Raw genomic sequence first — 551,133 nt, forward strand, 5'->3', positions numbered from 1 at the left:
TCATCTGTGTGTGTGGTATGACACAGTATCACAAACAGACTGAATAACATTGCAACACACTTTGTCTTTGTGTGTGTGTCTCTCTCTCTCATTGTATGAGATGCTCGTGCCGTTGATTTGCTGCAGACAGACGGCGGTCACATCCTGCTGTGGGTCATTTGACTGGGGTGTCTGGTCGGTCTGGCTGGCTAGGAGAAGTGACCAGTACCATGTACCTTGGCTCTGGTTAGGACCTGTGGTTATAGAAGTCCAGATTTAGGAGCACGAGTATGGAGGCCTGAATGTACTCTCAAAACATTTTCTCTGTCCATCAGCATGAGAATATAGGAGTGTCAGCGCACACACACACAAAACAATCCTTCACCTGGTTTGAGATAGAGATGAACTGGATAGTAAATGTCCTCGTCCTCTGCCGTGAGGTTACTCATAGTGACATGGAGAATCTCCGCTTGAAACCTTGGGTGTCAGCCAGCCGCTCACACATGACGATTTTCTTTCCCCTGTACCATTCCGTAATACGATGCTGATAGAATTTTTCAGAATGACAGGAGATGGTTACTGTGTCGCCCGGGTATCCAGTAACCTCGGTCTCATTCAGGACATAGCAGGCTCCTACTGGACAGTTTGTCAGCACCAATGGCTTGTCATGATTGTACTATAATGAACAATTCCTCTGACTATACAATCACGTTTTACAGACAATGTACTAACCCACAATATATTAATCTAGAATTCACATAGTACACTGTAAATACACAAATGCAAATTGCAAGATGTGTTTACCTGTTAATGAGAGCAAAAGTGATAGGAGCTGCATCATGACAGGGGAAAAAACGACATGTCCACTGAAACTATCCAAACCATTCTCTTCCCTTTTTGCCCTTCTGTTAAGCTACTTGGGGTTCGTCACAGGGGCATTTAATGCAAAGACGAATGAAACTGCAATTCAGCAGTATCTATCAGAGGTGACTAAGGTCGTAAAAGGTTACACAGACGGCACTACTTAACCCCTACATCTTAAACCAGATAAAAGTGATTTCTGGAGGCTATAGAAGTCTTGATGACCCCTTTTGGATACAGAAAAAGGTTTGATCTAACAACACACACCCAAACTCTGTCAAAACTCAGACATCTGATCAACTCTGTCACTCCAGATGACCCTGCTAAAAATCTCTGTGGCAACTAGCTTCTGTGACCCACCACACCTACTTGCATGTTACATGTACATTATTAAACTACACTGCTCAAAAAAATAAAGGGAACACTTAAACAACACAATGTAACTCCAAGTCAATCACACTTCTGTGAAATCAAACTGTCCACTTAGGAAGCAACACTGATTGACAATAAATTCCACGTGCTGTTGTGCAAATGGAATAGACAACAGGTGGAAATAATAGGCAATTAGCAAGACACCCCCAATAAAGGAGTGGTTCTGCAGGTGGTGACCACAGACCACTTCTCAGTTCCTATGCTTCCTGGCTGATGTTTTGGTCACTTTTGAATGCTGGCGGTGCTTTCACTCTAGTGGCAGCATGAGACGGAGTCTACAACCCACACAAGTGGCTCAGGTAGTGCAGCTCATCCAGGTTGGCACATCAATGCGAGCTGTGGCAAGAAGGTTTGCTGTGTCTGTCAGCGTAGTGTCCAGAGCATGTAGGCGCTACCAGGAGACAGGCCAGTACATCAGGAGATGTGGAGGAGGCCGTAGGAGGGCAACAACCCAGCAGCAGGACCGCTACCTCCGCCTTTGTGCAAGGAGGAGCAGGAGGAGTACTGCCAGAGTGCTGCAAAATGACCTCCAGCAGGCCACAAATGTGCATGTGTCTGCTCAAACGGTCAGAAACAGACTCCATGAGGGTGGTGTGAGGGCCCGACGTCCACAGGTGGGGGTTTTGCTTACAGCCCAACACCGTGCAGGACGTTTGGCATTTACCAGAGAACACCAAGATTGGCAAATTCGCCACTGGCGCCCTGAGCTCTTCACAGATGAAAGCAGGTTCACACTGAGCACATGTGACAGACGTGACAGAGTCTGGAGACGCCGTGGAGAACGTTCTGCTGCCTGCAACATCCTCCAGCATGACCGGTTTGGCGGTGCGTCAGTCATGGTGTGGGGTGGCATTTCTTTGGGGGGCCGCACAGCCCTCCATGTGCTCGCCAGAGGTAGCCTGACTGCCATTAGGTACCAAGATGAGATCCTCAGACCCCTTGTGAGACCATATGCTGGTGCGGTTGGCCCTGGGTTCCTCCTAATGCAAGACAATGCTAGACCTCATGTGGCTGGAGTGTGTCAGCAGTTCCTGCAAGAGGAAGGCATTGATGCTATGGACTGGCCCGCCCGTTCCCCAGACCTGAATCCAATTGAGCACATCTGGGACATCATGTCTCGCTCCATCCACCAACGCCACGTTGCACCACAGACTGTCCAGGAGTTGGCGGATGCTTTAGTCCAGGTCTGGGAGGAGATCCCTCAGGAGACCATCCGCCACCTCATCAGGAGCATGCCCAGGCGTTGTAGGGAGGTCATACAGGCACGTGGAGGCCACACACACTACTGAGCCTCATTTTGACTTGTTTTAAGGACATTACATCAAATTTGGATCAGCCTGTAGTGTGGTTTTCCACTTTAATTTTGAGTGTGACTCCAAATCCAGACCTCCATGGGTTGATAAATTGGATTTCCATTGATTATTTGTGTGTGATTTTGTTGTCAGCACATTCAACAATGTAAAGAAAAAAGTATTTAATAAGATTATTTCATCGATTCAGATCTAGGATGTGTTATTTTAGTGTTCCCTTTATTTTTTTGAGCAGTGTATAACAAATGAGGTTACTTGTGTAAACTCCCTGAGAATCCTATATAATTTGAGACATGTAGTATCTCCATAGGTTAAGTTATGTCATGTGATCGACTAGACTACAGCATTCACTCTGTTCTTATTCATGCAGTGGGACACATTTTTGCTCTCTCGCAACATAAGTGTGCAAAAGATGTGGCTTATCTGTGTGGATTTTCAGACCACAGATGTATAAAAGGGTTGGCTGCCCCCTGGTGGAGAGATTCTACAGTGTTCTGTCTCCATGTGACAGATGCAATATCCTGGGTCGCGTTCAGGACAGGATGGTGCAATGTACTGAAAGTTGTCCAACGGTTAGAAATGCCATCAACAGAGCCGACATGATTCCTTACTCTACATGTCGGAGTAGCATACAGTGCATTCGGAAAGTATTCAGACCCCTTGCCACTCCTGCGTTGTCTTGGCTCTGTGCTTAAGGTTGTTGTCCTGTTGGAAGGTGAACCTTCACCCCAGTCTGTGCTCTGGAGCAGGTTTTAATCAAGGATCTCTCTGTACTTTGCTCAGTTCATTTTTGCCTTGATCCTGACTAGTCTCCCAGTCCCTGCCGCTGAAAAACATCCCCACAGCATGATGCTACCACCACCATGCTTCACCGTAGGGAGGGTGCCAGGTTTCCTCCAGACATGACGCTTGGCAATCAGGCGAAAGAGTTCAATCTCATTTTCATCAAACCAGAGAATCTTGTTTCTCATGGTCTGAGATTCTTTAGGTGCCTTTTGGCAAACTCCAAGCAGGCTGTCATGTACCTTTTACTGAGGAGTGGCTTCCGTCTGGCCGCTCTACCATAAAGGCCTGATTGGTGGAGTACGCTTCTAGAGAGATGGCTTCTGGAAGGTTCTCCCATCTCTACAGAGGAACTCTAGAGCTCTGTCAGAGTGACCAAGGCCCTTCTCCTCCAAAGGCTCAGTTTGGCTGGGCGGCCAGCTCTAGGAAGAGTCTTTGTGGTTCCAAACTTCTTCCATTTAAGAATGATGGAGGCCACTGTGTTTTTGGGGACCTTCAATGCTGCAGAAATGTTTCCCCATATCTGTGCCTCGACAATTCCTTCAACCTCATGGCTTGGTTTTTCCTCTGACATGCACTGTCAGATATGTGACTTTATATAGACAGGCATGTGCCTTTCCAAATCATGTCCAATCAATTGAATTTACCACAGGTGGACCCCAATCCAAGTTGTAGAAACATCAAGGATGATCAATGGAAACAGGATGCACCTGAGTTCAATTTCGAGTCTCATAGCAAAGGGTCTAAATACTTATGTACATAAGTTATTTTGTATTTGTAATACATTTGCAAATGTATAAAAAAAATGTAAAAAACTTTTCACTTTGTCATTATGAGGTATTGTGTGTAGATTGCTGAGAAAAAAAACTATATTTAATCAATTGTAGAATAAGGCTGTAACTTAACAAAATGTGGAAAAAGTCAAGCGCTCTGAATACTTCCCGAATACACTATGTCCATTCTACACAATATATTTAACCTACCACACTACTTGGATTAGGAGATATTACAATGTTAAAATAAATACTTTAATACAGTGAAAAACATAACAAATGACAGGAGTTTGTACAGTTCAGACATTTCAGCACTTTTATTTATTCATTACTCAGAGGCACAGATATAATTTACCTTCGCTACGCATGCGCCCAAAAGTAACTCCTACTATATGTGAGGTGTGCACACACACACACACACACGCACGCACGCACACACACACACACACACACACGCTGGTTCTCCCTCAGAATGGAGGCTCACTCCCCAATCGCTAATAATCGCTTCATATAAAAAGATTGTAACTATGTACAGAGAAAAGAGAAAGCGATTCGACAGGTTGCTTCTCCTTCGATGAAGCCTCCATGGCCACCTTGAGGTAGATTACATTCTCTCGTCACTTCAACCAGGTAAATGGAACATATACTACTTGCATACCGTCACCCAGAAGTCTTAGTTTTGTGTCCTCTAAAAAGGTTTGAAGTCATCTCTTTTGCTGCTATTCAGCTCAAGTAAGCAAGCTGTGCTGTTTTTAGTTCAACTTTATTTCTTACACTATTAACAATGTGACGTTTCATATCACAGACTCAAAGATTGTATCTTTGGTGGCTAAAAACCTAAAATAAAAAGACATTTTCAATTAACTTAAAATCAGTAACATAACCCATTCTCCAACCACCCCCACCCACCCATCCATCCCACACCTCCATAAAATCGAAATACTCCACTCCTGAAAAGTAACACTTAAAGAGTATCAGAAAATCAAGTGTAACATAACTGTTAAGTGCAAACAAGACTACAAGTTACACAGGTGTATGTCGGAAAATTAAACAAAAACACACCGGAAACATAAAAAGATTGTCTGATGGTCGACGCTACAACAAAAGACGGCTTGTTTTCATGACATACTGTAGAAAAATACAATGTTCTGGTTATAAAATACTGCACAGCTACGAAAAGGTTTCAAAGTAAACTGTGGATGTAAATACAGAAGAGTTTGATGAGTGATTCCTTCCTTCCTTTGCCCCCAATAGTTTCTTAAATCTGGCGACTTCCAGTTGCCTATAAAACTGGGCTTCACATGCCCTAGAAATCACAGATGCCATTCCTTCCACTGTTGATATGTAGCCTAAAAGGAACTCATTTTGTAACCACAAACTCAGTGTTGCTCATCAAAATGGTCTGTTAGGTAAGAATTTGAGTTCAAATGTGTTGACCTCTGTGCGTCTCCAAATCAAAAGCATTAACTGGTTATAATAGCGTATATTGTATTTACAATTTGAAGGTGATCTTGCTTTTTCCCTTGCCCTACAAGCACGGTCGACAGTTGGCGCGTGTACTGTGGCTGACATTGACAAGCATATACTTTCAGTCTTAGTCTTTTTGGCACGTTTCTACCTATACAAAGTCAAAATGATTCATCATGGTCAGTTGAAAACCTGAAACCTAGAGAATATGCACGTACAATTAAAACACAAATAACATAAGAACAAATCCTGACATTGAACAGTATGATCAACTGATACCTACGGACCACAACTGTACGATTGACCTATGAGACAGCATGTTTTCAGAAACTCTACTCACCTACCCACTCTGCATGGTGCTCATCAGAGAGAGAAAACATTGATGGTTCGGAGGACAACATGGGACATAGCTATTTCATAATGAGACTATTCCATTCCAGTACAGAATCTTGGTTTGGTGTCCTGTGATAGACGTGATACTCACAAATCACAACCATTTGAATGTGGCGGCATCACTGTGTCACAACATCCCCAGCCTAAATACTTCTATAATCAGAGCCAAACAATGCAATCTACCGTATCAGTGCAGTACTGTACATCGGAGACTGTGCAAAACGCTGAGTGTCGATGTCCCTAACGACACCGTGCTGAAAATGAGTCTACAGTACCTGAACAGTCAACAGTGGCTAGGCCGTCAGAGGACGACTCCAACAAGCACATTTCCTTCTGTTTTAACTGTCAAGCAACACAACGACTGATTTGAGGGTCACAGAGAAGTTGACACATTGTTTATTTCAGATTCAGTGTTAGTGTCAAACTACCTCATGATTTTCCTATATGTTGATGTATATATATATCGAATGGGCTCTGGTAGGTGAAATACCTTGACCCCAGTTGTCCTAGATTTGTGAAGCTGTGGAACAGTACGTGAATTTAAAGCAGCACTCCTGTACCTGAAAATAGTCTATTTACAAAAAAACTACTTTCATTCCCTGCACCCTTGCATACAATTTCCAATAATCACAACATAAATAAATATGCTTTATGCTGTGTATATTGGGTGTAACACAGTTAACATGGGCTAAATACTAGGATATATACTACGGCTATTTCTTAAAACAATGGCTGAAGTCGGGGACCAATGTTACAGAGCCAATAAAACAGGGTCAATTAAGGTGACCCCCCCTCCCCAGGCAAGTTGGACCACCTTCTGTGTCTCAGGCCTGTCTGCAATTCACCATATCAACAGCATCTATTGCACATTAAAATCCTTGGCCTATCCTTGCCAAAGCCCCCCACCCCATACACAGACCTCTTTCAGATGTCGCGCTGCACTCAACAACAAGACGACAATTAGCAACAAGCAACATAAACAATAAATCCCTTTCACAAATTAACTACATGAATAAACCTAGTTCCCCCTAGTCCTAGTATGGATTAACAAGGTGGATTCGCGTCTGAGTTAGACCCCCTAACTTCCTCAATTAGAATGGAGGTTGACAGAACTCCGCTGCGAGTAGCTTCAGGGGTATACGAGGATACCAGTAGGACAGAACACCTCCAAATATGACCCCACCTTTAAAAACCAAGGGACAATGGAGCTTAGGAAAGCCATAGCAACATCCTGATCTGTGGAACAGACTTCAAATAAAAGTATGCTTTTTTTTTGGACTTGATGCCTCCTTCCGTTCTAACAGAGCTCCGCTGTGGGCTCGGATACTGGAAAGAGTCACAGAAGCATATTATTCTAGGTAACAACGTTCCTATTGAGTTTTTAGATAATAGGTGAGAGCAGGAACCGTATTTCTCTCTTTCAGGATTCAAAGTAGATTTGGTTCTGAGCTAAGGGAGATCTTAAAAGGCAGCACATTAACTTTGTGCATCCTCAATCTGAATCTCACTTGAAAGATGAGGACAAAGCCAAAACCAAAATGAGAGACTATGGCTGTGTCCGAAATGATATAGGGCCAAAGGGTCAAAAGTAGCCCACTATATAGGGAATAGGATGCCATTTCAGACACAGCCTATGTCCATATTAACCCTGTGGTCCTCTGCTGATTATGATACACAATTACCATGAACAGAGATGAAAACTGAACATAGAGAGGGAGTGAAGGGGGGGAAAAAAGAACATCCATACAATAAACATGAACACGTGTCAGATTAAATGTTAGTGTCAGAATGCTCTGTCCTCCAGTCGGTCGACGTGATAGATAGGCCCCAGGACACATGTGCTCTTTCCACTAATCAGGCTGATGCTATGACATCACACTGCCCTGATTGGTCATCCCTTCCGAGGCTAAAAAGCCCTCTGTCCAGTAACATGGCCCCCCTCTGACAATCCCCCAGTAACCCCAAGGTTTTGTGGCCGCAAGCGTTTAAGAGTAGATAGTGATGACCTCGCGTCCGCCCCCACGGACCAGGAGGACCCGGTTGAGACCCTCCAGCAGAACCTCCAGGAACTCCATGTCTGAGACGCCAAGGGTCAAAGAGGAAATAAGTCACATCACATGACAGGGGTTTATGCAGGTCATGTGACAATGGGAGTACATTAGCTCTAAAGCTATTAGTTATAGTATGTTTTAAAGATACACTACATGACTAAAAGTATGTAGACTCCTGCTCGTTGAACATCTCATTCCAAAATCATGGGCATTAATATGGAGTTGGTCCCCCCTTTGCTGCTATAAACAGCCTGCACTCTTCTGGGAAGGCTTTCCACTAGATGTTGGAACATTGCTGCGGGGACATTCTTCGGTAGTGAGTGTTGCAACCGAGGACAGATGATTTTTACGTGCTACGCGCACCCGGCAGTCCTGTGTGCTTGTGTGGCCTACCATAACAGTACTTACAGTTGACCGGGACAGCTCTAGCAGGCCAGAAATTTGACGAACTGACTTGTTGGAAAGGTGGCATCCGCAGACGGTGCCACGTTGAATGTCTGTCGGCCAATGTTCCCTCGATGAGAGAAGCACAAGATTGAATTTCACTCAACTTTCGAGAGCAGTGGTCACCAACCACTCGATCTCCAAGGCATTCCTAGTCAATTGCCAAACATTTCTGTAAAAAAAACAACAATAAAGCTTTGTGTTCCTATTTTTTTGATATGGTGTCATATAGCCTACCTCAAATTTTGAAATATAATTTAAAAAAATGTCCTGAACAACAATGCACTGGCAGGGCAATTCAAGCAAAGCCAGTATGCGGTGATAATGTATTGGGCCTATAGCTTACTGCACAAACCTCATTGCTACAGTACTGTTTTTAATTGGTTAATGTTGCATAGGCTTATGTTTTTTAAGTCATGTTAAAAAATAAATCTGAACAGATCTCGGCTTGCATTTTGACTCCAAGTGATTTTCTTGACTCAGAAAAGGTTGGTGACCATTGTTCTAGAGTGTTCCCTGTTAACACTAACGTTTCCCTTTACTGTGGCAATTGTGATCGAATCAACGCTATATCAGCTACTTTCAATGCAACATACCGACACAAAATGAACTATGCAAGAGATTTTGTTGTAGGCAGAATGCATCGAAGTAGGATTCTATTGCATTGACAGGCACTACTCAACCCGTACTCTACACAGACCTGTGCGGCATAAACAATCAGAGCTGCTGTAGGCCTATATGCAAATAGACCATTGCCAAAAATGGATCTGTGCCATTCACTTTGAACTGGACTGTGTTTACAGCATGAGAGATTGTGAGTAGATGCACTTGTTTTGAGATCAAAGCGAGAGCTGCATGTAGCCACGTGCACATTTTGTTCTTATCCTTTGTTAGTTATTAGCCCAGTTATAGATCATTTGTAGTTGCACAGAATTTTCACACATTCAAGTTTGCACTCAGCAGACCTGAAATTTGCTCAGTGAGGAAAAATGTTTGAGAGAACACTGCTGTCAGCAACGGGTGTGGCTGAAATAGCCAAATCCACAAATTTGAAGGGGTGTCCACATACTTTTATATATAGTGTACAATAAACAACTTAACTATTAACTAAACAACCTTTGTAAAGAGATCATCCTCGAACTTGTCAGATCGCTGATGACGATACCTTTCAAGTTAACTTGGGGTAAACATATTCAACTAAGCAATGCACAATTCAAAAGACATGCATAGTAAAATTTGAATAAACAGACATTTGGCTGTAAAGGATACAGTTCTCGTCGCCCCCTCTGTTTTTGGGCGGTCCCGGCATGTTGAGCAGGACCAGGTGGGCTCCCTGTGACTTGTTGACCACCACCTCGTTCAGCTTGACCGCAGTGTGCATCCGGCGCACGTTGGACTGGTTCCTATACCACACAAGGGTGACGGTGAAGAAGAGCAGGCTGAACCCAACATAATCCTGACCTCTAACCTCTGTCCCTGACTTCTCCAATAATATTCATGGACTGGATTTACATAACCCTTTTTCAGAAGCTCAAAGCGCCTTACATTGAATCCTAACTAGAAACATGGGAAGTAAATCTAATCTGTCACTCTTCTCGCGTAACACTCAATAGTCTAAACATTCATTAATGATTGACAAAACACTTCCTGATCATGTTTTTTTTTAAATGAACAATTACAGTGCTATTGTCAGATTGGCAGCCTTTAGCACGCAGACGAGAACATGAAGCAGGTCAGCTGGTGGTTATGATAGTGAAGCCTTGGGAGTTATTATGTCACTCTGAATTAAGGCTCAGGATGGGCAGTCAAAGCAGCGTCACACTTCAAACAGCAGCAGTGGCAGTAGGGTGGTAGAGAGGATAAACTATTGTAGACCTGGTATACTGACAAATACAATGGGCAAGCCTGTGCGTATGAAATATTCCATTGTATAACTAAGCAATAAGGCCTGAGGAGGTGTGCCTGGATACAGCCTTTAGCAGTGATATATTGGCCATGTACCACAAACCCATGAGGTACCTTATTGCTATTATAAACCAGTTACCAACATACAAAGAACAGTAAACGAGTAGTTTTGCATCATACCTGTGGTATATTGTCTGATATACCACGGCTTTCAGCCAATTAGCATCCAGGAGTCAAACTACCTGCTTCCTAGCACTGCGTTGTATACACAGTATTCCAATATTCAATTGACCAGTTCAATGTGATATTGGGTGTAATATTGAAAGCCCTTCTTGTGTTAGAGTGCACAGCAACACCAACAATGCAGAGCATGATATGCAAATGGTCTGAAGCAGAAATCGCCACATCACAAATACAATGAGGCACTTCCAAAAAAAACATACGCTTTCCACCCAGTTGAGATTTAAGGACAATATCATGTTGATTGCAATGACCAATTGAAATGGATTTTGGACCACTGACATTCTTCGGTTCTATTCCTATACAGAACAGATGCATGGGCAATAAAGCAATATTGTTGACACGGCTAAGGTCTGTATGGAAAGCGCAATTTTGATTGCACATGCTACATAACATGACGTGTACCCTCCCATCACACAGGTACGCACACACAAACAAAACACACACACACTTGCATGCACACACAGACACACACATAGTCCCAGTGGCTGGGAGGTCAACAATATGGAGGAGACAGAAAAGGACTACTGTACACAGACATTCACACACACAGCCTACGGCACTATGGCAAAGAGAAATGTGACTTACAGACTCTCCCACTCTCTAGAAGGAGGAAAACGAGACAAAACAACAGAAACCGACTTAGATGTTTTATAGAAACCCCTTGCATGTCTACTGTTGCACATGCCAACCACCCCACAGTTAAACACTTCCCTCAGTTTAAAGGGATGGTTAAAGTCAGATGTTTTCATTACTCAAAAGTAGTCAAGAAGTGCGAAAACATCAGACAAACTTTGATTTGGAAGTGAATTATCCCTTTAAAAACAGTCTTTATAGTATCCAAATCATATATTTGCGCTTGTTACAATTTTGGGCTATGTAATGTACTAGTGGTTATATCTGCCTTTTTGAGATGGTGGGTTCTGAGACACAAAGGCATTTTTTATTTGACCTTTATTTAACTAGGCAAGTCGGTTAAGAACAAATTCTTATTTTCAATGACGGCCTAGGAACAGAACGACAGATTTGTACCTTGTTAGCTCGGGGATTCGATCTTGCAACCTTTCGGTTACTAGTCCAACGCTCTAACCACTAGGCTACGCTACCGCCCCAATGATGATCATTAGTTCAGACAATGCATGTGGTCTGCGTGGTGGGTGGTGGGGCCATGCACTGGATGTGTCCACACACACAGTCACACAGGTCAACATTGAACATGCCAACGCAGCCTGAACACACACCATGCAGGCCATGTAACCATTTCAAACCGGCAGGCTCCGGGGCAGCTGCAGTGTGAGCAACTGTCCACTTGGCTCCTCCATTTTGGCTCTGGAAGGTTTAAGGATAAGAGGGATCACACGTAGCACCTGACTTACGGTTTCATGTTGAAGATGTCGCGCACGCCCATGTTGGCCTCGGCGCGGTTGCGGTTGCGCTCGGTGAGGAACTTGTCCTTGGTCCAGGTCATGTGGACCCGGTCAGGGCCAGTGTCGGCCTTGTCGTTAAGCGCGGCGTGAGACGCCGTGTTTCTGTCATGGATCAGCTGGGCCTGAAGGAGAGGGAGATGATGAGAGAGCGATAGAAAGAGCAAGAGAGAACAAAAGAGAGAGAGAGACTACAGGCTAGAAACCATACAGTTGTCAGGTAGGTTATTATAGTTGTGTTTTTGTATTTGTTTTTATTTCTATTCATTTTTTACATTTTTGGGGAAATTCTGTTTAGATTTACAAATTTTTACTTAGTTTAAGTAGAAAAGCATGCATGGGACGCTAGGGCCATTGGTGTTGTATAGTTACTTGTGTGTTTTTTAGGATGTCACTTCTTGCAAATGAGGGGCAGTAATACTTAAGGTGATGGGTCAGGTCATTAGTTCGGTTTAAATTATGAAGTAAATCTCAATGTGACTTGGATTTTAAAATAATAGCACAGACTGGTGGAAGAAAACTCTCTCGCCCATGTTTACACCAATCCAATGCTTTTTAGTAGGACATGTAAACATAATCAAGTTATATCTGGTGATAGTGAGGCACAAGCTAGGCCTATTAGAAACATCGCCACCTCCTGGCCACATTTACCAACCAGATTCAGTAGCTTGAAAACCCTCAAAAAGCATGAAAACCCTATTGAACACTAGATTAGATTTTTGCCTAAAGTTGAAAAAGAAATAATTAATAATTCATGATAACATAATTCATTATGTTTTTTAAATTTTATTTAGTTAGTTTTGGAGTCAAAGATAATAGTTTCAGTATAGTTGTAGGTTTTTCAAACAGGTTTGTTCATGATTTTATTTCAGTTTACTAAATCGTTTTTTCCTAATTAGTTTTAGTTTACTATAATAACCTTGCCTGGTAGCAAGAGCAACACCACTAAGACAATCAACACACATAGTAAAAACATTTATGACCGATTAATCAAATCAAAATCCATGACGTGCAAAACAACACCAGTGTTTTCTAAACAGGCCAATATCCCTTTAATAAGGTGTGAGGCACAAAGTACTGTCTGGAGCTACAATACAGTGAGGTGGAGTAATGGTGACGCCCACCGAGAATTAACCAGGTGGAGAGGGATGAGTGGAGGAAGGAGGGATGAACAAAAAGGAGGATTACACCACAGTGCACGTGACGAATGGCGCATGCGGAATGAGGTGAGTCCATGACGTCCATTATGCCACTACGGTGAGTAACCTGCACAGTTACACAGCCACCATCTACCATACAGGGTCTATCCGGGGAGGACTTTAACTGGACATTTTGACTGGGCTTTAACTTACTTTAGGTCCCTGACTGTTAGCAGTTGTGGATGTGGCTGTGTAAGTGTGGCCTCTGGGGGTTGGTCTCAGTGGGGGTGAGGGGCTGCAGTCACAGGGGCATTGGGGGTACAGATGGTGGGTGTTGGCTACCTCGTCCTCCTGTGTGTCCTCCAGCTCTCGACTGGGGCCAGATCCTGAGCCCGTGGCTCCGGTTTGGTTATTCCTCCTGATGGAGCTACGTGACGAGTCTGTGATACTCTGAATCTGAGGGCCGTGTTGCCCGGTACCGCATATGCAGCCAGACAGGAGAGGGGGCCAAAGGTCATACAGCGAACACTAGGCCAAGGTGGGCTAGGATAGCCCTGATACACACAAACCAATAACATACAGGGGTGGCAGGTAGAGCGTTGGGCTAGTATCCAAAAGGTTGCTGGTTCGAAATCCCTGAGCCGACTAGTTGAAAAATGTGCCCTTGAGCAAGGTATTTAACCCTGATTGCTCATGTAAGTCGCTCTGGATAAGAGTGACTGCTAAATGACTAAAATGTTTAAAACAATACAGTGCCTTCAGCAAGTATTCATACCCCTTGACTTATTCCACAGTTTGTTGTGTTACAGCCTGAATTCAAAATTGATTAAATTGATTTGCTTTCTCATCCATCTACATACAATACCCCATAATGATAGTGAAAACATGTTTTTATAATTTGTAGCAATTTTTTGGAAAATGAAATACAGAAATATCAAATTTAAATAATAAGTATTCATACCCCTGATTCAATACATTGTAGAAGCACCTTTGGCAGTGATTACAGCTGTGAGTATTTCTGGGTAAGCCTCTAAGAGCTTTCCACACCTGGATTGTGCAACATTTGCCCATTATTATTTTCTAAATTCTTCAAGCTCTGTCAAATTGGTTGTTGATCATTGCTAGATAACCATTTTCAGGTCTTGCCATATATTTTCAAATAGATTTACAAACTAACTTGGCCACTCAGGAACATACACAGTCTTAAGCAACTCCAGTGTAGATGTGGCCTTGTGTTTATTGTTCTGGTGAAAGGTGAATTAATCTCCCAGTGTCTGGTGGAAAGCAGACTGGACCAGGTTTTCCTCTAGGATTTTGCCTGTGCTTAGCGCCATTCCGTTCTTTTTTTTTCTTCTTTTTTTCTGAAAAACTCCCCGGCCCTTAATGATTACAAGCATACCTATGCAGCCACCACTATGCGTGAAAATATGGATAGTGGTACTCAGTCATCTGTTGTATTGGATTTGCCCCAAACATAACACTTTGTAAGGCAAAAAACATGACTTGCTTTGCCACATTTTTTGCAGTTGTACTTTCGTGCCTTGTTGCAAAACAGGATGCACGTTTTGGAATATTTTTATAATGTACAGGCTTCCTTCTTTTCACTCTGTCATTTAGATTAGTATTGTGGACTAACTACAATGTTGTTGATCCATCCTCAGTTTTCTCCTATCACAGCCATTAAACTCTAATTATTTTAAATCATCATTGGCCTCATGTAGAAATCCCTGAGCGGTTTCCTTCCTCTCCGGCAACTGAGTTAGGAAGGATGCCTGTATCTTTGTAGTGACTGGGTGTATTGATACACCATCCAAAGTGTAATCAATAACTTCACCATGCACAAAGGGATATTCAATGTCTGCTTTTTCTTTTACTCATCTACCAATATGTGCCCTTCTTCGCAAAGCATTGGAAAACCTACTTGTTCTTTATGGTTGAATCTGTGCTTGAAAATCACTGCTCGACTGAGGGACCTTACAGATAATTGTATGTGTGGGGTACAGAGATGAGGTAGTCATTCAAATATTATGTTAAACACTATTATTGCACACATTCCATGCAACTTATTATGTGGTTTGTTATGTACATTTTTACTCCTGAATTTATTCTGGCTTGCCATAACAAAGGGGTAGAATACTTATTTACTTAAGACATTGCAGCTTTTCATTTTAATTCATTTGAAATAATTTCAAAAAACATAATTCCACTTTGACATTATGGGGTATTTTGTGCAGGCCAGTGATAAAAAATAATAATTAAAAAAACATTTTTAAATTCAGGCTGTAACAAAATGTGGAAAAAGTCAAAAGGTTGTGAATACGTTCTGAAGGCACTGTATGTCCTATCTATTTACTGTATGTCCTATCTATTTACTGTATGTCCAATCTATTTACTGTATGTCCAATCTATTTACTGTATGTCCAATCTATTTACTGTATGTCCAATCTATTTACTGTATGTCCTATCTATTTACTGTATGTCCTATCTATTTACTGTATGTCCTATCTATTTACTGTATGCGTCCCTAATGTAATATTAGAGCTTTGCAACCAAGTGAGAACAGGGTACATCCATGGCTGTTCAATGTGACCCAAAGCACTGACAAACTAAATCACATTCCCATGACACTTTTCTCTTTACAGACCAACTTAAAATAAGTGCACTCAAGAAAGATACCTGAATCAACCGCATTGCATTTAAAACCCTTCAAGATAAAGTCCTAAAGGAAAATACCATTCATTTTCTGATAAAGGTGTTGCAAAACAATAACAGATTATATCAATACTCGCTTAATTCCCATATTGACTTGGTGTACATCCCAAATGGCACCCCATTCCGCATTTAGCGCACAACTTTTGGCCAGAGCCTATAGGCCCTGTTCAAATGTAGTGCACTATGAAGGAAACAGGGTGCCATTTGGGGCACAACGTTGAAGGGCGATTGTTGCACTGTTGTAATGAGTGTGCCCTGCAGACGGGGCGGTGTTACCTCTCTCTCCCTCTCCGTCCGCGACAGCTGCATCTGTTTCAGCATCTGAGAGCGCTGCTCCATCACCAGGGTCTTCTCATAGGTGAAGGCTGAGATGTCGCTGTCGTGCTGTTCTCACACACACACACACAAACACACACACACACAATCCAAAGGGTAAACTAAACATCTTACATTTTTTTATTAAACGAAACCCTGATGAAGCTCTATTTTATTTTTACCCCTTTTTCTCCCCAATTGGTAGTTACAGTCTTGTCCCATCACTGCAACTCCCCTACGGACTCGGGAGAGGCCAAGGTCGAGAGCCATGCATCCTCTGAAACACGCCTGCCAAGCCGACACTGCTTTTTGACACACAGCTCGCTTAACCCGGAAGCCAGCCGCACCAACGTGTCGGAGGAAACACCATCCAGCTGGCGACCGAAGTCAGCTAGAGCGCATTGGGACAAGGAAATCCCGGCCTGCCAAACCCTCCCCTAACCCCGGACGACGCTGGGCCAATTGTGCGCCGCATCATGAGTCTCCCAGTAACAGCCGCATGTGACACAGCCTGGGATCTAACCCGGGTCTGTAGTGACACCTCAAGCACTGCGATGCAGTGCATTAGACCGCTGCGCCCCTCGGGAGACCCTTGATGAAGCTCTATTGAATGAAACATTGTTTCACTAGAGTTTCTTCCTTTTAATATCTAAGGATATCAAAAGAAACTGACAAATATGAGAGACATTTAAGAGTGCTTGACTTGATGGAGCTACACCTCAGGTTTCGTCATCTCAAGCTATCGGTCAATAGGGAGATGTCAGTGCCCCAGAGGTCTACAGGTAAGCTCACCATCTCTACCACCTCTACCTCTGCGTCCAGACGGAGGTGGTAGAGGAACATCTGCAGGTCCTTCTTCATCTGAATACTGTTGTCATCCATATTAGCCACCGTGAAGATACGCATCTTACACTTCCTCCACACCTGAGATGCGTGGAGACAGAGAGAGACAGAGAGAGGGAGTGTGAACACAAGTCATCCCTAGCCTAGGGTATGGGTGTAGAATGATACGTGCGCCTATTTGTGTGTGTTAATAACTAAGTGTGTGCATATGTTGGCGCGTTTGGCGGTGCATGCGTGTTTTTAATATTCCACCCCAACAGACTGAATGGCGCCACTATAGATACCTTGTGCTGCCGAAGGAGGAAGGGCAGCAGCATGAGCAGTCCTCCGTCATGGACAACCCACCACACGTCTATGGTGCCCTGGCCCAGGCGGTCCGCGTTGGTGGGGAAGCTGTCCACGTTCTTGGCCACGAGCAAGGCTTGATGGGCCGCTGTGGTCTCACGCACAGTCTCTGTGGAGGGGACAGAGAGAAACGCCATCTCAGTAATGGTATTGCATGGGGTTTAGTACCATGTGATAGGGGTTATGCTCACATGACGAGTAAACGTCCTGAGCTAATGTTAAGACAGTTTTGGTGTGGTCTCAAATCCAAGTGGGTCTCACCGATGAAGTTCTTCCAGGAGACGGGGTCGTTGGACTGTTTCCAGGTGCCGGGCCAGGCCATGAGGACCGTGTTGTGTTTCATGCCCCCAAGGCCTGCTGTCTGGATGAGGTGGGAGAAACCATCACGCAGGTTGGACGACGCCACCACGTGGCAGAAGCCCTTGGTACGCTCCGTCGTCATCGACGACTTGATGTTCTGATGGAGAAAGTCACGAAGAGTGAGAAAAGGTTTCCACTAGTTACCACAGCCAGACGGACTTGACACAATCGGAATGGGCTCAACCTGGTAATGAATGTCTATGTTGGTCTACCAGTAGAAGGCAGCCAGTGGAATAAGACTGGAAATGTCACCAGCCACTAAACCTCTGATTGGTTCACTTAACATGTCTCTCTCCAGACCCCCGTTCCTCCATAATCACTGGTACGTTCAAGACTTTTCCACCATATTCCTCTCACCTGAGAAGGATTGGAAGCCACTTACGACTATTGAGACGCGTCCACAGTGTATAAGCTGAGCCTGTGACTACAGTACCTGTTCGGCCTTCTTGACCTCGGCCTCCTTGGTCATGTAAGTGCCCTCCAGCACGGAGCCCACGATAGTCAGGCCTTTGCCTGCTTTGAGCTGGGTGCAGAAGGAGAGCAGGCGTGGGTGTTTCACGGTGTGGTCAGAATCCAGGTTCAATAGCAGCAGTATCTGGGGCCTACGACCCGGGAAGACGTCAGACAAGTCATAATGTGTTATATTATACAAGGCTGACCAAGACACGTACTGGTCCAACACATTGCTTTGATGATGAGATGATAAAGGGCGTAGTCATTGAATTTCTGATTACTGTCTAGCTATCTGTATTAACACCTGGGAACATTGCAGTGACATTTGTACAGACATTTGAGTTCAAAATGAGATTGCCATAAGCCTGCACGGCTAAAGGTGAACTTTTAAACATCTATTGATGGGATTCCTGATGGCTGCAGCTGATTGGATTAAGTAATGGGTCATTCCATGTCATCTCAGCAAGCCATGACACCCAGCATCTCAGATTGTTCTGAAATCATTTCTGTAGTTAGAAACCGATAAGATTAGCATTCTTGCAACATTATTTTGTTGAAATATAATTTGACCTAATTGAATGCACCCAAATTGGCCATTTTAATTTCTAGGATTCATATAGTATTAAATAAATATAGTACCTAACATCCGATTTAGACCAAACTTTTTTCTAACGATGAGTAAGATATGAGGAATCAAACAAAATGGTCAAACGCCACCCACGGACCCCCCACACCAATCCCACCCAGACAACGAGTATACAGTATCATGTTTCTATGTCTGACAAGTAGAATGGAGCTGCGGCTCAGAGGATTGTTTCTTCATCCTGTGTAATGTTCTCTCAGTGTTATTGGATGATTTTTATTTTCCCCTGTTCAGAGTAATTAGTCATTGAAGTTGTTAGGTTTATGTCCCATCCGACATCCTGGTATTACCAGGTTCTGACCACTAGATGGTGCTGTTAGGTGATTCTCAACATTAAATTACTTCAATCAGTGCTGTGGAGTGGGCAAGCGATTTCATCTGTATAGGAAAGTAATTAAGAGCAAATTGTATTTTGCCGTAACAGCATGGTTTAGTCATAATGAAAGACAAACACACACACACAGTGCTGCCAATCACAGTTTAGGGTGCAAGATGCAACTGAAAATTTGAGGGTGAGGAGAGAGCGAGAGAGGATGGAGGAAGATTGCCTTGAAGAGCTGGGTACCTTGTTATGACATGCATTATCTGAATTAGGTCCACGGAATTATACCTACGGAGGAGCGGCTTCTGTGGAGTAACTTTGAATGTCGTTGAACTTCCGAGTTGGTTTAATGTTGGACCAGAGAAAACATTAGCTAGTTAGCTAGCTAACGAGCTTGTATGTGCAGAGCAGCACTGGAATTAAAAACACGTCTTACCTTTTTGTAGTTAAAACATCCAATGTGAAAACGTGATAACTATAGTATCCTTAACTAGCATTGAAAAAGTAAATCCATTCTTCTCTTATTAAACATCTCTCCCTAATTTCTGAATTACACTTGTAACGTCATCAGTAGGCTATGGTAACCTATGCTTCAGAGAGGAGGGGCAGGTAGCCTACACATACGCACACACACACTGGCAAAGATTTCCCGCTGGAATATGTTTCTGAGTGACAGAGTGAGGGACTGGAAAAAAATGCTCCACATCAAAGAATGTTATTAACCGGTTCCCATGCTTTTAAAATAACGGTTCTGTTCCAGAACAGATAGATCAATTTCGATTTTAGTTCGGGTTCTGTTCCTCGAATAATTTAGTTATTTTCAAGTTGTTCCCTGAACCGGTTCCAACTCTTGGTTTTCTTACCCTGTAAGAAGTTTATGGACAGCAACCCAGCAGAATAAAATCACCAGAAACAGCATCATCTAGTGGTCAGAACCTGGTAATATCAGGATGCAGAATGGGACATACACCTAACAACTTCAATTACTCATTTCTCTGAACAGGGGAAAAGAAACATTACCAAATTCCCTGAGAATACATTACATAGAATGAAGAAACAATCCTCTGAGCCGTAGCTCCATACTACTTGTCAGACATGGAGGATTCCTAACGGCTCCAGTATGGGTCCTGCTGTCGAAGGCTAGTGGCACAGTGCCAGTTACTGTGTAAAGAGGCTTAGGGGCGCGTCGCGAGGCGTGCGTGGGCGATATATGGGCATAAGTACTTGGTAGCCTGCCATTCTCTTCAGGCCAGATGGCACAGGGAGAAATATTGATTTTGACGCTGTAGATTAGGGCTTTCCCTGGCAATGGGACTGTGGGCGATGCCAGGTGCAGGAGGGAGAGGACCAAAGACTGACCTCATTCTTTCCTGATGTAAATGATCCACTTTTTGGACAGGCACAGTCCAGGGGCTGCTATGCTTAGGCTTACCGGTATCTTTTTTTAACCGTGAGATTACATAGAAGGCTCAGCGATTCATCAAATAGTAACTCTCTTTCTCTGGATTACTCAGATGACAAATGGTACCAATTCACTACGTTCTCTAGCATAAAATTATACTGTTGAGAAAGCCCCAAAGTTGGTTATTGCTGGTTGTTCAGAAATGCGGCGTCAATGATGGCACAAACAAACGTATATGCACATAAACCTAATCCATGCGCACACACGCACACACACACACACCTCCAGTTCTTGGTGTGGGGCGGCGCCTCCTCCAGGCGAATGAGGGCGTAGCGGGCGGCGTTGAGCGACAGACCATTTATACCGTCACCCCACTCCTTCTCCGCCCTGGAGATTGAGAGAAGAAGATAAAGGAGGACTCAGAAACACAATCTAACATGCGTCCTGTTTGTGATAAGGGAACCAATGTACCATGCTACTGTGGAATCCAGTAACTCTTACCCTCTGTATTCAATGTACTTGTAGATGCAGCCAGCGATCAGCATGGCCACCAGGGCATAGTACCAGGAGGAGATGAACATCAGGGAGAGACACAGACTGGCGCCCAGGAAAGACAGAGCCCTATGGGGGACGAGAGACGGACGAGAACACGGAGGTCACAGTCAGTCATATAGGAGTACATTTTGACAGCCCAAAAATGACAAGCTGATTCCTTAAGTAATCAAACCTATCGTATTAATTCAGATACTCTGCAGGGTACTCGGTTCAAAACAAGATGGCACATGTCAATCCATGCCGTCCCTAGGAGGGGTGAGTCATTTGAGTGGGTTGAATCACTAACGTGATCTTCCTGTCCAGGTAGGCGCCCCCTCGGGTTCGTGCCATGGGGGAGATTTTCGTGGGCTATAGTCAGCCTTGTCTCAGGGTAGTAAGTTGGTGGTTTGCGGATATCCCTCTAGTGGTGTGGGGGTTGTGCTTTGGTAAAGTGGGAGGGGTTATATCCTGCCTGGTTGGCCCTGTCCGGGGGTATCGTTGGACGGGGCCATTGTGTCTCCCAACCCGTCCTGTCTCAGCCTCCATTATCTATGCTACAATAGTTTATGTGTCGGGGGCTAGGGTCTGTTATATCTGGTGTAGTTATCTGGTCTTATCCGGTGTCCTTTGTGAATTTAAGTATGCTCTGTCTAATTCCCTCTCTCTCCCTCTCCCTCCCGGAGGACCTGAGCCCTAGGACCATGCCTCAGGACTACCTGGCCTGATGACTCCTTGCTGTCCCCAGTCCACCTGGTCGTGCTGCTGCTTCAGTTTCAACTGTTCTGCCTGCGGCTATGGAACCCTGACCTGTTCACTGGATGTGCTACCTTGTCCTGAACCTGCTGTTTTTGACTCACTCTCTCTCTAGCGCACCTGCTGTCTCAAACTCTGAATGATCGGCTATGAAAAGCCAACTGACATTTATTCCTGAGGTGCTGACCTGTTGCACCCTCTACAACCACTGTGATTATTATTATTTGACCGTGCTGGTCATCTATGAACGTTAGTACATGGCCAAGATGTTCAGTTATAATCTCCACCCGGCACAGCCAGAAGAGGACTGGCCACCCCTCAGAGCCTGGTTCCTCTCTAGGTTTCTTCCTAGGTTCCTGCCTTTCCCTTTCTATGGAGTTTTTCCTAGCCACCGTGCTTCTAAATCTGCATTGCTTGCTGTTTGGGATTTTAGGCTGGGTTTCTGTACAGCACTTTGTGGCATCAGCTGATGTAAAAAGGGCTTTATAAATAAAATTGATTGGTTAATTTGCCAATAGAAATCAGAATGCACCATAGCACTGCAAACAACTGAGCTAGTTCCATGGAATAGCTCAGCAGCTCACAATTGGGCTTTACTGTGATATATATATATTCACCGTTACTGTGAAACCTTAATCCCAGACAGCAAATACCCTCTCTGTTTTAGTACAGATCCATTTATCGCTGGACACGCCATACAGGTGTGTGTGTCTGCATTCACTATACAAGCTTACACGAGCTGTAGGGTGGACCATAAATACTTGGCCAGTTAAGGGTAATGAGATTTATGCTGCCGAGTAGGGGTGGAGGCAGTGGCAAGTCAAATTCAAGGACTTTCAAGTACTTTTACAAGCAGTAATAATTATTTTCAAGGACCATCAATTCTTAATTGTTCATATTATGCAATTGCTTCTAGTCGCCACCAGGTGCCAGTATATCACAACAAACTCATGAAAAAAAATGAACTTATATATATATATATATATATATATTTTTTTTTTTCACCTTTATTTAACCAGGTAAGCTAGTTGAGAACAAGTTCTCATTTACAACTGCGACCTGGCCAAGTTCTTACAAGTTGTACTCAATAATATGCTGTTTCACTACTTATTTACTACATACACGAGTGGTAAGTCAGTACTGATGATTTTGTAATTTGAGTTGTGATGAGCAGAGTTTTTGGGACATGTTTTTATTAGGCATTCTACTTCTTAATAGCTACGAAAAAGCAGCTCGCTTCCGACTGGCAGCTAGTGTCGCCGGTCAGGAGACAGGAGGCTGTGTGAGGAAAACGGCACGTGAGCGGTCACCAGTATGGCAGGAGCACGGCTGCCGCTTGCGTGGGTGCCCCGTAAATGAGGCGAATGGCAAAGAAGTTAACACAATTATAAAATGCAACATAAAGTGTGGGTCCAATGTTTCAGCATCTCAGAGAGATAGCGAGAGAGCAAGTGACCGAGAGAGAGAGAGAGTGTGTTCTCGGGGGGGGGGGGGGGGGGGGAATCTGCCACTCAGCTCAATTACAACATTCTCAGGTAGAGTAAGGAGGTTTGTTGCTAGGCTAACAGAGCCTGCTATAGTACTTGAGAAAGCAGGAGAAAACAGTGAAGCTAATTTGAGAGGGCATTGGAACAGCCAGCAACACCATATAGAGTGAGAGAGAGGGGCTCCCTTTTACCAGTGGTAGAACTTGAAGCGGGGTCTCCAGTTAGGGGTGCGCAGCAGAGTCTGGAGGGCACAGGCCAGGTTGACAAATAGGTAGCACATCAAAAAGAACCTGAGAGGGAGAGAGGGATACACAATGAGGGAGTGGTGAGATTACACACGACTACCATTTGTCAGTAAACCTCAGAGACCAGTTCTGCAACACTACATTTAGGCTACAGTAGATGGGAAAGCAAGTGTGAGAGGGAGGGATGGAAGGAAGAAGGGAAAGAAGGAGAAAGGTAGAGAAGGAGAGAGGTAGATGGGAAAAACAGTTGTGAGGAAGGGGCGGAGAAAGTCAGACAGACAGGTGGAGAGGGGTGTGAGACCAGGAGAGAAGGAGGAGGAGATGGAGATGATAGTAAATGGGGGTACTCACATGGAGAGGATGGGGGCGACAGCGTCCAGAGAGGCAATGAGGATGCCGATCTCACAGATCCCACCAGTCAACAGCAGGGCCCAGGTGGGCTCTCCATTAGCTTTGCCATGACCAAACACCTGGGACACAGGGAAATGCCAGAGAGTTAGTGTGTGTGTTGCTGTGTGTGTCTACAGTGTGTGTGTGTGTGTTCTGACCTGTAGGAAGGGCACGATGCCGTCTCGTGCGATGGCCTGCAGCAGCCGGGGGGCTCCAGTGAGACTCTGCAGACCCGCTCCACAGCAGGAGAAGAACGAGCCAATCACAATCACCCAGGGGGAAGGCCAAGCAAGGATGCCAATCACCAGGTTCCCTTTGACCGAGTCCCCAAACCTAGGACCGACAGACACACACACACACACACACACACACAGAGACAGATGTATTCATTAGAAAAGTACTCAGATAATACGCACGCACATACACAGGGAGGCATGCATACCTACGCTGCTGAAAGTAGAAAAATTGCCAGCTAGACACAAACCCTTTGACCATTGTGTGCCCAGTGTAATTTCCTTGAACTCTCTAACCTGACAGTGCTATGTGCAACAAGGGTCTACTATGTGTCACAGACAAATAGCTTTTTTAAAGGGGAAACTGTAACGTTTTCAAACCAATTTTTCAATGTCCAAAAAACCTATTTGGGCTTCTTATTTCTTAACGAGGAGACACCTTAACCCATGGTCTGTTCCTACTTAAGAAAACAGGAGTTTAAGATAAATCAAAGATGGAATGTACAGATGGGGCTCAAGAAATAAACAAGACATTTGTGCTGCTTTCATACCAAGTGTGAAAAGCGAAACAGCACTTACTTGTCTCTGAGCACCACTCCCTCGATGCAGGCGCCAAACAGTATGACAGAGGAAATGTCTGGGTGACGCAATTAAGGAAATTGGCCTCCAGAGGACAAGAGGTGAAAAATAAACAAGGGTCACATTCATTTGAGCACCAAATGGATTAGACTATAGCAGGGAGAGACTACCTGGACTTGTCCAATTAGGAATTCTCAATTGTGATTACCATTGCAAAATGTTTTGCTACGTTTTGCTATGGAGTGCCCAAATGAATACAACCTAGCTTTGCAGTTTACACACAAACACACATTGACTTGTCATGTTTTATAATAATTTGGTAGGTGCTTAAATGTGTCCTATTAGACACTTTGTTGCTGTCATTAAAGATACAGATGAAGGTGGTGGTGGCGATGGCCATGATGGTTCCTATGGGGATGGACTTCTGGGCATCCCTCAGATCACCAGACCTGTTGGATCCAGCCATGATTCCTGTGAAGAGGGGAAAGCAAGTAGTATAACATTATCAAGTAAGAGCTGTGCTGCTGCTTGTACTTTGGTGGGTCTAGGTCGGGTTTCTGTCAACCATCAACACAGCAACAACAGTTCATGTAAAAAGAAAAGTTAGAAAAGTTAAATAGCTTACTTACTACTTATTAATGAAAGTTCTTCTAAAGTGTTAACCGAATAACCAATTGAAACAAGTGAATGTGCCTTGGTCTTAATCCCTTTCCCAAAGAGCACCTCCTATCTACTAAGATCCACTATTGTGTACCCTAGCAACGCTTCCCTGACAAGTGGATGTCCATGTGAACGTACCAGTGACGGAGGGGAAGTAGATCCCCACCAGCAGGGTGAAGAAGGTGGTGATGTCGTTGGCCACATACGGCATGTAGATGTCCTGGGATGTGTCTGCAGCCGGCTCCGATACCTGGTGCTTATTCTCTACCAGCATGCCGTTAGGACCGTAGTCCCCCCAGATGTTATCTATATGGGGGGGGGGGGCAGAATGAGAGGGAGTGGTGGGGTGGTTAGGAGATAGGGAGAAAAGAGGTGGGAGAGGGAGTGGGATGGAGCAGAGGGAGATGGAGAGGTGGGAGAGGGATGGGGAGATGGAGGGGGGTGGATGGTGGTTAAGAGAGAGAGAGGGAGGGAGAAGAGAAGGAAAGGGAAAAAGAGAGAGAGGAAGGGAGAAAGATCACTAGTCACTATCCTCTGAAGGAAGAACACAGAGTTCATATGGAACTCATCAATCACCTGCCAGCACACGCCCAATTCCATAACTTCGGGAATTTGAGGACTTTGGAAGTGATGATGGGGGAGTGGACATCAATGTCAGAGTTTTGGAATGTCGTGAACATCTTGGACGTTGTGGTTACCCAAAACTATGACCGTGTAAAGTCTTCTGGCGGCTGTGGTAGCCCTGCAGCTCAGCATAAATCTATGATGGATCTAGATGATACTGGGCTGACTGAATTGAAGACAGTCCCATCTATCATATAAAAAAGATCCTGTCAGTAAATAAGCCAGGGAAGACTTCAACAAGACTTTCTTTTCCACTCTGTTGGATCTCAGGAATGGATCACGTTTCCTGTACATCTTCCTAATCTAATTTTCACAAGAGCTTCAAAAGGCAATATAGTAAGTAGACAGAGGAACACATACAGCATTATGCTTTACAAATAAACTAATGATCGTAATCCGGGTTTCCATTAGGATAGGGGTCGTAAGACAGAGGAAGCACAGGCTTTACATTAAGGTATAGTTTACCGCACAATCAAAGTTTGTTGGATAATATCATCCCAAATCAGTTTTGTAGATGTCATTATATGTTTTAGGAGAAATCTGCCGTTACAAAATACCAATTCATGAATAGAAAAGATAGCCACCATCTAAAGCAATCTTTGTAAAGTTAGCCTGGGGGGGGGGGGGGGTTCTCACCTCTGATGACACCACTGGTCAGGCCAGGGATGCCCTGGATCACAGTGACGTTGTTTAGGTTGAAGTACTCGTTGCAGGTGGCGTTGAGGTCTGGAGAGTCACAGAACAGGGACCACAGCTTGGTGGTGACCGTCACGTTGTCCACCTCCATCGTCTTCAAGCACTGGTCGAAGTTGTGGTTCTGCAGTGTGCGGTTCCCCAACAGGCAAATGCTGGGAGGAGGATATAGAACGAAACATTGAAATATCACATTTGACAAACAGAGACCTTTGACGTTCTGAGGAGACTTATGATCCGAGGTAAGGAGTAATGTGTGGGATCTCTTCTAGACGTTTCTGGTTGTATTTTTATACAGACTCACGGGAAGTCTGGCGGTTCGAAGGCGGTCTTGATGACTCCGGCGTAGATGGCCAGAATGGAGAGAATGACACAGGCCAGGAAGACCAAGGCCAGCTTATTGACGTACTTGACACCCACGAACACCACCAGGGACATGAGGGTGAGGCAGCAGGTGCCGTACACCCGCATGTTGTTGAGCAGTGCCTCCGCCTCATCCTCCTTCTTCTCTGCCTTGAAGATGGCCGCGCTAGGCACAATGTAGGTCTGGGAAGAGAAGGGAGACGGGGTGTCATCAGAGAAGTTCAGTTCAGTAAAGGTACAGCGTTTCTGCAAAAAACAGCCTTATCTGGCAGTGTTGTTATCGGTTCAGAGCAGGTGGTCACAAAAATGATGCTATCTTTGCAAAGGATACTCACCAGTAGAATCTCTATAGTACCGAGGATGTACATGGAGCCAGCGAAAGTAGTCCCCAGGTAGAAACAGAGCCCCACGGCCCCGCCGAACTCTGGCCCCAAGGACCTGGAGATCATGTAGTAGGAGCCTCCAGCTACAGACCAACAACAGGGGACAGAGTCGGTCACAACCACAGCCTTTGGGGAACTCACTTTAGGTTGTAGTGTAGTGGTATACATTGTTCCCTCTGGTGCTGGAACCCAACTCGCTAATCGATTTCATCTTCATTTGAAGTTCAAATTCAACGTAATGTCTTGAGGTGAAGGGAATTATAGAGCAGCTCAATAGTATTTTGAAAAAGTAGAAATGTACCATTATCCACGTTGGAAACCTACCTGGAACCACACCATTCGTAGCAATGGCACTCATTGATATGGCGGTCAGCATTGTCTGCAAAGTGGGGAATAGAACTCAAAATATTAGATTAGGTTCAGCAGGAGCAGAATTTTTGAATCTAAACCTCATGGAATCTACAGAAAAAAAAATCAAAAGGGGATATATATTATATATATTTAGTGGCTAACCGACTCAGCTATGGCTTATAAATCTTTGGGAACAGAATCGTGGGCGGCTGGGTAATTGATATGAACCCCGTTTTCGTGAAATTGGTCTGTTTCAGGATTGTTTAACGGGTTTGAAGGAGATTTGTATCTGACTGGTTGGTGGTTACATAACACTCCTCCTGCCCTTGAGCTGACACTGGTGGCAATGATTGACCAAAATAAATCCCTGTCCCCTGCTTCCTGATTTTTTTGTTTTCAGGCCATGTGCTGAACTGGAGAAAAGCCAATTAGCTGGCAATTTACCCCCTAAAGACAGCTTATCCATTTGAATGGAAGCAGCATTCAACAGAAGGCTACATTGGTGTCTGTTGTGTGGAATGAGTGAAATGGAAAGTGCTGTCCAGTGTCTATGTCTAGCTAGGTGGAAGTGAACAGGATGAATGTGTGTATCTATGAAGACACAAATGACACACTCAGAAAAAAAGGTGCCACCTAGAACCTAAAAAGGGGTCTTCGGCTGTCCCCATAGGAGAACCCTTTGAACAACCCTTTTTGGATCCAGGTAGAACCCTTTTGGTTTCAGGTAGAACCCTTTCCACAACAACCTTAAACTCAGTAAATTAAGGTTCTTTATGCATTTCTGATTGCATCAAATAGGTGAGCTTTGTACACTGGCTCACCTCTCCTGCACAAGTAGGCTATTCTTCAATTCTTTACTGACATACCTTGCATTTAGCTATGTAGAAAGTTAGAAACCATTTCTTCATTATCACTACTAGAGGACAGAATGCATTTATTCGTAGTTGTGTGTCCAAAACAATATTGGTTCACACCACTGCTAAACTGTATGCCAATCACAATTAAAGCCTACAATTACTTTAGTGATCATGTCGACACATTTTGACGAGCAGTGGCTCTTGGATGACATAGTGACAGCAACAGACTCGTGTGACACACACACACACACACACACACACACACACACACACACACACACACACACACACACACACACACACACACACACACACACACACACACACACACACACACACACACACACACACACACACACACACACACACACACACACACACACACACACACACACACACAACCTAAAGCTGCTCAATCCATTACAGTCATTAGGTAACACACTGGGAGTCGCGTGGCTTCTATTGTTCATAGCTCTTAAGCCGATGGGTGAGGAGGAGAGTACTTCCGTCCGATAGCGCAAAGACAGGAAGGGCTCAATCTTGAGCCTAGCCTTAAGCCTTTCTCTCTCCCGCCGCACCAAAGCGTTGAGAAACCATTGTCTGAGGGGGCTGGGTTAATAAATATAGCCAGGCCCCTGTGTGTCAGAGAGGCTTGTGGCGAGACAAGACAGAGAGGATTAGATATCAAGCTGCCAGGTGTCATCAGTAGCGGGAGCGCTACGTCCCGCTAAGTCGAGCTTCACGGCTAAATATAGGGGGATCAGTGACCAGGACCGACTAAATCACTCACTCCCTCCCTCTCAAATCTTTCTCCCGCTCTCCTTCTCACACTGCCTCCCTTTCAATCGTATTCTCACACTAACACCACCCCACTAATTCAAAATGGGTTGGTCATTTAGCAGAGATTCTGATGGCATTGTCTTCACAGTTTATAATATACATACTGTTAGTATTCACATCAATGACCACAGCCTTCAAAGATGTTGTACAAAGGGAGGTTTTGAAATAAATAAATGCCTTTATTAGTATCACCAAAGATGATCTATTATATTGACAAGCTGGTTGAGTTACCACTTGAACAATGGAAATACATGTCCTCAAAGATGGAAGGCAGGCGAGAGGAGGCACGATCAGGTGGGAGCATTCCGATATAAAAGTTGCCGAAAATGCCACGTGCGTCCACTTATATCTGTGCATTCGTAACAACCTAAACATTATGGAACTTCGATTCGATCAAATAAACCTCACGTAGCAAACTACAAACGACATTTTTTGTTGACCAAATTCGACACGCTCTCATTTACCTCCATGCAAAAATTCCTACCTTCATGGTCTTATCTTAGTGGGTGGAGTAAATTTGGGTGGAGTAAACCCTCTCGCTTCACCTGTTCCTCTCTGGTATCACAGTCAAAATATTTGGTCTATAATGTCATGCAGGACTGTGTTGTGCAGTGTGTGGGTCTTCGTTCAACCTAACAGTCTTCAGTCTCTGGTTAGGTAATGGTCCTCTGTGTCTCAGTTGGTAGAGAATGGAGCTTGCAATGCCAGGATAGTGGGTTCGATTCCTGGTGCCACCCCCCCCCCCATACATAAAATGTATGCACGCATGACTAGGTCGCTTTGGATAAATAATAATATATTACTTACACAGGAACAGGTCATAACCACAATGGCCAGGGACTCCATGATGCCAGCGGTGCCCACGATCCAGGTGAGGCGCAGGAACAGGATGACCCCCAGGATGTTCTGCAGGCAGGGCAGGTACACCCCGATTAATGTGCCCAACGCAGGACTCTGAGAAGGGAGGGGGCAGGGTGACGATAGGTAAAGGAGATCAGTTTTGCTATATCAATCATATTCAACTACTGTAGTATTTAGAATGGATTACATTTAAGATATTGCTTTTTATTATCTGTCATAACAATTTGATATGAGGGTAATCCCATCCTCCATCATAGTGTACCACGCAACTATAATATTACTCAGACCCACTATTAGGACAAAATGGCCAAGTGAAAAGCATCGGAAAATGCATTTTTCTTTAACCATTAAATATTATTGTCTGGTCTGGTGCCTTATATGATGCATTGCCTTGGCCAGGAGCTTAATAACACGTTTGTAAGATACACTGAATTAAATCATTGTTTCCCGCAATTGAAATCAAACACCCCACCAATTATTGTTTTTTGATAAATTCATGCATTCAAGGTCAAAAATATACCAAGAAGTCATGGAGATACAGTTCAAGCATTGTTGCTGGAGGAAAATGTCCCATTCTCAGAGTATAATCAATAGCTTGATCTTATCACCTCCTGGAAAATGTACAGCGAAGCAAACAGTTCTACCCTGCACCGTGATTAAACTTTCATCACAGGTATCGCCTTCACAGATCCATTCCAGAAAAAGAGAAGTTTCGCAACAGCTCAAAAAAGGAGTGGGTACCGCGACTGTTAAAAGAAACGGACCTGAATGTAGAGAACCGTCCCCTATTTCTTCAAAGTTGTAGCTACCTTTTCAACCATCTCTCAATCTATAACTAAAGGAAAGTCCCACTATCCTGTTCTGAGAGTGGAGGACTGGACAGGCCAGGGGTGTTATTCTCACTCCATCCTTGGCACTCTAGCACCAATCAGAAATGCCTATACGCATCTGGTCTCTATGCAGAAAATGTGATGGGGCAATTGGCATGGGGTTGTGGTTATTGTGGAATTGCAGCACCACTTGGAAAACAGTGTGGGTATTCTCTTTAGATTTTTAGCAACAAACTGGCTTGGAAGAACAACTTAATAAAAAGGTTCCTCCAGGCTGAAACCGTGAGAGAAGAAGTATAAAGGGCTGGGTTGTGTCAGACCCGTGGAAGAGAATGAGGTTTGTTCATAAACATATTTTTTACTTGAAAATGTATGACACAGTGCATTCGGAAAGTATTCAGACCCCTTGACTTTTTCCACATTTTGTTACATTACAGCCTTATTCTAAAACGTATTAAATAAATGTTGTCCTCAATCTACAAACAATACCCCATAATGACGAAGTGAACAGGTTTTAGATATGTTTGCAAATGTATAAAAAAACAAAACTTATTTACATAAGTATTCAAACACTTTGCTATGAGAGTCAAAATTGAGCTCAGGTGCATCCTGTTTCCATTGATCATCCTTGAGATATTCTACAATTTAACTGGAGTCCACCTGTGGTAAATTCAATTGATTGGACATGATTTGGAAAAGCACACACACACACCTGTCTATATAAGGTCCCCCAGTTGACAGTGCATGTCAGAGCAAAAACCAAGCCTAGACCTAGGATGCGTCCGAAATGAAAGCTTATCTCATATAGCGCACTATGTGACCAGAGCTCTGGTTAAAATTAGTGCACTATATAAGAACTAGGGCTCCACTTCGGATTCTGACCTGCAATCAATTCTTGCTGTTTTGACCACATTTCCTGAAGAAAACAACTGTCTGTGAGAAATATGACAAGAATGTGTTTTTCATGTCGTTGTGGTGGCCAGAGTCATTTGATTTCTTTATGGGGAGGGTGTGGTGGTGGCTTTCTTGGAGCATAACAAGTATTTATTTATTTATTTAACATTTTGCAGGATGACATCTCACGAGATGCATTTTCAACAGTGTCAAAATGTTATATATATATATATATATATATATATATATATATATATATATATATATATATATATATATATATATATATACACACACACACACACACACACACACACACACACATACTGCTCAAAAAAATAAAGGGAACACTTAAACAACACATCCTAGATCTGAATGAAAGAAATAATCTTATTAAATACTTTTTTATTTACATAGTTGAATGTGTTGACAACAAAATCACACAAAAATAATCAATGGAAATCCAATTTATCAACCCATGGAGGTCTGGATTTGGCGTCACACTCAAAATTAAAGTGGAAAACCACACTACAGGCTGATCCAACTTTGATGTAATGTCCTTAAAACAACTCAAAATGAGGCTCAGTAGTGTGTGTGGCCTCCACGTGCCTGTATGACCTCCCTACAACGCCTGGGCATGCTCCTGATGAGGTGGCGGATCTCCTCCCAGACCTGGACTAAAGCATCCGCCAACTCCTGGACAGTCTGTGGTGCAACGTGGCGTTGGTGGATGGAGCAAGACATGATGTCCCAGATGTGCTCAATTGGATTCAGGTCTGTGGAATGGGTGGGCCAGTCCATAGCATCAATGCCTTCCTCTTGCAGGAACTGCTGACACACTCCAGCCACATGAGGTCTAGCATTGTCTTGCATTAGGAGGAACCCAGGGCCAACCGCACCAGAATATGGTCTCACAAGGGGTCTGAGGATCTCATCTCGGTACCTAATGGGAGTCAGGCTACCTCTGGCGAGCACATGGAGGGCTGTGCAGCCCCCCAAAGAAATGCCACCCCACACCATGACTGACCCACCGCCAAACCGGTCATTCTGGAGGATGTTGCAGGCAGCAGAACGTTCTCCACGGCGTCTCCAGACTCTGTCACGTCTGTCACGTGCTCAGTGTGAACCTGCTTTCATCTGTGAAGAGCACAGGGCGCCAGTGGCGAATTTGCCAATCTTGGTGTTCTCTGGCAAATGCCAAACGTCCTGCACGGTGTTGGGCTGTAAGCACAACCCCCACCTGTGGACGTCGGGCCCTCATACCACCCTCATGGAGTCTGTTTCTGACCGTTTGAGCAGACACATGCACATTTGTGGCCTGCTGGAGGTCATTTTGCAGGGCTCTGGCAGTGCTTCTCCTGCTCCTCCTTGCGCAAAGGCGGAGGTAGCGCTCCTGCTGCTGGGTTGTTGCCCTCCTACGGCCTCCTCCACGTCTCCTGATGTACTGGCCTGTCTCCTGGTAGCGCCTCCATGCTCTGGACACTACGCTGACAGACACAGCAAACCTTCTTGCCACAGCTCGCATTGATGTGCCATCCTGGATGAGCTGCACTCCCTGAGCCACTTGTGTGGGTTGTAGACTCCGTCTCATGCTACCACTAGACTGAAAGCACCGCCAGCATTCAAAAGTGACCAAAACATCAGCCAGGAAGCATAGGAACTGAGACGTGGTCTGTGGTCCCCACCTGCAGAACCACTCCTTTATTGGGGGTCTTGCTAATTGCCTATAATTTCCACCTGTTGTCTATTCCATTTGCACAACAGCATGTGACATTTATTGTCAATCAGTGTTGCTTCCTAAGTGGACAGTTTGATTTCACAGAAGTGTGATTGACTTGGAGTTACATTGTGTTGTTTAAGTGTTCCCTTTATTTTTTTGAGCAGCATATATATATATATATATATATATATGTATGTACACACACACACACACACATATATAAGTTTACATACACTTTTCAACCACTCCACAAATTTCTTGTTAACAAACTATAGCTTTGGCAAGTCGGTTAGGACATCTACTTTGTGCATGACAAGCAATTTTTCCCAACAATTGTTTACAGACAGATTATTTCACTTAATCACAATTCCAGTGGGTCAAAAGTTTACATACACTGAGTTGACTGCCTTTAAACAGCTTGGAAAATTCCAGAAAATGATGTCATGGCTTTAGAAGCTTCTGATAGGCTAATTGACATCATTTGAGCCAATTGGAGGTGTACCTGTGGATGTATTTCAAGGCCTACCTTCAAACTCAGTGCCTCTTTGCTTGACATCATGGGAAAATCAAAAGAAATCAGCCAAGACCTCAGAAAAAAATTGTAGACACCCACAAGTCTGGTTCATCCTTGGGAGCAATTTCCAAACGCCTGAAGGTACCACATTCATCTGTACAAACAATAGTACGCAAGTATAAACACCATGGGACCACGCAGCCGTCATACCACTCAGGAAGGAGACACGTTCTGTCTCCTAGAGATGAACGTACTTTGGTGCAAAAAGTGCAAATCAATCCCAGAACAGCAAAGTACCTTATGAAGATGCTGGAGGAAACAGGTACAAAAGTATCTATATCCACAGTAAAACGAGTCCTATTTCGACATAACCTGATAGGCCACTCGGCAAGGAAGAAGCCACTGCTCCAAAACCGTCATAAAAAAGCCAGACTACGGTTTGCAACTGCACATGGGGACAAAGATCGTACTTTTTGGAGAAACGTCCTCTGGTCTGATGAAACAAAAATAGAACTGTTTGGCCATAATGACCACCATTGGAGGAAAAAGGGGGAGGCTTGCAAGCCAAAGAACACCATCCCAACCGTGAAGCACGGGGGTGGCAGCATCATGTTGTGGGGGTGCTTTGCTGCAGGAGGGACTGGTGCACTTCACAAAATAGATGGCATCATGAGGCAGGAAAATTATGTGGACATATTGAAGCAACATCTCAAGACATCAGTCAGGAAGTTAAAGCTTGGTCGCAAATGGGTCTTCCAAATGGACAATGATCCCAGCATACTTCCAAAGTTGTGGCAAAATGGCTTAAGGACAACAAAGTCAAGGTATTGAAGTGGCCATCACAAAGCCCTGACCTCAATCCCAAAGAAAATTTGTGGGCAGAACTGAAAAAGCGTGTACGAGCAAGGAGGCCTAGAAACCTGACTCAGTTACACCAGCTCTGTCAGGAGGAATGGGCCAAAATTCACCCAACTTATTGTGGGAAGCATGTGGAAGGCATCCTGAAATGTTTGACCCAAGTTAAACAATTTAAAGGCAATGCTACCAAATACTAATTGAGTGTATGTAAACTTCTGACCCACTGGGAATGTGATGAAAGAAATAAAAGCTGAAATAAATAAGTCTCAACTATTATTCTGACATTTCACATTCTTAAAATAAAGTGGTGATCCTAACTGACCTAAAACAGGGAACTTTTACATGGATTAAATGTCAGGAATTGTTAAAAACTGAGTTTAAATGTATTTGGCTAAGGTGTATGTAAACTTATGACTTTAACTGTGCGCACACACACACACACACACTAACAATAAAAATGTCAACTACTATCCAATAATAATAACAATTAAATAATAAAACGTACAGTACCAGTCAAAAGTTTGGACACCTACTCATTCAAGGGTTTTTCTTTATTTGTACTATTTTCTACATTGTAGAATAATAGTGAAGACATCAAAACTATTAAATAACACATATGGAATCATGTAACAGATTCAACCACAAAGACCATGGAGATTTTCCAATGACTTGCAAAGAAGGGCACTTATTGGAAAATGGGTAAAAATAAAGAAAACAGACATTGAATATCTCTTTGAGCATGGTGTAGTTATTAATTACACTTTGGATGGTGTATCAATACACCCAGTTACTACAAAGATGCAGGCGTCCTTCCTAATTCGGTTGCCGGAGAGGAAGGAAACCGCTCAGGGATTTCAACAGTAGGCCAATGGTGACATTAAAACAGATGGCTGTGATAGGCGAAAAATAATAAATAAAAAAAAAACAGATTCTGAATAAAGCACTTGTACACGAGTGTGCTAAACAACTTTTTTAGCACGGCTATGCTACCATAGATCAGCACAGCCGTTGCAGAACCTCGAGTGTACAATTGGTTTTCTACAATGGGTTACCAATTAAATAAAAAAACTTGAATTTTAATAATTGTATTCATAGGTTACTATTTCATCCCTCAACAAAAATATAGGTCTTGCCCCGACACATCTATGGTTGCGAGCCAAGCCGGCAGGCCGTTCATTCTAGCGGTTAGGTTGCCAGACGCAACCCAGTCATTAAGTATTTTTATTCTATATCTATTGACGCAACCCAGTCATTCGTTCTAAATGTTCCATTGCCAGCCTCTTATCCCTTGCTAGCTATCCAATTATGGCCAACACAGTCACGTCAAACCGTGCAGCTAGATAACAGCAAAGTACCTGCATTTCATTTGACCCATTTTTCTATTGACATTTCTTTGTATATATCTCAAAGAATTATGCTGATTCATGATTTCGAATGGCTGAGAAAAGATGTCAGTCTCGTTCTGACACATTATTTCTTAATAGGACAGTGGTGATAGAATTTCAATATTGAAACAAAGTTTCAAATGTCGAGAGACAGACAGCAACGTTTGTACAAACCCCCGTTGTTGAAAAACAAATGTTAGGCTAGAAGCAAGGGGAAATAATGTCTAGATGCTTTTTACAGTGGCGATCAAGTTAATTAATTGGCTGGCTGGGCTGATGGGGAAAGTGGATGAGCAGGGATTTCTCAGATGGAACAGAAAACAACATTCCCATTTCTGCACCTGTGGTAAACATTTTTTTTTAGTATGGCTTAGACCAACGCGTTGTACAATATACCTTTGAGCATGGTGAAATTATTTATTAGGCTTTGGATGGTGTATCAATACACTCAGTCACTACAAAGATACTAGAGGTCGACCGATTAATCGGAATGGCCGATTAATTAGGGCCGATTTTACGTTTCCGTAACAATCGGTAATTGGCATTTTTGGACGCCGATTATGGCCGATTATATTGCGATCCACGAGGAGACTGCGTGGCAGGCTGACCACCAGTTACGCGAGTGCAGGCAGCAAGGAGCCATGGTAAGTTGCTAGCTAGCATTAAACTTATCTTATAAAAATAAAAAACTATCAATCTTAACATAATCACTAGTTATCATGAACCATGTGTAGTTATTACTAGTTTAACTAGCTTGTCCTGCATTGCATCTAATCAATTCGGTGCCTGAAACTGTGTCACGTCTCTTGCGTTCAGTGTAAGCAGAGTCAGGGTATATGTACCAGTTTGGGTCGCCTGGGTTGTTGCGAACTGTGTGAAGACCATTTCTTCCTAACAAAGATAATTATTTTACATAATTATGACATAACATTGACAGTTACTCTAACATCATGATGTACCCTTGGAGTTTGTAATTGCTGCTGTTGTCGAAAGGAGTAGTGTGACTCTTGTAAAGTTAAGTGTTCGTTAATATATACAGGGACATTTGAGTTGATACATTCAAAAATAAATTGGTACCAATGCAGTTGTCTTTTGCTTGGGAGTGACAGACAATTCAGTGATTCATATTTTGTGCAATGATGTCTTATAATAGTATCCAAGAATTAATCTACAAAGATTGTTATAAATGACATCTGATTCAAAAAGTAAGGTCTTATTTGTGTTTTGATACATGATGTCACCATAGTCTAGGATAGATAGAATAAGTTGGGTTTGTAAGTATAAAGGCAACACTGATCAATCACAGTGTAGACAAACAAAGTGGGAATGTTTGCATGTCCTTCGTGCTGCACACGTGCTGCACAATGAATGTTTGCTCTGGTCAAAGACCCTGTTTTGCAATCATTAATTCAGCAGTTTTTCAAAGGGTACAATAAATCAGCAGAAAACACATGATGGGATACAATAACCAATTTAAGACATTTTATAGACTTGAAACCATAGCCTGCTCCATCTACAGTACCAATAGTCCAAACAAAGCTATTTTCTCCACACTTTAGAACACCCGAAGTCCCCATGTTGAGAGGATTACATTTGCTTTGTCATTATCACCAATATCAGGCAGTAGGAGTCGGATGTGCACGGAAGTGGCTTGTGTCACTAAGTGGATCTTAGAATTTAGAAATTGAATTTCTAAACGTTACTGTCCACACAATGTGGAGACGACAGGCTTACCTTGACTGGTTTCTTAGTCTTGGCTGGCCCCTCGTCGTCGTCTGCTTCCTCGTGCTCTTTGACCCCCTGGGTGAGGTTGGTGTAGTTAGCCAGCTTGTTGAGCAGAGAGGACACCATGGGGTTGCTGTCCATCTCTTCCTGTGAGCAAAAAAATACCATAACACAAAAAGTGTCATAACACCTCTTAGCATTCAAGCTCTCTGCATAAGGGTCAAGGAAATAACTTGAGAACTGCAATGATGGGAGAAACGGTCAAGAGGAATTTAGAAACTGTAGAGAAATCAAAGGAGATAAGAAAAGCTTTGCTGGATCGAATTATTTTTTTAGTCATTTAGCAGACACTCTTATCCAGAGCGACTTACAGTAGTGAATGCATACATTTTTTTTCTGTGCTGGCCCCCCGTGGGAATCGAACCCACAACCCTGGCGTTGCAAACACCATGCTCTACCAACTGAGCTACAGGTAGAGAAGTAGATTTCACAGTCCATAATTCATGTTATTCTTAGGATTCAATATAATTTATCACTACCATAGAGAGGTTAGAACAGCCAAATGGGATTAGACAGTGGATAGAAATAACAGAGAAAGCCCCTTCCGCACAGTTTTTGTCTCACTCCATTTAGCATTGAATCCCTGACCAACAGACCTAAGTCAAAGCTTAGGTCAAAGGTCAAATTAAATACTACAGATAACATTATATATAAATCAAGGCTGTTGGATGTTGACAGTTACCTCAAAGAGGGCCATGTTCTTCCCATCGTATAGATTCCCTTTGTCATTGTCTGTGTTGTTTATGAACGGACTGCTTTCCTTTGGCATGCCATCACCTGTGGAAGCAGAAGAGACAGTTTTTGAGAAAACAAACCTCCATTAAAGTAATTGAAGTGGAAAAGATAATATTAAAATGACTGTCATCCATTTACACACCTCAGCCGAACAAAGTAGGTTAACTGGCTGTTAACCAGAGATCAACCAGAGATCAACCAGAAGACTTGGTAAAAGCTCAAACCAATCAGGGCGTAGTTTCACAAAGGTTAAATCGCTAGAATCTTTATAGGAGCATTTGTAAATCTCAAAGCTGTTTCCCAAAACCATCATTATTAACGTTGCACTTGAAAACGACTCGTAATCTACCCCTGCCCCAAACCACTCGTAATCTACCCCTGCCTCAAACCACTCGTAATCTACCCCTGCCTCAAACCACTCGTAATCTACCCCTGCCCCAGACCACTCGTAATCTACCCCTGCCCCAGACCACTCGTAATCTACCCCTGCCCCAGACCACTCGTAATCTACCCCTGCCCCAAACCACTCGTAATCTACCCCTGCCCCAAACCACTCGTAATCTACCCCTGCCCCAAACCACTCGTAATCTACCCCTGCCCCAAACCACTCGTAATCTACCCCTGCCTCAAACCACTCGTAATCTACCCCTGCCCCAGACCACTCGTAATCTACCCCTGCCTCAAACCACTCGTAGAACAGCTAAGTGTGCCGTTAGATAATTTTTTACCCTCCCGTGTCACTTTATACACAGAAGATCTCCACTAAACATAGAATCATATGGTTTATCCGTTTCTCTGTGATCACAGATAACTTCAGAAGAAAGTTGACTTAGAAATACAGTTGCCAATATGTTTTCAATTGATACAAACAAGCGACGTACAGTTCAAAAATTCTACAAATGAAAACCGAGATGACTGCATTAAAATATAAACAGTAGGCTATAGGCCTATTTGAATAATATTGAAATACATTTCATGTTTAATCAGTTGAGTTCTATTTTCAGGTGCAGGTGATACCATCGCTCTAGGAGCTGATCCGTCATCAGTACTGTGAAATAAATCTAAATGTTAAGATAGACTTGAATAGAGAATGCTGATTCGAAAGCAGCGTTCTTTCTTTTGATCCTATCTGTATCGATATGTTCAAACGACGCACTTAGCGAACGTCGTCTCTGCGTGGTGTTTTGGGAAACGTATGTTAAATCTTTGGCCGCTGTAGGATAGAGCGCATTGTTAAAAACACTCGTACGCCTAAGTTCCATCGTTATCGGGAAACGGACCCAGTTTGTTCGGAAGACAAGAAAATGACTCTGTCGTGTCTTTGGGCATCATTAAAACCGAAGACTTATTTTTATCAAATAACTCTGTAATTATTATTACGCGATTAACTGATTAATCGTGTAACTGTAATTAACTAGGAGGTCGGGACACCAAGGAAAATATTCAGATTACACAGTTATAATTTTCCTAATATAACTGTCAGATCTTCTGATTTAATGATATATTTTTACCTCGCGTCAGTCTCATTCCAAACGTCATAAATTGTTGTTATCTGCACGAACCCAGTCTTCACTAAGTCATCCATACATCAACTGTCTTAAAATCATTTATTTACTAAACTAAGTAATTCACAGAAAGCATAGAAAACAGTAGGTATTGTTACAAAGAAATGGTAGAGGAATGTGCCCTAGTGGGCTAAACCAGCATGGCGGCTTGTTAAACAAAAGTTGATAGTGGGGGTCAGCTGAGAAGACACTACAGAGTTGATAAATATTAACAATTGATATGCTAAATCTTTGCACATGAACGCTCACTCATTCGGGAACAATTGCAATCAATATATATATTTAGTGTATCATCGGGATCCTTGTTGGAGAGTTTGGTTCTGTTGGAGAGTTTCGTCCTCTCTCTCTTGGTTAGAATGGATCTTTCAAAGCGACATTCATTAATGTCGTTATAGAATGGTTGTTTCGTCGGTTGTCGCGTTCAATGATACCGAATTCCTAGCTGCAGACTAGTAATTAATATCAAAGACTTGTTATTATTCTGTATCGATAGTTTAACCACGTGGTATGGTTAAAGTTCAGTAGAGGAATGCATGATCAAACCTTGGCCCTCTCTTCTCGAGGTAAGCTGGTCTAAAGAAAGAAACCCTGGGTGGGGTTATATACTGAACGTAGAAAAGGCTGTCACATGACGCCTTGTCCTGTCTGTGTCCCTGGGGGCGTGCCGGTGACTTGGTAAAACTTTAAGTTGAAAATACAATTCTCTCACATTAACATCTTACAAGCATCCCAACATATTCCAAATAGGTTTATCCTTCTTCATTAATTTTATACAACCATTTAGATGTAAGTCTCATAGCTGAGGCTATCATATAAACATTATTATGGTAATATGGCCGTATTGTCTCATGAGTTTCACAACATTGTACCAAACGGACCAGTTCGTAGCTGGATTCTTCACCGATCTTTTATACCTTCTCCAGAACATAAATGTCGGTCGGTTCCCCCCGTCCTGTGAGGTGGAAGAATTCCTTTGTCTCTCTATGAAACCATTCTGTCTCAAAACTGGGGCCATGAGGCAGGACATTCCCTTTGGAATTTACAACCGCCTTCTGACCACAGCAGCCTGGGTAGGGGGAGGTAGGTAGGGGGATGGTAGAGGGGGAGGGGGTCAACTGTGCTCGCTGTACTCAAAGAGGGCAATGTCATGACAACTCCAACTTTCACTTCACTGAGTTTCAGCTCAGCCCCATAGATTTTCTTTGCTGGGACAGTGGGGGCCATGATGGTGATCAATGTCTGGTGGTAATGGTTCATTGATCCAGCTATTACAGCTTGTAATGGGAGTTCTGGATGAACCACGATCACACACACATATCCTCCTCATGGTTGAGATGGTTCAAAAACGTAGTACGAGTATGTAATTATAGTTCGCTAGAAGCAACAAATATTCATTGATTACATTGGGTCGAACTCTAAAAATAGAGTTGGCTAATGCTTGAAAACCAGAACAGAGAACGTCAATAACATTCTAAAATGATGACTGCTACAGAGGGCAGTGCAAGTGGAGATTATTCTTATTTAGCCACTCATTTCCAATGGGTTCTGTTTTAGCGTCAGTCTGGCTAGCCGATACCGTCAACAGAGGAAAAACTACAGACCCAGACAGAGCGTGAAGACTAAACAAACAATGGGAATGAGTTATTTTGGTCAGTGTTACAAAAGCAGGCGTAACAGCCGACTTGATACAACAATCAAAAGAAAATGAGAGATAATTGTAGCAAATTACACAATCTTATGATTCTGTTTTGCTAAATAAAGTTCCCTCAAAGGGTTGATAAGATGTTTTAGGGCCTACTAAATCGCATTAAGCAATCACTACACAATTTATTTGGCAATATAAGGCTCTACATTGTTCACCTTGCAACAATAAAATAGTCATCTTAAATATTTTATCTAATGCTACTTTAGCTAATGTTAGTTTTCAGAGGCTAATAGTATGACATTTCCTCTTGTGAGGAATTGTATATCAACACACAGCAGACTGGAATGTCAGAGTTGGCTGCTTTCATGTGTCTGGCCACAGCTTACGCTGCCATTCCGCCCACCTGAGGCCTAACAGCGTGTGGGGAGAACATTCTGGCACCAAACTGTGAGCCGAGCCGGCCCTTTACCCAGCATTCTGCAGAGCATCGCGCTAAGCAAATGTTTAGAGTAAGCGGAGTAGCAGACCGCCTCTAAATGGGGGTTAAGATACCGTAGGGCTACGTACAGCGCTTCCAAGACACCATTTGCGAGCGTCTCACGTTTCAACACACCCAATAGCCAGTGTCTCCTTTCCACACCCATTTAAGTGAGTATGTGAGTCAACCAAATTCATTCATTCAGACCTGGTGAAGTGTGACCTGTGACTGCTGTGTGCTTTCATCTGTGTAACTTTTGCTGCTTGATCCAGCTGCTGGGAATAAGAAGCTTGCAGCCGAAGCCCTGTGGTAATTGTAAAGAAAGTCAGAATGTCATTGCGTGATAGGGGCCTTTAAAGCGGAGTAGAGGGCGGAGATATTACGGCAAATAAATTGATCATGTGTGTGGTGAAGGATAACATAAATATAGGGAATGAGAGTAAATGTGTGGCGGCGTCCAAGGCAAGAGGAAGCGATTCCATGTCACACTCTTGCACTGACAGACGGTACACTCTACAGACTTTAATGACGCTAAATCCCAATGTCATCAAATCCCCTTTGAACCGAGGGTTAATTCCTGTGTGCTGTGTCTAATATTAGTGTGGTACTTTTCTACTTGCAGCATGCCACGTGTGTAAGAGAACCACAGTGTAAGGATGTCAATGGAGGAGTGATCCAGCAAGAATCCTGGAAGTCAGGATTGCTTTTCAATGGGGGATTATAGCAACTATTTATGGCTCCAATAGCAGGTGGTCCTATGACCTAAAAGTAAAAATTGCGTAAATTAACATTTTAGTAATTTAGCAGCCGATCTTATCCAGTTTGATTTACAGTAGTGAGTGCATTTTGAACTAGTTCATGCTTGTTCCCCAGTGGGAATTCAACCCTCCACCCTGGTGTTGCAAGCGCCAATCTTTACCAACTGAGCGACACGGGATCATTTGCTTAGAGACAATTCAACATTTGTTATTCATGTTCTGATGTCATAAGCCAATCCATATTAAAAGAACAACTTCAAAAGGTTCAGGTGAAGTTCATAAATCTAAATCAACTTAAAACACCTAATGCATTGTACCAATCCTCAGTTTCCCAGAGCTATAAATGTAGATTTTAAAACTGGCTTGTTCGAGCCCTGAATGCTGATTGGCTGACAGCCGCGGTGTATCAGACCGTATGCCACGTGTATGACAAAACATGTATTTTTACTGCTCTAATTACGTTGATAACCAGTTTATAATAGCAATAAGGCACCTCTGGGGTTCGTGGTATATGGCCAATATTCCCCGGCTAAGGGCTGTATCCAGACACTACGGGTTGCGTCGGGCGCAAGAACAGTCCTTAGCCGTGGTATATTGGCCATATACCACACCCCCTCAAGCTTTTTGCTTAAGCGATCAATTCCAAAGACACTGCAGAAAACCTGTATCATGTTCAATCATGAGACATCCCAGCAGACATCCCAGCAGGTGATGAGATACAAAGTCCCACAGTGAGCATCAAAACATCCTCACCATGCCAAAGGAATTTACACTGATCCCTGACACTCACAGGATAGGTCTATGTGCCAACTAGCCTGTGCCCAGTCCCTAACAACCGGATGTTCCAGTTTTCATGGGAAATGGAAAGAGAGCCTGTGATGAAACTTCCGCTTTTGGACAGTAACAAGGTGACACTCCGTCCTAACTCCTCCTTTAAATAGACTGGACTGGTAGGACAGCAGAAGACAACCTCCCAACCCTTTTTTTTTTCCTTCTTCCCGTCAAGACCAATATGTAGGAATCTAAAAGTGTGTGTGAGGAGGAGGGGGGGAGTGAATGAGTCTGAGTGTGTAGCATGCGTGAGTGTGTAGGTGGGTGAGTGTTGGAGGGAGTGGGGAGGGACGTCGAGGGAGCAGTTGGAAAAGTCCCAGGAGACACGGTCCAGTTTCATTTAGGCTAGCCTACTAAGGCCAAGCTGGTGACCTAGTTTACGGACATGTGGGCACATCATCGCTGGCGTCCAACGTGCCAATTCATCCCTTCTCAAGATAGGCAGCTACTCCGGCCCAGACAATGGACTGGTCTACCTCTTCAAAATCAGAGAACTAGCTGGAGAAGGCAATAGAGAGAAAGAGAGAGAAAGAACATCAGAGTGGGTGAGAAGGCCACGGAGAACACAAGAGGGAGATATAGAGAGCGAGAGAGAGAGACAGAGAGAGCGAGGGTCTGAAAGGGTGCGGTTGGGGAAAGAGTATACCATGTCCATTGATGGGGCTGGCGGTTGTTATTCTCCGCAGCGATGTTGCATGTCTCCCCACGTTGCGTAACTTCGGCTGGCTGCTCTAGAAGAATACCTGAATTCTCGTCATTCTTCTCTAAATCTGTGCACAACAAATGCTCGCACGCCACGTCCAGACCCAGTTCAGCTGACATAGAAGATATGGGACCCATGCGGTGCCATTTTCACTGTGTTCTCTTGGTCGGAGACGGCATAGTATGGATTGATGCATCTACGTCATAGTATAAAAAGGTCAAACTACCACAGAGCTTTGCCTGGCCATGCATTAAACAAGCTAACCAAGCAGTGGTCAGTTAAGTGGTTGAGTCTCTTCTGCATCGTAATGTAAGAGTCTTACATTGGGCCTACCCTTTGCGGCACTGTGTGTATATAGGGACTGAGAAAGACCCAACAGTTAGGCCTATCCCAGTCAAAACTCTTGTTATTGCAGCAGACATCTTACTGAGGCTGTGGATGAAGGCCTACAACAAAACGTTCCATCGAAGCTCCCGGAACTGTCGCCAAGAAGAAATATCAGCCCGCGCAGAGAAGCACAAGATTGAACGTCACTCAACTTTCTAGAGTTTTCCCCGTTAGTTAACACTATCAACGTTTCCCTTTACTGTGGGAATTGTGACCGAATCAACGCAATATTAGCCACTTTCATTGCAACATACCGAAACAAAAATGAACTATGCAAAACTTAGTATGCAAAATTAACTATACAAGAGATTTTGTTGCAGGCAGAGCGCATCAGAGTAGGATTCTATTGCATTGACAGGCACGACTCAGAGCTGTGGTAGGTTTCTATGGAAATTGTATGGATCTGCCATTCACTTTGAACCGGACTGTGTTTACAGCATCAGCGGTGGTGAGTAGATGCGCTTGTTTTGAGATCAAAGCGAGAACTAGCGACCACATTTGTACATTTGTTCATATCCTTTGCTAGTTAGTTATTAGCCCAGTTATAGATCATTTGTGGTCAGCAATGGGGGAGTGATTGCTTCCTACAAGAGCACAAAACGTGTATTTCTAGATATCTTTGAAAGGCGAGACAGGTGAACAGCTTTTTATTTGTATTTTGAGACAGACTTGAATAAGCTAAGTAGCCAATAGGCAGAGGGTAGCATCATTTGTCTGATTCTCTGTAATAATGGTACGGGAATAATGAAGTCAAAGGTGAATTTATATAAGTTCAATTGCAATCGTGAGACAGGATTAGCTGTCCAAATTCTATTTACAAGGTATCAACACAGGCAGACATGCCAGAACTACCCATGCAATCCCAGTCCATCCAATCAGAGAAGTTGCATAACTTGCACTGCATGAATTTAGCCTCAATTATTGTTATCCAGGAATACAGCAGTAGCCGACATTCCCTTTAACTCCAGTTCTGACAACTTTCCTATTCCCAAAAGTTTTGATCAGAGCGAAAGGCTGCACAACAGATTTCTGATACGAGGTTAACAATATTATTACCTTTATTTAAACAGGTTTGTTATTGGGGACACATTCATCTTTTTCAAAACAACGAAGGGGCAGGTTCTGCAAATAATCGTCGATATTTCTTGGGTTGACTCATTCTTACATGTTGCTCACTAGTCTTGCTGTTGTGCCATTGGTGAAAGTTGTGCAAAACCTAACCGATGTGTTTCAAAGAAGCATACAATGGCAACACAAAGTCTACTGTAAACAGCACTAATGAACTGAGAAATAGACCAGAATCAAGACTCATTTAGTTAACTTATGTCAAGGAAAATTAGCATTTTACAAAGCAATGTCGAAAAAGGTTGTGAGTAGCCAATGAGTTGCCAACAAGGAAGTGAGACTCCATAGAAACTCTTCTAAAGCACCATCTTGGCCTAAAATGTTTAATATTTCATCGTTCATTGCCAAGGTAAATGGTTGCAGACAGTCTTACTCAGTCCGGCTTTCAACTTACTCTTGAACGTCGTGATAGTAGAATGCACATCGTGTCATTTGAAAATTGGGTATTACATAATCAGTTTTCCTCTTGTCATGTCAGTCATTGCATACCTTAGAGAGCTATTTAGAATTTGTCAGAAATGTCCAGATCAACTAACCCATGTCAGCTAACGTTTTTTAGCTAGGCTTTTTTAGACCCTAGATTTTGTTGTAATGTTTGAGTCAGTCAAATATCACATGAATACCCATTAGGCATGGCAAAATGTATAGAATTGCAAGAAAATGTACTTTTAAAACTGCAATATATTCTCTGCACCCCATGACAAAATGTGTAGAATTGCAGGAAAAAAAGCTTAAAACCTGTTACATTTTCTCTCCGCCTACATGAGGAGTGTGAACAGTGTGTCATGAACAGTGCTTGTTCCCATAGAAATAGACACCCGAAGGGCGGCACGAGTGAAAAAGTTTGGGAATCCCTGCTCTAATCAGGGAAAGATTTAGACCTGAGACACCAGGTGGGTGCACAAAAAAAACAGCATTACTCCGGACCTCGTAAGGCAAGATTTGAATACCCATGCTATAAAGTCTACGTTCCAATATCCACAATTGCATGCCATTTAGAATGCAATACATGCCCAACACTGTGCATTACCTCATTCTAAGTCCTATGTTTAGCTAGTATCAAAATTGGAACAGCAACCGACCCACAGCAAAAGAAAACTTCCAAGTCAGAAACCAGGAATATTGGTGAACATCCCTCTGCAAAACGAGTTGATATTTCTGCTTCCTTCAAACAGAGAGGGTAGGAAGACAAGAAAGGAGGGAAACCGTGCACCTGTGCTGTGTGACTGAGCTTCAGGTAGCAGTGAACTAATAGGGAGGCCAAGCGTCTCAGTCTCTATGGTAATAAATGGCCACACACACACACACTATTTATAACCGCTAAGCTCCCCTCAGTGGAAGCGCTGTACAGTAAGCTTCCTCGCACTCACAATGTTAGTTTGCCTATGGTTCACGGTACGAGAGAGAGAGAGAGAGATAGAGAGAGAGAGCGGGAGTCAGAAAGTATTCCCTTCAATCCTTTTACCTCGCCTTACTCTAACTCAAGCCCAGTACAGACACCAAATGTCATCCCAGGTAAATAAATCCACTTAAAATACCAAGTTTGGGAAAATGCATGCACTCACTACTGTAAGTCACTCTGGATAAGAGTGTCTGCTAAATGAATAAAATGTAAAATCTTCTACAAGAGAGAAATGCACACAAAACAAAACATAAAGCCGACAACTACAGAAAACCTATAAAACACCATAGAACGCTCTGTCAATAGCCAATCAGTAGGTTGGTACAGCAGCCTTTGCAGCCCATGATAACTAGGTAGCAGTCTGCATCTAGGGGGGTAAGAAAGTTACAGCGTAGCGAGATAGAAGTCTGACTCTAGGTAGTTAAAAAAATCCTCCAGGTGAGAGTCGCCCAGGCACTTACCCCTCCGTCGCGACAGCGAGCCTTCCCCTTGCTCCATGCTGGAGTGCAGAGGGGCTGAAGGGGGGAGACGTCCCTGTAGTGCTGCTGCTGTTACGGGGGTCCCAGGTGATGGAGGAGAGGACGGGAGCTGTGTGGCTATGGTAGAGACGCTACGCTGCTGAGCGCTCTGTGAGTGAGGACCAGCTCAGTGTGTGTGTGTGTGTGTGTGTGTGTGTGTGTATATATGTGTGTGTGTGTGTGAGAGAGAGAGAGACACTGGCCGACGGAGATGGCAGCAGCCATGCATCCCAGCCCCCACCCCGCTCCTGATCATCACCGCCTCACTCACTCTCTCGCTCTCTCTCTCTCACACAGACACACTCAGAGGGGAGGAGCAGCAAAAGAGGGCCAGAGGAAGGCAGGAAGAGGGAGAAAGTGAGAGTAGGAGAGAGGATGAGTGAGAGAGAGACAAGTAGGAGGAGGGAGAGATGTGCAGCTGCTCCTCTACCCATGAACAGCTAGCGCTCCATTATATTCCAAGCCTCTGAACAGAGTGACTGTGGCTCTACTTCAGAGCAGAAACAAGGGTTTACATTACCACACACATCCTGCAGGCAGACAGTACAGACACTCGCACCCTCAGAACACAAACAAACACAATTGTCTAAATGGTAACACACATTCTGTCCTAAATGCCCACAAGGGACATTATCCATGATCTGCCTGCCTTGAAACAAAAACGGAGACCTTCGTAGGAAAGCCCCGTGCATGGCGATGCAAGTGCCTCTGGTCCATGACAGGTCAGATTCATTACAAAACAACAAAAGCTAGAGTGCAATCAAAGACTGAATATTTTGCATCAAGCAAGGTTGATAAAACAAGGGCACTTATCGCAAGAATAATGTGAGTTAACAGATTGGAGAAATTGGGTTTGAGAATATTATGAGTTTAACTGTCGTCGGACTTTCAGTTTACTTTACAGTTGGATGTGAAGTTGGATGTTTAGAGTATAGCAGAGGATGACGCCTAGTGTATGGTGCCTGCTAAAGCCGATCAATGCATATTCTACTAGGGTTTGACATATGACAACTTTGCTCCTGGACTGTACGTTAGTCACATGGTGCGGTAGGTGTCGGAGGTGGACAGTTGAGCTGTAACCTCACTACTGGGACATAGTGAGGTGAGCCTAATCCCAACCTTAGATCACTGTGGTCAAAACAACCATACGATAAATCATTACTTTACCGTTTGACACTCGAAATCAGTCGATATATCGCAACAGACGTCTTTACGAAACAATAGAACCCAATAGTATTACCTGAGGCAAGAGGACATGGTCTGGTAAACGGATTTTCCTACACATTTTCCATGAGAAACAGTTGCATATTCTAAAGGACATTTATTACCTGACTTTTCAAGAAAAAAATGGCTGTCAATGAGAGTGACGGAACAGCCCATAGCCTAAGTAGTCGTAGGAAGAGTTTAACCAATCTGGATTGAGATTTAGAATTCAAACGGATGCCGACATGGTGCACTGGTTTTCCAAGCGTTGTACCTGTAACGAGAGAGCGAGAGAGAGAGAGAGAACTGTAATGCCCAAGTCCACTGCCCATTAATCACCTCTCTAAAACCATGTGAACTAGACAGTAAATCACTTAACCAGATTAGCCAAATCCTGTCCTTTTAATAAAACACACCACTGAACTCTGTGCTCTGGTAGGGACAGGCAATGGCCTATGGTGGTCACTGGTCAGAGGCTAAACAGTAGTACTAGAACAACCTGGCTTTGCCATCCAGTCACTAGGACTGGATTGACTGCATCTTGATGTCCCCTCTGAAATGGCCTTGGATGAACTACCTACACTTTGTCATTGAAGCAAAACTGAGGAGAGTTTTATTGTGAACCTAAAGTATAGGCTGTGCTGCATAGTGTGCATATATAATGAGGTGAAAGAGAGTTACAGTGCGGTCACCAAAAGTGAAAAAACAAAAATAGGGATGCTTTGGTGAGTAGAGGGAGGGAGCTTGGCTTACTGAGGCTCTGTCAGGTCTGTTGTACTCTGTGAAGCTGTAAGCTTTTAAGACTATCAGGTAAATCACTGTTGTCCATTACGTAACAGTGAGTGAGTGACTGAGTGAGTGAGAGAGAAGGGACGGAAGGACAGAGAGAGGGTGGGTCAGCTGAGGGCGATGAGCTGGAAGCTCAATGACGCTTAAACCAGCTGACATCAATTACTCACACATACATCATAACGCAAGCAGGTACATAGCCTAATATATCTACTAGCGTATATCATCCCAAAACTCTTGTTTGTGATGTTACATAGTGCTCCTCCTTGTAATGTTACATAGAGATGCAACTGAATGGATCCTAGGCAATTGCTACAAGTATTTCAGGGCAGTAGGTTGTCTCAGGGCCGTTTAGTTAGTCCGTCTTCTTTCCTCTCTGTCAGAGAGAGAGATGTGTCAGGTCAGTGTTATGTGAGCAGAGACGAACGGACCATTACTAAGGCCAAACAAACCAATAACCACTCTCCCCTTTGCCAAAGGGAGGGTTGATCCGAAGAGGATGTAGGGTCTGTTGAAAGTGTTCAGGCTAAATTAAAATGTCTGTGATGCTTTTGTTCAACTCACGGATGGAACACAATGTTTCTATGGTTTCCTCTAAGAGAAGTGTTCACATACTGGCTTGGCATTGATTAACTTTGTGGCCTCTTATGAAATACAATTCTACCACGATAGCTGTGATCTAATTTACTAATATAAATTGCATGAAATTGGATACATTTTTTATTAATTTGTTCAGTGAAAAAGTCATTGTTTTATTCATACCACAAGAGACGTTCTTTCATTCACACACATTCACAGGAATAAAATATTGCATCAATAAAAACTGTTAAACGATAAATTCTTCAACAAACAACAGGCCTAAATAAAGTCACGGCTGTGTTTGGAAAAATAAGCCAGCAATGAATGCTTCTAACCTCAACTGATGATTGAGATGCTGAAATAAAATGGTTGTGAAATTTGCCATTGCGTTTGTGGGAAAAAGTTTACTTCCTTAAAACTGGTGAAGTCACACTCAACACATGATAAAAAAAAAAAAATATCATATTTTTTCAATACTTTATTTAAAGCTTATCAGAACATCTTGTCATTAACTCCTGAGAGTGGTAAGGAAGAAGTTTACACAAAAGTCACAGTATGCCACTCATTCTCAATAGATTGTAAAACACAAGGGTTAATGGAGAAAAGTCCAGGCTTCTCCAGAGGGTGTCACTGTTAGGTAGGTCGGAGATGCTTCAGGTACTGGGGGGCGCGTTCAGGGGGGCGCAACGTTTTGGAACATTCAGATAGAAATGGACTGTTGAATAAGGAATAAGGTTGGCTCTGTTCATGACATTTCTATCTGCAACGTTCGAGAATGTTTTGCAACTGAACGTGGCCCTGCTTCACGTAAGCACACACACACACACACACACACACACCTTTTGTGTGATCGTGAAGCACGATTGCACCAAAACAATAGGCTACTTTTTGGCCAAGATTGCCCTCTCAATAAGCACCAATGCAATGTACACTTCCTAACGGTATTTGGCAAAGCAATGAACAGGGATTTGATCAGCTCAAGTAGGAACCAGGTGTTTTCCAGTTTCCCCTTCTAAATTCCAGAACCCATGGTTGTCACAGCAGCCAAACCATAAACGTAGGAAAACAAGCTGCGGGCTGACCACTTTAATAACTGACGCAATGGACGGAGTGAATCAGCAAATTTACCAGGACTCAGGAGAACTAGTGGATGTTCCTCTCTAATAGATTTGATCTTGTTAAACGAATTGCAACAAACAAGAGAAATACAGTTTCCACTTCATTTGGTTGCAATATCCACAGTCAGTGGATCTCATTAGTGGGCGTAATGGATGTAAAACCTACTACCTAATGCCCCATAACACTTCCGGTTCTCTTGTCTTCCCAACTATCTAGTGAGAATGAACAACAGAAGAATGTCAACAGTGTCGATCGAAGACCACTTAGGGGTGGGAGAGTAAGAATGGCAGTGTGTGGGGTCTGTACTGGCCACATTAAAATGCAGTTAAAGCCATCCACACGCGCTGAGTGCAGTCAATGTCAGAGGAGAAATAAACCAGCACCAGTAGTGACTATAGCCACACCTAGGGACCTAAACAGAAGAGCACAGAGGGAGGACAGAGAAAGCAGAAGAGTGGTGGTGTGTGTGTGTCAAGTCAGGAATCTGATGAAGAAGCATGTGGAACTCACGTGCGCCCTGCTGCTGGGCTGGCCTCCAGAGAGAAGGAGCGAGAGAGAGAGAGGAGGGAGACAGAGGGGAGAGAGCGAAAGAGAAAGGGGAGGGAGAAAGACAAATAGAGGGAGAAAGAGGGGAGAGAGAAAGAGAGGAAAGAAAGAAAAAATGAAAGACAGACAAAGCCAGAGAGAGATAATGAGATGACGAAAAGCCATGCACCAACAGGCAGACATGGCTCTCTCACTCTCTCCCACCTTCAGCCCCAGGTAAGACTCTAAAAACACTGTCCAGTGTTTTCAGTTTCAGACTGGCCTAGTACAGTACAGAACACACATCTCATTTCTCTCCTAACCCTCAGGCCAGTCTGAAACTAGTGGAGTGAGAGAGATTGAGTCCAAAAACGGAGTGATTTTCACTTTCACCAGTGGAGGATGAAGTGCATTTGATTGTTTTTGAAGTAGGTTACATGGCCGTTTTGTAATTTAACCCTCTTTTATAAAGGCCTAGAATTCTGTCATCATAATAATGACATTACAAAACGGTTGCTATAAGCGGACGTTTGCCATCATTAGCTGTTTTTAACATCTGCTAACCTATGAAGCCCTTATGACAAAGGGTTCAAGCATGTAGAGATATGCTCATTCAATCAAATGTAGGCTATTGTTGAATATTTTCTACTCAGGGCAGGTTGGTGTTGAGCCATTTCCTGAGGATATAGCATGGAAACCAACTTTTGTTAAGTAATAGTCTGCCAATGTGAGAGGGAGAAACATGCAGGAGGCTTATCAGTGGTGCCACATTGAGGGTCAAGCACCCAGAAGAGGGGCTTTGTGGGGCGGGTTCATAGGGCTTAAAACCTGTTTGGGCTAGGGGGCAGTATTGAGAATTTTGGAAAAAATATGTGCCCATTTTTAACTGCCTCCTACACCAACTCAGAAGCTAGAATATGCATATTATTGTTCAGGTTTGGATAGAAAACACCCTAAAGTTTCTAAAACTGTTTGAATGGTGTCTGTGAGTATAACAGAACTCCTATGGCAGGCAAAAACCTGACAAGGTTTCATGCAGGAAGTGGCCTGTCTGACAAGGAGTCGTGCGTCTTGCATCTGTTTATTGAAAAGTAAGGATCTTAGCTGTAACGTGACAATTCCCAGGGCTCCAATAGGCTCTCAGGACGCGGGAAAATCATGAAGGTTGACGAGGCAGCCTCAGGCTGAAACAGATTATCATCTTATTCAAGTGTCCCATTAGGTGACAATGGAGTGAGGCGCGTGCGCGATTAGCCCCCGTGGAGTATTTTAATTCGGCTGTTTAGTTTATTGCAGATTCCCGGTCGGAATATTATCGCTTTTCTACGAGATAAATGGCATAAAAATTGGTTTTAAACAGCGGTTGACATGCTTCGAAGTACGGTAATGGAATATTTAGACATTTTTTGTCACGCCATGCGCTATGCTCGTGGATTACCATTCTGATAGTGTCTAGAACTCACGAACAAAACGTCGCTGTTTGGATATAATGATGGATTATTTGGGACCAAACATACATTTGTTATTGAAGAAGAAGTCCTGGGACTGCATTCTGACGAAGAACAAGAAAGGTAAGAACATTTTTCTTATAGGAAATGTGATTTTGGTGAAGGCTGAACTGTGTGGGTGTCTAAATAACTAGCCCTGTGATGCCGGGCTATGTACTTAGAATATTGCAAAATGTGCTTCATCCGAAAAGCTATTTTAAAATCGGACATATCGAGTGCATAGAGGAGTAATGTATCTATAATTCTTAAAATAATTGTTATGCTTTTTGTGAACGTTTATCGTGAGTAATTTAGCAAACTGTTAGTAAATTCCCCGGAAGTTTGAGAGTGAGTGAGTAATTTAGTAAATTCACCGGCAGTGTTCGGTGGGAATGCTAGTCACATGCTAGTCACATGCTAATGTAAAAAGCTGGTTTTTGATATAAATATGAACTTGATTCAACAAAACATGCATGTATTGTATAACATAATGTCCTAGGGTTGTCATCTGATGAAGATCATCAAAGGTGAGTGCTGCATTTAGCTGTCTTCTGGGTTTTAGTGACATTATATGCTGGCTTGAAAAATGGGTGTCTGATTATTTATGGCTTGGTACTCTGCTGACATAATCTAATGTTTTGCTTTCGTTGTAAAGCCTTTTTGAAATCGGACAGTGTGGTTAGATTAACGAGAGTCTTGTCTTTAAATAGCTGTAAAATAGTCATATGTTTGAGAAATTGAAGTAATAGGATTTTTAAGGTTTTGAAAATCGCGCCACAGGCTGCAAGTGGCTGTTATGTAGGTGGGACGAATTCGTCCCACCTAGCCCAGAGAGGTTAAAAAAACAGAACGTGTCATTGGAGGAGGCCACCGTAGCTCTCTCGTCCCAGACTCTCAACAAATCCGTTTTTTTACCAACAAACCAGTGATACAGAGCCTGTCAATCAAATGAGTGTGAAAGCATGGGCAGCCACGTTGTACCAACGTTACTCTGTGAATATGGATGGGGTTGTGTAAGCTGTCGCTGTGTGCTTATGTGTGTGTCTGGAAAAACCCACAATGCTGATGACATGAAGGGATGTGGTGGGGGCTAGGCTTGAGGGTGGGCGCCCATTATTCAGAGAACAGAGATGCCAAAGAGAGACTCTTCATTCATAACCGCATAGACAACCAGCTTCCTGTGCAGTACACACGCTTCCCCTACGGCAAACAAGTGTAAGAGGCCATGCTCTTTTTGTGACATGTGACTCCCTCCCTTTCTCCTCCCTCCCTCCCTCCAACTGCAAACAATCCCAATGAACACATTAGATTACGCAATCCTCAGGCGAGGGAAGGCACTCACAGGAACACCTCGTATTGGTGTGTTTGTTCATAGAAAACACACCAATCACTTGTTCTAACACCACTGGGTCTGTCATGCCAAATAAAGTCCCCCTGAAAAAAAGTGCCCCCCCCCACCTGCGTCAAAACGAGATTCGATGTGTTCTAGCTTCTGCTGCTAGAGCTGTTGATAAAACTAGAAATTTCTTGACCGGATTGCGTAATGAACCACAGTGTTCGTTGCTATGCTGGTTGCTTGGCTCTATTTGACCTCGTAGAGGTCATGAAGGAAGGAGGACCCAGGCAGTTCTAGTTCACCACAAACGCTCGCTCAGTCAGCACAAAATTATTACCTCCGAATTGCTTTCTAAGGATGGTGTTTTTGACGATGACAACCTGCTGACTACCTGCTGCTTCAGAAAAAAATATTGTTAAATAGGAAGAAATTATTTAAGCTGTTTTTAGATAGATTTTATATTGACATTGCTAGCTACTTACCTCAGCCTGCCTAGTCAGCTAGATTGTCTGGCCAGACAGTTTGATTTAGCTAACGTTATATTGCTAGCTAACTGTTATTGTAGCTTTCTGTTTGTATGTAGCTTGCACTTTAATGGCATCCCTCGAGGAGATTTTATTTTATCTTTCCAACCAGGCAAATTACTATGAAGGCATCACTGATCTCGACAAGAGACGCAACATTCGTAGGGGGGCAGGGAAAATCACAATTCAGGGTAACGTTAAGCAGTTCATTTCTATTAGATATCTGGAAGGAGTTAAGTACAACCATTTAACAACCATTTTTCATCTAGCTAGTTGGTCATCTACATGTTAGCTATACATTTAGTTATATGTCTGTCATATTGAGGTATCTAGCTATAAGTTAACCCTGATCAATCAAATGGATAGGTGTAAGCAATTATGGTAACTCAAAATGCCCTTAACTAGGTGTCTTCGCTAGACAGAGAGAGAGAGACCCATACAGAGAGAGAAAGGAAAGTGAGAAAGAAAGTAACAGGGAGAGAGAGAGGTGGGAAGAGAGTGAAAGACAGCAAGATTTGGAGAGAGAGAGACATGAAAGTCAGCAGCGCAAATTTACTTAAAGTTTAGTATTTCAACAACTCTACCATCGACTGTTCGAGCCACCCAGGAGGTATCCCATCCACCAGATCCAGTGAGTTCGGATCATTCTGATTCTCTGTTTCAGAAGGAGACGAGCTTAAGGTAGGCTATACTTTCAAAAACTGTTGAAAAGTACATATCTCCCCTTCATAACACTTCACTAATCCATCAAATGTCCTCACAGGTGGCTTGTGTTGGACTGGAGGAACAGGGGCAGGTAAGTCCAGGCCCTGGACTAGAAGACACTAGTGAGGTTCTGATCACTAGTATCCATCAGGGGCAGGTAAGGCCAGCTGCTCTCTGTGGTCGGATGGAGGACCTTCGGGAGGTTGTTCTTCCATCACACTCCTGGTTAGACAATTTTACAATTGATCATGTTCAAGCTCTTTTGCAGGAGCAGCATCCAGAAGTAGGCTTCCTCCCAGTGGGAGGCATCGCCATGCTGTCGGCAGTACCAACACTGGCCCATGGGTTTGCCCAGATAGTCAATCTCAAGGCTAACCACTGGGTCACGGTATGTAACCTCCGCTGCCAGGTAGGTACTGTTAAGGTGTATGACTCCAGTGGTCATGACACCACCCCAGACTTTCTCTCACAACTCACCTCTCTCTTATCTTTTCCAGGGACCTCTGTGACTGGAGTGGCTGGCTGTCCAGCAGCAGAAAGGGGGCACAGATTGAGGGCTGTTTGCTATTGCAGGAACGATACCATGAGAAATCCATGAGGAAATATACTTTCTGTTTTCAGGCTGGGCGCCTGGCACCATTTCCCAGTCCCAATTCCAGTCCCCATCCTGGGTCCAGGCCTCCCAAGGTGTCTTCACCCTACACAACAGAGGTCAGCATCCACTGCTTCTGCCAAAAATAGGTGAGAGAAGGTAAGGAAGAGACCCGGTGCAGGAGATGCCATTTTTATCTGTCTTGTTTGTCTCATGTCGTCAACGTGTGTGAATGTCTGTCCATCGTCCGTCATGTTTTGTCTGACGTTTTCCCCACTTTGTCTGTCGGCTCCCCACCTCAAGACGGTAGGTATTTTACTACATTACATTGTATGTTATTGTAAATAACCTTAATCATGGTGTAATATTGTTTTTAATTTGTATAAAGATGTGTTTTCTTGCAGACATTGGCTGTGAAGTTGGTAAGTTGGTTGGTAAGTACAGTTGAAGTCGGAAGTTTACATACACCTTAGCCAAATAGATTTAAACTCAGTTTTTCACAATTCCTGACATTTAACCCTAGTAAAAATTCCCGGTCTTGAGTCAGTTAGGATCACCACTTTATTTTAAGAATGTGAAATGTCAGAATAATAGTTGAGAGAAGGATTTATTTCAGCTTTTCTTTTTTTAAATCACATTCCCAGTGGGTCAGAAGTTTACATACACTCAATTAGTATTTGGTAGCACTGACTTTAAAATTGCTCAACTTGGGTCAAACTCGGGCAGCCTTCCACAAGTTTTCCACATTCGCTTTTGGCCCATTCCTCCTCACAGAGCTAGTGTAACTGAGTCAGGTTTGTAGGCCTCCTTGCTTGCACACGCTTTTTCAGTTCTGCCCACAAATTCTCTATGGGATTGAGGTCAGGGCTTTTTGATGGCCACTCCAATACCTTGACTTTGTTGTCCTTAAGCCATTTTGCCACAACTTTGGAAGTATGCTTGGTGTCATTGTCCATTTGGAAGGCCCATTTGCGACCAAGCTTTAACTTCCTGACTGATGTCTTGAGATGTTGCTTCAATATATCCACACACTTTTCCCTCCTCATGATGCCATCTATATTGTGAAGTGCACCAGTCCAGTCCCTCCTGCAGCAAAGCACCCCCAAAACATGATGCTGCCACCCAAGTGCGTCACGGTTGGGATGGTGTTCTTTGGCTTCCAAGCCTCCCCCTTTTTCCTCCTAACATTACAATGGTCATTATGGCCAAACAGTTCTATTTTTGTTTAATCAGACCAGAGGACATTTCTTCAAATAGTATGATCTTTGTCCCCATTTGCAGTTGCAAACCGTAGTCTGGCTTTATGGCAGTTTTGGAGCAGTGGCTTCTTCCTTGCTGAGTGGCCTTTAAGGTTATGTCGAAATAGGACTCGTTTAACTATGGATATAGATACTTTTGTACCTGTTTCCTCCAGCATCTTCACAAGGTCCTTTGCTGTTGTTCTGGGATTGATTTGCACTTTTCGCACCAAAGTTCGTTCATCTCTAGGAGACAGAACACGTCTCCTTCCTGAGCGGTATGACGGCTGCATGGTCCCATGGTGTTAATACTTGCGTACTATTGTTTGTACAGATGAACGTGGTACCTTCAGGCATTTGGAAATTGCTTCCAACGATGAACCAGACTTGTGGAGGTCTATCATTTTTTTTCTTAGGTATTGTCTGATTTCTTTTGATTTTCCCATGATGTCAAGCAAAGAGGCACTGGGTTTGAAGGTAGGCCTTGAAATACATCCACAGGTACACCTCCAATTGACTCAAATTATGTCAATTAGCCTATCAGAAGCTTCTAAAGCCATGACATCATTTTCTGGAATTTTCCAAGCTGTTTAAAGACACAGTCAACTTAGTGAATTAAGTGAAATAATCTGTCTGTAAACAATTGTTGGAAAAATGACTTGTGTCATACACAAAGTAGATGTCCTAACCGACTTGCCAAAACTATAGTTTGTTAACAAGAAATTTGTGGAGTGGTTGAAAAACAAGTTTTAATGACTCCAACCTAAGTGTATGTAAACTTCCGATTTCAACTGTATATAGCACATGTATCTGTCTTGTATTGCAAGTAATGTTTACAAGCATGTAAATATTTGTATATTTTTCCAATAGTTTGCTGGTAAAATTTTGAAACTTGCTCAAATTGGCTATAAATGTATACATTTGCATACTAAATATATTCAATGCAAGTTACATTTTCAATTGACTGTTCAGCTGCCCAGTTCCTTACTGGTCCTTAGCCCCTTCTCCCTAGCCATTCATCTTTTGTGCCCAATTCCAAATCAAACTTTAGGCCAGGGTTGCTATGGAATTGGACATTGGTTTCTAGTTAGTGTTTGCATATCTGGAGGTTCTAGATTTGTGTATGTAATATGGCCCAGAGCCCATTACACAGCAGGGTTGAGTCACCACCATATTGCTACACCTATCCATGCCCCATCAGGTCAAACACTAAAGATTAAAGGCCTTAATTAGGGTGTTAAAGGACTGGGTAAAAAATACATAAAAAAAAACTTCTGTTTGCCTGTACCTTGACTTGGTGAGAGGGCTTCTAACTAAACCAGGCCCATGCTATTGAACATTAAGTATCCTTTTTGTTTGCTTTTCCATCCCACCACCCCTGACTGAGACTGGCTGCCTGTCAAGGACATGTGACAGGAAGAACTAGCTGCCGCACCCATCTCTTGATTCTGCCTCTTCTCTCTCTCCTCATTCTTTAACTCTCTCTCCTCTCCCTCCAATGTATAAGACATTGATTTCATGTTGTTGAAAGGTCAACAAGGCACCAAAAGTGGTTTGAAGTAATGTTATCATATTACATAAACAGCAAAATTATCGCGGAAATCAGCTTTGTTTAACATAGCGGGGATGAAAAGAACGTCATTTGGGCTGTAATGATCATCCACATTTCGACGCATTAGGTCATCACACCGTTGATATAGCAACGGACATTATAGGATACAAACTATATTGAAGGCAGGTGCTTTGACACAGAGGTATGGTTCCTGAGTTAATTAATCAATTAACATCCCATTATGCTTACGGTCATGTATAAAATACCGGGCAGGCCATTATTTTGGCTACCGTGGCTATGCCCCCATAGGATGACAATGCCCCTATTTCAAAGGGCACGAGTGGTCACCGAATGGTTTGATGAGCATGAAAACGATGTAAACCATATACCATGGCCGTCTCAGTCACCAGATCTCAACCCAGTTGAACACTTATTGGAGATTCTGGAGCGGCGACCGAAACAGCGTTTTCCACCATCAACAAAACACCAAATAGTAGAATTTCTCGTGGAAGAATGGTGCCGCAGTCCTCCAATAGAGTTCCAGACACTTGTACAATCTATGTCAAGGTGCAATGAAACTGTTCTGGCTCGTGGTGGCCCAACTCCCTATTAAGACACTGTATGTTGGTGTTTCCTATATTTTGGCAGTTACCTGTACATATGATAACTACTGTATGATTTTCAGGGTGAAAATACACATCGGGGATACTGTACTACACAGGACTTTAGACAGACAGTGTGACTCTGGCTGCATGCTTATCAATCGGTAACGGTTACTGCACAACTACATAGCATGAGTACTGCTAGAGTTAACAACACCACCTCTGCAACAGACAGTCTGGCGAGGTAGCCTGGATTTAAACTATACCAGACCTGTGAGAAAAAAAAACAGGAAGCACATGCCTGCAGAGATACACAGCAGATTGAACACTGTGCCAACTGTTTTTGCATTACAGAATGTTTCACCTGCTCTGTACAGTGACTGTGTCCATACTGGTAGGTTATAGCCAATCCATGTCAAGGAAGGCCATACACAAGCATGGTAAATCAGCTAGCTGCAACCTAATGTTACAATCATCCAACTGCATTGTTTTTCACGTCCACTGAGCAAACATGCCATCAGCACGGATTATTTTGGTCAATGTAAATTCTAATTGGACAAACATGAAAAGGCACTGCTTCTCATTTGGGGAGAACTAAATTTAGCTCAGCTCAAAATTCTGTTTTAACCAAACCACAAAAGATGCCTGTATATAGAAAGGACTGTCTTTTCCAAGCCAAGGCCAATGGAACTAGCCCAGCTGTTTAGTTTGGCTGGCTAGTGCAATATGCTAAAAGCACGATGGCTTTAGCTTCGTAAACCTTTGAATGCAATGCATAAGTGCATGCTACATCTGAAATGGTTTACTTGTACCCTGTTATTCAATGGTTTTTTTCTCCTTGAGCTCAGGAATAATTTGACACAGATGTCAGCTTTGTGTTCAGTTCCAGTTTAAATACTCCTAAAGAATGAGGGAGAGGCGGAAAGAGACAGACAGGCAGACAGAGGTGTTGCTTGCCTTCCCGAAATATCTGCTCGGGATGTGAGCACAAAATATTGGGGAAAGACAATAGACACACAAACACCTGAAGAAGAGGTCATGATTGTCTCAAATTTCCCCATGTTTTTCATCTTGATCTAACCAACGTCTAGTATTGTTATTAAGGGGAGTGAGTGTTATATGCACTACAAAGCAGAAACCAGACCCATTAGCCAACAACTAGACCAATCAATAACACTGGCTGCTATCTGACTCTCGCTTTCTCGCAGTCTGAGAGTCAACATCAATGCAGGGGTTTCAAACCCCTTCCCAAACCCCTTCCCAACAGACAGACGGCTTAAATAACCCACCATAAATGGACACTACTTCTTCCCAGTCTGTAGAATCTCACACAGTGGGCGGCCGTAATTGTGCGTCGCGATGGAAATTAGGAGGAGGACCCTGATTGGCCTTCGCCTTGTGAAACAGTAGGAAAAGTAAAACAGTAACAACTGTTTGGCACAACAATGGGGGCTCTGTGCAGTTCGTTAGCACAGACTTGTGGGAAGTTAAACTTAATGACCTTCCCTCGTTAAGGCTTGTAATTAAGAGTTGGTTCTGGTGTTGAACACGGGAAAGATGATGCAGTGGAACAGCATAATAATAAAGTCATTTAGCAGATGCTTTTATCCAAAGCGACTGAGTCACGCATGCATACATTTTACATGCTCTACCAACTGAGCTACAGAAGACCAAGTGGCATCCCTGTGGTAAGCTGTATAGTAGCAACACATAGTAGTTTCTAGCAGTATGCTAATAGAACAAAAAGACACTTGCGTCTTATTATGCCTCTGGATGCTACGGCTAATTATTTCTGCCAAACGTGACTGTGGAGAGACTGAGGGAAGGGAACAATGAGACGAAGAAGTGTGGTAGCGTAGCACTGTAAAACTGGATCCGAGAGAGAAAGACAACGAGAACGAGAGAGAGAGAGGATAAGTGGGAGTCGTGACACCTAACAAAAACCCAGCTCAGCCCAAATGTATAGCCATTCTATCCCTAAAATGACCTGGCCACTTCTTTATTAGGGTCAAGAAAGTGATGCGCTTCAACCTTTCCCTTATCAACCATCACTTTCCAATATACGTGATCCGATACCTGTATCTGATAACACTACCATGTTCATCCAATATACTGTATACACCTGATACGACAAAACACAACTACAGAGTCATGCTCAGCCGCAACTTAGCAACAGATACTCTAGCCCATTGAAGTAAATGTGCTCATCTCCCTTGCAGGGTGGAGGGGGTGAGTTGTGTTGAGAGCAAAAGCCCCCAAAATCCTTCTCTCACCTGGGAAGGGGGCATCCTCGTCTTCCTCTCTGAAAACATTGTTGTCGTCCTCATCATCGTCCTCACGGGACTTCCTGCCATCCTTCACAGGAACCACTGTGAAGTTTGTAGGCATTTTCACACCATGTGCCTCTCAGCGTTTTGCCTGTCCTTCTCTTATCTCTCTCTCCTTGTTGGTTCTGCTTCTCGCCTTCTCTGTTCAGTTGTTTGCTTTGTTTTTATTCTAGGTATCTCCCTCCCTCTCTGTCCCTCTGGGCTCGTGCTCTGCCGTTGGTTCGAAGTTCTCCGTTTTTTGCCCCTATCGCTTCGATACCGGGTGCCCAATGTGACCAGCCCTCCCTCTCCAAATACGGAAACGCCTGTAGAGGAAGGCTCGGCTCGACAAACAGCGTAACGTCTCAATCTCCCTGGGGTCAGCTGTATTTCACTCACTCCACAACACAGTACTGTCTGTGTGAGAGCACAGAAAAGGGAAGCAGACAGCATTGATAATGGAGTTACACTGACGGGGGTGGGGTGACATTACTTCCTCTCCTTGGTCATCTAAACCACACACCCTCACAGAGAGAGCTGGGCTGTGTCACGGACACACAAAGAGGAGGAGGGGGGTTTGGAATAAGAGCCTATGTGGGGTTATCAGCCCCAGTGAGAGGGGTAGCCGCTGGTGAAACTGTGATCGTCCTGCTTATCTCTCCAGTGTGATTAAGAAGGGTTAGCGATGCCTCCCAGACAGCCCCTTCAGGCAGCGATGGAGGGACACACTCTTCCCCCATGGCGCCTGGCTTGGAGAGGTTTAGATAGTGTGACCATGTGACTCCACTGTCTACAGCATTCCTGTGTGTAAAGCCATGGGAACTCTCACTTCACATAAATTACCACAGAAAAGTATTGCATTACTGTTAAATCATTCTAGTATTTTAACAGCCCTTCCCTCGGCAGGTAAAATAACAGCCCTAGGCCAGTTTCAGTCCCAAAGGAGGCTGATAGAGAGTTCTGGCAACAAGGACACATCTGGTCTGTTCTCTCACAGCCGAGTCAAAACACAACTGGAATCCTTCCTCAGAATATCACCAATGTTCAGGAGGATCAAACTGGCTCTGAATCCTGGAAGTCAGAGAGGGGTGCCTCCTCTGGAAGTCCAGAGAATAGATGTTACGAGAGCAGCACTCTCACTTGCATATGAAGCAGCAGCCCATGTCCGTTTCAGAAAACAAAGGCTACTGTAGTTACGTACACATTGACTGCTCGGGGTCAGTGTGTTTCTTCAGTTCAAGTGGTGCTCTGTTGCATTTGACTAGCCAACAGTGGCAAGAAAGTGAATCTGTCCATGGTTCTACTTCCAATTGCTTGTTATAAAACTGAGTATGTGCAGGTAATGCCGTTTTTCTGTCTTTAGTCCCAGCATGTAGAATACCCTGAAAATGTCCTGTCGACTGAACATTGATCTGTTCAGCTTATGTACTCTTCACACTTGCGAGTTGACGTGCACAAACAGTTGCACTTGTCTGTCGTGTCCGATACATGTTCTGGGAATCAGTGACTGCAAATTGCATTAAGCAGGCAGTGAGGCAGGCGCCGACAGGGGTGGCCAGGACAGGATAATATTCCTCCTCTTCCGGGAAGATTCTTCAGTCACTCACGCAGTAAAAGAGAATAGGCCTCAGCAGTGGTTTAGATCGCCTAGAGGATGGAGACGTGCAGAAGCTAACCAACGCTTTGCTCGGTTTCTTTTGTCCACATCTCACAAGTGTTTTACACCAGTACAGAAAGGTCACATGCATAGACATGTTCATCCATATCAGTTGGTCTGATAATGCTGAGAAAGCAAATCCTATTTTCAAGGAATCCCGTGCTATTGAGGACTCGAGAATTGACTGTAGCATGCAGACTACCGAAGGCTGCCTTAATGTAAAACGCTCCAGAGATCCAGAGTTGCACACTCTGCCAGTGTGCCACAGCCTGAGGGGCAGAGAGGGAGATCATAGATGATCCATCTTAGAGAGAGACTAGAGGAATGTCTAATCATGAAGGATTTGACTTGTGTACGGAGAGAATCCCTCTTCGCATTCTGAAGTCATTCCAGTGTGGTTGGAGGGTAAGGATAGGCAATCGGGGGGATATTGGAAAATACCTGGGAAACAGACAAATCTATGGTAACTATAGATGTGGCGGATGTACCCGGAGTAACTTCACGAACGAATGTAATGTTCAATGACCCTATTACGGGCAAGGCCATGAAGATTAAGGGCATCATTACGTGAACCACAAAATGTGATATACCTGATCAAGTGTATTTGTGGTCTATGCTATGTAGGAAAAACAAAAATTGCTCTGAAAACAAGGATAGCAGAACACAGGAGTAATATCAGGACCCTTGACCAGAGAAACCCTGTGGCTGCGCATTTCATGGAGGCTCGTCACAACATTAGCTGTTTGAGATACATTGGCATGGAACATGTTAAGACTCCTAGGAGAGGTGGAGATATTGATAATCTATTATTGAGAAGATAATTGTATTGGATTCACATGTATCCTACAGGTCTGAACCAAGAGTTTGATATCAGACCATTTCTAACCTGAATGTTAATTTACTTTGATTTGTCTTGACTTCCAGGTTACCCACTTGGTCATTTTGTAAATATATCTTATTTTCTGGAACCATCACATCCACCCATCTCATTGTTATATCAAGGCACAAGGCGAGACCCAAATGCAGACACAGGAGGCAGATGGTTGGAGTCTTACAATGTTTATTAATCCAAAGGGGTAGGCAAGAGAATGGTCGTGGACAGGCAAAAAGGTCAAAACCAGGTCAGAGTCCAGGAGGTACAGAGTGGCAGACAGGCTCGTTGTCAAGGCAGGCAGAATGGTCAGGCAGGCGGGTACAAAGTCCAGAAACAGGCAAGGGTCAAAACCAGGAAGACTTGAAAAAGGAGAATGCAAAAAGCAGGAGAACGGGAAAAATGCTGGTTGACTTAGAAACATACAAGACAAACTGGCACAGAGAGACAGGAAACACAGGGATAAATACACTGGGGAAAATAAGCAACACCTGGAGGGGGTGGAGACAATCACAAGGACAGGTGAAACAGATCAGGGCGTGACAGTTATTTAATTATTAGAGGTATACAAATGTTTTTTTGCACCCACCATGCATCATGTCCACAATGGTCATGTGAGGTGAAATGCATATATTTTGGGATGTGAACACTCAGTGCCTTTGACCTGACGAAGATCCGTTTCGAATCGAAACGTTGTAAATAAAGCGGTGAATTGGGAGCTTTAACAGTGTGCGGGCCTTCTCGTTCTAAACAAACAATCTACGACATTGTTGGAAACAACCGAACAGGGCTATGTGGCCAACGGGGTCAAAGGTCACCAAAGGGTTAAACAGTGTCACAGATCAATGTGTTGAGGTCACAGCATACCGTCCAATGTAGGTCAACAAGTAACTCCAAGGTCTGTTCCTTAAGGTATTGTTATTCCTTGTGTATTACCAATAACCTATACAGCACCTGTGTCTCCTTTAAATAGGCAGGGCAGCATGAGAAGCTATTACTCTGACATGTATTTGAGTTGAACTATGAATTTCTCCTGCGCTCTGGTAACATTTCCATAGATTCTATTGATGTCAAATTCCCAGGAGGCTGCTGAGGGGAGAATGGCTGGAAGGGAGCGAATGGAATGTCACCAAACACCTGGAAACCATGTGTTTGATATATTTAACACCATTCCACCAATTCCGCTCCAGCCATTACCATGAGCCCGCTCTCCCCAATTAAGGTGTCACCAACCTCCTGTGGTCAAAGTGATGATTAAGTAGGTGGTATATAGGCTATATAAACAGCATACCAAATATAAATTGAAGCTGGAAGGCAATGCATTGAATGGAGGGGAAGGATGTAGGGGATGGGACTTCAAGAGAAGGTTACTACCTTTCAGAGTAAGATCTAAAAATACTATCTATCGCCCATTCCTAGCAGAGCAGATTGCATCATATTGCTTGCCCTGGCCGGAATATGGAATATCGAGCGATGGGGAAACATCAGAAATACAGAGAGATAGGGTTTCTAATGGTTTCTAATGGTTCCACGTCAAAGTACAGCCCAAGGACAGTGGGCCATGTCTACAGACTCCGTTTTCTCAATGTTTATTTACACTTCCTTCCTGCCCATTGAGACGATTACAGGCCAAGTCAGTTACCCTTTTGATATTGGGGAAGAGGTCCCTGCGCTGAGATCTGAAACCCAAACAGACAGTACAAGGGAGTTGTTGTGACAGCAAATAAGCCCTCGGCTGTAATCTGCTACAGTGCGCCTGACAGCAGCTCCATAAGAACATAACACAACAAAGCTGACTCATATTGTACAGACAGAGGTGGTTCTCCATTTCAAAACAAATCTTCCATGTAACGTTGTGCTGGAGGTTTTAGCCACCCCCTTTCCTCAAGAGTAAACAGGACCAGAGCAGGATTTGAGATGAATGGTGGCACACTGCTGCCCCTCTCTGGCCACGAGAAGAATCCCACCACCAGTGTATGGCACTGGAGGCCAAGGTACTGTACCTTCCTTCACAAGCTAGCCAATAGGAATGCTTTTATATGTATATCTGCTCCATTCACATCGTGGTGGAAAATGAGGAAAGCTAATAAATGAAATGGAACCCTGCAATAATTCAATGGAAACAAACTATTGCTATGGTGTATATTACGCAGCTATAAAACTCAATACAATTCCCCGGAAAAAATGACAGAAGAAAAACGGCAGTAGGCATAACTGCCAGGCGGACCAGCCATAATTCAGAAGCATTCATATTTCATTTGAAAAACAAATCTATGCTGGCATATGAGTTTTATCCCAAGTCAAATTTTCCACAGGTTTAATGGATAAATAAAAAAGCTCTTTGGTTCTGTTTGTTGGCAACATTTGCATGACATTTTTACATGTTGAGAACAAGACTCATAAAATCAGGCCAAAGCTGAAAAGGGCTCTAGTCCAGACAATTAAATTGACACGAAATGAGACACCAGACCAATCAACCCAGTAAATGTTAGTTAGGCTTCCTCTATTACAGTCTACATATTACTGGAAGGTCTGTGTCACCTAGAAATGTCCCAAATCTGACGTTGCCCCATTGAAGTTGACATTAAAAACCGTTAAGACTTAGGTAAGAGTTATGGTTAAGGTTAGGGGTTAAGGTTTAGGGAAGAGTCATCCCAAGGATTCCAAATAGCAATAACCAAACAATCAGCTGACAGAGATGTGTGGCCTCACATTGATTTCCCCTTGCGAAGATTACAGATTGCAGGCTGTGGAAAAACAGGTTTATTCCATTTCAAAACACTCAAGACCGGTCTCTCTCTCCATGGACAGGGCCAACTGTATGTATAGGCTAAATTACAGGAGGCTCTGTGAAACAAGTGACTCAACACAGTATGTGTCTAATGACAGTGACTGTGTTGAGCCATCAGTAAGAGCTGAGTACTCCATCCAGACGACGGTGTCCTCAGCAATCCCTTTGTAATCTCTGGTGTCCCTGACATCTGGAGGATGTACCCTATTTATAGTCTCTCCCAATCCCAAATGTGCAGTGTTCAATGGGAGAGCAGCATGGTTGAGATTAATGGTTAATTCCATTTAAAATCCATCTATTGCAGATATTAATTGAAATCCTTATTAAAGAAGCTCTATGAATGAAGTCTATGGATAACTGCTAGAAATCTGCCATAACTGCTGGTCAAAGCCCATTTAACACCACATTAGATAGGGCTCAAGAGAGATGTTAAAACATTATCTTTGACATTTTGTAGTCACCTATTATCTTTGACATTTAGTAGTCACCTAGTTTCTCTATTTCCAAACTCCAATGTCTAAGGACTAAGAAACAGCCCTGTAAAGTTTTTTTTAAGTATGGTGGCAGCGTTTCTTGAGTGCTCAGGAAAAAAAGCTGAAAAAGTACTGGGCAATTGCACAGTAACACCGAGACCTTTTCACTTTAAAATGCATGCCAGGCAAAAAACATTGATTGCAAAGTTGAACAAACCATACAGCTACAGTGGGGGAAAAATAGTATTTGATCCCCTGCTTTGCCCAATGACAAAGAAATGATCAGTCTATAATTTTAGTGGTAGGTTTATATGAACAGTGAGAGACAGAATAACAACAAAAAATCCAGAAAAACACATGTCAAAAATGTTATAAATTGATTTGCATTTTAATGAGGGAAATAAGTATTTGACCCCTCTGCAAAACATGACTTAGTACTTGGTGGCAAAACCCTTGTTGGCAATCACAGAGGTCAGACGTTTCTTGTAGTTGGCCACCAAGTTTGCACACATCTCAGGAGGGATTTTGTCCCACTCCTCTTTGCAGATCTTCTCCAAGTCATTAAGGTTTCGAGGCTGACGTTTGGCAACTCGAACATTCAGCTCCCTCCACAGATTTTCTATGGGATTAAGGTCTGGAGACTGGCTAGGCCACTCCAGGACCTTAATGTGCTTCTTCTTGAGCCACTCCTTTGTTGCCTTGGCCGTGTGTTATGGGTCATTGTCATGCTGGAATACCCATCCACGACCCATTTTCAATACCCTGGCTGAGGGAAGGAGGTTCTCACCCAAGATTTGACAGTACATGGCCCCGTCAAATGATGCGGTGAAGTTGTCCTGTCCCCTTAGCAGAAAAACACCCCCAAAGCATAATGTTTCCACCTCCATGTTTGGTGGAGATGGTGTTCTTGGGGTCATAGGCAGCATTCCTCCTCCTCCAAACATGGCGAGTTGAGTTGATGCCAAAGAGCTCCATTTTGGTCTCATCTGACCACAACACTTTCACCCAGTTGTCCTCTGAATCATTCAGATGTTCATTGGCAAACCTTATACGGGCATGAATATGTATTATTGAGCAGGGGAACCTTGCGGGCGCTGCAGGATTTCAGTCCTTCACGGCATAGTGTGTTACCAATTGTTTTCTTGGTGACTATGGTCCCAGCTGCCTTGAGATCATTGACAAGATCCTCCCGTGTAGTTCTGGGCTGATTCCTCACCGTTCTCATGCTCATTGCAACTCCACGAGGTGAGATCTTGCATGGAGCCCCAGGCCGAGGGATATTGACAGTTCTTTTGTGTTTCTTCCATTTGCGAATAATCACACCAAATGTTGTCACCTTCTCACCAAGCTGCTTGGCGATGGTGTTGTAGCCCATTCCAGCCTTGTGTAGGTCTACAATCTTGTCCCTGACATCCTTGGAGAGCTCTTTGGTCTTGGCCATGGTGGAGAGTTTGGAATCTGATTGATTGATTGCTTCTGTGGACAGGTGTCTTTTATACAGGTAACAAGCTGCGGTTAGGAGCACTCCGTTTAAGAGTGTGCTCCTAATCTCAGCTCGTTACCTGTATAAAAGACACCTGGGAGCCAGAAATCTTTCTGATTGAAAGGGGGTCAAATACTTATTTCCCTCATTAAAATGCAAATCAATTTATAACATTTTGACATGCGTTTTTCTGGATTCTTTTGTTGTTATTCTGTCTCTCACTGTTCAAATAAACCTACCATTAAAATTATAGACTGATAATTTCTTTGTCAGTGGGCAAACGTACAAAATCAGCAGGGGATCAAATACTTTTTTCCCCCCACTGTATATGCATTAGTCTACTTTTAACAATTGCCACTGAAAATGTTACTCAAACATATTTACTTCAGGAACAGTGCAGATACAACGTTTGGTACCAGAATGACAGTAAAATCTCCCTCAGTCTTTTATGTGACACCTTGAGTTTGAAATAATCTATTTCGGTTATTGAACTACGGAATAACAGTAACAGAATGACATGAGTCATTGATCTGTACTAAACATTAATGCATAATTATGAACATACTGTATATCTTTGTGGTGATATATCCTGAATAGATACACAAAGGTAGAAAAATGAAATATTCTCCTATTATTCTACACACTGGCTATTATTCTAATGAGCTCGTCTCCCAAACTACCTCGGAGGGTTTAGAGCTTGGGGTAGTCAACTCATACAAGTACTTGGGAGTATGGCTAGATGGTACACACACCATCCTTCTCTAAGCACATATCAAAGCTTTAGGCAAAAGTTAAATCTAGACTTGGTTTCCTCTTTTGACACAGCTGCCAAACTAACCCTGATTCAGATGACCATTCTACCCATGCTAGATTATGGAGACATCATTTATAGAGCGGCAGGTCAGGGTGCTCTCTAGCGGCTTGATGTTCTTTACCAATCGGCCATCAGATTTGCCACCAATGCTCCTTATAGGACACATCACTGCACTCTATACTCCTCTGTAAACTGGTCATCTCTGTATACCCGGCGCAAGACCCACTGGTTGATGCTTATTTACAAAAACCTCTCAGGCCTCACGCCCCCCTATCTGAGATACCTACTGCAGCCCTCATCCTCCACATACAACACCCGTTCTGCCAGTCACATTATGTTATGTCCCCAAAGCGCACACATCCCTGGGTCGCTCCTCTTTTCAGTTCGCTGCAGCTAGCGACTGGAACGAGCTGCAAAAAACACCCAAACTGGACAGTTTTATCTCCATCTCTTCCTTAAAAGACTTAATCATGGACACTCTTACTGACCAGGGATGCAAACTGGCGAGGGCCCAAAAAGGTGCTACTTTTTTCTGTTGTTGCACTGAGACATGCAAAAAAATCCCTGCTAGGGGGAAATGCATGTTTTAACTAATTAAACAACAAAGAATATGATCTACATGATCAGTCTCTGTGTGTAAAATAAAAAGTGGTTAATGTGAACCTAACTCACAGCTAAAAAAATGTAAGGAAAGCAATCCAATGTTATTTGTTGCCTAGACTTTACTGAAAATGACACTCAAGTCTTGAGAAAAAAACAATACACTAATATTGCAGTTAGCCATGACAGCCTTTATAATAGAACGCTTGTGACCACACAAACACATCTTCATACTGCACTTGGGGAAAAAAAACAACATCTTATTAATGTAGAGATAGAATGAAACAAACAGGTATTCTATTTGTGTTCTAATATAGTGGCCATTATAGTAGACATCAATCAAGGCTCCATTTGCGCAAAAATAATGTTCACTGAGTAAAAAAATGTAATAAACTTTGTGTCAGTGAGGGGGGATTAACTGTCAAGTTCAACACAACAAAAGCAATATCTTTGGGCTACACTGCACGTTATTACATTGCACACTTTCTGCCTGTGGACATCTGTTCTACATTGTGCCAGCAGAGCATGATACCCTTTGTTGGCATAATTGATCTCTTTCAGGCAGAGTACACCTGGCATACCCCTTTTTACCCACTGTATTGAAAGCGAGAAATTGTGTGGCGTTTCTTTCAACTCTATAGTGGCATCCAGTTTAAGCCAGGCCCAGCTCCAGCTACACTTTATCCCTGAATCCATTTGTTTAATAAATCCTGTTAAGGTATAGGGGGCAGTATTTTCACGGCCGGATGAAAAACGTACCTAAATTAAACTGCCTACTACTCGGAATATGCATATTATTGGTAGATTTGGATAGAAAACACTCTGAAGTTTCTAAAACTGTTTGAATGATGTCTGTGAGTATAACAGAACTCATATGGCAGGCAGAAACCTGAGAAAAATCCAACCAGGAAGTGGGAAATCTGAGAATTGTAGTTCTTCTTTTGAATCCCTATCAAAACTACAGTGTCTGTGGGGTCACGTTGCACTTCCTAAGGCTTCCATTGGCTGTCAACAGCCTTTAGAAAGTTTTTTCATCCTTCTCCTGTTACTGGGCAGAGAATAGTAGCTCAGTCAATGATTGGACTGCCTTTGGACAAAGGGCTTGGTTATGCGTGAGCGCGCCGTTCCTTCTTTTTCTCCTGGAATGAATACGCTATTGTCCGGTTGGAATATTATCGCATTTGTATGTTAAAAATACCCTAATGATTGAATCTAAACAACGTTTGACATGTTTCTACGAACGGTAATGGAACATTTTGACTTTTCGTGTCTCGAATTACGCTCGCGCATTATGCCTTTGGATAGTGATCTGAAAGCACGAACAAAACGGAGGTATTTGGACATAAATATGGAGTATTTCGAACAAAAACAACATTTCTTGTGAAAGTAGGAGTCCTCGGAGTGCATTCCGCCAAAGATCAGCAAAGGTAAGGAATGATTTATAACACTAATTCAGAGTTTTGTTGATGCCAGAACTTGGCGGGTAGCTGTATAGCTTGCATTGATGGTTGAGCTATGTACTCAGAATATTGAACAATGTGCTTTCTCCGTAAAGTTATTTTGAAATCTGACACAGCGGTTGCACCAAGGAGTAGTGTATCTATAATTCTTTAAATAATTGTTATATATTTTGTCAGCGTTTATGATGAGTATTTTTGTAAATTGATGTGCTCATTCACCGGACGTTTTGGTGGGAATACATTTTCTGAACATCACGCGCCAATGTAAAATGCTGTTTTTGGATATAAATATGAACTTGATCGAACAAAACATGCATGTATTGTGTAACATGATGTCCTAGGAGTGTCATCTGATGAAGATCGTCAAAGATTAGTGCTTCATTTTAGCTGTATTTTGGGTTTCTGTGACATCTCCTTGCTTGGAAAATGGCTGTGTGGTTATTGTTTGTCTATGTACTGTCCTCAACAGCGGAACGTCTGTCCTCAACAGGTTTTAACAATGCTAACAATACTTGTTCCATCACAATTTCTCCCTCAACTCAAACTTTCCAAATGCCAGTTGTTTTTCAGTTACAGCTCATGAAGTACGCTTCATCACCTTCTCACCCCATCTCCGTGGTCAGGCTTCTCACCCATCTCTGTTATCATTCAGGGACGTGCTGCTGTAACTGGCAAACTGCCTTTGCACACTACTGCTGTCTTTCCATAGCGCGCACTGATTCTGTAACTAGCAAATTAGTTGTCTCTTCTCTCTTCAGCCACGTGCTGCATTCTGTTGTAATTTGAATGATAGGCTGAGCCTTGGAAAAAAGCCAGTGTAGCCACAAACGCGCATCACTCGTTCGCTTACAGCCAGTAGTGATCCAAATGTTTCGCGTGATGCGTTTTGGTCTCTACCATTTTGTCCTTCTTGTTGTCTGTCCCTAACAATGTTTGAGTTGCTGCCATGTTGAGTTGTCATGTGTTGATACCATGTTGTGTTGTCAAGTTGAGTTGCTGCCATGTTGAGTTGTCATGTGTTGATTGCATGTTGTGTTGTCAAGTTGAGTTGCTGCCATGTTGTGTTGTCAGGTTGAGTTCTGTTGAGATGTTGCCATTTGTTGTTTTAGGTCTCTCTTTATGTAGTGTTGTCTCTTGTCGTGATGTTTTGTCCTACAAAATATATTTTTAATCCCAGCCCCCCGTCCCCACAGAAGACCTTTTGCTAAGCCGTCATTGTAAATAATAATTTGTTCTTAATTGACTTGCCTGGTTAAATAAATTAAAACAAACAAGATCAAATTTGGTTGGTCAAGACCGGACCAAATCTGTACCAATCATAGACATCCATGTTTCACAAGTTTGGACATTACAGCACAGTAGAGTAGAGTACAGTACAGCACAGTAGAGTATAGTTCAGTACATTTCATAATACTGTATTCTACTCAAGTGTGCTCTACTTTACTGTATGAACTCAACTTGACTCTTTACTATACTCTGAGCTCTACTGCAACTGTGGTTTGTAACTACTATGATCGCGTCTGCCGATTTGGTAACAGAGTGATGCGTTTTAATCACTTAAAGGGATACTTCAGGACTTGGGCAATTATGCCCTTTAAGTACTTCACCAGAGTCAGATGAAATTTAGGATATCATTTTTATGTCTCTGCATCCAGGATGAAGGAAGTTAGAGGTCGTTTTGTATGCCAATGCTAACTAGCATGCTGGTAGATACCCATAAACACAATTATTATGAGTAAAAACACTAACTAATTGGTAAATGTACCTTTACTTGTTACTTCTGTGAACTTTCACAATCCTCCCTCATGGGGGAGAGAAATTAGAAAATAACTTAAAGATATGTGGGGTTTTGGTAACAGAATGACAAGACACTAGGCAATGTGTCTTACACAAGGCAAACAATTTCTGCAAAACGAAATATAAATGTTGATATTGGCAGGGGCCTTTACCTCAACATAATGTGTTGGATTTCTAATACCTTTTCTAGTAGATGTTTTTTAAGATCCCTTTTTCCATCTTTGTGACAAGAAATCAAAGCTTTGGCTTATTCCTAATTTTAGGATGGAAAATAGTTGAAAAACGTATCTATTCGTTCATTTGCGAAAAATATTGATTCTTAGCTTTCACTTGACACCAAATGTGATATGCTCCTCTAAACTTTACGTTGGAGCTAATGGCTCTTTTTACATGGAAATTACCAATGATTTATATATACACACAAATTCTATACGTTGTCTAGTGTATGTATTAAAATATCAAGTTAGTGGAAGTAAGGAGATAGAGGAAACAGATTCCAAACCCAGGAGAATTGGAGAATCTGAGCTGAGATAACTATTGTAAATAGTAAATGTGCTTCTCTCACTGAAACACATACACAAACACAATAATGCACTGCGTGCACATGCTCGCTCGTTCTCTCGCTCTCTCTCTCTCTGTCAAATGTACTTGTTTTGGAGCTAACTCTCTCTTGACATTGCATATCACAATTTGCATTTGCCCTTTTAATAATAACAGCTCAATAAGAATGTTTTTCATGATGCAATAAATCTATACAGTCTTGTGCGATCACAACCACACTAAGAAAAGCCAATTAAAATACAGAGCCGACTGCTTTCGATTCTATATTCAGAAATAGTGGAGAGTCTACTCAGGCCTTGCATAGCTTCCCAAAATTAAACTAGCAATGTTGTTTATTTGCTAGAACATCCTCATGAAGTATGTCATTCAGAATCTCACTGATAGCGCACCTTCCTATATTCAGGTGGACAACTATTGGTTGAAATGGGGTAAAGTTGTAAATTATCTATTCTTTAATTGGTTATCCCTGGTGATGCTTGCTTGACAATTCAGCCTAATTTTAGAGGAGAGCACTTTCACTGCAACCTGTTGCCATGCAACACCCGACTGGTGGTAGGAGGGACACAAACAGCTTTAAAAAGACAAGCTTATACATAATTGCAAAATTATTAAACATGACTATCATCATCAATTATTACAATTGTGCAAAATAGCTGCAGAACAGAATAACGAATGTAGGAAAAACAGCTGTGAATGTAATGGAGAAGTAGGTTAATTAACGTTAGCTAGGGAATTATTTAATTACGATCACTCACAAAAGATCGCAAACATGAATATGTGTTTAAAATGTAGGCCCTATGTACGTGCATATAATACAGCTGTCGCTCATTTCAGCTCGTTCCTAATGAATGGGAAGTAACATACATAAAGTTCTATACAAACCACAGGGTTAGATAAGCATAAACAACCCGTAGTGAAATACATAGCTAATCCCGAGTGGATAATAACGGCTTGAGTAGGAGACGGGTAACATTTTACCGTATCTGTTGGGCTCCCTACTGTACTCGAGGACAGGAACAGCGTCTTGCGGTTCTATGGAGTAGCCTTCTGCGCCTTTGCTTTCAGAGCACTGCTCGTTGCCCTGACCGACAGGGACAACCACAAACCTGTCGCTCATCCCCTCCTGCGTCCTCCCTTATCACACTTCTTACGATGGAGGAAAAACCTCTGGGCTCGAAGCGACTTGTGCTGTGATTCAAACTCAGCAGTCTAATTTGCAACGGGCTAGCAGGTACACATGACAGTATGTATGGGACACGAGCGTTGACCCACTGTTTAAAACACTCAAGGCGTGTCCATCGCATAGTGTCCTTTCATTGGCTGGGGGCCTTGCGTACCGGTGTCAATCCGCCCAAATTATATTTCAGAATAGGGTTATTTATGAAATAAGTGTCCTGAATATCATAATGATACCAGCACAATCTCTTTCTAACACTAACAGACTTTTTTTGTATTTTTGTGATGGTTTTCTCAAAATATGACCTGGTATGACAGGCTACTAGAATGAGAACACAGGTGTGTTTGCAGCACGTGGGATATGCTCTGTTGTTCGCCACAATGTCATGCCTTTGTACCTTCCTCATCATTATGTGTGATTGTGCAACGTATAATCATAACATATGTGATTAAATGGAGTCCACAAAGATTCTTACTGTGTGGTAATTGATTGCATGTCAACATCACTACAGCCTGCAGTGTATTTCTTTCATTCTCACCCTTTATGTTGCGTTTGTCAGTAAGCATGTAAAGAACATAGTTTGATTTAAAAAAAAAGTTTTTTAAATGTAACCTTTATTTTTTTATTTTTTTTATTTCACCTTTATTTAAGCAGGTAGGCCAGTTGAGAACAAGTTCTCATTTACAACTGCGACCTCGCCAAGATAAAGCAAAGCAGTGCAACAAACACAACCACACAGAGTTACACATCAGATAAACAAACGTACAGTGTGTGCAATTGAAAATCTATACACAGTGTGTGCAAATGAAGTAAGGAGGTAAGGCAATAAATAGGCCAAAAGTGGCGAAGTAATGTCAATTTAGCAATTTACACTGGAGTGATATATGTGCAGATGAGGATGTGCAAGTAGAAATACTGGTGTGCAAAAGAGCACGAAAACAAATAATATGAGGATGAGGTAGGTAGTTGGTTGGATGGGCTATTTACAGATGGGCTGTGTACAGCTGCAGCGATCGGTTAGCTGTTCTGACAGCTGACGCTTAAAGTTAGTGAGGGAGATATAAGTCTTCAACTTCAGTGATTTTTGCAATTCGTTCCAGTCATTGGTAGCAGAGAAATGGAAGGAAAGGCGGCCAAAGGGGGTGTTGGCTTTGGGGATGACCACTGAAATATACCTGCTGGAGCACGTGCTACGGGTGGGTGTTGCTATGGTGACGAGTGAGCTGAGATAAGAAGGATCTTTACCTAGCAAAGACTTATAGATGACCTGGAGCCAGTGGGTTTGGCGACGAATATGTAGCGAGGGCCAGCCAACGAGAGCATACAGGTTGCAGGGGTGGGTGGTATATGGGGCTTTGATGACAAAACGGATCTCACTGTGATAGACTACATCAAATTTGCTGAGTAGAGTGTTGGACGCTATTTTGTAAATGACATCGCCGAAGTCAAGGATTGTTAGGATGGTCAATTTAATGAGGGTATGTTTGGCAGCATGAGTGAAGGAGGCTTTGTTGTGGAATAGGAAGCCGATTCTAGATTTAATTTTGGATTGGAGATGCTTAATGTGAGTCTGGAAGGAGAGTTTACAGTCTAGCCAGACACCTACAGTGAAGGAAAAAAGCATTTGATCCCCTGCTGATTTTGTACATTTGCCCACTGACAAAGAAATGATCAGTCTATAATTTTAATGGTAGGTTTATTGGAACAGTGAGAGACAGAATAACAACAAAAAAATCCAGAAAAACGCATGTCAAAAATGTTATAAATTGATTTGCATTTTAATGAGGGAAATAAGTATTTGACCCCCTTTCAATCCGAAATATTTCTGGCTCCCAGGTGTCTTTTATACAGGTAACGAGCTGAGATTAGGAGCACACTCATAAAGGAAGTGCTCCTAATCTCAGTTTGTTATCTGTATAAAAAACACCTGTCCACAGAAGCAATCAATCAATCAGATTCCAAACTCTCCACCATGGCCAAGACCAAAGAGCTCTCCAAGGATGTCTGGGACAAGATTGTAGACCTACACAAGGCTGGAACGGGCTACAAGACCATCGCCAAGCAGCTTGGTGAGAAGGTGACAACAGTTGGCGCGATTATTCGCAAATGGAAGAAACACAAAAGAACTCTCAATCAGCCCAGAACTACACGGGAGGAACTTGTCAATGATCTCAAGGCAGCTGGGACCATAGTCACCAAGAAAACAATTGGTAACAACACACTACGCCATGAAGGACTAAAATCCTGCAGTGCCCGCAAGGTCCCCCTGCTCAAGAAGCACATATAAATGAAGTTTGCCAATGAACATCTGAATGATTCAGAGGACAACTGGGTGAAAGTGTTGTGGTCAGATGAGATCAAAATGGAGCTCTTTGGCATCAACTCAACTCGCCGTGTTTGGAGGAGGAGGAATGCTGCCTATGACCCCAAGAACACCATCCCCATCGTCAAACATGGAGGTGGAAACATTATGCCTTGGGGGTGTTTTTCTGCTAAGGGGACAGGACAACTTCACCGCATCAAAGGGACGATGGACGGGGCCATGTACCGTCAAATCTTGGGTGAGAACCTCCTTCCCTCAGCCAGGGCATTGAAAATGGGTCGTGGATGGGTATTCCAGCATGACAATGACCCAAAAACACACGGCCAAGGCAACAAAGGAGTAGCTCAAGAAGAAGCACATTAAGGTCCTGGAGTGGCCTAGCCAGTCTCCAGACCTTAATCCCATAGAAAATCTGTGGAGGGAGCTGAATGTTCAAGTTGCCAAACGTCAGCCTCAAAAACCTTAATGACTTGGAGAAGATCTGCGAAGAGGTGTGGGACAAAATCCCTCCTGAGATGTGTGCAAACCTGGTGGCCAACTAAAGGAAACGTCTGACCTCTGTGATTGCTAACAAGGGTTTTGCCACCAAGTACTAAGTCATGTTTTGCAGAGGGGTCAAATACTTATTTCCCTCATTAAAATGCAAATCAATTTATAACATTTTTGAAATGCGTTTTTCTGGATTTTGTTGTTGTTTTTCTGTCTCTCACTGTTCAAATAAACCTACCATTAAAATTCTTGACGGATCATTTCTTTGTCAGTGGGCAAAGCAGGGGATCAAATACTTTTTTCCCTCACTGTAGGTATTTATAGTTGTCCACATATTCTAAGTCAGAACCGTCCAGAGTAGTGATGATATTCGGGTTGGCGGGTGCGGGCAGCAATCGGTTGAAGAGCATGCATTTAGTTTTACTAGCATTTAAGAGCAGTTGGAGGCCACGGAAGGAGTGTTGTATGGCATTGAAGCTTGTTTGGAGGTTTGTTAACAGTGTCCAAAGAAGGGCCAGATTTATACAGAATGGTGTCATCTGCGTAGAGGTGGATCGAAGAATCACCCGCAGCAAGAGCGACATCGTTGATATATACAGAGTAAAGAGTCGGCCTGAGAATTGAACACAGTGGCACACCCATAGAGACTGCCAGAGGTCCAGACAACAGGCCCTCCGATTTGACACACTGAACTCTATCTGAGAAGTAGTTAGTGAACCAGGCGAGGCAGTCATTAGAGAAACCAAGGCTGCTGAGTCTGCCGATAAGAATACGGTGATTGACATAGTCGAAAGCCTTGGCCAGGTCGATGAAGACGGCTGCACAGTACTGTCTTTTATTGATGGCGGTTATGATATCGTTTAGGACCTTGAGCGTGGCTGAGGTGCACCCTTGACCAGCTCTGAAACCAGATTGCATATCAGAGAAGGTACGGTGGGATTGAAATGGTCGGTGATCTGTTTGTTCACTTGGATTTCGAAGACTTAGAAAGGCAGGGCAGAATGGATATAGGTCTGTAACAGTTTGGGTCTAGAGTGTCTCCCCCTTTGAAGAGGAGGATGACCGCGGCCGCTTTCCAATCTTTAGGAATCTCAGACAATATGAAAGAGAAGTTGAACAGACTAGTAATAGGGGTTGCAACAATGGCGGTGGGTCATTTTAGGAAGAGAGGGCCCAGATTGTCTATCCCAGCTGATTTGTAGGGATCCAGATTTTGCAGCTCTTTCAGAACATCAGCTGTCTAGGCAAGTCATTTAACTAGGCAAATCAGTTAAGAACAAATTCTTATTTACAATGGCTGCCTACCCTGGCCAAACCCAGACGACGCTGGGCCAATTCAATCACATGAAGCACAAAACACTCACTGTACAGAAAATGATTAGACTATTATACATCAGTTCACATACAGCGCCTTCAGAAAGCATTCACACCCCTTGACTACATAAAGTTGGCTACCGGGTGGCGCAGCGGTCTAAGGAACTGCATCTCAGTGCAAGAGCGTCACTACAGTCCCTGGTTTGAGTCCAGGCTGTATCACATCCGGCCGTGATTGGGAGTCCCATAGGGCGGTGCACAATTGGCCCAGCGTTGTCCAGGTTTGGCCGGGGTAGGCCGTCATTGTTAATAAGAATTTGTTCTTAACTGACTTGCCTAGTTAAATAAATAAATAAAAATAATTGACTCTTTCCACATTTTGTTGTGTTATAGCCTGAATTAAAAATGAATTAAATTGAGACTTGGTGTCACTGGCCTATTAAGAATGCTCCATAATGTCAAAGTGGATGATGTTTTTAGAAATGTTGACATATCCAATAAAAATAAAATGCTGAAATGTCTTGAGTCAATAAGTATTCAGCTCCTTTGTTAATGCAAGTGTAAATAAGTTCAGGAAAAAACATTTGCTTAACAAGTTACATAGTAAGTTGCATGGACTCATTCTGTGTGCTATAATAGTGTTTAACATTATTTTTGAATGACTACCTCATCTCTGTACACCACACATACAATTATCTGTCAGATCCTGTCACAACGTCCACAGAAGGTGGCGCCTCTCCCCGGTCGGGCAGCGCTTGGCGGTCGTCGTCGCCAGCCTACTAGCTGCCACCGATCTCTGTTTCTGTGTCATTTGGTGATGTCTGTTTAGGTTAGCACCTGTTTTGTGTTAGGGCAGTGGGGTATTTAGTCTGTCTGTTTTAGTTGAGGTTTGTGCGGGATTATTTTCATGTCGTCCTTTTAGTAGGTTGGGGATTTGTTTTTTGCTGTCATTTTGGGCATTAGGGTTGCTGGGCTGCGTCCTGACACTTCCTAGGATTAATTTTTCCTGTTGTTTGGAGTTTTGTTACCCTGCCTTGATTTGGCTATTGTGGACTTATTCATTAAAAGTGTGTTTTACATACCTCGGTCTCCTGCGCCTGACTTCACCCCTCCTGCTATTTAGAGTGGTTCCTGACAGGTCCCTCAGTCGAGGAGTGCATTTCTAAGACAGGTTCAACCACAAAGACCAGGGAGGTTTTTCAATGCATCGCAAACAAATACCACCTATTGGTAGATGGTTAAAAACGAGAGAAAATAACAAACATTGAATATCCCTTTGAGCATGGTGCACTAATACACCCAGTCACCACAAATATACAGGCATCCTTCCTAACTCAGTTGCCGGAGAGGAAGGAAACCACTCAGGGATTTCACCATGAGGCCAATAGTGACTTTAAAACAGTTACCAAGTTTAGTGGCTGTGATAGGAGAAAACTGAGGATGGATCAGTTTTGTGGAAGTAAGGAGATAGAGGAAACAGATTCCAAAATCCAGGGGAACTGGAGAGTCTGAGCTGCGATGACAAATGATTGTAAATGTGCTTCTCTCACTGAAACAACTACACAATATGTGTTTGTATACTGTACATGTTTCAGTGAGAGACAAAATCCCTCCTGAGATGTGTGCAAACCTGGTGGCCAACTACAAGAAACGTCTGACCTCTGTGATTGTCAACAAGGGTTTTGCCACCAAGTACTAAGTCATGTTTGCAGAGGGGTCAAATACGTATTTCCCTCATTAAAATGCAAATCATTTTATAACATTTTTGACATGCGTTTTTCTGTATTTTTTTATTTTTTTTTCTGTCTCTCACTGTTCAAATAAACCTACCATTAAAATTATAGACTGATAATTTCTTTGTCAGTGGGCAAACGTACAAAATCAGCAGGGGATCAAATACTTTTTTCCCCTCACTATATGTTGATGTTGTAGTGGTGCTGGAGATGATGATTATGAAGTTGAACATTTTAGAAATTTCCCTTTAAGGTTAGGGTTAGACATAAGGTTAGTTGTGTGGTTAAGGTTGGGGTTAAGGTTAGGGTTTTTCTGACAACAGCCATGTGATCAATGGTCGTGAACTTTCAACTGCAGTCAACTGGAAATGTTTGCAGTTGCTCCGGTCGTCACTAGTTAGCACAGCCACAAAGTTACAAACCCCACCTATTTCTACCTACAATTTATTTTCTTAAAGATGCAGTCTGAGGTCTTAAGCACCAAAAATGTTTAACATATTGTAAGAATTGGATTAGTAAAAAAGTATTTTTTGAAAGATGTAACATATCTTACAAAATGAATAACATAGTACACAATTGGATGACTTAGTAAACAAATAATGGGGACCTGTTTTGGCTCATGAGCACCAATTTCAAAACTACTGGCTGAAATTATACAAAAGTTCTGGGAGTATCGCATTAGCAGAAGCATAAGGTGTTCTCAGTGCAGGCCTGCCGGTTTTGACTAGCATAATTTACTTTTCGTAGTAGGTTAGGAGAAATTATGCAGCAGGTTAGTAGAAATAACGAGTTAGGTTAGGAGAATTAGGTCTGCCCTAAGAACAATACGTTTCCACTAATGCGATTCTGTAAAGTTCTGGAGTGTCACTTTAAGCAATGTCACTTTTGTTTTGAGGTGACTTCGCCATCAGCCAAAACGGGGTACCCCGGCTCACACCTGGGATGCTCACGCCAAAATGAATGCAGTGAAATCTAACTGATGATTTGTCACCCGAGATGGTTTGTTTAAATTTCTACCATTGTAATTAGATGGAGTAGGCCTACAGCTTTATCTAGTGGTCATGTCGGATACAGCAGTTGCTGACAACTGTAAAATTGTAGCTAATCCTAACCCGAATCCTTTTCCTAACCTTAACCTCATTCTCCTAATTTGCTACGTTAATTAAACTATCCCCCTGCATTAGTTCTCCTAACCTGCCACACTAATTCACCTAACCTGCCACGTTAGTTATCCTAACCTGCTACGTTAGTTATCCTAAGCTGCTATTTAAACAAACCATCTGTGGCGATAAATCATCAGTATCACCACACCGATTCACACGGGACAGGCCCGGGGCATTAATTGAATCCCCTCAATAGGTGTGTGGTGAGAAGTCAGGTTTGGCGTTTGAGTCAAATACATTTAGGCCAACATGGCTATTGCAGACCGTTTTCAAGACTAGGCCTATACTTTTGAAATATTATTTTGGATGGTTTCCAGTAGACCACTTGGAAGTAGACTGCTTGGGCTTGTAACTTAAATGTCTGAAATAGATCTTTTTAGATCTATTCAGAGGGAGTCAATCCACCAAAACCCAGACAGTTTATTTTGACGGGGTTTATTCTATGAGTTACTTCCTCAAAGATTTGCTGTAGTACTGGGTGGACCTCAGTCTCAATAAAGGCATTTTGGTAGCTTTTCGTCCACCACTCCTATGATTAAGTTTACTCAATTAGACTTAAAGTGGTAGCTGTTATCAATTACTGTAGGCTGTAAAGTGTTCCATATTTTATGTGATAGAGATGAGTAAACAGGCAACGAACAGACGTGCCAGTGGTTGCAGCCGGCCACACCCTGATCTAAATGTCTCAAATCAAAGTGTGAAATGCATCTCTAAAGGTCAAATAACATTAGCTCAACACACAATTATTTAGGTAAATTATACAGTTATTAACAGCCATTCAAGTCTTTTTTTTCTTGAGGATGAGTCAGTAGGCTATAGGGCCAAACGGAAGCTGCAAGATCAGAAGCTATCTAGGATTACAAGACTGGAAAAGGTATTGATAAGAAAATCTACCCTAAGACATTATACTGTCTTCTATACACTCAGAAAAAAGGTGCTATCTAGAACCTAAAAGGGTTCCTTGACTTTCACCATAGGAGAACCCTTTGAAGAACCATTTTTGGTTGCAGGTAAAAACCCTTTTGGTTCCGCGTAAAACACTTTTGGGTTCCATATAAAAACTCTTTCCACAGAGGGCTCTACATGGAACCAGGTTTATCCTATGGGGACAGCAGAATAACCATTTTGGAACCCTTTTTCTAAGAGTGTATATTTCACTGTCACTGTTCATAACACTGACCATGCACTGCTCAGTGAGGAGTCCTACTAGCATGGTTGCTGCTGGCTGGCTCTTTTGTCTGCTTGCGCCCTCCTAATTTTCTCTTGACGCTCTAGTGCTCTCCCATGGCTGTTGTCATAGTGACTCTTCTCGTCAGAGAAGAAAATAAAACAAATTGGCCCTCCTGCCTGTAACTTAATAGGGGATTGTTAGGTGGTTGTAGGATACATTCGTCTGACGTAACCCAGCACTTTAGTTTTGCTACACTGTGAGAGCAGTGAGTGGTTATTACAATTGTTGGTGTCAAGGGTGTGTATAGAGGCGAAGTCAGGTGCAGGAGATCAGAATGTAGTAAATAGGCACACTTTAATTGCGGTCAAAAAATGACAGCACATAACAGCATAAGCGTGCCAAAACACGGAACTTAACAAAAGTATAGCGCCTGACTATACCCACATAACAAGAAACAATTACACACAAAGACATGGAGGGGAACAGAGGACTAAATACATGCATTGTGATTATGGAATGAAAACCAGGTGTGTATGGAACAAGACAAAACAAATGGACATATGAGAAATTGAGAGGCGATGGCTAGAAAGCCGGTGATGTCGATCGCCGAACGCCGCCCGAACAAGGAGAGGAGCCGACTTCGGTGGAAGTCGTGACAGTTGGAGATTTACGCCTTACCGTAAATACAATATCACTGTTGTTGTGACCAAAAGTTTAGGCTTGTCTTTATACAACTTTCACTCCCTTAAAGCATCACACTTATCTCCATTCGTTTTAGGAGGAGTCCAATCACAGCACGTATACTATATCCTTATACTCTAAAACAGTAGAGTATCTGTGTCACGCCCTGACCAGGTGAACTCGGGTATTTTGGTCAAGGTGTGTCATGTTGGGTATTTTTCCTTGGTTTGTTTTCTATGTTTGCGTTATAGCCTTGTGTTAGCTCTATGTGGGTTATTTCTATGTTGGGTTCTGTCGATTCCCAATCAGAGACAGCTGTCGCTAGTTGTCTCTGATTGGGATCACATTTAAGTTCCTTTTCCCCCACGCTGTTTGTGGGGTGTTGTCTCTTTGTTTTGAGCAGTTAACGTATCGGCATTTTCTTGGTTTTGTGTTTATTTCAGTGTTAAGAATAAACATGTGTTCGCTCCCAGCTGCGCTTTGGTCCTCTTCCTCATCACCCGACGACGATTGTTACAATCTGCTATATCAAATCAAATCACATTTTATTGGTCACATACACATGGTTAGCAGATGTTAATGCGAGTGTAGCGAAATTCTTGTGCTTCTAGTTCCGACAGTGCAGTAATATCTAACAAGTAATCTAACAATTCCCCAACAGCTACCTAATACACACAAATCTAAAGGGGGGAATGAGAATATGTACATACAAACATATGGATGAGCGATGGCCGAGTGGCATAGGCTAGGTGCAATATATGGTATAAAACACAATATATACATATGATATGAGTAATGTAAGATAAGTAAACATGATTAAAGTGGCATTAATTAAAGTGGCATTGTTGAAAGTGACTAGTGATCCATTTATTAAAGTGACCAGTGATTGGGTCTCAATATAGGCAGCAGCCTCTCTGAGTTAATGATTGCTGTTTAGCAGCAATCTGCTTTGATGGCCTTGAGATAGAAGCTGTTTTTCAGTCTCTCTGTCCCAGCTTTGATGCACCTGTACTGACCTCGCCTTCTGGGTGATTTTTTTATTAGAAAAAATTATTTCACCTTTATTTGACCAGGTAGGCCAGTTGAGAACAAGTTCTCATTTACAACTGCGACCTGGCCAAGATAAAGCAAACACAAACAACAACACAGAGTTACACATGGAATAAACAAACGTACAGTCAATAATATAATAGAAAAAATCTATATACACTGTGTGCAAATGAGGTAAGATTAGGGAGGTAAGGCAATAAATAGGCCGTAGTGGCGATAGCAATGTGAACAGGCAGTGGCTTGGGTGGTTGTTGTCCTTGATGATCTTTTTGGCTTTCCTGTGACATCGGGTGCTGTAGGTGTCATGGAGGGCAGGTAGTTTGCCCCTGGTGATGCGTTGTGCAGACCGCACCACCCTCTGGAGAGTCCTGTGGTTGAGGGCGGTGCAGTTGCCGTACCAGGCTGTGATACAGCCCGACAGGATGCTCTCGATTGTGAATCTGTAAAAGTTTGTCAGGGTTTTGGGTGACAAGTAAAATTTCTTCAGCCTCCTGAGTGTGTGGGTGGACCATTTCAGTTTGACTGTGATGTGTACGCCGAGGAACGTAAAACTTTTCACCTTCTCCACTGCTGTCCCTTCGATGTGGATGGGGGGTGCTCCTATATAGATTATATATGAGTCTGCTAAGATCCACATCCTATCTGACTTACCTACTGTGACGCAATCATATATGTCATGTACTGTATAGAAAGGGCCTCTGACCTTTAAGTTTGCCCTTTCATTTAAGTTTAATGTGAGTCAAGAATGTGAGGCGTGAATCAGAGTCAGCAATATACCATGAATGGCACCTTTTATTCAGCACTGGTTCCCCACCGCTCTGCAATTGTGCTTTTTCTGTCATAACAACCGATTGGGGATCACAGACACATCGAGGATCACCAACAGCAACGTTTTAGGCTTGGTAAGGGAGGGTACTGGGCAGAATAAGGAGGTTGAGGTGTATGGTGGTGCCATTTGGTTCTATATTAGACCAGGGTTTGCAGTCTTGTAGATGGGATCCTGTCTGTAACTGGATCCCTTGAGTGTTGTCTATTCAGAGGGGACTGTGTGTGTGTGTGTGTGTGTGTGTGTGTGTGTGTGTGTGTGTGTGTGTGTGTGTGTGTGTGTGAGTGAGTATGCTTGTAGGCTCCAATGGCTGTATTGCCTGGCTGTGTACAGTAAATACATGAGCAGGCATCTCAGAGCCTCCATTATCAGGTTATGAATCGTGGTTGATCAGGGTCCTCCAATTGTTTCCTCTCTGATGGAGCCATGCATCTCTGGGGGCTGTGTGACGGTGGTGATGGCCCCGGTCACAATGAAAAGAGAGGCCTGGAAGATGGATAAAAACAACCGTTGGGGGTGATGGAAATTATGCAATAGGGCTCAACCCTTCTCTGTGTTTCCAAATTGACTGCCATGCATGCCCCCACACTGTCATCTCCCCTGGGGTAATGAATGACAGGCACTGGTCATGTTCTGTTACAGTGTGTGGCATGATTCCTGACTCACTAGGCCATTCACAGCCATGACACTTGTGAATCCCCATTTCAATGAAAACCATTTGACTAACATCACAGTTGTTTACTGGCTAAAAGACCCTAGTGGTCTTTGAATCTGTTTTCCGCCCCGCGGAGTGGATTGGACCGGATTCTATCTGCCTGGCTGGCTTTCTGTATCTCAGGCTTTGTCTAAGCTGCTCTGGGTTATTTTGAGAAGTGGACAAAGAGGAATGGAATGGTTGACATACCATAGGAGACAGACTGGCCACCTAACCCCACTGCATCGAGGGAACGATAGGCTGCTGGGGCACAGCATGTTCCCACACAACCTTTTCTCTCTCCTCACACGTTTACATGTTAATCGTGCTTAAACACTGTACATAGAAGCTACTTACAATATATTTGCACATAGGGACCTGATTGTCCCATATAGTAGGCCTTTTAAAATATAAACGCAACATGCAACAATTTCAGAGATTGTTACAGTTCTTCTAAGGAAATCAGTCAACTGAAATAAATTCATTAGGCCCTAATCTATGGATTTCACATGATTGGGCAGGGGCACAGCCATGGGTGGGCTTGGGAGGGCATAGGACCAACCACTTGGGATCCAGGCCCACCCACTGGGGGAACCAGGCCCAGCCAATCAGAATTTATTTTTTCCTGACAAAAGGGCTTTATTACAGAAATACTCCTCAGGTTCGTCAGCTGTCAGGGTGGCTGGTCTCAGACGATCCTGCAGGTGAGGCCGGTTGGATATACTGCCAAATTCTCTAAAATGACGTTGGGAGGCAGCTTATGGTAGAAAAAAAGAACATAAAATTCTCTGGCAACAGCTCTGGTGGACATTCCTGCAGTCAGCATGCCAATTGCATGCTCCCTCAAAAACTTCAGACATCTGTGGTATTGTGTTGTGTGACAAAACTGCACATTTTAGAGTGGCCTTTTATTATCCCCAGCACAAGGTGCACCTGTGTAATGATCATGCTGTTTAATAGCTTCTTGATATGCCACACCTGTCAGGTGGATGGATCATACTGGCAAAGGAGAAATGCTCACTAACAGGAATGTAAGCAAATTTGTGCACCACATTTGAGAGAAATACTATTTTTTTGCGTATGGAAAATTTCAGGGATCTTTTATTTCAGCTCATGAAACATGGGACCAACACTTTATATGTTGTATTTATATTTTTGTTCAGTATAGATTGTCAAAGTGTGACACTGCTATCGAAATAAGTGTGACTTTTAAAGAAGGACAAGCTTACTTCAGATTAGTGTAGGGATGAAAATAAAGAATTGTTGGCCACTTGCCAGCCAGTCTTGTGCCGATTACTCTGCTAAGTGCCTCTAGCTGATTCTATACCTCAACTTGCTGTCACAGTGAGATAAAGCTGAAGATGAAGACTTTATTTCAAGTTTTTTTCTTCTTCTGTTTAGACAAAACGTATAAGTGAATCGTTTTTTGATTCTGCAAATCAATGTTAAATATGAAACCTTTGTTCCTCAATGACTGTGCAGTTTTAATATTTTGCCAGGCCCAAGGTTTACCTTCCTGTGTGGTTCACAAAAAGGTGTCATTTGATAGTCTCAAAGGGTATTATCTCACCTCCATAAGAAAATAACCCATTCTCTCACTTACAGCAAAGTGAACACCCCCATACCTACAGTCAAAGGAATCTCCAATGTCTAAATTCTGATAATAACCCTACACTTGTGGAAAACGTGTGTCACTGGTTAATGTCCTACGGTGGTGTTGATTGTTGTTGAATTATTTCCATGAGGATATATTACTTTACTGTTACTCACCATTCAGACATATGTGGGACTTCCATGTGTGAGTCATAGTGACAAATAAAGTGTTGCTCTAATAAACAGAAACCTATTCTAGACTTTGACTCAACTCTTGTGTGTGAAGAGAATGCTTCACACAAGCTGTCTGAGACTGTTTTCCACTTGGCCCAGTGGCGCTAAACCATGGTGTGTGTGTGTGAGGTTAAACACAGTGGAGGTTAAACGCAAGTAAACGCAGTGTACCCACTTTTTTTTTTGCCCAACAGTTCACCAACCTATTGCTAAAATAGGCATTGAAAGTATAAGGAGCATTTCTTTTTTTCACCCCGACTGGAGATCAGATTTCACCCATGCATTTTCTTACCACTACATCACTGGCTCTAAAAGTACACAAAGTGCAGTTTAAGAAGTAATATTGTTGGGTAATGATTGTCAATCATTTTATTCGAAGTACTCATTGGCCTATCATATTTCTCTTCTTTGATATGTATCTTTAAATCAAGCAGGTGCATGCTGCCTGTAAGCACCACGAGGAGCACTGTCTAAAATGTATTCATTTATAATATATATATATATATATTTTTTTACTTCACCTTTATTTAACCAGGAAGACTAGTTGAGAACATTTACAACTGCGACCTGGCCAAGATAAAGCAAAGCAGTGCGACACAAACAACAACACAGAGTTACACATGGAATAATCAAGCGTACAGTCAATAACACAATAGAAAAAAAGAATGTCTATATACAGTGTGTGCAAATGGCATGAGGAGGTAAGGCAATAAATAGGCCATAGTAGCAAGTAATTACAATTTAGCAAATTAACACTGGAGTGATAGATGTGCAGATGATGATGTGCAAGAAGAAATACTGGTGTGCAAAAGAGCAGAAAAGTAAATAAAAACAATATGGGGATGAGGTAGGTAGATTGGATGGGCAATTTACAGATGGGCTATGTACAGCTGCAGCGATCGGTTAGCTGCTCGGATAGCTGATGTTTAAAGTTAGTGAGTGAAATATAAGTCTCCAGCTTCAGCTATTTTTGCAATTCGTTCCAGTCATTGGCAGCAGAGAACTGGAAGGAAAGGCGGCCAAAGTATGTGTTGGCTTTGGGGATGACCAGTGAGATATACCTGCTGGAGCGCGTGCTACGGGTGGGTGTTATCGTGACTAGTGAGCTGAGATAAGGCGGAGCTTTACCTAGCATAGACTTATAGATGACCTGGAGCCAGTGGGTCTGGCGACGAATATGAAGCGAGGGCCAGCCGATTAGAGCATACAGGTGGCAGTGGTGGGAAGTATATGGGGCTTTGGTGACAAAACGGATGGCACTGTGATAGACTGCATCCAGTTTGCTGAGTAGTGTTGGAGGCTATTTTGTAAATGGCATTGCCGAAGTCGAGGATCGGTAGGATAGTCAGTTTTACTAGGGTATGTTTGGCGGCGTGAGTGAAGGAGGCTTTGTTTAGGAATAGAAAGCCAATTCTAGATTTAATTTTGGATTGGATTGGAATAGATTGTATTTTGGAATAGATTGTATTGTTATTCCACTTTCTCAAAGAATGAGTGTGCTCACACTCTATGAGAGCAAGGTTGAAACAGTTAGGACCAGGATTTTCTCAGACTGGCTTCATGTGTGAGACAGGGAAGGGAAGTACATCTACAGTTGAAGTCGGAAGATTACATACACTTAGGTTGGAGTCATTAAAACTCGTTTTTCAACCACTCCACACATTTCTTGTTAACAAACTATAGTTTTGGCAAGTCAGTTAGGTCATCTACTTTGTGCATGGCACAAGTAATATTTCCAACAATTGTTTACAGACAGATTATTTCACTTATAATTCACTGTATCACAATTCCAGTGGGTCAGAAGTTTACATACACTAAGTTGACTGTGCCTTTAAACAGCTTGGAAAATTCCAGAAAATGATGTCATGGCTTTAGAAGCTTCTGGTAGGCTAATTGACATCATTTGAGTCAATTGGAGGTGTACCTGTGGATGTATTTCGAGGCCTACCTTCAAACTCAGTGCCTCTTTGCTTGACATCATGGGAAAATCAGAAGATATCAGCCAAGACCTCAGAAAAAAATGATAAACCTCCACAAGTCTGGTTCGTCCTTGGGAGCAATTTCCAAACGCCTGAAGGTACCACGTTCATCTGTACAAACAATAGTACGCAAGTATAAACACCATGGGACCACGCAGCAGTCATACCGCTCAGGAAGGAGACACGTTCTGTCTCCTAGAGATGAACGTACTTTGGTGCGAAAAGTGCAAATCAATCCCAGAACAACCGAAAAGGACCTTGTGAAGATGCTGGAGGAAACAGGTACAAAAGTATCTATATCCACAGTTAAACAAGTCCTATATCGACTTAACCTGAAAGGCCGCTCAGCAAGGAAGAAGCCACTGCTCCAAAACCGCCATAAAAAAGCCAGACTATGGTTTGCAACTGCACATGGGGACAAAGACCGTACTTTTGGGAGAAATGTCCTCTGGTCTAATGAAACAAAAATATAACTGTTTGGCCATAATGACCATCATTATGTTTGGAGGAAAAAGGGGGAGGCTTGCAAGCCAAAGAACACCATCCCAACCGTGAAGCATGGGGGTGGCTGCATCATGTTTTGGGGGTGCTTTGCTGCAGGAGGGACTGGTGCACTTCACAAAATAGATGGCATTATGAGGTAGGACAATTATGTGGATGTATTGAAGCAACATTTCAAGACATCAGTCAGGAAGTTAAAGCTTGGTTCCAAATGGACAATGACCCCAAGCATACTTCCAAAGTTGTGGAAAAATTGCTTAAGGACAACAAAGTCAAGGTATTGGAGTGGCCATCACAAAGCCCTGACCTCAATCCCATAGAAAAAATGTGGGCAGAACTGAAAAGCGTGTGTGTGAGCAAGGAGGCCTACAAACCTGACTCAGTTACACCAGCTCTGTCAGGAGGAATGGGCCAAAATTCACCCAACTTATTGTGGGAAGCTTGTGGAAGGCTACCCGAAACGTTTGACCCAAGTTAAACAATTTAAAGGCAATGCTACCAAATACTAATTGAGTGTATGTAAACTTCTGACCCACTGGGAATGTGATGAAAGAAATAGAAGATTAAATAAATAATTCTCTCTACTATTATTCTGACATTTCACATTATTAAAATAAAGTGGTGATCCTAACTGACCTAAGACAGGGAATTCTTACTAGGATTAAATGTCAGGAATTGTGAAAAACTGAGTTTAAATGTATTTGGCTAAGGTGTATGTAAACTTCCGACTTCAACTGTATTTCTGGCCTGGAGGAATTATAAGGTAGGAGGAAATTTGCTTTGTTCAGTCTCAAGATGAGTCAGCAACAGAGCTACAGTCGGGCCACACTGAAATATCATAAATCTAACAGGTTGTACATTAAGAGCTTTGATCATGTGACCGCAACAACCTTGCTTAGGCATAGGCTAAGTATGAAAATATGCTGAGTTGGTGTATGTGGTGGGCTCTGTATTTCTGGTTGCTGCAGTGAGGTGTTCAATATGCTGTATCCATGACAGTGAAACATGGGAGATGTATTTGCTTTAAGTGTTGTAAGGACCATACAGGCCTACATTTACCTCTTCTAGCTGTCATATACAGTATTTCCTAAGGCAGAAATCAGAGTAGTTTGTCATCTAACCACTAGATGGCAGTAGCTACTCACATCTTCCTTTCACAGCTCCACTAACATTGCATAGCATGCGTAAAATAAGTGCCTGAATCCCTACATACTGATCTTGATGAGAAGGGAAAAAAACTGTCGGGGGAGGTTCTCTTCTGCACTGTTCAACCAATCCAGCACATTTTGAGAAGGAGTTAGGACGGAGTGTCGCCTTTTAACGTCCAAAAGCTGAAGTCGCGTCACAGGGTATTTTTCTATTTCCCCTGAACACCGATCTGGTTGTTGGGGACTCAGCAGAGGCTACACATACACATACACATTCCCAACTACTTTGCGAGTCAGTGAAACTGATATTTAGATTTGTTTTTATCAACAGACTGCTTTAGTATTGTTTTGCCCTCCAATCATATGAGCAGATGATAAACACTATGTTTTTTACCACAGGAGGTTGGTGGCACCTTAATTGGGGAGAAAGGGCTCATGGTAATGGCTGGAGTGGAATAGTTGGAATGGTGTTAAATACATGGAAATCATGTGTTTGATGCCATTCGCTCTGTTCCAGCCATTATTATGAGCCATCCTCCCCTCAGCAGCCTCCCCCTGGTTTTTACTCTATTGCTGAACAAATGGTCATGTTTATGTCACTTAGAATACTGTGGCATTGATCTGAGGGAAGAGTTTTCAGTCCTTTACAAACCTCATGTTTGCGTTCATCCCTTACGGCTTAGCCTTATGGCTATAAAACGGGTCAAAACTATGTCACAATCTATATTTGCCTTAGTATTTACCAGTTCAAGTGCGTAGTTTGTGGAATAAAGGAGAAACCTTCATCAGGGAACCTCACTCCTAAGGTTGATTATGCTTTTCTATGCTGGATGGCATTTGGTGTTGTTACTTTTTGTGCTTCAGAGATGGGGTTTTAACTAGGCTAAACACTTGACACAGTGATACTCAAACATAATTTCCCACTCGGCACTGTCCTTGCTTGCACTGGCCCTCTTACTCACCAAGTGTTTTTTTTGTACCTTTTACAACCTTCATCAATCTGTTTTTGTATTCTCTTGCAGAGCCTATGAGAAAGGAAAGAATCAAGAGTAGGAGACGTTTGTTGACTCTTCTAGACCAAGCCTAACCGGGAAGAACAGGTGAAATAACCCCTATAGCTAACCACTGTGGGATTTCCTGTATTAGTCACAGGCCAGTATTGACCGTTTCCCACTGTGAGACTTGACACTGTTTTCTTCCCTACGGTTTGTTCATTATGACACAGAAGCCATCATTACCATGGCAAACCATAGGAATGCCATTTACCCTAAAGCCCCTCCCTTTTTCCCCATCTTCTAAAATAATCTGTCCTCCCCTGCTTTTTTTTCTCCTCTCCTGTCGTCTCTTCCTCCTGCTTGCATGACTCTAATGGTACCCATTTTTACCATACACCGTAAAATGTCGGCACACACATTTATAAGGTTCTGATTGTAAAATGCCATAGACAACAATTGTTGGCTTATATTCCCTAGGCCTGCTTTTCACATTGCTGATGTTGAATAGTTGCCTTTTGTCTGATTGTACAGCTACAAAAGTGACTGCTGTCGTCAATGCTTGAAGACTAACCCTTTCCCAACTTTTAATGTAATTTCCAAATTCCAGTACAGTTTGAGAATACATGGTCAAGTCAATCAATCTGATCAAAAACCTCCAATTGAAAAGAAGTGATACAACCCAAATGTTATACTATTTAATTTAATGCAGTTAGTTCTTTATTGTATCTAATTAAAAGTAGCCAGGAGTACCTAACGGAAAACTGTCCCAAAGATAAAACAAATGGAGGGAAAACTGAGTTCTAAAACATTGTAGAATGTTCTATCGGTTCGCTCCCTGCATGTTGCGTGGGGGCAGCTGGTTGCCCCGGACAATGGTACAGGTGAATCCTGGACTGTTTGTGGGGCAGTTCCGGATCGGCCTGTTTGCTCAGCTAACTTTTTCCCAGTGAAAACATTCTCGCCATGCAGGCCTGCTGGGATCCAGAAGCCTGGCGGACGGTGGCTGATCCCGGCATCCTGCATCCTGGATGCTCAGAGCAACTAAACCCCGTCCATGGAGACCCTCACTCAACAGGATTTTGAGTGCTTTGACCCCCAGGCCTCACACACAATAAGGTTAGCATGACAACCACAGTAAAAAGGAAAACAATCATTCTGCTAGATCTGGGACGGATACATAAGTATATACATGGCAACACTTGTCTGGGAGTTATGATTATCGAGGATTTCTATTGAAATGTGCCTATGGATAAGAATGGTAAATTGCTTCAATCAATTTGCGTACTCATAAAAAAAAACGTAATACGACAAAAAATACCAAATATTCTTATTCTTTCACATTTCAACAGGTTCAGGTAAGATATCAACATAATATAAATGTTGTTAATGCCTGTGTCATAATGCATTCTTTTGCATTTAAATGATTTTTAAGTTAAATGTCGGAGTCAAGATTTAAATGTCAGCTTACATTAATTTGGCACCACTCAGACGCAAGGATGGAACCACCATTTTGTGTCTTTCCTGTCACTCACACCAGTCCCTCAGACTTCTGCGTAGGTGCCGTTGTAGAAGAAAGGCTTGTCAGTCACACAATGACCTACGACCTCTGGGGTCCATCTCTGGACCTTCGGCTTCCCCTCTTTGTCTGGCCGGACAATGACGGTACTGCGGGATGAGAGAGAGGGGTCCTCATCAAAGAAGTTGAAGGGGCGCAGGAAGAATCCCACAGCGTTGCCAGGCGTTGCCGTATTGGGGATGTCCTCCGAGTGGGGCACATGCAGGAAGCCCACTGTCACCCAGGCAACCAGGTCCTACACAAAAGATATTGTCAAGTTGATTGATGAATTGATTAATTGGATTGATTATTGAGTTATACAATTATAATTCTGTAACCTGTGTAAGTAAGGAATTATACACAGTAATGTCATCCAGGGTTGAGAAGCTGCTGGTATAAATCTGAGAATGAGTTGCGTTATTGATAGCAGCAGGTCTAACCTGGTTGGTGATGTTTTCATTGTTGCGGATGTAGTCCTCAAAGGAGACCACAGGCTCCCAGGGGTCGTTCTGAGTGTAGATACTACTGCTGGTGGGCTCACTGTCCTTGTGCCTGGTCACAGCCAATGGGTATCTACAGGGGAAAAGTAATCCATTATCACTCTCACTAATACAGATCATATGTACTGCGCTTTAGATAAACTGAATCAGAACTTTCTGACAGTAGATGATTAGAGAGAGAGAGAGAGAGAGAGAGAGAGAGAGAGAACCAGATAGATAGATAGATAGATAGATAGATAGATAGATAGATAGATAGATAGATAGATAGATAGATAGATAGATAGATAGATAGATAGATAGATAGATAGATAGATAGATAGATAGATAGATAGATAGATAGATAGATGATAGTAGAGCATTGATATATCTTTCATAATAATGATCTGTGCACCCGTCATACACCACAGTATCCATTTCCCATATTCTCTGGATTATCATGGAATTGCTGTCTGTAGTTCATGGTACCTGTACGTTTTATTCATTATTTTATGCTAGGGTATAAGGGATGCTACTACCCCACCAGTGGTAGTCTACAGGAGGGAACTACTCAACAGATGGAGTGGAATGAACTGAGGTTGACTTTAGACCTTTTCTGATGTATCAAAAGTAAGATTTGATTAAATGAGCTTTTAGGGTTAACTATCCCTTAAACTAGCTGTGTGTTTCTGTTACCTGGACCAGCTGATGCCGTTCTCCTCTCTCCAGCCACGGGGAAGCACACTGTTGGCGTGGGAGTTGTACTGGATGCGGTACCCTTTCTGGTGGCCCCACTTGTTCTTCTCATTGGGGTTGTAGAAGTGCACGTAACGGGGGAACTTTTTGCCAAATCGGAAGGCTGCGCTGCGTTCCGTTTGGTGTTGCGTCTTGACGAGCTTGGATTGGACGACAGAATGTTTATGGCTCCACGGGTTGGTGAAGTTCACGTACTTGAGGTCCATCGACTCAAAGCTGTTCTCCCGACCTGGACCGTTTGACAAAAGCAATCATATACTGAACAAAAATATAAACACAACATGTAAAGTGTTGATCCCATGTTTATTGAACTGAAATAAAAGATTCCTAAAAATGTCCATATGCACAAAGAGCTTATTTATCAAAAATGTTGTGCACTAATTTGTTTACATCCCTGTTAGTGAGCTTTTCTCCTTTGCCAAGATAATCAATCCACTTGACATGTGTGGCATATCAAGAAAAGGGGTGGTGCTGAGGAGTATTTATTTCTGTCTATATTAAAGCCCTTTTGTGGGGTAAAACAACTTCTGATTAGCTGGGCCTGGCTCCCCAGTGGGTGGGCCTGACTCCCAAGTGGCTGGGCCTATGCCCTCCCTCATTAAAACCTCCCTTTATTGCCATTTGTTGATTTGAAATACAGTTGACCTAAGCACTAATGTCATGTTCTGAAGCAGATATTGCACAGACTAGGCATACCATTTCACGTGTGATTTAGCAATTGTATTGCCCATGGTGCAGAAATGAGCGCTTATTTTGTGTTTCTTGTCAATGACTCACCAAAATGGTTGACAATCTCATGTTATTGTTTTTGGCTGGGAGCAACACTCATAAACTATCTAGGAGAATCACTCATAATGCAATGTTTGACCAAAGTTGTAAAATACCTTTTAGAATCTACTTCCCTAGAAGTGTGGCCACGCGACCAGATTATTAAAACAGAACTCACCGGCAATATCAAGGTCAACCTTGTAGTGGATGAGATGAGTGTGCAGGTTACCAAGTACGAAGTTATACACCTTAGAGCCGTAGTGCAGTCCATTAGGCGTAAAGAAGGTGGCGTGGATGTAGCCGGTGGCACTGACCCTGGACTCCATCACTCCGTTCTGGTAGAAGAGAAAGTCCCAGATGTAGTCGTAGTTATAGACAGTGGAGGTGGTACGAAGCACCAGCACGTGGTTCTCCAGACCCCCGAAGAAGTTGTAGCTCCCCTGGAAGTTACTGTTGTAGTGCCTCCTCAGAGGCATCCCTGTGGTCATTTCAAACACACACAAGGCGTTCTTGTAGCGCATGGGCTTATCCGTGTCGTAGTAATGGTGCAGGTCTAAAAAGGTTGCGATTTCGGGGCAGTCAATGCCAGGCGCCAGCTCGTAGTCCACAGTTCCCATGGCCCAGCCAGCGTCTATGTATTTGGTCTGCATGGCGGCGGGGGTGTCGCCCGAATAGAAGGCGATAGCCTCCTGGAGACTGACCTCGTAGGCGATGCGCTCTCCATTGAAGCGCAAGTCAAAGATTTGGAGGCCGGCGGAAGAGCGGACTCGGAAGGCAAAGGACCAGCCGGCGTATTCCACAAAGTTCCCATCCACGTGGTAGCGAGGGCCTTGGGGCTCTACCAGCTTGGGCCCATGAATGTCGGTGCGCGTGTTGCTGTGCCCACGGGGAATGTAAGTGGAGTACAAGTCTTCATCGTCATGGTCAGGAAGCTTGACCTTCTCCAGCGTTCCCTTCTCATATCGCTCTGCCAGTTCTTCCACGTTGTCAAAGTACTGGCCGTTGTACCACACCTTCTCCACCGTCCAGCGCTCAGGGTCCAAATCTTTATGGTTCACCAGGACCTCAAAGCCCACAGGGTGGATGAAGTAGCCCTCTACGAACTTCTGCAGCATGATCCAGGTCCTCCTCTCACCCGACTCCAAACCACGGGGCGCGATGTCCGAAAAAGTCAGGCAGCGGTTGGTGCAGTTGTGGAAGGAAAATCCGCCCGTGGTCTCAAACAGGACCTTGTGGACCTTGGCAGTAATCTTCTGCAAGATGTCAATGATGTGCGAGTACTCCGCCGCCGTGATGGGTCGCGACTCAAACCGAATGGGCCGGTCTCCCTTGAAAGTCTTCCCCGTGTACGAAGTAGGGAAGGGCAGCGGACTCACGATGAACTCAGTGATGTTGGGCTGGGCCTGGTTCCCGAACTGCACCACCACCCTGGCCTGGCGTGTGGGCTTGGCCTGGCCCCGGTCCAGGGTCCTCAGGGCCTCGTGCTTCCGAGGCAGGTGGAGCTCCATCAACAGGATGCTGTTCTTCTTCAGGTCCTTGCCCCGGGTCGCTGTCAGACCCAGCTCTGGCTTGCCTTGCAGGTAGTCCCGGACGTCACGCATCTCACGGGGCGTCAGGTCGGCGAACATGGAGGCTCCGTGGTGAGCCCACTCCCGGCCACGAGAGGCTTCACACACGCCCAGAGCAACCAGCAGCACCAGCAGACAGCAGCACCTGGCCATGTCTATGGAGACACAACAAGTAAAAAAAACGGCCAGGAATTATTCGAGAACGTGCTCTTATAGTCACCGACAACCCTGTCCTTCCTGTTGAAATGACCCTTGCACTTGAGTTATTGAGCTATGTATAATGCTTATCTAATAAAAGCACTTGAGTAAACCCTACACTGATCTTATAGCGTGCTTCCTCCGTTTCCTCCAGTACTGAAAAGAGAAACATACATACTGTAGCATATTTAGCATCCAGATTGGGACACATTCCCCCCACCCACCCGTTCTCTTCCCCCCACCCCCCGTCCTCTCCACAGCTGGAAAAGCAAACCTCCTCCTTCTCATCCTTCCCCTCCTCCCCCTTTCTTTACCACTCTTTTTTTCCACTCCCTCTGGTCTTCTAACAGTATGGATCAGCTTCCATGCAGTGGGGATCTTCGTACAATGTTTCCTTTCCTCCCCTCTCTGCCCTGTCTCTGTTAATGTTGCATGTGTATCGACCCCTGTCAAGTCTGTTCTGTTCTCAGCAGCACACCAATGGGTCCTCACTTGAATCTGGGACTTATGTGTTACAGATTGCCTCTTTCAAACAGTTTGATTTTATAACATGCTTATGTAACCCTATTTATGTAATATTGTGATATGCTGCATTGAGGCAGAACACGAAAAGCATGCAAATCAGAGCACTGTAGGCAGTGCACGACTTTGTAACAAAGAAACTGACCTACCTACAGTAGGCACTTCAAACGTTGAAGGGTACTCCTGCTTCCAGCCCTGAGTGAAACAATGTTGCTTTGTCCAGAACCAGAACAGCCCAAGCAGTTGTATCCTTCCCTTTGCAGTTCAGATGGAAGAGATGTATTATGAAAACAGGGCTCAATGAGCAGCTGCTTTTATTTTGCCTTCAACCTTGCAGCGGCGGAACGGGATTGGTCACCAAGGGGTTGTAAAAGTGTTGAAATCTCAGGTCTACTGTATAGATGATTCATTCCACAGGGGGGCACGCAGAGAAATTGAGCAACAAGTGATTTTGAAACGATTTGATTAGTGTCACCTTGCCAAGTCACCTTGCCATGGTTAAACGCGGTGGTTCGCACTTTCAGTTTTGTGCGAATGCTGCTAGGTAGGTTTTAATAGTCACAGTGGTGACAACATCCCCTATACACTTCCTGATGAACTCAGTCACCATGTCCGTATATACGTCAATGTTATTCTCAGAGGCTACCCAGAACATATCCCATGATATTTATTTATTTAATTGTATTTTTTTTATTTCACCTTTATTTAACCAGGTAGGCAAGTTGAGAACAAGTTCTGATTTACAATTGCGACCTGGCCAAGATAAAGCAAAGCAGTTCGACAACATACAACAACACAGAGTTACACATGGAATAAAACAAACATACAGTCAATAATACAGTAGAAAAATAAGTCTATATACAATGTGAGCAAATTAGGTGAGATAAGGGAGGTAAAAGCAAAAAAGGCCATGGTGGCAAAGTAAATACAATATAGCAAGTAAAAACACTGGAATGGTAGATTTGTAGTAGAAGAAAGTGCAAAGTATAAATAATGGGGTGCAAAGGAGCAAAATAAATAAAATAAATAAATATAGTAGGGGAAGAGGTAGTTGTTTGGGCTAAATTATAGATGGGCTATGTACAGGTGCAGTGATCTGTGAGCTGCTCTGACAGCTGGTGCTTAAAGCTAGTGAGGGAGATAAGTGTTTCTAGTTTCAGAGATTTTTGTAGTTCGTTCCAGTCATTGGCAGCAGAGAACTGGAAGGAGAGACGGCCAAAGGAGGAATTGGCTTTGGGGGTGACCAGAGAGATATACCTGCTGGAGCGCGTGCTACAGGTGGGTGCTGCTATGGTGACCAGTGAGCGGAGGTAAGGGGGGACTTTACCTAGCAGGGTCTTGTAGATGACCTGGAGCCAGTGGGTTTGGCGACGATTATGAAGCGAAGGCCAGCCAACGAGAGCGTACAGGTCGCAGTGTTGGGTAGTATATGGGGCTTTGGTGACAAAACGGATGGCACTGTGATAGGCTGCATCCAGTTTGTTGAGTAGGGTATTGGAGGCTATTTTGTAAATGACATCGCCGAAGTCGAGGATCGGTAGGATGGTCAGTTTTACGAGGGTATGTTTGGCAGCATGAGTGAAGGATGCTTTGTTGTGAAATGGGAAGCCAATTCTAGATTTAACTTTGGATTGGAGATGTTTGATGTGAGTCTGGAAGGAGAGTTTACAGTCTAGCCAGACACCTATGTATTTGTAGTTGTCCACATATTCTAAGTCAGAACCGTCCAGAGTAGTGATGCTGGACAGGCGGGCAGGTGCAGGCAGCGATCGGTTGAAGAGCATGCATTTAGTTTTACTTGTATTTAGGAGCAGTTGGAGGCCACGGAAGGAGAGTTGTATGACATTGAAGCTCGTCTGGAGGGTTGTTAACACAGTGTCCAAAGAAGGGCCAGAAGTATACAGAATGGTGTCGTCTGCGTAGAGGTGGATCAGAGACTCACCAGCAGCAAGAGCAACATCATTGATATATACAGAGAAAAGAGTTGGCACAAGAATTGAACCCTGTGGCACCCCCATAGAGACTGCCAGAGGTCCAGACAACAGGCCCTCCGATTTGACACACTGAACTCTATCAGAGAAGTAGTTGGTGAACCAGGCAATGCAATCATTTGAGAAACCAAGGCTATTGAGTCTGCCAATGAGGATGTGGTGATTGACAGAGTCGAAAGCTTTGTCCAGGTCAATGAACACGGCAGCACAGTATTGTTTCTTATCGATGGTGGTTACGATATCGTTTAGGACCTTGAGCGTGGCTGAGGTGCACCCATTACCAGCTCTGAAACCAGATTGCATAGCGGAGAAGGTGCGGTGGGATTCGAAATGGTCGGTAATCTGTTTGTTGACTTGGCTTTCGAAGACCTTAGAAAGGCAGGGTAGGATAGATATAGGTCTGTAGCAATTTGGGTCAAGAGTGTCCCATCCTTTGAAGAGGGGGATGGCAGCAGCTGCTTTCCAATCTATGGGAATCTCAGACGACACGAAAGAGAGGTTGAACAGGCTAGTAATAGGGGTTGCAATAATTTCGGCAAATCATTTTAGAAAGAAAGGGTCCAGATTGTCTAGCCCGGCTGATTTGTAGGGGTCCAGATTTTGCAGCTCTTTCAGAACATCAGCTGAATGGATTTGGGAGAAGGAGAAATGGGGAAGGCTTGGGCGAGTAGCTGTGGGGGGTGCAGTGCTGTTGACTGCAGTAGGGGTAGCCAGGTGGAAAGCATGGCCAGCCGTAGAAAAATGCTTATTGAAATTCTCAATTATAGTGGGTTTATCGGTGGTGACAGAGTTTCCTATCCTCAGTGCAATTGGCAGTTGGGAGGAGGTGTTCTTATTCTCCATGGACTTTACAATGTCCCAGAACTTTTTTGCGTTTGTGTTGCAGGAAGCAAATTTCTGCTTGAAAAAGCTAGCCTTGGCTTTTCTAACTGCCTGTGTATATTGGTTTCTAACTTCCCTGAAAAGTTGCATATCACGGGGGCTGTTCGATGCTAATGCAGAACGCCACAGGATGGTTTTGTGTTGGTTAAGGGCAGTCAGGTCTGGGGAGAACCAAGGGCTATATCGGTTCCTGGTTCTAAATTTCTTGAATGGGGCATGCTTATTTAAGATGGTGAGGAAGGCATTTAAAAAAAAAAAACAGGCATCCTCTACTGACGGGATGAGGTCAATATCCTTCCAGGATACCAGGGCCAGGTCGGTTAGAAAGGCTTGCTCGCTGAAATGTTTCATGATGATGTGGAAACAATGAAATGATGTGGAAACAATGTTGATTCAACCAATGTGTGCCCAGTGGGACATAACACTGGGAGATTGACGTCTTATCTACTTCTGTTCTGTGGAAACAAAGTAGTTGGTACCAGAACTAGCTGAATCAAGCATTTAATCACAGTCGATGGAAACCCGGTCTGAGAGTTAACTCACTTCTTTCTCTCTCTGGTAACTAGTGAGGTGTGTTGAAGGGCTGTGGCCGCGAATGGATCCAAAATGGCTGCCATGCTCCAGATGAGAGCTACAGACAGGCAGGGCTTTGGTGGCAGCTGTGTTTGTGTCTCCTTTCTCTGGGGGTCAAAGGGTCAGGCCAGGGATATTGGCCGGGTTGAAAGCCCCCCGGCTCCTGTCCATTGACATGTTTTATTAAATAAACGCCACTGCCATCCTTCCCGAAACGCCTCTCTTTATAGGATTAGTACCAGCACAAACATATCCCTCCATCATGGATGATGTCTCTCTCTCTTTGCCTGTACCCCCTCTGTGTCACCCAGTGTCACCCCCTCCTTCCTCCTCTTTCCTTCCTCAGCCCCAATCCTGCTTGGTCCTGTACCGTTGGACAGGCAGGAGGTCCGAGTGTCACCATCCTTCCGTCTGGTGGCCAATGGCAGCCCTCCCAGCTGTGGCCCTCAGGCTTCTCAGCCAATGAGGTGCTCCTCAGATGGCACTGTGCTCCTCCGGGAATCGGACACCGTTTAAAACCCTGTGAAAGGGGCACCCGCCCCTTATAAAGCAACAGATCCCCTTACTGAGAATATACTTTCAGGACCTGACAGAGAGAAAGAAAACGAAGATACCTTGATCTAGGAAAGGGAAGTAAATCAGTGGTATACCGTATTAGGATCAACAGTCAAAGGAATACCCCCAGGTTATCGAAGTGCCAAGCTCTATCTGAAACCAGTTATATCCAGGTGAGAATTCTATTATTCTACTCCTTGCCTTCAGTTGGCTGTATTTTATCCCCAGTTTATCTTATTGTTCTTGAGTAACCTGTGTCATCTCTTCCTATGTAAATATGTATTTGTTGCCTTAGTCACTCAATATAATAATGGATTGCACTGCCACAGTTTAACATTTTACTCCTGTATGTGTATAAATATTGAGAGATCATTTTTTTCCTCAGAGGACTCTATTCCAAGGCATCACAGAGCGGAGAGAGTGAGCAGTATGTGGACTCTACTGATGTCTCTGCTTGGGCTGCGTGTGGTAATGGTGGTGGGGTAAGAACTGACCACCGTAGAGTCTAAGAGAAAGGAAACACAATTTATATTGCTTTACACTACATTTACTAAACTATATATCTATTGGAAGGGGTACTTCTTTCCGACAAGTTAATCATATTTACAAATCGTTTTCCCCTTTGTTTTTACATCATGGTTGCATGTTTCCCTTTTTTTCACTTAAATTATTTTTCACTCCTCTGTAGCTCAGTTGGTAAAAAAAAATCGAATAAAATCACATTTTATTTGTCACGTAGGGCTACACAGTTTACAGCATGTATAAAAGGTGCAGTGAAACGCTTGTGCGATAGCTCCCTCAACATTGCAGTACAATAATCAATAATAATAAATAAAAAATAGAAGAAGGCAGTATCCAAAGTAATAAACTCATATGTAAATGATAGGATATACAGTATAGACTACGAGCAGTTCAGATTATAGAGCATAAGATTGGATGAACTTTAATGTCCCCAAGGGGGAAAATTGTCTTAGACACCCAAAATAGACAAAATAGACACTACATTACACACTCAACATAATACATACATTACCTGTTTCCCAATATACACATGATCCACTTCTCATATAGCCATATACATAATACATATTGCACATTTAGTCAGTGACCTACTAACACAGCCCAGCATTACTTATTGCTGTTCAGGTATTTGATGGACAAGGGAATGAAGGACTGCTTATACCTGTTCAGCATGTAGGGACCCTATAGCGTCTGCCTGAGGGGAGGAGCTGATAGCCTCCTCGGAGTGAAGCACAGGGGATGGGGTCTGGAATAAGTTTCTGCGTGTGTCTGATAACGGTCTGTTCAGAAATAGTCTGCAGGGAGGGACGCCGCCTCACATACATTGGCCTTCATGGCAGTTTGTGTCAGGAGGAAATTTGAGATTTTAGTTGGACTGATAAATTGCCGAGCCAGACTGTGATGCCATATCTCAGGATAATCTCTTGAACGCATTTTAGAAAGGGAGCATTATTTTCTAGGTAGGAAATAGAGGCGTTGTTGGACTCTGGTGCAGACACTCCCTACTTGGACCTTCCAGTTAAGCACACCGCCCAGCTAAACACAAGCATGGCGCTTGCAATGCCAGGAAAGTGGGTTGGATTCCTTGGACCACCCATATTTAAAAAAAAATGTATGCATGCATGACTCTATGTCACTTTGGATAAAAGTGTCTTCTAAATGGCATCTATTATTATATTATATTATACACTTCATTTCATGTTGTTTATCACAACCCCAGGCACTGGTGTGAACACACAGTGGAGGAAAGAGTGGACCGGATCATTTCCCCCCGTCTTCAGCGTGAGGTGGACTGTTCCAAGGTGTACCAATACAACACGCAGGACTGGAGGCTGGATGTGGATAGGATGCGCCACAAGCACGGGGGTGATGACGGCATTGCACTGTACTACAAACAACTGGGTCACAAGGCAGTCTGCTTCTTATACAAGTGAGGAGATGATTACTATGACTCCAAAAATGTACTTTAACACAAAATGTTCAATAATGATATGAAAGCTGCAATGACTTGAATGTATAAGAACAAAATGAATATGCCAGTTATTGAGTGTATTGTGTGTTGCCTTGTGCAGTGTGTAATACATGTACTGTATGTGTTTTGAGCAGACCCACTGAGATGGAGACCCAGAGGGTGAATAAGACTGTGAGGGGGTGCTGTGAAGGCTGGGGAGGACCACGCTGTTCACAGGGTAATAACAACTTACTATACAGTAGTACTATTCACTTTCAATTGACGCTATGTGTGTCCATCTTATTGATTACATTGGCTATCAGTAGACTTCTGACAGCAGGAGGGACAAAAAAATGGACTGCATATTGAGAAGAATTGAACATATTTCCTCATCATTCTGTCTGACTAGCTCCGTTTCTCTCTTTCACACTGTCCCCCGTTTCTGGTCCAGGCGTGGGTGTGCGGGGCCACTGCTACTCCACATGGAGCTGCGAGGACTTCCCAGGGGTGCACAACTCCTCTCTGATGCCCATGGAGCAGTGCTGTGGCAGCCTGTGGGGCCTGAGCTGGAAGAACGCGTCTGACCAGACCTGCCTGTCCTGTACCTACACCCTGCTGGCTGGTCAGTGCTGTAGGCTGTACCGCTCTCCACAGCGCCACCTTCTCTGCCAATCACAGTATTACACTGATTGAGGACAACATTTGTTAGTGGTCGAATTTGACAGAGGAAAATTGTCTAATTGAGAACCAAACACTGCTCTATATTCTCTAATGGCTTTGAATGTCTAATGTACTTGATAAAGATCACTAGGAGGTCTAGACTGTCAGATGTTTGTCTCGTGGGGTTAAAGGCTGAGGTTCTTGGGAACTTTTTTCAGAGGAGATTGGTTATAAATATGTCTGCCAGTTAAAGACAGGCAGTTATTCCTGTGTGGCCTTGACGTGGAGCTGCTTTGAGTCAACATAATGATTCACATGTGCAGATGAAGAGTAATGAATCTATTCAACACTCTCTGTTGACTTTTCCTCTCTCCATTTCTCTTAATTTCGCTCCATTTCTCTCCCCGACTCTATCCATTTCTCTCCTCTTAGACTCTCAGTCGTCTCCCCTTGTGCGGGGAGGTCATTTGGGGAGCGCCCGGAACCCCCAGGGCTCGGCCACCTGTCTGAGCTGGGGAGGGGCTCACTATCGTACCTTTGACAGAAAGCACTTCCATTTCCAGGGCGACTGTACGTACGTCCTAGCATCGTCTACAGATGGGACATGGGCTGTGTACATCAGCACTGTGTGTAACGGTCGGGGAGACTGCAGCAAGGTACAGTAGCTTCCGATAAGCTGAACTATCACTCCTTGTCTCTCCGCTGTGTTAGCCTATGTGTGGAGTGATCTCCCACAAAGTAGCTTGGTGGATGCTATAGAATGTGGAGCGCTTTGGGTTGAATAAAAAGGCATCATTTCTGATTTGTCATTCTCCCAGGCACTGAGGATGATGCTGGGATTAGACCTGGTCTCTGTTCACCTCAGGAACCTAACATTAAATGGATTGCTAGTTCCTCAAGGAGAACCGCTCTTTCAGAATGGTAATTCCAACAGCCTGTAGTCAGAACACTTGAAACGCTTGACTACTCCATTCCTTTCCTTCTGTCTGTCAGTTCTGAAACGCTTGACTACTCCATTCCTTTCCTTCTGTCTGTCAGTTCTGAAACGCTTGACTACTCCATTCCTTTCCTTTTGTCCGTCAGTTCTGAAATGCTTGACTACTCCATTCCTTTCCTTCTGTCTGTCAGTTCTGAAACGCTTGACTACTCCATTCCTTTCCTTCTGTCTGTCAGTTCTGAAACGCTTGACTACTCCATTCCTTTCCTTCTGTCTGTCAGTTCTGAAATTGTTGTCAAGCAAGCTCACATTCACCTTCACACAATACCCCTTGTTTCGTTAGCTAGCCTGTACCATGACGATATATTTTTTTTACCATGCCTTCCTTCCCTCCCCTCGCTGTGTCTGTGTACAGGAGTGAGTGTGCATTGGCTGGGGGACTTTGTGTTTGTGGAGAGCGGTCTGGGGGTGCGGGTGAAGTTCGACATGGGCTACACTGTCTACCTGACGGTCACCACAGAACACCTTGCCACCACCAGAGGCTTGTGTGGAGTCTATAACAACAATGCAGACGGTGAGGGGACCAGACAGGGGCTTCCTAGCTTCCTTTCCTTATCTCCTTCCCTTCATGAGTACTGATTGCACCTTACTGATCGTAAGGCTATGACAATGTTGGAAAACTAGTGACTTTTTCTCTGTGGTCCTTCAACTATCTTTCCTGTGTCCTCATAGATGACTTCACCACAATGACTGGGAGTGTATCGGAGTACGCTGCCAGTTTTGGGAATTCGTGGCGAGTGCCTGACCATCAGACTGAGGCATAGTATCATCTGAAAACTAGGCTATATATATACAGCAGAGGCTCAATAGAGCCTTCAGAAAGACTTGAGCTTTGACTGTTTTAGGCATTCTGGGTAATTTAGTTCTCCCACCCTCCGTGTTTCTCAGGGTTGCAACGACGCAGCAGAGCTAGGCCACAGCTGTGATGTCACAGGGGACTCTGCTCTGCGCAGGGAGGCAGAGTCAGTGTGTCACCGGTTACTGGAGAGCCCCTTTACACAGTGTCACCACAGGGTGAGGAACTCCAACATAACTCATGCTTTGTGTTAACATGCACACACACATGCACACGCAAACACATACAACTGACTTTCCATATTAGACAAACAGATTTCCAACAATATAATATAATATTTCAGCAATGGTATAACAATGGTAACCAGTAATCCTGCTGTGAAACCCATGACTTTGCCTTTCTGGTCAGGTGGACCCAGCGGCCTACATTGACACATGTCTGTACCTGCACTGCAGCCTGGGGACCAGAGAAAGAGAGGACGCCACGTGTGATACTCTGGCCAGCTACGCCCGCGAGTGTGCCCAACAACACATCATCATTAGCTGGAGGAGCTCAGGACTGTGTGGTAAGGCCCCACAGCCCCCTCCAGACCTCCAGTATTGGAAAGTACCAGGAAATACCCATTCTCTGTTAGGGATTAACTGTCTTTCTCTCTCTCTCTCTCTCTCTCTCTCTCTCTCCCAGGGCGCGTGTGTCCGCGGGGGCAGGTGTTTTCCGACTGCGTGTCCTCCTGCCCCCCTAGCTGCTCTTCCCCTCAGCCCCCTGCCTCGGGCCAGTGCAGGGAGGAGTGTGTAGGGGGGTGTGAGTGCCCCTTTGGGCTCTACCTGCACCAGGGGCTCTGCCTGAGGAGGGACGACTGCCCCTGTTTCCACCGCAGACACACCTACCAGTCAGGAAACACCATCCAGCAGAGGTGTAACACCTGGTGAGTGGCTGGAATTACATGTCCATTACTGGAGGTGTCCTGAAAATGTGGGCAGCCAATGTTATTCTTAAAAGCTTAAAGGGGTCATCATTAATATGTTTTTTTTTTATGTCCTCTCATCCGACCCATCCCTCCCTATCACCCCCCTTCATACCTTTCTTTTCTCTCTCTCATTGTCTCTCTCTCACCCCTCTCTGACAACCCCCCCACTCTTACTTGCTCCCTCTAAAACTCATTCTCTCTCTCTCTGTCCCCTGTCTCAGTGTGTGTCGAGCAGGTGCGTGGCAGTGTTCAGGGGAGAGGTGTGCTGCCCAGTGCAGCCTGATGGGTGGTCTGCAGGTGTCTACCTTCGACAACAAGAGGTACTCTCTGCAGGGAGGGGACTGTGGCTTCACTGCCATAGAGGTAAGATGCCATCAGGAACCGTTTCCATAGTAACTGGATATAACTGAAAGTTAACCCATAGGAGTCTAAGCCGGGGGAGAGGTGGGGGAGGGGGTGCTAGTAAGCTATATGGAATTGTTTAAAGTAACAACCGACATGTACATTTTCGTGAGAGTGAAACCTTTACACAGAGGAGTCATATTGGTATGTAGCCCAAACGGTTCGGACTCTACAGACAATTTTGTAAGAAGGCCGATTTTCGGGATGTCTCAGGGTCTGACAAACACCGCTCTAGCTCTGTCACTTTTCACCGCAGATGCGGAAGTGTTACGTAGGCGGATGCGATGGATTGAGGCACAACCAATGCAAAAACAAATATCTCTAGCTTAAACTGACAGATTTCTATGGGGATTTGTGTATTATGCTAATTTGTTTTCAGTAGAGGCATGGGCATCGACCTTAGAGATTTCTTTAAGGAGTTAAAGGCACATTTCCTGTAGAAAGTGTCACTCAAGACATCATCTGACATTTTTCCTTTGTCTTATTACATATTGCTCCTTTAGAATCTGTCAGTATCAAACCCCGATGGCTCTCGTGAAAAGTCAGGCTTTTGATTAGCTGTTAATTGGAAACATCTTAAGTTTTTCTTCCTGCAATTTGTACATCACTAAGACACATCTATGTGTCTTTGCTAGTGTATCTAAGTCTGTTTATTAGAGGGAAAACATTTGTTGTGTATATGCAGGACTTTGTGGACAGGAAACTGGTAGTGAGCATTCGAGGTGGAGAGTGTGTGTTGGGTGGCGGACAGGGCTGTCTGAGAGAGATGTCTGTCACCGCTCTACGTACCACAGTGACCATCACCGACACAGGTGGGCTGATATAACTTCTGTTTATCGCCATTGCATTGGTGTTGTCTGTAATGTGTTTTTAATCAGTCAATCACTCAATCAACCAATCAGTTTGAACTGGCTGGGGCAGAGCCCTCTATGCAGGAAAATAAATATGTGGTGCATTGTTGTCCTGTTCCAGGTGCAGTGACGCTGAATGGCCAAAGGGAGGCGCTGCCAGTGGTGACGGGGGACTTGGTGGTGCGGAGGTCCTCATCCTCCTTCCTGGTGGTCCAGACGTTCGGGGCACAACTCCTGTGGCATCTGGACGGGCCCCTGGCCCTTATCACCTTGCAGCCTGGCTTTGCTCACAAGGTAAAACTCTACCTCGCTCCCATTCTAACTTAATTCTTTACCAAACCAAGGTCCTGACTCTCTGGTTGTGTTTACACAGGCAGCCCAGTTCTGATCTGTTGCTCAATTATTGTCAAAATATCTGATTGGTCAAAAGACCAATTATTGTCAAAAGTTCAGAATTGGGTTGCCTGTGTAAGTGCATCATCTGTGGTGGTATTGAATTGATGTGTGTTTTCCTCCAGATCCGAGGGTTGTGTGGTACATTGACCTGGAATCAGCATGATGACTTCACCACTCCCGAGGGGGACGTAGAGAACACTGTCTCCTCCTTCGCTGCTAAGTTCACCACAGGGGACTGTCTTCCCCCCCAGGCGGCCCCGCCGGACCCCTGTGGCTCCTACAGCCAGAGGAGACAGTACGCAGAGATTGTCTGCTCTGTCATACACAGCCCTGTGTTCCAGGTGTGTGTGTGTGTGTGTGTGTGTGTGTGTGTGCGTGTGTGCGCGCGTGCGTGCGCTGCTCAGTACAAAAGCACTGTCTTGTCTCCCAAGTAAAATTGTCCATTTTGACAATGTAGAGATCATTCCAACAATGAGTGTATTTCTCCATCTCTCTCTCTCTGGTCTCTGGAGGCCTGTCATGACGTGGTGGAGAGGGAGCCCTACCTGCGTCTGTGTCTGACTGAGGTGTGTGGCTGTGGCCCCCAGAGGCCCTGCCAGTGTACCGTCCTCACCGCCTACGCCCGCCACTGTGCCCAGGAGGGCGTGCCTGTCAGCTGGCGCAACCACACCTTCTGCCGTAACAGCCAATGTTTATATACCTAAAACGCTACACAATGTTCCAATGTCAGTGGGAGGTTTGACTATCGTCAGGAATGTTGGGGGCACAATCTGTGTAATGTCAAAGGTTCTGAAAATGATCAGTTAAACACTCCGGTCAAATATGAAAACATACATGTACGTTTTCCAATACTCTTCCACTCCCCTCCAGCGGTGCAGTGTTCAGGGGGACAGGTGTACCAGGAGTGTGGTCGGCCATGCGGTGGTTCCTGTACTGACCTCCGGCAGGGCTGGAGCTGTGAGCAGAGCAACCGGAGCTGCGTGCCAGGCTGCCAGTGCCCTCCAGGTCTGGCACAGGATGACAAGGGCCAGTGTGTGCCCGTCTCTATGTGCCCATGCATGCGGGGAAACAAGCTGTACCAGCCTGGTAGTACCGTCCATAACAACTGCAACACCTGGTTCGTGCCTAGGGGTCAAGAGTCAAATGACATGTTGAATGCCCTGGTTTATCATTTCCCCACTCAACCCAACAATGATCCTGGGCTTTTTAGTATGTTTCATTGTCTACTTTTTCTCTCTACTGAAGATGTTGCATTGCAACACTTTCTTTTGAGACACTGGGTGACTTGGCTGTCCTGGTGTCTACCCGATCATTCTTCACACACCAGATACAGACCCAAGCAATATCCCTATAATTCTAACCTCACAGATGGAAAGAGAGAGAAAGAAAGAGAGAGAGAAAGAAAGAAGGAAAATTAGAGAGAAGGAAAATTAGATACAGAATGGCATAATAATTAACTTAGTTACCCGGTCGATTTTTACAATCTCTGCCATAAATGCTGTGTCTCTTTGTGACCGACACGGCATGTGAAGGCGGCACAGCGTGTGAAGGTCTTTATCGTCTGAAGCTGGTGAACAGCTCTCATAAATGGAAGGTAGGCATGAGTCAGCAGAAGTTATCTTTGACCTCAGGGCAGATAGGCCTAAGGCAGATACAGAAATACTTTGTCTACCAATGGAACCATTGGAATTTGTAGACGCCGTAGACATTGTAGAATAGGTTTGTCGCTAAAAATCGGATAAAAACAAACATTGTGTCAACTGTGTGGTCGTTCAAGCTCAAATTAGTTATGGCGGTGAAGGGTCATTGTTTAACGCAGTAGTGCGTTCATTGTGCAAACTATTCACTTCCTGGTGACACTTTACCATAGGGGTCCATTTATAAACCTGCGTTCATTACTAAATAGTGAATAAATCTTTTATACTCCTTGATATATGTCTCCATATATGTTAAGGTTTTTTGCAAGCAGTGGCATGATATGGTACTGTGATATGTAACTGGGTATACTTCCAATGTGTTATCTGTTTGTTCGTCCCTCATCCAATCTCAGTGGTGTAAGAGCTCTGATGAAATCACTCTATGGTCTGCTCTCTGCTGCGTCAGGATAGGTTGATTTCATTGCATTTCTTTGCCACATAACAGCAAGAGTCAACGGGCTGGTGCATGCTGGTTATATAGCCCTGAACAGCAGTCATTTACTTGCCACCCTAGCTGACATTTTAATTACCTGTTTGAATTTAGTGTGGTAATGTGGAGTTTGTATTCAGCTTTAGGATTGGCTTAGATAATTAAAATATTGACCTGTGCACATGTACCTTGAGTGTGGTGTTGCACAAGCTAGTACCACACACACACACACACACACACACACACACACACACACACACACACACACACACACACACACACACACACACACACACACACACACACACACACACACACACACTTATTTCTCTGTCTTTATCTCTCTCCCATTTACTTTCCTCCCCTCTCTGTAGTGTGTGTGAGCGTGGGGTATGGAACTGCACAAAGGAGGTGTGTCCAGAGGTAGCCCAGTGTCCAGGCTCTTTGGTCTTCTCTCCACGCTCCTGTCTACTCACCTGCTCCAGTCTGGATGCACCGGGACAAGCATCTCCTGGACCCCCAACCTCCCCCTGCCAAGAGCCCCGGGCAGGCTGTGTCTGCCCCCAGGGGACCGTCCTCCTGGTGGGTCCCTCCCTCCTCCTACCTGGATGTTCGTTCCTCCCATCTCAGCACATAGAGAATGAAGTAGAAATGTCTCAGCAATTAAAGATTACAATGAATAACTCCAGACACAAACTAAGCATTAAAACTTGTCACCCCTCAGCCATAGACAATCAGCTTTAATATTGCAGATAGATTGTGGCTTCTATCAATGTAATTGTCTGCATTATTTCCGTTCCCCTATATATTTTCCTGCCACCCCAGGGCAGTCACTGTGTCCTCCCAGAGCAGTGTCCGTGTCACCATAATGGTCGACTGTACTACAACAATGACACAATCACCAAAGACTGCAACACGTGGTAAGCATCTATGTCAACACGTTTTTATCACATGGAAGCAATAAACGGTTCACTTTATGACCATAAAGAACACTAGAACTCTGAATGGCAATACAGTGGATCTTAAAGGGATAGTTCAACCCAAATTCTACATTTTTCAGTTAGCTATATACTGTGCAAAAGTGGTTTGAAGTCCATTTCCATGATGTCTGTTCTGATGAAGCTCTTAAACTTTATGCACTAAGAGAAATCTGCAGGCCTCGATCCAAAATGATTAGAATACGTTGGCGCTATGGAATTAGATGGTACCAATATTTCAAACGCTTTAAAACAAAATGCACATCAGTGTCTTTAACTCCTCATTGCCTGGAATTTGGGCTTTCCCTACAGCATATGCAAGGAGCGCCGCTGGCACTGCGGCCAGTCCCTATGTGCGGGGACCTGCGTGGCAACGGGTGACCCTCACTATGTGACGTTCGACGGACGCTGCTTCTCCTTTCTGGGCGACTGTGAGTATGTGCTGGCGCAGGAAGTGGGCGGTCTCTTCAGTGTGACGGCGGAGAACGTGCCCTGTGGCAGCACGGGGGTCACCTGCACCAAGTCAGTCAGCCTCAGTGTGGGCAACACCGCCATTCACCTGCTAAGAGGTAAGGGAGTGAGGGGGGGTATGGGAAGAGAGGAAGGGAGGGAGGGAGGGGGAGAGGGGGAGGGAGGGAGAAGGACAGAATGGGAGTGGGAGAAGAGAGGGAGGGAGGGGGATGGAAGGGGGTAGGGGTAGAGGGAGGGAGCAGGGACGATAGGTGGGGTAGAGGTAGGGAGGGAGGGAGGATGGAAGGGGGAGGGGTAGACGGAGGGAGTTGGGATGAGAGGGAGGGAGGGATGAGGGATAGAGGGGGAGGGTAGAGGGAGCGAATTATGACGAGAGGGAGGGGGTAGAGGTTGGAGGGTGGATGGATGGTACGTGAGAGAAGAAACTTTGAGAGATATAAATACAATGTTGCATGTAATAAAGTCACTCATCGTGATGTTAGCTATAAACATATCAGGATGAAAACAATACAGACTAAAGAAGTTAACCATTATGTCCCTGTGTGTGACAGGTAAAGCCGTGACAGTGAATAGCATGCCTGTGACTCTACCCAAGTCGTACTCTGGCAGCGGTCTGACTCTGGAGAGAGTGGGTCTGTTTGTGTCCCTCTCCTCCCGCCTGGGGGTCACTCTGCTCTGGGACGGAGGTAGGGAATACCAAGACACACACAACCACACACACACAGACACATACAAACACACACTGGTGATCATTAGTGGAGCAGGTTGAGAGCTTCAAGTTCCTTGGTGTCCACATCACCAACAAACTATCATGGTCCAAACATACCAAGACAGTTGTGAAGATATGCAACTGTTCAGGGAAGTCAGGAACCAATACACACAGTCAGTCAGGAAAGCAAAGGCTAGCTTTGTCAAACAGAAATTTGCATCCTGTAGCTCTAACTCCAAAAAGTTTTGGGACGCTGTAAAGTCCATGGAGAACAAGAGCACCTCTTCCCAGCTGCCCACTGCACTGAGGCTAGGTAACACGATCACCACCGATAAATCCATGATAATCGAACATTTCAATAAACATTTCTCTACGGCTGGACATGCTTTCCTTCTGGGTACCCCAACCCCGGCCAACAGCTCCGCACCCCCCGCAGCTACTTGCCCGAGCCTCCCCAGCTTCTCCTTCACCCAAATCCAGAGCTGCAAAACCAGGACCCGTATAAATCAGCTGGGCTAGACAATCTGGACACTCTCTTTCTAAAATTATCCGGCGCCATTGTTGCAACCCCTATTACCAGTCTGTTCAACCTCTCTTTCGTATCGTCCGAGATCCCTAAAGATTGGAATGCTGCCGCGGTCATCCCCCTCTTCAAAGGGGGTGACACTAGACCCAAACTGTTATGGACCTATATCCATCCTGCCCTGCCTTTCTAAAGTCTTTGAAAGCCAAGTTAATAAACAGATCACTGACCATTTCGAATCCCACCATACCTTCTCTGTTGTGCAATCCGGTTTCCGAGCTGGTCATGGGTGCACCTCAGCCACACTCAAGGTACTAAACGATATCATAACCGCCATCAATAAAAGACAGTACTGTGCAGCCGTCTTCATCAACCTGGCCAAGGCTTTTGACTCTGTCAATCACCGTATTCTTATCGGCAGACTCAATAGCCTTGGTTTCTCAAATGACTGCCTCGTCTGGTTCACCAACTACTTCGCAGACAGAGTTCAGTGTGTCAAATCGGAGGGCCTGTTGTCCGGACCTCTGGCAGTCTCTATGGGGGTGCCACAGGGTTCAATTCTCAGGCCGACTCTTTTCTCTGTATACATCAACGATGTCGCTCTTGCTGCGGATGATTCCCTGATCCACCTCTACACAGACGACACCATTCTGTATACATCTGGCCCTTCTTTGGACACTGTGTTAACTAACCTCCAAACGAGCTTCAACGCCATACAACACTCCTTCCATGGCCTCCTACTGCTCTTAAACGCAAGTAAAACCAAATGCACGCTTTTCAACCGTTCGCTGCCTGCACCCGCCCGCCCGACTAGCATCACTACTCTGGACTGTTCTGACCTAGAATACATGGACAACTACAAATACCTAGGTGTCTGGCTAGACTGTAAACTCTCCTTCCAGACTCATATCAAACATTTTCAATCCAAAATCAAATCTAGAATCGGCTTTCGCAACAAAGCCTCCTTCACTCACGCTGCCAAACTTACCCTAGTAAAATTGACTATCCTACCAATCCTCGACTTCGGCGATGTCATCTACAAAATAGCTTCCAATACTCTACTCAGCAAACTGGATGCAGTCTATCACAGTGCCATCTGTTTTGTTACCAAAGCGCCTTATACCACCCACCACTGTGACCTGTATGCTCTAGTCGGCTGGCCCTCGCTACATATTCACCGCCAGACCCACTGGCTCCAGGTCATCTATAAGTCTATGCTAGGTAAAGCTCCGCCTTATCTCAGCTCACTGGTCACGATAACAACACCCACCCGTAGCACGCGCTCCAGCAGGTATATCTCACTGGTCATCCCCCAAAGCCAACACCTGCTTTGGCCGCCTTTCCTTCGGCTGCCTTTCCTTCCAGTTCTCTGCTGACAGTGACTGGAACAAATTGCAAAAATCTGAAGCTGGAGACTTACTTTTCCCTCACTAACTTTCAACATCGGCTATCTGAGCAGCTAACCGATCGCTACAGCTGTACATAGTCCATCTGTAAATAGCCCACCCAATCTACCTACCTCATCCCCATATTGTTTTTATTTACTTTGCTGCTCTTTTGCACACCAGTATCACTACTTACACACCATCATCTGCTCATCATCATCTGCTCATCTATCACTCCAGTGTTAATCTGCTAAATTGTAATTACTTTGCTACTATGGCCTATTTATTGCCTACCTCCTCGTGCCATTTGCACACACTGTATATAGGCTTTATTTTTTTCTATTGTGTTATTGACTGTACGCTTGTTTATTCCATGTGTAACTCTGTGTTGTTGTTTCTGTCGCACTGCTTAGCTTTATCTTGGCCAGGTCGCAGTTGTAAATGAGAACTTGTTCTCAACTAGCTTACCTTGTTAAATAAAGGTGAAAAGAAAGAGGGCATGACAAAGCCTATTCCCCCTCAGGAGACTGAAAAGATTTGTCATGGGTCCTCGGATCCTCAAAAAGTTATACAGCTGCATCATTGAGAGCATCCTGACTGGTTGCATCACTGCCTGGTATGGCAACTGCTCAGTATCCGACCACAAGGCACTACAGAGAGTAGTGCGTATGACCCAGTACATCGCTGGGGCCAAGCTTCCTGCCACCCAGGACCTCTATACCAGGTGGTGTCAGAGGAAGGCCCTACAAATTGTCAAAGACTCCAGCCACCCTAGTCATAGACTGTTCTCTCTGCTACCGCAAGGGAAGCGGTACCGGAGTGCCAAGTCTAGGACCAAAAGGCTTCTTAACAGGTTCTACCCCCAAGCCAAAAGACTCCTGAAGAGCTAATCAAATGGCTACCCAGACTATTTGCATTGCCCCCCCCCCCCCCCCGCTACTCTCTGTTTATTATCTATGCATAGTCATTTTAACTCCACCTACATGTACATATTATCTCAATTACCTCGACTAACCAGTGCCCCCGCACATTGACCCTGTATAGCCTCTCTACAGTTATTTTACTTATCTATTTACTTATCTACTTATATTTACTTGTCTGCTTATCTATCTTATCTTATGTTTCTTAAAACTGCGTTGTTGGTTTAGGTCTTGTAAGGATGCATTTCACTGTAAGGTCTACACCTGTTGTATTCGGCTCATGTGACAAATAACATTTGATTTGATTGACTGTGACCATTGACTGTGACCATTGACGGTGACCATTGACTGTGACCATCGACTGTGACCATTGACTGTGACCATTGACTGTGACCATTGACGGTGACCATTGACTGTGACCATTGACGGTGACCATTGACGGTGACCATTGACTGTGACCATTAACTGTGACCATTGACTGTGACCATTGACTGTGACCATTGATGGTGACCATTGACTGTGACCATTGACTGTGACCATTGACTGTGACCATTGACTGTGACCATTGACGGTGACCATTGACTGTGATTATTGACAAAGTAAACATAGTCTGAAGTCCTGATCATTCTTCTCCACTCTTCTAGGTATGCGTGTATACGTGCGTCTCGCGGCTCACCTGAGAGGGCGAGTGGGGGGTCTGTGTGGGAACTTTGACGGGGACACAGAGAATGATTTCACCACGCGTCAGGGTAGCGTGGAGTCTACAGCCGAGCTGTTTGGCAACTCCTGGAAGGTCAGCCCCTCCTGCCCGGATGTTCAAGACCAGGACCTTCGAGACCCATGCACTGTGAGTGGCACGCACGCACGCACGCACGCACGCACGCACGCACGCACACACACACACACACACACACACACACACACACACACACCACACACACACACACACACACACACACACCTTAACCTTTGTCCCCTGTTGTAGATCAACCCTCACAGGGTGACGTGGGGGAGGAAGAGGTGTGCTGTCATCACCCAGGACCTGTTTTCTCTGTGCCACCCTGAGGTGCCCTACCAGCAGTACTATGACTGGTGTGTCTTTGATGCTTGTGGGTGAGTGGCTAACCTTTAAATCACAGACTGGGGAGGTGCTATTAAGGATTGCATAGCTTCCACAAATCTAACAATGCATCAGTCCAAATGGGTCAGAAGTCCTAAAACAAAATTTATAGCAGAACAGGTTAAATAGAGGTAAGAGAGGTTATTACATATTTTGGTCAAGTTTATAACACCAGTATCCTATTCCAATACAGGTGTTTGATCTACTAATGACTCTTTATGAAGCACAGTGTGTTAATCCCTGTTCTCTGTGTGTGTTAGATGTGACTCTGGGGGGGACTGTGAGTGTCTGTGTACAGCCATCGCTGCCTACGCTGAGGAGTGTAACCGGCGTGGTGTCTACATCCCCTGGCGGTCCCAGGAACTCTGCCGTGTGTACAGCTTCTCTTCTTCACACACACACACACACACACACACACACACACACACACACACACACACACACACACACACACACACACACACACACACACACACACACACACACACACACATACACATACACATACACATACACACATACATACACACAAACACAAACACAAACACACACACACACATACACATACACATTCACATTCACATACACACACACACACGGATTGGACATTGACACTGATTGAGCAACTTTCATTTGAATTGGATAGACCTTTTTACACATGTTTACACCCTGCGTGACAAAATGCAGATGAACTCTTTCCATTCCTCCCGCCCTCTCTCCACCCTCCTCCTCCTCTGTGTAGCCCTGCAGTGTGAGAATGGTCTGGTTTATGAGGCCTGTGGGCCGGCTTGTTCTCCCACCTGTCCCAGTGAAGCCCAGAGCCCTGACTCCCAGTGTGGAGCCTTCTCCTGTGTGGAAGGCTGCTTCTGCCCCGCGGGCACTCTCCGCCACAGTAAGACAACAAGGGCTACATCTCAATCTAGTTTAGAGTTTCTTCCCGTCTGTCATCATTCACACCGGTCCTGGAGAGCACCTGGGGATGTGCAGGCTTTTATTCTACCCCAACATTAAGACACCTGGTTCAACTTATCATGGACTTCCATTCGGGGTGTTGATTAGATGCGATGTGTTAGTGCTGGGCTGGAACAAATCCCGGCACACCCCAGAAACTCTCCCTGTTTTATCATATCCTTGCCCTGACTCTGTCTCCCCCTACAGGTGAAGGCTGCGTGGCGCCCTCACTCTGTCCGTGTGAGTGGGCAGCCTCTGTTTTCCCACCCGGGGCCAGCATCACCCAGCACTGCCAGAACTGGTCAGTCTGTCCCCTCGCCTATCGGCTCAACTCATAAACCATCACCCGTGACGTGTGAGGCCAATTTGACATGTGGGCTTTTCATTTGGCGTGTCGAGACTGATACTTACTCACACATGGCTCTCAGTTCAGCGAGACTGATTTTGTCATTTTACACACCTGAGAGGAACATTCTATTAGTTGTGTGAATAGGTTTTGTGGTAGGAACTGTGGCTGGGTGAATGAATAGAAAGGATACTAACTTCGATAGTAAGTCCTGTTAGGATTTGCCCTGTGTGTTTATGTGTACCTGGAAGATGTTTTTTATGGGTTTGATGTATTCTGTATATCTTCCAGCTCATGTACTGAGGGCTTATGGCAATGTGAGGGCTCCCCGTGCCCACCTCCCTCCCCCTGTCAGGAGTCAGAGTTCCTGTGCACAGGGGGGCGCTGCGTCCCCTCCCTATGGGTGTGTGACAACGAGGACGACTGCGGTGACGGCTCTGACGAGCTGTGCCCGTCCACCTGTGCCCCGGGGCAGTACCGCTGTGCCAGCGGGCCCTGTGTGGACCTGGCGCTGCGCTGTGACGGGCACCCGGACTGCGCCGACCAATCAGACGAGGAGTTCTGTGGGCCTGCCACCCCTGTGCCCCTGTGCCCGCCGGGGGAGTTCCAGTGTGCCAGCGGGCGCTGCCTGCCCGCCAGCCGCGTGTGTGACGGACGCCTGGACTGTGGGTTCGCTGACGGGTCTGATGAGCAAGGTGGGAGGGATTGGAAGTGTATGTCTGTCTAGTGTCCATAAGTGTGTTTTTTGTACTCGATGTGTGTAGGTGTCTATTATTGTCTAATTTCATATTAGTATTAAAAAGCCTAGGTATGTACAGTGCATTCAGAAAGTATTGAGACCCCTTGACTTTTTCTACATTTTGTTACGTTACAGCCTTATTCTAAAATGGATTAAATTGTTTTTTTTTTCATCATCAATCTTCACCCAATACATCATAATGACAAAGAAAAAACTGTTTTAATTTCTTAATTTTTTTTATGGGGAAATAAGTATTCAGACCCTTTACTCAGTATTTTGTTGAAGCTCCTTCGGTAGCGATCACAGCCTCGGGTCTTCTTAGGTATGATGCTACAAGCTTGGCACACTTGTATTTGGGGGAGTTTCTCCCATTCTTCTCTGCAGATCCTCATGTTCTGTCAGGTTGAATGGGGAGCGTCGCTGCACAGCTATTTTCAGGCCACTCAAGGACATTCAGAGACTTGTCCCGAAGCCACTCCTGCGTCTTGGCTGTGTGCTTAGGGTCGTTGGAAGGTGAACTTTCACCCCAGTCTGAGGTCTTGAGCGCTCTGGAGCAAGTTTTCACTTTGCTCCGTTCATCTTTCCCTCGATCCTGACTAGTCTCCCAGTTCCTGCCGCTGAAAAACATTCCCACAGCATGATGCTGCCACCCCCATGCTTCAGCGTAGGGATGGTGCCAGGTTTCCTCTAGATGTAATGCTTGGCATTCAGGCTGAAGAGTTCAACCTAGGTTTCATTGATGAGAAACCTTGGTTCTCATCGTCTGAGAGTTCTTTCAGTGCTTTTTGAAAAACTCCAAGCGGGCTGTCATGTGCCTTTTACTAAGGAGTGGCTTGCATCTGGCCACTCTACCAATAAAGGCCTGATTGGGGTAGTGCTACAGAGATGTTTGTCCTTCTGGAAGGTTCTCCCATCTCCACATACGAACTCTTTAGCACTGTCAGAGTGACCATTGGATTCTTGGTCACCTCCCTGACCAAGGCCCTTTTCCCCCAATTGCTCATTTTGGCCGAGTGGCCTTCTCTAGGAAGTGTCTTGGTGGTTCCAAAATTCTTCCATTTAAAAATGATGAAGGCCACTGTGTTCTTGGGGACCTTCAATGCTGTTTTGGCTACCCTTCCCCAGGTCTGTGCCTCAACACAATCCTGTCTTGGAGCTCTACGAACAATTCCTTTAAGCCCATGGCTTGGTTTTTGCTCTGACATGCACTGTCAACTGTGAACCTTAAATGTGCGTGCCTTTCCAAATCATGTCCAATTGTCATATTTGTGTATGTAGGTGGCAGGGAAGTCAGGCGCAGGAGAAACCAAATTGGTTAATCTGGAGTATTTAATTTAAAAAAAAAACTCCACAACCAAAGTACAAAATAACATGGGTAACATATACCCGTCACACACCGATACAAAACACATGTAACATAACATCACAAAAACAATCTCTGACAAGGACATGAGGGGAAACAGAGGGTTAAATACACAGCATGTAATTAATGGGATTGGAAACAGGTGTGTAGGAAAACAAGACAAGACCAATGGAAAATGAGAAACTGATCAATGATGGCTAGAAGGCCGGTGACGTCGACCGCAGAGCACCACCCGAGCAAGGAGGGGCATCGACTTCGGCAGAAGTCGTGACACCAATCAACTGAATGTACCACAGGTGGACTCCAATTAAGTTGTAAAAACATCTCAAAGATGATCAATGGAAACAGGATGCACCTGAGCTACATTTTAAGTCTCATGGCAAAGGGTCTGAATAGTTATGTAAATAAGGTATTTCAGCTTTTTTTGTTTTTCTAAATTCTAGACATTTAAAAAAAATATGTTTTCACTTTGTCATTATTATGATAAAAAAATGTTTTACCTTTATTTAACTAGGCAAGTTAATTAAGAACAAATTCTTATTTACATATGGGACTCCCAATCATGGCTGGTTGTGATACAGCCCGGGATCGAACCCTGGTCTGTAGCGATGCCTCTAGCACTGCGATGCAGTGACTTAGACCTCTGCGCCACTCAGGATCTTCAGGATCAGGGTATTGTGTGTAGATAGATGAGATTATTATTGTAATTGTATTTTTTTGTACTTTTTACCCCTTTTTCTCCCCAATTTCGTGATATCCAATTGGTGGTTACAGTCTTGTCTCATCGCTGCAACTACCGTACGGACTTAAGAGGCGAAGGTCGAGAACCATGTGTCCTCCGAAACATGACCCTGCCAAGCCATGCTGCTTCTTGACATACTGCTCACTTAACCCGGATGCCAGCCGCACCAATGTGTCGGAGGAAACACCGTACAGCTGGCGACCGAAGTTTGTGTGTATGCGCCACAAGGAGTCGCTAGAGCGTGATGGGACAAGGACATCCCAGCCAGCCAAACCCTCCCCTAATCCGGACTATGCTGGGCCAATTGTGCGCTGTCAAATGGGTCTCCCGGTTGCGGCCGGCTGCGACACAGCCTTGGATCAAACCTGGGTCTGTAGTGGCGCCTCAAGCACTGCGATGCAGTGCTGTAGACCTGCGCACTCGGGAGGCAGAGGAGTTAGTATTTTTTTAGCGATTTTAGAATAAGGCTGTAACGTAACAAAATGTGGAAAATGGGAATGGGTCTGAATACTTTCCGAATGCACTGTATGTTCGTGTCTATAACCATTTCTCTTGATGTATACGTTCCTTAGATTTTGTACTTTACATGCATGAGTCTATTATTGTCTTTCCCCCTCAAGTTCAAGTTCAACTGTTTTTGTGTGTGGTCAGAGTGCGGGGTGGTGTGTGGCCAGGGGGAGTTCCTGTGTTCAGGGGGCCTCTGTGTGCTCTACCTCCACCGCTGCGATGGCCATGATGACTGTGGGGATCTGAGTGATGAGAGGGGGTGTGTGTGCGCCCCGGGAGAGATCCAGTGCCCTGGGGACCAGTGTGTCCCCGCAGACAGGGTGTGTGACGGCCACAAAGACTGTCCCTCTGGCACCGATGAAGCCGTCTGTTCAACCGAAGGTACATGAATCTTTACAATCAGTCCTCACTATCACTTGAAACCAATAGACATATTGACATGATACATTTGACTGTAATGTGTAATTCCTTAAAAACAGGTTGATATTGACTGATACATTACGAATGACACATTCCTAGATATTACACATTTTCAAACAACATTGAGAGCTCTGAGGCCTCTGGAAACACCATCTGACAGGCGTGCGGGTCTGTGTGAGTGCATGCATGTACCTGTGTGTATGCAATAAAATCACAATAACTGGTGGGTGCTTATATTTTTCCTATTTCATGTGTTTTTTGCATGTCCAAACTCCCCCTGCGTGGTGGCTAAACCTTTGTTTCTGTGACAGTGACCTGTGCCCCTGGTCAGTTCCTGTGTGCTGATGGCACCTGTGTGACACCCACCAAGCTATGTGACGGGGTGACAGACTGCCAGGGCGGAGAGGACGAGGACCAGAACAACTGTCAACCAGTCACCATGGCCCCAGTTACCATAGCAACACCCATCAACCCGACTTCACCCACTTCTGGTAAGAGCAACAATACTGTTGAGAATGTCAAGAGGGAAGGCTGGCACTCTGCCCAAGAGTTACTCAACAGTGTTTGCCACACAATTCCAACTCCAACCAACACCATAACTCCTACCACAAGGCACTGCTGAAAGTATTGGATAGGTCTCTGCAGTATGGACTTATTTCTCATCTGGATTGCTGGGTGAAATATACTTCATATTGATTCACACAACCATATTGCTTCATACAAATATACTTCATACAACCATCTTAACCTCTCAGATCTATAAGACCTCCCTAGCAAGGTGCCTTGTGGGTAAGGGCCAAACTGACCCCCCCCCCCCCCCTCTCTCTTACCCCAGCCTGCCAGCCTTATGAGTTTGCCTGTACCAATGGGCAGTGTGTGCCCCGGGCGTGGCACTGTGACGGGGAGACGGACTGTTTGGACGGGAGTGACGAGCAGGGCTGTCCCCGGGCGTGTGGCCCCGGCCAGGTGCCATGTCGCAGTGGTGACCAGTGTGTGGACTACCAGCAGCTATGTGATGGGATACCTCACTGTAGGGACGCCTCCGACGAGAGCGTGGACAACTGCGGTTAGTAATGCACCTGATGGAAAATACATGAAACATACAGAACCAGTCAAGGGTTTTTCTTCATTTACTATTTTCTACATTGTAGAATAATAGTGAAGACATCAAAACTATGAAATAACACATATGGAACCATGTAGTAACCAAAAAAGTGTTAACCTCTATGGGCTAGGTGGGACGCTTGCGTCCCACCTACTCAACAGCCAGTGTAATCCTGTGGTGCGATATTTAAATACCTTAGAAATGCTATTACTTCAATTTCTCAAACATATGACTATTTTACACCATTTTAAAGACAAGACTCTCGTTAATCTAACCACACTGTCCGATTTCAAAAAGGCTTTACAACGAAAGCAAAACATTAGATTATGTCAGCAGAGTACCCAGCCAGAAATAATCAGACACCCATTTTTCAAGCTAGCATATAATGTCACAAAAACCCAGAAGACAGCTAAATGCAGCACTAACCTTTGATGATCTTCATCAGATGACAATCCTAGGACATTATGTTATACAATACATGCATGTTTTGTTCAATCAAGTTCATATTTATATCAAAAACCAGCTTTTTACATTAGCATGTGACTAGCATGTGACTAGCATTCCCACCGAACACTTCCGGTGAATTTACTAAATTACTCACGATAAACGTTCACAAAAAACAAAACAATTATTTTAAGAATTAGAGATACAGAACTCCTTTATGCACTCGCTATGTCCGATTTTAAAATAGCTTTTCGGTGAAAGCACATTTTGCAATATTCTGAGAAGATAGCCCGGCCATCACAGGCTAGCTATTTTGACACCCACCAAGTGTGGCACTCACCAAACTCCGATTTACTATTAGAAAAGTTTGATTACCTTTGCTGTCTTCGTCAGAATGCACTCCCAGGACTTCTACTTCAATAACAAATGTTGGTTTGGTTCAAAATAATCCATAGTTATATCCAAATAGCGGCGTTTTGTTTGTGCGTTCAAGACACTATCCGATGGGTAAAGAAGGGTGACGCGCCCGACGCGTTTCTGGACAAGAAATTTCTAAATATTCCATTACCGTACTTCGAAGCATGTCAACCGCTGTTTAAAATCAATTTTTATGCTATTTTTCTCGTAAAAAAGCGATAATATTCCGACCGGGAGTGGTTGTTTTCGTTCAAAGAGAGAGAAAGTAAACATGGTGTCGGCTCGGGCACGCGCCTCCAGTCTCATTGTTCTCAGATCGACCACTTAAAAAACGCGCTAATGTTTTTCAGCCAGGGCCTGCAAAGCCACCATTCAGCTTTCTGGCGCCTTCTGAGAGCCTATGGGAGCATTAGAAAATGTCACGTCATGCCAGAGATCCCCTGTTTTGGTTAGAGATGATCAAGAAGGCCATGAAATGGTCAGAGAGAGCGCTTCCTGTTTGGAATCTTCTCAGGTTTTGGCCTGCCAAATGAGTTATGTTATACTCACAGACACCATTCAAACAGTTTTAGAAACTTTAGGGTGTTTTCTATATAAATCAAACAATTATATGCATATTCTAGTTACTGGGCAGGAGTAGTAACCAGATTAAATCGGGTACGTTTTTTATCCGGCCGTGCAAATACTGCCCCCTAGCCCCAACAGGTTTTAAACAAATCAAAATATATTTTAAATTTAGCCACCCTTTGCCTTGATGACAGCTTTGCACACTCTTAGCATAAATGAATGAATAGGTGTGTCCAAACTTTTGAAAGGTACTGTATATTGTGCTGACACCTACTGGATAGGAACCATACTGTATAATACATGCATATTAACACTAATATATGCAACATATATGTACAGCAAATATATACACACCAAGACGAGTACATGCATCCCATAAATTAATTTTAACAGATGTTTATAAAAAGAGCACCATCTGTTTTTTTTTAGGCTCTACAAGGATCCCACCTTGCCCTGGGAGCTTTCCATGTGACAACCGCACGTGTGTGAACGCGACTCAAGTGTGCAACGGTGTGGCCGACTGTCCACACGGAGAGGATGAGCTGGTGTGTGGTGAGTTGTGAGAGGAAAAGAGAATCTAACGCGATGCACAAACCATCACTTAGAGACATGGAGCTCTGCAAACCTCATTTCAGATGGTCAATTTCAATGACTTTTCAATGTCGTTTTGATTGAATTGAGTCCATAGTCTGTGGTTGTATTGTCCTGTAACTAGATAAGACCAGCCCATCCCCTGCTCTCCCTGGCGATAAGAACAACAGTCACATCTGTCCTGAGTTCACCTGCCTGGACGGATCGTGTGTCTCCTTCAAAGCAGTAAGATTCCCCTAACCAAACATTTTATTTAGTGCTTTCTGAACAAAACAAATGCTTCAGGCCAAAAATACGCAGCACAGTATAATATCTTACCATGTCATTCATTTGTATATACCTGGGTCCTGTTCATTAGGACATTAAAAACATTTTACAACAGAAAACATTTCAGTTTCAGTCCTTTTTCTTCTGTTTGGTGCCTGATGAATATAACCCTTGTATTTTTTTACAAATAAAGTGCTGCCCTGAATGTTAAAGGCCCAATTCAGTCATTTTTATATCAAATAATTTCTGGGTAACAGCTAAGCACCTTACTCTAAAAGATTTCCATTAAAATTAGAAATCTATTAGAAATCTTTTAGCAAAAATATATTTTTCAAACACCAATTTTCGAAAACTGTCTGGAGGTTGTCTGAGTGGGGAGGGGAAAACTGAAAACTATCTGTGATTGGCAGAGTGGTTTGGAACTCTCTTTGTTTATTGGTCTATTAACCAATTTACCGCATGGTGATGTCATCATGGAAAGCCAAAACTCACGCCCATGCAACCCTGCTGATTAGAAGATCATGTGTAGATTATATTTTCAACCAGTAACTATCAGGAAATAACACTGATACATATTTTTTTTAGCTTTTACAGTGTTAGATTCATCAGCTCTATGATATAAAATGTGATATATGATATAAAACACAGGAAAAAACAGCATTTTGACTGCACTGGACCTTTAAGTGGAGTGATCTAGGTGTTGTTTTGGTTCTTTGTGTGTGTTCTAGGTGTGTAATGGCATGGCAGACTGTGCTGACTCCCTGCTAGGGCCCTTAGGGGGGCCCTCTGATGAGCAGGGCTGTAGGAGCTGGGCCCCTTGGGGCCCCTGGAGTCCCTGTAGCCTCTCCTGTGGGACAGGCTCCATGAGCAGGCAGAGACTCTGCCCCCTGGGGGATGCCCTGGGTCAGTGCAGAGGGGACGACACCCAGAGACAGCAGTGTTTCAGCACGTCATGTCCTGGTGAGAGATGGGAGAGATGAGCCATATGGTGGTTGTTGTTATCGTCATGATATTAATCAGCGGCAGTAGTATCTTCATCATCATCACTTTTGTCTTCACAATCAGCATCAACATCATCATCATCGCAATCATCATTACATTTGACATTGACATTTTAGTCATTTTTTGCAGACGCTCTTATCCAGAGCGACTTACAGTAGTAAGTAACATCTTCATCATCTTCATCATCATCATTGTCATTGGAATCTTCATCATTAGATTTGTTATCTTTGTCGACATCATAATCATCATCACTTGTTATTTATTACAATGTGAACCCTCTTTGCATGACATACTTGCCTCTTGTCAATAGTGGATGGGCACTGGTTGCCGTGGGTGACGTGGTCTAACTGCTCTAAGGATTGTGGGGGTGTGGAGGTAAGGCAGAGGGGGTGCATCCCACCCCAGAATGGGGGCAGAGATTGCACCCAGCTCCCTGGAGAGTCAAACCTGGCCACAGAAATCAGTAAGTCCACTAAGACTGAAATATATTAGACAAGATATGGAAGGGCTAATAATTGATGAAGTGCCATGAAGTGAAATGAGCTGCAAAGTCAAGCTTTAATCTGCTCTTACATTCTCTCTCTGCCCCCCCCCCCCCCCCCCCCCCCTTCCTCCAGAGCCTTGCCCTCAAGATGGCTGTGCCAACGTCACATGTCCTAGTGGCCTGGTGAGACTCAGCTGTGCCCCCTGCCCAGTGTCCTGTGCCCACATCATTAGTGGCTCTGTCTGCGACCCGACTGCACCATGTTTCTCAGGTCAGAGTACAGGAGAGGAGGATGTGCTCTGTAGTCATTTTTTCTTGATCAAATATCACATTTAATGGCTGCAGATCCCAAGAGAACAGAACACGTACCAACATGGAGAATAGTTTGCTGACCTACAGTGTGTATAAAGCACTGAGTTTAGCCACACACTAGCTTTCACTATTCTTCACTTTACTCTTTCCCCCTCTCCCTCCTCCTCCTCTCCCCCTCTCTCTCCTCCTCCTGCCTCTCTCCCTCCTTCTCTCCTGCAGGTTGCTGGTGTCCAGAGGGTTGGGTGATGAACCATGCCCAGCAGTGTGTGTTGCCGGAGGAGTGTGTGTGTGAGGTGGCCGGGGTGCGGTACTGGCCTGGACAGCATGTCAAGAAGGACTGTGAGATCTGTACGTGTGAGAGAGGCAGACCTCAACACTGCCAGCCGAACCCAGAATGTACAGGTTAGTCTACACTACACAGTACACCCTCCTGTTAGGTTGTGTTCAGTTGGAAGAAATGGGAGAATAAAAAAAATGTATTATGGAAAGTAATGTACTTACATGGAGAGATGGTACTACTTCCTATTTTAAAAGCACTTTTAGTCCCTACATGTTTTCTCATTTCCTGTCTCTTAAACAAGACCCAGGCTTCACCTCTGTTCAAGTTCAAGTTAACATTTTTTACTGTCCATTCAATATTCTGTAAAGGCTTATGAAAGCAATACAGAGTGTACTTGGACAAGATGTGTTGTTTGTACTACACTGCTACATCGCTGACTGTCTGTGTGGGCGGCAGATAGCCTAGCGGTTGTGTTGGGCCAAAACCCTCATTGCTCTGGATAAGAGAGTCTGCTAAATTACTACAATGTAACGTTGTGTGTGTGTGTGTGTGTGTGTGTGTGTGTGTGTGTGTGTGTGTGTGTGTGTGTGTGTGTGTGTGTGTGTGTGTGTGTGTGTGTGTGTGTGTGTGTGTGTGTGTGTGTGTGTGTGTGTGTGTGTGTGTGTGTGTTTGTGTGTCAGTCCACTGTGGTTGGTCGACGTGGTCCTCTTGGGGGGAGTGTTTGGGACCGTGTGGGGTCCAGAGTGTCCAGTGGTCCTTCCGCAGTCCCAACAACCCCAGTAACCATGGCAATGGGAGAAAGTGCAGAGGAATCTACAGGAAAGCTCGCCGGTAAAAGACACAGTGCACATTCAATCACGTTCATCATGTGTTTATACATGATGATAAATACATCTAAATACACTACATTACGTATGAATGTTTGTTTAACACATTGCCTTTCCTGTCAACTTACAGCCACTTCAATAACACCACAAGTAAAAGTGATACTTAGAAATGGTTAAAGAGTGGAATTCCTTTACACCCATAAATGTATGGAACATCCTGTTCTCTGGAGTCTGGCAGAGGGATGGTAAAATGGCCTTGTGTATGTGTTTGTGTATGTGTGTGCTTGCGCGTCTGCGTGTGTGCGTGTGTGTGTCTGTCCCCAGCTGTCAGACAGAGCCTTGTGAGGAGTGTGAGTTCCATGGCCAGTCCCATGCAGTTGGGGACCGATGGAAGGCGGGCCAGTGCCAGCTGTGCCACTGTCTGCCCAACCTCACAGTGCAGTGTGCCCCCTACTGCCAACATGCTGCCACTGGCTGCCCCCAGGTCAGAAACACTGAGGTTTACACTAACTCTGCGTGTGTGTGTGTGTTTGCGTGCGCCCATGCCAGAATACATCATGTTAAAAATGTGTTTTTCTACCACTGTGTGACTGGAGGGTTCTTATCTAAAATAAATGTTCTAGCATGTGTGTTCCCTCAACCGCCTCATTAAAAGTCTCTAGTTCTGTTGACACACGACTCACTAGTTTCCGTCCATGGCCCTGTGTCGTAGCAACAATCGAATAATGTCTTTTGTCTTGCAGGGTCAGAGTCTGGTTCCAGGTGAAGGTGACAAGTGTTGTTATTGTGAAGGTAACTAGTATCTAGTACATTACTGACCATATGTTCCCCTTTTGTCAATGATTCCAACACTCGATATCAAGCTGGAAAAAAAATCTATATTTGACTAAAATGTTAGCTGATATGATAGCTGTTGAAATCTGTATTTGAAATGGAAACCTGAGGTAGGGGTTATATCTGGCTAACCAAACACAATTAACCTAGACAGAAGATATTAGGTGGTGACAGAATGTCAGTGGGAATGGGATTTTTCAGTGCTGAATTTCTCCCTATTGTCAGGTGATAATGGCACCATTTCAGTGGCAACGACACCTGCTACTGTGTCAGTGAGTGTCCAACCCTCCACCCCAACAGATGGCAGTATACCCCTGGTCCCCACGTACCCCCTTCCACCTGGAGGTCAGTATCGTTGATCTATTTAACCATTTCTTTGAATAGGGACTGATACAATGAAAACACTCATTGATTTAACAATAACCAGATGCATTGTCCCACATTTTACCTTGCGCTTTTTGTCATTGCTTCTGCTTTATGAATAATTTATGAATAATCTGATGTAAAGACCACTGATGAATAATGTTGGAGATCTACCAAAATGTAACGCAAGATTTAATCTGTTGGTCGGTGGTATTTGTAGTTTATCAAATATATTTGTAAGTATGCTGTGTTTCTGCTTGTATAGAAGAGTGCTGGTCCCCCCTGGGGGTCCAATCTCTCCCTGACTCCAGCTTCAGTGCCTCCTCACACCAGTGGGGTCACCCTCCACGGGCAGGGCGTCTGTACGCACGGGACCCCCATAAGGATCTGCAGGGCTGGAGCCCTGACACAGAGCAGTACAGGAACCTTCCTACAGGGGCCCCCGAGGGCCACAGTGGAGCTGTGCAGGCCCCATATCTCCAGCTGGACCTGCTAAGACCCCACAACATCACTGGTAATGAACCACTTAAACCAAATCAAACCAAAACAAATCAAATCAGGGGGTCATATTGCTTGCAGCCAAAGTATATGGGGGATAGAATGCGTGGCTGTGTACATGCACACGTTAATATTATATGGGTGCTAGTTAATTCATGATATAAAAACGCTATCAATGTTTTCTCTTCTAACATCTCACTCTTTTTGCTTATTTTCTCTTTCTCTACATCCTCACTATTTCTCTCTATCACTCCCTCTCTATCTCTCCATCTCTCCCTCTCTATCTCTCCCTCTCTATCTCTCCCTCTCTATCTCCCCCTCTCTATGTCTCCCTCTCTATCTCCCCCTCTCTATCTCCCCCTCTCTATCTCCCCCTCTCTATCTCCCCCTCTCTGTGTCCACCAGGTGTGCTGACTCAAGGGGGAGGTGTGTTTGACACCTACGTGTCCAGTTTCTACCTGCAGTTCAGTAACGATGGCAGACAGTGGTACACCTACCAGCAGCTGATTGCTGATGCCCGCCCCAGAGCCAAGGTGCCCACTACCCATCAACCCTAGCACCAACTACTTTCCAAAATCTATTCTAGCATGCCCACTTCATTTTTGGAAGTATGCTAGTGTACGTATTGGAACAGAGCAAAACTCTAATTTGCTGTTGAATTTCACTGCAATCCATTTTCTTTCCCATCATCCAATTTAGGTTGTTATTGTAAAAGAGAATGTTTTTTCAATTACTTTCCTGGTTAAATAAAGGCACACAAAAAATCCAATCAACTTCAATGTTGATGCCCCAGGTGTTCTTGGGTAACCGTGACGACCGGAGTGTGTCCTACACCAGGCTGGACAGGATGGTGTCGGCTCAGTTTGTGCGTGTGTTGCCTCACGACTTCCAGAACGGCATATACCTCCGCTTGGAACTCATGGGCTGTGAAAATGGTGTGTGTTGGACAAAGTATTTACAGTTGTGTGTATGCATTGGTTTGAAAAGTTGCTACATTTTCTATATTTGATAAACAAATTAAAATCTACCATACGGCAGCAAAACAATAAGAATAAATGCTTTAGATTCAATGTAAGTACAAATGGTTTAAAAACAATAACAGTCCCCCTTTACACTCCTCCTCCTCTCCCTAGGTTCCCGCAGGCTATCCACCCCCTCTCCTCTCTCTCCTCTCTCTCCTCTCTCCCCGGTCACCTCGGCCCGGCCCTGCAGAGATAGAGAGTTCCAGTGTGGTAACGGGCGCTGTGTCCCCACGGGGCCCAAGGGGGTTGTATGTGATGGGGTCAATGACTGTGGGGACGGATCTGACGAGCTGCGCTGTGGTCAGTTCCTATATTTACCCAGCATGACTTGGCTAGATGATCTCTCTCATTGATTCATAGTAGTGATATGGCGATAGTAGTGATATGGTGATATTAGTGATATGGTGATAGTAGTGATATGGTGATAGTAGTGACATGGTGATAGTAGTGATATGGTGATAGTAGTGATATGGTGATAGTAGTGATATGGTGATAGTAGTGACATAGTGATAGTAGTGACATAGTGATAGTAGTGATATGGTGATAGTAGTGACGTAGTGATATGGTGATAGTAGTGATAGTAGTGATATGGTGATAGTAGTGACATAGTGATATGGTGATAGTAGTGACATAGTGATAGTAGTGATATGGTGATAGTAGTGACATGGTGGTAGTAGTGATATGGTGATAGTAGTGATATGGGGATAGTAGTGAAATGGTGATAGTAGTGATATGGTGATGGTAGTGATATGGGGATAGTAGTGAAATGGTGATAGTAGTGACATAGTGATAGTAGTGATATGGTGATAGTAGTGACATGCATTAATCATAGTTATCAGATAGTTAGACAGACATTGTACATGAAGAAAGGCACAGTATGCTGAGAAGCATAACCAAATCCATTGGTTTCATGCATTGAACTTTTTTCCAGGTACTCAGCCCTCTCCTACACCTACAAGCCCACGGGGCTGTCCCAGAGGTCAGTACTCCTGTCCGCCACCTGGGGGCTGTATTGATGCAGCCCTGCGCTGTGACGGAATCCCACACTGTCCCAATGGAGAGGATGAGATAGGATGCTACCCTCACGATAAAACCACCCAGGCACAGAGGCCTAACAGTCCCACACCAGCTCCTCTAAGGACCCCTAGCATGGCCGCTGTCACTCTGCATAAGACTACCCCTACACCAACAGTAGGTCAAGGCACTCCTGATAACTCCTGTGTATTCATGTTTTCTGAGGTTGTGTCTTCTGCTTTTCATGTTACAATAACCTTTTGTTTTTTCTAAACCCCACAGGCAGGTGGCCCTGGGTATAGAGGTCAGTTGGACATGGATGCATGAAGTTGTTCAGAATATTGCTATTGTTGAATTTAGCTTATGCTAAATTGTTATTTAAAGGAATCCATTTTTGAGTAGAAATGAAAATGATAGATTGTGGCTTGAGGTACTGAAGTATGTGAATTGGAATGCATGCAGGCATCTGTTCCTCTGCACTGGGATTGGAGGACGGGAAGATTCGCTATGGTCAGCTGACTTCGTCCACCCACCGCGAGAACAACCCCGCGGATGCCGGGCGCCTCAACATTGTGCCTAACGTGTGAGCTCTCAAAACCGATAATGTATCAATAATGACATAGTTTCTTGTTCTTCAAATATTTTGTTATCGACAAATATTCTCATTATCACATCTTATGTTGGTCTCATCATCTCATAGTCTGATCATGGAGGTTATTGACTTCTTAATTACATATTTACCTATTTTCTCATTCATTTGTCTCATGTCAGTCTGATCATGGAGCCTGGATGGAGCCCCCTGCCAGGCGACCTTCAGCCCTACCTCCAGGTGGACCTCCTAGAGCCCACCTGGGTATCTGGCGTGGTGACCCAGGGCAGTGAGAGGATGTGGGGCTACCTTTCCAAGTACCGTCTGGCCTTCGCCCTGGTCCAGAGCCACTTCACTGACTACACCGAGACTGTAGAGAGGGGCAGTCCTGCCAAGGTAGTAATGATTATGACCATAATACACTTTATTTGTAAAGTACTTTTTACTTCTCTCAGGTAGGTACAAACCTCTGGAATGACAGGAGTACAATTATGTTTTTCTTCTTCAAAATCAATGTTTATTAAGCTTCAGTAAGATGGGAAAAACAGGAAATGGTATAAAATGAGTGCTTTTGTATTGTAACCTATGTGATCTTGTTATGATGAGAAATAGATATATTTACAATAGGTCAAATTTATGATCATAATCCTTCTACAAATTATACGTGTGATATTAGCTCCAACTGTACTGCAGTATCAGTTTACTGTTCCACTGTTAAAGACAGAGGTGGTATCAGCTCTAACTATGCTGTTCCACTACTACAGTGAAGATGTCACGGCAAACAGGACAGGAGAGATCCTCCTCTGAGAGAGAAGATCTAGAAGCCATTTTGTCTCCTATTTTATAGCCTTTGACCAGATATATTTACTTCACTTAGAATGAAGAGTGAAGTCAACAGCCGCACTTAGAAAGTTTCCCCTACCATCCGCTCGTCTGTTATCCTCTTCAGACTTTCTATTTATAACACGTATATTATTCAACAGCACTGAAAGTTTCTTTTCCACACCAAATGAGGGATCCAGGGAGAACTGCTGCTGTTGTTCTGGATTTCTTCATTCAGGACAGTTTCGTTTCTGGATTCTTCTTTGGTTGTTCTGTGGTGGTTGGCAATCCAGCTAATGTACATTACCGGCACATTTTACCAGACACTCTTATCCAGAGTGACTTACAGTTAGTGCATTCATCTTAAGGTAGCTAGTAGCTACTTTTCCTCAAAGAAGTAGCTATTAGTTCACGGGGGGGGGGGGGGGGGGGGGGGGTCATGGTCCATCAAGTAGACTGGAATGTGGAGACAGAAAGATAGAGAAACAAAGACGTGTGTGTGTGTGTGTGTGTGTGTGTGTGTGTGTGTGTGTGTGTGTGTGTGTGTGTGTGTGTGTGTGTGTGTGTGTGTGTGTGTGTGTGTGTGTCTGTGTGTGTGTCTGTGTGTGTGTGTGTGTGTGTGTGTGTTTAACTAGTCTTGTGAGGACCAGTTGTCCCCACAAGAATAATAAACAAACAAAAATTTGACCAAATGGGGACATTTTGTTCGGCCCTACGAGGTCAAATGCTATTTCTACGGGGTTTAAGTTTAAGGTTAGAATGAGTGTTATGGTTAGAATTACGTTAAGGGTTAGGGTTAGGAGCTAGGGTTAGGAGCTAGGGTTAGGAGCTAGGGTTAGGTTTAGGGTTAGGAGCTAGGGTTAGGAGCTAGGGTTAGGTTTAGGGTTAGGTTTAGGGTTAGGTTTAGGAGCTAGGGTTAGGTTTAGGGTTAGGTTTAGGGTTAGGTTTAGGAGCTAGGGTTTGGAGCTAGGGTTAGGAGCTAGAGTTAGGTTTAGGGTTAGGAGCTAGGGTTTGGAGCTAGGGTTAGGAGCTAGGGTTAGGTTTAGGGTTAGGAGCTAAGGTTAGGTTTTTGGGTTAAGGTTAGGGTTACAGTTACAGTTAGGGTAAGGGTAAGAGTACGGCTTAGGGGTTAGGGAAAATAAGATTTTGAATGGGACTGAATTGTGTGTCCCTACAAGGTTAGCTGTACAAGACTGTGTGTGTGTGTGTGTGTGTGTGTGTGTGTGTGTGTGTGTGTGTGTGTGTGTGTGTGTGTGTGTGTGTGTGTTTGATGAAAATAACACATTTTATTTATTTGCCTTTATTTAACCAGTTAAGTCGTTGAGAACACATTCACTTTTACAATAATGACCTGAAAGTCAGGAGAGAAATCCAAGGTGAAGCGTGTGTAATTTACTTGAACCAATTGGTTTGAAAGCACAACCTTTTGTCCAACCTCTTCTCCTTGTCTGTGTACAAGGTGTTTGAGGTGCGGATGGTGGGCAGGACCCCGGTGACGCGTTGGCTTGGGAGGCTGGTCCGAGCTCGCTACCTCCGCATCATCCCAGTAGAGTTCCGACACACCTTCTATCTCCGTGCAGAGATCCTAGGCTGCAAAGGAGGTAGGTGCTCTGAGATCAGTCGGCAGAAAAGTGGAGCAAATATTTTGAAATGGGAGAGCATATTTTTTTGTGTGTATTTTTGTGTGCTTTAAAACTTGTTCTCCCGTTTGTGCCTATTGAGCTCAAACTAGACGCTCTATCCATGATAGAGTACATCGCACTTATCCCACGTGCATACTATTTCCTCTATCGCCATCTGTCAGTCTAACGTAAGAATTCACCCTGTATGACAGAGGAGTTGGTGACCCCTAGCAGCGCCACGACTCCCCGTGGTGTTGATGTGATGACAGTGAAGCGCTGCTACCCGGGCCAGTTTGCCTGCCACAGTGGGGAGTGTGTTCCTGTGTCTGTACTGTGTGACGGCCGACTGGACTGCGAAGACCACTCTGACGAGATCAACTGTGGTGAGGAGGGGGTCACCCATGTGTTTCCAATACGGAACCATGCAATATACACGTGTTGCTGAGAGGATGACATTCTATTTTCCGATGTAAACAGAGCATTAAACATTGCAACATCGGCACTCATAAGTGTACTATTGCAATCTTTCAAGAACTGATTACATCACCACTTAAATTTCTCAAGTATATCTGGAACTGATATGAAGTCAAATGCACGAATGAACCACTCTCTCTCCACTTCAGGCACAGTGCCCACCAGGGGTCAACCCGGGGTACACACCAAGGAGCCCCAGGATGGCCGCCCTGGCATTGCCACCACGGGTACCCCGGGTCTCAGTCCTGACAGCTCTGGGGGAACAGGGGAACCAGATGTTCATGGGTTCACCACCCCCAGGCCAGGTCAGTGGACATCCAGATCCACAGGGCACCCAGGGGTTGGGCCCAGTACCCTCCACTCCGGAATACCTGGCCTGCAGTCTACAACAGGTGAGATTCTTAAAGAAAACTGTTACGAGTGGCTTTTATCTTGTTATCGAAGAGTGTGTGTGTGTGCGTGTGAGTGTGCGTGCACGTGCGTGTGCGTGTGTACACTGTGTGTGTGTGTGTGTCCTTGACATGATCCCTGACATGGCTGATCTGCTATTTGAACCAGTGTTCTCAGTTGACCCATAAAAGCCCAGGTATTTATGAGTCCGGAGCACAGGTTCTTCAGTCCTGAGGAAGGAGATGTCACTGTACGACGCTAACTAGCCATCTCGCTACATGTTAAGGTGCTTGTTGGTTTGTTTATCCCCAGCTCTCTGGGTTACCACGACCGCCCATGACGGGGGCCTACCCAGAGTCCTGTGCGTGGAGGGCCAGTTCTCCTGCAGGCTGTTTGGCTGTGTGGATGCCGCGGTGATGTGTGATGGTCACCAGGACTGTCCTGATGGCTCTGACGAAGACCACTGTGGTACAGTACATGTCACCAGAGTCTGGTTCAATTTCTCCCCCTTCACCTCTCTTCCTCCTCCTCCTCATCATCATCATCTTCTTCTTCATCATCATATTTGACTGACAGATTACATGAGTTGACTTGAAAATGTCACAGTTTCAACTATTACCATTACCTTGCCTATAGTGACAGACATACTGTAGGAGGGTGTTGTATCACCTATTGCTTGCGGTAATAGTCCTGCTCATATTCCTGCTCTTCCTCAGGTACTACACCAAGGCCAACAGTAATGACACGGCGCCCCCTAGTGCCCAACCCATGCTCCCCCAAGCAGTTCTCCTGTGGCAGCGGGGAGTGTGTGCACCTTGACAAGAGGTGTGACCTGCACAGGGACTGTGCTGATGGATCAGACGAGCGAGACTGTGGTACGGCAAGCCGGGAGGGTCAAAACTGGGGGGCTGATTTACATTTCTGTATGATTTACAGTAGATTGCATTGCATACACTACAATGTAAAGTACATGGAGTCCTTACAAAAAAACTGCTGCATTGCATCCATAAAGGGCAAGGTAATATTATCTGTCCTAGTCTGTGACATTGTCCCCTGTCATTGTCCAGGATCATTGTCCAGTAATGGTCATTAATGGATGATTAAACATGATTATTGATGGTGTCTATCTGTCTGTTCCATAGTGAACTGTATCATGTCAGCGTGGACGGGCTGGAGCCAGTGCAGTGTGACGTGTGGCCTGGGTTCCCTGTTCCGCCAGAGGGAGGTCCTGAGAGAGGCGCTGGCCGGGGGAACGTGTGGGGGCGCCCAGTTTGACAGCCGAGCCTGCTTTCCTAAGGCGTGTCTCGGTGAGGGGGCACCCCGAGATCTGACCCTCTTTTGACTGTTTTTGTCTGTGCCTTCCTCTATTTTGACTGCCTCTTCTCAAGATCTGTGTCAGTTGTTGTTTTCTTTCTTTCTTTCTCTCTCTTCTTGTCTCCCTACTCATTATTTCCCTGTCTCTCGTCTCTCTATCAGTTGCACTCTCCCTTGGTTTACACTAATGTACTCTACCAAGCCCTGCTCATTCAAAGTTCCTCTGCTTCCTCCTTCTCTCCCACCTCCCCCATCCCTGCATCTCTCGTCTCTCTCTCCCAGTGGACGGTCAGTGGTCAGAGTGGACGGGCTGGTCCCTGTGTGACGCCCAGTGTGGGGGAGGGCTGAGGGGGAGGAACCGGACCTGCTCCAACCCTCCCCCTAAGAACAGGGGGCGTGACTGTGAGGGGATGAGACTGCAGACCCAGAGCTGTAACAGCCAGCCCTGTGGCCCCAACACAGACTCACAGACAGGTGAGCTGCAAATAAATAGGTTATGTTTTCGACTGTCCCCATAGGAGAACCCTTTTTGGTTCCAGATAGAACTCTTTTGGGTTCCATGTACTGTAGAACACTCTGTGGGAATGGTTCTACATGGAACCCAAAATGGTTCGACTGGAACCAAAAGGGATCTACATGGAAACAAAAAGGGTTATTCAAAAGATTATCCTTTAGGGACAGCCAAAGAACCCTTATTGGTTCTAGATAGCACCTTTTTTTCTAGAAGTGTACAGGTGATCATGTTGTCTTATGGTTTGATCATGTTGTCTTGGACTATGGATTGTTTGTAACATGCTATAAAAAAAGATTCATTCTGTGGGCAATATCCCATTAAATTGTTACTGATAATAGTCAAGCTCTAATAATGTAAATTGCTTGCTGTCTAGGCTGTACTAAAGGCATGGTGGTGGTAAGAGAGGCTGACTGCCAGTCTGGTAGAGTGGAGCCATGTCCCCCGACCTGTTCACACCTGCACTACCCCAACTGCACCTCCCAATGCGTCACAGGTATTAAGTGGTGTCTGTCTGTCTGTCTGTCTGTCTGTCTGTCTGTCTGTCTGTCTGTCTGTCTGTCTGTCTGTCTGTCTGTCTGTCTGTCTGTCTGTCTGTCTGTCTGTCTGTCTGTCTGTCTGTCTGTCTGTCTGTCTGTCTGTCTGTCTGTCTGTCTGTCTGTCTGTCTGTCTGTCTGTCTGTCTGTCTGTCTGTCTGTCTGTCTGTCTGTCTGTCTGTCTGTCTGTCTGTCTGTCTGTCTGTCTGTCTGTCTGTCGTTAACTCTCTTCTGTCTCGCTATCCAGGTTGTCGTTGTCCGGCTGGTTTGTTCCTACAGGATGGCCACTGTGTGAACGCCAGTCAGTGTGGGTGCCACTGGGAGGGACTGCCACTGCAGCCTGGACAAGAGGTCAGCAAGGACAACTGCAGCACATGGTGAGAGGCGCACACACACACACACACACACACACACACACACACACACACACACACACACACACACACACACACACACACACACACACACACACACACACACACACACACACACCAAGCCTGCCTACAACCCACATCATTCCTTTATTCCTGAGCTTACAGTCAATAGTTGTGTTATGTCATATTGTCGTTTCATGTTCTCCCTCTTCTTGTCTCCCTCTCTACCAGTGTGTGTGAAGATGGACGTGTCTCATGTGACAACTCCAGCTGTGTGGCCAGCTGTGATTGGTCAGCCTGGTCCTCCTGGACATCATGTGACAGCTCCTGTGGGGTTGGACTACAGCAGCGCTATAGGTGGGTTCACCTCACCAGCATCCCACCAACAGTGACACATATAAACCATTGTGTGGCTTATCATGTGTCTCTGATGGCTTTCTGTCCCCTGTCCTCTGTCATCTGTTCCCTGTCCCCTCTCCTCTGTCATCTATCCCCTGTCCTCTATCCCCTTTCATCTGTCATCTGTCCCCTATCCCCCTCCCCCATCCCCTGTCTCCTGTCCCCATCCCCTGTCCCCTATGCTGTATCCTCTTTTCCCTGTCCTCTGTCATCTGTCCTCTATCCCCTGTCCCCCTGTCCCTCTGACCCCTCCCCCAGGTCCCCTGTGAGCCCAGCAGGAGTGGCGAGAGTCGAGCCCTGTCCTGGGGACTCCTCAGAGGCTCGTCAGTGCTTCACCCCCTGTCCCCCTGGTAAGGATGAGGCGGTGTGGGGGAAGTGGACGGCCTGGTCAGAGTGCAGCAAGACCTGTTTCCACCACGTGGACGAGGTGGGGCTGAGGAGGAGGTTCCGCACCTGTAACATACCCACCAACACACACAGCTACACACGCACCAACACACCCAGCTACACCCGCACCAACACACACACCGACTGTGAGGGGGACGCAGAGGATCAGGAGCCCTGTAACACCGTGCACTGCCCAGGTACACCCTCTATACACACACCTTATGTTCTGTCCTTCATCCACCATGTTGCTTTCACCCATTCTGTAGTCGCAGATCTGTGTAGATGAAAGGAAGGATAGAACTTTACACTATTGAGATACACCCCCTGCCCCCCAGTGAATGGCGGCTGGTCGGAGTGGTCCCCATGGTCCCTGTGCTCATCAGAGTGTGACTCGGGGGCTCAGACCAGAGAGCGCTTCTGCAGTTCTCCTCCTCCACAGCACGGGGGCAGCACCTGCCCAGGGCCTCACATCCAGACCCGAGACTGCAACTCCCACCCCTGTTCAGGTAACGAACTGGAATCATACACACATTCTGGAATCATACACACATTCTGGAATCATACACACATGCTGGAATTCATCATTACAAGGCGTTTACTATTAGTGCACCTAGTTCTACCTGGTCAGGTAAACAGTAACATGTATTCACGCCAAGGTTACTACATATTATCTGTGGGACTTAAAGTGGTCAAATCACTTGAAAGATTAAATCGCATCGCATTGGTGTGTGTCCCACTCTCTGTGTGGCATATAGGAGTGTGTCCAGAGGGCATGGCCTACATGAGCAAGGAGCAGTGCCAGGCTCACGGTGGTGCGTGCCCACGGGTGTGTATGGACATGACAACAGAGGTGGAGTGTGCCACGGAGTGTTACGACGGATGCTACTGTACCCTGGGACTCTACCTACTCAACAGCACTTGTGTGCCCCTCACCCAGTGCCCGTGCTACCACCATGGACAGATGTACCCAGGAGGAGCTCGTGTGAAACTGGACGACTGCAACAACTGGTACTCCCCTCGAAGAATATAAACATAATGTTATTGAAAAGGAAAGAAACACAAAAAAGTACAGTATAGGACTCTGTCTATGCATCCTTTCCTTTTGTCCTTAGCACCTGCCATAATGGAGAGATGGTGTGTGGAACAGCGCCCTGCGCTGGTGAGTGTGGTCCAATGCAGCCTACTCATGTCATATTATTGATGATGGATTTGATCAAATATGCAAATATGTTCACTCAGTATTCCTCAGTGTGGCCCTGGACGGCAGCACCCCAAACAATCAAGAGAGACTGTCAACCTCTCTCTATCTCTCTCTCTCTCTCTCTCGCTCTCTCTCTCTCTATCTCTCTCTCTCGCTCTCTCTCTCTCTCTCTCTCTCTCTCTCTCTCTCTCTCTCTCTCTCTCTCTCTCTCTCTCTGTGTTTCTCTCTTTCTCAGTGGACTGTGGCTGGAGCAGCTGGACCCAGTGGAGCGCCTGCAGCAGGACGTGTGACGTGGGCGTGAGGAGGCGGTACCGCTCGGGGACCAATCCACCGGCTGCGTTCGGGGGGCGTGTCTGCAGGGGCGACAGGTTGGGGATGGACACCTGCAGTCTGGAGCCCTGTCAGGGTAGGGGAGGTGACAGACAGACCATCATTACACTCCTACAATAGGCTGGTTCGTTTCATTGGCTCCTACAGGTGGTCTCTTGGTCATTACAATATAAATCCCACATGGGTTATGAGTAGGAATGACATACAGTAGATCTAAATCCCACATGGGTTATGAGTAGGAATGACATACAGTAGATCTAAATCCCACATGGGTTATGAGTAGGAATGACATACAGTAGATCTAAATCCCACATGGGTTATGAGTAGGAATGACATACAGTAGATCTAAATCCCACATGGGTTATGAGTAGGAATGACATACAGTAGATCTAAATCCCACATGGGTTATGAGTAGGAATGACATACAGTAGATCTAAATCCCACATGGGTTATGAGTAGGAATGACATACAGTAGATCTAAATCCCACATGGGTTATGAGTAGGAATGACATACAGTAGATCTAAATCCCACATGGGTTATGAGTAGGAATGACATACAGTAGATCTAAATCCCACATGGGTTATGAGTAGGAATGACATACAGTAGATCTAAATCCCACATGGGTTATGATGGTGATGGTGCAACAGAAAGAATTCAGAGAGATAATGTGAACATTGCATATTTGGCCATCGGTCCAGATACCTATACTTTTGCTGGAAATGTCTCACCCACAATGTCTACATCAATGTGTGTGTGTGTGTGTGTGTGTGTGTGTGTGTGTGTGTGTGTGTGCGCGCACGCCTATGCCAGGTGTGAAGGAGCCATGGAGTGTATGGTCAGAGTGTTCGGTGACGTGTGGTGGGGGGTACAGGAACAGGACACGGGGACCCCAAAGAACCCATGGTACTGCCCAGCAGTTCTCTGCCTGTAACCTGCAGCCCTGTGGTGAGTACAGAGAGAGAGGGAGGGAGTTAGCAGGCTCTGATCTTCCACTCTGACTTACAGTATGACCATGTGATGTGAGCTTTGAGGATGTTATATTTTGATATTCATGTATCCTTTCTCGCTGACACCGAGTGCAGTATCTCTCTCTGAAGCAGACCAGGCCACCTTGAATACCCTTATTGATTCAAGATCATAGATAGGCATACCAAAAAGACCTACAGACACACTAACAAGCTCCAGAAGCAACTATATACTGGAACTATGCTGTATATATCTACGCAGCTATGCAATGGTCTTTCACACTTGATCTGTGGCGACAGGTAGCCTAGTGGTTAGAGCGTTGAAGCGAAAGGTCTCTGGTTCGAATACCTGAGCCGACATGATGAAAAATCTGCCGACGTGCCCTTGAGCAAGGCACTTAACCCTAATGAGCCAGGGACGCCGTACTACTATGGCTGACCCTGCAAAACATCCCATTTCACTGCACCTATCCGGTGTATGTGACAAAACATAATTTCTTTTATGAAGGCTGAATTTGGTTGCCATTTTTTTGCTGAGCTTCTTTCTTGATGTTCCTATGAGTTTTGGCTGCACCTCAAATTGCATAGATTGATTGATTGATGCGTTGTCGTCTCATCCACCCTGTGTTAGGTGATGGGACGGGCTGTCCTGGGGGACAGGTGTGGACGGTGTGTGTGGAGGGGCCGGTCACCTGCTCTGACATCAGTATGGATTATGAGAGGAATTGTACACCGGGCTGTCAGTGTCCACACGGCACTGTCCTGCAGGTCTGTCTGTCTATGCTCTCTCACACACGCGCACGCACACGCGCACGCACACGCACACGCACACACACACATGCAAACTGGACTTGAACATGGATCTTCTGCGTGCCACAAAATGGTGTTAACCCACTGAGCTAAAGCCTGGGCAATAGCTCAAGGAGCAAACTGGCCGTTCTCTGTTTCCTTAGGATGGCAAGTGTGTGTGGGTGTCTCAGTGTCGCTGTGATGTGGATGGGGAGCAGTATGAACCTGGTGATGTCGTACCCAGGGACTGCAACAACTGGTATTGGTGCTATACAGTACTATACAGTAGTATACAGTACTATACAGTAGTATACAATAGTATAGCATCACATAGTATGTACGTGATATTGTTTAATGAAATTAAACCTGAATAGAGCTCTCGGAAACAAATAGTCCTCTGACAGTTTCTCTCCTCTCCCTCACAGCACATGTGATTCTGGGAGGCTGGTAAACTGCACTCAACTCAACTGTAATGGTGAGTGGGGCATTGGCTTACTAAAAAGTAGAGAGAAGTAGGAGAAAACCACAAGGGGGAAATTGGTTTTGGTACAGAAGTAGGTATTTCTCGCAATTTGCTTTAGATTTGGTTATTGTTGCGGTCCATAGCTTTAACCAAAACCTAACAATAACCACCCCCTCTCACAGTGGACGGTCAGTGGTCTTCCTGGACCCCCTGGGGTCAGTGTTCAGTGAGTTGTGGACCAGGTCTCCAGTCCCGCTATAGGTTCTGTTCTAGTCCCCAGCGGTCTGGGAGTGGTCTGCCCTGTATCGGACCTGACCACCAAGACCAGCTGTGTATGACTGCTCCCTGTGATCGTGAGTAATGCCTTGATGGAGGGATCTTTGTATATCTTTATTTGGATAGTCCAGATTTTTCATCTGTCAATGCTTTACAGATGGCCATACGATCAACAAACCATCTGTTGATAAGCAACAGCTTGCCAAGGTTACAGTTAGGGTTAGTTTCAGAATAAGGGTTAGGGTTACGTTTAGGGTTAGGATAAGGGTTAAGGGGAGGGTTAGATCTAGGGTTAGTAGATAGTAAGTTGAAATGTTACTGATAGTCTATACAGATGGACTATCTACAGATAGACTATCCAAATAAAGTGTTACCCTGAATTAATGACACATACTGTATCATTTGAGGTGTTGGCTTTTACATGTTTTATGGATTATCTATGAGGATTCAGCACACTACCATTTTTGCAGTAGAATAATCATTTGATTGAGCATTAGTCCTGTACTGTACTCACCCCTTTTTTTTTACTACTTTGGTTTAGCCTGTGTTGTGTCATGGTCTTTACAGGTAATGGTGGCTGGGGGGAGTGGAGCAACTGGACAGACTGCACCAAGTCATGTGGTGGGGGTGTTCAGAGCAGACGCCGGGATTGTGATAGCCCCAGTCCAGAGGGAGAGGGGGACTACTGTGAGGGGCTTGGCACAGAAGTCATCTCCTGCAACACTGACCACTGTCCAGGTACGCTATCAGAATGTGTGTGTGCTAATTGCCCCAAAAAATTGGTAAAACTGATTTTTTTATTAAACATGTGATCTTTATGACAGAATGTTATAATTAGATGAAATAAATACGTAATTTTTTACAAAATTACACTACCCAAAAGGCACTCTGTATTGTGGAATGACACAGAATTTTACTGTTCCACTGTTACAGACAGAGGTGGTATCAGCTCTAACTACACTGTTCCACTACTACAGAGACTTTCTCTGGTAAAATCCTCAGACAGCTGCACTCTGATCCTCTGGGGTCTCAGTCTACTTGAGAGAGGGACACTTTGATCCGATGAGGAGCGAGCTTTAAATACTCCTTTGTTATTATCTACACGCCAGTGTCCTCTCGTTGAGGCAGTGGCCTCCTTCAACTCTGTGACCACACCAACAGACCATAACATACTGTCCCCAACCTCAACGTCCCAGCTGTGTGTCCCTGAGTTAAAGCCGTCAGAACCCAGAACCGACCGGTACTTATCAAATCTCTCTGGGTTGTCAGGAAGCTGCGGTGTCTCCGTACTATGTCTCAAACTAATCAGGTTGTTAGACAGGATGAGATGGGGGTGAACAGTGTTGGAGTCGAGAATAACAGGAGTGAACTGAACAATCTCCTGCATCTTCTCCCAGACTCTCAACTGCATGTTGCACTCCTCTGGAATAGCCTTTGACCAGATATGTTTACTTTCACTTTCTTAGAATGAAGAGTGAAGTCAACAGCCGCACTTAGAAAGTTTCCCCTACCATCCGCTCGTCTGTTATCCTCTTCAGACTTTCTATTTATAACACGTATATTATTCAACAGTACTGAAAGTTTCTTTTCCACACCAAATGAGGGATCCAGGGAGAACTGCTGCTGTTGTTCTGATTTCCTCATTCAGGACAGTTTCGTTTCTGGATTCGTCTTCGGGGTTCTATGGTGGTTGGCAATCCAGCTAATGTACACTGGTGCAGTACCGCCATCTAGTGGACTTGAATGTGGAGAGAAAGAGACTGTTTGTGTACAGTATGTGTGTGTGTGTGTATGTGTGTGTATGTGTATGTTTATATGACTGACACTGTGTGTGTTTTCAGTTGCTCCTTGCTCTCAAGTCCCTGGGACAGTGTTCAGTAGCTGTGGCCCCTCGTGTCCTCGCTCCTGTGATGACCTGTCTGTGAGTGTCACAAATTGTTTCTATTTTCCATATACATGATCTATACACACAGCTTCTGGCTCTGCCAGTAAGACGTGTAGGTATTTGGCTGACTCCTTTGTCAACTTTGCACGAGGATGTGTATGATGATGGTGATGGTGGTGGTGATGCTAATGATGGTAACATACCCCCCTATACCCCCCGCCCCACTGTGCAGCACTGTGAGTGGCTCTGTGAGGCGGGGTGTTACTGCACGGAGGGCAAGGTGCTGTCTTCCGACGGGACGTCCTGTGTGTGGAGAGAGGAGTGCCCCTGTCTGGACCTCAACACCGGCTTGAGGTTGTACCCTGGAGAGAGCACCACTGCCCCAGACGGCTGCAACAACTGGTGAGAGAGAGAGAGGAGAGGAGGGGGGAAGATGGGGAGGGGGGAGAGAGAGGAGAGGAGGGGAAAGATGGAGGGGAGAGGAGGGGGAAAGATGGGGAGGAGGGGAGAGAGAGGAGAGGAGGGGGAAAGATGGGGAGGAGAGGAGAGAGAGGAGAGGAGGGGGAAAGATGGGGAGGAGGGGAGAGAGAGGAGAGGAGAGGGAAAGATGGGGAGGAGGGGAGAGAGAGGAGAGGAGGGGGAAAGATGGGGAGGAGGGGAGGAGAGAGGAGAGGAGGGGGAAAGATGGGAGGAGGGGAGAGAGAGAGAGAGAGGAGAGGAGGGGAAAGATGGGGAGGAGGGGAGAGAGAGGAGAGAGAGGAAGGAGGGGGAAAGATGGGGAGGAGGGGAGAGAGAGGAGAGGAGGGGGAAAGATGGGGAGAGAGAGGAGAGGAGGGGGAAAGATGGGGAGGAGGGGAGAGAGAGGAGAGGAGGGGGAAAGATGGGGAGGAGGGGAGAGAGAGGAGAGGAGGGGGAAAGATGGGGAGGAGGGGAGAGAGAGGAGAGGAGGGGGAAAGATGGGGAGGAGGGAGAGAGAGGAGAGGAGGGGGAAAGATGGGGAGGAGGGGAGAGAGAGGAGAGGAGGGGAAAGATGGGGAGGAGGGGAGAGAGAGGAGAGGAGGGGGAAAGATGGGGAGGAGGGGAGGAGAGGGAAAGATGGGGAGGAGGGGGAAGAGAGAGGAGGGGGAAAGATGGGGAGGAGGGGAGGAGAGGGAAAGATGGGGAGGAGGGGAGAGAGAGGAGAGGTGGAGAAGCTTTGTCGTGTTGTCTTTTGATATGTGCATATTAAAACTCCAATGGTGCGACAGATTGCGGTAGGCTTAAAGTAGTCGTGGTGTGGGTGAGTGCTTGCTAGCTTGCGTTCGTGCGTGTGTTAGGTTGTTATTGATATCATTTGTGTTTCAGTACCTGCGAGGGAGGGAGGCTCAACTGCACCAGTGACCCCTGTCCAGGTAAGTAATAGGTGCAGTCTGAATACCCAATTTCCAATCACATTCAATACAGTATATCAACAAAAGCATATGGACTCACATGTATGTCTGATCCATCCTGATTCTCTCCCCCCCCCCCCCCCCCCCCCCCCCCCTCCCCTGGTGGACAGTGTCAGGTGGGTGGTGTGAGTGGTCTGGCTGGATCTCCTGCTCTAAGACATGTGGGGCAGAGTGGGTGTCCAGATATCGCAGCTGTGGCTGTCCAGAGCCCAAGGCGGGAGGAGCCCCCTGCCAGGGAGAACAGGAAGTACACGGTGGGGTGGGGGCACAGATCCAGAGACAACCCTGCCCTGTGGTCACCTTCTGCCCAGGTAACAACATAGTAATCACTTTAAAGGGTTTGTGACTTACAGGTAGACAACGTTATAGTATGTGGTTAGTGTAATTACATGGATTCTGCCTTCTTTACCTCCTCCTGTCTCACATTTTCTCTCTCCCACCTTTCCTTTCTGTTCCTCTCCCTCTCTCACCCCACTTGTCGATTCCGGCCTCTCCCCCTCTTTTGTCTCTTTATTTCCACCCCCTCTCTTTCCATCTCTCCCCCTCTCTCTCCCACTCTCTCCCACTCTCTCCTTGTCTCTCTTCCACTCTCTCCCCCTCTTTTGTCTCTTTATTTCCACCTACTCTCTTTCCATCTCTCTCCCACTCTCTCCTTGTCTCTCTTTCACTCTCTCCCCCTCTCCCTCTCTCTCCATCAGTCCATGGTTCGTGGAGCCTGTGGTCGGGCTGGTCAGAGTGTGATGGCTGTGAGGGGGTGTCTGTGAGGACCAGGGAGTGTAACAGTCCTCCTGCTAGGTTTGGGGGTCTTCCCTGCCACGGGGAGAGCCGGCAGAGCCGTGGCTGCCAAGACAACGTCACCATCTGCTCAGGTTAGCTGATGACATCATGGGTGACATTTTGACTGTGCCAAAGTGCGGACATGTTACAAAAATGTAATTTAAAATACTTGTCATGACACATGATTCAAAATGACTTGGGGATATTAGGATTGGATTGAATTTCACGCAGATCTTATATGTATATGGTTACTTTAGTTCTTTATGTTGTTAGTCTCTGCTTACTCCCGGTTGTTGAGTTGTGACCTCGTAATTTTCCCATGATGCTCCTCTCTCTCAGAATGTGGCGGCGTGCAGGTGGACTGGCCATGTGGGAAGCCCTGTCCACGCTCCTGCTCTGATCTCCATGGCGACACAGAGTGTCTGGACACGGCGGAGTGCAGTATGACCTGTGGTTGCCCGGGTGATCTCGTGCTACAGGACGGCCAGTGTGTGGAGAGGGAGGAATGTCGCTGTAAATACCACAACAGTACTACTGGTGAGATCAGTGGAGAACACTTACCTAGACAACATACCTTTAACACAACTTAATTGGTAATTACTGTCCTACTACTCCTGTTGTTTGTCTCAACTCCTAACGCTATGCTAAGCTGCAGCGAGGTCAGCAAACATCTCTCTCTCTCTCTCTCTCTCTCTCTCTCTCTCTCTCTCTCTCTCTCCATCCAGGTGGGTTAGACTCTAGTAACACCTCGTGGGCGTGGCCTGGTAGGTCAGATTGGCAGTTTGCAAATCCAGGAGAGACCATCATCGCTGACTGTAAAAACTGGTACAGTACACAACATCATGTTTCCCCACCGGTAGCATAGCCCATATTATCAATACCGTTTTTGTAATGCAGTCTTCTTTCTCTTCCCTATACCGCAGCACCTGTGAGGCGGGTGTTCTCCACTGCCAATCAGTCCCTGGTTGCCATGTCGATGGCGGCTGGAGCCAATGGGGAGGCTGGTCAGAGTGCTCGGCCCCCTGCGGGGGTGGAGTCAAGCTCCGCATGCGTCAGTGTGATAACCCCGCCCCTCAGAGCGGGGGGAGGGGCTGTGCAGGCATGTCTGAACAGCAGAGAGAGTGCAACAACCACACCTGTACAGGTACACGCTGGGACAGACTTGGTGGAAACACAACATGACATATCATCGTAGACTTCGCCCACACAATGTTGAATGCTGATGATGTATGCACTACCTTTGAACAGATTGCATTACATACAACCCCCCCAAGACATATTTCTGGACATACGGTAATGTACCTTACTGCCTCCAAAACACCATGGTACCTGATGTCCCATCTCTGGTGTTGTGCCCCCATCCAGACTCTGGCCGCTGGCCGACCTGGTCCCCCTGGTCCTCCTGGTCTGTGTGCTCAGTGAGCTGTGGAGGAGGGGAACAGTCTCGTACCCGTCTATGCAGCTTCCCGCCCTGCTCTGGCATGAGGAGGCAGAGCAAGACTTGTAACACCCAGGTCTGTCTCGGTGAGTACATGTAAATGTTACATGTGTTCCTGTGTTGTTCAGTTGGTAAGAGCGTGGTCGTGTGGTGCTAGTGACGCCAGGGTTGTGGGTTCGATTCCCGATAAATAGCAGACCGTGAGATAAAGTATAACTTAAATTCCCTTGCTGCAGCTACCACTGGCACACTGTAAAAGTCTGTATCCCTTCAGAGTCCATGTACCTGTAGTAGATAGCTTAATGTTTTATGCGAAAAGGTGCAGAGTAGCACAGCCAATTAGATAGCACTGTGTCATTTAGACACACCCCTGATGACTACCCACTGTAGGACTGCAGGGCCTTGCATGGTGTCAAGGTGTTTTGGGACCTACATTTTGTTTGCGTTATACTTCCTGCTAGCGTTCATTTATCCACTACACAGAGCCAATGGAAGTCAATGGCTGTGTCTGAAATGGTGCCCTGTTCCCTACGTTTATAGTGTACTACATTTGACCTGGGCCCATAGGACTCTGGTCAAAAGTAGTGCTCTATATATGGAATAGGATGCCATTCTAGAAGCAGTCAATCACTAATATGACCAGCACGAGGTGCCAGAGTGAAGGTTAGTAGTAACACCAGGAAATGCAGCGTTGAAGTGCATCTTAAAGTGAAATAGCTCAGCGGCGGTGGATTAGTCTTCATTTTTCACTCTGGCTTCTCCTTCCGTCTCCTCATTGAGGTTATTTTTGGTTCTGTGTGTCGTTAGTATGAGTGATAGTCCTCTGAGAATGCAGCCTCTCGTTCCAGCTCGGACTGAGTAAGAGTCAGTCTGTTGAATGGAAAAAGATTTACTGCCGGACCAATAGAACAATTCTCGCCACATTTACAGTAGTAGTTGTTGTAGTACAAGTAGTATCAGTAGTAGTGATTCATTCTGTATTTTAGAAATATCCTTTTTATACTATATGCAAGTATTTGACAATGAAACTCACACTCTATGCACACAATTTGATAATTGCTCTCCTGTCTGCCCATCTTACCCAAACCCCTGCCTTGGTACCAGAGGTGGGTTGCCCTCCGGGTCGTCTGTACAGGGAGTGTGAGCGGGGCGAGGGATGCCCCTTCAGTTGTGCCCAGGTCAGCGGGCAAGAGGGCTGCTACTCTGAGGGCTGCGAGGAGGGGTGCCACTGCCCCCTGCACACCTTCCAGCACAACAGAGCCTGTGTACAGGTCAGTTACAGTGGTTATTTCATGTCTATTTCAGATGAATGAAAGGTTACTTCTTCAGAATTTCAGATGAATAAGTGGTTATTTCAAGCGTATTTCGAATGAATGAAAACTTTATGTTAGTGTATTTTAGATAACTAAAAGGTTATAACAAGTGTATTCCACATGAATAAACAGTTAATTCATATGTATTCCACATGAATAAACAGTTAATTCATATGTATTCCACATGAATAAACAGTTACTTCATATGTATTCCATATGAATAAACAGTTAATTCATATGTATTCCATATGAATAAACAGATACTTAATGTGTATTGAATAAGGGAGCTAGTAAACCAACCACTGTGTTTCATGTTTAGGAGTGCCCCTGCCTGGTGGACAAGGAGCTCCTGACCTCACTACAGAATGTGTCTGTGACACCATTGTTGGCCCACCATAACCTAACCCAGGGGGATGAGTTCCAGTCTGGGGAAACATTCATACAAGACTGCAGTGTCTGGTGGGTGAGAGAGATACACCACATCACACAAATAAGCACATATGTTCTCTAAAAGCTATTTATTGAATTTAGAGTGCACTCTTACTCCCAAATGTGTAGTTTACAATATAGCTTGAATCATTGTGGCACACAATGGGGCTGAGAGGTATACTGTGTAACATAGAATGTAAATCTGTTATAATCTGTGGTATCAACTGTGGTATCAACCTCCAATGGGACTGAGAGGTATACTGTGTAACATAGAATGTAAATCTGTTATCATCTGTAGTATCAACCTCCAATGGGACTGAGAGGTATACTGTGTAACATAGAATGTAAATCTGTTATAATCTGTGGTATCTGTGGGACACAATCTGTACTCTAATTTCTCTCTCCTTACTTGACTAAGACCAGGACGTGGTGGAAATGTTGTCACATCTGCTCACTAATCAAGCACACGTCTGTGAGCGGTTATCCTTTCTGTATATACTGTATGTATGTACAATATACAGTGCCTTAGGAAAGTATTCACACCCCTTGGCTTATTCAACATTTTGTTGTGGTACAGCCTGAATTCAAAATTGATTCAATTTATGTTTTTTCTCACCCATCTACTCACAATACTCCATACTGACAAAGTTAAAACATGTTTTTAGAATGTTTGCAAATTTATTGAAAATGAAATACAGAAATATCTCATTTACATAAGTATTCACACCCCTGAGTCAATACATGTTAGAATCAACTTTTGGCAGCGGTTACTGCTGTGAGTCTTTCTTGGTAAGGCTCCTCACGCTTTCCACACCTGGATTGTACAATATTTGCACTTCTTTTTAAAATTCTTCAAGCTCTTTCAGGTTGGTTGTTGATCATTGCTCGATAACCATTTTGTAGTCTTGCCATAGATTTTAAGTCAAAACTGTAACTAGACCACTCAGGAACATTCAATGTCATCTTTGTGGTTGAATCTGAGTTTGAAATTCACTGCTCAACTGAGGGACCTTACAGATAATTGTATGTGTGAGGTACAGAGATGAGGTAGTCATTAAAAAATCATGTTAAACACTATTATTGCACACAGAGTGAGTCCATGCAAAAATTATGTCACTTGTTAATCACATTTTTACTCCTGAACTTATTTAGGTTTGCCATAACAAAGGGTTGAATACTTATTGACTGAAGATATTTTAGTTTTTAATTTTTAATTCATTTGTAAAAGATTCTAAAAACATAGTTCTACTTTGACATTATGGGGTATTGTGTGTAGGCCAGTGACACACAAACTCAATTTAATCCAGTTTAAATTCAGACTGTAACACAACAAAATGTGGAAAAAGTAAAAGGGATATATATATATACACTGCTCAAAAAAATAAAGGGAACACTTAAACAACACAATGTAACTCCAAGTCAATCACACTTCTGTGAAATCAAACTGTCCACTTAGGAAGCAACACTGATTGACAATAAATTTCACATGCTGTTGTGCAAATGGAATAGACAACAGGTGGAAATTATAGGCAATTAGCAAGACACCCCCAATAAAGGAGTGGTTCTGCAGGTGGGGACCACAGACCACTTCTCAGTTCCTATGCTTTCTGGCTGATGTTTTGGTCACTTTTGAATGCTGGCGGTGCTTTCACTCTAGTGGTAGCATGAGACGGAGTCTACAACCCACACAAGTGGCTCAGGTAGTGCAGCTCATCCAGGATGGCACATCAATACGAGCTGTGGCAAGAAGGTTTGCTGTGTCTGTCAGCGTAGTATCCAGAGCATGGAGGCGCTACCAGGAGACAGGCCAGTACATCAGGAGACGTGGAGGAGGCCGTAGGAGGGCAACAACCCAGCAGCAGGACCGCTACCTCCGCCTTTGTGCAAGGAGGAGCAGAAGGAGCACTGCCAGAGCCCTGCAAAATGACCTCCAGCAGGCCAGAAATGTGCACGTGTCTCCTCAAACGGTCAGAAACAGACTCCATGAGGGTGGTATGAGGGCCCGACGTCCACAGGTGGGGGTTGTGCTTACAGCCCAACACCGTGCAGGACGTTTGGCATTTGCCAGAGAACACCAAGATTGGCAAATTTGCCACTGACGCCCTGTGCTCTTCACAGATGAAAGCAGGTTCACACTGAGCACCTGACAAACGTGACAGAGTCTGGAGATGCCGTGGAGAACGTTCTGCTGCCTGCAACATCCTCCAGCATGACCGGTTTGGCGGTGGGTCAGTCATGGTGTGGGGTGGCATTTCTTTGGGGGGCAGCACAGCCCTCCATGTGCTCGCCAGAGGTAGCCTGACTGCCATTAGGTACAGAGATGAGATCCTCAGACCCCTTGTGAGACCATATGCTGGTGCGGTTGGCCCTGGGTTCCTCCTAATGCAAGACAATGCTAGACCTCATGTGGCTGGAGTGTTCAGCAGTTCCTGCAAGAGGAAGGCATTGATGCTATGGACTGGCCCGCCCGTTCCCCAGACCTGAATCCAATTGAGCACATCTGGGACATCATGTCTCGCTCCATCCACCAACTCCACGTTGCACCACAGACTGTCCAGAAGTTGGCGGATGCTTTAGTCCAGGTCTGGGAGGAGATCCCTCAGGAGATCATCCGCCACCTCATCAGGAGCATGCCCAGGCCTTGTAGGGAGGTCATACAGGCACGTGGAGGCCACACACACTACTGAGCCTCATTTTGACTTGTTTTAAGGACATTACATCAAAGTTGGATCAGCCTGTAGTGTGGTTTTCCACTTTAATTTTGAGTGTCTCCAAATCCAGACCTCCATGGGTTGATAAATTGGATTTCTAGTGATTATTTTTGTGTGATTTTGTTGTCAGCACATTCAACTATGTAAAGAAAAAAGTATTTAATAAGATTATTTCTTTCATTCAGATCTAGAATGTGTTGTTTAAGTGTTCCCTTTATTTTTTTGAGCAGTATGTATATATATATATATATATATATATATATATATATATATATATACACAGTCATGGCCAAAAGTTTTGAGAATGACACAAATATACATTTTCACAAAGTTTGCTGCTTCAGTGTCTAGATATTTTTGTCAGATGTTACTATGGAATATTGAAGTATAATTACAAGCATTTCATAAGTGTCAAAGGCTTTTATTGACAATTACATGAAGTTGATGCAAAGAGTCCATATTTGCAGTGTTGACCCTTCTTTTTCAAGACCTCTGCAATCCGCCCTGGCATGCTGTCAATCAACTTCTGGGCCACATCCTGACTGATGGCAGCCCACTCTTGCATAATCAATGCTTGGAGTTTGTCAGAATTTGTTGGTTTTTGTTTGTCCACCTGCGTCTTGAGGATTGACCACAAGTTCTCAATGGGATTAAGGTCTGCGGAGTTTCCTGGCCATGGACTCAAAATATTGATGTTTTGTTCCCCGAGCCACTTGCCTTATGGCAAGGTGCTCCATCATACTGAAAAAGGCATTGTTCGTCACCAAACTGTTCCTGGATGGTTGGGAGAAGTTGCTCTCGGAGGATGTGTTGCTACCATTCTTTATTCATGGCTGTGTTCTTAGGCAAAATTGTGAGTGAGCCCACTCCCTTGGCTGAGAAGCAACCCCACACATGAGTGGTCTCAGGATGCTTTACTGTTGGCATGACACAGGACTGATGGTAGCGCTCACCCTGTCTTCTCCGGACAAGCTTTTTTCCGAATGCCCCAAACGATCGGAAAGGGGATTCATCAGAGAAAATGACTTTACCCCAGTCCTCAGCAGTCCAATCACTGTACCTTTTGCAGAATATCAGTCTGTCCCTGATGTTTTTCCTGGAGAGAAGTGACTTCTTTGCTGCCCTTCTTGACACCAGGCCATCCTCCAAAAGTCTTCGCCTCACTGTGCATGCAGATGCACTCACACCTGCCTGCTGCCATTCCTGAGCAAGCTCTGTACTGGTGGTGCCCCGATCCTGCAGCTGAATCAACTTTAGGAGATGGTCCTGGCACTTGCTGGACTTTCTTGGGCGCCCTGAAGCCTTTATCACAACAATTGAACCGCTCTCCTTGAAGTTCTTGATGATCCGATAAATGGTTGATTTAGGTGCAATCTTAATGGCAGCAATATCCTTGCCTGTGAAGCCCTTTTTGTGCAAAGCAATGATGACGGCACGTGTTTCCTTGCAGGTAACCATGGTTGGACAGAGGAAGAACAATGATTCCAAGCACCACCCTCCTTTTGAAGCTTCCAGTCTGTTATTCGAACTCAATCAGCATGACAGAGTGATCTCCAGCCTTGTCCTCGTCAACACTCACATGTGTTAACGAGAGAATCACTGACATGCTGTCAGCTGGTCCTTTTGTGGCAGGGCTGAAATGCAGTGGAAATGTTTTTTGGGGATTCAGTTCATTTGCATGGCAAAGAGGGACTTTGCAATTAATTGCAATTAATCTGATCACTCTTCATAACATTCTAGAGTATATGCACATTGCCATCATACAAACTGAGGCAGCAGACTTTGTGAAAATTAATATTTGTGTCATTCTCAAAACTATAAAACTATATATATATATATATATATATATATATATATATATATATATATATATATATATATATATATATATATAGCTACAGGCCTAGTTGAACTATTCACAGCCTAACTTATTTTCTGACCCTCCTGTCTGCCTGTAGCGGGTGTCAACATGGTTTGTGGAACTGTTCCTTGGAACCGTGTCCCGTAGACGGGGGTCTGTCCCCCTGGGGCCCTTGGAGCCCCTGCTCCCTGTCCTGTGGGGGCCTGGGCCTGAAAACTCGCAACCGAGCCTGCAGCCACCCGGCACCGGCCTACGGGGGCAGAGACTGCCTGGGGCCCCGGCAAGAGAGCACCTACTGCCAGGCTACTGACTGCCCAGGTACTGAACTGTACTCTCCAGGATTGTAATAGCATCAGGTACGTAATATACTAAAATATGACGTTACCTATTATGTTTTGTAATCCTTTTTACAGTGATCATCGGCCCCACAGAAGAGCCCTCTCTACCAGGTAACACTCCACACACCACAGGGCTTCCTTACCCTAGAGACCTCTGTCTGTCTCACTATTGAGGCCCCCCACTCTCTCTCTCTCACTTCTTACTTCCCCACTGTACATGTTCTATCTACAGTATTAACTATTGTGTTCTATGAACTCGTTAATTGTACAATAAAGACTTGTTGAGGCTCAATTGATCTCCCTCTCTCCCTCCCTGTAGATGAGGATGCAGGCTTCTCTCAGTGGTCGTCGTGGACCACCTGCTCTCGGTCGTGTAGCGATTCCCTGACCCCGGCCCTCAAGTCTCGTCAGAGGCGGTGTGTCAGACCCCCCTGCTCAGGGGACACCCGTCAGGAGAAGGCCTGCAACCTGCCCCAGTGTCCCGGTAATGTCCCCTTTCTTCCCCAACCCCATATCCTAATGTCCAGCTACTGTTCCCTTAGCTCTAATGCAGTAGTCCTATGTGTATTTTCTGTCGGGTTGAATGTGTCCTTTTTCAGTACAATAGGGAAGTGAAAAAATACAAACATTTTAAGCATGGGTCAGTGGAGGCTGCTGATGGGGAGGACAGCTCATAATAATTGCTGGAAGGGAGCGAATGGAATGTCACGTATTTAATACCATTCCACTGATAGCACTCCAGTCTTTACCATGAGCCCGTCCTCCCCAATTAAGGTGCCACCAACCACCTGTGGCATGGATGTATAATGTAAATCATGCTGCAGGCTCCTTCATGCTCCTTCATGTCAGCAGTGTCCTTTATTTTGAAATACCACAGTCCTCACTACCATGTATGTCTGTCTTTTGCTTTGTGTGTTACTAGACGGCGGTGGGGTGTGTGTAGGGGACGACTGCGCCCAGAGGAACTGCACGTGGATGGAGTGGGGCGAGTGGGCGGCGTGCTCCCGCTCCTGCGGCGTGGGTCAGCAGCAGAGGTTACGCACCTTCCTGACCCCCGGGGTCAACGGTTCCTGGTGTGATGACATACTGGGGGGTAACCTGGAGAATCGCTTCTGTAACATAAAGGCCTGTCGAGGTTGGTGCACTGACACTGTAATAGACACAGCATGCTGTTTGTGTTCGGGATTTTGTACTGTCCACTAAATGCCATTCTAAACTAATTGAATCTGATATGAATGTATGGAAATGAATCACTTCTTAATAGCCACTCATATATCTGGAAGCATTTGATAGCTAAGCATGGGGTGTAGGGCTGGTTTTGTTCCCCAGAGTGGAGGCATAGTTAAAGGACTCTCTCTCTCTCTGTGTGTCAGTGGACGGAGGCTGGTCTCGCTGGAGCCCCTGGTCTCGCTGTGACAAGCGCTGTGGGGGCGGGCGCTCCATCCGAACCCGCTCTTGCTTCAGCCCCCCGCCCAAAAATGGCGGGCGCAAGTGTGAGGGAGAGAAGAACCAGGTGAAACCCTGCAACACCAAACCCTGTGGTAAGACTGATCTCTCTCTCTCTCTCTGCTCTATCTGCTCTCTCTCTCTCTGCTCTCTCTCTCTGCTTTCTCTGCTCTCTCTCTCTCTCTCTGCTCTCTCTCTCTCTGCTCTCTCTGCTCTCTCTGCTCTCTCTGCTCTCTCTCTCTCTCTGCTCTATCTGCTCTCTCTCTCTCTGCTCTCTCTCTCTGCTTTCTCTGCTCTCTCTCTCTCTCTCTGCTCTCTCTCTCTCTGCTCTCTCTGCTCTCTCTGCTCTCTCTGCTCTCTCTCTCTCTCTGCTCTATCTGCTCTCTCTGCTCTGCTCTATCTGCTCTCTATCTCTCTCTCTCTATCTCTCTCCCACTTCTCTATCTGCTCTCTCTATCTCTCTCTGCTCTATCTGCTCTCTATCTCTCTCTCTATCTCTCTCCCACTTCTCTATCTGCTCTCTCTATCTCTCTCTGCTCTCTCTGCTCTCTCTCCATCTCTCTCTCTACTCTATCTGCTCTCTCTGTCTCTCTCTCTGCTCTGTCTGCTCTCTCTCCATCTCTCTCTCTCTGTTCTATCTGCTCTCCCTCCATCTCTCTCTCTACTCTATCTGCTCTCTCTGTCTCTCTCTCTCTGCTCTGTCTGCTCTCTCTCCATCTCTCTCTCTCTGCTCTCTCTCTCTTTGTATCTCTCTCTCACCTCAGTCACAGACTAAAAAACAAATATCTCCCCTGGATAGAAAAAAAAGATGGATGGATGGAGAAGTGTTTTTAACCATACTTAACCATGCTGTACTATCATACATGTGTCCCAGATGAGAAGGGTTGCCCAGCGGGTCAGGAGGTTGTGCCCTGTGCCAACGAGTGTCCTCAGCGCTGCTCAGACCTCCAGCAGGGCATCCAGTGCCAGGGCAACACAGAGTGCCAGCCTGGGTGCCGCTGCCCAAAAGGCTAGTGACCGGTCACATTTTCACAGTCAGCTATTCTTTTTGTCATGAATTGACATGAACTATTATACTGAGCTATATTAAGTACTGTACACAGATCAGATGTCTTCCATTGCATGTATAAATCTACTAATAACACTATAAATATGTGTGTTGTTCCAGGTCAGCTGCAGCAGGACGGGGTGTGTGTGCAGGTATGGCAGTGTGACTGTGTGGACTCTTTGGGTCAGAGCTGGGCTGCAGGCAGCTGGCACCAGGTGGACTGCAACAATTGCAGCTGCGCAGACGGACTGCTTTCCTGCACCAATCAGAGCTGCCGAGAGGCCAGCTGCACATGGAGCTCCTGGTCCAATTGGGCGTCCTGCAGCACTTCCTGTGGGCGGGGCCAGAGAACCCGCTTCAGGTGAGAAAAGAAGAAAAGAGACACACAAATACACACATACACACACACACACACACACACAAATACACAGGATGTCAGATATTGATATTGTGTGTGTGTGTGTCCTATGAGATCGCTAATACCAGAGCGTGAAGGAGCGGTTTGCCAGTTTGAGGAGGTGCAACACAAGTCATGTGACCCCGGGCCCTGCCCACCCCTCTGTGTCCATGACAACCAGGAGCTGACCGTGGGAGACACGTGGTTGCAAGGAGAATGTAAACAATGGTGAGGTCGTAGAACTAAAATATAGATGATGAAATAGCTCAGTGATATAGTGTTATAGGGGCATTAGTGGTACAGTAGATGTTTGTACTGACTTTGAATTCTAACATTTTCCGTGTTTTTTTCTCTCTCAGCACATGCACCCCAGAGGGAGACTATTGCCAAGATATTGACTGTCGAGGTGTGTTCAATATGTTCTTATACCTGCCTGCACATTTGATGAATTTGATGTAATGCATTTGCGTCAATTTGTTCTTCTTTGATGGATTGCGAAATCTAATTTGATCAAATCAAAAAGACACATACAACCCTATCACTGCAGAGAGAATGCCTCTCACTTATGATATAAACAATGAATCGCGTTCCAAGTATTGTGATTGGCTGTGTATCCTGCCAATCACTTCTCTTCTGGTTGACAGTGGATGGTGGTTGGACGCCCTGGTCGGTGTGGTCGGACTGTCCTGTGACGTGTGGGCGGGGCACTCAAATTCGGAGCCGGGCCTGTATCAACCCTCCTCCCCGTAACAACGGGAGAGACTGCAGCGGACCGGAGAGAGACGCCCAAGGCTGTCACACACCGCCCTGCCTCGGTAACACAGACTACTGCCGATCAATTCCAAACCCAACCCTAACACTTTTCTTTAGGCCCTTAATGTAGATCTAACAGAATTGGACAAAGTACCATGTTGATTATACCATTCAGATTCATTCATAATGAATAACACTCACCTGGCTCAAGAAAAGTGTTTTCAAAAACGGACCTATTCCATCTGGTTCTGCTCTGAACCAATGGTGGTGGTTTGCTCTCTGCACGCAGAGAAACTGTCATCTTACAGGTCTACAGGGACACACCTGTTTCTCTCTCATCCCTCTGTCCCTCTTCTTGTTTTCAACTGTTGTTATGAACCACACGTCTCCTGTTTCCAGATGACCTTTGCCCCTGGTCACCATGGTCCCGCTGCTCCCGCAGCTGCGGCGCGGGGGTGGTGTGGCGACGCAGGATGTGTGTGTGTGAAGGGGAGGGGGAGGACGCCTGCCCCCCTGAGGTAGAGGCGGAGAGGAACAGAGAGGAGACCCAGCTGTGTTATAAGAGACCCTGTCCAGGTAGCATGACCTCAATAATATCTCTGGCTGTGTTCATGTCTACTCTTAGACACCAAGCGCATTCTATAATAGTGTAGTAGAATGGACTGGATACTGATGAATACTCTGTTCTGTCTGTTCAGACAATATCTGAAGTCTGTTGGTAGTTATTATTGTTATTATAATTAAACCAAAAACTTGATTTACTTAATCTGCCTAGGAAAGATTGCTATCCAGGCTCTGCCACATAGTAAACAATTAGGACACAAACCCAAAGAGTCAATCGCAGCCTCTCTTGGCTAAACAATACTTTCACAGTAAAGCTATACTTTTCTCCATCTTTGACTTCTTCCCTGTGTGTTTGTCCAGAATGCCCCATGTCAGAGTGGACCGAGTGGTCCGCCTGCGACTGTGTGTCCCAGAGGCAGCAGCGTCACCGCGCACCGCTCTCACCAGCCACCAAGGGACAGCACTGTTCCCGTCTGGACACCCAGAGCAGAACCTGCACACTAGACCACTGTCATGGTGAGGCCACATAGTAATGCTATCAGCGGGTTTTCTCTGTCAAATCAAATGTTATTGGTCACATACACATGGTTAGCAGATGTTAATGCGAGTGTAGTGAAATTCTTGTGCTTCTAGTTCCGACAGTGCAGTAATATCTAACAATTTCCCAACAACTACCTAATACAGACAAATCTAAGTGGCATAGGGAAGGTGCAATAGATGGTATAAGGTACGGTATATACATATGAGATGAATAATGTAAGATATGTTAACATTATTAAAGTGGCATTGTTTAAAGTGTCTAGTGATCAATTTATTAACGTGGAGTCTATATGTGAGCAGCAGCCTCTCTGAGTTAGTGATTACTGTTTAGCAGTTTGATGGCCTTGAGATAGAAGCTGTTTTTCAGTCTCTCTGTCCCAGCTTTGATGCACCTGTACTGACCTCGCCTTCTGGATGGTGGCGGGGTGAACAGGCAGTGGCTCGGGTGGTTGTTGTCCTTGAGGATATTTTTGGCCTTCCTGTGACATCAGATGCTGTAGGTGTCTTGGAGGGAAGGTAGTTTGCCTCTGGTAATGCGTTGTGCAGACCACACCACCCTCTGGAGAGCTTTGCAGTTGAAGGCGGTGAAGTTGCCGTACCAGGCGGTGATACAGCCCAACAGAATGCTCTCGATTGTGCATCTGTAAAATTTTGTCAGGGTTTTAGGTGACAAGCCAAATTTCTTCAGCTTCCTGAGGTTTAAGAGGCGCTGTTGCGCCTTCTCCACCACGCTGTCTGTGTGGGTGGACCATTTCAGTTTGTCTGTGATGTGAACGCCGAGGAAGTTAAAACTTTCCACCTTCTCCACTACTGTACCTTCGATGTGGATAGGGGGGTGCTCCCTCTGCTGTTTCCTGAAGTCCACGATCATCTCCTTTGTTTTGTTGACATTGAGTGAGAGGCTGTTTTCCTGACACCACACTCCGAGTGCCCTCACCTCCTCCCTGTAGGCTGTCTCATCGTTGTTGGTAATCAAGCCCACTACTGTTGTCTCATCTGCCACCCAGTCATGGGTGAACAGGGAGTACAGGAGGGGGCTGAGCACGCACCCTTGTGGGGCCCCAGTGTTGAGGGTCAGCAAAGTGGAGATGTTGTTACCTACCTTCACCACCTGTGGGTGGCCCGTCAGAAAGTCCGGGACCCAATTGCACACGGCGGGGTTGAGACCCAGGGCCTCCAGCTTAATGATGAGCTTGGAGGGTACTATGGTGTTAAATGCTGAGCTGTAGTCAATGAACAGCATTCTTACATAGATATTCCTCTTGTCCAGATGGGATAGGGCAGTGTGCAGTGTGATGGCGATTGCATCGTCTGTGGACCTGTTGGGGTGGTATGCAAACTGAAGTAGGTCTAGGGTGGCAGGTAAGGTGGAGGTGATATCATCCTTGGCTAGTCTCTCAAAGCACTTCATGATGACAGAAGTGAGTGCTACGGGGCGGTAGTCATTTCGTTCAGTTATCTTTGCCTTCTTGGGTACAGGAACAATGGTGGCCATCTTGAAGCGTTGGGGACAACAGAATGGGATAGGGAGAGATTGAATATATCCGTAAACACACCAGCCAGCCGGTCTGCGCATGCTCTGAGGACGCGCATGCTCTGTGTGTGTGTGTGTGTGTGTGTGTGTGTGTGTGTGTGTGTGTGTGTGTGTGTGTGTGTGTGTATGTGTGTGTGTGTGTGTGTGTGTGTGTGTGTGTGTGTGTGTGTGTGTGTGTGTGTGACATGAGATCTTCTCTCTTCCAGACTCTTGTGAGAAACCGTTCCAGTACTCTGAGTGTGGCTCCCCCTGTGAGAAGCAGTGTGCACTGCAGGGGCAGAAGGCACTGTGTGCGGGGATGCAGGAGTGTACCCCTGGCTGCTACTGCCCTCAGGGCTTGCTGCAGCAGAATGCGACCTGTGTGCCCCCAGAGCAGTGTGGCTGTGTACACCTCCAACATCAGGCCTCAGGGAGACCTGTCTCTGTGATTGTGCCACAGGGGACCATGGTCACTATAGACTGCAGCACCTGGTAAGTGACTTAACTCTTTTAACAAGTGAAGGACAATCTATACAAAGTTTCAATATGGTACCCATAGTATCAGAATAGACACAGATAACAACAAGGAAGCAAAAGCCAAGAGAGAGGAACACTAAGATAGACCATTAAATAGATGTGTATTTTTAAAGCTACATTTTCTCCCTGGGGCCACCGTAGATAGACCCATACACAGAATATAAGATATAGTCTATATATAGTTAAATAGTCTGCATAGCACAATTAGATGGTTTTAGAGGTAAATGTATTATGACTCTCTTTGTATTGTCTGATTCCCTCCCAGCCTCTGTCATAATGGGACGTTGCAGTGTGACATGCGAGAGTGTGAAGGTAAGACATATTGTTGTCCAGGGATCATCAACTAGATTGTGATTTTTTTCCTGGGTGGATGGTCGTGGGACCAGATCATAATTACAAATAATTTGTAGACTGCAAATTGACCACAAGAAGCCCAAACAGATAAAACATTTGACTAAAGCATAACAATTTTGAGCCTTGCTTATATTTGTATACAGTCACGTCTCTCTATTATGCTTCAGAACCAATTTCCAAAATTATAATCACTTAAATCATTTACATTTTTAGCTCAGAAAACTTGGGGGGCCAATTAAAACCACTTACTGGCCAAATTCGGGCCGTGAGCCGCCAGTTGGGGAACGCTGCTGTAGTACATTGATTTCCTGTGTTTAGAGATAGTACTTTTTATGGATCTTAGAACAGTTTGAGTTTGACATAAATTGACTTTAGACCAACACTAAGCTTCATCCCTCTCCTACATCTCTCTACCTTACTCTTCCCCTCCCACCGCTCTCTATTTGGGTACCCCTCTAAACCTCCCCCCTCTTTCCTACCCTCCCTCCCTCCTTCAGTCATTCTCAGTGAGTGGTCAGAGTGGACCCCCTGCTCTCCGTGTGTGCCCGCCTCCTCCCTGCAGTCCTCCTCCTCTCCCCAGGGTGGCGCTGCAGCCCTGGTGTCTGTCCAGCGGCGCTACAGAGCATGTCTGGACCTGGACTCAGGCCAGCCAGTCTCAGGGGAGGAAGAGGGGGCACAGTGTACCGGGGAGCTGGAGGAGGAGAGGCTCTGCCCAGACCCCAATGCATGCAGAGGTGGGTGGTACTGCACACTAAAAATACGCTACACTCAGTCAGTACTAAACAACTGGCATGACTCTTGACGCTCTGCAGTATGATGATGATGATGACGATGAAGACAATGATGCTGATTACGATGTTCATGCTGATGTCATTTCCTGCCCAGACCTGTGCCAGTGGAGTGTGTGGAGTGTGTGGAGTGTGTGTCAGGAGCCGTGCAGCGGTGGGGTGAGACAGCGCCACAGACAGCCCCAGGCCTCCCCTCCAGGACCCCAGTGTCAAAAACAGCAGACCCAGACCAAGAGCTGCAACACTGGCCTCTGTCCAGGTACCCTTGAACCCTTTACTGGACATTTTAATTGGTTAACAATGTTCCTATACTGTATGTGCCTAAAACTTCTTACAATGTGGTCTTCAAGGAGACAGTATTGATTCACTCCTTCTTGTGTGATGTAGGCGAGCGCTGTGAGGACAGGGGGCGGGTCTACCAGGCGTCTTGTGCCAATCAGTGTCCCCGGAGCTGCACTGACCTCTGGAAGCATGTGCAGTGTCTGCAGGGAGTCTGTCACCCAGGTACTGGACCTATGACCTCATGTCACTGTGCCCCTTATAGCAGTGTGACATACTGGCATACTTTGTGACTTTCAGTGTGCTACCCTAACAAGAAGAGGATATCCATCCCAACCTTTTGTCCCCCCTCTTTCTTTCTCCCTTTTAATTTTCCCGGTTGTTCTCTCTCTCTCTCTCTCTCTCTCGCTCTCTTTTTCTCTCTCTCTCTCTGTCTCTCTCTCACTCTCCCGCTCTCTCTCACGCTCTTTTTCTCGCTCTCTCTCTCTCGCACGCTCTCTTTCTCTCCCTCTCTCTTGCCAATCTCTTTTTTCTCTCATTTGTCCATGGCTATTCTCTCTCTCTCTCTCTCTCTCTCTCTGTCGCTCTCTCGCTCTCTCGCTCTTTCTCTCTTTCTCTCTCTCTCTCGCACGCTCTCTTTCTCTCCCTCTCTCTTGCCAATCTCCTTTTTTCTCTCATTTGTCCATGGCTATTCTCTCTCTCTCTCTCTCTCTATGCTATCCTCTCTCTCTCTCTCTCTCTCTCTCTCTCTCTCTCTCTCTCTCTCTCTCTCTCTCTCTCTCTCTCTCTCTCTCTCTCTCTCTCTCTCTCTCTCTCTCTCTCTCTCTCTCTCTCTCTCTCTCTCTCTCTCAGGGTGTCGGTGCCCAGAGGGCTGGCTGCTACAGGACGGGGACTGTGTTGAGGTGTCGGAGTGTCGCTGTGGGGTTCCCATGGGCAACGGCACCCTGGAGATCAGCCCTGCTGAGAACGTCACACTGGACTGCAACACCTGGTGAGAAACCTGGTTAGGAACCTGGAGGATCTGGACTGCAACACCTGGTTAGGAAACTAGTTAGGAACCTGTAGGAGCCTCATATCCACACGGCCTCAAAATGATCAACACTAGAAATATCATTATTATAGGCCAAATCTTAACTTGTGTGTAACTTTTTTTGTACATATCTCACACTGACATCAATGGAAGTTGTATGTGTGAGTTACACATGCGGATCTCAAGTTTGAATTCGGCCATCTATCATTACTATCACATACAAGTTATTGCATACAAATTACTATGTGAGTACGGTTTAGTGCCAGATTTCACCACAGTCATAATCAGAATATGATTATCTGACCTGACTGATGAAGAACTGTAGGTAAAGTGACCTGTTGCATCTTGTATGGCCTATTTCATGGAGGCATGTCCTCACAGAGACAACACCTATTGTTTTAGTCTACCTTAATAGTGGGGCGACAGGTAGCCTAGTGGTTAGAGCGTTGGACTAGTAACCGAAAGGTTGCAAGATCGAATCACCGAGCTGACAAGGTAAAAATCGTTCTGCACCTGAAAAAGTCATTCTACACCTGAACAAGGCAGGTAACCCACTGTTCCTAGGCAGTCGTTGAAAATAAGAGTTTGTTCTTAGCTGTATTGCCTAGTAAAATAAAATTGTCTCTTGACGCACAGGTGCATCAATATAAATATCCCCATCAAAATCTGTAATTTTAAGCTAGAGATTTCAATTTTTTTTGTTGTTGCATGGGTTACGTCTCAATCCACCGCATCCGTCTGTGTTAGCCTTCCGCATCTGTGGTGGAAAGTGGCTGAGCTACATCGTGTTTGTCAGACCATGAGACATCCTGATAATTGTACTTCTCACGAAAACGTCTCTAGCGTCCGAACGGTTTGGCCTGATATGACCACTCTGTGGAAAGATGAGACTCTCACAAACACACATCTGTTCTCTGTTTTGCTCTACGACCCCCACAAGGGTCACGGGACACGTCGGAAGGTAACCCGGTACCAGTTCAAAAAATATATGGAAGTTTGGAGGTAGTTTTGTGCCAACAAAACAAAAGGGGTGAAATCTGTGTCCAAAAGACTAAAATATTTCCTGAGCTTTCTTATATCTCATTTATAGACACTTCAAAATCAAATAGGTTAATGATCCATGGTGTGAACATGTTAAAACAGTTCCATATGTTAGCTTAGTAGAACCCCCCCCCCAAAAGGCTTAGACTTTTAGAGGTTAATTAACAATCTATCCCTCTCTACTCTGTCCCTGTGTGCTCCAGTGTGTGTGAGAATGGGACCCTGGTGTGCACCGACCTGCTGTGTCCCGTCTACGGCCCCTGGGGACAGTGGAGCGCCTGCTCCGAGTCCTGTGGGACGGGACAGAGGATGAGGATACGTCCCTGCAAGGACACAGAAGGGGGGCCACCCTGTGCTGAGACGGTCCACACTGAAACATGTGTGCTGCCCCCTTGTCCAGGTCAGTGACATACAACACATGATACCAAATAATATGGCTGGTCCCACACAGATGACCTGAAGATGGTCAACATTTAAACAAGTTGGAGTTTACCTGTTTGTTAGTTGAATAAAGGATCTCTCTCTCTCTCTCTCTCTCTCTCTCTCTCTCTCTCTCTCTCTCTCTCTCTCCCTCCCCCCCCCCCCAGCTGGGTGTGTGTTGAGTGAATGGTCGTCTTGGAGTGAGTGCAGCGCCTCGTGTGGTGGAGGGGTGTCAGTGCGTATCAAGACCGTCTTACAGGAGCCCCAGCCCGGGGGACAGGAGTGTCCTACTCCCTTAGAACAACATACTGCCTGTCAAACCAACAGCTGTCTACCAGGTAACACACACTGCACCAGGTAACACACACTGCACCAGGTAACACACACTGCACCAGGTAACACACACTGCACCAGGTAAAACACACGACACCAGGTAACACACACGGCACCAGGTAACACACACGGCACCAGGTAACACACACGGCACCAGGTAACACACACGACACCAGGTAAAACACACGACACCAGGTAACACACAAGACACCAGGTAACACACACGGCACCAGGTAACACACACAACACCAGGTAACACACACGACACCAGGTAACACACACGACACCAGGTAACACACAAGACACCAGGTAACACACACGGCACCAGGTAACACACACGGCACCAGGTAACACACACGACACCAGGTAACACACAAGACACCAGGTAACACACACGACACCAGGTAACACACACGACACCAGGTAACACACACGGCACCAGGTAACACACACGGCACCAGGTAACACACAAGACACCAGGTAACACACACGACACCAGGTAAAACACACGACACCAGGTAACACACAAGACACCAGGTAACACACACGACACCAGGTAACACACACGGCACCAGGTAACACACAAGACACCAGGTAAAACACACGACACCAGGTAACACACAAGACACCAGGTAACACACACGACACCAGGTAACACACAAGACACCAGGTAAAACACACGACACCAGGTAACACACAAGACACCAGGTAACACACACGACACCAGGTAACACACACGACACCAGGTAACACACACGACACCAGGTAACACACACGGCACCAGGTAACACACACGACACCAGGTAAAACACACGACACCAGGTAACACACACGGCACCAGGTAACACACACGACACCAGGTAACACACACGACACCAGGTAACACACACGACACCAGGTAAAACACACGACACCAGGTAACACACACGGCACCAGGTAACACACACGACACCAGGTAACACACACGGCACCAGGTAACACAAAAACTTGAAGTTGAGCATGCTTTTATTTTCAAACTATACAGGTGGAAAGTAGAGACATATCATCATACATACCTCGTACACTTAATAACGTGCTATTGACATATTAATGCACACTTGTACTGAAGCGTACTGGTCCTATTTATTGACATGAAATATGTGTCCCTGTGCAGAGTGTCCATCCAGCCAGGTGTTCAGCCAGTGTGCTGGCTCCTGCCCCTACAGCTGTGAGGACCTCTGGCCAGAGAACCAGTGTGTATCTGGACCCTGCATCCCTGGATGCACCTGTCCCCCAGGCATGGTCAGTACGCTATTACTGAGTAACGCACATTTCAATACAATGAGAAAAGATGTTATGTAGTTACCAGGTCAAAAGATGACTGTAAAGGACACTAATCTAATCTAACCACCACGCGTCATCTATGTGTCACCTGATCGTCTTCCTTGAGCAGGTGCTGTACAAAGGATCATGTGTACCTCATGATGCGTGTCCCTGTTCTCCTCACTCCCTCCCGGGGACCCTGAACATGACCTTGGATGACCCCGAAGGAGAGGTGGCCTCTGGGACGGTCTTACAACACAAGTGCAACATATGGTAGTCAACACCTCCATCAGTAGCCATTTTTACACAGTTACTTACTAAAGCTTGTAGTATATCTTCAAAACGGTTGTAAAGATATGCAATCCAATTCCATGATTGGTAGATTTGATTGGGGATATGTAGCTAGCCTATTACATGTGTTAAGAAGTCATAGCGGTTGATTGACAGATTGTAAAGGGTGTCGTCGTAATGAGACCAAGGTGCAGCGGAGGATGTGTGTTCATCTTAGATATTTAATGAAAAAAAGGAGAACACTATACAAAAATAAACCAAAGACGACAGCAAAACAGTCCTGTCAGGAAAACTCTCAACAGAAAACAATCACCCACAACCCCAAAGGAAAAACAAGCTGCCTATGTATGACTCCCAATCAGCAACAACGAACTACAGCTGTTCCTGATTGGGAGCCACACACGGCCAACCAAAGAAACAAACCAACATAGAAAAATAAACATAGAACGCCCACCCATGTAACACCCTGGCCTAACCAAAATAGATAACAAAAAAAAAAACTCTCTATGGCCAGGGCGTTATACAGATATACAGTTGAAGTCAGAAGTTTACATACACCTTAGCCAATTACATTTAAACTCAGTTTTTCATTTCACATTTAATCCTAGTAAAAATCCCTGTCTTAGGTCAGTTAGGATCACCACTTTATTTTAAGAATGTGAAATGTCAGAATAATAGTAGAGAGAATTATTTATTTCAGCTTTTATTTCTTTCATCACATTCCCAGTGGGTCAGAAGTGTACATACACTCAATTAGTATTTGGTAGCATTGCCTTTAAGTTGTTTAACTTGGATCAAACATTTCGGGTAGCCTTCCACAAGCTTCCCACAATAAGTTAGGTGAATTTTGGCCCATTCCTCCTGACAGAGCTGCTGGAACTGAGTCAGGTTTGTAGGCCTCCTTGCACGCACATGCTTTTTCAGTTCTGCCCACACATTTTCGATAGAATTGAGGTCAGGGCTTTGTGATGGCCACTCCAATACCTTGACTGTGTTGTCCTTAAGCCATTTTGCCACAACTTTGGAGGTATGCTTGGGGTCATTGTCCATTTGGAAGACCCATTTGCGACCAAGCTTTAACTTCCTGACTGATGTCTTGAGATGTTGCTTCAATATATCCACATAATTTTCCTACCTCATGATGCCATCTATTTTGTGAAGTGCACCAGTCCCTCCTGCAGCAAAGTACCCCCAAAACATGATGCTGCCACCCCCGTGCTTCACGGTTGGGATGGTGTTCTTCGGCTTGCACACCTCCCCCTTTTTCCTCCGAACATAACGATGGTCATTATGGCCAAACAGTTCTATTTTTGTTTCATCAGACCAGAGGACATTTCTCCAAAAAGTACAATCTTTGTCCCCATGTGCAGTTGCAAACCATAGTCTGGCTTTTTTATGGTGCTTTTGGAGCAGTGGCTTCTTCCTTGCTGAGCGGCCTTTCAGGTTATGTCGATATAGGATTCGTTTTACTGTGGATATAGATACTTTTGTACCTGTTTCCTCCAGCATCTTCACAAGGTCCTTTGCTGTTGTTCTGGGATTGATTTGCACTTTTCGCAGTACGTTCAACTCTAGGAGATAGAACGCGTCTCCTTCCTGAGCGGTATGATGGCTACATTGTCCCATGGTGTTTATACTTGCGTACTATTGTTTATACAGATGAACGTGCTACCTTCAGGTGTTTGGAAATTGCACCCAAGGATGAACCAGACTTGTGGAGGTCTACAATTTTTTTCTGAGGTCTTGGCTGATTTCTTTTGATTTTCCCATGATGTCAAGCAAAGAGGCACTGAGTTTGAAGGCCTTGAAACACATCCACATGCACACCTCCAATTGACTCAAATGTTGTCAATTAGCCTATCAGAAGCTTCTAAAACCATGACATCATTTTCTGGAATTTTCCAAGCTCTTTAAAGGCACAGTCAACCTATTGTATGTAAACTTCTGACAAACTGGAATTGTGATACAGTGAATTATAAGTGAAATAATCTGTCTCTAAACAATTGTTGGAAAAATTACTTGTGTCATGCACAAAGTAGATGTCCTAACCGACTTGCCAAAACTATAGTTTGTTGACAAGACATTTGTGGAGTGGTTGAAAAACGAGTTTTAATGACTCCAACCTTAGTGTATGTAAACTTCCGACTTCAACTGTACAGTACCTAGACCTGAAATACTGTACAGTGTTACATATCTTTGGAATGTAACTGATCGTCTCGGCACCCAAAACCAGATCTTGTGTGCGTGCTGGCCAGCTACATTTATGTACAGTATTTATGTCTGTCACATGAGACTATGTAATGGAGAGACTGTCAGATTCAGACGTGAGGTAAGTCATTTCATCTTTCAGCCCAGGGTTTTGATACACAGCTAATAGACTGAGGGACTGAGAGGCATGATTGTTTGATTATTAACTGCCTTTTTGAGTTTCTCATCTTTGGATCCTAATGTGTCAGGTATTCATCAATCCCTTTCTCCCTCTCTTCCTAAGTGTTTGTCAAGGAGGAGTATTCAATTGTACCGAGGACCCATGCAATGGTGAGTATAGATCTTCGACCATGTTTTAGTAGCTGTGTACAGTGTGGACCTGATACAGAAGCCAGTGCGTGTAGGAAACTAGAAATCTTTTCTGCCAGCAAGTGCCAGCATGTGGCATATGATAACATTGTAGTTTCCCACTGTAACAAAACTATCAAATGAAATGATATGTCCTCTTGTAACGGGTGTCGTAATGATTTGACCAAGGTGCAGCGGGAACGTGTATACTCATCTTCTTTAATTGGTTAAACGAAGGAAAAACAAACAAAACGCGTATACAAACACAACGAACGACACTAACAGTCCTGTCATGTGCTCAGACACTGAACAAGGAGACAACTACCCACAAATCCCATGACAAAAACACCCCTCTTAAATAAGACCTTCAATTAGAAGCAATGAAGAGCAGCTGCTTCCAATTGAAGGTCAACCCCATCAACTAAACATAGAAATAGAAAGACTAGACTAGGACATAGAAATATACTAACATAGAACATTAACCAAAACCCCGGAACACTCTAAACAAACACCCCTCTAAATAAACATATATCCCAACAAGCCCCGAGCCACATAAAACAAACACCCCCTGCCACGTCCTGACCAAACTACAATAACAAATAACCCCTTTACTGGTCAGAACGTGACACCTCTTCTAGACTATCAACTACTGACTATCACCAAAGGATTTCAGTGCCCGAATCCCTCTGTGAAATGACCCTCTTTTATAATGGAGTGTATGTGTCAGACCAAACATATCTCTCCCTCCTCTTGCTTTCTTTCCCACACACTTTCTCTTCCTCTATGCCTCCCTCTGCCTCCATCACTCCTTCACATCCTTCTCTTCCTCCATGCATGTCTCCAGTGGACTGTGAGTGGGGTAGTTGGTCAGAGTGGAGTCAGTGCTCAGTGAGCTGTGGTTCTGGCCAGCGGAGCTCCAGACGGACCGTCTTCCAGCCTCAGCAATACGAGGGGGCAGAGTGTGAGGGCCCGGACCAGCGTACGGCACTATGCAGGGCCCCTGATTGTGGTGAGTGTCTGAGGTCTAGTATGTAGGCCCTAAGTGAGGGACTGGGGCTGCATTTCATTCTAGGGCAGTGTTTTCCATCCCAGTCCTCTGGGACCCCTATTCGTTGCACATAAAGGTAACTGCCAAAATAAAGGAAACCTCAACATAAAGTCTCTTAATAGAGGGTTGGGCAACCACGAGCCGCCAGAACAGCTTCAATGAGCATTGGCATAGATTCTGCAAGTGTCTGGAACTCTCCCATAAGTGTTCAATTGGGTTGAGATCTAGTGACTGAGACACACACAAACACACACCCTTTAAACCCCCCATTCTCCTTTCAGACACCTCTTTCAAAGTCACTGAGTTCTCTTCTTCTAGCCATGGTAGCCAGAATAATAGGAAACTGGGCATTTTTATACATGACCCTACGCATGATGGGATGTTAATTTATTAACTCAGGAACCACACCTGTGTGGAAGCCCCTGCTTTCAATATACTGTACATTGTATCCCTCACTTACTGGAGTGTTTTCTTTATTTTGGCAGTTACATGTATTTGTTCTAATGCAGCACAAACACCACTTGATGTTAAGTTGATTTGTTGAATCAGGTGAGTTGGAGCTATAATTAAACAATGTCACTGTCTCCCCCTCTCCTATTTCTTGTTCTTCCTACAACTCTCACTACTTCCCCCTGCCCCTCCCCCTGTAGCCTGTCCTGATGGAGAGAGATGGAGGAAGAGTGTATCGGAGGCTCTGTCTGTGTGTGAGAGGAGCTGTGTAGAGATCTACCTGACCTCGCCACTCAACTGCAGCGCCACCGAGGGGTGTGTGTGTAAGGAGGGGCTCTACCGAAACGCAGAGGGCCTGTGTGTGATCCCCGCACTCTGTCCGTGTGAGGACCAGGGGATGCTGAGAGAGGTACACACACAGACAAACAAACAAACAAACTAGTATGTCTATGTACACTTACATACACCCACAAAGTTACATCAAAGAGTACAATTATATGCACCTATGCACATAAACAGACACACACACCAGACACATACACCAGAAACACACACATCAGACAGGCACACACACACACCAGACACACACAACTAAAGGGCCCTACATAAACTCCTATCCCACCTGCACTGCAGATTGTACCTCCTTGTCTTTCCTCCATTGGACTCTCACTCCCATCCTTCCATTCCATGTCTGTTTACCTGCACTCCATTAAATGCCTTTGTGTGTTCATACATAAAGGAGGGCTAAGTAATGATGATGGATTGTTTGAGTGTGTGTGTGTGTGTGTGTGTGTGTGTGTGTGTGTGTGTGTGTGTGTGTGTGTGTGTGTGTGTGTGTGTGTGTGTGTGTGTGTGTGTGTGTGTGTGTGTGTGTGTGTGTGTGTGTGTGTGTGTGTGTGTGTGTGTGTGTGTGTGTGTGTGTGTGTGTGTGGTGTTCACACACAAAGGAGGGATGAGTAACGATGATGGACATGCCCCCTGGGCCACATTAAAGTACAATGGCCCACTATCAATAACGCAGGGAACTGTTGAAAGCTATTATAGTGCTACAGAAATTAACTGCACCACCTCTTTAAAGACGCATAATAGGAATATTTAATGAGAATATATTATAGGAAGGATTAATCATGTGATGACAGGGGGTCGGTTTCTCCTCTGTCTCTTTAGTTGTCGTGAATAATGTCCATGAAGATCTTGTAGAACTCTAGAAGTGTCTTCTCTTGTCCTTATAGTCCCATAAGCTCTCTTGGAGTGTGTCTCAAATGGCACGCTATTCCCTATGTAGTGCAGTACCCCATATGGCTCTGGTATAAAGTAGTGCACTATATAGAGAATAGGGTGCCATTTGGGATGCATAATAGACCTCGGGTTTCTCTGCTACAGTACAGTAGGCCTGGGTTATAATCAGCCACCTCAATCATTAGTGGCAATAGCACTGTAATAGCCACTGAAAATGCTATATATTTATTGTCGGTGTGTGTGTGCATGCGTGTGCGTGCATGCACGCTTTTATGCGGGGTGTGTGTGTGTGTGTGTGTGTGTGTGTGTGTGTGTGTGTGTGTGTGTGTGTGTGTGTGTGTGTGTGTGTGTGTGTGTGTGTGCGCGCGCGTGTGTCTCACAGGCAAGCTCTGAATGGGAGGAGGGCTGCTTGGTGTGCCGCTGTGTGAACGGGCAGAAGCGGTGCCAATCAGGATGCCCACTGCTGCAGTGTGAAGAGGTGAGAGATAAGAAACAGCACTTTCACGGACATCTCAGTTATTCTTACTGCTGGAGAAATTCCCAGAAAACGGCAAAAAGTTTGGGGTGTTGTGTGAGTTACAGCCCAGAGCTAAATCGATATGAAAGTACTTAAACAAAGTAGTCAGTATTTTTCCCATTCTCAGTTGACTGTTTTCACGCCCATTAAATAACTGGGTTCTCCCTCACCTCCAGATTAAGAGGCTATCGCTAGTTGGCTATCAATAGATATCTCTCCTTGAAATAACTGGTTTCACCCTCCATTTTGCCCCTCCCTTTTTTAAGTAGCTACAAAAATAACACTTACCTCCCCTTCGTTTTCATAATTTTGTTGGTTGTTCTGCTTTTTTTGTGCAAGACAAAACATAACATGCCACCTGGTGGCAGACAAGGCACATAACATCCATGAACAACAAATTCAAACAATAAAAGACGAAACAATACTAACAAATAATTCACAAAAGCACAAAGGGCAATAATAGTGATATAGTCAGTTTGCCTCCTTTACGACACTGGCAAAGTTGTGATGTGAGCTTGGGAAGGAAAATTAAACAAAATGGGTGCATCTATTGGACCTGTATCGACCCTTTACAAGAAAACTCCACCCAAAAGCTATCTTTTGGTATTGGTTTCATTAGTCCATTGTTGATATACTGTAGTCCCTAAATGTTTTTCATGTCAGTTATCAAGTTTTCAAGATACTGTATATAACTTTCAAAATACAGAAATACAACTGGTATGAAGCATTTTGCATCATATGATGCAAAACGCATCATCATATGATGCAAAATGCATCATACCAGCTGTATTTCTGTATTTTGAAAGTTATATATCTTCAATACTCGCTGACATGTAAAACATTTTGGGACTATATCAATGGACTAATGAAACAAATACCAAAAGATTTTGGGTGGAGTTTTCCTTTAATAACTGGGGATCGCACTTACCTCTCCTTTAAATAACTGAGGATCAAACTTACATCCCCTTTAAATAACTGAGGATCACACTTACCTCCTCTTTAAGTGGCTGAGCTCAACTTCAGCCTCCCTGGGGCCGGGGCAGGCCTGGAGCAGTGCATTGTGGAGGGGCGTGGTGATGCACTTGCTCCTGTCAGCAGACCTCTCCTGGAAGATGATGATTTATTCCTGGAACAGCTTTATTCTATTCTCAGAGCGAGACATGATGGGGACTCAATTACTAAGCTAAGATAGTGACAAGTCTTTTCTCCTTTTCCTACCCTCTTGTCTGCCCTTGACCTGATCCTCCCTCTCCTCTTCTCCCATCCCCTCTCGGCCTCTCCTTTCCTCCCATCCATTCTCTTCTCCTCCCCTCTCCTCCCATCCATTCTCTTCTCCCCTCTCCTCTCCTCCTCTCCTTTCCTCTTATAACAGGGGGAAGTGAAAGTGGAGGAACCAGGCAGCTGCTGCCCAGTTTGCAGGAAGGAGTTCCCTGGTAAGAGTTCAACATAAACAATGCTTAGTCGTTCTCTTCCTGTATTTATAAAAATATTTTATGTGAGACAAAGTGCTTTAGGTCCTAAATTGCTCACAAGGCATGTACAATAAGACAGCATTTATCTCTTTCAATGTTGTATAATGGCACAGTTGGTGAGGGGGCATTGAAAGTCAATGTGCCTTTGGAGCTCTCTCTCTCTCTCTCTCTCTCTCTCTCTCTCTCTCTCTCTCTCTCTCTCTAGAGCTCGCTCTCTCATTCATTAACTCAACACAAAACCCTCTTTTATTTTCTCAACTCCCCATGCTGCCCCCATCATTATCCTCTTCCTCCGCCGCTCCTCTTAATCTCCCTCTCTCCCTTTATCTCTCTGCCCTGTCCTATTTCCTCCTTTCATCTTACCAGGGGAGCCCGTGGCGGAGTGTCGCCGTTACACGGAGGTCAGGAACATCACTAAGGGAGACTGTCGTCTTGACAACGTGGAAGTCAGCTACTGTAGAGGGCGCTGTTTGTCCAAAATTGACGTCATTCTGGAGGTTTGCGGATGCTGCTGGCTTTCACCCACTCTTATGCACTGGGCTGGGATGCAGTGTTGCAGACAGAAATGTAATATGTAGAGTGGACCTGATTCCTTATCCTGTAAGACAGAGAAAGAACCATGTCTATTCTATACAATACATTTCTATGGGAATTTTCTGTAATGTTGCAATAGGCCCCATTTGTGTGCTTTTTTCACCAGTTGAATGTAGAGGTATTGGCACTTCATCCAGAACAGAGAGATCCTAGACCAATCACCCAAGTGATTTTTGTTTTCCTCTTAAACTCCCGTGGTAGAAAAATAATGTAATGGCATCACTGTGAAAATGTGAGCAAGTAAAAACAAACATGATCTCAGCTAAATGTTTCACTACCTTCCGTTACCATGGTAGCTAAAATAGCTGGGGATTGGTGTCAGTTTCAGACTCGAACTCACACCTCTCTCACACGCACGCACCCTTCCTTCCTCTACCTCTCTGTCCCTCCCTTTCTCCTCCTTCTTCCCTCCTTCCCTCTCTCAGGAGCCTTACCTCCAGTCGCTGTGTGACTGCTGCAGCTACCGGTTGGACCCTGAGAGCCCCGTGCGCTTCCTTAGCCTCCTGTGTGACAGTGGGGAGAGTGAGCCCGTCGTCCTGCCTGTCATACACAGCTGCGAGTGCACCAGCTGCCAAGGTGGGTAGAGTACACTCTGACGCAAACATTGACCCCTGCTTATCACCTCATCAGTAGCCTCCTTAAACCTCCCCCACACCGACAAACAAACGCATAGCCTACAGTACATGACCAGACACTCACATACACACAAGCTGATGTGCACACACAAACGAACATACATGTGCAAACAAACACACGCTCACACACACACACACACACACACACACACACGACACACACACACGCACACACACACACACAGCCCTCCACACACACACTCTCTCCCACCCACCCACTTCCTGCCAGCGACCATGCTGTTAGTCATGCTGTCTATCAGTCCATCACGGCCAAGCGTCACGGCCACTCTCTCTGTCACTCACACCCAGTTGCAGTCCCACTGTCCCTCGCTGTCTCTTCCGCTCTTTGTCATTCTCCGTTAATGCACTTTAAACGCCATGATGGCTGCATCCCCCCGCTGAACGTATGTTTCCGTTTCCCAACATGCATAATTCAATCAGGACCCCACTTAGAACAACCAAATATTGTAGTCATCCATAATCAACATGTCTGATTGCGTTAGCTAATTTGATATTTATATTTACATTTTAGTCATTTAGCAGACGCTCTTATCCAGAGCGACTTACAGTAGTGAATGCTTACATTTCATACATTTTTTTGTACTGGCCCCCCGTGGGAATCGAACCCACAACCCTGGCATTGCACACACCATGCTGGCATTGCAAACACCATGCTTTACCAACTGAGCCACAGGGAGGCAATTTACAGTGCTCAGATTCTTCAATAATATAGTTGGGATGGCATTGCCTGCTGACAGATTTTTTTATTGGTCAATTCCATGTTTAACATGTGTAATAAAATAATGTATGTAATACATTCTCAGTGAAGACTACATTTTACCCTACCCCTTTTTCTCCCCAATTTCATGATATCCAATTGGTAGTTACAGTCTTGTTCCATCGCTGCAACTCCCGTACGGACTCGGGAGAGGCGAAGGTCGAGAGCCATGCGTCCTCCGAAACCCGACCCTGCCAAGCCACAATGCTTCTTGACACACTGCTCGCTGAACCTGGAAGCCAGCCGCACTAATGTGTTGGAGGAAACACTGTGTCAGCGTAAATGCGCCAGGCCCGCCATAGTAGTCGCTAGAGCATGATAGGACAAGGATATCCCGGCCGGCCAAACCCTCCCCTAACCTGGACGATGCTGGGCGAATTGTGCGTCGCCTCATGGGTCTCCCTGTTGTGGCCGGCTGCGACACAACCCGGGATCGAACCCGGATCTGTAGTGAAGCCTCAAGCACCGCGATGCAGCCCTATCATGCTGACCACACTACATCGTGCGCATGTTTATTTTGTCCACCCACACCAGACGCGATCAGGACACGTAGGTTGAAATATCAAAACGAACTCTGAACCAACTACATTGATTTGGGGACAGATTGAAAAGCATTAAACATTTATGGCAATTTAGCAAGCTAGCTTGCTGTTGCTAGCTAATTTGTCCTGGGATATAAACATTGGGTTGTTATTTTACCTGAAATACACAAGGTCCTCTACTCCGACAATTAATCCGCAAATAAAATGGTAAACCGAGTTTGTTTCTAGTAATCTCTCCTCCTTCAGGCTTCTTCTTCTTCTTTGGACTTTATATGGCGGTTGACAACACACTTTAAGGTGTGTTACCACCACCAACTGGACTGGAGTGTGGACCTCAGTCCATCTTTCAATCACCCATGTGGGTATATGCTCCTAAAAACCAATGAAGAGATGGGAGAGGCGGGACTTGCAGCGCGTGACGCTTCACAAATAGAACCAAGTTCTATTTTAGCACCTGGCTACGCAGACGCTCGTTGACGCGTGGGTGCAATGATAGAATAACATGTATGTGTCCATTTATTTTGCAAAACACTCGCGCACACGACTCGGGTAGTGTGGTCAGCATGTGAGACCGCTGCGCCACTCGGGAGGCATGAAGACTACATTTAAGGAAAATCATAGCTGCCAATCTGTGTTACTCTTGATATCAATCAAATGTATTTATTTATAAAGCCCTTTTTACATCAGCCGATGTCACAAAATGCTACACAGAAACACAGCCTAAAACACCAAACAGCAAGCAATGCAGATGTAGAAGCACGATATATGATAATTTGGCATTGTTATTACAAAGCAATTATCTTCAATACCTCTTATTTCATGGGTGTGTTTGCATTCTTTTCATACACAGGGGGAGATCTGTCCAGACGCTGAGTGTGTGTGTATACGCCTAGTGTGTGTGTATGCAGAGGGACAGACAGACAGATGGGTGGACAGACCAGGTGTCCTGATTTCCTGTGGTCCATAGTCATTATATGACTGTATCAACTATCATAGAGTGCCTTCTGAAACTCTCAAATCCTTTACACTGTATCAACAATCATAGAGTGCCTTCTGAAACTCTCAGATCCTTTACACTGTACAGTGTTTTGCTACTTTTCTAATAAATCACTAGTGGTTTTTATGAAAACATTTTCTGTTTCAATGTATTATTCTGTAAAATATATATATTTAAAGATTATGTAATATTATGTTTGCTGCTGAATGTGACATCTATACCAGTAGATTTGGTAAATATATGCACATATCCTATGCATGTCTCTGTGAAATGACTGGCGTGTAAAATTTAAACAAGAAATCTCAGAGAGAAAGAGAGAGAGAGAGCGAGAGAGAGCGTTTCACAACGGAAGGCAGGCTGGAAGAGCTCACTGGGGGACGCTTACATGAGACCACCGCGTGACTGTGTCCTCTCTCTCATCCTGACTAAATAAGGGAGTTGGAACGAGAGGGAGGAAGCTCGCCGCCCAGCGGTGCGCTATTGATCCCCCCTCCACTTCACATTACCGCCTTAATAAAATACATTAAAGTCTATCAGGACAGCATGTGTTATTGTGTGTGTTTTTTGTTGTTGTATTTAGTTAAGAGGATACTGTGTATCGGTTGGGAGAGTTGAGCGTCATGCTGTAAAATAACATCAAAGTGGATCAGACAGTACCAACAACATGCATGCTGCACGCGGAGCGCGCCCTTTGTCTATCTCGCACTTGTGACGAAAGGGGAACCCCACATCCAGTGCTCTTACATAGGCAGTGACGTGTCTGCTGGTCTGAAGACACTTCATTATGAGACAATTGAGGGTGAAGCCCCAGCATCCTTCCATGAAATTAACAAAGCGCAGTCTAAAAAAAAAACGCATTTTGTTAGAGGTGAGTCAACGCATTGGATTTTCGATTGAAATTTCACCTTTCATGTGGAATTAGACTCACAGCCTCACAGTGAATAACGACTGTTGTGTGTGCCAGTTCGGTTAAAATCTTAGCCCACGCAGTGATGTCATGTGGGTTAGCCTACACCTGTGAATGTAAATGCAGCTGCACCTGTGTGGACTGTCACAGACACCTAACCGTTTGACAACAGAGGCAGCTGTTTGGTTTAGCCTATTTTAAACCAGATGCTGTTAGCTCTCTGTAGTTCCAGCAGGCAGTTCTTCAGAATAGTCGCATATCTTTCCCTTTGTTAATTCGCCTGCGCTGCTTCTATGCTAGATGGGCTGAATTAATGTAGGATATTTATATTACTGACCACATAATTATCAAAATGATGACTATATGTAATGGCTGACGAGGTTGTCAGCCAATATTTCAACAGTTATATTTGCCGACGACGAAGGGTTAAAGAGGCGCAGTCGCCACCACTGAAATCATCAATGTTGAGCGCACAGACCACACTCCTCCAGAGCGATCACATCTCAACGAACTAGCACGGACGTTACCCTACGTTTTCTTCAACTAGACTACTGGTTTCTCTCTGTTGCTTCCATCGGGTGCCACGGAAACAGTGAAGAATAAGGCCAGGAGGAGAGGAAAAAAAGGACGCAACTATGGCAAAACCAAGGTTCCTTGGCAGGCTGACCGACTCCCCCTCCCCAGAGTCTGCAATGACAAATGACAAGAAGTAACCTCTCGTCTTGCCATTCACCTGAGAGGATATCATTTTTGACAGATCAAGGGACGTAAACAAACACTGGCTCCTCTCCTTGGAAACTGGAAACTGTCTCGCGATCCCCCTGGCGCGCAAATAAAGTGGAGGCTCATTTCTAGAACGCTACTTTTCACTTAGAGGTCCATCTCATGAAGTTACAAAAACGGAGGTCGAGGATTACAGTATTTATTATTCTATGACGAGGGCACAGTGAATGTCGTCCGTTTGTCGGGACTCGTCGACGTAGAGGTCAGCATCGGCGACAGAAAGTCCAACAACTCCAGTGGGATAGCGTACAGCAAAGATGCCAGTCCGAAGGGGTCACGTGGCACCACAGAATACTTTCCTCGATACCATCATTAGGAAATTCGATAGTCAAAGTAAGTGGTTTGATTATTGCATGCATTTTATTATTTGCGTCCAATAATCAGTTCGTGTCTATTAGCCTATGAATACATAGCCTAAACAAATTGGATGACAACCTTCGGTAACATAAGCCTACCACATTCATTTTTCTTTGCATGGTAAGAAAAATGTGACATGCTCTTTTGCAAATATTTGACAAATATGATGCAAATAATATTGAGTAATTTATTCTCTTGAGAATAGTGATAGCCCTACAACTCTGGAGCTTTAGGTTTTGCACATGTTATTATGAGGACTTTATGAGAGCAGACTGAAAATGGAAACATAACAAACGATGCTGGTATGACTTTATTGAGTAAAGTTAATAAACACAATGTTGCAAAATACAGCTTGCCTGTACATTTTTTAAATGGAATGAAAATAATCACCTCAGCACCATAGATTAAATAAACCATATTGTAAAACAAAGTCCAATCACTTCAAACTATGTTGACAACTTAAATTTCAGTTTTGCATTTCTTATGCAGTGGGTAGGTGACATGATATGTTAAAAATATATATTTGTGGATGTTTTGTACATTCAACTCTAATTCTATGCATACTGTATGTACATATCGAGCGATGCCAAGAAGGCGACTGACCAATCACATTGAACACAGGAGATAGCCAAGTCCTAGAGTTTACATTCACACTGTGCATACAGTACAGTCGCAGTCTCAAATCCTGCTGAGATTATATTATTTGGTCTCTCACGATTAAATGGAATCTGTTAATGATCAACAATTGTGCTCACAAAACAAGGCCCATATTTATTATTTTAAAGCTGCAATATGTAACTTTTTGTCCGACCAGACAAAATTCATATAGAAATGCTAGTTATAGATCTGTCAATATGCGTAAAGAAAATGTAGCATTTTCACACCAGTTTCCACCAAACAGACTTGTTGTGGATACAAATCAGTGCGTGATGAAGTAGTGCACACAAAATGTACTTTTTCGCTTAAGCTTTCATGTACTGAAGAACATTTTTAAGTTCAATGTGTTTCCAATTGTCACAAAAACTGTTGTGTTAAATAGCAAATGTGGGTAGGCTGTGCGGGTAGTAGGCTAGTCTACATGATGAGATTATTATGGATAGAATATTTTTATTTGTCAAAGGGCAGTCAAGCATCGATCATCATGTCAATGGAATCAGACCCTCGATATTTATTGGAAAGGAGCATCAATATCACCGTGCACTTTCACCAACCATCATAAGTTATTTCATCTGTAGCCATCTGTAGCCTGCATGCATTCCTGAGTCGTAGAGGAAGGACCGCACACCATATCATCGCATATCATCGCGTGACTCCAAGTTTACTGCGATATGATGGTTATTATATAAATGTTTACACATAAAGACGTTTCCACCACAATTTCTTGCATAATTAATTTTACAGACACAAACAAATGATCTGTCTGCATTTATACAATTGTAATGAAACCTCCTGTTTCCGTTACAGCTGTTGTGATTTTTTTTTAACGGTATTACTTTTTTATACGGTATGAAAGAAAGTCTAAGATGCGGTAGATCTGTTCTATGCGCGCTATTTCTATGCTTACCGTTCTTAAGTGTTGTTTTTGTGTCTTGAAATTTAGACGAACTATTAGAATTTTAGTAACCAGGAAATGGCAGAGTCATTTCTGCATATTGCACATTTAATAGTTGACTGTTAAATTTAAAAAGGAAAAAGGAAACATGTCACCTGATTGGAGCCATGAGCTTTCTGACCCTTGATGTCTGTATTTCAGTTTTGCAAAGTTTTGGCAAGCTTCAATGGACCTCAATGGCCTGCGGTGCTATCTTTGATGCAAATGGACACGTTTTTCCATTTGTAAATTGTCCCATAGATGTGACTTTCTTCCCAAGCATGGCTGATTGAGAGGTGGTAAACACTGGTGTCACGAACAGTCACCACATCACTGCCTTAGGGAAATTCACTTTAATCAGGGCCGAGAGAGAGAGAATTTGAATACAAATCGGATGTGAGTCAGAGGAGTAAAAAGTGAACAGGAATCAGCAATCAGCATCTAGCACCTCTGGCCTCAGCAAGAGCAGCCTGATGGTGTTGTCCACTCAGCCACAAACCACCTAGCCTTGTATGCCTCTTTTCTTGGTGCTCCTATGTAGTGTCCTCCTCCTCATACACTTGACTGAAAAGGACAAATTGGGTGCAGAGAATAGACCAATAAGCAGGATTTTATCATAGGGAACACTTTCCAAATTTACAGTTGCCCTTGAACCTTACAAAAGGATGAATATATGCCTTTTGTATTACAGTAGCCTATGTCTAATTCCGGTTAAGGACATAGAAATATTCTCAGTCTGCATGCACCCAGAGCCCAGTTTGCACATGTCTAGTGCCTGCTAAAGGGGAATCATTGACGTTTTCTTCCTATGGTGCATTGACAGTGTTCCATGCCAATAGTTGCTAGACATGGATAATTCACTAGATTACTGAAAAAATGAATGATCCCTAGGTACCTCAAGGAGCTGCTGCATGTTCCTAAAGCTTAACATTATCTTGGTCAATGTTGACTTTTGATATTGTTAGTACGTCTCTCCTTAAGTATGTCTGTGCTATTATGAATTGGTTTCACTCAGTTTTCTCAGTCAAAGCAAAGCATGAGGCTTTGATTTCAGTTTGTTTTATTATGTTATGGATTACCGCCGCTATGCGTTCTTTTACACTGACTGTATAAAACACCTGCTCTTTCCATGGCATGCAGTGAGTGCCAAAAGTATTGGGACAGTAATGTTATTGTTTTGGCTCTGTACTCCAGCACTTTGGATTTGAAATTATACAATGACTATGATGTTAAAATGCAGACTGTCAGCTTTAATTTTAGGGTATTTTCATCCATATTTGTTAGATTTTTTAAAAATGGAACCTTTATTTAACTAGGCAAGTCAGTTAAGAACAAAATCTTATTTACAATGACGGCCTACCCTGGATGACACTGGGACAATTGTGAGCCGCCCTATGGGACTCCCTATCATGGACAGATGTGATACAGCCTGGACTTGAACCAGGGACATCTCTTGCACTGAGATGCAGTGCCTTAGACCGCAATGCCAACTCGGTAGCCCATATCAAATGAACCGTTTAGAAATCACAGCACTTCTTGTATATTGTCCCCCCATTTTAGGGGACCAACATTATTGGGGCAAATTCACTTACACTACCAGTCAAAAGTTTTAGAACACCTACTCATTCAAGGGTTTTTCTTTATTTTTACTATTTTCTACGTTGTAGAATAATAGTGAAGACATCAAAACTATGAAATAACACATATGGAATCATGTAGTAACCAAAAAAGTGTTAAACAAATCAAGATATATTTTAGATTTTAGATTCTTCTTCAAAGTAGCCACCCTTTGCCTTGATGACAGATTTGCACACTCTTGGCATTCTCTCAAGCAGCTTCATGAGGTAGTGACCTGGAATGCATTTCAATTAACAGGTGTGCCTTCTTAAAAGTACATAGTGGAATTTCTTTCCTTCTTAATGCGTTTGAGCCAATCAGTTGTGTTGTGACAAGGTAGGCAAGGTATACAGAAGATAGCCCTATTTGGTAAAAGACCAAGTCCATATTATGGCAAGAACAGCTCAAATAAGCAAAGAGAAACGACAGTCCATCATTACTTTAAGACATGAAGGTCAGTCAATGCGGAACATTTCAAGAACTTTGTAAGTTTCTTCAAGTGCAGTCTCAAAAACCATCAAGTGCTATAATGAAACTGGCTCTCATGAGGACGGCCACAGGAAAGGAAGACCCAGAGTTACCTCTGCTGCAGAGGATACGTTCATTAGAATTACCAGACTCAGAAATTGCAGCCCAAATAAATGCTTCACAGAGTTCAAGTAACAGACATATCTCAACATCAACTGTTCAGAGGAGATTGTCTGAATCCGTTTTTCAACAGGACAATAACCCAACACACCACCAGGCTGTGTAAGGGCTATTTTACCAAGAAGGAGAGTGATGGAGTGCTGCATCAGATGACCTGGCCTCCACAATCCCCTGACCTCAACCAAATTGAGATGGATTTCGATGAGTTGGACCGCAGAGTGAAGGAAAAGCAGCCAACAAGTGCTCAGCATATGTGGGAACTCCTTCAAGACTGTTGGAAAAGCATTCCAGGTCAAAATCCAAAATCAAATCAAATTTTATTGGTCACACACATAGTTAGCAGATGTTAATGCAAGTGTAGCGAAATGCTTGTGCTTCTAGTCCCGACTATGCAGTAGAATCTAACAAGTAATCTAACAAATTCACAACAACTACATTATACACACAAATACACACAAATGTAAAGGGATGAATAAGAATATGTACATATAAATATATGGATGAGCGATGGCATAGGCAGATGCAGTAGATGGTGTAGAATACAGTATATACATGAGATGAGTAATGTAAGACATATAAACAATATTAAAAGTGCCGTTATTTAAAGTGACTAGTGATACCTTTATTAAGTCAGTTTATTTAAGTGGCCAGAGATTTGAGTCTGTATGTTGGCAGCAACTTCTCTATGTTAGTGATGGCTGTTTAACAGTCTGATTGCCTTGAGATAGAAGCTGTTTTTCAGTCTCTCGGTCACAGCTTTGATGCACCTGTACTGACCTCGCCTTCTGGATGGTAGCGGGGTGAACAGGCAGTGGCTTGGGTGGTTGTTGTCCTTGATTATCTTTTTGGCCTTTCTGTGACATCGGGTACTGGAGGTGTCCTGGAGGGCAGGTAGTTTGCCGCCGGTGATGCGTTGTGCAGACCGCACTACCCTTGCAGTTGAGGGCGGTGCAATTGCCGTACCAGGCGGTGATACATCCCGACAGGATGCTCTCGATTGTGTATCTGTGAAAGTTTGTGAGTGTTTTAGATGACAAGCCAAATTTCTTCAGACTCCTGAGGTTGAAGAGGCGCTGTTGTGCCTTCTTCACCATGCTGTCTGTTGGCTGTGTGGGTGGACCATTTCAGTTTGTCCGCTGTTTCCTGAAGTCCACGGTCATCTCCTTTGTTTTGTTGACATTGAGTGAGAGGTTATTTTCCTGACACCACAATCCGAGGGCCCTCACCTCCTCCCTGTAGGCTGTCTCGTCGTTGTTGGTAATCCTCAATTTAAACTTTATTTAACTAGGAAAGTCAGTTAAGAACAAATTATTATTTACAATTACAGCCTACCAAATGGCAAAAGACCTCATGCGGGGACGGGGGCTGGGATGAAAACAATTATAAAATAATAAAGGGGTCTAAAGCACTGCACCTCAGTGCTAGAGGCGTCACTACAGACACCCTGGTTCGAATCCAGGTTGTATCACAACTGTCTGTGATTGTGAGTTCCATAGGGCAGCGCACAATTGGCCCAGCATCGAACAGGTTTGGCCGGTGTAGGCCGTCATTGTAAATAAGAATTTGTTCTTAACTGACTTGCCTAGTTAAATAAAGGTTAAATAAATAAATAAAATAAATAATAATAGGACAAAACACACATCATGACAAGAGAGACACCACAACACTACATAAAGAGAGACCTAAGACAACAACACAGCATGGCAGCAACACAACATGACAACAACGTGGTAGCAACACAACATGGCAGCAGCACAGCATGGTAGCAGCACAAAACATGGTACAAACGTTATTGCACACAGACAACAGCACAAAGGGCATGAAGGTAGAGACAACAATACATTATGCGAAGCAGCCACAACTGTCAGTAAGAGTGTCCATGATTGAGTCTTTGAAGGAAGAGATGGAGATAAAACTGTCCAGTTTGAGTGTTTTTTTGCAGCGCGTTCCAGTCGCTAGCTGCAGCGAACTGAAATGAGGAGCGACCCAGGGATGTGTGTGCTTTGGGGACCTTTAACAGAATGTGACTGGCAGAACGGGTGTTGTATGTGGAGGATGAGGGCTGCAGTAGGTATCTCAGATAGAGGGGAGTGAGGCCTAAGAGGGTTTTATAAATAAACATCAAGCAGTGGGTCTTGCGACGGGTATACAGAGATGATAATTTTACAGAGGAGTATAGAGTGCAGTGATGTGTCCTATGAGGAGCATTGGTGGCAAATCTGATGGCCGAATGGTAAAGAACATCTAGCCGCTCGAGAGCACCCTTACCTGCCGATCTATAAATTATGTCTCCATAATCTAGCATGGGTAGGATGGTCGTCTGATTCAGAGTTAGTTTGGCAGCTGGGGTGAAATAGGAGCAATTACGATAGAGGAAACCAAGTCTAGATTTAACCTTAGCTTGCAGATTTGATATGTGCTGAGAGAAGGACAGTTCTGTTATACTCACAGACATGATTTTAACAGTTTTAGAACCTTTAGAGTGTTTTCTATCCAAATCTAACAATATAGGATATATGCATATCCTAGCTTCTGGGCCTGAGTAGCAGGCAGGTTACTTTGGGCACGCTTTTCATCCGGACGTCAAAATACCACCCCCATCACAAAGAAGTTTTAAAGCATTTTCCACACACTCTGTGCCTGTACTTAGTTTTCATGCTAGTGAGGGCTGAGAATCCACTCTCACTGAGGTACATGGTTGCAAAGGGCATCAGTGTCTTAACAGCGCGATTTGCCCAGGCAAGAAACTCTGAGTGCAGCCCTATCCAGAAATCTGGCAGCGGCTTCTGATTAACCTTTCTGGCGCAGCCGTTCTGCTACCCGCCTCGACAACATCCGTTGAAATTGCAGAGCGCCAAATTCAAAATATAGAAATACCCACCTCGACAACATCCGCTGAAATTGCAGAGCGCCAAATTCAAAATACAGAAATACTCATTATAAACATTCATAAAAGTGTTATACAACGGCTTAAAGATGAACTTCTTGTTAATCCAGCCGCTGTGTCAGATTTCAAAAAGGCTTTACGGCGAAAGCATACCATGTGATTATCTGAGGACCGCGCTCTGCTTACAAAAGCATACAAACATTTTCAAGCCAAGTAGAGGATTCACGAAAGTCAGAAATAGCAATAAAATGAATCACTTACCTTTGATGAGCTTCATCTGGTTGCAGTCACAAGAGTTCCTGTTACACGATAAATATTTGTTTTGTTCGATAAAGTTCCTCTTTATGTCCCAAACATTCTGTTATGTTGGCACGTTTTGTTCAGTAATTCAATGGCGGTCACAACATGCAGACGAATACATCCTAATTGTTCCAGTAAAGTTCATCGAAACATGTCAAACGATGTTTATAATTAATCCTCAGGTTGTCTATTGTCTAAGTAATCGATAATATTTCAACCGGACAACAGCGTCTTCAATAGAAAGGAAAAACAACGAACGGCGCGCAATCGGTCAAGCGCGCAAAGGAGCTCTGCTTCATTCAGCATGCCACTTACAATATGGTCTCATTCTTCCTCGTTTTTCAGAATACAAGCCTAAAACAATGTCTAAAGACTGTTGACATCAAGTGGAAGCCATAGGAACTGCAATCTGGGTCCTAACCCAACACATACTGTATAGGCAGGCAGTTGAAAACTACACACATTAAAAATATCCCACTTCCTGGATGGATTTTCCTCAGGTTTTCGCCTGCCATATCAGTTCTGTTATACTCACAGACATTATTTTAACAGTTTTGGATACTTTTCTATCCAAATCTACCAATATAGGATATATGCATAGTCCACTGTAGACATGAGGTGAATACAGGTGAAAGCTATGATCCCTTATTGATGTCACTTTTTAAATCCACTTCAATCAGTGTAGATAAAGGGGAGGAGACAGGTTAAAGAAGGATTTTTAAGCCTCGAGACTATTGAGACATGGATTGTGTATGTGCCATTCAGAGGGCAATACAAAATATTTAAGTGCCTTTGAATGGGGGTATGGTAGTAGATGGCAGGCTCACCGGTTTGTGTGTAAGAACTGCAATACTGCTGGGTTTTTCACACTCGCAGTTTCCTGTATGTATAAAGAATGGTCCACCAACCAAAGTACATCCAGCCAACTTGACACAACTGTGGAAAGCATTGGAGTCAACATGGGCCAGCATCCCTGTGGAACGCTTTCATCACCTTGTAGAGTCAGTCCATGCTCCAACAAATTGAGGCTGTCCTGAGGGAAAAAGGGGATGCAACTCAATATTAGGAAGGTGTTTCTAATATTTTTTTGTACACTCAGTGTACGCTTGTCTTGTAAAATTCTCCTGTGAATTATATACTGCTCAAAAAAATAAAGGGAACACTTAAACAACACAATGTAACTCCAAGTCAATCACACTTCTGTGAAATCAAACTGTCCACTTAGGAAGCAACACTGATTGACAATACATTTCACATGCTGTTGTGCAAATGGAATAGACAACAGGTGGAAATTATAGGCAATTAGCAAGACACCCCCAATAAAGGAGTGGTTCTGCAGGTGGTAACCACAGACCACTTCTCAGTTCCTATGCTTCCTGGCTGATGTTTTGGTCACTTTTGAATGCTGGCGGTGCTTTCACTCTAGTGGTAGCATGAGACGGAGTCTACAACCCACACAAGTGGCTCAGGTAGTGCAGCTCATCCAGGATGGCACATCAATGCGAGCTGTGGCAAGAAGGTTTGCTGTGTCTGTCAGCGTAGTGTCCAGAGCATGGAGGCGCTACCAGGAGACAGGCCAGTACATCAGGAGACGTGGAGGAGGCCGTAGGAGCGCAACAACCCAGCAGCAGGACCGCTACCTCCGCCTTTGTGCAAGGAGGAGCAGGAGGAGCACTGCCAGAGCCCTGCAAAATGACCTCCAGCAGGCCACAAATGTGCATGTGTCTGCTCAAACGGTCAGAAACAGACTCCATGAGGGTGGTATGAGGGCCCGACGTCCACAGGTGGGGGTTGTGCTTACAGCCCAACACCGTGCAGGACGTTTGGCATTTGCCAGAGAACACCAAGATTGGCAAATTCACCACTGGCGCCCTGTGCTCTTCACAGATGAAAGCAGGTTCACACTGAGCACATGTGACAGACGTGACAGTCTGGAGACGCCGTGGAGAACATTCTGCTGCCTGCAACATCCTCCAGCATGACCGGTTTGGCGGTGGGTCAGTCATGGTGTGGGGTGGCATTTCTTTGGGGGGCCGCACAGCCCTCCATGTGCTCGCCAGAGGTAGCCTGACTGCCATTAGGTACCGAGATGAGATCCTCAGACCCCTTGTGAGACCATATGCTGGTGCGGTTGGCCCTGGGTTCCTCCTAATGCAAGACAATGCTAGACCTCATGTGGCTGGAGTGTGTCAGCAGTTCCTGAAAGAGGAAGGCATTGATGCTATGGACTGGCCCGCCCGTTCCCCAGACCTGAATCCAATTGAGCACATCTGGGACATCATGTCTCGCGACATCCACCAACGCCACGTTGCACCACAGACTGTCCAGGAGTTGGCGGATGCTTTAGTCCAGGTCTGGGAGGAGATCCCTCAGGAGACCATCCGCCACCTCATCAGGAGCATGCCCAGGCGTTGTAGGGAGGTCATACAGGCACGTGGAGGCCACACACACTACTGAGCCTCATTTTGACTTGTTTTAAGGACATTACATCAAAGTTGGATCAGCCTGTAGTGTGGTTTTCCAGACCTCCATGGGTTGATAAATTGGATTTCCATTTATTATTTTAGTGTGATTTTGTTGTCAGCACATTCAACTATGTAAAGAAAAAAGTATTTAATAAGATTATTTCATTCATTCAGATCTAGGATGTGTTATTTTAGTGTTCCCTTTATTTTTTTGAGCAGTGTATTATTCAACCTGAGTGAGTTGGTGTTATAAATTTATCCAGGTGGGATTGAAAATGAAAAATGAGAGGGTGGATGAAATAATCCTAGTGGTTACGTTGCTGTCTAATCATTTGGTGATGGATGCTTGGCTTTTCTCTCTGCCTATGTGGGGAGCCTGACTGTCATCCATTGCCAAGACTTTGATGGACTGTATCTCTTCTTAATGGGATAGTTCACTCTAAAGATTGTCAGATGTTTATAGATCTCAAAAGTCTTATTTTGAGAGGAGTTCTTATCCCTGCCACCAGTTGTGTAGTTCTGGTATATGCTTAGACCCCAAATTAATGGGAAATACGCACCGTCTAATTTCCTTATTTTATTGGGTACCTGGTTTTTCCATTCATATGGGTTTGAGGCATTTATCTGCATCTACACAATCAATGGCATAGAATGTGAACTCATGTGGCTCAGTTGGTAGAGCATGTTGTTTGCAACGCCAGGGTTTTGGGTTCAATTCCCATGGGGGGCCAGTACAAAAAAAATAAAATAAGATGCATTAAATTAAATGTATGCATTCACTACTGTAAGTCGCTCTGGATAAGAGCATCTGCTAAATGACTAAAAATGTTAAATCTCAACGGCAGACTACTTTAGATGTATGAAAACATAGGACAAAGTTTGATAGATATAGGAATTTACAGCAAAATCTGTTTGATTAACATTACAATGAGACTTCCAACAAAATATCAAAATCTATTATTTTGCTATGCTATACAGTCATGATCAAAACAATACATACTGTACTAACAATCTATAACCAAACTCTGTATTCTTGTCCAGTTGCACCCCACCTGGACAAAGCCGAGTAAAGACACTAAAACAAAAAAGATTCCTATTCTATCCATGGCAACTCAAGCTGAATTACCTCTTTCATTAGGACAACGGGACTTTAAGATAAAGATCGCTTTATTTGTCAGTTGCATACAAGGTCCAACTGAAATGTGTCTTCCACTTTTAACCCAACCCCTCTGAAAGCCACACATACATATACAGGTTTTTTTAGAGAGGAGCTGCTGTTGTGGGGGGTTAAGAGCCTCGCTCAAGGGCACAATGGCTTCTAGGATTTGTTACCAGTAACGCTCCGGTTGCCAGCTCACTTCCTGCCGTATTTAGAGGGAGTAGATCAGCTTTAATATTGCAGATAGATTTTTTAATTTTTTATTATATATATATATGTACACTGAACATAAATATAAACGCAACAATGCAACAATTTCAACGATTTTACTGAGTTACAGTTCATATAAGGAAATAAGTCAATTGAAATAAATGTGTTAGGCCCTAGGCTATGGATTTCACATGACTGAGAATACAGATATGCATCTGTTAGTCGCAGCTACCAAAAAAAAATGGGCCTCACAATGGGCCGCAGGATCTTGTTGCGGTATTCAAATTTCAAATTGACAATCGATAAAATGCAATTGTGTTCACTGCCCATACCGTAACCCCACCGCCACCATGGGGCACTCTGTTTACAATGTTGACATCAGCTAACTGCTCGCCCACATGATGCCATACACATCGTCTGTGGTTGTGAGGCCGGTTGGACGTATTACCAAATTCTCTAAAACAATGTTGGAGGCTGCTTATGGTAGAGAAATTCATGATGAATACTCTGCCAACAGCTCTGGTGGACATTCCTGCAGTCAGCATGGCAATTGCACGCTCTCTCAAAAGTTGAGCATTGCGTTGTGTGACAAAACTGCACATTTTAGAGTGGCCTTTTATTGTCCCCAGAACAAGGTGCACCTGTGTAATGATCATGCCTCTTTAATCAGTTTCTTGATATGCCACACCTGTCAGGTGGATGGATTATCTTGGCAAAGGAGAAATTCTCACTAACAGGGATATAAACATATTTGAGATAAATAAGCTTTTTGTGCGTATGGAACCCTTTGAAGAACCTGGGATCTTTCATTTCAGCTCATTAAACAAGGGACCAACACTTTACATGTTGCGTTTATATTTTTGTTCAGTGTATATATATTTTAATATATTTTCCTAACCCTACCACCCCTCCCTTCATTTGATTAAACTAATGGACAACAACACTCAGGCTTTTACTTCCAGCTTATACATACAATATACATTTTATGGAAACAGTATATTTTACAATAGTTATCTTTTGTTAGTTTTTAGTCCCATCCTTCAGCTACCCTCAACCCCTCCCATCTATCTCTGAAGACCATCCATATTGGATTTCTATTTGCCATATATTTTTCAACTGTGCCGTGATGTTTCACAAAAGTTCTGAACCTTTCTATTCACATAGTTTCAACAGATTGTAAATGAAAGATAAACATTGTTGCTAAGAGTATTATTATATTATTGATCGATTGTCTTTGACTTTTCAAATCACCCAGCAGTGCTATTTGCAAAGTTAGCTCCAGGTAAATGTTGCAATTCTTCAGCCATTCCTGAACCTGCGAACTAAAACAAGCTACATATGTACAGTCCCAAAACAAATGATCTAATGATTCATCCCTTCAGTTGCTGGCTCGCCTCTCTAACCACTAGGCTACCTGCCACCTTGTTTTCTCTGTCTGTGGAGTCATTGCTTCCTGGCCCCATGAGATAGAAGCCTCCAATTTGCACTCTATGAGATGGGAGCTGGGGAGGACATTAAGCTTTACAGCCCAGGCACAAACACACCATCACCAGGGAAACTAGCCAGGCCCACACATGGTTCCCCAGAGGACAATGTCCTTCCTTCCAGTCTTCCAAGGTAGCTGACTCAATCCAGGCTCTGTCTGTAGACCGAGAACCAGGATTGTGTGAATGATCTGAAGTCATATGCTACTGTACATTCGGTACCTGAACACTCCACTGCTTTGAGCAGTGTTCAGGAGAGGGCCTTGTTGTTCCTTCACATGGCATCTTAACGAGAGAGAGAGAGAGAGAGAGAGAGAGAGAGAGAGAGAGAAGAGAGAGAGAGAGAGAGAGAGAGAGAGAGAGAGAGAGAGAGAGAGAGAGAGAGAGAGAGAGAGAGAGATATATTGGCTACCTGCCACCCCCAGTATATAAATACACTGGGGGCAGCAGGTAGCCTAGCCGTTAGGAGCGTTGGGCCCGTAACCAAAAGGTTGCTGGTTTGAATCCCCCAGCCGACTAGGTGAAAAATAGTTCTGCCCTTGAGCAAGGCACTTAACTCTAATTGCTCAGGATAAGAGCGTCTGCTAAATGACTAAAATGGATCACGACTAACATTGGCTGTGCATGGATTAGCTATAGGTGTCTATAATAAGTAGTGTTCCCTCAACCTGATCCCTAGTCACTTAGCGGTAGTGGGGCTGATTATCCATGCATGCAGGGTCACTGATGTTATCTTTTCCATCTCCCCCACCCTCAATTGTGGAACTTGGTACGATGCCAGCTCTATCGATACACTAACACGGTTTGTTTAGGCTAGACCCCGTCCAATCATCTCCTTTAGCCAAGACAGTCCTTAACACAATCTTTCCATCTCTGCATCTGTAAAACTGTTATTTACTATACCTCTCTTCCCCCTCACTCCGTTTGACTCTCGTAAATGTCTGAGCATGCTACAACACAGAGTCTCTCTCTCAGCATCTTCCCTTCTGTACTCTGTTGTCTCTGTTGCTAGCTGTCATTCCCAGTCTCTACGAGCAACCCGCTGGGTTGTCATGGTCTAACAGTTTCATCCCCCCGCTGCTGCCAGGCGCACGTCCAACTGGGGAACATGGCACCTGCTGGGGATATGAGTTCCATACTTCTGCTTCCAGCCTATCCTGTCCATCACCTAGTGTCCTTTGTTTGTGCTTTCCAGCTTTAAACGACGCAATGCTAGCTCGGGTAGCAAAGCTAGTGTGTCAGTTTTATTTTATTTCACAATTTAAATACACAAAATGTTGGAAAAACAAGGCAAAAGATAAATATACCAAAACTGTGAGGATCCAAAAAAGTCAAGAGACTTGTTTCCATTGTGGTCCTCTCAATGAGAAGATGAGGTTTCATTGTTGACTTGAACTTGTGTGGTTTTAGTAAACAGACTAGCCATGCTAGCTGCTCTGATAATGATGTGCTTTTTGTGTGAGACAGATTTAATTATCATTTTTTATTGTATTACCACGTTTGAGGTCAAATGGTAAAGTGAGATATCTGAAACCTCTCAGGTGCTTTCCCGGGTGAGGAGTTGTCTTTCTAACAACAAGTATCTCCTCCTCAGTTTTTTCACTGGGATTGCCTTTAGGCCTTTAGGCAATTCCACGGTAACAGAATGACGATGAGACCCGGATCTTTCACTTTAAAAGTATGCCAAACAAAAATCATTGATTGCAAAGTTAAACAAACCATGCAGGACTACTTCTAACAATTTCCACTGAACATTTACTCGAAGAACAGTGCAGATGTTTGGTAACGGAATGATGGTGAAATCTCCCTCAGTTTTTTGTGTGACCACAGTTTTCAAAACGCTGTTAAATATCTATTCTGAATTAAGATTTAAAGATGTCTGCCGAAAGAATGCGGTGTCAGCTATGACATGGCACCTTGAGTTTGAAAAAAATTTAACTATAGTAAGTGAAGTGGATTAATACTCGGTAACAGAATGATGGTAACAGAATGACATCATCGGTCCCTGATCTGTACTATACAGAAATACATAATTATGGATGTCATTCTTTTCATGGTGATGTATCCTGAATAGGTACACAAAGGTAGAATTATGTACTATCCTCCTTTGCCTGTTTGGGCATTATTCTACACACTGATTATTATTGTAATGCTCTCCGCCCACATTACAGACCAAATCTGTACCAATCATAGAAGTCTACGTTTCACAAGTTTGGACATCACAGTATAACACAGTAGAGTGCATTACAGTAGAGCACATCACAGTAGAGTAGAGTTCAGTAGAGTACAGTGCAATACAGTAAATTATACTGTACTCCAATCTAGTGTGCTCTACTGTACTGTACTAAACTGTATTACAGTACTGTATTGTACTGACCTATACTCTAGTATACTCTAGTTTTCTTTAATGTACTGTGCTGTGCTGTACTGTGCTCTACTGTATTCTGCTGTTCACACTTGTGAAACAGATGTCTATGATTGGTTCAGATTTGGACTGACCAAATTTCAATGTCCATGGACGTCCGGGGTCAGTCCCTGCTCAGTGGGTGAGAGGGCTGGTTACAGTAAATGGAGAGAGATGGGGCTCATGGGTAGGTGTCAGTAAGAGCCAGGAGAGGTGGCATTAACTGGAGAGAATAGAGACGGGGAGAGAGAGCGAATGGTTGTTCAGACTGTTTTAACACTCGTGGTTTGACCGCATGACGACAGAAAGATAACAAAATCAATTATGAGCTGAACATAACAGTATGCCAGTGGAAGGGAGGACAGTAGCAGGTGACCCTATGAGCTGAACATAACAGTATGTCAGTGGAAGGGAGGACAGTAGCAGGTGCCCGGCCGCACGGCCGTGGGGGGGCAGTGCAGGGCCCGGCTGAACATAACAGTATGCCAGTGGAAGGGAGGACAGTAGCAGGTGACCCTATGAGCCGAACATAACAGTATGCCAGTGGAAGGGAGGACAGTAGCAGGTGACCCGGCTGCATCGAGCCGGGGGGGGCGGCAGGGACCCGAGCTGAACACAGTATGCCAGTGGAAGGGAGGACAGTAGGAGGTGACCCTATGAGCTGAACATAACAGTATGCCAGTGGAAGGGAGGACAGTAGCAGGTGACCCTATGAGCTGAACATAACAGTATGCCAGTGGAAGGGAGGACAGTAGCAGGTGACCCTATGAGCTGAACATAACAGTATGCCAGTGGAAGGGAGGACAGTAGCAGGTGACCCTATGAGCTGAACATAACAGTATGTCAGTGGAAGGGAGGACAGTAGGAGGTGACCCTATGAGCTGAACATAACAGTATGTCAGTGGAAGGGAGGACAGTAGCAGGTGACCCTATGAGCTGAACATAACAGTATGCCAGTGGAAGGGAGGACAGTAGCAGGTGACCCTATGAGCTGAACATAACAGTATGCCAGTGGAAGGGAGGACAGTAGCAGGTGACCCTATGAGCTGAACATAACAGTATGCCAGTGGAAGGGAGGACAGTAGGAGGTGACCCTATGAGCTGAACATAACAGTATGCCAGTGGAAGGGAGGACAGTAGCAGGTGACCCTATGAGCTGAACATAACAGTATGCCAGTGGAAGGGAGGACAGTAGCAGGTGACCCTATGAGCTGAACATAACAGTATGCCAGTGGAAGGGAGGACAGTAGCAGGTGACCCTATGAGCTGAACATAACAGTATGCCAGTGGAACAGAGGACAGTAGCAGGAGACACTATGAGCTGAACATAACAGTATGCCAGTGGAAGGGAGGACAGTAGCAGGTGACCCTATGAACTGAACATAACAGTATGTCAGTGGAAGGGAGGACAGTAGCAGGTGACCCTATGAACTGAACATAACAGTATGTCAGTGGAAGGGAGGACAGTAGCAGGTGACCCTATGAGCTGAACATAACAGTATGCCAGTGGAAGGGAGGACAGTAGCAGGTGACCCAGCTGTGTTTTGTGACTACAATGAATTCCCATTGTAGTCAATTCAGTTGCAGTCATTCTGTTCCCGTTTTTGTTTTTTACCGATTTGGTAACAGAATTATGTGTTTTAATCACTTTATAAATCATAAACCAAATTGTTATTAGTAAAAACACTAACCAATTGGTAGGTCTACCTTTACTTGTTACTTCTGTGAACTTTCACAGTCCTCCGTCCTCATGAGGGAGAGAAATTAGAAATACAGAATGACAAAACTAGGCAACCTTTCTTAAACTTACAGAAGGCAAATAATTCCAATGTTGATATTAGCTGGCAGGGGTCTTTATGTCAACATTGTGTTTTGATGTTATTGTCATTATTGTTGTTATTGTTATTCGGTATTCACTGTGTATTCAGTCCTCGTGTCACTATTTCTATTTTTTTCCTTCATCTTTAACTCTGCATTGTTGGAAAAGGACCCGTAAGTAAGCATTTCATTGCTAGTCTACCCCTGTTGTTTACAAAGCATGTGACAAATAACATTTGATTTGATTTATTTCTAATACATTTTAAGACTTTTTCTGCTATACGTTTTCAATGACACCTTTTCCTTCTGTTTGGCCAGAAATCAAAGCCTTTGCTGATTCCTAATATTAAAGGAAAGGATGGAAAATGGTTGAAAAATGTATATACTGTATGACTTAATTTCTCAAGAATATAGACTCGTAGCTTTCATTTGACACCAAGTTTGATGTGCTCCTATAAACTTCACATGTTAGTGCTCACAGGGATTTTTTACATGGAAATGCTCCTTTTAGGATTTTCGACAAAGACTTTTGTGTGAACGTGTGAACGGTGAGACAAGCTGTATTTTAACAAATGTCTTGTCAGTTTGTTGCTCAAACTTTATTTCTTAGGTAACTCTGCCTTTGCTAAACATTGAGTGGAATACAAGGTACTACTATGCATGTAATTCCCCATGTAATAGCAAACAATAATTTATTTATTTTTGTTATATTTAGGGAGTAGTGTACGTATACTACAAATAGGGCTGGGCGGTATACCGTATTTTACTATATACCAGTATTGATGCAGGGACCGGTTTGGGTTTTTACTTTACTTTCTGTAACAGTATTTGAATGTTTGGAGCCTCGCTGTGCCCACAGACCTAGTCCCACCCCCTGTCACTCAAGGAGCGCATGTTGTTGTTGCTTGACCACGAGACACTTTCGTTCAGTCTGCATGGTCAATGCAGCACCTTCAACACCACGAGACACTTTCATTCAGTCTGCATGGTCAATGCAGCACATGCAACACCACGAGACACTTTCATTCAGTCTGCATGGTCAATGCAGCACATGCAACACCACGAGACACTTTCATTCAGTCTGCATGGTCAATGCAGCACATGCAACACCACGAGACACTTTCATTCAGTCTGCATGGTCAATGCAGCACATGCAACACCACGAGACACTTTCATTCAGTCTGCATGGTCAATGCAGCACATGCAACACCACGAGACACTTTCGTTCAGTCTGCATGGTCAATGCAGCACATTCAACACCACGAGACACTTTCATTCAGTCTGCATGGTCAATGCAGCACATGCAACACCACGAGACACTTTCGTTCAGTCTGCATGGTCAATGCAGCACATGCAACACCACGAGACACTTTCATTCAGTCTGCATGGTCAATGCAGCACACGCAACACCACGAGACACTTTCATTCAGTCTGCATGGTCAATGCAGCACATGCAACAATGTTGTTTCCAATTTGATCTTAATATAAATCCACAAGTGTTCTATAATTACAATATTAGTTTGTGTTTCTTACATCTGCAATCATCTAGTTTGTATTTTCTTAGCAAGTTAAGCTAAATCGTGTTAGCCACTAATGCTAATCGCTAGTTAGCTGGCTAGCTAAATCTAAATCGCGATTGCAACATTTGGTTAAAAATAGAGCCTAGTATTTTTGCCCATATTGTGGCAGTGTGGAAATTATCTCAAATGAGTGCAGGAAATGCAGAAATTGATGGAAATGCAGGAAGTTATTTTAGGTTGAAGTTAAATTGAACATTATAAAACAATCGGAATGGAGAAAGACCCATTGAAATAATTTGGAATATATGTGGTGCCACCCTAGGATCACTCACCACTCATAAAGCAAATTTAGAACTTTTATTAATCAAAAACATAAAATACCGTCAAATACCATCATATAGTCAAAAATGTGAAAAATACCATGATATGATATTTTGGCCATATCGCCCAGCCCTAACTACAAAGAGTAGCAACCAAATCTGTGGCAACAAAATTTGTTTGAATTGAGTTTTGAGTTTATAAACTAGTTGGAAAGCTATTCAAGCAGCACAGTTGGAAGCGAAGGTATATTTCAGTCCTCGGTGTCGCTTCTCTATCAGTGGTCCACTCTGAGCTCCAACAAGCAGCACTTCGTCACTTTGTCCACCACCCGCTGCCTCCCTCCTCATACTCCTCTTTCTCTTTCTCCTCCTCTTCGCTGTCCTTCACTCTCCTCCTCCTCCGCTCTCACTTCTGTGACCACTCTGCCATTCCAACACTCCATCCTGTGTCAGCCCCCCCCCCTCTCTCTCTCCTCTGCCCCTCTCTGCCTCTCCCCTGAAGCTCTTCGGCTATATGCGTGTCTGCTCTACCAACTCTCTTAGCACTCGTCTAGGAAATACTAACCATTTTATAGACTAAAGTCCTCCCAGTGTCCTCGGAATGAAACCCACTTTGCATAAATCTACATTTCCCCATTTAGGGAGTTCAAACTCACTTCCTTGAGAAATGGCCCATAAAATATTGTGTTGATTGTAAAAATGTAAGGTGCTAGGGAATGCAAGGTACACTTGTAGAAAAAAGGATTCCAAAAGGGTTCTTCGGCTGTCCCCATATGAGCACCCTTTTTGGTTCTAGGTAGAACCCTCTGTGGAAAGGGTTCTACATGGAACCCGAAATAGTTATACTTGGATCCAAAAAGGGTTATTCTATGGGGACAGCCGAAGACCCCTTTTTTATGTTCTAGATAGTACCTTCGTTTTCAAGCTTATAGTTAGGGTTCGGATTGGGGGAGGGAAAGCCCCATCCTAGATCTCTCCCCAGAATGGATATCATAAAACGTTATGATGACCTCAACATCCCTTTACACACTGCAGTACTGTCTGAAGTAATGAGGTCAAAATCTATACTGTACGCCAGGCATGACAGCTTTTTAATTTCTGCTGATAATCTCCAATATTTGTGCTTTTCTGGATGGGCAAGTTACATGATGTTAATGGGGTTATACACTGAGTATACAAAACATTAAGAACTCTTTCTATGACATGGACTGACCAGGTGAAAGCTATGATCTCTTATTTATGTCACTTGTTAGTCAACTTCAATCAGTGTAGATGAAGGGGAGGAGACAGGTTAAAGAGGGTTTTTTAAGCCTTGAGACCATTGAGACATTGTGTATGTGTGCCATCCAAAGGGTGAATGGGAAATACAAAATATTTAAGTGCCTTTGTACAGGGTACGGTAGTAGGTGCCAGGCACACCGGTTTGTTTCAAGAACTGCAACACTGCTGGGTTTTTTATGCTCAACAGTTTCCCATGTGTATCAAGAATGGTCCACCACCCAAGGGACCCACCACCCAAGGGGTCCACCACCCAGACACCCAACTGTGGAAAGCACTGGAGTCAACATGGGCCAGCATCCCTGTGGAAAGCTTTCGACACCTTGTATAGTCCATGCCCCGACAAATTGAGGCTTTTCGGAGTGCAAAAGAGGGGTGGTTGCAAGTCAATATTAGGAAGGTGTTCCTAATGTTTTGTGCACTCAGTGTAAGTGAAGGCTTTGTGGGTTCAGTTGATTGTCCAGAGCAAGGCAAGGGGTTAATGATGATGGGTCACTCATTCTGTTTATGTCTGTGTCTTTATGGTTTTGTCTGCTAGTCTCCTACACAGCATCAGCTGAGTGGGATGCAACAGCTCCATGTCACACACACGATATCACTGCACTGTTGTGGCTAGAAACAAGTATTTCGCTGCACCTGCGATAACATCTGCAAATCTGTGTAAGCGGCCAATAAACTTTGATTTGATACACACACAGTCTTTCATATGCTAGTCATGGGGGTCCCTACGCCCCCTCACCATACGGTGCAGGTCCCCAAGCTATCCACTCACAGATGGACTAAGCGTCGTGAACAGACGCCCCTGAGGCCTGGTGAAATATTCAGGCTGCATTGTGTTTCAAGTTTCAAAGTTTATTTGCAACATGTACAGGATACAACAGGTGTAAAACATTACAGGGAAATTCTTATCTTGAGAGCTCTTTCCCAACAATGTAGTGATAATGATAATGATAATAATGTAATATTAATAATAATAATAAAAGATAACAAAAAAATAGAATAAAAAGAAAAGTAAGGCCTGTGGATGGGCATAGGGTCAGTCTGTGGGAGAGAGAGAGCAGTAGTCGTTCGCCATTTAAAGGATCCAACCCTTTTTTTCAATTTTCGCCTAAAATGACATACCCAAATCTAACTGTCTGTAGCTGAGGACCTGAAGCAAGGATATGCAAATTCTTGACACCATTCGAAAGGAAACACTTTGAAGTTTGTGGAAATATGAAATTAATGTAGGAGAATAGATTTTTAATTTTTTTTATTTTTACCTTTATTTAACTAGGCAAGTAAGTTAAGAACAAATTCTTATTTTCAATGACAGCCTAGGAACAGTGGGTTAACTGCCTGGCAGAACAACAGATTTGTACCTTCTCAGCTTGGGGATTTGAACTTGCAACCTTTCAATTACTAGTCCAACACTCTAACCACTAGGCTACCCCGCCACCCCAATATAACACATTAGATCTGGTAAAAGATAATACAAAGAAAAAAAACAATCTTTGAAATGCAAGACAAAGGCCATAATGTATTATTCCAGCGAAGGCACAATTTAGATTTTGGCCACTAGATGGCAGCAGTGTATGTGCGAAGTTTTAGACTGATCCAATGAACCATTGCATATCTGTTAAAATGTTGAATCAAGACTGCCCAAATGTGCCTAATTGGTTTATTAATACATTTTCAAGTTCATAATTGTGCACTCTCCTCAAACATTATCATGGTATTCTTTCACAGTTTCACTGTAATAGCTACTGTAAATTGGTCAGTGCAGATTAACAAGAATGTAAGCTTTCTGCCCATATCAGATATGTCTATATCCAGGATTTTTTTTTTTTACTTACAACTTCATGATAATCACATTAGCCTAGGTTAGCTCAACCGTCCCGTAGGGGTACACCGATCCCATAGAGGTTAACAGTCTTATGGCCAGGGGATAGAAGTTGTTTAGGAGTCTGTTTGTCTGTTCCTTGATGCACCGGTACTGACTGCCGGACGGGAGCATGGAGCACATGTCTCGGGTGGCTGGTGTGTGTGTGTGTGTATTGGTGTGTGTAAGTCATGCTGTCTCTTTCCTTCCCAGTGAGTTTCACTGGTTTGTCTTTAATCAGCCTCTCTTCTCTTCCTCTGCCTCTCTCAGCCAGAGCCTCATTAGGAGGTGTTTGATAAGCACTACCCCTGGTGACACCCCAGCCTCGCTGCGCCCAAATGGAGACTGCACACTCAACTGAACAAAGCATTGTAGTGCAAGTAGAAATACTGGTGTGCAAAAGAGCAGAAAAGTAAATAAAAACAATATGGGGATGAGGTAGGTAGATTGGGTGGGCTATTTACAGATGGGCTATGTACAGCTGCAGTAATTGGTTAGCTGCTCAGATAGCTGATGTTTAAAACCTCTCTAGGCTAGGTGGGACGGTAGCGTACCAACATCCAGTGAAAGTGCAGGGCGCCAAATTCAAACTACAGAATTGTAAATATTTAACATTCTTGAAAAAACACATGCAATATGTCAAAATAAACCTTCACTTCTTGTTAATCCAGCCGCGGTGTCAAATTTCAAAAAGGCTTTACGGCGAAAGCAAACCATGCGATTATCTGAGGACAGCACCCCACCATACAAATGCATAACAATCATTTTCAACCAGGCAGGTGGCGACACAAAAGTCAGAAATAACGATATAATTCATGCCTTACCTTTGAAGATCGTCTTCTGTTGGCACTCCAATATGTCCCAGAAACATCACAAATGGTCCTTTTGTTCCATAAACTCCTTTTTTATATCCCCAAAATGTCCATTTATTTGGCGCGTTTGATTCAGAAAAACACTGGTTCCAACTCGCCCAACATGACTACAAATGATCTAATAAGTTACCTGTAAACTTTGTCCAAACATTTCAAACAACTTTCCTAATCCATCCTTAGGTATTCTAAAACGTAAATAATCGATACAATTTAAGACGGAATATATTGTGTTCAATAGTGGATAAAATCAATGTGGAGCGAGCTACAGGTCGCGCGCCCCATACAAAAGAGTCCACTTGGCTTGACACTCATTGACACTTTTCATCCGGACGTCAAAATACCGCCCCCTATCCCAAAGAAGTTAAATTTAGTGAGGGAAATATGAGTCTCCAGCTTCAGCGATTTTTGCAATTTGTTCCAGTCATTGGCAGCAGAGAACTGGAAGGAAAGGCAGCCAAAGAGGTGTTGGCTTTCGGGATGACCAATGAGATATACCTGCTGGAGCGGATTCTAGATTTAATTTTGGATTGGAGATGTTTAATATGAGTCTGGAAGGAGAGTTTACTGTCTAGGTATTTGTAGTTGTCCACATATTCTAAGTCAGAACCGTCCAGAGTAGTGATGCTAGTCTGTCGGGTGGGTGCGGGCAGCGAACGGTTGAAAAGCGTGCATTTGGTTTTACTAGCGTTTAACCTGTTGGGGATCGAGGGTAGCCTTAATCCCCCAGTTGGGATTGCTAGCAAGGCGGGAAATTCAAAACATCAAAAATCTAATAATTTCAGTTTCTCAAACAATCAACTATTTTACACCATTTAAAAGATAAACATCTCCTTAATCTAACCACATTGTTCGATTTTCAAAGAGGCTTTACGGCGAAAGAACAGGCGTCACCAAAAGCAGAAAACCAGCTAAAATTATGCACTAACCTTTGACAATCTTCATCAGATGACACTCCTAGGACATTATGTTATACAATACATGCATTTTTGTTCCATCAAGTTCATATTTATATCCAAAAACAGCATTTTACAGTGGCAGAATTTCTTTTCCCTCAAATGCTTCCGGTGAATCAGCGTTACAATTTACAAAATTACTATTCAAAAACATTGGTAAATTATAATATTGTCATTCAAAGAATTATAGATTAACATCTCGTAAATGCTACCGCATTGCCAGATTTCAAAATAACTTTACTGGGAAATCACACTTTGCAATAAACGGGGTCCTATGCTAAGAACATGCTAAGAACAATAGGCTAGGATATACAGGTTAGCACCATCTAATATCAATAATACTATTGTTAATAATCCCTTACCTTTGATTATCTTCATCAGAAGGCACTTCCAGGAATCCCAGGTCCACAACAAATGTGGTTTCTTTTGACAAAGTTCATAATTTATGTCCAAATAACTCCAAATTGTTCCATGTTGTTAGGCGTTCGTTAGGCTCCTCAAAATGTAGGGGGGGGGGAGTCACGACGAAAAGTTAAAAAAAAATCTATTTACGTTCGTTCAAACATGTCAAACGTTGTTTAGCATCAATCTTTAGGGCCATTTTTAACGTGAAACATCAGTAATATTTCAACCCGACCTCTCCTGTGTCTTGAAAACCGTTTTTGAAAAATGTCTCGCCTCACATGCACGCGCAGGTGCGCGCAATAATGAAGTGACGATATCCCAGGGACGTCAACTTCTCTTCGTTGTCATCCGGTCTCTGTTCATCATAGACGCTTCAAACAACTTTATAAAGATCGTTGACATCTAGTGGAAGCCGTAGGAAGTGCGAAATGAATCCTTTGTCACTGTGTGATCTATTAGCAATGACACGAAAATAGTACAGCCACAAAATTCTCATTTCCTGGTTGTATTCTTCTCAGGTTTTTGCCTGCCATATGAGTTTTGTTATACTTACAGACACCATTCAAACAGTTTTAGAAAATTCAGAGTGTTTTCTATCCAAATCTGTTAATAATATGCATATCCTAGCTTCTGAGTTGGTGTAAGAGGCAGTTAAAAATGGGCACATATTTTTTTCAAAATTCTCAATACTGCCCCCTAGCCCCAACAGAGCAGTTGGAGGCCATGGAAGGAGTGTTGTATAGCATTGAAGCTCGTTTGGAGGTTAGTTAACACAGTGTCCAAAGAAGGGCCAGATGTATACAGAATGGTGTCATCTGCGTAGATGTGGATCAGGGAAACACCCGCAGCAAGAGCGACATCGTTGATATATACAGAGAAAAGAGTCGGCCCGAGAATTGAACCCTGTGCCACCCCCATAGAGACTGCCAGAGGTCCGGACAATAGGCCCTCCGATTTGACACACTGAACTCTGTCTGGGAAGTAGTTTCGTGAACCAGACGAGGCAGTCATTTGAGAAACCAAGGCTGTTGAGTCTGCCGATGAGAATACGGTGATTGACAGAGTCGAAAGCCTTGGCCAGGTCGATGAAGACGGCTGCACAGTACTGTCTTTTATCGATGGCGGTTATGATATTGTTTAGTACCTTGAGCGTGGCTGAGGTGCACCCGTGACCAGCTCGAAAACGTCATTGCACAGCGGAGAAGGTACGGTGGGGCATGCTCAGATTATAGTTCAATTGGCTAAGGAGATGAACACCCCCCCGTCATGTGACCCGTCTTCTCATTACCCGTGTATAACCCGTTAGCTTTATGACCCGCTAAGGGCTACATCGCTGCTAATTTATACTGGGAAGCCATTGAATGTAGCGGCAACCTGCAGAAAGGATAGCCTTTGTTTCCTTGCATAACTGAGAAGCCTTGCTCCAGGACCTGTTATTGTGTTTTTACTTTGGCCCGGTTTCTTTATTTTATTACGATCCCCATTAGTTGACTCCATGATGACTGCTAGTGTTCCTGTGGTCTGAATAACAACAACTAGTCTTCCAGTATTCTCTCACTAGGGATAGGGTGGTTAATGTAGCAGTGAAGGCTAGATAGATGCAGTCTTTGGGAAAATAGCTGGAAACAGTACCAGTGAAATTGAATTGGTTTTCATCCCACGTTCACTCAAATAGCTATTATTAAAAAGCCCAAAGTGTAAGCTAAGATTTTAGTAGTCAACTATTTTACAAGTCAAATGCCACCCTATGTGCGTAGCATAGGATACAAGCTGTGCAATATGGGAGATTGGATTTGGTCAGGGCCTTGCAATGTTTTGTCCTTGCCCTCTCTTCCCTTTCCATACCTGGGTGGGAGTTGTTGTTTGTGATCTATCTGTGTTAGTGTGAATGTGTGAGAAAGAGAGAGAAAGAGTTCTGAGGGAGAGGTAGTGACTGAGAGGAAGCGCGAGAGAGAAAGCTGGTGTGTTGTTACTGTATGTATGTGGCTCTTTCTTCTTCAGACAGTAAGAGCTGGTGGTACGGGGCCAGCTGGTGATGTGAGGCCAGCTGGTGGTGTGAGGCCCGCAGAGGGTGTTATGCTTGTGTGTCTGTGTGTGAGAGAAAGCGAGAGAGAGAATAAGAGAAGACAGGTTTTTATTGTCGCTTCCCTGGGTTCTCTGGAACGGGTGAATACACAGTGCCCCATCGCTAAACACACACAACACACACACACACACAACACACACACAGTTTGAGATCACAAAATAAACTATCGCTGGGAGTGGGACACTAAGGAAGTCGATATTGTAATAACAGATAGTGAGCCAAGTTATGGCTTGGCAATTGATACACAAACCTGTCCCACACGCATAAATCTTTGGGCCATTAACGTTTAGATTCGGACTACAGTTCCATACAGAACCTAATTTCAATACCATAATGGAATTTGGACAAGCGGATGTTATTCTTTAAACACTGTTTGTTATTTCAGTCAAAAACTTGAATGGAATCCATCTGCCACAATACCAGTTTGAATTGCCCATTTTGTACCCCACTTGGAATAAGTCAGCTTCTTATTTAAGAGTCACGATACATTGTGCTCAAGGTCTAGGTTGACGCGTTGAACGAAAGGTAATTATGTGAGCAAAGTCTCGTAAGCATTCTCAATGCTGAGACACTTTGTGCTTTGTGTGCTTTAGTCCTTGAAGAAGATTTACCGGTGACAGCTCCTGTAAAGACCGCCAATAAATGGAATGGAAATTGCAAATGTGTCTAAAATATGTGAAGGCGGAGATACATCAAAGCTATATAAAAACAACAGATTTTCAGTGGAAACTTAAATGACTACAACCAGATATAAAGTATGGAGAAAAGATAATGGACGTATTATATATTTCTAAGATCTCGTTAGTTCTAAGAGAACTAACAATCACCAAAATAAAAACTAGATAGTCGGAGAATGTAAAATTCCCAAAATGGCATGACATGTGGGCCAATATTGATTTTGTTATGTCACTCAGATAGCATAAAAACACGGCATAAGCCATGGCAAAATGTGTAGAGTTTTGGGAAATTAGCATTATAACTACAAATTTCTCTCCGCCCCATGACAAAATGTGTAGAATTGCAGGAAATTAGCTGTAAAACTGCAAAAAAAATGATCTCAGCATAATAGAAAAATGTGTAGAGTTTTGGGAAATTAGCATTATAACTACAAATTTCTCTCCGCCCCATGACAAAATGTGTAGAATTGCAAGAAATTAGCTTCAAAAGAACAACATTTTGTCTCTGCGGCCAAGAGGGTCTAAAAAGAATTTGATCGGAGACCGTGCCATTGGCCACGCCCACGCCCACTACCACGTCCCACCCACGCTAATTTTGCCACCACTGCTGAAAAGAATCCTAGGCGACAGGTGTAGTCCTTACCATAAAATGCTTACTTACAAGCCCTTAACTGACAATGCAGAATTTTTTAAAAAGCAAGTAAGAAAATATATGAAAAATAAAAATTACATTAAAAATATTACGAGAAAAAGTACGAGAAATAGTAACACAATAATATAACAATAACGAGGCTATATACAGGGTACCGAGTCAATGTGCTGGGGTATAGGTTACTCGAGATAATTGAGGTAATGTGTATATGTAGGTAGGGCTATTGTGAAGTGGAAATGTCTAGGAGCAACAACGGCTCAGCCGCGAAGTGGTAAGCCACACAAGCTCACAGAACAAGATCGCTGAATGCTGAAGTGCATAGTGCATAAAAATCGTTTGTCCTCGGTTGCAACACTCACCACCAAGCTTCAAACTGCCTCTGGAAGCAACGTCAGCACGATAACTGTTTGTCAGGAGCTTCATGAAATGGGTTTCCATTGCCGAGCAGCCGCACACAAGCCTAAGATCACCTTGCGCAATGCCAAGCATCAGCTGGAGTGGTGTAAAGCTCACCGCCATTGGACTCTGGAACAGTGGAAACACATACTCTGGAGTGATGAATCCCACTTCACCATCAGGCAGACCGAAGGACGAGTCTGAGTTTGGCGGATGCAAGGAGACCGCTACCTGCCCCAATGCATAGTGTCAACTGTAAAGTTTGATGGAGGATGTTAACGCAATGACATTGTAGACGATTCTTTGCTTCCAACTTAGTGGCAACAGTTTGGGGAAGGCCCTTGTTTCAGCATGACAATGCCCCCGTGCACAAAGCAAGGTCCATACAGAATTGGTTTGTCTAGAGTCGGTGTAGAAGAACTTGACTGGCCTGACCTCAACCCCATCGAACACCTTTGGGATGAATTGGAATGCCGACTGTGAGCCAGGCCTAATCGCCTAACATCAGTGCCCAACCTCACTAATGGTCTTGTGGCTGAATGGAAGCAAGTCCCCACAGCAATGTTCCAAAGCTAAGGATTTTATATACATATATGGTAGAGGAAAGGTGTCGGAGAGAGGGGGGAGTTGACAGCTGCTTTGAGCCTGTGAACATCCTCCTTTCAAACAATGCAGAGCCTCGTGGGTTGTAATAGGTTTAAATGGCTCCTCCACTGTGAATGCACAAGTTTGCACTAGTCACACACACCACACCACACACACGCGCGTTCACACACATCACACACAAATGCACACATGCACACACACACTTTATCTCTCCCCTACCATCTTCCTCATCTCCCTCTTCCTCTCATCCTCAGGTCGTAAGTTCATCATTGCCAATGCCCGGGTGGAGAACTGCGCCATCATATTCTGCAACGATGGCTTCTGTGCCATGTGCGGCTACTCGCGGGCTGAGATCATGCAGAAGCCCTGCACCTGCAACTTCCTGTACGGCCCTCACACCAAGCGGCTGGCCATCGCCCAGTTGGCTCAAGCACTGCTGGGCTCGGAAGAGAGGAAAGTGGAGATCAACCTCTACAGGAAGGACGGTAGGACGATACGCTGTGTGTGTGTGTGTGTGTGTGTGTGTGTGTGTGTGTGTGTGTGTGTGTGTGTGTGTGTGTGTGTGTGTGTGTGTGTGTGTGTGTGTGTGTGTGTGTGTGTGTGTGTGTGTGTGCGCGCTTGCTTTTTCATTGTAAGCTCATTTACTTGTGTGGCTGCCAGCCAAATAGCATTGCACTTCTGTTGTCATCTGAAGAAAAAACTATTTTCAGCCGATTGTGTTCTGTGAAGAAAACTATAGTTGCACGTCCCTCTATTGAAGCAACAAAAACATTGTTGGCTTTCAATATAAAAGGCGACCCCTGTCAATACACAGCAGGTCTCACCTGCTCCCTCTTTCTCCCGTTGTGCTATTTATAAACAAACTAAAGCTTCATAATGTAAAATAATGTGACAGGTGACCTCACTGAGACTCCTAGCAAGGAGTTACACTCAGTGTCAGAATAGGTAATTAACAATAAGCTGAAACCAAAAGCATTGATTGTATTGAGTTCAAAGCATTCTCTTAGACCTTAACCTCAACTGGAGTTGTACATCATGGTTGTGACCATTGAACAAGTTGAAGAAGATGATCTCCTAGGAGTAACATTCGATGGTCAGTTATCATGGTCAAGTCATATTGGGGCTCCCGAGTGGCGCAGTGGTCTAAGGCACTGCTTCTCAGTGCTAGAGGCAGTCACTACAGACCCTGGTTTGATTCCAGGCTGTATCACAACCGTCCGTGATTGGGAGACTCATAGGGATGGCGCACAATGGGCCCAGTGTCATCTGGGTTTGGCCGGGGTAGGCCGTCATTGTAAATAAGAATTTGTTCTTAACTGACTCATATTTCCCTCACAAAATTTAGTTAAAAAAATAATAAAATATTGACAAAGTTGTTGTGAAGTGTCTGTTATAAAAAGATGTTCTGTTTTTTTTGACACAAAGATCAACTGTACTGGTTGTTTGATCTTGTTCAGTCCTGATTACTTCCTTGTAAAATGGTCAGGTGCAGCAAAGAAAGACCTTGCAAAGCTGCAGCTGGCTCAACAAAAGCAGCAATTCTTGCCCTTAATGTAATGTGTACGCTAGGAGTCGGGAAGCAAGTACAGGGAGTGAATTGAATAAATAACGAAACAAGACCAGAAACACGAGTTGCGTACAAACATGAAACAGAGTCAATAACACCTGGGGAAAGAACCAAAGGGAGTGACATATATAGGGGAGGTAATCAGGAAGGTAATGGAGTCCAGGTGAGTCTCATGAAGCGCAGGTGCGCGTAACGATGGTGGTAGGTGTGCATAATAATGAATAAACGGATGAAGTTGAGCGCCGGAGAGGGGGAGCGGGAGTAGACGTGACACTTAACTGCAAACACAGAACTAACATCAACAACATGCATGATAGTCTTTCATGGTTGAAGGTTGAGGAGAAATTGACTACTTCTCGTCTAGTCTTTTTAAGAAACATTTGGGTGTTGAAAATGCCTAACCACTTGTATAGTCTATTTGCATACCCTTCAAAACAGTATACATACCCCACCAGACACGCCTTATGGGTTTCTTCACAGTACCCAAACCAAAAACAGATTTAATGCTGTCACGTCCTGACCAGTATAAGGGGTTATTTGTTATTGTAGTTTGGTCAGGACGTGGCAGGGGTGTGTTTGTTTAGAGTGTTTCGCGGTTTGTTGGGCTATGTTCTGATTTAAGAGGGGTGTTTGTTTAGTGTTTCGGAGTTTGTTGGGCTATGTTCTATGTTAGTATATTTCTATGTTTATCTAGTATGTCTAGTTCTATGTTTAGTTAATGGGGGTTGACCTTCAATTGGAAGCAGCTGCTCCTAGTTGCTTCTAATTGAAGGTCCTATTTAAGAGGGGTGTTTTTTCTGTGGGATTTTTGTGGGTAGTTGTTCCTTGTTTAGTGTTTGTGCACCTGACAGGACTGTTTCGGTTTGTTCTTTTTTTGTATACGTATTTATTTGTTTCTCCTTCTTCAAAATAAAAAGAAGATGAGTATACATATTTCCGCTGCATTTTGGTCCAATCCTTACGACGCCTGTGACAAATGTGTCACTCAGTTATGTATAGAGCCATGCAGCCGTGGAATTCGCTGCCACCAGAGGTTACTCAGGCAAAAAGTTTAGCTTTAAAAAAACAGATAAAAAACATTATTTCACAGCACCTCTCCTCTTTCTACAAATCAAATTGAACTGTGCTGTATATAAGAATATGTATATATGAATAGTGTATAAATTGTATTTTTGTTGTCTCTGTGTCTTTCCTATATATAACTCTTATTTAAAACATTTTATTTAATGTAATATTTAATGTTCTTGTCTATTACTGTTCTGTACTTTGTCATGTATTTGTACATTTTATGTGGACTCCAGGAAGAGTAGCTGCTGCATGTGTAGTAGCTAATTGGGATTATAATAAACTAAACTAAACTCCAAGTATTGGAATGCTGTTATGGTAATAGAGCTAGACTCCCTGGGTGAGATCCAGGGATACTGTATGTCAGACATTTTCCACCTGTGGATAGAGCTGCTGTTGGAAAGAGGAGCAAAAGAGAAAGCAAGACTGACGAACAGAGAGGAGAGACATACGGTATAGGTGAGGAAAGAGAGAAGAACAACAGAAAGGAGTGGTATTTCTCAGTTCCTCTCCTAGCATTATGTGTCGGGATTAAGAGGAGAGCCAGCTGTAACTGTAGCAGCAGAGTTACATGACGCCAGATGTTTGCTCTCAGCAGATAATTCACATTCTCTTGAGTGCTGCACCGGGCCACCCCTAGTCCACCAATCAGACTTTCCACTGTTTATACTCACGAGTTATCGGTTTCGCCTGTATACACAACTCCCCCCTTAGCCTGCAATGGATGGAGAAAGAACCTCGTAATTCGTGTTTGTATTACTGTGTGTATGTGTGTGTGTATTGTGCTGACCCTCTAGTGCCCTACTCTGTTTCCAGTAGTTGCTACAATGCTAATGATAACAGTTAGCTACAATGGTATGACTCATTGCTACACTCAAACTGTATAGGCTCTAGTAAGTGATAAGAGTTCGAGAGAGTGTTGACAGCTGCTATCAACTGCTCGGATGAGGCTGGCCCTGTCCACCTAAATGTGGAGAGTATCGAAGCACATTTCCAATCTGGAACATTGTCAAGGGTGCTCTTTTTTGTACAGCAGGAGGTGTGTTTGTACTGTCACCAGGGAGACCGTCAAGAGGCTCTCTGTGTCGCCAGGGTTACCCAGGTCCCATGTGATTGGGGCAACACAAGAGGGAGTCCCAGCCCTCCCCTTGGGCCCACTCTCCCTTCCTCCCTTCTCTCTTCAGTGTCTGATAGTCTTAGGACTGAGTCAATATGCGTTTTCAGGGGCAGGCCCAATCCTCAATCTCTCACCTCTGATAGGTCAACGGGTCTCCCTCGGCTCATCAGAAAGTCACAATCGAAACGCAGCACACCCTGGAACCTCATACATAAGGCATGGTGTGGAAATGCAACGCCTCCTCCCTCCTTGTTCAAAGGAAAGAGAAGAAAAGTATCCTGTTTAAATGTTGGAAAGAGTGAGGTGACAGAAAGGGGGAAGGAGGAGGGGATGGGGAAGGGTAGTGCAGCGATACCCCGCTCCATTCATCTAATGCTGCTCTCTGGCATTAGCCTTCACCATGATGGATTAGCCTTTCTCTCAGGCTCAATTGTCCAATGCCGATCTGACCGCCACTTAATCATTTTTTCCAGGTAAACTCCGCCACCACTGATGCAGAAGTGGGGAGTTGGGGGACAGTGCAATGTGTGAGTTGTACATCAGCGCTCGTTTCCCGTCAGCACACGGTCTCCTAACAGTCTCTCAATTTCAAAGAATCTGGACCTCTCGACTCAAGGCCACTGTGATCTGTTTTTTACAGACCGTTGCCTTTTCTGTCCCAGCTCTGTTCCAGTTCTAGAAATGTAAACCGAAGCAGGTTGAAATAGACACAGACTCCCTGCTCTTGCTCTCAGTAAGCTACGCTCAGACTGCCAGTCTCTTTGTTTGTGCCTCTTATCCCAGAGATCTGAGGCCTCCAGGGAGCAGGTACATGCTGCAGTCTGTGTCTCTGCATGGTAGCCCCCAGCAGCCCCCTGCTCATTGCCCACATCCGGACTCTGATTGGTCAGGAATGAGTGCCAAGGGGGCCCATAAATAGCCCTCATTTCCTTTAGTAACTCTGCATGCAGGCCTTCTGCAGCACCTGCCCTTTTTATGCTCCACTGGCTGGGCCAATCAGAGGCATCCCCCCTGGTTCGGTAATGGTACCCACTCATCTTTGGTACCCCTCATATTATTCAGCATTTCGTTTTTTTCCCCCCCATTTAGCTGACAAAGACACACAAATCATGTGTGGCTATAGATGTCCGTTCCACCTCCTCTTTGGAGTGGCTATCTGGAGTCATCTGAGATGACAGCTACAGTAAGCAGGCTTGTATGGGAGCCTTGGAGACACCAGGTGTCTATTTGAGACTAGAGCAAGTCTCAGATGGCTGACAATAGCTAAAATCCCCGGGCCTCTTCATGTGATTGCTTAGCAGCCGCAGCTAAGGAGTGTGCTCAAAACTGGCCCTGAAGTACTTGCTTTTTTATGGAGATGACCTCCACAGCTGAATCAAACCACTAAAAGACCCACTAAAAATCAACGCCGTTATAAATGGCCCACGCCATAAATTATCTTCATAATTACAGATGTACACTGCAAAGCTTCTCAAGGCTCCTGCATCAATTTCTTAACATGTTTATTTTTCATGTTTAAAAGGCAAGTAGTTGTTGCATTGGTTTCTTTCATCACACACCAGGTCTTGAAAAACAGATTACAATGAGGTGCTTGTAGAATAGAATGCAGCATTAATGGTAGTGGAATGCAACTTGTTGCAGGTTTAGATAGTGCTGGTAATGATGTGTGCATTAGAGGTCTTCCCTAAATTCAGACTTTTGTCTTGGATCTCGGTCGGGTCTGATACAATTGCCACGAGTCTCGGGTATGTGCAAATTAATTAATTTACCGACTGGACCCATCCTCTTAATTTAATGTGTGTGAGTTGATGAGAACTGCGTGAGCTTGTTATCTGTGTCAGCCAATTGTAACACAATAAAACGTTTGGCTTATGTCCAGCTGAAACTGGTTCCGGCTGCTCACATCACGTGCACCTGCTGTTTTAAAGGAAAAACGAAATAAAAAACTATGACAATAAAAGCTGAAATATTTACTACTCAACAGACATAAGATAAAAAAACTAAAGAATGACACAAACTGAACAACTAAAAAGCACCCTAAGGAAAAGCAAAGCAAAAAATATGTGTAAATATGTCACAGTTTTGTCCCCCCTCAGGTTCTCTGGCTATTCCAGAGGCTTGGGGCATAATAACTAAAGGCTTCCTCGCCATACCTCTTGGTCCTTGGCTTTGGGATAGTTAAAAGGCCAGACCTTAAAACCGCTGTAATGTGTGCTCTCCGTCTGGTCTTGGTCAGTACCCGGGCTGCATTATTCTGTATGTTTTGCAGTTGACCAATGGCTTTCTTGGATAGACTAGACAGGAGAGCATTACAGCATAAAAGCATGGATGAGTCTCTCTGTATCAGCTTGAAAGCGAAACATCCGTACCTTGGCAATGTTCCTCAGGTGGTAAAAAGTTATTTTGGTCAAATTCCTAATGAGTGATTCTAAATTTAGTTCAGAATATAAAATAGCACCTAGGTTTTTTACCTGGTGTTTTATCTTTATTGCCTGTCAATTAAAATGTGCGTCTTGATTCTCTCTCTGTGCTTTGGCTCCAACAATAAGCACCTCTGTGTTCTCTTGATTTAGCTAGTGTCAAGTCCTGACCAGTAAAAGGGTCATTTGTCATTGTAGTATGGTCAGGGCGGGGCAAGGGGTGTTTGTTTTGTGTGTTTTGGGGTTTTTTGGTTCTAGTTTTCTATTTCTAGTTTTCTGTTTCTTTTTCTATGTGTGGCCAAGTATGGCTTCCAATCAGAGGCAGGTGTCTTTCGTTGTCTCTGATTGGAAGCCATACTTAGGCAGCCTGTTTTTCCTGTGTTTTTGTGGGTGGTTGCTTTCTGTATAGTCTGTGTACCTTGCAGAACTGTTGATTGTCGATTTGTTGTTTTCGTTTAAGTGTTCACTTTATTGATAATAAAAGAAGATGAGCACTATACCTGCTGCGTTTTGGTCACCTTTCATCGACGTCTCTGACAGCTAGAGGAAGTTGTGAACCATCAAAGTATTTAAATCACTAAGCATTTAAATCACTAATACAAAATATATAGCATTAGCCCATTGCTGTCATTTGTTAGGTTCTGATTAACCCTTTTCTTTAGCCATATTAAGTTCATGTTGTGTTTGCTGCCATATAATAGAATTACCAGTAGGCCTATAGGGCTACTCGCACTCAAACCATGAAAAGGAAATAAACAAAGAGGGCGAGATGTAAAACTTAATTTAATGACCCAATATAATAACCTGTACATATCTTCCCTATAAACAATGACTTGACTTAGGCCTACTTTTGATAGTACCCTAATAAAGTTAAGAAACTTTTGTGAAGGTTTGGTGTACACAGAGGTGCTTATTGTTGGAGCCAAAGCACAGAGAGAGAATCAAGACGCACATTTTATTTGACAGGCGATAAAACACCAGGTAAAAAACCTAGGTGCTATTTTATATTCTGAACTAAATTTAGAATCACTCATTAGGAATGTGACCAAAATAACTTTTTACCACCTGAGGAACATTGCCAAGGTACGGATGTTTCACTTTCAAGCTGATACAGAGAGACTCATCCATGCTTTTATGCTGTAATGCTCTCCTGTCTAGTCTATCCAAGAAAGCCATTGGTCAACTGCAAAACATACAGAATAATGCAGCACGGGTACTGACCAAGACCAGACGGAGAGCACACATTACAGCGGTTTTAAGGTCTGGCCTTTTAACTATCCCAAAGCCAAGGACCAAGAGGTATGGCGAGGAAGCCTTTAGTTATTATGCCCCAAGCCTCTGGAATAGCCAGAGAACCTGAGGGGGGACAAAACTGTGACATATGCAGGACTATAAATCAAATCAAATTTTACTTGTCACATGTGACGAATACAAAAGATGTAGACATTAACGTGAAACACTTACTTACGAGCCCTTAACCAACAATGCAGTTCAACAAATAGAGTTAAGAAAATATTTACTAAATAAACTAAAGTATTTTTTTTTAAAGAACACAATAAATAACAATAACGAGGCTATATACAGGGAGTATCAGTTCTGAGTCAATGTGCATTGGTACAGGTTAGTCGAGGTAATTTGTACATGTAGGTAGGGGTAAAGTGACTATGCATAGATAATAAACAGCGAGTAACAGTGTAAAAACAAAGGGGGGTCAATGTAAATAGTCCAGGTGCCATTTGATGAATTGTTCACCAGTCTTATGGCTTGGGGTTGAAGCTGTTAAGGAGCCTTTTGGTCCTAGACTTGGCGCTCCGGTAACGCTTGCCGTGCGGTAGCAGAGAGAACAGTCTATGACTTGGGTGACTGGAGTTTTTGACAGTTTTTGGGGCCTTCCTCTGACACCGCCTAGTATATACAGTAGGTCCCGAATGGCAGGAAGCTTGACCCCAGTGATGTACTGGGCTGTACGCACTACCCTCTGTAGCGCCTTACGGTCAGATGCCGAGCAGTTGCCATACCAGGCGATGATGCAACTGGTCAGGATGATCTCAATGGTGCAGCTGTATAACTATTTCAGGATCTAGGGACCCATGACAAATCCTTTCAGTCTCCTGAGGGGGAAAAGGTGTTGTCCTGCCCTCTTCACGACTGTCTTGGTGTGTTTGGACCATGATAGTTTGTTGATGTGGACACGAGGAACTTGAAACTCTCAACCCGCTCCACTACAGCCCCGTCAATGTTAATGGGGGCCTGTTCGGCCCGCCTTTTCCTATAGTCCACTATCAGCTCCTTTGTCTTGCTCACATTGAGGGAGAGGTTGTTGTCCTGGCACCACACTGCCAGGTCTCTGACCTCCTCCTTATAGGCTGTCTCATTGTTGTCGGTGATCAGGCCTACCACTGTTGTGTTGTGAGCAAACTTAATGATGGTGTTGGAGTCGTGGGTGAACTGGGAGTACAGGAGAGGACTAAGCACACATCCCTGAGGGGCCCCAGTGTTGAGGATCATTGTGGCAGATGTATTGTTGCCTACCCTTACCACCTGGGGGCGGCCCGTCAGGAAGTCCAGGATCCAGTTGCAGAAGGAGGTGTTTAGTCCCAGGGTCCTTAGCTTAGTGATGAGTTTTGTGGGCACTATGGTGTTGAGGGCTGAGCTATAGTCAATGAACAGCATTCTCACATAGGTGTTCCTTTTATCCAGGTGGGAAAGGGCAGTGTGGAGTGCGATTTAGTTTTTGTCATCTGTGGATCTGTTGGGGCGGTATGCGAATTGGAGTGGGTCTAGGGTTTCCGGGATGATGGTGTTGATGTGAGCCATGACTAGCCTTTCAAAGCATTTCATGGCTACTGACGTGAGTGCTACGGGGCGGTAATCATTTAGGCAGGTTACCTTTGCTTTCATGGGCACAGGGTCTGCTTGAAACATGTAGGTATTACAGACTCGATCAGGGAAAGGTTGAAAATGTAATTGAAGACACTTGCCAGTTGGTCCGCACATGCGTCTTGGTAATCCGTCAGGCCCCGCGCCTTTGTGAATGGTGACCTGTTTAAAGGTCTTACTCACACAGTCGTCCTCAACAGCTAGTGCTCTCATGCATGCTTCAGTGTTGCTTTCCTCGAAGCGATCATAAAAGGCATTTAGCTCGTCTGGTAGGCTCGGTTCATCACTCATCAGCGATACTGGACTCACCTGGACTCATTCATCACCTGTTTATTTCCTCCCCTATATTTGTCAGTTCCCCAGCTCTGTTCCCCACGGCTGCATTGTATTGTTTTTGTCTTTAGTATTAGTTTGCTGACGCTGTTCCTGTCTCGTTTCATGTCCGTTATTTATTAAATGTTTTACTCCCAGTACCTGCTTCATCTCTCCAGCATCATTCCATGTGACAGAATGCAGCCACCATACATATGAAGCATCTGGGAGTACTGGCGTTCCGGTTGGTATGGTGGCATCGGCTCTGGGTTGCCACCGATGGAACCGGGGGTGCCTAGCCAGCTCGTCCGGCTTCCACGCACTAGCTGGCTCGAGAGGTTTCCTTGCCCCGGTTGGCTCGGATGGCGTCCATCCCTTGTCGGGCCTCAGCCGGATCGTCAGTTCTTGTTCGCCCAGCCGGTCCATGAGTTTTTTTTTGTTTGTCTTTTGTTGTGTTGGTGACGTCGGGGTGGATTCCGCCGCCGATGGAACCGGGGGTGTTTAAGCCAGCCGTCGGGCTTCCACGCCCTGGCTGGCTCGTGAGGTTTCCTTGCCTCGGTTGGCTCGACGGCTTCCCATCCCACGTCACTCTCCACCGGATCATCGGGCTCCCTCTCTGCAGCGGGATCGACAGGCATCTTGCCTCAGCCGGATCGCCAGGCTCCCATGCCTCAGCCGGCTCGCCAGGCTCTCACGCTCCTGCCGGTTCGTTGGGCTTCCAGGTGGTACTGGCCCAGCGCCCGCCCCACTCTTCCCTCCCCCTGGCGCTTGAGGGCGCCAGGTTGCCCTGCATCACTCACTCCTGCCATCCATCACGCACACCTGCCTTCCCTCACACTCATCTGCGATATTGGACTCACCTGGACTCATTCATCACCTGTTTATTTCCTCCCCTATATTTGTCAGTTCCCCAGCTCTGTTCCCCACGGCTGCATTGTATTGTTTTTGTCTTTAGTATTAGTTTGCTGACGCTGTTCCTGTCTCGTTCCATGTCCGTTATTTATTAAATGTTTTACTCCCTATACCTGCTTCATCTCTCCAGCATCATTCCATGTGACATATTTATATTTTAAATATTAATATCATACAGTACACTCCTAAGCCAATAGGCCTATGCATGCATTTAGTGCTCCAATCTCTGACAACTGAAACATGAGGTGGACAATTATTGTTTAAGGAAAGTAAAATACAATAAAACATTTTTAATATGCAACACATCAAAACAACAAATATATATAATTTTTTTAAAGGGAGTTAAGGACTCGTAACTGTGGATCATTAGGCCAATTCCGCTTGTTTGTTGATGATGCTGGCAGCGCCCGGTCTGAGGTTTCTTTCTCTCTCTCTTTCTACTCTCAGATCTGAACGGGTTTCTCGGATCCGAAACGGCACAGGTCTGTTTGGGTCTGTTTGTTCCACGGGCCATTTCAGAATGGGTCTGACAGTCCTCAGATCCATACGGAACTGGTCCAATTTTTTTGACCCGTGAAGACTTCTACTGTAGTGTGCATGTGTCTTAACATCCACGGTTAGACATCATCAGCACTATTTGTAAGAGTAAATAGCATGTACACATGTGAGCAAACACAGAAGCACACTGAGTGCCATTCTAAACTAACAAAGTCAAGCTGAACGCGCCAAAGAAGAAAAAACTCAGCAAACTCAGAACATCCAGTATTTCCTACAGGTCTGCATATATGCAGGTGATTGTAAGCCTATATACGTACACACAGTATATTCAATTATCCACTATTTTTACGCCAACACAATTGGGCCTTTAGGAAATAAATAAAATCTCATCAAATTGAATTGAATTAAACATAACCCTATAAACCACAGTGCTACAATCACAATGAGTTCCCACTGTGCTAGCAGACTAGACCCAGGCGGTGTTATTGTGGTGTATGGTTTTCTCCTCTTTTGTTGACACCCGAATAATGAATCATGACAAGGCGCTGTGTGATAGCCGCGCTGCCGTGTGTCTGCCTCATTACACACTCAATGTACTGTGGTAGTGTGTGTGTGTGTGTGTGTGTGTGTGTGTGTGTGTGTGCCCACTCTCCACCAGCCTCTCTCTCCGCAGGCCCAGGGAACCAGCTACACAAACAATCCCAACGGTTCACTTAACAACCTCTACCCACAAACACACATACAGTATATTAGATTATACATGCATGCACACACTGCACGTACACGCTTGTGTATGCATGCACGCGTGTTCTAATGACACGCACGGTACATGCACCTGTGATTAACTTTGTTTTCACTGCACACGCAGGCTAGCGCGCACACACACACTCACCTCTTGTTTCAGCAAACAACATGGTGCCAAAGTAAAGCTGAAAGGGCTAGTTTATGAGTCTGACAGGCAGTTGTATCATTTAACCCAATTATTATTATTTCTACAAGAATTATTAAAAAGTAAGGGGTTCTCCTACATAGAAGATCATAGGAAATCCCAGCACATACAGTCCATTCGAAAGTATTCAGAACCCTTACCTTTTTCCACATTTTGTTACGTTACAGCCTTATTCAAAAATTGATTGAATTCATTTTTTCCGTCATCAGTCTACACACATAAAGTTTAACAGATGTATACATTTTAAAAAAAAATGTATTTACATAAGTATTCAGACCCTTTGCTATGAGACTCAAAATGTAGTTCAGGTGCATCCTGTTTCCATTGATCATCCTTGAGATGTTTCTACAACTTGATTGGACTCCATCTGTGGTAAATTCAATTGATTGGACATGATTTGGAAAGGCACACACCTGTCTATATAAAGTTCCACAGTTGACAATGCATGTCTGAGCAAAAACCAAGCCATGAGGTCTAAGGTCTAAGGAATTGTCCGTAGAGCTCCGAGACAGGATTTGGCCGAGGCACAGATCTGGGGAAGGGTACCAAAACATTACTGCAGCATTGAAGATCCCCATCATTCTTAAATGCAAGAAGTTTGGAACCACCAAGACTCTTCCTAGAGCTGGCCGCCCGGCCAAACTGACAATCGGGGGAGAGGGGCCTTGGTCAGGGAGGTGACCAAGAACCCGATGGTCACTCTGACAGAGCTCCAGAGTTCCTCTATGGAGATGGGAGAACCTTACAGAAGGACAACCATCTGTGCAGCACTTCACCAATCAGGCCTTTATGGTAGAGTGGCCAGACGGAAGCCACTCCTCAGTAAAAGACACATGACAGCCTGCTTGGAGTTTGCCAAAAGGCACCTAAAGGACTCTCAGACCATGAGAAACAAGAGTCTCTGAATGTCCTTGAGTGCCCCAGCCAGAGCGCGGACTTGAAGTCGATCGAACATCTCTTGAGAGACCTGAAAATAGCTGTGCAGCGACGCTCCCCATCCAACCTGACAGAGCTAGAGAGGATCTGCAGAGAAGAATGTGAGAAACTCCCCAAATACAGGTGTGCCAAGCTTGTAGCGTCATATCCAAGAAGACTCGAGGGTGTAATCGCTCAACAAAGTACTGAGTAAAGTGTCTGAATACTTATGTAAATGTGATATTAAATTTTTTATTTTAATACATTTACAAAAAATATATAAATGAACTATTTTTGCTTTGTCATTGTGTATTGTGTGTAGATTGATGAGGGAAAAAAACCATTTAATCCATTTTAGAATAAGGCTGTAACGTAACAAATGTTGAAAAAGTCAAGTGGTCTGAATACTTTTCGAATGCACTGTAGTGTCTACTAACACTGTAATAAGCTCACATACAGTGAGGGAAAAAAGTATTTGATCCCCTGCTGATTTTGTACGTTTGCCCACTGACAAAGAAATGATCAGTCTATAATTTTAATGGTAGGTTTATTTGAACAGTGAGAGACAGAATAACAACAACAAAAATCCAGAAAAACGCATGTCAAAAATGTTATAAATTGATTTGCATTTTAATGAGGGAAATAAGTATTGGACCCCCCTCTCAATCAGAAAGATTTCTGGCTCCCAGGTGTCTTTTATACAGGTAACGAGCTGAGATTAGGAGCACACTCTTAAAGGGAGTGCTCCTAATCTCAGTTTGTTACCTGTATAAAAGACACCTGTCCACAGACGCAATCAATCAATCAGATTCCAAACTCTCCACCATGGCCAAGACGAAAGAGCTCTCCAAGAATGTCAGGGACAAGATTGTAGACCTACACAAGGCTGGAACGGGCTACAAGACCATCGCCAAGCAGCTTGGTGAGAAGGTGACAACAGTTGGTGCGATTATTCGCAAATGGAAGAAACACAAAAGAACTGTCAATCTCCCTCGGCCTGGGGCTCCATGCAAGATCTCACCTTGTGGAGTTGCAATGATCATGAGAACGGTGAGGAATCAGCCCAGAACTACACGGGAGGATCTTGTCAATGATCTCAAGGCAGCTGGGACCATAGTCACCAAGAAAACAATTGGTAACACACTACGCCGTGAATGACTGAAATCCTGCAGCGCTGACAATGTCCCCCTGCTCAAGAAAGCACATATACATGCCAGTCTGAAGTTTGCCAATGAACATCTGAATGATTCAGAGGACAACTGGGTGAAAGTGTTGTGGTTAGATGAGGCCAAAATGAAGCTCTTTGGCATCAACTCAACTCGCCGTGTTTGGAGGAGGAGGAATGCTGCCTATGACCCCAAGAACACCATCCCCACCGTCAAACATGGAGGTGGAAACATTATACTTTGTGGGTGTTTTTCTGTTAAGGGGACAGGACAACTTCACCGCATCAAAGGGACGATGGACGGGGTCATGTACCGTCAAATCTTGGGTGAGAACCTCCTTCCCTCAGCCAGGGCATTGAAAATGGGTCGTGGATGGATATTCCAGCATGACAATGACCCAAAATACACGGCCAAAGCAACAAATGAGTAGCTCAAGAAGAAGCACATTAAGGTTCTGGAGTGGCCTAGCCAGTCTCCAGACCTTAATCCCATAGAAAATCTGTGGAGGGAGCTGAAGGTTCGAGTTGCCAAACGTCAGCCTCGAAACCTTAATGACTTGGAGAAGATCTGCAAAGAGGTGTGGGACAAAATCCCTCCTGAGATGTGTGCAAACCTGGTGGCCAACTACAACAAACGTCTGACCTCTGTGATTGCCAACAAGGGTTTTGTCACCAAGTACTAAGTCAGAGAAGTCAAATACTTATTTCCCTCATTAAAATTAAAATAATTTTATAACATTTTTGACATGCGGTTTTCTGGATTTTTTTGTTGTTATTCTGTCTCTCACTGTTCAAATAAACCTACCGTTAAAATTATAGACTGACCATTTCTTTGTCAGTGGGCAAACGTACAAAATCAGCAGGGGATCAAATACTTTTTTCCCTCACTGTAGTTACTGTCACAAACTCCAAACAGTTGTCACTGACTAGTTGGATAATAATTTCCCAGTGAGCAAACCATTTATGTACCTTCAGCATTCATATAAATTCATTTTTATCCGATGTTTTGCTTTGGCGGACCATATTTTTTGTATTGACGTTTGTCAATGAAACTCATGAATGCAACTGATTATGTCAGATTGTTTTGTGTTTTACTTTTAGCCCTGGTTGTCCTGAAAATAAAAGGGTCAAACTAAATATAAGGGCTGGATTGTCACGTCCTGACCAGTAAAAGGGGTTGTTTGTTATTGTAGTTTGGTCAGGGCGTGGCAGGGGGTGTTTGTTTAGTGTGTTTCGTTTTTTTGGGGCAATGTTCTATGTTAGTATATTTCTATGTCTGTGTCTATTTAGTCTATTTCTACGTTCAGGATTTTTTGCTTTAGCCTTTAATTAGAAGCAGCTGTTCTTTGTTGCTTTTAATTGGAGGCCATATTTAAGTAAGGGTTTTTTTTCACTGTGTTTGTGGGTAGTTGTTCCATGTATAGCGTGTTGCCTTACAGGACTGGCTTCGTTGGTGTTTGTTATTTTGTTCAGTATTCACATTCCTTCTCAAATAAAAGAAGATGAGTATACACATTCCCGCTGCATTTTGGTCTTATCCATATGACGAACGTGACATGGATATGCAGATAAATTAAAGTCAGATAAATGAACAGCTGATTTTTGCTGGGTTCTCGGGACCGATGGGGTTAACATTCGACGGGTGAGGACAGGGGTCGTGTCCCAGGTGTGGGGGGAAGCCATGCTTCATCTCGTATCCGTCTGTCTTCATCGAAGTGTGTGTATCTCTGTCTCTCTCAGAAGCTTCTGTGTTTTCACCTAATGACAGCTGCAGACTCTTCCTGTATATGCAAATACCCCACACTCTAACTCTCGTTTTGAATATGCAAATAATCAGAACCATCTCACAAACTGAAAGATTTGAGTGGGAGAATTACTATAATGATGACTGGGGGCTTGATACCAGCATGTCCCCTCCTCCAATACTAATGTTAAACAACATTGAAATAATGTTGGGAGATGTCAATCCCTTTGAAATTGTTGTTGTTAACCTAGCTACCTGAACAATGTCAATTGACACTGCAACTACAGTTGTAGTGTAATGAATACTCAGGGAGAAAAAGGTGTAGATTCAGACGCAGATCTTCATTAAACCTTCACAGAAGGCAGAAATCGTGGTCGCAGGCAATGATCAAACACAGGTAGGGAGTCAAAAAAAAACACTACCTCACAACCATACAAAAAGAAAGAACTGAACTAAATGAGAAACGAACACAGGTGAAATCAATGAACAAAAATGAAAGACAGAGCTACGTTCCAGAACGCAAAGAAAAATAACACAAGGTTGGCTAAGAAAAGAAAAGCAGACCCTTACATGTAGTTGTTGAACATTCCCTGCACCACTCAACTGAATATTTTACTTTACTGCAAAGCAGCATGCCGCCTCAGTCTCTAACCCTTCCCCTCTCAAAAACAACATTATCATGCAGATCAACTGGTCTTCATGCATATCCTGCATCTCATCAATGTCTCTCCAGCTCGCCAACTCGCTCCTGTTTGGAGTTTGCACATGTGTACATAAATGTGTGTACCCACATAAAAAAATACTATTTATTTGTATTTTTTATTTCACCTTTATTTAAATAGGCCGTGGTGGCAAAGTAATTACAATATAGCAATTAAACATTGGAATGGTAGAATGTGCAGAAGATGAATGTGCAAGTAGAGATACTGGGGTGCAAAGGAGCAAGATAAATAAATAAATACAATATATGTCTAAATACTATATAGTATATTATGGTCTAAATACTGTACTCTATTTATATTTTGCAGACTTTACTGTAGTATACTATAGTATTCACTGTTCTGTGTTTGTAGACATGACTGTAGTAATCACTGTAGTGTTTTCACCGACATGACTAGTATATTGTACTAACCCCTGCCGACTAGGATTAGCTGAAATGGCACAACTACCAGACTACGCCAGTTACTGTTTAATGAGGGGAACTCCACCAAACATAAGACACACAGGTTCGTGACAGGCCACCTATTGAGATGGTCAACAGACCAGACAACACCTTAAAAAAATATTTTGTTTTTATTACAACTGTAACATCTGAACGTTAGACAGGTTCTAGGCCCATTATCAGAGCGATGGTAACTCACCAGAATTACGACCAGGAATACGACTTTCCCAAATTGGATCCTTTGTTTGTACTCCCCAGGGCAATTGAACTTATCCCAGAGGCTGCTCCAAGATGCTGCCGGCGGAGAAGAGGTATTTGTAGTGGACTTCTAGTCCGACTCAGGAGGAGTACACACCATCCACCGCTTCCGAGTATATTACTCGCTAATGTTCAGTCTCTGGACAATAAAGTAGACAAGCTCAGGGCGAGGATCTCCTTCCAGAGAGACATCAGGTATTGTAACATACTCTGTTTCACGGAATCATGGCCCTCTCCGGATATACTGTCCCCGTCCATACAGCCAGCTGAGTTCTCAGTACATCGTGGAGACAGGAATAAAGAGCTCTCCGGAAAGAAGAATGGCAGTGGTGTATGTTTCATGACTAACTACTCATGTTGTGATTGTGATAACGTACAGAATCTCAAGTTTTTTCGTTCACCCAACCTAGAATACCTCACAGTCAAATGCCGACCGTATTACCTCCCAAGAGAATTCTCTTCGGATATAATCACTGCAAGGTATATTCCAAATTAAGCCGATACCACGACGGCCCTAAAGGAACTACACTGGACTTTGTGCAAACTGGAAACCACATATCCTGAGGCCACATTTATTGTAGCTGGGGATTTTAACAAAGTAAATTTGAGGAAAATGCTACTGACATTGACTGTAGTTACATTGACTGTAGTGACATTGACTGTAGTCATTGACTGTAGTACTCGCGCTACTAAAATGCTTGAACAATGTTACTCCCCCTTCCGGGGTGCCTACAAGGCCCTCCCCCACCCGCCCTTCGGAAAATCAGATCATGACTCCATTTTTCTCCTCCCTATAGGTAGAAACTCAAACAGGAAGTACCCTTGCTAAGGTCTATTCAACGCTGGTCTGACCAATCGGAATCCATGCTTCAAGATTGTTTTGATCACTGGGATATGTTCCGGGTAGCCTCTGACACGGACACGGTGACTGAGTTCATCAGGAAGTGTATAGGGGATGTCGTTCCCACTGTGACTATTAAAAGCTACCCAAACCAGAAATCGTGGATAGATGTCAGCATTTGCGCAAAACTGAAAGCGCGAACCACTACATTTAACCATGGCAAGGTGACTGGGAATATGGTTGAATACAAACACTGTAGCTATTCCCTCCGTAAGGCAATCAAACAGGCAAAATGGTAGTACAGAGACAAAGTGGAGTCGCAATTCAACGGCTAAGACAAGAGACGTATGTGGCAGGGTCTACAGACAATCACATATTACAAAGGGAAAACCAGCGACGTCGCGGACACCAACATCTTGCTCCCGGACAAGCTAAACACCTTCCTTGCCCGCTTTGAGGATAACACAGTGCCACCGACGTGGCCCGCTCCCAAGGACAGTGGGCTCTCGTTCTCCGTGGCTGACGCAGACGGAATCCCTAGCTGCGTCCTCAGAGCATGCGCAGACAAGCTGGTTGAAGTGTTTATGGACATATTCAATCTCTCCTTATCCCAGTCTGCTGTCCCCACTTGCTTTAAGATGTCCACCATTGTTCCTGTACCCAAGAAAGCAAAGGTAATTGAACTAGAAGACTATCGCCCCATAGGGCCATTCTGTCATCAGGAAGTGCTTTGAGAGGCTAGTTAAGGATCAGGAGGCTAAAGAAATTTGGCTTGGCGGGCTGTATCACCGCCTGGTACGGCAACTGCACCGCCTTGTACGACAACTGCACCACCCGCAACTGCAGGGCTCTCCAGAGGGTTGTGCGGTCTGCCCAACGCATCACCGGTGGCACACTGCCTGCCCTCCAGGACACCTACAGCACAGGAAGGCCAAAAAGATCATCAAGGACCTGAGCCACGGCCTGTACACCCTGCTACCATCCAGAAGGCGAGGTCAATACAGGTGCATCAAAGCTGGGACCGAGAGACTGAAAAACAGCTTCTATCTCTAGGCCATCAGACTGTTAAATAGCCATCAATGGCCGGCTACCACCCGGTTACTCAACCCTACACCTTAGAGGCTACTGTCCTATATACATAGACATGGAATCACTGGCCACTTTAATAATGGAACACTAGTCACTTTTTAATCATGTTTACATACTGCTTTACTCATTTCATATGTAAATACTATACTATAAAATACTATATTCTATTAATTCCATTATTTTACCTTTAGATTTGTGTGTTTTGTTGTGAATTGTTATATACTACTGCACTGTTGGAGCTAGGAACACAAGTATTTCGCTACACCCGCAATAACATCTGCTAAATATGTGTATGTGACCAATACAATTTTATTATTATTGTCAGATCAATAGACTCAAAATGGCTGTTTGACTGAGCCGTTAGCATTTCGCAGCCGATATCACCTTAACACAACAAACAATGGTCAGGGAGTCATTTTCTTATCCTCTTTTATAAGATAAAATACTTTTTTTTACTCACATTTCAATGACGCATAGTGGTTGTTGTTTGTGAGAGTTGTTTGTTGTGCTCAACTACTCAGCTCTGTCTGGGTAAAGGACCTGATTGAAAGAAGGCACCTTCGAACCTGCCCGTATAAATAACTTGCTATATAATGATATAGAGAGCACACCTCACGAGTGTCCTCCGTCATCACGTGACAATGGAGATGGCTAGAGGGCACACCTGCCACGAATGCCCTTCCCCACATCCACTTCACTGACCACGGAATTCTCTAATAAGATTAAAAACCAGATAGTGGCTAGCTCTACTCAGACAATTATAAATATGCTAGGTATTTGAAATGATCCTCTTTGATGATATGATATAGTATGTGACTTGAAGTCCTAAGTATTTGTGATTGTCTGAGTAGAGCAAGCCACTATCTGGGTATGTATTATTGGTTTTCTGATGATTGTTGGTGATTTATACTGGTAAAGCCAGAAGGAACTGCCAGTTGCACAGATTCAACCACAAAGACCAGGGAGGTTTTCCTATGGTTCGCAAAGAAGGGCACCTAATGGTGATTTTAAAACATTTACAGAGTTTAAGTGCTGTGATAGGAGATCACTGAGGATGGATCAACAACATTGTAGTTACTCCACAATACTAAAATAAACGACAGAGTGAAAACAAGGAAGCTTGTAAAGAATAAAAAATTCCAAAACATGCATCCTGTTTGCAACAAGGCACTAAAGTAATACTGCAAAAAATGTGGAAAAGGAATTAGCTTTTTGTCCTGAATACAAAGTGTAATGTTTGGGGCATATCCAACACAACACATCGCTGAGTACCACTCTTCATATTTTGAAGAATGGTGGTGGGTGCATCATGTTATCAGTATGCTTGTCATTTGCAAGAACTAGGGAGTTTTTTGAAGAAAAACAAATGGAATAGAGCTAAGCACAGGCAAAATCCTAGAGGTTCGTTCTGCTTTCCAACAGACACTGGGCGACAAATTCACCTTTCAGCAGGACAAAAACCTAAAACATAAGGCCAACTATACACTGGTGTTGCTTACCAAGAAGTCATTCATGTTCCTGAGCGGCCTAGTTACATTTTTTACTTACAAATCTATGGCAAGACTTGAAAATGTCTGTCTAGCAATGATCAACAGAGCTTGACAAATGTTTTAAAGAATAATGGGCAAATATTTTACAATCCAGGTGTGCAAAGCTCTTAGAGATTTACCCAGAAAGACTCACAGCTGTAATCGCTGCCAAAGGTGATTCTAACATGTATTGACTAAGGGGATTGAATACTTATCTAATCAGGATATATTAGTGTTTTATTTTCCCTTAATTAAAAATAAATCTTCCACTTTGACATTTTAGTATTTTCTGTAGATCGTTGACAAAAAAATGACATTAAATCCATTTTAATCCCACTTTGTATGAACAAATTGTGGAAAAAGTCAAGGGGTGTGAATACTTTCTGAAGGCACTGTATCTAGCTTGCTAGCTAGTACAACCTGATACTAGTGCTGGTGTAAGCCTAGATCAACGTGTTGTTTGTGCAACAGTACATTCTAAATCAGAGAGGAATAGGCTAAGCATTAATATTATAGTTACATCAAAGCTGCAGTAAGATAAAACATTTCATGTAACATGAATTAGGGTGCACTGGGAAACACTGACAAAAACTGGTTCCTACCTTGTCATAATAAACCCTCCCTGGCTGTTTCATTCGTTGTCATGTCAAACAACAACAACACTTGTATTCCAAATGCCCACTATATTCCAACATATGGTTGAAGTTTCATTGAACAGTATAAGACAATCAGAATTTACAAAGACCCATTAATAAACATGTGTTGCCATCCTAGGGTCATGCACTACTCATAAAGCATATTTATTATTAAAAAAATGAAAATACCAACAAATACCGTCATACTGTAAAACATTGTGAAAATATTGTGATATGATATTTTGGCCATATCACCCAGCCCTACTTGTACAGCAGGGACTCCCTGGGGAGGTGTGTTCGCTAGCGCTGCCTGCCAAGCTCCTGTTTACACTTTGGCTGCTCTTTAATATGTGCAGCAGCCATGCCCCCGGCGTATTGACCTGTTTTATTAGCCACTATGGTCGTATATGTTGCCATATTATTAGATTGTGTTTATCCTGATATCATATTGATTGGAGACCGGGGGAAAACTGATACTGACGCTGAATCCTCCCGATCCCTTGAAGGACAATTAGTCACCGTGCAGGGCCAGGCAGGCATGGCATGGATGCCCTGGGCTAACAGCTAGCTAACAAACATACTGTCTGCCCTCCCTGACTGTAACAATGAGGGGATAGGATTGTCTTATTCTGGGATTTGCAGTGTACTGTTGGGGAGTGTGTGTGTGTGTGTGTGTGTGTGTGTGTGTGTGTGTGTGTGTGTGTGTGTGTGTGTGTGTGTGTGTGTGTGTGTGTGTGTGTGTGTGTGTGTGTGTGTGGCATCAGTAGGCCTATTTTTGACCACTAGGGCCGGACAATGAAGTTAAATCTACCTCAGAGTTTCCGTTAGCCAATCATTTCTGGCTTTTGGCCAATAAAATTAATTAAATGTCGATAAATAAAATTGTAGCCTGCTAAATCGTCCGGGCTGCATATCATACATCCCGATTTCACGCTTCAGCACCATTCTCTCACTCCTTGCAGACTGCCTTACGTGCATGCTGCTGAGGAGAGAGAGAGAGGGAGGAGCCTTGGGCTACTGTTGATTGTGAAGATGGAGGATTTTTTCATTGAAGTAAAATGAAAGTTAGAGAGTATGCCTATAGTGAAAAGCCTACAAAAACGTGTTTTTAGTGCTGTCTCTTTAATTGTGTGCTCCGTATTTAGTTTAAGATTATATAAGTAGGTTATAAGTAGGCCTGTTGTAACAAAAATATATATCATTAGCCTATTGCTGTGATTTGTTGGGTATGGTAGGTACTAGCCTTTCTTGGTCATTACTGCAATACAGCCTGCAATACTTTTGTGAGGGTTTAAACCAGTCCGCAAATTTTTTATTTCATTCTGAGCCATTTTCTTTGGCCAAATTCATTTCCAACTGTAATGTTGTTTTTGACGCAATATAATTCATATCCTGCTCGTATTTTCCCTATAAAAATTGGCTTCACTTACTGTGGATATCACCCTAATAAAGTGAAAAAGTAAAAAAAAAAACGTTGAAGTTTTGCTGCGGTGTGGCTATTAGCCTATTATACTGCAGGCCTATGATATGAAGGCAGCGCACACCGGCGCTCCAACTGACTCTGACAGTTGAACTTGAGGTGAGTAAGAATGTTTTAGGCCTACCAGAGGTACTTCAATAATCTTACAATATAATATTCTGATAGAAAATGTACAAATTAGCCTCCTTTTGTACGCCTATTTCTGTAGAGCAGACGCAGCAGGCTAGCCTATCTGACAAGGATAATGAAATGCATGTCAGTGTCGAAGTCTGCCGCCGGCATATCTCTATCTCTCTCTAGGGCTAGGCCTAAGCTTCTCTTCCTTTATATTTATTATTTATGGATATTAATATACAGTAGACGCCTAAGCCTATGGCCCATGCATATGCAATGCCCTGATGCATTTAGTGCTCATATCTCTGACAGCTGAACCGTGACGTGGACAATTATTATTTTAGGAAAGTAAAAACAAATAAAACAATAGGCTATCAAGTTTTGTAATGCTACACATCGAAACACAAAGAATAGTGGTTTTGTCATTTGTTATAGGTTGTTTTTAAGGACAGGTAAATGTCCCTTATTTATTGGTGTCGCTGGTTGCATGGGTGTATGCCCTAATAGATTATACACCCAATGCAAATGGATGACTGGTAAATTTCTCAAATGTCTGATAAGTTAAAATCTTCCCAGTTACTTGTTCGGAAACCCTGAGATACCGCAGTCATAATTAACATCAGATTTTACTTTTTGCAGCAGGTTAGGAGAACTTATGCAGCAGGTTTGGAGAATTAATGTAGCAGATTAGGAGAATTAGGTTAAGGTTAGGAAAAGGCTTAGGATTAGATAAAAATATACTTTTGACGTTAATTTTACAAAAGCTGGATCCCTTCTAGCCATGACCATCACTAGGAGGCCAGAACTGTCAGTCAAATAATTTAGAGCTGCCTGCGCACATCCTGCCTGCCTGCTGCCTGCCTGCTGCCTGCCTGCCTGCTGCCACTCTCTCCTAAAAAAGTACTTTAAAGTTAGTTAAATACCATGACTTACCAAGACATTTAGTAGAAAGAAAACACATCTTCCCCAAGGAATCGACTCATAAGATTATGTATTTTTGGAATGGAGCAATGCAGATGAAGAAGCACGGTGGCTAGGAAAAACTCCCTAGAAAGTCCAGAACCTAGGAAGAAACCTAGAGAGGAACCAGGCTATGAGGGGTGGCCAGTTCTCTCCTGGCTGTGCCGGGTGGAGATTATAACAGAACATGGTCAAGATGTTAAAATGTTCATAAATGACCAGCATGGTCAAATAATAATAATCATAGTAGTTGTCGAGGGTGCAACAAGCACGTCCGGTGAACAGGTCAGGGTTCCATAGCCGCAGGCAGAACAGTTGAAACTGGAGCAGCAGCACGGCCAGGTGGACTGGGGACAGCAAGGAATCATCAGGCCAGATATTCCTGAGGCATGGTCCTAAGGCTCAGGTCCTCCGAGAGAGAGCGAGAAAGAAAGAAAGAAAGAAAGAAAGAAAGAAAGAAAGAAAGAAAGAAAGAAAGAAAGAAAGAAAGAAAGAAAGAAAGAAAGAAAGAAAGAAAGAAAGAAAGAAAGAGAGAGAATTAGAGAGAGCATACTTAAATTCACACAGGACACCGGATAAGACAGGATAAATATTCCAGATATAACAGACTGACCCTAGCCCCCCGACACATAAACTACTGCAGCATAAATACTGGAGGCTGAGACAGGAGGGGTCGGGAGACACTGTGGCCCCGTCTGACAATACCCCCGGACAGGGCCAAACAGGCAGGATATAACCCCACCCACTTTGCCAAATCACAGCCCACACACCACTAGATGGATACCTTCAACCACCAACTTACCATCCTGAGACAAGGCCGAGTATAGCCCACAAAGATCTCCGCCATGGCACAACCTAAGGGGGGGCGCCAACCCAGACAGGAAGATCACATCAGTAACTCAACCCACTCAAGTGACGCACCCCTCCTAGGGACGGCATGGAAGAGCTCCAGTAAGCCAGTGACTCAGCCCCTGTAATAGGGTTAGAGGCAGAGAATCCCAGTGGAGAGAGGGGAACCGGCCAGGCAGACACAGCAAGGGTGGTTCTTTGCTCCAGTGCCTTTCCGTTCACCTTCACACCCCTGGGCAAGACTACACTCAATCATAGGACCTACTGACGAGATGAGTCTTCAATAAAGACTTAAAACCTGTTTGGGCTAGGGGGCAGTATTGAGAATTTTGGAAAAAATATGTGCCCATTTTTAACTGCCTCCTACACCAACTCAGAAGCTAGAATATGCATATTATTGTTCAGGTTTGGATAGAAAACACCCTAAAGTTTCTAAAACTGTTTGAATGGTGTCTGTGAGTATAACAGAACTCCTATGGCAGGCAAAAACCTGACAAGGTTTCATGCAGGAAGTGGCCTGTCTGACAAGGAGTCGTGCGTCTTGCATCTGTTTATTGAAGAGTAAGGATCTTAGCTGTAACGTGACAATTCCCAGGGCTCCAATAGGCTCTCAGAACCCGGGAAAAACCTGAACGATGACGAGGCAGCGTCTGGCTGAAACAGATTATCGCCTTATCCAAGTGGCCGATCAGAGGACCATTGAATGAGGCGCGTGCACGATTCGCCCCCGTGGAGAAATTTCATTCGGCTGTTTAGCTTATTGCAGATTCCCGGTCGGAATATTATCGCTTTTCTACGAGATAAATGGCATAAAAATTGGTTTTAAACAGCGGTTGACATGCTTCGAAGTACGGTAATGGAATATTTAGACATTTTTTGTCACGCCATGCGCCATGCGCACGACCGTGAAGGCTAATCTTGCCGGGTGTCTAAATAGCTAGCCGTGATGGCTGGGCTATGTACTTAGAATATTGCAAAATGTGCTTCATCCGAAAAGCTATTTTAAAATCGGACATATCGAGTGCATAGAGGAGTAATGTATCTATAATTAAAATAATTGTTATGCTTTTTGTGAACGTTTATCGTGAGTAATTTAGCAAACTGTTAGTAAATTCCCCGGAAGTTTGCGGGGGGTATGCTTTTTCTGAACGTCACATGCTAATGTAAAAACCTGTTTTTTGATATAAATATGAACTTGATTGAACAGACATGCATGTATTGTATAACATAATGTCCTAGGTGTGTCATCTGATGAAGATCATAAAAGGTTAGTGCTGCATTTAGCTGTGGTTTGGGTTTTTGTGACATTATATGCTAGCTTGAAAAATGGGTGTCTGATTATTTCTGGCTGGGCACTCTCCTGACATAATCTAATGTTTTGCTTTCGTTGTAAAGCCTTTTTGAAATCGGACAGTGTGGTTAGATTAAGGAGAGTCTTGTCTTTAAATAGCTGTAAAATAGTCATATGTTTGAGAAATTGAAGTAATAGTATTTCAAACGATTCAAAAATCGCGCCACTGAATTCAGGTGGCTGTTACGTAGGTGGGACGAATTCGTCCCGCCTTGCCCATAGAGGTTAAAGGTTGAGACAGAGTCTGCGTCTCTCACATGGGTAGGCAGACCATTCCATAAAAATAGAGCTCTATAGGAGAAAGCCCTGCCTCCAGCTGTTTGCTTAGAAATTCTAGGGACAGTTAGGAGGCCTGCGTCTTGTGACCGTAGCGTACGTGTAGGCATCTACGGCAGGACCAAATCGGAAAGATAGGTAGGAGCAAGCCCATGTAATGCTTTGTAGGTTAGCAGTAAAACCTTAAAATCTGCCCTTGCCTTAACAGGAAGCCAGTGTAGAGAGGCTAGCACTGGAGTAATATGATCACATGTTTTGGTTCTAGTCAAGATTCTAGCAGCTGTGTTTCGCACTAACTGAAGTTTATTTACTGCTTTATCCGGGTACAGCATTGCAGTAGTCTAACCTAGAAGTGACAAAAGCATGGATTCATTTTTCTGCATGATTTTTGGACAGAAAGTTTCTGATTTTTGCAATGTTATGTAGATGAAATAAAGCTGTCCCTGAAACAGTCTTGATATGTTCGTCAAAAGAGAGATCAGGGTCCAGAGTAACACCGAGGTCCTTCACATTTTCATTTGAGACGACTGTACAACCATCAAGATTAATTGTCAGATTCAACAGAAGATTTCTTTGTTTCTTGGGACCTAGAACAAGCATCTCTGTTTTGTCCGAGTTTAAAAGTAGAACATGCCTATCAAATGCTGTATCTGGCCACGGAATGCTGTATTTCTCAATTTCTTGACTGACAATGTCTAGCAACCTCAGTAAAGCAGAACCTATCATCAATGAATAGCCTAAGACATTCTACATGTAAAAGACCGAAGACTGAACACACACTTGCATCATGCCATACAACTCTCCTTCCGTGGCCTCCAACTGCTCTTCAATGCAAGTAAAACTAAATGCATGCTCTTCAACCGATCGCTTCCGCACCTGCCCGCCCGTCTAGCATCACTACTCTGGACGGTTCTGACTTAGAATAAGTGGACAACTACAAATACCTAGGGGTCTGGTTAGACTGTATACTCTCCTTCCAGACTCACATTAAGCAACTCCAATCCAAAATTAAATCTAGAATCAGCTTCCTATTTCGCAAACAAAGCATCCTTCACTCATGCTGCCAAACATACCCTCGTAAACTGACTATCCTACCAATCCTTGACTTTGGCTTTGTCATTTACAAAATAGCCTCCAACACTCTACTCAGCAAATTGGATGCAGTCTATCACAGTGCCATCCGTTTTGTCACCAAAACCCCATATACTACCCACCACTGCGACCTGTATGCTCTCGACGGCTGGCCCTCGCTTCATATTCATCGCCAAACCCACTAGCTCCAGGTCATCTTTAAGTCTTTGCTAGGTAAAGCCCCACCTTATCTCAGCTCACTTGTCACCATAGCAGCACCCACCCGTAGCACGCATTCCGGCAGGTATATCTCACTGGTCACCCCCAAAGCCAACTCCTGCTTTGGCCGCCTTTCCTTCCAGTTCTCTGCTGCCAATGACAGGAACGAATTGCAAAAATCACTGAAGCTGGAGACTCATATCTCCCTCACTAACTTTAAGCATCAGCTGTCAGAGCAGCTTATAGATCATTGCACCTGTACATTGCCCATCTGTAAATAGCCCACCCAACTACCTCATCCCCATATTGTTATTTTTTGTTGTTTTTGCTCCTTTGCACCCCAGTATCTCTACTTGCACGTTCATCTTCTGCACATCTATCACTCCAGTGTTTAATTGCTAAATTGTAATTATTTCGCCACTATGGCCTGTTTATTGCCTTACCTCCCTAATCACTTCATTTGCACACACTGTATATAGACTTTTCTATTGTGTTATTGACTGTACGTTTGTTTATTCCATGTGCAACTCTGTGTTGTTTGTGTCGCACTGCTTTGCTTTATCTTGACGCAGTTGTAAATGAGAACTTGTTCTCAACTAGCCTACCTGGTTAAATAAAGGTGAAATAAATTAAAATGAAAATTTCTGAAGAGAAAGAACAGACGAGCCAGCTGCACTGTGATTTTAATTTTGACATTTTTCCGTTAGTCATTTTTCCTTTAAACGTTCACACCCCTAGCATGAAGACATGGGCTCTGCACAGTGACTGTACAATGTCAGAGCTCTGAAAGAGAAAAAGAAGCCAAACAAAACCTCAGTTTTCCTGTAACACACACACACACACACACACACACACACACACACACACACACACACACACACACACACACACACACACACACACACACACACACACACACACTCCAAACTCTTAAATAGTTGAGCCAGGTTGGGGAGCGACCCAGTGCTTGTGCGTGTTTGCCATTTCTGGGCACACAGGCTGTATTTTTAGCTGATGTGTACACACAGGCTGCTCCAGGTCAGCTGGCAGGCCCACTGATGCGTCCTGTTAAGCAAAGAGCAAACCCCCCTCCTCTCCTCCCCACAGATCCTCTGTCAACTCCCAGACTGGGATAGAGGTGGGCACCACTGTTACTGAATACCAACAACCTGCTAAGCACTGTCTAAATAGTACTCTGAAAGACTAAAGGTCATGGTGTTATGTAGTTGTGCTTTCTTGTGATGTTGGGAGTTGTCTTGCACTTATAATAAACTGTCTCTCGCTTTTGGAGTTGTAATGTGCTGTAACATATTAGATGGATGAAATATTAATTCTGCGTGTGTATGATTGGAAAGCTGCCGCGGTCATCCCCCTCTTCAAAGGGGGAGACACTCTAGACCTAAACTACTACAGACCTATATCTATCCTACCCTGCCTTTCTAAGGTCTTTAAAAGCCAAGTTAACAAACAGATTACCGACCATTTCGAATCCCACCGTACCTTCTCCGCTATGCAATCTGGTTTCAGAACTGGTCATGGGTGCACCTCAGCCACGCTCAAGGTCCTAAACGATATCATAACCGCCATCAATAAGAGACATTACTGTGCGACCTGGCCAAGGCTTTCGACTCTGTCAATCACCACATTCTTATTGGCAGACTCAACAGCCTTGGTTTCTCAAATGACTGCCTCGCCTGGTTCACCAACTACTTCTCTGATAGAGTTCAGTGCGTCAAATCGGAGGGCCTGTTGTCCGGACCTCTGGCAGTCTCTATGGGGGTGCCACAGGATTCAATTCTCAGGCTGACTCTCTTCTCTGTATACATCAATGATGTCGCTCTTGCTGCTGGTGATTCTCTGGTCCACCTCTACGCAGACGACACCATTCTGTATACCTCTGGCCCTTCTTTGGACCCTGTGTTAACTAACCTCCAGACGAGCTTCAATGCCATTCAACTCTCCTTCCGTGGCCTCCAACTGCTCTTAAATCCAAGTAAAACTAAATGCATGATCTTCAACCTATCTCTGAGCACACCTGCCCGCCCGTCCAGCATTACTACTCTGGACAGTTCTGACTTAGAATATGTGCACAACTACAAATACCTAGGTGTCTGGTTAGACTGTAAACTCTCCTTCCAGACTCACATTAAGAATCTCCAATCTAGAATCGGCTTCCTATTTCGCAACAAAGCATCCTCCACTCATGCTGCCAAACATACCCTCGTAAAACTGACCATCCTACCAATCCTCGACTTTGGCGATGTCATTTACAAAATATCCTCCAACACTCTACTCAGCAAATTCGATGCAGTCTATCACAGTGCCATCCGTTTTGTCACCAAAGCCCCATATTCTACCCACCACTGCTACATGTATGCTCTCGTTGGCTGGCCCTCGCTTCATACTCGTCGCCAAACCCACTGGCTCCACATCGTCTATAAGTCTCTGCTAGGTAAAGCCCCGCCTTATCTCAGCTCAGCACCCACCCGTAGCACGCACTACAGAAGGTATATCTAACTGGTCACCCCCAAAGCCAATTCTTCCTTTGGCCGCTTTTCCTTCCAGTTCTCTGCTGCCAATGACAGGAACGAACTGCAAAAATCACTGAAGCTGGAGACTCATATCTCCCTCACCAGCTTTAAGCACCAGCTGTCAAAGCAGCTCACAGATCACTGCTCCTGTATATAGCCCATCTGTAAATAGCCCATCCAACTACCTCATCCCTATACTGTATTTATTTATTTATCTTGCTCCTTTGCAACCCAGTATCTCTACTTGCACATTCATCTTCTGCACATTCCAGTGTTTAATTGCTATATTGTAATTACTTTGCCACGATGGCCTATTTATTTCCTTACCTCCCTTATCCTACCTCATTTGCACACACTGCATATAGACTTTTTCTACTGTATTATTGACTGTATGTTTGTTTATTCCATGTGTAACTCTGTGTTGTTGTATGTGTCGAACTGCTTTGCTTTATCTTGGCTTGATAGTTGGTATTCAGCAGTCATAAAAGTATGTCTTATTTGCTTTGAAGAACTACAAAACAGTGATTTTGTCAGACAGCATAGGCAGCAGCTCTATAGAGATGAGATGATGACTTGGAATTAAATAATAAAACAAATGTAATATACACAACAACTGAAATATTTTATTAAAGTAATGTGAATACAGTTGAAGTCGGAAGTTTACGTATACCTTAGCCAAATACATTTAAACTCAGTTTTACACAATCCCTGACATTTAATCCTAGTAAAAATGCCCTGTCTTAGGTCAGTTAGGATCATCACTTTATTTCAAGAATGTGAAAAGTCAGAATAATAGTAGAGAGAGAATGATTTATTGCAGCTTTTATTTTTTTCAATCACATTCCCAGTGGGTCAGAAGTTTACATACACTGAATTTGTATTTGGTAGCATTGCCTTTAAATTGTTTAACTTGGGTCAAACGTTTCGGGTAGCCTTCCACAAGCTTCCCACAATAAGTTGGGGGAATATTGGCCCATTCCTCATGACAAAGCTGGTGTAACTGAGTCAGCTTTGTAGGCCTCCATGCTCTCACATGCTTTTTCAGTTCAGCCCACAAATTTTCGATAGGATTGAGGTCAGGGCTTTGTGATGGCCACTCCAATACCTTGACTTTGTTGTCCTTAAGCCATTTTGCCACAACTTTGGAAGGATGCTTGGGGTCATTGTCCATTTGAAGACCCATTTGCGACCAAGCTTTAACTTCCTGACTGATGTCTTGAGTTGTTGCTTCAATATAGCCACATCATTTTCCTCCTCATGATGCCATCTATTTTGTAAAGTGCACCAGTCCCTCCTGCAGCAAAGCACCCCCACAACATGATACTGCCACCCCCGTGCTTCACGGTTGGGATGGTGTTCTTCGGCTTGCAAGCCTCCCCCCTTTTCCTCCAAACATAACGATGGTCATTATGGCCAAACAGTTCTATTTTTGTTTTATCAGACCAGAGGACATTTCACCAAAAAGTATGATCTTTGTTCCCATGTGCAGTTGCAAACGGTAGTCTGGCTTTTTTTATGGCGGTTTTGGAGCAGTGGCCTCTTCCTTGCTGAGCGGCCTTTCAGGTTATGTTGATATTGGACTAGTTTTACTGTGGACATACATACTTTTGTACCTGTTTCCTCCATCATATTGACAAGGTCCTTTGCTGTTGTTCTGGGATTGATTTGCATTTTTCGCACCATAGTACGTTCAACTCTAGGAGACAGAACGCGTCTCCTTCCTGAGCGATATGATGGCTGCGTGGTCCCATGGTGTTTATACTTGTGTACTATTGTTTGTACAGATGAACGTGGTACCTTCAGGCATTTGGAAATTGCTCCCAAGGATGAACCAAACTTGTGGAGCTCTACAAATTTTTTTTCTGAGGTCTTGGCTGATTTCTTTTGATTTTCCCATGATGTCAAGCAAAGAGGCACTGAGTTTGAAGGTGGGCCTTGAAATACATTGTCACGGCTGTCGTAGGAATGAGCGGACCAAAATGCATCATGTGTGTAGTTCCACATTTTATTTACACTGTGAAACTACGCAATACATAAATAAACTGAATTACAAAAAAACAACAAACCGTGACGCAGAGGTGAAACATACACTGACTTAAAATTAATCTCCCACAAAACCCAGGTGGAAAAAAACCCTACTTAAGTATGATCTCCAATTAGAGACAACGAGGACCAGCTGCCTCTAATTGGAGATCATTCCAAACAAAACCAACATAGAAAAACTAAACTAGAACATGAACATAGAAATAGAAAACATAGAAAAACACCACCTGTCACGCCCTGATACCCCCCCCCCCCCAAAGGTGCGGACTCTGACCGCACCTAAACAAAACAACAACCCCCCCCCCCCAAAAAAACAAACAAAAAAACTAAAGGAAGGGTAGGGTGGGTAACTACTGTCTATGGCGGCTCTGGTGCAGTACACATAACCTTCATATCCGGCGGATCCTTCAACAGAGGAGGCGGCTCCGGTTCGGGGCGTAACCCCCGCTCCGCCCGCCGATCCCTCTGCTTCTGTGCCACCGGACCGTGGATCATCGCCGGAGGCTCTGTACTGCAGGCCGTCGCTGAAGACTCTGGGCTGCAGGCCCTCTCAGGAGGTTCCGGGCTGCAGGCCGTCTCAGGAGGTTCCAGACTTTAGGCTGTCTCAGGAGGTTCCGGACTGCAGGTCGTCTCATGAGGTTCCGGACTGCAGGCCGTCTCAGGAGGTTCCGGACTGCAGGCCGTCTCAGGAGGTTCCGGACTGCAGGCCATCTCAGGTGGTTCCGGACTGCAGGCCGTCTCAGGAGGTTCCGGACTGTAGGCCGTCTCAGGAGGTTCCGGACTGGGGATCGTCGCTACAGGCTCCATGCCATGGATCATCACTTCAGGCTTCGTGCCATGGATCACCACTGGAGGCTTTGTGCCATGGATCACCACTGGAGGCTTTGTGCCATGGATCATCTCTACAGGCTCCGGGCCATGGATCATCCCTACAGGCTTCTTGCCATGGATTATCCCTACAGGCTCCGGGCCATGGATCATCACTGGAGGCTTTGTACGTGGAGCCAGAACAGGTCTCACCGGACTAGGGAACGTCGCTGGAGGCTCCTGACTGGGGGACGTCGCTGGGAGCTCTGGACTAGGGAACGTCGCTGGAGGACGGGTGCGCAGAGCAGGCACAGGGAATACTGGGCCGTGGAGGCACTCTGGAGGTCTGGAGCTTATGGCTGGCACAACCCGTCCTGGCTGGATGCTTACTTTAGTCCGGCAAGGGTGGGTCGCTGGCACAGGACGAACTGGGCTGTGCAGGCGCACTGGCGACACAGTGCGTAGAACTGGCACAGGATATACTGGGCCTTGGAGGCGCACTGGAGGTCTGGAGCTTATGACTGGCACAACCCTTCCTGGCTGGATACCCCCTGTAGCCCGGCAAGCGTGGGGCATTGGAACAGGTCGCACTGGTTTGTGCTGGCGAACTGGGGGTGCCATGTGTAGAGCTGGCACAGGATAACCTGGGCCGAAGAGACGCACAGGAGACCAGGAACGCTGAGCCGGCACAATCCTTCCTGGCTGAATGCCAACTCTAGCACGGCAACTGCGGGAAGCTTGCACCGAGCGCACTGGCTGTAGCTGCGCACTGGTGACACAGTGCGTATCCCCGCATAACACGGTGCTTGCTCAGTCACTCGCTCCAAAAAAACATACATCCACAGGTACACCTCCAATTGACTCAAATTATGTCAATTAGCCTATCAGATGCTTCTAAAAGCATGACGTAATTTTCTGGAATTTTCCAAGCTGTTTAAAGGCGCTGTCAATTTAGTGTATGTAAACTTCTGACCGACTGGACTTGTGATACAGTGATTTATAAGTGAAATAATCTGTCTGAAAACATGACTTGTTGGAAAAATGACTTGTGTCATATACAAAGTAGATGTCCTAACCGACTTGCCAAAACTGTAGTTTGTTAACAAGAAATTTGTGGAGTGGTTAAAAAACGAGTTTTAATGACTCCAACCTAAGTGTGTGTAAACTTCCAACTTCAACTGTAAAGGATGGTTAATAAGGGGTTCCCTGTAGCTCAGTTGGTAGAGCATGGTGTTTGCAACACCAGGGTTGTGGGTTCGATTCCCACGGGGGGCCAGCACAGAAAAAATAATCTGTGAAATGTATGCATTCACTACTGTAAGTCGCTCTGGATAAGAGCGTCTGCTAAATGACTAAAATGTAAAATGTAAATGTAGTGGGCAGTCACTACCATCACAGTGATTATTTTGCAATAATCGAACCAAAACATAACTGAACCAAAACATAACCGACCTCGATATAATATTGTCCAAATATAATCACTCAACACTATTATCACGATACTTAGGTGCCAATACAATATGTATTGTGATTCTTACGATTCTATATATATTGCGATTTTGTTTTGCGATTTGATGTTCCAAACATATTGCTCACTATATGTCTGCTGCAGAGAGACAGGAGAGCATGATAAAACACGTTTTGATCAGTCAGGGAAATAAAAGTGCTGAAAACATGTTGGCTCACTATTTAAAAAGAAGAACAAGCTATAAAATGAAAAATACTGGAGTTTGTCCGCGCGGGTATGGTGGACTAGCACTAGCTAACGTTACCTACAGTAGAAAACATGTTTTTTTTTTTTTTTTTTACAAATATCGATATAATATTGTCCAAATATAATATTGCGATATGTAACTATTGATTTTTTTCAACCTCAAGTCCGTGATAGCCCTTTGAGCTAAAGCTTCAGCATAATCTTAGGAACGTCACACAAGTCTTCACTGAACCTCCTACAGTGCCTTCAGAAAGTATTCACACCCCTTGACTTTTTCCACATTTTGTTGTGTTACAAAGTGGGATTAAAAGGGATTTCATTGTAATGTGTATGTCAACAATCTACACAAAATACTCTGTAATGTCAAAGTGGAAAAACATTTCTAACATCTGTAAAAAAAAAAAATGAAACATAAAACGCAAAATATATCTTGATTAGATAAGTATTTATCCCACTGAGTCAATACATGTCAGAATGACCTTTGGCAGTGATTACAGCTGTCAGTCTTTCTAGGTAAGTCTCTAAGAGCTTTCCAGTCCTGGATTGTGCAACATTTGCCACTTCTGTTGTCATCTGATGAAAAGGAAGCTATTTTCTGCCAAATGTGTTGCACTAATGTATTTTCTGTGAAGAAAACTATAGTTGCACGTCCCTCTATTGAAGCAAAAAAAACACGGTTGGCTTTCAATATAAAACGCGACCCCTGTCAATACACAGCTGGACTCACCTGTTCCCACTTTCCCATTGTGCTACAGTATTTACAAACAAACTCGTGACTGGATCAACTGTTCTGGGGAACTACGGTAAGCTTCATAATGTAAGATAATGTGAGAGGTGAAATGAAAAATGTGATCTGCGTATTACACAAGTTGACTGCAGGTATTTACTTAAAAAATTGCTACAAATATTGAAATGTATTGAAAAACTTCAAATAAATAGTTTCAACGGTATTGACGGTATTGAAAACTCATCCCGTGGCCTTCTGGAATATTTGTAGTCTGTACAGGCTTCCTTCTTTTCACTCTATCAATTAGGTTCGTATTGTGAAGAAACTACAACGCCATTAAACTCTGTAACTGTTTTAAAGTCACCATTGGCCTCATGGTGAAATCCCAGAGCAGTTTCATTCCTCTCCGGCATCTGAGTTAGGAAGGACGTTTGTATCTTTGAAGTGACTGGGTGTATTGATGCACCATCCAAAGTGTAATTTATAACGTCACCATGCTCAAGGGATATTCAATGTGTCTTGTAGCTGCTCTTCTTTGCGAGGCATTGGAAAACCTCTCTGGTCTTTATGGCTGAATCTGTATTTGAAATTCACTGCTCAACTGAGGGACCTTACAGATAATTGTATGTGTGGGGTACAGAGATGCGGTAGTCATTCAAAAATCATGTTAAACACTATTATTGCACACAGAGTAAGTCCATGCAACTTATTATGTGACTTATTTAGGCTTGCCATAACAAAAGGGTATTCATACTTGTTGACTCAAAACATTTCAGCTTTAAATGTTTTATACATTTGTAAAAATGTCTAAAAACATAACTCTACTTTGACATTATGGGGTATTGTGTGTAGGCCAGTGACACCCAAACTCAATTTAATCAATTTTAAATGCAGGTTTTAAAAAACCAGGGGTATGATGTGTGAATACTTTCTGAAGGCACTGTATGTTACATGTGCAATCAAATGTGTTAGTGAGGATGTTGGCTTGGCCAGACGTTACTAGCAGTGTGTTGATTGCTCTGGTCCCTTGGCTAGGGAGCTGAGATATGCATCAATGCAGGTGGAGAGGATCCACATGTTCAGGTTCCATAGGAGGTTCCACTGGGGTGTTTCCACCAATACATTTCCACTGTGGAGAGAGACTGCGATACGGTGACCGGACACACACACGTGCGGACACACGCAGACACAAACACGGACGCATACGCAGACACACACACACACACACACACACCTCTTCCTCACCACTCAAGGCCCAGTAGGAGAAGGATCATATTTAGGGTTAAGGGTCAAAGCCACTAATGGAAAAATAGTCCACTCCACTATGGCCATTATGCACTGGCCTTGACATGATCTCATCCCTGTCACACACACACACACACACACACACACACACACACACACACACACACACACACACACACATACACACACACACACACACACACACACACACACACACTAATGGAGCCCTTAGATCTAGCACAATAGAGAGAAATGGAGAGAGAGTGTGAAAAAGGAACGCGATAGAGACAGATCGATGTCATTGAGAGAGATGAAAAGTGGGAGAGAGGGAGAGGGAGAGGGATGTGAAAAAGAGGGCAATAGGGATGGACTCATTTGCAAACCTTTATTGTCTCATTTCCTTTCTCATCAGTCCATCATTCCCTGTCAATCACAAGTCTGGTTGTCTTTCCCAAATAAAAGACCTCAAATATATAATTCCATCTTCAAGTCAGATTGTTCTTCCCTTTGTCAGTAGAGAAACACGAAGTGGAATGCTATCAGGGAAATGGCTTTGGAATTGAATGAGCTGGGAAATAGACAGAAGTATACAACAGATAAAGAGCTAGTTAGTAACTAGCTAGTTAGCTAGTTAGTATATGAGATCATCTTTTTTTATGTAGATATTATGTGATGCTGATAGGCTACGTCTATGTGCAGATAGTTCTTCCATAGAAGTCATTGATGTACAGTAAGACTATGATATTATATTGTATTTTTCATATGCCGTTGCTCGAGTCCCCCACTGTTCTCAGAGCCGGCCTGCCTGGTGGCAGTGGAAATAGCTTCTCTCGGCAAGTTTGTGCTTGTTTGCTTGTTTGTGTACCTATCCATATGTGTTAGAAACTCTATGGTGATGGAAGCAGCGATGTCACTGAATAAGCTCAGGCTGAGACTGTGCAGAGGCCTGGAAGTTAGTCTGGCTCAGTGTAAACTGTAGGGTTGGAATGGTATGTGGGAGTCCCTCTGTCCACACACACACATATACACACACATATACATATACACACACACACACACACACACACACACACACACACACACACACACACACACACACACACACACACACACACACACACACACACACACACACACACACACACACACACACACACACACACACACACACACACACACACAGATGAAGATCTAGGCAGAGATAAAGGGGATGAGGGAAAGATGAGTGAGGGAGACAGAAATGGGGAAAGAGTAAGATAATTAAGGAGAGGGAGATAGTGAGGGAGGGAGAGAAGTGAGGTGGAAAGATAAGGGAGGTGAGATGAGAGATAAGGGAGGTAGAGGGGGGCATTGAGATGGTAAGAGTGATGGAGGAAATTAGAGGAGCAGTGGAAGAGAGAGTAGAGAGAAAGAGTAGAGAAAGAGAGAGAGAGGGAAAGAGAGGGATGGACAGAGAAAGAGGGAGAGAGGGATAGAGAGAGAGAGGGGACAGAGAGAGAGAGAGAGATTTACACATCGTTACAACACTGTATATAGACATAATATGACATTCAAAATGTCTTTATACTTTTGGAACTTTTGTGAGTGTAATGTTTACTGTTAATGTTTGTTTATTATCTATTTCAGTTGCTTTGGCAATGTAAACATATGTTTCCCATGCCAATAAAGCACCTTAAATTGAAAATGAATTCAGAAAGAGATGGTACAGACAGGAATTTGTCACATGCACCGAATACAACACCGTGAAATGCTTACTTACAAGCCCTTAACCAACAATGCAGTTTTAAGAAAATAGAGTTAAATTAAGAAAATATATACTAAATAAACTAAAGTAAATAAAAAAACAAAAAACAAGTAACACAATAAAATAATAATGAGGCTATATACTGTACAGGGGATACCGGTACCGAGTCAATGTGCAGGGTTACAGGTTAGTCGAGGTAATTCCTACATGTAGGTAGGGGTAAAGGGACAATGCATAGATAATAAACAGTGAGTGGCAGCAGTGTAAAAACAAAGGGGGGGGGGGGGGGGGGTCAATGCAATAGTCTGGGTGGCCATTTTATTAATTGTTCAGCAGTCTTATGGCTTGGGGATGGAAGCAGTTAAGGAGCCTTTTGTTCCTAGACTTGGTACTCCGGAACCGCTTGGCGTGCGGTAGCAGAGAGAACAGTCTATGACTAGGGCGGCTGGAGTCTGACAATTTTTAGGACCTTCCTCACTGCCTAGTGTATAGGTCCTGGATGGCAGGAAGCTTGGCCCCAGTGATATACTGGGATGTACGGTGATCAGGCCTACCACTGTTGTGTCGTCAGCAAACTTAATGATGGTGTTGGAGTCGTGCTTGGCCACGCAGTCGTGGGGGAACGGGGAGTACAGGAGGGGACTAAGCACACACCCCTGTATGTGTGATAGAGAGATGAAGGGAGGCGAAAAGGAGGTAGACAATTTGTGGAGGAAAAAAATCTATTTCACTTTGTTCATTCTGCAGTTGTCCACTCTGTCACCTGTTGTTTTCCTCTGTTATTCCTTCTCTCCAGCATCGTGCTGCTGTGTCTCCATTAGTGTAGACAGCCAGGCGGACATATTTACTGCCATATTAGTTTCATCCTCATAATTACCATGGGCCTTTCTCCCAGCGGCCCGGCCTGAGGAAATGGTGCATTAAGCGCCGTGTGAGTGTGCGTGCGTGGGCATGCTATGCTGTCTGTCAGATGGACGTGCTTGATGAGAGCCTCCCTCTTTCCTTCGCTCCATCCCTCCTTCTCTCCCGCCCTCCCTCCCTGCGTGTCACGATTATCTGGAGATCAGTGAAGTGGAGGTTTTGGCGTCCCTTATCGATCCAGCATCCCTGGAATTGGCCTCTGGAATACAGGCCCGAGTCTCTCTCTCTCGCTCCCTGACTGAGACACAGTATTCACATTCACAAAGCCTTCAGAAGTCAGTGCCAGTGAAGCCTGGAACCCTGAAATGTGGGCTCACTCTGAGTTTTTTTATACCTAAAATGGTGCAAAGGTAATACCTGTACTGCAAAGTGCCCAATGGATACTTCTAGGGCCTGGTTTAAGTACCTTTGAAATGCATCCCTTCCTTGAGGAACGCAATCATCCCTTTCCTGAGCAACCCAACCTCAGTGATGACTTCAAGGAAGGAAGAAAGGAAGGAAGGAAGCATTATTCAAGTATTGGAACAGGGCTCCTGTATCTACAGTATGACATTCGACCTATTGGAGCAGTGGCTGTAGCAGAAGGTATCAACACACTCAGGAAAACAGTTCTGGAGTTGCTTGAACCTACTTGTTTAACTAGTTAGCGCTTTTTGGTTTGGTCTTGTCGTGAATTGGGGGTTTAATGTCAAAACGCATCAGCTTAACAAAATGTGTTTTTATGACGTACTGTACTTGCGACCTGACAAATTGTCTAATTTGTTGTTTTATCTAACAGAAGAACCTTTGTGCAACGTTTCACAACTTTTCGGGAACATTTGGAATATGTTAATTAGCTATCTGGGTACAGAGCGCCCCTCTTGGTCCATGGAGACGTCTGTTAGGTGTGTGCTCTCTTCTCTAAGTTGTGTGTACGTCAAAGAGATGACACACTTCAATGCTCCCCCTCTAACATTGCTATGGCTGTCCCTTTTTCTCTGACATGCTGACTGTTCTGCTTTTTATCCCTCCAGCTCCTTTCGTCTGTCTGTCTGTCTGTCTGTCTGTCTGTCTGTCTGTCTGTCTGTCTGGCTCTCTGTCTCGCTCTCTGTCTTGCTCTCTGTCTCGCTCTCTGTCTCGCTCTCTGTCTCTCTTTCTGTCTTTCTCTCTCTCTGTCTCTCTCTCTCTCTCTCTCTCTCTCTCTCTAACCCTCACGGCAGGCACATTGTGCAGAGAGAGAGAGAGTGAAAAAGAGAAAATAACTAAAAACATCAAGCCTGCAGCCTGTATTCCGGTATCAGTGTGGTTGGTGTCTGAAGGGAGGTCAGGTCACAGAGTCCTTGTAGGGACATAGAATAGAGGACAGGGATCCAGGGGAGGAGAGAACATCAGAGGAGAGGGGCCAATCTGGGGTGCATCTCAATAGTCTTTATTGCCTTGTCTCATGTACTCTCCTTCTGTACTGGAAGGTGCTTTCACGTGTCCAGCTCTCACATCAGTGCAGATGAAGGAGAGGAGATGAGGACCATAGCCTATTGAGACGGCTTAGTATCTAGAAATAGTGCTTGCCTGCAGCACTCAATGGGCCTATATTATGCACTTAGGGTCATATTTCCATTCTGGTTAGTGAATGCCTGTCTCTTTATGAATCCTATCTCTGTGCTGACTCAATGGTATAGGTTTCCACCTTTCCCTCTCGTTTTACTCTACAGGCTAATACATCAGTACTATATTAACAATGTATATATAATATAGTATATATTAATAGAAGAACACTCTGGTGCTAGAAAAGGAGAGCCTTTAGCCGTGGGCTCTCTTTCCCACTGGGGCCGATCTCTTATGTTTTCTAGCTAGGTGACTGATGGACTTGACGTATTGTTTTGGGAGTCCTGCCAGCGGGATGTTTAATAGCACTGCACATTTAATGACGTCGGACACGTACAACAGGGGCTCGCGGTGGCATTGGATCCACCGCATCTAGCAGGCCTGTTCCATTCTTATCTGCGTAATGACTCTGTTTGCGTCATGAGCTCTACTGGCGTGCGACGGCGACGGCTGTTATTACTCACGCCGCGCGATCGCTCTATGACAATGTCAAATATCAGCTAGCTGCGACGAACACGCAAAGCGCATGGAGTCATGACAAAAACAACTTGTATTGGTGATGATGGTGATGAAACGACGCCTTTTTCCCCCCCAACATGGATATTGTTATTACTGGGTATGTTGTGAATATCAAGCCCCTACGTTTAATGGTGATAGTGTGTATTTATGTGGTCACTTTGAGAGAGAGAGAGAGAGAGAGAGAGAGAGGATAAATGGCACTTCAAGAAACTATGTTATTGGGCTTTATATCTTTCCCAGGCTATTTAGACTTAATGTAGCGTAATTCAGAGTGACAGAGGGGGAAGGAGAAAACACATGATGGATGAGGTTGGGTATAGGAAAGAGAGAGAGGCAGGGGAGAAGGGATTGTAAGTACAGAGCAGTAGAACACAAGGAAGCAGTATTCTATTTTCTGCTTGCTTGGAGCATGCATGTCTAAAGCACTGTAGGATATTTATGTAATGTATTGATCAAAAATCCTACCCGTCACAGGTTACATTTGTTACATGTACAGGTAACTGCCTAAATAAATGAAACACTTGAGTAAATGAGGGATACGAAGTATATTGAAAGCAGGTATTTCCACACACCTGACTTAGAATTCCTCACAATCAAATGCCGACCGCATTATCTACTAAGAGAATTCTCTTCGATCATAATCACAGTCGTGTATATTCCCCCCCAAGCAGACACATCGACGGCCCTGAAAGAACTTCATTGGACTCTATGTAAACTGGAAACCACATATCCTGAGGCTGCATTTATTGTAGCCGGGGATTTTAACAAGGCTAATCTGAAAACAAAGCTCCCCAAATTCTATCAGCATATCGATTGTGCTACCAGGGCGGGCAAATCCCTAGACCACTGTTATTCTAACTTCCGCGACGCATATAAGGCCCTCCCCCGCCCTCCCTTCGGAAAAGCTGACCACGACTCCATTTTGTTGCTCCCAGCCTATAGACAAAAACTAAAACAGGAAGCTCCCGCCCTCAGATCTGTTCAACGCTGGTCCGACCAATCAGATTCCACGCTTCAAGATTGCTTCGATCACGTGGACTGGGATATGTTCCGCATTGCGGCGAACAACAACATTGACGAATACGCTGATTCGGTGTGCGAGTTTATTAACAAATGCATCGGTGAAGTTGTACCCACAGCGTCTATTAAAACATTCCCCAACCAGAAACCATGGTTTGATGGCAGCATTCGCATAAAACTGAACGCGTGAACCACTGCTTTTAATCAGGGCAAGGTGACCGGAAACATGACCGAATACAAACAGTGTAGCTATTCCATCCGCAAGGCAATCAAACAAGCTAAGCATCAGTGCAGAGACAAAGTGGAGTCGCAATTCAATGGCTCAGACATGAGAGGTATGTGGCAGGGTCTACAGTCAATGACGGACTACAAAAGAAAAAACAGCCCCGTCGCAGATCACGATGCCTTGCTCCCAGACAGACTAAACAACTTTTTTGCTCGCTTTGAGGACAATACAGTGCCACTGACACGGCCCGCTACCAAAACCTGCGGGCTCTCCTTCACTGTAGCCAATGTGAGTAAAACATTTAAACGTGTTAACCCTCGCAAGGCTGCAGGCCCAGACGGCATTCCCGGCCGCGTCCTCAGAGCATGCGCAGACCAGCTGGCTGGTGTGTTTACAGACATATTCAATCAAACCTTATCCCAGTCTGCTGTCCCCACATGCTTCAAGAGGGCCACCATTGTTCCTGTTCCCAAGAAAGCTAAGGTAACTGAGCTAAATGACTACCGCCCTGTAGCACTCACTTCCGTCATCATGAAGTGCTTTGAGAGACTAGTCAAGGACCATATCACCTCCACCCTACCTGACACCCTAGACCCACTCCAATTTGCTTACCGCCCCAATAGGTCCACAGATGACGCAATTGCCATCACACTGCACACTGCCCTAACCCATCTGGACAAGAGGGATACCTATGTGAGAATGCTGTTCATCCATTACAGCTCAGCATTTAACACCATAGTACCCTCCAAACTCATCATTAAGCTGGAGGTCCTGGGTCTCAACCCCGCCCTGTGCAACTGGGTCCTGGACTTACTGACGGACCGCCCCCAGGCGGTGAAGGTAGGTATAACAACATCTCCACCCCGCTGATCCTCAACACTGGGTCCCCACAAGGGTGCGTTCTCAGCCTTCTCCTGTACTCCCTGTTCACCCACGACTGCGTGGCCATGCACGCCTCCAACTCAATCATCAAGTTTGCAGACGACACTACAGTGGTAGGCTTGATTACCAACAACAACGAGACGGCCTACAGGGAGGAGGTGAGGGCCCTCGGAGTGTGGTGTCAGGAAAATAACCTCACACTCAATTTCAACAAAACAAAGGAGATGATCGTGGACTTCAGGAAACAGCAGAGGGAGCAGCCCCCTATCTACATTGACGGAACAGTGGAGAGGGTGGAGAGTTTTAAGTTCCTCTGCGTATACATCACAGACAAACTGAAATGGTCCACCCACAAAGACAGCGTGGTGAAGAAGGCACAGCAGCGCCTCTTCAACCTCAGGAGGCTGAAGAAATTTGGCTTGTCACCAAAAACACTCACAAACTTTTACAGATGCACAATCGAGAGCATCCTGTCGGGCTGTATCACCGCCTGGTACGGCAGCTGCTCCGCCCATAGCCGGAAGGCTCTCCAGAGGGTAGTGAGGTCTGCACAACGCATCACCGGGTGCAAACTACCTGCCCTCCAAGACACCTACACCACCCGAAGTCACAGGAAGGCCAAAAAGATCATCAAGGACAACAACCACCCGAGCCACTGCCTGTTCACCCCGCTATCATCCAGAAGGCGAGGTCAGTACAGGTGCATCAAAGCTGGGACAGAGAGACTGAAAAACAGCTTCTATCTCAAGGCCATCAGACTGTTAAACAGCCATCACTAACATTGAGTGGCTGCTGCCAACACACTGACTCAACAACAGCCACTTTAATAATGGAAGAATTGATGTAATCAATTTATCACTAGCCACTTTATATATATAATGTTTACTTACCCTACATTACTCATCTCATATGTATATACTGTACTCTGTACCATCTACTGCATCTTGCCATCTTGATGTAATGTATCACTAGCCACTTTAAACAATGTCACTAAATATGTTTTCATACCCTACATTACTCATCTCATATGTATATACTGTACTCTATACCATCTACTGCATCTTGCCTATGCCGTTCGGCCATCACTCATTTATATATTTGTATATACATATTCTTATTCATTCCTTTACACTTGTGTGTATAAGGTAGTTGTTGTGAAATTGTTAGGTTATATTACTTGTTAGATATTACTGCATGGTTAGAACTAGAAGCACAAGCATTTCGCTACACTTGCATTAACACCTGCTAACCATGTGTATGTGACAAATAAATTTGATTTGATTTGACAGGTGTGGTTCCTGAGTTAATTAAGCAATTAACATCCCATCATGCTTAGGGTCATGTATAAAAATGCCCCGTTGCCCATTATTCTGGCTACCATGGCTAGAAGAAGAGAACTCAGTGACTTTGAAAGAGGTGTCTGAAAGGAGAATAGGGGGTTTAAAGGGTGTGTGTGTTTCAGTCACCAGATCTCAACCCAACTGAACACTGGAGCGGCGCCTGAGACAGCGTTTTCCACCACCATCAACAAAATACCAAGTGATGGAATTTCTCATGGAAGAATGGTGTCGCATCTCTCCAATAGAGGTCCAGACACTTGTAGAATCTCTGCCAGGGCGCGTTGAAGCTGTTCTGGCGCCACATAAAGACACTTTTTTTGCGTGTGTTTTTTTCCTTTATTTTGGCAGTAACCTGTATAGCCTTCTGTAATGACATTTTGTTATGTTACGAAAATGTTAAATAAACGTTCTAACCTTGCGTCAGTTGTCATCCCCCTTAGCACTGTTGATCCCCACCTCTATCCTCGCCTTGCTATTATCCCCCTCACTCTGAAGTGGAGTCCCCTTGCCCTTTAGTCTATGTCATAAACAGTGGCACCCACACCGCTAAACTGCATTTGACCCAGCAGGCCAGGCTGATAACTATGGCGGCTGGAAAGAGCCAGCCTGGTGGTTGAAACAGGATCTGTGTTCACTGAGGGGCCGCCAGCTGGGCCCCACAACCCACCGATCACACAGGTGCCAATAAACCATCTATAGCAAAGATCCATGAATTATGCAAACAGTGGCCCCAGTGCCAAGTGATGTTTCTCATTACCGGCGTCCTGTAAGTTTTCTCCCGCTCTCTCAGCCTTGCCAAAATGACCTGTCCCCCTCAGGTATCTCCATGCTGTCCATCAGTCAGGCTGGGGGGCTGGGGCTGGGCCTTCTAACAGTGTGTACAGGTATGATGGAGTGCCCAATCCAATACCAATGAACTGAACTACACTCTGGATTTATGTGGACTCATGGTCAGTTTGTGGATTGGGTGCTGTTTTAGTGAGGAAAAGGAACACAGTAGAATTCTAGCTTGTCATATTACGCATTCCATGTCGATTATTGATCTTGTGTGCATCTGGACATCACAGGATGTACAGTATTGACTAGTCATGTAACTAATCTATTTCGTATCATTAGTACACTACTGCTAACACTATGTTTGTGAGTCCGTTGTGGGGCTGCACAGCCTATCTAGAACACAGAGATCTATAACAGTCTATGTTTGTGTGGGCCCGTTGTGGCTGGCTGCACAGCCTATCTAGAACACAGAGATCTATAACAGTCTATGTTTGTGAGTCCATTGTGATCGGTTGTACAGCGAGACAGTGCACAGTATCTTAAGCGCATCAGTGAGCTGGTGCTGTGTAGGTAATTGGTTGGAGAAGCTCTCTGGCATGACCAGGCCACATACGGTATGTTGTACCAACGACAAGTCTGGAATGAGCTGGCCCTGTGCCAACGTGGGTGTTTGATGTGTGTTTGGACTTAAAAGAGGGCATAGGAAGAGAGGGAATCTGCTCTAATTGTGTTTGAAACAAGATCTGTTAATGCAATGTCACCTGCTGAGTTACTGTAATAGCTGGCTTCGGCTTTTCACAAGAAAAGGTTGTGAAAGGGAGCATAGTTCAACATGTTAGCATGTTAGAACTTTGGTTGTTCATTGTTTTAAAGGTGTATGCATGTTCACGGGTTGATTTGAAAGAAATATCCGATTTGGTGATGGTGAACGCTTTGGTCATAAATGTAATGCAATTCTGGATGCTATATGAGTTGGTTAACATGGTTAGTCTAGGGCTGGCAATGCCATTAGTGTTTCCACACACTTCTCTCATATACACATTGTTTCCATGTATTGTGAGTCTGCTCGGAATCTGTGAGACTTCTTAAGGCGCTCTGTTGGCTTTACGTTTCACCTCGGTACCCTCCATGTTATTCTGTATGTGGAAGGTATGCCTACCTGCCCGCGCCTGCCTTTGTGTCCGTATATGTCAGCCAGTTTCGAATGACACCGGCCCATCTTGTTAATTGCCTGAGTGCCCCACCCCCCTCGCTCTATGTTCCTCCGGCCCCCCAACTGACCCACCGCATCTCAGCCCTCTGTCACGCACCACCAGGTCTGTCAAGGAACCCTCGGACGGAGGGTAAGGAGAGACAGAACAGACAGAAACATGTGGGTGGGGGGAGGGGGGGGGGGGGGGAATAGGGCCAGATCTGGTGGCCTGAGAAGAGAGGGAGAGGAAAAAGACAAGTGTAACTGTTACTGTAACGTCACTCCGGCCCCACCTGTGAAACCCACTACCAGACCTCTCCTCTACTTCTCCCCTCGGGCCACCGTACCAGCAGCAGAGGCTATGGTTTCTCCTGATTGCTTTTCCCCTCCCTGCCTCCCTGTCTCACCGTTACAGTCGGCTGGATTTCCCCATTCATTTTTAATCCCCCAGTCCTAATCTAATTTTACCCTGGGTGGCTAAGGGTATAAGTCGTTTCGAAAAATACGAAAAGCCCACGGATGTACTTCATGCTCAACATTTTGTACGGCTGAAAAGGAATCGAGCCGCACTAACGCACTCGTACTGTTGCAATTCGACTTTTCAGCCAATGACCTACAACTGTAGGAACAACAAATCAAAGCCAGAGCGAGACTATAAGGTTGTGTCTGCATTTTTGTCAAAATGTAGTTATTGACATAGCCTCGTTCTGTTCAATGTTCTCTACCGATATAGTACTCGAAATACCCCAATTCATGTTGTTAAGTTCAAAGGAATACAAGATAAAAATCACTGACACCATTCAAACCAATGAGGGTTCAGAACTTTAAAGGCAATTATCTCACAATCATATTTTTGCAGATGTAGCCTTATAGTCCCAAGCTCTCACGGTTGTTTGGAAAGACACTCGGTGGAGGGAAAGACAGAGAGAAGGAGTTGAAACATTCCCTTCTGTCTGGGTGACAGTGCCGCTGGCTCTAATGCCCTGGCTGACGGATGGAGATAATAGTGGCAGTAGAGCCAGCCCCGGGCCCGGCAGGAACTCTAAATCACAGTTCCCCATCGCAACACCCAATTGCATCTCTCATTAATCAGAGTCCGCTGTCTAACCGGGTGAGACAACAGAGCCGGTGGTGGATTTGCCAGATTGGGGGCTATTGCTAGTGAAAGCCACTTTTGGCTGCTAGAGTTGACGTCTGACCCAGCCGACTGGTCCCAGTCAAAGTTGTTTAATCAGCAGGCGGGTGATAAATGGCATGTGGCTCGTGGCTTGGTGCTCAGGAGTGCCTTTATGCTCCTTGTTTTCCTGCAGCAGTAGCTGCCGGTGTATTTGTATTCTCAACGATGGTCACCTCAGGAACAGGCCAGCAACCAGGGAAGCTCCAGGGATGGGAGGGTAACACCAGCAGTTATTTTTTTAAATGTTTTAATTGTAAACTTTTTTAACTTATCAGTCCCAGTGCTGAGAGTAACACCAGCAGTTATCAGTCCTAGTGCTGAGTAACACCAGCAGTTATCAGTCCTAGTGCTGAGTAACACCAGCAGTTATCAGTCCTAGTGCTGAGTAACACCAGCAGTTATCAGTCCTAGTGCTGAGTAACACCAGCAGTTATCAGTCCTAGTGCTGAGAGTAACACCAGCAGTTATCAGTCCTAGTGCTGAGAGTAACACCAGCAGTTATCAGTCCTAGTGCTGAGAGTAACACCAGCAGTTATCAGTCCTAGTGCTGAGAGTAACACCAGCAGTTATCAGTCCTAGTGCTGAGAGTAACACCAGCAGTTATCAGTCCTAGTGCTGAGTAACACCAGCAGTTATCAGTCCTAGTGCTGAGTAACACCAGCAGTTATCAGTCCTAGTGCTGAGAGTAACACCAGCAGTTATCAGTCCTAGTGCTGAGAGTAACACCAGCAGTTATCAGTCCTAGTGCTGAGAGTAACACCAGCAGTTATCAGTCCTAGTGCTGAGTAACACCAGCAGTTATCAGTCCTAGTGCTGAGTAACACCAGCAGTTATCAGTCCTAGTGCTGAGTAACACCAGCAGTTATCAGTCCTAGTGCTGAGTAACACCAGCAGTTATCAGTCCTAGTGCTGAGTAACACCATCAGTTATCAGTCCTAGTGCTGAGTAACACCATCAGTTATCAGTCCTAGTGCTGAGTAACACCAGCAGTTAGTCCTAGTTGTAACGGTTGTCGTCGGGAATGGAGGACCAAAACGCAGCAGGAATGTGGATGCTCATCTTGTTATTTATTTTTAAATAAAGAGAACACCAAAATAACAAACGACGAACGCACGAACAACAAAACAGTCTTGTCAGGCTCACACAGGCAAAACAAGAAACAATCTCCCACAAACACTTAACCAAACACATACCCATATATAGGACTCTCAATCAGAGGCAACTAGAAAACACCTGCCTCCAATTGAGAGTCCAACCCCAATAAACTAGACATAGAAATACAAAAGACTAGAGACCTAGAACAAACCTAGAACATAAACCCGGAAATAATAAATCAAACACCCTACTACATAAAACACCACCCCGAACCACATAAACAAAATACCCTCTGCCACGTCCTGACCAAACTACAATAACAAATAACCCCTTATACTGGTCAGGACGTGACACTAGTGCTGAGTAACACCAGCAGTTATCAGTCCTAGTGCTGAGTAACACCAGCAGTTATCAGTCCTAGTGCTGAGTAACACCAGCAGTTATCAGTCCTAGTGCTGAGTAACACCAGCAGTTGTCAGTCCTAGTGCTGAGTAACACCAGCAGTTATCAGTCCTAGTGCTGAGAGTAACACCATCAGTTATTAGTCCTAGTGCTGGAAAGAACCAAGTATCCTAGTAGGTTGCAACCTGTTCAGAATGAGTCTGACGTCATCAGATCATTTCCAGGTCAATGCCTGGAGGTTAGTAAGAATTGATATCAACCTCAAGACATATGTTAAGGGGGCCTGTAGTAGTTTTACTACACGTCAATGTGTCTCACACCATTGTAGCGATGGTAGGTATGAAGGAGTGTATTTCATAGCTATGTTATCCACGGAGGAGCTAACCTCACGATGGAAGTACTCTCTCAGCACTGAACCAGTCGTACGCGGTGTGATCATGGTTCATGACTTCTAATAACTTTCCTCCTGATTGGAGGGTTTTCTTTATTAGTGGCATGTGTGTTAACCATCAGAAGAGTGTTCTGGAGATTCCCTTACACGTGTTGTAATCTGAGTGACTAGTAATTCCTCTATCGCTGTTATCAACAGCAATTTGACTTGTGAGGGCTCTAATCCTCTGACTGATTGTAGCTGGACTGACTGTGCTGGCATTGGTACTGGTACTCAAGGGGACCAGTTATTCTACCGATTTATTCTGAAATATTATCCCACACATGATTAGAGCATTTTACTTGTTGTATTGTAGTTGAACCTACACATGGCAAAGCATGACTATGCCATTTGTTTTGGAGGTGGAAGTACACTGGACTTATTTTACGACCAGTGTGGTACACCTCAGTAATATCTTAGATGTGTTCTAATACTTTCCCCGTCTAGGGGCCTGTCTGCTCCTCACTGTTCTCATAGGGGAGTTTACAACTAGATTTGTTTTCAGCTCTGGCGGCCTCGTACGGTGTTGCCCGTAGCCTCAACCCCCCCACCGGCCTCGACGATGATCATCATAGGTCTGGGCTACTATTCCCCCTCTTTGTGTCCCGGGACCCCCCCACAAGCGGGTGGTGTTGGTATCCAAGGCACAAACGAGAGGTCGGACCCTATGTACGAGTTGTCATCGGCCGCGTTGTTATGAGAATGGCTGTAACCTTTCAGCCAAATCTCCTGGTGTTTGTGCTTCAAAACACTCAGTGGCTGTCGAGGCCTGTCAGTCACCATAGCGTCCGCGTGTGGCAACTTCTTCAGTACCTGTGAACTGAGACGAGGATATCTGTTTGTGATATTGCAAAGTGTTTCACCAGTGGGAGTCATTGGGTCAGTTGTGGGACTGACGCCATTAGTGTCATTGTAAGGGGTGACAGTCCCCCGCAAAGCAGAAGATGTATCATCAGAAGCAGAGTACACTCTGTGTATCAATGTTTTTCTTCATGAGACAGCCACAGTGCTTGCGGAAGTGTCCGAAGGGCAAGAGAAGTTCATCTCAACTACAGTATTGCATGACTTCAAGGAGGGAATTTGCTCATTTACAGGGACAGCTGGCTCGAAATCATGGTCAATCAGGTTTGTTGATTGAATGTGTTGAGATATCGTAATTTTTAACCTTGATTTAATTAGGCAAGTCAGTTAAGAGCCACATGCCATGGCGTTTCGAGCCAAGCGGGCGGAGAGGGTTGTCTTCATCCTGTGGGGAAATTGGGGCCGAAAGGCCAAGAGGAGAAGCCAAGCTTTGGCTTTGCCGAATGGCCAAGAGGAAAAGACTGTGGGACACATGAGGGAGGCAAAGTCTGAAACCTTCTATCGTCTTCACTCCTTTGAGTACTGGACTCTGGTTGCTTGGTTGGGTAGTCATGCCACAGCGTGTGACCGTTCTGGAATTCCACCAGATTGTACCTAAGGGTGGTATTCTGCTGCATTGCAGCGTCCACTTGAGCGCTTAGAGTACTGTCATGGTTTGCAGATAGAGGCCTCCTTAAAGGGAAGAATTTTTGCCAAACTGAGCAAACGGGCCTGAATGCCAAGCGTCACTTCTGGACGAAATCTGACACCATCTCTACGGTCAAGCATTGTGGTGACAGCATCATGCTGTGGGGACGTTTTTCAGAAGCAGGGACTGGGAGACATGTCAGGATCGAGGGAAAGATAAACAGAGCAAAGTACAGAGAGATCCTTGATGAAAACCTGCCCCAGAGTGCTTAGGACCTCATACTGGGGTGAAGGTTCACCTTCCAACAGGACAACGACCCTAAGCACACAGCGAAGACAACACAGGAGTGGCTTTGGGACAAGTCTCTGAATGTTCTTGAGTGGCCCAGCCAGAGCTCGGACTTGAAGCCGATCGAACATCTCTTGAGAAACCTGAAAATAGCTGTGCAGTGACGCTCCCCATCCAACCTGACAGAACTTGAGAGGATCTGTACAGAAGAATGTTAGAAACTCCCCAAATGGGGTATTGTGTATAGTTTGGTGTTGGGAAAAAACTATTTCATCAATTTTATAATAAGGATGTAACGTAACAAATGTGAAAAAAGTCAAGGGGTCTGAATACTTTCCGAATGCACTATATATATTTATTTATTTTTGACCAATCACAAGTGGGGCGCTGCCCCTAACACCCTAATGGGTGAGCCGCCCCTGGCTTTGGTGTGCTTATCAATGCACAACCACAAGCACCCTTTTTCCCACTCCTATCGATACAATACCCCCAATACAAAAGTGTTACTGTGCGTGAAGTTTAAAATGCATTCTGTCATTACTAAATGTGTAATGTGATATATATTTTTTTAAAATAACACACAAAAAACATTTGATTGATTAAATATTTAATCAGTCGTCGTAATCAAATGAAGGGAATGATGACGCCATCTTTGCAAGAAGAGGAAATCTGTTTTAATTTGTCCTCAACTCGTGGCTCAGTAATTTAATTTAGGCTAAGTGGAGTTAGCCTGCCCCAGAGCAGGTTAGTTCTGAATGGTTCGGTTTTTTATTTTTTATTTAACCTTCATTTAACTAGGCAAGTCAGTTAAGAACAAATTCTTATTTACAATGACAGCCTACCCCGGCCAAACCTTAACTCGGATGAAGCTGGGCCAATTGTGCGCCGCCCTATGGGACTCCCAATCACGGCCGGTTTTGATACAGCCCAGAATCAAACCAGAGTCTGTAGTGAAGCCTCTTGCACTGAGATGCAGTGGCTTAGACCGCTGCGCCACTCGGTAGCCCAAGAATTTTACCTGGCTAAAAGGTCAGCCACTTTTGTATGACCGGCTATCCCGAGTTGAACTCAGAGTTGAACAAAGTTACCTCGCTAACTCCTCAAACTTGCTTTGTAGGATACCTCTCTGGTCTTCATTACATGTACCTCTTCTGACTCCCCCTACCAAAACCCCCCCTCACTCCTCCTATCCCTCTCTTCCTCCTCTCTCCCTCTCTCTCTCTCATCTCTACGTCACCTTGATCTTTCACCCCTAGCTTCTCCTTTCCTCCATTACAAAACCCATTGTTTCCCTCCCCTCTTTCTCCTGCCTCTCCCTATATCATCTCTACCTCACCCCACCAGTAGTTATCTTAACTTCCATGACGTTTATGGAAATGTTACAGGTGGGAATGCAAATGCAGACCAAATCCAACACAGCAAAGAGAAACCAGGCAGAAACGTACTGTCAGTTCATTAGATGACACCTCTCTTCTCCCTCTCTCTCGGGCTGTGAAGTGTCTCTCCTCTCCTCGCTCTCCGCTCTGCCCCTACGTCCCAGTAATTAGGGCTTGCTTTCTTGCGGCCACGGTGAGTGTGTGTGAGAGCGCTCACACACATTTACTCGCACATACACACATTTGTTCTCAAACAACACACACTTGTTCTTCTCACAGTCTAATACACACCCCACTCTGTCTCTATTAGCACTCTCTCCCCACCACACCCAACCTCAAATCTCTAATCACACATTTATATGGCCCACAATATCGGCTCCAGCCAGTACCCAGCAGGCCGCTCAGTCTGCCTACCCTGGCAGCACCCATCATTTCGGGAGAAAGGTTTCTCCATTAGTGATCAAATCACATTAAGCCCTGCCTCCCTTCACAAGACTGTTGCCTCTCTCTCTCCATTCGTTTGTCTGTGATTGAATTACAGTCATAGCGGCATGTGGTAAACTCTGAGCCTCTGACATTTTATTTCAACCAAGACAACCATTAACATAGTGCTCTCTCACTCTCCATCATTCTCTCTCTCTCTCTCTCTGTGTGTCATTCTCCCCCGCTCTCTCGCTCTCTGTCATTCTCGCCCCTCTCTCTCTCACTCTCTCTCTCCCCTCTCTACACCCCTCTCTTTCACACTCATGTGTTATACTGTGGTAATTGCTCTCTGCCAGTTCTCCGTATTGCAGGGTGCATTATTAATGCCTAGGCTATGTGTTCTAGGCATTAATATAAGCAGTCAAAGAGGAAAAAAAAGACAAAGAGAAAGAGACAGGTTTCGCGGAAGGAGATTGAGGTGCCTTGTGAGGATCAGGCGAGGAGTGGCTAATCTGCTTTTGCCATCGGTACTATTGGCCAACGTACAGTCGCTGGATAATAAAATGGATGAACTAAAAGCACGTATATTCTACCAACGGGACATTAAAAACTGTAATATCTTATGTTTCACCGAGTCGTGGCTGAACGATGACATGACTAACATACATCTGGCATGTTATACACTGTAGCGGCAGGATAGAACAGCAGCCTCTTGTAATGTCCGCTTCCAACTCACAAACACGTAGATCCCCTGAACGCAGCTCACTTTCCAGCCCACTTTAGAGGGTAGTGCGTACGGCCCAGTACATCACTGGGGCCAAGCGTCCTGCCTTCCAGGACCTCTATACCAGGCAGTGTCAGAGGAAGGCCCTAAAAATTGTCAGACTCCAGCCACCCTAGTCATAGACTGTTCTCTCTGCTACCGCACGGCAAGCGGTACCGGAACGCCAAGTCTAGGTCCAAGAGGCTTCTAAACAGCTTTTACTCCCAAGCCATAAGACTCGTGAACATCTAATCAAATGGCTACCCAGACTATTTGCAATACCCCCCCCCCGCCCCTCTACGCTGCTGCTACTCTCTGTTGTTATCATCTATGTATAGTCACTTTAATAACTCTACCTACATGTACATATTACCTCAATTACCTCGACTAACCGGTGCCCCCACACATTGACTCTTTACCAGTACCCCCTGTATATAGCCACGCTATTGTTATTTTACTGCTGCTCTTTAATAAGTTGTTACTTTTATTTATTTATTTTTTTGAGGGTATTTTTCTTAAAACTGCATTGTTGGTTAAGGGCTTGTAAGTAAGCATTTCACTGTAAGATCTACTACACCTGTTGTTGCGCATGTGACAAAAAACATTTGATTTGATTTGTTTCCCCCTGTTGTTAGTGTGACTGAGATTCTGTTGTAGCCAAGTGTATGTTTTCCCAGTTATTTTACAAATGCAGCAAAACTTCACAAGGAATTGGTTTTACATTGATGTATCTGTAACTGCTGAAACTGAAGGAAAATAAACAATACAGATGGTTGTTTAGATGGTGTTTTATTTAAATCATGCCAGGACACACCTAGGTACACAATCTTGGCCAGAACTAGACAGGCAATGGACCTAACACACAATTATCTTGACACTTGATCTAGTACATTTTAAAAGCCTGCTCCTCTTTTTCACTGGTTACTAACGGTTTGTGTATATTTGTAATTGAATTAGTTAATTAGTTTGGTTTGGCTCTCAATAAGAAAATGACTTATTAGATAAAACTTGATCAAATTAATTTGTGTATATGCATCTTGTGTTATGAAAACAACAAACATCATTGTTGTTTTACAGTGCTGTGATCCATACTCCCTGTTGCTACCATACTGTAGAGCAACTAGATTCAGCTGCGAGCCGATATTTGTCAGAATGGATGGTTGGGGGGCCGGAACATAATTATAATCATTTGTACACTGCAAAGTGACAACAACTAAGCCCCAAAAAGAGATTGTATTTGAAAATAACAATTTCATGCCTTGATTACATTGAGACACGATAACATATTTCACTTTTTTTAATTTGTGGGAATACCGATTAACTAAATTAATCTCACTTTTAGCTGAATTCCTGGTGATTTTAGTTTTTTTTTTAACCAAAAACTGAAGTTATTTTGGAAATTTGGGGGTCCAAAGTGTGCTTAGACCATGTCCGACCCCTGCTATAGCGCCATCACACTGAATAATCCCTCTCTTCTTTTGACAGGATTTTACGTAGCCCTTTCCTGCAGTCAAATGACCTAGTGGCTTCATGGGGGGGAATGTTATTCATATTTTTCATTATTAGTCATTATTAGTAAACCCCCCAAAAATGTATTGGGTGTTTCTATGTCAAATGTTTTTTTAATATATTTCAGTCCTCTGTGATGTATATAGAGTGTAATATTTGGATGCAAAGGCAAAATATTATACATTTCAACTCTCTATCTGACATGGTACTGGTGGCCCAGAACCATGTGTGTGAGGTGTATCATTTTGTTTCAAAGTACATTTCTTTAAGACTACCAAGAAACTGTGTGACCCTGATTTAGCCCACTGCAGTAAAAGGTTAAACCCTAGCCTTTTAGTCTGGGTTTTCAAGCTTGTACTGTGAGTGTTTTGACATAGACAGGTGGTGTCTTTGATAGTACCACATAGCACTGAACACATCAAAAGTGCAACCCTCACTCAACTTACAAATTACAGGAAACGGAGAGCCAAGGCTGCCCCCATTCACATAAACGGGGCTGTAGTGGAGCGGGTCGAGAGCTGTCCACATAACTAAGGATCTATCATGGTCCAAACACACCAACACAGTCGTGAAGAGGGCACAACAACACCTCTTTCCCCTCAGGAGGCTGAAAAGATATGGATTGGGCCCTCAGCTCCTCGAAAAGTTCTACAGCTGTACCATCGAGAGCTGCATCACTGCTTGGTATGGCAACTGCTTGGCATCCGACCGCAAGGCGCTACAGAGGGTAGTGAGTATGGCCCAGTGCATCACTGGGGCCAAGTTCCCTGCCATCCAGGACCTATATACCAGGCGGTGTCAGAGGAAGGCCCAAATCATTTTCAAAGACTCCAGCCACCCAAGCCACAGACTTCTCTCTGCTACCACACAGCAAGCAGTACCAATGCACCAAGTCTGGAACCAACAGGACCCTGAACAGCTTCTATCCCGAAGCAATAAACAAGACAGCTAAATAGCTAATCAAAAGGTTACCCGGACTACCGGCAATGACCCTATTTTGCACTAACACTAACTCTCTTGCACTGACTCTATGCACACACTGGTCTCTTATCTTTAACTCTGCATTGTTTGAAAAGGACCTGTAAGTAAGCATTTCACTGATAGTCTACAGCTGTTGTCTACGAAGCATGTGACAAATCAAATTTGACAGAACCTCCTCCCTGTCTTGTCAGTGTGTCTTTGGTTCACCATACGAGGAACTGGTTACACTTTACTCAACGCCCTGTCAAAAGGCAACATGAAGATGTCATTATAATGAAATTATATAAAATATGGCATAAACTCATGTGCCAGCTGATGGCAGCTCATGTCAGTCTAGGGCCTATTAGATCAAGGATGAGACAAGAGTGTCTATATCAAGGGTAGGCAACCCTGATCAGTTCAGTGATTGCCTAAATTCAACACACCTGGTTTCCAGGTCGGTTAAATCAAAAACATGAAGTGGGTGCGGCACTCCAGGACCAGGGTTGCCTACACCTGGTATTTCTGTTCAGGTCTAGCAAGTGCAATCAATCATAAAAAAAGGATATTACTTGTAAGTTGTCAATGTCAAGGGGATTGGACTAGCAAACTGGGAAAATATGTATCTGTTTCAATATGGGGAGGGGGTGGTATTTCACATTAATGACCCATGATACAAATTTAACTGTTCTCAGCCCCACGGTAGGGTTTTATTTGCAATCTGAATTACTACCCTACCCAGCCAACCCCAATATGCTTTAGCTACTGAAGCGAATCCCAATCAACCATCAAAAGCTTTTCACTGCGCCGTAAAAGCAGTTTGGCAGCTCAATTATCTGGCTATCCGCCTCCCCGTCCCAACGTTGATCTGATTGAGTCTGGCAGGCAGCTGCAGTTTGCTCTATAGAGAGATAATTCACCCGGTAGCTTTGGTACAGTGGTTGCTCCACAAAAAAAATTATTATGCTGCGGGACTTAGAGGTAATTTGTGGTTTAGAATGGTACCCTGCGTCTCTACTTCATTGCTCCAGACCAGTGCAAGGGGGAGTTAGAGCACTGATTATGCATTTGGGTCCCAAGGAGCTGCTATGTCTCAGTAGTGCTGTAGCCTACTCCCGACCGGTTACGTTGTACAGCGCCATATCACAACTCCAGTGGGTCAGATGTTTACATACAGTAAGTTGACTGTGCCTTTAAACAGCTTGGAGAATTCCAGAAAATGATGTCATGACTTTAGAAGCTTCTGATAGGCTAATTGACATCATTTTAGTCAATTGGAGGTGTACCTGTGGATGTATTTCAAAGCCTACCTTCAAACTCAGTGCCTCTTTGCTTGACATCATGGGAAAATCAAAAGAAATCAGCCAAGACCTCAGAAAAAAATTGTGGACCTCCACAAGTCTGGTTCATCCTTGGGAGGAATTTCAAAACGCCTGAAGGTACCACGTTCATCTGTACAAGCAATAGTATGCAAGTATAAACACCATGGGACCACCCGGAGAAGGAGACACATTCTGTCTCCTGGAGATGAACGTACTTTGGTGTGAAAAGTGCAAATAAATCCCAGAACAACAGCAAATGACCTTGTGAAGATGCTGGAGGAAACAGGTACAAAAGTATCTATATCCACAGTAAAACGAGTCCTATATCGACATAACCTGAAAGGCCGCTCAGCAAGGAAGAAGCCGCTGCTCCAAAACCGCCATAAAAAGCCAGATTACGGTTTGCAACTGCACATGGGGACAAAGATCGTACTTTTGGAAAAATGTCCTCTGGTCTGATGAAACAAAAATAGAACTGTTTGGCCATAATGACCATCGTTATATTTGGAAGAAAAAGGGGGAGGCTTGCAAGCCGGAGAACACCATCCCAACCGTGAAGCACGGGGGTGGCAGCATCATGTTGTAGGGGTGCTTTGCTGCAGGAGGGACTGGTGCACTTCACAAAATAGATGGCATCATGAGGTAGGAAAATGATGTGCATATATTGAAGCAACATCTCAAGACATCAGTCAGGAAGTTAAAGCTTCGTCGCAAATGGGTTTTCCAAATGGATAATGACCTAAAACATACTTCCAAAGTTGTGGCAAAATGGCTTAAGGACAAGAAAGTCAAGGTATTGGAGTGGCCATCACAAAGCACTGACCTCAATCCTGTAGAAAATTTGTGGGCAGAACTGAAAAAGCGTGTGCGAGCAAGGAGGCCTAGAAACCTGACTCAGTTACACCAGCTCTGTCAGGAGGAATGGGCCAAAATTCACCAAACTTATTGTGGGTAGCTTGTGGAAGGCTACCCGAAATGTTTGACCCAAGTTAAACAATTTAAAGGGAATGCTACCGAATACTAATTGAGTGTATGTAAACTTCTGACCCACTGGGAATGTGATGAAAGAAATAAAAGCTGAAATAAATAATTCTCTCTACTATTATTCTGACATTTCACATTCTTAAAATAAAGTGGTGATCCTAACTGACCTAAATCTGGGATTACCGGGATTAAATGTCAGGAATTGTGAAAAACTGAGTTTAAATGTATTTGTCTAACGTATATGTAAACTTCAGACTTCAACTGTATGAAGAAGTCTATTTCCTAGCTATGTTATCCACGGAGGAACTAACCTCACGACGGAAGTACTATTTAAGTATTGGACCAGTCGTACGTGGTGTGATCATGGTTCATGACTTCTAATAACTTTCCTCCTGATTGGAGGGTTCTATTTATTAGTGGCATGTGTGTTAACCATTAGAAGAGTGCTCTGGACATTCCCTTCCCCGTGTTGCACTGAGTTACTCCTAACTACTCTGTCGCTATTGTCAAGGGTAATTTGATTTGTTAACCTTCTTACTGATTGTAGCTGGACTGACTGTTGCTGGCATTGGTACTGGAACTCAAGGGGACCAGTTATCCTACCTATTTATTCTGAAATATTATCCTACAGGAGCACATTATTAGAGCATGTTACTAGTTGTATTGTAGTTGAACCTACACATGGCAAGGCATGACAATTTTTTTCCCCATTTGTTTGAGGTGGAAGTCCACTGGACTTCTTCTACGACCAGTGTGGTACACCACAGTAATAACTTAGATGTGTTCTAAGATTATCCCCGTGTTCTAAGATTATCTAGGGGCCTGTCTGCCTGTCTGCTCCTCACTGTTCTCATACGGTGTTGCCCGTAGTCTCGACCCCCCCACCGGCCTCGATGATGCTCATCATAGGTCTGGGCTACTATTCCCCCCCTTTGTGTCTCGGGACCCCCCCACCAGCAGGTGGTGTTGGTATCTGAGGCACAAACGAAGAAGTCGGACACTATGTACGAGCGTCCGCATGTGGCAACCTATTCAGTACCTGCGAACTGAGACGAGGATATTGGTCTGTGATATTGCAAAGTGTTTCACCAGTGGGAGTCATTGGGTCAATTGCTGGACTGACGCCATTAGTGTCATTGTACAGGGCGACAGTCTCCCACAAAGTGGAAGATGTATCATCGGAAGCAGAGTACACTCTGTGCATCAATGTTTTTTTTGCTGAGACGTCCGCAGTGCTTGCGGAAGTGTCCGAAGGGCAAGAGAAGTTCATCTCTACTACTGTATTGCACGACTGCAAGGAGGAGGTAAGTTTCTCATTTACAGAGACAGCTGGCTCAAAATCATGAAAAGAATGGTCAATCAGGTTGGCTGATGGAATGTGTCAAGATATCGTAATATCTCCTTGGATCGGATTCTGCACCAAGAGGTTTCTAAACGTCTTTTTCGCAAGGGGGGCTTTAGACAAATACCCCTCGTTACCCCTGCTTTGCAGCTAGCGTTAGGGGAAGACAGTGTGGTCAGTGGAGAAGGCCCTGTGGCCTGTGACCATACATGGTTGGTTTTCCAATCCATCAGTTGGAGTAACCGATCCATCAAGTCTGCTCCAAGTAGCAAGGGTTCAGATTCGAGGCTGGTAACATACACAGGGTGAACGAGCAATACGTCCTGGAAATGTAGTTTCAGCATGACTCTCAATGTGAGTGGCGAGGGAGTCTGAGGGACCCCTCAAATTGTAGTACCACATCGTTCCACAATACCTGATAATGCACCCTCTAACTGAAGTGAGTGCTCCTGTTCAAACTTCAAAACCGAGTGGTCAGGGCTCTTAGCGTTGTGAACTTTTGATGCCTCAAAAGCTGTGCTTGCAAGATCTCTGAGTTGTAAGATAGGCAAGCCAACGTGGACTGCAGGGCCCAAGTAGGTAATGAAAGTGGGATACATGTTCGACAGAAACTTTTGTTTGAATGGCAACAGCTCTTCCATTCCTGTTTCAGTGAGTATGCAAAAGTAAGCTGAACAAAGCCTATGATAGTAAGCTTGTGGGTGTTCGTTCCGAGCTTGTTTGACGGTGTTAGCCAGTGAGCTATTGTGTTTGCGAGTCGCAGAACCACTGAATTCTAATTTCAAAGCTGTGGCAAGTTTAGCATAGTCATTTAGCACGTGTTGCTGTTGTAGACGAATGAACCACGTCACGTTCGCTTCAACAGGTAAACCCTGTCAGAACCCGTAGTGTTCGGATAGCCATCCAATGCGTCCTCTATGTCAGCTAGGAACGTCTCAGTATCGTTTGGCTGGCCTGGAACGGAGTCAAAGGTGGGGAAATTCTTCACGAGTTTGTCAAGGTATTCCGCGCCAAGCGGGCGGAGAGGGTTGGCTTCATCCTGTGGGGAAATTGGGGCCGAAAGACCAAGAGGAGAGGCCAAGCTTTGGTTTTGTTGGCCATTCGGCACCATATTACTCAGTGCCGAATGGCCAAGAGGAGAATACTGAGGGACACATGAGGGAGGCAAAGTCTGAAACCTATCGTCTTTACTCCTTTGAGTACAGGGCTCCGGTTGCTTGGATGGGTAGTCACGCTGTAGAGCGTGACCATTCTGGACTTCCTCCAGATGGTACCTAAGGGTGGTATTCTGTTGCATTAGGGTTGGTATCGCTACTGAGGTCAGAGATCCATCCATTTATGGGTGGACGTTCACAAATTAGCGGGCGAGTGGGGACTACCCCCTCTGATAGCTTGCACATTATTAGAACATTTGAAAGGAAAAATGTTTTTCCTACATTTGGTTTTGGGATAGCTTGGAAGCTGCAAAGACGATTTTAATCTCTATTTATAGACGTTAATGAACCATCAGTACTGTACCAGTAATGTGGGAGTTGAACGTGAATGAATTTGCAAAAGCAAATTGAATTAATTAATCAATGATAATGATTAATCATACCTGGATTGTAATGGGTGCGTGTTGGTGGCAGGGAAGTCAGGCGCAGGAGAACGAACTTGGTATAAACGGAGTCATTTAATAAGTGCTCATAAACTCCAGAAAACAAAATATACAAAAAATAATAAAAGTGGGTACAAAACCCGTCACACACCGACACATGACTTGCACAAAACATCCAATGAAACAATCTCCGACAAGGACATGAGGGGAAACAGAGGGTTAACCTCTATGGGCTAGGTGGGACGCTTGCGTAATCCCGTGGCGCGTTATTCAAATTCCTCAAAAATGCAAAAACTTCAATTTTTCAAACATATGACTATTTTACACCATTTTAAAGACAAGACTCTCGTTAATCTAACCACACTGTCCGATTTCAAAAAGGCTTTACAACGAAAGCAAAACATTAGATTATGTCAGCAGAGTACCCAGCCAGAAATAATCAGACACCCATTTTTCAAGCTAGCATATAATGTCACATAAACCCAAACCACAGCTAAATGTAGCACTAACCTTTGATGATCTTCATCAGATGACAACCCTAGGACATTATGTTATACAATACATGCATGTTTTGTTCAATCAAGTTCATATTTATATCAAAAACCAGCTTTTTACATTAGCATGTGACGTTCAGACTAGCATGTGACTAGCATTCCCACCGAACACTGCCGGTGAATTTACTAAATTACTCACGATAAACGTTCACAAAAAGCATAACAATTATTTTAAGAATTATAGATACAGAACTCCTCTATGCACTCGATATGTCCGATTTTAAAATAGCTTTTTGGTGAAAGCACATTTTGCAATATTCTCAGTAGATAGCCCGGCATCACAGGGCTAGCTATTTAGACACCCAGCAAGTTTAGCACTCACCAAAGTCAGATTTACTATAAGAAAAATGTTATTACCTTTGCTGTCTTCGTCAGAATGCACTCCCAGGACTTCTACTTCAATAACAAATGTTGGTTTGGTTCAAAATAATCCATAGTTATATCCATAGTTATATCCAAACAGCGGCGTTTTGTTCGTGCGTTCAAGACACTATCCGAAAGGGTAAATAAGGGTGACGAGCATGGCGCAATTCGTGACAAAACATTTCTAAATATTCCATTACCGTACTTCGAAGCATGTCAACCGCTGTTTAAAATCAATTTTTATGCCATTTTTCTCATAAAAAAGCGATAATATTCCGACCGGGAATCGGCGTTTAGGTAAACAGACGAAAGAAAATAAAGCATTCGGTCGACTCGGGCACGCGCCTAAGCCCATAGTACTGTCACAAGTATCTTCGTCTTCTGACGATAATGCGAAATCGTCATCAGAAAAGGTAGACCAATACGCAGCAGGTGTGCAGTTGTTCATTTTGAACATTTAATTAAATCAACACGAATACAAAAACAACAAACAAGAAAACGAACGATAAACTGACAGTCTGCAAAGCATAGGCTCAACACAGAACAATCACCCACAAATCACACACACAAACACACCCTAATATATGGGACTCTCAATCAAAGGCAGATAGACAACACCTGCCTTCAACTGAGTCCCAACCCCAATTAACCAAACATAGAAACACACACACCAGACTAACCATAGAATACAAACACATAGACCATCAACCAAAAACCCGGAAATACTAAATCAAACACCCTTTACACAAACACACCACCCCGAACCACATAAAACAAATACCCTCTGCCACGTCCTGACCAAACTACAAAAACAATTAACCTTATACTGGCCAGGACGTGACAGTACCCCCCCCCCCCCCCCCCCTTAAAGGTGCTACCCCAGAAGCACCTTAAAAAATAACCCCAAGCAACACCAAAAAAAAAATTCCCCTTTTCTAAAGGGAGGGAAGGGAGGGTGGCTGCCGTCAACGACGGCACTGTGCTACACCCCCCCTCCCCAACCCACCTATTTCTGGAGGTGGCTCTGGTTCCGGCCGTTCCAGGCTGTCGGGCCACTCTGGCATCGCCGAGGGGCAGTCGGGCCAGTCTGGCATCGCCGGGGGGCAGTCGGGCCAGTCTGGCATCGCCGGGGGGCAGTCGGGCCAGTCTGGCAGTTCGGGACAGTCTGGGCAGTCTGGCAGTTCGGGACAGTCTGGGCAGTCTGGCAACTCGGGACAGTCTGGCCACTCGGGACAGTCTGGCCACTCGGGACAGTCTGGGCAGTCTGGCAACTCGGGACAGTCTGGGCAGTCTGGCAACTCGGGACAGTCTGGGCAGTCTGGCAACTCGGGACAGTCTGGGCAATCTGGCAACTCGGGACAGTCTGGGCACTCCGGCAGTTCAGGGCAGTCTGGCCACTCCGGCAGTTCAGGGCAGTCTGGCCACTCCGGCAGTTCAGGGCAGTCTGGCCACTCCGGCAGTTCAGGGCAGTCTGGCCACTCCGGCAGTTCAGCGCAGTCTGGCCACTCCGGCAGTTCAGCGCAGTCTGGCCACTCCGGCAGTTCAGCGCAGTCTGGCCACTCCGGCAGTTCAGCGCAGTCTGGCCACTCCGGCAGTTCAGCGCAGTCTGACCTTTCTGGCGACTGTTGACTGGCGGGCAGCTCTGACGACTGTTGACTGGCGGGCAGCTCTGACGACTGTTGACTGGCGGGCAGCTCTGACGACTGTTGACTGCCGGGCAGCTCTGACGACTGTTGACTGGCGGGCAGCTCTGACGACTGTTGACTGGCGGGCAGCTCTGGTGACGACTGTTGACTGGCGGGCAGCTCTGGTGACGACTGTTGACTGGCGGGCAGCTCTGGTGACGACTGTTGACTGGCGTGGCTGGGTTGACGCACTTGTAGCCTGGTGCGTGGTGCTGGTACTGGGCTTACCAGATTATGTACACGCACCTCCAGGCTAGTGCGGGGAGCGGGAACAGGACGAGTCGGACTGGGTTGACGCACTTCCGGGTCCGCACGAGAGACAGGAGCTGGAAACCCAGGGCTATGGAGGCGCACAGTCGGTCTCGATCTTACCTCCTGCACAACCCGTCTTGGCTGGATGGAACTAGTAACCCTGTACGAGCGGGGTGCTCGTACAGGGCAGACTGGGCTGTGCAGGGGCCTGATGGTAGCCATGCGTAGAGCGGGAATTGGGTAGCCTGGTCCTCGGAGGCGTACCGGCGACCAGATGCGCTGCGCAGGCATCCTCCTACCAGGCTGGATGCCCGCTCTAGCACGGCACCTGCGAGGGGCTGGAATAACGCGCACCGGACTGTGCGTGCGTATGGGTGAGATAGTGCGCTCCTCAGCGAAACATAGCGCTCTCCACCCCATACGCTCCTCCATATAACCACGGGTAGCTGGCTTCCGGCTCTTCTTACGCCTAGCCAAACTACCCGTGTGCCCCCCCAAAATTTTTTATTGGGGGTGCCTCTCGTGCATCTCCTTCAGCGCGTCCACTCTGGCCTCGTACCACCGCCTCTCTGCCTTGGCTGCCTCAATTTCCCACTGCGGGCGGCGATAATCCCCAGCCTGATGCCAGGGTCCGGCCCCGTCCAGAACTTCCTCCCAAGTCCACTTCTCCCGCCAGTCCAACTCGAACTCCGTCTGCTCCTTCCTCTGCTGCTTGGTCCTTGAGTGGTGGTGGGTGATTCTGTCACAAGTATCTTCGTCTTCTGACGATAATGCGAAATCGTCATCAGAAAAGGTAGACCAATACGCAGCAGGTGTGCAGTTGTTCATTTTGAACATTTAATTAAATCAACACGAATACAAAAACAACAAACAAGAAAACGAACGATAAACTGACAGTCTGCAAAGCATAGGCTCAACACAGAACAATCACCCACAAATCACACACACAAACACACCCTAATATATGGGACTCTCAATCAAATGCAGATAGACAACACCTGCCTTCAACTGAGAGTCCCAACCCCAATTAACCAAACATAGAAACACACACACCAGACTAACCATAGAATACAAACACATAGACCATCAACCAAAAACCCGGAAATACTAAATCAAACACCCTTTACACAAACACACCACCCCGAACCACATAAAACAAATACCCTCTGCCACGTCCTGACCAAACTACAAAAACAATTAACCTTATACTGGCCAGGACGTGACAAGTACTCTGATCGGCCACTTGCCAAACGCGATAAAGTGTTTCAGCCAGAGGCTGCCTCGATATCGTTCAGCTTTTTCCCGGGCTCTGAGAGCCTATGGGAGCCGTAGGAAGTGTCACGTTATAGCAAAGATCCTCAGTCTTCAATAAAAAGAGCCAAGATGAAACACAACTTGTCAGACAGGCCACTTCCTGCATGGAATCTTCTCAGGTTTTGGCCTGCCATATGAGTTCTGTTATACTCACAGACACCATTCAAACAGTTTTAGAAACTTTAGGGTGTTTTCTATCCAAAGCCAATAATTATATGCATATTCTAGTTATTGGGCAGGAGTAGTAACCAGATTAAATCGGGTACGTTTTTTATCCGGCCGTGTCAATACTGCCCCCTAGCCCTAACAGGTTAAATACACAACATGTAATTGATGGGATTGGAACCAGGTGTGAAGGAGGATAAGACAAAACCAATGGGAAATGAAAAATGGATCAGTGATGGCTAGAAGGTCGGTGATGTCGACCGCCGAACACCGAGAACAGAACAGCGGGAAAGACAAAAGGAATCACTACACAGTTCATAATTATATTAATTGAAATGCTAATCCTTTGCACATGAACGCTCACTCATTCGGGAATAACTGCAATCAATGACACTAGTGTTGAGTAATATGTTGTTAAAAGTGGTGTCGGTCTTATTTATTTAAAGAGCATATTGAAGTTACAAGCAATAGTATTTGAAGCAATAGTCTACAACTATTTTAGCACCGTATCACGCTGCTATGAGACAAGTATGGGGACTGGTCTTGATAAATCAATGAGATTTTTATTTTCACTGAATCTCTGTTTGGATATTGGTTTGACTACAATTTTTCAATTAGGGCGTAGAAATGTTATGCTCTAAGTGTAACCTTTATTTAACTAGGCAAGTCAGTTAAGAACAAATTCTTATTTACAAGGACAGCCTACTCCTTCCTCTTGAATTGAAGAGGAATTGAACCCCAGTCTCCCGCATGCCCACATGACATGCTTATTCTTTAACTAAATAGCCCAGTACTGTAGCCTACTCCTGACTGCCACGTTGTGCAGCTCCATATTTTCTGTTCCATCCTAACGGAGACTCAGAGGGTTTGTCATTTTTCTTGGAATAGAAACACCATAATATTAATCAAATTAATTAAGCAAAATTTCTTCAAATCAGTCCCATATACTATGTTCTTACAAAAAAGAATTTAAAACATTTTTAATTCTCTACTACATCCGCTATTGACGGCTATCAAATGCTTCTTAAAGATGCCCTCTGGTGGTCAAACTAGAACTAACTAGCTTTAATGGTACCAGTGGTTGACACTTAAATAACGTGCCATAGAATTCTGCGGCACCATGCTTGCTGTGCTGCAGTGCGCTGCAACTTTTAAAGTACGAACCATTGTAAATGTAAGTGTCTGTCAATTGAAAAATGTCACTCTTATAAAAGGGTGGTCAGGTATGACAGATGACATCTCATCATTGCAATACAATACGCAGGTTATATGTATTGTGATTGCTGCTAAATTAATTGCTTCATTGAGGACATTAAAGGTTTTTAAATCTGAATCTGGCCTTTCTCTTTCTGAAATATTATGCTCCGCTGTAATAGTCTCCCTCCTTCACTCACAAACACAGGGTCTCATAACAGAGGCACTGAGGCAGGGTTTATCCTGTCCTCATTTTAGACAGAGAGGGAAGCACCCCTCACCCTACTGTGTTGCCCCTTGGTCCCTGTAACGTCAAGGTAATGTCTCGGTAACGTTTCTGTAATGGCTGAGATCTGACCTCTATCCAGCGCTGAGGATCCGGATGGTAGAGGAGGGATCCAGCGCCTGGTAATGACTCCCAAAACTCCCTCCCGCACATCTTCCCACCCGGGCTCAGAGAGAGCAAAAACTCTGACACTTAATGGATTTCTTCTCTCCCCAAACGGGCGTGAAAGGTCAACAATGTTATGCTTCAAGATTACATGAGACCTACTGCTGTATGGCCTAGGTAACCCCCATCATTTACATGGTTTCACACAGCCCGCTGATATGGACGTTCAACCATCAAACACCACTTGAGATCAGGCGGTGGATCGACCCCCTCGATTAAAGAGGAAACGTGGAGGTCGTAGCCTCGCCTCATTTCGTATGCCTCATATTAGCTGGGAATAGGCATTAGTTTTGGTTGCTCCCTTAATACACCCCTAATTAATTGCCTGTGTTTTGACCTTGGCTTGGTCTCTGGAATAGGTTCACACACAGTGTGAAATGCAGCCTGACTGCCTGTAACGTGCTGAAATGGCATTAATGATGTTGCAGCTATGACACCTGTGGCTCTATCCGCTCCTTAGGCCCCCTCAGCCCCTTTCCACACAGAGAAATAAGTGGTACTAATTCGGGCTGTGGCGGTCATGAAACTTTGTCAGACGGTGATTGTCATGCAGATAACTGTCGGTCTCACGGTTATTGACTGATAATTAACATAAACACGTTTAGCATCTCCGGTTTCCTACTACCGTACCCGTTCAAAGGCGCTTAAATCTTTTGTCTTTCCAATTCACCCTCGGAATGGCACACATTCATAATCCACGTCTCAATTGTTTCAAGGCTTGAAAATCCTTCTTCAACCTGTCTCCTCCCCTTCATCTACACTGATTGAAGTGGATTAACAAGTGACATCACTAAGGGATCATAGCTTTCAGCTGGATTCACCTGGTCAGTCTATGTCATGGAAAGAGCAGGTGTTCTTAATGTTTTCTATACTCAGTGTATGTGTGGTATTTTTATTTATTTATAATGGACCATAACAAAACATGTCGTCCATAGCCTGTGGAGGTTACATGCTTAATTTTAAGAATTGAAAAATAAATATAGCAGCATGATAAAGCTGGGATCCTTTTTTAAATAGTGGCTTGTCAAAACTCTGTTTTCACACCAGTTTGCACAATGACTGGGTTTATAAGAACACATTTCACTAGGAGGCTCTGTAGGCTATGGGCTCTCCAACCCCGTTCCAGGAGTCTTGGGCCTATAGGCTACGTTTGGAGTTATTTGGCCACTTTAGTTGTGATACAAACCTTATCAAAGGCTCCATGATGCATGGGACTATGATTTGAAAAAGTTGAGGGGAAAAATGCATGCGCTGTCTCTTGCCTTCCACTGCATCATTCACAAGTGATAATATTGTCACCCATCAGACTACTCTCAATCTTGTCTATATACTAAATAATATATGTTTGAGATTAGTTTTGATTTAGAATGGGCCATTATCATGCACCTGACAGAACAGGGGCAGGCTAAAAAAAGAGATGTCATCCGAATGGAGGACACTTTTCCCATGGTTCATTTTCATGCCAGCCATGTAGGCTATTCCGGTTGAAAATCGAAGCAATGTGCTTAATATTAGGAAAGTTGAGAAATAAATATAATAGGCCTAGCTTACAGAAAGCTGATGGGATCCTCCTCTTTTTAATAGAGTACATCAAAACTCTGTTTTCTCACGCAATTGCATAGCATAGCCTATAGAAATGTTATGCCACATGGGCTTATACAATGGTTGCTCCACTAAAAGTTTTGTGATTATGCTGCGGGACTTAGAGGTAATTTGTGGTTTAGTAGGGTACCCTGCCTCACTACTTCATTGCTCCAGACCAGCGCAAGGCGGAGTTAGAGTACTGATTATGCTTTTGGGTCCCAAGGCGCTACTGTGTCTCTAACTGACAATACATGGGCGACATAAACCTAAATAGAAACTGATAATTGTGCACGACTTCAGTATTACTTACTAAAACTGTTGTTACACTAAGGTTTTTATTCTAAGAGAAACTTAGACCACAATTAGGGAGTGGAAATGTTAGGATTACTGTAGTACTGTGACCTACTCCCGAACAGTCACATTGTACAGTGCCTGAGTGGCACAGTGGTCTAAGACACTACATCGCAGTGCAAGGCGTTGCTACAGAAGCTGGTTCAATACCCGTGCCGCCCTCGACTGGGAGACCCATGAGATGACTGTAGCTTTTTGGTTTCTCTCCCTCTAAAAACAGAAAAAATAATTCTAAGTAACAAACATATTTACAAATTAGTAACAATGTCTCACCCCATGTTCAAGAATCGCCTTTTTCTCGCTCATTTTACATTATTTGAAAACGAAATCATGTCCAAAATATTGTTCTTTTTTTAAACAAAGCGATAATTATCATTATTTAATTTCTAATTATATAAAATCCTCTTGGATATTTTCTCAGATATATTATTAACCCTGTTATTAGCAGGACAATATATATTGGTCATATTGTTCATGGCTCCCGAGTGGCGCACAATGGGACTGCCTTGCAGTTCTCCAGCTGTATCCACTGAAATAGCGGTAGGTGCGCAAGGTTCAAGGCACGAGGGCAGGGGGCACGGGATGACTGCAGAGCCCTGCACAGAAGACGGACCTAGCTCATGGGGTGGGGGTAGCACAGAGCAACACTTTAACCTGTTAGGGCTAGGGGGCAGCATTTGCACGTCTGGATAAAAAAAATGTACCCGATTTAATCTGGTTACTAATCCTACCCAGTAACTAGAATATGCATATACTTATTATATATGGATAGAAAACACTCTAAAGTTTCTAAAACTGTTTGAATGGTGTCTGTGAGTATAACAGAACTCATTTGGCAGGCAAAACCCTGAGACATTTTCTGACAGGAAGTGGATACCTGATGTGTTGTATTGACTTTAAACCTATCCCATTGAAAAACACAGGGGCTTAGGAATATTTTGGCACTTCCTATTGCTTCCACTAGATGTCACCAGCCTTTACAAAGTGTTTTGAGTCTTCTGGAGGGAGATCTGACCGAACAAGAGCCATGGAACGATGATGTCCCATTAGACACCTGGCGCGCGAGTTCATGTTGGGTACCCTCGTTCCAATACGTTATAAAAGAGTATGCATTCGTCCACCTTGAATATTATTCATGTTCTGGTTAAAAAAGGCCCTAATGATTTATGCTATACAACGTTTGACATGTTTGAACGAACGGAAATATATTTTTTCCCCTCGTTCATGACGAGAAGTCCGGCTGGCTTACATCATGTGCTAACAAGACGGAGATTTTTGGACATAAATGATGAGCTTTTTTGAACAAAACTACATTCGTTATGGACCTGTGATACCTGGAAGTGACATCTGATGAAGAGAATCAAAGGTAATGGATTATTTACATAGTATTTTCGATTTTAGATCTCCCCAACATGACGTCTAGTCTGTATCGCAACGCGTATTTTTCTGGGCGCAGTGCTCAGATTATTGCAAAGTGTGATTTCCCAGTAAGGTTATTTTTAAATCTGGCAAGTTGATTGCGTTCAAGAGATGTAAATCTATAATTCTTTAAATGACAATATAATATTTTACCAATGTTTTCTAATTTTAATTATTTAATTTGTGACGCTGACTTGACTGCCGGTTATTGGAGGGAAACGATTTCCTCAACATCAATGCCATAGTAAAACGCTGTTTTTGGATATAAATATGAACTTGATAGAACTAAAAATGCATGCATTGTCTAACATAATGTCCTAGGAGTGTCATCTGATGGAGATTGTAAAAGGTTAGTGCATCATTTTAGCTGGTTTTATGGTTTTGGTGACCCTGTCTTTGACTTGACAAAACATTACACACAACTCTTGTAAATGTACTGTCCTAACATACTCTAAATTTATGCTTTCGCCGTAAAACCTTTTTGAAATCGTAAAACGTGGTTAGATTAAGGAGATGTTTATCTTTCAAATGGTGTAAAATAGTTGTATTTTTGAAAAATTTGAATTTTGACATTTATTTGGATTCAAATTTGCCGCTCTTGAAATGCACCTGCTGTTGATGGAGTGCACCACGGGTGGCACGCTAGCGTCCCACCTAGCCCCAAGAGGAGCATTGCACTAATAATGGCACTGACTAGGGAAACGTTTCCGCTGTTCTTAGTGCCAGTCTGCACGTTCAAATAATTCTCCTTAGATATGAATTTGCAGGGCAGATATTATTAAATATTAAATCATTAGACCTCTCACTAAAGGTCTCAGTCAAAAGTTATACTTAAATCCAAATTGGATTTAATGAAAAATGACATTTGTAAATCCTAAACTCTAAAAGTAATTGGAAAGGTGGATACAAATGATTTGTGACATTGTGGTTACAATAAAGAATGTAAACAAGATGCTGTGTTTATATTTACAGTAGTGATGGACAGCTGGTGGCATTTTGAAAACGGGTTTTCAAACACTTTTAGCCCGATTAGCAGCATCATCAAAGTGAGGACAATCGGCTATCTGCTGTATACTTATGGCCTATTGTAAGCTGAAAGTCACACCTTTCCAGTACTCCTCACCCCGCCTCAAACTCCACCCTTAACACAGTTACCATTCAAAAACGAGCTGTTAATCTAAAAAGAAATGACATTGCGACCAAAAAGAACAGACGAAATGGACATTGTTTTCATCAAGCCAGCTTCTTTCTATGGTGCTACCCGTTCCAGGGTTAGGACCGTAACCACGAGAGAACTTGAAAATGAGCCAGAGCTGAGAGGATTAGAGTTATTTTGGTTTCAGTCCATTTTCAAAAAAAAAAAATGATATAGCCTATCAATGTGTAAACATACTGTGTAATAAAATTGATAATTAAATAAAGGTTAAATAAAAAATAACAATTATTGTGTACTAAAAATGTGAATGTGTTTTTGCAGAGCATACAACAATGCCGACAACTCTCCCTTGGAGATCAGTGGATAAAGGGCTGGACAACGGGCCGCACCGAAAAACGCATGGTTGCCAAGAAAGCAGTTAGTTTTGCTGGATTCTTAAAATGTGTCCGCAGCATTTGTGTGTTGGAGACACTTTTAATTCTCAATTGATCTACTGTTTCTATCATAGGCCACTGTAATCGATGGGGGCTCAGGGCGGTACCATTCTGCTCATCTGATAAAGGTGCACATGGATCAGATCCAAACTTTGAAGACGGAGATCGAGTCATTGAAGGCAGACCAGCAGAAAGAGAAACATTATCTGAGGGCAGAGATACGGGCGACAGCTGATGCATTGGTCCAGAGTCAGGCGGCATTGGCGTAGAGTCAGGCGGAGAATGACGCTTTGAAGAGGGCGAAGAATGAGATGGAGACACAATCCATGCCAGGCACACCTGTGAGCTCTGGAACTCCACCTCCGACAGGCAGAGTCACCATACCTGGTGGGTTCGTGAGGTCGTCGGTTCACCCTGACATTTCCATTCCTCATTCTGACAACAGAACTTGACCAACTGCTCACCAGGCACAGCAAGGGCCGTCTGGACCGTTATGCTGTTCTGCTATTCCAAGGATGTGTAACCAAAGAGAGATACCACGAGTAGGCACAGAATACCAACTGGGATGGATCCCTAGGCAAATGTGGCTTACCAGTGACTGATGCAACCAGAAAAAAGCATTAAAGACAGAGTTAATGAGTACTTGAGGTCACCGAGAAAGACTGGACATGGCCTGCTCTCCCTTATGTAAGGAATTTGGCACTTTCCCATGTTTACTACAGTATGTACTGTTGGCTATGTTTACTTGCACAGTAGCCTAATAAACAAATGCAGGTGGCTTATATCTTCAACATGCGTTAAATGCTTTATTATCCAAATGTAAAAGCATATACTGTACAGTACTGTATTTCTTCATCGGCATCTTTATGTTTTCGTTAAAATAATAATGATAAAAATACTCTTTCAAAATGCAGATATTTAGATATTGATCCATAACAAATTACTATGGGAATGAATATCACTGAATTACAGAAATATTGGAACAAAGTTATCTAATGAAGCTAAAGAAATTGTTGCTTACTGGATAATACTCTTTTAAACACACACGGTCACATTATACAGCGCCAATATGGCTATTAGCAGGTAGCTGGACAATAGACTTGCCTAGAAGGAGGGTAAGGGGGAGAATTCTATCGTCAAATGTAGTTCTTAGTTAGGTTGGCTGTATCACAACCGGCCGTGATTGGTTGCAATTTCAGTTTAATCCACCAGAAAAGACTAAACAAATAATACAACAAAAGTATTATTATTATTATTATGTATCACATCCGACTGTGATTGGGAGTCCCATAGAGCGGCGCACAATTGGCCCAGCATTTCTCTCCCTCTAAAAACATAAATACATTTTTGGCCTTTACAAATATTATTTAGGTCTTTATTCAGATTACAATCGCTCACTTTAGGTTTGAAATTCTCTAGTACAGCCACTATTGACGGCTATCAAATGCTTCTCAAAGATGCCCTCTGGTGGTCAAACTAGAACTAACTAGCTTTAATGGTTACAATGGCTGACACTTAAATAACGTGCCATAGAATTCTGCGGCACCATGCAAGCTGTGCTGCTGTGTGCTGCAACTTTTAAAGGACGAACCGCTGTAGGAAAACTTATTTCATTCAACGCATCAACCAGCTATAAGGAGCTGGCTTTCGCTGAGCAACAGGTGATCCTATTTCGCTCAAACTCTGAGTGCCAGTGTTTGATTTGATTTTCGATTGCATTTGCATTGATGTCAGAGTGATTAAAGGGACAATAGAGCCCTGAGTACCAGGCCATTAGCAAGTTTGGTAGGCTACTAATGACCATCAGTAGAATCAGAGCGCAGTTTTGAAGAAGCCTCGTTACCGTGACGGTCACGTGGAATTTGGCTGCGGTCATAACGCGTGACTGCCGGTGTGGCGGTAATACGGTCACTGTAACAGTCCTAGTACTAATACAGTGCCAGTGTGAGACACTGTGTCCTTGACTTCTGCTTCCCACGGATATGGTGTTGCAGATACGAGGGGCGGGCCCGGACATTAATCGTGTCATTGTCTTTTGGCTCGGAGGGCCAACATCTGTTAATGCATGCGGCAGTTATAATTAGGAGGCGCCATGATCGGGGCCATTAAGAGTGTTTAATTATTTAATTGACTGTTATTTATGTCAGATTCATTTGTTCACTCTGCCTCTATCTCTACCTCCCTTTCTCAAGCACACATTCTCCCTGTCTGCCTATTTCTCACCCCTATGACACACACACACACACACACACACACACACACACACACCACACACACACACACACACACACACACACAACACAATCACACACTGAAAGCCAGATCTCAGTGGGAGGTGCACCTCTTCATTTCCTTTTTCTCTTTTCTCCCTTCGCTCTCTTTCTTACTTTTACAGAAAGAACACTGATGAGCTCAATAGGAGGTAGACCTCTTTCACGCTCCCTCCAGTTTCTCATGCTCTTCCCTTGCTCTCTTCTCTCCTCGACCTCTCCTTTTCCATCCCCTGGCCTATCTGCTAATGTAAACCGTTGAATGTTTTCAATTACCACTCAAATTTCCTGCATTGATTCATTATTGACTGGACGGATGGGGCCAGTGTCTCTGGGACCGAGCCAGCAGCCGGTAGTTCAATTGACGATAATGGACACTGTTGTTGTAAATTAACCAAAAGGTCAGCCAGGGGTCGAGCGATGATGTCACGGGAGGACCAACGAATAAGTCAACTCCAGAACAGCTCATTTCTATACAGTTTTGTTTTTCTGCCAGCATGTTGGGAGCAGGGCCAGAAAAAGCCTTGCTGCCAACTGTCGATTGAAACTAAACATAGGGTATGATTAAAGGTAGCCTTGGTGAGTTTTCCCAATTAAAAGAAAAAATGAAAGTACTCAATACACGTGTGTGTTTATGGACAGAACAAAACCTTAAATCAAGTAGGGTCGACTGGTCGATTGGTCGATTGTTTGGTCAGTAGGCTGTTGGTAAACCACGATTTTTTTAGTCAAGCAGTCTAAAATATATGTCTTTTTATGGCACATGAGACACCTGTCTGATTCACACCTTACTGAGTGGGCTAATCCATTACGGAGGCCGCGGGGATGGCACACTAGTATCCCCAGCAGTACATTTCCCGTTAATTCCCATAATTTCTCATCTACAATGTTTGTTTGGTTACGGTAATTTATGTCAATGTATCAATATATTATTATTACAGTCTTTTAACATTCTCATTGTCGGAGCGGATACGTTGTTTGCGGACCGCACAATCAAATCAAATCAAACTTTATTTGTCACATGTGCCAAATACAAATAACATAGTCCAAGCACACCAAGACAGTCGTGAAGAGGGCACGACAAAACCTATTCCCCCTCAGGAGACTGAAAAGATTTGGCATGGGTCCTCAGAATCTCAAAAGGTTCTACCGCAAGGCACTATAGAGGGTAGTGCCAATGGCCCAGTTCATAACTGCGGCCAAGCTTCCTGCCATCCAGGACCTCTATACCAGGCAGTGTCAGAGGAAAGCCCTACACATTTTCAAAGACTCCAGCCACCCTAGTCATAGACTGTTCTCTCTGCTACCGCACGGCAAGCGGTACCGGAGTGCCAAGTCTAGGTCCAAGAGGTTTCTTAACAGCTTCTACCCCCAAGCCTTAAGACTCCTGAACATCTAATCAAATGGCTACCCAGACTATTTGCAAGGCCCCCCCTCCCCCTCTTTTACACTGCTGCTACTCTCTGTTGTTATCATCTATGCATAGTCACTTTAATACCTCTACCTACATGTACATATTACCTCAACTAACCGGTGCCCCCGCACATTGACTCTGTACCGGTACCCCCCTGTATATAGTCTCACTATTGTTATTTTACTGCTGCTCTTTAGTTACTTGTTACTTTTATTTATTATTCTTATTCGTATTCTTTTAAACTGCATTGTAGGTTAGGAGCTCGTAAGTAAGCATTTCACTGTTGTATTCGGCTCATGTGGCTAATACAATTTGATTTGATTTGTACGCCTATGTAGATATTCCATAAAAAATCTGCCGTTTTCAGCTACAATAGTCATTTACAACATTAATAATGTATACACTGTTTTTTGGATCAATTTGATGTTATGTCTTTCAAAAACAAGGACATTTCGAAGTGACCTCAAACTTTTGAACGGTAGTGTAAGTATTCAGACCCTTTGCTATGAGACTCGAAATTGACCTCAGGTGCATTCTGGTTTCATTGGTGATCCTTGGGATGTTTCTACAACTTGATTGGAGTCCACCTGTTGTAAATTCAATTGACTAGACATGATTTTAAAAGGCAAACACCTGTAAATATTAGGTCCCACAGTTGACAGTGCATGTCAGAGCAAAAACCAAGCCATGAGGTCGAAGGAATTGTCCGTAGAGCTCCGAGACATGATTGTGTCGAGGAACAGATCTGGGGAAGGATACCAAAACATTTCTGCAACATTGAAGGTCCCCAAGAACACAGTGGCCTCAATCATTTTTAAATGCAAGAAGTTTGGAATCCCCAAGACTCTTCCTAGAGCTGGCCGTCCAGCCAAACTGACCAATCGGTGGAGAAGGGCCTTGGTCAGTGAGGTGACTTAAAGCCTGATGGTGACTCTGACAGAGCTCCAGAGTTCCTCTGTGGAGATGGGAGAACCTTCCAGAAGGACAACCATCTCTGCAGCACTCCACCAATCAGGCCTTTATGGTAGCGTGGCCAGACGGAAGCCACTCCTCAGTAAAAGGCACAACAGCCCGCTTGGAGTTTGCCAAAAGGCACCTAAAGGACTCTCAGACCATAAGAATGAAAACATGATTGAACTCTTAACGTCTGGAGGAAACCTCCCTACGGTGAGGCATGGTGGTGGCAGCATCATGCTATGTTTTTCAGCGGCAGGGACTGGGAGACTAGTCAGGATCAAGGGAAAGATGAAAAGTACAGAGAGATCCTTGTTGAAAACCTGCTCCAGAGCGCTGAGGACCTCAGATTGGGGTGAAGGTTCACCTTCCAACAGGACAACGACCCTAAGCACACAGCCAAAATAACGCAGGAGTGGCTTTGGGACAAGTCTCTAAATGCCCTTGTGTGGCCCAGCCAGAGCCTGGACTTGAACCTGATTGAACATCTCTTGAGAGACCTGAAAATAGCTGTGCAGTGACGCTCCCCATCCAACCTGACAGAGCTTGAGAGGATCTTCAGAGAAGAATGTTAGAAACTCTCCAAATACAGGTGTGCCAATGTTGTGCTGTAGCATCATACCGAAGAAGACTCGAGGCTGTAATCACTGCCAAAAGTGCTTCAACAAAGTATTGAGTGAAGTGTTTGAATACTTATGATGTAAATGTGATATTTAATTTATATATATATATATATATATATATATATATATATATATATATATATATATATATATATATACACTGCTCAAAAAAATAAAGGGGACACTTAAACAACACACCCTAGATCTGAATGAAAGAAATAATCTTATTAAATACTTTTTTCTTTACATAGTTGAATGTGGTGACAACAAAATCACACAAAAAGAATCAATGGAAATCCAATTGATCAACCCATGGAGGTCTGGATTTGGAGTCACACTCAAAATTAAAGTGGAAAACCACACTACAGGCTGATCCAACTTTGATGTAATGTCCTTAAAACAAGTCAAAATGAGGCTCAGTAGTGTGTGTGGTCTCCACGTGCCTGTATGACCTCCCTACAACGCCTGGGCATGCTCCTGATGAGGTGGCGGATGGTCTCCTGAGGGATCTCCTCCCAGACCTGGACTAAAGCATCCGCCAACTCCTGGACAGTCTGTGGTGCAACGTGGCATTGGTGGATGGAGCGAGACATGATGTCCCAGATGTGCTCAATTGGATTCAGGTCTGGGGAATGGGCGGGCCATCCATAGCATCAATGCCTTCCTCTTGCAGGAACTGCTGACACACTCCAGCCACATGAGGTCTAGCATTGTCTTGTATTAGGAGGAACCCAGGGCCAACCGCACCAGCATATGGTCTCACAATGGGTCTGATGATCTCATCTCGGTACCTAATGGCAGTCAGGCTACCTCTGGCGAGCACATGGAGGGCTGTGCGGCCCCCCAAAGAAATGCCACCCCACACCATGACTGACCCACCGCCAAACCGGTCATGCTGGAGGATGTTGCAGGCAGCAGAACATTCTCCACGGCGTCTCCAGACTCTGTCACGTCTGTCACATGTGCTCAGTGTGAACCTGCTTCATCTGTGAAGATCACAGGGCGCCAGTGGCGAATTTGCCAATCTTGGTGTTCTCTGGCAAATGCCAAACATCCTGCACGGTGTTGGGCTGTAAGCACAACCCCCACCTGTGGACGTCGGGCCCTCATACCACCCTCATGGAGTCTGTTTCTGACCGTTTGAGCAGACACATGCACATTTGTGGCCTGCTGGAGGTCATTTTGCAGGGCTCTGGCAGTACTCCTCCTGCTCCTCCTTGCACAAAGGCGGAGGTAGCGGTCCTGCTGCTGGGTTGTTGCCCTCCTACGGCCTCCTCCACGTCTCCTGATGTACTGGCCTGTCTCCTGGTAGCGCCTCCATGCTCTGGACACTACACTGACAGACACAGCAAACCTTCTTGCCACAGCTCGCATTGATGTGCCATCCTGGATGAGCTGCACTACCTGAGCCACTTGTGTGGGTTGTAGACTCCGTCTCATGCTTCCACTAGAGTGAAAGCACCGCCAGCATTCAAAAGTGACCAAAACATCAGCCAGGAAGCATAAGAACTGACAAGTGGTCTGTGGTCAACACCTGCCGAACCACTCCTTTATTGGGGGTGTCTTGCTAATTGCCTATAATTTCCACCTGTTGTCTATTCCATTTGCACAACAGCATGTGAAATGTATTGTCAATCGGTGTTGCTTCCTAAGTGGACAGTTTGATTTCACAGAAGTGTGATTGACTTGGAGTTACATTGTGTTGTTTAAGTGTTCCCTTTATTTTTTTGAGCAGTGTATATATACATTTGCAAATATTTCAAAAAAGCTGTTTTTGCTTTGTCATTTTGGGGTATTGTGTGTAGAGTGATGAGGAAAAATAACTATTTAATCAATTTTAGAATAGGGCTGTAACGTAACAATATGTGGATAAAGTCAAGGGGTCTGAATACTTTCACCATGCGCTGTAAATGTGCCCGTTTGGGGATCTAATAGTATTTATGATTTTAACTCACCACCGTGGAACTTCTCCAAGTATTTTTTTCTTCACCACATGCAGGAAGTAAACAAAGTCTGTTGTACATCCATTGAGAATGACAATACTTCCTCAACATAGCCTTTTTGAAAAATCTTTCCAGCTCTTTTTCAATAACCACTCGGCGTGAAAGGGGGGAAAAAATATAATGCTATGATCCAGGGGAAAGTCATAAAATAGGCCTACCTGATTACTTCTTATCCCTTGCGCAAATAGCCCACAGCTATGTCTGTCTGGAGCTCCTTTCAGCGGAAACTCTGAGGTGCCAGAATATTTTATACAATGTTGCAAGTTTGCTAGTGCTAGCTTCAGGCAGGACCCAAGTTAATAGTTGATACAATATTTCAAGTTCCTTGCAGATAGGCCATGTTTATTTTTATCAGGATATGTTCTACCTGGAGGCTGCAATGTTTTTATTTGTTTGCTTCATGTAGGCTACTTTTACATAGTTGGCAATGGCAATAGAAGTTACTTTTGAATTTTGATTAACCGCATGATAATGATTTTGAGATACAAAGACTTTATTATAAATTAAATTAAACTGTTCCACAAAAAAATGTGCACATAAAAATCTGAACTGGCACGCAGATCGGTAGAAATGGTAAGATAATTGGATCTCTAAATGGAAAAGGTTGCTGACCCCTGGTGTACAGCAGGAGTGTAACAGCAGAATCTGCGAAGGCCAGCAGCAGCGGGAGGAAGAAGATCGGGAACAGGTTTTTTTTCCCCTTCTGGTTAGGCTATCTTGATCTCTGGCTCCCTTGAGTCATTTGTGTGTCTTAATTATTTAATCAGAGTGTACTTAAAGCATCAGCCAAGCTCAGTAGCCTACATATGGTTGATTTTATTAAAACACATAGGGTGTGTCTATGTAGGAAGAAATACACGTTTTAAAATTTGGACCAATTGATTGGTCAAAAGAACAGACGACTCTAGTTCGACCAATATTTTTGTTGTTGTTGGGGACAGCCCTAAAATCAAGACATAGCAAACACTAGTTGCATGCCAAATCTGAGATCCCTGCAGCCTTGTCTACATGTCATGATGATGTAACTCTTCCAAAGCTCACTGTAACTATGTCTGGAGATCTGGTGTCTCCAGCTACGGTATTGACTCAGTCCACAGTCTACAACTGTAATTGGTTGTTCACAGGAGATATAAATCCCCATAGTCCTATTCAGTAGCCTACTGTTGGTCTAGTTTTGGCTCGGCTTGGTTCGGCACGTCTGGATTTGGGTCAGTGAAAGGCAGACAGATGAGCTCGGCCTCCACCGGCCTCTCGCTGATTAATTACATAGGCCCTGGCTTTAATATGGCTGCCACCCGAGCTCAATAGCCTTCCTGTTTAGTTAACACTATCTGGACACACTCCATTCATAATGCCAGGTTCCCGATACACCTTGGTGTAATGGCATCGGAGCGGAGCTGGGGGGATAGAGGGTGGGACTGGGGTCATTGATTCAAATCAAAGCTTCTGATGGGATGGTGTTGGGAATAGGGCTGTGGTGATCATTACATTTTGTCAGCTGGTTAGGGCAAAAACCAAAACGTGCACCCCTTGGGTTCCCGGGGACTGAGTTTGGGAAACACTGCTATAGGCCCAAGACCCCTGAAACAGGGTTGGAGAGCCCATAGCCTACAGAGTCTAGTGAAACGTCTTCTTATAAACCCAGTCATTGTGCAAACTGGTGTGAAAACAGGCCACTATTTAAAAGAGGATCCCAGCTTTTTCGTGCTGCTATATTGATTACTCAAGTGTTAAAATGAAGCACGTTAATCCGCTTTACAAACAGTGTAGCCTACCCATTAAAAACATAACCGCACATAACGAATGCCCATTCCCAGCTAATATCAGGCATAGCACGTTTGGTAGGCTACTAATGACCATCACCGGCATCAGAGCGCAGTTTTGGAGAAGCCTAATTGCCGCGACTCAACAGTCACATGGAATTTGACTGTGGTCATGACTCGTGACTGCCAGTGTGGCGGTAATATGGTCACTGTAACAGCCCTAGTTGGGAAAGGGAATAATGTTCTGTGACTTTTCTCCCCTGGCCTATTTTTGACATTTCCACTTGCCCTCAACCCCTCCAAAGTAATTACCCTGTGGAAAGAATGGCAAAAATCAAAGTCCTGCTGTTCACCTGTTTGTCAGTCTGTCCTTTGCGGGAATGAGGTACTGCGTTCCACTGTAATAGCTGCAACCTGATACCGGGGTTGTGTCTAAATCTGTGCCTTGTAGAGTCTTGGTCTTTGCACTGAACTGACTATAGAGCTAGTTAACATAGAGCAGTCCCACAAGCCTCTCTTCAAGCAGCCTATATATAAATGAACACTCAAATCTTCCCAAGATAATTGGATGTTAGTTAATTTCAAAGGGAATGGACGGAATAACATAAGTTGACAGATTTGGTGTGGAAAACAATAGCTTTTATTCCTCTAAAGTTCCATCTACATGTAAGTCTTGTAGGTTTTTTGGGATGTTTGCTTATATCCTCTTAAGACATAATTGGATCTTGATGGAACACCAGCGATACTCCGCGGCTGATATAGCCTCTTTCATCTCAACATGATGTGCTATTTAGTGGCAAGGGTGAACAGAGGATTGGGGAGAGGGAGAGAGAAAGAAAGAGAGGGATGGAGAGGTGGAGAGGGAGGGAGGGAGGGAGGGAGGGAGGGAGGGAGGGAGGGAGGGAGGGAGGGAGGGAGGGAGGGAGGGAGGGAGGGAGGGAGGGAGAGAGAGAGGTATTTTGATCTTCACAGACTGATTGATGGAATAGCATCCTTAAAGATTAATGCAGCACTTAAAGCACACAGCTGTAAACCAAGCATGTCTCCTAGGGTTTCTGGGGATGTGTCATCGATTTCTATCCCCCTCCATGGCAGCACATTGTATAGTGTACTACTGTACAACTAGGGCCCAGAGTATTTCCTGAACTGGTCACATGGTCAGAAAATACTCAGGGCCCTAAATGCATTTTTCTCAAGTTAACCATGTCATTTCACCATGTTTTTATGAATTGTGTCCGTTGCTCCAAATGAAATGCATTGTGACAAGTGGTTCTTAGATAGAGGTGCATTCTGTGCAGTTTGTTCTTTGTGAGCATTCAGACACTCTTCAGTTCAGATGCCCATGGTGCTCAATGAATAGCCACTCAAACCAGGCTTCATATAGAGTGTTGGTTTAGAGGTGTTGGCTCCTGAAGAGAGCTATATAACATTAACAGGTGTTCAACACATCCAGACTGCCCATTGCCTCGTGGTCTTCAAAGTACTACAGGAAAGAGATATAATGAGGACTTTCTTCCTGGAGTTTTCTTTGAAGAATGTCTTTTTGTTTTGCGGCTAGCTAGTGAATGTTGGACAGACAATGGCTTCTTTGAAAGTGGAAGCGTTGGATGATTCATCCATTAACGCGCCCTTCGTACATGTTTTTAAGCGAAGATGCGCAGCCAAGCCGTTACAGAAGCCTAATGTGATGTATTCTCATCAACAATGTTAATAATGAAAGAGACAGACACACGCACACACACACACACACACACACACACACACACACACACACACACACGCACACACACACGCACACACACACACAGGCACCAAGTTGAAACATTGACGAGGACACAGCAAACATCACATCAATTATTTATAGTTATTTTCCCCCTACGCAGCTACAAAGCTGGTGAAAAACACTGGAATCCATGTTTTGTAGCTAATTGATCTACCTAGAGGAAAATGCTGTTGCACTTGACACTATTACTGAAAAATGCAGTCCATTCCAGGCCACTAATGTACTGAAGTCTACTGATGAAAATAAGGTCTAATTTAATGGGTTTCTACTAATCAAAGTGTTTATGAAATGATTTGCATAACCAGAGACACACACCATTACGTTTCAGAAACAGAACGTTTGATATTGTATATTGGGTATTGGACATTGGGGTAGCATGGCAGTCGATAGCAAAATAAACCAGAAAGACAGATGCTTTACTTAACAAAACACATTAAACCAAGAGCTAGAGAAACACTATCCAAACATGACAGTACGCCAAGCCCTCAGTACAACAAGCCAACAAGAGATATGTAACGCCAGTTCCAAAATGGCCTCTTAAACCGAGAAGAGTGCCTTGGCTTGTCACTGTGAGAGTAATATTAATGAATTGGATTTATATAGTGCTTTTCTACCAACTGAGGTACTCAAAGTGCTTTACTTACATGGTAGGGGAAAACTCACCTCATCCACCACCAATGTGTAGCACCCACCACGAATGTCCCAAACACTCACCACACATAAACTGGAGAGGTGAGGAGTGATATATGACAATTAGGAATAAGGGGGATTGTTAGGTGGCCATGAGGAATGGGGCCAGGTTTGGAATTTAGCCATGGCACCAGGGTTAACACCCCTACAATAAGTGCAATGAGATTTTTTATGACCACAGAGAGTCAGGACACCCGTTTAACATCCCATCCGAAAGACAGAAAACCCTACGCAGGGCAATATCCCTTTCACTACCCTGGGATCTCCTTAGACCAGAGGAAAGAGTGCTCCCTGCTGGCCCTCCAACACCACTTCCAGCAGCATCTGGTCTCCCATCCAGGGACCAACTATGATTGACCCTGCTTAGCTTCAGATGTAAGCCAGCAGTGAGATGCAGGCTGGTATGCTGCTGGATAGAGCAGGACAGTTATTGGTCATGATGGAGGAGCCAGTGTCCCTGCCTCCCTGCATGGTGCTAAAAAGTTTATTTCACATGGCCTGCAGCTCAATAGCCAGACCTGATGAGCTCCCCACATCAATGCTGGACCCGTTAGATGTAACGCCGCACCTCAACTCTTTTTCTGCTATTTCAAGTTCCCTTGTTAAAAGCCAAACGGTGTTACATAATGACCAGCTCCTACCTGGCTGGTGTGGAACCAACCTGTATCTGCCCATACCCTCCGCTCACCTCACTGCAGTTCTTGGTCTTTCTTTGGATTTCCACTGCGATTGGAACAGTCAAGCTAAGCTAGCCTGGTTCCCCAAGGGGTTCTCCCAGATCCGATTGGCCCATAGCCCCCATTAGTATGGTAGCTCCAGGATATTTTAGCCCAAGCTCAAACCGATGGTCAATAAATGGGATTTGTAAATGTATTGATCCAACCTCTGTTTTTATTGGCGCTCCCTCTCCTAGGACCCCTGGCTATTGGCAGACTATTAGCGTGCCTTTAGCCCTCAGGTCACGTTGAACTTGTTAAATCGGGGAAGTGGTGGCTGTTAAAATGCAGTGGCGTTGTGAAACTTTCTGCGTGGTACGGAAAGGAAGGTAATCCTCTCTCAAGGTGCTGTGGACACAGCCTTACAGGTTTTATTCTCTCATCTGCTAATTGGGTTGAAAAGTGCTGATCAAAATAATGTGGAATAAGTTTGGGAGAAAATAACAATGCACACCTCCATTCTTACTAGCCGCTATTGCTCTCCCTTCCCCACTGCCCTTTACTAACCATACTACCTGTCATCGCTCTCCATCTCCATCACTCTCTCTCTCTCTCTCTTCCCATCTCTCTCCATATCTCTCTTTCCATCTCTCTCCATCTCTCTTTCCCTCTCTCTCTCCCTCTCTCTCTCTCCCTCTTTCTCTCTCTTTCTCTGCCCATCTCACTCACTCTCTCCATCTCTTTCTCGCTCTCCATCTCTTTCTCACTCTCCATCGCTCTCCTTCTCTACGTCTCTCTCTCTCTCTATCCATCTTTCTCTCTCTCTCTCTCTCTCTCTCTCTCTCTCTCTCTCTCTCTGTCTCCATCTCTTTCTTTGTTTTTTTTAAATTGTATTTTCCATGGTGGTTCTTTTCCAGATCTGCAAGGATTTGGTTCATTTTGGTAAGTCTGCAAATGTTTTTTGTGTGCCCTCGGCTGGGTGCCAAGGTGAATCCGGTAAACAAGTTGTCTCCTTTCATAGGCAAGTGTTTATATTTCTTAACTGTGCAGAACAGCAGCTAAATGGACACTTCAAGGTTAAGTATGTGGAGGGGTGATACGCAGGGTTTGCTTGCACAGATAGTTTGCGATGTTTTGAGTCTGGGGACTTACGTCACAAGAAGTTTGCATGCCCACACAAGGCCCCGAGAGAGGGAAATAGTGCTAGTGCAGACAAGCGCGACCAGCTGGCAGTGGGGGCTGGGACGTAGGGGACAGAGGCTGGGGTTAGCTCTGCTGCGGGGCAGGCTACTGGAGGGGGTACCGAGGGAAAGGAGAGTAGAGCTGGGCCAAGTGGTGGTGCGCAGCCTGCGGGTTTCTGTAAATGTGTACATGTAGGTTTGGTTAGGTGATTGATTGAAGTACTACAGTATGTACATGTAGGTAGGGGGTGAAAAGCAGAATGTCCGGGTAGCCATTTAATGAACTGTTCAGCAGTCTTATGGCTTTGTGGTTGAAGCTGTTCAGGAGCCTTTTGGTCTCAGACTTGGCGCTCCGGTACCGCTTCCCATGCCGTGGTAGAAGCTGTTCAGGAGCCTTTTGGTCTCAGACTTGGCGCTCCGGTACCGCTTGCCGTGCGGTAGCAGAGAGAACAGACTAGACTTGGGTGGCTGGAGCACATTTTTAGGACCTGGATGTCAGGGATCTTGGCTCCAGTGATGTACTGGGCCGTGAGCATTACCCTCTGTAGCGCCTTGCGGTTGTATGCCGAGAAATTGCCATACCAAGCGGTGATGCAGCCAGTCAGAATGCTTTCAATCGTGCAGCTGTAGAACTTTTTGAGGATCTGAGGGCCCATGCCAAATCTTTTCAGCCTCCTAAAGGGGAAGAGGCTTTATCGTGACCTCTTCCCGACTGTGTTGGGGTGTTTGGACCATGATAGGTCCATAGCGATGTGGACACCAAGGAACCTGAAGCTCAACGTCAGCTCCTTTGTCTTGCTGACATTGAGGGAGAGGTTGTTGTCCTGGCACCACACTGTCAGGACTCTGCCCTCCTCCCTGTAGGCTTTCTCATCGTCTTCGGTGATCAGACCTACCACCGTTGTGTCGTCAGAAAACTTGGGTGTCTGAGGCAGGAGCACACACACTTAGCACTGGATGAGGTGCTTGTGTTGGGGGGGATTGGAACTGCACCATTGACTTTACTAAAGATAGGAATAGCGAGGAGCTTCATTTGGGCTCAGTAGGGGTGTTGAGTGATGTTCTGAATCAGTTCCGTCTAGTGGAAACATGGAGAAGTAAGTATCCCACCTCAAAGCAGTATACGTGGCAGAAGGTGGTTGGGGGTAGGGTGAGCACAGCTAGTTTGGATCGTATCTATACATTCAAGAATCAGAACAATAGGCTATTGAGTGCCTCCATTCCCTCAGTTGGGTTTCAGACCATCATATTGCCATGGCTCAGTTCTCTGTTTCACCAGGGCCCCGACAGGCGTCCTATTGGAAATTCAATATAAAGCTATTACAAGATGCCACTTTTTGCTTAAGCTTCTAAGGCTTTTGGGAGAGGTGGGGACAGCATAAAGGGGAGTTTGAGTCTCTCAGTTAGTGGCGAGACGTAGGGAAAGCCCAGATTAGGGTTTTCTGTCAGCCTTTTCTTCAGAGTCCAGGAAAGTATTGGGGAAGCTTGAGTGTAGCATAAGTGAGGTGGAGGATGAGCTGATGGGTCAAGATAGGGTGGGGCTGCAAGCTAATCTATTTGAACTACACAGGGAACTATGGTATATTTTTTTCAGATCAAAGCAAAACGAGTACTTGTAAGAGCTGGATTTTCCATTTTGAGAGAGATGGACGCTCCCAGCTCTTTCTTCTTTTGGTTGGGAAAACCTAGAAAATCCATTGTTTATGTTTGTCTGATGAGCATGTATTTTCTGTTGGGGGAGCGGACCGTGGGGTTCTTCTCTGTATAGTGAAGAACTCTCTGATCCTGTGTGTTCTCAGGTTTTGCTCACAGACCTTCCCAAACTCTCTCTGTCACAGAGAAATGAAATTGACATTTCCCTGGCCTTTCACAAACTCTCAGCTTCCGTCTCTGAGATGGCCCCGATTTATAAAAAAAATTCAGGGGAATCATTGGACAGGACTTGTTTTGGGTGTTGCGTGAGTGCGTTGGGGTGGGGGAGCTGCCGCCAAGCGGCTTCGACTCTCCTGTGCAAAAAAGGGGACTTGAGTGACATTAAAGAACTGGAGGCCTGTGGCATTGCTCTGTGTGGACAAGGTATTTTCCAAGGACCAAACGTACTACGTACCAGGATGCTCAATCACAGGCAATCTGTTCATAATCAGGGACATGCTGGACCTGTCAAGGCTTTCAAATGTGAACTTTGGACTGGTTTCCTTGAACCAGGAGAAAGCATTTGAAAGGGTGGACCATGAATGTCTGTTCAATGTGTTGTCTTGTTTTGGTTGTGGGGAGAATTTTGTGGCCTGTGTTAAAATGTTGTATGCCGAGGCATAATGTATGGTCAAGGTGGGTGGACGGCGCTGTAGGCCAGTCTGGGTAGGGCGGGGCATTCACCAGGGAGGCCCTCTCTTGGGGCAGCTATACACTCTTGTTATTGAGCCCCTTCTGGGCCTGCTACGCAGGAGGCTATAGGGAGTATGTGAACCAGGCCTAGGGTTGGGGACAAGTATAGCAGTGCCAGCATACACTGATGATGTCTCAGTGATGGTTAGGGATGAGCAGAACCTACGGGCCCTGGAGAATAGTTTGAGGGTGTACGAGGGGTCATCTTCGGCTGATGTAAACTGGGGCAAGAGTGAGGCTCTGTTATGTGGGGCATGGAGGGCACCTCCACAGCTTCCAGGGGGGTTGCAGTGGGGCTGTGAGGAGCTAAAGATGCTTGTGCTGTATCTGGGCTCGGAGGTTAGGAAGAACTGGGAAGGAGTGTCACAAGCGGTGTTGTCGAAGCTGACGAAGTGGAGGTAGCTCCTCTCCCAAGTGTCATACAGAGGGAGGTTGCTGATCATCAACAACTTGGCGGCTTCCTCCCTATGGCATAAATTGGCCATTCTCAATCCCCCCGGCGTTCTGCTTGCGGACCTACAGCGCAAGGTAGCAGATTTTGTTCTTGTCGGGAAAACCCCCCAAGAGTTGGCACTCTCTTAGGTTGCTGGAGAGAGGCATGGAGGAGGCCCAGGAGGCGCTGCTGGAGCCTCGGGAGAAGGGGCCACCAGCGTTTCCACCACTACAAGTGACAGCAGGTATGAGAGTTTGGAGGACGTACTGACTTTTAACTCTCAGAGCCTGGGGTCAATGGACCCAGTGTTATAATTCAAAGGGTGGTCTCTGAGCGTCTTAGGGTTGAATTTGTGTTTTATAAAATGATCAACAGTGTGGAGTTGTTTCAGGAGATATGGGGGTTCAGGAGGGCTGTCTGTATGGCTGGAGAGGAGGGGTTGTATGTACAGTTGTAATGTGGTGCTGGAGGGTGGATTGTATTGTACTGTGTTGTTGTGTACAGTGTAATGTGATTGTGTGGAGGTTGTGGTGGCATGCAATACGATTTTAGGGGGGCGTTTGTGGTGTTGTTAATGTAATGTCTCTCTCTCTCTAGAGCTCTCTGTCTCTCTCTCTGTTTCTCTCTCTCTCTGTCTCTCGCTCTCTCTGTCTCTGTCTCTCTCTAGAGCTCGTTAATATTTCATCCCTCCTGAAAGATTCACATCCAGAGGCTCCCAGTTGGTTTTGCTGTTGTGATCTTTTGCTGTTGTAAAACTTTACTGTGCTTTTCATAGTAACTGAAAAGACAGCTGTCTAATTTGCTTGTCTGTTTGGTCGTGATCCCAGAAGTAGTGATGTTATGTACGATTGTGTAGCAGATGCTTAGATTGCACGGAAAGACGTGCCGGTCTCTTGTTTTTCATGGAGTCAAATGGGCACTTGAGCTGACTGGAATATTCCATATCGTCATAAAGTTAAGGTCCTCATTACCAGTGTTTCCACAAACAGACAGGCAGAAATAAAGACAGACAGGCAGACAGGCAGATAGACCGGCAGCCAGGCAGACAGACAGGCAGACAGAAAAACAGACAGATAGACCAACAGACAGACTGGTAAACAGACAGACAGACAGGCAGGCAGACAGGAGTGCACCTCTATCCTCATCACTACACCTGTTCTGACTGGGTGACAGTGAGGGTTTGGGAATAATAGACATATATATAGACTGTGTGTGTGTGTGTGTGTGTGTGTGTGTGTGTGTGTGTGTGTGTGTGTGTGTGTGTGTGTGTGTGTGTGTGTGAATGCGCGTGTGCACTTTATGCAAGGGTGTAACCAGATCACACTCATAGATCCATACAATGAGCAGAAACATCCAATTTGTAAATACACCAGCCTCTGCAGCCTCCATGTCCCTTTGTGGAGTTGTTTGAGACACGATTGAGCCTAGATAAATAATCTCTATGTGTACCCATAGACACAACGCCATGTGTCACAAAGACTACAAGGCCAGTGAACATGTGCTGTCTGTTTGAATATCAGATATCACATTCAAGCGTTATTAGTTGCGAGGAGACTTAATCCTATTCAGTTTGCCAAACCAAATACCCTGGTGGCGTATAAATCATAAGTGAGTCATGCAGTGTTGTTGGGAAGGAGAGGTAATTGGAAGACCTGCTAGCTCTATCTATATTAATTATTCATTATGTTCAGGGGGCTCCCATCCACTTACCAGGACTAGCCGTCAATACAAAACGATAATGAGAAGCCATGACGATTGGTGTTGGGTGGATTCTAGAACTCTGTAGTGTCCTCCCACCACCCTAGGACTAACAAGGGTGTGTGGGAGAAAGAGAGAGAAAGGAGGGAGAGATTCAGGGGAGGAGAGCACAGAAATAAAATAAAATATTGGGAATCCATTGTGCTGCAAACCAGCATGGTTTCCTCCATATTCTTGTATTGGCCCAATAGATCTTTCCATGTTGTCAAGTCAGGTTTGGGAATAAGCTGAAAAGGACATCTGGTACTGAACATACAGGTCATTAGAAGTTAATAAATTGAACAAAAATATAAACGCAAGATGTAAAGTGTTGGTCCCATGTTTCATGAGCTGAAATAAAAGACCCCCAAAATGTCCTATATGCACAAAAGCTTATTTCTGTTGAGCACAAATTTGTTTACATCCCTGTTAGTGAGCATTTCTCCTTTGCCAAGATACCAAGATAAGCCAACCACCTGGCAGGTGTGGCATATCAAGAAAATGATTAAACAGCATGATCATTACACAGTTGCACCTTGTGCTGGAGACAATAAAAGGTCACTCTAAAATGTGCAATTTTGTCACACAACACAATGCCACAGATGTCTCAAGTTTTGAGGGAGTGTGCAGTTGGCATGCTGACTGCAGGAATGTCCACCAGAGCTGTTGTCAGAGAATGTAATGTTCATTTCTCTACCATAAGTGGCCTCCAACATTGTTTTTGAGAATTTGGCAGTGCGTCCAACCGGCCTCGCAACCACAGACCATGTGCATGGTGTTGTGTGGGCGAGCGGTTTGCTGTTGTCAACGTTGTGAACAGAGTGCCCAATGGTGGCGGTGGGGTTAAGGTATGGACAGGCATAAGCTACGGACAACGAACACAATTGCATTTTATCGATGGCAATTTGAATGCACAGAGATACCGTGATGAGATCCTAAGGCCCGTTGTCGTGCCATTCATCCCCCACCATCCCCTCATGTTTAAGCATGACAATGCACTGCCCATGTCGCAAGGATCACTACACAATTCCTGGAAGCTGAAAATGTCCCAGTTCTTCCATGGCCTGCATACTCACCAGACATGTCAGCAATTGAGCATGTTTGGGATGCTCTGGATCGACGTGTGCAACAGCGTGTTCCAGTTCCCGACAATATCCAGCAACTTCACACAGCCATTGAAGAGGAGTGGGACAACATTCCACAGGCCACAATCAACAGCCTGATCGACTCTATGAGAAGGAGACATATCGCACTGCATGAGGCTGCATGAGGCTTCCTTTTTGTTTAAGGTATCTGTGACCAACATATGCATATCTATATTCCCAGGCAGGTGAAATCCATAGATTAGGGCCTAATGAATGTATTCCAGTTGACTGAGGAGTATTTCTGTTTGTAATGAAGCCCTTTTGTGGTGAAAACTAATTCTGATTTGCTGGGCCTGGCTCCCCAGTGGGCCCACCCATGGCTGCACCCCTGTCCAGTGATGTGAAATCCATAGATTAGGACATTATTTATTTATTTCAATTGACTGATTTCCTTATATGAACTGTAACTCAGTAAAATCTTTGAAATTGTTGCATGTTGCGTTTATATTTGTCACGTATACTCCCTCTCCGGCGCTCGAGTTCGTCAGGCTGCTCATTATTATGCACACCTGTCACCATCGTTACGCGCATCAGCGCCTCATCAGACGCACATGGACTCAATCACCTGCCTGATTACACTCCTCTTGATTCTTTCCCGAGGCGTTATTGTTTCTGTTCCTTCGTTTCATGTCTGTACGCTACTTGTGTTTCTTGTTTTGTTCCTTGTGTTATTTATGATTAAAAGTCACTCCCTGAACTTACTTCCCGACTCCCAGCGTACACGTTACAGAATAGCGCCTCACCAAAGGGGAGCATCGGGGATTTTTTTTTTTTTGTGAGTGTAGGTGACGTTGGGTCCGGGTGCCACTACCGGAGCAACCGGGGATGCCTCAGCTGGCTCGTCAGGCTTCCATGCCTCAGTCGGTTTGTCAGGTTTACAAGACCCGGTTGTCCCGTCAAGTGTCTACTGAGGATGCCTCAGCTAGCTCGTCAGACTCCCATGCCTCAACTGGCTCGTCAGGTTCACAAGACTCGGCCGGCTCGTCAGGATCCGGCGCCTCGGGCCGGCTAGTCAGGCTCCCGTGCCTCAGCAGAAGCAACTGGCCCGTTCCTGGTCCTCGGGACCGTCCCTCTGGTTGGCATCCTGCGGCTGGAGCTGCGCGTCAGGGAGGGGGTAGTGTCACCTATACTCCCTCTCCGGTGCTCGATGTCATCAGGCTACTCACACCTGTCACCATCGTTACGCGCATCAGCTCCTCATCAGACTCACCTGGACTCAATCAACTGCCTGATTACCTTCCCTATATATGTCACTCTCTTTGGTTCTTTCCCGAGGCGTTATTGTTTCTGTTCCATTGTTTCTATCAGGAATCAAGGCAAGACCCAGATGCAGACACGTCAAATTGACAATGGTTTAATATTCCAACAGGGGCAGGCAATAGACAGGTCAAGGCAGGCAGGGGTCAGTAAACCAGAGGTGGGGCAACGATACCAGACGGCAGGCAGGCTCAGGGTCAGGGTAGGCAGAGGTCAACAATCCAGAGGTGGGGCAAAGGTACAGGTTGGCAGGCGGGCTCAGAGTCAGGACAGGCAAGGGTCAAAACCAGGAGGGCGAGAAAAAGAGAGACTTGGAAAAGCAGTAGCTGAGAACAAAAACGCTGGTTTACTTGACAAACAAGACGAACTGGCAACGGACAAACAGAGAACACAGGTATAAATACACAGGGGATAATGGGGAAGATGGGTGACACCTGGAGGGGGGTGGAGGCAATCGCAAGGACTGGTGAAACAGATCAGGGTGTGACAGTTTCATGTCTGTACGCTACTCGTGTTTCTTGTTTTGTGCCTTGTGTTATTAAAAGTCACTCACTGAACTTGCTTCTGGACTCCCAGCATACCTGTTACAATATTTTTGTTCAGTATAAGTGGATGCATGTTGCATTCCCGGCAACTTTGCCTAAATAAAATTTATATCGGAATTGTGCCTGTTGTTCATATGCGTATCTGCCCTCCCATTGGCTACAATGTTTCCGCCTGATCCCGTCTCCTCCTGCCTGCCTTCAGCCTTTGCAGACATTCATTCCCATTGTTAGACCGGTCAGTCCACTATCTTGTCAGTATATACATCATCTTTGACTGACATAACAGACAAGGAAAGGAGAAGACTTTAGACCGTTAAGATATACCCAAGATGGTTTCCTTTCCATCCTTTGCCCATATATGTGCTAGTCCCACTTCCTCCTGCAGCCAGGAACCATTCAAAACTATGCAGCAGTCCCTGTCCATGGTGCTGAATTACCTGTTGTGTGTAGTTAAATTCTGCCTCTGAACTTTAATGCATCTATCCACTTCCACTTCTACTTTGACATTTAGCTGAATGATCGAATTGATTCTTTTCCTTCAACCTTTTCTCTTGCCCTCTCTCCCCCCTCATTACAGTTGTTCACTCCCCCGTCTCTCTCTCTCTCTGTCTCTCTCTGTTTCTATATTCCAGCTGCTGAGACAGCTTCCTTTCCTCTTTCAACCTGTCAAAATGTTTTCACACATCACCACTTCAATGGAAGAGTCAAGCATCAATCAAATACCTCCTCCAAAACATTCAACTCTAAACACACAGTCACACATTATATAAATGATTGGTTGGGTAGACATGACTTCAAACCAATGCAAGGTCAAACTGCAAGCAGCCAGGTCTCCTTTTCCCCAAGGCAGAGTATATTATCATTCGTTCAATAGAATCCGTGTCTACTGTTTGACTGACATGGTTTCAGTAGGTGCCATTGCGTGGCTGCGATCTGGCAATCAGAAAGAAGGAAGATCACTTCTAGAGTGTCTGTCTGCCTCACAGAGCATCTGTTTTATCTCCTCTCAGTGTTGTGTGTCACAGGAGGTTGGTGGAACCTTCATTGGGGAGGACGGGCTTGTGGTAATGGCTGGAGAGGAATGGGTGGATCGGTATCAAATATATCAAACACATGGTTTCCTTGTGAGAGAGCACTTTTGATCACCATAACAAATATATTAGTCTGTCCAACAACTCTGATATTTTTTTGCCCTTGTATCTGTATTTATGTATGTTTGCTCACAGCATATACAGATGATAAGTGAGCAGTGAGCAGTCTGTCTCATTTACAGTAGGTAGTGAGTGGGATTAGTCACACAGCACCAACCTCCTGGCGGGACAGTGGATGTTATCCATGCATTACTCATCAACAGTCAGCCTGTTCTCCCAACTCTCCCTCAATCCCCAGCCCTACCTCAACCAGCCCAGCCTTGCCCAGTACAGCCCAGCCCAGGCCAGTTCAGCCCTACCCCGACCAGCCCTACCCCAACCAGACCAGCCCTACCCCGACCAGCCCAGCCTTGCCCAGCCCAGACCAGTTCAGCCCTACCCCGACCAGCCCTACCCAGACCAGCCCAGCCCAGTCCTGCCCAGACCAGCCCTACCCCGACCAGCCCAGCCCTGCCCAGACCAGCCCTACCCAGACCAGCCCAGTCCTGCCCAGACCAGCCCTACCCCGACCAGCCCAGTCCTGCCCAGACCAGCCCTACCCAGACCAGACCCGCCCTACCCCGACCAGCCCAGCCCAGACCAGTTCAGCCCGACCAGTTCAGCCCTACCCCGACCAGCCCAGCCCTACCCGACCAGCCCTACCCCGACCAGCTCTGCCCAGACCAGTTCAGCCCAGCCCAGTCCTGCCCAGACCAACCCTACCCAGACCAGCCCTACCCCGACCAGACCAGTTCAGCCCAGACCAGCCCAGACCATCCCTACCCAGACCAGCCCTACCCCGACCAGCCCAGCCCTACCCCGACCAGCCCAACCCTGCCCAGACCATACCAGCCCTACCCCGACCAGTCCAGCCCTGCACAGACCATACCAGCCCTACCCCAACTAGCCCAGCCCTACCCCGACCAGCCCAGCCCTACCCCGACCAGCCCAGCCCTGCCCAGAACAGCCCAGTCCAGCCCAGACGAGCCGTACCCCGACCAGCCCAGCCCTGCCCAGACCAACCCAGCCCAGTCCTGCCCAGATCAGCCCAGCCCAGTCCTGCCCAGACCAGCCCTACCCCGACCAGCCCTGCCCAGACCAGTTCAGCCCAGCCCAGTCCTGCCCAGACCAGCCCTACCCAGACCAGCCCAGTCCTGCCCAGACCAGTTCAGCCCAGCCCAGCCCAGTCCTGCCCAGACCACACCAGCCCTACCCAGACCAGCCCAGCCCTGCCCAGACCAGTCCTGCCCAGACCAGCCCTACCCAGACCAGTTCAGCCCAGCCCAGCCCAGTCCTGCCCAGACCAGCCCTACCCAGACCAGCCCAGCCCTGCCCTGCCCAGCCCAGTCCTGCCCAGACCAGCACTACCCAGAACAGACCCACCTGGGCGCCAGCTGTCAGGCCATCGTGTCATGTCTGATTGAGCCACCTTCAGGGCCACTGGGGGGACCTCACCAATGGCCCCTGGACCCTCTCAGAGTCCCTTCTCTGTCTCCCCGCCCGACAACAGTGACAGAGCTATAATGATGTGACCTTGAAGTTGGCCGACAAGTGGCGACTGATCAGAGTGCCATCCAATCAATGTGCTCTCTCTTTAGACTGAGGGGAGAGTTGTCAGGAGACTAGTTTGACACTAGGTCAGTGGTAAATGGACTGTTCAATGCAGATAAATGGACTGTTCAATGTAGATAAATGGACTGTTCAATGCAGATAAATGGTCTGTTCAATACAGATAAATGGACTGTTCAATGTAGATAAATGGACTGTTCAATGCAGATAAATGGACTGTTCAATGCAGATAAATGGACTGTTCAATGCAGATAAATGGACTGTTCAATGCAGATAAATGGACTGTTCAATGTAGATAAATGGACTGTTCAATGCAGATAAATGTTCCACATACTGGTTATGACAGTAGGATGTAGGATTTTTCCAAAAGTCAAGCGTTAATATACAACTTTAGTTTTACTATTGATGTTGAAATAATTGAACAGTAGGTTGATGGACTTATTTTAAGTTGAAATGTGGGGAATAAAAATGATATTTTACACAGTGATTTCACATTTCTCTCTACGTCCCTATCTCTCTATAGATTCACACTGTATTTAGCAGATGAGGTGGTTTGAGTGGTGCGGGTGTGTGCTGTATCCACGCAGCAGAGGGCTGTTTGCAGCAGCAGGCGCTGCTCGGTGGCAGGTGCCCAGGGCGTAATGGAGAAGAGTACAGTAAGCATTATAATTCCCTTACCCGCTCCTCTGACAGACGCACACACACACACACACACACATACTACCCCCTGACACACACACAAATACACAACCCCCTGACACACCAACAACACCCACAGTCCTTGTCTCTCTCCAGAGACTGACTCTTCACCTTGGATGTATTCATTCCGCAGATTCTGTTACAAAACGTTTTTTAAACACATGCAAATAGAGCAAATTGGACCTACCTGAATTTGCCCAATAGAAACTGTTGTTTTGTTCTGTTTGATTCGGTTCGTGCCAGCCTGCTGGGCATAGCAGGGAGCAGACACTGAGCTTGGTGGTGCAAAAATGTTCTAACATCCTGAGACATTTTGTGATGTTGGGATTTCTAAGTGATTTAATAAAAAATAGGCACATTTTGTGTGTTGATACTCTAAATTGATACTCACAAAGGTTTATGTGCCAGACCCAAACACACACACACTCCTCCTCTGTCCATCAGTGATGGAGGTACTGTAGAGTAACACATGAGAATGAATGGAGGAGCAGGCAGACAGACAGTGGTTGATGACGACTCTGGTCCGCTCCAGGCTCGGTGGGGGTGACGCTGAAACCCTCTCTTATCTCTCTAGGCAGATAGAGAGGACAGGAGGGCGACGGACGTGTCTCTCACACCCTCTCTGTATGCTGCTCTAGTCAAACAACAGCCAGTCACACCCCCGCTGTTCCAAACTAAGACAGCTCCACTGTCACTGACCACCAGAAATGAGTTCAGGATGATGTCATGAATGCAAGATTCAACACCTTGCAAGTGACGGAATGTAACAGATGCCTCATTCTCGCTGTTTTGGACCTTCCCACTCTGTCAGCCCTGTGAATTATTACTGACAACCTCTATAAGTTGAGAATTGGGTCACTCCTCTTAGAGGTGACAGGTTGTGGAGGTCATTGTGAGCCCTGAGTGACACTCAACTCCGTGGGGTACTGTAAGTGCCCACATGGCCCATTGCTAATGGAGTCTGTCCCCTCAGACCTCTAACCCCCCCCCAAACATGCACACACACACACACACACACGCATGTACACACATATACACACATGCACCCTGTCCTGGTTCAGACAGAGAGCTGACGCGTCTCCAAGCCCAGACGGGGACTAGCCAAGTGGCGGCATGGAAACAATCACTAGGACGATGCCAAGGGGATGAGGGCCCTTGTTATATTTTAATGGGATTGGGACAAAGGTCGGCGTGTTGTCTGTTATTGTAATCTTCCCTGGCTTCCTGTGCGACCACTGACAAATCACTGATGCATAACTTCCCTTTGTCTCTTCTTGAATTTGAACGCTTGAGACAGTTCTGTATTGATCCTTGTTAGAGGCCCATTATAATCTTTCATACAGGGCCATGTAGTTAAAATTAATTCAGCTCCCATCCTTTTCACTCCTTCCAAATGCTCATTAGGCAACAGCGCTGTTTGGTTTTTTGACTCTGCCTTTGCCCTGGCAGGCAAAGATTTACAGTGATTGCGCTCCTCGTCCAAACGAGTGGTAACTACAGATCTCCTGATCCAGCCGGTCTTCAGAGGGTTTAACCAGCCTGCCAATGCGTGTCTGTGTATAGAGAAACTTCTGAAGACAAGCACAGTGTTGAGCTGAGCGTCTCAGAGAGAGACAGCTCTTTTGGCTTAGCAGTTGCATTCCACTCTAGGAGGCACTCGATAGGCTTTTAAAACGTATTTTCCAACTCATCAAACCGTTTTGGTCTTAGGATTTGCTGCGGTATGCTGTATCTTTACCTACCGCCTGTGTCATTCCCCATCCTGCAGATCAAAGCATCTGTTGATCCCACACAGCTGTATCTCTCTCCAGAGGAACCCTTCACTCCAGGAGTCTCTGTCTGGAGTGAGTGGGGGACTGGAGTGCTTGATAATTACAGCTTCACCTGGGATAATGATGGAGTGGAAGTCTTTAACTCCCCCATGATGCAGACAGGAGGTGCAAGTCGTAGTGTGATAAATGTCAAAAGTAGCCTGGCGTCAGCCAGATCGACCACGTGGTACATCGTTAGCGCACCTTAATAACAATGTGGCTAAGAGCCAGGCTAAATCAGAGTTCCAACCCCTATCTTGCCCTCTTACTAGGCCCCATAGGGTTCTCTTGAGTGGATGACACCACGTTCCACTCGTCGCAAACATTCAAACAGCATTGCCAGATACAGCAAAGGGCTTGTTCATTTGTGGATGCGAAAAAAATTAAAATAATGAACTTTAAAAAAAAAACTCAATGGCGATGACATTTGCCCATCTGTAGTTGGCCCACTCTTTGGGAGAGACCTATTTTCCCCCTCTGTTAAATGCCAGCCTCTCACCGTGAGGTAATTTAAGTCTGCATCCTGCCAGTTAATTAAAATGAGGCCAATGCTCAGCTCTAACTGGGTTCCACACTCATCCTCTCTCACCTGGAGCTGGTTCAAGGCTAGAGGCACCGCACTGCTCAGGATACTGAAGAGCCACTCTCTGTTATCTCTCCACCCCTCAGTACTGTACTGTATTTCAAGGCTGCCACACAAAACACAAGACCCAGGTTCTCTTTCAAGCGTTGAAAAACAATCTGAGGGCAAGATTTGTTGTGGTTGGTCTCGCAGTCATAGCAGCCGTTTGTTGTGTCTGGAGGTCATGTTTTGTTTCTGAGAGAAAGAACTGCAGGTGTGGAGAAGTTCTACTTTCATTGGCTCCCAAAATGGTGTACTTTTTTTTTGCACTACGGGAACAGGATAGCAAGTTACTATTTAAGCCGCTTTTCTGTGTAAATCTGTGTTGCTTCTGTAGCTTATTGACTGACCATGGTTCCCCAGGTCATGCCAAGATGGACCATCACTTTCCAGTTAAGCCTAGAGCTTAAACATTTTTGTGTGGACTGCAGAAAAACTTAGGGCTTAAAAGATTCTTGTACAGTCTACAATAACAGAATTTAGGCAAAAAGAGAGATATTTTCTGAATGCTAATGCAGTATTGTGCATAATAGCTGTTCCACACAATAGTAACACAGTTTCTCCTAACACCCTTACCTTGTGTGTCTAACCATTAAAACTGTGATGGTAAGCATGCTGCAGCAGGGGGCCGTTGAGAATATATTACAGGTCACTTCTTCATGAAAGGTCACTTCTTTCCTCAGTTCCAGGGGGACTCTATCAAACATCAGTTTGTATAATGAAGGTGAAATTCTTCCATGGGAAACATGCAGTGGCATCCGTCTCACGATCTCCTATCCCCCCCTATCCTTTTTTTCCCTCTCCTCTCCTGTCCGTGTCATACATCTCTGACCCCAAACTGACCCAGGAGCCACTTGAAAGGCTTAAAAATTACTCAGGCTTACATTAGCTGTTTCAGCTACTTGTAACACAGGCTGGTCTGGCAAGGTCTATCTAGAGTGGGCACTGATTGCCCTATGCTTTTAAGTGCAGTACAAGAGGATGGCATCTCAAACCAGTCACCTTGGCCTGGAATGGCCAGTGTCCATGGAGATATGTTTAAATGCCCACCTTTTTGCCCTTAACCTTTCCTCTCCATTGGCTGGTGTGTTGGAGTGATTGTCAACCTGTCTCTCCCCAGCCAATTGGAATGGCAGGTTATGCGAGTTAGAGAGGCTCTAGGAGACCTAAACATCCTCAGAGGGAGGCGTCCCTCTGCTGTCAAAGCCATTACAGCTCTCATCTCTATCAGTCAGCATCCTCACTTCACGCATCCATCCATCAGCTATTCATTGTGTAGCCTGCCGCACATCAGAGTCTCGCCTCAGTGCAACAGCATATACTGGAGCTCGCTAACCTCTCCCCCCAAAGCATTTGATGAGGAAATATGTGCTGGTTGTCTCTAGCACTGCTCGATATCGATTCAGGCGTGTTACATTTATCATGATGTGTTGAGTCTCAGGGTAGTTGCTTTCCTCTCGAAACAGCCTCTTCTTATCTTTGGTGTTCTGTCTATCCCTCTAACTTGTAACAAAATGATCACTACTCCTCTGTACCAAAGCTGCCACCTAAAGGCAGCTAGCTCCTACTTTACCACTTTGTGATTCTGGACATTCTGTTATTCTTTTGCACTCCCACAACTGGTGGGTAGCAATTGAATCACCAAAGTATTGAGTTCCTGTAACACTCTCCCATCCGTTCCCCTCCACCGGTCCCGGTCCCCCCCTCAGGACCTGTGTATCCTCCCCAGAGATCACACCCAATCAGATTGTGCTGTGCCTTCTCATCGTGACCCCAGGGATGTTGCCTTTCCTTTTATTTTCAAACTCATTTAGAGAAACTTTGGTGTTTCCGTCCAAACCCCTACAAACACTCTAACCATATCTCATTCCCTTCTACTAACAGCGAGTGACTATCTAATGACAGCACCTTCCTCTTTTTAATGTCCATCTTCCTTTGGGCCACTACAATTACTGTAAATCTTTAAGTGTAATTTAATTTGGCCATTAGCAGTGTCTACTTTGGCATTCCCCGTCAGTTTTCTATTGATTCCTGCTCAGCGCCTGGCACGATGTCCCTGGATGCCACCAGCAGCCGGAACTGTCTGCCAATCTAATCGTGTGCAGAGACCCCATACCGATAAAAGCTGTGCCATTTTCCCTGCCAGAATTTCAGCCTTTTTTCAGTCAGGCTCCGTCGCCTTCTCTAATTCTCTTCAAGCTCTCTGTGATATTTACTATGAAGCATAGCCTGAGCTTCAAAGATTTTCCGCTTGCATAGTATTCAGATCACATCACGATGTAAGTTGGGTTATTCGCCTCACCGACTTCATCACACTCCAACACCAACTCCTCGTTTTGTTCCCCCTTGGAGTCACATTCTGTCCACGTTCCCTTCCTTACCCAGAATGCAGGGGGAGTTTTCCATTACCCCATTAAGCCTTGTTGGGGAGATAAGGTTCTCTCGTCTCCTCTCCTCTCCCTCAAGGAAGCCTGCTGTTGTCAGGAGAACATAAACACACGCGTTCGGCCTTCGCTGTCTGGTCCTTCTCGCCTCCCTGTCATCATGTGTGGTCTCCCAACCATTGAGATATTCTCCCCTTTTCCCTAGCACTGCTGTTTATCATCTTACCGTCGCTACTGCTGCTCCTGCTGCCTTGCTGCTGTTATAACATGGCTGTCTAACAAATAGGACCTGGCTAGTCATTTAGACTGATTATCCACTGGCCGGCCAGGTGTTCTGCTAGGTCTATAATGTTTCATGCAAAGTGTAACACTGGAATTTGAGTACATGATCTATCAAGGTATACAGTACAGTATGTCATCAGGAGATGCACAAATATCCATATTTCTCCAATATTTAAAGACAGGAGTTTAGAGTCATTATGTACAGTATTTGCGATATAGTCATTCATTGAGATTTTTTTCGTATTCTTTACATATTCAACCGGGGGGTCCGCAAAAATACTGTAGAGTTATTTTTTTCTCGAAAACTACTACTACCGAGTTATTTTAGTTATTTTCTTTTTCAGTCTGCATTTTAAATTGAGATGTTGTGTCACTGATCTATCCACAATACCCAATAATGTCAAAGTGGAGTTTGGTTTGTAGAACATTTTAGAAATTAATTAACAATTAAAAGCTGAAATGTCTTGAGTCATTAAGTATTCAACCCCTTTGTTATGGCAAGCCTAAATAAGTTCAGGAGTAAAAATGTGCTTAACAAATCACATAGTAAGTTGCATGGACTCATTATGTGTTCAATAATAGTGGCTAACATGATTTTTGAATAACTATCCCATCTCTGTACCCCACAAATACAATTATCTGTAAGGTCCCTCCATCGAGTAGTTAATTCAAGCACAGATTCAACCACAAAGACCAGGGAGGTTTTTCAATGCCTCACAAAGAAGGGCATCGATTGGTAGATGTGTAATATTTTTTTAAAGCAGATGCTGAATATCCCTTTGAGCCTGGTGAAGTTATTAATTACATGTTGGATGGTATATCAATACACCCATTCACTACAAAGATACAGGCGTCCTTCCTAACTCAGTTGCCAGAGAGGAAGGAAACTGCTCAGGGATTTCACCATGAGGCCAAGGGTGATTTTAAATTAGATACATAGTTTAATGGTTGTAATAGGAGAAAACTGAGGATGGATCAACAACATTGTAGATACTCCACAACACTAACCTAATTGACAGAGTGAAAAGAAGGAAGCTTGTACAGAATACAAATATTGCAAAACATGCATCCTCTTTGCAACAAGGCACTAAAGTAATACTGAAAAAAAGTTGCAAAGCTAAAAAGTTAACTTTTTGTTCTGAATACAAAGTGTTACGATTGGAGCAAATCCAATACTACCCATGACTGAGTACCCCTCTCCATATTTTCAAGAATAGTGGTGGCTGCATCATGCTATGGATGTGCTTGTCATTGGAAAATATTCGTTTTTGCAGGATAAAAAGAAACGTAATACAGCATTAAGCACAGACAAAATCCTAGAGGATAACCTGGTCCAACAGACACTGGGAGACAAATTCACCTTTCAGCAGGACAATAACCTATAACACACAGTCAAATCTACACCGGAGTTGCTTACCAAGACGACATTGAATGTTCCTGAGTGGCCTAGTTACAGTTTTGACTTAAATCGGCATGAAAATCAATGGCAAGACTTGATACTGGCTGTCTAGCAATGATCAACAATCAACTTGACAGAGCGTGAAGAATTTCTAAAAGAGCATTGGGCAAATAATCTTGGTGTGCAAAACTCTTAGAGATTTACCCAAAAAGACTCACAGTTGTAATCACCACCAAAAGTGCTTTTACAAATATTGACTTAGGGGTGTGAATGCTTATGTAAATTAGATTTTTCTGTACTTCATTTCCAATACATTTGCAAACATTTCTAAAAACAATGAATGGAGCCAAATACAGGCAAATCCTTGATTAGAACCTGCTTCAGAGTGCAAATGGGGGGGGGGGGGGGGGAGATTTACGGTCCAACAGGACAATGACCCCAAGCATTCAGCCAAAGCAATGCTGTAATGGCTTCAGAACAAGAATGTGAAAGTCCTTGAGTGGCCCAGCCAAAGCCCAGGCTTGAATCCCATTGAAAATCTGTGGAAAGACTTGAAGATTGTTGTTCTAACTTAACAAAAAGGTGAACAAATATTTATTTTATTCAATGTTATGAATATCGCTAACAACAACAGAGTAAACACATTTTTAATTACATACCTACAGTAGAAAAGAGGAGAATATATTATTTCTAATGATATGTACTTTATTTCTTAACTCCTAATATTGGAGCTAACCAATTACACACACTGTCACGCTTACTCGACGTCGCCGGTCTACTAACCACCAGTCCTGGTAACCCACATTACACACACCTGGCAAACATCATTGCCAACCTGCTCCCCATCGTTACGCACACCTGGACTTCATCATCACCCTGATTACTCTCCCATTATTTAGCCCTCAGTAGCTTCAGTCAGTATTGGTTTGTTTGCATTCAGCATGCTACTCCTGTTTTGATTACTGTCATGTTTCTTATTATTAAACTCACCTTCTGCACCTGCTTCCTGATTGCGTATACTTTACACTCACGCACCCACGATTAGGCTATCAGTGCCCTGGCCGCTGGTACGTTTTCTTGACTATACAGCTGCTCTTAGTGAAAATGTGTTTGGAGTTACCTCTTTAGCTAATAGGTAGGCTATGTTAGAGTTTACACTTCCTCTTCCAATTATAATGTGGGGAGGAAGCTTGTCACTATTTCTGTGCATTCAAATTGCCATCGATAAAATTAAATTGTGTTTGTTGTCCGTAGCTTATACCATAACCCATCGACACCATGGGACACTCTGTTCACAACGTTGACAGCAGCAAACCGCTTGCCCACACGATGCCATACACGTGGTCTGCAGTTGTGCGGCTCATTGGACGTACTGCCAAATTCTCTAAAACGATGTTGGAGGCGGCTTATTGTAGAGAAATGAACATTAAATTATCTGGCAACAGCTCTTGTGGACATTCCTGCAGTCAGCATGCCAATTGCATGCTCCCTCAACTTGAGACATCTGTTGCCTTGTCCATAAGCTTTTTGTCCAATGGAACATTTCTGGGATCTTTTATTTCAGCTCATGAAAGATCTGACCAACACTTTACATGTACTGCACTGAACAAAAATATAAACATAACATCACTGACATCACTGTATTGTCTTTATCTCTGGTCTAGTGTCTGAGCTCCAAATTTCACAGTTGGTCTGGAGAGATTTGTCTCTATCCGCGGAGACCCAGACTTCTGCAAGAGGAGAGTAGGAGATGGACTGTCTGTAAGTGAGTGTTTTCCGTGCTTCGACAGGACTCTAAAGCTGTATCCTCGGTAGGTGGGCCAACTCTTTATCGGCTTCTCCAGGGGGGCCCGGGCATTCACTGTGCCACTCTGATTTAATTGTGCTTTCTGGATGACTGCCTTTCACCTTCGTCTTTCCCCAGCTCAGCACATCTCCACCACGATGAACTACTGGAGACAGGACAGGGAAAGAGAGGGAGACAGGTGGGATAGATATAGGGAGGGAGGTAGAGGGAGAACGAGAGAAAGAAAGGGTAGCTAGACTGGCTAGAAAAAGCTCTTTATTTACCTCTCTCAAAATGTCATTAAAAGCTAAAAAAAATACTACGTCTGTTCCTTGAAGGGGAGCTTTGCTGCTTCCTAATTGCCCACTGTACCTGCAAAATGTCCTGTCAGCAAGACGTGTTGTCCAGAGCCATTATCATTTCTTGGCCCTCTCTCTTTCTTCATTTAACAACAAACTGTAGGACTTTTTTATTCTGAAATACCTCGTCACAAATGCCAGGAAGGTCACAAAAGTTATCTTTTTATCTACTTAGCTGGGAAACTGTGAGCCACCGCTTAAGTTCCTTAACAGCCTTTTGGAAGAGTCACTGGGCAACTCAATTATAAGCATTGGTGAAAATGCCACAGCACTGATGTCTTTGCATTAAATTGATTTATTCAGACAATGCCATGTATCATCCACGAAGGATAAATATGTGTGGAGGTTGAGGATGAGCTGAGTTCTGCAGCTGACTCAATATAGTACCTCTTTGGTGAACAATCACTTTGTCTTTGTTTACATCCCTGTTAGTGAGCATTTCTCTTTTATCAAGATAAACCATCCACCTGACAGATATAACATATCAAGAAGCTGATTAAACAGCATGATCATTACACAGGTGCACCTTGTGCTGGGGACAATAAAATGCCACTCTGTTTTAGAATGAAAATGCAGTCCACATGTCGCAAGGATCTCTACACAATTCCTGTAAGCTGAAAATGTCCCACTTCTTCCATGGCCTGCATACTCACCATAAATGTCACCCATTTAGCGTGTTTGGGATGCTCTGGATCAACGTGTACGACAGCATGTTCCAGCTCTTGCCAATATCCAGAAACTTCACACAGCCATTGAAAAGGAGTGGGACAACATTCTACGGGACACAATCAACAGCCTAATCAACTCTACGCGACGGAGAAGGCAAATGGTGGTCACACCAGATACTGACTGTTTTTCTGATCCATGCCCCTACATTGTTTTTAAGGTATCTGTGACCAACAGATGCATATCTGTATTCCCAGTCATGTGGAATCAATTGATTACCTAATGAATTCATTTAAATTGGTGTATTTCCTTATATGGACTGTAACTCAGTAAAATCTTAGACATTTTTGCATGTTGGGTTTATATTTTTGTTCAGTATAGTTACTAGGTTACTAGTGTCACGTTAAAAATAGCAGGAGACGGGTGAGTCAAACGCAGGAGACTGAGATCCGTATAAGAGACGTATTTAATAAAGTCCAAAGGAATTACAACGACAAGGCAGGGTAAAAATAATCCACAGAACTGAAGGAGAACAGCTCCAAAAGCCAATACACGGGGCGCAGCCAGGCAACCCTAATGCCTATCGAAAATGCGTCGTGAAAACCGAACAATATAATAAATAAAAAAATCCTGACTACGTACAACGTTACATGAAAACAATCCCGCACAAATCCCAAACGACAAACTAAATACACCCCCACTAATTACTAACAAGGAACAGGTGCATACAAATGCAGACATAACCAACAGACACTGAAACATCGATCGGTGGCAGCTAGTAGGCCGGCGACGACGACCGCCGAGCGCCGCCTGACCGGGGAGTGGCGCCACCTTCTGTGGACGTTGTGACAACTAGTACTTGTCGTCTTATCAACTCTATTTAATTTGATTAGCCTGCAATTGCTCCTGAGACTGGCCTCTGTCATTATTATGGAAATTACCTTTTTCACAGTAACTCATTTTGTTGTAAATAAATTGCACAGCATTTAGGAGAATAAATAATTTGCATAAGTACCAGAGTGCAGTAGCTAGGATGGTGAGAGAGGTAGCATAGAGACTTTTGCCTCTTTACTTGGGGCAATTTTCTGTCATCGCTCCCTTCAAAAACGTCACTGTTGTCATGGATCCGGCAAAGAACCCATCCACCTACCAGGGGACTCGATTTATTTCAGTTAAATGGATTCGTGTGAGTGTGCAAATTGCACGGCTGTGGAAAGGATAAGGGATCCTCGTAGATATACCTCAGTGAGAATTACATGATATGTTGCACACTGTCCAGATTCAAGGGATGGGGAAAGGGTAACCTATTCTACTTGGACTTCAATATCCCCAGGAAGGATCATTTGCATAAATTCCAAGTCCAAATTGGCTTGGATGTGTGTGAATGTGCAAAGGACAGCCTGTGGTAACACTTTATTTGGATAGTCTGTAAAGCATCTACAGATGGACTATCAGTAGCATTTCAACTAACTATCTACTAACCCTAGCCCTAACCTTAAGCCTTATCCTAACCCTAAACTTAACCCTTACGATAAACCTAACCTTAACCCTTACCCTTATTCTAAACCTAACCCTAACTGTAACCTTAGCAAGCAGTTGCTTATCAACAGATAGTTTGTTTGACCATCGTTAGAGCATCTGCAAATGGACTATCTGGAATATACAAATAAAGGTTTCCTGTTAACAGTCTAAAACTTTCCTTTTTAAAAGTTTACTCTCTTTAAAGACCACACTCATTATTGATCAATTTCTTCAGTGCAATATTATAATGGCTTTACATGGCAATTTGCCCTAAAAGTGATTGATTATCAATTAGCCAAAAGCCTGAATCCCGATAAGTAATGTTGTCCCAAAAGTACACAAATGGACAATACATCTTAATACAAAACTAGCAGAGAGCACTCAGGCCAACCTCAGTCATATTCATTCAAAGAAGCGCTCTCCATTTTTTCCAGAGATGTCAAACAATCCATACTTGACATTTACAGTGCCATCAGATATTCAGGGAGCATGGTGCCACAACCACTGAGACTGCATTGTAATCCGCACAGATAACCTTTGCAATATCTGGCTTAATAAAATGGATGGAGGCATTCAGAGCCTGTGTGGGCTTATCTTGTCTACCCTGTCACAATCCAAGCACGTTGTGTGCATCATGTGTTAGCACATATTGTACACTCATACACTACGGTTACATTATAGGCCTGGTCTTCCAATTGACAATAAACACTGTACAGGCCTCATGCTCATACTTCATTCTAATGGGCTTGTACCTATAACATCTGAAAGCTAAAACCATTCATGTTTTCAGTGAACATCCACAAATAATCAATGTTAGCCACACAGTGAGTGGCTCTAAGCCAGCGCCTCCCAAACTAGGGGTCGCGGCCTCATGTGGGGTCGCCTGATTTGAAAATGGGGTTGTGAGAGAAACTCTTTCTTTTAAAATAATTGCGCTTGCTTCGTAGAACCGGGGTTACGTCAGTAGCCTCCAGTCGCCGCTAGATGCGGTTGTAATAAACAGAGTGGTTTCTGTTGTCTTCCTACAAATGTGGCTATTGAACAATTTAGGCTACAAAATATTATAATCCCATCACTGACAGATAAGACTATCAAGAACACGCATGTGTCTCCTTCTACAATGCCCACAAGCTGAGCAGGACTCATTAGAACAGAGTGGACACTGTCAAAAGTACTGTCGGACTGATTTGTAATATACTTTCACAGCCCCAATTTAAAAAAGTAAACATTGGCCGTTGATTACATTACTTTTTTTTACATGGTGGTGTCGCAAAAACATTTTGATATCAAAATGGGGTCAGGGGCCCAAAAAGTTTGGGAACCCGTGCTCTATGCTCAGTCATATATCTGCGTTTGAATGGATAGAGGGTGAGACATTGAAGGATATGTCCCGCTACAGTACACAGAGAACCACTGGCTGTTTGTCTGTCTGTCTGTGTCAGTGTGTCTGTCGGTACTGGAGAGTAGTGCATCATAGGTCACTGTAGCTAAGTGCTGGTGGCTGAAACCCAGTAATACCAGAACCTCTCATGGCTTTCGAGTGCCAGTATGTGTGTGATATGACCACAGAGACTACTGAGAGTTTCCTGTTTAGAAACTCAATACGCAGCTTTTTTCCCCAAGACTTCCAGTTAACTGTGTTCTCTGTCAGTCCAGTTTCCTCTTAAACCCAACATACGCAGACTCACTCACTGATGTGATTTGTATTCCTGTGTCGTCCGCTAAGCGATCGGTTAGTAAAAAGCGAGGTCTGAGCATACCGGTATAATGGCTTTAATCATCAGGTATTTAATCATCCTGAGCAAAAAAGCCTGTCACATTTACCCACTCCCCAAGGCATTGATCGGCCCATACTCTACATACTAATCAGGTATGGGAGGGTGGGTGTGGGATAGATGTATTGTGGACATAATTGTAACAGACAGGTGGTGAGAAAGGGACTGCAGCCAGGCATGCAGTAAACACTCATTAACACATGTTATCATTGATCAGCGCCGGGGCAGGCGGAGTGCCGGGACACCTATCCCCCCACACAGCTGGGCCTCTGTCTGACGTGGCAGAGGAGCAGGCCTGCCAGATGTGTGGGATGATTCACTACGAGACACACAGGTCCTCCCCATTTTGATGCTGGGAAAAGGGTGTTAGCATGTAAAGAGAACATAACTGTATGACTGACAAAACTCTTAGTTTCTACTTTGTGGGATGTCTATATGAAGGTAGTGGTAATCAATGCAGGTTTTAAATTCATGTCTATATGTGATGCAGTGTTTTTACACTTGACTTTTTACACTTCACTTCAGGCTTCTTTTCATTCAAAATGTTCAAATCGCTAGTCAGGAAAGTCTATATAGCCTTCTCCATCTTCTAGTGATCTATTGGATAGGACAGGTGCCTGTCAGTCACAAAGCGAGCGATGACAGGGAACACTGTTGTTTTGTCAGTCTGCTGTCTGTCTCACCTCTCTGTGTTATGTTTGTTCTCCCATGTAATATAAGTGGTAACGATGGGTTGAAATCCAATTAATTATTGCACATTCATTTTATTTTATTTTGTGTTTTAACTTTCATATAATGCCAGCCACGAAGTCGGGGCGCATAGGCTATTTACTGTGCTTTGATTGACAACTGAACAGCAAGTGTTCACTAGTTTATCAAAGAATTCGAAGCCCATGTCAAGACTTGGCAGTGACCGCTAAAGGGATTCATCAATGTAGCCTAGTGATGTGTTGTTTGTGAACCAAAGGCTCTGTTTGAACAGATCTTTTAGGTGAATGTCGGGAACCGAATCGCCTCGGTGAGAGCCATTCATTTTTCTCCATAATGTGCATACTGGTAGGCTACTAGTGCTTTTTGGTGATTTATTTGCAGATAAATTATGAAAACATTCGATGAAGATGTTGAATCCTCACTGCAAGAACAATAGGTAGTGGAGAGAGAGCCTCATTCTGGTTCAAAATATATCAAATAAAAACAGATTGAAAGTTATAAAAGCTATGATACTATTAAAGATATTGATATAGCCCTATTGATTTGATTAGTGTCAAAAATTGAGTAGTCACCTGCTGCTTTCTGTGTAGCAAAGCCCATGTTTAACACCTGTTTCATTCTTTAATCATACCGGTAAGTCTATTCACGGGCGCCTGACTTGGTATAAAAGTGGGGGTGCACAATCTGGTGGTGATCTGGGGGTCCTCCCCCTGAAAATGTTTGCATTTTTAAAACCATTTTCCTTCAATTCTATATTGTTTCTCAACATAGAATCCTTTTTTACTTGATAGAACACAACTTTTTTTCTTAGGTTTTGCCACAATAAACTAAATTGAAAGAGTAAACTTGATGTTGTTTTTTGCCACAATAAATGTAATAAAAAAGTAGACTAGGCTCGTTTTTCTGACTAGATTACTAATCTACCGCCTTCCTTCAAAGTCTCATCCACATTGATTGATTGAAGGGTCTGAATCCCTACCACCTCTGTGACTAAAACATCCTGCCACCTCCTCTGACAATCCCAAACTGCAGTGATTGATTGACAGGCCAAACTGTTTATGGGATCATTCACCCAAATTATAAAATGGCATTAGTTTCCTTACCATTACAACCGGCTGTGATTGGGAGTCCCATAGGGTGGCACACAATTGGCCCAGCATTGGCCGGTGTAGGCCGTCATTGTACATTATAATTTGTTCTTAAGTGACTTGCCTAGTTAAATAAAGGTTACATCGATACACACCCTTAAAGCCGATTTATGGTCAATCCGGTCCTGCGGTGGACTTACAGTATTTACAGCGATGCGGCCTTCGCAAAAGTCAGAGCATTCATACTTCTTGCGCTTCAGGGAGCAGAGCAGAGTGGAGTGTGCATCCAATAAATAGTTCTGCACCACTTAAAACCACTCGTAGTGATTCAGGGCTAATCTCTATAGCCAGCCAGCTAATTACGAGCAACTGGCTAAGTGAAAAGACAAGACCTTACCTCTTCTGAGACGTCAGAGTCAGTTTCCCTGTACCTGACATAAGAGCTCAGCCAATATATAGTATGAAGTAAAAAGGTGGCACTGTTTTCCCACCTGCATCTCCACTTCAACTTTTTTTTTTTGCTTTACTAGCTTGTCCCGCAACTGCCTCCACTTCTTGTGGCAAGCTTCTTTGTCCATAGATGCGGTAAAGAGGTCAATGGAACTTTACCAAAACAATAGAAATGCCATGGAAACACTTGGGGGAAAGATGGGGTGGAGGAAAGTTCCCGAATCTCCTCATTTCCCCTCAGCAAAATGATCCTACATTTAGGATACTGTTTATATGTGTATTTCACCCTATGTTGAGGTAAACATCTGAGTATAATGTTTGTATGGATGTCAACCCCGTCATCAATCAAATGCATTACAGTTCAAAACGGCTTTGACCTCCACCACCGATTTCTGCATCCTAGCTATTCTTCCAGCTTATACGAACGGGAGTTAGCATTTAGCAGTCACTTCCTGAAAAGGGACAATTTCTAAATGTTATGTAGCGAAAACAGCCAAATATATTCAAATCGGACTTTAGCAAACACATTGTGGGCCTTTTACAATACATCAATCATGACGGATTTGACGAATTTCCACTTAGATCAGATTTGTTGAATATGCGTCAATCCAGCGTCCTTCTAGATCCCACAGTCTGCATTCCACTGACCTCTTTACCGCATCTATCCCTCCGATCACATCTTTTTTTAAATTTTTGTGTCTTTGAAATCCTTACATGAGGTACCTCTGCACAAGATTTTGTCAAAGTTATCAATGTTCGTTGTGAAGGAAGTTGTTTAATGTTACTTAGAAAATATTCCTGATCATACAGGCCTGGGCCTAGACTATAACCCTGGCTGGCTATGTTTTATATACGACCCCCTGGCTGGCTACTTTTTATATACAGCTGGCTTCTCCATGTACTTCGGAAAATGTCTGGTGAAATATGCAATGCAATTGTGCGCTGTCAAAAAGGCACTCGTTGTGGGCTAATATCAAATTGTAGCCACCCGAAGAGACAATATTAATCTTCCCTTCAAATCCCGCGTCAAAGTCTTTGTCATCCCTTGCATTAATCATCCCTTGCGTCACCACCACAATTGACTTATTAAACAGTGTTTAAGCACCCTGGCATGTAGCCAAACACTTAAAGCTGCTGTCACGAACGACCAGCTACACATGTTGCAAGGCTCCATGTTTCTGTCAGAGGATTGGCGGGCAGATGAAATTCATTAATTATCTGGGAGAAGATGTCACAATTATATCTATGGGATGTTCATGGAGTGCACTATGAGTATTGAAGAACTTAGTATTGATTTGACAGCGTGTCCATCCAGATCAACCCTTCATACGATAGAGCGATAGAGGCAGCGGTGAGGAGTGACCCTGTTGACTCGAACCAGATCTCTGGCAGCGAATGAAACAAATGAATGAAAGGATAAGGACGATCGGTCGCACTTGCCAAAATGACTCAAGTAGACAGCTTCCTCTATCTCTATTGTCCTGGGCCAGTTCACGTTTACCTACACATGGGCCACTGCTCTGGCGAAGCTCAAGGTGACTCTGGAGCAGTTGTTGGTGTGCGGGTGACTGTGTGACCCAGAGAGTGAGTGATGCCCCTGTGCATCTGTCAGCAAGGCTAATGGAGGCTGCCACACTTGGCCACCCACAGACTGACAAGTGCCAGACAGTGCCCACGTCAGCCGCCCAGGACAGCACCAGGGAAGCGAGCTCGCTTTACCTCGCTGAAGGATGTCACCAAGAGAGCCCCAGTGCTGAGCCCGGTATCTTTTATTATAATGCACTGTGACTCAGTGACTCACTGAAGAGAGGTCAACTACTGCTTGAAAGCGTCAATCACCTGTGAATCTAGAGGCTGCCATAAGCCGACTTGTACAGTACTTTGTTGACAAAGCCTTTATGTACAGCAATAACTTATTCAGCAGCGCGTGGGAGTGAGTGTGTTTGATGTCTTGATTTACAAGGAGAACATCTTAAGATCTTTATAATCAGACGGTTGCTGGTAAGAATAGCATCTGAGGTTCTCAAAAGCGAGTTAAAAGTCTGTTGCCTCCACCGTGATTACATAATACAGCGTGACTCACCTCTATGAAAAGTCACATGGACTTGACTAAATTGCTTGTCACAAATTCCTCGAATCCTAGGTGACCATTTCAAAACCGTATTAGTCTCTATTTTGAGAGCATTTTAAAACCTTTATAAATCCCTGTACAACCATACTTCAAGTCGTGAACAGTATCATTCTAGAAGGTTTCCAGGTTCCCACAGACTGCACTAACAGCCTGACTCACCAGGATGGAAAGTCACAACTATTTGACAGAATTGCTTGTCACAACCAGACCCCTGATTCTTCCAATCCAGGGTGGCACTTTTCGATTGTTTCCACCTTCCTCCCAGTTTATGAGAAGCAGCGGGACGGAGGGGAGGATTTGCGTCCCTCTGAGATGTCACTGCATCTGGCCCTTTGTATCGGGTTCTCCTGAGAGACAGGTTGCTGACAGAATGGAACCATGGTGAGCTCATGTCTGTTTTAATTTCGTTTTAGCACGGTGGCCACCGGCTTGGCCTGGGCCCGGCCGGTCCGCTCTCCTCTCCTCAGTCAGCTCCATGTCCAGGGCTACTGTGATTGAGAGGCCTGTGGTAATGGGTAACGGAACACCGGGTCAAGAATTGAGATGCTCCGAGTAAGCCACTTACGGAAAAAGCACATGATTTCACTCTGTGCCTGGCACCGACAATCATACCACGCTCAAAGTCACTTAGGTCAGTAGTTTTGGCCATTCTAACTTTCAATCGAACAGTAACTGAATGCTTTCTGCCTGCTTTATATAGCAAGCCACGGCCACGTTCTGTAGGAGTGATCCATTTTCGTGAACGAGTGTACCTAATAAACTGTCCGGTCGGGCCAATGTGCTGGCTTGAGCTCATAAGCATATTTGGGGGCATGGTGTAAAATATGTTTTATTTGTGCCAACTGTCAGTGGAAATGTTGAACGAGTTTAAGTGGTTTATCGTTATGTTGATGAAGGTTGAATACTTCTTTTGACACTGTCAGTTCTGCAATCTTTATAAGAACTTGTAACAAGCAAGAGCTGTACTATTAAGGGGTTACTGTGTATTGTGCGGTAGCTTAATTACAGCTGGTTCACAGAAGTGTAACTAGCTGAACGTCGGTTATTGTAAATGTCACAGTAACTTACTGTAGCTAATCTAGCACACCCACTGACCTGATGGTGTGGCAGGGAAGTGAATATTACAATAACATGGTGACTAGCAATAATTGAAATATTTCATGGCTCTGTGGCATCACATACACTTATGTCAGCCTTAACCAAGGCTGGAGAACTGACAGTGTATAAGCTTAGTATTTATGAACAGAATACAGCAGAGCACATTAACTGGGATGACATTCTCTTTCATGGGAGACCAAAAAGATCTAGCTGAAAGCCACGCCTGTAATATTCTGATAGGCTGCATCTGCTACGGTATGCTGCCAATTAGCAAGTTATGTTGCATGCTGTCAACAGAAGAGTCGGTGAACGCACAATAGGTTTCCTGCATGTATTGCTACTGGCAGCCAGTTTCCTGTAAGTTATTGTGAATTTTACAATAACTTACTGTCAAATGGTTTCCAGTCAAGAAAAGTCAAATTCACAGCAACTTCTAACAACAAGTTGCCATTAAATTACTGGAAAATGAACAATAAGCTCTTTACGTGCAGCTCATTAGAGTCAAAGGAGGTGATCAACTTGCATCCACATAACCTTTAAACACATACACTGCTACAATACTTCCACTGATTGTTGGCACAAATACACATATAATTGATCACCTCCCCAAATATGCTAATGAGCCCCACTAGTACATTGCCCCCAACTATCAAAGCCCAGTGATGATCGGACCTTATGTTCAAAATATTGGGTGGAACAATGGCCCATTATACCTACAAGGTACCACAAAAATACCAATGTGAGTTCATATATGTTCCTGTGAAGTACCATTTTATACCCCTGGGCAGCTTTTAGCACAGTGCAGGGATGTATTCTTGCCATTAAAAGTCTGTAGCCATATCTCTTTTATACTCACAGCCCTGGTGGTGTAGCAGGACATGTAGCAGGACATTTAAAGTTGCTAGCGAGCAAGAGGTTTTAAGTTCAAATCCCAGTTAAGGCTGAGTCTTGTGGTCACATTACAAAATAATACGTGTTTTTTTTTACACTAATTGAAATCAGAATACAGCTAAAAATAACAACTTCAAGTTGGCAATATATGTATAGGCAGTCTCCATTCTGTCCACAGACCTGGTGGAGCAGCAGGAACTTCAGCTACCTAGCAACCAAGAGGTTGGGAGTTCAAATCCCAAGTATGGTTCAGTCCCAAGTAATCCAGGGGACTCTGACAAAACGTTCCTGAAACGTTATTGGGGATGTTCCTGGAACAATAGAAAACCTGCAGGGGACCATGCCTAATGCTAATGCCCATCTTAAATTCACACAGTTTAAATAGATGAGAGTCCCACACTGGAGCTAACAGACCTTTTGCTGCCGAGATAAACAAGTTGGTAATGAAGCTGCACTCTGGGATATGTTATTTAACAAAACCGTGATTTACCGGCTGTGGCAGAGGGCCAGGAAGAGATGGGACTAGTTCTCCAAATCTCAGGACTCCCTGTCCCCTTCTCCTGCCCAGTATAAAACACCTCTCGGCTGGGATGGCCATCCCTTTAATCACCCATCCAGAGGAATAAGCTTTTATCGATCCACTTCGTGGAGAGCTACATGATTCCACCGCCATTGAACCCCATAGTAAGTGATGTGAGTGAAATCAGGTTATGGCGATGGTAGATGAAATAACACATTAAGAGTTCCACCTGGCTCAAGTGAGGGAGACCGCGTGTAGCAAAGTGCTGTGCCTCAGCCATAGGAATAGAGAAAGCTGCGATGGGAGGGGGGACATGCAGGAGCCAAAATGGGGCACGGGGAGGGTTTCTCAGAATCCTTACACCATACAAAGAGATAGTAATTGCCCAAGTCAAATTGCGCCTCTACGTCTAGAGATATAAAGGTCTTGCTACCCTCTAGCATTAGTATTAGCATTCTAATAGCTTCTGTCTAATTGCTTTGGACTGCTGGTTTGTTCAAATATCAACCCATCTGCCCCTTTGCCCCTCTTTGTTTGACAACACCAACCTCAGCCCTTAGTGATGGCTAGCCTCACTGTAAAGCCAGAGTATCCTTTCATATTACAGTTTAGTACGCGATTACGTTTCCTTTCATTAAAGCCCAGGAACACTATGGCAACAGCCTCGTTAGGGCTAACGAGCTAATATAACTCATCCTCAATGAGAGCGGAGGAGGGCAGGGACCTTCAGGACCACGTGGGGGGATTGGGGGGTTGGATTGAATCGACTCAGCAGCCCTGAGCCCATAGACCAGACCCAATATAGACAAGAAGCCGGTTTTAATTGGATAATTACATTATTTTTTCCACTAATTGGTATTTTGGCCAATCACATCAGATCTTTTCACATCTGATTTTCTTCCCGAGCTGATGTGATTGGTCAAAAGGCCAATTAATGAAAAAAAGATCAGAATTGGGCTGGCAGTCTAAACGCAGCCAGTGTAGCTCAAATAGAGTAAATGAACTCACGCAGTTGAGCAGGCTGCAGCATTAGCACCTACTTTAGCTAACTGCGTCTGATTGTGCCACTGTGTTGTAAATAAGACGTTACTGTGGCTGCGGATCCGTGATACCGTCTGCGCATTCAGAGGGCCCATGTCACATTGTGTCTTGTCTGGGCAGATCTCTGTGTACTGTGCAGCAACTGACAGACTCATATATTAGCAGTGCCTAAGACTGCTGAGCTGGATTCTACCTGCGCTGTCTGATGTTTGTGTTTCACTATCAACAAATCATAAACATGACACAGTGTCCATGTTATACTGTATCTAGACAATATGGGTGTTTATGCATGTACTGTATATAAGTTAATAGCCTTCATCTTTTGTGTGTGTGTGTGTGTATGTCAGCTTGTGTGTTCACACACCGCAGACGCGGGAAACATGGCAAGTGTAAACGTCCACGCTCTGCACCACGGCGGTAATTGCCGTTGTTCGGTGACGGGAGCCAAACACCAAGCAGGTGGAGGGTGTTCTCCATCCCAGTAGGGCTGTCATCAGTTACATAAACAATGTACAGCAGTGACATCCCAGTCACAGGAATATACACACCCCATATGTATCTCCATAAACACTGACATATTCAGGCGAGGTGCCTCGCCTCTCCAGAACAGGCAGAACTAACAGAACTAACAGGCATATCCACCCATCAACACAAGGCTCATATCTTTGGACTGTATGTCAATTGTGTACATGCAGTACAGTTATAGAAAAAATACTTGGTGATTTGTCATTATTACCACTGCTGCAATGGAGCGAATGTGGTTGCCCACAGGCCGTATGACAGTATGTATCCATTATGTAGAATGTTACATTTTGAGTGTCCGTCTGAAGTTAATTGTTTGTGGACTTTTTGTGTCTCGTTAGAACAGTCCTGCCAGCATAGACTAATAGAACACAGTTTTTCTGTAGTTTTAATAAACCTAACAAACTCAGTACTACTTCTTCATCTAATTACACAAATTACAAATGTAGAATCTGGGAGTCTGATTAAAAAAGTAGTCATAAAGCTAGAGGTAGCTTTGCTCTGTGTGATAATGTGGAGAGCTGCTGCAGGATACTTACTCCCTTATAGCGAGGTGCTGCAGGATACTCCCTTATAGCGAGGTTCTGCAGGATACTCCCTTATAGCGAGCTGCTGCAGGATACTCCCTTATAGCGAGGTTCTGCAGGATACTCCCTTATAGCGAGGTTCTGCAGGATACTCCCATATAACGAGGTGCTGCAGGATACTCCCATATAACGAGGTTCTGCAGGATACTCCCTTATAACGAGGTGCTGCAGGATACTCCCTTATAACAAGGTTCTGCAGGATACTCCCTTATAACAAGGTGCTGCAGGATACTCCCATATAACAAGGTTCTGCAGGATACTCCCTTATAGCGAGGTGCTGCAGGATACTCCCTTATAGCGAGGTGCTGCAGGATACTCCCATATAACGAGGTTCTGCAGGATACTCCCTTATAGCGAGGTGCTGCAGGATGCTCCCATATAGCGAGGTGCTGCAGGATACTCCCATATAACGAGGTTCTGCAGGATACTCCCTTATAGCGAGGTGCTGCAGGATACTCCCTTATAGCGAGGTGCTGCAGGATACTCCCTTATAGCGAGGTGCTGCAGGATACTCCCATATAACGAGGTTCTGCAGGATACTCCCTTATAGCGAGGTGCTGCAGGATGCTCCCATATAACGAGGTGCTGCAGGATACTCCCGTATAGCGAGGTGCTGCAGGATACTCCCTTATAGCGAGGTGCTGCAGGATACTCCCATATAACGAGGTGCTGCAGGATACTCCCTTATAGCGAGGTGCTGCAGGATACTCCCGTATAACGAGGTGCTGCAGGATACTCCCTTATAGCGAGGTGCTGCAGGATACTCCCGTATGACGAGGTGCTGCAGGATACTCCCGTATAGCGAGGTGCTGCAGGATACTCCCTTATAGCGAGGTGCTGCAGGATACTCCCATATAACGAGGTGCTGCAGGATACTCCCTTATAGCGAGGTGCTGCAGGATACTCCCATATAACGAGGTGCTGCAGGATACTCCCATATAACGAGGTGCTGCAGGATACTCCCTTATAACGAGGTGCTGCAGGATACTCCCATATAACAAGGTTCTGCAGGATACTCCCTTATAGCGAGGTGCTGCAGAATACTCCCATATAACGAGGTGCTGCAGGATACTCCCTTATAGCGAGGTGCTGCAGGATACTCCCTTATAATGAGCTGCTGCAGGATGCTCCCATATAACGAGGTGCTGCAGGATACTCCCTTATAATGAGCTGCTGCAGGATGCTCCCATATAACGAGGTGCTGCAGGATACTCCCTTATAATGAGCTGCGACAGGATACTCCCTTATAATGAGCTGCTGCAGGAGGATACTCCCATATAGCGAGGTGCTGCAGGATACCCCCGTATAGCGAGGTGCTGCAGGATACCCCCGTATAGCGAGGTGCTGCAGGATACCCCCGTATAGCGAGGTGCTGCAGGATACTTAATGAAGGGATGCTCCGTAGCTCAGCGGTGCTCCCGAACCCTCTTGACTCACCAGGGAGAGCCTCTTCAGAAAACACTTAATTGTCCCCCTAATATCCAAGCAAGCACATTGGAAAGCAGTTTTTAATTGTCTGGCTAATTCATTGAGATACTGTTAAGCTGCAAGTTAAGCATTTTGGGAATAGATTTGAGCTCATTAATTTTAATGAGGCGAACAGCGTATTATCGGCGTTATGTGGCGGCGAATAAATCAATGCTCGGTAATCAGGTGCAACAAGGCAGTTATTTTTTTTGCACCGTGCCTGTCGAAACAGGGGAAGAGGAGCCGCCATGATATCATAATCACTTGATTTAATTAAAGAGGAAAGTGGGCTTGCAGCAACACTCTCGCAATTAACTAAGCTCCGGATCCCGCTTAATGCATGCAGACAAGGCGACAAACGGCGGGTACTTTGTTGCCGTGGCAACGGTCCAAAAAAAGTCCACATCGAGGGCAGGGGAAGGATAAAAGGAGTCGAGTTTCGGGTTGGGAAGAAGTGAAGATTTGATTTTGGGTGCTGGTGCTGGTTCCCTGATTGCCACAACTTCTGTGTGGGTGTTTTGCTGCTGTCGACGACCCCTGTGCTCACCTGTCATTTGTCATCAGGCTTTCTGTGATGGAGCACAGGTCCTGTCTGGCCTGCTGCCTCTGGGACTATGTACAACCCCCTTACAACAACCTGGTGCTGCTGAGTCCCTAATTACACACACACACACACACACACACACACACACACACACACACACACACACGCTGATACACAGAGATACACGCACATGCCGCACATACGTATGCACGCGAGCACACACACACACACACACACACACACACACACACACACACACACACACACACACACACACACACACACACACAGTCCAGCTGTCCAGATGGCCTCAAGGCAAGTACTGGCTGCACAAGGCCACATCTGCATCTGGCCTTGGACAGGCCACTCTTCAACCCTACTCCCTCTGTCCTCCCTCTCCCTCTCTCGCTCTCTTTTTCTCTCTCTCTCTCTCTCTCTTTCCCTACCTTGTATATCCTTTCAGTCTTTTACTGAGCAAGTTTTGGAAACATTTCAAAGCTAAGCTCTGTGAAAACAGACAATACAATGTGATGGTGTCTCCCACTCTCTCTTCCGCTTCATTCCTCTGAGCTGTTTTCGATCTAGTCCGTCCCCTCACAGTGTCCTGGGCAGCCTAGCTGACCGGTCTTAGCAGCAGTGTTATGGAGCCCCATCCCACTGGCTACTATCTGTCTGTCACCTTCCCAGCTAACGAGGCCCGCTGAGTCCGTAGGGCTGGCCGGGGGAACGAGGCCCGCTGAGTCCGTAGGGCTGGCCGGGGGAACGAGGCCCGCTAATTGGAGCAGAGAGCCCAGTTCTCCTGGCGGTGCCATACATCAGAGCCAGGGACACTGTCCCACTGCATCTCTCTGGTCTATAGCTATAATTTGATCACATCCCCTTTATCAAAATAACTCCCCTTTAACTCACTACTGCCCCCTAGCCTCCAGCTCTGTCTCTACAACCACTTCCTTATAGAGACACAGGTTTAGAATCAGATCAGCCTCCTCACATCCTAACCTGAAGCATGCAATGGAAAATGCAAAACTCTGCTCCGATCAGTGTCTTCAGGCAACTTCATCCTAACCCCCTCACCACCTGACCCAGGGTCAGATATAGTATTTTAATGCCCCTAATGGTTACAGTGAGGATTTTAATGGTTGGCTGGTGGTAATCTGATCCTAGATCTGTGGTTAGGGGCAACTTTTTCCTGGAAATAGCAGCCTCCTAGACATCTACTCCCGACCCTAAGCCCCTGTATCATACTTCCTTAGCTGGCTCCATTGTTACATACAGTACTATCAGCCATGGATCACTTGCAGGGCCCCCAGGTCCTCCATTAGTGGTGATTACCGTCTCATAAATCTGGTCTCACTGGGCCGCTATCAATTACCCAGAAAGAATAAGAGGAGGGCGTGAGGAAGACCACACGGTCTAGAGACCAAGGATGTACATGTAACTGCCAAAATAAAGGAAACACCAACATACAGTGAGTGTCTTAATAGGGTTTTGGGCCACCACGAGCCAGAACAGCTTCAATGCACCTTGGCATAGATTCTACAAGTGTCTGGAACTCTATTGGAGAGATTCAATAGTTATTCTTCAACGAGAAATTCCATAATTTGGTGTTTTGTTGATGGTGGTGAAAAAACACTGTCTCAGGCGCCGCTCCAGAATCTCCCATAAGTGTTCAATTGGGTTGAAATCTGGTGACTGAGACGGTCATGGTATATGATTTACATAGTTTGCATGATCGTCAAACCATTCCGTGCCCTGTTGATGGGGGCATTGTCATCCTATGGGGGCACAGCCATGGTAGCCAAAATAATGGCCTGCCCGGCATTTTATACATGACCCTAAGCATGTTGGGATGGTAATTGCTTAATTAACTCAGGAACCACACCTGTGTGGAAGCATCTGCTTTTAGTATACTTTGTATCCCTCGTTTACTCAAGTGTTTCATTATTTTGACAGTTACCTTCATCTCAAAAGTGGCTTCCTCCCCCCTGTGTCCTTTCCTTCGTCTCCACTGCACCAATCTATAACCCTGGACAAGTTTAAAGCCAATAGGCGTTCCTCATACCTATCCTATCTTGATTAGTGCAGATGAAGGAAAGGAGACAAGGACTGGAGGATCAAGGTTGCTTATCATAACGACATCGATCCTTCACGGTAATCTATATCAATCTTAAGCAAATAAACCAAACCCCCAAGCGATCACCAGCCTTCCCCATAATATCAGTTTCCTCTAGCATCACCAACAGCTCGAGGGCTTTCACGCCACCACCTGTGCTCATCCGTAAACCTGTTGTCGCCCATATCATCGTCCTATTCTGAGCTACTGTAAACCTAGCGCCAGCTGAACAGATCTCTCCCCACCATGTGCGTGCCTTAACAGGGCTTTTCAGGAGCTTAGGCGACAGCTGGCTAGGAACCACCGTGGCTGGGTCCTATGAAGTCCTATGAAGTAGCCGCAGGTGTCTTTGGGTGCGTCTGGAATGGCTTCCCTCTATCAGATGACAAATGTGATCCAATTGAGGCAGTCAGTGTATAAGCGAGTGTTTAGAGACAAGTAATGGAAGTGTCACTCAACTCTCTATCTCATTCTCTTTGAGAGAAAACAGTAAGCAAGAGAAAAGTGAGCAAAACAAATGATGCCGGTTCCTCCCATCGCCCCTGTAATCTGCATGCACTAGGGTGTTTATGTGTGTGTCTGTGTGTGTGTCTGTGTGAGTGTTTGTGTGTGTATTGATCATGGCTGCAAGCGGCTTTAATATCGGCAGCTGTCTTCAGTCTGCCCTGATCGCAATGCTGGGTGTTAATGGCTTCTTCATGATGTGTGTGTGTGTATAGTTGTCTGTGTCTGGTGGTGTGTGTGTAGTTCTCTGTGTCTGGTGGTGTGTGTGTAGTTCTCTGTGTCTGGTGGTGTGTGTATAGTTGTCTGTGTCTGGTGGTGTGTGTGTAGTTCTCTGTGTCTGGTGGTGTGTGTGTAGTTCTGTGTCTGGTGGTGTGTGTGTAGTTCTGTGTGTCTGGTGGTGTGTGTGTAGTTCTCTGTGTCTGGTGGTGTGTGTGTAGTTCTCTGTGTCTGGTGGTGTGTGTAGTTCTCTGTGTCTGGTGGTGTGTGTGTAGTTCTCTGTGTCTGGTGGTGTGTGTAGTTCTCTGTGTCTGGTGGTGTGTGTGTAGTTCTCTGTGTCTGGTGGTGTGTGTAGTTCTCTGTGTCTGGTGGTGTGTGTGTAGTTCTCTGTGTCTGGTGGTGTGTGTATAGTTCTCTGTGTCTGGTGGTGTGTGTATAGTTCTCTGTGTCTGGTGGTGTGTGTAGTTCTCTGTGTCTGGTGGTGTGTGTGTAGTTCTCTGTGTCTGGTGGTGTGTGTGTGTAGTTATCTGTGTCTGGTGGTGTGTGTGTAGTTCTCTGTGTCTGGTGGTGTGTGTAGTTCTGTGTGTCTGGTGGTGTGTGTAGTTCTCTGTGTCTGGTGGTGTGTGTAGTTCTCTGTGTCTGGTGGTGTGTGTGTAGTTATCTGTGTCTGGTGGTGTGTGTGTGTAGTTCTGTGTGTCTGGTGGTGTGTGTATAGTTCTCTGTGTCTGGTGGTGTGTGTAGTTCTCTGTGTCTGGTGGTGTGTGTATAGTTCTCTGTGTCTGGTGGTGTGTGTAGTTCTCTGTGTCTGGTGGTGTGTGTAGTTCTCTGTGTCTGGTGGTGTGTGTATAGTTCTCTGTGTCTGGTGGTGTGTGTAGTTCTCTGTGTCTGGTGGTGTGTGTGTAGTTCTCTGTGTCTGGTGGTGTGTGTATAGTTCTCTGTGTCTGGTGGTGTGTGTATAGTTCTCTGTGTCTGGTGGTGTGTGTAGTTCTCTGTGTCTGGTGGTGTGTGTGTAGTTCTCTGTGTCTGGTGGTGTGTGTAGTTCTCTGTGTCTGGTGGTGTGTGTGTAGTTCTGTGTGTCTGGTGGTGTGTGTATAGTTCTCTGTGTCTGGTGGTGTGTGTAGTTCTCTGTGTCTGGTGGTGTGTGTAGTTCTCTGTGTCTGGTGGTGTGTGTATAGTTCTCTGTGTCTGGTGGTGTGTGTAGTTCTCTGTGTCTGGTGGTGTGTGTGTAGTTCTCTGTGTCTGGTGGTGTGTGTATAGTTCTCTGTGTCTGGTGGTGTGTGTATAGTTCTCTGTGTCTGGTGGTGTGTGTAGTTCTCTGTGTCTGGTGGTGTGTGTGTAGTTCTCTGTGTCTGGTGGTGTGTGTAGTTCTCTGTGTCTGGTGGTGTGTGTAGTTCTCTGTGTCTGGTGGTGTGTGTGTAGTTCTCTGTGTCTGGTGGTGTGTGTGTAGTTCTCTGTGTCTGGTGGTGTGTGTGTAGTTCTCTGTGTCTGGTGGTGTGTGTATAGTTCTCTGTGTCTGGTGGTGTGTGTAGTTCTCTGTGTCTGGTGGTGTGTGTAGTTCTCTGTGTCTGGTGGTGTGTGTTGTTCTCTGTGTCTGGTGGTGTGTGTAGTTCTCTGTGTCTGGTGGTGTGTGTATAGTTCTCTGTGTCTGGTGGTGTGTGTGTATAGTTCTCTGTGTCTGGTGGTGTGTGTGTAGTTCTCTGTGTCTGGTGGTGTGTGTAGTTCTGTGTGTCTGGTGGTGTGTGTAGTTCTCTGTGTCTGGTGGTGTGTGTAGTTCTCTGTGTCTGGTGGTGTGTGTGTAGTTATCTGTGTCTGGTGGTGTGTGTATAGTTCTCTGTGTCTGGTGGTGTGTGTGTAGTTCTCTGTGTCTGGTGGTGTGTGTATAGTTCTCTGTGTCTGGTGGTGTGTGTGTAGTTCTGTGTGTCTGGTGGTGTGTGTATAGTTCTCTGTGTCTGGTGGTGTGTGTGTAGTTCTCTGTGTCTGGTGGTGTGTGTATAGTTCTCTGTGTCTGGTGGTGTGTGTAGTTCTGTGTGTCTGGTGGTGTGTGTAGTTCTCTGTGTCTGGTGGTGTGTGTAGTTCTCTGTGTCTGGTGGTGTGTGTATAGTTCTCTGTGTCTGGTGGTGTGTGTGTATAGTTCTCTGTGTCTGGTGGTGTGTGTGTAGTTCTCTGTGTCTGGTGGTGTGTGTATAGTTCTCTGTGTCTGGTGGTGTGTGTAGTTCACTGTGTCTGGTGGTGTGTGTGTGTAGTTCTCTGTGTCTGGTGGTGTGTGTAGTTCTCTGTGTCTGGTGGTGTGTGTGTGTAGTTCTCTGTGTCTGGTGGTGTGTGTAGTTCTCTGTGTCTGGTGGTGTGTGTGTGTAGTTCTCTGTGTCTGGTGGTGTGTGTATAGTTCTCTGTGTCTGGTGGTGTGTGTAGTTCTCTGTGTCTGGTGGTGTGTGTGTGTAGTTCTCTGTGTCTGGTGGTGTGTGTGTAGTTCTCTGTGTCTGGTGGTGTGTGTAGTTCTCTGTGTCTGGTGGTGTGTGTGTAGTTCTCTGTGTCTGGTGGTGTGTGTATAGTTCTCTGTGTCTGGTGGTGTGTGTGTAGTTCTCTGTGTCTGGTGGTGTGTGTATAGTTCTCTGTGTCTGGTGGTGTGTGTGTAGTTCTCTGTGTCTGGTGGTGTGTGTATAGTTCTCTGTGTCTGGTGGTGTGTGTGTAGTTCTCTGTGTCTGGTGGTGTGTGTGTAGTTCTCTGTGTCTGGTGGTGTGTATAGTTCTCTGTGTCTGGTGGTGTGTGTGTGTAGTTCTCTGTGTCTGGTGGTGTGTGTATAGTTCTCTGTGTCTGGTGGTGTGTGTAGTTCTCTGTGTCTGGTGGTGTGTGTGTGTAGTTCTCTGTGTCTGGTGGTGTGTGTGTAGTTCTCTGTGTCTGTTGGTGTGTGTGTAGTTCTCTGTGTCTGGTGGTGTGTGTGTAGTTCTCTGTGTCTGGTGGTGTGTGTGTGTAGTTCTCTGTGTCTGGTGGTGTGTGTGTAGTTCTCTGTGTCTGGTGGTGTGTGTATAGTTCTCTGTGTCTGGTGGTGTGTGTGTAGTTCTCTGTGTCTGGTGGTGTGTGTATAGTTCTCTGTGTCTGGTGGTGTGTGTGTAGTTATCTGTGTCTGGTGGTGTGTGTATAGTTCTCTGTGTCTGGTGGTGTGTGTGTAGTTCTCTGTGTCTGGTGGTGTGTATAGTTCTCTATGTCTGGTGGTGTGTGTGTAGTTCTGTGTGTCTGGTGGTGTGTGTGTAGTTCTCTGTGTCTGGTGGTGTGTGTGTGTAGTTCTGTGTCTGGTGGTGTGTGTGTGTAGTTCTCTGTGTTTGGTGGTGTGTGTATAGTTCTCTGTGTCTGGTGGGGTGTGTAGTTCTCTGTGTCTGGTGGTGTGTGTAGTTATCTGTGTCTGGTGGTGTGTGTAGTTCTCTGTGTCTGGTGGTGTGTGTGTAGTTCTCTGTGTCTGGTGGTGTGTGTGTAGTTCTCTGTGTCTGGTGGGTGTGTGTGTAGTTCTCTGTGTCTGGTGGTGTGTGTGTAGTTCTCTGTGTCTGGTGGTGTGTGTATAGTTCTCTGTGTCTGGTGGTGGTGTGTGTGTAGTTCTCTGTGTCTGGTGGTGTGTGTAGTTCTCTGTGTCTGGTGGTGTGTGTAGTTCTCTGTGTCTGGTGGTGTGTATAGTTCTCTATGTCTGGTGGTGTGTGTGTAGTTCTGTGTGTCTGGTGGTGTGTGTGTAGTTCTCTGTGTCTGGTGGTGTGTGTGTGTAGTTCTGTGTCTGGTGGTGTGTGTGTGTAGTTCTCTGTGTTTGGTGGTGTGTGTATAGTTCTCTGTGTCTGGTGGGGTGTGTAGTTCTCTGTGTCTGGTGGTGTGTGTAGTTATCTGTGTCTGGTGGTGTGTGTGTAGGTCTGTGTCTGGTGGTGTGTGTGTAGGTCTGTGTCTGGTGTTGTGTGTGTAGGTCTGTGTCTGGTGGTGTGTGTGTAGTTCTCTGTGTCTGGTGGTGTGTGTGTATGTGTAGTTCTCTGTGTCTCGTGTTTGTGTGTGTAGTTCTCTGTGTCTGGTGGTGTGTGTGTGTAGTTCTCTGTGTCTGGTGGTGTGTGTATAGTTTTCTGTGTCTGGTGGTGTGTGTGTAGTTCTCTGTGTCTGGTGGTGTGTGTGTATGTGTAGTTCTCTGTGTCTCGTGTGTGTGCAACACATTCCCACTTTGAGATACACATTTCCATATTTCTAAGTATTTGCATATGTGTTTCTGGGAGTATACACACTCACATGAAAAAGCCTGGAAGTTGTACGCAAATTGCTTCCCCCCTCCTCTCCTATTAATTTAGCTTGGACAATAGCTCTCACTTGGGCTGATGAAACAGCTCACACAGCCTGTCATTTTTATTCAAATGAGGTGTGCTCTCCAATGACCTCTCCATGCGGTACCACTTATTGTGAACTTGATGATCTACTATGATGACTCAACCCAGTGTTCACCCGTAGGAATCCTACTGTACATAGAGGAACAAGTCAAGGATGGGGACGGTACACAGGGATATATGGGAGAGTTTGAAATGAGTGTCTCTATGATCCTTAAGGCTATGGTGGTTGAGCTCCCCCATACACATTGTGTTTGTGTGTGTGTGTGTGTGTGTGTGTGTGTGTGTGTGTGTGTGTGTGTGTGTGTGTGTGTGTGTGTGTGTGTGTGTGTGTGTGTGTGTGTGTGTGTGTGTGTGTGTGTGTGTGTGTGTGTGTGGCCATGTTCAAGTGTGGCCGTGCAGGATGAAACAATATGGCCTTGTTCAAGTATTTGTTCTGCAGGATGAAACACCCTCAAGTGGCTGGGTAATTGTATTCTGTTATCCTAAGGCCAGGAAGTATAATCCATTCAGTGCCCTTGAGGAGCATAGAGAATGGTGTGATGTGTGTAGACGCATCACCATCCCCCTTGAGATCGTTTGAGTTCCCCACTGTAAGAAATAGTACCTGCCAACATGTTGCGATCAAGCCTGCTGTTGCTGTATGTTACTCTGTTCTTCACTGCTCTTGAGATATTTTGACCCTGTGGAAATGCACACATTCCTCCATTTTTTATTTCTGGGGAGGAATTTCTACAGTAAGAGTCGTTAGCTCACATACTTCACTCTGGACTAAGTGTGCATTCCACTCCGACTGTAAACATTAGCCTGAAGGAATGTCCGCCGGACAGGAAAGGAGAGGAGAGAGGATCATAATCCTAAATCACTCCTGTTGGACCTTGTAGGAAATGGGCCACTCTTCCTCTCTTGAATCTTGAATCTCTTCTACCCTCTCTCTCTCTCTCTCTCGCTCTCTCTTTCTCTCTTTTGAGTCTCTTCTGCCCTCTTTCTCTAGAACTGAGCCTCTTCCACGCTCTTATCTCTCTCTCTCTGTACTTCTCTCTCTTTCACTTTTACTCTCTATCTCCATCTCCATCTCTCCCCCTCTCCAGGGCCCAGCAACTACCCTGAGATCCTCTTGTGTAGTCCACCTTCACCACCAAGTCATTACTCCACATGTTCACTGAACAAAAATATAAACGCAACATGTAAAGTGTTGGTTCCTTGTTTTATGAACTGAAGGAAAAATAAATCCCAGAAATGTTCCATACACACTAAAAGCTTATTTCTCTCAAATGTTGTGCACACATTTGTTTACATCCTTGTTAGTGAGCATTTCTCCATGGCCACAGGTGTGGCATATCAAGAAGCTGATTAAACAGCATGATCCTTACACATTGTGCTGGGAACAATGAAAGGCCACTTTAAAATGTGCAGTTTTGTCACACAACACAATGCCACAGATGTCTCAAGTTTTGAGGGCAGGAATGTCCACCAAAGCTGTTGCCAGAGAATCTAATGTTCATTTCTCTACCATAAGCTGCCTGCAACATCGTTTTCGAGAATTTAAGGAGTATTTCTGTCTTAATAAAGCTCTTTTGTGGGGAAAAACTCATTCTGATTGGCTGGGCCTGGCTCCCCAGTGGGTGGGCCTGTGCCCCCCCCAGGCCCACCCATGGCTGCACCCCTGCCAAGTCTTGTGAAATCTATAGTTAGGGCCTAGATGTCCTTATATTAACTGTAACTCAGTAAAATCTTTGAAAGTGTTGCATGTTGTGTTTATATTTTTGTTCAGTATAAATAAACGTGCTAGCCCTTCCACATAGACAGATGCCCATTTACCTTTGGTGCTTATACATTACACTATATCCTTCCTTTGGCTATTTTAAGTTTAATTTGAAGTGTCATTTACCATACTGATTGCCTTTTAAGCTGCACAGCTAACCATGTGTGAAGGGTTAATGAAATGGTAATGAGGTAGAAAGAAGTGTAGTTTTTCAGTTAAATAATATTTTTTCGCTGACGTATCGCAGTCTGGCTAATGTGTAAGGCTTTCGTTTTCAAAATGATTACATCTTATTTCTCTACTGCTCTTAAACGAATAAGAACACCTCGATCGAATACCCCATAATGACAAAGTGAAAACATGCTTTTTGACATTTTAACACATTTATTGAAAATGAAATATACAATACTTTTTTACCTTTGACGGCAATTACAGCTTTGAGACATCATGGGTATGTCTGTATCAGCTTTACACATCTGGATTTGGGGATTTTCTCCCATTCTTCCTTGCTGATTTTCTCAAGCTTGGTTAAATTTGGACAGCAATCTTCAAGTCTTTCCAGAGATTTCCAATGGGATTCAAGTCTGGGCCACTCAAGGACTTTCACATTCCAGTGTTGCTTTGGCTGTATGCTTGAAGTCATTGTCCTGTTGGAATGTAAATCTTCACCCCCAGTCTAAGATTGTTTGCAATCTGAAGCAGGTTCTCATCAAGGATTTACCTGCATTTGCCTCCATTCATTGTTCCCTCTATCCTTACCTGTCTCCCAGCATGCTTCACAGTAGGGATGATGTTAGACAGGTGATTTTATTTTACCTTTATTTAACTAGGCAAGTCAGTTAAGAACAAATTCTTATTTTCAATGACGGCCTAGGAACAGTGGGTTAACTGCCTTGTTCAGGGGCAGAACAACAGATTTTTACCTTGTTAGCTCAGGGATTCAATCTTGCAACCTTTCAGTTACTAGTCCAACGCTCTAACCACTAGGCTACCTGCCGCCCATGAGCTATGCTTGGTTTTCTCCAACCATAGCACTTTGCATTCAGGCCAAAGAGTATGTTTTTGTCTCATCAGACCATATAATCCTTTGCCTTATGATCTCAGAGTCTTTCACGTGCCTTTTTGCAAGCTCCAGGCGTGCTCCAGGCGTGCGGTTCCCACGGGGGACCAGTACGGAGAAAAAAAATGTTTTTGATGAAATGTATGCATTCACTACTGTAAGTCACTCTGGATAAGAGCGTCTGCTAAATGACTAAAATGTAAATGTAAATGTCTGTAATGTACCTTTTTCTCAGGAGTGGCATCCATCTGGCCACTCTCCCATAAAGCCCTGATTGGTGAAGTGCTGTAGAGACTATTGTCCTTCTGGCAAGTTCTCCCATCTCAGCCAAGAAACTCTATAGTTCTATCAGAGTGGTCACTGGGTTCTTGGTCACCTCCCTGACCAAGGTCCTTCTTGCCCGGTTGCTCAGTTTGGTCAGACAGCCAGTTCTAGGCAGAGTCTGGGTAGTTCCATTGAGAAACCACTGTGCTCTTGGAAAATTTCAACACTTAACAAAATGTTTTATACCCTTCCCCAGATATATGCCTCATCACAATTCTATGTCGTACATCTACGGACAGTTACTTTGACTTCATGGTATAGTTTCTACTTTGACATGTACTGTCATCTGTGGGATCTTACATAGACAGGTGTGTTTCTTTCTAAATCATGTCCAAACAATTGAATTGGCCACAAGTTGTCGTGACGTCTCAAGGATGATCAAAAGAAAGTAGATGCACCTGAGCTCCATGTGGAGTCATAGCAAAGGGGTGTGAATACTTATGTTAATGAAATATTGGATTGGATTTTTTTATATACAAACAATTCAACAACAAAAAATCTCACATTGTCATTATTGGGTATTGTGTGTAGTTGGGTGACAAAATCGATGTAATCCACATTGAATTCAGGCAGCCCAATTCCTCAAGTAAACAAGTAGGGCCTCAAGTAAACAAGTAGGGCCTCAAGTAAACAAGTAGGGCCTCAAGTATACAAGTAGGGCCTCAAGTAAACAGGTGCATGTATTTTTTAATTGGCGGGTTAGTGAAATACATGTCTTGAAAAAACATTATGTTTTCTATGGCAAGATGAAAAGCTATAAGCATATTTTGGTTGTTTAGTGACTGTTCAACACATCTATAAAAAAAACTGAAATCAAACTTATGTTGATTACTTTCGAGTTATGCAAGAAAAATATATAGTATTTTTTTTATCGATTTCCTTTTTTGCTGATTTTTTTCTCAGAAAAATTGGCTGATCCTAGAGCCTTTAGTCCCTGGGGGGTTGACGTTTCTGTGTTGCCGTAGCAATGTGGTCTCGTTGACATATAATCTGCGGGTTTGACATGTAATCTGTTAACAATAGTGTGAGTGACATGAGCAGTACGGGGGGACCGGGTACCAGTGTCCCGTTCCAGTTCCACCACTCTGAGCAGATCATCAGGCCAAACACTTAGACAGCCCGCTATTCATCTACAGCAGGTGTGTAATCAAGCTGTCACTGAGTATGTGAGTGGGGACTTGTATGGACTTATAATGAGCCGTGTATGGTTACATGTGTATGTGCGTGTGTGTGTGTGTGCGTGCGTGTGCGTGTGACAAGTTGTGTATGTGACAAATTGGGCTTAGCATGCAGGTGTATGGATGTGTGTGGTGCTTTATGTGACACAAACTTCCCACTCTATGTGAATGGGTTTAAAGTTGCACAAGTTTACCTACAAGCTGTGAGAATGCATATGTTCTTTTGAAGGTGAGACCGGTTTGATCTGGCAGGGCACAGTGAGGAGTGGGATCCAGCCTAGCGCTGTGAAAGCTTAACCCGCGTATCGATTCCCTCATCCCTCCGTCCACCCCTCCAATACTCCATCCCTCCTTCCAGCCCATCGGTAGAACATGACCCAAAGGGCCAAGCTGGAAAACTACCTCTGAGGCTTAATGAAGGCTTAGTCTGAGGATGTCCATTAACTCACCTGCAAGAGAGGGATGGAGAAAGAGCGTCGTGGAGAGAGGATCCTCATGGCACACTGCCCACAGAGAGACAGAAATAGAGAAACAGAAAGAGAAAGAGAGAGACAGATAAAGAGACAGAGAGAGGGCTGTGGGACCCTGAAAAAGCTGTGGGACCCTAAAAAGGCTGTCACACCCTGGAAAGGCTGTGGGACCCTGAAAAGGCATTCTGTTTCATCACCATCCCATCCCCACATTACGAATGAGACATGAATGGAGCAGTAGTCTTTTAGCAGCTTTAGGTAGAAGTTGCCCATTAACACATATCAAGGATCAGATTACCCTCCCCAAATCCTAATCCTTAACCATTTGCATGATCACACAACTTACCTTTGGTCAGTGTCTGAGGGCAACTTCATCCTACGCCAACTACTACACATCAATCAGAACTCCCCCGTCCATCTGTTTTCATTTGTTGCCAGCAGGGGACGAGCTTTGTGACTCGCGACACTGAAAATTGTTATGATATGGGGGGGGGGGGGTTAGTGTTAGGACATAAACACACTATCCAGGTAACACTACCACACTCCATTCCCCCAGGGGGCAGCAGCAACCTTGTCCAGGTGCTGAGCCTGCTTGATAAGCACGTCGGGTGCTGCCCATTAAGGTGATCAGTCAGAGTGCCAGTTTGGAGAGCCGTGAGGCTGCTGGTGGGTTTGGTGGCCATGAGGTCTTTCCTTAGTATGGGCATGCCTGTTTTTAGTTGACTTTTTGTACATATTTATGTTTCGTCACCATCTGAACACATAATAATCCGCTTGGACTGGCTGACCAAGAGGTCAATAGAGACAGAGCTGGCCCTGGACCAAGATTGCTGTCTTCCTGGGCACTTGTATATTCAACACCTACAGTAGGAGCATACCCTGATTTCTCACATAAATGCACACATTCATTTAGGCCTAGGACCCCTAAACAAAGCGAGTGCAACAATATCCGTAGGCTAGTTATGGGTTTTGTAACATAATCAATTCCAATCAGAGGAAGCACCGCTTTGAGAGTGCTGCCGCTGCCTGTCTTAGTCTGTCCCTATTCAACTCCATTACCCAGAGGGAATGTTGATGAATGACTGTTGGATGGGTAGGCCTTCTGTAGGCACTCACTGAGAACCAAACCTCAGATTAGGGTTAGGGGGTGTGTGTGGGTGTGTGTGGGGTGTGTGTGTGTGTGTGTGTGTGTGTGTGTGTGTGTGTGTGTGTGTGTGTGTGTGTGTGTGTGTGTGTGTGTGTGTGTGTGTGTGTGTGTGTGTGTGTGTGTGAGACACTCTCCTGCCTGCCTCTTGGCTGGTGAGAGACACATTTCATTTGTAATGAGTGTCTGGTATGCTACTATACTCCAGCTGGTGCACACTTCCAGAGTGAGGGGTATGAAGATCCCCCTCTGACTCACCTCTCCTGGCCAAAACACCCACACACACCCCTCTTTCTCTATCCAGACTCTCCCTCCTCGCTCCTCACTGCCACAACTCCCCTACCAACATTCCTCTGACTATAAGGATTGGTGTAAGCATGGGTTGGGGAGAGAGTGTCTACCATATCACACCAATCCAATGTTTTTACTGTATATCGTTGAAGGGGAGTGATTACGGGAATGAGTGCACACTTTGAGGAGAAAGGGTGTGAATCAGAATTTGCAACCAGGGCTGTATCTGAACTGGCACCCTATTCCCTATATAGTGCTGTCAAAAGGTGTATTGGAGGCGAAGTCAGGCGCAGGAGAGCAGAGTATAATGAACAGGCGCACTTTATTATAGTTCCAAAAACGAGAGCACTACATAAATCAAACGCGCTCAAAAAACGGAACATAAAAGTAAAGCGAGTAAACTAACACCACATAACATGAAACAATTACACACAAAACATGATGGGAAACAAAGGGTTAAATACAATGTAGCTTCATTGGGGAAAGGAAAACCAGGTGTGTATGGAAACAAGACAAGACAAATGGATATATGAAAAATGGAGCGGCGATGGCTAGAAAGCCGGTGACGTCGATCGCCGAACGCCGCCCGAACAAGGAGAGGAGCCGACTTCGGCGGAAGTCGTGACAAGTGCACTACTTTCGACCAGGGCCCATAGGGTTCTGGTCCAAAGTAGTTTTAATGTCACATGCACAAGTACAGTGAAATGCCTTTCTTGAGCTCCAAACCCAACAATGCAGTAATCAATATCAATGTTGCACAAACAAATTACATAAGGTAGAACAAAAACACACGAGAAATAGAAGAAAGTAAGAAGCTATTGACATGGTCAGATCCAATACCATATTTACATACAGTACCAGTCAAAGTACTCATTCCAGGGTTTTTCTTTATTTTTACTATTTTCTACATTGTAGAATAATAGTGAAGACGTCAAAACTATGAAATAACACACATTGAATCATGTAATAACCAAAAAAGTGTTAAACAAATCAAAATATACACTACCGTTCAAAAGTTTGGCATCACTTAGAAATGTCCTTGTTTTTGAAAGAAAATAATATCAAATTGATCAGAAATTCAGCGTCGACATTGTTAATGTTGTAAATCAATATTGTGGCTGGAAACAGCAGATTTTTTTATGGAATATCTACATAGGCGTACAGAGGCCCATTATCAGCAACCATCACTCCTGTGTTCCAATGGCACGTTGTGTTAGCTAATCCAAGTTTATCATTTTAAAAGGCTAATTGATCATTAGAAAACCCTTTTGCAATTATGTTAGCACAGAACAGCGCAAACTGGCTCTAACCAGAATAGAAAGAGGAGTGGGAGGCCCCGGTGCACAACTGAGCAAGAGGACAAGTACATTAGTGTCTATTTTGAGAAACAGGCGCCTCAACTGGCAGCCTCATTAAATAGTACCCGCAGAACACCAGTCTCAACATCAACAGTGAAGAGGCGACTCCGGGATGCTGACCTTCTAGGCAGATTTGCAAAGAAAAAGCCATATCTCAGACTGGCCAATAAAAATAAAAGATTAAGATGGGCAAAAGAACACAGACACTGGACAGAGGAACTCTGCCTAGGCCAGCATCCCGGAGTCACCTCTTCACTGTTGACGTTGAGACTGGGTTTTTGCGGGTACTATTTAATGAAGCTGCCAGTTGAGGACTTGTGAGGCGTCTGTATTATTTATTTTTTTGTTGCAAAAATGTCTAAAATCTTATATTTTTCCTTTGTCATTATGGGGTATTGTGTGTAGATTGATGAGGGGGAAACATTTTTGAATCCATTTTAGAATAAGACTGCAATGTAACAAAATGTGGAAAAAGTGAAGTGGTCTACTGGCCCTGAACAATACAACTGTAAGCCACGGACCAATCAATTCCAGATGTGATTTCATGTTTCACTGACTAAAGCATGCTACATTTACTATGCTCTGTGTGGTTGGCTGAATGCATAGAATAGAATGGAATTTCTATTTCTATGGATGGTTGGATCTTCACGTGCAATTGATTGACTCTGTATAGCACAAAGGATTTACCTCATTCAAAGATGTGGGAGTCCGTGACAACTTGTCATGCTCTGCCCCCAAGTGGTCCAAGTTCAGAATGTGTGTTTGTGTGTGCACGTGCACACGTGTGTTCATGTGTGCATGTGTACGTGTGTGTGTAAGCTTGTATGGTGAGTGACTGAGTTTGTGATGGAGGACATGACACTTGTGTCAGTTGTCAGTGTTCCAGGGTTGTTAGTTTAACCAGAGGGCTGTGGATATAAGTGGTGCTCTGTCGCCTTAGGAAATGTCAAGGCAGGGGAAATTATTTGCCAACTTTGACTCATAGCCAATATTTCAGCCTGTGTGTGGGTGGGGGGGTAGGGGGGTACAATTCTCCCTTGTGGGGCCATTTCCCAGGTCCCCATGAGTACAAAGGCTATTTTAGGCTTAGCGGTTAGGGTAAAGGGCCATCCACACCAAGGACGATAACTATAACATAACTATAACGATAACGTTGGCAAGCATCCACATCAGCTGACAATTTATTGTTCTGCAATACACCTGTCAATCAACTGATCAATGCATCCAACTGCAGGGCTGTAGGCGTTTTAATAAGGTGGTAACACACCATCAGTGGAGGCTGCTGAGGGGAGGACGGCTCATATCAATGGCTGGAACGGAACGGAGTGGATGGAAACCATGTGTTTGATATACTTGATACAATTCCACTTATTCCGCTCCAGCCATTCCCATGAGCCCGTTCCCCCCAATTAAGGTGCCACCAACCGCCTGTGACACCATTACTTCTTCAATATACAGCCCCAGTCAAACGTTTCGACACACCTACTCATTCAAGGGTTTTTCTTTATTTTACTATTTTCTACATTATAGAATAATAGTGAAGTCATCAAAACTATGAAATAACACATATGGAATAATGTGGTAATCAAAAAAGTGTTAAACAAATCAAAATATATTTTCGATTTTCGATTCTTCAAAGTCACCACCCTTTGCCTTGATGAATGCAAAGAGTGTGCGAATCGGCGGCAGGTAGCCTAGTAACCGAAAGGTTGCAAGTTCAAATCCCCGAGCTGACAAGGTAAAAATCTGTCCTTCCGCCCCTGAACAAGGCAGTTAACCCACTGTTCCTAGGCCATCATTGAAAATAAGAATTTGTTCTTAACTGACTTGCCTAATAAAATAAAGGTTAAAAAAAATCTCTAATATATTTTGATTTGTTTAACACTTATTTGGTTACTACATGATTCCATATGTGTTATTTCATCGTTTTGATGACTTCACTATTATTCTGCAATGTAGAAAATAAAGAAAAACCCTGGAATGAGTAGGTGTGTCCAAGCTTTTGACTGGAACTGTACATGTAATGGAAAAATAATTTAGAAGCTCGTATCTAAATGTAGCAATTCAACAACAAACGCTGTTTAGCCTTCGCATCTTTTACATAATCTCATTGCTTCCCACTCCGCGTTGTTTCTACGTAATTTCAATTAAATTACGTTGAACCAACGTGGAATAGACGTTGAACTGATGCTGTCTGTGCCCAGTGGGTTGCCTCGTTGCTCATGTGGTTTGCAAGTGCTTTCCATTTTTTCTAATGATTGTCAATTCGATTGGATTTTCTTTTTCACTGTGTTTATCTCTCTATCCGCAACCATTTGCAATGCATCAATGCAACAATGGCATGTATGCTCACTGGCCAAAGTGATCACACCAACGCACTCTCTAGCTTTATAAAAAAATCCATATCCTTTTGTAACCTATAGCTTTTCCTGGGATTTCACGTGAAGGGGTATAGCGGGGGGGGGGGGGCTTGCATACCCTATAGCCAACTGCGCACGGGAACAGCTGGAAGAGAGAGGCTAGAGATGTGTACCCGAAGTAACAAGCTAAATATTAGCTAGATATTAGGCCATTCATTAGCTAAATAGTAGGGCTATAAATATTTACATGTCAAAGTGCAAGAAAAAAAAGTGACCAGATTTTGAAATGTCAGATCTATGCTTTTCTCCAGTTAGTGCTCAGCAGTCCCGGACACGCAAAGCGCCACGGTCGTTTAGGCCTATTGTTGTCTGGGGCTCTAAAGTGCAGTGATGTGGACTAATTTTAATAACCGCTCAAACGTCCTGTTTTGGATGATTATGCAACCATTTGGATAAATTATGGGTCTATTCTCGACAGTTTACAAGGTCCAGAAAGTGACATTAGCTGGCTACTCTTACGGTGTATTTTCATCACACCATATCCCTCTCTCTCCTTTCAAACTGCCCTATTTTACATTGAGCAAAGAGCAAACTGAAATCTCTCCTCGATAGGCTAGTAGTAGTAAATCAAATCGTCAAATGAAGTGTACAACAAGTTGTTGTAGTCTAGCTTTTCCTGCGACTCCAAGAGCTAAGGGGAATAGATGTAGCTGAGAGGCAGCGGAGAGGGCAGGTGCATAATTGTGCAAAGAGAACCGTGAATACAGACGAGAGATGAGCAGCCTAAATTAGTATGCAACCCATCATTCGTTGGCTAAATATTAGGCCTAATACTGAAGCGAATAGCCTATACTGAAGTAAATAGCCTATACCCAATGAATTTACACAGTGAAATCTTTTTTTAAATCAGATTATAAATGACAGGTATCCTGGGATAGTCTGCTCTCGCAGTCCCGCGGGCACGGAGCTCGACAACAAAAGAATCATACCTAGGCTACAACAACAAAACGCATTTCATATTTTCTATCTAGTGTGTAAATTATAGTCTAGGCTGTGTAAACTGCAGTGAATATGCCATTTAAACAACCGCTAAAAAGCACTGTGTTTTGAATGCATGTTTCGTCCGAAATAATAATAATGTAGCCTAGGCAACCGTTTGGATCGGTAATGGATCAGTAATGGGTCTTTTCTCGACAGTTTACAAGATCCAGAAAGGCACATTCGACTTTAGTGCGTATTTGTCAGGCTGTATCAGCGTTAAAAGATAGGTCTATACCATCGGAAAATGTCCTTCTCATGCGCTGTTTGTCGTGGATCATTATTCCTCCCAAGTAGTCCTATAATTCATCTGGCCAACAATATGCTATTCAGGCAAGTTTAGCCTGTGCTCTGCTTCCTCTTCATAGCCTCGTACGAACCATCCTGATCTAGCTACTTCACAATGTGAACTCGTGAGATCACGCACCTAGAACCAAGAAACCCTTCAATAGAACTCGTTTTTATTGGTTGTCAATGACAATGTTTCATCATCGGAGGGACAGGGGAAAAAATCGCTCTGAAAGTAATCCAAACGATAGCTCTTGTTATCGTTCTCCAGTCTTTTTGTAGTTGTCGTTAAAGTGTTAACGCCCCTGGCACTTGAATTATATATTTTTTATTTGTATTATTGTTATAGTTATCGTCATAGTTATCATCCTTGGTGTGGATGGCTCTTTAGGGTTAGGGAAAATAGGATTTTGAATGGAAATACATTTTAGGTCCCCACAAGGGATAGTAAAACAGGGTGTGTGTGTGTGTGTGTGTGTGTGTGTGTGAGGAAAGTAGTTGTGTGTGTGTGGTGTGTGTGTGTGTGTGTGTGTGTGTGTCAGTTTGAGCAAAAGGGAAGATTTCAGTATGAGAGGAAATAGGAGCTATTCATTGTCTCTCTTTTTGAGACATCCTCCTTCTGTGTGATGCTTCTGTCATCTCCCAGAGCAACAAAATAGGAAGGATTGAGATCTAAAGTGGTTTTATTCCCACTGTGAGCTGCGTTTCATAGTGACAGGTGTCAGCATCATTGAAAATTGAACGTGTGAAACATTTTGGCAGTATATCCTCACTGGTGGCAACAAGGCCGCATGTGTTACATCACAGCTTGAAGGTGACTGTTCTTTGAATACTTTTACATAGTGCACTTGAGCACTACTTCACTTGAGCAATGCATTTTTTCGCAGTGGCTTTTAGGTAGCTGTCCTCTTGGTTGATCTGGGTAGTCGGAAATGTATTGATATACAATGACAATCTGTGCTATGTTGTGTGGCGTGTCCTGCTGGATTGTAGCACCGACTACTGTGTTGTCGTTTTCCCTAATGTGTATTTTTGAAGAGAACGTGTCCTGCTTACTGTTGGCCCACATGACTTTGCATAGATTTAAAATGAACTACTGGCTTTGCTACGCCACTGTTTGCTCGAGGGGCTTGACTGTGTACCACTACAGTCTTACCCTGGTGCATGTACAGTCTGTTGGCCACTAGAGGGCAGTGTTATCCTTAGAAATACAACAGCGTCCTGCGAAAAAGCCAGACTAGATCCATCCCATAATGTACTTAGTGATTCTGTGATTCTGGCTCTGCATTGACACACCAAAAATTATTTGGGCAAATTCACATTAACAGTCTCTAATGTAGTGTATTGTCACTTAAATCTTGTATTCTCTCCACAAAGGTGTCTCACTTACTCTTTTATTCAGTTTAACTCTCGCCTCAGCTCATAGACGGCATCTATTTTTGTCACCAATTCCCTGTCGAGTCATTAATAACTTAACAGCCTTTCATTAGTGACTATGAACATTGTCTCACTGTCACATACTGTATAATGGCTTGATCATGACAACAAAGTGATACGCAAGGACAATCATTTGATTCAAAGTGATGGACACTTCTTCTTCATCATCTGCCAATCTTGCCGTCCCCGAGCTCAGCTCTGCCCATTTGACCCACCCAAAGGAAGGAAAGGAATGTCTAGCTTAATCTGTTATCCTCAATCCACTTGTTCCCTGCTGGAGATTACGCGACTAGGCCCTAATCCCACACATCACGGGGCGAAGAGAGATGGGCATTTCCTTTTTTGACAGGGGCACAGTGGTAGGTAAGGGTTACCTTGGTGGGAGCCCAAGCCATGTTTTCAGTTCTCTAATCCCCTCTCATCCCCTGTAAGCTTTTCCTAAAATGGACCTGGTATAATCCGCTCCGTACTCCGACCTATCGCCTCTGCAATTCTCATTGAAATACTCATAGAGTAGGATGGGTTCGACATAGTGGCGCCCTTTACTCTGCACGGGTGCCTTCTTTTGGCTAAACGTTTGGCTACGTTCTGAACGCCATTGTTCTCTTCTCTTTCTCTTCTTCTCTTTGAGGCGTGTCAATTCATGGAAGTGCTTAAGAATAGTGACGTATCAACTGAGTGGACCAGTACCGGTGGGAGTCTTGGATTTACTACTGATCCAGGGTAGCACAATATAGTTATGTTGCACACCAAATACAATCTGACACCCAGGCTAGAGTGTGTTGGGGACCAATTGCATGACTCTTATTGTGCCAAACGCACCCAAAGCTTGAAAAAAAAGTCCTGGCAGTGATAGAACTGTGCTAGATCATCGGGTTATAAATGTTGGATTGAGTTCTGTGGTTTTCAGCCAGCTGGCCACCTGGATAAATGAGTTTGTCCCCTGATTACATTCCCATTCATCTTTCAGGTATCAGCATTGAGAGCTGGGGCTGTGTGCCTTGGCATTGTACAGAACAAATAGGTCTCAATGTAACCTAAAACATATACTCTTACATATACGTAAATCACTCATGTTCCAGGCATGTAAGGAATCAGGACACACGTGTAGCCGCCCCACAGACGGCATCTTAGGGTGGATTAGTCGTTTTAAGTGGGATGAAAAAAAGAGAAAGCGTAGTGAATTGAAGTCAAATCCTCTTCCTGACTATTTTTTAATCCTCTGTGTGTGTGTGTGTGTGTGTGTGTGTGTGTGTGTGTGTGTGTGTGTGTGTGTGTGTGTGTGTGTGTGTGTGTGTGTGTGTGTGTGTGTGTGTGTGTGTGTGTGTGTGTGCGTGTGTGTGTTTTCCTGAGTGTAGCCTATTTGTGTGTATGTGTGAGACTTAATTGTATTTTTGGGGAGGGTACAGTGTGTGTGTGTGTGAGATTTAATTGTGTTTTTGGGGAGGGTACAGTGTGTGTGTGTGTGAGAGATTTTATTGTGTTTTTGGGGAGGGTACAGTGTGTGTGTGTGTGTGTGTGTGTGTGATATTTAATTGTGTTTTTGGGGAGGGTACAGTGTGTGTATGTGTGAGATTTAATTGTGTTTTTGGGGAGGGTACAGTGTGTGTGTGTGAGAGATTTAATTGTGTTTTTGGGGAGGGTACAGTGTGTGTGTGTGTGTGCATTAGTGGCCAGAGAAGGAGATAGGATCCACTAGGATTACTGTATAAACCCTCATGTCTTTCAGTAATAGATCAATTCATGAAATATTGTATTACATTACATCTTATATATTGGGGTGGGCCAGTAACCGAAAGGTTTCTGGATCGAATCCCCGAGCTGACAAGGTAAAAATCTGTCCTTCTGCCCATGAACAAGGCAGTTAACCCACTGTTCCTCGGTAGGCCGTCATTGTGTATCATAATGTGTTCTTAACTGACTTGCCTAGTTAAATAAAGGTTGAATGAAAAAAAAATAGATAAAATGGTGCTAAGACAGTGGAGGGTGTAGTGAGTAGTTACGTAGGCAGTTACAGTGTAATAACACACGGTCCAACATTACCATGTTGCTATGTTACAAAGTCTGTAACTCCAGATGTAATCTATATCAAATAACAATATTTTGTTATGTGTAACTACTGTGTAAAAAAAGTGCCACGTGTCCTCTGATCAGATTGTTAAAATAAAAGCACACATGCGATCTGCGCACGCACGCACACACACACACACACACACACACACACACACACACACACACACACACACACACACACACACACACACACACACACACACACACACACACACACACACACACACACACACAGGGCGTGAGCCAGATGATGGTTGTGTGGGGACCTATAATCCTCAATACAGTTTTCCCTCTTTTTATCCGTGTGGGTGATTACATAGAGGTCCAATCCCTTCCATGGGCCACCCTCCTGTGGTGTGATGGCTCGGAGATGAATGACGGGTGGGCAGGGCGCTAGACTGAACACTCACTCGGGTGTCCACAACACAGTACATTACTCTTTAGACTGCCGTGTCTGCTGTCCACCTTGCTAACCCTGTATGCCAACACCAACCCAGCTCCATTCACTGACTACCGACCAGGTAAGGGTAAGGGCATGGGGTGAGGTAGGGCAGGATAGGATAAGGTTTTTAAGAGGAAGGAATAGTGATGATTTGTCTTGGAAGACTGTTGAGAAATGAGAACCTTGGATTTATGTTTCACACATGCCGTACAGTTGAAGCTTTCTCGCATAGAATTAGGAATTAGAATGAGTCATTTTATTGGATCTCTATGGTTCCTTGTAGGTTTGAGAAGGAGCAATTGATATACATGACGTACTGGTGGGGTCACTGTACCGTGTCGTTTTGGTGGGGGTATCAGTTACAACCTTGTTGATGTTTTCATACTTTGAATTAATAAAACAATGTTGATTGGATGCCTGATTCTTACTGTATTCATGAATGAAGCTTGATTTTGGCTGAATGAGAAACAGACTGGCAAGCGATCCATGTTTCGGAGTGTTTGGGCTGTTTTAGCAGTGTAAATACCAGATGCTGTGTTGGTAGAAAAAGGCTTTGTGCTGTAACTTCTTTCTGAGCTGATAAAAGTACAGTATTGAAATGTCCACAGGGTCACTGCTGACATCCGTTAAAGCTCAATCAACATGTTGCATTTCATTTATTCAAACCTACTGAAACAGTCATTTCATCAAACGCTACTGAAACAGTCATTTATTCAACCCTACTGAAACAGTCATTTCATCAAACACTACTGAAACAGTCATTTATTCAACCATACTGAAACAGTCATTTATTCAACTCTACTGAAACAGTCATTTATTCAACTCTACCGAAACAGTCATTTCATCAAACACTACTGAAACAGTCATTTATTCAAACCTACTGAAAGTCATTTCATTAACCCTACTGAAACAGTCATTTCATCAAGCCTACTGAAACAGTCATTTATTCAACTCTACTGAAACAGTCATTTATTCAACTCTACTGAAACAGTCATTTCATCAAACCCTACTGAAACAGTCATTTATTCAAACCTACTGAAACAGTCATGTATTCAAACCTACTGAAACAGTCATTTATTCAAACCTACTGAAACAGTCATGTATTCAAACCTACTGAAACAGTCATTTATTCAAATCTACTGAAACAGTCATGTATTCAAACCTACTGAAACAGTCATATATTCAAACCTACTGAAACAGTCATTTATTCAAATCTACTGAAACAGTCATGTATTCAAACCTACTGAAACAGTCATGTATTCAAATCTACTGAAACAGTCATGTATTCAAACCTACTGAAACAGTCATGTATTCAAACCTACTGAAACAGTCATGTATTCAAACCTACTGAAACAGTCATTTATTCAAATCTACTGAAACAGTCATGTATTCAAACCTACTGAAACAGTCATGTATTCAAACCTACTGAAACAGTCATGTATTCAAACCTACTGAAACAGTTATGTATTCAAACCTACTGAAACAGTCATGTATTCAAACCTACTGAAACAGTCATGTATTCAAACCTACTGAAACAGTCATTTATTCAAACCTACTGAAACAGTCATGTATTCAAATCTACTGAAACAGTCATTTATTCAAATCTACTGAAACAGTCATGTATTCAAACCTACTGAAACAGTCATGTATTCAAACCTACTGAAACAGTCATTTATTCAAATCTACTGAAACAGTCATGTATTCAAACCTACTGAAACAGTCATGTATTCAAACCTACTGAAACAGTCATGTATTCAAACCTACTGAAACAGTCATGTATTCAAACCTACTGAAACAGTCATTTATTCAAATCTACTGAAACAGTCATGTATTCAAACCTACTGAAACAGTCATGTATTCAAACCTACTGAAACAGTCATGTATTCAAACCTACTGAAACAGTTATGTATTCAAACCTACTGAAACAGTCATGTATTCAAACCTACTGAAACAGTCATGTATTCAAACCTACTGAAACAGTCATTTATTCAAACCTACTGAAACAGTCATGTATTCAAATCTACTGAAACAGTCATTTATTCAAATCTACTGAAACAGTCATGTATTCAAACCTACTGAAACAGTCATGTATTCAAACCTACTGAAACAGGGCTCTGTAGGTGGACAGCTACATATGGCCATTAAGTCTGATTTCATGCTCAGTAAAATAGATTTTTCACGCTCTTGTGAAGTGAAATCACTGTGGTTGTCTTATGGCATAGGCATTATGTAGGAATGTGCTCAAGCAAATCATGCAATGAAGGGAATTTCTACGTGTGTGTTTATGCGTTACGCATTCTCTTTTTTCCATCCCACTTAAAAAGACTAATCCACTCTAAAATTCATCCTGCATTTTCAATCCCCTGTATAACCTAAGTCATTTCATATACAGGAGAACATTTGGCGGGGGGAGGGGTGTGTGTGTGCATCGTTATGTGTGTCAGTGTATGTGTGTTTATGTTTTGTGTCTCTCTCTCGTTCTGTCTCTGTCAGGTGTGTGTTTCCTGTGTCTGGTGGATGTGGTGCCGGTGAAGAACGAAGATGGCCTGGTGATCATGTTCATCCTCAACTTCCAGGTCATTTCAGACGACAAACAGCCCAACCAGGACCTCAACCACAAGCTGCCCCCCTGGCTCCCCACAGGTAACCCCAAGCTGCCCCCCTGGCTCCCCACAGGTAACCCCAAGCTGCCCTCCTGGCTCCCCACAGGTAACCCCAAGCTGCCCTCCTGGCTCCCCACAGGTAACCCCAAGCTGCCCTCCTGGCTCCCCACAGGTAACCCCAAGCTGCCCTCCTGGCTCCCCACAGGTAACCCCAAGCTGCCCCCCTGGCTCCCCACAGGTAACCCCAAGCTGCCCCCCTGGCTCCCCACAGGTAACCCCAAGCTGCCCCCCTGGCTCCCCACAGGTAACCCCAAGCTGCCCTCCTGGCTCCCCACAGGTAACCCCAAGCTGCCCTCTTGGCTCCCCACAGGTAACCCCAAGCTGCCCTCCTGGCTCCCCACAGGTAACCCCAAGCTGCCCTCCTGGCTCCCCACAGGTAACCCCAAGCTGCCCCCCTGGCTCCCCACAGGTAACCCCAAGCTGCCCCCCTGGCTCCCCACAGGTAACCCCAAGCTGCCCCCCTGGCTCCCCACAGGTAACCCCAAGCTGCCCCCCTGGCTCCCCACAGGTACAGGATGGCCTCTCCTAATCTGCTCTGATCTCTCCCAATGTCATATTGTAGCTGTTCTCTGAATTGATTTGAATGGAAAACATTAATTTAACCCTTGTCTTAAGGATCAAAAATGACTCTGTTTAACAGCATGATATTTTTTTCAACTTGAAATTTGATTACTTTTCCTAGAGTGACCCCAACATTAGAAAAAGTGAAACATCGACTTTGTTCATATTTCCATGAAAGCTGTACAGCACCAGGGCACAAAGATTGTTTTCGGGGCATTTTTGACCCGGCAGTTCTAAAATCATTTACACACCAGAAAAACCACAAAGACACACACACACACACACACACACACACACACACACACACACACACACACACACACACACACACACACACACACACACACACACACACACACACACACACAATGACAAATTGAGATTATGTGTGCTACTGATTGAACTCAGCCAGCAGCTCCTGAAGAGGAAGATCACCATGGTTGGCACTGTTAGAAAGAACAAGCCTGAGCTCCCCCCAGCACTCCTCACAACAAGGGGGAGAGAGGCCTCCTCATCAAAGTGTGCCTTCACCCCCACCACTACTGTAGTTTCTTACCTCGCAAAGAGGAACAAGAATGTGGTCCTCCTGAGCACACTGCACAAAAAGGCTGAGATCAGTGATCGTAAGGACAGGAAGCCAGCCATCATCCTGGACTACAACCACAACAAAGGAGGCGTGGAAAACATGGACAATGTGATTGGAACTTACATCTGCAGGTGGATTACTGCCCGCTGGCCCCTGGTCATCTTCCATAACATCATTAATGTGTCCTCATGCAATGCCTTCGTGACATGGAACAAGATCAACCCTACCTGCATGCCTGATTAGCCGAACAAGAGGAGGGTGTTCTTGGAGCAGCTGGGAAAGGCACTTGTAACCCCACACATTCAAAGAAGGGAGCGCCTCCCCCGCACAGCAGCCTCTGCAGCGCTTGTGAAAGCTGTCCAGGGGGCTGAATCTTGTCCTGATCCACCTGAGGCTGCTGCTGGGGCAGGCAAGAGGAGGAGATGCCAATTCTGCCCCCCAAAGAAGGACTGTAAAGCAAATACTATGTGCTGCATATGTGAGAAATACATCTGCAAAGTCCATGCACACACACATGCATACTGTCCTACATGTGCTAATTAGAGTTGATTGATTTATGTTCTTCACGTTTTTGTTTTGTATCTATTATCTTATCCTTATTTATTGTTGTTGTTTGCCCCCACCCACAAGATGTATAATGGTTCAAAACATGGGAGAAGACTAGTATTTTGTAGTTGAATTCCTCATTGTACAGTATATAAGAACATATCATTATGTTGCAAAAAAAGTTCAAGACTGTTATTGTTTCCCTTCAATAAAATTCATTCAAAACTACTTTCTGCATCTCTTGGAAAAAATATATTTACACCTATGCAGTACCTTGATAAATAATAATAATAATAATAATAATAAACCTCTACTTTAGTAAAGAAAACAATTATGACCAGAGCAGCGAACAGTTTTGACTGGGCTGAGCGGGAACTGTGCTTCCGCAGAGGTAGGGAGGCGAGCAGGCCAGAGGTGGATGAACGCAGTGCCCTTCTTTGGGTGTAGGGACTGATCAGAGCCTGAAGGTACGGAGGTGCCGTTCCCCTCACAACTCCGTAGGCAAGCACCATGGTCTTGTAGCAGATGCGAGCTTCAACTGGAAGCCAGTGGAGTGTGCGGAGGAGCGGGGTGACGTGAGAGAACTTGCGAAGGTTGAACACCAGACGGGCTGCGGCGTTCTGGATGAGTTGTAGGGGTTTAATGGCACAGGCAGGGAGCCCCGCCAACAGCGAGTTGCAGTAATCCTTACGGGAGATGACAAGTGCCTGGATTAGGACCTGCGTCGCGTCCTGTGTGAGGCAGGGTCGTACTCTGCAAATGTTGTGGAGCATGAACCTACAGGATCGGGTCACCGCCTTGATGTTAGCGGAGAACGACAGGGTGTTGTCCAGGGTCACGCCAAGGCTCTTAGCATTCTGGGAGGAGGACACAATGGAGTTGTCAACCGTGATGGCGAGATCATGGAACGTGTGGAGAGAGCCTCCGTGACACAGAGAAGAGCAGTCTCAGTTGAATGACCAGTCTTGAAACCTGACTGATTTGGATCAAGAAGGTCATTCTGAGAGAGATAGCAAGAGAGCTGGCCAAGGACGGCACATTCAAGAGTTTTGGAGAGAAAACAAAGAAGGGATACTGGTCTGTAGTTGTTGACATCGGAGGGATCGAGTGTAGGTTTTTTCAGAAGGGGTGCAACTCTCGCTCTCTTGAGGGGAGTGAGGGGATAAGGGGAGTATACGGAATGTTAAGACTACACAAGGGTTAAGTAAAATGCTGAAAAATATACGCTGAACAAAAATATACGCAACATGTAGAGTATTGAGCTGTGACGTGGTTACACGTGGTCTGGGGTTGTGACATACTGCCAAATTCTCTAAAACTATGTTGGAGTTGGCTTATGGTAGAGAAATGAACATTGAATTCACTGCTTCTTCACCTGCGGGATCATCTATGGGGAAGGGGGTTGGGTGCTGAGGAGTATTTCTGTCTGTGGGGAAAAACTCATTCTGATTGCCTGGGCCTGGATCCCCATTGGATGGGCCTGGCTCCCAAGTGGTTGGGCCTATGCCCTCTCAGGCCCACCCATGTCTGCGCTCCTGCCCAGTCATGTGAAATCCATAGATTCATTTATTTAGATTGACTGATTTCCTTGTATGAACTGTAACTGAAATTGTTCCATGTAGCGTTTATGTTTTTGTTCAGTATAAGTAATCACTCAATAATTTTTTTTCAAGATTGTTGGATAATCACTCAATTAAATTGAGTTCAGTTCAGTTTATTGCTCTCTAGTCTCTTCCTCCTTTCCTCTTTCCCACTCACTCTCTTTCTCTCCCTGTCGGCCTTTTTATCACAATTTTTTTACTCTCTCGTTTTATCCCCCCTCCCACTCTTTCTCCCTCCCTCCCTCTTTCTCGCTCTGTAGGCCGGCCGCGTGGCTTCAAGCTCCGCCTGCCCTCACTTCGCTCCCTCAGCAACAGCAAAGCCTCTCTGGACGACCCAGAGACAGGGCGCCTCCCGGCCCCTGGCTACCCCAGCCACGAGTCCCTGGCTCTGGGAGAGCTGCTCTCCCTGCCCACATTACCTCCGGGGCACAAGAGCTCCAGTAGCGCAGGCAGCAGCAGCAGGCCGGCCCTCCTGTGGCCCGAGGACCAGCGCGGCCTGCTGGGCTCAGAGCATCCGCCGCCCGCCGCCCTCTCCTCGCTGCCCCCCGGCCAGTCGCCATCCCACATCGTCCTCCAGACGCTCAACCCGGACGTCTCTCTGTCCAACTGCAGTCTGTCACACAGTCGCTCCCGCGAGAGCTTCCACAGCATGCGGCGGGCGTCGTCAGTGGATGACATCGAGGCCATGCGGCCGGCATCAGACCGGAAGTACAGCACAGCCCATCCCATCCACAGCAGCACAGGTAGGGGAGGAGGGGTGAGGGTAGGGGGGGCATACTCCAAATGGCATTGTACCTTGAGAAAGCAAATGCTCACCATCTCCTTTCCTGTATTTGAGCTGGATACCAAACACCCACAAACACACAGAGGTAAAGAGTGTGCGTGGTAGGAATTTGTACGTTGTCTTTTAGAAGCTATGAAAAACACAGAAGGCAGCTACATTCCCTGGTTGTGTTTAACCACAAACCTTTTAGCCTGTGCTGTGGCCAACTACTTCTAATGAACAAGAACAAGAAGTTGGCTAAAGCACAAATGGAACTGGACACCCCCCCCCCCCCCCCCCACCCCCCCACCTCAGGCCAACCACTTACCACAGTAAGTTTTAATGATCTTTAATGCTAAATTGTACATTGTAATTAATGAGCTTTAACGCTAAATTGTAATTATTTCGCCTCCATGGCCTATTTATTGCTTTACCTCCCTACTCTTCTACATTTGCGCACACTGTACATTGATTTTTCTATTGTGTTATTGACTGTACGTTTGTTTATGTGTAACTCTTGTGTTGTTGTTTGTGTCGCACTGCTTTGCTTTATCTTGGCCAGCTCGCAGTTGTAAATGAGAACTTGTTCTTAACTGGCCTATCTGGTTAAATAAAGGTGAAATAAAAATACAATTTAAAAAATGAGGTCAATGCATGATTCATGTGATATGTCAAAGTTACAAGCTTAGGATGTGGTTTTAATCACACCTGGGTTGAAATTCTATTTGAAATCATAAAAATAGTCATGTGCCATATGGGCGAGCTTTGATGTTTTGGGACGATTATATTGTTTCCATTGCGCCGGGCAAGCTCTAACAAATACAGCTTAAGTACTTGAAACGATTTCAAATCGTGTTGGAACCCAGGTGGTCCTAATGGTCTCGACAGTCCTCTAACAGTGTGTTCTTTCAGGGGCGGTGAACAACAAGTCCAACATCCTCAACTCCACGTCGGACTCGGACCTCATGCGCTACCGCACCATCAGTAAGATCCCTCAGATCACCCTGAACTTCGTGGACTTCAAGGCGGACCCCATGATCACGCTGCCCGCGGGGGACATGGACATCATAGCCCCCTGCAAGCTCATCGACCGCACACACCACGTCACCGATAAAGTCACCCAGGTACGAGGGCCGTCCATGTGTGTGTTCAGCCTGTGTAAGCCAAGTGTGTGTGTGGGGGTGATGCGTGAGGTAAGGTGTGCTTATGGACTGCTGTGGTTTCCTTCATTTCCTCTGTCTGGGTTTATGCTGTGTGTGTTTGCTGAAGACTGGCATGCATCACCCAGGTGGTAGCGGCTCATTGGTGGGGGATGGGGGGAGTTACCCCACAAAGCGCCGGTTTGTAGGCCTAGTGAAAACGCTTGGCAAATACAATACTAGTGGATTGGTGGTTGAGATATTGGGTTCCTGCCCTGAGTGGAAACCTGATGTGGAAGCTTGCGTTGGCTATATTGGTGTCTTCGGCGAGAGACTGGGTTAGCCTAATCCTAAACTTACCAGTGATCCTTGTCTGTGGTGAGCCAGGGTGTGGCTCGGGCCTGAACGCTAGCTAGCTTGACTGAATGAGAAGCGAATGGATGGCGCTCAGACTAAACAGTGACCGATGATTCTGTCGCCATGGCGTTCCCGTGTGCGTTGCGTTATAGGGACAGTAATTCATATGATGTGAAAGTGGGGGCATGTTTCACAGTTTGCTTTGTTGCACAGAGATTGAATTTACTCATTAAGGGGCGTTGTAGTATGAAGTAGAGCGTCATGAAGACTTCTCTGTGAGGGGAAATGGGAAAAGGGCAAGCATAGACAGAACGATGGAGAGCTGAGCAAGGGAAGAGAGTGGCTACGTGACCTTATCCAGAGAAACTGGATAGTTAGTGCATTCATCAAAGTGAGACAGCCACATGTCTCAGTCATGGTAGCTATCAGCAAGTCAGCAAGTCAGTGCTAGTAGGAACAGTTAAGTGAGACAGCCACATGTCTCAGTCATGGTAGCTATCAGCAAATCAGCAAGTCAGTGCTAGTAGGAACAGTTAAGTGAGACAGCCACATGTCTCAGTCATGGTAGCTATCAGCAAATCAGCAAGTCAGTGCTAGTAGGAACAGTTAAGTGAGACAGCCACATGTCTCAGTCATGGTAGCTATCAGCAAATCAGCAAGTCAGTGCTAGTAGGAACAGTTAAGTGCGAGTGTTAGTTAGTTGTTGCTTTGGGGCGATGAGGGGGGGCTGCTGTGGGATGGATCAAGATACTTCATGATACTTCTCTCTCGCGCTCTCTCTCTCTCCCTCTCTCCCCCTCTTTATTTCTCTCTCTCTCTCTCTCTCTCCCCCCTCTTTCTTTCTCTCGCTCTCCCGCTCCCGCTCTCTCTTTCTCCCCCTCTCTCTCTCTCTCTCTCTCACCCCCTCTTTCTCTCTCTGGTGTTCTCTCTCTCCCCCCTCTTTCTCTCTCTCTCCCTCTCTCTCTCTCCCTCTCTCTCTCCCCCCTCTTTCTCTCTCTCTCTCCCCCCTCTTTCTCTCTCTCTCTCCCCCCCTTTCTCTCTCTTGCTCCCCCGCTCCCCCGCTCTTTCTCTCTCTACCTCTGTCGCACTCATTTTTAGAAAGGCTACTGTAGTGTAAATCTTTATACCATTTCACCAAGCTGTCTAGTTAAATGATTAACCTCGTTCTTAGGGAGAAATGCTGCTGTACATCCTGTACGAGACACTACCCACTAAGGCAGGCTGGCTTTACGGTATACACAGCTTTTAAATAGATAAAGGGGAGGGGAACAAGGACAGGTGCTAGAGTACAGACTGGCTGTACAAGCGGTAGGTCTATGTCAGGGGCGTGACAGTGGTCCCCTGACCTCTGGGTGCCCTGTGGTGGTGTCACCACACGTCAGCGAGGTCGTGTGGCAGGTGGCAGGCAGGCTCACGGCGGGCAGGGGCGCCCGGTACACCAGCCAGACCAGGAACCATCCAGATGGAGGAAGCACCAGCTGTCTCCTAATGCAGTATGTGGTGATAACCGGTTGTTTATGGTGCTGCATGGGGAACTAAAGTTGCAGCACACACAACATGTATGGGTACAATATGCAGGCACATCAGTTATAGCCACACCTAAACAGCAGGTGTGGGCGTGTGGTTACACAAACACATAACACATGCACCCACGCACGCACGCGCACGCACACACGCATAACAGCAATTGCACAGAGCTGTTCACTGACACACTATATATTCAACAGCACAGACACACATAAAGATCTACAGTACACACACACTGGTTAGTATACAATGTCATTATCAAAGTCAAGACAGAACATTGGCTTTTCCGGACAGCTTGTAATGTTTTTCCAATAAGTGATTTAAAAATAAGAGTTAGTTATGAGGCCATATAGTTTATTAACCAAAGGCAGAATAACTAGTTTACCACCTATGACCTGCAGGTGGCAGCACCATCCAACACTCCTCTGGGCCCAGTTTTTCAAACGTTATCTGGATTTTGCCTCTCTGACAGGTTTAAATGCATAGAAATATAATGAATAGAATAGAGGAATCATTGCCTTTAATAGGACTCAGTTTGTTCAGTCCAATGACTCCCTGCTCACATACTCACTGATAAATCATGATCACTGTTCCTGTCTTTTGTCCTCCCTCCTCCACAGAGATCTCCATCCCTCCATCCCCGTTCGTTAACACACACACACACACACACACACACACACACACACACACACACACACACACACACACACACACACACACACACACACACACACACACACACACACACACACACACACACACACACACACACCCTCCTCCACCACCTAAAGAGATACAGATCACATGAAGCCATTAATTCAGAGAGAATCTGCAAATGTGCTCTAGGAATATTTGATGTGTGTGGTAGAAAGCAGGGCTGGAGTGTGCAGCTGACCTGTGTTTGAGACATAACCGGCTCTAATGAACAGGGGATGAAGGGACAGATGTAGGGATGGAGATCTCTGTGGAGGAGGGAGGACGAGAGACAGGAGCAGTGATCATGATCCCTCAGTGAGTGTGTGAGCAGGGAGGCACTGGACTGATCACTCTGTGTCCCAGACTCATGCACCAACACACACACACTCCCAGTGACACTCCTATAGCTGCACTGCACTCATGGCTCACTGCCCACACACACTCTGGACACACACACACACATATACAGTAATTTTATGCACCCAAAACACACATGCGTAGCACATTGTGAAATCACCCATCGTGATAGACATACAGGACACACACATATACACACTCACTCGCACACATGTACACATGTGCACGCCCACCCACTTGCTTGCACACATCTCTATCCACATGCTCTTCACCACCCAACACATAGAGAGACCCTCCCGTCCCAAGCAGCACTTCACCACCTAACCCACATGGAGGTTCCCAAGGAGGAATGGGGAGTCACACTTCTTCACCAAACGTCAACATGGTAGGAGCTTGAACCTCGCAGACTGTAGAACCACCTACAAACTACACAACTAGTCATATGCAGTCATGAGATTAAGCATTATTGTGAAAACGTTTCATGTTTAGTACCACTCACCTTGTTAGAGTTGGCAGTCGGGAAAAGCTTCACTGTTTCCATGTCCATTAACGTCTGATGTACAGAGATGTACGGAAGAGAGCATCTTGGATCTTGGATAGTCTTGTGGGTGTCTCTTTGACTTTCTAGCAGGAGACAGATTTCCAACAGCTCTTGTGTCTGTATTAAAGACACAGGAGCTGTTGACTCGGGGAGATAGCAGAGGGCTAGGGAGCTAATGTCTTCAATTAGAAGTATAGCACAGTGGATGCAGACTGGGGGACCATAATGTATTGTGGCTCTAACTTTAGGAACCAACTTAAAAGTTAGGCTCTCCAGAGGAGGCGAGTAGATATTAAATAGATACTTGCATTACATTTATTTTTATTAAAATAGATATACTGTGTATCTACAGTACCAGTCAAAGGTTTGGACACACCTACTCATTCAAGGGTTTTTCTTTATTTCTACAATTTTCTACATGGTAGAATAATAGTGAAGACTTCAAAACGATGAACTAATACATATGGAATCATGTAGTAACCAAAAAAGTGTTAAACAAATCAAAATATATTTTATATTTGAGATTCTTCAAAGTAGCCACCCTTTGCCTTGATGACAGCTTTGCAGACTCTTGGCATTCTCTCAACCACTTTCATGAGGTAGTCACCTGGAATGCATTTCAATTAACTGGTGTACCTTGTTAAAAGTTAATTTGTGGAATTTCATTCCTTCTTAACCTCTATGGGCTAGGTGGGACGCTAGCGTGCCACCCGTGGTGCACTCCATCAACAGCAGGTGCATTTCAAGAGCGGCAAATTTGAATCCAAATAAATGTCAAAATTCAAATTTTTCAAACATACAACTATTTTACACCCTTTGAAAGATAAACATCTCCTTAATCTAACCACGTTTTACGATTTCAAAAAGGTTTTACGGCGAAAGCATAAATTTAGAGTATGTTAGGACAGTACATTTACAAGAGTTGTGTGTAATGTTTTGTCAATTCAAAGACAGGGTCACCAAAACCATAAAACCAGCTAAAATGATGCACTAACCTTTTACAATCTCCATCAGATGACACTCCTAGGACATTATGTTAGACAATGCATGCATTTTTAGTTCTATCAAGTTCATATTTATATCCAAAAACAGCGTTTTACTATGGCATTGATGTTGAGGAAATCGTTTCCCTCCAATAACCGGCAGTCAAGTCAGCGTCACAAATTAAATAATTAAAATTAAGAAAACATTGGTAAAATATTATATTGTCATTTAAAGAATTATAGATTTACATCTCTTGAACGCAATCAACTTGCCAGATTTAAAAATAACCTTACTGGGAAATCACACTTTGCAATAATCTGAGCACTGCGCCCAGAAAAATACGCGTTGCGATACAGACTAGACGTCATGTTGGGGAGATCTAAAATCGAAAATACTATGTAAATAATCCATTACCTTTGATTCTCTTCATCAGATGTCACTTCCAGGTATCACAGGTCCATAACGAATGTAGTTTTGTTCAAAAAAGCTCATCATTTATGTCCAAAAATCTCCGTCTTGTTAGCACATGATCTAAGCCAGCCGGACTTCTCGTCATGAACGAGGGGAAAAAATATATTTACGTTCGTTCAAACATGTCAAACGTTGTATAGCATAAATCATTAGGGCCTTTTTTAACCAGAACATGAATAATATTCAAGGTGGACGAATGCATACTCTTTTATAACGTATTGGAACGAGGGTACCCAACATGAACTCGCGCGCCAGGTGTCTAATGGGACATCATCGTTCCATGGCTCTTGTTCGGTCAGATCTCCCTCCAGAAGACTCAAAACACTTTGTAAAGGCTGGTGACATCTAGTGGAAGCAATAGGAAGTGCCAAAATATTCCTCAGCCCCTGTGTTTTTCAATGGGATAGGTTTAAAGGCAATACAACACATCAGGTATCCACTTCCTGTCAGAAAATGTCTCAGGGTTTTGCCTGCCAAATGAGTTCTGTTATACTCACAGACACCATTCAAACAGTTTTAGAAAATGTAGGGTGTTTTCTATCCATATGTAATACGTATATGCATATTCTAGTTACTGGGTAGGAGTGGTAACCAGATTAAATCGGGTATGTTTTTTTATCCAGCCGTGTCAATACTGCCCCCTAGCCCTAACAGGTTAATGCCTTTGAGCCAATCAGTTGTGTTGTGACATTGTAGGGGTGGTATACAGAAGATAGCCCATATTATGGCAAGAACAGCTCAAATAAGCAAAGATAATCATTACTTTAAGACATGAAGGTCAGTCAATCGGAAAATGTCAAGAACTTTGAAGTTTCTTCAAGTGCAGTATCAAAAACCATCAAGCGCAATGATGAAACTGTCTCATGAGGACGGCCACAGGAAAGGAAGATGCAGAGTTACCTCTGCTGCAGAGGATACGTTCATTAGAATTACCAGACTCAGATTGCAGCCCAAATAAATGCTTCACGGAGTTCAAGTAACAGACACATCTCAACATCAACTGTTCAGAGGAGACTGTGTGAATCAGGCCTTCATGGTCGAATCGCTGCAAAGAAACCAAAGGAAACACACCAATAAGAAGAAGAGACTTGCTTGGGCCAAGAAACACGAGCAATAGACATTAGACCGGTGAAAATCTGTCCTCTGGTCTGATGAGACCAAATGTGAGATTTTTGGTTCACATAAAATAAAAAAGTATATATATGTATATGTATATAATTTATTTATGTACTTTTATTAAATAAAATAAAAATGAATTCCATCAAATTAACTGTATTATAAAGTGAAATGTGAACTAATGAATAGTAGAAAGTATGGCTGAATAGACTTTTTTAGATTTCCATACATCATAGTATACTGCATCCTGGCTTGTAGCTTCCTGAATATGCATATGACAACACTTCATATGTTGCTGCTGGGTTGTTAATGTTCAAATATTAGTTGTGTGGAGAGATAATGTATTAATGATGCCTTCTTGGATATGTTTCAAATTTCACGTTTCAACGTTTATTCGTCACGTGCACAGGGCACAACAGGTGTAAAACAGTACAGTAAAATTCTTACCTTGAGAGCTCTTTCCCAACAATGCAGTGATAATGATAATATCATAATAATAATAATATAGATGATAAGAAAACCTTTAAAAGATGATATAGTATACGTATACGTATTCTCTCAATCTACAATGTCATTATCAAAGTCAAGGCCAAACATTGGATTTTCCAACCAGTCGTAATCTTTTTCCAAGAAGTGATTTAAAAAAAAATACTTTGTTTTGAGGCCATAGAGTTTATTATGGCACATAACAGACGGCAGAATAACTACTTTACTACCTGTGTTGCAGGTGGCAACAAATGAGCAACATTGCAGATTTTAATGTAAACATCAACTTTAATAGATTCATATTGGGATGCACTATATATATATATATATATATATATATATATATATATATATATATATATATATATATATATATATATATATATATATATATATATACATATAATATATATAATATAGTCATTTGGTCACACAGCAAATACTTTTGGTGTCTGCAAATCTCATAGAGAGAAAAATGTAGTTTGACATGTAATGATCCTTTACTTGTTTTTATTGGGTTTATTTCTTTGCTTTTCATTAGGCAGCGTTCAGCATTGTTCAACTCTTTCTGCTTTCTGCTTCTCTACTTTTTAACTGAATCAAAATCTATGCCATGGTTGTGTCGCCACATTTCCTGTTATATTTGATGTGAGCAGAGCAGATGGCTCCAAAATGTATTGTAGCGTTAGTGTCTGGGATGTAGAAATTGCTCGGCTCAAATGGATGTCTTGCATTTATTTGCATACTTTGGATGAGTATGCATGAGCTCTTTAAATAGTGTATGACGTAAAGGATTCGAAAGTGGATATATTTAGCACCTAACATGTTTTCGCCTAGGACATGCCAGCAGCTGACTTTTAATATTATGCCAAGGTTGTATTTATGAAATGCACAAATTGGGATACACTCACCCATTAATTATGAGCTATGTAATAGATTTTCAAAATGGACGCCTTGTGCGTTTTTCATTCAGTTGAAAACCGCTGCTTTTCCAAGGTCTCCACTTCACTCACACACACACACACGCACACACACACACACACACACACACACACACACACACACACACACACACACACACACCACACACACACACACACACACACACACACACACACACACACAAACAGCTTCTATCTCAAGGCCATCAGACTGTTAAATAGCCATCACTAACACAGAGAGGCTGCTGCCTACATACAGACGTGAAATCATTGGAACACTAGTCACTTTAATAATGCCATTTTAATGATGTTTACATATCTTTCATTACTCATCTCATATGTATATACTGTATTCTATACTATCTACTGTATCTCAGTCTATGCCGCTCTGACATTGCTCGTCCGTATATTTATATATTCTTAATTCCATTCCTTTACTTAGATTTGTGTGTATTGGGTATATGTTGTGAAATTGTTAGATATTACTTGTTAGATTTTGCTGCAATGTCGGAACTAGAAGCACAAGCATTTCACTACACCCGCAGTAACATCTGCTAAACACGTGTATGTGACCAATAATATTTGATTTGATTTGATACACACACACACACACACACACACACACACACACACACACACACACACACACACACACACACACACACACACACACACACACACCACTCACACACACACACGAAAGGCATACAATCATTCTTTCGATAAAAATGAACTCTCTCTCAAGCATCTGATCTATATAGCTGCAATCTATATCTCCCTCCAAGCCCGCTATTAATTCGAAGACGAAGGAAAAATAATAATGTTATCTATTGATTTTCTCATTTGAAACGCTCCATATACTTTTCGGTTTGCTGTTGAGTCAACGGGCTAACTTTGTTGTAGCCACACACTCTATCGGAGGCTGCTCGTCAGCTTTGATTGATATTAGCCGGTGTGCTGGACAGCTGTGCGTCCAGATCGGGGGGTTAGGGTTCAACACGTACGGTATCCTCTGACCCTCAAGGTCCTTTGAAGTTGCCTCATTTACTGGAACTAGTTTTAACAGGTTCTCCTAACGTTACTCAATTCTTCACTGAGCTCACCGTTTTACAGTACTCTGTGGAGAGCGAGCAAAACATTGTCAGCCTGTTAATTACAGTTGACTGTGTGAATATTACTCTCAGGGTGTTCTGGCTGAGTCCACAGATGCTGTTGTCTTTAAAGCTCAGTCAGGCAGAGGAGATGAATGCTGATTGGAACACTGAAGAAGTCAGCGATCTAACAATAGAACAGGGCTTCGTTCAGGTTGCCAGGTTTTAGTTTGGGTTGCCAGGTCTGGTTGATTGGAAAGGTAGTGCCAATGTATCAATGTAGACATTTCTTTATGTAATAATACACATGTAGGGACTTAATGCTTTCAAATAACTTTTTGCTTAGTGCAGGAATTTAGACTGTACAAGGCTGTAGAATGAGCTCAACCCTGAAGACCAATAGGCTAAGTACGTTTCTTTATCTCACCTGCCTCATAACCTTTGGCCTTTTCTGTCTATAATGGCCGTTTAAGACCGCAGTTTATATTACAAGGCACTTTTAAGTGTTCATATCACAAGGCATTTTATGGTTGTTATGAGTATTTCATCTACGCTGTGATAAGACAGTATTAGCTTTAGCTCTCAGGTATCTCTTAAACCTTAGCCTTTGTGTCCAAACCTCCTCAGTTACCGCCACACTTGATATTACAAGGCACCTTTATGGGTACTGTTCATATGAAAAGGCACTTTATGTGTATTGTTGATATTACGCTTTATCCTTGTTGCAGTGATATGATCTGTACTGACTTAAGACCTGGGTCTAGTCCCTTTGCTCCTACCTGTCAACCGAAAGCCATGTCCTTTGCCACGTCCACGAAAGCCATGTCCTTTGCTTCCCCCCCTCTCTTTCTCTCTATCTCCAGGGTTGGGTCCGCAGCAGGCACTGTGCCCGTCCCATCCCTGCCTTGCTCATTAGTTTGTTCCGGCGGCGTTGGCTAAGAGGCTGTCTGGCTGATTTACGCCTAGGCAAGGGAGCTTCTCGCCTGGCTGATTACTTTTCCCCGCCACTGGCTGTGGCCCTGTGCATGAAGAGGGAGGAGAGGGAAGGGGAGGGGCGATCCAGGGCTACGCGGGGAGGCGGGCACTTTGACGTCCTCTCCTGGAAAACGGCACCGCAATGCTGCACAGGGCGAGGGGCAACAGGTGATAGGTTGAGGGAGACGGAGGGTGAGAGAGGGATATGGAATGAAATGAAGTGAACGGTACGAAAGGGGCGAGAGAAAGATTGTGTAGTAAAAGGAGAACAAGAGTAGGCAGAAGGAGAGAGAGGTGGTAGAAAAAGAGAGAGAAAAGTAAGGTCCTCAACCCAAACCTCTCCCATGTCCTTCCCCTCTGTTTGCCTCTCCCCTCCCTCCCTCCCTCCCTCCCTCCCTCCCTCCCTCCCTCCCTCCCTCCCTCCCTCCCTCCCTCCCTCCCTCCCTCCCTCCCTCCCTCTCTTTCTCTATGCCATCCACCTCTCTTTATCCTTCCACCTCTCCCTCTCATCCCTAGACCTCCCTCCATCCCTCCCTCTCTCTGCTGGCGACCCATTAATCACCATAGATCCCGGCTGGGCCATGCGCCTCACCGCCCTACCTCATCACGGAAAGGTAATTGAATCTGGGAGAAATCTGGCTCTGAGAATAAGCATCATTGATTGGCAGGTAATTGACCCTCTTTATTTATGATCAGGTGTGGATAGGAGGGATGAGGGGAGTGTTAGTCCAAGATGATGTAGTTCAATATGACAGGACAGTGAACTTGTTTGATCCAGACTGTAGCTTAAAGAGTAGTTAAACCCGTGGACTGTCTCTAGGTATAGAAGGAAAAAATGGTAGGTGTTAATGTCTGCTGCTACTGTCTAGCAATGCAAGCTGCCCACGGTTCAACTGGTAGCGCATCCAATTGTCTTGCCATCCACAATGATTCCTGACAACCACCAACTGGGAAATGGTTAGTTCCAAGTTTGGCACTGAAGCATCCAGCGACACAGCGAGAGGCCAATCCATCAAAGGTGAGAGGGGGGCGTGGGGAGCGGACAGACTCATCTTGGGAGGTAGTGGAGGGAGCTGGGCCACAGTGTGGTGCTCCATCTCTGACAGAGAGACCCAGGTATCACTGTAGATCACTACACTGACTGCCTTTACCTGGCTTTTTCCCCTGACTGCCTTTACCTGGCCTTGTCCCCTGACTGCCTTTACCTGGCCTTGTCCCCTTACTGCCTTTACCTGGCCTTGTCCCCTTACTGCCTTTACCTGGCTTTTTCCCCTGACTGCCTTTACCTGGCCTTGTCCCCTGACTGCCTTTACCTGGCCTTGTCCCCTTACTGCCTTTACCTGGCCTTGTCCCCTTACTGCCTTTACCTGGCCTTGTCCCCTGACTGACTTTACCTGGCCTTGTCCCCTGACTGACTTTACCTGGCCTTGTCCCCTTACTGCCTTTACCTGGCCTTGTCCCTGGACTACCTATACCTTGTCTTGTCCCATTACAGCCTTTACCTGGCTTTGTCACCTGACTGCCTTTACCTGGCCTTGTCCCCTGACTGACTTTACCTGGCCTTGTCCCCTGACTGACTTTACCTGGCCTTGTCCCCTGACTGATTTGACATGGCCTTGTCCCCTGACTGACTTGACATGGCCTTGTCCCCTGACTGACTTGACCTGGCCTTGTCCCCTGACTGACTTGACCTGGCCTTGTCCCTGATATACACTCAGTCTGTAAGTTAATATACACTCCATCTACACTTTTATCAGGTCGCACACACACATACTCCTTTTTTATTAAATTCCCATTCACACCAAAACCCTCTGCCTCAATCACACCAAAGGTTAAGCCTGCCTTTGTGAATAGCACGTCCATCGCTCCCCTACAGTACTGTACACCCAGGCAGCTCCCTTCCTCACAAAGACCCACAGACACAGAATCCCTCCTGGGGCCCCTGGAAACCTCACGAAGGCCTCGGAGAAGAGCCTCTGTCTGCTGTGAGGGCATCTGAGGGGCTACCTGGGGGAATAGACTGCCAAGGCTGCCATTTAAAACACAGTCATTATCCCTAACCCCATAGACGACGCTGGGCCTGCTGAAAATAAAACTGTAAATACCAACAGATCCCCACTGAGCCTCAAGACTCACACCACATGAGAAGAGACTGGAGCAGTGTGTACTGTAAGGTACCTAGTGATCAGTTCTCCTGTCCTATACTCTTAGAAAAAAAGGGTTCGAAAAGGCTTTTTTGGTTGTCCCCATTGGAGAACTCTTTTTGGTTCCAAGTAGAACACTTTTAGGTTCAACATAGAACCCTCTGTGGAAAGGGTACTGTAACTGAAAAGGGTTCTACCTGGAACCAAAAAGGTTTTTTTAATAGGGTCCTCCTATGACAGCCGAAGAACCATTTTAGGTTGTAGATAGCACCTTTATTTCTAAGAGTCTACTGTACCACATCGCACAAACAGATGGAGTTGGGTTGCAAGCAAACCATTTGTATAATACTTTTGCAGAGTAGACAATACCGTTTTTTATGAAGTGGATATTGGTTTTGTTTTTGAGTGTCTTCTTAAGCCCCCCCCCCCCCCCCCCCCAAAAAAAGTTACATGCACACACAAGACTATCTTCTTTGTTTGCTGTTGCTGGTTACCTTATTGCATTCACTCAGTGCATTGACTCTCTGTTGAGTCCAGCTCACTTCCTGTGTGTGTTCTGATCATCCTACTTCCTTACAGAGAGCACCCAGTTGTAATGTTGGCCTTCTAGCCGGACAGAGACATCAGTGGAAACCATGGATTTCCTCGATGCTATTGTGTTTTTATGTTCAAAGGTTGTGATTTGTCCCAGTGAAGGTGTATGTGCATGCTGGTACTTTCTCTCTAGTTATAGTGTGTGTACAGTGCACTATATTGGTGGTCCTAGTAGTCTGCCCTCTTCGTCCCGTCTAGACTCTTCAAAATGTAGTGTCTCTGTTTCATTGTGTCAAGGGCCACAGTGACGGTAGCTGCCAGGTAGACTGTGACCAATGTGCTGGAGATGACAGGAGAGATGGTGACACACACATACACACAGTGTTAAGAAATCGTTGCTCCTCGCACCCTGGCCCACCGCACACCGTGACGTCCCCCTCTATCCTGCCGTCTGTTTGTTCTCACTGTCACCTAGCATGGTGTGAAGTCACCCCTGTAGAAAAGCCTAGGGCCTCACTTTACCTAAGAGGAAGGTTAGTGGCGAGAGCTTACAACTGACCTCCACTGACGCACCAAGGCATAGAGAAGCACGGGGATGCCGGTGCTGGACTGTACCACGCATGCGGTTCAGTGGAGAACATGTTTTAGTGACTGGGAGACACAGCACCAGACCTGTGTTTCGCCAGATAGGAGGCGGGAAAGGTTCCCGAAACATGTTACCGATTGGCTCACCTTCAGGAAGTTTAACATTATTTAATTCCAAGAACAAATGTTCTATCCTTCCAATAAGACACAAAGGGACAGTTCATCAATAGGCCATTTTCTCCAGCGTAATCACAGGGAACTGACATTGTACCCAATAGGATTATGCGATTACAGTTGTTGCTAAGTCATAAATCATTTGACTCTATGTTCCCTGAAGAGCAATCAACACCTTGATGAATATTAATAATATATGTTTACTTCGTTGTACTAGGAGGAACCAAGGCCTGGTTCAATTTGTTTTCTTGTTTCTTGTTTCCATGCTGCATAAGCAGCATTCGAAAATTGATGTTGCCCCACAAGCTTCCTTAACACACGATTGCTCACAACACCTGAGAGAGCACACGGTGTCATATTGGATCTGCTACTGGAGGGTTACACCACTTGTGTCTTCGCAATATAAAATAGACACATAAAAACAAAATGTGTGCTGAATTCTAAAGAGGCATGTTCTGTTCTGCTGGCCTATAAGTGGGACCCAGCTCCATCTCATAGACGTTCCATTGGGAAATACTGTTCTAATTGTGCCTTCATGCTGTAGCTCTGAGAATAAGACATTTTCCTAAGAACTATGTCTTTAACCATTTTTAGGGTGAAACTTTTAATGACCCCAGAATATAATACATGGACTAATATTAGGCATGTGACAGGAAATCCCATTAGAGCCCCAGTGTCATGAAACAACCAGTTTTATGACACATTTTTAGGACGGGTTCCTCCCTCTCATGGTGTTGTCAAAGACCCAGTTTGGTAATCTCTCCTCTCTAACCGACCCGTCTACTGCTATCTGTCACCTCAATTTGGGCTCATCACCCAGCAGCGCCCATCCACCACAGTTCAGCACCATGCATTCCATCTAAACGCAACTGTGGCTATTTGCGTAGCCCCTGGGGTGACACAACTCCTTTGGAAGTGTGTGTGTGTGTGTTTTTAATGGCTGTTCTCACCTCATATTATCCAAGTGGACCCTTATTAGCTGTGCCGACCCAGGAAAAACACTGAATTATCTCTGAAGCGGTGAGACTGTGTGTGTTGTGGGGCGGGACACTGTTTGCTTTCTCTGGCCGGCTCAGTGTTAAAGTCGCTGTGGAGTCATCTGCCTTATAGGGATTGTCAGTGCGGTCGCTTGGTCATTCAGTTGATTCCGTTCCATCAACTCCGATCTTTAGCGCCGAGGGGGGGGGGGGGGGTAATCACATCTCGAAATGGCTGAGAAACTGTGAGTGACTAATGTTTGTCTGTATTAACTTGAGTTGACGCAGAGAGGAAGAGGCTTAGCGAGAGGTTTCGCTCTCGCCAAAATATGACCAAAATAAGCCCAATGCGTTTCTAAGGGCTAATTTAGGTTTTTATGGGCCTTTGGGACAACGACTCCCATTGTTATGGCGGAGACAGGAGCATCTCATCATTATATACAGATCTCTGGTTGACGTCAAACTTCCATGTCACTGGCTGCACAGGAAGTACTTTGTGGAAGAATGAATTGGGATGCTGGGGTTCTCCCAAAAATGTACACCTTTATTCGAGTGCAATTTCTTGACAGACCCTGATAAGCTCTAACGGTTAGAGTGGTTACAGACCAAACAGGCCTCATGGTATAATTAATGTGCTAGCTTATACATCGGTGGTCCTGGAATTACACCAATGCCTTTATGCAACTTCCTGTTGATGCCATGAAAGTCCTGTATTTGACTGTGCTTTGCGGACTGGCTGCTAGCAAGTTAGACAATAAGGGGAATCTCCCCAGAAGGACATTGCTTCACACCACCTCATAAAGGTACTGTAGACTAATAATCACTCCCACTGGGCAAAAACTGGTTGAATCAACATTGTTTCCACCTTTTTTCAACCAAAAAATACAAGGTGACGACGTTGAAGCAATGTTTAAAATTGATTGGATTTGCAAGAAGTAATCAACGTAGGGGAATTTCATATTTTTTTCACCTAAATCCAATGAGATGTGGACATTTTTGGTTGATTTTACGTTGAATTCCCATTAGTTGACAACTCAACCAAAGGTCAATCAAAAAAAGACTTTGAACTGACGTCTGTGCCCAGTGGGATGCTTCATTTGGTTTTTATATCGATATGCAGGCATTTCATTTATCACTCTGTGCAGCCCAGTGAGCATGCTATCACCGCCGCTGTTGTTAGTCAATAGAAAGATACATTAGAGATTAGCCGCGGTTGAACGTTTGCGTTAGCCATTAGCCGTAATTATATCTCCTGAGGCACACCAACCCTTCTATGAGAACGAGCCAACCCAGGTGAAGGACACTTGGCTAGTCTCACAATTGACTTTGAGCTTGATTCTGTAAAACACTAAATGTATTCAGAATATGAAGAAATAATAGCATATAGATCATTTTTTGGCAGTTGAATACAAAGGCAGAATTGGTCTAAGTGCTTTAGAAACCTGCGTCCCGTTTTGTGCAAATAAAGACACCACTGTAAACCCCCTGGGGCAGTTTTGACTTAAGCTAGTGACGAGAGGTTACAGAATTTCACGGTTTAAACGGTCATTCAAAAACCACCACCGTTTTGCCATTTAAAGAGCAAGTGCCTCAACCTTCAAAACCTTTTCGCTCTCTCTGCGTGCGTCTTTCTCCCCTGTCTTTGTGAGGGTTTGAGAAAGGTCATTTCCACCAACAGAGAGGTGCGAAGCACCATCCGATGTGACTCGCCTGGGGAGCAAGCTCACTGATGATGTCTCTACCCCCTGTTGAGATTTGCTCAAGGAAATGGCCATAGTGTTTAGGAAGCAATTTCCCCTGTCACTCGAGGTGTTACTGTAGTGTACTGTAGATATTCTGAAAAAAGTGCAGTTTCACAATGATGATTCAGAAATGTAGATATGATGGTAATGAGGAAATAAAGGGCATCAGCATGTCTGGTTTGTTTATTCTGCAGCAGCATATGTTATTGGAGTAATTTATATATTTTCTTAACGTTATATAATGGACTCATTAAGTGATCGTTATGTGAAACGCAATCACAGCCACTTGAATCTGATTATAGTTCCATTTCAACTTTAACCCCCAGAGGCATATTACTTTCCTAAATGTACATGTCACTTCCTCATGACTCGCTTCATCTTCCCTCAGAGCACCCAGAGGGCATGTACACCCACATCACCCAGTCTGCCCCCTTCAAAACTGTACACACACACACACACACACACACACACACACACACACACACACACACACACACACACACACACACACACACACACACACACACACACACACACACACACACACACACACACTGGCTGTTTTCATCCCTGGAGAATCTTCCTGCTAGTCTAATTTAAGCGGTTTTATGATGAATAAGGAAGCTGTTCATTAATGAAGGATTTGCCAGTAAGGGTTTGGCCCGGTTCTGGCACGTGATGAATCTTGCCAGTAAGGCTTTGGCCCGGTTCTGAAGTGTGATAAATTCTGCCTCTCGGTAACTACATTACCTCGCCACGTCGTCCGGGGAGCATCAAGCGCTAATAAGACCGGTGAGTCATCACAATACCATTTGCCACAGTGATGAGAGGTGGGAGGTGGCTAGAGGTGGAGCTTGTTATTTGCGTCAAACCGGCAATACTTCGCTACACTCAATGGGCTCATTAACGTCACTGACCCCTCTAGAACACACACACACACAGACTGGTGTTACATTAGCAAGTCCAGGCACTCAATTTACCCCCACACACAAACAACCATGAACTTTTGGGAGCTTTGGGCAGTGCATGAGGAACACAAGGTCGTCCTGCTCTATCCTTCACCCCCCTCCGGCCCTGGCATTATCCCTCCATCCCTCCATCCCTGGATATAGCAGACCATCCGTCTCCCAGGGACCTCTTATCTGGCTCTCGTTCTGACACGGACGTCATTGGAGGCGGAGGGATACTGAGGGGTGGGGCGTCCTTTGTCTCACCTTGAGTGCCTTGTGGTATCACTTCTCTTTCGACACAACTCCCTCCCCCTAATACTGTCTCTCCAGGCATGATACGTATTCCCGGCTGAAGACTGGTCTCTCCAGGCATGATACGAATTCCTGGCTGAAGACTGGTCTCTCCAGGCATGATACGTATTCCCGGCTGAAGACTGGTCTCTCCAGTCATGATACGTATTCCTGGCTGAAGACTGGTCTGTCCAGTCATGATCCGTATTCCCGGCTGAAGACTGGTCTCTCCAGGCATGATACGTATTCCCGGCTGAAGACTGGTCTGTCCAGTCATGATCCGTATTCCCGGCTGAAGACTGGTCTCTCCAGTCATGATACGTATTCCTGGCTGAAGACTGGTCTCTCCAGTCATGATACGTATTCCTGGCTGAAGACTGGTCTTTCCAGTCAGCGCAGGTCTTAAATAGTTCTCTTGGAGGGCGATAATGCTTATGAATGATTTTCAAGGCTGTACTTGACATATCACTTTGGCAAAGTACAGTACATACGCAACTCCATGCAAGACTTGGGCAAGTTAAGCATTGAATCTCAGGGGGAAAAGTTGTCATTGGCATCAGAGAGAATTTTGTCAAATAACATACAGATAGATGTAAGATCTTAATTTAACCACTATTGTCACAGCAGAATAATCCTGCAGCAACAGGATTTTAACATTTTGTCCATAATGTTGCTTAGGGCCATCATACGCCTGGTGTGCCTGTGAAGATGCAGGTGTTATCTCCCTCCACTCCTCTACCTCTCCATGGCTGGGGGGCGAGAGACAGTCCCAGATCAGAGCTCCCTAGCTCAGCACTCCTCCCTCTCTGCAATAAGTGGGGCAACGTGCTGAGCCTGGAGAGGAGAGGTAATGGTGTCATTTGTTATCCGTGCAGGAGAAGGGAGGCGATGGGAGGCGGGAATAACACGCCGCTCAGTTTACTCTCACCTGGCGAGGCCGTCTCTCTGTCTGTCACTCGGTCTGGCTCTCTGTCGGCCTTTGTGTGAAAACCCATATGCAATGTGAAAGCGTGCTGTGCAGGTTTTTAGACACAGAGAGGAATGTAGCAGAATCAAATTAAAGATATCTATAAACTCGAGTATGTGTTATACACTGAGTGTACAAAACATTAGGAACTCTTGCTATGACACAGACTGACCAGGTGAATCCAGGTGAAAGCTATGATCCCTTATTGATGTCACCTGTTAAATCCACTTCAATCAGCGTAGATGAGACAGGTTAAATAAGGATTTTTAAGCCTTGAGACAATTGAGACATGGATTGTGTATGTGTGCCATTCAGAGGGTGAATGGGCAAGACAAAAGATTTAACTGCCTTTGAACAGGGTATGGTAGTAGGTCCTAGGCGCACTGGTTTGTGTCAAGAACTGCAATGCTGCTGGGTTTTTCACGCTCAACATTTCCCCAAGTGTATCAAGAATGGTCCACCACCCAAAGGACATCCAGCCAACTAGACACAACTGTGGGAAGCATTGGAGTCAACATGGGCCAGCATCCCTGTGGAACACTTTCGACACCTTGTAGAGTCCATGCACCGACGAATGGAGGCTGTTCCGAGGCCGAAAGGGGTTGCAACTCAGTATTATGTTTTGTAATGTTTTGTACACACACACGTTTGTTACAGCTTTCTGGGAAGAACAGATAATGGAGTTTAATGGAGGCTAATCTCATTTTTACCTGCTGTAAAGTAAATTTGCCCCCTGCCAAACGGTGTGGTTTGAGATGTTAAACTGTATATCCTTGCAGGTGTGTCGAGGTACAGTAAAATCTTATTTTCTGACCCTTCTCCCCAATAAAGTGAATAAAAGAAATCCAAAGTCGTTTGAGGACATGATTTCGATTTAATCAGCATCAGCGGTGGCTTCTCTGACGCCATAAAGGAAATTGTGTCATCAAATCTTAATTGGTGTCCTGAAAGAACGCAGTCAGTGGACCCTGGGCACATCCTCCCTGTACTGTATCAATCTCCTTGGCTGTCTGTGAGAAAATATGATCATTAGTATCACTGGTATCCTTCTACCAGTTACAGTGCATGGAACATTCTCTGTGCTCAACCCTTACAGGATATAAGAGCAGAATCGACTACCCATAGACGATGGTCAATATTTGCCCGATGAAACCACTGGTTTGTGGATTTGTCTCCATAATGATAGTTTGCCTTGATTTATATTTCATACAGGGTGCATTGGACTGGCAGTCTTTCTGATAGCTTCCCTTCTTTTTGTGATTCAGTGTCTTTCTTATCCTACCTCCCAGCCTGGACACATTGACCCTGGCCTTGCCTTGTGTGGGCTGAGCTGTCAGATACGGCAGCTGGTGACATTAGAACACCAGGGCCAGGATACACAAAGTGGCACAAAAAGTAGTTGTGCTGATCTAGGACCAGTTTAGCCTTTTAGATCATAATTACATGGACCAGGGTAACCTGATCCCGGATCAGCACTCAGGCGAAGCCCTCTGTCATCCCATAATGGCTGTGTCAGTGTCCCACATACAGGCAGCAGTCACCAAGCCCCCAGAGGATCCATCCCCTCCTCCAGCCTCTTCTTCTGTTCTTCTGGCTGATTGACTGACTGACTGACTGCCACCAACACAAGTAGCCGGTGGACTTTTATGACTCCATTATATAATTAGGATTCTATTATGTCATCACGGCTCTGTTATGCAGGATCTCGTTGTGTGTTCGTATTACAGTGTCCATCAGAGACGGACCTACTGCCTCGGTGTCCGTTACAACTTATTAGATGTAACGCAGAGGTCTAACAGAGCGTGGAGGCGTGAGCGCCACAGGTCACGCCCTCACGTACATATCCACCTGTGCGCCCACCTGTGTGTGTTTACAGCATACTAGAATGATACCCCATTGTCAAAGAGGACAGGCAGACAAGCTGTGGCGAGATCTACACATTGTCTGAGTCATGTAGCTAATTAAAAATGGCCGCCGGGCTCATTGTGCTGAGGGAATCGTGGCGGGGTGGGAACAGCTGTGGCCGCCTCGGGAGAGAATGTCCAACGCTGACGTTGGCTGAGAATCCGATGGCCTTGTAACAGGGGGACGTGATAGTGCTGGCTGACACATACTGGGAAAAGCCGGCTGCAGCTGCAGAATGGATCCTTTGGAGAATAGAGAGAATAAGCTAGGAGGAGGGGCTTGGTTCTGTGGTTCATGAAGAGAAACCAGTGTCTGTCTGTCTTATCCAGTTTTAGAATGTTTATCGACGTAATATTCCTTTTGATGATAGGAAATGAGGAATTGTTTACCACATTGAGCTGCCATATTTGGTCAGACGGCACGACCAGACCTTATAAAGCTAACATTAGGAAAATGTATGTTTTCCCCTAGAAAGCTTTACTCTCGTTAACCACATGCTGTGAGGAGGATGCTCTCAGCTGCGTCACGATATTCCGTTTCAAATAGATTTTCATTTGAGGAAATGAAGAGATCCAGCAGAGAAAATCATTCCCTCAGTGAAGGACCGATGGGGCCGTGTAGATGTGTAGGAGACGGCGTAGATCGGAGGGTCAGTAACACTCAGTGATCTCTAAAATCAATCAAGGCCCTGTTTTGTTCTTCCCAGCCATAATCACTCCCACAGATGAACAGACACTCTTTGCCCCGTCGTGATTGGCTACGGGCCGAGCGCTGCGTTTATCTAACGGCCACACCGGGGAGTTCTTAACCCCGGGATTTATCCACAGGAAGTGAGGTCGTCGAGTGAATCGAAGCCGTCGTCCCTGAGGATGGAGATGTTCTTGGTGAATCAACTACAGTACATCAGATGAGGATCCCATGCGGACAACAAGTCCTGTACTAATCAAATCAAATCAAATGTATTTATATAGTCCTTCTTACATCAGCTGATATCTCAAAGTGCTGTACAGAAACCCAGCCTACTAATGCAATGGCATCTTGCAGTATGGCAAGTCACTTCAAGCTCTCCTCCTATCTCTGTCATTGTTTGGTCAGTCTCCATTATGCAGAGGGAGTTGGGGGGGGGGGGGGGGTCTGGCTACTGTGTACTGTATTATAATAACATTATAACGACATTAGTCACTAATAAGTCTGTTCCTCTCCGCTACCTCGAGATAGAGGCCAAGGCTTCTGGGTAATTGAAAAAGTAGACAGGGGACCCAATGTAATCTCTGCGATTTAAAGATGAATTTATTCGGCCTGGCAACCTGTATTAAAACTAAAGAGCAGCGTCCCTCTGGACTGAGATGGTGGGTGGCTGGAGGGAGGTGCAAGCGAGGACGAGATCGTAATTGAAGTAACAAATTAGATGCCACATATCCATTATGGTTAAACATTTGAAAGAGCAACCAGTCACACGAGATCTCATTAAGATATTAGGAATGAGTTGACTGGAGATCAACTTAAAGGAAAAGCCGACAACAGTATATTCGATATACCAGTACAGGCACTGAAACGTTAAAACAATTGATTCCATAATTGACAAACTATAAAGATATGTGGTGGACTTTTTAAAATACGCGGATTTGCACATCTATATGGGGGAAATGAATGAGAATTCCTCGAACCAGACGTCACACTTTGGGTTGCTATAGGCAAGTAGAAATAGGACGTTGACTTCTACATGGAGATGTCTTGTAGTTGTCAGAATAATCCGAATCAGAAGAGGCATGAGATGCCTGTCTCTAACGGAAAGGAATCGAATGTTCCACACAAATAGACATAATGGATCTTTAGGTTTCTATTTATTATGTAGAATTAACCCCCTTGAGATACATTGTTCTTATTTCCAAGGCAGTTCTGAAACAACAGCAAATGCACCTTTAATCAAAACAACAGATTCTAGTACATTTTTACAAACACCGAAGTGCCTTGCTCAAGGGCACATTAACAGATTTTTCACCTAGTCGGCTCGGGTATTCAAACCAGTGACTTTTCGGTTACTGACTCAGCGGTCTTAACCGCTAGGCTACCTGCCGCCACTATTATTTCATGTTTACTATTCCCAAGATCTAATTAGGCCAAAACCCTACATCAAAACAGCTTTTATTTGTTTTTACAGTTGCTCCTTTCCTTTTAGACCTCTAGAATGTTTTTTCAAACACACTTTCATAAATCCGTACTTTTGCCGTTTCTCAGATTTATCTCAGCTTGGTATTAAAATAAATAATTTGATCAGCGCGCTACTTATCATCAAACGACTGTTACATAAACATGGAAAGAATTAGGAAAACAGCCCTGATATTAGAACAGCATAGTGGACTGGAGTCCAAATACTTTGAAGAGCAAATACAGGCATATATGGTTGGACTAATTCCCCTCACGTGTTGTGACCACCTAAGTCCATGGGAGCTGTGTTTATGCATGTAATCATCTGGAAATATACACAGAACAAAAGCACACTAGGTCACAATATTGTATTCAATGAGTCGTGGAAAAGTATAACATGCATGAATTCGAATTAATTCAACAAAAGGATGCCATCATTTTAGCCCAGACCTCATACCAACCTTTTTAGACACATTACTGTAGCCATAAACTAATAGAACGTTATTGCAGCTCAAAAAGTCACAGTTCAGCAAGCCTTTCAGAATACAGCCCACTCCTGATAAGCATGAAGCATGTGGCTGATTATCAATACTGTAGCTCAAAATAATATATTTGAATGAGGAAGAGTACAATACCCCATAATGTCAGTGGAATTATGATTTTATGTTTACAAATTAATGAAAAATGTAAAGCTGAAATGTCTTGAGTCAACAAGTATTCAACCCCTTTGTTATGGCAAACCTAAATAAGTTCAGGAGTAAAACATGTGCTTAACAAATCACATAATAAGTTGCATAGACTCACTCTGTGTGCAATAATAGTGTTTAATATGATTTTTGAATGACTACATCATTTGTACCCCACACATTCAATTATCTGTACGTTACCAGAGTCGAGCAGTGAATATCCAACACAGATTCAACCACAAACACCAGGGAGGTTTTCCAATGCCTTGCATAAAGAGCACCTAATGGTAGATGGGTTAAAAAAAGAACCAACACAACACATTACTGAGTACTACTCTTCATATTTTCAAGCATGGTGGTAGCTACATCATGTTATGGGTATGCTTGTCATTGGCAAGGACTAGGGAGGTTTTAGGATAAAAAGAAAATGAATAGAGCTAAGCACAGAGAAAAGCCTAGTGTAAAACCTGGTTCAGTCTGCTTTCCAACAGACATTGGGAGACAAATGCACCTTTCAGCAGGACAATAACCTAAAACACAAGGCCAAATATACACTGAGTGTACAAACATTACGAACAGCTTCCTAATATGGAATTGCACCCCCTTTTACCCTCAGAACAGCCTCAATTTGTCGGGACGTAGACTCCACAAGGTGTCGAAAGAGTTCAACAGGGATGCTGGCCCATGTTGACTCCAATGCTTCCCACAGTTGTGTCAAGTTGGCTGGATGTCCTTGATACACACGGGAAACTGTTGAGCGTGAAAAATCCAACAGCATTGCAGTTCTTGACACACTCAACCGGTGCCCCTTTGCACCTACTACCACCTACTGCCATGCCCCGTTGTACTAGTTCCCATCCTGACAGACAACTCGTTACGTTCGCTGATGACACTGCCTTGATCTGCCTGTTACATCACGACGAGGAACACCATGGCCAGGTCCGAGATGACTTTGTTGTGTGGTGTGACCAATCCCACCTTGTTCTCAATACCAACAAGACCAAAGAGACGTGCATTGACTTCAGGAAGCGTACAACACCTACCTCTGCAACATCTATCAGAGTTCAGGACATAGAGATTGTAGAGGAATACAATATCTGGGTGTCCTCTTGGACAATAAGCTTCAGTGGAGTAAATGTACAGACCCGATCTACAAAACAACAGAGACTGTACTTTCTCAAAAAGCTGGCATCTTTTAATGTTGACTGTACTATATTGACTCTGTTTTACAAATCTTTCATTCAGAGTATTTAAATGTTTTGTAATGTTTGTTGGTTCGGCCACTGTCAGCCAGAGAAATATGCTGAGAAGGATTATCACCACAGCAAGCAAGATACTTGGAGTCAAACAAACAGGCTTGGATGAGCTCTTTAAGGTCAGGGCCCTTCGCAAGGCTCACAAAATCATTTTAGACCCAAGCCACCCCCTGTACCTGGACTTTGAACTACTCCCCTCTGGGCGCAGGTTTAGGGCACCTCTCAGCAGGAAAAACAGAACTAGACAATAATTTGTGCCAGGTGTGATATCCCTCCTAAATAGCTCGTGCAAATGTTCCTATTGACCCAGAAGGCCAACAGGCTAGTCTCTTTTAATTGGAATGTAACTGTTATGAAGTTGTACTGTCAATTTGTTTTACATTTAAACGCCACTTTAAACTTGTACATGAAACTGCAACAACATTTCCCCATGGGGACAATAAAGTCAGTAAAGTAAGGCACTTTAATCTTTTGTCTTGCCCGTTCACCTTCTGAAAGGCACGCTTACACACACAATCCATGTCTCAATTGTCTTAAGACTTAAAAATCCTTTCTTCAACCTGTCTCCTCCCCTTCATCTACACTGATTGAAGTGACATAGATAAGGGATCATAGCTTTCAACTGGATTCACTTGGGCAGTCTATGTCATAGAAATAGCAGTTTTACTTAAATCGGCTTGAAAATCTATGGCAAAATCTAATGGCTGTCTTGCAATGATCAACAACCAACTTGACAGAGCTTAAAGAATTTTTTAAATATTGTACAATCCAGGTGTGCAAAGCTTATAGAGACTTGCCCAGAAATATTCACAGCTGTAATCACTGCCTAAGGTGATTCTAACATGTATTGAATCAGAGGTGTGAATACTTTTGTAAATGAGATATTTAATTTTCAATACATTTTTTCACTTTGTCATTATGGGGTATTGTGTGTAGATGGGAGAGTGAAAAAAATCTAAGTTATCAGTTTTGAATTGTAACACAACAAAATGTAAAATAAGTCACGGGGTATGAATACTTTCTATAGGCACTGTAGATACATATTCTCTATGTGACTACATTTATCTGTGCACTTAGTCATGAGTGAACATCAATGATAGTTTCTCCACCAGTGTAATATGAGTGAATCCATCATGGCCGACGTATGATGATGGCTCTCCGGCAATCGATACCCTCCTTCACCTCTACAGTAATGAGCCATCCACAGTGTATGATGACCTCACAGCGTAGCCTAAACCCTCTCTTTATAATCTACACCTTATCTTCCATCACTGTTCCAATGCTGCCATTGGCTCAATCAATCGCCTGGGATGCTGCGCAGGTGGCAGTGTGGGGATGTTGTGCTGTTATTTATGATGCGGGCTTGAGGAGTGGAATAAATAAATTAGAATGATGGAGGAGTGATGAGCTGTCAGTGTATTGGGAACTGACACAGCTGGAGGGAGGGGGAGAATAGCTGGTTTGAGAGGTTCAGGGTTGAAACAAAGCCTTTAAAGGGGCCAAACTTTTTATGATGGAGTGACAGCCCCCCCCCCCCCCCCCCAACACCATACAATGTGAAGCGCTTTGAGCTCCTAGTAAAGCACTATACAAGTCCAATGTACTACAGTATTTTCATGTTTTATTTGTTTTTTTTCTCACATTGCTACTGCATTATGAATGGAATCACTTCTATCACTGCCTTTAATACTTCTCCAGTGGTGAGAAGGCATCTGAGGAAGCCTCTCTGAGGAAGCCTCTCTGAGGAACCCTCTCTGAGGAAGCCTCTCTGAGGAAGCCTCTCTGAAGAAGCCTCTCTGAAGAATCCTCTCTGAGGAACCCACTCTGAGGAAGCCTCTCTGAAGAAGCCTCTCTGAGGAAGCCTCTCTGAGGAACCCTCTCTGAGGAAGCCTCTCTGAGGAACCCACTCTGAGGAAGCCTCTCTGAGGAAGCCTCTCTGAAGAAGCCTCTCTGAAGAATCCTCTCTGAGGAACCCACTCTGAGGAAGCCTCTCTGAAGAAGCCTCTCTGAAGAAGCCTCTCTGAAGAAGCCTCTCTGAGGAACCATCTCTTAGGAACCCTCTCTGAAGAAGCCTCTCTGAGGAAGCCTCTCTGAAGAAGCCTCTCTGAGGAAGCCTCTCTGAGGAAGCCTCTCTGAGGAAGCCTCTCTGAGGAAGCCTCTCTGAAGAAGCCTCTCTGAAGAAGCCTCTCTGAAGAAGCCCCTCTGAAGAAGCCTTTCTGATGAAGCCTCTCTGAAGAAGCCTTTCTTAGGAAGCCTCTCTGAAGGAGCCTCTCCGAGGAAGCCTCTCTGAGGAAGCCTGTGTGTGTTGGGTGTAAAAGAACAATTAGTAGATTTACATCCTGTCTCCCCAGCCTCATCATTACTGTAGTAATGAGCTTTAGACTGCTGCACGGCCCTCTTTCACCCTCCCTGCCCTGATACACTCTCTACGCTACGCTCTGCACTACTGGATGATAGATACACTCGCTACGCTACGCTCTGTACTACTGGATGATAGATACACTCTCTACGCTACGCTCTGCACTACTGGATGATAGATACACTCTCTACGCTACGCTCTGCACTACTGGATGATAGATACACTCTCTACGCTACGCTCTGCACTACTGGATGATAGATACACTCTCTACGCTACGCTCTGTACTACTGGATGATAGATACACTCTCTACGCTACGCTCTGCACTACTGGATGATAGATACACTCGCTACGCTACGCTCTGCACTACTGGATGATAGATATACTCTCTACGCTACGCTCTGCACTACTGGATGATAGATACACTCTCTACGCTACGCTCTGTACTACTGGATGATAGATACACTCTCTACGCTACGCTCTGCACTACTGGATGATAGATACACTCGCTACGCTACGCTCTGCACTACTGGATGATAGATATACTCTCTACGCTACGCTCTGCACTACTGGACGATAGATACACTCTCTACGCTACGCTCTGTACTACTGGATGATAGATACACTCTCTACGCTACGCTCTGTACTACTGGATGATAGATACACTCTCTACGCTACGCTCTGCACTACTGGATGATAGATACACTCGCTACGCTACGCTCTGCACTACTGGATGATAGATATACTCTCTACGCTACGCTCTGCACTACTGGATGATAGATACACTCTCTACGCTACGCTCTGTACTACTGGATGATAGATACACTCTCTACGCTAGGCTCTGCACTACTGGATGATAGATACACTCGCTACGCTACGCTCTGCACTACTGGATGATAGATATACTCTCTACGCTACGCTCTGCACTACTGGACGATAGATACACTCTCTACGCTACGCTCTGTACTACTGGATGATAGATACACTCTCTACGCTACGCTCTGCACTACTGGATGATAGATACACTCTCTACGCTACGCTCTGTACTACTGGATGATAGATACACTCTCTACGCTACGCTCTGCACTACTGGATGATAGATACACTCGCTACGCTACGCTCTGCACTACTGGATGATAGATACACTCTCTACGCTACGCTCTGTACTACTGGATGATAGATACACTCTCTACGCTACGCTCTGCACTACTGGATGATAGATACACTCGCTACGCTACGCTCTGCACTACTGGATGATAGATATACTCTCTACGCTACGCTCTGCACTACTGGATGATAGATACACTCTCTACGCTACGCTCTGTACTACTGGATGATAGATACACTCTCTACGCTACGCTCTGCACTACTGGATGATAGATACACTCGCTACGCTACGCTCTGCACTACTGGATGATAGATACACTCTCTACGCTACGCTCTGCACTACTGGATGATAGATACACTCTCTACGCTACGCTCTGTACTACTGGATGATAGATACACTCTCTACGCTACGCTCTGCACTACTGGATGATAGATACACTCTCTACGCTATGCTCTGCACTACTGGATGATAGATACACTCTCTACGCTACGCTCTGCACTACTGGATGATAGATACACTCTCTACGCTACGCTCTGTACTACTGGATGATAGATATACTCTCTACGTTACGCTCTGCACTACTGGATGATAGATACACTCTCTACGCTACGCTCTGCACTACTGGATGATAGATACACTCTCTACGCTACGCTCTGTACTACTGGATGATAGATACACTCTCTACGCTACGCTCTGTACTACTGGATGATAGATACACTCTCTACGCTACGCTCTGTACTACTGGATGATAGATATACTCTTTAAGCTACGCTCTGTACTACTGGATGATAGATACACTCTCTACGCTACGCTCTGTACTACTGGATTATAGATACACTCTCTACGCTACGCTCTGTACTACTGGATGATAGATACACTCTCTACGCTACGCACTGTACTACTGGATGATAGATACACTCTCTACGCTACGCTCTGTACTACTGGATGATAGATACACTCTCTACGCTACGCTCTGCACTACTGGATGATAGATACACTCTCTACGCTACGCTCTGTACTACTGGATGATAGATACACTCTCTACGCTACGCTCTGCACTACTGGATGATAGATATACTCTTTAAGCTACGCTCTGCACTACTGGATGATAGATACACTCTCTACGCTACGCTCTGTACTACTGGATGATAGATACACTCTCTACGCTACGCTCTGCACTACTGGATAATAGATACACTCTTTAAGCTACGCTCTGCACTACTGGAGAATCAGCTTTAGCATACACTCCGCAATATCTAATTGGCTCGGTGTGTGTATGGGGGGGGGGGTTGAGTGTGTGTGTGTGTGGGGGGGGGGCGGGGGGTTGAGTGTGTGTGGGTGTGTGTGTGTGGGTGGAGGGGGGAGTGTGTGTGTGGGGGGGGGGTTGAGTGTGTGTGGGTGGAGGGGGGGAGTGTGTGTGTGGGGGGGTTGAGTGGGTGGAGGGGGGAGTGTGTGTGTGGGGGGGTTGAGTGAGTGCGGGGGGTTGAGTGTGTGGGTGGAGGGGGGAGTGTGGGTGGAGGGGGGCAGTGTGTGTGGGGGGGTTGGGTGTGTGTGGGGGGGTTGAGTGTGTGGGTGGAGGGGGGGAGTGTGTGTGGGGGGTTGGGTGTGTGTGGGGGGGTTGAGTGTGTGTGTGTGGGGGGGGTTGAGTGTGTGGGTGGGGGGGTTGAGTGGGTGGATGGGGGGAGTGTGTGTGTGGGGGGGTTGAGTGTGTGGGGGGGTTGAGTGTGTGGGTGGAGGGGGGGAGTGTGGGTGGAGGGGGGGAGTGTGTGTGGGGGGGTTGGGTGTGTGTGGGGGGCTTGAGTGTGTGGGTGGAGGGGGGAGTGTGTGTGGGGGGGTTTGGTGTGTGTGGGGGGGTTGAGTGTATGTGTGGGGGGGGTTGAGTGTGTGGGTGGAGGGGGGGAGTGTGTGTGTATAGGGGTGTGCGTGTGTTGACTTTGTACACTGTAGTAATGTATAATAACTTGTGTCCATTCAGGTCCCAATATCCCCGTTTTTAGAAAGTGTCTGACCTCTGTCTCCGCCGCACCAAGTCACCAACTTTAATTACCTACCGGCGGACTACTTTATGGGTCCTGGCACTCAGCAGCTCAATGTTTTCCTCTGGCGGGCTGCACAAAGGCTCATTAGTGGGGACCTGTCGTAGCGTGACGGAGCTTACACGGCTCAGACTGGAGCCCCTACACGGAGCTCCGTCACCAGGCCCATTCATCTCCTCTCCAGCTGAATAATGCAGCAGCTGGGTCTCTGAAAACACGACACAGGTTCTTCTCTTCTCCTCCACTCTCCGGAGTTCCCCTATTGTCTGATGGCAGATGTTACAGTAGAGCAGGCATACACACATACACACACACACACACGAACATGCATGCACACACACACACACACACACACACACACATACACAGACACACACACAGAAACACACACACACACACACACACACACAGAAACACACACAGACATGCTTGCATGCACACATACACACAAACAGACACACAAACATGCTTGCCTGCACACACACACATCTTAGTTAATTAAGTGGAGATGTGCTGTTTCCTGGTTTCCCTCTCCCGGTTCTCCACTTTGGAACGCTGTCTTGCTACATTCCCAGGGACAGGTACTGCTCTGTCTTGGTTGTGTATTCTCTCATATACATAAGGTCTAATTACGATGTCTAGCTCTGTTTTAGTGTTTTCAAACTCCGTAATCCATAATTCAAAGTCGGGCATTGTTTATCCCCTGAGAAGGAGCACAATGAGGTCTATCTAATGTTAATGATTTATTAGGAAATATTTCTGTAATGTTTGTTATATAATCAATTCAAAATGACAATCTGGTGGTTTAAACACCAGCTTTTCCTACAGAGTGGTGTTTTGAGTCTGTTATAAGAACAAGTTCTCCTCTTGTGCCATCTTATCTGCAGAAAAACAGAGGAGAGAATGTATGTTTACATCCTTTATGGGTCAGACAGTGATACCGTAGTGAATACTGTAAAGTAGGGCAGTAAGCAGGTTATGTCATTAGACAGCAGGAAACCAATCGATATTAACAATAGCACTGCAAACGCCTATTGCATCAGACAAAATGACGATTGCTTGTACTGACGCAAGCGGCTGCCTAGAGCAGCATTGTGCGACGAAGTCACGCCATTTTGAAGACACAATCACTTGATTTGACCTTTTAAAAGACATAAATATGTTACGCCAGGCAACAGATACATATTACCAAAAATGGCAGAGAGTACTGTACATATAAAAGAATTCAAAAGACTAGTCTATTGGTAGACAAGGCCTGCAGTGCAGGAATAAAGTGACATGGGCACTGTGTGCCATACATTCAATCATATACAAGTCCAAATATTTACATATGAGAGTGGCGTACCAATGAGAGTCCCTGAAGTGAAAATAAAACTTCAGCTGAATATCCTTTTTACCCAGCATTAGTATATTATGATAGGGTCTATAGCAGGGATCATCAACTAGATTCACCCGCTGGACGATTTCTTCTTGACCGGACGGTCGGGGGGCCGGAACATAATTACATATCATTTGTAGACTGCAAATTGACCACAAGAAGCCCAAACAGATATAATATTTGACTGAAACATAATAATTTCAAGCCTCGCTCACATTTGTATACGATCACGTGTCTCTCAGAAATGCGTGGAAATACTTGGGAACGGATTTCCCAAATTAAAATCCCTTGGAGCTGATTTCCTGGTGTTTTTACCGTTTTTTTTTCATGTCCAACAATGAAAATTCTACGAAAGAAGTTGGGGAACCCTGGTCTATATTATTATGGTGCGTTTGAGTAGCTGGCCACTCATCACGTACGTGTGTGTGCGAAAGGTTGCTAGAGAGATGGAGGTACACAATCGTGTTTGTTGAGTGGGTGAGAGAAAATGAATCAAGTCCTGCAGCCAGTGGTGAGGGGGGAGAGGGGGGGGGGGGTGAAGGGGGAGAGAGGAAGAGGGCTGTGACAGACAGCAGCAATTACAGCTGACCTGGAGGAGGATCTCCACAGAGGGGAGGGAACGAACGAGAGAGAGCGTCAGAGAGGGAGGGAGGATATAAGAGGGGGGAGAGAGAACGAAAGAGGGAGAAAGAGATAGGGACAATGAGAGTTATAGTGGAAGGTAAAGGTACACGCAAGAGAGAGAGGAGAGAAATTAGGAAGACCACAAGTGTTTCACAGGCAGGAACTGTTACCATAAAGTATAGAAGATAATCTGATAACAAAGAGGAAGACTGAGAGAGCACCTGCAGATCTCACTACTCTTTTGGCAGTAGAGAGAGAGAGAGAGAGAGAGAGAGAGAGAGGGGGTAGTAGAGAGAGAGAGAGAGAGAGAGAGAGAGAGAGAGAGAGATGGGAGGAACCCAAGAGCAGCGGGAGAGTTCCAGCAGAGTCACGAACAGAGAGAGAAGAGAGGAGAGCTGCAGCACTTTGAGTTGGCTGGCTCTACTGTAAACCCTCTATTGGAGTGGCGCTGTGGTCTCTTTAACCCATCAGGCCGCTGGCTCGCAGACTGAGTGCTGCTGTTGGAGGTGGAGGGTGGGGGGACCCGGACTTAGGGACGGCTGACGGAGTGGCAGAAGCACGGGAGTCCGACGGTAGCCTGGGGGGCCGTGGCGGCGGGGGGGATGGCCCCCGGGGGTCGTTTGCTGCCTGGGGATCGGAGATGTCGCTGAGCGGGCGTGACAGCATCCCCCAGGAGGGGGCGGCGGGGGCGAGGAACTCCCGCGTCAAGCGGGCGGTGCGCATCTCGTCGATCGTGGCTCAGGAGGTGAGTTATCCCTCAGGGATACCATACCATTTAGCTGATCAGAGCCAGGATCCAGCGGGTTTGTGTGGGTTAACTTTGTTAGCCTCTAGGGAGAGACCATGTGTTTGGACTGTAGCTGTATTAGTCTATGGGGAGAGACTGTACAGCTGCTACTGCCCTGGGAAATAATCTGTAGCCAGACTAGAGTGCATTGAACTCAATGCATTCAACTATACCATCTCTGTGTTGACTTCCCTCTCCTATAAAGTGTGTTGCGTTGGGGGAGCTAGGCTAGCGCTCGGCACACAACTTCAAACCCGGGTGATTGCTATTTCATTGGGAGATTCAATTTTTTTAGCAAACAAGACTCTGGCCCCCACAGAGCAAATAAAACTATCCAATATCTCATTCTCATAGAGATGGAGGAAATGGCTCTCTGTCACATGTGCGAGACCAGGCGTCAAGAGTTTTTGTTGCTGACGTTCTTCAAATGTTGCCATTATTCCGTAAATAGAACCATCGGTGAGCTCTCACCATCTGCATCTCTCACCATCTCCATCTCTCACCATCTCCATCTCTCACCATCTCCACTACTAGAGAGAGCAGCAGGAGTGAGGGAAGGAGGACATGGAAGAGAAGATGAAGGGAGAAATATACCGGTCAGAATAGAATCCGCGTGAAGCGGATGAGACGACTTCCTGGAACAAATTCATTTGTAGTCTAACTCTGATGTAGTGGTCTGAGTACAGCTGTGAGTAAAACGGCCATGGAACTGTGGTCCATAGAGTGTGTTGTGGTTCTGTATATCACAATAAACAGGAGGTGTAGAGTGTTCAGGTGGCTCAGAGAAAGAAACACATTTACCTTTGTGAAAAGGTTCACTTGGACACTGCGCTAGCTACTTTAGCACAGCCGGCCGGTTGGTATTGATGAAGAATTATGTGCATGCAGACCGGGATGACGTGCTGCGAGACTGCGCTGGGGGACATTGGCAGACATTATGCCATTGGCATCGATGGAGGAACATTGAACGTGTTGCCTTTGCATAAGGCTCAGTCTCATTTAAATGCGTCTGGTGTTATACGTCTGTATCTGTCCAAGTCCACTGCGCCGTCCTACCTAAACAATGACCATAAAAGGTAATAGTGAACAGGAAGAAATCAATGATTGTCTCAGAGACAAATTGCTTTTTTCATGTGTGCAACAATTTTTTTGTGTCAACAATTTTCAGAGAGATGTTTGGCCTTGCAACACACAAGTGACTGGGGGAGGAGGAGGAGGGAGACGGGAGAGGCAGGGGGTGAGCGAGAGCAGTTCCACGTAAACAACTGCCATCCATCACGTTTACAAACAATGCCCTTGGAATGCAGCAATCAGTGATTCTGGACGAATAAATGAAGACACTCTTTCTCTGCTCCTTAAATTGTTTCTCCTCCAGCAGCCAACCAGCCACTTCTCCTCTCCCGGAGGCCTCGGGGTGGAACGGAATGAAGTGCGCCTGGTGCCTAGGCTGGAAGCCTCCCTTGGTTTCTCTCCCGTCTCTCCCAGTCTCTCACCTAGTCTTCCCCTCATTCTCACCTACTCTCTACCCCAGTATTCTCCTCTCTCTCCCCCTCTCTACATCAGTCTCACAGCCCGGTCTCTTCTCCTCTCTCTCCCCCTCTCTACATCAGTCTCACAGCCCGGTCTCTTCTCCTCTCTCTCCCCCTCTCTACATCAGTCTCACAGCCCAGTCTCTTCTCCTCTCTACATCAGTCTCACAGCCCAGTCTCTTCTCCTCTCTACATCAGTCTCACAGCCCAGTCTCTTCTCCTCTCTCTCCCCTCTCTACATCAGTCACACAGCCCAGTCTCTTCTCATCTCTACATCAGTCTCACAGCCCAGTCTCTTCTCCTCTCTCTCCCCTCTCTACATCAGTCTCACAGCCCAGTCTCTTCTCCTCTCTCTCCCCCTCTCTACATCAGTCTCACAGCCCAGTCTCTTCTCCTCTCTCTCCCCTCTCTACATCAGTCACACAGCCCAGTCTCTTCTCATCTCTACATCAGTCTCACAGCCCAGTCTCTTCTCCTCTCTCTCCCCTCTCTACATCAGTCTCACAGCCCAGTCTCTTCTCCTCTCTCTCCCCTCTCTACATCAGTCTCACAGCCCAGTCTCTTCTCCTCTCTCTCCCCCTCTCTACATCAGTCTCACAGCCCAGTCTCTTCTCCTCTCTCTTCCCCTCTCTACATCAGTCTCATAGCCCGGTCTCTTCTCCTCTCTCTCCCCCTCTCTACATCAGTCTCACAGCCCGGTCTCTTCTCCTCTCTCTCCCCCTCTCTACATCAGTCTCACAGCCCGGTCTCTTCTCCTCTCTCTTCCCCTCTCTACATCAGTCTCACAGCCCGGTCTCTCCTCCTCTCTCTCCTCCTCTCTACATCAGTCTCACAGCCCAGTCTCTCCTCCTCTCTCTCCCCCTCTCTACATCAGTCTCACAGCCCGGTCTCTTCTCCTCTCTCTCCCCCTCTCTACATCAGTCTCACAGCCCAGTCTCTTCTCCTCTCTCTCCCCCTCTCTACATCAGACTCACAGCCCAGTCTCTTCTCCTCTCTCTCCCCCTCTCTACATCAGTCTCACAGCCCAGTCTCTTCTCCTCTCTCTCCCCCTCTCTACGTCAGTCTCACAGCCCAGTCTCTTCTCCTCTCTCTCCCCCTCTCTACATCAGACTCACAGCCCAGTCTCTTCTCCTCTCTCTCCCCCTCTCTACATCAGTCTCACAGCCCAGTCTCTTCTCCTCTCTACATCAGTCTCACAGCCCAGTCTCTTCTCCTCTCTACATCAGACTCACAGCCCAGTCTCTCCTCCTCTCTACATCAGACTCACAGCCCAGTCTCTTCTCCTCTCTCTCCCCTCTCTACATCAGTCTCACAGCCCGGTCTCTTCTCCTCTCTCTCCCACTCTCTACATCAATCTCACAGCCCAGTCTCTTCTCCTCTCTACGTCAGTCTCACAGCCCAGTCTCTTCTCCTCTCTCTCCCCCTCTCTACATCAGTCTCACAGCCCAGTCTCTTCTCCTCTCTCTCCCCCTCTCTACATCAATCTCACAGCCCGGTCTCTTCTCCTCTCTCTTCCCCAGTCTCTCCCGTAGTCTAGAGACCAGCCTAGCTCTCTGACCAGTATTTTCCACTGTCTGCCATTCTTGAATCCCCGAGCAACAAAACATGACTCACTCATAACAAAGGTTGACTACAGTAGCCAAATAGGATAGTGTGTGGCCAATATGAAAATATACCCAGTCAGCAGCCACACAGTAGGGTCGTCAGTGACCACTATCAATGTACATAATCAGCGTGAAGATATTCTGTCATTGCTTTTCATTGGTGTTGGTTATTTAGTATGTAGAAGTGCTAGACAGTAGTATGTGTGTGTGTGTGTGTGTGTGTGTGTGTGTGTGTGTGTGTGTGTGTGTGTGTGTGTGTGTGTGTGTGTGTGTGTGTGTGTGTGTGTGTGTGTGTGTGTGTGTGTGTGTGTGTGTGTGTGTATGTATGTATATATGTATATATATATATATATATATATATATATATGTGGGTGTACTATGTATGAGGTAATGTATGTATGTAGCCGTATGTATTTAGTATGCAGACAGTAATTGTAATACCTGTATGTGGGGGTGAACCTATTCTGTGTTATTGTCAGTCCACCACTATGGTGTGGTATACTATGGTACAGTAGATGAAATAGTATTGACTGGGAACATTAGATTTCATTGATATCAGTTGCTACAGTTCAGATCCACACAATCCGGTGTTGTCATTTTATTGATAGTGTCACAACTTCCGCTGAAGTCGGCTCCTCTCCTTGTTCGGCAGGCGTTCGGCGATCGACGTCACCGGCTTTCTAGCCATCGCCGCTCCATTTTTCATATATCCATTTGTCTTGTCTTGTTTCCATACACACCTGGTTTTCCTTTCCCCAATGAAGCTACATTGTATTTAACCCTTTGTTTCCCATCATGTTTTGTGTGTAATTGTTTCATGTTGCTGTGGTGTCTTTTTACGCGCTTTACTTTCGTTATGTTCCGTGTTTTTGAGAGCATTTGATTTATGTTGTGCTCTCGTTTTGGAACTTTAATAAAGTGCGCCTGTTTACATCACGCTACTCTCCCGCACCTGACTTCGCCTCTTTTACACACGCTGACAGATAGACAGCTGTTCCTTAGTGATAGTTTTCCATGCCTCATTCCATAGTTATTTTCCCTTTTTTTTGGCACTTTTCCATAATACAGCAATGCGTGTGTGCGTGTGCGCGTGTGCGTGTGTGTGCACGTGTCACACTGTTCCTGCTGAAGGACAGAAGGAGTTTGGCTCTCCTTGAGGCACTGTGACTTGGCACCATCACAGCTTAGTCTCTTTTGCTTTAATAGCTGATTAGAAGGTAAAATGGGGGAGGAGGGTGACTGGGCCTCTAGGGGATGTGGGTAATGGGGATGCAGGGCAAAGCGTCCCATTCACTCTGGGTGCATTTAAGGATAAGGGGACTGTTGGTATACCTAAACATGCACTAAAAATGAGAATGCACTGATTTGATGAGGAGCAATTAGGACTTATGTAATTGAATTGGGATTTATTTGAAAGTGTCTCGAACTCTGAATGATCGGCTATAAAAAGCCAACTGACATTTACTCCTGAGGTGCTGACCTGTTGCACCCTCTACAACCACTGTTATTATTATTATTTGGCCCTGCTGGTCATCTATGAACGTTTGAACATTTTGGCCATGTTCTGTTATAATCTCCACCCGGCACAGCCAGAAGAGGACTGACCACCCCTCATAGCCTGGTTCCTCTCTAGGTTTCTTCCTAGGTTCCTTCCTTTCTAGGGAGTTTATCCTAGCCACCGTGCTTCTACATCTGCATTGCTTGCTGTTTGGGGTTTTAGGGTGGGTTTCTGTACAGCACTTTGAGATATCAGCTGATGTAAGAAGGGCTATATAAATAAATGTGATTGATTTATCAGAGGCATGCACATTAACCATTGATATTGGTGATGATTTAAAACACACACACACACACACACACACACACACACAGACACACACACACACACACACACACACACACTCTGTCACAACCCTCCTGATATATCCTGCTGAGAGGTGTAACACACACAGATGAGGCATGTAGGGAATGACATGATGACATATTGATAACAGCGAGTCAGAGAGCACAAAATTAACAAACTAACTAACTAACTAACTAACTAACTAACTAACTAACTAACTCTTGTTTATTTGGAACCACAGTTCATAATGGCTGATGTTATTATGCTGGTCATGTGGCACTGCTGTAATTATGTAGCATACCTCACGTGAATAAGCATTGTGGTATAATTGATGGGTTGGAATCGTCTCCTATATAACCCACCGTGTGTCATATTGGTGGAAGCCAAACACCAAGCTAATTTGAATTTAAATAGTGTGTTTAATTAACATTTGAGCCAAGTCGAGCCAAGTCGTGCCAAGTCGAGCCAAGTCGGGCCAAGTCAGGCCAAGTCGCGTCAAGTCGAGCCAAGTCGTGCCAAGTCGGGCCAAGTCGGGCCAAGTCAGGCCAAGTCGGGCCAAGTTGAGTCAAGGCGGGACAAGTCAAGCATCACTGTTACGTTTACTTTTATTTTCTCTTTTGCTTTTTAATTATAAAGCTAAACGACTGGAATAACAGGTGGTTGAGTGCTGCGGAATCAGTTGTTTTATTGTACACTTAAGTGCGTCCCAAATGGCACCCTATTTCCTATGTAGTGCACTAGTTTTTTTTATCAGAGACCTGGTCAAAATGTAGAGACTGCATAGGAATTAGGGTGCCATTTGGGACGCAGGCAGTGTTTCATCTTAATCAGGAGTGGTTGGGGGGAGGGTATTATTTTGGATTAAATACACAAGGCCACTCTTGAACACCTACAACTACATATAAAGTATTATGGCTGGGAACCGGGGACCTCATGATACGATATTATCACGATACAATATGTATTGTGATTCTCACGATTCTAAGAATCACTGTATTGTGATTCGATACTGTGATTTTGTTTGCGATTTTGTTTGCTCACCATATGTCTGCTGCAGAGGGACAAGAGAGAGCCGTGAGAATGAGTTTTGATCAGTCATGGAAATTAAAGTGCTGAAAACAAATTGGCTCCCTATTTTAAAAGAAGGAGAACAAGCTATAAAGGGAAAAAACTTTTTTGGTGCAGGTACAGACAACTAGCGCAAAAATAATATTGTGATATTGTCAAAGCGCTACGATATATCGTAAAATATTATATCTCGATATGTAACTGTACGATGTTTTCCCCATCACTATAAAGTACAGGTATGTTGAAAGTATAATGGACCTGTAGCTTTTAAAGTAACTAATACATATTCATTTGACTGTACTGAGAATCCAAATATTATTCTGTTAGGACATACTAAATCCACACACACACACACACACACACACACACACACACACACACACACACACACACACACACACACACACACACACACACACACACACACACACACACACACACACACACACAATGTGTGTCAGGGATGGGCTCAGTGGTGCAGAGCATTGAATGTATGTACAGTTTGGCAGAACGGCTGTCTGGAAGCACCAGGCTGGTGGCTGTGGGCTGACAGTAATGGGCTCCCAGCCACATTTCATCCTGCAGCTCCCCCATGAGAGTTGAAATGTGGATAGGAAACGGAGAAGAGAGGGCGCTGCACTGGTTCTCCCAACTGTTCTAGCACACAGAACACATAACCAAACACAGAGAACAGCACACCGAACACAGAGAGGAGAGAACAGAACACAGAACAGAACACAGAGAACAGACCACAGAGAACAGAACACAGAGAACAGAACACAGAGAACAGACCACAGAGAACAGACCACAGAGAACAGACCACAGAGAACAGACCACAGAGAACAGACCACAGAGAACAGAACACAGAGAACAGACCACAGAGAACAGACCACAGAGAACAGACCACAGAGAACAGCACACAGAGAACAGACCACAGAGAACAGAACGCAGAGAACAGACCACAGAGAACAGACCACAGAGAACAGACCACAGAGAACAGACCACAGAGAACAGACCACAGAGAACAGACCACAGAGAACAGAACACAGAGAACAGACCGCAGAGAACAGAACGCAGAGAACAGACCACAGAGAACAGAACACAGAGAACAGACCACAGAGAACAGAACGCAGAGAACAGACCACAGAGAACAGACCACAGAGAACAGACCACAGAGAACAGCACACAGAGAACAGAACACAGAGAACAGAACGCAGAGAACAGAACACAGAGAACAGAACACAGAGAACAGACCACAGAGAACAGACCACAGAGAACAGACCACAGAGAACAGACCACAGAGAACAGAACACAGAGAACAGAACGCAGAGAACAGAACACAGAGAACAGACCACAGAGAACAGACCACAGAGAACAGACCACAGAGAACAGACCACAGAGAACAGAACACAGAGAACAGACCACAGAGAACAGAACACAGAGAACAGAACGCAGAGAACAGAACGCAGAGAACAGACCACAGAGAACAGACCACAGAGAACAGACCACAGAGAACAGAACACAGAGAACAGAACACAGAGAACAGAACGCAGAGAACAGACCACAGAGAACAGACCACAGAGAACAGACCACAGAGAACAGAACACAGAGAACAGAACACAGAGAACAGACCACAGAGAACAGAACGCAGAGAAGAGAGAACACAGAGAACAGAACGCAGAGAAGAGAGAACAGAACGCAGAGAAGAGAGAACAGAACACAGAGAAGAGACAACAGAACACAGAGAAGAGACAACAGAACACAGAGAACAGAACACAGAGAACAGCACACATAGAACAGCACACATAGAACAGCACACAGAGAACAGCACACAGAGAACAGAACACAGAGAAGAGAGAACAGAACACAGAGAACAGAACACAGAGAAGAGAGAACAGAACACAGAACATAGATAACAGAACACAGAACATAGAGAACAGAACATAGAGAACAGAACAGGAGTGAAATACATGGCCTGTATTTCACACAATTATCTGTGGACTATTTGTATGTATGCTCACACATAACCACACATGTAGATAGCATATTGTATACAAACAACCTCATGTATACTATACATGCTGGCAGACAGAGAGAGAGAGTGAGAGAGAGAGAGCGAGAGAGAGAGAGAGAGAGAGACTCAGCGTTCCTTCCTTTTAGGTGTTTTTTCTGGATCATAGGCATTTTCTCTCGCCATTTCTCTCTCTCTCTACCCATCTCCTTCCTCTCTACCCTCCGCCATCTCTCTATTCCGATTGCAGCCAGGCTGACTGCTGTTTCATCTGTTTCATCGCTAGAGGTCTGTCTCACCCTCCCAGGACTGTTTAGGCTGGCACAAAGATTATAAACGGTCACTTCCTTCTAAAGGTGAGGCTGATCCATTACAACAGGAGCAGGGCAATGCTTTGTGGGAGTTCCACTCCCCCAATTTCATCATCATCCTCCTCCTCCTCTCTCCAGGTTTGATGTCATCGTTGCTTTTTAAACACCAGGCTTGTCAAACTGTCAGTCGTCAGGGTGAGTGTTCAGTATGCTCTCGGTGTCTCCTCCTCCTCAACCCCCGTAGCTTCCTCGGAGGACGGGCCCGCACCACCAACACACGTTGCTCCTTTCCTAATAATACCCTGTTGAATTCCAACACTTCCTTTTGACATATTGCAGTGTTCATTCCTGGTGTGTTCCTCTTGAGTTTTTGGACTGGATTCAGTTACAGTTCATATCTACTTTCCTGTGATGTATAGTCTTGGTTTTTAGCGTTTTGTTTTTAGTGACTTTATCGTCCCTGTTTGGAGCTCATAATGCTTTTAATGCAGCTGGACTCTAGGTTGAGAGGTAACTTCGTGTCACCTCTCTTCCATTAGTTGTAAGTTCCATTTGTTCTGACACAGATAGGGTTGCAAAGCTACCGGTAATTTACCAGTTACCAGAATCTAAAGTCATTTTGGTAATTAACAGAAAATCTATGGCAATCTATTGTAACTTTGTTCATTTATACTTGAATAACTTAGAAGAAATGAATTCATATATAGTATTCATTTATTATATCTGCCTTCGTATTGTCCATGAGTTTCTAGTAGATAGAACATATGGTTCAAGAGAAAATAGACTAATTAATGAAAAAAGCAGCTAATCAACAATTACATTATTTTCAATTAACTCTGCAACTCTTCCAACTGTGTTCACAACTGCCACCAGTTTGACGCCAAAACATTGACAACAAATACAAATTGGCATAGTAAAATAAAAATATATAAAGGATATTTCATGCTGAAACCCTCATATTAAACACTTTTATTTTACTAGGAAAGTCATTTAAGAACAAATTCTTATTTATGGGACTGTCACAGGTATCGTCGGTGGAAATGGACCAAAACGCAGCAGGCATGCGGTTGTTCATTTTGAACATTTATTAACTCCAAAAATGAACACAAAAATAACAAAAGAGAACGAACGATAAACTGACAGTCCTGTAATGTTGACACACACTAAACACGGAACAATCTCCCACAAATGACAAACACAAACACACCCTAATATATGGGACTCTCAATCAAAGGCAAATAGACAACACCTGCCTTCAACTGAGAGTCCCAACCCCAATTAACCAAACATAGAAACAGACACACTAGACTAAACATAGAATACATGAAAACCAAACAGTGCCCAAAAACCCCGGAATACTTAAATCAAATGCCCCTTCAACAAACACACCACCCCGAACCACATAAAACGAATACCCTCTGCCACGTCCTGACCAAACTACAATACCAATTAACCTTATACTGGCCAGGACGTGACAGGGACTCCCAATCAAGGCCAGTTGTGAAACAGCCTGGAATCAATCCAGGGTCTGTAGTGACACCTCTAGCACTGAGATGCAGTGTCTTAGACCGCTGCGCCACTCGGGAGCCCAAAACAAACAGTATTCACTAAGTTGATGGTTTGTATTTAGGATAATGTTTTACGGCTTTTATTTATTTATTTTCATCTTATTTAACTATTTCATATACTTGACTTATGACAAAGCCACGCAGAAGGCCAGAGATAATTACAGACACCTGTGATAATCTGAAGTACCCAAAAGGGCCAATAAATGTCTTGTGAAAGAATTACGTCAAATCGTTGAAAGATACCAAAATCCTGGTAGTTTACTGGTAAACGTAGAAAGTTGCCAGTAACATGCCCTCCCTTTGCAACCCTAGACACAGATGGTGCTATGTCCCGTGACCGTCCATGCTATGTCATCCATCCTCACGTCAAACGCCCCTCGTGTGACTTGGCCAGGCCCAGACCCAAATTGCAGCCTGTCAGCCCCTGCCTGTATTAGGATCAGATCTGCACCCCTGTGCCTGGAGGTACTAGAACATGAGTGATGGAGACAGATCCGAGATCAGTCATAGAGGGTCCAGGTTGTGGAAGTCTGATTAAGAGTCTCCTTTGCCGGGAGGTTGCTGATGCTGAAGGACTCCTCGGAGTCACAGCTCAGTTTATCACCCCCGGCGTCAGGAGTCCGATTCGCTGCTGAGGCCGCCATTCGCCGGACCCCATCCATCATGGCGACAAATGGCTGCGGGGAGGGCGGGATCATCCATCACCATGAGCCGCCCCATAAGACAATATCAGCCAGGACGAGCTCCGACAGTCAGCTCCCATGAATCACTGCATCATGTCACTGGGACGTGTGGGCCACACACTGTTCAAGGTGAAGCGTTACTCATAGGGAATGTGCTAGCGAGTGTGTCAGTCAAAATGGAGTGGGTTAGGTTGCATGTGTCTGTCACTCCAATGGAGTTCTGTTCCCCATTCATACCAGCCCGTGTAGCCGATTCCAATATCACCTACCTATATGTGGGTTCTGATCACTGTGACATCACTCACCCTTACAGGGGATAACCTAGTGAATCATCATTCCTAAAAAAAGTGCCCTGTCACCAACTCACACCTTTTGACAAAATGTCAGGAAATATACAGTGGGGGGAAAAGGTATTTAGTCAGCCACCAATTGTGCAAGTTCTCCCACTTAAAAAGATGAGAGAGGCCTGTCATTTTCATCATAGGTACACTTCAACGATGACAGACAAAATGAGAGAAAAAATCCAGAATATCACATTATAGGATTTTTTATGAATTTATTTGCAAATTATGGTGAAAAATAAGTATTTGGTCAATAACAAAAGTCTATCTCAATACTTTGTTATATACCCTTTGTTGGCAATGACACAGGTCAAACCTTTTCTGTAAGTCTTCACAAGGTTTTCACACACTGTTGCTGGTATTTTGGCCCATTCCGCCATGCAGATCTCCTCTAGAGCAGTGATGTTTTGGGGCTGTCGCTGGGCAACACAGACTTTCAACTCCCTCCAAAGATTTTCTATGGGGTTGAGATCTGGAGACTGGCTAGGCCACTCCAGGACCTTGAAATGCTTCTTACGAAGCCACTCCTTTGTTGCCCGGGCGGTGTGTTTGGGATCATTGTCATGCTGAAAGACCCAGCCATGTTTCATCTTCAATGCCCTTGCTGATGGAAGGAGGTTTTCACTCAAAATCTCACGATACATGGCCCCATTCATTCTTTCCTTTACATGGATCAGTCGTCCTGGTCCCTTTGCAGAAAAACAGCCACAAAGCATGATGTTTCCACCCCCATGCTTCACAGTAGGTATGGTGTTCTTTGGATGCAACTCAGCATTCTTTGTCCTCCAAACACGACGAGTTGAGTTTTTACCAAAAAGTTCTATTTTGGTTTCATCTGACCATATGACATTCTCCCAATCCTCTTCTGGATCATCCAAATGCTCTCTAGCAAACTTCAGACGGGCCTGGACATGTACTGGCTTAAGCAGGGGGACACGTCTGGCACTGCAGGATTTGAGTCCCTGGCGGCGTAGTGTGTTAGTGATGGTAGGCTTTGTTACTTTGGTCCCAGCTCTCTGCAGGTCATTCACTAGGTCCCCCCGTGTGGTTCTGGGATTTTTGCTCACCGTTCTTGTGATCATTTTGACCCCACGGGGTGAGATCTTGCGTGGAGCCCCAGATCGAGGGAGATTATCAGTGGTCTTGTATGTCTTCCATTTCCTAATAATTGCTCCCACAGTTGATTTCTTCAAACCAAGCTGCTTACCTATTGCAGATGCAGTCTTCCCAGCCTGGTGCAGGTCAACAATTTTGTTTCTGGTGTCCTTTGACAGCTCTTTGGTCTTGGCCATAGTGGAGTTTGGAGTGTGACTGTTTGAGGCTGTGGACAGGTGTCTTTTATACTGATAACAAGTTCAAACAGGTGCCATTAATACAGGTAACAAGTGGAGGACAGAGGAGCCTCTTAAAGAAGAAGTTACAGGTCTGTGAGAGCCAGAAATCTTGCTTGTTTGTAGGTGACTAAATACTTATTTTCCACCATAATTTGCAAATAAATTCATTAAAAATCCTACAATGTGGTTTTCTGGATTTTTTTTTCTCATTTTGTCTGTCATAGCTGACGTGTACCTACGATGAAAATTACAGGCCTCTCTCATCTTTTTAAGTGGGAGAACTTGCACAATTGGTGGCTGACTAAATACTTTTTCCCCCGCTGTATGTCACTTGTGCATGGAGAGAAGTCTCCTAGCCATTTTTACTGCAGCAGGCAGCCTAAATCTTTGTTGTGGAATATTCATGGATGCCCTCCCCGTGTGGCAAATTCAACAGTGGATTTCGCTGGACAATCTGACACGGGTTTGTGTGCTCTGAAGACGCTTCGTGCCTTCTTCAAAATGTAAAACGATTCCTCTGAAGGCATTTAAATGTGAATTTGAATGAATCATGAAGTCCCACTGACTGAGTAATATGTCTCGGGGTTAGATGAGACTGAACATTAGGCTCGCGGTTATTGGTCTTCGAGATCCTTCGAAGCTTACAGACTTTCCTGATCTAAGGACAGTTTTGCCATCTTTACCTGTAATACATGAGGTTCATATATGGGGAAGGTAAGCTGATCCTAGATCTGTGCCTACTGGCACAGCATATTAAACTAGCATCTTGCATCAACCTGACCTTCACTTGAACTCTGTCATCGTACACGGGGGGGGGGGGGTGTGTGTGTGTGTGTGTGTGTGTGTGTGTGTGTGTGTGTGTGTGTGTGTGTGTGTGTGTGTGTGTGTGTGTGTGTGTGTGTGTGTGTGTGTGTGTGTGTGTGTGTTCTTCAGACAGAGCCGTGGGTTGGTCACTGATGTGTGTGTCATGTGGATGAGATCAGCAGGAGGCCAATGTGGAGATTGAGGCCCAACTTGAGTGTGTTAGGATCAAGGATTTAGAGGGTCTGCAGAGAGCAGAGCTCTGATTAATGCTCAGGGACGTTGGGATCTCTCCACATCTCACCCCTGCAGGTGTCCACACACACACACACACACACACACACACACACACACACACACACACACACACACACACACACACACACACACACTTACAGACTGACACATACACACACTTGACCAACCCTCACACAAAGATGTTATACACACACTCCATCTCTCTCTCTCTCCACTCAGCCTCTGCATGTTGAAAGCACAGCTATTTGTCATGTGTGATACAAAGTGGAAGTAATTTGTGTTGTGACGAGACAGGGCTTTTGATTTAGGTGGCAGCTGAATTGTGGCCTGAGTTGTGTGTGTGTGTGTGTCTGTTTCTGTATGTGCGCACCTTGGTGTGTGTCTGTGAGTGATGCTGATGAGTTTGATCAGCGTGGAGGGAGATTTTACAAGCTCCAGATGCTCACTTTCCATCTCTCCTTATTTATAGCATCTCTGACTGTTATACCGTAGATCTCTACGGCTCAGCACCTGCAGCCTCTCTCTGAAGTTTGTACAAGTCATACATTTAGCTAGCTGTGTTTCAGTCTGATGTGGCATCTGTGCTGCTTTGATCCATTTTTGTGTTGTGTTGTTGAATTTTTAACAAAGGGTTGAAGGTTACCAAATTGAAAAACACATTTTATGCAAAGCCTTGGCGTAAACAACAGTGATGTGAAGTACATACAGTTGAAGTCGGAAGTTTACAGAAACTAAGGTTACAGTCATTAAAACTTATTTTTCAACCACTCCACACATTTCTTGTTAACAAACTATAGTTTTGGCAAGTCAGTGAGGACATCTACTTTGTGCATGATACAAGTCATTTTTCCAACAATTGTTTACAGACAGATTATTTCACTTATAATTCACTGTATCACAATTCCAGTGGGTCAGAAGTTAACATACACTAAGTTGACTGTGCCTTTAAACAGATTGGAAAATTCCAGAAAATGATGTCATGGCTTTAGAAGCTTCTGATAGGCTAATTGACATCATTTGAGCCAATTGGAGGTGTACCTGTGGATGTATTTCAAGGCCTACCTTCAAACTCAGTGCCTCTTCGCTTGACGTCATGGGAAAATCAAAAGAAATCAGCCAAGACCTCAGAAAACAATTGTAGACCTCCACTAGTCTGGTTCATCCTTGGGAGCAATTTCCAAACGCCTGAAGGTACCATGTTCATCTATACAAACAATAGTACGCAAGTATAAACACCATGGGACCACGCAGCCATCATACCGCTCAGGAAGGAAACGCGTTCTGTCTCCTAGTGATGAACATACTTTGGTGCGAAAAGTGCAAATCAATCCCAGAACACCAGCAAAGGACCTTGTGAAGATGCTGGAGGAAACAGGTACAACATTATCTATATCCACAGTAAAACAAGTCCTATATCGACATAACCTGAATGTCTGCTCAGCAAGGAAGAAGCCACTGCTCCAAAACCGCCATAAAAAAAGCCAGACTATGGTTTGCAACTGCACATGGGGACAAAGATCGTACTTTTTGGAGAAATGTCCTCTGCGATGAAACAAAAATAGAACTGTTTGGCCATAATGACCATTGTTATGTTTGGAGGAAAAAGGGGGAGGCTTGCAAGCCGAAGAACACCATCCCAACCGTGAAGCACGGGGGTGGCAGCATCATGTTGTGGGGGTGCTTTGCTGCAGGAGGGACTGGTGCACTTCACAAAATAGATGGTATCATGAGGCAGGAAAATGATGTGGATATATTAAAGCAACATCTCAAGACATCAGTCACAAAGTTAAAGCTTGGTCCCAAATGGGTCTTCCAAATGGACAATGACCCAAGCATACTTCCAAAGTTGTGGCAAAATGGCTTAAGGACAACAAAGTCAAGGTAGTGGAGTGGCCATGACAAAGCTCTGACCTCAATCCTATAGAAAATTTGTGGGCAGAAGTGAAAAAGCGTGTGCGAGCAAGGAGGCCTACAAACCTGACTCAGTTACACCAGCTCTGTCAGGAGGAATGGGCCAAAATTCAAGCTTGTGGAAGGCTACCCAAAACGTTTGACCCAAGGCAATGCTACCAAATACTGAGTGTATGTAAACTTCTGACCCACTGGGAATGTGATGAAAGAAATAAAAGCTGAAATAAATCATTCTCTCTACTATTATTCTGACTTTTCACATTTTTTAAATAAAGTGGTGATCCTAACTGACCTAAGACAGGGAATTTCTACTAGGATTAAATGTCAGGAATTGTGAAAAACTGAGTTTAAATGTATTTGGCTGTATTAGGTGTATGTAAACTTCCGACTTAAACTGTATCTGTCCTCTCTATATTTAGGTACAATATGACAATGAAACAAGCTTATGATCTGAAGTCAAAATAATATTATTTGTTTCTCTATCAAATACTTGAGCTTGCCTGGCACAATAGAACCAATGGAGTAGTCCCAAAAGTGCAAAGTGCAAACTCGCACATCTGGCACTTCAAAGCTGAACCCAGCCCTATTCTTCGTACACTAGTTGAACCAGCACTATTCTTCGTCCACTAGTTGAACCCAGCACTATTCTTCGTCCACTAGTTGAACCCAGCTCTATTCTTTGTCAACTAGTTGAACCCAGCACTATTCTTCGTACACTAGTTGAACCAGCACTATTCTTTGTCCACTAGTTGAACCAGCACTATTCTTTGTCCACTAGTTGAACCAGCACTATTCTTCGTCCACTAGTTGAACCCAGCACTATTCTTCGTCCACTAGTTGAACCCAGCACTATTCTTCGTCCACTAGTTGAACCAGTCCTATTCTTCGTACACTAGTTGAACCCAGCACTATTCTTCGTCCACTAGTTGAACCCAGCACTATTCTTCGTCCACTAGTTGAACCCAGCACTATTCTTTGTCCACTAGTTGAACCCAGCACTATTCTTTGTCCACTAGTTGAACCCAGCACTATTCTTCGTCCAGTAGTTGAACCCAGCACTATTCTTCGCACACTAGTTGAACCAGCCCTATTCTTCGTACACTAGTTGAACCCAGCACTATTCTTCGTCCACTAGTTGAACCCAGCACTATTCTTCGCACACTAGTTGAACCAGCCCTATTCTTCGTCCACTAGTTGAACCCAGCACTATTCTTTGTCCACTAGTTGAACCCAGCACTATTCTTCGTCCACTAGTTGAACCCAGCACTATTCTTCGTCCACTAGTTGAACCAGCACTATTCTTCGTCCACTAGTTGAACCCAGCACTATTCTTCGTCCACTAGTTGAACCCAGCACTATTCTTCGTCCACTAGTTGAACCCAGCACTATTCTTCGTCCACTAGTTGAACCAGCACTATTCTTCGTCCACTAGTTGAACCCAGCACTATTCTTTGTCCACTAGTTGAACCCAGCACTATTCTGCGTCCACTAGTTGAACCCAGCACTATTCTTTGTCCACTAGTTGAACCAGCACTATTCTTCGTCCACTAGTTGAACCCAGCACTATTCTTTGTCCACTATTTGAACCAGCACTATTCTGCGTCCACTAGTTGAACCCAGCACTATTCTTTGTCCACTAGTTGAACCAGCCCTATTCTCTCCCGTCCCACACTACGCCCTTGAACCCCACGCTCCCTGTTCCCCCTTCTTCCACTAGTTGAACCAGCCCTATTCTTCGTACACTAGTTGAACCCAGCTCTGTTCTTCTTCCACTAGTTCCTCAGAGTTGAACCCAGCTCTATTCTTCGTCCAGTGGTTCCTCAGAAACACATGGGGGTCACATGCTCATCCACCCGCCACACATGATGAATAATGTCATCAGTCTACGCCGTGGGGCAGTCAGGTCACATGTCACCGTGTTAGCTCAGGGCGTTGTCCAATCAGCTCGTCACCTGTCACGTTTCTGTGGTTACCGTGGAGAGGCGAGTCCTGAAGGTCAGTGGTGAGCTGGCGATCTGGTCCGGTTGACATGGTACAAATGACTGCCCTCTCAGTTAGACCACTGTCACTATCTGTCAGGGAACCTGCAACTCAACTAGACCACAGGTCACACACATAAAGAGAGACGGAGAGGAGGAGGAGAAAAGAGAGGAGATGAGTGTATTGTGTGAAATGATCCAATATGGAGTATTTCGATCAATCATCTTTTCTTTCTTTAACGTATAGACGGCTGGGAAAATAGGACTTCAACATCAGAATATGTTACAACCCAAGCACAAGGCACTAATTGGTCAGAAAAGCAACACAGTTACTAATTCATGCCTCTTCTATGTGTGTGGTTCTGTATGTTGACTAATGAAATGAACAGCTTATAGTCCTTTATCCTGAGTCCAGCACCACCCAGAGAGGTCAGAGTTTATGTGAATCATTAATCACAAACAGGGCATTCATTAAGAGAGAGCTGCGCTCATCAAACAGGCCTCAGCATGCTGTCTTGTCCCCCTGTGTGTTTGTGTGTGTACATGTTTGTGTTTGTGTGCGTGTCTCTTTTCCACTCCTTTTGATCCATCTCCCTCATTCCATCTCCTTCTCTCTCCCTCTCTCTCTCTCTCTCTCTCTCTCCCCACCCTTCTCCCTCTCTCCCTCTCTCTGTGCTACCTGTCAGGTGGTTTGGCTGTCAGGTGGTATTCCAGCCCCATCAGAGCAGGTACGGACACTCTGAGCTTGATAGAGAATAGGAAATAGATAGGATGGCTGGAGTAAAGACAGCATCACGACACGACACCTCCCCTCCCTATAACAATGAACATGAGAGCTTAGTGTGCCAGTATTGCCTAGCCACTGTTTGGGGGTTACCCTGGGGGTCGGGCGTGGGGCTATACCAGTGCCATGATTACTGTATAAATGTGATAACCTTTGAATGCTTTCAAAGCGCAATGATGGAAAAGTACTGGGTAAATGGAGATGTACTGCTTTAGTTCTCAGGCTGAGAATGGTCTGCACCTGCTGATAGTCACATAGGCTCAAGGCCGAGATAGTAGAGTGAGAAACCACAGTCTAGACATGTTTTTCTCATCGTAGATACTTTGTGTCTAATCCAATGCAACAATGTTAAGGTATGATTGACGGTAGGTTGTCCACACCCACTAGTATAAGGAGGGTTGTCTCCTGTTTCGCCACACAGATCTTTACTGTAGACTGCTGAGGTACTCCGTATGTGAATCTTTGTTTGCTATTGCATTTTATTACTAAAGCGTTTTATACCAAGGTTCCTGTGTCTGTGTCATCTATCTGGAAGACTGATTGTTAAAGGAAACTTACATCACCCCAGGAAAATTACATCACCCCATGCAAAGGACTACCCAACACCACAGTGAAAGTAAGCAGCTCAAACAGGACTGGGGGCCTAACTGGGCACCTAGCAGTGGCTGTGTGACAAATGTAGCTTTACTCAATCACAGAGAACATGACTGGCTACAAATATTACTATGTGTGTGTGTGTGTGTGTGTGTGTGTGTGTGTGTGTGTGTGTGTGTGTGTGTGTGTGTGTGTGTGTGTGTGTGTGTGTCTCTGTGTGTGTCTCTGTGTGTGGTGTGTGTGTGTGCGTGCGTGCTTATTACCCCATAGTGAAACATGAGGCTCACGTTTCCATTAGAGCAGGAAACCATTATCTATAGACACTATGATGATCCCTCAAGGATCTTTTATCATCTAGGACCATAACACATAATGTACGTTGTTGGGAAGTTATTGATGTTTCTGGGACTGGGTATGTTTCTGGCTCTGTGCCAGCACCGCATGGCTGTGTCCCAAATGGCACCCTATTCCCTAACTAGTGCACTAACTCCGACCAGGGCCCATATGGCTCTGGTTAAGAGTAGTCACTAAAAAGGGAATAGGGCGTCATTTGGGATGCGGACTATAACAGTATGCCAGCGCTCTCTCTGTCATGTGACGTAACGGCCAACGAGGGGAGCTGCTCGCTCCTGGGAAGAGGAAGATCCATTTGTTGGGATGAGAGCAGTAGTAGTAGCAGCATGTAACATGGGATGACTGGCTGTGTGTGTGTGTGTGTGTGTGTGTGTGTGTGTGTGTGTGTGTGTGTGTGTGTGTGTGTGTGTGTGTGTGTGTGTGTGTGTGTGTGTGTGTGTGTGTGTGTGTGTGTGTGTGTGTGTGTGTGTGTGTGTGTGTGTGTGTGTGTGTGTGTTTGAACATGCATGCGTGCACCTGGTGTCTGTGCATCGGTACTCATCTCTCTGTGTATGTGCCATGCTTGTGTACATGCGTTTGGTTTAATTGGTCAATATGTTGTTGTGTAACAGTACTCCATCATCCACTCACCAGTACCATGACACTCATGCATCACCATTATACGATATTAAAACCTGCGATCCCTATTTTCATATACTGGATTCATTGTTTTGGCCATAGTGTCCTCGTCAGTTCTGTTTTTTTACCAAGGCGGTGGCCCATGCTGAGCTTATCCACTGATGCTGTGCACTGATGGAGAATAATGGATTTTGAATACCTCTTGTGTAAATGTTCTGTTGCTTTGCCTGCATACCTGCTGTGTTGATTGATAACAGCCTGTGAATGATGCAATTGAAAGCTCCAACAGCACAGCTAAAGGCTACTGTGCTGTGTTTATGGGGATTGTCAGTGTAATTGTCTCTCTCTGGTTAATACTGAACTCGTGCCTTGTTGAATGAAGAGCTCAGCTCTTACGGTTTCATTTAGAACAGGGTATTTATCCCATTGAAGAGTTGTCTGCAGAAACGAGCAGAGACCTTGCATAGCAGACAATTACAAGTGGAATTTGCTGGAAAGCAAGTGATTCAAGGATGTGGAAATAACATTAACACTGAACAAAAATATAAACGCAACATGTAAAGTGTTGGTGTCATGTTTCATGAGCTGAAATCAGAGATCCCAGAAATGTTCCATATGCACAAAAAGCTTATTTCTCTAAAATGTTGTGCACAAAGTTGTTTACATCCCTGTTAGTGAGCATTTCTCCTTTGCCAAGATAATCCATCCACCTGACAGGTGTGGCATATCAAGAAGCTGATTAAACAGCATGATCATTACACAGGTGCTCCATGTGCTGGGGACAATAAAAGGCCACTCTTAAAATGTGCAGTTTTGTCACACATGCTGACTGTCACGTTTTCTTAAGGGCAAGAAGAAGGGGCAGAGTCAAGAGGCAGGAGACTGAGGTCCGGTAGTGCCGAAGTTTATTGCCACTGTAAACAAGGTAGTCGAAAAAGGCACAGGGTGCGCACAACACCCAAAAAGGGAGAATAGTTCCCAAAACTATAACGCACGGGGCGCAGCCCGGCAATACAATAAGAATAAGTTCCACGATGAAATCTTAGGCAGCGCTAACTACCATCTGCCCGTAGACATACAAACAATCCCGCACGAATACAGAACACAAAGGACAAACTAAATACCCCCCCACTAATGACAGACAAGGAACAGGTGCGGACCTAGACAGACAAAAACCAAAGAACAAAGAAGCATAGATCGGTGGCAACTAGTAGGCCGGCGACGACGACCGCCGAGCTCCGCCCGACCGAGGAGGGGCGCCACCTTCTGTGGATACTGTGACACTGACTGCAGGAATGTTCACCAGAGCTGTTGCCAGATAATTAAATGTTAATTTATCTACCATAAGCCACCTCCATTGACATTTTAGGGAATTTTTCAGTACGTCCAACGTTGTAAACAGAGTGCCCCATGGTGGTGATGAGGTTATAGTATGCTACAGGCATAAGCTACAGACAACGAACACAATTGCATTTTATCGTTGGCAATTTGAATGCACAAAGATCACGTGGCGAGATCCTGTTGCCCATTATCGTGCCATTCGTCCTCCGCCATCACGTCATGTCGCAAGGATCTGTACACAAAATCTGGAAGATGAAAATGTCCTCCCCAGACTCCCCAGACATGTCACCCATTGAGCATGTTTGGGATGCTCTGGATCGACGTGTACAACACCGTGTTCCAGTTCCCACAAATATCCAGCAACTTCACACAGCCATTGAAGAGGAGTGGGACAACATTCAACAGGCCACAATCAACAGCCTGGCCAACTCTGTGTGAAGGAGATGTGTCACACTGCATGAGGCAAATGGTGGTCACACCAGATACTGACTGGTTTTCTGATCAACGCCCCTACATATTTTTAAGGTATCTGACCAACAGATGCATATCTGTATTCCCAGTCATGTGAAATCCATTGATTAGGGCCTAATGAATTCATTTCTATTGACTTATTTCCTTATATGAACTGTAACTCAGTAAAATCGTAGAAATTGTTGCATGTTGCGTATATATTTCGGTTCAGTATATTTTCACCGCAAAATAATCAATATTCTAGTAACTTTAGCAGGTGTGTGTGTTTGCGTGTGTGTGTGTGTGTGTGGGTGCAAACAGTATAATATGGATTCTCCTGCCTCACCAGGTACATGCACGTACACACACACAGAAACACACACACACCGCAATCAACACTACTTCATACACACAAAGGAAGATAAACCAAACAGAAAGAAAATTCTCTCTCCTGGCTGAGATGAATGCTTCTCAATGCTGAGGAGAGTACCTATGGGAGGTTTGGATAAATGGCTCATCAACCTTCCTTCCTCAGTCTCTCCTTCCCTCCTCGTTGAAGGTAAAATCTCATCAGTCTCCGTTGTCACCTACTGCAGGTGTTGGGGATTCATGGTTTTTAAAATGATATATATGTTTTTAGGGGTTAGAAAGAGCTTTAATATTGCAGATAGATTATACAGTGCCTTGCAAAAGTATTCATCCCCCTTGGCGTTTTTCCTATTTTGTTGCATTACAACCTGTAATTTAAATGGATTTTTATTTGGATTTCATGTAATAGACATACACAAAATAGTCCAAATTGGTGAAGTGAAATGAAAAAAAATTACTTGTTTCAAAAAATTCTTCAAAATAAAAAATGGAAAAGTGGTGCGTGCGTATGTATTCACCACTTTTGCTATGAAGACCCTGAATAAGATCTGGTGCAACCAATTATCTTCAGAAGTCACATAATTAGTTAGATTGCACACAGGTGGGCTTTATTTAAGTGTCACATGATCTGTCACATGATCTCAGTATATATACACATGTTCTAAAAGGCCCCAGAGTCTGCAACGGGCACCACCAAGCAAGCGACACCATGAAGACCAAGGAGCTCTCCAAACAGGTCAGGGACAAAATTCTGGAGAAGTACAGATCAGGGTTGGGTTATAAAAAAATATCAGAAACTTTGAACATCCCACGGAGCACCATTAAATCCATTATTGAAAAATGCAAAGAATATGTCTCCACAACAAACCTACCAAGAGAGGGCTGCCACCAAAACTCATGGACCAGGCAAGGAGGGCATTAATCAGAGAGGCAACAAAGAGACCAAAGATAACTTTGAAGGTGCTGCAAAGCTCCACAGCTGAGATTGGAGTATTTGTCCAAAGGACCAGTAAGCTGTACACTCCACAGAGCTGGGCTTTACGGAAGAGTGTCCAGAAAAAAATCCATTGCTTAAAGAAAAAAATAATTTGGTGTTCGCCAAAAGGCATGTGGGAGACTCCACAAATATATGGAAGAAGGTATTCTGGTCAGATGAGACAAAAATGTAGCTTTTTGGCCATCAAGGAAAATGCTATGTCTGGTCAAATCCAACACCTCTCATCACCCCAAGAACACCATCCCCACAGTGAAACATGGTGCTGGCAGCATAATGCTGTGGGGGTGTTTTTCATCGGCAGGGACTGGGAAATTGTTCCGAATTGAAGAAATGATGGATGGCGCTATATACAGGGAAATTCTTGAGGGAAACCTGTTTCAGTCTTCTAGAGATTTGAGACTGGGACGGAGGTTCACCTTCCAGCAGGACAATAACCTAAGCATACAGCTAAAGCAATGCTCGAGTGGTTTAAGGGGAAACATTTAGTCAAAGCCCAGACCTCAATTGAGAATCTGGGGTATGACTTAAAGATTGCTGTACACCAGCAGAACCCATCCAACTTGATGGGGCTGGAGCAGTTTTGCCTTGAAGAATGGGCAAAAATCCCGGTCGCTAGATGTGCCAGGCTTATAGAGACATACCCCAAGAGACTTGCAGCTGTAATTGCTGCAAAAGGTGGCACTACAAAGTATTGGCTTTGGGGGGGTGAATATTTATGCAGGCTCAAGTTTTCTTTTTTTGTCTTATTTCTTGTTTGTTTCGCAATAAAAAATATTTTGCATCTTCAAAGTGGTAGGCATGTTTTGTAAATCAAATGATACAACCCCCCCAAAATATATTTTAATTCCAGGTTGTAAGGCAACAAAATAGGAAAAATGTGAAGGTGGGTGAATACTTTTGCAAGCCACTGTAGCCTCCATCAATGTAATGGTCTGCATCATTTCCAGGTTAATGTTGCCTCGTGTTGATACCTTTCATATTTTGGCAATAGACGTCAAGAGGCCATTTCTGTTAAAGGGATAATCCACCGCCAGAAATAAAAATCATAAAACTCCTGTCAATTTGGTGAAAGCCTATGTTCTGTCAGTGTTACCCACATAGACAAAATTCCCAATGATTTAACTTCTAAGTGGTCCGTCTGTGAAAATCAGGAAATCGTGTAGGAACGCGTCATCGCTATTAATTCTCATCACTTGAGATAGGGGATAACACATTATCACATTTCATAACACTTTTAAAACACTTACCTCCACTCCAGATTGCCCAATCAGCCAATAGATGGTATGAGCATACTGTCTAGAACACATCCATCCATTTATATCCCCATGACAAAGTATATATTTCGCTTAGATCTACTCAATCTAAACAAAGTACCAAATTATTCAACTCTGTTTCTCCTTCAAGTACCATGTCGCATTGCACCCTGTGTCTGTGGGAAACAGAAAGATATTACAGAAAGGAGGAGATAGGAATCCCATTGGGCAATGAATGGAGAAACACCCCACCCAACTTGCTGTTGACCCATCGCATTCACGTTATCATCCTGCGTCACGCGGTTGCTAAGCTATCGTCACGCAATCCCTTCTCAAAGTATGAGTAGAGTTGAGAAACCTGCCTATTTTCCTTCAAAGTATGTAATGCCAAGATTCCAAAGCTATACGATAATTACAGAGAACAAGTCAATTATCTTACATCTTGAAAAATATTTGCAGTGTTGTACTTTTTGTTCACGAAATTCATGCTAATGTTTGGTTTTTGAGCTAGTGCTCAATTGACTCCCATTCACTCCTTGAAGGAGAGCTCTCCTTGTCCCAGAATCACCCACAATACACCGCACGGCCCATTGAGGACTTATGAGCAACGTACATTATGGGTGTTACTACGATTCTAATGGAGTTTCCCATCTCCTCAAAAATATATCTGTGGGAAAGCAACGTTACTCTGTTCGCTTTGGGCAGTGACGTTGTTTATAGCTCAGAGGCAGAGACGAACTGCAAGTTGAACTCGGTGAGTAAGACTCCTAAATTGATAGTGCAGTTTGTTTAGGCGATTATACATCTAGCTATCTACTTTACATGCTGATATTCACTTTGGTATTATTGTGTGTAGCTACAATATGCTTTCTAGCTACCTAGCTAGCTAGCCAACCAGCCCAGAGAGAGAGAGAGCATTGCTTTGTGGATTTTGTAGTAGACTTGAGCTGCAACAGATTTCCACCAAACTTGTTATAACGACAAAATTAAACATTTGTTCACAAAATGTTTGCTTTCACACAGTGTTATTGAACACTATTTAACACTGTTCATCAGAAGAATTAGTGTTTTGGGGTGGATTATCCCTTTAACCATGGTATTAAAACAGTCACACATCAGTATGAAAAACAACAACATGAACTAAAATCTTTACATTTATAGCGACCAATGGGGCCATAATGAATCATGTTCCAGACCGCAAATGGCCCCCAGGCCGCAGGTTTGAGATCCCTGTCATGGCCCTGCTTAGGAAGAGACATGACTTAAGGTGATGGATTGTGGGTAAGGTACTAGAGACATAGGGAGGATCTTAATTGCATACACCTCACGTCCTCTCTTCTCGCCTCCTTCTCAAAAACCACATTAAAGGAGAAGATCAGAAGGGCATACTTCTGGCTTTCTCATCCAATGGGTTTTGGGGAGGCAAGGAGAGAGGTGGAGAGTATGCAATTAAGATTCTCCCATTGGGATAATGTGGATATCAGAGGTGACAGACGGTAGCCAACCGGCGACCATAAGCCAAGTGGTCACATGCCTGACGTAACGGAAGTGACATGGGAGGTATGTCACCTCCTTCACGTTACATTGATGACTCTACTCTAGGGCCAGCCTATACCTGACTATGACTCGTCATTCACCACCATCTCTGTGGTGTCTCTGTGATAGGGAATGTCTCTCTGTGGTGTCTCTGTGATAGGGACCATAACCCTGTGGTGTCCCTGTGGTAGGGAACGTATCTCTGTGGTGTCTCTGTGGTAGGGAACGTATCTCTGTGGTGTCTCTGTGCTAGGGAACGTATCTCTGTGGTATCTCTGTGGTGTCTCTGTGGTAGGGAACGTATCTCTGTGGTGTCTCTGTGCTAGGGAACGTATCTCTGTGGTGTCTCTGTGCTAGGGAACGTATCTCTGTGGTGTCTCTGTGGTAGGGAACGTATCTCTGTGCTGTCTCTGTGGTGTCTCTGTGGTAGGGAACGTATCTCTGTGGTGTCTCTGTGGTGTCTCTGTGCTAGGGAACGTATCTCTGTGGTGTCTCTGTGGTAGGGAACGTATCTCTGTGGTGTCTCTGTGCTAGGGAACGTATCTCTGTGGTGTCTCTGTGGTAGGGAACGTATCTCTGTGGTGTCTCTGTGCTAGGGAACGTATCTCTGTGGTGTCTCTGTGGTGTCTCTGTGGTAGGGAACGTATCTCTGTGGTGTCTCTGTGGTGTCTCTGTGGTAGGGAACGTATCTCTGTGGTGTCTCTGTGGTAGGGAACGTATCTCTGTGGTGTCTCTGTGCTAGGGAACGTATCTCTGTGGTATCTCTGTGGTGTCTCTGTGGTAGGGAACGTATCTCTGTGGTGTCTCTGTGGTGTCTCTGTGCTAGGGAACGTATCTCTGTGGTATCTCTGTGGTGTCTCTGTGGTAGGGAACGTATCTCTGTGGTGTCTCTGTGCTAGGGAACGTATCTCTGTGCTATCTCTGTGGTGTCTCTGTGCTAGGGAACATATTTCTGTGATGTCTCTGTGGTGTCTCTGTGGTGTCTCTGTGGTGTCTCTGTCATAATTTCACATTATAAGCAAAATGTCTCTAATCAATGTTGTGACGTCAGCAAATGGAATCTTATTGGACTGTGTGTGTACAGTTCCGTGATGGTACTGTACCTGTGTGTTATTGTGGGTCACATACAGTACATGGTCCTCCCTCTGCTTCCATCTCTCTGGGTTTAAATTTAGACAGAAGTTACCATCTCTCCCGTATCCAGGCAACCCAGCCCGTTGTGGAAAGAGTGAGGGGCTGTGGTGCGGCTCTCTTATCCCTGTCTGTCTCTGTCTGTCTGTCTGTCTCTGTCTGTCTGTCTCTGTCTGTCTCTGTCTGTCTGTCTCTGTCTGTCTGTCTCTGTCTGTCTGTCTGTCTGTCTGTCTGTCTGTCTGTCTGTCTGTCTGTCTGTCTGTCTGTCTGTCTGTCTGTCTGTCTGTCTGTCTGTCTGTCTGTCTGTCTGTCTGTGCCTGACTGTCTGCCTGACTCAGTCTGTCTGCCTGTCTGTTTGCCTGCTTGCCTGTCTGACTGAAAAGTGTAAACGTAAAAGATTGCTAACATTCTCAAAACACACAGAATGCAGAAATACACAAACAAACATGTACTGAACACCCCCCCTCTCTCACTCACACACACACACACACACACACACACACACACACACACACACACACACACACACACACACACACACACACACACACACACACACACACACACACACACACACACACACACACACACACATACCACCCGTATCAGGGGTTGGGAGACGAGCTGTCACGTATAATTCTGTCCCAGAAACAGCACAACGACATTTACCCCTGCAGACATTAGCTAGCTCTGCTGAGAGATAGAGGCATGATGATGGAGATGGAGGAAGGGATGCAGGGAAAGAGAGGCAAGGGGAGGGAGGAAGGAAGGGATGCAGGGAGGGAGAGAGGCAAGGGGAGGGAAGAAGTAAGGGATGCAGGGAGGGAGAGAGGCAAGGGGGGGAGGAAGAGATGCAGGGAGGGAGAGAGGCAGGGGAAGGGAGGAAGAGATGCAGGGAGGGAGAGAGGCAGGGGAAGGGAGGAAGGGATGCAGGGAGGGAGAGAGGCAGGGGAAGGGAATAAGGGATGCAGGGGAAGGGAGGAAGGGATGCAGTGGGGGAGAGGCAGGGGGAGGGAGGAAAGGATGCAGGGAAGGAGAGAGGCAGGGGGAGGGAGGAAGGGATGCAGGGAGGGAGAGGCAGGGGGAGGGAGGAAGGGATGCAGGGCAGGAGAGAGGCAGGGGGAGGGAGGAAGGAATGCAGGGAGGGAGAGAGGCAGGTAGAGAGAGGCAGGGGGAGGGAGGAAGGGATGGAGGGGGAGGGAGGGTTAGAGGAAGGGATGCAGAGAGGGAGGGAGGGAGGGAAAGAGAGAAAGAAACCCCCTCGTGATTTGACCTGCAGATATACAGTTCAAGCACACACACCTTTATGTACCCCTGGTGTTAATCCAGACAGGCGTTCCTCCCGCTGTGTAAGGAGTCCATTGAGGGATAATGAGACCAGTGAAATCCTTACCCCTCAGAAGAACCTCATACACACACACACAGGGGTGATGACAATCTCATAGCTTTCTCACAGACACACACACGGCACTGAGCCTTTTTCTAAAATATTTTATGAGTTGAAGACCACATTGGGAGGGATCTTAGACCATTTCTCCATACAGAATACTCCCAGATCCTTGATATCCTTCGTCTGTGTTTATGGACTGCCCTCGTAAATTTAAACCACAGGTTTTCAGTGGGTTTCAAGTATGGAGACTGAGATGACCATTGCATGTTGATTTTGTGGCCAATTAACCATTTCTTTGTGAATTTTGATGTGCGTTTGGGGTTATTGTCTTGCTGGAAAATCCACTTGCGGCCATGTTTCAGCCTCGTGACATCGGCAACTAGGTTTTTGGCTAAGATTTCCTGGTACTGCCTGGGCCAAAGAGCTCTATACATGTAGGTAGAGTTATTAAAGTGACTATGCATAGATGATAATAACAGAGAGTAGCAGCAGCGTAGAAGGGGGGGGGGGGGGCAATGCAAATACTCTGGGTAGCCATTTGATTAGATGTTCACAATTCTTATGCTTGGGGGTAGAAACTGTTTAGAAGCCTCTTGGATCCTAGACTTGGCGCTCCGGTACTGCTTGCCGTGCGGTAGCAGAGAGAACAGTCTATGACTAGGATGGCTGGAGTCTTTGACAATTTTTAGGGTCTTCCTCTGACACTGATCTTAGTCCTATATTGATGCTTTGCCTGTTTGATGGTTCATCGGAGGGCATAGCGGGATTTCTTATAAGCTTCCGGGTTAGAGTCCCGCTCCTTGAAAGCAGCAGCTCTACCCTTTAGCTCAGTGCTGATGTTGCCTGCAATCCATGGCTTCTGGTTGGGGTATGTACGTACAGTCGCTGTGGGGACGACATCATCGATGCACTTGTTGATGAAGCCAGTGACTGATGTGGTGTACATCAGAATGAATCCCAGAATATATTCCAGTCTGTGCTAGCAAAACAGTCCTGTAGTTCAGCATCTGCTTCATCTGACCACTTTTTTATTGATCGAGTCACTGGTACTTCCTGCTTTAATTTTTGCTTGTGAGCAGGAATCAGGAAAATAGAATTATGGTCAGATTTGCGAAATGGAGGGCGAGGGAGAGCTTTGTACGCGTGTCTGTGTGGCGTAAAGGTGGTCTAGAGTTTTTTTCCCCTCTGGTTGCACATTTAAAATGTTGATAGAAATGAGGTAAAAAAGATTTAAGTTTCCCTGCATTAAAGTCCCCAGCCTCTAGGAGCGCCGCCTCTGGATGAGCATTTTCCTGTTTGCTTATGGTGGTATACAGCTCATTTAGTGCGGTCTTAGTGCCAGCATCGGTCTGTGGTGGTATGTACACAGTTATGAAAAATACAGATGACAACTCTCTAGGTAGATGGTGTGGTCTACAGCTTATCATGAGATACTCTACCTCAGGCGAACAAAACCTAGAGACTTCCTTAGATATCGTGCACCAGCTGTTGTTTACAAATATACATGACCACCACCCCTTGTCTTACCAGAGCCTGCTGTTCTATCCTGCCGATAGAGTGTGTAACCTGCCAGCTGTATGTTATTCATGTCATCGTTCAGCCACGACTCAGTGAAACATAAGATATTACAGTTTTAATGTCCCGTTGGTAGAATATACGTGCTTTTAGTTTGTCCCATTTATTTTCCAGCGATTGTACGTTGGCTAACAGTACGGATGGCAAAGGCAGATTAGCCACTCGTCGCCTGATCCTCACAAGGCACCACAATCTCCTTCCGCGAAATGTCAGTCTCTTTCTCCTGCCAATGACGGGGATGAGGGCCTGTTCGAGAGTCTGGAATAAATCCCTCTCGTCCAACTCATTAAAGAAAGATTATTTGTCCAATTGAAGGTGCGTAATCACTGTTCTGATGTCCAGAAGCTCTTTTCAGTCATAAGAGACGGTAGCAGCAACATTATGTACAAAATAAGTTACAAATAATGCGAAAAAACACACAAAATAGCACGGTTGGTTAAGAGCCAATAAAATGGCAGCCATCCTCTTTGGCGACAAAACACATCTATATGTGTTTATAATGCACGAAATAGGACAAAGTAGTGGGCACTAATGGCTATGATGTAGTGTATTGTCTGGTTGCCAAGGCAGAGGCAGCATTATTGGGAATATTGCATAACGCTGGGTGCCTTTTTTTACCCCAATGAGCAGCAAATCTGGCAACCCGGAGGATTGATTCTTCTGTGTTTATTTCTACTGTTCCTTATCTTTGGCTTTCGTCACACAGTCAGTCTGTCTGTCAGTCTGTCTCTCAGTTCACATAGATAAGTAACACTCTGTATTTTTAAAAGGTGTTGAATCCCCATCCTACTATCCTTCTATTCCCTTTGTTTCTCTTTCTCTCTTCTCTCTGCCCCCACTCTCTCCCTCTGTCTCCCTCTCTCTCCCTCTCTCCCTCTGTCTCCCTCTCTCTCCCTCTGTCTCCCTCCCTCTCTCGCCCTCTGTCTCCCTCTCTCTCCCTCTCTCTCTGTCTCCCTCTCTCTCTCCCTCTGTCTCCCTCCCTCTACCCCCTCCATCTGTCCCCCCCTCTCCCTCTCCCTCTGCCCCCCCTCTCCCTCTGCCCCCCCTCCCTCTGCCCGCTCTCTCCCTCTGCCCCCCCTCCCTCTGCCTCCCTCCCTCGCTCTCCCTCTGCCCCCCTCTCTCCTTCTGCCCCCACCCTCCCTCTGCCCCCTCTCTCCCTCTGCCCCCCCTCTCTCCATCTGCTCCCTCGCCCTCTGCCCCCCCTCTGCCCTCTCTCTCCCTCTGCCTCCCCCTCCCTCTGCCTCTCTCCCTCGCTCTCCCTCTGCCCCCCTCACTCTCCCTCTGCCCCCACCCTCACTCTGCCCCCCCCTCTCTCCCTCTGCCCGTCCTCTCTCCCTCTGCCCCCTCTCTCCCTCTGCCCCCACCCTCACTCTGCCCCCCCCCCCTCTCCCTCTGCCCTCCCTCTCTCCCTCTGCCCCCCTCTCTCCCTCTGCCCTCCCTCTCTCCCTCTGCCCCCCTCTCTCCCTCTGCCCCCCGTCTCCCTCTGTCTCCCTCTCTCCTTCTCGCTCTCTCCCTCGCCCTCTCTCCCTCTCTCTGAGGCAGTGTAGAAGTAGTACCATCTCTCGAAAATCAGCGCTCCATCCGCAACTAAGGGAAACAGACTCCTGTTGCCATTCTCTCTCTCTCTCTCTCTCTCTCTACGCTCCTTTGCCCAAGTGGCACAGCTGTATTATTCAATTATTCATCCTCCAGTAGCGGAGTAGTGAGCAGCAGCAGCCGAGGCTTGCTGAACAAACACTCCAAAAAACTAATTGAGAAATTCTAAAAAGTGGTGATGATCAGAGAGACTAACTCCCAGGAAACCAAGCCAGCATGAGGATGAGCTGAGAGAGGAGAGAAGGAATATAGACGCAGAGAGGTTCTCTTTTCACTGAGGCGAGAGGAGGTTCGCTGACGACCGAGCTGTCAGTTGGTGTACTGTGCCAGTCGGGGGTGTACAAGAGAGGAAAAAGGGAAGAGGCGCAAGAGGAGGAGTGGGGTTAACCAGGGAATGGCTTGATGCCCGTGCCAGCCAGGATCTTGGATATGTGTGCCTGGCGGGGGGCAGAGTCAGGGGTTCCCACACACCTTGACCACGTGGTTTCGGTGGTCTTGGCATTTGGCAAAGTCCCGGATGGAGCTGGCGGGAGCAGGGGTGGTCACCACGTCAACCCCACGGTGGCGAGGTGCTGAAGAACATGGTCGTGCCGCTGGTCCTGAAGCTGCTTAACGTGCTGCTCCAATCCCAACACGACAACACCAACGACAGACCCTCTATCGCTCTCATGCTGCGCCAGTCGCCCGGGCCGCCGCCACCCGGCCGCTCCTGGGACGGCGACAAACCCAGGCCCGGGGGGGAGCCCACTGAGGGGAGAGAGGTGAGGGGGAGAGAGGGAGGCAATGTGAGGGGTCAGAGTGTGTTGGAGGGTGATGGAGTGGGTGTTTGATAGCGAGACACAAACTGAGACAGGCAGAAGCATTTGTATTGTATTTCTTCAAGAGACCCGTACTGTAGATCTCACTAGTCTAATATGAAATGGTTCCTTCCTGACTTGTTGTTGTTCTATAAGTCTCTGGGGTATTTCACAGTGAAATAGTATGATACATTCACTTGCTCTAAATTACATTTCAACGGTGTAGGTTCTAAACAAGGACTATCTTGGTGTTAGGTTCTGAACCAGGACTATCTTGGTGTTAGGTTCTAAACCAGGACTATCTTGGTGTTAGGTTCTAAAACAGGACTATATTGGTGTTAGGTTCTAAAACAGGACTATATTGGTGTTAGGTTCTAAAACAGGACTATCTTGGTGTTAGGTTCTAAAACAGGACTATCTTGGTGTTAGGTTCTAAACCAGGACTATCTTGGTGTTAGGTTCTAAACCAGGACTATCTTGGTGTTAGGTTCTAAACCAGGACTATCTTGGTGTTAGGTTCTAAAACAGGACTATCTTGGTGTTAGGTTCTAAAACAGGACTATCTTGGTGTTAGGTTCTAAACCAGGACTATCTTGGTGTTAGGTTCTAAACCAGGACTATCTTGGTGTTAGGTTCTAAACCAGGACTATCTTGGTGTTAGGTTCTAAAACAGGACTATCTTGGTGTTAGGTTCTAAACCAGGACTATCTTGGTGTTAGGTTCTAAACCAGGACTATCTTGGTGTTAGGTTCTAAAACAGGACTATCTTGGTGTTAGGTTCTAAACCAGGACTATCTTGGTGTTAGGTTCTAAAACAGGACTATCTTGGTGTTAGGTTCTAAAACAGGACTATATTGGTGTTAGGTTCTAAAACAGAGCCAGTCCTGACTGGAACACACTTTGCTACTGATCTACAAATATTCCTCTCTGCTCAGAGATTCAGGCTTTTCCTCCCTCTCCTCTCCCTCCCACACTATTTAGAGATTGGCAGTGTGGGTTAGGAGAAGACCCTTAGAGGGGCCAGCCAAACTGTGCTGCCAGAGAACAGGAGCCCAGATCGTGATCTAGAAACAGCAACAAACCTACCCCTGGCAGAGGGAAAATGGAGCGAGAGAGAGAGAGAGAGACAGAGAAAGAGAACAAAACAAAGGGAGAGAGAAAAAAAGAGGATGGAGAGGTAAAGTGAGAGTGAGGCGTCACCTTCTCTGTTACTCCCACGCTGTGTTATGCCTTCAGCTTTTAGGCTGGTCATGCTGCTTTCATTTGCCAATTCAGAGGTGTTGTACATTACAGTAGGGTGGGGGTGGGCATGGGCTGGTGAGAGTGCCTACTCTGCCTGTGAAAAGGCCATGTCGAGGACCCGTGTTCGCCCACCCCTACTCGTGTGTGTGTGTGTGAGCGTGTTTGTGATGTGCGTGTATTTGTGGCAAGTCAGCGCATGTGGGCGAAGCATGAGGAAATCTCCCTGATATCTTTAACCATGTGATCTTTACCCGCCTCTTAAGGATTAAGGTACCTTCTGAGACGGCTTAAATCTGAGTGGCGCTTATACTGAACCGAGAGTTATCCCTGGCTGGGCTGACAGGAGAAATGAAGGGACGGAAGGTAGGAAGGAAGGGAGGGATGGGGAGAGGGGGGGGGGGGGGGGCAGGTGCCTTTGCCACCCTTTAAGCATTTTCCTCCTATTGAGGTTGTCTGAGCATGTAATCATTAATTTAGTTAAGTATCGCATTAATTCTGATCTAATTAGGGAGGTTGTATTAGTGGTGATTGGGTTCAGGCTAATCATGACTCTGACCTTCCTCCTGGTTAATACGGCTCTATAACACACTGTATTGTTTCCCTGTTTCTGACGGCATGACGGCAACACAAATCAAATCTGTCATATGCACAACAGTGCAATGAATATTGGTAGGTAGAATACTAGAGCCATAAGGCAATAGTATGTGTGTAGTATGGGCACTGAGTGTACAAAACATTAAGAACACGGACAACATGGGTCCCATTATGGACGACATGGGTCCCTTTATGGACGACCTGGGTCCCATTATGGACGACCTGGGTCCCATTATGGACGACCTGGGTCCCATTATGGACGACCTGGGTCCCATTATGGACGACCTGGGTCCCATTATGGACGACCTGGGTCCCATTATGGCCGACCTGGGTCCCATTATGGACGACCTGGGTCCCATTATGGACGACCTGGGTCCCATTATGGACGACCTGGGTCCCATTATGGACGACATGGGTCCCATTATGGACGACCTGGGTCCCATTATGGACGACCTGGGTCCCATTATGGACGACATGGGTCCCATTATGGACGACCTGGGTCCCATTATGGCCGACCTGGGTCCCATTATGGCCGACCTGGGTCCCATTATGGACGACCTGGGTCCCATTATGGACGACCTGGGTCCCATTATGGACGACCTGGGTCCCATTATGGACGACATGGGTCCCATTATGGACGACCTGGGTCCCATTATGGACGACCTGGGTCCCATTATGGACGACCTGGGTCCCATTATGGACGACCTGGGTCCCATTATGGACGACCTGGGTCCCCTTATGGACGACCTGGGTCCCCTTATGGACGACCTGGGTCCCATTATGGACGACCTGGGTCCCATTATGGACGACCTGGGTCCCATTATGGACGACCTGGGTCCCATTATGGACGACCTGGGTCCCATTATGGACGACCTGGGTCCCATTATGGACGACCTGGGTCCCATTATGGACGACCTGGGTCCCCTTATGGACGACCTGGGTCCCATTATGGACGACCTGGGTCCCATTATGGACAACATGGGTCCTATTATGGACGACATGGGTCCCATTATGCCTGGCGAAAACCAAACACTGCATTCCACAGTAAGGACCTCATACCAACAGTCAAGCATGGTTGTGGTAGAGTGATGGTTAGGGGATGCTTTGCTGCCTCAGGACCTGGACCGTGAATTCTGCTCTGTATCAAATAATCCTACAGGAGAATGTCAGGCCATCCATCTGTGAGCTGAAGCTGAAGTGCAGCTGGGTCATGCAGCAAGACAATGATCCAAAACACACAATCAAGTCTACGTGAATATAGCAACAACAAAAAATAAGATTTGAAGTTTTGGAATGGCCTAGTCAAAGTCCAGACCTAATCCCAATTAAAATGTTGTGGCAGGACTTGAAACAGGCAGTTTGTAGTTGGTATTTTATTAGGATCCCCATTATCTGTTGCAAAAGCAGCAGCTAGTCTTCCTGGGGTCCACACAAAACATGAAACATAATACAGAATGACATAATACAGAACATCAATAGACAAGAACAGCTCAAGGACAGAATCACATACATTTCATGCTTGAAAACCCAGAAATGTCGCTGAGTTAAAGCAGTTCTGCATGCAAGAGTGGAACAAAATTCCTCCCCAGCGATATGAGGGACTGATCAGGAAGCAATTGGTTGCAGTCATTGCTGCTAAAGGTGGCGCAACCAGTTATTGAGCGTAAGTGGGCAATTACTTTTTCACACGGGGGAATTGGGTGTTGCATCACTTTGTTAATTAAATAAATAAAAGAAGTATACATTTTATTTGTTATTTGTAAACTCAGGTTCCCTTTATCTAATAGTAGGTTTTGGTTGAAGATATGATAACATTCAGTATCAAAAATATGCAAAAATAGAGAAAATCAGAAAGGGGTCAAATACCTTTTCACATTACTGTATATAAACACACACACACATACATGTGTGTATCTGTAGTTCATTAGGTCCACCCGTCTAGTACCATGGGGCCATGGACTCATGCTGCTTTCGCCAAAATCCTGACTCGGCCATCAGCATGACGCTATACATCACCACTCCTCAATTGTCCAGTGTTGGATAATGCGTGCTCAGTGGAGCCGCTTCTCCTTGTTTGAGCTGATAGGAGTGGAACCCGGTGTGGTCGTCTGCTGCAGTAGCCCATCTGTGACAAGGACCGACAAGTTGTGTGTTCCAAGATGCCGTTCTGCACTCCACTGTTGTACTGCGCCGTTATTAGCCTGTCTGTGGCCTGCCTGTTAGCTTGCACGATTCTTGCCATTCGCCTTCGATCTCTCTTATCAACAAGCTGTTTTCGCCCACAGGACTGCCGCTGACTGGATACTTTTTGTTTGTCACACCATTCTCGGCAAACACCAGACACTGTCATGCGTGAAAATCCCAGGAGGCCGGACGTTTCTGAGATACTGGAACCATCACGCCTAGCACCAACCATCATACCACGCTCAAAGTTGCTTAGGTCCTTGGTTTTTCCCATTCTATTGTTCAATCGAACAGTAATTGAATGCCTCGATGCCTGTCTGCCTGCTTTATATAAAAAGCCACAGCCAGGTGAATGGCTGTCTATTAGGTGATGTACAAAATAACTGGCCTGTGTGTGTGTGTGTGTGTGTGTGTGTGTGTGTGTGTGTGTGTGTGTGTGTGTGTGTGTGTGTGTGTGTGTGTGTGTGTGTGTGTGTGTGTGTGTGTGTGTGTGTGTGTGTGTGTGTGTGTGTGTGTGTGTGTGTGTGTGTGTGTGTGTGTGTGCGTGAGACAAAGGCCACATTGATCTATTGAAGGCTAAAAAGGAACTTGAGGCTCCTATAAAACACATTTGAAACAGACCAACTCATTTGACAGAATGCTTTCTTCTGAGTGGGTCTCAAATCTAATCAGGAAGTCAATCTAAGCATATCAAGAGAAGGAAAGAGATAATATCACAACATTTAAATGAAATTAACGGCGATCTGTTTTATATATATATTTGTTTACATATACAGTACCTGATATCCGCATTTCACTGTATCCTGTGCACGTGACCAAAAAAGCGTTGATTTGATTTGATTTACATGAATGAATTAGCCTGTTTATCTGCATATCCGATTGTTCCGGACGGATTTGTAACTATGAGTCTTTCATGAGGAAGAGAGAAATGTTAAATAATACATTATAATGAACATGCATTCATTATTGAGATAAAGTGGACTATATAAGTTTGTCTGCCAGAATCTGGGGCTAAACTACAGTAAATGCTTCTTGAGTTTGGGGGCAATCCCTACAAATGTTTTTCGAGGCTATTAAACTTTGAAAAGACTGAAATTCATATTTCATGCCAAATCCCCAACCCTGTCATTTATCTTCCGGGGAATGTCGCACCCCACCACCAAAAACAAGTAAGGACAACTTTCGGGAGTCTTTTGGAATCACATAATTTGTGTAACATTCAAATGGAACCGTGTTATTGTCGTAAAAAACGGTTCCACTATGGCATCTGTCAAACTCATTCCACGGAGGACCGAGTGTCTGCGGGTTTTCTCTCCTCCCTTGTACTTGATTGATGAATTTAAGGTCACTAATTAGTAAATAACTCCCCTCACCTAGTTGTCTAGGTCTTAATTGAAAGGAAAAAACAGATCGACCTGTGGATGGGAAAGACCATCGACTTGGCTGGGGGACGGGGTCGATGTTAGATTCTTATCATGTTAGCGCAGGTACAAGAGTTGCTGAGTCACCTCATCTCTTAACATTCCACCGAACTGACAAAGTGTAGGTACAGATTAACATGGACCTGGGTAGCTGTCTTCCCTATTTAGCCTAGCTAGCCCCCTCCACTTTACTCTCCCCTCTCCCCTCTTTTCTCCCTCACACTATTTTAACATGGAGGTTCCCCTCCACAGCTGAGGAACTCTATCAAAGCTAATAGCCATGACAATGCTAATAGCTCACTTGTGCATGTTTGTGTACACTTGGTGTATGACTGGAGCTGTATGAGTGAATTTATGTGGATTTGTTACGTATGTTTGTGATGTGCAGACTTGAACAAGATTAATCAAGGTAGGCCTATAATCAAGGTTCAGATTGTCTATTGTATCATATTATATCGCATTGGCATTGCAATCAAAATTGAAGTGCTGGTTGCAAATGGCCATTCATCAGATGACCCTGTGGTACCAAGCAAGGCTGATGAAGAGCCATCCACTAGTGATTTGGGAAGCATTGAATGATCACAGCTAGCTCTAGTCCAGGGTAGGCCTTAGGAAGGCTCAGCGTTAGCAAGGCACATGTAACACCATGGACCAGAGCTAGATCAAAGCATACGTGTATAACCCACAATATACATCAGTCTTAATGAGAGGATCTCTCTGGCCCTCTACACCAGAATAGTTTATTCAAGTGGCCTGATCCCATAGTTTGAATCTAATAAATGATGGTATACATCAGGGTGCACCAAATTGCGGTCCGCAGGCAGGTGATTTTATTAGGGCCCCCAAGTTTTCTGAGCAAAAAATAAACAAAATAATGTTGTTTATTGTTTTTGGACATAAAAGACTAAAAACACCAGCAAATCAGCTCCAATGGATTTTCATTTTGGAAATCTGTTCCAAAGTATTCCCTCGCATAATAGAGAGATATACTGTAAGCAAGGTTTGAAATGATTATGTTTTAGTCAAATATAATATCTGTTTGCGATTCTTGCTGCCAATTTGCAGTCTACAAATTATTAGTAATTATGTTCCGGCTCCCTAACCAACCACTCAAGAAAAAATCCGCCTGCGGCTGAATCTAAGTGATGATCCCTGGCACACATGCTTACTGTAAATGCAGTCAGCAGCAAGCCCATGTGTAAGATGAACAGTTGCTAGCACATTCAGCCATATTTAATGCATATGCAATATCTATTTTGATCTTATTCTCATTATTTTGATCATAACAAAATCATAATTTAATGCACAGCTTGGCCTCTTTGTTGATGTTACAAAACAAACTGTTAGATATTTGCTTTTGTTAACGTTGCTATAAACAGTTTTTCTCTCCTCTGTTTTTTTCGTCTGGTTTCTATCTGGAGTTTGCGGACTATCAGTATCTGAAGTTCACTGGCGGTCGGTGCCATTTAAGATGAGGGAGGATTCTTTTTTTTATGAGCATGGCCATATTACAGCATATTGGATGACTGTCATTCATATTCCATTCACCCAGCTCAGTGTAATATTGATAGGTTTAGACTACTACATGATACTAACATTTTCCCTGTAGCCATCATGAGGTTGCTACAACCTAGCCTATGAATGAAAGTGTACAATGTAGAGAATTTTGAGTAATCAAGGTGACAGACAGTGACACATTCAATACCGCCTTGCACACTCTTGCCTGCATCTAGCTGATTTGGGAGTAATCATTAGTCCAACAGTTGCAAATGTGAATTTCTATTGGACAAATTCTGGTATTTTTATTCCCATTTCGTTCCGTTTGCTTCCGTTTAAGAAACGTTTTTCAACAGAATCGGCGGAATGAATACACCCCTGATCACACTCAAACACAGTTCACTTTCATAGCAGCCACATGAAAACGTAGTGATCACTGCTCGTTGTGTATATATAATTCCTTCTCTCAACTATCTACGCACTCTCCTCCTCTCACCTTTTTCCTTATCTTGTGGACTTCAGTGCACAACACATCAGCTGTCTGTGACCAGCTGAAAAACCTTTCCATGCCAAACTTTCATATCATGACCGCTATAACAACTATGCACAGCCCACATCGTTGTCAGGTCATAGTCAACATAGCTACTAGAACTAACACTTTAGTAAACCCGCTAGCTACAATCATGCAGTACAGTGTACAGTCAGAAAGCAGTTTAGCAGTTATACCGGTGGTCCCTGTTGGCAATAAATTAATTAAACCAAAAGCTTACCTTGACCTGGAAGAGCTCCAGTGTTGGATAGCCATAGCCAGATAGCTAACATAGCATCCCTCTCTGTTTTAGCTGCATTCTCTAGCTAAGTGAAAGTGAAAGTATTAAAAAAATACAACCAAATATAGCTTGCTCTCTCTCTCTCACTTCTCCTTAATTTTAGAATAAATTAATTTGTTCAAAACTATAGTCTTTCTCTCTTTGAGTCAACTACTCACCTCATTTTATGCACTGCAGTGCTAGCTAGCTGTAGCTTATGCTTTCAGTACTAGATTAATTCTCTGATATTTTGATTGTGTGGACAACATGTCAGTTCATGCTGCAAGAGCTCTGATAGGCTGAAGGACGTCCTCCAGACGTTGTCATAATTACTGTGTGAGTCTATGGAAGGGGGTGAGAACCATGAGCCTCCTAGATTTTGAATTGAAGTCAATGTACCCAGAGGAGGACAGAAGCTATCTGTCCTCTGGCTACACCATGGTGCTAACCTACAGAGTGCTGTTGAGGCTACTGTAGACCATCATTGCAAAACAGTGTGTTAATCAATTATTTGGTTTATAGTTTTATCTAAAAAAGGATAACTTTAATGTTTCACTATTTGTATTTTTATGAAATTCATTGAGGAGGATGGTCCTCCCCTTCCTCCTCTTGAGGAGCCTCCACTGCTTAAGTTTGACTCCAGATGAAACATAGCTACTCGGAGAGCGAGGAGATTATCAACTGAAGCGGGGAGCTGACTCTAAGGCGCTCAACCCTTTACCACGTGCCGTAGATTAACGCCTCAAATTCTTCCCCCAGACCTGCTTTAGTAACTTTACTAAAACGGCCCTTTTTGTGCGTTCTCTTACTGTGGTATTTATATTTAAAGCCCTACTCCTCTGTGTTGGGTGAGTAAAGTGAGGGAGATGAGGGAGAAGATCATTTTTTTTAAAGTGATGATGGTGCTGATGAAAATGTAAAGAGACGGTTGGAGCTTGGGGAGAGAGAGAGGGAGAGAGGGAGAGGGAGGGAGAGAGAGCTGGGGATGAGAGGATGTAGAGATGGAGGGGAGATTATGTCTGGCTTCTCTGAGAGGAAATATGCTCTTTTGTTATGTTTAATGGGAATCGCCAGCGGTGAAGAAGGAAAGGTCACGGAGAAGCCAAGTGTCACATAGGAACACACAGGACAACACACACACACACATGTACACTCTCTTTCTCACTCTGACTCTCTCTCACTCTCGCTCTCTCTTTCTCAGTCTCCTGTGTGGGCTATGGCACTGAAAAGAAAGACATTCATTTCTCTCACCCCTTTCATTGTACTCCATGATAAGACATCTCAAGGCAGGGTGGTGGCTGGGTATATGTCGCTCAGACACATTGATCGGCTTCACTGCCGTATGTTGATTTTGTCCACCCCATCGTCTGAAAATGTGTCAATGTGTCATATTTTTGTCCAGCTTTAAACATCAACACAACACTGATTTGGGGTAGCGAGCAATGTCTCAGTGCTGGTTATGTCAGTGTAACCCTAAGCTTCCTGGCAGTGGCTGGCCGTTGTGAAAGCATTGTCGACGTGACGGCTTCCCCCACATGAAAAAATACAATAGTATACTATGGTATAAATACTATACTATTCACTGTAGTGTTTTTGTAGACTTTACTGTAGTATGACTGTAGTAATTACTGTAGTTTACTGTAGTATATTGTAGTATTTACAGTTAACTATAGTATAAATACTGTAGTATTTACTATAGTAATTAATGTAGTATTTTTGTGGACCAAACTATACTGTAGATTTTACTCTAGTGTTTTTGCAGACTGTAGTATAAAGCCAGAGAGGGTGTGGTATATGGTCAATATAGCATAGCTAAGGGCTGTTCTTAACCACGACACAACGCGGAGTGCCTGGATACAGCCCTTAGCCGTAGTATATTTGCCATAAACTGGTTACCAACGTAATTAGAGCAGTCAAAAGAAATGATTGGCTATCAGCCAATCAGCATTCAGGGCTCGAACCACCTAGTTTATAATGTATTGTAGTGTTTTTGCAGACATTACTGTAGTATTTACTATAGTGTTTTTGTTTTATTATCTTTGACCTAGAAGTGGTGCCTTTCTCCTACAGGAAACCTACTGGAGAAATACTAAAAGAGCCCATTTTCCATAACCTGTAGGTAGGTAGGTAGGTAGGTAGGTCGGTCGGTCGGTCGGTCGGTCGGTCGGTCAGTAGGTAGGTAGGTAGGTAGGTAGGTAGGTAGGTAGGTAGGTAGGTCGGTCGGTCGGTCAGAACAGAGAGTTGAGCTTGTCTGCTCTCTCAATATGTTCAACACTTTGTAATTAGGTTTCTCACCTGGGTGGCACAAATTATGATATGGGGGAGGGAAATGGGCAGCGTATATGCAAATACAATTCTGTGGTATTTACTATAGTTAAAAAATTGGTTTTGTGGAATGTAGGTGTTTTTGCAGACATTACTGTGGTATTTACCACAGAGTTTTTTTAACGGATAATATTGTATTTACTTGTAGTCTTCTACAGTATACTACAATATTCTATAGTTAGTACTACACATGATCGAGGGATACTACAGTGTGTAGTATAGCATTCTACAGTATACTACCGTTTACTTTAGAATTCTATGGTAAATACTGTAGTATTCTATAGTAAACTGTAGTATTTTTTTTATATGGGCCTATATTTTATATGAGCCATGAGTCGTACTTCCAATATTAAAAAGGGTATCAACCCCGAACGCTCCCGAAATAACAGCCAATCTAGAGTTGGTTGATGTAGAAAGACCTGAGGTCCCCACGCCATCACGTTTACAGTAGAAATTGAAGCCCCTGATTTTTTTATGAGTTCCATTCGTGCCGGAAGGATGTCCCACGACAGCTACTGTAACACATGGCATAGACATCAGTAAGTATTGTGTCCAATTAAATATTAAATGTGTTTATACAGGGTTGGTGTCTAATCCCTACAGTTTAGTCACTGTTCTACCACCCGGTACTCTACCCTGCACCTTAGAGACTGCTGCCCTATGTACAGAGAGTCATTGAACACTGGTCACTTTAATAATGTTTACATACTGTTTTACCCACTTTATATGAATATACTGTATTCTAGTCATGGCTCATCCTGTGTACTGTAACTATGGCTGTATACACCTTTTGTATTTGTATACTGTCCATACCGTCTTTACACTCCATTATATGTAAATATATTTATATTACGGTCTCTGACATTTCTTAATTTCTTATTGATTTCTTATTTTCTGGATTGTGTGTGCGTTGTTTTTTAAAATTGTATTACAAGGTATTACTGCACTGTTGGAGCTAAAAACACAAGCATTTCGCTGCACCTGCGATAACTCCTGCAAATCTGTGTACACAACCAATAAACGTTGAATTGATTTGAGTTTGATCAGCAGAATTAAATGGCAATGGCTTTAGCCTACTAAAATGTAAGGGTTTATTTACCAAATGCAGGATTCAAATCATTTTTTTAACTTTGCGTTTAGCCTAATAAAAGTGCCCTAAAATAGTGCCTTGGATGATATCTTTTGATGCCTTTGAGGGTGCCCATGTTAGTATTCAAAACATATGGGGGTGCCCTGATTTGGGTCTCACAAACCAACCATCAATCGGAATGAAGAACTCTATTGTTGTCTACGGCTGGAGCAGCCTTCTACTTCTGATGATCGAATCAATCAAGTCATTCAATCAATCAGTCAATCCATGGTAACAGTATAGTGATAATGAGGAATCTCTCTGCTCCCATGATGTTTCACTCCACTGCGGTGGTGCCACAGCCACAGAAAAACAAGCCAAAAAGAGTCTTGCGTCACTCTTAACTCAAGGACAGACCTTTTCTCCTCCCAGTAATAGCCCGCTATTCAACTCCTAACAGCCCTGGACCTCGGCTGGTTAACAGTATTACCTGTCAAGCCAGACTTTATATAGATCCTCCTTTAAGAACTGCTAATAGTGCTACTTTCAGGGGGACATCGTGTTCTCTTTATATTATATATATTATATTACAGCATGCATTATGGACCCTACACATATTAAATCACAAACAGGCACAGTCTATCAGACAGAGGGGAGGACCCTACGCATATTAAATCACAAACAGGTAGTCTATCAGACAGAGGGGAGGACCCTACGCAAATTAAATCACAAACAGGTAGTCTATCAGACAGAGGGGAGGACGCTACGAATATTAAATCACAAACAGGTAGTCTATCAGACAGAGGGGAGGACCCTACGCATATTAAATCACAAACAGGTAGTCTATCAGACAGAGGGGAGGACCCTACACATATTAAATCACAAACAGGTAGTCTATCAGACAGAGGGGAGGACCCTACGCATATTAAATCACAAACAGGTAGTCTATCAGACAGAGGGGAGGACCCTACACATATTAAATCACAAACAGGTAGTCTATCAGACAGAGGGGAGGACCCTACGCATATTAAATCACAAACAGGTAGTCTATCAGACAGAGGGGAGGACCCTACACATATTAAATCACGAACAGGCACAGTCTGCCATGCAGGGAAACACAGAAAGTTCTCATAAATGGCCGGTCATGTTGTACACTCTTAGAGAAAAGGGTTCCCAAAGGGTTCTTCGGCTGTCCCCATAGGATCACCTTTTTTGGTTCCAGGTAGAACCCTTTTTTGGTTCCATGTAGAACTCTCTGTGGAATGGGTTCGACATGGAACCCAAAAATATTCTACCTGATACCAAAAAGGGTTCTTCAAAGGGTTCTCCTATGGGGACAGACGAAGAACCCTTTTAGGTTCTAGATAGCACCTTTTTTTTAGAAGAGTGTAGTAGTGTTGTAAGAATGTGCTTAGATGGCAGCGAGAGCTGTGGGGTTAGACATGCTAATGATGTATACTGCCTGTCGTATACACTCTGACACCATTGTCTTTTTCTAACAGTGAGAATTTGTTAGCGTACATCTAGATTTAGATTTCCTTTGGTAGCCTTCTATACTTGGTTTGGTACACTCACATGACATGATTTTTGTGACAGGACTTGTTTGTGTGTGTTGAGTCTGGTAGTGTCCACGTGACCCAGGACTTGAGGGAAGAGGAGGCCATTCCTATAACCGTACACAGAGATGGCAGTCCATCTATCATCATGGTGACCTTTACTGTGTGACGTACAACAGTGGTAAATTGGCTGATTTATCCTTTTTTTTTGCTGACTATTGTTATTTCTCATCCACATTCTTCACTGAGAGACGGACCAGGCACAGCTAATGTCTTTTTAATGTGCACAGTTTATGTAAACCTGTGCCACACACACACTCACACTCACACAGCCTGTAGGCATGTGTGTAGAGACCTGTCACTTCCCAGTTGTATGGGTGGCCTGCACATTGTCCTCCCACCCCCCACATCTGTCCATATAATCCTATTCATTAGGATCTTAATGGAAAAACTGATTTTAGATCAGCACTCATAGTCTGAAATGCTTTGTGGATACAGGCCCAGGGCATATCTCCCATCACCCAGTGCACACGCACACGCACACACACACACACACACACACACACACACACACACACACACACACACACACACACACACACACACACACACACACACACACAGAGAGAGAGAGCGAGAGAGAGAGAGACGTACACACACACATAAATGGACGCAGCCAAAGGGTGTCCACTCACTACACTCAGAGGCTAATTTAATTAGCTATCACTTTGATTGCTAATCGAAAACAAAGCAGTGAAACTCAAAGGAGAGAGGCTGTTTGATCACTTCATTGGGGATGCAGAGGGTTTGTGCATCAGGGATTTTCTTGTTCTTGCCTTGGCCTTAAAATGCAAGTTCCCATACAGTTATCAAGGTCTGGCATCTATATTCGGCAAGAATATGATATTGACGATGCAGCGAGGAAGTGAGAAGCTGGATCGAAAGTTGAGGACGAACAGTTCTCTAATGTTGAGGATGACATCACAGTAGAAGACAGTAAGCAAAGTCTGTGGCCACTCTCCCAGGCTATTTTGTGGCTGTGGACTGGCCAGAAATCACTTCTATGTCTCCACACTCTCCTCACGCCAATTGAGACGAAAGTAAACTAATCAATAAAGGACTATAAATACAGCATTCACCAGACCAAAAGCTCTCCACGATTCTCTCGGGGCTTTGGCAAATCTCTTCTTTGTCTGTTCTGATTGTCATTGTTTTGACGCCATGTTTTAGCATCTACCTGAGGTACCTTGCCAAATGAATTAGAATGTGAGAAATGGAATTGGCCCAAAACACTACTTCAAATCAACACTTAAATAGATGGACTGGCATTTTGGGTATCCGAATCCTGCTGTGGCGCTCCTTGTAATCTTCACATTCTCTTCCTGAGAGACGGAATCAGAGGGTGGTAAAAGTGCAGAGCCGTGCCAATAGGGAAGTGATCTCAGAGGTGACATTACACTGCTTGTACCGCATCAATTCTCTGTTGCTTCTAACTTCCTGACCTTGTAGTCTCTATTGACAGCACTGAATGCCAAATCCATCCCTAGCTCCTAGTGGTGCACGGGTCAGCTGTTTGTTCACCCACACCCTCTCGTAATTGCTATTAACCGGGACGGGTATTCCGCGGACCGGCTCAGATGGTATGGAGGCAGGTGGTGGTGTGGGGGCTGGTGCCGGAACCGTTGCTGGAGACTGGAGTGACTGCACATTCCCCTCCAAATGCAGGATGGTTGCCGGCATGCTGTCCATGGCGCTGCCAAGTCTGGAGAGACAGTCCTCTTGGTGCTGGACATGGTAACAGACATGGTAACAATAACCGAAAAGGACAAAGGGGAACAGAGGGCACGTGTGTGTATATGTATATGTATATGTGTATATATATATACTAATCAGGGGGAATGGGAACCAGGTGCGCATAATGAGACAAGACAGTCCGAGGTTGGTGGTAATGAATCCAGCGCTGCACCAGCATGACACCGGCCTCGGAGACGACCACAGGGACACAGTGCGGGGTCGGTCAGGGCGCGGACGGTGAAACTCCCTGGTCAGCGAAGCGTCCAGGATGTCCACCGCAGGAACCCAGCACCGCTTCTCTGGGCTGTACCCCTCCAAGTTGATGAGGTACTGGAGACGCCCCGCCTGACGCCTCGAATCCAGGACTTCACTGACCAAGTACGCCGGACCTCCCTCAATGTCCAGAGGACATCACTGGGTCCATCCTCAGCAAGGGGACCAGGCACCACTGGCCTGAGGAGAGACACATGAAAAGTCAGGTTAATGCGGTAATTAGCAGGAAGTTGCAAATGGTACTTTACCTCATTAACCCTCCTCAGGACTTTAAACGGCACCACAAACCGCGGGCTCAGCTTCCGGCAGGGCAGGCGGAGGGGCAGGTTCTGGGTGGAGAGCCAGACCCGGTCGCCTGGAGAGAAGACAGGCGCCTAGTGGCCGACGCATCCACTCGCTGAATCCACTCGTCCATCGCAGGGGCCTTGGTCTGGCTCGGATGCCAAGGTACCAGGGCCGGCTGATACCGCAACACGCACTGGAAAGGAGTGAGGTTTGTGGAGGAGTGGCGGAGGGAATTCTACACGTACTCAGCCCAAGGTAGAATTCCGCCCACTCCCCCAGCCGGTCCTGACAGTAACACCTCAGGAACCTGCCCACTTCCTGATTGACCCTCTCCACCTGCCCATTAGCTTGAGGATGGTACCCGGAGGTGAGACTGACCGTGACCCCCAGGCATTCCATGAAGGCTTTCCACATGCGTGAGGTGAACTGAGAGACACGATCTGACACAATGTCCTCCAGGATCCCATAGTGCTGGAAGGTGTTCGTAAAAAGAGCCTCCGCGGTTTGCATGGCCGACAGGAGCCCCGGCAGAGGAAGGAGGCGACAAGCTTTGGAAAACCGGTCCACAACGACGAGAACAGTGGTGTTCCCCTGGGAGGGGGGAAGGTCAGTGACAAAGTCCACTGAAAGGTGAGACCAGGGTCGTTTTGGAACCAGCAGGGGAAGGAGCTTTCCATAAGGGAGGGGTCTGGGTGTCTGACTGGGCACAGATGGAGTAGTAAGAGATGTAAACCCGGGCGTCCCTAGCCAAGGTGGGCCACCAGTACTTCTCAGTCAGGCAGGTGATGGTACAGCTTATCCCAGGATGACCCAATGCAGGCGCAGTGTGCGCCCAGGTGAGGAGGCTGTCCCGCACACCCTTGGGCACATAGGCTCGGTTCTCCGGGCACTGTGCAGGTGCCGGTTTTGTGCGCAGGGCCTGCCGTATGTCGGTGTCCACGTCCCACACCACAAGCGCGATGATACGGGATGGAGGGATGATGGAGGTCTCCTCTCCCTCCCTCTGCATCATAGAGGCAAGACAGGGCGTCCGCCTTCACGTTCTTCGAACCTGGCCTATAAGAAAGCGTGAATTGGAACCTGGCGAAGAATAGAGTCCACCTGGCCTGTCACGGGTTTAGCCTCTTCACTGCCCTGATGTACTCCAGGTTGCGGTGGTCCGTCCACACCAGGAAAGGGTGTTTTGACCCCTCCAGCCAGTGCCTCCACGCCTTCAGAGCCTTCTTGACCGCCAAGAGTTACCGGTCCCCTACGTCGTAGTTCTGGGCGGTCCTCAGCTGCTAGGAGTAAAAGGCGCGAGGCCGCAGCTTTGGGGCACCGGTGCGCTGGGACAGCACTGCCCCGACTCCTACTTTGCAGGTATCCACCTCGACAATGAAGGGAAGTGATGGGTCAGGATGTGCCAGCACAGGAGCAGTATTGATGAGTGCCTTCAGTGTCTCAAACGCCCTCTCCACCTCCACCGTCCAACGAAGCCGCTGGACGTATTTTTACTTAAGTGCTTTACACCACTGGGTAGCACCTCTACTGCACATATGCATATGCTGAAAGAAAGAAATCATAGCCTGTATCTCCACTCCTGTTCCCGAGTCAGCCTATATTTGGTGTATCATTTTACTGCAAGAAACACTTAATTCTGCAGGAGTTCATATTAAGGCTATGTGAGTGATTATAGACCTACTGTCAGTGTCCAGATTTTTGTTCCCATTTAACCCATCTGAACAGTAGGCTACAGTTCCCTTGACGTTCCATAGGCCTATTTGAAGTCCCGTTCTTGTGACTGTCGAATTTGTGTAGCACCTCACAATCATCACACATAACACTGCTATCACGCTCTTTTACTACTTCACCAAGTCTTTCACGAACATGACTTTTCTGGCCCTCCCTTATCTTGACTTTCAACTCTCTATTTCGCAGCTTTTCTCTTATTGAATTAAACTCCGACATTGTCCCTTTTGCCTCCGTGGATCAACATAAATTTTTATTGCCTGTTCCCAAAAGCATTTGGCGATTGGCATGTAGGCTATTTGGCACGCGTACAGTAAGGCCCTAAATCTTAGGCTTACTCACTAATGCCAGATAGCCTAAAATAAGGAAAGAACAACCTCAATGTAGCCTATAGATATAAATTACACAAGATTGATACATTTATGGATTTTTGAAGGTATTGTTTTCTCTTTATTTAACCCATCTGCCCTTCATCCACACAATATTTCATGACCCTAAATATAACCCCGGGGACTACGGGTTATGAGTCAGCCTGCACATCACTACTAGCCCCTACTCCCTAGCCACTCCTAGATACCTAATACAGGCGGCTGGTGGCACATTAATTGGGGAGGACGGGCTCATAGTAATGGCTGGAACGGAATCAATGGAAGACTATCAAACATATGGTTTCCAGCCATTATTATGAGTCGTCCTCCCCTCAGCAGCCTCCTGTGGTACCTAGGGAGTAGGAGCTTAGAGTCCGTTTGGAAATCAGCATTCATGTAGAGGCTACAGTAAGCTAACCAATGAACCCTTGTTAGTTTCTCTCCTCAATACAGAGTAAGATCTTCCCTGTATCATGACAGAATTCAATGAGTGCCACCATGAAACCATATTCATCAGCTACACTACAATTCAAAGGGTTCTCAGAAGTTACAGTACAGAAATGGATTCCACCTTGCTCTGCCTGCTGGTCCTGCTAGCCCTTTCCATGGCCAGACGGCCAGCCACCGAGAGCAGAGAAAAGAGCCAGAGCCATGAAAGTAGTGAACGCCATGCGGGAGCTGAGAAGATGACGGCAGAGCTGTTTGAACAGGGGAACATTGTTCTGGGTGAGAAGGCCCTTCCTGCTATGTTTCATTTTTCAATATGTTTGGCTTTTAGATCGAGGGGATGTGGCGTTATGAGCCCCTAAGCCTTGTGATGTTACACACACACAGACACAGACACACACACATACTGTACACGTTCACACATGCAAAAAAACATACACACACATGTACAAAGCATGCATACACAACGGCCCCCTGCTTTAGAACCCCTAGCCAGCACTCACACCATGAGGTAAGAGAAAAAAAACATATGAAAACTATATTTCATATTGACCCCTGACAGCATAAAGTAGCTGGGTTTGCCAAGATGTCCAACACTGGGCTTATTTTGTTTCATCACGAGGAAGAGGACTTTTTCTTTTAGCTCTAAGAAGTTGTCGATGCCTTCATTTTTGGACTGTCTTTTTTTATAGACATGTCTCTGCTCTGTTCCTTTTTACCCTTTTCTTGGACATCACCTTAATTCAAGTTGACGTGTTCCATCAATATTTTGACCTTGAATTCCTTTCAGCAATTTTGTAATAGCATTAGTTGTACCGTACCTCAAGGCTTGATCCGGTCATCGATTTTATGTCTCAATATCAGAGCTATTAGGAGGAAACTGTGTTTCATAACTTAGGGTTGCTTTAATCCAAGGATGTCTGAAAGAGACACTTGAGTACTTTGAACTTTTCACATGGTTTGTTGTAGACAGTATCTGAAATCCTTTCTTGACTGTCTTTTATCATAGCTACTGACAACTGCAGATACATTGCAACAAAGTTACATTTCAAAGTGTTGTTGTCAGTGGCGTAGTGCTATTTTTATAGGTGGGGGGAGTTATTTTTTGTTGTTGTAAATGAGGTCATCATTTCCTCAATCGAATTTAATACCGATAGATGTATCCTATTGAATATCATTATATAGAATATGCATAAAATGCATCCTCCAATTGCAACGTCTGCCTATGCCGACACATATTGTCTCAGGAACATTTTCTATTTTTAATACCGTCAATCACCAAGTTAGGCATACCTCATTGAAAAATAGGCCGTCGTCACTGTCAATTGTGAATGACAATTCTTCATGTTTTACTGGTGAAACTGCATCTGCATACCAGTCATTTGATCTCAATCAGTTTAATGAGAATAGAATATGCATGTATATCTTCTTGAATGACTGTTTGGTGAGTGAATTACAGCAGATGCTGTTAAACTATTAGCCTTTTCTTGTATTTTGTTTCAATCAAAGCGTATATCCTGACTCGTGGCTCTGCTTAGTTGTTGCGCAGCTAACCATTCTAAACTCTCATTAGAAATCTGGTGTTTCTGGTGTAACAACATCACAGGTCTATTATGCTATGGGATTCTATTCAGTTCTATTATGTAAAATACTAATTCATCGTTATGTGATCTTGCAAGACATTCATTCAGCTTTAATCTAACTTTACTAAACGTGCCTCATTGTGATCATATTCTATTTGTAATAATAATAATAATAAGTGATGAATAGGAATTCTAGACGTAGGCAACATCTTGATGGGTGTTCTTTTAAACGATTGGAGCACCATTTTTGTTTCTGAACGTATACCGCCAGGATCACACAATGATGCTAAAGAAGTGGAACCAACTGGTGATGCTGAAGGACACATTGAAAGATAGCTCTACCATTCGGCTAGTTCAGGAACAAACAACAATCATTTGCAGTATAGCCTAATAAGCCTATGACTGTGGTATATAGCTATTTGTAGGCCTAATGTAAATACAAATAGGCTACATGTAGCTTAATATCATTGCACTGATTGCGAGGAGAGCTTTATTGTGGGTAAGTATTTCATTGTATTGTGTAGCTTGCACACTGTATCATAAATAAACGTTGATTTGGTTAGCTTGAACACATGGTTAAAATATACCCTACTACAGAAAAGAATTCAACAGAGAGGTGAAGTATCAATTCATAGAATTTATTGACATAGATTGAACATGCTATATAATCAATTGACCAAGTAGTGAACATAAATCATTACTATGTAAAATTGAAGGAACTGTGTTTTAAAACAGCCATAGAATCAAAAACAAATCCAATTTTATTTGTCTCGTGAGCCCAAATACAACATTAAATTCTTACAAGCCCTTAACCAACAATGCAGTTTTAAGAAAAATAAGAGTTAAGAAAATATTTACTAAATAAACAAAAATAAAAGAGTAACAATAAAATAACAATAACAAGGCAATATACAGGGGGTAACGGTAACGAGTTAATGTGTGGGGGTACAGGTTAGTAGAGGTAATTGAGGTACAGTAGGTATGTACATGTAGGTAGTGGTAAAGTAACTATGCATAGATAATAAACAGCGAGTAGCAGCAGCGTGGAAAAAAAAAGGGGGGGGGGGGTGTCAATGCAAATAGTCCGGGTAGCCATTTCAATAGCTGTTCAGCAGTCTTAAGGCTTGGGGGTAGAAGCTGTTAAGAAAACTTTTGGACCTAGACTTGGCGCTTCGATACCGCTTCCCTTGCGGTAGCAGAGAGAACAGTCTATGACTAGGGTGGCTGGAGTCTTAGGCAATTTTTTAGGCCTTCCTCTGACACCGCCTGGTATAGAGGTCCTGGATGGCAGGAAGCTTGGCCTCAGTGATGTACTAGGACGTACGCACTACCCTCTACAGCACCTTGCGGTCGGAGTCCGAGCAGTTGCCATACCAGACGGTGATGCAACCAGTCAGGATGCTCTCGATGTGTGCAGCTGTAGAGCTTTTGTTGTGGTGTATTCATGCATCTCAATAAACTATAACCTAAATGCATTATTACATCCAACTTGGCCCAAATCACATACCCTGACATATCAAGCTAGAACGGGCCCTGCATCTCAACCAATAGCCAATATAAGCTAAATATCCCAAGCAGGGCTATAGCAACTTCCAGAGAGGGTCAGGCTCCTTGGGCTTTGTGGTGGCCACTGGTTAGGGTGTCCTCGGAAGAACAGTGTCGCTGTAACCATGTGGTCACATATCGTTCTAGGTTCCACTGCGCAAAAGTAGAGAGGGGGTCCGTTGAGTTTTATGAACATCAAGGCAAACACATGGTGAATTCTTTTTATTTTTTTCAATGTTCTGATTGGCCAAAGTGGTAAGCCTCCGATGGGTCTCTGCAGGGCACACACATAGCCTACAGTTCTTCATCATTCTCACCACCGCCAGAGAGAAGACAGGGAAGTAACCACCATCTATCTACCTCTAAGCTGCTATATTTATTTGGTTTGTCATTCTACCGTTTTTCATGGAATATTTGTGGTAATTTAAATATTATTTATTTATTTATCAGAATACATTTTCCGGAAATAGTTTTACCAGCTCTGTGTATTCTCAAATTGAAAAAGGTAAGGGAGTGGCTCTCCCCTGCGCCCCTGCAGCGCTACAACCCTGGTTGTTGTCCTCCAATGTAGCTTTTGTGATATCTGTGAAATGTAGACATGTTTTATGAGAAAGCTGTTTGGTTTCACACACATCACTAAAAATAACCCAATAAGTCCTTTGGGAGGAGAGGCTCACTGGAGAAGGGTGCGGCACTGAACTGTATGTGTGCGTGCCGTTATGTGTGCGTCTGACAGACACGTCATAGTGATTATGTTTTTCGAACAGGCTAAATATAGACAGTAATGTACAATTCATTACTCATCACTTCAGTTGTAGGTGTAACTGTTGATGAAAACTGTTGATAAAAACACTGTTTGGCCTCCTCCAGCTACCTCACCTGCTTCTAGTCCTCCCTGCATACAGATACAATGTGTTTGCACCGTGCATGATACACACTACACACAAACACTACTCACCGCTTTGCGACTCACTTTAACTCTCACTGTTTAAATCTTACTCTGGGAGCTAAAAGCTCTCCACCCCTTCTCCTCACCCCCTATACCTCATGCCTGCTCTCCACCCCTGTACCTCACCCCCTATACCCCACCCTTGCTCTCCACCCCTGCTCTCTACACCTGCTCTCCATGCCTGCTCTCTACACCTGCTCTCCATGCCTGCTCTCCACCCCTGCTCTCTACACCTGCTCTCCATACCTGCTCTCCACCCCTGCTCTCTACACCTGCTCTCCATGCCTGCTCTCCACCCCTGCTCTCTACACCTGCTCTCCATGCCTGCTCTCCACCCCTGCTCTCTACACCTGCTCTCCATGCCTGCTCTCCACCCCTGCTCTCTACACCTGCTCTCCATGCCTGCTCTCCCCCCCTGCTCTCTACACCTTCTCTCCATGCCTGCTATCCACCCCTGTACATCACCCCATATACCTCACTCCAGCTCTCCACCCATCTCACTCATACTCACTCTTACTCACCCCTACTCCTCACCCCTATTCAGCCTCACCCCAGTTTCTCACCCTTGTTCAACCTCATGCCTCACTGAGTCATTGACTTACCAAGGCTAAGAGCGGATGATTTCATTGCTTCCGTCTGACCTCTCTTCATGACCCTGCAGTATATGCTGGGTTTGTGTTTTTGTTGCTGTTTTATATATAGAACAAATGCTCTCACTAATCAGCCTACAGCTAAAAGTCTTCCCAATTTTTCAATTTAACTTGAAGGCTCACTGAAGCAGCCATGCTTACTTTAGCCCCAAACCTTTAATATGCTTATGAAGATCACCAGGAAGATGTGCGTTAGAGTTACCACGGCCAAACTAATGTAGATGAACCGTTGATTCTAAAAGGTACTGTATCTTATCACTCTGTTGTCGGGGCTACCTGGTTTTGAACTCCTTTACCTTATGTGGTAGCCTGGTCCCAGATCCGTTTGTGCTTTTGTCTACTCAATTGTCAAAACATGCTAAACATGACATGTCAATTCCATAAGGAGTTGGCAAGAGAGCAGAAGCAGACTGGCACCCAGGCTAGTCATGTGGTAGACTGGCACCCAGGCTAGTCATGTGATAGACTGGCACCCAGGCTAGTCATGTGGTAAACTGGCACCCAGGCTAGTCATGTGGTAGACTGGCACCCAGGCTAGTCATGTGGTAAACTGGCACCCAGGCTAGTCATGTGGTAAACTGGCACCCAGGCTAGTCATGTGGTAGACTGGCACCCAGGCTAGTCATGTGGTAAACTGGCACCCAGGCTGGTCATGTGGTAGACTGGCACCCAGGCTAGTCATGTGGTAGACTGGCACCCAGGCTAGTCATGTGGTAAACTGGCACCCAGGCTAGTCATGTGGTAGACTGGCACCCAGGCTAGTCATGTGGTAAACTGGCACCCAGGCTAGTCATGTGGTAGACTGGCACCCAGGCTAGTCATGTGGTAGACTGGCACCCAGGCTAGTCATGTGGTAGACTGGCACCCAGGCTAGTCATGTGGTAGACTGGCACCCAGGCTAGTCATGTGGTAGACTGGCACCCAGGCTAGTCATGTGGTAGACTGGCACCCAGGCTAGTCATGTGGTAGACTGGCACCCAGGCTAGTCATGTGGTAGACTGGCACCCAGGCTAGTCATGTGGTTGTCCTATTGAGTAAGTCTTCCAATGTCTGCCTCCACCCCCAGAAATGATGGATATTTGCTACAAGCAAAGTTGCATAAAGTTGCTTTGGCATGCATGTTTCACTGCACCCATGACATAAACAATACCATCTGCCTTTGTATTAGTCAGTGGGAGGCATGATAGAAACCCCTAGTGCAGTTCAAGCTCAGAAACATTTGACCTGACATGACCCAGCTCCATAGAGAAGGGCCAACACACTGTGAATTATAGGCCTCACAATATACAAACAAACAAACACACACACACACACACACACACACACACACACACACCTCTGCATGATGCACTACCTGCAGTCTAGCACGGCACCTGCCTTCCTAACACAATCACTGAACACTGTTTGGCTGAGCACCTGCCGTACGTGCCCATGCACCCCCAAAGGCGACCTGCCAGTGAATCAGGCCCTCCCCCTGAACACCCCAGCCCGCCTGTCTGTCTGTCTGACACGCTCAGCTGGAAATATCGCCCCTGTCTCAGTGAGAGGAGCATTCTGGGTACAGGTGCCACACTGAATCAACCTGAGGGCAAGACAACATGGTGTGATATAGACGGCAGATCCAAAGTGTTGTTATTGTGGAATGAGACCACACTGTATTTTTACAGGCTTTTGCAGGTGATTTATCTACGAAGGTAATCATGTGTTATGTCTTTCTCAGATACTTCAAAGCCCTCAACACAATTCATATCAGTCTTCCCTGTGGCTCAGTTGGTAGAGCATGGTGTGTGCAACTCCAGGGTAGAGGGTTCGATTCCCACGGGGGGGAAAAAATGTATGAAATGTATGTATTCACTACTGTAAGTCGCTCTGGATAAGAGTGTCTGCTAAATGACTGAAATGTAAATGATATCTTCCTGGGTATTAACTGGTACATGGTGGAGATTTTTCAATAAATCCCAAAGAAACAACGGCAGTTAAATAAAGGACTGTAACTAACCAATGTGTCCTTAATATTTTTTATGATGGTCCATACATAATCAAAGTGCTGATACTGTACCACCACATTAGCAAGAGGGTTCCCCATCTCTAGTTCTGATGTTATGGTGATAGGGCCATGCTCTGCTGGGTACTTCAACGACAATGACAACAACAAGAATGGGAACGTCTTGCCTAAGAGCCATCAGCTGTGCTGGAGTAATAAGAACACAGATTCCCCTGAGTATTTGGGGTGTGGAGGGAGAGAAAAAAGGAAAGAGGAAGGGTGGGGAAAAGAGAGAGGCACCGCAGCCGTCGGGCAGCTGCACCCGTGGCCTCAGCTGGAGCTCACACAACCCATCCAGCTCTCTCTGTTGTTCTCCTCAGGCCTCTGACCAAATCTAATATTAATTTCTGCCTTTTTATTAGCCTGTTGCTAAGCCCTGGAGAGCTCAGTCACTTACAGCGTCCAGAATGTTCTCCCATACCCTCACACACTGCCTGTGTCAGTGGTGACTCGTGACACAGAGCTGGTTGTGGCATTCACAGAAGCTACTCACAGTCCCGCCTCACAACCCTAAGAACTTAGTCATAGGAGGGTATGTTTGGCAGCATGAGTGAAGGATGCTTTATTGCGATATAGGAAGCCGATTCTAGATTTAATTTTGGATTGGAGATGCTTAATGTGAGTCTGGAAGGAGAGTTTACAGTCTAACCAGACACCCAGGTATTTGTAGTTGTCCACGTATTCTAAGTCAGAGCCGTCCAGAGTAGTGATGCTGGACGGGCGAGCAGGTGCAGGCAGTGATCGATTGAATAGCATGCATTTAGTTTGACTTGCGTTTAAGAGCAGTTGGAGGCCATGGAAGGAGAGTTGTATGGCATTGAAGCTCGTCTGGAGGTTAGTTAACACAGTGTCCAAAGAGGGGCCAGATGTATACAGATATATGTATATATATGTATATATATCTGATCAGGCCCTACACCCAAACAAGGGCACTGCGTTCATCCACCACTGGCCTGCTGGCCCCCCTACCTCTGAGGAAGCACAGTTCCCGCTCAGCCCAGTCAAAACTGTTCGCTGCTCTGGCACCCCAATGGTGGAACAAGCTCCCTCACGACGCCAGGACAGCGGAGTCAATCACCACCTTCCGGAGACACCTGAAACCCCACCTCTTTAAGGAATACCTAGGATAGGATAAAGTAATCCTTCTAAACCCCCCCCCCCCCCCCCTAAAAGATTTAGATGCACTATTGTAAAGTGGTTGTTCCACTGGATATCATAAGGTGAATGCACCATTTTGTAAGTCGCTCTGGATAAGAGCGTCTGCTAAATGACTTAAATGTAATGTAAATGTAATGTATACCGAATGGTGTCGTCTGCGTTGAGGTGGATCAGAGAATCACCAGCAGCAAGAGCAACATCATTGATGTATACAAAGAAGACAGTCGGCCCGAGAATTGAACCCTGTGGCACACCCATAGAGACTGCCAGAGGTCCGGACAACAGGCTCTCCGATTTGACACACTGAACTCTATCAGAGAAGTAGTTGGTAAACCAGGCGAGGCAATCAATTGAGAAACCAAGGCTGTCGAGTCTGCCAATAGGAATGGGTTGATTGACAGAGTCGAAAGCCTTGGCCAGGTCGATGAATACGGCTGCACAGTAATGTCTCTTATTGATGGCGGTTATGATGTCGTTTAGGACCTTGAACGTGGCTGAGGTGCACCCATGACCAGCTCTGAAACCAGATTGCATAGTGGAGAAGGTACGGTGGGATTCGAAATGGTCGGTAATCTGTTTGTTAACTTGGCTTTCGAAGACCTTAGAAAAACAGGGTAGGATAGATATAGGTCTGTAGCAGTTTGGTTCTAGAGTGTCACCCCCTTTGAAGAGGGGGATGACCGCGGCAGCTTTCCAATCTTTGGAATCTCAGACGATAAAAAAGAGAGGTTGAACAGGTTAGTAATAGGGGTTGCAACAATTTTGGCAGATAACGTTAGAAAGAGAGGGTCCAGATTGTCTAGCCCGGCTGATTTGTATGGGTCGTTTCTGGAAAGTCGTATATTTCGGGATTAACCACAAATATTCTCTGCATTCATTTTCTACTTCTTTTTATCCCCTTTCACTGAAGCAAGTTAATCAAGTGCGTGTCGAAATTGTGCAATTCTTCATATTTGCATTAATCCGCGTGCTAATATTACAACCTGATTTGTGTAGCCGGTTTAAAATGTGATTTGTGTAGCCGGTTTAAAATGTGATATGTATAGCCAGTTTAAAATGTGATTTGTATAGCCAGTTTAAAATGTGATTTGTATAGGCAGTTTAAAATGTGATTTGTGTAGCTGGTTTAAAATGTGATATGTATAGCCAGTTTAAAATGTGATTTGTATAGCCAGTTTAAAATGTGATTTGTATAGCCAGTTTAAAATGTGATTTGTGTAGCCGGTTTAAAATGTGATTTGTATAGCCAGTTTAAAATGTGATTGTGTAGCCGGTTTAAAATGTGATTTGTGTAGCCGGTTTAAAATGTGATTTGTACAGCCAGTTTAAAATGTGATTTGTGTAGCCGGTTTAAAATGTGATTTGTATAGCCGGTTTAAAATGTGATTTGTATAGCCGGTTTAAAATGTGATTTGTATAGCCGGTTTAAAATGTGATTTGTATAGCCGGTTTAAAATGTGATTTGTATAGCCGGTTTAAAATGTGATTTGTGTAGCCGGTTTAAAATGCGATTTGTATAGCCGGTTTAAAATGGGATTTGTGTAGGAGGTTTAAAATGTGATTGTGTAGCCGGTTTAGAATGTGATTTGTGTAGCCAGTTCAAAATGTGATTTGTGTAGCCGGTTTAAAATGTGATTTGTGTAGCCGGTTTAAAATGCGATTTGTATAGCCGGTTTAAAATGTGATTTGTGTAGGAGGTTTAAAATGTGATTGTGTAGCCGGTTTAGAATGTGATTTGTGTAGCCAGTTCAAAATGTGATTTGTGTAGCCGGTTTAAAAATGTGATTTGTATAGCCGGTTTAAAATGTGATTTGTATAGCCGGTTTAAAAATCTGATTTGTAAAGCCGGTTTAAAATCTGATTTGTAAGCCGGTTTAAAATGTGATTTGTATAGCCGGTTTAAAATCTGATTTGTGTGTGCGTGTGTGAGTGCCTCTGGGCGAGTGACATGAGACACTGTCAAAGCAGCTTGTGTGTTTTCAGCTAGCTACAAGTGTATTCTGTTGCAATATGCTTGTACAGATGGTTAGAGAACGTCTGTCAATCTGTCCTCTCCTGGGGATGTGTGTGTTCAAGGCAGGGAGGCTGTTCTACTTAACCTGGGAAATGGGAGGTCAGACCCACCAGTGCACACAAGAAGTAGTGAAGCTCTTGGCTACAGTTGGCTCCTTTAAAAATGGTTTACCTTTGGATTTCGGAATCGGTTAGCGTTGGGTAAAGCTTCATTTTACTGCCCTTTTTTCAGCTGAATGCACTATACCTATATAGTAGCTAAGATGTTATGTGACATAGTATGTAACAAGTGTAACAGAAATGGTATTATTCTATTCACAGCATCATGCCCTTGTTATGATATAGCCTAGCAGTGTTATTGAGACAGTGTCTGTCTGTTAGATGTTGGGTCGTGAGTGGGAGATGTACTGAGTTATGTCTGTGTCCCATTATTACTAATCAGTTCAACACACCATCCTGGCTGCGTGATTCACTACTGTTTAATTCTGGGAGACCAGAGGAAATAACTCTCTCTTTGTGATTAGTTTCATTTTTCATTGCTGCTGACTGGAGTTGGAATACATTACTGAAACAAATCCAATCCACTGGAAATGCATGCTCTGACTATGAATTTGACTGTTAATGTGCATGTGTGTGAGTGTTCATGTGCGTGCATGTGGGTTTGAGCGTTTGTTTGTTCCGTTCTGCTTCAGGGATTACTTTAGGAGAGTCCTTCCTATCACAACAGCTTCCTTCAGCCTCACTGGACACTGAACATTGCTCTAATTGTGAAACGTTGTTGTTTCCCCTCCAAAAGAATAAAGCACATGCGGTCCAAGGAACTCCTGTCTATTCCATGCTACCTTATACAGGGTCACAGATGCGTTATGAGGCGATATTGTGAGGTTTTGGGGAAACATTCATATTGTCCTTCCCTGCCCACTTCTTTCTCTCTTTCTTTCTTTCTTTCTTTCTTTCTTTCTTTCTTTCTTTCTTTCTTTCTTTCTTTCTTTCTTTCTTTCTTTCTTTCTTTCTTTCTTTCTTTCTTTCTTTCTTTCTTTCTTTCTTTCTTTCTTTCTTTCTTTCTTTCTTTCTATCATATTGACCCAACTTCTTGATCAGAAAGTCTTACCCCTCCCCCTCTCTCTCCCACCAGGTGCTGTCGCTGGGTGCTGACGTCCTGCCAGAATACAAGCTCCAGGCCCCTCGCATCCACAAGTGGACCGTCCTCCACTACAGCCCCTTCAAGGCGGTGTGGGACTGGCTCATCCTGCTGCTGGTCATCTACACGGCTATCTTGACCCCCTACTCCGCCGCCTTCCTCCTCAACGACCACGAGGAGGCGGCTATGGTGAACTGTGGCTACTCGTGCTCGCCGCTCAACGTGGTTGACCTAATCGTGGACATCATGTTCATCGTGGACATCGTCATTAACTTCAGGACGACATACGTCAATACTAACGACGAGGTGGTCAGCGCCCCGCTGAGGATAGCGGTCCATTACTTCAAGGGCTGGTTCCTTATCGACATGGTGGCAGCCATTCCCTTCGACCTGCTCATCTACCGCAGTGGAGAGGAGGTGAGGAAGTGGGAGGAGGGGAAGGGCATTGTGGGTAAAGGAGTTTTGTGAGGACTACTGTGTGTTGGAATGCATCTTGGGTTATGAAGATTGTCAGATGTTATGATGGCCTACTTAAGGCCTACATTGTACTGTTGACTCGATGCCTAAAGAACTGTGGTTGAGACTTGAATTGAAAGGTTTGATTCCGTATTAAAGGGTGGTTAGATCCTGTATAGAGCTCTATAGAAAATCAACAAGGACCAATGAAAACTATTTGCATTGAGCTTTTGGGACCTCCAAAGTCAAATCTCCCTTTGAGAACTCCATCATTTATGGACCTCCAATTAATTAAAAGTAAGGGATATCCACTCGAAGTCTGTGGAGCAGAAAAACAACTGTGAAAGGTTGTACTTTCAACCTTCTTGCCAATGTTTAATTAATTGAACCTGAAGTGGCCAGTGAGCCAAGGAAGTGGACATTTTCCCCAGAAGAGGACTAAAATGTCTTGCAAAGTGAGGAACTAGGCTTTCTGCCAAGTAGGGAAGTAATCAAGGCCTTATTTATTTTGTGTATTGACGCGGTGGGGGCTCCTTAAGACAAGTGTAATTGGTGGGAACTGAACTGAACCCACTAACAGCACAGTATATAATAGAGTGGATTTAACTGCTGCTGAGGGATTGGGATTGGTTACAAGTTTGGGGCAGAGGGTGATTTGCACATTCTGTACATTTCAGTAAGGTTGTTTATCCTAAATGGACAATAAAGCTTTAAAACTTTGAGCTGACTTCCTAAATCAGGGGTGGCCAACTTTATCTGCAGAAGGCCCAGACTTTTGACTTTTGTTCCAGTCAAGCAGTCACACACTTGATTCAACCAGTCAACTAATAACAGTCTTCAATCAAGACATAGATGAGATGAATCAGCTGGGTTAAAGCTTGGCTGGAGCAAAAGCCTGCAACACGGGCCCTGACAAGGTAAGATCGGACACTAAACAAACCATTTCTCCTCTCCTGCCAGACGACTACTCTGATAGGCCTGCTGAAGACAGCCCGCCTCCTGCGGCTGGTGCGCGTGGCGAGGAAGCTGGACCGCTACTCGGAGTATGGCGCCGCCGTCCTCTTCCTGCTCATGTGTACATTCGCCCTTATCGCCCACTGGCTGGCGTGCATCTGGTACGCCATCGGCAGCGTGGAGCGCAACGGCAGCATTGGCTGGCTCCACACGCTGGGCGAGTCTTTGGGGAAACACTACAACGAGACGGTGCAGGGCTCGGGCCCTTCCATAAAGGACAAGTACGTGACGGCACTCTACTTCACCTTCTCCAGTCTGACCAGCGTGGGCTTTGGCAACGTCTCCCCCAACACCAACTCTGAGAAGATCTTCTCCATCTGCGTCATGCTTATCGGATGTAAGTACGGGGGGGGGGGGGGAGATACTGTGATTTGATTGGTTAGTAATGTGGTGGCTCCGCCTCTGCTCAAATTGAATTGTTCCTTGTTTTGTTGCAGTGTTTGCTATCTTGGTAGCTGCTAACACTTTGAATGAACATTTGGGATAAAAACAGGTTTAGTGTTAGGGTCAAGATTACAGTTCTATGTCTAAAAAAGGCCCATAAAGAAGGACTGTTTTATATTTCTGCCTCACCAAGCAAATCCCGCTCAGTTCTGCAGCATTGGGAGTGCAGAGATGATTCTGTCACGTTACAATATAAAGTGGATGATTATGCTTACTATGCAGTCGCGAGTCTGACAGTGTTAACACAAGGTCAAAATGTTTTCTTGTAAAATAAGCAATTAAGTATTTTTTTCTAATGAAACTGGATTTAATTAAGCCATTTATCATTTCGTGTCTTAATATATTAGCTAAATATTCCCTAGTAAGACATAAGCTAATATCTTTTTAATAAAAATACACTTATCAAAATATCTTCCTCTCCATGAAACAATTTCCTTCATCGTGTTTGCCTGTAGACACACACACACGCGCGCGCATGTGCGCGCTAACGATCATGTGGAGCAGGAAGAAAGCTATAACGATAATGACCAGATTTCTTTACAGATCTCTACAGAGTTAACACACATATGGAGATGATTGTTCATCACTCACACCTTGATGTTACAGCCATCCATATACAGAACCAGTCAAAGGTTTGGACACGCCTTCTCATTTCAGGGTCTTTCTTTATTTGTATTGAGATTCTTCAAAGTAGCCACCCTTTGCCTTGACGACAGCTTCGCACACTCTTGGCAAAAAAAAGTATGTTTTTGCTTTGTCATTATGGGGTATTGTGTGTAGATTAATGATGAACAAGAAACTATTTAATCCATTTTAGAATAAGGCAGTAACGTAACAAAATGTGGAAAAAGTCAAGGGGTCTGAATACTTTCCGAAGGCACTGTACATGTAAAGACGAGATTAAATCAACAATAGTCTGATGGGTAACAATATTAGCCTATCACTTTAATTATATCTTATCACTTGTGAATGATGCCCAGCATAAGAAACGATGCCTTTTTTTGCGACTTTTTCAAATCATAGTCGCACACCTCATGTAGCCTTGCCCATAGGCATATAGGTTTTAATAAGGTTTGTATCACAACTAGTGGCCAAATAACTTCTTCAAATTAAGCACATGAATCCTCTTTACAAGGGGTGTAGAGCCTAACTAGCATACATAAGCAACGCGTGAGTTTCAAGTTAGTGGAAGATACTTTTGTTACCATAAAAATGTACCTTTAAAATCAAATCAAATTTCAAATCAAATGTATTTATATAGCCCTTCTTACATCAGCTGATATCTCAAAGTGCTGTACAGAAACCCAGCCTAAAACCCCAAACAGCAAGTAATGCAGGTGTAGAAGCACAGTGGCTAGGAAAAACTCCCTAGAAAGGCCAAAACCTAGGAAGAAACCTAGAGAGGACCCAGGCTATGAGGGGTGGCCAGTCCTCTACTTGCTGTGCCGGGTGGAGATTATAACAGAACATGGCCAAGATGTTCAAATGTTCATAAATGACCAGCATGGTCAAATAATAATAATCACAGTAGTTGTCGAGGGTGCAACAAGTCAGTTGGCTTTTCATAGCCGATCATTGAGAGTATCTCTACCGCTCCTGCTGTCTCTAGAGAGTTGAAAACAGCAGGTCTGGGACAGGTAGCACGTCCGGTGAACAGGTCAGGGTTCCATAGCCGCAGGCAGAACAGTTGAAACTGGAGCAGCAGCACAGCCAGGTGGACTGGGGACAGCAAGGAGTCATCATGCCAGGTAGTCCTGAGGCATGGTCCTAGGGCTCAGGTCCTCCCGAGAGAGAGAAAGAAAGAAATAGAGAAAGAGAGAATTAGAGAGAGCATACTTAAATTCACACAGGACACCGGATAAGACAGGAGAAATACTCCAGATATAACAGACTGACCCTAGCCCCCCGACACATAAACTACTGCAGCATAAATACTGGACGCTGAGACAGGAGGGGTCAAGAGACACTGTGGCCCCATCCGATGATACCCCCAGACAGGGCCAAACAGGCAGTATATAACCCCACCCAATTTGCCAAAGCACAGCCCCCACACCACTAGACAAATAATAAAAGCATTACATGCATAATTGCATTTGTGGTCACTTTTGATAATGGTGTTTTCCGCTAATGGAACATTCGCGTTTATAGCCTACTGCCATGTGCACATTGCTGTGCTTATAATGTGAAGAAATAGCGTAATAGTTTATCAACATTTTGGGCTAAACGTTCTGATCTGTTGCGTCAGCCACATTGTGTAAAAAAGTTTTTTTGATGCTATTGGTTGTATTCATTTGTGATCTATCGCATCCCACAACTGTCCCAGACTATGTTTGGAATATTTATTTCTCGCACAGAATCGACTTTTGTACTATGGGGGATAGTATATTGTCATAGGCTAGTGCTTTTACTGTTCGTTAGACCTACTCATCTTGTTGGCTGTCGAAAAGTAAATGTGGACAGTTCTTCCAATATCTTCAATATGCACCTTGGAATTGGATAAGGACACGCACAGTTGTGTCCCCGATGTGCCTGTCTTCACTTGTAGCCTGTGAGAAAGACCCGATCACGTGATGGAGTGTGCAGCACTCAAGGAGAAGGGCACAACGGCCACTGGCTACAAAATGCATGGATTTTTTTTAGGGTGCATTACGGCCACACAAAGGGGATGCCACAGTGAAATTCTAGGCATTATCAAGTGCTTCTCAAATTGTGAATGAGTGACTGATGTAGTGTGTACAGCATGCATAAAAAACAAAGCAGAGCTCATGCCTTTCAAGCGACTTTTTTCAAATCATCATTAGAGTCGCATCATGCAGCCTTACAATGTGTTAAAAATCTAAACATGGGGGATCACGTGACCCTTGAACGAGATGGCCGCATGAACTAAGAGCTCCGCACAAGTAGTTTCCAATTTCTAATCTTACCTCCACTTCAAGTTTAAACTCCATTAGCTTTAGTCAAAAAGTCATGGCGGCTACAAAAGGCGACATTACAGGTGACATTTTTACCCGGACTCGAGCATTAGTGACGGAAAAAGCCTCCAAGACAGCAGCTAGCTTCAGAAAAAGCTAGCGCCATTAGCCAGGAGCAAGAGGACCCGTTCCCCCCCCGAGGCCCAACGAATGCCAACCTCGCACTCTGTCGAAGACATCCTTTCTGAGCTGAGATCCCAACGTATAGAACTCAACATTAAATTAGATGCCATTAACTCTCAGCTCAGTGCGATAGGGGGCAAGGTGACAATCCTGGAAAATGCTTTGGAATGACATCAACAACAAGAACCATAAATGCGGGGCGCCTGGGCGAGGCAGAGGGGCGAATCCTATCCATGGAAAACTTATTGACAGACGCCTACGGAAACAATAGCATATGCTAAAAGAAATAAGAGCATCTGGAAGAGAAAACAGAGGACCTGGAAAACAGGGGGCGAAGGAATAATTGTGTCCTATTAAATCTGGGCGAAAAAGAAGGAGGGAAACATGCCACTGATCCGCTACTTGCAAGACAAACTTCCCGAGTGGCTCCACCTGTCCACCGACAGGCCCATAGAACTCGAGAGAGCTCACCGAGCATTGAGGCCCCCACCAGCAGCCAGACAAATACCGCGCCCAATCACCATACGTTTCCTGAGATTCACCGACAAGGAACGAGTCCTACAGGCAGCGAAAATCAACACCATTACAGTGGGAAACGCCAAACTCACTTTACACCAGGACCTGTCAGCTGGAATACGCCGAAAGCGCCGAGAGTTTGACGAGGTGAAGAAATACTCCATTGACCGAGGCATCTTTAGGGGATTCAAATACCCAAACGAGCTCAGGATTCTTCACCAAGGAGCCCTGCGACACTTCAAAACTCCCGAAGAGGCAAAACGTTTTTTGAAAGACAATCCTGGTCAATGAGAAATGGACCAATGACTAAATGTGATTACTGTTATTAATAAAGGAGGTAAGACAACATATAGCCAACTTCCAAAGACCCACCCGTCTCGCTAAATGTCATTATAGCCGTCTAATCTATATTTATTTTCCTTTAGCTGAGAGGGATAGGCTCTATAGCCTAACCTAGGCCTACTAACGTTTCAGCCTACTTTTATTTCCCTTTTTTTTGCTATTATTACTTGTGGTTCCCTATGTCCCTTGGGAGAGGTATATGTAGGCTGGGCTATTGATTTTATTTTCTCCCTCTTTTAATGTGGTCTGGACGGGGGCTACGTTGTCATTTACTCAATGCGGGGCGGAGAGGAGAGGATGAGGCATTTCTTTGGTAAGGAGGGGGAGACGTTGTGCGTTGCTAACTGTTCCCGTTTTTTAGTTTTTTTCGGAACACAGAATTGAGACTGAGCAGGGGGAGTAATAGATCCAACGGGATATGTCGAGTTGTTTGGGAACTCGGCTGGGGTGTTCAGAGATTGTTATTTTATGTACACCATTTATTTTCCCATTATGTGAACGCAGCTGTAACTATTATCCACCTTTACCCAGAGATGACTTGCACTAAAGTTCGATTACTGTTCGATGACGATGACTAGTACCTTAAATCTATTGACATGGAACTGCCATGGTCTAGGTCATGCAATAAAACGGAAAAAGGTACTATGTGCTCTAAAAAAGGAAAAAGCAGACATCGCGCTATTACAAGAGACACACCTCTGTGATGCTGAACATGCCAAACTCCGCAGAGCTTGGGTGGGACAGGTGTATTTCTCATCTTTCAAATCAAACAGTAGAGGTACAGCCATACTTATCCATAAGAATGTTCCATTCATAATTGACAAAAAAATATCTGATCTGGAGGGGAGATTTATTTTGATAACTGGGTCACTGTATGGACAACCAATTACTATCTTAAACATATACGCCCCTAACACAGATACTCCAGCTTACATGTCAAAAATGATAACCCTGTTCAATGAGCATTGTGTTTCCTTTGTACCCTTAACCCAACCCTAGACAAATCATCTCAAGTCCCCACCACAAATCCTAGATCTGCAAAGATGTTGAACTCTCTTACTAAAGAGATGGGACTGATAGATATCTGGAGAGAGACTAATAGCTCATCTATGGACTATACATACTACTCTAATGTCCATAACACCTACTCCTGTATAGATTAAATTTTTATCCCAAAGAGTTTCATAAATTCAGCCACGTGTACAATCGGAACCATAGCACTTTCAGATCACGCCTTTGTCCACCTCCGCTTTGACCTCTGCAAAAACATCCCGAGGTCAAAGAGCTGGAAATTCAACACCTCCATGTTATCAAACGAAGCGTTCCATACATTGGTAACTACATAGATAGACAACTACACGCAAGACAACAAAGATTCTCCTGTTTCTCCAGCCACAATGTGGGACGCTGCTAAAGCCACACTAAGAGGTCATCTAATTGCATATGCTTCCTCTAAGAAAAGAGCAATGGAAGCACACAGGCTAGATTTTGAGAGGGAGCTGGAATGCTGTGAAAAAGTACATAAACAATCCCCAGGCAGCACCTCCTGGAGTCAACTTAAAGCAGCCAAAGCCAAACTGAATTTGGACTATACTCGGAAGATTAAAAAATGGTTTTCTTTACTAAACAGAAATATCATGAGTATAGCAATAGGCCGAGTAGATCGCTTGCTTACCAATTAAAAAAAGAGCAGTCAGAGCATACAATCATGGCTATCCGAACAGCAGAGGACGAGGTCACATATGACCCAAAAAAGATACATTTAACTTTTCATGACTTTTACTGCAGACTATATACCTCTGAGAGAAAACACACGGAGGCAGAACTCCATTCCTTCCTAGAGGGAATCTCGCTACCTAAATTAACAGAGACCGACCAAGAAGATCTCAACTCCCCCTTCACTCATGAGGAGGTCCTGGAGGCAATTACCTCCATGCCACCTAATAAGTCCCCAGGCCCAGATGGATTCCCCAGAGAGTTCTATAAAGCATTTTGGCCCCAGCTTAGCCCTATTTTCATGCCAATGCTGGAGGATTTTTGCAAAAACGGAGTTCTCCCAGACTCAATGCACACAGCTCGCATTACAGTGTTGCTCAAAAAAGACAAGGACCCTCTATCCTGCTCGTCCTTCTGGCCCATAAGCTTGTTGGATTTCGACTACAAAATAATTACCAAATTGCTCACCAAAAGACTAAACACTCTTCTTCCCAAAATAATAAAAGCGGACCAAACTGGAATTATTAGAGACAGATACTCTTCTGATAACATTCGCCGTCTTTTTGATATTATTGATCAAGTAAACGCACAGAAGACCCCTGTCCTGCTGGCTTCACTGGATGCTGAGAAGGTGTTCGACAGGATGGAGTGGAGCTTTCTGTTCTTAGTCTTAGAAAAGTTCAATATGGGCCCAAACTTTATTAAATGGATCAAATCACTATACTCTCATCCAAATGCCATGGTGACTACTAACAGACTGAACTCTGACAGATTCCCTTTGGGACGGGGCACAAGACAAGGGTGCTCGCTGTCCCCCCTGCTCTACTTGTTGGGGACGGAGCCTCTGGCAGAGTTGATAAGCAATCCAAGTATTATGGGTGCTTCTGCAGGCGGCCTGCAGCACAAGATTTCTCTCTACGTGGATGATGTCTTGCTCTACATATCTAACCCTGAGAAATCCCTCCCATTTTAGACACAATTGCTCAGTATGGCAAGTTTTCAGGTTATAAGATAATTTTTAACAAATCCACTGTCTGCCCTCTCAATATTACACTCACCAGCTCTATGAAGACACTATGTCCATTCCAATGGAAGACACAGGGGTTTCAATACCTTGGGATCTTCATAACACCAGATCTGAATAGCCTTTTCAAGGAAAATTATCTTCCACTCCTGGATCGAATCAAGAACGATCTCCAAACCCGGATCTCCCTCCCAATTAGCTTAGTAGGAAGAATGAATGTAATCCGTATGAACATCCTCCCTAGACTGAACTATTTATTTCAGATGCTCCCATGCTATCTGCCAGTTTCCTTTTTCAAAACAACTAACCAAAGCAGCACCAAATTTATATGGGGCAATAAAAAACCTAGGATCAAGTTCTCCACTCTATCGAAACCTGAATCTAAGGGTGGTCTTGCCCTTCCCTCCCTTCAATTGTACTACTGGTCTGCCCAAATCCGCAACATGCTAACATGGATCACAAACAGACAAGAGTCAACGTGGATTCAGATAGAAGCCCAATCCTGTGGTTCATTGCCCCTAAGCTCAATTATATTCATTAATAACTTTAGTGAAGTGGGCAACATAGCCAAAACCTTTGTGATTTACAGCACCCTACTAGCGTGGAGGGACCGTAAGAAATACCTGGGCATTTCCTCCCAAATATGTTCTCACTCGCCTATAGAAGGCAACCCAGACTTGCCAAAAGCCCTGAGGGTTTCCAACTTTAACCTTTGGCATACTCTAGGAATCAGGACCTTTTCAGACCTATTTCATCAGAAAACCACTACACTGAAATCCTTTCAAGAGCTCTGCATTGAATTCAATGTGCCAAGATCCCTTTTTTTTTTTTTTAAATATCTTCAAATTAGACATGTCATTTCCTCATTTTCTTCCAAGAGGAGGTTTAGAACTCAGTTGAATGAAGTTGAAACCCTTCTTGTCACAGCACAATCCATTAAAGGCAAAATCTCCTATATCTATAGACTCCTTTCTGAGAAAGGAGCCTCCTCCTTTACTCCTTTGAAAATAATCTGGGAAAAGGACCTTGGTCTGACTATCAGTAATGAGGTATGGGCGGAGTTTTGCGACAGGGTATACTGCTGCTCTACTAATGTAAACATGAAAGAATCTAATTACACATTTTTGTACAAATTTTATTACACTCCTTTGAGACTCCATAGAATGAAAACAGACACTTCTCCTAACTTTAAAAGATGCACCTCTGAAAGTGGAACCTATATGCATGTATTTTGGAGCTGTAGAGAGATTGCCAGATTTTGGCAATCTATACATACTGCTGCACAGAAAATACTAGATGTACAGTTTGATATGACCCCGTGTATCTATCTTCTTAATGCCCAGCAGGACTTTGTTCTTGATCCTGACAGAGAAAATTTGCTTATGACTATTACATACTTTGCTAAAAAAATGTATTCTTCTATTGTGGGCCTCTAATACCTCTCCTACATTTAAAATGTGGATTGACCAGATTGTTGACTTTCTCCCTCTTGAAAAGCTCACTTATGACCTCCACAAGAGAGGTGGAGACTCTGGTCTCCACTACTCAACTATATTTCAAATTGGACAGAGTGAATGGGGTGATTAGGGAAATGAGCAGATACATGTTGTGTAAGGTGCTGTAAAATCTAAAAATGAATTATTTGCTCGTCGTATCATCTAAGGCTGGAAATAGCTAATAAGAACCTTGATAGTGCTGCTGCAAGTTTTATATATATATTTATTTTTTATTTTTTAATAATTATTCTTTGTGTGTATGTATGTGTGTGTGTGTGTGTATATATATATTGTCGCGTTCATCGTAGTAAGTGGACCAAGGCGCAGCGGGTCGAGTGCTCATCTTAACTTTATTTGTGAACACTTATTAAACAAAACAAGAAACGAACGAACTAACAGTCTTGCAGGCTAAATACAGCAGTGCTAAGAACAACCTCCCACAACAAACACATTCCTAATTATAGGACCTTCAATCAGAGGCAACGATAGACAGCTGCCTCCAATTGAAGGCCCCAATCCCAATTACTTAAAGATCTAAACACCCTAGAATAGACATAGAAATATACAAACATAGAACAATGACCAAAACCCCGGAATACATAAACCAAACACCCCTCTACATAAACACACACTCAAAACCATATAAAACAAATACCCCCTGCCACATCCTGATCTACAGCTCCGGACTGTAGGGCGACTCTGGGAGCTCCGGACTGTAGGCCATCTCACTCAGTTCCGGACTGTAGGCCGTCTCACTCGGTTCCGGACAGTGGGCCGTCTCACTCGGTTCTGGACAGTGGGCCGTCTCACTCGGTTCCGGACAGTGGGCCATCTCTCTTGGTTCCGGACAGTGGGCCGTCTCTATACGGGGCACTGTCGCCGGAAGCTCTGGACGAGGCACTGTTGCCGGACACTCTGGACGAGGCACTGTTGCCGGAAGTTCTGGACGAGGCACTGTTGCCGGAAGTTCTGGACGAGGCACTGTTGCCGGAAGTTCTGGACGAGGCACTGTTGCCGGACACTCTGGACGAGGCACTGTTGCCGGAAGTTCTGGACGAGGCACTGTTGCCGGAAGTTCTGGACGAGGCACTGTCGTCGGAAGCTCGGGACTGGGCTGACGCGCTGGAAGCCTGGTGCGTGGTGCTGGTACTGGAGGTATCAGACTGGAGACACGTACCTCAGGGCTAGTGCGAGGAGCAGGAACAGGATACACTGGGCCGTGAAGCATTACTGGTGGTCTGGAGCATACAACCCCTACGGCCTGAGTGCTCACTCGAGCATGGCACTTGCGAGGGGCTGGAATCATTTTCACCGGATTGTTCGTGCGCATAGGCGAGATCGTGCGTACTTCCGCATAGTACGGTGCTCCTCTGATCCTCTGTTCCCCATAATAATCACGGATAGTTGGCTCAGGTCTACTGCCTGCCCTTGCCAAACTACCCGTGTGCCCCCGGCTGCCTCTCTGGCTTTTTTGCCAGCCGTGTTCCCCTGTAGCGTTCCCGGTCCTCTTCCGCCTTTCTCCATGGTCCCACTCCGGCTAATATCTCCTCCCAAGTCCAAAACTCCCGATAGTCCACCTGCTGCTCCTTTCTCCGCTGCTTGGTCCGTTGGAGGTGGGAGGTTCTGTGTGTGTATGTGTATGTGTATGTATATATAATATATATATATTTTATTTTATTTATTTATTATTATTATTATATATATATATTTTTTAAATGTATTATTATGATTTTTTTTTTAAGTCTGTCACATCTGTGAATGTGGAATGTGTTTTGTTGGTTGACTGAAAAACAAGAAAACAAAAAAACAAACAAAAAAATCTAAACATACAGTATAGCCCAACATTTGTAGAACAACTCTAAATTAAGCATATAGGAATATATATTTATTTGTTTACCGCTCAACACAGAATAGCCGCATGCGCGCACTTCCTCAAATCGTTTAGAGAAAATATCCTTTCTATTTTATTCAGCTTTGTTCAATTGTATTTTTCATACTATAAAATAATGCCACGGAATTCTAAGCCAATCTTGTGTAGCCCACAGCCATTTGGCATAGCCAGATCAGGACCTAACATAAGGACAACTCAGAGTATGCTATTCTGTTCTGAAATAGACTACATTTTCTTCATATCATGTTTCTTCAGACCTGTCTAAAATAAGTAATGGATTTATTGTGATGGTGGAGGCTATATTACATGGATTTATTAGACTTTTTAAAATGTAGATGTTCCAAAGGTCTGCATCAGTAGCTTGTGTGGAAGCCAGGAGATGCTAAATGTGTTTATGTTAATTAACAGTCAATTAGTGTGAGACCGACAGTTATTTGCTTGAACAAATTTCGCGACCGCCACAGCCCTAGGCATGAAGGGCCATGGCATATACAGTCACACACATGCATGCACACATAAATACACACACACACACCTGAGATACCATAACGTTGAACTCACAGTGCCCAAGGTGTAGTAGACAGCAGTAGTATTCTATTCACAAAATCCTAACTCTCTTCTCTCCTCTCAACCCTACAGCTCTGATGTACGCCAGCATCTTTGGGAACGTGTCGGCCATCATCCAGAGGTTGTACTCGGGTACAGCGAGGTACCACACCCAGATGCTGCGGGTCCGAGAGTTCATCCGGTTCCACCAGATCCCCAACCCACTGAGGCAGCGGCTGGAGGAGTACTTCCAACACGCCTGGTCCTACACTAACGGCATCGACATGAATGCTGTGAGTGATCCCCCACACACACACACACACACACACACACACACACACACACACACAAGACAGACACACACGCACATACACACACACACCCACACACAGAACATACACATGAAGATACACACAGCACATTGACATCAACACAGTGCATAGACGTAAACACAGGGATGGGTAACTTTATTTTCAGGATCTCAGTCACGGTCTCAACTTGAAATGTGGTTGTGTATCAGCAGTCAGTCAATTACTCCATGTAAGCTAAAGTGTTTCATATTGGCAAGTTAGTCTAGCGGCCAGCTAGCTAAACTTGTAGTATGCATGGTCCAATTACCGACCCATTTATCATCTGTTATCATATTAAAAGCTGCAAACATTTGCCTCCAACCTATGGCAAAATGTGTAGAATTGCAGGAAGTTTGCTGTAAAACTGCACATTTTTCTCTCCGCCCCATGGCAAAATGAGAAGAGTTGCATGAAATGAGTTATAAAATTGCTAAATCCTCTCTCCTCCCCATGGCAAAATGCAGGAAATTAATTTTAAAACTTGACTTTAATGGCAAGGTTGCCATTCCTGACATACTGTACATGAATGCTATGATTCATACACACACGGTATATTTTCTGCACAGTCTTTTAAAGACTCATTGAACTAAGAGAGGTCTGGCCTGAAAGCTGTAGTTGATTTGTGTTGATTAGGGTTGTCTGTACATATATCCTCCAATCAACTCCTCTCTCTCCCTAGGACTGAGCCTACACTCTCTCCAACATGCTTTAAGTACCAAACGCAATAATGATGTAACCATTGATTTATTACATCATGTCTGCTAAATTACTAAAATGTAAATACATTACGGAAGTGCATTTTTTTTATGCAATTTAGGAGCAAAATTCCTAACACGAAATTCCAATATTCCGTCTTAAAGTGGCAATCAACAGTTGAAACAATAGTTCTGGAGAAATTCAAAGACCGCTATGGATGCAAGGACAGACCATCCATGATATTTTTACCTTTTTTTTAGGCTGTATAGTGTTCGTTTTTATTTAGAAACCTTTTTTTCCTTTGTCATTATGGGGTATTATGCGTAGATTGATGAGGGAAAAAACGATTTAATCCATTTTAAAATAAGGCTGTAACGTAACAAAATGTGGAAAAAGTCAAGGGGTCTGAATACTTTCCGAATGCACTTTATACACACCGGTGTGTGTGTGTGTGTGTGTGTGTGTGTGTGTGTGTGTGTGTGTGTGTGTGTGTGTGTGTGTGTGTGTGTGTGTTTGCCCCCTTTCTGATTTCTTTCTGAATACATTCCCGAATGCACTGTATTGTTCAAGAATCAATGGGTACATTTCAGTACAAAAATGGGTTAAGTAAAAGCAGATTGCCCGATTAAATCCAATGTTTAATTGTAAATGATGAAATGTAAAAGATAGAGAGATAGAGAGGAAACAAACAAACAGTCGCTTGTTAACTCACCTCCTTCATTATGTTAGGTTGAGAGTCCATTGAACTGTGTTGGATAAGTAAAAATGCTTGTTGTGGTGATTATAGTGGTTGTTGTGATGTAGCCCTGGCCTCATGTCTCTCTGACTGAAGGTCAGTCGTATACGCTGTCTTTTAATGATGAGGAAATGTGGCTGCCATGTCCGTAACAGTTTGTCTGTCTGGGCTGGGGAGAGATGGACCAATGACTGTATATATGAAAGGACAAAGCCATTGATCACGTGACACCATTCATTCCTATGTAAAGACTCAATAGCGCATTGAAGACAAATGAAGTTGGTTAAGATGGCGTCTCATGGAGACAATATGCACAGTTTCAGCTACTCCAGGAAGTGATGTTGCAGGCTAGTTCAGTGCTGCCCCCTCTCATGAAATAACTCACGTTGAACTTCCATGGCTTCAATGAGAGCGGTGTCGGATCAAGATGAGGGGGTGTTTTCGAGACATTAGTCTGGTCTGACAGCTTTGTCCCAGAGTCGCACATAGAAAAATTCCTTCTCTTTTCTCTGAAAAATTGGGGGAAGCCCCTTGCTAGAGGGGAAAATGATGAAAAAGATTTGTAGTAATCATTTTAACTACATAGGTAGAGCTGTAGCCTTACAAGTGAAAGTATTACTAAGGCAGATTGCTGATGAAATATTGTAATTTTTTGGGGTAAACATTTCATTTGCCGCTACATATCAGAAAATTTAATTTTCCACAGAATTTGTTTAATGTTTGTTATTCAAAGACAGCAGTGACATCTACACTGCTTGTCATAGACTCGCTAGACAGTAACACTCTATCGCTCTCTCCATCCCCCTCTCTCTCTCCCCCGCTACCAGGTGTTGAAGGGGTTTCCAGAGTGTCTCCAGGCTGACATCTGCCTCCACCTCAACCGTACCCTCCTGGAGAACTGCAAAGCCTTCAAGGGCTCCACTAAGGGCTGCCTGCGAGCCCTGGCCATGAAGTTCAAGACCACCCACGCCCCGCCCGGCGACACCCTGGTGCACGCCGGCGACGTGCTCACCGCCATCTACTTCATCTCCCGCGGCTCCATCGAGATCCTCCGAGGTGACGTGGTGGTGGCCATCTTGGGTGAGGATGATAGACGATAGGAGCTACTATTACTGTAGTATGTATCAACCCAGATAGTCCAGGTTCTACGGCTAGTTTAGCATGTATCAACCCAGATAGTCCAGGTTCTATGGCTAGTCTAGCATGTATCAACCCAGATAGTCCCGGTTCTACGGCTAGTCTAGCATGTATCAACCCAGATAGTCCCGGTTCTACGGCTAGTCTAGCATGTATCAACCCAGATAGTCCCGGTTCTACGGCTAGTCTAGCATGTATCAACCCAGATAGTCCCGGTTCTACGGCTAGTCTAGCATGTAGCAACCCAGATAGTCCAGGTTCTACGGCTAGTCTAGCATGTATCAACCCAGATAGTCCAGGTTCTACGGCTAGTCTAGCATGTATCAACCCAGATAGTCCAGGTTCTACGGCTAGTCTAGCATGTATCAACCCAGATAGTCCAGGTTCTACGGCTAGTCTAGCATGTATCAACCCAGATAGTCCAGGTTCTACGGCTAGTCTAGCATGTATCAACCCAGATAGTCCAGGTTCTACGGCTAGTCTAGCATGTATCAACCCAAATAGTCCAGGTTCTACGGCTAGTCTAGCATGTATAGGCTACCAAATGAAAGACTACAGGCACTACTGTCACTCTATAGGCTCTACTGTTGCTAGACTAGCATGTACCAAGCCAAAGGGGAAATAAATTGAAGAACAAAGTGAATTTGGTATATTCAGATATGATGTGCTAGGGAAACTCAGAGATGGTCAGAGATGGGCAAATAAGATATACAGACTTTCAAAGGCAATTCTCCCCAGCATAAATACTATATAGGCCAACACTGCCATCTACTGGGAAAAAATATGACCCAACTTATACCTCATACAGCTTCAAACTCTGGGCAGCCGAGAAGGGTGAAATGCTATTTCATTGAACAAGCACTGCTGTGTACCATTTGGAGTTATTGTACATTTGCCATGTAACTTACCAGTAATAACATAGCAGTGTAAAACATTAGCATTTTTCGATGCATGTAAAAGTGTCCTCTCTTCACTCACAGGGAAGAATGACATATTTGGCGAGCCCATCAACCTTTACGGGCGAGCTGGGAAGTCTAACGCCGATGTGAGAGCTCTGACCTACTGTGACCTCCATAAGATCCACAGAGAGGACGTCCTGGAGGTGTTAAACATGTACCCCGAGTTCTCCGACCACTTCTGGATGAACCTGGAGATCACCTTTAACCTCCGGGATGTGAGTGTCCTAACTTCCTCAAGACAGGTCAAGACCATAAAAATGCACGTTCAAATATTCATGTAGGAATGCAAATGGGTAAATGAATGAATGAATTGGTGAATTATTTCCATCGTGCATCCTCATGGAAGACCTATATAAGCCCTCTAACATCAGTTTGTGATTTTTCGAGATGTTTTCTTTGTTAATCCCTGCAGACCAATATGATTCCTGGCTCTCCAGAAAGTGACAACTCAGACTGTATAGGATTCAACAAACTGCGCAGACGCAAACTATCATTCCGGCGCCGGACAGAGAAGGGTAACCACCACATTCCCTTTCACTCCTTCATCTCTGTTCATGAGAGCAAAAACGTATTATTTCCTCTGTGGTGTCCAGAAGAAAGCCTCTAATACTCAGTGATGACTCCCATACACACTTAGTTGTTCCTCACAAATAAAGTTTTCCAATTCCATGCAGTGTCATCATCTGTCCTTGTTTCTTACATTTACAATTTAGTCATTTAGCTGATGCTCTTATCCAGAGCGACTTACAGTAAGTGCATTCACGTACTCATAGCTAGATGAGACAACCACCTTTCACACTTATAATAAGTACATTCTTCCCCAGTAAAGTCGTTATCATCAGCAACTCAACTTGTCCTCTCAGATGATGCAGATGCAGGAGAGATTAAAAAGGAAAGAGCCAATAAACCACTACGGCGGAGACGGAAGGAGGCGGCCAGTAACCAGGGGGAGGGGCCTCTGAGCTCAGTGTCCTCCCACTCCAGTGGCGACGAAGGGGAGGAGTCTGTGGTCACATGCCCTGCCCCTCCATCGGCTCTGCATGAGATGTCCCCGGCTCAGGCCACCACCCTGAACTTCAGCGACACTCCGGAGGGGGAGGGAGACCCCAAGGGGGGCAACACCTGCAATGCACTCACAGGTGGGGCTGGGCATCAATGTGGAAACAAACGACACACACACACACACACACACCTCATTAACTTCCATAGCAGACATACCCTAGGGTATACCCTGTTATTTACCCCTTTCCTCCTCTCCCCTCTCTTCACAACCAGGAGCATTTTCAGGGGTGTCCAACATCTTCAGTTTCTGGGGTGAGAGTCGGGGCAGTCGTGAGTACCAGGAGCTGCCGCGCTGCAGCCTGCCCTACCCTCCCCCTCTTAACACACCCAACATTGGCCGCAGGCAGCGCACCGAGCTGGAGAACAGACTGGACCTGCTGCAGAAGCAACTCAACAGGTACAGAGACATAGAGGGCCAGAGACATAGAGGGCCAGAGACATAGAGGGCCAGAGACATACAGGGCCAGAGACATACAGGGCCAGAGACATACAGGGCCAGAGACATAGAGGGCCAGAGACATAGAGGGCCAGAGACATAGAGGGCCAGAGACATACAGGGCCAGAGACATAGAGGGCCAGAGACATAGAGGGCCAGAGACATAGAGGGCCAGAGACATAGAGGGCCAGAGACATAGAGGGCCAGAGACATAGAGGGCCAGAGACATAGAGAGACAGAGACAGGGGACAGGGACAGACATAGAGACATACAGGGACAGGGACATACTGTACAGAGACATACTGTACAGAGACAGCGACAGACAGGGACAGCGACAGACAGGGACAGAGACATACAGGGACAGAGACAGACAGAGACAGACAGGAACCGAGACATACAGGGACAGAGACCTACAGCAACAGAGACATACATGGACAGAGACGGAGACATACAGGGTAGAGACAGAGACATACAGGGACAGAGACATAGACATACAGAGACCGAGACATACAGGGACAGGGACAGATGCATACAGGGACAGACACATAAACACATAGAGACAGAGACATACAGGGACAGATACATACAGGGACAGACACATAAACATATAGAGACCGAGACATACAGGGACAGGGACAGAGACATACAGGGACAGATACATACAGGGACAGACACATAAACATATAGAGACAGAGACATACAGGGACAGAGACATACAGGGACAGACACATAAACATATAGAGACAGAGACATACAGGGACAGATACATACAGGGACAGACACATAAACATATAGAGACCGAGACATACAGGGACAGGGACAGAGACATACAGGGACAGATACATACAGGGACAGACACATAAACATATAGAGACAGAGACATACAGGGACAGGGACAGAGACATACAGGGACAGACACATAAACACATAGAGACAGAGACATACAGGGACAGGGACAGATACATACAGGGACAGACACATAAACATATAGAGACAGAGACATACAGGGACAGATACATACAGGGACAGACACATAAACACATAGAGACAGAGACATACAGGGACAGATACATACAGGGACAGACACATAAACACATAGAGACAGAGACATACAGGGACAGATACATACAGGGACAGACACATAAACATATAGAGACCGAGACATACAGGGACAGATACATACAGGGACAGACACATAAACACATAGAGACAGAGACATACAGGGACAGATACATACAGGGACAGACACATAAACATATAGAGACCGAGACATACAGGGACAGGGACAGAGACATACAGGGACAGATACATACAGGGACAGACACATAAACATATAGAGACAGAGACATACAGGGACAGGGACAGATACATACAGGGACAGAGACATACAGGGACAGAGACCGAGACATACAGGGACAGGGACAGATACATACAGGGACAGACACATAAACATATAGAGACCGAGACATACAGGGACAGGGACAGATACATACAGGGACCCATGTGGCTCAGTTGGTAGAGCATGGTGTTTGCAACGCCAGAGTTGTGGGTTCGATTCCCACGGGGGACCAGTACAGAGAATTATTTTAATGAATTGTATGCATTCACTACTGTAAGTCGCTCTGGATAAGAGCGTCTGCTAAATGACTAAAATGTAAAAATGGGACAGACACATAAACATATAGAGACAGAGACATACAGGGACCGAAAGGGACGGAGACAGACAGGAACAGAGACATACAGGGACAGAAAGGGACGGAGACATGGACAGAGACAGGGACAGAAAGGGACAGAGACGGAGACATACAGGAGCAGAGACAGGGACATACAGGGACAGACACAAACACATATACAGTGGGGGTAAAAAGTATTTGATCCCCTGCTGATTTTGTACGTTTGCCCACTGACAAAGAAATGATCAGTCTATAATTTTAATGGTAGGTTTATTTGAACAGTGAGAAACAGAATAACAACAACAAAAATCCAGAAATACGCATGTCAAAAATGTTATAAATTGATTTGCATTTTAATGAGGGAAATAAGTATTTTGACCCCTCTCAATCAGAAAGATTTCTGGCTCCCAGGAGTCTTTTATACAGGTAACGAGCTGAGATAAGGAGCACACTCTTAAAGGGAGTGCTCCTAATCTCAGTTTGTTACCTGTATAAAAGACACCTGTCCACAGAAGCAATCAATAAATCAGATTCCAAACTCTCCACCATGGCCAAGACCAAAGAGCTCTCCAAGGATGTCAGGGACAAGATTGTAGACCTACACAAGGCTGGAATAGACTACAAGACCATCGCCAAGCAGCTTGGTGAGAAGGTGACAACAGTTGGTGCGATTATTCGCAAATGGAAGAAACGCAAAAGAACTGTCAATCTCCCTCGGCCTGGGGCTCCATGCAAGATCTCACCTCGTGGAGTTGCAATGATCATGAGAACGGTGAGGAATCAGCCCAGAACTACACGGGAGGATCTTGTCAATGATCTCAAGGCAGCTGGGACCATAGTCACCAAGAAAACAATTGGTAACACACTACGCCGTGAAGGACTGAAATCCTGCAGCGCCCGCAAGGTCCCCCTGCTCAAGAAAGCACATATACATGCCCGTCTGAAGTTTGCCAATGAACATCTGAATGATTCAGAGGACAACTGGGTGAAAGTGTTGTGGTCAGATGAGACCAAAATGGAGCTCTTTGGCATCAACTCAACTCGCCGTGTTTGGAGGAGGAGGAATGCTGCCTATGACCCCAAGAACACCATCCCCACCGTCAAACATGGAGGTGGAAACATTATACTTTGGCGGTGTTTTTCTGCTAAGGGGACAGGACAACTTCACAGCATCAAAGGGACGATGGACGGGGCCATGTACCGTCAAATCTTGGGTGAGAACCTCCTTCCATCAGCCAGGGCATTGAAAATGGGTTATGGATGGGTATTCCAGCATGACAGTGACCCAAAACACACAGCCAAGGCAACAAAGGAGTGGCTGAAGAAGAAGCACATTAAGGTCCTGGAGTGGCCTAGCCAGTCTCCAGACCTTAATCCCATAGAAAATCTGTGGAGGGAGCTGAAGGTTCGAGTTGCCAAACGTCAGCCTCGAAACCTTAATGACTTGGAGAAGATCTGCAAAGAGGAGTGGGACAAAATCCCTCCTGAGATGTGTGCAAACCTGGTGGCCAACTACAGCCCAAAGCTAGCGATCTTGCAGCATTGTATAAAATATTCTGGGCCCTCAGTTTCCTGCGCAAGGGATAAGAAGCAGTGCTTGACTTGGGCAGGTTGCTCGCCGGAGCTGAGTACCAGCACCTCATATTGTCTACTGCTTGAGCACCTATTCCTCTTATAGAATATTAGCTCAAAAGTATTCTGGAGCTCCTGTACCTAAATATAAACAGTACCAGTACCCAAAATGAGTCCCGGAACCTATTTCAGTCCAAGTGAAGCACTGATAAGAAGCCTATTTTATGACGTTTCCACTGGATCAGAGCATTCCCTTTCACGTTGAGTGGTTATCGAAAGGGAGAGAGCTGGCCTCTCAAGTGGGGCAGCAGACCTACAGAGACAGAGACATTCAGGGACAAAGACAGACAGGGACAGAGACATACAGTGACAGGGACATACAGGGACAGAGACAGACACATACAGGGACAGAGACAGACACATACGGGGACAGAGACATACAGGGACAGAGACAGAGACATACAGGGACAGAGACATACAGGGACAGAGACAGAGACATACAGGGACAGAGACAGAGACATACAGGGACAGAGACAGAGACATACAGGGACAGAGACAGAGACATACAGGGACAGAGACAGACATACAGGGACAGACAGACACATACAGGGACAGGGACATACAGGGACAGGGACATACAGAGACAGAGACATACAGGGACAGAGACAGAGACATACAGGGACAGAGACAGACGCATACAGGGACAGACAGACACATACAGGGACAGGGACATACAGGGACAGGGACATACAGAGACAGAGACATACAGGGACAGAGACAGAGACATACAGGGACAGAGACAGACGCATACAGGGACAGACACAGACGCATACAGAGACAGACACAGACAGGGACAGAGACAGACACATACAGGGACAGACACATACAGAGACAGACACATACAGAGACAGACACATACAGGGACAGAGACAGACAGGGACAGTGACGGGGACAGGGATAGGGCAGGGACACAGACAGGGATCGGAGCAGGGACAGGTCAGAGACAGGGACAGGGCAGGGGCAGGGACAGAGTTAGCTATAGCCCTCTGAGAAAATGGTTAGAATGAGTGTGTAAACGATGTACAAATGGGAATATAGGGCACAGCTGCTAGTCTTCTAGTCCACTGTAGCTGCTTCCATTATGTCTTGCACCACAGTGTCTGATATGTCTGTCCCCTGTCAGAGTAATGGAAGTACCCAGGCCTGGTGTTCGCACTCAGCTGACACCTCTCTCTTTAACCCTACCTCATTATTCATATTTATCAGTCTGATTCTGACCGACATATTCCTCTCCTCTCTTCTCCTCTCCTCTCCTCTCCTCTCCTCTCCTCTCCTCTCCTCTCCTCTCCTCTCCTCTCCTCTCCTCTCCTCTCCTCTCCTCTCCTCTCCTCTCCTCTCCTCTCCTCTCCTCTCCTCTCCTCTCCTCTCCTCTCCTCTCCTCTCATCTTCTCTCCTCCACCGTGGAATAACTGTTATATTGGCCCCTATGGTCTTATCCAGTCAGTGCCCATTGTCAAGTCTCATTGAGGTCAAAGACCTCCATTATCTAGAAGGCTGAGGCTTTGCCTGCTTTTGTGAGAGTTTCTGACGTGTGTATGCGTGCGTGTGTGTGTGTGTGTGTGTGTGTGTGTGTTGTGTATGTCCGCGTGTTTCTCTCTTCAGGCTGGAAACGAGGATGTCGACAGACATCGGGGCAATCATGCAACTACTACAGCGTCAGATGGCCCTGGTGCCCCCAGCCTACAGCACCGTGTTGTCTCCCCCTCAGGCCTCACCCTACCCTGGCCCTGGTCCTGGAGAGAGGCTGGTGCAGTCTGAGACACTGGCTTCCCTCTCACAGGTACTACACACATAAAGGAGATAGACACGTACATGCAGATATACCTGTAGACACCTGTATACATGCGTACACACATGCACTCATACACATGCCCACACACTCAGTTGCGTCCATACACACACACACATATACAGACACACTCAAAAGGGTCTTCTCTGAATCCCTCCTCGTCTGCATCTCTCCTCCAGATCTCACACCCCCAGGACTTTGAGGAGTTCCCCGGCAAGTCGTGTGACTCTCTCCGCAGCCCTGATCAGCTGCACCCCCAGGACTCGCCTCTGGTCAGCCCCATCGAGACACGACGAGACACCACTGGGCTGGGCAGCTTAATCCTGGACCTGGACCTGGACCTGGACAGCCTGGAGCTAGAACTAGGGGCTGGGTCAGTGGCAGGGTTGGGGTCAGGGATGCGGGCAGGTTCAGGGTTGGGGTCAGGGATGCGGGCAGGTTCAGGGTTGGGGTCAGGGATGCGGGCAGGTTCAGGGTTGGGGTCAGGGATGCGGGCAAGTTCAGGGTTGGGGTCAGTGGGAGGGGCGAATGGCCTGGACCCTGACACCCAGCGAAGGCTCTCTCTGCCTGAGCCACAGACGCCCCTGGACTCACAGACACCGCAGAGGCACAGCTCCGACCCTGGGGGGAGCTAAGGAGCGGTGAGGGGGAGAGAGGAGAATGGGGACAGAGAGAGGGAAAGGAGGGGTAGCTCTGTTTTTCCCTCTTTCCCAGTCACACATCTCATTGGGTCCTTCCCATAGTCCAGGCGTAAACAGACACACATAAGGGGGCGTCCCTTTTCTCCCTTCAGCCTCCCTTCAGAGTGTGCCTCACCTCTGACCTGAGGAGAAACCTTGTTTGGAGAGGGGGGATGTCTCTCTTTTTCAGGGGTCCCTTCCCCTATCCGGCTCCTAACGTTACCACAGCGTTGACAGACAGACAGACAGACAGACAGACAGACAGACAGACAGAGAGAGAGAGAGAGAGAGAGAGAGAGAGAGAGAGAGAGAGAGAGGAGAGAGAGAGAGAGAGAGAGAGAGAGAGAGAGAGAGAGAGAGAGAGAGAGAGAGAGAGAGGAGAGAGAGAGAGAGAGAGAGAGAGAGAGAGAGAGAGAGAGGAGAGAGAGAGAGAGAGAGAGAGAGAGAGAGAGAGAGAGAGAGAGAGAGAGAGAGAGAGAGAGAGAGAGAGAGAGAGAGAGAGAGAGAGAGAGAGAGAGAGAGAGAGAGAGAGAGAGAGAGAGAGAGAGACCTTCTGAACTCAGTCCGGTCCATTCTGGCCTACAGAGATGACTACAGAATAGAATGCTCACTCACATGACTGGTTCTGTTTAGAAACGTCCCTTTACTGCTGTATCCAGTATTGGATTACCATAATGGGGAGGGGGAAAAAACTATAATAATTATATAAGTAGCCATTATGTCTTGCACTGAAATTTACAGACATTCTATCTAACATGTCCGTGACGCTTCCGAAAACTGGTTGGTTGGTGGACTGTAGTGTTAGCTGGCCTAACAGAAACTCTGGTGTCCTGTCCTATCATTGGCCCCTTTTCCCTAAGGTCCGAATCCCCGGAGGCGGAGCCAAGGCCCCAAGAGCATACTGGATTGGCTGGTTTGCACCTCAGGGGTGGGGTTGGAGGAAGGGTTTAAAAGCCATGACTTCTTTGATGAACATATCAAATCCCTATCAGAACCTTGTACAGATTGCTAGAGAGTGGGAGTCTTTGTACAGTTCAATATGCAAACACTGGCGAGAGAGGAGTGTTGTATCCTATATCTGTGTTGATAATATCAGATTCAGGTTCCAAAGCTTTTTGCCCTAGTTTTGTCGGTAGTTCACAAAGCATGGCTTAGTTTCCCCCTCTAACACTTGAAGAGGAAATGACCTACATTTACCTGTCCAAGGATCTGACTACACAGCAATACGCAGCCCCAGGAGAGAACACGCTCCACACACGTTATAATGTAGATCCTCCATCATCTCCCCATGTTGCTGTTCTACTACAGGGGTCCTGTCTCACTCCCTTTCTCCACCTGTCCTTTCTCTGGGGAGAGTCTCTGTACATGGTAGTTGATGACGTAAGGTGCAATGGCGGTCTACGATACGCAGGGAACCTGAAGATTGTATTTAACCGCTTGCTGGTCTGAGCTTCTTATTTATTTATTGGTTTTAGGAGTGTTATGTTCTTTGTAGATTGTACCAAATATGATTTCTCGTTTTGCAGAAAGAAGGTGTAGAGTGTAAACTTTGGTGGAGGGAGTGAAATAATATTTTTGGGTAAATGTGGACAGGTACCTCTCCCCACATTTGTGTGTTTGTTTTAACAAATGTTATGTCAGTACAACCATTCTAGATGTTTCTTGAGTAATATGACTGTTTGACAGGAGTTGCACTTTATTATTATTATTATAATAATTATAATGATTATTTACTCTTCATCAACCCTGACCAGAGATGTCAGTGTCCACCCACTGGCCACAGACATTAATTCAACATCTACGTTGGTTCAATGTAATTTCATTGACATGACATGGAAACAACAATGATTCAACCAGTGTGTGTCCAGTGAGCAGTAGGCTAATATTATCATCAGATCTGAGAAGAGGCGGAGAGCTTTTAGCTCCCAGAGTAAGATTTAAACAGTGAGAGTTAAAGTGAGTCGCAAAGCGGTGAGTAGTGTTTGTGTGTAGTGTGTATCATGCACGGTGCAAACACATTGTATCTGTATGCAGGGAGGACTAGAAGCAGGTGAGGTAGCTGGAGGAGGCCAAACAGTGTTTTGAAGTGATGAGTAATGAACATTAAATTACTATATATATTTAGCTTGTTAGAAAAAACGGAATCATTAAGACAAAGAAAATGGTCAGGTTTCAGCTAAGACACGCAAGCAGGCGCACACACACACACACACAACACACACACACACACACACACACACACACACACACACATGCTATTAGGTGCACTGTTCACAGTTAATCACTGTTAGTAATGTCTTTGCATGTACAAAGTGCAGTAAAAAACCTGTGTTAGTGAATTGGAAGAGTGATAATGCATGAGTTGTGCTTTGGGATAGTGCATTTTAGTGTTGAACCAAAGCAACTGAAGAGAAGCAATTACTGTATTCTGCATTGAATTGAATGGAATGGGAAAATCAATAAGAGATGATTTAAGCCGCCCGAAGTTCAAAGCAGAGTAGACACCAAACGAACAGAGACCTCTTTCTGAGCTTATTTACTGTGTTCAGTCCCATCACTGCACTGAACATCATCAAGGGTTGTAACAGTGACACAACGAGATGCCAACGATGACAACAAAAAAACTACCGTAGGCCAATATCTACAATTTATTAAACAATTGTTGAGCTCTTGCTGTGTCACTGTTACAACCACTGAAGATGTGCAGTGCAGTGATGGAACTGGACACAGTAAATAAGCTCAGATGAAAAGAGGTCTCTGTTGGTTTCATCCCTTCGACTCTGCTTTTAACTTCAGGCAGCTTAAATGGCCTCCTTAGATAGTGAAAAGTCTCCTTTTGTACAGTTTTACAGTCAGGCCAACCCTCCCAGAACATAGACTACCCACACTATAGGATGTTATAATACAGAGCCTTTCCTATATCCGTCTGTCACTTCACATTATGTTTTTTTGTTTCTATTTGGGTCCTCAATCATCACAGAACTGCGTAATGTCTATATACCATCTACAATAGTTTTTAGTCACATAATCTCTGTCTTGAAGGACATTCCCAACACTTTAGAATGCAATTTCCATTTTGCATTCTTCAAAATCACCATCCTAATGTAGACTGACTGGGTTTAGGTGTAGATCTAGGGGGATTAAGTTATCTATCTCTATAACATAGCTACATATCAAAATAATACTGTAATGTATGTAAAGTTGTCATAGAAAGCTCAAACAAGGAAATGTAATTAGCTCCCAGTGAAACATGTCCACCCACTGGGATGTGTCATGGTGGCTTAGTCAATGGGTCTCACATTTTAGCAACCTACACCAAAGATTATCTATTATATTGACAAGATAGTCAAGTGACCGCTATAATAATGGAAATACATGTCCTCAAAGATGGAAGGCAGACGGGAGGAGGCGAGATCAGGTGGGACCATTCTAGCCAATGAGAGGGAAGATATGTATGTGAAGAACAAGAACAACATCGATACAAAATCCTTTTATATCAGTGCATTCGTAACAACCTACCAATTACGAAACTTCTATTCGATCAATTAAGCCTCACGTAGCAAATAAGCTATTTCAACTTTTTGTTGACCAAATTCAACACTCATTGACCACCAAACAAAAATTCCTCACTTCGTGGTCTTACTTTCTTGGACAGATTTTGGGTGGGGTAAACCCTCTCGTTTCGCCTCCTCTTTGCCTACACACACACACACCTCTGCTACACAAGCCTCTCGCACCTCACATTTGGCAGAGCACTTTTCAGCTCTTTTCAACTTTATAGTATATTATATAAATATTATGCTGCATCATTGGCACAGGTCCCGAATTTGTAGATATTTTGAACAGTGGGGTTTTTGGTAAAGTTTACACTGGATTGCTCTTTCCCACCTCCCCCCTGTACATAAGAACATCTTGTAAAGGAATACATTCTTGGCACCCATATAGCCAGCACTATGCAGACATTTCTTTGGCATGCTTTGAAATGCAGAAAAACTGTAGAGGAAACAACATAAAGTCTGTTCAACATTTTAATCATGTGAATAAAGATGTTAATAACTATTGTTAATAATAATGACGATGATGATGAGGAGTATAAGGACAATGAACAAGATTACTTTAATATTGTGCACATTTTATTTGCATGCTGCACTGAGAATCTTTTCAGAAATGAGAGGGTGGATGTGCAAGGAAGGCAGCTGCTTTTGGGCTGTGTCCTTGCGGCTGTGTAGAGTAATACACTGTATACTTCCGGGTCATGGAAGAGTAACATATACTGTACTTCCTGGTCATGGGAGAGTAACATATACTGTACTTCCTGGTCATGGGAGAAAGGGACACTGAAAAGTTACAAGATACTGTAACATTATGGAGGATACATGTGCGGGGCTATGGCCAGCTCTGCCACAGTTGGCTTTCAGACTAGGGAATATGAATAATAATACAATTCTAGCCTGACCATGTTGGAGTGCATAGCCTATGTCACCCTGTTCATATCAGACACTACAGCAAGCTAGAAGACAGAAGCAGCTCCAGGTCTTGATTGTGTGATAGCGTTATACAAGGTTGACTTTATATAACATTTCAAATATTTATTTCAATAAACCTCTTTGAAAACAAACTGTGCTTCTGCTATGTATGTCTGGAGCTTTATAGATTATTCTTTATATACTTTTAAGTCTCACCCATGTTGGAGTTTTCTACCATCCTCTCACAGTTAATGTGGTCAATGGACATGCTATTGAGACACATTCGCTAACAGCAGTACAAGATCAATGGTAATGTCAGAGCCATTTTTATAGAAAATAAAGTGTTTAAATTATATTAAGGAATATATAAGAATTAAGTATTAATTGTAAAGAAACTATTATTTTAAAATATATATATGTTAATGTTTATAAGAAACCCATTTTTTATTTGTTTATTGTGACACCTGGTGGTTACCTGTAGTGTGTCAGCAGGGTAGTATAAGGGTTTAATGGCAACATGGCCCAGTCACTAACAGTGAACCATGCAAACCGATGCTGGCACTAAGACGGCACTCAACAAGCTGTATAAGGCCATAAGCAAACAAGAAAAGCTCATCCGGAGGCAGCACTCCTAGTGGCGAGATACTTTAATGCAGGGTAACTTAAATCCGTCTTACCTAATTTCTACCAGCATGTTAAATGTGCAACCACAGGGGGAAAAAAACTCTAGATCACCTTTACTCCACACATAGAGACGCGTACAAAGCTCTCCCTCGCCCTCCATTTGGAAAATCTGACCATAACTCTATCCTCCTGATTCCTGCTTACAAGCAAAAACTAAAGCAGGAAGTACCAGCGACTCGCTCAATAAGGAAGTGGTCAGATGACGCAGATGCTACGCTACAGGACTGTTTTGCTAGCACAGACTGGAATATGTTCTGGGATTTTTCCGATGGCATTGAGGAGTACACCACATCAGTCACTGGCTTCATCAATAAGTGCATCGATGACGTCGTCCCCACAGTGACTGTACCTTCCCTGTAGCTCAGTTGGTAGAGCATGGTGTTTGCAACACCAGGGTTGTGGGTTCGTTTCCCACGGGGGGCCAGCACAGAAAAAAAAAATGTATGAAATGTATGCATTCACTACTGTAAGTTGCTCTGGATAAGAGCGTCTGCTAAATGACTAAAATGTAAATGTAAAATGTACGTACATACCCCAACCAGAAGCCATGGATTACAGGCAGTGGCGGTTCTAGTTTGTATGGCTCCCTGGGCACGCCCTCCCCCTAATTTTTATACAGACATTTGGAACAACACAAATAAATAATCATAACATTTAAAATGATATAAATATAAAAATATATACAAAAATAAGACTCATAAATATCAAAAAGAAGTAACAAAGACAAATAGAAACAAATTGTAGTATATAAATGCAAATAAAAAAGAGAATCAAATTATTACAGTATTACCCTATTGCTAACAAAAAAACAAATAAAACTAAATTGCACAAATCCTATATCACATAAATACACAAATAGAATAACACACTTATAAAGAGGAGAACCTGCTTGTTACACTATTGCACTTCAAACAAGAAACACACAAACTAAATTGCACAACTGCCATCTAAACCCTGACCTTTCTTGCCTTCTTTGATGCAAAGTCATCAATTAAATCATCATAAGAAATTTGCCCAGCAATTGCATGGTTAATACTGATGACAGCAAGGCCACTAAGGCGTTCCTGTGACATGGTGGACCTCAGGTAGGATTTGATGAGCTTCAGCTTTGAAAAGTTCCTCTCTGCTTCAGCTACGGTCAGTGGAAGAGTAAGACAAATTCTGAGAGCAGTCCACAAATTTGGATACATTTCTGAGAGCTCCCTTTCGTGTATAAATATCAGCAGCTCAAGCAGGGTCATGGTCTTCGATGGCAAGTCAGGCAAGTTCTTCAGTTCCTGTGCAAGCTCTCTGCCATCCAAGCCTCTGTGTTCTTTATAGTGCAGTGTCATACTAAGAACCTCACATTGTTCTGTCTGCTCCTCATTTGAGAGACTTTGGAAGGTTGACAGAACTTCAAACTTCTCTCCCACATTTTCCAATATGGAAAATATTTCCTTAAAGGCTGAGGTTGCAGCATCAACAACATTGAAAAATGTCACCTCCAGCTTCTTCAGGGCATCACCAAAGGCTCATCAAATGATTTGTATGAATAGTGCCACTTTTGGACCTCAGCCTTTTTTGTTGTAGAACGGCCTCTACATTCATACCCTCGCAAATATCCTTGGCTGACGTTTGTGCAGTCATAAAGCCTGTTGGCCTGTAGTTGCTGAGACCTCTCTCTGTCTTTCTGAGAAGACTGACTGCAACATCCACATGCATACTGGGAAACTGCATCAGCTTGCTCACATGTTGGATCTGGCTCAAGATGTCATACCACACCACTGTACAGATGCTGACGCTGTATGATCCCACCTCCTCTGACAAGGACTGGGCCTCAATCTTTATCACAGGGTCTTTGGTTTGATCCCTCACCTCAATCAGTGCCTCTCTCACCGCTGCTGCCTGATACCTCAGTGGCTCGACACTCTTAACTTTACTCTCCCACTTTGTCTCAGTCCACATCTTCAAAGTGATGTCCACATGTTTTTTCAGGATGGCCCATCGCTGTGTGGAGGCTGAGAACAAGGTGTACAGTTTGTGTAAGTTGCCAAAGTAACCTGTGGCATCGACAGAACTTTTAGCAGCATCAGCCACAACCAGGTTCAATGTGTGAGCCCCACATGGCACAAATAGAGCTCTTGGATTCATTTCCAGGAGTCTGGCTTGGACACCTTTGTTTTTGTCTCTCATGTTGGGCCCAGACTGGAAACATGCAGTCCTCAAAATGAATTTTTAGCTTCTCTAATCTTTTGAGAATCAGGGATGCCAAATGTTGGCCCGTGGACTCATCTGCCTCCAAAAAAACCCATAAAATGTTCCTTTATGTGGGGCTCCTCCTTCAGTGACACAATCCAAATCACAACTGACAACTGTTCAGTGTGGCTGACATCTGAGGTGCAATCTAGAATGATAGAGAAGAATCTTGCCAGCTTGATGTCACTCACCATTATTGATGTCACTCACCAAATGACCTTGCTGCTCAACAAATCAATGAGTTCATTCTGTATTTGGTGGCCAAGGCAGCTGGTGGTGTGACTCGAGGTCCCTTTTTGGACACGGTTAAGGTGCTCTTTCATGACTGGATCAAATTATGCCATCAGTTCAACCTCTTTGAGGACATTTCCATTTGATGGAAAGTACAGTGTTTCTGTTTGTCCCCTTAGTGACATATTTCCAATTGCCAGAGACTGTACAATAGCAGTCAGACGTGTCAACACCTCTCTCCATCTTGTCCTCTCAGCCTCCATAAGTGCCATCTCATGCTTATCAATTGTTTCCCCTATTTTGATCCTCATTGCCAGTTCTTTCCATGTTTTCATACAGTTTTGGTGTTCTGGACTGCTGTCGTGTGAAGTCAGCAAAGAACTTGCATGTTTTTAGTCTGTCAGTCCTGAGTTTGCTAAATTAATTTTCTTCTTAGAAAATAGTTTTCAGCAGAAGCAGAAGAGGCTGTTGTTTCTTTCAGAATTCACCAACCAACTTCTAGGGACTTTTTCACCACTCACCAAGGTCTTCCCGGAAAAACTGGTGGTGGCAACTTCTTCCGTCAGTCTCATTCCTTGGGAAAACAAAGTCAGGTGGTACCTCACTTGGTCCTCTGCAAACTAGTTGTGTCCGAATTCTGTCAGTCAGAACTGAAGGCCAGTCAGCAGGGTCTGTAGACAGTGGCTCATCCTCAGCAGCAGGATGTGGTGGGGATGCGGCTACAGGGATTTCTAATGGAGAGCACATGGGCATTAGTTTACACACTTTATTTACAGCATTTATAGTGGTGGAACATCCCACATACATACCCAGTAATAATTAAAATCATCATTGTTACCTACAATATGGAAACTTAAAACTTTTCAAAAGGGAAATTATTTATTTTATTTATGTTATGCAGGGATACACACATAAACACATGTGTGTGTACACACACACACACGCATGCGCTTGCGAACAAACACACCTGAAGAATCCTGCTGGGGAGAAGTGGAAGCAAATGGGTCTTCATCCTCATCCTCAGGCTCAGACAACATTTGTGTCACGCCCTGATCTGTTTCACCTGTCCTTGTGATTGTCTCCACCTCCCTCCAGGTGTCGCCCATCTTCCATATTATCCCCTGTGTATTTACACCTGTGTTTTCTGTCTGTCTGTTGCCAGTTCGTCTTGTTTCTTCAAGCCTACCAGTGGTTTGTCTCAGCTCCTGTTTTTCCCCCTAGGCTCTCTTTTTCTCGTCCTCCTGGTTTTAGACCTTTACCTGTCCTGACCCTGTACCCGCCCGCCTGACCACTACCTGACCTCTGCCTGACCCTGCCTGCCGTCCTGTACCTTTTACGCCTACTCTGGATTATCGACCCCTGCCTGCCTTGACCTGTCGTTTGCCTGCCCCTGTGGTTACAATAAATATTGTTACTTCACAGTCTGCACTTGGGTCTTACCTTGATTCCTGATAATTTGTGAAGACACCTGTGTGGCTGAGGAGGTGGCTGGCTGCTCATCCTGAAGCTCCGAGATAATTTCTGAAGAGGACTGTGTGGCTGAGGAGGTAGATGGCTCCTCATCCTGGCCAGTGCCAGGGGGTGCTCCAAAATATTTCAGAAGTGCACATGAATTTGCATTCAAATACAGTATATGAGTCTGACACCCTAAATACATTTGTTGCACAATTAAATATACATGTCATTATGTACAATTTATCAAACTTTCAGAATAGGAACCAAATGAACCATACAACCTCCTTGGCTAATTCTAAGCATAAGACACCCAAAAAGACTTGATATGTTACAAAAGATACAAAATATAGTTGTCCTTTAAGTTAGCCTACAGCATTGGAAATTACCCTTACTGAGCTCAGGACCTAACCAATACAATCACAGAAAACCTTTATGATGTCACATCAATGAAAGTTAACCAAATCAATTTATTTAACTAGGCAAGTAAGTTAAGAACAAATTATTTTTTTCAATGACAGCCTAGGAACAGTGGGTTAACTGCCTTGTTCAGGGGCAGAATGACAGATTTTGTACCTTGTCAGCTCGGGGATTGGATCTTGCAACCTTTCAGCTAGAAAATATTTACACAAGAAGCAACCTAATATCACACAGTCAACCTCTCATTTCATTTAGTAAATTCACCATTCTGCTCTAACCACTAGGCTACGCTGCCGCCCCGCTTTGCTGCAGGCTACACACATTATCATGATGAAACTGTGTGGAATTATATTCAATGTTATGTAAGCTAGTTGGACAGAAAACTGAATATTGTCGCCCTATGTGTAATAGCATACAGTTGAAGTCGGAAGTTTACATACACCTTAGCCAAATACATTTAAACTCAGTTTTTCACAATTCCTGACATTTAATCCTAGTAAAAATTCCCTGTCTGAGGTCAGTTAGGATTACCACTTTATTTTAAGAATGTGAAATGTCAGAATAATACACTGCTCAAAAAAATAAAGGGAACACTAAAATAACACATCCTAGATCTGAATGAATGAAATCATCTTATTAAATACTTTTTTCTTTACATAGTTGAATGTGCTGAGAACAAAATCACACAAAAATAATCAATGGAAATCCAATTTATTAACTCATGGAGGTCTGGATTTGGAGTCACACTCAAAATTAAAGTGGAAAACCACACTACAGGCTGATCCAACTTTGATGTAATGTCCTTAAAACAAGTCAAAATGAGGCTCAGTAGTGTGTGTGGCCTCCAAGCGCCTGTATGACCTCCCTACAACGCCTGGGCATGCTCCTGATGAGGTGGCGGATGGTCTCCTGAGGGATCTCCTCCCAGACCTGGACTAAAGCATCCGCCAACTCCTGGACAGTCTGTGGTGCAACGTGGCGTTGGTGGATGGAGCGAGACATGATGTCCCAGATGTGCTCAATTGGATTCAGGTCTGGGGAACAGGCGGGCCAGTCCATAGCATCAATGCCTTCCTCTTGCAGGAACTGCTGACACACCCCAGCCACATGAGGTCTAGCATTGTCTTGCATTAGGAGGAACCCAGGGCCAACCGCACCAGCATATGGTCTCACAAGGGGTCTGAGGATCTCATCTCGGTACCTAATGGCAGTCAGGCTACCTCTGGCGAGCACATGGAGGGCTGTGCGTCCCCCCAAAGAAATGCCACCCCACACCATGACTGACCCACCGCCAAACCAGTCATGCTGGAGGATGTTGCAGGCAGCAGAACGTTCTCCACGGCGTCTCCAGGCTGTCACGTCTGTCACATGTGCTCAGTGTGAACCTGCTTTAATCTGTGAAGAGCACAGGGCGCCAGTGGCGAATTTGCCAATCTTGGTGTTCTCTGGCAAATGCCAAACGTCCTGCACGGTGTTGGGCTGTAAGCACAACCCCCACCTGTGGACGTCGGGCCCTCATACCACCCTCATGGAGTCTGTTTCTGACCGTTTGAGCAAACACATGCACATTTGTGGCCTGCTGGAGGTCATTTTGCAGGGCTCTGGCAGTGCTCCTCCTGCTCCTCCTTGCACAAAGGCGGAGGTAGTGGTCCTGCTGCTGGGTTGTTGCCCTCCTACGGCCTCCTCCACGTCTCCTGATGTACTAGACTGTCTCCTGGTAGCGCCTCCATGCTCTGGACACTACGCTGACAGACACAGCAAACCTTCTTGCCACAGCTCGCATTGATGTGCCATCCTGGATGAGCTGCACTACCTGAGCCACTTGTGTGGGTTGTAGACTCCGTCTCATGCTACCACTAGAGTGAAAGCACCGCCAGCATCCAAAAGTGACCAAAACATCAGCCAGGAAACATAGGAACTGAGAAGTGGTCTGTGGTTACCACCTGCAGAACCACTCCTTTATTGGGGGTGGCTTGCTAATTGCCTATAATTTCCACCTGTTGTCTATTCCATTTGCACAACAGCATGTGAAATTTATTGTCAATCAGTATTGCTTCCTTAGTGGACAGTTTGATTTCACAGAAGTGTGATTGACTTGGAGTTATATTGTGTTGTTTAAGTGTTCCATTTATTTTTTTGAGCGGTATAGTAGAGAGAACGATTTATTTCAGCTTTTATTTCTTTCATCACATTCCCAGTGGGTCAGAAGTTTACATACACTCAATTAGTATTTGGTAGCATTGCCTTTAAATTGTGTAACTTGGGTCAAACATTTCAGGTAGCCTTCCACAAGCTTCCAACAATTAGTTGGGTGGATTTTGGCCCATTCCTCCTGACAGAGCTGGTGTAACTGAGTCAGGTTTGTAGGCCTCCTTGCTCGCACACGCTTTTTCAGTTCTGCCCACATATTTTCTATAGGATTGAGGTCAGGGCTTTGTGATGGCCACTCCAATACCTTGACTTTGTTGTCCTTAAGCCATTTTGCCACAACTTTGGAAGTATGCTTGGGGTCATTGTCCATTTGGAAGACTCATTTGCGACTAAGCTTTAACTTCCTGACTGATGTCTTGAGATGTTGCTTCAATATATCCACATAATTGTCCTCCCTCATGATGTAATCTACTTTGTGAAGTGCACCAGTGCCTCCTGCAGCAAAGCACCCCAACAACATGATGCTGCCACCCCTGTGCTTCACGTTTGGGATGGTGTTTTTCGGCTTGCAAGCATCCCCCTTTTTCCTCCTAACAGAGATGGTCATTATGGCCAAACAGTTCTAGTTTGTTTCATCAGACCAGAGGACATTTCTCCAAAAAGTACGATCTTTGTCCCCATGTGCAGTTGCAAACCGTAGTCTGGCTTTTTTATGGCAGTTTTGGATCAGTGGCTTCTTCCTTGCTGAGCGGCCTATCAGGATATGTCGATATAGGACTCGTTTCACTGTGGATAAAGATATTTTTGTACCCGTTTCCTCCAGCATCTTCACAAGGTCCTTTGCTGTTGTTCTGGGATTGATTTGCACTTTTCGCACCAAAGTACGTTCATCTCTAGGAGACAGAGTGGTTTGACCGCTTGCGTGGTCCCATGGTGTTTATTCGTCCTTACTATTGTTTGTACAGATGAACGTGGTACCTTCAGATATTTGGAAATTGTTCCCAAGCATGAATCAGACTTCTGGAGGTCAATCATTTTTTTCCTGAGGTCTTGGCTGATTTTGCGGGATTTTCCCATGATGTCAAGCAAAGAGGCACTGAGTTTGAAGGTAGGCCTTTAAATACATCCACAGGCACACCTCCAATTTACTCAAATTTTGTCAATTAGCATTTCAGAAGATTCTAAAGCCATGACATCATTTTCTGGAATTTTCCAAGCTGTTTAAAGGCACAGTCAACTTAGTGTATGTAAACTTCTGACCCACTGGAATTGTGAGACAGTGAATTATAAGTGAAATAATCTGTCTGTAAACAATTGTTGGAAAAATTACTTGTGTCAAGCACAAAGTAGATGTCCTAACCAACTTGCCAAAACTATACTTTGTTAACAAGAATTTTGTGGAGTGGTTGAAAAACGAGTTTTAATGACTCCATCCTAAGTCTATGTAAACTTTCGACTTCAACTGTAGCAAGCAACATAGGCTAACAAACATAAGCGTTATACTAGCCTACTTCATTACATGCATTATATTATACTCATAAAGAGATGACATAGCTACATACCTTTATCTTTTGCACGTTTCTCCTCTTCTTCTTTCCTCTTTTTCCTAAACTTGCCACCTGATGGCTTAGACTTTTTCTTATCTATTTGTGTTGATTTGGCACCCGAGCATCAATTCATTACCCATCCCCCAACACTGTCAACCAGGAGTCAAGACGAAACCAATTCACCCATCTACCAGACTGGTTTTATATTATTCTTAACGATTTCTCACAAACCAGAAAACAATGCAACAATATGTCTGTGAAACTATACACTACCATTCAAAAGTTTGGGGTCACTTAGAAATGTTTTTTGTCCATTAAAATAACATCAAATTCATCAGAAATACAGTGTAGACATTATTAATGTTGTAAATGACTATTGTAGCTGGAAACGGCGGATTTTTTATGGAATATCTACATAAGCGTACAGAGGCCCTTTATCAGCAACCATCACTCCTGTGTTGCAATGGCACGTTGTGTTAGCTAAACCATGTTTATCATTTTAAAAGGCTAATTGATCATTAGAAAATCCCTTTGCAAATATGTTTGCACAGCTAAAAACTGTTGTCCTGATTAAAGAAGCAATAAAACTGGCCTTCTTAAGACTAGTTGAGTATCTGGAGCATCAGCATTTGTGGGTTCGATTACAGGCTCAAAATGGCCAGAAACAAAGAACTTTCTTCTGAAACTCGTCAGACTATTCTTGTTCTGAGAAATGAAGGCTATTCCATGCGAGAAATTGCCAAGAAACTGAAGATCTCGTACAACGTTGTGTACTACTCCCTTCACAGAACAGCGCAAACTGGCTCTAACCAGAATAGAAAGAGGAGTGGGAGGCCCCGGTGCCAATCCGTAGCACTCACGTCTGTAGCCATGAAGTGCTTTGGAAGGCTGGTCATGGGTCACATCAACACCATTATCCCAGAAACCCTAGACCAACTCCAATTTGCATACCACCCCAACAGATCCACAGATGATGCAATCTCTGTTGCACTCCACACTGCCCTTTCCCACCTGGACAAAAGGAACACTTACGTGAGAATGCTATTCATTGACTACAGCTCAGCGTTCAACACCATAGTGCCCTCAAAGCTCATCACTAAGCTAAGGACCCTGGGACTAAACACCTCCCTCTGCAACTGGATCCTGGACTCCCTGATGGGCCGCCCCCAGGTGGTAAGGGTAGGTAACAACACATCTGCCACGCTGATCCTCAACACGGGGGCCCCCTCAGGGGTGCGTGCTCAGTCCCCTCCTGTACTCCCTGTTCACCCATGACTGCATGGCCTGGCACAACTCCAACACCATCTTTAAGTTTGCCGACGACACAACAGTGGTAGGCCTGATCACTGGCAACTATGAGACAACCTATAGGGAGGAGGTCAGAGACCTGACAGTGTGGTGCCAGGATAACAACCTATCCCTCAATGTAATCAAGACAAAGGACATGATTGTGGACTACAGGAAAAAGAGGACCGAGCACGCCCCCATTCTCATTGATGGGGCTGTAGTGGAGCAGGTTGAGCACTTCAAGTTCCTTGGTGTCCACATCACCAACAAACTACCATGGTCCAAACACACCAAGACAGTCGTGAAGAGGGCACGACAACGCCTATTCCCCCTCTGAAAAGATTTGGGCATGGGTCCTCAGATCCTCAAAAAAGTTATACAGCTGCACCATTGAGAGCATCCTGACTGGTTGCATCATTGCCTGGTATGGCAACTGCTCGGCCTCCGATCGCAAAGCACTACAGAGGGTAGTGCGTACGGACCAGTACATCACTGGGGCCAAGCGTTTTGACATCCAGGACCTATTACTAGGCGGTGTCAGAGGAAGGCCCAAAAAATTGTCGAACACTCTAGTCACCCAAGTCATAGGCTGTTCTCTCTGCTACCGCATGGCAAGCAGTACCGGAGGACCAAGTCTATGACCACAAGGCTCCTTAACAGCCACTACCCCCAAGGCATAAGACTGCAGAACAATTAATCAAATGGCCACCCGAACAATTTACATTGACCCCCCCACTTTGTTTTTACACTGCTGCTACTCGCTGTTTATTATCGATTGCATAGACACTTTACATATTACCTTGACTAACCTGTACCCCGCACATTGAATCGGTACCGGTACCCCCTGTATATAGCCTCGTTATTGTTATGTAATTTTACTTTTTCATTTTATAAAATTTTTTTACTTTAGTTTATTTAGTCTATTTCTTAACTCTATTTCTTGAACTGCATTGTTGGTCTAGGGCTTATCAGCATTTCACAGTATTTCACAGCATTTGACATGCGGCGCATGTGACAAATACAATTTGATTTGATTGTCTTGCGCCAAGCTACGATTTAACGTTTTTTTGATGAGATTACATTTTGTTACTTTCACGAGGTTGGAGTAATAACATATTCAGCTACTTAAGACAATGGCTCGAATCCAGTGGGGAAAAATGTGCCCAATTGTCATACTTCAGTAAAAGTAAAATGACTCAAGTAAAAGTGAAAGTCAACCAGCAAAATCCTACTTGAGTAAAAGTCTAAAAGTATTTGGTTTTAAATATACTTAAGTATCAAAAGGTTCCCTTGGAGAGTTCATCAATGAGCTTGACGCCTTGATAAGTTCCTTTCCTGAGGATGGCTCACCCCTCACAGTTCTGGGTGACTTTAACCTCCCTACGTCTACATTTGACTCATTTCTCTCTGCCTCCTTCTTTCCACTCCTCTCCTCTTTTGATCTCACCCTCTCACCGTCCCCCCTACTCACAAGGCAGGCAATACGCTTGACCTCATCTTCACTAGATGCTGTTCTTCTACTAATCTCACTGCAACTCCCCTCCAAGTCTCCGATCACTACCTTGTATCCTTTTCCCTCTCGCTCTCCTCCAACACTACTCACTCTGCCCCTACTCAGATGGTATTGCGCCGTCGCAACCTTCGCTCTCTCTCTCCTGCTACTCTCTCCTCTTCCATCCTATCATCTCTTCCCTCTGCTCAATCCTTCTCCAACCAATCTCCTGATTCTGCCTCCTCAACCCTCCTCTCCTCCCTTTCTGCATCCTTTGACTCTCTATGTCCCCTAACCTCCCGACCGGCTCGGTCCTCCCCTCCTGCTCCGTGGCTTGACGACTCATTGCATGCTCACAGAACAGGGCTCCGGGCAGCCAAGCGGAAATGGAGGAAAACTAGCCTCCCTGCGGACCTGGCATCTTTTCACTCCCTCCTCTCTACATTTTCCTCCTCTGTTTCTGCTGCTAAAGCCACTTTCTACCACTCTAACTTCCAAGCATCTGCCTCTAACCCTAGGAAGCTCTTTGCCACCTTCTCCTCCCTCCTGAATCCTCCTCCCCCTCCCCCCCTCCTCCCTCTCTGCGGATGACTTCATCAACCATTTTGAAAAGAAGGTCGACGACATCCGATCCTCGTTTGTTAAAACAAACGACACCGCTGGTCCTGCTCACATTGCCCTACCCTATGCTTTGACCTCTTTCTCCCCTATCTCTCCAGATGAAATCTTGCGTCTTGTGACGGCCGGCTGCCCAACAACCTGCCCGCTTGACCCTATCCCCTCCTCTCTTCTCCAGACCATTTCCGGAGACCTTCTCCCTTACCTCGCTCATCAACTCATCCTTGACCGCTGGCTACGTCCCTTCCGTCTTCAAGAGAGCAAGAGTTGCACCCCTTCTCAAAAAACCTACACTCGATCCCTCCGATGTCAACAACTACAGACCAGTATCCCTTCTTTCTTTTCTCTCCAAAACTCTTGAACGTGCCGTCCTTGGCCAGCTCTCCTGCTATCTCTCTCAGAATGACCTTCTTGATCCAAATCAGTCAGGATTCAAGGCTGGTCATTCAACTGCTCTTCTCTGTGTCACGGAGGCTCTCCGCACTGCTAAAGCTAACTCTCTCTCCTCTGCTCTCATCCTTCTAGACCTATCTGCTGCCTTTGATACTGTGAACCATCAGATCCTCCTCTCCACCCTCTCCGAGTTGGGTATCTACGGCGCGGCTCACTCTTGGATTGCGTCCTACCTGACAGGTCGCTCCTACCAGGTGGCGTGGCGAGAATCCGTCTCCGCACCACGTGCTCTCACCACTGGTGTCCACCAGGGCTCAGTTCTAGGCCCTCTCCTATTCTCGCTATACACCAAGTCACTTGGCTCTGTCATATCCTCACATGGTCTCTCCCATCATTGCTATGCAGACGACACACAATTAATCTTCTCCTTTCCCCCTTCTGATAACCAGGTGGCGAATCGCATCTCTGCATGTCTGGCAGACATATCAGTGTGGATGACGGATCACCACTTCAAGCTGAACCTCGGCAAGACGGAGCTGCTCTTCCTCCCGGGGAAGGACTGCCCTTTCCATGATCTCGCCATCACGGTGGACAACTCCATTGTGTCCTCCTCCCAGAGTGCTAAGAGCCTCGGCGTGACCCTGGACAACACCCTGTCGTTCTCCGCTAACATCAAGGCGGTGACCCGATCCTGTAGGTTCATGCTATACAACATTCGCAGAGTACGACCCTGCCTTACACAGGAAGCGGCGCAGGTCCTAATCCAGGCACTTGTCATCTCCCGTCTGGATTACTGCAACTCCCTGTTGGCGGGGCTCCCTGCCTGTGCCATTAAACCCCTACAACTCATCCAGAATGCCGCAGCCCGTCTGGTGTTCAACCTTCCCAAGTTCTATCACGTCACCCCGCTCCTCCGCACACTCCACTGGCTTCCAGTTGAAGCTCGCATCTGCTACAAGACCATGGTGCTTGCCTACGGAGCTGTGAGGGGAACGGCACCTCCGTACCTTCAGGCTCTGATCAGGCCCTACACCCAAACAAGGGCACTGCGTTCATCCACCTCTGGCCTGCTGGCCCCCCTACCTCTGCGGAAGCACAGTTCCCGCTCAGCCCAGTCAAAATTGTTCTCTGCTCTGGCACCCCAATAGTGGAACAAGCTCCCTCACGACGCCAGGACAGCGGAGTCAATCACCACCTTCCGTAGACACCTGAAAGGAATGGACACCTCTTTAAGGAATACCTGGGATAGGATAAAGTAATCCTTCTAACCCCCCCCCCCCCCCCCCAAAAAAAGATATAGATGTACTATTGTAAAGTGGTTGTTCCACTGGATATCATAAGGTGAATGCACCAATTTGTAAGTCGCTCTGGATAAGAGCGTCTGCTAAATGACGTAAATGTAAATGTAAATAATTTCAAATTCCTTACATTTAGAAAACCATAAATTTTTAATTTATGGATAAATGAAATCATTCAAAATGCAGCGAGTACTTTTGTTGTCAGAGAAAATATATGGAGTACAAAGTACATCATTTTCATTAGGAATGTAGTGAAGTTAAAGTATAAAGTTGTCAAAAATATAAATAGTAAAGTACAGATGAGATACCTAAAAATGTTTTTTCTTAGGTAGTACTTTCAAGTATTTAAAAAAAAAATTATTAAGTACTTTAGATTTTAAGAAAATGAGCAACTAAGTAATCATTTTTTACTTCTCCCATTTACTTCCCAAACCCCTGTTTGTTCTGCTTCGCTAAGCGTTGGGCCTCTGGGTTTAGAAACACTCTGGTGACATTGCGGCCATCTCCATTTTGAAGTAGTCCATTTTCTTCATCTGCTACTTCTATGAGATGGTAAACAAACCAAAAGGGTGCCTACTGTCACCTGGAGTGTGTTGTTTGAACAGGTATAAAGCCAAGGTTGGTGATTTTCTGCCACCTGCAGTAATGGAATGCTTGCTAATGAGTATAATCAATTGGCTGATCCCTCCTGATGACCTGGGTGGAATTATGCGATCCTTTCCAAAGCCATGGGAAGTACCACCTCTATCTATCTCTGTGTCCACCACTGAAAGGTGAGCTTTTGGCCATGGGATGGCGACATTGTATAATTTAAAAAGGGTTGAAACAGTAACTGAAATTGTTTCCATACTCGGTGATACAATGTTAATGAGTAGTTACAGTTAAACACTGAAACATTACTTTCTTTTACAAAGTAATGCAGTAACTTAGTGTCAGGGTAAGTTATGGTACTTTTCTGTGCATTTTTGGAAACATGTTTTATAGCAATAACTGCCATTTACAATATTTCTACAGCTTATAAAGGATATTATGATTTGGTAATTCCAACAGCCAACACTGCTCATTAAATCGAATAATAAGATTAGGCCTATGCTATAGCCTAGCAAGCCCATAGGCCTGATGAATAATGCACTTTTTTATGCATTCGAATTTAAAACTTGCATCGTCACACCACACAATTGGCTTGTTTGAGTGGTAAGGCTGATAAAGCAACCAACTGCAGATGAAAGTCGAGGAGTGAATTCGGGGAGGTGGATCTACGAGAGCCAAACGTCGAACAATGATTTGGTTTTCCAACAAGCATGGCTCAATGCAACATTGCAATGTTGCCATTGTTTATCAAAGTGTTTCTTTGAAATGTTGAAATAAATATGTATCCAACCTCCATATCACACACTGTAAATATACGTGCTAAGGCTTACATTGTACTATTAATCGGAGAGTAGGACTCAAACATAACATTCACTTATACACTGTTTAGATATGAATTGCGGGCTTCCTGTTTCAGTAACGTCTTTGGTCACGTTCGCGGCAATCAAACAAAAACACGAATGATTGGTTGACAATTAGAGCCTCCCACAATGCAGGCGATGGCTCCAAGTTGCAGCTGGTGAGGAGCAACTACATAAAATTGCATTTGAAACTTCATGACCTTTGATCATAGGGTTGTTGTAACATTTATGTAGGCGACATGTCGGCGCAAGTCAGACATGTTTTTACCCCCATAATGTAACACAATTTGAAAGGCAGTGAGCACCGACTTGATAAAAGTGATCCGCTCCAACGCGCCCATAACGATTGATATATGATCTAGCCATGGAGACTATCCTCCGGCGACATTCTGACGTTTTAGTCGGGTTGCGTGATATTCTTCAATGGCCGTTCTTCTTATGGTTGCCTATTGGGCCAATACAGTCCCGTAAAAGGCGTCAAACTTACTCATTGTACGTTATGGTTGTCTATCAAAGTAAATTACAGTACCTAAGAAAACCGTCAGGGCGTTCGCTTGTAAAATACGAAGCTGTGATTGGAGGTAGCGTCTGTCAAAACGACATTTTCGCCTTTATCATTGGATGAAATTTCAGTCAGTTGATATTTTTGGATTTTGATTGGAGGAAACTGTCTGTGGGCGGTAATGTTTCCCTGCGGTCACTGAAGCGCAGTACGGGAGGGCGGATCATCATCGTGGTGGCAGCTACACTCGGAGACTCCCGACAAACTGTCAAAAATATTCAGCAAACGGTGAGTCAACTCAAAATAAACACATCCTTTTATTGGGCAAATCGTCTAGGTACCTCGGGTTACGGCTATCGTGTTGTTCTGATGTGGTTTGTTGATTTATCAGTGAAGAAGGGACGGTGATTTTGGATGAGAAATACGCACGTTACGCATCATAGCAAGAAGTGCATGGGTGAAGTCGCAGTGTCACACCCGAGTGTCACAGCGCAGGAGCTATGGCTGTTCGCAAAGTTATGCAAGCTTGACTGTGTGTGTGTGTGTGTGTGTGTGTGTGTGTGTGTGTGTGTGTGTGTGGCCATAACGTCATTCAATTAGGGCTAAGCAACTGCGCACATGGTTCCTATTCGTATAAGCCTTTATAAAGTGCAATTCAATTCTTCATGTTATGGGAGTGTTTTTTGTTTTGTTTGGGGGGGCTTCAGCTCAGTCGGGGACCTCCAGCTCAGTCGGGACCTCCCGCAGAGCTTCTTCAAATCCGACTGTTGACAAATGTGAACTTTGAATACACTGTTACAACATTGTAACATTTGGATCATTTCGATGTTACGGTTTTCTGTTTTGACTGTACAGCCGAAGTAACATGTAGTTATAATTTCCTATAAGGCTAGAATAGGCTACGTGTTATGCTCTGATTTACCTAGCGGATTAAACTCAACGATTTATGATGGAGTTGAGCGGCGACTAGTGTGGATTTTTATACGTTTTTATAAAGTTGTTATTAAAAAAACTAGCCCGCAATTACACAGAATAATCTCGTGTTTAATTGCGGATTTTTCTTTGGGTGTTGAAATCTGTATTTTCTAAAATAAAAACCCACACAAGTAGCCCGCTCAACTACATCATAAATCTTGGAGTTGAGTTTATAGGCTATGATTTAGTGAATATAATCTCCAAAGCAACCTTCAGGACTACTACACAGCAGCTGAGATATTGCACTGTAGCCAGAAAGCTGTTTATCTTGAACATGTGCTGTCTGCTTAGAGCAGTTATTGACAATTATATCTTTCACTGCCATGTGTTTCAAAGTGCAGTCTGTAGGCCTATCCATGAAAAGGAACATGTATCCTCTGCCAACTGGCCACCCCATTGCATCACATTACTGTAAACACCGAGTTACTTTCTCTCAGCATTGGGCTGATTTGATTTCTGTACACTATTATCAGCCCCTAGGCCTCTTGTGCTGCCATACCTCCTCGATATTGATGATAGGAATGATAAGAGGAAGAGCAGAGAGAGGATTATTCTTGTTATTAGAGAGGAGTGTGGATCCTGCAGGAGATTACTGGACAATCCTCCCCAGATTACTACATGCAGGAATCAGAGGTGGGTCTATCTAACCCAGCGGTGGCTTCATTACTGGCTATATTCTGTCTGATTGTCAGATGATATATTTTACCTATAGAAATATGCTAGAAACATGCAGGTGAGGGTAACACTATACATTAAGATGCTCTTATACCTATGAGTGATGCTGTAATTACTACAGTAATAATGTTGTTGTTGTTAGTAATTATAGTATTATTACAGAATAGCAACGTTAATGTAAAGCGTTACTTAGAGCGGCAGGTAGCCTATCAGTTAGAGTGTTAGGCCAGTAGCCGACAAGGTGAAAAATCTGCCGACGTGCCCTTGAGCAAGGCACTTAACCCTAATTTGCTCCAGGTGCGCCGTACTACTATGGCTGACCCTGTAAAACATCACATTTCACTGGACCTATCCGGTGTATGTGACAATAAAAAGCATATTTACCTTAATTGTGCATATGTTTTATCCCTTTCTTTGGCACCGCTGCAGTTAGAGACATTTCCGTCACGAATCCACACGCTCCTATCAGACCAAATTTGCCAAATGAGGTGGAGGCCTCATCTACTCTGCGTGTGTGTGTGTGGGTTTCCATTTCTTTGTCTCGTGGCCCATGCTAGCTTGTAGCATACCTGAGCTAAGAGGGGAAGTATGTTAGGCTGTGGATTAGTCATGCAGACATGCACTCGTTGATGTTTTCGTATCCCAAAAGATAACTTCTGGATTTGTGTCCTGACCTGGAATGTTTCCACTAGGATTACTGTGTCATATGTCAAATATGTCAAAATGAAAGTAGCCTATCTAGCCGGCCCTGGGTAAAAGTCTGCTAATCATTAGTGACCTTTGGTTAGGTCGTTAGAGGTTTCTATTGGCCAACCTAGTTTGTCCTCATGCCAACTGTGTAGTTTCATGCATCCCCTTCTCCTAGTGCAACAATTCAAACAGTGGTGATTTCATTAACCATGCTCACGTTGTTGTCAAAACATTGTAGATATCTATTTGTGGTTGAAACTACCCATTTTATTGTCCTATTTGGTCTCTGTCCCAGTGCATGTTACTGTAATAACTCGTTCAGCTTCTAGCAGGCAACCTGGAAGCTACAAAGTAATCACTACATCGAGGCAGCACAATAGAATGGAATGTATTTATTCAGAAACACATCTAGTGGATTGTGGAAGCTTTGGTTTGGAATGTATTTATTCAGAAACACATCTAGTGGATTGTGGAAGCTTTGGTTTGGAATGTATTTATTCAGAAACACATCTAGTGGATTGTGGAAGCTTTGGTTTGGAATGTATTTATTCAGAAACACATCTAGTGGATTGTGGAAGCTTTGGTTTGGAATGCTACAAGGAGGAGACTCAGACAGAGAGAGGAATCTTAAGGTCACAGCGCACGTTCACTGCAAAGGGCAAAAGTGACAAGAAATGTTAGCTTTGGGGTGGAGAAACTAACCTTTTACGGCTGTCAGTCGAGAGTGTCTACATGCCTCAAGAAGAAGAAAATCTAAAACACAAACAAAACTTTGGGGAAAATTCCTCCGGTGGATTTGTAATGTCTATCACAAGCTAGGTTTTTTTCTACATCATGCCCTGCAAAGGGGAATGCTTACACACGGCATGCCGTACTACACTCTCTGGAGTTAAAATGTAACGAAATGAGCCCCTAAAGCTCGACAGCACTGTTGGGAAACGTACCAAGTCCGTGTTAAAATGATCTACAACTTTCATTCTTTTAAAATCAGAAGTGAAAGGACTATAGCAATAAAATGAAGGCTACCTCAATAGAGACCGATGTGCATAGTGTGCAGTGACACCGATCTTTAGATAAAATCCTTTTAGACGAGCTCCAACTACACGCATGGGACACATTTTCAATATGCACTAAAACCCTTGTGTGCTTGGATTATTACACAAGGGCGGTTATTACCAACCAACTGAATTAAATTGAGGTTATCAGGAAGGGTACGAATTGATGAACGAGCATACTAGGTGAGAGGGGCCCCCAGTCTAGCCAGCGAGCAAATAGGGGAAACCAATTGAGTAGAACTAAGCACTCTCAATTCCTCTCCACTCTTCCTCACTCTGCTAATCTGGTCTGATCTGTGTCTCCCATCCCTGTGGCTGCTGCTGCTCACCATGACTGCTAGCCTGGCCTGGATGACCCATCTGAAGTGGGGGTGCGCTTTTCTATAGAACCCTTGGCAGCGTGTGTTGCGGCAGAGATAGGAAGTCAAGCCACAGTAACTTTAGACCTAGAGAGGCCTGGTCAACCACAGAGAGACAGGTCCTCTTAAAGAGCCTGTCAATGGAGTTTGGGTCTATGGGAAGCCTGGGAAATCAATCACCCATTTCTTCAGTATTTTCAAGCGATGTAGTATTTTTTTGCCCCTCAACAAACCACCATTGCAGCCATCATGGGAGTGGCTGTCCTCAGAGAGCATGCGTGATGCTGTGCGGTCCAGTAGGGGCACTACAGCTCACACTAGGCCAGACAGAGGACAGGGATGGGTCTGGGCCTGTGATGGGATATCAGGCGGTGTCGGTACCAAACAGAGGCTGTAGGGCTTAGGGAGTTAGCGTGACTGTCTTCACTCCTGATCGCTGTATCACGGTGTGGTGTAACCCAGCCTCCTACCTCTGCCCCAAGCCACCGATCGTCATGACAACCAGGACACTGTCATTATTGCTGTTGGCCCAATCTGGAGTTGATAGGATCGATTATCCATAATGCAATTACAGCAGCCTTGTTTCTTATCCGTCCGGTCAGTCTGGCATCCGTGAGCAGGGATCGATACTAAGGCCGCCTGCTTTTATGGCCACTAACAGGACAGTTACCTGTGAATGTGAATATAGGCATAAACTGTTATATACTGTTACATCTATCTATATGGACAGTTTATCCCTGTGTAATAGTTACTGTTTTGGCCTATTGGGTAGTTTGAATAGTTTCACTTACTTCTACAATCGTGTGTGATAATAAGTCGACTTTTTGTGGGCACATGCTCAAAGGCGATACGTCATTGACAGGGAGAAGATGTCCTAAGCCTGAGGACAGGACTGTGTCTCCCTATAAAAGCACCAATCATTCACCCAGTGGAACATGTCTGGCTTCATCTCTCCTAGCTCTGACTGCGTCTCATTGAGACGTGTGTGTGTGTGATAGTTTTGGACCCATTCCAGGGAGTCTAATGTGCTGGCAGAAGGGTTCTTGTATTCCCAGGGCGCTCCGAACGGGACTGGAGTTCTACATTGTCTGCTGGCTGATTGGAAGAATATGGGTCTGGGATTGGAATGCAACAACGGTTTATCTCAATTATGCTAGGCTGTCATTTCTGAGAGGATCACGAAGGGTTGTTGGCGTTGTGTACAGCACCTCCCACAATTCCTCTCACCTTGAAGTAGGTTGTGTTAGCTGGTGGATGGTCATACTTGTTACTTTTTCACACCTGGATAGTAGCAAGAGGAATCAGTCCAAAGACGGCCATTTTACTTTGAGTTTTGTGTAATCACCCATATCGATTGGTGATTACTTAAGTGTTGTTTATGGTTGTGCCAGATTGTGCTGTCTGAGCTTGTCCAGTATCGCTGTGGACAAGTTTCACCCATTCACAGCTTGCGTTTCTACATTAGCCTATCAAATCACCACCCTCTTTTTTAGTTTGTTTGTGTTTTCTGCCAGTTCAAGGCAACGCTCCTTCCCTCCATGTAGCAGTGCATCAACAGAAACCTTTCTAGTTTACATCGATCATGCATTCCTAGTCACTGGTCTTATCACGTCAATTGATGCATTATCAAAGAGTTCTATACTGTACAGAGCTTTGCTTGGGATCTCTTAAAAATGCAAAGCTTAGACTGCCACACAGACATTTTAAGTGCAAGCACTTTTTTTTATCAGAACAGTGAAAAACAACAGGAAGATAAGATGGAGGAGAATGGATAGAACTATGGAATGGAATGCTGATGAGGTTAGAACGTAAGGATGGGAGGAGAAGGAGATGGCTATATGGGACTTTACTTTGGATTAGTAAATGGAGGATAAACCGGCGAGCGATATCATTCTGTGCTTTATTAAGTCGGTTGGCTTTCGGCCAAGTGGTCCTCCATAGTCACCCAGGACCTTGAGATTGCGTGACAGCAGCGGGTGAATGAAGAATGGAGAGAAGGGTGGAAAGAGGAGTGAAGCAGCAAAGGGCTGGCGGCCGGTGTAATCCCCTGCAACAGGACAACGGTAGCAGCCGGGCCGCAGCTTGGCTTTAACTGTCAATCAGGCCTCCAGCAGAATTATAGCTACCGTGTCGCCTGGGACACATCACCATTATCACCACACAGCTAGACACAGAGATAGATGGATGGCGGGAGAGAGAGAGAGAACCACCATTACCTAAGGTAATCATAGAGGAGGGAGGGGCGGAGGACAGGAGAAGGAGCTGCTTTAAGTACCGTTACTTGACTGTGTTTTGGAGTACTTCCTATTAACCATTAATACTACAGCACAGGACTGAGCTTTAGTTTATTTGTTCGCTAATGTTCCCTCAGACTTAGGCCCGGCTTAGTGTGTCTGCTACCTGTGTGTTAGTGTTTGTTTTGGGATTAGAATTGTCCTTTGTGTCTGTGCTGCTGTGCGTTCCATTGCGATGTGTCAAGCCTCGCTCTGCAACAATGGGCAGCATAGTTTCCAATCCTGGCAAACACAGACCCAGCGCTGTGTGTGTGTGTGTGTGTGTGTGTGAGCGAGAGAGAACCTACATGCACATACACGTAGGAGGGAGACACAGGGAATTGGCACAGGGGAATTAATTCTCTGTCACTCTAACCCAACCCTCACCCTCCCACACAGAGACTCAGACTGGCTTGTCAGACGAGAGAGAGAGGCCCAAGGAGGAGTGGAGAGGGGGATTGGTTAGTACAGGGTGTGGCAGTGGCTTCAGTACTTTTAGAGCAGAACTGTGCTCTCTCTCTCTCTCTCTCTCTCTCTCTCTCTCTCTCTCTCTCCTCTCTCTCTCTCTCTCTCTCCTCCCTCTTCCAGAGTACAACCTAATGGGCTACATCAGGGTCTGAATTCCGTAGAACAGAAATGTCCCTGAGTGCACTAATACCATTAGGGAGAGGAGGACATAGCTACATCTCACAGGACCTCTCTATCTTTTTATATATCGCATTCTTTCGCTCTCATGTCCTCCCTCCTTACTGGATATCTCTCTCTCTCTCCTCCTTGCTTTATCGTTGTAGGTCTTTCTGTATTTCTCTCTTTGTCGGTCTGTTTTTATCTCTCTCTCTCTCTCACACACACACACACACACACACACACACACACACACACACACACACACACACACACACACACACACACACACACACACACACACACTCAGGGCCAGACACTGGTCCTTTCTCCGGCCCCTGACACAGGCCTACTGTGGGGTTAACAAGCCAGGCATCAGGCCCGTTTCCCACTACAAGAGATGGAGTCTGAGGAGCGGAGTGGCAAAAGAGATTTCTACTTTTCAATTCACATTCCATCATTGCCTTCTAGTAGCCACTAGCCAGCATGCACAAAATATTTAACAATCCAAGCAACTTTTCTTCAAAAACATTAGGGCTGGGGATATCTCAAATGAATTTAAATGTATGTTTTAGCTTGATATTCCAAATGCCTGTATCTCAATAATATTTATTTGTTTTGTTTTTATTAGCGTTTCAGTCTGCTTGTTCTCATGTTGTCTTTTTGGTCTTGTCCCCTTCACTCCTTCTGTGCTGTGTGCACCTTCCCATTTACACACACACACACACGCACACACCAAGCCAATCCTCCTGCCACTCCAAACAACAAAAATGAGAGATGCCGTCTTCCTCTCTGACAAGCGGTTTCAACTTGCTATTTGCATTTGAGATTTGTTCCAACAGAATCGGTCATATGGACATTAAAACACATTGAGACATTATTTTACTGTAATAGAGGAGAAGTGACCCTTTCTAACGGTACCCTTTTTATGTCTCAACTATGGCTGTTTGTTACAGTGACCGTATTACCGCCACACAGGCGGTCACAAGTCATAAAGGCAGTCAAATTCCACATGACCATTTAGTCATGTCAACTAGGCTTCTCCAAGCTCTGATGCTGCTGATGGTCATTAGTAGCCTACCAAACGTTCTCCTGCCTGGTACTCAGCACTCTATTGTCCCTCTAATCACTCTGACATCAATGCAAATGTAATTGAAAATCAAATTAAATACTTCATGAGAGCCCATGACTCATGTTACACAACATTTCTAAAGGCTATGCAATTGCATGAGAAAACAGAGTGATGGCCTCTATTAAAAAGAGGAGGATCCCATCAGCTTTCTATAGACTGTTCTCTTTACAACAGGATGGCATGAAAATGAACCATGGAAATAGCATCCTCCATTCGCTATTTAAATGCACAGGTGACATATATTTTTTTCCCCTGCCTCTGTTTCGAGACAGGTGCATAATAATGGTCCATTCTAAATCAAAACAAATTTCACACATATAAACTCAGCAAAAAAAAGAAACGTCCCCTTTTCAGGACCCTGTCTTTCAAAGATAATTCGTAAAAATCCAAATAACTTCACAGATCTTCATTGTAAAGGGTTTAAACACTGTTTCACCATGCTTGTTCAATTAACCATAAACAATTAATGAACATGCACCTGTGGAACGGTCGTTAAGACACTAACAGCTTACAGACGGTAGGCAATTAAGGTCACAGTTATGAACACTTAGGACACTAAAGAGGCCTTTCTACGGACTCTGAAAAAACACCAAAAGAAAGATGCACAGGGTCCCTGCTCATCTGTGTGAACGTGCCTTAGACATGCTGCAATGATGCATGAGGACTGCAGATGTGGCCAGGGCAATAAACTGCAATGTCTGTACTGTGAGACGCCTAAGACAGCACTACAGGGAGACAGGACGGAAAGCTGATCGTCCTCGCAGTTGCAGACCACGTGTAACAACACCTGCACAGGATCGGTACATCCGAACATCACACCTGCGGGACAGGTACAGGATGGCAACAACAACTGCCCGAGTAACACCAGCAACGCACAATCCCTCCATCAGTGCTCAGACTGTCCGCAATAGGCTGAGAGAGGCTGGACTGAGGGCTTGTAGGCCTGTTGTAAGACAGGTCCTCACCAGACATCACTGGCAACAATGTTGTCTATGGGCACAAACCCACCGTCGTTGGACCAGACAGGACTGGCAAAAAGTGCTCTTCACTGACAAGTCGCGGTTTTGTCTCACCAGGGGTGATGGTCAAATTTGCGTTTATCTTCGAAGGAATGAGCATTACACCGAGGCCTGTACACTGGAGTGGGATCGATTTGGAGGTGGAGGGTCCGTCATGGTCTGGGGCGGTGTGTCACAGCATCATCGGACTGAGCTTGTTGTCGTTGCAGGCAATCTCAATGCTGCGTGTTACAGGGAAGACATCCTCCTCCCTCATGTGGTACCCTTCCTGCAGGCTCATCCTGACATGACCCTCCAGCATGACAATGCCACCAGCCATACTGCTCGTTCTGTGCATGATTTCCTGTAAGACAGGAATGTCAGTGTTCTGCCATGGTCAGCGAATAGCCCGGATCTCAATCCCATTGAGCACGTCTGGGACCTGTTGGATCGGAGGGTGAGGGATAGGGCCATTCCCCCCAGAAATGTCCGGGAACTTGCAGGTGCCTTGGTGGAAGAGTAGGGTAACATCTCACAGCAAGAACTGGCAAATTTGGCGCAGTCCACGAGGAGGAGATGCACTGCAGTACTTAATGCAGCTGGTGGCCACACCAGATACTGACTGTTACTTTTGATTTTGACCCCCCCCTTTGTTCAGGGACACGTTATTCCATTTCTATTAGTCATATGTCTGTGGAACTTGTTCAGTTTATGTCTCAGTTGTTGAATCTTGTTATGTTCATACAAATATTTACACATGTTAAGTTTGCTGAAAATAAACGCAGTTGACAGTGAGAGGACGTTTCTTTTTTTGCTGAGTTTATTATTTAGAATATGTTAAGACAAGATAAAATCAAGAATAGTGTCACGGGTGACAATATTAGCCAATATTGTCACTTGTGAATGATATTTTTGCCGCTGGGAAATTCAAGGCATTATAAAGTGCTTGTCAAATTGTGAATGAGAGACTGATGAAGTGTGCACAGGCTGTGAAAAAAACAAAGCAGAGCTCATGCCTTTCATGTAACTTTTTTCAAATCATCATCATGCAGCCTTAGAATGTATTACAAATCAAAACATATAGCCCGACGTTTGTATCACAACTGAAGTTACATAAATAACTCTAAATTAAGCATATAGGAGGACCTGTTTCTTTGCTCACCGCTCAACACAGAATAGCCGCATGTGCGCCCTCCCTTTGAAATCATTTGGAGAAAATATCATTTCTATTTTATTCAGCTTTGTTCAATTGTATTCTTCATACTAAAAAATAATTCCATGGAATTCTAAGCAAATCTTGTCTGCTAAATGAACTAGTGTAGCCCATAGCGATATGGCATAGCCAGATCAGGACCTAACATAAGGACGACTCAGAGTATGCTATTCTGTTCTTCTGAAACAGACTACATTTTCTTCATATCATGTTTCTTTAGACCTGTCTAAAATCATGGATTTATTGTGATGGATTTATTAGACTTCTTAAAATGTAGATGTTCCAAAGGTCTGCATCATGTGTGGAGCCAGGTAATGTTAAATGTGTTTATGTTAATTAACGACCGGGAGTTATTTGCTTGACAATCACGAGCTAACAAAATTTCATGACAGCCCCAGTCTCAACTACTAAAATGCGAGTATGAATAAATATTGATTCTGTAAAATCAATGCTCAGTTTGTGGCGATCGGAATTGCGGTACCACGTACTTTTATACTAGCTGTCTAGTCTGTGTTTTATAAATGTGCAATAAGCATAAAACACAATTATATAAGGAATTGACAACTCGTTCTCATTCTGAGAAATAAGGCAGGCCACTTGTTTTCAACATCAGGCTCGCATGTAGGACCGAGACGATACCAGTATCGCTATACTTGTTAGTATACTATACTTGTTAGTATCGCTGCAAGGAAACAAAACGCGAAGGGAATTTAACTTCTTTAGGAAAACAGTCCTGATGTTGGAAACAAACATCATTATGTTGTCATCCAGAGTCACATTTATTTTCCAAGCTGCAGCACACAATATTTTACATGCAGAAGGTTTTTAAAGGACCAAAGAGTTTGGTCTGCTTCGTGTTTTCATTTTTGCCACGGAAAAAATATTGCGATACTGGTATCGTCCCAGGCCTACTAGAATAGTTGGACAGAAGGGTGTGTCCGTAACAATTCAACTGTTCTACCTTGTTAGCTAGCAGATAGATCCAAACTTGAAATATAAAGATTAGCTGGCTACTCACTAGCATGTGGGCTTGTGCTTGAGAGACTGCTTAAGAGACCTGTGTTAATTTTTGATAATGCCTGCTACAAGAAGTTAGTCATTATTAGTGAATGTGCATTATTCATGGATCTGGTTACATTTTGTAACAAAAATTGCATTTTTGTAGACAGACTTGAAAGCCAGATCAGTGATTATTGCAAAAAAGCAGGTTTAACTTCTCATAAAATAATTACATTATGGTTGTGGAAGGCAGGTATAATTTCACCAGCCCTGAATTCATGAGATTATTGCTCACTGTTTGAAATGCAGTGTATTTGACATTTTATTGTACAACAAAGCTTATGCTTTTTAGGCCATATCGCCCAGCCCTAATTGCAATATTGAATAATGCAACCAAACCATATTACACTCTTGAATAATGCAACAATCCACAAGCTTGTGCAGACAATTAAATGGTTTATTTTCTTGTCCGTACACATTCAATTAGCTGATAGTACTTTTATATTCGTATTCCCATACGAATATAAAAGTACAGTAACATTATCATACAGTGTCATTCATTTTATAATACAGTGTATTTGGAAAGTATTCAGGTCCCTTGACACAATACCCCATAATGACTAATCAAAAAACCTGAAATATCACATTTACATACAGTACCAGTCAAAAGTTTGGACACACCTACTCATTCAAGAGTTTTTCTTTATTTTTACTATTTTCTAAACATATCTAAATATTTTATATTTGATATTCTTCAAAGTAGCCACCCTTTGCCTTGACAGCTTTGCACACTCTTGGCATTCTCCCAACCAGCTCCATGAGGTAGTCACCTGGAACGCTTTTCCAACAGTCTTGAAGGAGTTCCCACATATGCTGAGCACTTGTTAGCTGCTTTTCCTTCACTTTGCGGTCCAACTCATCCCAAACCATCTCAACTGGGTTGAGGTCGGGTGATTGTGGAGGCCAGGTCATCTGATGCAGCACTCCATCACTCTCCTTCTTGGTAAAATAGTCCTTACACAGCCTGGAGGTGTGTTGGGTCATTGTCCTGTTGAAAAAGAAATAATAGTCCCACTAAACGCAAACCAGATGGGATAGCGTATCACTGCAGAATGCTGTGGTAGCCATGCTGTTTAAGTGTGCCTTGAATTCTAAATAAATCACTGGCAATGTCACCAGCAAAGCACCATCACACCTCCTCCTCCATGCTTCACAGTGGGAACCACACATGCGGAGATCATCCATTCACCTACTCTGCGTCTCACAAAGACACAGCAGTTGGAACCAAAAATCTACAATTTGGACTCATCAGACCAAAGGACAGATTTTCCCTGGTCTAAAGTCAATGTCTCATGTTTCTTGGCCCAAGCAAATCTCTTCTTATTTGTGTCCTTTAGTAGTGGTTTCTCTGCAGCAATTCGACCATGATGGCCTGATTCACTCTGTCTCCTCCGAACAGTTGATGTTGAGATGTGCCTGTTACTTGAACTCTGTGATGCATTTATTTGGGCTGCAATCTGAGGTGTAGTTAATTGCCGATTTCTGAGGCTGGTAACTCTTCTGAACTTATCCTTTGCAGCAGAGGTAACTCTGGGTCTTCCTTTCCTGTGGCGGTCCTCATGGGGGTCAGTATCATCATAGCGCTTGATTATTTTTGTGACTGCACTTCAAGAAACTTTCAAAGTTCTTGAAATGTTCCCGAATTGACTGACCTTCATGTCTTAATGTAATGATAGACTGTCGTTTCTCTTTGCTTATTTGAGCTGTTCTTGCCATAATATGGACTTGGTCTTTTACCAAATAGGGCTATCTTCTGTATACCACCCCTACCTTGTCACAACACAACTGATTGGCTCAAACACATTAAGAAGGACAGAAATTCCACAAATTAACTTTTAACAAGACATACCTGTTAATTGAAATGCATTTCAGGTGACTACCTCATGAAGCAGGTAGAGAGAATACCAGGAGTGTGCAAAGCTGTCAGCAAGGCAAAGGTTGAAGAATCTCAAATATATTTTGATACGTTTAACACTTTTTTTCCCATTACTACATGATTCCATATGTGTTATTTCATAGTTTTGATGTCTTCACTATTATTCTACAATGTGTAAAATAAAGAAAAACAGTTGAATGAGTAGGTGTGTCCAAATCTTGACGAGTACTGTAAGTATTCAGACCCTTTACTCAGCACTTTGTTGAAGCACCTTTGGGAGCGATTATAGCCGCAAGTCTTCTTGGGTATGACCCTACAAGCTTGGCACACCTGTGTTTGGGGAGTTTCTCTCAACAAAATGTGAAAAAAGTAAAATGGTCTCAATACTTTCTGAATGCACTGTATATGCTGCACAGCTAGGTAACATTAGCTAGCTAGCTAAACAAACAAAATAACTTCTGCATCCTCACAAACATGCTGGCTGTAGTTGAATGCTGATGTTTAGCTGAACCACAGCTAGCACAAGCTCTTAGGCTTATACAAGCTACCTTATTAAAGTTATCTTAGAACAAACCAGGCTTCATTTGATCAATTTCATGGAAGTCGTTATATGAGGTAAAAGCAAATTGCGACTGAAATTGTTAGTTATTCCCTGGGGAGTTGCTTCTTGTCTGGACCTCGGTGGCTTAGTGCAGTCAAGCAAAAACATCTAAATAATCGCTTGAGATATAAAGCTACAATTTCAGAATGTTACAGGCTGTTACTACAATTTCAGATAAAAACCCAATTAAAAGAAGTCTAAAAAAATATGCTAAATGTCTGTACATTTGAGCTGTTTCTAAAACATTGCCATGCTATTAAAATGTTTACTGTAAGAGTGTTGGCTCAACAACACATTTCTGTTTACACGGCCCTGCTTAGAGGGAGGCAACTGTCCTGCGCTACCTGGTATACATTACAGTATACGTGTAGTCGAGAGTATTTTTGCATAAAGTCTATTAAGTATGAAGAGCCTCTGTGTCTGGAGGGGACAGCAAACCAAACTGGAGCAACAAGCACCATATTAGCATTAATCACACTGGGTCTCGGTGAAGAGGTCTACAGATCAAAGACGTACACAGGCTCTTCAGGGGAAACACTTTAATATGGAGATGACTGGATGGGTGCTGCCACTCCTCCACAGGCAAGGACAAATGCACAAAAGGAACACACACACACACACACACATTTGTGCAAATACTATCTCTGTGGCACACATGCACACTCATACAAGAACATCTGCTGTTGCATTTACAGATTTGCTTACACACACACACACACACACACACACACACACACACACACACACACACACACACACTCTCTCTCTGAGCACAGATGACCTGTCTCAGTAATCAGTGTGCCGCTGCAATGTCGGCTCAGAGGATAAGCCCCATCTCTCTCTCCTCCCCTCCTCCTTTCATCCCTCTCTCCTTACGCAGCAGTTGGATGGCTGACAGCAGTTTATTGGGAGGCCCTTGTGAGGGCCCCCCCTTCCCTCCCAAGGGCTCTGCTTTTCTTTTTACCATCGATTTACTCAGACATTGGGAGAGCAAACACACACACACACACACACACACACACACACACACACACACACACACACACACACACACACACACACACACACACCACACAGCAGGAAAGAGCAAACGGTGCTAATTGATTTCCCTCCTGCTCATAAAGCCTTAGAGGATGACACCATTGCGTTATTAATATGTTTCTGACATATTATTCGTATGTGGAACATACAGCACTCATCCCTGATTGAGTGATGGTTGTGTTGCAGCACGCAACCAGATATTTTGGTCCATGTGACTTGCCATCCTGACATGTTGTTTTCCCCGTACCAGGAGAGGAATGGCACCTCTGTGAAAATTACATTTTGACATGTGGGTGGGTGCGTGAATGGATGTGTTTGTGTGTGTGTTTGTCCATTTGCACACATGCGTTTGTGTGTGACAGTGACGAACCATCTTTCTTTGTCTGCAACATTCTGAGCAGCAGTAGTCAATGTGAAGACCAGGTCCAAGTTGAACAGAGGAACCGAACTGTTTGAAACGGGTGATCACAGAAACCACACGGTGACTGAGTGAGTGCTATGCCACTGCCGGTGCTCTCCACAGTGTATGATCCACAGGCTTTGTTTTGAACTGGGCCTTCCTGCCTGCTAGGACCGAGCCCTCATGAGGCTAACCCTACACCAGAGAGCAGGACAAAGCATGCTGGGGTTTCTGTAGCTTGCTGACCTGGGGATTATTCAAAGGGATACAATGTTTAGAACTCTACAGATACATAATGCATAGAGGTTAGTGATGCACCAATATGATATTTTTGGCCGACATCGATATCCGTTATTTTCCTTGCCCCCCCAAAAAACAATACTGATACCGATAACCGATATTAAACATTTTAGCGGCCTTTTTAGCATTCTAGTACAGTTAAATAGTTAACGCACACACATGGCCACAGTACAAGAGGCATTACTACAGTCCCTGGTTCGAATCCAGGCTGTATCACATCCGGCCATAAATGGGAGTCCCATAGGGCGGCACACAATTGGCCCAGCGTCGTCCGGGTTTGGCCGGGGTAGGCCATCATTGTAAATAAGAATTTGTTCTTAACTGACTTGCCTAGTTAAATAAAGGTTACACACACACACACACACACACACACACACACACAGACACACCACACTGACCAAAAAGTTATTTTGTTGGCATTTACGTATGTCCCCATTACCAGTAAAACATAATCAAAATCTATTTCTTTCACTTACTTGCTGTGCTGTTTTGTTGTTAATTTGTTCAGTTGTTTCATTCTCAACCAGGATTTCATCATGCATGTCAAGCAGTAAAGTTTCAGCTCTGTCTGTCTGTGGCCTCTCTTCCTCGGTGCGCACTGTCACTGTGTCCGTTTCCATCTTATCCAACTGTGTATGGAACATTTCATGTAAACCCTGTTTCTTGTCTGCATCGAAGTAGCTGTCCTTGATGCTATGACACAGTAAATCAAATCAAATTTTATTAGTCACATGCGCCGAATACAACAGGTGTAGACCTTACAGTAAAATGCTTACTTACGAGCCCCTAACCAACAATGCAGTAAAAAAAAATATATACAAAAAAAATATATATATATAGAAAACAAGTAATTTGAGAGCAGCAGTAAAATAACAATAGTGAGACTATATATAGGGGGGTACCGGTACAGAGTCAATGTGCGGGGGCACCGGTTAGTTGAGGTAATATGTACATGTAGGTAGAGTTATTAAAGTGACTATGCATAGATGAAAACAACAGAGAGTAGCAGCAGCGTAGAGGGGGGGGGGGGGGGGCAATGCAAATAGTCTGGGTAGCCATTTGATTAGATGTTCAGGAGTCTTATGGCTTGGGTGTAGAAGCTGTTTAGAAGCCTCTTGGACCTAGACTTGGCGCTCCGGTACCGCTTGCCGTGTGGTAGCAGAGTGAACAGTCTATGACTAGGGTGGCTGGAGTCTTTGACATATTATTGCCAACGTTCTTTTGCGTTTTTCACAATTAACATAAGCCTACCTGCAGTGCGTACTCCATTCGGCTTGTATCCATCCCCATTTCCAAAGAGCGCCTTTGTCCGGTTACCAAAGACTCGCTCCCCCAAACAAAAATGTTTCAGTATAACGCCATATCAACAGTAGGCCTGGCTATATCTTGCTTATTGAGAACGTGCCTTACACATACAATGCAATTTACGGGAGCCTAGTATTTTTTATTTGAAGAGAATTGCAATGCGTAAAGGCCTATATTAGTTAAAGCCAATTACAACAATATTGACTGTCAACACTCCAAACATACTGAGCAAACACTGGATGTTATTATATATATATTGTGTACTGTTGCTGTCACTCGTTACTGTAGGCTATGCTATTTAGTAAACTGTAGTATCAATCCACAATGGACTAGGACGACAATATTCCGTCCCCCAGCCGAATTGGACTTGATGACAAAGCAAAGACCGTCAATAACCTACAGAACTTGAGACAAACACATGCAGTATAAGCCTTGGAACACCTTGATTGAACAGTGTTCATTCGTCAAACCCAGCCCTTTCGCGCCACCGCCAGCTATTGCACTCATAATAACGGCTGTGAAAATAACAAAAATATTCCTGACACACCCTCGGACCTATAGCGCTACTGCCAGCGCTTAAATGTACTATTGTGTTTGGTATGTTAAAATACAGCCCCTACAGTCTTGACTGAAAAGGTGGTTAGCCTTGTGTACTGAGCAGGGGGAGCGGGCTTGGCCCATGGAGTCAGCCCTGTCAATCACACTGTGTCTGCCTCGGATAAGGGTGACACACACATCAGGGAGGCAGGGCCTGAGCCTCTGATCTGAGGTTTACAATGCTGCCCCACAGCCCCACCTCCGGATCATTAAAGGCAGCCACACACACACTATACCTCACTGGCACAGAAATACAATTCACGGGTGTAATTCACAGTGCCGCAACTGTTACCCACCTGAGACCCATTAGCAGTGCTCACACACACACACACACACACACACACACACACACACACACACACACACACACACACACACACCTCCCTGGGGTTCCTGTGTGAGGCAGGTCTGCCACCTCCTGCATTCCTGAGAGGAACTCGTCTCACAATGTCAGAGCTGTGGTCTTCAGGGTCTTTCTCTCACCCCCCCTCCCCCTCTCTCTTTCTCACTCATTAACCTTTATCAAACATTAACTCCCTGCAGGTCTCTTTGGCAAAGCTTGACTGAACACATACCTATCCACGCTACCACACTCTTACATAAACCACCCTAGCACAAAGAACAAGAGCCCTGCACGGGCATGAATTTTCAGCCCGCGCCCTACCCATGCCCGACGTTCAGGCCCTACCCAGGACTGATTACTTCTGGCAAATTCACCCAGGCCTGATTGCTTCTGCCCTGTCCAAACCCAAAATCAGAAATAACTTCAATTGTTAGTATTCATTAGCTGCTCGTCTCTGTCTGTCCTCCCCCTCCCTCCGCGCTGCATGCGTTCTTCTGCTGGTCTGCCTGTGTGAGTATAACATAGCAATGACTCCGCCTTGGGCTGCTCAATGATGAGACGTAAAAGAGCAGTTAGCTGTTGTGAAATCACCTCTCCTGTCGACTCGGACAATGTTCTGGTCTTATATTTGATGAGGTTGAAGCGCTTCTGACACGCTGCTACTTACTAATCTGAATGGAGTTGTTGTTATCTCCTGTAGGATTCAGAAGGGGAGAAAGTCCACAGTTCACGTTATGTAGCTAGTCTCAATTAGCCTAGTTAACGTTAGCTAGCTAGCTAGCCAGCTTTACTATCTTATTGTAGCTAATGTTATATTACGGTTATGTCTACTCTAGTGTCATGCTTGTTGCCATGTCCTGCACTTCTGTTTGTCAAGTTGAAGTACATCAATACAGGCCTAACAGATTGCAATAAAATTAACTTTCCCTCTTTTGAGTTGCTAGAGGCCAAATACATCTGTGATACCTGGCTATGCAAAGATATGCTTTGGAGGTATGAACTTTCCCTGAGGTGAACTATCTAGAACAGGGATGGGCAACTGGCAGCCCGCCAGTCGGGGTCTCAACTTACTGTTGAGAGTTAGAATAGTAGAATACATAAAGGTGTAATTTTGAAATTTGGTTGTGCGGTTGTGCATCAGCAGTTTTTCTCTTGTTATGTCAGTCACTGCCAGTTTTAGATTGGTAAGTTAGTCTAGCTAGCTATCTAAACTTGTAATAATCATGGTTGAATTACCAACCGGGGGGGCCCCATTGATTTACTTAGTCACTCTCGCTCAGATATCATATTAAAAAAACAAACATTTCTCTCCACCCAATGGCAAAATGTGCAGAATTGCATGAAATTAGCTTTAAAACTGAAAAATGTTCTCTCTGCCCCATGGAAAAATGTGTTGAATTTCAGCAAACTTTTTCTCTCCGCGGTCAAGAGGGGGGCCGCTAAAATGTTTTGCTCGCAAAAAAATTGCATGTGTGGGTATAGCACTGCGGCCATTGCGGCCCCCACCCCCATCAAAGTTGCCCATCCCTGATCTAGAATATATAGATGAGTCCAGAGTCAGGGGTAATGTTAGACACTGTGGTGCACAGTACAGTGCTGTTGATTGTGTGGGCTGGGCTGGTAGTGAATCAGACCAGGAGGAATGTTGAAGAAACCATCTCACTTAGATGAACATCACAGCTGGACACTTGGCCTGTTGTCATCATCAACTGGCCCACAGTCAATCACACAACCAGCGGGACTCTACAGCACATTTTCATTTGAGACGTATTTTGTTTCAGCTTTCGCTGCTGCATACTGCTGTTATTTTGGGTTGGAATTATCGGATGGGCACTTCCTTTTGAAATCAGCACTAGAAATAAAAAACGGATAAGAAAAATATTGTTGCGGCCATAAGCGTTGGACAGGTTGATGTTGGTCCGTCCCATTATTTTCAAAGCACCCCAAAGAGTTTGTAAGAATTTAAAACCTGTCTTGGCCGTATACTTGCAGTATATTGATTGTAGTGTGTCTTGAAACATACTGAACAGGTTACATACTGAACAGGTTACATACTGAACAGGTTACATACTGAACAGGTTACATAGTGAACAGGTTACATACTGAACAGGTTACATAGTGAACAGGTTACATAGTGAACAGGTTACATAGTGAACAGGTTACATAGTGAACAGGTTACATACTGAACAGGTTACATAGTGAACAGGTTACATACTGAACAGGTTACATACTGAACAGGTTACATAGTGAACAGGTTACATAGTGAACAGGTTACATAGTGAACAGGTTACATAGTGAACAGGTTATATAGTGAACAGGTTACATAGTGAACAGGTTACATAGTGAACAGGTTACATAGTGAACAGGTTACATAGTGAACAGGTTACATAGTGAACAGGTTACATACTGAACAGATTACATACTGAACAGATTACATACTGAACAGGTTACATACTGAACAGGTTACATAGTGAACAGGTTACATAGTGAACAGGTTACATAGTGAACAGGTTACATACTGAACAGGTTACATAGTGAACAGATTACATACTGAACAGGTTACATACTGAACAGGTTACATAGTGAACAGGTTACATAGTGAACAGGTTACATAGTGAACAGGTTACATAGTGAACAGGTTACATAGTGAACAGGTTACATAGTGAACAGGTTACATAGTGAACAGGTTACATAGTGAACAGGTTACATAGTGAACAGGTTACATATTGAACAGGTTACATAGTGAACAGGTTACATATTGAACAGGTTACATATTGAACAGGTTACATAGTGAACAGGTTACATAGTGAACAGGTTACATAGTGAACAGGTTACATAGTGAACAGGTTACATAGTGAACAGGTTACATACTGAACAGGTTACATAGTGAACAGGTTACATAGTGAACAGGTTACATAGTGAACAGGTTACATATTGAACAGGTTACATATTGAACAGGTTACATATTGAACAGGTTACATATTGAACAGGTTACATATTGAACAGGTTACATAGTGAACAGGTTACATAGTGAACAGGTTACATAGTGAACAGGTTACATAGTGAACAGGTTACTTAGTGAACAGGTTACATACTGAACAGGTTACATATTGAACATGTTACATAGTGAACATGTTACATACCGAACAGGTTACATACCGAACAGGTTACATATCGAACAGGTTACATAGTGAACAGGTTACATAGTGAACAGGTTACATAGTGAACAGGTTACATAGTGAACACAGGTTACATAGTGAACAGGTTACATAGTGAACAGGTTACATAGTGAACAGGTTACATAGTGAACAGGTTACATAGTGAACAGGTTACATAGTGAACAGATTACATACTGAACAGATTACATACTGAGCTACAAGGCACAGTCTTCTCCTCCTCTGACTGAGCTGTTGAGTGGGTTGTGGGAGAGCTGCAGTTCATGGTCACCAGATAAAAGGAGTCCATCCTTTGAAGTAAGGTCCTGCTGTCTCTAGTCCTGTGTTGCTCAGTTGGTAGAGCATGGTGCTTGCAATGCCAGGGTTGTGGGTTTGATTCCCATTGGGGACCTGTACGAAAAAGTATGCATGGTGGCATCCGGTAGACTACAAAATCCAAGTGTAAAGACATTATCCACTTTTAATGAGTTTAGCGGTGGGCCCGGCACCATGGAACTGTCACAGGGAACCACCTGCTTGTAATTTCAGCCATCATGTTATGTGTGAACAGGCCTTTGATAAACAACATGAAGAAAAAGGCTGTGTCAGCTGTCTGTGCAGATCAGTACAAACAAAAACAGAAGTGGTGGTGCAGAAAATGGGAAGCTGTGCGCTATACAGGGCCTCAGGCACACACACACACACACACACACACACACACACACACACACACACAGAAACAGACACACACACACACACACACACACACACACACACACACACACACACACACACACACACACACACACACACACACACACACACATATATACACACACACAGACATACATACATGCACACACACACACACATATACAGACGCAGACACACATATACACACACAGAAACAGACACACACACACACACATATATATACACACACACACACACATACACAGACAGACATAAACACACATACACACACAAAGACACAAACACATACATACATACATACATACATACATACATACATACATACATACATACATACATACATACATACATACATACATACATACATACATACATACATACATACATACATACATCCACACGGTTGGCTGGGGCCTTTCAGAGGCCAGTCCTGTTGAAGTTAAACTGGGAGGTGAGCGAGGGCTGTTTTTAGCGAGTCACTGCACACAAACATACACATTCATTGAGTCTCACACACACATCCACTCAGAGATATGCTACATGCCATAAGAAGGCCTGCTAAACCAGAACAGTGTCATCACCTCTCCTAGAATGTGACATCCGAGGTCAGAATTCCTCATAGCTGTTTTCTATCTGCTCAGTAAAGAACATGATGGCTTTTCTGGAGTCTTGGGGATTTATTTAAAGATTTGTAGAAAGTAATTAAAGGTTCTGTTAAAAGTTATATACATTTTTTTCCCCCAATTGGCGGTTTGGAACTGATCAGTGTGTTGTGGCTAATTCCTTCAGGGTCCTGACTGGAAACATTGACTTACTACTTTTTTAGGACAAAAATAACTTTCCCAAACCTACACAACACAACTCATAATGCTTTTGGAACTACTTTTCTGTAAAACCAGTTGACATAGTAACAGTCCTAACCCCGGATGTCCTAGATGAACAGGAAAGGGTGTGGCCTACATGAGAGGTCACAGCATAACGAGATCACCGACGTGACCTCATTTCCTCCCACACAGACACGCCCCAGGAAGTATCTGAGAAGCCAATGACCTCATTGGACAGACTGTGTGACCTCAACCTCTGGTTGTCGGTTGTGACCGCAGCCCAAATGGCAAGCCTTCCACGGAAAATAAATGGTATCGAACTGCCCGACAGTTGTTTTGGCGCCACAAGGGCCGCGGACGTTGCAATTTAGGACAGCCCAGTTCATGTGCCACTTTTCCCCTAAGGAAAACACTGTTGTTGCAGCCGGGCAAACATTGACCAATGACCATAGTTGTCTGGGTCCTTCCAGTCCCTCATTCGGGTCCAAGGATGTCCGTGTCCAGAAGTACTGTACTGTATCTACAGTGTTTGGGAAAAACTCTACATTTGTTTGAAGGGATTTTTCAGAGGACAGGCAAGGAGAAGACCGCAGCACTAATCTAATTCGATACTAACCCTCACTTTCATACTGTAGTTGTGGGTGACCCTTGCATCCCTTGTAGGTCTGGTCCCTGGATTGGCACAGTGCCCAGGGTGACTGCAGTAAGCTGATAGGAAAACCCACACACCACTTAGGCTGCAACACACGCTAAATAGTGCACTTGCAGTATCTACCATGTCTGTCATGTCAACATGTACGAGTGCCACTTAAAGAACCCGCAAATGTGCTGACCTACCACGTCCATAGATTACGATGGGCATTACGTCAGGTTTGGCGCATTGTCTGTTATTGTGGCTGCTTTTGTGACAGGTGGCCATTTTGAAATGCTCTTAAAGGGGCAGTGCAGTCAAATGTAATTTTCCCATACTATGAGCTCGAAATATCATTTTGAAATTGTGATTATGCCCATTTAGTGTAAGAGCTTTTAGGAAAAAAAACGCCTGGAATTTCAGCCTGTTCAGGTGGGATGGAGTTTTTGGCCCACAGCATGACACCACAATCTGATCTGATTATTCTGACCAATGACAAGTCATCTTTTATTTGCATTTATTAACCGGGTGGATCGAGCCCTGAATGCTGATTGACTGAAAGCCGTGGAATATCAGACCATATACCATGGGCATGACCCAATTTTTTTTCTTTCTACTGGTCTAAATTACTAACCAGTTTATAATAGCAATAAGGCACCTCGGGGGTTTGCGGTATATGGCCAATATACCACGGCTAAGGGTTGTATCCAGGCACTCCGCGTTGCGTTGTGCGTAAGAACGTCCCTTTGCCGTGGTATATTGGACGAATACCACACCTCCTCGGGCCTTATTGCTTAAATATATCTTCCTACTTTGAAGGGGTGAGCCGGGTGTCTCTCTAGAGTCTAGACCAGGGGTATTCAACTCTTACCCTACGCGGTTCTGGAGCCTGCTGGTTTTCTGTTCTACCTGATCATTCATTTCACCCACCTGGTGTCCCAGGTCTAAATCAGACCCTGATTAGAGGGAAAGAATAAAAAAAGGAGTGGAACTTGCTTCAAGGTCCGGAGTTTGACATGTGGGTTCTATACGATCCTATCCGATCAATCAGTGCTGTGTATGTAAATATATTTACATTTTATATCAACACACCCACACGATCAGACTGAGCATTTCAATGGCAAAAGGAGGCTCAGGAAAATAAATTATACCAAAAATATATTTTGAGTTATTTTCATGAAATAAACACACACAGTGATTTATTAGACATGCAGCGACAGTTTAAATATGCAATTAAAAAGACCTTTGATTCACCTACGTGTGCTGTCAGCTACAATAATGATCTGTTGCAGCAGAATAGAGAGGATTAACCTTCTCTATGGCCTTATGTCATCCAGCGGACGCACGCACGCACGCACGCACGCACGCACACACACACACACACACACACACACACACACACACACACACACTCACTGCCACATCAGCCAGGGTACTAGACGTCCCGTGGGCCGTTTGTTGGTCAGACCGCACAATAGAAAGCCTGGCTTTCCTTTGGTTTCCTTCCTTTGTTGAAACAAAATGGTTTCCGAGTGGCCACACCAAATTGTATTCAAGAGGTTAATGGTAGAATCTGAGCCAAAAATGCAGCAACAACCTTTGGGTTGTTTTCTTAGAGCTCTAGCAATTTAGCCAAATCAATTTCAACATCAGTTATTGTAAATAATAATTTGTTCTTACCTGACTTGCCAGGTTAAATAAAAAAGATCTAACTTTGCATCTGCACTGTTCTTCAGGTAAAATGTTCAGTGGAAATTGGTAAAAGTCGTCCTTGTACGTAGTTGTATGTTGTTTTTTTACTATACAATCATTGGTTTTTGTTTGGCTTACATTTTAAAGTGAAAAATTGGAGTGTCGGCATCACTCTGTTGCCGTGGAATTGCCTGTATACTACTGCTGCTTACAGGAAACTCCCATGTAGACTGTTTGAGTCTTACACTCTTTATTGTGAATGTTCAAGTTTGAGTCGGTCTTCATAGCCCCATAGGGAAATATAGTTTTCACTTCATACAGTACAACACATATGGGCAATTCCACAGTATCGGTATTACACTGACACTCAGATTGGGTCACTTTAAAATGTATGCCAAACAAAATCCATTGATTTCAAAGTTGAATAAACCATACAAGTCTAAGCACAAGGACTACTACTTAAAAATATATATATATGAAAATGTACCACCTTTTTCTCCCCAATTTCGTGATTATAATCTTTTTTCATCGCTGCAACTCCCCAACAGGCTCGGGATAGGCGAAGGTCGAGTCATGTGTCCTCCGAAACATGACCCGCCAAAACACGCCCCGCAAAAACACGCTTCTTAACACCCGCTCGCTTAAACCGGAAGCCAGCTGCACCAATGTGTCGGACGAAACACCGTTCAACTGATGACCGGTGTCAGCCTGCAGGCGCCCGGCCCGCCACAACGAGTCGCTAGAGCACGATGAACCAAGTAAAGCCCCTGCAGCCAAACCCTCCCCTAACCCGGACGACGCTGGGCCAATTGTGCGCCGCCCTATGGGACTCCTGGTCACGGCCGGATCGAAACCCAGGCTGTAGTGACGCCGCAACAATGCAATGCCTTAGACCGCTGCGCCACTCGGGAGGCCCCCACAAGGACTACTTTTAACAATTTACACTGAGAATTTGACAAAAATACATATACTTGAAGAAGTGTGCACACTCAAAGTTTGGTAACAGAATGACGGTTTGTGCTGTTGATGCCATCATTATGTTACCAAACTTTGCGTCTGCACTGTTAAAAGTAGTCCTTGTGCATAGAGTTGTATGGTTTGTTAAACTTTGAAATCAATGGCTTTTGTTTGGCATACATTTTACAGTGAAAAATCTGAGTCTAAGCGTAATTCCGTTACCGTGGAATTGCCCATATGTAAAACCAGACACTGTAAAGTCAGACACTGTAAAACCAGTTCTGCGCCTCTATACTATAGCAATCTGCCATTGACTCGACATTATACCATTGACTGGGCTATCAAATGAGATGTCACTGAAAAGGTTCTACCTATAATGTGTTAAGGGGTCTGCATGCTTCCCATCCGAAACAGTTTTCATATATTATGATGGAATTGTGAGTATTCTTTTTTCCGTTTCGGTCTTCGACAAGGTTTTTTTATGGCTGTTCGTGCACAAATGTTTTCTTCGGGAGGCAAGCCAAAGTTTGGAGCCGAAGTCTAAGCCCCTTCGGTCATTGGTCAACAATAAGGATTCATCAATGAAATGTTTGTTGTCATTCAACGATAGATGACTCGTTTTCATGCACATTATTTAACTTGAGAAATACTGCCCCAAACAATTTAGTTAGATTTAAAATTGCACGACTAAGATCTCCTCAGCAAAAACGTAAAAAATGAATGACAGATTTCTTAAATTAATTTGGACTATTTTGAGGATGTGTATACTGGCTACAGCATCTCAGGATGGACAAACAGTACTATTGCCGCTTTTAAGGGAGGCACCAGTCGAAACAAAGCATTCACAGAAGCCTATAGGCATTGTCACCTCCCAGACTGTCCAGTAGGTGGAGCTCCTGACGTGTTATGCTGTATATACACACAGACAGCTCTGTGAAAGGAGAGAGAGACAGAGAGAGTGAGAGGGCCGCACCATACAGATAGTAGCTCTACAATGAGCTCTGTCACTTCACACTGTACAAGTGCACTGGCTGGTCACTTAAACTCTTTATTTATGTACGTCCACAAAGTGGACAGAGAAGCAAAGTGTGCAGAGAAGGAAAGATGCAGAGAGTAGAGAAGGATTTAAAAGAGAGGGATGAAGAGAGATGGAGAGTGGTGCAGGCCAGGTTAGGTGCCCTCACTGCCCAGGATGTGTGTTATGGCTGGGAGGGAGGGGGATTTTGCTGGAGCGTGTGCTGCTCTGTTCTGCCCTAACCCTAATCCCTCTCTCTGATACACCATTGGCACATGCTATCCTAATCTCCCTGATTGAGGAAGGCAGAGGGAGGAGGGGTCGGAGTAAAAAGGGAAGAATGGAGGAGAGATTATAGGAGAGGAACAGAGAGGAGGAATGACTGAGGGAATGGTAAGGCTTAGCCTGTGGGGAAATGAAAATGGAGAAAGAGAGCGCGAGAGAGAGAGAGAGAGAGAGGGTGTTAGAGAGGGATAGGGGACCACTGATCAGGATTATAAACTGTCATTACCCCTCCCTTTGACGTCGGTGAAAGATGACACCATATGACTCGGCAGATTCTCGCAGCTTCCGTGGTCAGATGACCCCTAGAGCTGTGTCTTTCTCTCTGGCCTGACCAGCAGCCGGCCTTTCCCCTGAGTGTCTGTCTGCCTGTGTACTTGCCCTAGTGCTACAGCAGCCTGGAGTGTGCTGTTCTCTCATTGGGAACATCCGTGGATGTCCCAGATTATTGGGTTTGTGTGGGCCTAGCAGAGGCCTTGTGGCCCAGAAGGGCATTACATTACATGCAGGTTAGATAGAGAGACAGCTGGAACCTCAGGAGGCCTGCTTGCTGGCTCTGTCTGTGATTCTGGTTGGGAAAATTCATGAATGATGAATCTGCTAAGTATCAAACATGACTTGTTGGTACAGTTAAAATGTAACACTGATGGAAGAAATTATATTGTAACTATTTTATTACCTCAAACTGTATGTGTAATCTGTATGTGTGTATATATATATATATAAAATCTGTGTGTATATATATATCTATATATATATCCGTGTTTGTGCATGTTTCTCCTGCGGTATATATTTTGGCATTTGGCAAATTTTTCATCCATCCTAAACTGTCCTTCCTGGATCCCATTTGAATTCTGGATCTAACCTTACACCCCTGCTTGTCTCTGTCTCCCCCCTCAGAACCATGGCAGAGCTGGACCTGAGCCTGAGCGATGCTCTGATGGACAGTGTGCCCCAGGCTGGCCCGGAGGACCTGGTGGAGAGGGACTTTGTGGCCCAGCTGGAGGCCGAGGCCTTTGACGACCAGGTGGGAGAGACTGTGGGCAAGACGGACTACATCCCCCTGCTGGACAATGACGGAAATAGGGCAGGTGAGCTGACTGGAAGGGACAGGGTTAGGGGGATGAGGGGAAGGAGGGAGGTCATTGAGCTAAGTAACTAACACAATCATAGGACAAGTGAAGGTGAGCAAAAGGGGTTGGTTGATTGATTGATCGATGACAATGGGAATATGAATGAACACCTGCCATGCTACCCAACTATATGTAAGCGTATTAACCTACAGTGGATAACCTCAGACTGATGCACCGCTGGGCTTATCACTGTACATCCATCCTAACCAGAGGGCAGTGCTTAGTGAAGGAGGCGTGACAGGTCATGGTGAAGGGATGTGTAAGACTCTCTGGGTAATGCAGGGTGATGTGTAAGACTGAGCAATGCAGGGTGATGTGTAAGACTGAGCAATGCAGGGTGATGTGTAAGACTGGGTAATGCAGGGTGATGTGTAAGACTCTCTGGGTAATGCAGGGTGATGTGTAAGACTCTCTCTGGGTAATGCAGGGTGATGTGTAAGACTCTCTCTGGGTAATGCAGGGTGATGTGCAAGACTCTCTCTGGGTAATGCAGGGTGATGTGTAAGACTCTCTCTGGGTAATGCAGGGTGATGTGTAAGACTCTCTCTGGGTAATGCAGGGTGATGTGTAAGACTCACTCTTCTCTCAGGGTAATGCAGGGGGATGTGTAATACTCACACTCTTCTCTCAGGGTAATGCAGGGTGATGTGTAAGACTCACACTCTTCTTTCAGGGTGATGTGTAAGACTCACACTCTTCTTTCAGGGTGATGTGTAAGACTCACACTCTTCTCTCAGAGTGATGTGTAAGACTCACTCTTCTCTCAGGGTGATGTGAAAGACTCACACCCTTCTTTCAGGGTGATGTGAAAGACTCACACTTCTCTCAGGGTGACGTGAAAGACTCACACTCTTCTCTCAAGGTAATGCAGGGTGATGTGAAAGACTCACACACTTCTTTCAGGGTGATGTGAAAGACTCACACTCTTCTCTCAGGGTGATGTGTAAGACTCACTCTTCTCTCAGGGTGATGTGAAAGACTCACACTCTTCTTTCAGGGTGATGTGTAAGACTCACACTCGTCTCTCAGAGGGATGTGTAAGATTCACTCTTCTCTCAGGGTAATGCAGGGTGATGTGTAAGACTCACACTCTTCTCTCAGGGCGATGTGTAAGACTCACACTCTTCTCTCAGGGTGATGTGTAAGACTCACACTCTTCTCTCAGGGTGATGTGTAAGACTCACACTCTTCTCTCAGGACGATGTGTAAGACTCACACTCTTCTCTCAGGGCGATGTGTAAGACTCACACTCTTCTCTCAGGGTGATGTGTAAGACTCACACTCTTCTCTCAGGGCGATGTGTAAGACTCACACTCTTCTCTCAGGGCGATGTGTAAGACTCACACTCTTCTTTCAGGGTGATGTGAAAGACTCACTTTTCACTCAGGGTAATGCAGGGTGATGTGTAAGACTCACACTCTTCTCTCAGGGCGATGTGTAAGACTCACACTCTTCTCTCAGGGTGATGTGTAAGACTCACACTCTTCTCTCAGGGCGATGTGTAAGACTCACACTCTTCTCTCAGGGCGATGTGTAAGACTCACACTCTTCTCTCAGGGTGATGTGTAAGACTCACACTCTTCTCTCAGGGCGATGTGTAAGACTCACACTCTTCTCTCAGGGCGATGTGTAAGACTCACACTCTTCTTTCAGGGTGATGTGAAAGACTCACTTTTCACTCAGGGTAATGCAGGGTGATGTGTAAGACTCACACTCTTCTTTCAGGGTGATGTGTAAGACTCACACTGTTCTCTCAGGGTGATGTGTAAGACTCACACTCTTCTCTCAGGGCGATGTGTAAGACTCACACTCTTCTTTCAGGGTGATGTGAAAGACTCACTTTTTACTCAGGGTAATGCAGGGTGATGTGTAAGACTCACACTCTTCTTTCATGGTGATATGTAAGACTCACACTCTTCTCTCAGGGTGATGTGTAAGACTCACTCTTCTCTCAGGGTGATGTGTAAGACTCACACTCTTCTTTCAGGGTGATGTGTAAGACTCACTCTTCTCTCAGGGTGATGCAGGGTGATGTGTAAGACTCATTCTTCTCTCAGGGTAATGCAGGGTGATGTGTAAGACACACACTCTTGTCAGGGTGATGTGTAAGACTCACTCTTCTTTCAGGGTGATGTGTAAGACTCACACTCTTCTCTCAGGGTGATGTGTAAGACTCACACTCTTCTCTCAGGGTGATGTGTAAGACTCACTTTCTCTCAGGGTGATGTGAAATACTCTCACTCTTCTTTCAGGGTGATGTGAAATACTCACACTCTTCTCTCAGGGTGATGTGTAAGACTCACACCCTTCTTTCAGGGTGATGTGAAAGACTCACACTTCTCTCAGGGTGACGTGAAAGACTCACACTCTTCTCTCAAGGTAATGCAGGGTGATGTGTAAGACTCACACTCTTCTCTCAGGGCGATGTGTAAGACTCACACTCTTCTTTCAGGGTGATGTGAAAGACTCACTTTTCACTCAGGGTAATGCAGGGTGATGTGTAAGACTCACACTCTTCTCTCAGGGTGATGTGTAAGACTCACACTCTTCTCTCAGGGCGATGTGTAAGACTCACACCCTTCTTTCAGGGTGATGTGAAAGACTCACACTTCTCTCAGGGTGACGTGAAAGACTCACACTCTTCTCTCAAGGTAATGCAGGGTGATGTGTAAGACTCACACTCTTCTCTCAGGGTGATGTGTAAGACTCACTCTTCTCTCAGGGTGATGTGTAAGACTCACACTCTTCTCTCAGGGTGATGTGTAAGACTCACACTCTTCTCTCAGGGCGATGTGTAAGACTCACACTCTTCTCTCAGGGCGATGTGTAAGACTCACACTCTTCTTTCAGGGTGATGTGAAAGACTCACTTTTCACTCAGGGTAATGCAGGGTGATGTGTAAGACTCACACTCTTCTTTCAGGGCGATGTGTAAGACTCACACTCTTCTCTCAGGGTGATGTGTAAGACTCACACTCTTCTCTCAGGGCGATGTGTAAGACTCACACTCTTCTTTCAGGGTGATGTGAAAGACTCACTTTTTACTCAGGGTAATGCAGGGTGATGTGTAAGACTCACACTCTTCTTTCAGGGTGATGTGTAAGACTCACACTCTTCTCTCAGGGTGATGTGAAAGACTCACTCTTCTCTCAGGGTAATGCAGGGTGATGTGTAAGACTCACACTCTTCTCTCAGGGTGATGTGTAAGACTCACTCTTCTCTCAGGGTGATGCAGGGTGATGTGTAAGACTCACTCTTCTCTCAGGGTAATGCAGGGTGATGTGTAAGACTCACACTCTTCTTTCAGGGCGATGTGTAAGACTCACACTCTTCTCTCAGGGTGATGTGTAAGACTCACACTCTTCTCTCAGGGCGATGTGTAAGACTCACACTCTTCTTTCAGGGTGATGTGAAAGACTCACTTTTTACTCAGGGTAATGCAGGGTGATGTGTAAGACTCACACTCTTCTTTCAGGGTGATGTGTAAGACTCACACTCTTCTCTCAGGGTGATGTGAAAGACTCACTCTTCTCTCAGGGTAATGCAGGGTGATGTGTAAGACTCACACTCTTCTCTCAGGGTGATGTGTAAGACTCACTCTTCTCTCAGGGTGATGCAGGGTGATGTGTAAGACTCACTCTTCTCTCAGGGTAATGCAGGGTGATGTGTAAGACACACACTCTTCTCAGGGTGATGTGTAAGACTCACTCTTCTTTCAGGGTGATGTGTAAGACTCACACTCTTCTCTCAGGGTGATGTGTAAGACTCACACTCTTCTCTCAGGGTGATGCGTAAGACTCACTTTCTCTCAGGGTGATGTGAAATACTCTCACTCTTCTTTCAGGGTGATGTGAAATACTCACACTCTTCTCTGAGGGTGATGTGTAAGACTCACACCCTTCTTTCAGGGTGATGTGAAAGACTCACACTTCTCTCAGGGTGACGTGAAAGACTCACACTCTTCTCTCAAGGTAATGCAGGGTGATGTGAAAGACTCACACACTTCTTTCAGGGTGACGTGAAAGACTCACAGTTCTCTCAGGGTGATGCAGGGTGACGTGAAAGACTCACACTCTTCTCTCAGGGTGATGCAGGGTGACGTGAAAGACTCACACTCTTCTCTCAGGGTAATGCAGGGTGACGTGAAAGACTCGCACTCTTCTCTCAGGGTAATGTGCTTGGCTTTCATTGTTCCCATCTCCATCAATGACTTCCTTCCATCTATTCTTCCTTCCTGGGAGAGATGAGAGAGAGAAAGAAAGAAATAAAGAGAGCTCTACAAATCTTCTTTGACATTACGCCCACGCCACACAGTAACATGGGTTTATATCTATTACCCATGTATGTTTCTGTAATTGTGCTGTATGTGTGTGTCTGTCTATAATTTGATTATGGTGTGTCCAAGTCTGTAAATTGTTATGTCTGATATTTGTCTGAAACATTTTTCCCCGCTGCTGTTGTCTTGGTTGGATGAGGTGTCTCTTGAAAACCCTATTTGATCTCAATGAGACAAACCCGGATGAATGAAGGTTAAACGAACAATCGCTGACCGTACTGGAGCGCGTGCAGCCAGGCGTCTTAGAGTTTCACATGCCGTATGAGCAGATCATGCATGTTCTAATGAAATGAACGCCAGGATTAGTCCTTAGCGAATGGGCTTCACCATCTACACCCAACCAATACCACAGTTAATCCACGCTATTGAATGTGCGGATAGCTGCCAACGTCTAATCTCACTTTAATTCAGACCCCCGTGGTTTCTGGGAAGGGCTGCCATAATTAGGCACGTAACTAGGCCCAACGGTGTAGGACAACTATAATCCTAAAAGTGAGAAGAAGCGTGTGTGTGTGACGTTACATGACCTTATGTAAGCAGCTCGAGATAAGAGACTGATGAAGCCAGACAGAGCTGGACAAGGCCTGCCATTTTGGGTCGGATGGTGTGTCACTCCAGCGGCTGCGGCCTGATTTTAGTGGAGTGTTTGTGTCTGGGTCCAACAGACTGTGACTCAGCTGTAGGCCACGTCTCTTGTCCAGACAGTCTGTCCAGACAGTCTGTCCAGAGTTGCAGACTGTGTGTGGGAAGTTTTCCATGATGGCCAACTTCAGAAATACCTTAGACAGAAATGAAGTGTTGGTTCCAGCTGACGCAGCAACACACCTTGGTGTGTGTGTGTGTGTGTGTGTGTGTGTGTGTGTGTGTGTGTGTGTGTGTGTGTGTGTGTGTGTGTGTGTGTGTGTGTGTGTGTGTGTGTGTGTGTGTGTGTGTGTGTGTGTGTGTGTGTGTCCAATCAGAAAATTAATAGGTAGTCGGTCTAATGTGTGTGTGTGTGTGTGTGTGTGTGAGCAGATGCCGACTCTGTGTTGGAGAATGGCGAGCAGGACGCCCAAGGGGCACAAAAACCTGGTAAGAGTTGATTCCCAGAATGTTCCACTCTGTCCCCAGCCACTCTGAACGTACCACCTGATCATTCTCATGCACCTTCGTCCGTCACGCCTGTTTCTCGTCCTTTACTTCCTGCTTCCCGTGTCCTCGTCATTTGCTTGAGTTATTTCTCTTTTTGAGTGTTTTGACTGTGTGTGGTTGGGTTGGCTCCATTCTTACTTGTATAGTCAACCAAGGACTTTCAGGGCAGGATGTGTAAGGTTAGTTATATATTGGTAGTCCAGGATGTGTAAGGTTAGTTATATATTGGTAGTCCAGGATGTGTAAGGTTAGTTATATATTGGTAGTCCAGGATGTGTAAGGTTAGTTATATATTGGTAGTCCAGGATGTGTAAGGTTAGTTATATATTGGTAGTCCAGGATGTGTAAGGTTAGTTATATATTGGTAGTCCAGGATGTGTAAGGTTAGTTATATATTGGTAGTCCAGGATGTGTAAGGTTAGTTATATATTGGTAGTCCAGGATGTGTAAGGTTAGTTATATATTGGTAGTCCAGGATGTGTAAGGTTAGTTATATATTGGTAGTCCAGGATGTGTAAGGTGAGTTATATATTGGTTGGACCTTTTTGAGGTTCAACGGCATCGTGTCACACACTATAAAAGTACAAGGCCGTTATTCTGTCTTTCACTTCCTCTCTATTTATAGAAAGGTTCATCTTTACCTTTTCTTCTCTCTCACCTGTATCCGAGAGGCTGAATAGCCATTACTACTGTTCACAGGAACTCTATAGAAGTTACAGAATCACCTGAATTGTGCATAAGAACCTTGGAAGGGACCAGAAAGAAGGTGTTTCTGTGAACACTCATGTTCTGTGAACACTAATGTTCTGTGAACACTCTCAAGTGCTGCTGTGGATCACTTCAGTTTCTCAAGCGCTGAAGTGCTGTCTACTCTCGTCCTTCCATCTGAAATGAGGTGTTCTGTGACTAGCTGAGCGGTCTTTATCTAGCTGAGCAGTCTTTATCAGAGTGTTCTGTGACTAGCTGAGCGGTCTTTATCAGAGTGTTCTGTGACTAGCTGAGCAGTCTTTATCAGAGCGTTCTGTGACTAGCTGAGCAGTCTTTATCAGAGCGTTCTGTGACTAGCTGAGTGGTCTTTATCAGAGTGTTCTGTGACTAGCTGAGCGGTCTTTATCAGAGTGTTCTGTGACTAGCTGAGTGGTCTTTATCAGAGTGTTCTGTGACTAGCTGAGCGGTCTTTATCAGAGTGTTCTGTGACTAGCTGAGTGGTCTTTATCAGAGTGTTCTGTGACTAGCTGAGAAGTCTTTATCAGAGTGTTCTGTGACTAGCTGAGCAGTCTTTATCAGAGTGTTCTGTGACTAGCTGAGCGGTCTTTATCAGAGTGTTCTGTGACTAGCTGAGCGGTCTTTATCAGAGTGTTCTGTGACTAGCTGAGCGGTCTTTATCAGAGTGTTCTGTGACTAGCTGAGCAGTCTTTATCAGAGTGTTCTGTGACTAGCTGAGTGGTCTTTATCAGAGTGTTCTGTGACTAGCTGAGCGGTCTTTATCAGAGTGTTCTGCCTATCTGATGGAAGCTTCATTATTGCCTCTGAGGTAATTAACTAACTGCAGCACTGGAGGGGGGAAATGAACTCTGCTCTGCCTTTATGCCATCTCCTATTGAACGGCCCTTTTAATTACCCACTAACAGACAAACGTGTGCCGTAGGACGTCAGTATATATTTCAATACATTTCAGCAGACTGTAAGGGGAATTCCACTTTGTGTGTGTGTGTGTGTGTGTGTGTGTGTGTGTGTCTGTGTTTTGTACACTCCTTTTCTTTCTTTGCTTCCGTTTGCTCAGTCTAATTCCTTTGCCATTCTGACAATTCCAATCCACCACATGACCCTTTCTTGAAATACTGTGCATGACCTTGATGAGGTTGAAATTGCATGGATGAAATAGTTAGTCTGATGCACCCAATGCTCTATTACACCAACACTCATATTTACCACCCAAGTACAGTACAACTCTCTCTCCCTTCAGCCCAGGTTGACTTGAATAAGACTAGAGAGCTTGTGCCCGTTGGCAGTGTGGCTGAGCCCAGCATGTCATAGGGCCCGCCTGTTTTGCCCATCTGACCGGGGTCGATGGGAGGGTGTTACTGGGGAGCAGGACTGCGGGCCGTCGTCTGGGTTGGCATGACCTCTGTCCGTCTGTCTGTCTCTGTCCCTCCATCTGTTTGCATGCCTCGGTCAGCGTCACTGCGGTTACAAAGTGAGTGTGCGGGGGCAGTATGTGTGTGTGTGGCGGGGATATGCTGTGGGACAGGGGTGTTCTCAGGGAACATCCTGGACTTCCAGACCAGGCTCCAGTCCAGACTTGTAGCCTGTATTCACTTAATCCTGTCTGACTCTTGATTTGCCTCAAATCCACTGTAGGATACAAGAAGATGTCATCAGCTATCTCATAGTGAGGTTGCGCAAATAGAAGATGTGTTTATATTAAATAATGTCTACCCATTGATAGTAAGAGATTAAGATATGTTTTTTTATATGTATAATAGCCACCTATTGGTAATGAAATTGTGGTAGACTACTTGCGCGTAGCACCTGGCCTTTTCTGGGTACATTGATTCCATTTATCATTATCAAAGGTAACCTTTTGGGGAGTAGAGTAGAGTAGAGTAGAGGCAGGAGGTATAAGTACTAACTAGGTCAGAGAATTGAGACGTAAGGTGAATGCAGAGACGGGAAGCACAGTTTGGGAGCCATGACAATGAGTGTGTGTGCGTGTGTTTGTGCTGCATGATGCCACTGGCTGCGATGCATGTATGTATGCTACTGCATGGGGAAATGCTTGGGGTAGGCAGGTGTTGTAGTTGGCAGAACTGGTTTTGCTGTGATCGCTTTACTAACCAGCACTCTTGTTCTCTTCCCTATCGCCCCTCTCACCCACCATGTCCCCCCACTCCTATTCATACTCTTATACCCTCCTTCCCTTTCTCATGGATCATCTCTCCATCTCTCTCTACCTCCTATCTACCATTCATCTCTCTGAGTGTCTCTCTCTCTCCTCTCATCCTCTTTTTCTTCCTCTCTTCCCTCAACTCTCCTCTCTCTTGTCCTTCCCCAACCCAAGCTTCAGAGGACTAGAACAAGCCACCGCCTGAGTGTCACCTGTGCTTCTGCTTCTCTGCACCTCTCCTCTCCCACCTCAGTACCCCCTCCCCCTATAACAACCACACCACCACCACCACCACCGCAATGCCCGTCAGCGTGGAGACCTCTGTAGGAAACATTGTGGACCCTCTCCTGACTCTCGCCAACCTTCCATCAGAATATGGGGGTTAGGGTGCTCCACTGCCGCCAGCATAAGTCCACTCTCTCTCCTACTCTGAACCTAGAGGACTAAATGAGCAAAAATAAGCCTACACAGATGATCAAGCATACAGTAGCTATGCAGGTACAGACTCATACACACAAGGAACATTCAGACAGAATATACACACACACACACACGCACGCACACGCAAACACACACGCAAACACATACACTAACACACACAGATGCTTTGAAATTCCCTACACTCAAACCAGAGTATGGGTATGGTCCTATAAAAAAACTATTGTTGCCTGATTCCATTTTTAACAACATTTCATTTTTCTCCATTTTCTTTTCCCAGGTTTCCATTTTCCCCAGTTTTTTTTTCTTCAGGTTTTCGATTTCAAAATCACACTTTTTTAATAGAAAAACAACTGAATTGGATTTTTTAAGTCCATGTTTTAACAACAATGTTTAAACCACATCAGGAGACCACTTTTGAGGTCTGGGCAAATTTCAAAATCTACATTTCTGGGTGTAATGACCCTTTTAATTCTAGTGTGCAACTAGCAACAGGCTGTTGTTTAGCTGTCAAAACAAAAACACTTGAATGATGCGAATAATCATGATATCATTCTGCCAGGCAAGCACAGTCTACTTTGTAGTTAACATTTCAACGAGAAGGGTGTTGGGAGTCTTTCCATCTACCAGAAGGTTTTCATTAGCGTCATCGCTAAGGCGCACCGCTCATCCAGAGACGGGACGTTCTCGATGCCTCCTCAGAAAGTTGCAGGAAATATACGAATCCCTGATGCATTCTGTTTGTGTCATGATGATGAACTTGAGCAAATGAATTCATTTTCAGCACATTTAGTCGATTCCCTATTAAGTCCAAGACATTCTAGAATATTGTTGAATTCCGCTTTAACGTCCGGATTCCGTGATTCCGTCCGCGTTCTCCGCATCACACATTTTCTAGGGCCCTAGATGAGTGTTATAGGATGCTACAACTTCAAGTGAGAGTACTGTTAATATGGCTGGTCATGAGGATATGGCTGGTCACAAACACGCCTGTCTGTCACCCTGTCCTCTTCTCATATCCCATATGGCCCCTTGGGCTTTTGCACATATTGTTCCAGGAAGTGATGCATACAACTAGTAACTGTAATATACTGCACACACATGGGCACGCCATGATTACTCTACAACGCACATGCGCCCTCACTTCGTATTTATTCACGTGTAGTTTACATACTCACCCTTCCACAAAGTTTCTTCTCGCTCGCTCTCTCTTCCTTGTGTCACTCACTTACTTGGGGATGTTTTATTACGCTTCAGTGGACAAGTTCATCTCCACACACACACACACACACACACACACACACACACACACATAAACTTTGATTTGACCCACGTACCACTGCCAGCCGCTCTCCTCCCGTAAGCACCTGGGATAGCTCTACCAGCGTGTTCTCCTAACACCAAACCCACGCTGCTTCTAGCTCTGACGTCAGGTTGTCTCTGTCCTAAAAGTCTGGGCTGTTTCTGAAAGTCCCGTTATTTTCTCTCTAACACACTACCTTTTAACACACGCCACTCGGCGTGCAAGTTCGCACGCTTTCTCATTCATCTGTCGTTTGTTTCATTTCATTTCAGTTTAAAGTAAATCAAGTGAAAGTTAAGGATGACTTAAACATCTTTACGAGGCTTACCGACCTCTTTTTTTCCCCTATGGCTTTGCTGTTCTCAGAAAGTCGTCCCCTTGACTTTGACTACTCTTCGTGTTGTTGATACCGAGCCTCACCCTCCTCCACTGCGCATCTGTGTACAGCGCTCTTTTTACAGACTGTCCGTCCGTCTTAGTTTGTCCATCTGTCTGCACCTTGTGCTAATAAACTCTTCCACAACTTGGCTCTTTCTTCATCGGTTAACCTCCAATTAACCCCTTGTTGATTCTGTGAATGTTGCTTTTTGCTGTTTGTTGATTGTAACTTTTTATTTCCCGTTCAAATGATATCATGAAATGTTAATTCACTCCCCTGAACTCTGTTTTTCTTGACAGCGGCGAAAGAGTGGAGCTCCGTTAACACCATTTTACCATAGTAACCTTTCGATGCTGTGTGTTTTTGCCATGTTACAACTTACATTAGACATGACACTCTGCTTCAGAAGCCCGCTGGTGGCCGAAACTGGTACACTTTAACAGGGCTTTTTTAGCCTTTCTTAATATACAGTATAATATATTATTCATAGACAAACGTCTGAACCATCCATTTTAAGGATGGGCGATTGATATGGAATTCATTTGATTAATTCAAATGTATGTTTTTTTCACAATATTCCATTTGCCTGAATCGCCAGAATGACGTTTTTCTTTTTCTTTCGTTTTTCGTTTTATGACCGTTTATGTCCGCTTGTTTTAATGTTGTTTTAATGTTGTCTCGTCTGACCAACTTCTTTTAGAATGCATTATAGAAAATGAACCCAGGTCTCATCAACCATCTCTCAAACACACGCCTACGTGCTAGTGAGTAGCCAGACAATCTTTATATTTAAAGTCTAGCCAACTTGGATCTATTCGCTAGCTAACAGGGTAGAACAGGTGAACTCTTAGGAACACACCCTTCTGTTCGTCTCCAACCGTTTGAACACACTCCTTCGCTCCTTCTGCTGTGACTCTGCACCTTCCCATTTTACACACACACACACACACACACACACACACACACACACACACACACACACACACACACACACACACACACCAAGCCCCTGCCACTCACTGCAACAAAGATGAAAGATCACGTCTTTCTCTCTGACCAAAAGCCGTTTCAACTCGCTATTTGCGTTTGAGGTTTGGTCCAACAGAGTCATTACTGTAATAGAGGAGAAGTTAACCTTTCCACCTATTCCCTTTTTATGTTTCAACTCCTCAAACTGCGTGCCGAGCAGCCCCTATCAAAACGGAAGTATCAACGAACATTTGATTCTGGGAAAATGAATGCTCGGTTTGTGTTGCATGCATTTTCCACCCCAGACTGTAATACTAACTGTCTAGTCTGTGTTTTATAAATGTGTAACGAGCATAAAAACAATTTATATAAGGAATTGGCAACTCGTTCTCATTCTGAGAAATAAGGCAGGCCCACTTGATTTCAACATCTGAACAGAGTGGACAGGCTAGAATGTGTTCAAACGGTTGGAGACGAACAGAAGGGTGTGTTCATAACAGTTCACCTGTTCAACCCTGTTAGCTAGCAAATAGATCCAAGTTGGCTAGACTTTAAATATAAATATTGTCTGGCTACTCACTAGCACGTAGGCGTGTGCTTGAGAGATGGTTAATTTTCTCTTAACGCCAGCTACAAGAAGCGGGTTAGTTTTAGTGAGTGTTCATTATGCACGGTTCTGTTTAGATGTGTAACAATAAGGGCGTTTTGATAGACTTCAAAGCCAGATCAGTAATTACTACAACAACAAAAAGCAGGACGAGCTAGTTTGATCATCAAATGATGAGTGGGTCTTATGGTTGTGGAAGGCAGGTGTAATTTCACCAGCCCTGAATTCATGAGATTATTGCTGTTTGAAATGTAGTATATTTGACCTTTTTAATTGTACAACAAAGCGTATTTAGAAAACATTTTGTTTTAAATGAAGACATATCGTGAATCACCCATAAGTTGAGATCTGGCCTAAAAATCCTAACTCCATTTGCCTCGGTTACAAACAGCACCTTGATTAATAGCATTATCTTATTGACATGGGGAATAGTTTTACCTGCATTGAGGTACTCTGCTTGGTTTAGTAATGTTTCTGAAGAATAATGTTTCTTAGACTAATTCATGAGGACACCCTTGCCTGATTCGTCATGGACTTTAATGAATCAAGCTACTTTAACAATACAAGAGGGATGGGAGACAGATGGATACAACCACAAAAGGACACTTGTTTTTTCCTACTGTTTTGATGTCCTTGTCTAACTCAGCCTTTACTCTTAGGAGAGCTCTGTCCTTCTTCGTTCATTTAACTTTACTCGCACCCTTGTGAGATCAGATCATCCCGACCTGTCTATTCCTTCTCCTCTCTGTGCCATTAGACTGCAGTTAGCACTGTGTGTGTCTGTGCATCTATCTGTGTGTCGATGTTCGTGTGCATGTGCTCTCCAGTTCTCTTCCCCGAGCGGAACAGGGGGCCTGGGTAGCACTGCTGCTGCGTGGCCTCTTGGCAGGCTTCTCTCTGTCTCGCCAGTCCGGGGGGAGATCTCCAGCTCGAGCCGCAGCTATATGGGTCAGGTTGGCCTACTTACGGCTGGGGGCTGCAGCAGCAGCGGCTGGATGGCCCCACATCAGATGTGCTTCATGGGGAGGCAGAGCAGAGGAGAGCGGGGAGGACAGGACCGTCCCTCCAGAGACCCACAGGAGCCTGCCTCCGAGTCCTCAGAGCCCTGGTCCTGCCAGCTGTGTCACCCACAACCCTGGGAAAATAGAGAGTGAGAGGGAGACTGCCCCTGCCATGGAGCGAGATGGAAAAACGTTGGAAAAACGTTGACCTATACATTATACATACTTTCATTAAAATGCAAAGATACAGAGCTGCCACCAGGAGAAAGGTAGGAAGAGAGCTTGACAGAAAGACTGAGACAGAGACCGAGAGAGACAGAGACCGAGAGAGACAGAGACCGAGAGAGACAGAGACCGAGAGAGACAGAGACCGAGAGACTGAGAGAGACAGAAAGAGACAGAGACTGAGAGACAAACTGAGACTGAAAGAGAGACAGACAGAGACTGAGAGTGACATAGACTGAGACAGACATAGACTGAGCTTGACAGAGGTAGAGACTGAGAGACAGATATTGAGAGAGCCAGACTGAGCGAGACAGAGGTAGAGAGGCAGAGACTGAGAGAGACCGAGAGACAGAGATAGACATAGACGGACAGAGACGGAGAGACAGACATAGACGGAGAGAGACAGACATAGACGGAGAGAGACAGACAGAGAGACAGACAGACAGAGACACTGATAGAGAGACAGACAGAGACTGAGAGACAGACAGAGACTGAGAGAGACAGACGGAGACAGACGGAGTCTGAGAGAGACAGACGAAGTCTGAGAGAGACTGATAGAGACTGAGAGTAGAGAGAAAGACAGAGATTGAGAGAGACAGACTGAAACAGACTGAGAGAGACCGAGACTGAGCTTGACAGAGACTGAGAGACAGACTGAGACAGAGAGAGGCAGACAGAGACTGAGAGAGGCGGACAGAGACAGACAAGGATTGAGAGAGACAGACTGAGACAGACAAAGATTGAGAGAGACAGGCTGAGACAGACCAAGACTGAGAGAGACCGAGACTGAGGGAGTCTGAGAGAGACCGAGACTGGGGGAGTCTGAGAGAGACCGAGGCTGGGGGAGTCTGAGAGAGACCGAGACTGGGGGAGTCTGAGAGAGACCGAGACTGGGGGAGTCTGAGAGAGACCGAGACTGGGGGAGTCTGAGAGAGACCGAGACTGAGGGAGTCTGAGAGAGACCGAGTCTGAGAGAGACCGAGACTGAGAGACAGAGTCTGAAAGAGACAGACACAGAGACTGAGAGAGACAGAGACTGAGAGAGACAGACAGACTGAGAGAGACAGAGACAGTTATTGAGACAGACATAGGCTGAGAGACGCAGAGACTGAGAGCGACAGACATAGACTGAGAGGCAGACAGAGAGGCAGACAGAGAGACAGACAGACAGACAGACAGACTGGGAGAGACAGACAGAGACTGACAGAGACAGTTATTGAGAGAGACAGCCATAGACAGAGACTGACAGAGACAGACAGACACTGAGAGAGATAGAGACGGACAGAGACTGAGAGAGACAGACAGAGACTGAGAGACAGACAGAGAATGAGAGACAGACAGACTGGGAGAGACAGACAGAGACAGACAGAGACTGACAGAGACAGACAGACACTGAGAGAGACCGAGACGAACAGAGACTGAGAGAGACAGACAGCGACTGAGAGACAGACAGATTGAGAGAGACAGAGACGGAGAGAGACTGAGAGAGACATGGACAGTTATTGCGAGAGACAGAGACGGAGAGAGACAGAGAAAAGACAGAGATGGAGAGAGACAGAGAAAAGACGGAGACGGAGAGAGCCGGAGACGGAGAGAGCCGGAGACAGGACAGACCGAGAGAGACAGAGACAGATCGAGAGAGACAGAGACTGAGACTCTGATAGAGAGACTGAGAGGGAGAAAGAGACTGAGGGAGAGACAGAGAATGAGAATGAGAGACAGAGACTGAGAGAGACAGAGACTGAGAGAGACAAAGACAGAGACTGAGAGAGACAAAGACAGAGACTGAGAGAGAGAAAGACAGAGACTGAGAGAGACAAAGACAGAGACTGAGAGAGACAAAGACAGAGAGAGACAAAGACTGAGAGAGACAAAGACTGAGACTGAGAGAGACAAAGACTGAGAGAGACAAAGACTGAGACTGAGAGAGACAAAGACTGAGAGAGACAAAGACTGAGACTGAGAGAGACAAAGACAGAGACTGAGAGAGACAAAGACAGAGACTGAGAGAGACAAAGACAGAGACTGAGAGAGACAAAGACTGAGACTGAGAGAGACAAAGACTGAGACTGAGAGAGACAAAGACAGAGACTGAGAGAGACAAAGACAGAGACTGAGAGAGACAAAGACAGAGACTGAGAGAGACAAAGACAGAGATTTAGACTGAAACAGATTCTTAGAGAGACTAAGATAGAGAGACAGGGACTGTGACTTAGAGAGACTGAGAGAGTTAAAGACAGAGACTGAGAGAGTTAAAGACAGAGACTGAGAGAGACAGAGACTTTGAGTGACAGGGACTGAGAGAGAGACAGAGAGAGAGAGACAGAGTGAGAGACAGACAGAGACTGAGACTGAGAGAGACTGAAACAGATTCTTAGAGAGACTAAGACAGAGAGACAGAGACAGGGACTGTGAGAGACTGGCAGACAGAGAGACAGACATAAACTGGGAGAGAGCGACAGAGACTGAGAAAGAGAGACAGAGAATGAGTGGGAGAGACAGAATGAGAAGGAGAGACTGAGAGAGACAGGGAGAGACAGAGAGAGAGACAGTTAAAGACAGAGACTGAGAGAGACAAAGACAGAGACTGAGAGAGACAAAGACAGAGACTTAGAGAGACAGAGAGTGAGAGACACAGAGACAGACAGTGAGAGAGACTGAGAGACAGAGACTGAGACTTAGAGAGACTGAGAGACAGGGACTGTGAGAGACAGACATAGACTGAGAGAGACAGACATAGAGAGAGAGAGACAGAGACAGAGAATGAGTGGGAGAGACATAGAATGAGAGGGAGAGACTGAGAGAGTTAAACACAGAGACTGAGAGAGACAGACATGGACTGAGAGAGACAGTGATAGACTGAGACGGGCAGACAGACTGAGAGAGACAGACATAGATTGAGAGAGAGAGATGGAGAGATAGAGGCTGAAGGATACAGAGACAGGGACTGAGAGAGAGTCAGGGACTGAGAGAGACAGAGACAGACACTGAGTGAGACAGACACTGAGTGAGACAGACACTGAGTGAGACAGACGCTGAGTGAGACAGACGCTGAGTGAGACAGACGCTGAGTGAGACAGACGCTGAGTGAGACAGACACTGAGTGAGACAGTGACAGAGAGACGGCGACTGAGAGACAGACTGAGAGGGAGAGACAGAGAGAGACTGAGGAAGACGGAGAGACTGAGAGGGAGACGGAGAGAGAGACACAGAGACCGAGAGAGATAAATACCTCTTCAGGTGGCAATATAATGGACAGATGGTTGGGAGGAAGTGGAATGAGCTCACTTCATCATATTCATCTACGTTGAAGTGTACTGTATGTATTAGCCTATATGGAAATGTACTTGACATGATCAATCTTTATGCTCCTGACGGAGGACTGAAGATGGAAGCTCATCACCTACAATCAAACAAAAACCTCTTGGAGTACTCAAAACACTATTACTGGGAATTCATGCAAGCCAAAGTGTTAACACACAGGCTTTCAGCAAAAACCGCTGCAATGCATGTGAACGCATGCCAAAGCCTGATGCTCTTTTCATCCTAATAACCTATGAACAAGAACTGTGGCTAAACCCCTTACATATTCATGATCTGCCTTTTTAATCCTGTAGCTTGGGAAAGCACACAGTCTATCCTCATTCCTCTAGTGGAAGCTGTCTCTTTCATCTTCTGCAGTTTCCACATGTAATGTTCTGATCCCCCATCCCGATGACTTTAAACCCAATCTGGAGCCTTTCTAATGCCTTCATGGTGTGCCGTGGGCCAGAGAGATGGACCGTGTTGTCTCACTGTGTGACTGCGAGCTGTAATAGAGATGAAATGAACACGGAAGAGAATACTTCTATATGTTTCTCTCCCCAGCAGACTCTCTCTGGGTGTTTAATGAGGCTATCAAAAGGAGGTGTGGTGGAATGGCAGACTATCGTGAGGTCATTGGGTCAGGCTCTGGGGCCTTATTAAAAAAGCGCCATATAAATATCATGTATTATACTTATTATGGAACAGGAGGGTCACTCAAGTTCAGAGCTGTTGTCGTGTAATATGGACGTGTGTGTGTGTGTGTGTGTGTGTGTGTGTGTGTGTGTGTGTGTGTGTGTGTGTGTGGTCGCGTCAGTAGCCCATTGCCTCAGTGCTCCCTCTACTTTGACCACCTTTCTCTTCAAGACCTGTCAATGACCACGCTCCTCACCACTTGTTCCCCTATCTCCTGCATTAGCCCTCTGGCTTAGATTAGAAAATAAGATGTATTAGATAAGAATTGGGTTCGATACTCCTTTAAAGGACGGCCCGCACTCCCAGAACTCAGTATGTTGAACTAACCCGGATGTTCAGTATCCAGGTATACAGGTAACTGCCAAAATAAGGGAAACACTTGAGTAAATGAGGGATAGAAAGTATATTGAAAGCAGGTGCTTCCACACAGGTGTGGTTCCTGAGTAAATTAAGCCGTTAACATCCCATCATGCTTAGGGTCATGTATAAAAATGCCCCGTTGCCCATTATTCTGGCTACCATGTCTAGAAGAAGAGAACTCAGTGACTTTGAAAGAGGTGTCTGAAAGGAGAATAGGGGGTTTAAAGGGTGTGTGTGTTTCAGTCACCAGATCTCAACCCAACTGAACACTGGAGCGGCGCCTGAGACAGCGTTTTCCACCACCATCAACAAAATACCAAGTGATGGAATTTCTCATGGAAGAATGGTGTCGCATCTCTCCAATAGAGGTCCAGACACTTGTAGAATCTCTGCCAGGGCGCGTTGAAGCTGTTCTGGCGGCTCGTCACCCGTTATCACTGTGCCCACTTCTGCCCACTTTCCTTTATCTGTGATTTACAGTACCACCCCTCTCTATACAATCGAACTCACCCAGGAGGACTCCCTCCACTCAGCACAGATGTGTGTCTTTACAGATCAGGGTGAAATGGGTTCTATCATTTCTGACCTAAATGGACTTAATTTCCCTGTGATTTTATTCCCTGTGATTTATTTATATCAAAGCCTTCCAAATGATATAACCCCTCAGCCTTAATCCTTAGGCTAACCACTGGGAAGATCAATGGACCTGCTGCTAACAGGGTTCTACATGGGCAGCCGGGCAATGGCCGCTTTACAGACGGGGGCAGGCAGGCGCGCGCACGCACGCACGCACGCACGCACGCACACACACACACACACACACACACACACACACACACACACAGTCAGAACTAAGCTGAATGCTGAGCCGCATGTGTGTATAGTGTGTGTGTATAGTGTGTGTGTGTGTGTGAGTGATATTCCAGAGGGATTGACATCAAAAACTGCAAAGCGGCAGGCTGTGGCAATTAAAGAACCCAGAGCTGTGATCTAATGACCCTGCATCTGTGGATCGCATGTGTAATCCAGTCTGACCGCAGAAGAGCAGTCTTCTATGTCCATGTGTCATCCAGTCTGACCGCAGAAGAGCAGTCTTCTATGTCCATGTGTCATCCTGTCTGACCGCAGAAGAGCAGTCTTCTATGTCCATGTGTCATCCAGTCTGACCGCAGAAGAGCAGTCTTCTATGTCCATGTGTCATCCAGTCTGACCGCAGAAGAGCAGTCTTCTATGTCCATGTGTCATCCAGTCTGACCGCAGAAGAGCAGTCTTCTATGTCCATGTGTCATCCAGTCTGATCGCAGAAGAGCAGTCTTCTATGTCCATGTGTCATCCAGTCTGACCGCGGAAGAGCAGTCTTCTATGTCCATGTGTCATCCAGTCTGACCGCGGAAGAGCAGTCTTCTATGTCCATGTGTCATCCAGTCTGACCGCGGAAGAGCAGTCTTCTATGTCCATGTGTCAACCAGTCTGACCGCGGAAGAGCAGTCTTCTATGTCCATGTGTCATCCAGTCTGACCGCGGAAGAGCAGTCTTCTATGTCCATGTGTCATCCAGTCTGACCGCGGAAGAGCAGTCTTCTATGTCCATGTGTCATCCAGTCTGACCGCGGAAGAGCAGTCTTCTATGTCCATGTGTCATCCTGTCTGACCGCGGAAGAGCAGTCTTCTATGTCCATGTGTCATCCTGTCTGACCGCGGAAGAGCAGTCTTCTATGTCCATGTGTCATCCTGTCTGACCGCGGAAGAGCAGTCTTCTATGTCCATGTGTCATCCAGTCTGACCGCGAAAGAGCAGTCTTCTATGTCCATGTGTCAACCAGTCTGACCGCGGAAGAGCAGTCTTCTATGTCCATGTGTCATCCAGTCTGACCGCGGAAGAGCAGTCTTCTATGTCCATGTGTCAACCAGTCTGACCGCGGAAGAGCAGTCTTACATGTCCATGTGTCATCCTGTCTGACTGCAGAAGAGCAGTCTTCTATGTCCATGTGTCAACCAGTCTGACCGCGGAAGAGCAGTCTTCTATGTCCATGTGTCATCCAGTCTGACCGCGGAAGAGCAGTCTTCTATGTCCATGTGTCAACCAGTCTGACCGCGGAAGAGCAGTCTTCTATGTCCATGTGTCATCCTGTCTGACTGCAGAAGAGCAGTCTTACATGTCCATGTGTCATCCTGTCTGACTGCACAAGAGCAGTCTTACATGTCCATGTGTCATCCAGTCTGACCGCAGAAGAGCAGTCTTCCATGTCCATGTGTCATCCAGTCTGACCGCAGAAGAGCAGTCTTACATGTCCATGTGTCATCCAGTCTGACCGCAGAAAAGCAGTCTTACATGTCCATGTGTCATCCAGTCTGACCGCAGAAGAGCAGTCTTACATGTCCATGTGTCATCCAGTCTGACCGCAGAAGAGCAGTCTTACATGTCCATGTGTCATCCAGTCTGACTGCAGAAGAGCAGTCTTCTATGTCCATGTGTCATCCAGTCTGACTGCAGAAGAGCAGTCTTACATGTCCATGTGTCATCCTGTCTGACTGCAGAAGAGCAGTCTTCCATGTCCATGTGTCATCCAGTCTGACCGCAGAAGAGCAGTCTTACATGTCCATGTGTCATCCAGTCTGACCGCAGAAGAGCAGTCTTCCATGTCCATGTGTCATCCAGTCTGACTGCAGAAGAGCAGTCTTCTATGTCCATGTGTCATCCAGTCTGACCGCGGAAGAGCAGTCTTCTATGTCCATGTGTCATCCAGTCTGACCGCGGAAGAGCAGTCTTCTATGTCCATGTGTCATCCAGTCTGACTGCAGAAGAGCAGTCTTACATGTCCATGTGTCATCCAGTCTGACTGCAGAAGAGCAGTCTTACATGTCCATGTGTCATCCAGTCTGACCGCAGAAGAGCAGTCTTACATGTCCATGTGTCATCCAGTCTGACCGCAGAAGAGCAGTCTTACATGTCCATGTGTCATCCAGTCTGACCGCAGAAGAGCAGTCTTACATGTCCATGTGTCATCCAGTCTGACCGCAGAAGAGCAGTCTTACATGTCCATGTGTCATCCAGTCTGACTGCAGAAGAGCAGTCTTCTATGTCCATGTGTCATCCAGTCTGACCGCAGAAGAGCAGTCTTACATGTCCATGTGTCATCCAGTCTGACTGCAGAAGAGCAGTCTTCTATGTCCATGTGTCATCCAGTCTGACTGCAGAAGAGCAGTCTTACATGTCCATGTGTCATCCAGTCTGACCGCAGAAGAGCAGTCTTACATGTCCATGCATTTATAGGATTTTATCTCTTTTGTGCCTTTTCTTTTGTTTGAAATTTGAATGTACTATACATTTAATTTTTTATTTGCGTTGTTATGGGGACAATTCACCACAGCATCAACGTTTATCAGACGTTTGCACATCTGTTGGAGGTGGGATTATCTTCCCCCCGAATCAGTAGTCTTCGGAGGTGCCCCTGTGGTGCTCCCCTCGTCCCTCGCCCTGTCTGCCGGCGTGTGTACCCAGCATGCGGAAATCCGACTGGGGATAAGAAGAGGGGGAAAGCTGGGGTCAGCTGTAGGACAACACTGTGGAGTTAGCCGAGTTAGCGTAGCCTAGCATAGTCTTCTGTCCAGCTGTGTGGCACGGGGCTAATCCTGACACTTCCACTGCTCTGTCATTTTGTTTTGCTCTGCCTTCCTTACCACCCAGTCGTATTGATTACATTACAGGTTACAACCACAGAGGAAATGTACAGAGGTTTTGAAGTGTTCAGTCCCCACACTAAGTTGGGCTCAAATAGTGGGCTGAATAATTCATATTTATATATCTCTTCTAACTAATATGTGAATGGCAGGATTTGCTATGGGAGAACTCAAAACCACAGTTGTGTTGCTGAGTCCTATTTAGAGAGATACATTTCAGTGTTTCCCCAATGTTCATTTATCAGTGGCGGGCCGCCGCTGCTAAATTGTTGTCGCCACTCCAAGAGATATGAGGTAAAAAACAATTGGGATGGTAAAACACTGACAGTGTAAACGACTAAAACCAGATATAAAATATGTAGAAAAGATAAAGGAGATTTAAATTTTTTAAATAAGATAATCTTAGAGAACTAACAATCACCGATTAATTTTTTTTTTTGAAAGAATCTAAAATTCCAAAAATGTTTGAGTCACTCAGATAGCATAAGAACAAGGCATAAGCCATGGCAAAATGTGTAGAATTGCAGGAAATTAGCTCTTGGCTGCAGAGACAAAAATAGCTACATTTTGTCTCTGTGGCCAAGAAGAGGGCGTTTTTTAAAACTTTGGTCTGAAACCACACAATTGGCCATGCCCACTACCACGCCATACGTCCACTAACTTTGCCACCTTTGCTGAAAATAATCCTAGGGGAAGCACTGCATTTACCCTCGGGACAGGGACGAGAGTCGACCAGTTCCTTTATGGCTGCAGTTAAAAGCAGAGCCTACCACTTCTTCAGATGTTATGTCACAGAACATCCATTTGAAATGGAACACTAATGTACGTACAGTGTCTACTGCACATGGGCGGAGCAGAATGCCACTGGGTTGTATTTGAGATTCAGGTGGTGATTGTGTCACACCCATCCATCCATTTTTCCACCCAGGGACTTAATCTCTCCAACTCCGAAAGCCATCGCGTCTGGCCCTGTAAGAGGCTGTCTGCTCAGCTGAACCATGACAGGGATATACTGTGTATATAGACGCCCCACACACACACACAGACACACACACACACACACACACACACACACACACACACACACACACACACACACACACACACACACACACACACACACACTGAGAACCTCTGCCCAGAGAAACAGCAGCAGGGATCTAGGTCAGACAGAGCCATAGAGTATGCTAGGAGCTGGAGATACAGAGGGATGGAAAGAGGAGTAGAGAGATGGAGGGATGAAACTCCGGGCAAAGGCATCCAAAGGTTCACTGCCCTTCTTCTTACTGGGCCAGAAAGCCCTTAATTATGGTGTACCAATCTTTCACCCCTCCCTCTCCCACCCCGTCTGGGGCCCCTTCATTTTTGCCCTGTTTTGTTTTTCCCCAATGCCCTTAAACAACCCCATTGTGTTCAGTTGAGCTGGTGTGTTTCAATAGCTAACAGCTTGTTGACTGAACAATGGGTGGGCATGCGGCCTTGCTCCCCACGCTGGGTTCCCGGGGGCAAGCTGATACGAGTGCTACATGACTTGGCATGTTTGGGTCCAGACGCCCAGGCAGCCCCAGTCTGAAGTTGATTTACTTAGTGATGTGTGTGAATTCTGGAGTGTTGGGATGCCTGGAGCTGTCAGTGTCCCACTGTTTCGGATGCTTTCTTGACCCTTGATCAACCGGCCCCGGGCCGTTCTCTCTTCTGGGTTGTCCTCAACGCTCCCTTGCCTCACATCTTCACAAAGATCCAATCACTGTCCTCTTATCCAAGCATTAACCTCTTACTGTGTCCCCACTTTTCCTAACATTCATTTATTAGTTCTGCCGACCATTCTAGATCTCCAAGCCCCCTGAGTGCCCTGTCCCAGTTTCCTGGGGAGAGGCTTACGAGACATGCCTCATCACGAATTGGAGGCATTCAGACACGGTCTTGTTCAGTCCATC

The 551,133-nt window shown here is 44.7% G+C and overlaps 5 protein-coding genes across 20 annotated transcripts in view; 3 read left to right on the forward strand and 2 right to left on the reverse strand.

Moving 5' to 3' along the window:
- Positions 1-4,440: 4,440 nt before the first annotated feature.
- slc12a7b (solute carrier family 12 member 7b) lies at positions 4,441-76,901 on the reverse strand. Of its 7 annotated transcripts, none has more exons than XM_014181114.3 (26): positions 76,625-76,901; positions 39,118-39,212; positions 38,385-38,522; positions 30,396-30,542; positions 27,865-27,919; positions 27,493-27,623; positions 27,099-27,340; positions 26,738-26,949; positions 25,616-25,783; positions 25,190-25,288; positions 24,818-24,875; positions 24,164-24,338; positions 23,967-24,085; positions 23,562-23,660; positions 21,098-21,217; positions 20,879-20,983; positions 18,210-18,378; positions 17,678-17,873; positions 17,356-17,525; positions 17,021-17,152; positions 16,190-16,297; positions 13,544-13,657; positions 12,015-12,187; positions 11,227-11,241; positions 9,763-9,896; positions 4,441-8,075 (listed from the first exon to the last, which is right to left on the reverse strand). In XM_014181114.3, exons 1-26 carry the CDS (start codon positions 76,761-76,763, stop codon positions 7,984-7,986), a joined length of 3,405 nt encoding a protein of 1,134 aa, XP_014036589.2. In that variant the 5' UTR covers positions 76,764-76,901; the 3' UTR covers positions 4,441-7,983. The 7 variants fall into 7 exon arrangements, with proteins under 7 accessions (XP_014036589.2, XP_014036591.2, XP_014036593.2 ...); XM_014181116.3 differs by lacking the exon at positions 76,625-76,901 and adding an exon at positions 63,107-63,590; XM_014181118.3 differs by lacking the exon at positions 76,625-76,901 and adding an exon at positions 48,526-48,720.
- An 18,375-nt stretch (positions 76,902-95,276) lies between these two features.
- On the reverse strand, positions 95,277-100,919 carry aoc1 (amine oxidase copper containing 1). 3 transcript variants are annotated; one of them, XM_014181112.3, is made up of 5 exons: positions 100,710-100,919; positions 98,451-99,995; positions 97,445-97,733; positions 96,713-96,845; positions 95,277-96,528 (listed from the first exon to the last, which is right to left on the reverse strand). In XM_014181112.3, exons 2-5 carry the CDS (start codon positions 99,991-99,993, stop codon positions 96,259-96,261), a joined length of 2,235 nt encoding a protein of 744 aa, XP_014036587.1. In that variant the 5' UTR covers positions 99,994-99,995; positions 100,710-100,919; the 3' UTR covers positions 95,277-96,258. The 3 variants fall into 3 exon arrangements, with proteins under 3 accessions (XP_014036587.1, XP_045566749.1, XP_045566750.1); XM_045710793.2 differs by having other exon boundaries at positions 100,714-100,896; XM_045710794.2 differs by having other exon boundaries at positions 100,706-100,847.
- A 4,030-nt stretch (positions 100,920-104,949) lies between these two features.
- sspo (SCO-spondin) lies at positions 104,950-182,152 on the forward strand. Its single transcript, XM_082970736.1, has 110 exons — positions 104,950-105,043; positions 106,303-106,512; positions 106,689-106,771; positions 106,985-107,155; positions 107,626-107,849; positions 108,012-108,114; positions 108,546-108,704; positions 108,863-108,953; positions 109,054-109,204; positions 109,395-109,551; positions 109,671-109,911; positions 110,175-110,316; positions 111,041-111,167; positions 111,328-111,500; positions 111,725-111,943; positions 112,115-112,280; positions 112,473-112,719; positions 114,104-114,311; positions 114,555-114,649; positions 115,019-115,275; positions 115,729-115,863; positions 119,359-119,561; positions 119,700-119,827; positions 120,095-120,204; positions 120,577-120,726; positions 120,993-121,086; positions 121,423-121,826; positions 124,627-124,863; positions 125,214-125,393; positions 125,738-125,968; positions 127,865-127,987; positions 128,151-128,251; positions 129,022-129,253; positions 129,606-129,758; positions 129,913-130,050; positions 130,311-130,493; positions 131,052-131,202; positions 131,523-131,682; positions 131,942-131,990; positions 132,258-132,377; positions 132,661-132,909; positions 133,299-133,426; positions 133,687-133,828; positions 134,027-134,215; positions 134,847-135,106; positions 135,212-135,233; positions 135,392-135,512; positions 135,701-135,914; positions 137,800-137,941; positions 138,175-138,345; positions 138,586-138,828; positions 139,139-139,294; positions 139,543-139,701; positions 139,969-140,133; positions 140,423-140,614; positions 141,028-141,147; positions 141,435-141,564; positions 141,793-141,918; positions 142,219-142,544; positions 142,683-142,853; positions 143,103-143,355; positions 143,460-143,506; positions 143,784-143,954; positions 144,690-144,824; positions 145,476-145,612; positions 145,798-145,892; positions 146,059-146,108; positions 146,279-146,449; positions 146,940-147,110; positions 148,214-148,293; positions 148,490-148,659; positions 149,602-149,648; positions 149,798-149,998; positions 150,386-150,556; positions 150,804-151,001; positions 151,190-151,289; positions 151,388-151,608; positions 151,830-151,988; positions 153,007-153,173; positions 153,535-153,674; positions 158,314-158,534; positions 158,630-158,665; positions 158,874-159,038; positions 159,477-159,689; positions 159,928-160,095; positions 160,875-161,009; positions 161,169-161,409; positions 161,521-161,673; positions 161,805-161,851; positions 162,090-162,260; positions 162,598-162,774; positions 163,123-163,278; positions 165,043-165,307; positions 165,618-165,664; positions 166,204-166,440; positions 166,592-166,753; positions 166,882-166,998; positions 167,626-167,764; positions 169,048-169,244; positions 169,432-169,602; positions 170,751-170,878; positions 171,030-171,172; positions 173,682-173,728; positions 174,591-174,755; positions 175,445-175,653; positions 176,866-176,961; positions 178,373-178,433; positions 178,839-178,969; positions 179,492-179,642; positions 181,872-182,152. Exons 1-110 carry the CDS (start codon positions 104,991-104,993, stop codon positions 181,892-181,894), a joined length of 17,241 nt encoding a protein of 5,746 aa, XP_082826862.1. The 5' UTR covers positions 104,950-104,990; the 3' UTR covers positions 181,895-182,152.
- Positions 182,153-182,598: 446 nt separating this feature from the next.
- kcnh2b (potassium voltage-gated channel, subfamily H (eag-related), member 2b) lies at positions 182,599-480,032 on the forward strand. Its single transcript, XM_014181110.3, has 15 exons — positions 182,599-184,041; positions 212,529-212,759; positions 357,790-357,939; positions 361,514-361,996; positions 362,929-363,140; positions 456,042-456,464; positions 457,464-457,854; positions 468,681-468,880; positions 471,197-471,449; positions 472,487-472,680; positions 472,878-472,980; positions 473,329-473,604; positions 473,741-473,924; positions 478,871-479,048; positions 479,237-480,032. Exons 1-15 carry the CDS (start codon positions 183,966-183,968, stop codon positions 479,690-479,692), a joined length of 3,810 nt encoding a protein of 1,269 aa, XP_014036585.3. The 5' UTR covers positions 182,599-183,965; the 3' UTR covers positions 479,693-480,032.
- A 20,111-nt stretch (positions 480,033-500,143) lies between these two features.
- Positions 500,144-551,133, forward strand: part of LOC106590274 (uncharacterized) — a 124,182-nt gene continuing 73,192 nt past the window's right edge. For 7 of the 8 annotated variants that reach the window (XM_014181093.3, XM_014181095.3, XM_014181101.3 and 4 more), the window contains exons 1-3: positions 500,144-500,252; positions 527,651-527,841; positions 533,233-533,289. In XM_014181093.3, coding sequence (XP_014036568.2) covers positions 527,655-527,841; positions 533,233-533,289 — 244 coding nt within the window. In that variant the 5' untranslated portion in view covers positions 500,144-500,252; positions 527,651-527,654. The remainder of the gene's footprint in view (positions 500,253-527,650; positions 527,842-533,232; positions 533,290-551,133) is intronic. The other variant, XM_014181099.3, reaches the window with a different exon arrangement.

The sequence above is a fragment of the Salmo salar genome, chromosome 29, assembly GCF_965601325.2.
Source record: "Salmo salar chromosome 29, fSalSal1, whole genome shotgun sequence".
Lineage (NCBI taxonomy): Eukaryota > Metazoa > Chordata > Actinopteri > Salmoniformes > Salmonidae > Salmo > Salmo salar.

Excerpts from the sequence above, each read along its gene's own strand:
- sspo (XM_082970736.1), top strand. The coding sequence starts at position 104,991 with ATGTGGACTCTACTGATGTCTCTGCTTGGGCTGCGTGTGGTAATGGTG. Across the intron at positions 173,729-174,590 it reads TACCGAGGACCCATGCAATG|TGGACTGTGAGTGGGGTAGT; the intron begins GTGAGTATAGAT and ends GCATGTCTCCAG. Across the intron at positions 174,756-175,444 it reads ATGCAGGGCCCCTGATTGTG|CCTGTCCTGATGGAGAGAGA; the intron begins GTGAGTGTCTGA and ends CTCCCCCTGTAG.
- slc12a7b (XM_014181114.3), bottom strand. The coding sequence starts at position 76,763 with ATGAGCGACAGGTTTGTGGTTGTCCCTGTCGGTCAGGGCAACGAGCAG. Across the intron at positions 27,920-30,395 it reads TGGTTATGACCTGTTCCTGT|ACAATGCTGACCGCCATATC; the intron begins GTAAGTAATATA and ends CCCACTTTGCAG. Across the intron at positions 26,950-27,098 it reads TTCGAACCGCCAGACTTCCC|CATTTGCCTGTTGGGGAACC; the intron begins GTGAGTCTGTAT and ends TCCTCCTCCCAG.
- kcnh2b (XM_014181110.3), top strand. The coding sequence starts at position 183,966 with ATGCCAGTCCGAAGGGGTCACGTGGCACCACAGAATACTTTCCTCGAT. Across the intron at positions 212,760-357,789 it reads CAACCTCTACAGGAAGGACG|GTGTGTGTTTCCTGTGTCTG; the intron begins GTAGGACGATAC and ends TGTCTCTGTCAG. Across the intron at positions 357,940-361,513 it reads GCCCCCCTGGCTCCCCACAG|GCCGGCCGCGTGGCTTCAAG; the intron begins GTAACCCCAAGC and ends CTCGCTCTGTAG.
- aoc1 (XM_014181112.3), bottom strand. The coding sequence starts at position 99,993 with ATGGCCAGGTGCTGCTGTCTGCTGGTGCTGCTGGTTGCTCTGGGCGTG. Across the intron at positions 97,734-98,450 it reads GGTTGACCTTGATATTGCCG|GTCGGGAGAACAGCTTTGAG; the intron begins GTGAGTTCTGTT and ends CAAACGGTCCAG. Across the intron at positions 96,529-96,712 it reads ATGAAAACATCACCAACCAG|GACCTGGTTGCCTGGGTGAC; the intron begins GTTAGACCTGCT and ends TCTTTTGTGTAG.